At 34.4% G+C, this 535,576-nt stretch overlaps 18 protein-coding genes, 3 long non-coding RNA genes and 1 other non-coding gene across 30 annotated transcripts; 12 read left to right on the top strand and 10 right to left on the bottom strand.

Annotated features, from left to right (window-relative positions):
* The first annotated feature begins 32,915 nt into the window (after positions 1–32,915).
* LOC148282392 (transcription factor HLF-like) lies at positions 32,916–34,847 on the top strand. The gene is made up of 2 exons (XM_088225204.1): positions 32,916–33,506; positions 34,389–34,847. Exons 1-2 carry the CDS (start codon positions 33,279–33,281, stop codon positions 34,485–34,487), a joined length of 327 nt encoding a protein of 108 aa, XP_088081330.1. The 5' UTR covers positions 32,916–33,278; the 3' UTR covers positions 34,488–34,847.
* A 13,686-nt stretch (positions 34,848–48,533) lies between these two features.
* U4-U6-60K (U4-U6 small nuclear riboprotein factor 60K) lies at positions 48,534–59,584 on the bottom strand. Its single transcript, XM_088225200.1, has 6 exons — positions 59,452–59,584; positions 59,021–59,200; positions 57,986–58,190; positions 56,320–56,646; positions 50,703–50,903; positions 48,534–49,234 (listed from the first exon to the last, which is right to left on the bottom strand). Exons 2-6 carry the CDS (start codon positions 59,181–59,183, stop codon positions 48,595–48,597), a joined length of 1,536 nt encoding a protein of 511 aa, XP_088081326.1. The 5' UTR covers positions 59,184–59,200; positions 59,452–59,584; the 3' UTR covers positions 48,534–48,594.
* Positions 59,585–59,728: 144 nt separating this feature from the next.
* On the top strand, positions 59,729–62,987 carry LOC148282390 (uncharacterized). Its single transcript, XM_088225199.1, has one exon. The coding sequence runs from the start codon at positions 61,103–61,105 to the stop codon at positions 62,855–62,857; it is 1,755 nt and encodes a 584-aa protein (XP_088081325.1). The 5' UTR covers positions 59,729–61,102; the 3' UTR covers positions 62,858–62,987.
* A 4,096-nt stretch (positions 62,988–67,083) lies between these two features.
* LOC148282389 (DNA repair protein RAD51 homolog 3-like) lies at positions 67,084–74,229 on the top strand. Of its 3 annotated transcripts, XM_088225193.1 has the most exons (6): positions 67,084–67,606; positions 67,720–67,832; positions 69,223–69,442; positions 71,466–71,594; positions 72,937–73,095; positions 74,007–74,229. In XM_088225193.1, exons 1-6 carry the CDS (start codon positions 67,418–67,420, stop codon positions 74,043–74,045), a joined length of 849 nt encoding a protein of 282 aa, XP_088081319.1. In that variant the 5' UTR covers positions 67,084–67,417; the 3' UTR covers positions 74,046–74,229. The 3 variants fall into 3 exon arrangements, with proteins under 3 accessions (XP_088081319.1, XP_088081320.1, XP_088081322.1); XM_088225194.1 differs by lacking the exons at positions 72,937–73,095; positions 74,007–74,229 and having other exon boundaries at positions 67,280–67,606; positions 71,438–71,543; XM_088225196.1 differs by lacking the exons at positions 67,084–67,606; positions 69,223–69,442 and having other exon boundaries at positions 67,751–67,832.
* On the bottom strand, positions 74,137–79,716 carry AnxB9 (Annexin B9). Of its 4 annotated transcripts, none has more exons than XM_088225192.1 (6): positions 79,616–79,716; positions 79,126–79,169; positions 77,307–77,483; positions 76,418–76,852; positions 76,014–76,292; positions 74,137–74,439 (listed from the first exon to the last, which is right to left on the bottom strand). In XM_088225192.1, the coding sequence occupies exons 2-6, from the start codon at positions 79,153–79,155 to the stop codon at positions 74,389–74,391; spliced, it is 972 nt and encodes a 323-aa protein (XP_088081318.1). In that variant the 5' UTR covers positions 79,156–79,169; positions 79,616–79,716; the 3' UTR covers positions 74,137–74,388. The 4 variants fall into 4 exon arrangements, with proteins under 4 accessions (XP_088081318.1, XP_088081315.1, XP_088081316.1 ...); XM_088225189.1 differs by lacking the exon at positions 74,137–74,439 and adding an exon at positions 74,660–75,285; XM_088225190.1 differs by lacking the exon at positions 74,137–74,439 and adding an exon at positions 74,660–75,107.
* A 9,933-nt stretch (positions 79,717–89,649) lies between these two features.
* pix (ATP-binding cassette sub-family E member 1 pix) lies at positions 89,650–99,841 on the bottom strand. The gene is made up of 11 exons (XM_088225187.1): positions 99,768–99,841; positions 99,348–99,562; positions 98,595–98,810; positions 96,971–97,178; positions 96,181–96,367; positions 95,555–95,676; positions 95,376–95,476; positions 94,165–94,342; positions 90,380–90,698; positions 89,935–90,169; positions 89,650–89,849 (listed from the first exon to the last, which is right to left on the bottom strand). Exons 2-11 carry the CDS (start codon positions 99,558–99,560, stop codon positions 89,802–89,804), a joined length of 1,827 nt encoding a protein of 608 aa, XP_088081313.1. The 5' UTR covers positions 99,561–99,562; positions 99,768–99,841; the 3' UTR covers positions 89,650–89,801.
* Positions 99,842–101,849: 2,008 nt separating this feature from the next.
* Cdc37 (cell division cycle protein 37) lies at positions 101,850–106,940 on the bottom strand. 2 transcript variants are annotated; one of them, XM_088225184.1, is made up of 3 exons: positions 106,770–106,940; positions 105,228–106,094; positions 101,850–104,450 (listed from the first exon to the last, which is right to left on the bottom strand). In XM_088225184.1, the coding sequence occupies exons 1-3, from the start codon at positions 106,800–106,802 to the stop codon at positions 104,283–104,285; spliced, it is 1,068 nt and encodes a 355-aa protein (XP_088081310.1). In that variant the 5' UTR covers positions 106,803–106,940; the 3' UTR covers positions 101,850–104,282. The 2 variants fall into 2 exon arrangements, with proteins under 2 accessions (XP_088081310.1, XP_088081311.1); XM_088225185.1 differs by having other exon boundaries at positions 106,858–106,921.
* A 2,917-nt stretch (positions 106,941–109,857) lies between these two features.
* On the bottom strand, positions 109,858–114,849 carry LOC148282385 (uncharacterized). The gene is made up of 4 exons (XR_015822111.1): positions 114,616–114,849; positions 113,783–113,988; positions 112,400–112,552; positions 109,858–111,225 (listed from the first exon to the last, which is right to left on the bottom strand). It is a non-coding gene; the product is annotated as an uncharacterized LOC148282385 (long non-coding RNA).
* A 4,365-nt stretch (positions 114,850–119,214) lies between these two features.
* Gr63a (Gustatory receptor 63a) lies at positions 119,215–131,881 on the top strand. Its single transcript, XM_088225202.1, has 6 exons — positions 119,215–119,256; positions 121,621–122,055; positions 126,220–126,363; positions 126,662–127,054; positions 129,072–129,233; positions 131,452–131,881. Exons 1-6 carry the CDS (start codon positions 119,230–119,232, stop codon positions 131,572–131,574), a joined length of 1,284 nt encoding a protein of 427 aa, XP_088081328.1. The 5' UTR covers positions 119,215–119,229; the 3' UTR covers positions 131,575–131,881.
* A 4,962-nt stretch (positions 131,882–136,843) lies between these two features.
* Positions 136,844–276,775, top strand: form3 (FH2 domain-containing protein formin 3). Its single transcript, XM_088225198.1, has 20 exons — positions 136,844–136,975; positions 140,817–141,099; positions 254,144–254,357; positions 256,731–256,890; positions 258,205–258,238; positions 259,305–259,428; positions 260,600–260,794; positions 262,216–262,536; positions 264,704–264,939; positions 265,236–265,424; positions 265,513–265,639; positions 266,141–266,293; positions 266,381–266,578; positions 266,971–267,093; positions 267,184–267,307; positions 267,946–268,098; positions 272,075–272,206; positions 272,701–272,940; positions 273,334–273,447; positions 274,218–276,775. Exons 3-20 carry the CDS (start codon positions 254,175–254,177, stop codon positions 275,744–275,746), a joined length of 4,335 nt encoding a protein of 1,444 aa, XP_088081324.1. The 5' UTR covers positions 136,844–136,975; positions 140,817–141,099; positions 254,144–254,174; the 3' UTR covers positions 275,747–276,775.
* LOC148282383 (uncharacterized) lies at positions 164,500–166,680 on the top strand. Its single transcript, XR_015822110.1, has 2 exons — positions 164,500–165,554; positions 165,743–166,680. It is a non-coding gene; the product is annotated as an uncharacterized LOC148282383 (long non-coding RNA).
* On the top strand, positions 255,461–255,574 carry TRNAL-CAA (transfer RNA leucine (anticodon CAA)). Its single transcript has 2 exons — positions 255,461–255,498; positions 255,530–255,574. It is a non-coding gene; the product is annotated as a tRNA-Leu (tRNA).
* A 6,193-nt stretch (positions 276,776–282,968) lies between the features above and the next one.
* Positions 282,969–299,795, bottom strand: msl-3 (male-specific lethal 3). The gene is made up of 10 exons (XM_088225197.1): positions 299,638–299,795; positions 296,293–296,471; positions 294,234–294,358; positions 293,193–293,313; positions 291,972–292,148; positions 290,634–290,774; positions 289,585–290,133; positions 287,048–287,131; positions 286,300–286,512; positions 282,969–284,494 (listed from the first exon to the last, which is right to left on the bottom strand). Exons 1-10 carry the CDS (start codon positions 299,785–299,787, stop codon positions 284,425–284,427), a joined length of 1,809 nt encoding a protein of 602 aa, XP_088081323.1. The 5' UTR covers positions 299,788–299,795; the 3' UTR covers positions 282,969–284,424.
* Positions 299,796–302,679: 2,884 nt separating this feature from the next.
* Positions 302,680–306,311, top strand: sstn (stepping stone). Its single transcript, XM_088225182.1, is given in 2 exon segments — positions 302,680–303,175; positions 303,178–306,311. Coding segments are annotated over 2 exon segments (1,125 nt in total). The 5' UTR covers positions 302,680–302,832; the 3' UTR covers positions 303,960–306,311.
* LOC148282378 (uncharacterized) lies at positions 305,571–311,916 on the bottom strand. Its single transcript, XM_088225183.1, has 5 exons — positions 311,617–311,916; positions 310,913–311,011; positions 308,606–308,704; positions 308,063–308,161; positions 305,571–306,445 (listed from the first exon to the last, which is right to left on the bottom strand). The coding sequence occupies exons 1-5, from the start codon at positions 311,741–311,743 to the stop codon at positions 306,327–306,329; spliced, it is 543 nt and encodes a 180-aa protein (XP_088081309.1). The 5' UTR covers positions 311,744–311,916; the 3' UTR covers positions 305,571–306,326.
* Positions 311,917–314,882: 2,966 nt separating this feature from the next.
* Positions 314,883–327,408, bottom strand: Hat1 (histone acetyltransferase 1). Its single transcript, XM_088225181.1, has 9 exons — positions 327,190–327,408; positions 326,979–327,037; positions 326,711–326,880; positions 324,153–324,324; positions 323,234–323,390; positions 322,928–323,093; positions 322,324–322,472; positions 319,867–320,035; positions 314,883–317,259 (listed from the first exon to the last, which is right to left on the bottom strand). The coding sequence occupies exons 1-9, from the start codon at positions 327,201–327,203 to the stop codon at positions 317,095–317,097; spliced, it is 1,221 nt and encodes a 406-aa protein (XP_088081307.1). The 5' UTR covers positions 327,204–327,408; the 3' UTR covers positions 314,883–317,094.
* A 2,056-nt stretch (positions 327,409–329,464) lies between these two features.
* On the top strand, positions 329,465–333,976 carry Nup62 (nucleoporin 62). The gene is made up of 2 exons (XM_088225180.1): positions 329,465–329,751; positions 331,826–333,976. The coding sequence occupies exons 1-2, from the start codon at positions 329,682–329,684 to the stop codon at positions 333,715–333,717; spliced, it is 1,962 nt and encodes a 653-aa protein (XP_088081306.1). The 5' UTR covers positions 329,465–329,681; the 3' UTR covers positions 333,718–333,976.
* A 2,174-nt stretch (positions 333,977–336,150) lies between these two features.
* On the top strand, positions 336,151–361,479 carry LOC148282374 (E3 ubiquitin-protein ligase Kcmf1-like). Of its 2 annotated transcripts, none has more exons than XM_088225177.1 (9): positions 336,151–336,336; positions 336,529–336,696; positions 341,582–341,718; positions 343,504–343,623; positions 344,322–344,419; positions 352,363–352,537; positions 353,360–353,541; positions 356,114–356,341; positions 357,959–361,479. In XM_088225177.1, the coding sequence occupies exons 1-9, from the start codon at positions 336,321–336,323 to the stop codon at positions 358,002–358,004; spliced, it is 1,170 nt and encodes a 389-aa protein (XP_088081303.1). In that variant the 5' UTR covers positions 336,151–336,320; the 3' UTR covers positions 358,005–361,479. The 2 variants fall into 2 exon arrangements, with proteins under 2 accessions (XP_088081303.1, XP_088081304.1); XM_088225178.1 differs by having other exon boundaries at positions 357,955–361,479.
* On the bottom strand, positions 359,804–361,479 carry LOC148282375 (uncharacterized). The gene has a single exon (XM_088225179.1). The coding sequence runs from the start codon at positions 361,294–361,296 to the stop codon at positions 360,412–360,414; it is 885 nt and encodes a 294-aa protein (XP_088081305.1). The 5' UTR covers positions 361,297–361,479; the 3' UTR covers positions 359,804–360,411.
* A 994-nt stretch (positions 361,480–362,473) lies between these two features.
* Positions 362,474–369,798, top strand: LOC148282373 (fatty acid-binding protein-like). 2 transcript variants are annotated; one of them, XM_088225174.1, is made up of 5 exons: positions 362,474–362,862; positions 363,035–363,148; positions 364,754–364,926; positions 367,789–367,899; positions 369,337–369,798. In XM_088225174.1, exons 2-5 carry the CDS (start codon positions 363,079–363,081, stop codon positions 369,388–369,390), a joined length of 408 nt encoding a protein of 135 aa, XP_088081300.1. In that variant the 5' UTR covers positions 362,474–362,862; positions 363,035–363,078; the 3' UTR covers positions 369,391–369,798. The 2 variants fall into 2 exon arrangements, with proteins under 2 accessions (XP_088081300.1, XP_088081302.1); XM_088225176.1 differs by lacking the exon at positions 362,474–362,862 and adding an exon at positions 362,871–362,960.
* A 2,920-nt stretch (positions 369,799–372,718) lies between these two features.
* On the top strand, positions 372,719–406,657 carry LOC148282372 (transketolase). The gene is made up of 12 exons (XM_088225173.1): positions 372,719–373,039; positions 385,180–385,297; positions 388,865–389,082; positions 391,448–391,598; positions 392,581–392,808; positions 394,260–394,447; positions 396,978–397,049; positions 398,192–398,315; positions 400,313–400,461; positions 401,372–401,489; positions 402,618–402,849; positions 404,383–406,657. The coding sequence occupies exons 1-12, from the start codon at positions 372,939–372,941 to the stop codon at positions 404,553–404,555; spliced, it is 1,872 nt and encodes a 623-aa protein (XP_088081299.1). The 5' UTR covers positions 372,719–372,938; the 3' UTR covers positions 404,556–406,657.
* Positions 406,658–499,868: 93,211 nt separating this feature from the next.
* LOC148282371 (uncharacterized) lies at positions 499,869–502,354 on the bottom strand. The gene is made up of 2 exons (XR_015822109.1): positions 502,141–502,354; positions 499,869–499,922 (listed from the first exon to the last, which is right to left on the bottom strand). It is a non-coding gene; the product is annotated as an uncharacterized LOC148282371 (long non-coding RNA).
* Between the last annotated feature and the right edge of the window lie 33,222 nt (positions 502,355–535,576).

The raw sequence follows: 535,576 nt of genomic DNA, 5'->3' as shown, positions 1-535,576 counted from the left end.
GACACGACGTAACAGGACAGGACAGGACAGGACAAGACAATAAATTGTAGCCTTTTTTACTTTTATTAGCACAGGAAAGGACAGGGCAGGAAAGGACAGGACACGACATAACAGGACAGGACACGACGTAACAGGACAGGATAGGACAATAAATTGTAGCCTTTTTTTCTTTTATTGGCACAGGACAGGACAGGACAGGACACGACATAACAGGACAGGACAGAAGAAGACAAGACAAGACAGGACAGGACAGGACACTACGTAACAGGACAGGAAAGGACAGGACAGGACAGGACAGGAAAGGACGTAACAGGACAGGACAGGACAGAACAGGACAGGACAGGACAAACAATTAATTGGTTACAATATTAAAGACAACAAAAAAATATTAGGTAGGACAGTAAGAATAAATTATCATTATTATTTTCAATTAGGTTTCTAGCATTTTAAACTTTTATTAGAACAGGACAGGACAGTACAGAAGAGGACAGGACAAAACAGAAGAAGACAAGACAAGACAGAACAGGGCAGGACAGGACAAAACGTAACAAGACAGGACAGGACTCCTGAGAACAGGGCAGGATAGGACAGGACAAGACAATTAATTGGTTACAATATTACACATAGAGAAAGACAAAACAGGACAGGACAGGACACGACGTAACAGGACAGGACAAGACAATAAATTGTAGCCTTTTTTACTTTTATTGGCCAGGACAGGACAGAGCAGGAAAGGACAGGAAAGGACAGGACAGGACAGGACAGGACAAAACAGGACAGGACACGACATAACAGGACAGGACACGACGTAACAGGACAGGACAAGACATTAAATTGTAGCCTTTTTTTCTTTTTTTGGCACAGGACAGGACAGGACAGGACAGGACACGACATAACAGGACAGGACAGGACAGAAGAAGACAGGACAAAACAGAAGAAGACAAGACAAGACAGAACAGGGCAGGACAGGACACGACGTAACAAGACAGGACAGGACTCCTGAGAACAGGGCAGGATAGGACAGGACAAGACAATTAATTGGTTACAATATTACACATAGAGAAAGACAAAACAGGACAGGACAGGACACGACGTAACAGGACAGGACAAGACAATAAATTGTAGCCTTTTTTACTTTTATTGGCACAGGACAGGACAGGACACGACAAACAATTAATTGGTTACAGTATTAAAGAAAACAAACAAAAATATATAAGTAGGACAGTAAGAATAAATTATCATTATTATTTTCAATTTGGTTTCTAGCATTTTAAACTTTTATTAGAACAGGACAGGACAGTACAGAAGAGGACAGGACAAAACAGAAGAAGACAAGACAAGACAGAACAGGGCAGGACAGGACACAACGTAACAAGACAGGACAGGACTCCTGAGAACAGGGCAGGATAGGACAGGACAAGACAATTAATTGGTTACAATATTACACATAGAGAAAGACAAAACAGTACAGGACAGGACACGACGTAACAGGACAGGACAAGACAATAAATTGCGGCCTTTTTTACTTTTATTGGCACAGGACAGGACAGAGCAGGAAAGGACAGGAAAGGACAGGACAGGACAGGACAGGACAAAACAGGACAGGACACGACATAACAGGACAGGACACGACGTAACAGGACAGGACAAGACATTAAATTGTAGCCTTTTTTTTTTTATTGGCACAGGACAGGACAGGACAGGACACGACATAACAGGACAGGACAGGACTGAAGAGGAAAGGACGGGACAGGACAGGACAGGAAAGGACAGGACAGGACAGGACACGACACAACAGGACACAACAAGACAGGACAGGACTGAAGAAGACAAGACAGGACAGGACAGGACAGGACAAGACAATAAATTCTAGCCTTTTTTACTTTTATTGGCACTGAAGAAGACAAGACACAGAACAGGACAGGTCAGGACAGGACAGGACAGGACAGAAGAGGAAAGGACGGGACAGGACAGGACAGGATAGGACAGGACAGGACACGACATAACAGGAAAGGTCAGGACAGGACAGGACAGGACAAATTGGTTACAATATAAACAAAAAAACAAAATAAAAAGTATTAGGTCGGAGAGTTAGATGAAATTATTATTATTAATTTCAATTAGGCTTCTAGCATTTTAAACTTTTATTAGAACAGGACAGGACAGTACAGAAGAGGACAGGACAAAACAGAAGAAGACAAGACAAGACAGAACAGGACAGGACAGGACACGACGTAACAAGACAGGACAGGACAGGACAGAAGAAGACAAGACAAAACAGGACAGGACAGGACACGACGTAACAGGACAGGACAGGACAAGACCTTAAATTCTAGCCTTTTTTACTTTTATTGGCACAGGACAGGAAAGGACAGGAAAGGACAGGACAGGACAGGACAGGACAGGACACGACACAACAGGACAGGACAGGACTGAAGAAGACAAGACAGGAAAGGACAGGACAGAACAGGACAGGACAAGACAATTAATTGGTTACAATATTACACATATAGAAAACAAAATATATATATATTAAGTAGGACAGTAAGAATAAATTATCATTATTTTTTTCAATTAGGTTTCTAGCATTTTAAACTTAAAAGTTTAGAACAGGACAGGACAGGACACGACATAACAGGACAGGACAGGACAGGACAGAAGAAGACAAGACAAAACAGGACAGGACAGGACACGACTTAACAGGACAGGACAAGACAGGACAAGACAATAAATTGTAGCCTTTTTTACTTTTATTGGCACAGGACGGACAGGACAGGGAAGGACAGGAAAGGACAGGACAGGACAGGACCGGACACGACATAACAGGACAGGACAGGACAGTAGAAGACAAGACAAGACAGGACAGGACAATTAATTGGTTACAATATTAAAGAAAACAAACAAAAAAATATTAGGTAGGACAGTAAGAATAAATTATCATCATTATTTTCAATTAGGTTTCTAGCATTTTAAACTTAAAAGTTTGGAACAGGACAGGACAGGACAGAACAGGACAGGACAGGACAGGACAGGATAGGACAGGACAGGACATGACATAACAGGAAAGGTCAGGACAGGACAGGACAAGACAATAAATTGTAGCATTTTAAACTTTTATTGGAACAGGACAGGACAGGACAGAACAGGACAGGACAGGACAAATTGGTTACAATATAAACAAAAAAAAAAAAAAAGTATTAGGTCTGACAGTTAGATGAATTTATTATTATTAATTTCAATTAGGGTTCTAGCATTTTAAACTTTTTTTTAGAACCAAATTCATGTGTATTGAAAGCAAAATACAAAACTATTGTGTTTATAAACAAAATGAAAAAAAAAGTTTTGAACATAGGGAACACTGTTTTTTTCTAATCAGTGTGAACTCGGATATGAAACTAGAAATAAAAATGAAGTAAGGCTGCCGTTTAGTAAGAAAACGAAGACACAGAACTCGTTGGTGCACCGAGGTGGACAGTTTAAGGAAATACCATTAGAAATGAGAGAACAAAAAAATCATTTTATTTGAATGTAAGTTAATAAAACATGTGTGTAGCAGATAAGTTTTCTCTTAAAAAGTAATTGCATTCGAGTTGGTCTTGAAGAAGTTTTATTTAGGTGTACGAATATTGTTTAGAAATGTTAATAATTAGTAAATGTTTTAAAAATAATTAGATAGAGGTTAGTATATTAGCACATTCATGTATTATGTTTGTACTTTTTAAGGACAAAACAAAAAAATATTAAAACCTATAACTTTATCAGACAAGAAAAGCACGAATATAAAAATGTAAAGTTTTGAAGTGACAGAGGCAATGTAGCATAATGTATTTCTCTGTATTAAATCAGAGCTACAGACAGTATTACACATATGAAATATTACAGTTTTGAAAAAATGCCTTAAAAGTATTGAATATTTCAATATATATATACATTTATATTTATTTTAATTTTATTTATGAAAAATATAATACATATCTTGGATATTATACTCCTAGGAGTTTAAAAAAAAACTCATTTGGGACCGTAAATGAAAAGGAAACATTTTTGTGACAATACATAATATCATACATAGTGAATACATCCGAAATAGTAAGAAAACAAAAATAAACATAAAGCATAGTACTTTACACCATCTATATAAATAACATTAATAACTATCACTATCAAAAAGATTTAAGTTATATTTTTAATTGCGACACTTTTGGATTTGCTATTCGATTTTTCGTGTTTTAATATTTATTTAAAATTCGGAATGGTCAATACTTTCCAGATACCTTTTTCCGAATTTCGTTAAGCAAAACTTAGGTACATGAAAATTCCCTGATTTACGCGTTATTATTATTATTTTCGAAATATTATTTTATTGAAATACACCATTTCTTTCTCAACAGTCCCCTTGGTAAAACCTGTGTGAAGGAATATTTTTTTTTATTTTTTAAAAGTATAAAAGTTTTAAAAGTAAATAGCAACAAAAAAATAGGAAAAATACCTAATTAAAAAACACTTTTTCTAAAGAAAAATGACCTAAAAATAGTTTTCACAATAATAATAATATTTCGAGTACAATACATAAGTTTTTAAGTATTTTTTTTAGTTAGTGTGCATTATAAGAATAGGCATATTTATTTTATATATTTTTAATTAATATTTTTTCTTTCATTCTTCATTCTTCATAAGTATTTTGAAAAAAACAACGCATCATCCATAAATAAAAAGTCGATTACGGGAATAATCTAATTTGGATATTCGAACTATTAATATTGATAATAATCGTTTGCGATTAAGCACACCCCAACAGATTTTGGCAGATTTGTGTCTGGCAGACCGGGTCGTGTACATTTTTACAACGCGTCTGAAAAACTAACACATTTTGTATGCGTTTGCTGGATAAACGCGGTAAAATTATCGGGTCGTCTGAATTTGCGTGGCATGTGTGAAAACGGCCATAGGGCAAACAAAGGGTTCACAAGGAAAACGTTATAATATGTTAATAAAAATAGCTTAACAATAATGCATTTATTTTATATTTAAATATGCCATTATTTCTCCCAGAGTGATGTGTAATTAGGGGTAAAAGTTAATAACCAATCGAAAGACCGATTCATGGAATCACATGAGGAATTTTTCATAGTTTAAACTATTTTAAAATGCGCAATAATTTGAATTAAACTACAGTTATTATGCGTTTTACAATAAAAATTGGGAAAATAAAACAATAAACGATATTATCGAAATTTGTTTAATTTATAAAAAATCAAAAAATACAATTTTGTATCAACATATTTGCTGCAACAAAGAGGGAAAACATTTTGAGAAGGGAACATGGAAGTCTTGGCATTTACTTTTATATTTTTTGCTTCACAAAAGTCAACACTGAAAGAGTTGAGGAAATATGGATGTTTGAAGACAGGCAGAATGGTGAATGTTACACATTCTGTAAAATGGCCACTTGAACCAGCCAACGACAGATTGTAAACCTTGTAAATGCCTAGACTTCCATTCTCCCTTCTCAAAATGTTTTGCAACAGTGCAACAAATTTAGATTTCAATAACCTCTCTAGGGAGGAAATCCAGCCTGTCTACAAACATTTGGACTTGCTCAAAACATTTTAAAATTATAAAATTACATTTCAACTGCATATAATTCAAATCTTTATTTTTTGGTTCCTTGAAACTTTTCTAAAACTCGGGCTAAAACATTACTGTTTTTTGGTGTAACAGGACTAGAGCGCCAAACGTCGAACAAAATCTTTCTAGAGATTGAGTAGTCGGAAAGGAAAACAAGAAATCTTTAAATCTTTAAAATTTGAAAAATAATATAAAATTAAAATGAAAACGGAGTCTTGCAGAGACAAAACTGCAGATCGAGGCAAACTTTATGAACAATTTTTCTTTCCTCTAAAAATCGTACTTCTTATTTTAATGATTTAATGTTTTTAATTATTTTAAAATTGCTTTAAAAATTGAATAACATACCTTCATTACACATATAAATATGAAAATTTAGCTGTTTTTATATAAACTATTGATGAAAAAGCGTTTTGAACTTGGATTAGCGAACGCGACTAAAACAACACAGAAAAATTCGTGAATTTAAAGGCAACTTTGGTACCCCCCCTACGAATAAATAGTGTTGTTAGGTAAATTATTTAATTATTTTCTGAAGTTTTAGACATTTGTGAACATGTTTGTTAACATTAGAAAATTTTTGAACGCCTAGTCAGATTTGACTTTCCAACCACTGTGCGCCGGCCTGTTTACTTAATTTGTATTGAAAATATTTTTTCGACTGTTTTATTTTTTTCGTTCTAAATCAGAAAAAGAACTTGAATCCACGATTGGTGATTTCCGCAACGAAGGGGCTTTGGGAAGTCCACCGTGGTCTTGCAAAATTCAGGCTGGCCGCGGCTGAACACGCGAAAATTCAAATGCAGCCGGTTCAACATGGAAATGGCGGCGGGCGGCACCGCCGGAGCCTCTTCGAACTGTGGTTTTCATTATTTTGAATGATCATCTTTTTCAATCATCTAAAATTCGACATAAAAAAATACACATACTTTGTACATTTAATTGTTCATACATTTTTTAAGCAACCTGAAGGACACCTGACTCCAAAATCTAAGCTTTGAACGACCCTATCATATTCCACTTTTAAGGTATCTACCTGGAATTTGCGCTATGCGGTCGAACTTGGCGAGCTTATTTGGAGGAAACCGATAAACCAACAATGTTTTGAGTATGTCCAAATGCTTACAGACTGGCTAGATTTTCTCCCTAGGGAGTTATTCATATTTAAATTTGTTTGCATTAGAGAGGGAAAACATTTTTGAAAAGGGAATATGGAAGTCCAGGCATTTACAGAGCGTATGACCGGTCATCGGCTGGTTTAAGTGACCACTTTGCACACTGTGTAACATTCACCATTCTGCTTATGTTTGAACATCCACATTTTCTTCCTTCCATATTCCCTTCTCAAAAATATTTTCCCTCTCTGTCGCAACAAATTTAAATAGGAATCGATAAAGTTAATATTTTTTACCTACCTGATTTTCGTGCTTTTCCACCAGGTTAAATCTGGGTAAATCTGGGTAAATCTAGCTTCTTGGGCGAACGCGTTTATAAAGGGTTTTTCCCACCCCATTAGTTGGCCGTGGACTAAACATTGATAAAATAGAAACATTTTTATCTTTGTAACAAAAACTAAATAACTTTCAAAACATACACTTTTCATAACCGACTGTGACACGGTGCAAATTATTCAATATAATTATATTGAATAATTTGCACCGTGTCACAGCGCAACTCAGCCCAATGAATATTCAAGTTTTTCACTAATCTGCGTTTTTTCTACAATCGCACAAAACAAGTCAAATCGTCACCTCCGCCCGCGGGAGCGGGAGCTCCGAACCTGAAGATCGTTGAGCGCAGTCGTGACTAACCACGCAGTTGTGACTAACCACGTCTAGGGCCTGACCGTTTCCGAGTCGCCAGGCTCTAGACGGGGTTATCTCGCGGACTGAGCGACGAGGCACTGCGCCCCGGGCCTCCAAACAGAAGCAGGATGAGGGCGATCGACTTTTCAAAAGGAACGGTAGCATCTGCGCAGCGGCTCTTCTCTCGACGACGCTAGTAGCCCCCCTCCCGGGGGGCGAGCATTGCGCGGAGTGAGGCCCTGTATTCGTCGCACAAGCGAATCAGGGTCTTACCGCTGCTAGCAGTCGCCAGCGACGCGACGCACCGTCTCGGGTCCGGACTCACAAACCGGATCCAGGAACTGAAGCATGGTCGGAAATTTCCGTTAGCCAAGTGGGCGCCCGCGTGCATATCGGCAACGACCATCCAATACCTGCGTAAGGGATACTCTCTAATCTTCTGATAAATCTTGAAACGTATTTCTGGGCGTAGCTCATTTCACATAACGCGCAACGGTAAAAATCCTCGCAAAATAATATAACCTAGGGTGGATTAATATTCCGAGTATTCTGATTATTTTCCTTAACTTTTTCATTTCATTGTTCCTGAAGCATACGACCGACCTCGGTGATCACCTCGCCTTCGTGTAACGGATTATACGCTGTATTTGGTAAACGAATGCAGTGCCATATGCACCACCTGCTACGAATAGGGATATCATTTGTCCTAGCTTTCATTTTTGCTTGTGTTTTTGGATATACTCGTATGTAGGTATAAAGGAAAAAATCAATGTTATTAATTTAAAAAATACATAAATAAAAACATATTTCGACTAAATGGATTGAACAAGTCCGTAAACATATCGGTTTATTAATGGTAATGAGATCGTTTTTTTTTTCAAAATATTTTTTTTTCCAAACATTTTGCGATCTTACAATTTTACTGAAATGCTTAAATTCTGTTACCCGTTACAATACCATGTTATCCTGCTCCAATAGATAGTCGTAATAATAAACGGGAACCACTTCTCCTCCTGTAACGCGAGCGCACCCCGCGGGAACCAGCCGCAGCCGGTGTCGCGCGGCCGGGGAGGCCTGGGCGGGGGGCGCAGCCGCAGCCGGCGATTCCCGCGCCCCGATCAAGTGAGTGCCAATATTTGTGTTGCCCTCTGACGCTTGTGACACTGTTTGTCTTGGTTACTGGTGACTGGTGACTGGTGACTGCTGACCCCCCCCGCTCCCACCCCCACCGCCTACCGACACAATTATTGTGGTTACGATTACGAATTTCTCCACTGAAATGAAACGACCACCCTTACACGGAAATTATTCATTACAGTTACTGGAATTTGTAAGGCGAATATCGTATTTACCTCTGAGAAGATGTTTATATTATAATAATTCAGGTTTATATAAGTAGATATTTATTTTTTATAAAATCAACTATAATTTTGAGTACGTCCAAATGCTTGTAGACAAAGACTGCATATCCCCCTAGGGATTTATCAAGATTAACGTATTACTATGGATGATGGAGAACATTTTAGAGAAGGAAATATTGAAGTCTAGACACTTACAGGGCTTATGACATGTCATTGGCTGGTTTAAGAGGCCACTTCACATACTGCGTAACATTCCCCTACAGGCAAAAGCCTACGTATAATGAAGGTGTGTCATTTTATTGCGTAGATTTGTGGAGTACTTACATATCTAGAGAGAATTTACATATCTTCATCTATACGTCATACCGTCACGGTGAAGGTATGGCGTCCTTAATTTCCCATTGTAATCGCGGCCCGGGACTATAACACCTGCAGTTGGACTATAGCCCCTAAATATTACCGAAGGATGTGGATGTCTTTATGTTTCACACAATATAATTGTGTCTGACGTCATTAAAACTTTTATAATGAAAAATATTTGATTTAAATAGATTTTATTAAGAACATGGGATAAAATGTAGTAATGATGATGATAAAATTATAAATAAACTTATCAATGAAACTTCTTGGTTTAGTTTTACTTTTTATTATTTTGACCAACGAGCGCTTTCGCCTAAGTAGGCATCTTCAAGACTGGTGAATTGTTTACAACGTTTACAGCTTTTTTTTTCATAATTTATAATTTTATTATCATTAACTATGGAATTTTATCAGGAATATCAACTCAATATTATTAAAATGTAGTAAACGTTTGTTATAATTTGAATACTTACATTGTTCAAAATGCCAAGAACCACTATATTCCCATTATGGTACTCTAAAGCTCCTATTAAAGTTATAAGTGAAAAAAATAAATTCCATAAAAAAGGGAAAAACTACAACAATGTAGCTGACAAACAGACTATTAACCTTTTACGATCTCGTTAAAGGCGTTTAAGTAAAGAAGATTTTTATAACTACATACGCAATACAAAAACAAATATAATTAGTGCCCCAAAACGCTTCTGGACTTATGTTAAAAGTAAAAGAAACAATAATTCTATTCCAAAAACAAAGCGTTATGGCGGAGAAATGATTGAAGAAGGTATAAACATATGTGAAAAATTCTCTGTATACTTTCATTCTACATCCAAAAATTATAATCAAAATCACATACCAGACAATACAAGATCAGTAAATGACTTTCAGTGTATAAATAATGTTAATGTTTGTAAAAAAGTTTTAATTAAATACCTTAGTAAACTTGACGTCAGTAAAGGAGCTGGAAGTGATAAAATTCCCACTATCTTAGCCAAATATTTCGCTAAATCTTTGGCTTTACCACTAGCAATATTCTTTAAATTGTCTATTCGTGAAGGCATATTCCCGAAACAATGGAAAGAGGCGTTAATAATACCCATATACAAGTCAGGGTGTAAAAATGAAATAAATAACTATAGGCCAATATCCATTCTTTCGGTATTTAGTAAAATGTTTGAATCTCGATATTACGATCAGGTTTATCCCGCGATTAAACAATATTTGAACATTACTCAACATGGTTTTGTTCGTGGGAGATCTGTTTTAACCAATCTAGTTCATTTTACTGGCTTTGTTTATAAAAATACGGACAAAAAAACACAGGTTTACGTTTTATACATGGATTTTTCCAAAGCATTTGACAAAGTTTGTCACACGGTTCTTAAAGAAAAATTAAAACTGATTGGAATTCACGGTGATCTATATAGATGGTTTTGCTCTTACATAGAAAAAAGATTCAAGCCGTAGTTGTGGCTGGGTTTGTATCTTTATTTAAATGTGCTCCCTCAGGAGTTCCCCAAGGATCGATTCTAGGTCCTCTTCTTTTTAATATTTACATAAATGATATTTTTACTGCTTTGAATTTGCCCTTTTTTCCCTGTACGCCGATGACATGAAAATTTTTACTAAAATTAAATCTTTAGAAGATATCAACAACCTCTAAAGAGACCTAGATAGGGTCGTTAAATACTGCAATGATAATTTCCTTTATTTAAATATCTCCAAATGCTACAAAGTGACCTGTACCAGAAATAAGATAATAATACCATTCTTTTACTTTTTAAATGCATGCAAAATTACTAAAGTAGACTGTATTCGTGACCTTGGTGTATATTTGGATAAAAAATTGACATATGAAGACCATATAGAAAAGACGGTAAGCAAGGCTTAATAAACATTGGGCTTTATAATAAGAGTCTATAAGCTTTTTAACAATCCACAGACATTAAAAACACAATACTTTGCACATGTACGCAGTAACCTTGAATTTCGTTCCACTGTCTGGTCTCCTCAATATTCCAAATATTTTGAAAGAATTGAAAGAATTCCAAAAAAAAAATTTGAAGCACCGAAACTATCGTCAATATTTACATTTCAATAACTACGAAGAAGCTACAGTACATCACAATCATCAATGATACCGTTTTCCTTTACAAAATATGTAATAACAACTTGGATTGCCCTCAACTGCTTGAGAAAATTCAAATTCGTATCCCTCATGTTGATGTTTCAAGCTCGAATAATAACAAGAATGCATCTTTGCCCAGAATTGTAAATAATTATAGCACGTTTTTTTGTTAAAATACATATATTGTGGTTATACAAGTAAAAGTGACCATTTGCCAAAATGACGAAATTGAGATTATTGACTTTTTGACATCGTATTAGCATAATGCTTGACTGGTAAAAATGCCAAGTCGATCCGACACTCGATCGATCGATCGAGTCGATCAGTCACAAATATGTGACCATTTGATAGAATCTCACAGATTTTAGACAACTAAAACTGACCAACACACATAATCACTTTTATTATTGTTTTACCTACCACAATGCAGAACCAACCTGCCAATGGTTATGCCGGTTGGTAGAGCAATCTTGCTACTTAATTGCATCGCCTAGGATGTCGACATATTTCACGACAGAGGGCCTTCCCTTAGGAAAGCACTTTCTAACTTTTAATTTTTCTTTTTACATTTTGTTATATTATTTTAATAACATAACTATATACTGTAATTTTTGATCTTTTATTGTATTTAGAATGAATTGGGTCTTTTTTCTGTAATGTTCTAAATATCTGAATAAATAAATAAATGAAATGAAATTCAAATTAGTAAATTTAAGATCCAAAGAATTGACTAAGTAACAGTTAGTCAATTTTACTTGTAGGTGATGTCACCAGTGAAGAGTTAGTTAGAGTTAGTTGTCAGTGGTTAGTAAATTAGTCTGCGTTTTGTATTTGACAGATACGGTATTTTTTATAAAAAGTTTATTAATAAAATTTATTCTTTAGATTATTACGTAACACTTCTTAATTATTTGTTCTTTTTCATTTATTTTGAATTTCTGTGTTTATTTAACCTTCAAAAATATAAAAAAATGGATTATTGAAATAAAAAATCTCAAAAACATAATTTATAGTTATAAAATAAAATACTACCCCCCTCAATGAACGAAACAAAAATTATTATCTGCCAAATTTCATGACCAATTTTACTGGTAAAATTGACTAAGTTTTTCAATTATTTTTTTTATGTAAAAGTAATGTTTTTTAAATATGTTTATACTTTTCATTAAAGATGAAAGTACCGTTCATATAATGTAAAATTAACAATCACCTACTTGAAAAGACTGATCTTTGAGAAGCAATTGAACTCTAGAAAAACAGTAAAATAGCTCCCCTGAACATTATTGATTTTGTCACGTGGTAAATTTCTCTTGTATGCCCACGATATATTTCCTCACTTTAAACAAATTTAAAGAAAATGCTTGAACCCTGATTAAAATGAATAATTATAATTTAATTTAACTGTACCTGCCTAATATATATATAATTTTTTTTTTGTATACTTTAATATTGTAATTATTTTCTCTTGTTTGAAAGAAGAAAGAAGGGAGGACTGATAGCTCCGTATTACTCCGTATGGATACGCCGGCGAAAGGATTTTTAAGTCCGAGTAAACAAAAAAGTTTTTTTTTTTATTATTTCATGATTATTGTCATATTTTATTTTATTTTTACGTGTGGAATAATGCGGAGTGTCTATTTCAATCTACGCTTTTTTTCTTTTTTTTGACATTGTACATATTTAGTATAGAAAACTATAATTGGCCTATAATTTTGGTTTATTTGTAAATATTTTTTTTTGTTGCAATGGCTGTTGTTTTCTTTTAATAAGTAAAATAAAAAATGGAAATGAAAAATAAAAATATAAGATTTAAAATCCTGTATTTTTTAATAAAGTTTAAAATTAAAAATATAGCAATAATGAAAATCTTCACGATAAGCTGAGTATCAAATTTTAAAAAATATAAAAATCGTGTTTTTCCAAAAGCTCACGAGCTGAATTTTGTATTTGAGACAGTTAATACCACATTACAGTCAAACCACATAACGGTTATACCACATTACAGTTATACCCTCAGAGTAATAATGCGCCAACCTATAGAGAAGCCCTATCACTATGTTTCATTGAACGCGAGCGATATTGGTTAACAACAAATTGGCGGCCATTTTGTTTTGTTTGACAACAGACAAATAACGGTTCTATCGGATGCTTTTGTCGCTGTGCTTGGCTTTGTTTGTAAATAACTTGGATATTTACGTTATAATAAATAAAAATCGACTATGGTTAATTGCAGTCTGTTTGGTAGCAGCATTAGGAGCGTCAAATCTGTTAAAGGAGTCAGTTTTCACAGGTAATTGATTTCGAATATTTTCCCATGATTAACGTTGATTTTTGTCATTTATTGTCCTGACACGTGTATTATGTTGCTTAAAAACTTTCCTTATATCAAGATATTTACTTCAGATACTATTTTTTCTCAATTTAGGGGATAAATTTGTGAATTGAAGTATGTTTACTGTTGATAATGACAGTTGATTATGGGCCAGGGCCGCACTAGGCATCCATATAAAGTTTGAGTTTTTATCGAGTATAGGTCAATTCAAATTTTACTCGAAAATAGCAACGTTAACCTTGAAATCACATCTTAAATAACGTGTCCGAATTTCAGGCCGCTACGACTCGCTGTTTCGGAGATGTGACGGACAAACAAACAAACTCAACACAGGACTTTGGTTCCATGGAGTTGGGATTTATGACTCAATAAATGTAACATAAGTATATTGTGAATAAAATGAATGAATAAATAAAAAAAATAAACACACACATCAGGAGCGATCGGTGACTATTGCTGGAAGGAATGCTGGGAGGGCTGCTGACAGTGTGCATTTTTTAAAATAAATTATTGTTTATTTACCTGTTTCTTATCTAAATACTTGTCATTGTGAAATTAAGATATCATGAAAATAAATTTGTTTTTTTTTATTACCTGTAAGTTAATCCATTTATTTGAACTTCTGATCAATCCGACATTCTTTCTTTGAAAAATCGTAGATGGTTATGGTCATAAAAAATAGGTTTTTTTTTCAATTTTAACATAAGTTCCTTTTTCAGCTTAAGCGAAAAATGAAAGCCTGTTCTCACCAACTGTACTGCGATTGTATGTTTTCACTATTTTCATTGTTGAAAATAAACGCTCAGTTTATGCACTCGTTGCGGGAATTATTAGAACAAGATTAAACATACCGTGCACTTCGGAGAGAACCTCTTCGGGGAGAGCTAACTCAATATATAACTACTTAACAAAAAATGGGAAAACACTAACACATAGTATTACCACAATCGTATAAAAAGACATTATTAAAGACACAACCGTTATAGATTTATCTATGACTGAATTACCGATAAGTGACAAGGACAAGACAACCGGCGCACTATGGAAAATGGTAGAACAACGGCATATCATAAGTGAGTTTTACCAAAGTTGCTACTGACACATTTCAGTATATTTTTTAAATAGTTATAGAATCAAACTATAAAAAAATGATAGAATTTTAAATTAAGTAAATATCATATATATTTTCAATGCCACAAACTGTATTTTTTACGGATACCATTTTAAATCTGTTCACTTCATCACTTTAAAAGTTAATTTCTTATTGAACTTTGGAGGAGTAGACATAAAGTATTATACATATCTGAAAATTTCATTTCTTAAATATTATAAGACAACTAAAACATTAAAAAAAATAATTTTATATAAACATTGAAAAAAATAATATTAAAAAAATAATTTCATCGAGACTTTTGACAGTCATCCACGTCTCCCCACGCTTTACATTTCATGTTTATTTGTAGTGTAAGTATTCATAAAAAAACATTTATAAAAATTAGCTGCTAAAATTTGCTTATCACGAAGTTATTGCGTAAAATGTGATAAAGATCAGAAAAATGTGATAAAGATCAGAAAAACTCAAATGTACGACTATTAATTTAAAATATTTTCGAATTAGTATATTATTCATTACTAAATGAATCATTTATTGATATTATTGATAGGCATTGGTCATTTTTGCACTCATGTTGCTTGTGAAAAATGTAAAAACAAGATGACAATACTGTTGTTTATCTAAAAGTATATAAATAGCTACTTTTTGCATACATTTATTAATTATTCAAGCCTTTACTTGTTACAAATTTATAATAAACGTTATTTTGCTAACTCTTTAGAATGACTATTTTCAAGAGTACTAAACGTGATATAATACTACCCTACATCGAAGGAGGGAAAACATATGAGGCATTATCGAGAGTTTTCAAAGAACATTATCAAATCTCTGAAGACAACATATGTTTTATCATCAGTAATATTCAAAGACATATTATTCCCACTTTCAATAAACGATGGACGGCATCTTCACGGATTAAGAATGTATTTTTAATGAAAAACAGTAATTGGTTGAATTCAGAATATTTTAGTTAATTTACCTAATTCAGAAGACGCTACAATCAACTCCTCACCATCAACTTCTTCTGGAAAACTCAGAAGACCGTGCGTATCTTTTGCAGACTCGGCGACTTTGACGAGTCACAAGCCAGCAAAAAAAGAAAAAAAGAAAAAATACCATACTACTCAATCAATGTAGATTTGAGCACATCTTCAATGCATATCTTCAGGGATTACTTTCGATCAAAGAAAGAACAGAAGCAAAACTTGTGGAAACATTAAGATTTGCTGACATTAAAAATAAGACTTTATATGCGAATATAAAGTCTTATTTTTAATAGAAGACGCGAGTCTCATAATAGATGACGCAAAGCAGAAACAAATGCTATCTGATCAAAAAGAAGTATTGAGCGTTTTGATTGATTTAGATTTGACGAAAGCACAATATTCATATTTGAGGAATTTAACGAACAAACGAAATTGTTTTATATTTCCACCATATTACAAAGTACAAGAAATTAAAAATTAAAAAGACCTGCTATCCACCATCTTCAGTAATGGAATTTACAAACATACATGCAAAAATACTAAAACTTCAAGATTTATTGGATTATACTGCAGATAGAATTTCGACCATAGATTCCGTGTACAAGAATGGATTGAAACATTTAATTTCATACAGTAAATGGGGCTGTGATGGCTTTTCTGGTCAAATCCAGTACAAACAAAAACTACCGGAAGAATCTGTACTTTTTCTGATGCAAATTTGTTTATCGCTTCTTTGGTGCCTATCAAATTAATTGACGAGATAACAGGCGCTGTTGTCTGGCAAAATCCGGTTCCTTCATATATTCGTTTTTGTCGGCCTATATTAATAGAATTCTGTAAAGAAACACCCGAAAAAACGAAAGCTGTTGTGGATGAAATTAAATCACAAATTCAGTTTTTGGGACCATCATTAATCATTAAAGAAGGTGACGTAGTGCAAATAAAGCATGAACTATTCCTCACAATGATAGATGGCAAAGTAACTCAGGTACTAACGGATACACCTTCTGGTTCCACATGTACGATATGTGGAGCTACTCCACTGCAAATGAATGATTTGACTAAAGTGACTGTTAGGCCCGAAGATAGAAATTGTTATCAATACGGACTATCTACATTACATGCCTGGATTCGTTGTATGGAAATGATACTACATGTTTCCTACAACCTTTCTTTTAAATCATGGTCAGCCACAATCGAAGAAAAGAAACGACTAAAGCAAGAAAAGACATCTCTAATACAAAAACGTTTTCGTGACAAGCTAGGGTATCGACCGACAACAACAAGGAAGTGGTAATACCGCCAGAAGATTTTTTCAAAATGTACACTGCTCTGTTGAAATTACAGAATTAGATGCAAATTTTATTCACCGACTTTACATAATCCTGCAAGCTCTTTTATCTGGTGTAATGATAAACGCTGAAAAATTTGGCAGTTATGCTATGGAGACTGCCAGGATTTATGTAAGTAACTATGAATGGTATTATATGCCATAGTCCGTGCACAAACTTTTGATTCATGGAGAGAGTATCTTAAAGCATTTTGCAGTACTTCCTATTGGTCAACTTTTAGAAGATGCCCAAGAATCCCGTAATAAGGATTATATTCGTCTGCATCATGCCAGAAAATACTCTCGATCAGTTACAATGAGGATGTATTCCATACTTTTGTTTATACTTCTGATCCGTACATTACCAGCATTAGAACAGAGTATAACAAAAAAAATATATAGCATAAATTTATGATAAACACAAATGTTTTATAATTTTTTTAACAAAAAACGACTACTCATACTACTTTTCGTTATCCGCACCCAATGGTGCATATGGCACTGCATTTGTACAAAATACACAAAAAACACAAGCATATTGATATTAACTAATTTTTCAAAATATTTCTTCCAACTACTTGTTTAAGAATTGAGAAATGTAGGAAAACACTATAACATGTTTTTCTTTGATAATGACTTATGTTATGAGCTATTAAGGTGAATAATATGTATGTATAATTGATCATCTTGCCTTCTAATAATAAAATTATCAAGATACACTTTGTGTGCCAATGCAGTGTCCTATGCACCATTGGTTGCGGATGAGGGAAAGTAGTATAATATAAACATATTTCTTTGTAGACTTTCAAGTGCAATTTTTAAAATTTTATAGAAATACAATAAATGTTCAATTACCCGTCGATATTATAAAAATTAGTTTGTCTACCTACAAACTCGGTGCGGTACGGTTCTACGAGCGAGTCTGCACATCTGCCACACGCCACACGCCACACGACACACGACACACCCTCTTATTAAAATCTTCCAAAGATGATCGTCAATATTATCCTGAACGTATCTCCTTAGATATTTTTGTAAATGCACAAGTACAATAATTTCAGTAGCGAAACCTATTTTTTACAGTTAGAAAAATAAATATCTGTTTGCATTAAGGAGTGGAATACCTATTCTCAGTACCTATTCCCTGTTATGGATATAATAAGATGTATCTACTGATTTTAATATAAACTTCCTGCAGTAGAGTGGGCACCACTATTTTCCATCATCATTCCCTTGCAGCACCTAACGGTGCATAGGGCACTGCATTGGTACACCGATCGTAGCGTATCTTGATCATTTTTGTTACACGGTACGCCTAGCCTTAAGAAAATCACAATCAATTTTTGTGTTCTCACCAGGAATCGAACCCTGAACCTTCGATGTATAGGCCAAATGTCTTAACCACTACACCACGGAGGCCGCCAAATTAAATTAGTGCATGACATATCCAAAAAAGTGGTTAATTCCAAACAACATTCAGATTGGCAATACTGTCTACTAAATACTAGTCATAGAAAAATGATATATTTCACCGTTTTTGTCCGTGGGTTTCATGTCATTTTTAATTACGCATTTATCATTGGACGTTTTACCGGCGATTTTAAAACTTTTAATACTGTCGAAGTGTTGAAATACTCAGTTTAAATGATAAACTATTGATATGCCACTGAGGAAAAAACATTAAAAATGAGTTTTTTTTGCACTGTCACTCGACAAAACCATCTTGTCAAGAGCTCTTTAAAAGTAAGGATGATATTAATATCTCATCCACTGCATAATGCTTACAATAGTTTAAACTAATTAATTATTAAATATCACAAACATTATACTATTTTTTAATTGAATTGATTGAATTATGTTTTATTTGCAGAACGAAAAGGCTGTTGATAATATATCGATATAATAAACCAATACTTTAACCCCAGAGGCTCTTATACTTCACAAAAGTTAACAGATGGAAGAGTTGAGGAAATGAAGATGTTTCAACACAGTTTGTAAAGTGGCCACTTCAACCAGCCAATGACAGTACATAAGCCCAGTAAATACCTAGACTTCCATATGTCCTTCCCAAAATGTTTTCCCTTTGTTGCAACAAATTTCGATTTGAATATCGGATACTTTTTACCATGAGAAATCCCGCTAGTCGAAAAGCTAGTAAGTCATAGAACAGTTTTATTTATTTGTTTCAGAGTTAAGAGACAAAAGAATGCACCGAGCTCTGATATCCAGTCAATTGACATGAATTATTTGTCATCACATCATCTGACTTTCTTGGCAAAAATAGCTCGTAATTTTTATTATTTATTCAAAATAAATATACTGAGTAACAAGATATTTTATTTAATATTAATATTTTTAAGAAGCTTCGTGTTTTTTGTTTTTTTTTGTTTTTATTTTTTTGTTTATTGTTTTTTTTTGCTAAATAAATCCAAACTTGCATGATGTTTGTTGGATGGTAACTAGGAAGTTTGCTTTAAACTTGCCTCAAGTTTACAGAGTTGCAATCTCAAACTTGGGTCAAGCTTGAACTCTTGATACTTCAAACTTGATACAAGCTTGAGGCAAGTTTAAATTGCTATCTGGGTAGTAAGTATAACACTAGTGCAACACAAAATCACCATTCTTTCTCGGGAAAAAATCATTTAAATCAATAATCACCCTTGGAAATAAAAAGTATTGAAAATATACGAAAATATATACGATGATGTTTGTGCCCATTTAGATGATATTAATTGGTTCGATACTTTGTCTAATCTGAACATGGAAGACGCAACCCAGCTATTTTACGTTGTTCTAAATGGAGTTATAAACAATTTTGTTCCCAAGCGTCTCACAAATAATAATTGCCGATATCCTCCATGGTACACTCGACCGCTAATTAAGTTAATTTCAGAAAGAAAAAAAAATTCACAAAAAATGGAAAAAGTACTCTCAAGCGTCTGATTATCATACTTTTTCTTTGCTGAGGGAAAGACAAAAACGCACGAATGTTACCTACATTTTATCACAACTGCTGAATATAACATTAACCGAGAACCTAAACTTTTCTGGTCTTTTGTCAAGTCCAAGCGAGCTGGGTGTGATGTGCCTCTTCAAATGTCCTACAAAGATAATTTGGTAATTGGCGGTCAGAATATTTGTAATGCTTTTGCGGAATATTTCCATTATGAATTTTTGGAAACTAATGCATCTAGTTGTAGTGTTCCTGCCGAAGAAAATATTTTAATTGATCTTAATGCTATAGAAATAAATGAGTCATTGGTAACAAAATATCTCAAAAAACTTAAATTCAGGAAAGGTGCTGGCTTTGATGGCATACACCCTTTTTTTATTTCTAAATGTATTAAACAGCTTGCGCGTCCTCTTACTTATCTTTTTCAATTATCAATAAAGGAAGGTACGTTTCCTGAAATATGGAAAAAGGCAAATATTACACCTGTGCATAAAAAAGGAAATAAAAGTCTTGTAGTAAATTATCGACCCATTTCTCTTCTTCCCATTTTTAGCAAAATCCTTGAAAATATAGTAACCGATCAGCTCTTCGATGTTATAAAACCACATATTAATCCCAATCAACATAGATTCTATAAGAAACGGTCAGTTGAATCAAATCTTTGTGAATTTACCGATATTGTTTTGAATGCAATGGATGCAGGTTTTCAGGTTGACGTTTTATATACGGATTATTCAAAGGCTTTCGATAAAATAAGTCATTCGGTCTTACTTCGCAAGCTTTGGAACATTGGTATACGGGGGAATCTGTATCGTTGGATATGTTCCTACATTAGTAACCGCAGTCAATCGGTCTCACTCAAGGGATTTAATTCATCATTTAAACCAATCCCATCAGGTGTCCCTCAAGGTTCGCATCTTGGACCCTTATTTTTTATTATTTATATCAATGATATAAGTTTATGCATTCAAAACTCAAATTTTTTGCTATACGCTGATGACAATAAAGTATTTAAAATTGTGTCTTCAATAAATGATTGCGAAGTTCTTCAAGCTGACTTAGATAGAATCTGTTGCTATTGCAAGGACAATCAGTTATTATTGAATTCTGATAAATGTCTTGTCATGTCATTTACTCGAAAGAAAAAAAGTATACTATTTGACTACAAACTATCTGGGAAAATTGTCAATCGTTCAATGAAAGCGAGAGATTTGGGTGTACTGATGGATGATAAGCTTTTATTTAGAGATCACATAAATACAATAGTAGATAAGGCGTACAGACTTCTAGGGTTTATCTTACGAATCTCCAAGCCATTCTCATCACCAAATACATTAAAACTTCTTTACTATACTTTTGTGCGAAGTCAACTCGAATTCGCTTCATTAGTATGGTCCCCTCAATATATTGTTTATATTAATCAAATTGAAAACATTCAAAAGAAATTTGTAAGGAGCCTGGAATATCGTTTTGGTAACATTGAAAATGATTACGGCGCATCTTTGATCAATTTTAATATAGAATCACTACAAAAAAGGCGCCTTAGATATGATTTAATTTTTCTTTTCAAAATTCTCAATAACATAGTTGATTCGCCGTATCTTTTACAAAATATTGGTTTCCGTTGTCCTCTTCGCTATACTAGATTAAATTCCCTTTTTTATGTACCAACTTGTAAAAACAATTATACCTCGAATTCATTCATTAGACGTACCTGTAGAAATTATAACGGACTCAGTATTGATGTAGACATTTTTAACTGCACGTTGCATTTGTACAGAAAATTTCTTCATGGGGTCGATTATTTGGGATAGTTGCTGAATGTACATCTTGAGTGGTTTATGCTATGTATATGTGCCGCATGTAATGTATATGTTTGTGTATGTTTTATATGTGCGTTCATGTGTGTGCGTGGATGGCTCGGAGTGTACATTCGGTATTTTTATTAATTTTAATTTATTACCTCCATGGAAAACGCAAATGTCAACAATTATTCTTTTCTCACTTTAAATTCTTATTTATTTTTTGTCACATTTAATGTTTATATCTTTTTAATTTATGAAAACTTAATTGGTCTTTTTATGTTAAAAAATTGTTGTTTTTAGTACTTATTTTGTATGACTGTATGTTTTCTGAATAAAATAAATAAATAAAATAAAATAAAATTATTGCAATCAAAATGAAAGAATTATATGAAACCCACTCCATTATTAACTTTTCAAATGTAATATACTCGTATAAATATTTTTGTAAGTCTTTTCAAATAAATATTTTCAAAAAGGATGTAATTGTAAAATTGGCGGCCTCCGTGGTGTAGTGGTCAAGACACTTGACTCACGCATGGAAGGTTCCGGGTTCGATTCCCGGTGAGAACACATAAATTAGAATGTGATTCTCAAGCCTGGGTGTTCTGTGATGTAATTCACCACTGTAATTGGGCCTCCTGGCCTGTTGTGGTGCAAAAATAAAATTAAAATAAAATAAAAACGAACTCCCTCTCTTGCATCGTGCATCTTGCTCCATTAGAGATGTACAGTGTAATTGGCACGTGTGCTATGATGTAGATAACGCGTAAATTTTAAATAAACAAATATCGTTATAATTATCATATTCCGCGTGTGTCACTACTCCATAACGGGCCGCCGCCGCCGCCGCCGCCGTGTCGTTTAACCGGAAAACTTTCCTGATTTTATTGCTCCTTTAATAGCTCAAAATTATATCACTATCACAGTTACAGGTGACAGACAGTCAGTCACGATCGGGAGAGGGGGAGCGGGGCGGGGCGGGCGGTCTCATCGGTTACAGGTCACACGGCTAATGCCACTATCCACTATCCACATCCACTTACACCCGCCTCGACCTCGCCATCGTAATATAATATGTATGGGTGGTAATACGCCGAGGAAATTACGAGCGATTGCCGCTGTCCATAATTACGGATAAAAATTATCACACGATAACGGAATAACCTCAGTCACAACATGAATTATATATAATTATGTCATCGGCCAATAGCGACGGGCGGCCGGCCTTTCCGGCCAATGGGGCGGCGCGGGGCGGGGCGGGAGCGCGGCCACCTGACGCTGCCGACGGCGGAGCCCGCGGCCCCCGCCCGCCGGCCCCGGGCGGGCCCGGGCGGGCCGCAGTCCGCCGCGCGATGTGAGGTGACGAGTGACGAGCTCCAGTGTCAGTGCCGGGTGAGTGTCGCCACCGTCGCCCGACCGCCAGCGCCAGCGCCTGAAGCGGTGTCTTTCAGGAATCGGAAAAAGGCTTTTGTCATTGTTTTTAAACGTCGACTGCACCACATATATGTATGTAATTACTGCACATTACGAGAGATGCAATTTGATTATTTAAAAACTCATATTTTATTATTAGAATGATCGTTCAGACGGCTAACTGTGAAGCTGACATCGCCGCGCGCCGCGCGCCACGCCGCGCCGGTTCAACTCCCGCCAGTTGCGAGAGAGAAATCCGAGAAATATTTTTTTCTGAATTGTTCTAGGTGTCTGTCGGGTGTATTTTTCACAACTTCCTTGCGCACGCAGCACGCGGAACGCATCCCCCTCCCCCCTCTTTCCCGCCCGCTGACGCTTTTCAAAGTGCACATCATTCCTTTGTATTTGCATTTCTTTCTCAAACTTTGTCGATAGGTAACCTACTTTAGATAACCTACCTTACTTTTGAAATGTTCAAAAGTTAAATGCATTACCTACTCAAAAGGTGCTTTAATGTTTATATGTTTTTTGTTTAGATCGGGTAAAAAGTGTAAAAGGTTAGTTATAAAGCCGCTAAAAGTTTAAAAATTTAACAAACAAAATTACGAACGTTTCTTTAGTGACTCGACATGTTTAAGTAATATACATAATTTATTATATAGGTAATATTTTAAGCTTTTAAAACCCGTTTTGCCCGTTGTGGGTAGGCAAATCTGGTGGCATAATCGAGTACAGCGAATGATTTATATTCTAATTCTGTCACAAAAGTATGACCCCTGCCAAGACCCGACTTGACGCGAGGCCCTAAGATGCCGAGGGCACTAGTTCCATATTTTTAGGAAGTCCCGTAGATAGCGTAATAAAGCTTTGGGGTAAAGAACATGCCCGTACCTGTCTTGTCCTGCCACCCAAAATTGGAATCCGTACTCGAAATTTCACAAAATGTAACACTTTCTCGGTAGATTTTACACGTTACACACAAACCATCACGCCGTTTCTCCGTAGGGGTATTCAGGGAGCATAGAACGCCATATTACTCTGTCTTTGCACGCAGACCTCTCTTCCTCTACATTCACGCATCTTCTCATGCACGAACGCCGATCATTTATTTTATTATTTTATAGAAACATACAGTCAATAATGATTAAATAACATGTTGAATATCTTCATATATTAAATTATGATACATGCTTAAATGTGTGCGTGCGTATCTATATATATAAACGGCTATGTTCTTATGTGTGTCCTCGATAGACTAAATAACTACTGGACCGATTTACGTGCGGTTTTCAGCAAAATGTAAATATTTTCCATAAGCATATTTATAGCTCTTAAAACATTCAATTTACTGAGCAAAAAAAGGGTGAGCAGCGTAAATGTTTTTTTATCGTTCGCCAGGGCTGTAATCGATGAGAATTTATATACAAAAAAAAATAGAAGAATGTAATTTTTTTGTGTATTAAAAAAGTTTGTTTTTCAATGTTTACAAACAACGATCGTTTTTTATGGATCCCAATCCGATTATTTCCTTAATTTTCTTGCACCCATTTATTTCTTTTTACCGAATTTTTGGTACGGTAAAATCGGTTTACTTTGGCCCAAAATTTTGGATTTTTTTCTTCTCCTTGCCCCCCCTTTTCTAACCGAAAGATTTTTTTACTTTCTTTATTGTTAAACGTTATTATATACTTGCAATTTTATTATATTTCATGTTCATCAACTGCAAAAAAACTAACTTTGTAGTTATTCATTATAATCAAAATGGTGTTTAAATTTTTTTTTTTGTGGACCGGTTTCGAAATTACACGAGATTCCTTTTTAAGGATACTTTACCGTTAAATGTTTTCCTATTTTAATTTTAACAGTGTCATTACTTTTAAATATTCAATCTAACCATATGGAGGGAATAAGCCCAGCTTTTCCATCTGTAGTGTTTTGTCTTTTCAAAGGTTGGCGGTGCGGGGTGCGGGGCGCGGGGCAAGGAGGATACTTATTACTAAAACTAGACAGGAGTGAGCGCATCATCCCGTGTTCTAACTGATATATGTATGTGTGTGTGTGTGTGTGTATGTACACCACCGTGTGTGAGTAGTGAGTTGTGAGAAGCCTGCACAGCAGTGCGAGGATAAATATATATATGACGTACCACAACATACGTACTTCGAATTAACGTTCAAGATAGAAAAAATGTCAAGCTTTGTCTGTTTGCTTTATTAGTAATTTTTCTATTTATATTATATTAGTTATATTCCTCTTTTGGCAATAATAATTAAACATCTTTTTGTTTTTAGTGAAACAAATTCATGATTATACTCTTACAGTATATACATCTATACTCTAAGATTATATTTAACTACTTTTTTCAAAACTAGCGCATAAAACTAAAGATTTAAATATTAAAAATTACGTACCTATAAAAGTTTTTTTAATTTTTTTTATCAATAAATTTCATAAATGGTACATGTTTTTTAAAAATTCTATCAAAATCTACTTTTATACATCTAGTAAATGTTATCACTGTAACTCTCCATAAAAAGAGAATAACTCTTGTGCTTGGAGAGTGATATGTCACTGTTATAGTTGTTTATTTAGTAGAGTTTACATAATTTTAAATAAACGAGTACATGAGAAAAAAAACTAAGGATATATAAAGAAAAACAGAAAATAAAATTAAAATTTGATGCAGTTTTTTCACTTGTTGCTTTAGGTTTACTTTAAATTTATTAATTGATATGTTATTTGCATGGAACACACTACCTACCCATTTACATCAATACCTCGCTGAATATTTTTTAAAAACAACAAATAAATGGAAATTACTTTTTTTTTTATTTCCGGCGCGGCATCTTATTCGGGCAGATTTTTCTTGTTTGGACCACTGAATTTTTTATGCCTAACCTAACCCAATCAATCTAGTACCTAATATTACTACAATCCATTCGTTGCGCTCGCTGGCAGGGCCGCGTTGAGAGATCATGGGCCCCCTTTGGTGACCCCTAAAGGCCAGATTCAGTAATAATAAAATAATATGGTCTCAATTACCATATTATTTTATTATTACAGTTATAAAAAATTATATTTCATGAAGTTTCATGAAATACTTTAAAATAAAATCCGGTAAATTTTCAGCATTATAACACGAGTTTTTTTTTATCGGGGGCCTAGTGCGCCAATATATAGCGATAGTGCGGCCCCGCTCGCCGGTCCAATGATCGCGAACTTCCTGAAATCTTTTAAAAATACAGATTAGTGGGAATTTGTTCACAAGAACCCAAAAAAATTGTAAGCTTCTCGATTTCTATCGAAATATTATATGAAGTTCGTAACTCTGGACATAAATTCAATAGGAGTGGATAAAATAGATACATGTAGATATATTTTTAGGGAGATTCCCGCGATGCGGTTTCATGGATTACATCGTGTGCAGGCGCAAGCCGCCGCTCCACCCCCGCCCTCTCGCGCCGGCCCCGGCCTGCAGCGCGGGCGGGAGCGGGAGCGGGACGACACCACCTGCGGACGTACGTGCTTTGTATGTTTCCCGCAGAACAAACTTTAATAACAGCATGTATACATTACCGATAAAATATTTCCGCAAAGGTACCTACTTCAAATAAAATAAAAATATTTCTTAATAATGTCGTTTGCTACGCAGAAACACCCGCCCTCGGTATGGGAGCCCCGCACCCGCCCCCGTACCAGCATCTCCTTATCTCTGCCGGTGAGTTCTCCTCTCGCGCGATTATCCACCGCACTGGCTGAGTCGGCTACTTGTGTACCGGCGAGTGGTGGTCCGCTTTATCCACTTCACCGGCTTCACCACCATTTTACCCACTGCACAGGTTACACCACCATTTTACTCACTGCATTGGTCACATCACCATTTTTCCCACTACACTGTATGAACTACCACATTATCAATTGCGCAGGCAACACCGCCGCTTTTCCCACTGCAAAAGCTACACGGCTACTTTTCCCACTGCACCGGCTACCCCACCACATTGACTACTGCGCAGTAGGGTGTATCACGAAAAAGTTTTTTTTTAAATTCAAAATTTCAAGTTGATTAAAAGTTGTCACTATAGTCGAGAGTCGTATGTTCGCCGAGAGTTTTTTGCATTTTTGCGAGCATGCGCATGATCGTTGAATGCAGCCCTATGCATAAATAAACAAACTCAGTAACTATGGGTACGTTTACGTGTCACTATTTTTTAAAATATACTTTTTACTCTCTATATGTCAATGCTGTTAAGTGAATTTTTATATTTTTGTGAGAATGGAAAAGGGTTCAAATCTCATGTCTATATAGAATTCTTTGAGCTAGTAAATATAAGCATTTTTATGGCGAAATATTTAATGTTCTCACGAGCTTTTATCTGTTCCTTGCAACCTTTTAATCTAATAAGGGCAAAGGGTGGTCCATTCCTGATACATCTGTCCTTGAAAGGAAAAACTACCTGATCAAATTCCACAAATTTTAATGTGCAGATTCTCGCGAATTCTATGGCTGAGAGTAGTTTTGTCTTTTCCCAGGAGTACCGTCAAACATGTCAATTTTGCCCACTGCCGAAATCCTTAACAAAATCATGTTTTAAAGTAAGAAAAGTTACTGGTATCATAAAAATTACATTTGGTAAGTATATTTTGATAGTTCCATGGCAAAACTAAATATTTAGTTTACCGCCAGCTTCAGTTGATCACTTGAAATTTGAAGTTAAACTTGAAGGTCGGTTTGTGTATATCTACAAATATTGTCAAAACTTTTGTTGTTGCTGAGTTTGTGATGAAAGGAGGCAAGTAAGTTTTATATATTTCATTACATACATAATAAAGACGCTATAGAACGTATTTCTGCATATCTATTTGAACAAACACAATAGATATTTAAGTGGGCAAAATTGTCTTAGATTTCTTAGCGAGTGTTTTGACAATTTTGCCCACGTCTAGGGTTGTCGCTACATACTACATTGAAAAAACATTATCCAAGAAAGTAGAAAAAAACAAAGTAGAAATATAAAAGAAAATGAAGTAAATGGCAAAAACATGATTTTAAACGAGGTAACGGGATGTTTTGTTCAAACTGGCCCATAAATCTGATTTTTTGCCAAAGATTTAACAAATAAGATTTAAAAACCTGATGGGGGTTTCAACTCAAATACACGCTGAAAATGACAAGCCAGTTATTATCTTAATTTAAACTTTTTATACCACACAGCAATTGGTAAATAATCCATCCGATTTTTCTCTGCCATCAGGATCAAAAGATACCCACACCTTATAGAGGAGAATATTTAGAAAAAATGTCATAGCGACACGGAAACAACAGACTTTGATGCCAACTCAGTTGATGAATCAACAGATTTCAAAACATTCATCATAAGTAATTACGACGAATATGAACAACGTACCTCCGAATCTTCGGCCGAGGAAAACGAAAAAACAGTGTCTGATCCGCTTGAAATCAATAACGGTGAAGAAGTCGCTTTCGTTTTAGTAAAGTTTAACACTGTTGATACGCAAAATGACAAATATTATGTCGGTTAAGTTACCAGCGCATCAACTACCATAATTTTAATATTATTATGTCATTTGTAAGATGCAAACGTAATGGAGTTTTGTGTGGTCTCAAGTTGAGGATATTGCTGATGTATTTAATTGGAACATAGTGAAATATTTGCCTGAACCTGTCATCTTGCGTCAAGGTTTTCATAAATTCAATGTAAACCTTAAAAACTGCAAGATTGAGTCATTTTCTGTGAGTAAATTAAAAATGGTAATACAAATACCAATTTTAATTTTTACCTTTCAAAAACAATTTAAACCATTTTTAAAAATGTAAGAATATAAGACCACATTTTAGAAAGTTTTGCTCAGTTAAATTTTCCAGATTTTTGTGAAATTTTTAAGACTTATTTTTTTATTTTAAATTTTTTTTGTATAAATATTTTTAACAGTCTAAAGAAGAAAATAAAACATAGACAATATTATGGATTCTGTTCATAAAATACAATTTCAAAGTATAGGTAATCTAGCAAATAATTGCACTGCTGTACAAAAAAAATAAAGATTGTTTTTTTTTCTACGTACACATTTAAAGAAAAATCGTTTTGGGGGCAAGCTTCCTTAATTACGAAAATCGCATCAGAACTGAAATGGTTTGTAAAAAAAAAAATGGCTTATGCGTAGTCAAACACGAACAAATTTAAAGGATTAGAGATAAGCTCGTTTGGTATTGTTAAAAATCCAATTATATGCCAACCCTGGCCCACAAATCCATATTGTATAGAAAAATTGAGGAAATAATTGACAATTTTGCCCACCGGGTTTTTTCATTGATTATATAATGGTGATGCCTTAATGATGCTATTGTTTAAACACAAACAGTTTTTTTCGCCCAAAAAGTAGTAATAAACCCTATGATAAGGATGATAAAACCAAAAATAACAGTTAATTACCAAATGGGCAAAATTGTGTGGAGATAATTTTGCCCAGCATGTTTTGTCTTCTAAAATTGCATAAATAAAAGAAAAGCAAACGTTTTGTACTTGTAAAAATGCTCAGAATAATTAGTATTACTATTCAACAAAATGGATAGGAGTAGTCCCATACAAAAAAAAATGATATTGTAAAGGTTTGTTAAAACTGGGCAAAATTGTCACGTTTGACGGTACACCTGTCTCAATGGTGTATCTATTTTGAACAGATGAATAACTTTTATGTGTTTGATTCTCACGCTTTTTGCAAAACCTCACAAAAGCTATAATACCATCCCCTCGACCTACCAATTTTATGATGTAAATATGAACTACATTGTTTCTTGTGTTGTCATTTCGGCACTATCCATCTACGACGTTGCATGCTTTTATCAGCTAAATTGTATAGTAAACAAAATTCTACATAACTTTCAATGTCTTTGTAAGTTACAATATTTGAGTTTGTCCAAATTTTTGTAGACAAAAGACTGAATTTCACCCCCTCGGGAGTCATTACGATTAACAAATAACAGCAGGGAAGTGTTTAGAAAAAAAGACAAATTAAAGTATTATCTACTTTTATTTACGCTCAACTAAAGAACACCAGCATGGGTGGAAATTATTAAAAAGCCTGACATTTAAATAACCCAAGAAAAATAAAACACCGTCAACCTACGAGTATTGTGCTGTGTACTGAGGGTATGTAATTTTGCCGGTGTGACTGGGTACCACAACAGTTCGACAATGTCTGCTGGTTGCTCGCGCGTCCTCGAGCTACGCGACACAGCAACCTGCCGCGTTGCTCCGTGCCGTATTGCCCTGAGATGGAGTATCACATAGGTTAGAATTAAACTACGCCAGCAGTCTCTAACTCGAACGCGGAAATTACATACCTGAGCTCAATAATGGAATCGACAGTGTGCACAGGTGCTGACTTTTCTCATTCCCGGAACAACTGACCACTAGACGTGGGTAAAACCCTATCACCGAGAGGACACGTGTCACTTGATCTGCATCACCAAAGTGACCGAATCTTTTAAGTAGTTCAATTGAACGAATGTGTCTTTTGCTCATTCGGCTCATTTAGGTCATCATATCTCCGCATCTTTAGCATCATCGTGTCTCTAGTTCGTTTCGTTCTTTCGTTCGCTTGAGCCAAATGCGTACGAGCGGTGAATAAAACAAATAATTATAAGCCTTTAGCTGGTTTGTCAGCATGATTTTCCTTATAGATTTGATAATATTGTTCTTTAGATATTATAATATCACAAACCTGTAGAAAACTGGTAAATTATTTTGTTTACAAAAAAACGTTATATTTTATATTATCGAAAGTTATATTTTATGCTAGGTTTATTTATTTTTTATTTACTTTTACAATGAATTTTTAAAATCCCTTAGAGGGTTAACATTTTTAAAATTTTGGTTTTTATATTTTTAACGTGTGCAGTTTTAATTTATATTATGAAATAAACTAAAGCAAATTAAAAAAAATATACACAAATATTAAACAAAAAAAAAAAAACATTAATCGGCCTCTAGCACAAAATGGATAACTGACCTAATGAGTTATTCCACAATTAGGTTGTTATTTTTTACATTATTTCATTTATAATTATTTTTTAATGTTATATCGTCCGATTGGACTGTTATTCTGAAATTGATATATTTTAATCACTTCGTCATTTTAAGTTACTTTTTAAAAATGTTAATTATTATGGTTTAACACGGGCACAGCCTAATAAGCCATTATAATAATATAACATTGTTGTTATAACAATGTTATAACATTTTATAAAATACGAATGTTTTTATAGTGAATTAATAAAATTGTTTCTGTTATTATTTATGCAGAAAAATACATAATCCAATAAACTCGAGTGAACAAACTTACCTCTTGTTCACATTAGAGGGCATTAATGAAATACGAATACCAAATGTTTTCATCTCAACGTAAATAATAATTCATAAAATAGCATTTTTATCGCGACATTTCATAATTAGTGTCAATTAAATTTCAAGTGCGACGCGCGGGAGATAAAGGAGAACAATAAACAAAGCAGCCAGTTTAGGCATTTAGGTATCTACTATGGATACAGAGTGTATATGTAGGTATCTAATCTACCTACTAACCACAGAGATAAAGACACAATCTCGTTCAATGAATGAACGAAATGAGCTAGAGATCAATAATACACGAAGATATGAATGATCCAAATGACACAGAGCCATTTAGTTCGCGAACTAACTGACCGAGATGAAAGAAACATGTCTCTAGTTCAATGGTTCTGACCTTGTCAGTATGACAGGGTCGTTCGCGAACTACACACCTCTATTGACCACTAGAATCTTGCGAGATTCATTTTTGCTTGCAACTCGTTATTTGCGTGTCTTTTTCAGAGTGACGGCGCGCGTGGATTGGGTTCTAATAAAATTACGCGTCTTCGGCGCGTGGCTGGGCTATTTATAGCTTTGGAGTTTCCTTTCTTTACTTCCTCTTTACTTTGTGCCGGAAAGTGGCGTGATCTGCTACTTTCTTTGTTAACTTTGTAGACAAAAAGACTCAGCGTGAATCCCACCGCGTGTCGAGCCTCTCATTGGCTGTCGTGTCTAGATCAGACGGTCGGCAATATGAAATTATTCTGCAACACCTTATATCGCCAACATCACGAAATGCTATTCAAACGCTCGGTGGAGAGTCCTCCCTTTTACCGCACCCTCCACATTCTCCGGACCTTGCACCGTCGGATTTCCACATTTTCCAGTCGTTTTCGGACTATTTGCGGGGCGGCGGCGTTTCCTTCAATAACGACGTCGAAATGCTGACACGGTTGGACGAATTCCTCGAGTCAAGATTGAATGTTTTTTAATCGCACAAGCATTGAAAAACTTGTAGAATGTAGCATGTTAGCAAGAAGTTGTAAATAATGAAGGAGTATACATTATTGACCAATATGTTGGAATTTTTTTGTTGACTTTTTTTTCTTTTCATTTGGAAAATAAAACTGACATAACATTATTTTTTTTTTTCATGTATTTTTTTTTTTTTACAAATATATATTGTGTCAACATCCCATATATATTATAATGTATCACTTCTATTTTGAAAAAATACAAATATATTTTTGTACGAGTATTTCTACATTTATTATTTCTATAAATTTCGACATGGGTATAGCTCATTGTTTTTATTTTATGTTTTATGCTATTTTATTTTTGCTCCACAACAGGCCAGGAGGCCCAATTACAGTGGTGAATTACATCACGGAACACCCAGGCTTGAGAAAAATCATATTTAGATTTTTGTGTTCTCACCGGGAATCGAACCCGGAACCTTCCGTGAGTGAGTCAAGCGTCTTGACCACTACACCACGGAGGCCGCCAAATGTCGTGTTTGGCGGAAACCAAACAATTTTTTTTTGTGTATATGGGCGATTCTGTAAACGGTAGCGCGTCCATTTTTACTCTGAAGAGAAAGGTAACCACATACACTTCTAGTATTTTAAGATATTAATTTTTATTGCGAATTAATTAATTCCAATTTTCGTGGACAACCGTGTCAACATACAAATAGCGATAAGTCTATTATCGACATGTTCTATTTAGAGAGTCCCTCCTTCATCCCGGTGGGCTGGTGCCCCCTGCTGCTCGCGCCGCCGCCCCCCGCGGCGCCCCTGCCGGGCCCCGCCCCCGGCAGGGCGCGCGGGGAGAAGAGGCCCACGCCGGAGGACCACAAGGACGACAAGTACTTCGAGCGCAGGAAGAGGAACAACCGGGCGGCCAAGAAGTCTCGGGACGCCAGGAAGTTCAGAGAAGATCAAGTGAGTTCTGACCGAACAGTTTTTACGGATCATATTATTTTTATGCCCTCGCTTTTTCCTCGAATGTTTTATTCGGGTAGTTCATAAATATTCGCACCAGTACCCACCTACATGTTATCGGTATACGAGTATAAGATACCTATAGGTTGAAATTGCCATTATTTTGTGTCCCTAGTTTGATTCCCGGCCGGATCGACGTAAAACATTCGTTTTGAATGTAGTTTAAAATTGCAATATTTCACTGTCCCTGGACCTGGACTAATGAACTAATGCCTGAAGCGTACCTCGCCTTGATGTAACAGACGTTCGATAGCTCGAACCCGCGCCGCATTCGATGTTCCGATGCGGTGCGTGGCGCCCGGGCCCCGTCGGCTGCGGATAGGGGGATAATAGTATTATAATAATTATAAATCTCCACTGGCCACAAATAAAATATTATGTTAAATAGCGGACTTATTGCCATTAGCAATTTCTTACAGCCTGACCGAAAACTAATAAAAACACAATAATAATAAGGATCAGAACAGGATGGCCTTTTTACGAGATACTTTGGCATTTCTTTTTTTTCATCTCAGCAAAGACCTTATTCGTCATTGCAGTATCCACTATTGTCAATACAAAATATAAAAAAGTTTGATGCGAATTACCGCTTAATTAGTTTTGGTTAAATGCTTCGTAGTCGCTCGTTATTTGGCAGACATCGCAGATATTATATCGGACATTGTTATTATGGTGTATAACTTATGTTAGATCATGAGGTCGTACTCGGGTGCATCTCGTGGCGAGCCGCGAGCGACTCTGAGTTCTCGTAGGTTCCGCAATCTTTCATATTTGTATTTTTGCAATTCCTTTAAAGTGGTTAAAGTTAAAGTTCTTTTATAGATAGCCTTGCGAGCGATGCTGCTGGAACAAGAAAACCGCCTCCTCAGAGCGCAACTGGCCGCGCTGCGCGAGGAGGCGCGCGCCCTGCTGCTGCGCTGACCCGGCCGTCCTCGCCGGGTGACCCGACTTCTCCCGCGGCTCTCCTGTGCTGGCGCTGCCGGCTACTCTCGCTGGAGATCCGCTCCACATTGCCGTCCCTCTGGTGATTTGAGACAATGACGAGAGTTTATTGGAATTTTCAAGAAAAGTACGTTCGTAGCGTGCGGAAGAAATGTGTCTATTACTGTTTACATTATAATTGTATTTTTACTTTAAAATATATATATATATATATATACGATGAATGTATTGTATACAAGTAGGTATACATATATGCATACTATGCATACATATTACATAATTGTTGTTTTTAGAAAAAGTTTTTTTATTTTTTTCATTTATTTATTCATTTTTATTGTTATGCACTTTTGTTTCTATTTGTTATTATTTTGTACACTTGCCTGACTTTTTTTGGCAAGTTCAACCTGAATTGTTTTTTTTTTTTATGTCCCTCTGTTTTAATATTAAATAAAGGTTTATTAAAAAATAAATATATGTTTATTTCGAAAATCGATATCGCTACAAATAAATACATACAAATACATAGACATACGCATACGCATGATGTAAGTACATACGAGCATTCGTAGGTACTTACACATTTTATGGAAAGGGTATAATCACTCGCGAGGGATATCGGATTTTTATCATATTGTAGGTACATATAAAAGATTTTTCAAAGACTCTTAGTGATAATCAATAATTTCATTCATGAATTTCGTTTGCAATATTCGATTTCTCAGAAAAGCCATATTGTTCGGTTGGTTATGAATTTGATCATAGAAATCCACCTTACAGTACACCACGAACAAAAAAAATGGTAAAAAAAATGTAACTGCTGTTTTAAAACAGTTACCCTTCCGAAACACTTTAAACAGTTTCACAAAAATAAATTGAATCGTTTAAAAAAAACAAAAACTAAATCACCAAGCGCTGAAGTAACTACAAAAATACATTTCGCTTAGCGCGAACAATTCAACGCCCCGCCGCACTCCGTACCGCGCTTCGCCCAAACTTCAAATCTTTATCCGTAATACCTACCTATTCGTATTGTTATTTCCCAAGAAAGAAGTACATACGCATTTATGCATGAAATCTCCCCGGCTCATCTTTACTTCGCCCCTTACCCGCGCAGTCCCCATGACCTTGTGCATCTTTTTTCTGTTTCTTAAAATTTACGAAATTTTAAACAGCTCGAAGTCGTTAGTCGTTATCGTTATACAAATAACACCAAAAAATGAAGGTGCTTCTACAACGGAGAAGCATATTAAACTGAAACAGTGTAACCTTTAAAACATTTTAAAAGAACGGTAAAACTTTACCATTTAAAATAAACTGTGAGCTTCTTCACCATTTAAAAACAACCGCGTTTCAAAAAAAACTGTTTTAAAATATGACTAGGGTAATATTTTTTACGTTTTTGCGCCATTCATCCCAACTCCATGCAATATTGTCGGAATTCACATACAGTAATGAGGCACTTAAGCCCACAATTTCTTTTAAACGCCGACTCTGCCATTTGTATAAAAATAATGCCAAATTTACTATGAGGCTCAATTTTAGTGTACGCTTGCATAAAAATTGTAAGTAAAAAATCCCGCCCAATTTACAAGTGCATTTTACAATGACAATTTCTTGTCTACAATATTGATAATTTTACGTGGGTAATTTATTTTAAATGTGAAATTAATATTTAAGTACATTTAATACGCGCATATAATCCGAATAAAAACATAATTTTTGGTATAAATGAAATGACATTTTGTGAATATAAAGGTTTCTAATTTGCATTTAATAAAAGTTTTATGTTTTTTTTTATTTGAAAATTTATTTATAAACCCTTACGGATTATAACATTCATTTTACATAAAATAATACATACATTTTTCATTTATACTCTGTTGTTTAAAATAATATTTTTTACATCTTTTGTAAAGTTTGTCTGAGTCTTTTGTTTAGTTTTGTCTGGTAGTTTATTGTATAATTTCAGTCCCTCGTTCTTTAGTCTTGATTGTCCTTGTCTTGTTTTAAAAAGTTGTATATGGTATTTGTCTGATATTCTCGTATTATGTCCATGTTGACTACAATTTTTTATTAGTTTTAGTTCTTCGTCTACAATTACATTAGTGGCTAATTTATGGATAAATTTTAATGATTCTAGTTGAAAGAGTTCAGTTATATTTAATTGCTTAGTTTGTTTAAAAAGTTCTCTAGTTGCAGTTAAATAGGGAAGGTCATATACTAACTTTAATATTTTATTTTGTTGTCTTTGTAGTCTATTTATGTCATTTTGATATCCTGCTCCCCATAATAGTTGCGTATAACATATTTTAGTTTTTACATAGGCTTCATACATTAGATTTTTTTCCGTTTTTGGAACAAAGTTTTTGATTTTTAAAAAAAGACTCGATAATGTCGCCACTTTGCTAATTAAATTGTTGATATGAATTGTCCATGTTAATTGTCTGTCTATTGTTAGTCCTAAGTATTTAACATGTTCAATTTCAGTAAGTCGTTCATTATTTATGTAAGCATCTACTTTATGACATTTTTTTCTAGTTTCAAAATGGATAATATTGCATTTTTTTTCATTAAGTGTAAGTAAGTTTGTGTTTGTCCATTTAGTCAACATAGTTAGGTCTTTGTTGATGCCATTGTTTGTTAATACGTCTGTTTGATTTTTATAGAATAGTCCAATGTCGTCGGCATACATAATAATTTTTCCCTTGAAATTGTACAGTGACAAATCATTAATGTATAAAATATATAATATTGGACCCAAAATGGATCCTTGGGGTACTCCAAAATTTACCGTTTGCAAAAGGCTTTTTTTTTTCATTTACATATGTATACTGCTTCCGATTTGCTAAATATGATTTTAATAGTTTACTTTCTTGAAATTTTACTCCTATGTCGTTTAATTTTTTTATCATTGTCTCAACATGAACCGTATCGAAAGCTTTTTTACTCCCTAATCTAAGATTAATCTAAGTTAAAAAATATAAATGTCATTCCATAAGATATGGTTCCTATAAAATACATTAAATTGTTATTTTTTTGTTTCTTAATTTCTATCAAAAATTTAAGCAACGGAAAAAACTTTCATGTATTTTTTATTAACGTAATATATAATGCGATCAGGGAAATGGGAAGCAAAAAATAATTTATATAGGTACTTAAATTGTGATAGTGAGGAGGGGGGGGGTCACCAAATGCACTAAACTGGTATTTTGTAAACGTCTTTACGAAACAGCTTAATTTGTGAAACGGTAACTGTTATTGCTATTTTTATAAAAAACTGAAATGTCCACCTCTACCACGAACCACGTATTTATTTTAAATGTTGGTAATACCAAATAGAAATTGAAACGACGCGTATTGTTGTTTATGATTTTTTTTTCCCCTTTCTCGCACACCTTGAAACCAATGGCTACCGTAAAATGGGGTGACATTTGAATCGAAAGGTGACTTTGATCAGCGGATGTATTGTTCATATTTATCTCTATAACTTCTGACTATTAATAAACCTCTGAAATTTTAAACTGTTTTTTTCTATTTGGTAATACGGAATACGCTTTAAATGTAATTGTTATTTTATTTTATTTTCAGTAAGATTCCAAGAAATTTGTAGTGGAATTGTAAGGCTGTTGTTTTTAGTTCTGTGGTAGACTTAAATGTTAATTTTTTAAATATTAATTTAATTTTGTGTAATTTGCATTGTCTTGACATTAATTTTATTTATATCACTGAGTGTACATAATTATGATTGTTTGCATATTTAATTTTTTATTTGACGAATAATAGGAAGTTTTTCAAAGTGAGCTGAAATTGATATTTTTTTTTGTACATCTTTGTTTTGCGAGCGACATGATTCGAACTTATTTTAAATGTGTTTTAGAAAACTATACAGTGGATAATAAAAAATTAAACATCCTTAAAAGCATTTTAGCCAGTTTTCCAGAACAGATCTTATCTTATTTTTAGTAAAATCGCGACCGAAGTCATTCACTCTAGCTTTCCTCTAGTAAAAGAGGATGTTTTTCACCCATCGTTGGAGATGTCGATCACAAATATTTTTGCTGCTCTTTTTACTAACACTGAACCAAGAAGAAGATTTCGTAAAGCCAACTATGACGTAATCAATGAGCAGTTAACAAATATAAACTGGACTCAACTTTTTGCTGGTTTAACTGTAAAAGATACATTGAGTTTTTCTACTGACATTTCTTGGTGGAACTGCATTTTAATTATAATAATAAAAATACTTTGTAGTTTTATTCCACTTTTATTTATAATTATTTTATAATTTTTTTACCAGTGACCGGGTTTCGTCGTGACCGACATCGTCACCAGTCACGACGAAACCCGGTCACTGGTAAAAAAAATGTAAAATAATTATAAATAAAAGTGGAATAAAACTATAAGTATTTTATTATTATAATGTAAAAGATACAGTTACTAGTTTTTATGATTTGCTTTGTAAAGTAATAAATACGCATATTCCTTTTGATACAAGAATCCAAAAGCAATTCTATCTCGTTTAGTTCAGTGATGCTCTGTCAAGGAAAAGAATAAGGCTCACTCGAAATGGAAAAATATGTTAATCCGCTTGATTATGACGAATTTGCATTGTTGCGTAAACGACAAAAGTTATTACAAGAAAATTGCTTCCAAAGGTACATTAGATCGTTGCAAGATAATGTAAAAAAGAATCCAAAACAGCTGTGGTCTTTTATAAAAGCTCGTCGTGGTTTGACCCAAATATTTTGAATATAAAGATACAAAATGTGAGGAAAGTCAGTCAATTTGTCTTGGATTCAATGACATTTTCAGTTCTGTTTTTAGCAAACCGCCGTATAACGTGACCAATCTCGACCCACCATACTGCAATGATGATGGAGTAATTAACAATATCCAAACTACGGAAAGTGAGGTCTGTTAACTTTTGTCCATGTTGGATGCTAACGGGGGTGCTGGTAGTGTTAGTGATGCCTCCATATTTTATTGTAAAATTCGCGAAATCACTATGTTCCCTTTTAAATCTGATATTTAATATTTTTCTCAAGCGGGGATATTTCCCTCTCAAATGGAAAGAAGCTCATATTCTACCTATTCATAAAAAAGGTTCTAAAGTTAAATTTATTAACTACAGAGGTGTTCCCATTCTTAATACGTTTAGTTAGGTATTCGAAATTTTTTTTATAAAGAATTTATCCCATTATAGTTAAAGGAATTCCTCCAAATCAGCACGGTTTTCTCAAAGGCAAATCAACCGAAGGATTCGAAAATAGATAGCGAAGAAGTAGCCAAAACAGTTAAGTCAAATATTAATGTGTGCGATCTAGGTATTGGTGTTAAGGAATTTCGAAAAGCTGCAAACCGAAAAGTAATAGTTAGCTGCGAAAACAATGAAGAAAAAGACTTACTGAAGAATGCCATTAACAGATCATCGAGCGGCGGACTTAAAGCGGAAGAAGCCGTTATCAGGAAGCCACTTGTTATTTTTAAATATGTGTTGAATGAAATTAAAGAAGAAGAACTTTTAATGTCACTTAAAAAACAAAACAAACAATTGAAAAATATCGGTGAAAAAGACATTAAAATTAAATACAGAAAACGGGTAAAAAACGAACACTTATGTCATATTGTGGCGGAAACTACGCCTACAATTTGGAAAGAGCTAATCTCCGCCGAAAAAGTGAATATCGGATACCAAAAAATAATTGTAAATGACGAGTCGCCACTGATCCGATGTACTAACTGCCTATTTTATGGACACACTAAACGTTTCTGTGACAGGAAACTGACATGCGCATATTGCACCGAGGAACACAAAATGCAAGACTGCAAGAAAAGGCAAAATACGGACACCTCGCCAAAATGTGTAAATTGTGCTGATGGTTCAAATGATCATTCGGCACTCAGTTTAGATTGCCCTGTAAGAAAACGAATGGATTATATAGCCAGAGCGAGGATACAATATTTTGATTGCTAAAATGGTAAACCTGGATTGTGATTATATTGATTATGAAACATATAATATAGATTATGAGCGAACTATCAATATCGACGAATGGATAAAAAGGGAAATAACAAGCGAGAAACTTGTTTGTTTACAATTAAACATACGGTCACTCACTAAACATTGGGATGAGCTGATTCTCACACTAAATACATCGCTCGAAAATATCGATATTTTAACAATATGTGAAACGGCAGTCAAAGACGAAAGACAATTAAAATTATACAAGATAGCGGGTTATAATATGTTTTATTACTGCCGAGAAAACAAATCAGGTGGTGGTATTGTACTTTTCATAAAAGATAATATCGGTTTTCAAGAGAAAAAAATCCAAAATATTGGGGAAGTGTGTGAATGTATATATGGAGTTTTATCATAAAAAGTGGTAAAGAAATTCATCTATTCTCAATCTACCGACCACCAAATAAAAGTAAGTTTATTTTTATCTGTGAAATAGAAAAACTACTCAGGACAATCGACGAGAAGGACTCTATTATATGGCTCGGAGACATCAATATAAACCTTTTGGAACAAAACAATGGTACCGTACAAAAATACGAAAACATGATGGCTTCATTTGGATTAATAAGATGTATTCTAGATTTGTATAATTGTATTTATGTGGAAAACTGATTTGGCTTTATTTTATGTTTTTTTTTTATAATGTTGTGTATATTTTTTGTATTGCAGTTGTTTTTCTGAATAAACAAAATAAAAAATAAATAAGAAGGTCAAAATCAATAAACAATTGAAAAAATCATTTAAAAAAACACATAAAACCATGGTGTATCAAAGCGACCCCACTCTGAAGGGTTGACTTTGATCACCAAGTTTTTATTATTTTCTCGCTCACACAACTTAATATTTTCTCATTTAAAAAATAAGAATTTTAATATTCCTTTTATGAATGTTTGAAGTTCAAATCTGATCGAAGTCACCCCATTCCACTTACTCTACTCGAATCATATTTTTTTACGTAAAAACTATCTCCACATTCGATGATGTCATACTTGGTGATGTCAAGAATTGCTTGTCTTTATTTTTATCCAAATGACTAGACTTTGATCCTTTATATCTCCCTTATTTCTAAGAACAGTACCGATTGTCTTGTGATTTTTTAAATAAATTTATTAGCTAATAAAAAAATTCATGATAGGTATCATATTTAACTGTATATATATATATATATATATATTATATCTATCTATATATGTAAAAGGCCATGTTCGTATGTCTATCATCGATAGACTATATCCAACCGAGCTATCCAACCGAGTCCTAAACCATCCCTTCATGTTCCAAAAGAAAATTTAAAAAAAAACTTTTTGGTAGCAATATAGTAAGTGAAATAATACAATGTTGTATATTGAGCCCGAGAAAATATAGGTCTTAAAGTTGCATTTGGACAGCTGTCAAAGTGATAACAATACCTGTTAAAAGTGCTCTAAGTTTTTTGTGTTTTTGCATATGTTTTTTGTGAAGTTTTTTGTAAAATTTGTGTTTTGGATCATTCTTTATTCTTTTCTACATTTACCTAGTTTATTACATTCACTAATTTTTATCTTAAATTTTAAAAATTGTAGTTTGTACTTTTTATAGTATTGTTTTGCAACAATAATCAAAATTTAACTATTTATAAAATTTATTTTCCTTAGCTATCAAATTTAATTAACAGATAAATTCCCATTTTAGAAATATGGAGAAAGGGGAGAAACCTCCTGATGCTCCAGATGGGGATAGTATATAGAAAAGGTTTTAGAGGAGAACAGTTGCAATTTAGGAAGTCCTATTTTGCAATCCACCAGAATGAGAGGCAAACGGCCTCTCAAGTCGGACTCTTTTGAGGAGGTCCTCCCGCCTGCAAAAGCAGTGAGTTTGACCCATAAAAAGAATTCGGAGGAAACTATCAACTACATTTATACTGATAAAGATGCGGGTCCATTTATTGTGCATATGCAAAAAGACGTTCAAAATTCTTCCTCGTCTATCAACTGTCTAGATGTAGGCAAATACCTATGTTCCGGACGCGTAGTATAAAATATGTAACTGTATAAAATATAATCAAATAACTAGCTAGAATCCCCGGTATATGTACGACTGAGTGCTAGGCTCCCAATAAAGATAAATTGTTTACTTTCGAGCCTGGCCTCAGTATTACCGGGGCAAAATATAGCCACAGAATATCTTAAATAAACTTAAAAATAAAATTGTAATCATCATGTTGCGCGCGTCGCGGCTGCCATCGAAATAGCCCGTACGGGCGCTAGGCGCCCGTATTTACGCCACCTGCGGCCGGCGGCATGTAGCGAGTGGTGGGGGTGAGCTACCCCCACCACTCCCAGGCAGCCGGAGCGGGTGCGACGGCTTACTCACGGGGCCCGACGCGCATCGCTTTATAATGCGTGTAATCTGTATCATTAAATCAGTTCCTAACTCTGAACAGTTCAGACGTGTTTCATTCCGTTCTCCGCCCTGTTCGCCCTCCTGCACTTCGCTCTTCGCTCCGCTATGCCAGCTGACTGCCTTCGACTCTCTACACCACTTGGACCGGGTGGAAAGTCCTTTTCAGGGCTATTGAGGTTGACTTGCGGTCGGCGCAGCTGTGCCCCTACCTTCCGGCTTTGTCTTTGACTCTGTCTGGGAGGGCGGCTTCTCGTTTACGCCGGGAAGCCTGACTGCGACAGACGCGGGTGACGAACCAGCGCACACACGTGGTAACGCGTACGTTACAACCTGCATTCCAACAATGTTCAAAATATTATTCCTCGAGGTGGAATAAAAACCATAGGTCGTAATAGGGTCTCAGTTGAATTCAATTCTTTTTCAGCGGCAAATTTATTTACTGAAAATCAACTTATTCTGAATAAAATGAATTATAAGGCATTTATACCTTTCCATATGGTTTCTCGGATGGGTCTAGTGAGGGGCATTCCTACTGAATGGTCCCACGATGATATTTTGGAGAATGTGGTTCTCTCTGATAAGTATCATCCTCGGACACACAGAGCCATACATGGGTCCCGACCCAAACTGTGGTTCTAACATTTCAAGGTCAAACACTCCCAATCAAAATCTTCTTCTTTTATTCCGCCATCAAGGCGGAACATTCCCGACGATGCAATGTTTCCAATGTTGTAGATTTGGTCACTCTAAACCGGTATGCAGATCTCAGCCTCGATGTTTTAAATGTGGATCCAGCCATTTAGGAGAGACATGTACCACTATGTTAGAAAATGCCATTTGTATTCATTGTTCCGGTAATCACTTTTCTACTAACCGCAGTTACCCTGAATTTATTCGCCAAAACATTATTAAAAAAACATGTCGGAGCTTAATTTTTCTTATTTCGAAGCCGCAAAACAAACATTTAACCAGGGAAATCCTATGCAGATAGTTTAAAAACCCCAAATAACCAATCTCTCCCCCACAACACTAGAAAATCTTCCTCCTTTAGAAAAACTGTTTATCGGAAATCTTCTCCTCGTGAAACTCCTCTGCTTAATATTTCCAAATCAACGATAAAAGAGTTAAACAATTTATCTTACCCATCTTCATCGAGCTCACCAAATGGCTGCGCTTTGCAAAAAGATTCTCCAAAAACAGAAGACCTCCCCAAAATACTATCCAACTTGATCTTGTTTATCACTGCAATCATTGTAAACCCTTCCCAATTACCGCCGCAAAAACTATTACCAACTTATCTCACCAACTTCAATATGGCTTACAACAATCCAACAGTAATTTTATCTAATAAAACTCTCTCCAACTCTGACTGCACCGCAAATCCATCTCACTCTATCATGGCGACCAAAGTACTATCAAAACTCAAAATTCTTCAATGGAATAGCCGTAGTGCTTTTTCTAAAGAATCAACCTTATTTCTCTGTTGAAAAACTACTCCATTGATATTGCTGCAATTTCTGAAACTTGGTTCAAATCTGGACTAACATTCTCAGTTCCAGGGTATAATTTCCTCCGTGATGACCGTCCCGACGCGCGACGGTAAGGGGGGTGCTACCCTTTTTATTAAAAATCACCTTCCATTCTCCAGGATACAGCTTCCGCACACTTCTAACTCCCAAATAGCAGCCACAAACATAAATGATGTTGCATATATTTCAGTGTATTGTCCTCCTAATTCTCCTTTTGATATATCGTTCTGGAACCCTATTATTTCATCTCTTCCTAAAGCCTTTTTATCCTTGAAGACTTCAACGCTCACTCTCCCAGTTGGGGTTCTACATTCACAAATCGGGCAGGTAACAATATATTAAGCTTTATGGATGAAAATAATCTATGTTCTGAATGATGGCTCCCCGACTAGAATGTCACCCCCCACTCAATATCTGAGCGCTATAGATCTTTCTATATGTTCTAGCAATACAGCATCTTCATTTTTGTGGACTATTTTAGATGATCCTCATTCCAGCGACCATTTTTCATATTTTCTATGTGCTAAAAACACCCAAGCGAAAGCCAAAAAACTTCTTCGCAGTAAGAAACGTCAAGGATGGTACACATTTTGTTCCTCATTAAGTCCAGATACCCCATTGACTTTAGTATGGGAAAATATAAAACGCTTCCGGTCCTCTTTTATTCAGCCCTCCCCGAAGCCATCTAGGTCAGATTGGTTAAAGGATTTCGTCAATAAGTTGGCTCCTCCCTATGTCCCCAATGAGGATGAAGTATCATTCTCAGAGGAAAACTTTCCGTCGATGTGTACATTTCCAAATAATTGGCTTGATGCTCCATTTAAACAGGAAGAGTTTAAGATAGTTCTCAAATCCGTCCGCAAATCTGCCCCGGGAAAAGATAAGATCCCATGTGTTTTTTTTCAAAATTTTCCAGATCAACTTCTGAAGCATGTTTTGGACTTCTATAATTTTATATTCTCCTCTGGCTCTATTCCTGTCTCTTGGAAGGAGCAAATTGTAATTCCAATACTTAAACAGGCGAAAGACCCAAATTTTGGTTCTAGCTATCGGCCAATCGCTTTATCTTCGTGCTTTTCGAAAATTCTGGAATACCTGATCAAGAACAGAATTGACTGGTATGTGGAGAGTAATCTACTCCTCCCGTCCATACAATTTGGGTTCAGAAAATCAAAATCTTGCCTGGATAATCTTAGTATCCTCACCTCAGACATTCATTATGCAATTAATAAACAACAATATCTGGCAGCTGCATTTTTGGACACTGTCGGGGCATACGATAGCGTCCTTATTCCTATTCTTAAAACTAAGTTGTCCCAAATAGGTATTCCTCCAAAACATAATCGTCTAATATTTAATACATTAAGGGAACGCACTATTTTTATTTCCAGTACAGAGCCAAATATCAGAAGGATTATTTGGAATGGTCTTCCCCAGGGCTCAGTCCTTAGTCCTTTACTCTTTAACATTTACTGCCAAGATCTTGAAAAGGTCATTCAACAATACGCATCCATCTTACAATATGCTGATGACGTTGTTCTATATATCTCTAAAAAAACCTGTGACAAGTGACATCTCAATCCTTAAACGATGCGCTCGATGCATTTAACCAGTGGCTTCGTAAAAATGGGCTCGATCTAGCCCCGGATAAAAGTAAGGTGATACTTTTTACTAGAAATCATAAAATACCCGGCTCCCAAATCTGCGTTGATTCAGTTCCTATTCCTTGTTCAAATCAAACAAAATTCCTCGGACTTATTCTTGACCGTAAACTGTCATGGAAGTCCCACATTGAATACATAGTAGCTAAATGCGAAAAAAATATAAACTCACTTCGAGCAGTATCAAGGGTATGGTAGGGTTCTCACCCTTCAATCATGAAACTTTTTTATTATAACTTCATTTGTAGTAGACTAGACTATGGCAGTTTCCTTTGGAACCCGCTTCCTAAATATTTATTTCTTAAACTAGAAAGAGTCCAGTCTAAATATGCCTACGGCTGAATATTGGAGCGATGAAATCATCCCCAATAAATGCTCTCCAAGTAGAAACTGTAGATATGCCACTTAATATCCGAAGACAACGCCTCTCATAAAAAGTTTATCTAAACTAAATTCTCCGTGTGAAACAAATGGGTGCTGGAACAAAAAACCTATGCCTCCCCTTTATAAAAGTTTATTTTACCTCACAAACTTCAATTTCCCGATACAAAAACACAATAATATCCCATATTTTCATTCTCCCTACGAGGCGATAGTGCATAATCCATGCTGTATAGAAAATGTCGGTCTAGACAAATCAACAAGCTATCCTACAGACGTAATCAAATCACTGTTTAGTTCTCTATTACAATCTAAGTGGCCAAACCACTTGTACATATATACGGATGGATCCAAGATACAACTCAATGATTTCAGCACAGCAGCTGTATTAATCCCGGAATATTCTATCGAGTTGACATTCAAACTACCTCGTCCCTCCTCTGTATTCACAGCAGAATGTCTAGCTATAAGAGAAGCCCTTTATTACTCTCTATCGCTATCCGATCCCAGTATAATTATTTTCACAGATTCTTTGAGCGCAGTTCATTCCATATCTAACAACCTGTCCAAATCTCATCAAAGCGAACTGTTATGTTCTATTAGATCTATTTTATGGGGACTGAGAGACCCCAATGAGACGTGAATGTAGCTTGGATTCCAGCCCACTCGGGTATCAGGGGAAACAAGAGAGTCAACGAACTGGCACGAGATGCTTTGACAAGCGGTTTACCTCCTTCCTTCTTCCATTCGCAGATTTCAGACTTGTCCCTTCTATTCATGAAACAGGCTAGACATCATTGGGATGTCCAATGGACTGAAAGCAGCAAAACTAAGGGTTCCTTCAATAGAAGCTTGCAAAATCATATCCCTTCTCTACCCTGGTTTCAGTCTGCAAAATTGTTTAAAAGATTGGTATCCAACATTTGCAGGTTAAGAATTGGACACTGCTGCGCTAACAGTCACTTGTTTAAAATTGACGTAGTTCAAAGTCCATGGTGTGAGTGTGGCCAAGACTTGGAAACGCCTGGCCACATACTTTTTGGCTGCCCAATAACAGAAGGACATAAGAATTATTTAAAACTTACAAACATAAATTTTCCCATAAATGTCGCTTCTCTCCTATCCTCACTTACCCCCGAAGTGATTCATCACATAGGAAGATTTCTGAGTGAGAATGGTCTGAACTTTTAGGAGGCTTCTATTTAATTTTTTTATTTATCCTTTTGTACATAATGTTAATAGTACATTAAAAACCCCAGTCTACATCAAATCATCTACGTGGATGACAGAAATCGTCCTTCATAGGATGAATTGCCAAAAAAAATTTTTTAAAGTTGCATTTAACATTTTGATTCTATCACGCAGATTGATTAAAAAATTAAATTTTACATGTTCATTCTAAACTTCAGGACACTATGGCTTACCGTTAAAAAGTTTGATTCTTCAGCGATGTAGGCCAAGAATAGTTTGGTTCAGAAATACCACCGTTGACCTAGAAATTGTATCTAAAACGACATGTTAAAATTTTGCAACTCCACGACTTACCGTTCAAATGTTCGAGTTTGTACCGAGTAGAGTCAAAGAAATTGACAAAAAAAAAAGCGCGCTTGATCTAGAAATGGCATTTTATATGTCGATTCTAAATTTCAATATTTATCAATCAAAATAGATGTTTTGAAATCAAAATTGTTTTATTCTATCTACAATATCGTTACATTAATACTCGGTGGATTGGTTTGGTTCAGCCCCAAAGTTCCATGTGACAATATATACAAACTTGTAGCAAAGTATCAACATCAAATGATTTTTTAAAAAATGATCAAATACCTATTGCAATGTCAAAGTATAACAGTAGATTGCATTTGGAAATGGGTGGTGCAAGAAAGTCAGATTGCAGCAAACTTAATTCAGGAAACACACCACCTTTAGAGGAATACTGCACTGCACTGCAAGTGGAGACATCTTCCTCATTGCAGCGTGTTTCCAGTCGAGTTATCTATAAGTGGGAAAAAATCATTGAGAAATTTAACGCGAAAAAAACAAAAATATATTGAAAATAACTTTTATTTTAATTTAAAAATAGACCTTAAGAAGCTTAAACTGTAAGAATTTCACACCTCGGGTGCCCACAGCTTAAATGTCCTATCGTAGGAACAAGTGGCTATAAAGCTATCATCGGGAGCCACATCCAGTCCCATAATGCGAGAGTCGTGCCCCCTGAGAGTGGCCAGCGGCTGCCAGGAGCCCTCAGCCCACAGACGCAGGGCGGCGTCATAGCCGGCCGTGGCCAGGTACAGCCCCGCGCCCGGCTGCCAGCGCACGGCGCTCAGAAGGGACGCGTGCGCGGGCAGCGCGCGCAGGGCGCGACGGGCGCGCACGTCCCACACGCGCGCCGTGTGGTCCGCCGCGCCCGTGGCCAGGCGCGCGCCACCCGGCGCCCACGCCACCGCGTGGAGCGCGCGCACATGCCCCTCCAGAAACATGACGCAGCGCCCCGTGCGCAGGTCCCACACGCGGCCGAAGGCGTCCAGCCCGGCGGTGGCCGCCAGCGCGCCGTCCGCCTGGAAGGCCAACGCGTGCGGCGCCCGCGCGTGCCCCTCCTGGTGCAGCAGCTCGCGCCCAACCTCCACGTCCCACAGGCGCCAGGAGCCGTCGCGGCAACACGTGCCCAGGAAGCGTCCCGACGGGTGGAACGCCACGCGCGACACGCGGTACGGCTTGTGCCCCGACAACTCCGCCAGTGGCTCCTTGCTGAAAACAAGAATCGGTGACAACGCTGTACGTATTGCACTCCGCAAGTCTAAATGCAGAGATTTTGAGATCTGCAATTTTTTAGCACAAATCAATATAAAACTATTATACTTAATTCAACATAATCATTCTCAAAACACTAAATATGACACGACAGGTTATAAAATGGTTTGGATCGTATTTACGAGCTAGACAACAATGCATTAAGACACCCGATCACCGATCATCAATCGGAATGGGTTGATATTGTCGCCGGAGTACCTCAAGGTGGAGTTTTATCACCATCACTATTTTCCCTGTTTATCAATCCGATAGCAGAATGTCTCAATTATCTCTATGCAGATGATTTACAACTATACCTTCATTGCAGACCTGAAAGAACCAGTGAAGCAATATAATCAATGTCTAATACACTGAATAGCGTGTCAACGTGGACAAAAGAATATGGTTTACTTATAAACCCATCTAAAACACAAATTATGTTTGCTTAGTAAGTGAGAAGTATCTTCTCTTAATCCTCTTAATGTCAATGGTACCAATATCCAATACAGGAAATCAATAAAAAATCTAGGAGTACTAATGGATGAAGATCTATGCTGGCGAGCTCGTACTAATACTAATGAATTTAGCCGCAAAATGTTTTTCAGTCTACACTCACTTAGAAGGTTGCAAAAATTATTACCTTGTACAAGCATTACTTCTGCCCATTCTAGATTACGCTGATGTTTCCACGACTGATTTAAGCTGTGAGCAACTCGATAAACTTGAATGACTTCAGAATACATGCATGAGGTTTATTTTTGGTATTAGGCAATGTGACTTCATTTCTGATTATCGTAGGCAACTGAAATGACTCAAAATTAGACAGCGGAGACACTATCACTCCCTCTCACTTCTGTTCACTGTACTTCATAGTCCTAACTCCTAATGCTCCTGTATACCTTCGTCAACGCTTATCAGTTCATGGTTTACCTCTTTGTTCTAATTCTCAAAGCACCCTCTTAATACCCATTATATAATAATTTCTTCTCTAACTCATATAGTGTCCATGCCGATTGACTGTAGAATCATCTCCCATCCACTAGTAAAGATGTTAATACAGTATCTCTGTTTAAATCACGTCTGAAGAAACATCTCCTTTCTCCTCCTTAATCTCTCCTCCTTTCCTCTTTATTCCTTTTTTCCCATTGAGTAATAGTATAAATTTAAAGTCATTTATATACAAATACAATTATTTATATTTTTGTTTTAACTTTTTTTTTGTTCTACAACAGGCCAGGAGGCCCAATTACAGAAAAAATAAAAATCACATTTGATTTTTATGTTCTCACCGGGAATCGAACCTGGAACCTTACCTGTGTGAGTAATGCATTTTAACCACTACACCACGAAGGTCGCCGATAGCACCCTCGATGGGGGGGTGCAATATGTGACATCACGAAGATACATTTCTACCAAGAGACTCTACCTGGCGAAATTCCAGAGCTTGACGCTGCCATCGTTTCCGCACGATGCCATGGAGAGCTGGCGAGCTTCAGAGTCAAGACCGAAGGCGTCCGGGAGGACGGCGGCGGGATGGAACACGGCATCCCCGGCTGGCCCGGTATGTCCCTGGAGATCCTGCAGTAGTTCGCAGTTAGGGACCGACCAGACTTTACATTCTCCAGACCTAAATGTGAATTTTCAGTTTTATAAAGATTTCATTTATAAAAGTAACATCAAATAAATAAATAAAATTAATATGTTTAATATTTATTTATTAAACAATTGTCATCAGCATTACTTTACGGGTTGTTCAACCTATTACATAATGCAGACTGTGAAGGTATAGTAACATGACGAATAAAAATTAGTGAATATAAGTCAGATTGGCGCTAAATTGGCGATATGTACAAAAAAATAAATATGCTAATAAACAAGCGAGCGAATAGTCCTATTGATGGGTGAATTCTGACTTGCATTTGTGCGGCTTTTGGGTGCGTAAAATTGTGCATAGTTTTGGAAACATACAAACTGATTTCATTCTGTATATTTGGATTATACAATGTGTCCCGGGCTCGAGTGACCGGCCATTGTCATATCCTTTTCAGACCCGGTCAACAAGATCGTGCGGGTCGACAAAAAATTTTTAATCTCGAAAACCCTTTAAAATTTTCGCCAAATGCCAGCTGATATTTACCGTGCGAGTCCACAGCAATACTCTAAAAGCATTAAATTCAAAAATATATCGCTAGAGGCGTCAGTGTCAGCTGTCAAAATGTCACATAAGTATTATATAAAAAATATAAACATTCATTATTTAAGTAACTTGCGATGTAATTAGTGTAGTTAACATATGCGTTTAAGTGCTTTTGTGGCAGTTATTTACAATAGCATTTACATCAGCACGAGCGTGCGGGCTGGGACGTACCAATGACATTACAACATTTGTAGAGTAATGACATATTTTGATGTTTTCTATGTGCATTAGTAGTTTTTTATGAATTCCGTACAACTAATTATTTTGCTTTAATGCTTTACATAAATTTATGTTTAAATTATTTATAATAATAATTAATATTTTCATTAGATGCTGTTAATGAAGTAGCACCAGATGAGAAAGGATTCGACGATTTTGTTCTGAATGCGATTAGAGACGGAAACATTTCAGAGATGAACTGGTCAAGTGAAGAAAATGAGGACGATAAATTTGTTGAAAATATCCTTAGTCTATTAGCAGATAGGACAAAATAGCAAAAAAGCTGTCTCTTTTTTGATAGGTGTTTCACAACTCTCTCTCTCCTGAAATGATTAACTACTTTTGGCATTCCCGAAACTGGCACAATCACGGTTAACCGCCTAAGAGGTATAAAACTAAAAGCGGACAAGCTTGAGCAATAGGGAGGTTTCCAGCAACTTGATTGTGACGATAATGTTTGCATCAAATGGCGAGACACAAAATCTGTTGTGATGGCCTCAAACTGTACTGGAGTTAGACCTGTTTCAACAGTCAAGAGGTGGCACAAGCCATCCAAGGCACGTGTAAACATACAGGCTCCACAAGTGATAAAAACCAACTAATGGGGAGTGTGGATATAAGTGACCAGCAAATTGAGTATTATCGTACTTGTATATAATCAAAAAAATGGACGCTGAAGACCATCGTACACTTTTTAGGACCTAGTTTTGGTAAATTTCTGGATGTTGTACCGTCGAGACACTCGAAGAAAGAAAATAAAAAAATCCTTAGATTTATCGGCTTTCTGTTTGGAAGTTGGAGAAGTTCTAACGAAAACCCCAGAACGAAAGCGCGGGCTCATGAGATGAGTGAAGATAATGAGAATGATGAGAATATCGCATTTTATCATCATAAAATTTATCCACCTGTTAATCTGCCTATTCCGGATCTAAGGTATGATATGATGGCTATGATCACTTGGCAGTGTTTGACGATAAAATAACTTTCCCAAGAATTTGTCGTTGGAAAACTATAAAAACAGAAATAAAGCGTGAAGAGTGCAAAACATGCCTTTGCCTTTTACGTAAAATAAGCGCTGCTTTAAAATGTTTCACACAATGAACAAATCATTTTTCTTTTTATTCTATATTTTAAAATAAAATGTTTGATTTCTATATTGAGTCCATCAAATGCTTGAAGATGGACATGTCAAAAGTAGGAATAATCGGCGTGCGTGCATGAGAAGATGTATGAATGTAGAGGAAGCGAGGTCTGTATGCACAGATAGTGATATGGCGTTCTATCCTCTCTGCCTACCCCTACGGAAAAACGGAGTGATGGTTTGTTTGTTTATTTTTCACTAAGCAGTTGGTTTTATTTTTATTTTTTTTAAGACTAATACCCGTATGCAGAGACAAAACTTAAGGTGGGGAAAGTACATTCTATTGTTTTCACCTTCGGGTTATTTTCCGCGTTTGAGATTAGAATGTACTTTCCTCACCTTAAGTTTTGTCTCTGCATACGGGTATAAGATAATGTAAGATTACTTTTTTTGTATAAACATAGCCCTGATCAGCACGATCGTGAGAGTGGGTTTTCTCGGAAACTGGATTTTCCGGATTTTAAAAATATTATTTTTTATCTCAGTAATGTCTAACTATCATATAAAAGACAAAATTTCTTGGCAAAATTTAAATTTCAACTTCAGGTCTGAAAGGGATATAAAAATAAATCTACATAATAATAACATTAATAACATAATAACTTTACGGAAGAGCCAAATAAAGATTTTTTGTTTTTTTTTTAATTAATAAAAAAATCTCATACGTATGTATTATTTAGTGGGGATTCCTACATAATTATAAAAAAAAATTGAAAACACGAGATTCTTCATTAAATAAAAATATAAAATTTATTTATTTTAAATATGGCTCTTCTGTAAATTTGCTATATATGTCACTTGGTAAATCTTCCCTTTTCCAGCGTCGATATAAAAAAAATTATTCAATTACAATTAAATGAGATTTTTTTATTGCCAAAATTTACTGAAATCTAAAGATTTCTTAAAAGAGTCTAAGAGCTATACATGATTTATTTTTATGAATAACTTTTTACTTTCATTTATTCATTCATTTCATTCATTTATTTATTCAGATATTTAGAACATTACAGAAAAAAGACCCAATTCATTCTAAATACAATAATAGATCACAAATTACAGTAGATAGTTATGTTATTAAAATAATATAACAAAATGTAAAAAGAAAAATTAAAAGTTAGAAAGTGCTTTCCTAAGGGAAGGCCCACTGTCGTGAAATATGTCGACATCCGAGGCGATGCGATTAAATAGCAAGATTTCTCTACCAACCGGCATCACCATTGGCAGGTTTGTTCTGCATCGTGGTAGGTAAAACAATCGATGCTGTCTTTGTCGAAGATAGTTATCAGGTACGAACAGACCTACATCCATCAGAATTTCTGAGTTATGTATGCGACCACCGATCACCTAGAAAAAGTGAACACCCAAATGAACGTCCCTCCTCCTCCATAATGACTGATAGCCTAGCATCCCTAGTAAAAAGTCGGTTAGGAAGAGTCAATGATGATATCCACACTCTTTTAGGTACAGATAGCGCAGAAATTTTTTCTGCACTCTCTCCACCATCAAAGAGTATCGAGTCTCATGTGGCGACCAAATAATGGAACTAAACTCCAAACGACTTTTTACCAAGGAATTATACAATATCCTCATAATCTGAGTGTTAGAAAAGATCTTGGCATTTCTAAGAACAAAACCAACCATTTTGATGGAGTCATTACATAGATTAACTATATGAAGATTAAAAGATAACTGAGCATCAAACAACATCCCGAGATTTCTGGACGTTGAAGCCCTTTCAAGCCTCACTCTGTCCATGAGATAACGATAGTATATTGTTTTGGATGCTCTTGTGTATGCCATTACAAAACATTGAAGAATAATTTGTTTTGTTTACTCCATTGAATTATATTTTGAATGTCACACTGAAGTTTAATACAATCTAAAGAAGTCAGTATTTCACAAAAAAATTTTAGGTCGTCAGCGAATAAGAGAAAATTACAAAATTTTATGACTTTACCAATATCATTTATAAAGATTATAAATAACATTGGTCCCAAATTGGATCCTTTAGGAACTCCTGAAGAAGTATCAAATGTTTCAGATTGATACAGTCCATATGACACATATTGCTTACGATCTGTAAGATAATTTGTGAATAGCTTCAGAAGAATGTCACTAAAGCCAATCCTCTGAAGTTTCAGAAGCAAAAGTTGGTGATCTACCTTATCAAACGATTTGGAAAAATCATTGTACGAACAGTCTACTTGAGCACCTTTGTCGAGTGACTAAGTGACAAAATTCGTAAACACCATCAAATTTGTATTGGTTGAACGCCCAGACCGAAATCCATGTTGTTCGTTTGATATGAGTAAGAAATAAGAGATAGCACCCCCCCCCCCCCTCCATCCCTTTTTTGAGTTTTTTGTTGATATTTTTCGCCCGGCCACTTGAGCCCAGGACACATAGTATATTCTTTAACCCTTTAGCTGCTTAGCAGTTTTTCGAGAATCTATTTGAAAATGCTATAATTTATATTCATTTTGAAATTGTAAGGAATATGTTGTTTTCCAAACACACTACTGTTTTTAAAATTTATAACTAATTGTAAGAAAAATCTTTATTTTTTAGTTATCGCTATTTCTCATACAATGGAATAAGCAAGATATACAAGCCAAAATTTTGTCATGCAGTGGTTGTAAACCCTTTCCTACTTGTAATTGAAAATATATATTTTTTTAAATGATTCTCGCACAGTGAGGCGCATTATTTTGAGCTAATTTTTTTAATCCACTTTATTGTGTTCGTTTTTTGTTGATTATTAATTTAAACATTGAACATCAATAAAAATCCTAGAACCTTAATTGCAAATTCAACTTTACAAACGATAACGAAAGTTTCCTGACCATTAGCATTCTATTTTTCTTTTTTTCGTAGTTAGTTATAAATCCATTAACTGTTGAAAACATTTTTGTTTGTAAAAGTTTTTTTTTTTTTAACTATGGAGATAAACCAACCACAACTTTTTTGACATGTAAAAAACTATAATAGGACCTGTAATTATTTTGGTTTATTGGTTAATATGTTTTTTTGCAATGGCTGTTATACTCGTATGCAGAGACAAAACTTAAGGTGAGGAAAGTACATTCTAATTTCAAACGCAGAGAATAACCCGAAGGTGAAGACAGTAGAATGTACTTTCCTCACCTTAAGGTTTGTCTCTGCATACGGGTATTATTGTGGAAGCATGTGCAGTGTACACTACTTCACGAGGTAAATTAATTTATTTTATTTTATTTATTTAATAAATTAATAGTTCCACTTCAAAAAGCAGTAACTGGCTAAATCAAGTCAATTATGTATTTTTTTTTTTTGATTGAGTCATAATAAATGCTGTATTATATAAATCTTCATTCCGATACAATAAATTATATTAGTCTCAGTTTCATAACATCAACTGTGTTAAAGAAAAACAACAATTTGTTACGATGGCTGAAGAAGTCTAGAATTAATCATATTAGATTGAATTATACATAAAGGCACTGTTACCAGGAGGCCGTGAGAAGCATCCGCGAGTCGGAGCTGAACTGGCAGGAGGCAAGCGGGCGCCGGCCTCCGAGCTGGGAGGCGGCAGGGGCCAGCGCGGGGGCGCGGCGTGCCACGTCCTGGCGAGCGGCGCGGCGCGCGGCAGGGGCACGCGCGCGCAGCTCGGCGAGGCGCGCCGCAGCCCGCGGCAGGCTGTAGCGCGCCAGCCACAGGCGCGCGGCGCGCAGCCCGCTGGGGCCCTCGTGGTACCAAGTGCCCTCCTGCCCGCGCTCCTGCTGCAGCCGCGCCTCCTCCTCCTCCATGCGCTTGTGGATGGCGTCTTCCCCCAAGCTGCATTTATATACATCATTAGCAGAGTGAATCGAGGCGAGAAGACAATACAATAGACAGGACCGTATTGTCTTGTCCCAGTTTCGTGAATAGTTTAGACCGTGCAGGACAGAACAATGGTCTGCAGAACGCTGCAAAATAATTCGCTAATTCACAGAAGACCTTATTTGATTAAAATAAAACAACATTTTTGAAAACTATTTTGATCATAATGAATAACAACAAATTTGGTGTTCTAAATACATATGGGAGTTGTCTGAAATGTTTCCGACATAATAATGAATCAAGTCATATTCAAATTTATTTCATCAGAGAGGGAAAACATTTTTGAGAATTTAAATATGAACAACTCCCTAGGGAGGAAATCCAGCCAGTCTGCAAGCATTTGGACATACTCAAACATTATTCAAATTTGATTATTATTTTTCTACATAGTCTCCTTATACATCTATACACTTCTCCCAGCGATGCTCCCATCGTAGTTAGCGTTTTTCCCTGTAAAATAGACTAAGGTGATGGCCTCCTCATTAGATGAGAATCTCTGTCCTCCGAGGGCTTTTAGCTTAGGGAACAAAAAAAATCGCTCAGGGCTAGATCTGTTGAGTAAGGGGGCGGTCAAGCAGTTCAAACCGTAATCGGTCAGGGCTAGATCTGTTGAGTAAGGAGGGCGGTCGAGCAGTTCAAACCGTAATTTGTGGATTTTTGCCATAACAAGCACTGGGGTGGGAGAAGGTGAATTGTCTTACTAAACATTTTTTTTTCTTTTTCTAATGTGGGCGTTTTTCTGTGATTTCTGTCTTCAACTTATCAATCAATGATGCGTAGTATGCTCCCGTAATAGTCTTGCCATCGAAGCCCTGCAATCGCAGTTTCGCACACGTGTGGTGCTCATCCTGACTTATCGAGAAGGAGGTTGGTGGTATTTGTTTGAAATACCTAATAAAATTGAAAATCCCCGCATGTGAGATAAGGTCTGTAATTCATTTCCTTAATGCGAAGAACCAGTCCACATTTATCATCGGATCTGCGAAGTGCATGGAAAACATTGCGTGATTCAATGATAAGGAGACGGGTGACACGGTTCAATGAAGGCTGTGGTAATGTGCACTACGATGTGGGTGTCCATTTTAATGAAGTCTAAAAGGAAATACAAAAGCTTGTGCCGCACTATGACAAGTGCCCAAAAATTGTGGGAGTTATGTAAAAAATAGTTTAAGGTCTAAAGACTTTTTAACAATATTTTTTTGCTGAATATAAACTCGTTTTCTTTAACCTGTCAAACGCAACCTACTACCTGGATATACCTCGTGTGTTAACGAAATAGTAAAGATAAACTTACAAAGATAGCAGATCCCGGAGTCTAGCGCGTCGCTCCGCAGGTCCCTCCCCGAAAAGGCACACGGGTTCGGCCAGCTGCCGCAGCGCGCGCCGCACCTCGCCGTCGTCCGTCGACACGTTGAGCTGCCGCGCCTTGCGTCGCCGCTCAAACTCCTCCAGCAGCGCTTGCTTGTCTTTGGACACCTCCTCCTCTAGCTCCATGTACTCTGAATAAGATGTTGTTATTATGATTGAGGATTCTACCGAGCCTAACTGGGCGCTTTCACTTATCATCATATTTTTCCAAACGTGGTTTATTTAGTAACAAACAAAAAATAAGAAAAACGAAAAACTTCTTTTTAAAGAGAACATTGCATATTTGAAAATTTGAAAGATCTGGTAGAGCCACAGAGTAATAAGGCGCCACAGCTGTAGAGCCGCCCATTCGGACAAAAATCATTCTAGACTTATCAATAACGAAGTTAGCTATAGTTTACAGTTAAAAAAATCGGCCGCAGTTACTCAAGTCGAGAATTGCAAGCGCAAACCGAAACCGCCATTACACATTTGTTGTTAAAACAAAAACCAAACCAAAAATTTGTGACATTTTTGTTCTATGAAATAGAGCAAAATGCAGTCTCTACAGCTGTGATGCCTTATTACTCTTGAGGGTAGAGCGGAGTTCGAACCTCAGACCTCTGATTCGTGAGTCCGCAACACTACTGTGGGACCACAAGTTATCATCATACTTAGCCCTCTCGTGTCCAATGGTGAACTCTCAGGTCTCAGTGTTCGGTGCATTTACTCCTTTAATTCAAGATGTCTCAGGTTCGATTTCCTACATGGTTGACATCAAATATTTCTTTAAAAATATGATATTACACCGCAATATTTTATATTCGTATCAATTAAGTAGCAAGGTAATGCTTACGTTACTATGATCTTAATCATCTTTGCAGTGCGCTTCAGATACAGACTATTCGGTGCAGATAAAGGAATGTAACTGTAAACAGTTCGCTGGCAATGTCTGCTTCTAATTCGGCCAGAGAAGACTCACCGTTGGAGACGTGGACCTCCCCTCCCTCGCGCCCCTCACGCACACCGTCCTCCCGCACGGCCGCCGCGATGGCCGCCAGCCGCGCGCGCTCCTGCTCCTCGAGGGAGCCATAGTGCACAGTTTTCGTCTTTTTGGTGAAAGTTACTTCTTCATCGTCTGACATTGTGAACTATGCGATACCTATAACGAGTTAATTCATTTTATATTATTTTACATGTAAACGCATCATTTTAATATTTAAGTACAATATTTTCACGTGTACTTTGATTTAGAGGTCTCTGAATGAAACAAAACTCAATTTTTCACATAAAAAGATTATTTAGGTTGTACTGGAATATTTATGTTTACAACTAAATGTAGTAAATTATAAACATATTACAGCTAAATAAATAAAATAAAACAACAAAAAAACATTATTAAATTTGACTTACTTCAATTTTCTCTAAACATTACACTATTCTAGCCACATTCTAACCAACAAAATTAAAAACAACAAATAACTACCACAAACTAACCGTAAACTGTCAAATAGCTGTCAGGTGTCAGCATTAGTTTAGCTTATGGTCTAAATTGTAGAAAAAATAATTAGTCTGTGGTGTTGACGTTTTGCTATACAATTCTGATCATCTCTGAGTAAATGATCATCGTGTGATCGTGGTTAATCTCTGATCGTGGCGTGATCATGAGTTGGTAGTTGGCATTGTTGGCAATAATGGTGGGAAGAATCGAATTAAAATAATCAAAATATTCAATTATTAAAAAGATCGAGACATTTCGAAATGCTTACAACTAATCGAGTTCACTCGTACTAATCGGAAAAATAATCGAGATATCTCGAGTGAATTCAGTCGAAATGGTTTTCCGAGACAGTCGAGATATGAATTCGGACTTGAGATTTCGAGACAATCGAAATATGATTTCGATCTTGACATTTCGAGACAATCGAAATATGATTTCGATCTTGACATTTCGAGACAATCGAAATATGATTTCGATCTTGACATTTCGAGTCAGTCGAAATATGATTTCGGATTTGAGATTTCGAGACAATCGAAATGTGATTTCGGACTTGAGATTTCAAGACAATCAAAATATGATTTCGGACTTGACATTTCGAGACAATCGAGATATGAATTATAATATGTGGGTAAACATTCACAACTTTTAACATTTTTGTGTGTCGTATCATCAGCACTATGATTTTAATTGTGATTTTATTTTGAAATTACTCTGCGTGTGACGTATTAAGTTCACGTCTGTTAGTTTGTTTCCCGGAAATAGCATAAATATCATCGTCATCATCATTCCCTTTCCACACCTAATGGTGCATAGGGCACTGTATTGGTAAACCAATCGCAGCGTATTTTGATCATTTTGTGTTACATGAAGGTCGGATGATCAGTCTTACGCTTCAGATACCAGTCTAGGGACTATGAAATATTTTAGTGTGAAAACACCCTTTTAAATAAATATTTCAAGTCAACCATGTCAGGAATCGAACCCGAGACCTCTTGCATGGTAGGCAAACGCGCTGACCATTACACCACGAGGCCGACATATAACTATCACAACGTTATATTATTGAATGATTTTGGCTAACTTTCTTTCATACATTTTCAAGAAATTTACAATTTATTGTTCTAATTTTTACCGTGCGTAATAAAACATGTTTTATTTCAAATTTCCCGTAGGGCTGAACTTCCTCATAATTATTTTGAAGTATTTTGTTATTACAGATGTATTTTTATATCCCCATCCAACCAATGTTGTTTTTTTTTTTTTACGGTAAAAAAAATCGATTGATTCGATTTTTTATTTCGATTATTTGCATGTCTCGAATGCTTGTATTTCGATTATCTAAATATCTCGATTATCCATCATTAGTGGGCAATGACACTTGTCACCTTGACAGTTTGTTATTCGGTGCATTTTAGCGGGAAAGCGTATATTCTTAATTTTGCCGGTCGTTAGTCTGAATATTAAACGTGATCATTGTATAATTTTATTTTACTGTATTAAATCAAAATAGCATATTATATAGCTCGAGAAACACTTAATCTTACCAACATTTTATTTATAAAAATGGAAGACTTACTCTCAGCTCTCTCAACTTTAAAAGAAAATTTACAATGTGGTTATTGCAACAAGTTGCCTTCTAACGGGGCTATACTACTTAAATGCTCTCATATATACTGTAAAAGTCATATTACGGGAGGTCAACTGAAAAGTTGTTTTATTTGTCACGAAGGAAACGTCGAAGATTTTTTCCCAGCTTCAGTTGAATCAGAAATGATAAAGGATTACGAAGGGTTGGGCAATATTTTAATGAAGTTTCATAAGGATCGTGACAATGCCACAAAAGTTGAAAGTAAACTGCCCGTATCCGAAAAGAAATTTGAAAAAATACCATCAACCGCAACTTCCAGAAATAAGTGTAAACCTGAAGAACCCTGTTTACCGAAACCAGCTGAATCCAATATTCGGCCCGGAAGAGTATTGCGGCGGAAATTGAAGAACGAAATCGAAGGTGAAACAATTTTTACAAATATGTCTCCCTCTAAGGATAAAAATGGCTGTTCTAAATCACTTAAACAAGACAAAGTATCCAAGCGTCCATTAAGGAAAACCTCTCGATCACCCCTTAACAAAAATGAAAGCTTCGAACGTTCTGTTTCAAAATCTAAAACATCGTCCAGTTCAAATTTACTTCCCGCTGTACAGAGCTGCGATGAATCCCTCTCGGATGCGGTTAATATTAATGAAAAAATGCTGTGGAAACGAAATAAAAAAGGAGAAACGGCACTGCACTCCGCGTGCGTCAAAGGGCAGGAGGAACTGGCGCTGGCGCTCCTGGCGGCGGGAGCCGACCCTAACACGCGCGACCATGCGGGCTGGACCCCCCTGCACGAGGCGGCGGGCGCCGGACGGGCGGCGCTGGTCCGCGCGCTGCTGGCGCACGGCGCACTGCCCGCGCCCCCGGGCCCGCGCTATGCCACGCCGCTGCACGAAGCCCTGCGCGCCTCGCGCTCCCGCGTGGCCGAGCTGCTACTGCGCGCCGGCGCAGACCCACGTGCCCGGGACGACCGCGGACTCACTCCGGCCGATCTCGCCGACCGGTCTCTGCTGGAGCGTCTCGAAGAACTTCAGGCATCGGAAAAGAGTCCGGTTAGAGAATACAAAATTAAAATGAGTCTGAATGTCTCCGTATATCCCTCCGGTTTGACCAAAGAGCACATGTCCAAACTGACTATGCTGTGTAAAAGCCACAAAGATTTGACGTTGGTTAAAAACCTGACGGCAGATGGTACATATCTCCTGGTAGAAGAAAATCGCGTGAACCGCGACACGCTTCTGGCCGTGGCGAGCGGCCGTGGGGTCCTGACCACCGCGTGGCTCGACAGTTGCGACAGCGCGGAACTCGCCGCCTTCGAAACCTTCGAAGTTAATAGTCTAGGGAGCGATGTCGAGTGTGTCAAATTATCCGTTAATAATCTAAAAGCCTTGAAACCGGGCCTGTTTGATGGTTATAACTTTTTCTTTCTGGGATTCGCGAGTTTGTACGAAATCAGCGCGCATCTCAAGGTAAAAAAGGGATATTTGACGTGTCTGGTAGAGGCTGCGGGAGGAACCGCGCTGAGCCGAGAGCCGAAGCCCGAAAACATCCGGGAGAAATGTATCCCGTACCACGCGCCCCGCGGAGGGCCGCTGGAGGAATGCACGCACGTTATCATCTACGAGACCCGCCCACAGCTGGCGTACAACATGCGCCATGTCAAGTCCCTTCCCGTGGGATGGTTAGTCGACTGTCTTCTTAACTTCCGTTTAGTGGATCCGTGAACTCAACTAGATGACCGTTTAATTTATTGCATTATAAATGTTCGACATGGAAGTTAAAAAGTGCACTCCGAATACTCGGAGCAGTTTTAGATAAGTGCTGACTTACGAAGATTGCGTTCTCTCTATGCACTGAATCCTCGACCCCCAAATACTTGAGAAAAACTGTTCGGCTGCCGATTACAACACAGAGATGTGCATAATCCTGTATTATTTATATGTGCACAAAATATTGAATAAATATATTTTTTTATAAATTCGTATTGTTCAATTATAGTTGAATATGGGAAATAGTACCTGAATCCTGTAGTGTTTTCGGCTCAATGGTCACTCTCGGGAGAGAATCAAAGAAAAAATTGAAGTTGTGGAAGGAAGTCTGCTGCTCATAGTGTAGTGGTTGAGGCATTCGCCTACTTTGCGTAGGTTTAATTCCTAGTAAGGTCAATGTGGAATATTGATTTTAGATATCTACACTGCAATATTTTATTTTTCCTTGACTGATATGGAAGAGTAAGATTAATAGAGATACGCTGCATTTTTTGCACCAGTGTAGTGCCCTACGCGTCATAGGGTGTGAATAAAATTTTAATGAAAAACGGCTAATTATAGGAAGGTGAACGTTACACAGTGTGTAAAGTAATCACTAAATCTGTAAATGCCTCGACTTTAAAGTACCCTTCTAAAAAATATCTCTATATCTGTTGAAATATTTATCAATCTTTTTTTTTTTTTAGTAGAAAGAAATATTAGCGCTCTTATAATTTGTCCAAATATTTCAATTTTGGTGGCCATTTTCAACGAGTTGTAAATAACTCACTATCAGAACATTGAAATCAAGTTGGGGTAGAGTGGGGCTCGAACCTCGGACCTCTGATCCGTGAGTCCGCAACGCTAGCCACGGGACCACAACCCGACTCACTGATACGCGTATTGCGTCCCTAGAAAATCTAACATTTATTTTTCATTTATTTTCATTTTTTTGTTTTTATTATATTTCAGTACTTTTCTTATATTACAGCATAATTTTGTTCCACTAAATTCCTTTGCTGATAAAATATTTCATGTTTTATACATAAATAGTTCTATGCCTCTGATTATATACAAATTGGTTCAATCAATTTACAGTGATTTTAAACATTTTGTATGTGTTCAATATTTGTTGCACAATACAGTTGTCACCGGACTTTGCTGTGTGCTTTATCTTATTTCTTTATTCCTCACAAAGTCAAACCAGCAAATAATAATACTGTAAAATGTTTGGTAGTAAAAAAATTGAGAAAAATAAAAATGTATGTACATATGTGTGTTGGTATGTTTGGTACAGATTTAAAATCAGTAAAAATAAATTTGGTTCAGTTAAAATAGAACTCGAAACCTCATGCGTGAAAGTCCAATGCACTCTACCATGAGGCTGGTAATGAAAGAAGAAATTGCAGAATCGGCAATACTTTATTACCCTTAGGGTATAAATTTTTTTTGTGAAACCCCAAAATGTCAATTTGATTTGATCACAAAAATATAAACACACTAATAAAGAATTGATAGAAACTTACGAAAACATATGAAACTTTGTAGTTACAAACTATTAGACACAGTTCAATGTTCAGGTGTCCCGCAAGGCTCTAACCTGGGTCCATTGTTCTCTATTTTCATTAATAATACTAAAAATTTATTTTTGAACTCATATTTTCTGTTATTTGCGGATGAGTTAAAACTTTTCTTAATGGTGACAGCTTTGGACGATTTTTGTCTCCTCCAACCAGGTATATCTAATATATATGTGAATGGGGAAGGCAAAAAAAACTCTAATTTAATGTTTCCAGGTGTTTGGTCACGACCTTCCTTGGACCCAAAAAACTCAGTTTTTCAATAAAAAATATTTATATTATTATTATATTATAATCTGGTCATTTGACCAGAATATAATACGAACATCAAAATATCTGAGCGTTAGATTTGTCAGCTCCCTGACATTTCATAGTCACCTATGTGTACGCCTCAATGCATTGAAGATATAAGGATTTGTTCCGTGTACTGCCAGGGTTCCCAAAAATACCCGTATACTGAGAACTCTATAACTCCTTGGTGCGAAGTAGATTCGAGAGTGGCAATCTATGATAGAGAAAATCCAAAAGAGCTTCTGAGATAACTCTACATGAGAGGGTACAGGTATTATCCTTGGCTCTACTGAACTGAGTTTCCCCAGGGTATACAACAGTTTAGAGACTAGAAGAAATGCGTATTTGACTACATATTTTTATCAGTTGTTGTGCGGTATGGTCAATAATCCTGAGATTTTGATGAGCATTGGTTTGTATGTTCCTGATAATTACCTAAGACAGCGTCAGCATAGATTGTTTCATATTCCAATATACAGGACCAACCTGCCGAGTGTTATGCATGTTGGAAGGGTTACAGCTATGCTGAACAACATCGCTCCGGATGTTCATCTGTTCCATTTATCCGAGGGGTTTTCCGGAGCGGCATTCTCCTACTACTTTGACAAGGGTCTCTTTTATGTGTTTTTTTTTAATAATATGTACGCCTTAAATTGAAGTTTGTATGTATATGTAATTTTTTAAATAAATTAATTGAATTGAATGTGTCTGATTATGAAATCAGTTTTGAATGAAGATTCAGTTTTTCTTTGGACATTTATTGGTAGAATTACATTTAACTATACATAGTAATAAGAATACTTTATTTACTTTTTTCCACTTTTATTTATAATTTTCACCAGTGACCAGGTTTTGTCATGACCGATATCGTCAGACTGATCGTTGCTATCAATCTGACAATTTCAGTCGTAAAAAACCAGACCACTGATGAAAATTATAAATAAATGTGGAAAAAATTAAATACTGTCTTTTAATTATTATACTTTCAATCTGTTTTATGTTATTTCTAAATATTCACTAAAAGGAAATTTCAGAAAACATTAAAAACTGTTTTTTAAATGACTAACAATGAACTTGCGGGGGATTATGTATAATCAATTTAAATTGGGTAGGCAAATAAGCATGGTTTCGGTTTTGATTGTGATGACTGGGTATTTCTTTATTTACTCATATCTAGTTAACAAGCCAAGTACCATAAGCGCACTAACACGCTCTTCGTTTCCCGCGCTAGGGGGGCCGGGCCAGCCAAACAAAAATACCGCAAAAAGATGCAGATATACACACTTTACGCATCAAGGTCAAGTATTCTGAATGAATTCAAATTTCGTTCAGAAGCTTGATTTTTATGTGTTTTCACTTAACTTAGACAATTGAAATTCTACAAAGAATTATTAAAATTATCAACACAACAGCGGTTCAAATGAGAGTTTCTAAAAATCGCCTAAAATTTCGCAGCCTGCTGGGAACTACCATAGCAATATTTAGCGGCAAAGAAAAGGTTAAACAGTATCCAATTAGGAAGTTCAGCGCTACGGCAAATTGTATAAAAAAAATATTTTACCACGCACAGCATTTAGAGCAGTGTTTCCTTACCGTATTGAAAGAATCGCCCCCTTTACCACTATAAAATTATCTATTTCATGTAAGTTAAACCACCGGTTACATTTTGTGTGAGAATGAAGATATAAGTGAAGAGTGACAATTACGAACTGCATTAGTTAAGGACCTAGATCTGTAAGTATTTTCTTTCTCTCATGTTTGTAACTACGAGTAGCTCTAAGATTATTCTCATGTTCTAGTTTAATAAACATAGATACATAAAACATTCAAGCTTTTTCCAATTTAATCAAATTACACGTTTCCAGAAAAGATTTCTATTTTCTTTATTTTTTTTTGAGCTTTAAATTCATTAAGTTCTAATCTTAATTGTATTATCATTACGGGGGATACAAAAGGAGAGCACGTGGCAAAGTAACTTTCTCTACTATATATTCGATATGGCATAAGGAAGACGCGATCTTCCATTAAATCTCAAGTTTCCGATCGTCGGATGTTCCCGCTTCCTCTTAGTTAGCGGAGAGACGAACAGCTTCCGTCTATTCATACGCACGAACGCGGAACTTGATTTTTTTTACAGTCTCCGAGATAATTAAATCTCATCTTAATTTTTCCCAACCTCGCCACTAAGCAAACTACCCCATTAAAAATATTTCTTTTTCATATTCTTTTTTATCCCCCCGTGATAAACTATGTTTAGTCTATGTTTTCAGTAAATATATTTTATTCATGATCTATGGATCTGACTGACAGATGACATGAGATTACAGCCCAACAGCCTATCTATGGAGTTTAGTTTGTAATGTTTGTATTTTGTATCATTGGTGTTATTTGGTTATTGTATAGGCATTCGAATTTTCGGCTTTAGAGTAAATTCTACTGGAACTGATTCGAGCTATTTGATCATCAATATTATAATTATATGTATTTAATATCCGTATTTCTGGCAATTCCGAAGATTTCTGGAAACAGTTTACATGTTATTTTGTGTGTAAATTATTATTTGTTATTACAAATTATAAGTCTGTTAGCGCTGTCTCAGTTTAAACAGAACTAATTCCTTCCAAAACTCCGCAAAAGATATCAAGATTTTACGCAAAAACATGTAATGTTGAAATCAACGTTTTCCGAAAACATTTTAAAAATAAATGCCGAAAATCTTTCTGCTAATGGATTTAATTATTTCCAAGATGTTATTTCGGCAGCATCGACAATCCCGTGGGTGCGAGAAATTTATGAAGGTATACAAAACCGGAAACAATCATTTGTTATCAAATCCGCCCTAGATCTTTGGCACGTAAGTGAGGGTTTTGCTATTGTTATCGGATTAAACTAGTTTCATTATTCCTATAGTCCTATTGACCGCCCTCCCTCTAGGGCTATGTGAACATATGAATGCTAACATTCCAGGAGGAGTTGGGGCGGGAGGCAGTGTGCGCACTCCCCGGTGTGGGTGAGGCTCTGCCCCCGGGGTGCATACTGGAGGTGTGTGGGGGCCCCGGACAGGGCAAGACGCAATTTTGGTGACAATCGTTGTTATTATTTTACATTCCCAGTCAAAATCTGCTATTTTTAAAATCTTCTAAGAGCAACTTTGGTTTTTATGCCCCAATGTCCAGAATGTGTAGGTTAGTCAATTCATCACACGACTTGGAATTTTTTGGGATAGATCTGGAAGATCGCCGGAGCCGGAGGCGTTTCGTAGATCTCTTTTGCGACTAAACAGTGTGGGATGAAGTTGGATTGGCATGGTTTAGCTCAAAGTTTTAGGTCTTTTGTTTTTTTGAATATATTGTATACAATTATTGTTTTGCCCTTGTTTGTCTTTGCTAAATAGTTTTAAGTTCTTTTTGTTCAGTTTCTTGCATTTATGTTTCTTCATGTAACTGTTGTAATTGGCTTAGGCCGTATATATAATAAATAAATAATAGGTTAAGTCTTGTAGTAATTTGTTTTTGTGAATGTGAGGTGAGAAATGAGGGTGGTTGAAATTTGATCATGTGTATTTTTACTTTTAAAAATATACAATTCGAGCATTAGTTGGTCCAGCAAGTAATTGGCTCACCTTCCAGGTAATGAGAGAATATAATATAATATGACACACCGGTCCGGTCCTACACTGATAATACGAAATACGAGTATATTCAACTCCTCTCATTTATTTACAATGAATTTGTCCAATGTCTGTGTCAGCATTTATGACTTATTTAGTAGATGACAAATGTTAATAATTAACATTTAAATACATCTCAAATCTTGACTTTGTAACACAGTCCGTATCCGGGCGGATGCAGAATACAGTTCCGTGTGTGAAACAGAACCAGAACCTCGGACGAGGGTTTTCCACTCGGTGGCTACTCTTAGGTGAAAATCCTGAAATAGAAAATAAATCCTCCTCGTAGTGTAGTGGTTGGCGCATTCACCCACCGAGCTTGAGGTTCTGGATTGAAGTGCTGGCAAAAAAATATTGGTTTTAAAGGTGGTTTTCCACTGCAATATTCCATTGTCTGTCATAAGACTGATCACCTTACTTTGGTGTAATAGATTATCAAGTTCGCTGCAATTGGAGTACCAATCCAGTGCCCTTGCACCGCTGGGTGCGAATAGGGAAATAATGATGATGATAATTGTAGCACAGATTGGTCATAAAATAAAATAAATGCAAACAACTTTGTTTTTAAACACTTATTTTTTTTCTACGCTATACAAGCTTTTTTATCAAGGTTTACTTAACTAATACCTTGATAAAGAAGCTTGTATAGTTTTGAAACCGATCGGTAGAAAAAAAAATGTGTGGTTAAAACAAGTTGTTTTATTTATTTTAATATAAAATGGTAACCAAAAAGTAAGTGCTTCAATTATAAATTTTATGCAGATCGGTCATGTTTGTTTTAACTTATCGATATACTATAGTTTACAGTTGTGTTTGCACGCATTAATGAGGCCGGAGGTAGAAGTCGTGTTTGTGGACACCGCAGCCAACTTCAGTCCGGACAGAATGGAGCAACTAGTTCTGGCCGGCGACATGGAGTGTGATATCTTGAGAAGAATACACGTCCTGCAAGTTTTAGGCTCCAGCCAGTTCTGTGCGGCCATACACATGTTGGAAGATTTTGTCACTTCCCATCCTCGGGTAATAACATTATCTGAGGCTTCATTGTGTAACTGATTCGTCAATCAATTTGTATCTTACGAGCAAGAACGAGGACTAAATACGATTTTGATTGTGTCAGAGTGAGATGGATATAAATCCAAAATGAATAGAAACAATGATTAAACTTCTTAGATTTTCACGGCCGTTAAGATGCACAATAAGTTTTTCTGGGTTATTATGCCGTGTGTCGTTCGTACTCTCTACCGACGTTTCGGATCGCGTTACAGCGTCCATCATCAGGGTTGATGTTATTTGTGTATGAATATGTGTTACGTTAGGTACTTAGAATTTTTACCGTGTCGTAGTCGTTTTTGTGTGATGTTATGTATTTGGGACTTGTACCGTGTCGTAGTCGTTTAGATTAATGTGTACCATTATGTACTTAGGATCTATACCGTATCACAAATCTGTGTTACATTGCAATCTTTATGCGATTTCTTTATGACTGGGTACCAGGATGTTTTTAATCGCATCCCATCATCTCTGTTTATGTTGTCGGGATGTTTGTAAATCTCAATTGCTTCTTTTACTAGTCGTGTTTGGTGGTTCTTTGGCCTCCCTAAGATTATCGGCTCAAAGGAAAACTTATGCCCCGTTTCTATGTGGTGCTCGGCCAAGGCCGATTTTTCGGGGTAGCCGAGCCTGCATGCACTCATGTGCTCCTTTACTCTCTTTGTTATATTTCTGGCAGTCTGCCCGATGTAAACCTTAGGGCAGTTTTTACAATCCAGTTTGTAAATGCCGTCGGTTTCGAGAGGATCCCGGTCCTTTGCTGATTTAAGAAAATCTCTTATTTTTGCCGACGTGCCGAAAATAATATATATGCCGATATGCCGAATAGAAACAAATTTGCGACAGAATACAGGCTCTGTTGCGTTTGGCTGGCTGCTTTAAAAAGGTCATATTCCATCATTTTTGGGACACAATCAAATCCACTTATTTATTCTACTAGTTTAATTGAGGGAGTTAAATGCAAAACTGCCACTGTGCACGATCACTGTTTTTAGAAAGACCAACTAAACCAGCAGCAAAGAGACTATTTCTTTCAAGTTCAATGTGCAACTTGTGCTTGTGCGTGGTATAACAGGTAACGAAAATACTATTCATTTTAAGTTGAATGGGCTCATTGAGCTTGAAAGAAATAGTCATTTGGAAGTAAAGTTAACCTGTAGTGGTTTTGTTGATCTTCCCATAATTAGTGGTCATGCACAGTGGCGGTTTTGCATTTAACCCCCTCGATTAAAGATTAGTGACTTTATTTCTAAGTCGACCAATAATAGTATTCCATTCCATTTAAAATATAAATAAAGTTTATTTTACTTAAATGTAAAATAAATTTTATTTACATTTAAAATTCAATTCATCATTTATTCTAATAGAGATATTTAACTAATTGCTTCAGAGATTTTCTAGCTACTTATCTGGCAGAAAATTACTTCTTGAAATTTGAATAACTTCATCCCGACCTTTTAGCGCCACTAGTGGACTACCACAAGAAAGTCATCTTGGTCCAATACTTTTTCTCATTTTCTTTATGACATAATTGCAAAATTCGGCAACATTGAAATTTTACTTTTCGCTGGTGACATTAAATTATATAAACAAATTACTTGCGAAAATGATCGACGCAAACTTCAATGTAATTTAAATAATTTGTTTTTTAAAAACATTGGTAAATGCAAGTCATTCTTTCAGTCTGAATATATATTTTAATTATATTCATACTCCACTAATCATAATCAGTTAAAAAGAGTCACTGAAATAAAAGATCTTGAAGTCATGTTTGATTCATCAAATTAATTTATGGTTTTTAAAAAAAAATATTTTACTAGTCATATTAATCATAAATTTATGAGATTATTGGGTTTTTTGGCTACGATCTTTTCAAGAATTTAACTCGAAAGATAATTAAATGTATCTCTTATTTAAAGCCAGTAAGAGTACAATAATTGTATAATTTGGTCCCCTTATCAGAACAGAACCTAAATGACCCAATTTGCAGCTCCGATTGATCATCATAGACAGCATTACATTCCCCTTCAAGGATGGTTGTCCCGAAATGGAAAGAACAGGAATTTTGTACCGCACAATGGCTTCCCTGAAGAGTCTCGCTCTTCAGTCAAACCTGGCTGTAAGTACTTCGTATCTCCTTCCCACTACTCACGTTTACCTTACACCTACACATTAAATATCAACACGATTTTTTATTTTAGTTTACTAACTATATAAATACAGTAAAACCTCGTTTTTACGTTCCTTGATTTTACGTTTTCCCGCTTTTTACACAGAAATATTTAGGTCCCATTTTATTCCATACATTCTCATTCAATATTACCCCTAATTAACGTTTTTTACGTTTTTCATAACCCCGGTTTTACGTCGAAATTTTTCCATAACTCATTCGACTGTCAAAAGACGAGCCGCGCGCCGCCGCATGTACTGTAAATAAAATCGAGGTAAATAAAAAAAATGTGTAAATTATTGTCCCAAACTAAATTCAAAGTAGGTACAGTGTAGTTGTCTATTTTGTTTAAGTGTCTAATTTTGACATTTTACTAAATAGTGACATGCAGTCATTGATTTATTAATACATACCGTGTATTAATAAATCAATGCATGCAGTTGACACATGTTTAGGAAGATTAGTCTTTACATAAATAAATTACGGTACAGAATGTTTAAAAAATTAGCTATAGAAATATTATTTGATGTTATGTACATAATGTGAAAAGGGGATAATTTAAACAGTTATCATAAAAGTGTCTTTAAAAAAATGTCTATCGAAAAAATCTTTTATATGTGCAACATGTTAAATCCGATATTCCTCCCGGGTGATAATACCCCATTGCCGTGATGTAAATGACCTTTGTAATTTTGTGGTGCCATACTAAAAAAAGTGATACCGTATAAATAAATTTTCCTAATATTTAGGGAAAAACTCGTATGCATTTTATGCCAATTCAAATTTTTATTTTCGTGTTTTAAAGGTTAAGTACCCAGATAAAATTATTTAAACATGTTTTTTTTTTAATTCAATAAAAAATAACATATTGTAGTATTGCTTGAAAAAATACAAAATATTTTTGATTAAACATTGGTAAATATGAATAATCCCCAATCATGACAGGTCTTACAATTTTTCTGCAGTATATTTAGTATAGTCTTGTACAATAATTATATTTTAATGAAATTTAATTTTTCCCATACATTTTTTATTTCCTCATTTTACACTTTTTTGTTGCTCCCTTGAAAAACGTAAAACAGGGGTTTTACTGTATATTATCTGAAAGTTGTAATATTTTGCGTTTTTGGTGTCGCAATATTATTTCATGTTTATTATAGGTAGGCGCGGCTAATAGTTTTACACGTATACACGTTTTCAGGATTCCAGTAACAACTACAGTGAACAAGTAGAAAAATTATTTTTCTAATGCGCGCATAAAAAAAGTTTAATGGAGTAATTTGATTTTTAGGTAGTGGTGAGTAACGAAGTGAGCGCTAGGGTCGGGCTGGGAGTGACGGGGGCCCTGGGAGACAGCTGGGCACACCTGCCCTCGCGTCGTCTCCTACTGGCGCCCCCTCTGATCGCCCTGACCCACAGCGACCCCCGTCTCCCCATGACCACTGTTCAGGTATGTAGGGGAGATTGAGTGTGGCAGTCGGGATTATAATATATACTTCCAGAAAGCAGCTCACACAAATGTTTTCCAAGAAAAATTTGATGACGAGATTCGAGGGTGTTGTAATCCGGCACCCCCGCTAGAAATAATGATGGATACAAGAATGGATAATTATTATTTTCTTTAAGATATAAGTATCACAAAAATCGAAAGCGAAAGAACCTTCTCTATTTCAAGGATGTGGTTTGGTTCAGAAGGGTCCCAAATTATGGAACAGTATTCTAGTATGCCGAGGACTAGTGTATCATACAATGTGCAAATTGCAGTAGTATTTTTTAATATCTAAAGTTTCAAAGTACAGAGTTTACAAATCCAAGCATCTTACTAGATTTATCTACAGCATTAGTATATGGGAATTAAACACAAAATTCGCATTAAAAAAATATTGATGTTGTAAGGAAATAGAGATGTTTCTTCGGAGCGAGCATAGGAGATAACGCAGCATTTTGGTATGCTAAAAGGTAGTTTGTTAGATACAGACCGATGCCATAAATTACTCAAATCATTTTGGAGACAAGATGTCTTCAGCTTTTTTAATAGATTTGAAAATCCTGACATCGTCAGCAATGAGAAGGTTTTTGATCAAGTCACCAATATCATTTATAAATAGAAGGAAAAGAAGAGGGCCCAGGTCGGATCCTAGGGGAATTCCAGAAGTCGTGTTGTATTCTTAAGACATGTGGTTCCCGTAGGAGACATTATATAGTTGACCGTAATTTATATAACTTGACATGAATGCCAAAAGTTATGTTTGAATTTAAATTAATGAATTTTGAAAAAAACGTTTGTTTAATATTACTTAAATATCAAACCATTGAATTTGCACAAAAATATTAAATAAAAATTTATTGTGTTCATTTCAGATAACTGAACGTGGATTGCACGAGGTAGCCCCGCAATAACACCCGTTGACTTATCCGTGGAGGAACCTTATACTCTGTGTTAGTGATATTTTATAAGGGCTAAAATTTGGATGAATAAAAAACCTTTTAGTTAAATTATAACATATTTATTTTTAGTTCACTAAGCTAACAGTAAATAATGTGAAAAATGTTTACGATGTATAAATAAAAATGTTTGTAAATATATTAGGGATTTTTTTTATTTCCATCGAAAGCACTTACTCCAAAGGCTATACACAAAATGCATTTAAAGGCACTATAAACCGTAAAGTTACGGGAGTATTACGGACACCGGCAGATGAAGCGGGCGCGGCTGCGCCGGGCGGGCTGCACCGGGGTGCGGTCAGTTGGCCAGAGCGACCAACAAGAGGCTCAAGTCGCCGCCGATGTCGCCCTGAAACGTGACACACGCCATGACTCCTCGCAACATCTACTTCTGGATCCTGCGTTCCTCACACTGACGAAATCCACATTCACAATTCCCAAATACAAAATCCACTAACTGACACATTAAAATCAATAACATGGCTAAATGAAAAATTATTTAGTGCGAGATTATTTTAAGTCATAAATGCGAGATTAGAGGGAACTTAATGAACAAAAAAAACACTCTGTAAGTTGTATTAATTTATTAGGTGAAAATACAATAACACACCAGACAGCTCTGTTTAGCACCAAACATAAGCGCACTGTTTTACCAAGCCCGAAATACTAAATCATCGTGCTTTAAGTTATAAAAAATAATTTGTTGATCTCTAATTTTATTAATAAAATTTGTATAAATAATTTCTTAACATTAAATAATGCGCGATAATAGTTGTAAGGAGATTCCACCGGCATAAAGCTCTAAAGAAATAACGAGGAAGGCGTCGAAGGAGGGCTGCCGATGGGGGCTCAAGACGCCAGAGTCACCAGAGCCGTCTTGTAGTCTCCCGAGATGTCCTCCTGCAAGCAGCACACACACGGCGCGGGTTAGCCTCGCTTCTCGCCTCCCACCGCGTGCCACCGGCGCTAGTTGGCCAAGGTCACCAGCAGGTGACTAATGTCACCGCCGATGTCTTCCTGAAAGGTAAGGAGGCCGTCAGGGCCGGCGCTTGCGGTGAGAAGGAGATGAAGCGTGAAGGTGTTAAGCTACAGACAAGGCTAGTATAGAGGAACCTTGGCCAGGAAAGGAGGGCGCCGGTGGACGCTACTCCACGAGAGTAAGCAGAACTCTCTTGTAGTCCCCGGAAGTGTCCCCCTGTAAAAGGAGAACCAATCAACTCCCGCACTCCTCCTTTCCGTTCTTCAGAACCTTTTTTCATTCCGAAATTACTCCCAAATAATCACCTTACATTCCAAATACTATATACGCTGTTATTTTGCAGCTTCCACTGTGTGTAATTTGTAATAAAAATTATTATCTCGTAAAATGGTGTGATTTGAAAAAATCCCTTTGCAAACGGCGCTGTAACATCGTGTTACATTAAGCAAAAGACAAGATATTTTGAAAAACAGGCATTTAAAAACAAAAAATGAATTTATACTATTTGATAATCTATTTTCCATAATTTATGCAAAATAAGTCTTGTGTATTCCATGTGTGCCTATGTGACTCAGCCACACAAGGGTTAAATAATACTTTACAAAAAAACATCATTAATAAGTAATGTCATCTTTTTCAACAGGAGCTTTGATTTCAATTTTTAATATATAAAGTTATTCAGAATATTGACCTATAAGAAATATTTTGTAAATAAAGATGAGTAATAGAAAGAAATTTAGTTTTGAAAAGTAAGTTGCAGTGAGATGTACGGTGCTTCAACCATCACCATAAGAATCGAGGTGTTAGGTTTATTAGTATTTTGTATTTGCTTCATAAATGTAGTGTGCGAGTTATGCATGTGACTAATTGATATTGCTGTAAATAATGAAGTTGTGTTGAAGGTAATCGACTAGTGGAGTGAATGACTGAAGGATGGTACTCACCGCGATCCAGCTCTCCAGAGACTTCTCATACTTCTCCTGGAAGGCCTGCTTGATGTCCCCGAGATCGATCTCCGAGCGACTGACGATGATGCGGATGAGGGTCTTGTCGGTAGTGCCGAGCCCGGCCATGCTGTCGTATAGTCGCTCCGCGAAGTAGCCCACTTTGCTCTTCACGCACTTCACGATGCCGAGCAGTCCCTTCTCGATACTGCCAGAAAACTCCTTACGGATAGTTTCTTCGATGTCCTTGCCTGTCAGACGTTCGTAGTCCAGGAATATCTGAGAATAATAGACAGCCGTTGTAAAAAAAATATGTATTGTATTAAGCCATTCCTACTGACGTAACAAAAAATATTTCTCTCAAAAATAAAGTTGGTAAAGAATGCCAAACGATGGAAACCAACCTGTCGCAGCTGTTGGTAGGATCGGGTTATGAGTATGGCGTTAAAAATAGATTCGTCGGTGCCCCACTGCCCCTCTCCGGCCGAGGCCAGAGCCTCCGCGTCGGCTGCCGCTGCTCCCTCGTCCACCCCCGCATTCTCGTCTCGATTGGCCATGCACAGCGATACGCACAACCGCTTGAAGTGCCCCGAAGTGTCTCCCTTCAGGTCTGACTCCAGACTCTTGCCGTACAGCTGCTCGTAGAAGGCGGAAATGGTTCGGATCCCATAGTTGGAGAGAGTGCACAGAATCTCCACGATGGCTTCCTCGTCTGTCCCCATTCCAGCCACGGCGTCATGGAGCTCCTTGGCGTAGAAGTGCGGTAAAGGGGTCATCAGCGCCACAATCACATCCTCAAACTTCCCGCCGAGTTCGCTCTTCAATTCACTGATCAAATCCTAAAGGGCAAACAATTGATTGTAAGAGTTTTATTAGAACACGGATATACGAGTAAGTATTATTTTATTAGTGTCTTTGTTATGTAAATGCGCATATTGCTTCAAGAAAATTTACATTTTAAATCATTTATATTCTAAATAAAAGGTAGTAATACATTTTTGACTATGGAATATCCTTCAGTTGAGTTTTTTTTATAAACAGTGTTTGGAGTATGTCCAAATGTTTGTAGACAGGTTGGATTTCACTGGGTTCTAAATTAAGATCTTAATTTATTGCAACAGAGGGGAAAATATTTTTCAGAAGGAAATATGGAATTCTAAGCATTAATAACAGGTCATAAGCCCTGCAAATGCCTAGACTTCTACATTCCCCTCCTGAGAATTTTTTCAATGTCTGTTGCAATAAATTTAGTTTTTTTTTTATAATTTAACTTTGAACTGAGTGTTGACTAACCTTTCCGTAAGCGGTCTTAAATGTCTCTGCAATCTCGAGGCGCTGCACAATGCCACGACGAGCTAGCACGTCAATAATGGCGCGTTCGTCGGTACCGAACCCCTTCATAGCCTTTCGGAGAGTGGCAGCATCAGCCTCCGCCTCGAATGGGTCCGCAGGGTACACCGTGGGTGTACACTGCAAACACAACCCTCATGTTATAACCCGCATTATACTGATCCATAATTATGGCTGAATCTCTGTCATAAAAATTAACTAGCTCTTTTTTATCCTCCATTTGATGACAAATTCATTTTAATATGCAAGTGTGTAAATAAAATTAGTTTTCAATTTGGTGGATATTTTATTAGTACTTAAGAGAGATAAGAAAATGATTGCTGCCTTTTTACAATCCAGAAGTATAAACAAGCTTTTAGATACATATGTACATTAATTACTGTGGTACATTTTTATCAAATCAAATAATTTGTAGTCATAGAGGTGATATGAGGCAGTTTTATTCTGTTGCACGAGTCCGTACCTCGTACCGTAAAGAGATAGGAGATAGCGGAATATTATGCTGGGGAAAGACATTAATTTTGGTGTCACAATGGTAGAATTTCACAATTTGATATTTATTTCTTTGAGAGGAAAAAAGCGTTATTAAAATTAAACTTTTGAAAATATATCTATACCCTCGCTTTTACTTTAATTTCTCATGTACAAGATGTCTTATTCTGTGATACAATAACTTTTATATGCATATGTGAGATTAAAGAATGACAAAATAATAAATGATATAAAATTTCTGAAGATGAAATGTATTATATTTATAAACTAGATAGATTACTATAACATAATTATTTTTCTCTGTGTCAAATGAAGAATACACTATTCAAGATCACCCTACCTTCCATGTTATCAAAAGGATACACCGCAATTAGAGTGCCAATGCAGTACCCTATGCACCACTGGGAGTGAAGTGGTAAATATATATATTCTGCAGAATGGTGAATGTTACGATGCCTAGACTTCTATATTATTTTCTTTAAAATGTTCACCATCTCTGTTGAAATATGTTAAAAATACCCTAGCTCGATAGTATTTTCTAGCTAGTCATATGACTTGTGGTCACAGCAAGAGGAGGAACGTCCGACATCGGATACGATAATACGCAATCTGTCGGGACTCGGGACCATTTTTCTCTATCTTTTTCTTCTTTATATAATGTAGGTACTCTTAAAATTAAATTTCTTAAAATTCCATTTCAATTACAGTAAGAAATATAATTAATATAGTGATTAAATTCAACCTCACAAAAAAAAAATTGTTTTGTATCGCTTTTCGAGCCTACTTTGGCTTCTCAGTGCCCTCAGTGGTCTCCCGAGTAAAGTTGATGACACCACAATAGTTACTCGGAATACCTGCCACATTACAAATTACAATTCATAGAATGCAATCAATATTACGGCGGTGTGGGTGTGACGGCGTCGTAATTACTTAAGAATGCGTTTATATCTCGAATACAACAAATATTAATGGTATTTTCATATCCGAAAATCTAACTGGATTCTCGTAAGAATCAATGCGCCATTTGTAATGCATTTATTGTTTTACATCGGAAATCGGATGTGCCGAATTATTAGCATTAGAAAGTAACAATGTCGTGTATGGCCACGAATATCCGTTAGTCCGAAATAGGAATATCAGAATAAATGGACACAGTGACTGAACTATACCGTAGGATAGTGATAATATGATTTAAATTGTGTATTATATTCATTTTCAATTGTTTAAAAATAATTATTTACGATTGTAATTTAAATGTCGATAATCTTACCTTGAATGGATAGAACTGTTGTGAACTCATCTTGACTTCGCGACCTGTAAATAGAAGATTTATTAATTCCCAGAAAATTGATGGACAAAAGAAATCTCGCAGCGCGACGACGTAACCTTCGAATATGCTTCGAATACTATCGGCCACCGGCCTTGACTTAGGTCGGCTATGGGATGGGAACGAATAATTTAATTGCGTATTTATTCCATAACACAATATATATTTGTTTTAAATGGATTTTTCACTAAAACATTTGATATTTATTATTATAAGCGCTAAATCATAAAACGACAATTGCAGGAAGTTGCAAACCATACTAAAATTTGTCGGCGTACATTTTGATGGGCGTGAAACGACGCCGACACGTAAACGCAGAAAATGCATGAATTTACCTGTGTATGTGACAATATATTTTTGTCATTTTCTATATTTGATTACTTGCGATAGGTAATGATGCATTAATATTATTTAAATATTGAAATGTACTTACTTGACAAGTGAATAAGGGAACACGTAAAGAATGTGAACTTCAAGCTTCAAGCCGGTCGGCGTCGGCAGTCAGCGCTCGGCACAAAACTCCACTAAGGAACTGACTAACACTTGGCTGTACGCGAGAGTATATTTGTGTGTTTCTCACTGACGAACCAGAGTCAAATGGTTTTACTTTATATAGACCGTTCGCTCTTTAGATGTTCTTATTTAATTAAATTAAATAAAAACATCCAAGAAAACAAAAAGAAAAAACGTTTAAATCGCTGAATCCACAGTTACAGTAACTATACATGAAAAAAATTGTTGGCAAAATAATTTATTTAGATGACGAAATTACAATAATCAATAGTGGAATCGTAAACAACCTCCATTGATAAAAAGGCGGTAAATATTATACATGAGTAATTCCCTCCGATCGAGTGAAAACCTGCCAGTTGCCCTCTGAGAATGATCTGTTTGGAAATCACGCAACGGAGAATTAGGACCAACCTTATGCGTAGAATTTATTACAAGTCTATTCTTATAAGTTGTCTTGACCGGGATGCATCAGATTTGTTATTTTGTGGAGTTAATAAAAACAGACTTTTAATTTCGATGATGCTCCCTTTTTCGGATGTGCTATGCGGTACTTTGGACCAGCCAATGACAAGTCTGAACTAACACTGATCATCTTGCACCTTCTATCGCAACAATAATAATTGAGATTAGCTACATTTTGTGTACCGAGGTTGTGCCTTATGTACCATTGGGTGCAAATAAGAATGACGGCGACATCATGTTTAATTTCCAAATTAAAATTGTTACCGCACCCACGCGCCGTTTTAACTCGTGGGAACAGAGTTATTATTTTTAGTTTTGTGAAGTGAAATCAAATTTTCCGTTTGTATCAAAATTTAAAGAATCTTAGTCGACAACCTCTGTAATTGAAACATATTTACAAAAAAAAATATAAAATTTCATAGAAAATTATATTTTACTTCTTATTTTTCTGCCTCTCCTATCGGAGGTTGGTCGAAAATTTCTTTCGATCCTGGGCCATTCTGATGAGCTTTACTGCATTTGGTATTCCAAAACATTAACGAAGATTCCTGAGGTATGTTTTCTTTTTTACCTTTACTTTATGAGGTTTTATTTCCTTCGAAAGTATAATGACATGAAGAAAAAAAACACGTTTCGTGATTTCTTTCACTAATGTTTATTTTTACACTTGCCTATTTATTAGTTTCCGGCCAAAATAAAAAGTGAAATTGTCCCTAATTTCGAATATTTCGGTAGTCAGATGGCAGAAGGGACCATCTGTATTTTTGTCTATGTTTAAATTTCAAAAGTTTTAATTAATATTTCAGTAAATACACAGATAAAACAAATCAGCGTCATTTAGAATAGTAATTAATTATTGAAAAACAAAACTAAAATATTTTAGTTTGTGGATTAAGTCTCGACATTGAGGCGTATTTCAGCTCTCCTGAACATTTTTGAAAATTACAGATGGTCCCTTCTGCCATCTGACTACCGATTTAACTTCCGTTAAACGTGCCTATCGCGCACATCAAAATGAACACGAAAAAGCATATTCTAGCGAACGTACTACATTACGGAACGAGCAGTCGGTCGGCAGTCGGCAGTCGGCCGTCACGCCCTTTTGGTAGCGAGTTGCGATGACGACATCGGGGATGCCGTCATTCAGCGTCAACATAATATTGTACCAGTGTGAGTGTACACGTACGGGCACCTACCTTTATCATTTATCCGCATCATCAGAATTCGTGATTTAACTCTCTCAATATTCCATTATGCTACATGAATCACTCGAGCCCCTTGGCTATTCTAGAGCTAGATCTAGACATCTAGAGGATTCGCTGATTGATAACATTATGTTCATTGATTGGCTTTTTCACCTCACTCGAAACATAGTAATGCAGTCAGTTTAGTCATAAAAATAATGAGATTAATATAATCGGTACAAAATGAAGTAGGTACCTACTCAAAACGCAAAGCTACGCAAACTGTAGATACACCTACCAATTATTTAATCAATGAAAAAATTCAAAGGTAATATTTTTGTATTCACATGGTCATTTTCCTTTATTGAGGCAATTTACCAAAATACGACGGTGACCTACATCCTATGTATGTACATACCAGGCGCGTGCGGTGAATATTATCAGTGGGGATGCTGACAAAGAATAATCATGGTCTTACTTTTAGTAGGTTGATCTCTATAAATAATCACGTTTGTAAAGTGTGCTCGAGGTATTATATTACGAAAATGATTATATACGGGTATAAGTTTTCCACTATAATAATAATAATGAACAGTACATCGTCTATAAAGTTGCGGAGCGCAGTAGCAGGCACGTCTAACGTCTAGCGGTTAGCGGTGAAGCTGTAGGGTGACCGGGTTAACAGTGAATCAGTGGTACACAGTGAACCACCTTGGATGTCTTGGATGATTCTCCTAACGAAGAAGAGTGCTTTTGTTTGGTATGCATGAAAACGTAATTAACCAGTCGTCCCGGAGAAGAGTGGTTACAATGTACTCAATGCAAAAGATGGGCCCACGAAGAATGCACCATATCGGAGGCAAACTATGTATGCCACAATTGTGAATCTGATTGAAAATGTATGCTTCTTATAATATGTCAAATTGTTTGTGTTTCTGATAATTATTAAGTTTGTAATGAACATCTTCCTTCTTTCGTTTTCATTTGATTTGACACTCGCTGTGTTACTTTCTACCCCACTATGTGTTATAACAGACACCGATAGCGGGGTCCAAAGTAACCCGAGACATGTCTCCGAAAATCCTCAATGGTTTCCAAATAATTATAAGCAGGCTACAATATAATACATAAAATAATAGATATGCATAGTTCCCGGGTGTTAAACGAAATTTACTTTTATATCAACGGGTTTGCCACAATTCGTGCAAATGTAAAAAGTGTTGCTTTGGACCCCGCTCTCCCCTACATTGTACATCTACACATTATAACTGAAAACAACTCCATATTTTTGGTTGATTTCGCGATGTTTTATAGTATGTATTTAATAGTGACCTTGCATAACTTTGCTACGCCTTTTACCTGCTTTTTAGAACAAAGCTACAAAAAAATATTTCAATGAAATTCTTCCGGCGCAGCGCGGCGCGGCGTGCGTGATGGGTAGGTACAAATAATGTGTGAAGTAGGAAGTACAGTAGCGAGCTCTGAAATCTTTCCAGACTGAAAATATCAGTTTTTTCAAATAATATTTTTTGTTGTGATTTCTTAATAGATTTTCAGTCTAAATTATTAAGCAACACTGTTTAAAGATAATATACAAAAAAGTGCCTATTTAGTGACCAAAATTTTTTTTTTCATAATTTTATAGTTTATTTGTAGATTTTCGATATTTTCGCACAAAAATGAAAAATGCTCATATAATTTTTAAAACAAAATATATATTTGAAATAAAATTACATAGGTACACAACACTAACAATTATCAAAAACTAACAAAATCAATACTTTGTTGTTGCTCCTTTTTTTTAAATTACTGCTTCAATACGTTTTGGCATGGATTTCTCCAATTTTTGTATGTAGTCTTGGAAAAAGTTTCCCTTTGACGAAGGCTTCAGTTTATTTATTTCGATTGCCATTTGATGCCGCAAGTTCTCGACGGAGTTCAGGTCAGGACTATTTCCGGGCCAATCCAGTGTTGGAATTCCATGAATTTTCATATATTCTTTGACATAAAACTGATTTTAGTAGTGTTATATTTTTTAAATATTTTTTTGAACATTATAAATAACAGTGTCAGAAAAAAATAATACCTACAGTTCTTGCTCGGTAACACGGTGCAGAGTCATCTTGGAAAATGCACTCAGAAATATAGAAATAGTGCATTTCAGTTGACGGGAATAAATACTCTTCCAATGTTTTTTTATAAACTTCTGCATTCACAGTTCCTTTTGTGAATGCTAATTGCCCCACTCCATAAAAGGAGAAACATCCCTGGACCATTTCTCCAGCAGGATGCTTCACTGTTGATCTAAGACACTCATCGCTTAAACGTTCTCCAGATCTTCGTCTCACGTACTGAATTCCATCCGAACCAAATAAATTAAATTTACTCATCAGAGAAAACAACTCGTTGTCAATCGATTTCAGTCCGTTTTATATTTTTTAGCCCATTCTTAGCGGGCAATGTATATTTTTTTGGTCAGTAGTGGCTTTTTTGCAGGCCTCCTGGGAAAAAATCCGCTCTCCCGGAGTCTTCGGCGTACGGTGTGAACACCCACTTCAGAACGACCAGCCTTTATGAACTCTGTCCTTATATCCACGGCACTTTTGAATCGATTCTGCGAACAGATTTGCTGCAGCAGTCGATCCTCAGCATGTGTTGTTTTTTTTTTTTATGCCCAGTACCTTTTTTTCATTCTAGATTTGCAGAACCTTTATTTTTTTATACAATCTAACACTGCAGTGTGACTGCATCCAATCTGAACTGCTATAGCCCTGGAATTCACTTTTTGCGTCGCCATAGTTAAAATTGTATTTTTTTGTAAAACGCTTGATTGCTTAAATTTTGCCATAATTCACAAAAATATTAATACTTGACGTCAACACGTTGAAAGTCACAATAAAACTGGTCTCATTCCGGTAGAAAAAAAATGAAGAGTGGGGGTAATTAGTTCTTATAACTAATTTATACCCGCACTAGCCCTTTCTAATAGGTGGAAGGATTTCAGTGCTCGCTACTGTAAATAGTAAAGGTAGGCAGGTAGGTTAGGTGTAGTAGGGGTAGCTGTTTTCCGCATTGTCGCTTGTCACGCGAACCTGAAATAAAATGCGGACGTGCCCATACTAAACTTGTGTACAATCTGAAAATTTAAACAGAGTCGCGAGCATTGTACCAATCTTTAAATCTGGTTGAAATTAAATTTGCTTTTAGGCATGTATGCTACATAATATATGTATAATGCATGCATATTGACTTATTTAAAAAAAAATATATATGAAAAAACTGTGCTTAAATTGGTAGTAAGGTAGGTACTAGGCTGGGCGGTAAGGTACTCGGGTGAGCGGTAAAGTAAGCGGTTTAGGAACTAGGAACCCGAGTAGGCTGCGAGCTGCAAGATACTCGGGTGGGCGGTTAGATACCCGAGTCGGCTGCTAAATACTCGGGTGGTCGGCGAGTACTCGATGGGCCGTAAGGTATTCGGGTAGACACTCAGACACCCGAGAAGGATGTAGGATACTCGGGTGGTCGGGTGGTGGGCGGGTACCACCCGGTGGATGGTAAGGTACTCGGGTAGGCGGCAAGGCGCTCGGGTAGGCGGCAAGGCGCTCGGGCGGGCGGTAACAAGGCACTCGAGTGGACGGTTAGTACTCGAGTAGGCGGCACGGTACTCGGTGGCCGGCAAGCTACTCGGGTGGGCGGCAAGATATATGAATATACCTAACTAGAATATGTCCATTTACTTCTTTGTGCTTTTTTAAATTAAAAAACCATTGCAGGATATACAGGCTTTAAAAATGTAATAAAATAGAACTGTATTTATAAAATTACTGGATAAAATGGGCGCCTTCTTACGTCTATGGCGTTAATTTCCAAACCAATCTACCCGCTCGATGTGCGAATTTGTTTGTGAATTTTTTTGTTACATTATATCTTACATTTTTTCTAAAATCTTTATAAAATTTACCATAAACTCTGCCATAAACAGTATACTTTTTACAAAAAAGTCCACGTTGAATTTATTCCGCGAACTGCCACTAGGTATCGAAATAGGTAGGTACTAGGTACCTACCTAATGACAATGGTGGTGATTTTATTACTGGAACTTATCCCTAAATCTGTATCTAAAAGGCAATGTTCGAATGGTTTTCCTCGATAACTACCGGACTGATTTACGTGCGGTTTTCAGATAAATGTACATATTTGCCACGAGAAGGTTAGCTCATAAAATCTAGAATTTATTAACTACAAAAAAGTTAGGAGCGTAAATGTTTTTTTTATCCATCATCAGGGTTGCATTCGCCGAGAATGCGCGTACACTAAAAATGGATGGATGTTATTTTTTTCTGCATAAAAAAGTTTGTTTTTGAATGTTTATAGACAGCATTCGTTTATTATGGATCCAAATAAGATTACTTCATTGAATTTCTTATAATTTCTACTAATTTATTTCTTTTTACTGGATTTTTGATTATACTAAAATAATATAATTTGAGATTCTATACATTTTTGAAAATCACATAGAATATTTTATGTTTCGGAATTCAAACATAAACAAGTACTTAGGTACCTACTTAAATTAAATATCTACTATTTTTAGATTTGGAATACAATCATAAACAAGTATCTACTTACCAATGAAAAGTTACAACATCTTTTTTACGTTTATCCGAACGGTTTTTAATTAAGATTTTTTAATAAAGTTTTGGAAGTATACTTAATTATGTTTTATCTTAAGATGAAACGCGGTCCGACTTTTCTTCATACAAACGTATTCACGTGTTTTTTCTCTGAATTATGGCACTAGAGAAATGTTTTTTTTACAATAACAATAACAACAACAAACTTTCACGCCGTTTCCAGTAAGGGTAGGCAGAGAGGATAGAACACTACATAACTCTATCTTTGCATTCAGATCTCGCTTCCTCTACATTCATAGATCTTCTCATGCACGCGCGCCGATTATTCCGACTTTTACCATGTCTATCTTCAAGTATTTGTTGAATTTGGTTATGCCATGTCTTTCTCTGTCTTTTTCTATTTCTGCATCCATGAATATTCGCATTGTAAATATTTTCAGCCGTTCTATCGTTGTCTATTCGCTCTACATGTCCAAACCAGGGCAGAGCTCTTCTGTACACATTATAGATATTGACCATACGTGTCCGTAGATTGTTTCGTTTTTAAAAAAAATGTTTACTATGGGAACTAGAACCATCCAAACCAGTAAAAAGCACTGTTTTATCTGCTATCTTCGGGCGAACAGCGCACGGTATACAAATTCTAAACAAAAGATCTGACATGCAGTTGTCTTTTTCGCACAGTATCAGGGAGGCATCTGCAAGACAGTGACAGGAAAACAATGTTTGAACACCTATTTATCAAAATTCTCTGTCCTCACAATTTATTTAAACCGAAACACAAACATAATATTGTATACATGCTTATCTAATTTGGACTAAATTCAATAACTGATACCAAACTTTCGGTTGTGTTCATTTAATCTATTTAGCAAGAACTTAAATCTAGCAATAGCAAAGCATTGCCGGGTTTAACTCGTACAATATATAATGAAAAATATCTTACATTTATCGTTATCTTTATTTATTTGGAAGTTCAACAAGGATGCATAAAATACATATCACATTGGTACTCGTATCATTCTTCGTATATTATATCCTCCCAGAGGCTCAACTTATACGGGTTTATTTGCCCATTGTCAAAATTCTTGACTTAAGCTACTGACAGCACAAAATGTAAACAGGAAATGATCTGAAAACCTTTGTCTATATCATGCAACAAGAAAAACTTACCTTTGTCTTTGCCATCGAGCAGTATATTAAAAATCGCTAAGTCGTAATTGGCCCGCAACAAATTAAACCCGCACTTTGACAGGTTCTGACAAGCCACTGAGTAAAGTTAGTGACAAAAGCTACTGAGTGGAGTTAGAGGGACATAAATCTACTTTCCTCCCCAAAATCAAATGGAGATATATTTTTTCAAAGGTTGAGCATAGATAAGACTCAGTGGGCAAAATATCCATTAAGGGCAAAATTGGACGGTTTCGCGGTACACAAAAATTAAGATTAGACATTTGATTTCGGAAACACAGCAATACTGTTTTGAAAAAAATGCTTTTGTTTTTAAAACTCTAAAATCTCGATTTGTTGAATGCGGTTTGTGACATTACGACGCCGACTACACAACGCGTTTATTCAAAATGAAGATGAAGTACCCATTTAGGGCCTCAAGTCCACAATAACTGGGAAAATCAGAATAGGAAAGTAGGTACCTATCACTTTTCTTTACAATTTGAAAATAATAAGGAACTGAAATACTGCCGAGAAAAAAATAAAGAAAACTGTTCATTGGCCACGCCCCTAGTACGTGACGATTCTCTTAAATTTTGAACATTTAACCGTTTAAATTTAAATTCTCAAGGCCAAACATGTCGCATTTTTGTAGATATATTTTTGAACAATTTCATTTTAAAGTTATGTATGAAAACATTTCTCCTCAATATCCATATTGATTTCGAAAATACAATTAATTTTTCTAAATCAATTTCAAATATTTTTATCGGTATTCATAGTTTGTGAGATTTCCCTAGTCCGCTCGAATATTTTGAAGCTCAGATCTATGCTCTGACACTCAACGGGTATCAAAATTAACAGTGCGAATCTTGTTTTTTTTTTTCAAAAAACCGTTGAATGTGTAGGTACGTATGACAGCCTTCATTTTAAATGCTTGCATCCTATTAGCAGCAACCGAATTAGTCTCACGCCCACAAACAAGGGAAAACCAAAAATAACATTGGGCAAATTTTAAACATATTCATGCACACATATCGATGAGGTTTTGGATAAGGGAACCAGTCGGATCATACGTACCTACTGTCAAGATACTAGATAGTTATATATATATATAAGTCCACTTATATTCTCTAAGCATTGTCACATACATTCTCACACACACAAACATATACAATCATACACCAAAATAAACTCCCCCTCCAATCAATATATTTTGTATATTTTTTTAATGTAATTTCATGACATTCTATATGTAAATTATTATCGATGTTGTAATTTTTTTTAATGCGTTTTGTATTTTTATGGGAAATATAAATGTTGTATTTCAAAGTGAAATATTAAAATACCATCCTTTCAATGGATTTTCAGTCTCTTGCTTACATATTTAAACTCTACTTACATACTCTGTCTCTACTCCCGTGAGCCAAGTCTGCGTCTCCGTAGTTCAGACATGTGCTACCAATGAACTGCCAGCACATCCACACGTATAGGACTGCAAGAACCTGATGCCTTGAATAAAGTAAGCAAGCGTGGTCAGGAGGCAACCTTAATATATGGCCCATTCAGCCGTATCGCTGCGGTTTTAGGCTGTAGTGAGGTGCCACGATTCACATCCGTAGAGGAAAATAGGTGCTAAGCGGGCATTGTATAGGCAACATTTAGTTTTCACCGAGTCAACTTCTGATCTATAGACAGCTTTCATACAGTTAAATATGGCCTCTTTCATTTTCCGTTATGTACACTCTCGGGTATTTAAAACTCTCGACCCTTTCGGTGGCTTGGTCTGACAAAGTCGGGGAATATAAGACATCTAGGTACAAAATGTTACATATAGCATTGGCTTTTCTAACATTTATTTTCAAACCAATGCTTGCGGAGTACCTATTTAGCCTATCAATAATTACTCCAAAGCCCTCGACTGAGTCATCAAAAATGACCACATGAGCAGTTATTTTTACATTTTAATAAATCATTTCAAACCCATTAGTACACAAAAAAAGTTAATTATTTAGTTCTTACAAAGATTAGTTAACTTATTTATTTAATATTATACGGCACGAGTGCCTTTTACAATATAACATATAACAATATAATGAGTTAGTTAGATGTACAAATTTTTTAAAAAAATCTATCAAAACATGGGTATAAAAATAAATAAATAAATATATTTATACATATATATATATGTATATATATATATATATATATATATATATTTATATGTACATGCATGTATGTCAGCATAAAAAAAGATATAAAATGAATTAAATTGAATTACTTATAGCTGATTAACAAATGATGTACTGTTGTGTAGGCAAATTGGAGGGAAACACGGGTTCCATCCAATCTATAGACGGACCGCTTATGATATACACACCTCATATAACTAAAGATCACAGTGACAAGCCAATGAGTGCATCATGCACCCGATCCGTATATAGGATAAAAAGTTAACAAATTTGCAACCAATATTAAAGAAATAGAAATAAAACACAGGTGTATACAAATCCCAATTGATGTAATAAATATCAACATACAAGGAATTTCAGACAAACTTTATATAAAATAGTTGTGTCGATAGTTGTGTATAGTTGTGTCGATGGAAACAGTTCAGGCGAGATATTAGTTCAGTGTTCCATTCTTCCATCTTCTTCTAATCTTCCAAGAAGAAATATTGCCCGGCCCTCTTCTGCTCCATATCCTGAAATCATGGCCACATTATCAGTACACACATTCTTCTCTCTAGTTCTAACTCAGGTTGGCTCCGCTGAACGGAATGTCCTTACCTTGACAGAGGCAAATTTGTTGATACGTGGGCGGTAGTTGTTGGGATCTCTCCTGAAGGTGATTCCCAACAGCTCGAGGAAGCGATTCATCCCCTGCAGGAGGGTCTGCGGAGTGTTGGCCGTGGCCTTGACGGATGGAGTTCCCTCGAACACGATGACACGGTCAGCGAGATACGTGGCCATGATGAAATCGTGCTCTACCACGAAGCCGGTCTTCTTAGCGTGGAGGATAAACCTGGACATGACACAATGATATAAATATGTAATAAAAAAGTGAAAGTATAATTATATTAATGCATTTGAAACTCTACTTCCCCCCCCCCGTTGGAAAACCTAATAGTGAACACACATAGGGGAAAATCGGTGCCCATTATCAAGATCGAGAAGAGCTGCCGGAGAGAGCTCTCTGAGATCTGGAACTTAGTAAAATTTGTCTTAGAGTTACCTCTTGATGACCTTGGCGGCGACCAGACGCTGCTCGGAGTCCAGATAGGCCGAGGGTTCGTCTACCAGGTACACGTCCGCCGGCTTGCCCAGGCACAGCACGAGGGCGACACGCTGCAACTCACCCCCAGACAGGACCTGAACCTCCTGGTCCATGATCTCCTCCATGCGCATGGGCTTCATCACGTCCGTGATGAACTGCGGATGGACGTACGCATCGCGGATCTTCTCGTGCAGCAGGTAGCGCACCGGCCCCTGCGACTTGGGCGAGATCTTCTGCGGCTTGTAGCTGATGTTGAGCTGCGGCAGCTTGCCGGACTCTGGACAGCAAACATTACTCATTAAATGCTAATACACTTAGGCGGGGTTAGCTTGCAGAACTCCGTATCACGGATGCGTACATTTCCACGGACACTGTTGCAATCGTGTATCGTCTTTTCTGCGTGATCCCGTGTAGTTAGGATTCATTCTGACATTTCAGCTACCGCTGCAGGAGCCACCTTCGGGGTAAACTATGTGTCGTCTCACAACACACGGGATCATCCAAAAATAGAGGATACATATTAAACTCATTATTCATAAAATATACAGTTTTATTTTACAAATACTTTGGAAACTTGCTAAACGATCACAAAGGATTCCGGAACGAACTATGCGTAAGCTCTAATCAACCATCACGAGAGTAGCCAAAGAGTCAAAAACACATGCTCCGGAATCTGGATCTATTTCACACTTGGATATTTATTCTTCGTTCCGCCCGGACACGGGGAGTAATAATTACAACATTTTCTTAGTGGGTTATATCAAGTATTAACTGGGGCCGTCAGTGGGGTACTTTTCTGACCGACACAAAATGCCCGCAGATCAAATTCGGTGTTTATTGTTTATAGATGAACATAAAACACTCAAAATATCAATTTCACAATTTATTGTAGACAACAGTACTTTCGGATAATATTTAGGCGATGACACGCAAATTTCTATAAATTAGATAAGACAAAACAATATAATTTGTAGACATAATGTTAATCAAAAAGGCAATTTTACCATCCGCTGGAAGCGCCGCCTGCGCGTGCTTTAGACATTTTTGGAAAACAGGATCAAAGAATAGATCGAATACTTCACTCTTCGTCATCTCGAGTATTTAATAAACAAAAATATCAATAACTTAAACTGTCGCCGTAACAATACGGGACGGGACACATAACCTCACATTCTCGATTCATAAATCAATTTTTCTGGCAATATTGTTTACAATTTTTATGATGCGAAAAACGATTTAATATATTTATGATAAACAAATATCTCGCGATGTGTTTTGATGTCGTTGAACACGTTTATTTGTTATTGTAAGCATTTCAAACGTAATTGAAATTACAAATACGCAAATCCAGAAAATGACAGCGAATGACAGCGAGAAGCCGAGCCGACATGGGCGACATGTCAGTGGTATAAAATAGAACTAAATAACATGGCACATGTCCTATGACGTTTAAAATGTTACATTAAGCGGGAATTTTAAAATAGAAAAACGAATCATTATCATTTTTTAAAATATAATTGCGGCGCGGTTTTTTGTTAATTATAGTTTGATTCCGCGAACTCTACGCAGTTGCCGCATGAAAATCTATTTTTTGCTACTACTACTACCATCACGCCATTTCCCCGTAGGGGTAGGCAGAGAGAATGGACCGCCACACACGTCTATCTTGGCATACAATCCTAGCTTCTTCTACATTCATACATCTTGTCATACATGCCCTTCGGTTCTGTCTGCTTTTGACATGACCAGACTTAAGATTTTGGTTTATCTGATCATGCCACGTCTTCCTTGGTCGTCCTCGTCTAACGTTGCCGTTCATTTTCGCCATATATACTTGTTTTACCATTCTTTCGTCGTCCATTCGTTCTACCTAACGAAACCATCTCAGAGACCCTTTCTTAATCTTATCAATTATACTTGACTCAGATTTACACTCTCGCCTGATTTCATCATTCGTAACCCAGTCATACATTGATTTCCCACACATTCATCTAAGAGATCGCATTTCAAACGCGTTCACTCGGCTTTCATCCTTCCTCTGCCAGTTCCATGTTTCACTTCCATACATAAGTGTTGGGACTAAAACTCCGTTGTGCACTGCCAGTTTAGCTTCGATTGACATATTTTTATTAGAAATTACTGTGCTTAGTGCTCCGTTCATTTTGTTGCCCGCATTCACTCTTCTTTCAACATCTTTTTCTACACTTCCATCTCTTGACAACATGCTCCCAGATACACAAATTCTTCTACTTGCTCAAGACATTCGTTGTTTACATTTATTATGCAGTCAGTAACCTCACTATCCCTTTCAAATACCTCACTTTTGACTTACTTTCGTTCATCGCCAATTCGCTCTCCAGGCATACATCATACATTCTAGAGACTATTTGCTGCAAATCAGCCTCGCTGCTTGCTAACAGAACTGCATCGTCAGCATACAACAAGCAGCTTACTGAAAAATCATCCATTTTTGCTCCAATACCCATACATTCTATCTCTTTCATACAGTTGTCCATGTATAGATTAAACAACTATGGTGACATTACACATCCCTGTTTCACGCCTTTTGAGATCGCAAACAAGTTGTAAATCCCCCATTAACTCTTATACACGCTGAACTCTCCTCATAGAGAGACGATACTGCCCGTACAAGTTTATTGTCTACTCCATACTTTTCCAACACGCCCCACAATTTCATTCTATCTACTTTATCGTATGCTTTTTGCAAATCGACAAATGCGTAGAATAGTTTTTGACTTTTTGCCAAATACTTCTCCATTAGCATTCGCAGCGCAAAAATTTGATTCGTATCCGTATCTATTTTTTGAATTACTATAAAATATTTCGGATACTTAAATACTGTCTTAAAATTATTTTTGTAAAAAAAAATGCATTAGCTGATTCTGCATGTCCACCTCGTGTTGCAGTGGTTAGCGCGTTTGTTAACCATGCTCGATGTCCAGGGTTTGATTTCTGGAAAGATCTACATGAAATATTAGTTTAAACGGTGATTTTACCCTGCAGTATTCCACCGTTCCTGGACCGGTACACGTGGTCGAGATACGCCACATCAGGTGTGGTTATGGAAGCCGATTGAATATAATTTTCCAAATTTGTGATTGGATACAATTCGGTCTACAGAAACAGCAATAAAGCAAATTTTGTTTAAACAGGTTTAATTATTCTGCACCTACAAAACTTACTACGACAGACTTTTATCATTGTTTGACAAATACTTATTACTAACGGACTTATTAGTCCATAAAAAAACATGGCAAACACAATATTTATAATACATACAGGCACAATTGAAATAAATTACAAATAAAGAAAATTAAAGCTAAGACAAAAATTAAAACTAAGATATAAATAACCATAAAAGCCTGTTGGGGCATAGGCAACGAATGATCGACAAAAGAACTGGTTTAAAAAATGTGAATACTGGCGTACGCAGAGGCCCAGAAGACACGGCACAATCAGGATTAATGGAGAAGATGCATTTGTGTAGAAGATCCAAAGTATGTACAGATAGAGACCGTGACTTTCTGCCCTCTTCTGCGGGACGGAATAGAGATGACGTATTGAAGAGCTTATGACATATCGACGATTGTTCGATGTGATCACTTCAGACACCGTGTAGCATTAAAATTACCGTACTCTATTCCTTTTCGGCTTTGGGGTCGTGTCCACTGAATGTAAAAATATATAAATCAATAGTGAGAAAGAATAAATTAAAGTCTGACCTTCATCAGCTTCCAGGTTTCCAGCGAGCATACGGATAAAGGTAGTCTTGCCAGTTCCATTCTCTCCGAGTAGAACGAGGATCTCTGAATCACTAAACTGTCCTTTCTCCACTTGTAACTGGAAATCTCCCATCGTCTTCTTCATTTTAGGATACTCGTAATGCTTCATCCTTTTGATCTGCGCATATAATTAACTTGATATTATTTCTTTGATTTAAAGATACAAAAATTAACCAAGAGAGGAAGATGATTATAAAACCGAAGAATTTAGAGCGGTGATTGGCAATCGGCAGGCCGCAAAGTGCACCCTCTGGCCCGGACGTTATCGAGGATTTCACTTTTTTTTTTGTAAATCAGAATATTCAGGGTAATAAGTGTTGTAGTTGGCATGTTTTGTATTAAAAAGTCATTGCCAATTGTATTCTTTCATCGTAGCATTTCTTTTTTAAGAAATAATTTATATTTAAAAGTAATTTAAGAGCCCTCCTCACTAGGGAAACCTGTTCTGACGACTGTACAGTGATAATTTTTTTTTTTTTATTATATGTTATTTCACATGTCATTCAATTATTTTTTTTATTTCTTCTGTCCTCATTTTCTTAGATTTTGATTTCTCTTTTAAAATATAATTTGTTATCAGTTAACTTAATTTTAGGTGGAACCATATTGAACAATTTAGCAGAAAAATAATCCTCGCACCTTTGCCCAAATGTTGTGTTAAAGGGATATTATTTCTTTAATTGTATATTAGGGACATTGGTTTTTTATCCGTTTTGTTTGGCCTGCACGGATGACATTGACGGTCGCATGGCCCCCAAAAAGAATTGACATATTTATACGGCCCGCCACCGACACTAATTAAAAAGATGTAATGCAACGGTAGGAGAAGATTGAAATAAAATGCATTCTAATATACACATTAGGGAAAATTTTTAAAGTAATCTATGAAAAATAGTCCAGTAAAAAAAAATTTTTTTGCTCCTTATTAGTTATAAGTGATTTTATTTTCTAATATAGGAATTATGTCATGATAAAAAGGGAAGCAATCTTAATCCACCGTTTTTGCCACACCGCAATGGGACCACAACCCGACCCGACTCATGAAGAAAGATAGATAAAATGTATATCAAAAGTTCTGCAATAACCTTTAGTGAATTAAGCTCCAATACCACTGATATTTTTACTGTCTAAAAAATAAAAACGCTACGTACCTCCTCTTCCACAGCAGATTCTGATACTTTAAATATGAGAGACTCTGTTCTGAACCTCATATTCTCAGTTGGCACATATCCGTCTAAAAATATATTAATACCTAAAACAAAGAAAAGCGTTACACTCATTCCATGATGACAAATGTTAGGAAACATGTTGAAGTATCAGATCTACGTACCTTCCCTTACGGAGAAGGGCATGGTGACAACACCGTACACCCCGGGCATACCGTACAGGCAGCAGATGAAGTCGGACAAGTAGTCCAATACTGACAAGTCGTGTTCTACCACTATCACGAATCTGAAATACGATTTACTCTCAAGCTCCAAACACCGAATGACCAAATAATGCACATAAACAGTATTATGAATAACACAAATAGTTCACAGTGAGGAAGTTCAGCGATTAAAAAAAAAATATATGTATTTGTTAATAGACTATCAAACCAATCCAAAAATTATAAAAAATAAATGCTATATATCCTACTGTCGGCACTTTGATTTTTTAAAGTTTTGTAATTATGAAATTACTCCACGTTTGACGTCACAAGAAGTGAGAATGTATGAAGAAAAATGGGTCCTGAACATTTCGGTGTAAAAAACGGGAAAATGTAATATCGAGGAACATAAAAACGAGGTTTTACTGTAGTACAACTGGGTACATTGCTTAGTAAGGAGAATTTTTAGAGAAGCCGTAACAGAAGCGATTTTTAAAATTACTATAATACTTTAGTGCCATATTTTCCACCTGCAATGATGACATTTTCAGTAATAACTAGCTATTTGACTGAGGAATAAAACTAACTTATCGGGATGTATGAGCGAGCGGATGGTTTGGGCAGCGTTAAGTCTTTGCTTCACATCCAAGTACGAAGAGGGTTCGTCAAACATGAAGATATCTCCGTCCTGAATGCACACCATAGCACAAGCGAACCTCTGGAGCTCTCCCCCTGAGAGCGCTGAAATCTGACGGTCACGAATGTGAGACAAATCTGGAAGAAAAATAAACAAGATGTTTTAGGTTATATTTTCATTTAGCGTAGCGATCGGCGTATTCAGCAACTGTGCACGAGTTGCACAACTATCCCAGGTTCGATTCATAATATTATAATTCATTTAAAAGCTATCATTTCCCCGCAATATTTTACACTTCCTCGGACCGGCACCTTAAGCTCGAGACGTATCGTGTGCCCCGACTCGACGCAGATTTTCTAGCGAGTCAATAAATGTTATTAAAAATAAAATGAATGATGGAGATACACTGTACTATACACTAATGCGGTGTTCTATGCATTATTGGATGCGGATAGGGGAAATAGTACGGAGTAAAATAATATGTATGAGCAAATTAGACTACAATTTCTCAGAGAATGATGAATATGTTCATAATCGCAAACTAAAATATTGTTTTTTAACAGTAAGAATAATTTTTACATCTTAGAAGAAAATTTATAAACCGAGGTAGGTACAAACATTTTATAAAAATAATATTTTTACATGTAACCCAGTTTCACATACCTATTTTCAAGATTCCCAAAAACTGGTTTATTAAAAATACACAGATATTATATTGAACAGTAGATATGTCACCGTACCGAGCATGTCGCAGATTATATGTTGGTTTTTCCGCTCGTCCTTCTTGTCTAGCAGCTGGCCGACCGTTCCCTTGACGGCCTTGGGTATCTGGTCCACGTACTGCGGCTTGATGAGCGCTTTCAGGTCGTCCTCCAGGATCTTAGTGAAGTAGTTCTGCAGCTCGGAGCCGCGGAAGTGAGACAGAATCTCTGACCAATCGGGGGGGTCCTAAACAGAATTTCGTACGATCATTATTTAATTTACAAAATCTGATAAAGGGTTCGATAGAGTGACTGAGATAAATTATGTAATTATAATGTAATAAATTTACAAACATCCCGACAACATAAACAGAGATGATGGGATGCGATTAAAATCATCCTGGTACCCAGTCATAAAGAAATCGCATAAAGATTGCAATGTAACACAGATTTGTGATACGGTATAGATCCTAAGTACATAATGGTACACATTAATCTAAACGACTACGACACGGTACAAGTCCCAAATACATAACATCACACAAAAACGACTACGACACGGTAAAAATTCTAAGTACCTAACGTAACACATATTCATACACAAATAACATCAACCCTGATGATGGACGCTGTAACGCGATCCGAAACGTCGGTAGAGAGTACGAACGACACACGGCATAATAACCCAGAAAAACTTATTGTGCATTTATGACTTTTGTTTTTCATATGAAAAGGAAATAAATTACTTGAACCGACAGCTCATACACATTTGGCAGTTTTATTTCCACAGCATATTTTTTGGAAATGTTAATTTAGCCAAGCATATTTTCTATTAAAACTTCAATTTAGCCATTCATAATTTTTTTGGTTGTTTAGTTTCCAGATTGAATAACTGCGCTTGAGTTAGGGTGGCTTAAAACTTAAGATTTTTTCATGTAACTACATACTCGAATAAAATTTATGTCAAATTTCTCAGTGCATCATTTACCAATAATATTTAGTATTGTACCAAACAGAACTATCTTAAAATACTGTCAACCCTGTGGTGTGGTTGCTATGACGCTTTCATTGCGAAAGGATTCTAGATTCAAATTCCGATAATTATTATTATTGTAAATAATTTATATAGCGCTGCACAATTTGTTTCTTTAACTTAGGTGTATTCGACTGAATGAGATTTAACCAAGCATAGTGACCTGTTGTGGAGCATAAACAAGTATGTAGTTTGTAACATGTCATGTAGGGCTAAAAATATTTTATATAAGAGTTGCATTCTTTTTATCTTGTTTATAATGTACAAGGTTTATATTTACTTCAAAGGGATAGTTATTTATTAGTTTACTTAAAAAAAATTGTATCCTTTTCAATTTACTAAAAAAAAACTTTATAAAGTTTTTGTGTAAAACATGTAAGGATCGGATAGGATGTTTCGGCTGATCCCTATTTTAGGAGCTTCTCCGCATTTACTCTGGCGAGGAAACCATAGAAAACTCACCGGGAGAAAGTGGACTGTTGTCGTTCGTCAACAGACCTTCCGATCCACTAGAAGTGAGTTCGGCATTTAGAGCCCCACTATCATGGGTACATTTTATTACCTTAACCATATATATCATGTATAATCTCGCCATTCTTGACGGGTTATAGCTCAGTAGTCGCAACTTACCGTGAAGCGGCCCAGGTTGGGTTTCTGCTTTCCCGCGAGGATCTTCAGAGCCGTGGATTTGCCGATACCGTTCTGGCCCACCAGCCCTAGGACCTCCCCGGGGCGGGGTATCGGGAGACGGTGGAGCTTGAAGGAGTTCTTGGAGTAGCGATGCGTCGTGTGCTTCTCCAGGTTGGAAGGCAGGTTGATGATTGTGATGGCATCGAACGGACATTTCTAGAAAAGCAAACCAAATGAGTGATGCGTAAAAATTGCATTCAAGTAGAAATTAGGCGGATTTTTTTCCCACCGCATAAAAAATATTTACATACATAGATAAATACTAAACAAACAGTATTACAATCGTAAAATAAATATTTATCCACGGAATAAAACAGTGAATAAAAAAAAGTTCATTTAATGTTAGTTTTGTATTCATAAAATGATGAAGGATGAGTGTACAATTGGTTAAAATGAAAACAAAAGTGATGCCCGATAAAAGTGGCACACATTGCTTACAACGTTAGTAAGGAATGTGCATTCTTGTTTCAATCATTCTGTTACTCAAAACATTTAAATAAATTAAACACATCACTTTTAGCTATGAAAGGTTGTTATACAACCATTTCTCTACTGCCATATTAATTTAGTAAATTGTCATCTAATATTAGAATGATGATAAGGATTATTGCCGTATAGATTGATTGGGACGTCGCAAATAAAACTGTCTGTAATGTTATACATGGAAGTCGCTAAAATGGAATGCAGACTGACCTTAACACAGATACCACAGCCGATGCAGAGTTCCTCGGAGATGGCGGCTATCTTGGTGTTGGGAGTGACCTCTATACACAGCTTGCCCATCCTCACTACGGGACAACTCTTCTTGCATTCCTGGCGACATCTCTTCGGCTTGCATCTGTCGGCATTCACTATAGCTATCCTAGTTTGCTTGTCCGTTTCATCTCCAGCCTTATTTCGAGACATAGCTGAAATTAAAACATAAAAAAATATTCGTTTAAATACTTCAACGTAATAAACATATGTGAACTGAATTTAAAACTGCATAACCTCTAAAGTATGTCCATTGACAGCTGTTAAAAAACAGCGAAGTGACACAAAATAATTCTGGAAGAGTTTTGTTAGAGTATTGGGAAACTAAGTGCTGATTAAGCGTTCGATATATTTATTTACCTGTCAAAAAAGGCGAACGTTGACTGAAAAGTCAAACGATCGCGTGTCGGTCGAGAGCCGTCAAACGTCCAAAAGAGGCATAGAAAAATTTCGAAATGAAAAGTTGATTACCATAGACTGGCTCATTGGTAAGATTGGCACTACAACAGTTTATTTTGACTGTGCCGGGTTCTTGGTATTGGTTGGTACCAAAAAATAATAATTACGAGTAATAATATCGTTAGTGAAAAAAAACAAGGAACAGCTTTACAAATTAGCTTATTAGTCAAATCAAAAGAGGAATTACACTATTAACAATGACCGTTATCCGAAAGTTATAATTTGGTTTTGTAAATAAGTTTTTTTAACTCAATTCTAAATAACTAACAAGAATACTTTATATATACAGGTGTTCTTTAAACCCTGTCACATCCGAAACCACGATGATCAGTGTGAGCAAGAAGACATGTTGGCACATTAAAATTAATTTTTAGAACGAATAAAATGTTTTAAAAAATATATTAAAAAAAACAAATGGTTGTTAACTTCTGCATGAGAGCAACGAGGAGGGGGAGGGGAGTCTGACACACCGTTAACCACGTGGCCGCGCCCCCCCTCGCTTCTCCCCTACAGAAGTAAGCAACTATTTGTTCTTTTTAATATTTTATTTTTACAAATTTTCTTTGTTCTAAATATTTTTTTAAATATGCCTACATGTCTTCTTGCCCATACTGATCATCGTGGTTTTGGATGTGACAGGGTTAAAAGAACACCCTGTACTTACAACTTATTCCACCTCCTGCAACAAACATTTGTTTCCAATGTTTTTTTACCCTTTCCAAAATATTTTACATATTTTTTTAAAGAAACACAAAAATACTTTTATCAAAAACTTTTATTATTTCAATCAGTTATTATATTATAATTACCTAATTTCCCAATTTACCATAAGTTTATATGTATGTAGTCCGCGATTAGTTTTTAATTAAAAAAATAGTAATCTTGTAATCAATTGAATACAGCACTTCACAGACAGACCGACCAGAACTAGTGAACAGGAAAGGGATAGCGTTTCACCACAACAATACACGACCACATGTGGCAATAATAACTCAACACAAGTTAAGATAATTTAATTGGGAGTTAAATAAGCATCCACTATATTCTCCAGATCTTGCCCCATCCGATTTTCACTTATTCAGATTGCTACAGAATTTTAAAAACTTTACTGTTAAAGTTATTAATTATTCTCTAATACTTGTGAAATAAACAGGTTTATGGAAAGATGGGTAATTATCATTACGTGTTTTTAAAATTAACATCAATCAACAGCGACAACATACGAAATGAGCAAACGCCCCGAATTAGCAGACAAGAGTTACTACAGACAGATACTGGAAGAAATCATACAAAAAGATTGAAAGAATGATAATATACAGATGTTCTTTAAACCCTGTCACATCCGAAACCATGATGATCAGTATGGGCAAGAAGACACATAAGCACATTAAAAAAATTATTTAGAACAAAGAAATTTTTAAAAAACAAAATGTTAAAAAAAAACAAATGGTTGCTTACTTCTGCAGGGGAGAAGTGAGGGGAGCGCAGTTGTCTGTGTATCAGCCTCCCTCCTCCCCCTCCTCGTTTCTCCCCTGCAGAAGTAAGCAACCATTTGCTTTTTTTAAAATTTAATTTTTTAAAATTTTATTCGTCCTAAAAATTGATTTTAATATGGCAATATGTCTTCTTGCTCATACTGATCATCGTGGTTTCGGATGTGACAGGGTTTAATAAACACCCAGTATATAAGCGTTTTTGAAAAAAAACTTCTTTTTGTCTTTAAAAAATATATTCTTATTTTTGCACCACCTGGCAAAGAGGCCCAATTATTGGGTTTGAGGAAATGACATTTAATTCTTGTTATCTCACAGGTAATCAAACTCAAAACCTTCCATGTGTGAGGCAAGCGTCTTAGCTATTACACCACGGGGGGCATTATTTTTAAGGTCTTATAAATCAAGACATATAATAGATATCATTAATTGTGTGAGAAAAGTCAGAAGCAGATATTATGGGTATACATATATAATAAAACATTAGAAATACATATGTATGCATTTATTCCCTAAAAAACATTTTTATTTATTAAAGCTAATTAATATACAATCATAAAATTATTTTTATATGTAATGCCATTTTCTTCTCTTTATTTTTTTTAAAAAACGATTTTGTAAAGCAATACTTAGCTAACACATATATACCACGATGTGGAAGTAGTTGTTTCATTGAAAAAAGTATTCACAATATTGTCTCTCATGTTCACAATATTTTCTTGGCATTTAATGACAGTTAAAGGAAAGCAATGATTCGTATGTAAACAATAACTAAAATCAGTCATAAATATAATAATATTATCGTATTTACAGATCATTGTACAGGGAGCGGCAAAATGCTCTGACGGTTTCTGCCGCCGTACTGTTGAGCGAGTAGGCGGTGGGGGGTGGTGGGGATAGGTGCGTTTCAGAGTCCACATGTGGACGTTTTCAGTAGCCATGGAACAGTGGTTGGCTGAGCACCATGCGTTTGTTGTCGAAACAATTTTTAAAAGTGGTGATTCCTGCGTTGCTGTTCAGCGGTAGTTCCGTAGATGTTTTAATGGTGGATCCAAGAGAAGGAGTCCCAATTTGTACAACAGTTTTTCTCGTGTATTTTATATGTAAATACAAGAGATAACACGGTCACAAGATCGCTTGGAATAGCAGCCCTGTTCCCCGAACTTCAGAGAAATCGTTTAGTGCGCAAAAGGATGCGGTTCCAGCAGGATGAAGCAACTGCACATACAGCCAATGAGGTGATGGACTTTTTGGGACGCAAGTTTCGTGGCTGAGTCATATCGCGTTTTGAGGACACTGCATGGCCAGCTTGCTCCTCAGACCTTAGCAGTTGTGATTTTTTTCTTGCGGGGGTTCCTTAAAGCGGGAGTTTACACAAACAAACCCCGCATACTGAACGAACTGAAAGAAGCCCTAAGCCGATAAATCGCCAATCTGTCTCATGCAATGTTAGAGAAGGTATTCAACAGCTTCAGTGCAAGACTGGAAGAATGCTTGGTCAAAAAAGGACATCGTTTAAAGGAGGTTATCTCAAATTTTAAACGGATGAAATCAGTTTTTCTATTATTTTCATTCATTTACATGAACACCCTTCCGTAATAAGCAATAAAAAATTTTCTATCACTTTTAATTTTTGTGTTATTTTTACTTTAAAACTTCAGATCATTTTCCCGCTCCCTGTATATCTCCCCTATTTTTGAAAAAATAATAATGGGTGATAATACAGATGTAAGACAGAAAGCCAACAATTTTATCAATGCAAATATATATTATTAACATTGAAGCTATTATTGAGTACAAAAAGCAAAGGTTTGTTGAATGTTACTTAAATATTTTTTTACTTCATTGAATACTTATATATTTTTAAATGAAATAAATAATCGGCGAAATCAGCATATTTCAAACTTATATTACCATATCTTGCATACGTCTAAATGTTTATAGATAAGTAATGGATTTAACCCCCGGTAGTTTACCAATATTGATAAATGTTACAAAAGAGGTGGAAGAACATAATATATTGTAGAATTGACATGAATGTTTAAACATAGGCAGAATGTTAGTATAAAAGCCAATGACATATCATGAGACTTCTATATTCTCTTCTCATATATGTTCTTCAACTTGGTTATAATATCTATAAATTATATGACAGTAACTCGAAAGCACTATTTTGGATATGATATATATTTTTGCAACATAATATAAAAAACAGATGGGCACCTTTTGATTATGAAAACTAATTTGGATTTTAAAAAAATGGATTTATACAATATTAGCACCAAGCCATTTTCCAATGGCATCTGATCCACCAGGAAGCTATCTGAATAGCAACAAGTCACCTTTATTAAGAAGACAGGTTGGATTGAGTAGAAAGATTTAAAAAAGTAACATGTCGATCAATATCGCTATACTATTAATTTGTTATATTGTTTAGTTTCCCTGGATAACACCCCAGATGGATTATATTGTTTTCAGGTAATGAATAAATGCCGCTACTCATATAGGTATGCGCAAATAAGAAAAAGGGAGAAAACATATTTAAGAAAATAAACATTTTTTTTTATTAAATCACCAATGTTCATCCGTGATAGCTGTGGCTCGAATCTAGAAGGGCCAATGTCAAGTTTTAACTATTTTATACACACATACATGTGTAATAATGTTTTTTTATTAATATTTGTCAACAATGACATCAAAGAGACCATTATCTATTCAATTCTCTCCTGTAATATTAAGATTAACATTGGCTTTTATAGACCCGAGCCACAGATTACTAGATAACTTCATTACTTCGTGACTGTCAGAATCACCGAATGTTTTTTACTTTTGTTTTTTATTAAAACACACTCCCACTTAACAGTCAGTCGAGTCCACCATCATATATACGGATGGTCAGTTGTGAGGTGGGGGTAGCGAGGGGCTACTGGGGGGAGTCCCCCTCCGCGGTCCCCTCCGCCCCCCCCTCAGGCACCCACAGCCCCGAGTCTACGCAGCGCTTCATGAAGTACACCGCCTCGTCCTTGGGCATCTTGGCGATAGTCTCCTGAAGGAGGGGAATGTTTCGCTCGTTGAAACACTTCTGCAAATCCTGTAAACATCAACATTCTTACTGAGTATCATCAGTGGAAAATTCAACACGGCCTCGGACAAACATAGGCCCCAGAATTGGAATATTATTTTTCATAATACTTAATATCGGACTACACATAGTCAACATGACTTAATCATTTGTCTCTTATAGTTTGATATCCCCAATCTAAAATCCTCGGCTAATAATTATTGATAAGACATTTCAATAATATTGATAAGAATTTGCATATTCAAATACATTCGAAAGGTACACAGCAAAAACGACCCCATTAACAAATAGTAAATTTTACAGCACCGCGTTCGTACGAAATAAAATAGGTTTTCACAATTGATACATCAATACCTACGATATATTTTTACATACAATCGCAGAAAAATGTCAACTTAAAAATTTTTCAAAAAATCCTTCCTTAAATAGACAAAAATCGAGCTCATTGCGGCGTTAGTCGTATTCTGATAGTTTTTGTGCCAGCCGCGACCCCATATATTTTTCTCAGAAGTAAATATTCCATCCATCAAACCCATTCAAGAGAAAAAAATAACATTATTTTATCACGAAAATGGGAAAATGGCAATATACCCTTCATATTTTATGTAGGGCTTCCATTTTGGTTATATTCCAATGTGTACACACATTAAACCTTAAAACACAAAAATTGGCAAACTAAATAATATAGGGATAGCGCAAGTGACGAAAGACATAATACATTAGTGTAAATCAGAAGGAGAACGGTTCGTTCTGGGGGGGGACGCGGGTAGGAGTAGGGTCGCATACCTCCGGCAGTTCCTCGAACACCTCCTGCGGGTCGAGGCCCCCCGGGCCGAGGCGCTCCTGGCGCTCCTGCTCCTCCTGCTCCCTGAGCGCCTCGGCGATCTTCTCCCGCGCGCGCTTCTCTATCCGCAGCTTGAACTGCCGCAGCTCCTCCTCAAAGGACTCCTTGTACACGGGCTCCGCCACCTGGATGCGCGAGAAGAAGGATGCCACGCACCCGCGCGGGTCCACATCCAGCTGCTTGGACAGCTCCAGGATGTACTGCATGCAGATGGTCTGGTGGGCCACGTGCGCCATGAGCTCCGACTTGTCCTCCATCTGCAGGTCGATACACCAGATGACCAGGTAGTTGGCGGTCTCCTCGCACGCCAGATGGGAGTGCTCCTGGAGGAACCTCTTGGAGTCGTCGTACTTGCGCAGCATGCCGAACCGCTTAAGGATTTTCTCATTCTCCTTGATGAACTTGCGCATGTTTTCCTCGCGCTGCTCGTCGGTGAGTTCCTTGTCGGAGCGCGGGGCGGGCGTGTTGATGACGGTCTTGGTGAAGCCGGACTTGCTTATGGTGTCCACGTTCCAGGGGGCGCTGCGTTCCTTCTTCTCCAGCTCGGACTCCTTCCGCTCGAGCCTTTCGCTCTCCTTCTCCAGATCCTCGAGCGCCTTCCTCAGCTCGTCCATGCCGGCCCCGGGAGCGGCGGCCGCCAGCTGCTCGCGCGCCTCCTGGAGCTTGCGGCGGTGCTCCTTGCGGCTGGTCTCCAGCGCTTCCTTCTCCCGCTGCTGCTCCTCCATTCGCTCCACGCGCGCCTGATGCCGCCACCGAAACAAGGATCCCGTGTCGATGTTGGGATGCGTTTCATCTTCGTCATCCGAAATCTGAAATAAAAAGGAATTTTGAAGCATTTCCCGAATAATCAAATGACGCTCGGAATTCTCATGTGCTGTGTATGATGCTGCGTAATTATTCACAAATTAAAAGAATAAGAAAATAAATTTTCTACTTTGAGATGACATGATCGAAATCCTTCTGTTGATAGTTCGGTGACATTCGGACTTCTAATGCGGAAGTAGAAATTAATCCAACACTGGGAAAGTATTAAGTAAATCCATTGAATTGACCAGATTTTGTTTTATGCAAATAAGATAAGTTAACAAGTCAATTTTAACAATTAGGTTATCACATCAAGTTTTTAAGCTATGTTAGTCTTGATGCGCTCTCACGATCAAGTTGAATAGTTACATTTGTAACTTCCTGTGTTGATATTTGAGACATGAGGTAAAGATTTTTGAACTGATCATAAAATTCAAGTTTGACAGGGAAGGCTACTGTGCCGAGAATAAAATTGTAGTACTATGAAACCTCAATACAGATTGATTCGTAACAAAGTTAGGTCAATTGCGGGTGTGCTTATATTTGATTAGCAACCATAGTACAATTTTAAAAAGAAGCTACATTTGAATAAAAAAATCGAGATAAATGAAACGGCCAGGACACCAAAATATAAGTATAGTTAATTAGATGAAATACACGTTACAAAGTTAAAACGTTACCTCTATATTTTTCCATTTACTATAATCAACCATTTTTCTTGTTATATATGATAGTTCACTAAACAATATTTAAACGACAAGCCCTTACGTCAAGCTGATATTTCGCGCATTCCAGAATATTCAGTTCAGGGATTCATTAGATTCATGAATTTATGCCAAAACCGGTACACTGTTGCCAGTGTAACACAGTATTTAATATTTCGTATTTTTTTGTATTCTGGCAATAAACATAGTTCCTATCTAATTTTAGAAGATCGTAATAAAAAGTAATCAATATAATTATTATAGTATTTATAATTCATTTATAAATGTTATTTATGTATTTATTTAATAATTGCAGTCTGCATTACTTTACGGGCTGTTTAACCAAAACCACCTCTACAAAGGCCCGGGTACTAAAATCAAGATGGCGGCAAAAGACCAATCTTCGCCGCCATCTTGATTTTAAAATGTGCAATAAACAACTGTCAAAAATGTCAAATTGATAAGCATAATTTGTGAAATTGATGCTCCGTACTGAAATAGGTTATGTATTGCAATATTGTCAGTTCTTGGTGGAATTCTATTGTAATTAACATATTACAATAGAAATGGAAATCATTTAAGAGAAGATCTACGAAATTCCAGACATTAACAGGGCTTACGATCTGTCATTGGCTGGTTCAAGTGGCCACTTTATGTACTGCATAACATTCTTGGTCGTCTTTTTCTACCCTTCATTCTTGAAAAATATTTTCATATCCGTTTTACTATTCGCCGTATCGCAAGGCTGGATTTATTCATAATTGATTTTCCATGCATTCGCCTAAGCTAGATATCGTATTTTGACCGCATTTACTTGGCTTTCATACATTGAATTCCTTCCTCTGTCAGTTTTATAATTCACCTCTATATATAATTGTCGGAACTAAAACACAGTTATGCACTGCCAGTCAAGCTTAGATTAATATATTTTTATTTGTACGTGCTGTAGCGCAGTTGGTTAGACAGCCAACTGTGAAACTGACATCGCAGGTTCAATTCCCACCAATTGCAAGAAAAAATCCAACAAAGATTTTTCTCAATTAGCTTGGGTGCTGTGATGTATTACTCTCTGTATAACTTCCTTCCACATCTTCTCTTTCCTATCTGCTGTCAAATCTCTAAAATAGAGACTTTGGTAGCGGGTTAATCCTTTCATAATAAAGATACTATGCTAAGTTTGCCATTTACATTGTTTCCCGTATTCATTCTGCGTTCAACATCTTTTTCTACTCTTCCATCTCTTGAATACATGCTTCCTAGATACAAAAAATTCTTCTATATGCTCAAAGGTAATGTCGTTCACATTTATTATGCACTCGGTATGTATACCTTACTACCCCTTTCAAATACTATAATTTTTTATATCCTTCCATTTGTCACTAACTCGCACTCCATGAATACTGAAATATCATATATGCCATTTCAAATTAGATATGTCTACTAAATCAACAATAATTAACCGTAAGTATTCATTATTTTGAAAATAGAAACTATACTTAGCTTATTTATTAATTATTTTATAATTTTTAACCGTCCCGGACCGAAGGAAACATTTTACATTCCATGCATACATCATACATTCTAAAGACTATTTCTTGCAAACACTCCTTTCTGCTTGTTAAAAGGATTGCATCATCAGCGTACAGCTTGCTTCAAAATTTTCCATTTTTGCTTCAATACCCATAAAATCTATTTCTTTTATACAGTTGCCCTTGTATATATTTTCTTTTTTTGAAATGTATTATTTTAAAATTTAATATTTTTGTAGATTTCTAGGTTAAGTTCTTATTTATTTAATTTGACCAATGAGCGATTTCGCCTAAGCAGACATCTTCAGGACTTATAAATTGTTTACAACATTTTCAACTTTCATACTTAGCCTGCTTAGGAGAAAGCACTCGTTGGTCCAATTAAACAAAGTAAATACTTAACTAAAGAATTTTCTTGATAATTTTATCAAAATCATTTTTATTTAAAAGGCATTCACTGCCATTGACATTGATAAATAATAATATGAAACATAACATTAATACCAATTTAGGGAGAATAAAAAACAAAAAAACATTTAAAATATGTATTTATAATGTTCAACATAGAAAATTAAAAACATAGTACTTCAAATTTCAATTTTGAATTAGATATGTCTACTAAATCAACAATAATTAACCGTAAGTATTGATTATTTTGAAAATAGAAACTATACTTGGCTTATTTATTTATTATTTTATGATTTTTAAATTTATTTTTATATTAAAGATAATGTTCATTTAAAATGTCCCGGACCGAAGGAAATATTTTACATTCCATGCATACATCATACATTCTAGAGACTATTTCTTGCAAACCCTCCTTGCTGCTTGCTAAAAGAAGTGCATCATCAGCGTACACCTTGCTTTAAACATAGTACTTCAAAATTTCAATTAGGTATCAACAATAATCAGTTAGTATTCATTATTTTGAAAATAGAAACTATACTTAGCCTTTTTATGTATTATTTTATAATTTTTATATTTATTTTTTACATCAAATATAATGTTCACCCCCACAGGGGTGTCTCGGGCCAAAGGAAACATTTTACATTCCATGCATGCATTCTAGAGACTATTTCTTGCAAACCCTAAATATCATATTTTTCAACAAACAAGCCCAAGATTTTACTTGTATTTTGTATTATTTTGTTTACTTTTATGTACCGAAACGTAGCACTAAACTTTCCACTCTTACTATATATTTTTTTGCTATGTATTATTTTAAAACATTAATGTTTTTGTAGATTCCTAGGTTAAGTTCTATTTTGTTTCATTTGATCAATGAGCGCTTTCACCTAAACAGGAATCTTCGGGACTGGTAAATTGTTTACAACATTTTCAACTTTTATACTAAGCCTGCTCAGGGGAAAGCGCTCGTTGGTCAAATTAAACTAAGTAAAACTTAACCAAAGAATTTTCTTGATAATTTTATTAAAATCATTATTATTTAAAAGGCATTCACTGCCATTGACATTAATAAATAATAATATGAAACATAACATTAATACCAATTTAGGGAGAATAAAAAACAAAAAAATGTTTAAAATATGTATTTATAATGTTCAACATAGAAAATTAAAAAAACATAGTACTTAAAATTTCAATTTTAAATAAGATATGTCTACTAAATATACTCTAATACCCGTATGCAGAGACAAAACTTAAGGTGAGGGAAGTACATTCTAATTTCAAATGCAGAGAATAACCCGAAGGTGAAGACAATAGAATGTACTTTCCTCACCTTAAGGTTTGTCTCTGCATACGGGTATAAGACTAAATCAACAATAATTAACAGTTAGTATTTATTATTTTGAAAATAGAAACTACACTTAGCTTATTTATTTATTATTTTATATTTATTTTTTACTTTAAAGATAATTTTCACCCCCACAGGGGTGTCCCGAGCCGAAGGAAACATTATATATTATTTTGAAACATGCCAATCAGAATTAAGAAATTAATTAACAAAAGAAAAATTAAAATTCATTCAAGAAAAAAACACAATCACAGATATGGACCTACATACAATATTCCTCTAAAGTGTGTGCGTAGGTGGCCTCAGTCCTATATTGTTTATCACACATATAAATTACATCGGTAAATCTCTAAAATGTTGTAAAATCAAAATACATATTTGCAGATGATGCACTTATTTACATATCAGAAGATAATTGTGATAAAGTATTAAATATGATTAATTATGATTTAGAAAATATTTGAAAATGATTCTAAGTGAATAAATAAAAATGAAATAAAAAAAACAAAAAACCAATATTTATATTAGGAGATAAAAATATACCGCAAGGATACAGTATTAATATTGATAATGAAGCTAAAAATTCTGTGGATAAAATTAAGTATCGAGGAGTGTACGTAGATAAAAAAAAAACTCAATTTTAAAACATATTCTCAATATATAAAAAAAATACATGGGAAGATTGAGAAATGTGATTGATATAAATAGTGTTCTTATACATAAAACAATAATATGCCCACATATAAATTACTGTTCTTCTATTATTTTTTTAATGTAACGAAGGGGAAATTGAAAATATTAAAACTACAAAATAAGGCAAAGAGGATAATATTTACACAAGTATTTTTGTCTTGTAGGGTTAAAGATTATTTTAAAAGGATTCTTCCAAAAAATAAACAGTGAAGGTAAGAAATACAAAAATATAGATAAAGGTTCCACTACATATACTTTTCATAGTGAAATATAAGCACCTTATATTAATGTCGTTCTGTATATGAAATATTCCATTCGAAAATACTTATAAATTAAAAATAACATTAATATTTATAATGCACTTAAGATGTAGCACTTTTCATATTATTGTCTTGAGTCAATTCAGTATCAAGTTTCTTCCGATCAAGGAGCATGGAAAGTGGAAGCAATGCATCTGGAAAAATAGAAAATAATACAAAAAATATTTGTTCATGATTAAAGTTCAAAAGATTTTGTATAATTTAACAAACACTTTAATATGCTATTGGAAACTGTAGCAATTTTCCATTTTTTTGTTACTCTTACACCAGTATAATTCCTTTTTTTTAACATAGTTATTTAATAATGCATTTGTAGCTGGTCTATAACACAATTTTAATGTCCAGATGTGCAAGCTTTGTCATTTAAAAAAATGCTGGTTTGAAATCGTTTCAATAGTTCTTTGAATTACTAAATCTCTTTGGTTATTGCAATCTAGAAAAAGTTTTTCAAATTGAGGATTCAAAAGTTTTTGGTTCAAAAATTTTATAATTGAAAAGCATAGTATTAAGAACATCTGCATGAGGGCACAATAAACCACTATGATCTATACTTTTAATAAGAGTTTAGGTACAATCTCTGTCTAGGGGTGGTATCCTAAACCACTCTCGTGGCACAAGAAAACAGATTTTCTCGTGTGTTTTGTATGAAAGACACTCTCGTGGCACGAGAGAAAGTTTTATAGAAAAACTGCTCTCTCGTGCCACGAGAGTGGTTCAGAATACCACCCCGGATCTTTATCACAAAGTAACAATGCTCACACATATTTTCTTAAGTGCTACCCGTGCACAATAACCAGCTAAGTACGTTAGTACTGGAAGACTAGTTTCTACAATTATGAAATCTTTGCCTGTTATATTTGTGCCCATATATGAAAATAATAATAAATTATTGCTGTTTGAAATAATTAAAATTAAAATTTTGAATGTAATATATTGTCATTTGTAGCAAAGTTGTACTTGTGTGAGATAAAACCAAATGTGTTTCTTTAGTAAAGACATTATTTCTCAAATTTAAAGCTTGCCATTTATCCAACCATGTTACAAATTTCTAAAGAAAAACAAAATGTTCACTTTCTGGTGATGAAGTAAGCGGCTTTTATAGAGCATCATTGAATCTAATGCCTTTAAGTGGAGTTTTCTCATTGACAACTTTCCACCACTTTATAATTAAATTATGCTTCTCACCTAATGTCATCAATGCATTCAGGACAAATTCGTTAAAAACACTGTGGACTAATTTTACATTCAAAACAAGCAGGAAAAACAGATTTAAGATTGAGAACACAAGAAAATTTTATATATATTTACTCTATTTGATGAAGTGTCTTAATATTGGAAAAACAAGCCTTAGATGTCAGAGTTCCATCAGAATAGCCAAAGTATGGAAAAATGAATATTTCTTCTGGATCTTTCTGATTTAACCAATTATTCCTGATGCATTTGTAAATATATGGGCTGAATCTAAAACATTAAACAACAATAATAAGCAACATATTACATGGATGTAAAAAAGTGGTTTTTAATTCGAGTGGGGAACTAAAATGCATCATAGCCTTTCTATTTATACAATTATTATCAGTAACCACAAACAAAACACTAAATCCTATTTCTTGAAGGCAAATAATGATTTTAATAATGCTGTGCAATTATATGGCATTTATAGTTTTTACAAGGAGAATGTGCACAACGTCTTAAAAATGAAGAAAGCAAAATTTGAATCATAAAAACATGAGCATTATCATTATTGTAAGCAGCTTTTAAAATATTATCCCCTCTATAGTCAAAATATGGCCATAAGGGAATTTAATTGATCTTCAAAGTTACAATGTGGTCTTTGTTAGTTAACAATTTTAATTTATTAATTATGTAACCCAAAAACTTTTGAGCCAAGACTTAGTAGTGTTCGATTATGTGGAAATATAACATGATCTGTGTTTCTAAAAAACTTGCGATACTGATGACGATACTGACAATAAAATGCTACAAAAAAGTTGGGTGAATGCACCAGGTTAGGCCCTCCCTAGGGAGTTATTCTGATGTAAATTTGTTGCTACAGAGAGGGAAAAATTTTTTGAAATAAAGGTTTTAGCTCCTTTACTTCACTAAAGTCAACAGATGAAAAAGTTGAGGAAATGTGGATGTTTAAACATGGGAATAAAGGTGAATGTTACACAGTGTGTAAAGTAGCCACTTAAACCAGACAATGACAGGTCATAAGCCCCGTAAATGCTCAGAAATTTATTTAGTATTTTTGTTTTAAATTTAGAAGCAAATAAAGCACACATTCACAGTCATATTGCTCAGAAACAGTATTAGAATCTGATAATAACAATTATTGCTGTAATACAATTTCAAATTCGTTAATATCATTTATTTTTCTGGGATATTGATGATCTTTCAATAAATTTAATTTGATATTAATTTCCCATGCCATATATTGTTAACAATAATTTACTATCTAAATAGGCACTAGCTAAAATGGTTGGATCTGGATCATTTAAAAGAATGACAAACGTAACAGAGTTGTCACGTTTGTGTTTTAGCCATTCTTTGGAGATTGAACTATTCATTTGAAGGCAAGTTAAAAATTCATTAAATTTTGAAAACTGTATCCGAGATTCATAATCTTTCTGTGGGTGTAAACTTTCTACAGTAGCAGTTTTAATATTATTCAACTTTTTCCTTTTATACCTTTCCTGGACAGATTCCTTTGACGTTGGAAATGCTCGCTCCGACATCGTAAACAGGTATTTGGGGCAATTTGGTAGAATACAAGGAACAGCTCCAGGTTGTAAATGAGGTATTTTCAGGGAGAGGCTTATATTTTGACCAGTGCATTCATCTGTGTGGTAGGCTGCAGTTTAAAAAAATGCATTCTTGAAATGCAATTTACATACCTGTAACGTAAAAATATTTTAGGTTTTTCTTAAACAACAAAGTAAATCAAATTTTAATTATTAATTCAATCAAATTTTTAGTAAAAAAAATAATTTCAAATACTTTATCAGCAACACTATAATAATGCTTGCTCTCAGTCTCAAAGAGATGACTATCTTAAAAGTTCCAATGTTTTACAGTAGTACATTTGTGACCAAAAATATTTAAAAAAATAGAGAAACTACTTAAACAAGCAGTATTCAAATGTCTTATGTTTTTAAAACATTTGTGACATGAAATAAAATAACTATTAAAGGAACTACTTAAATAATACAACGCAGTCTTCAAAAAAATATTTATCAAAATGTCAAATGTTTAACCTCATTTTTGTGTACGAATATAATAATTATTATAGGGATTCTATTCAAAATCATATACACAATTCATCATTCTATACCTTATTGAAATATGAAATCAATTTTATTATAATAATTGATATTTTGGAAGTTTGAAGTTTAAAAGATGGCAGTTAAAATTGGAACCAGTTTAAAATATGTTTTTAAACACACGATGATATTTAAAACACCGCCAAGCTTAAGTAATTACTTTGATTTATGATTATTAGTAAGAAATATCAATCAACATACCTTTGACGAGCTCGTAGGAACAAAGTTATGACGACGAATCGGCCGAAGCCACTTTGGTAGAAGTGTTTCATCTTTCGGAAAAGAAAAATCACTTATTTTCGACAAATTGTCGTAATTTCCTCTGCATTTCGGCACATAACATTTAAACACTATTGTATCTTACGTTTTAAAAGGTTTTTCTGGAGTTTTCACTACTAGAAATACTATAAAAAATGATAATTGAATGCGAGCGTCTCGCGACGCACGATAAAAACCACACGAAAACCAATACAAACTGTACTGCGTATACACCATAGATTTACATAGATGGACCATCATGCATCGCCTAAGATTCATCGCCATATTGGATTTTTCTATGCGAGTACCATGGCATTTGTAGAGGGGGTTGTGGTTTAACCCATCACGCAATGCAGACTGTAAATATAAGTTAGAAATCAATAAGTTAACAGCTAACTGGTAAACTGCCAATATGTACAAAAAAATAAATCCGTATTATCCACAGAAGCCGTATTCATTCAAACATGTTGGAGATAGTGTAATATAAAATGCTAACATCATAATTACCTTTGCGTACCTAATGGTGCATAGGGCACTGCATTGGTACATCAATCGTTTTGTATCTAGAAATGTAAAATTACGTAATTTTACCAAAAGTCGCGGTAAAATACCGTAATTTACGGTATTTTACGGTAATTTTCGGTAAGAAACGATTTTTACGTACTTATTATTATTATTTTTTTTTTCATTACAAATACGAGTAGCTTTGTTTTAGGACACTTTACATGACTGCAAAAACCAGGTTTAGATCCATCAGGTGGTTGTCGAGATTTATTATAAGTATGGGACGTTCAAGGTCATGAGATTTGTACTTTTTTCACTTTTTTTAATAAAAAAGGTTATTGTGTTTTGAAACTTAACAGGATCAGTGGACATAGGGTCCTTAATAAAACCTTAAGTTTGTGACCTTGAACGACATTCGCTCAGGCCGCGATTTTGAAAAAATGGTGCTTAAAATCAGTTTTTTGTGTATAATTACGTCCCTGAAGGTTTTATAGAAAAAAAATATACAAAAGTATGAGAAAATAAAATTTACTTAAAAATCGGAATAATTTTTTTTTCGTAGGATCAATACTATCCAAGATACACGTTTGAACATCAAATACATTTTATCAAAATAGCGGAAAAGCGGTATTCATACTAACCTTTTACTAATTATTTAATAATTGACATACGAAAAGTCATCATCATCATCATCATCACTACTCTGTGTCCGCTACCTAGTTGGAGCATATAGTGTTCACAAAGATCCTCCTCCTCTATCACTTTTATTCGATAAGGATGGCATGTGAAAGGGAACAAATCGACTCTTTTTAAGACTAATTAATATAACCAGCACCCATATGTACATGGTAATAAAGGTAACAAATATAATGTAAATACATTTCTTTGAAACTAGTCGGTTGAGACAATAAAAAGGATCAATTGCATGACACAAAATGTCATCAAAATCTTGAAATAAGGGACCCAAAAGTAACGGAAATCGCGCTGTGGTGGGGAGAGAGAGTAGGAATACCCATTTTTCAATCCGGTTTCCATTATGGACACGTCTTTTGAGTTAGTGTGCAAAGTTCTGTTGCTGTGAATATATCAGTTTGTTTATGGGAATTTTTTTAGTGAAACATTTTTTTCTATTTCGTCGAAAACGTGATGGCCGATTGTCGAGAGCAACGCGCGGCTGTGAAATTTTGTTTCCTGTTGGAAAAATCAGCCGCGGAAACTATTGTAAGGCTTAAAACTGCTCATAAAAATGCTGTCCTAAGTAAAACCAGAGTCTACGAGTGGTTTTTATATTTAAAAAATGAAGAAATGTCAATTGAAGACCTACCTTGTTCAGGACGCCCTTCAACGCCAAGAACTGATGAAAACATCGACAAAATCAATGCTCTCGTTCGCAAAGACCGTCGCTGAACCATTAATCAACTTTGTGAAATGTCTGGAATATTATGGAGTTCAATTCAGAGGTTTTGAAAAGATTGATGGTGAGTATCCGGAAGAAAAGGTCAGATCTTTGGCGCACAAGCGACTGGTTCTTCCATCATGACAACGCGCTGGCCTACACCGCTCTCTCCGTAAAGTTTTTTTGACCAAAAATGGCATAACACCAGTTGTTCAATCCCCCTACTCACCAAATCTAGCCTCCTGCAATTTCTTTTTGCTCCCCAGACTGAAAAGGGACATGAGAGAAAAGTGATTTGTCACTGTGGAGGAGGTAAAACAAAAATCGCTAAAATGGCTAAAGAACATCCCGATAAGTGAATTAAAAAAAGGTTTTGAACAACGGAAGGATCGTTTGCAGAAGTGCGTTTTAGTACAAAGAGAATACTTGGAAGGTGATCTAAATTTGGTGTAAAAATATTCAAAAATAAAGAACTTATGACGAAATTCCCATTTTTTTTGGGTCCCCCACGTATTCTTGTAAAAAAGCCTTTAAAAAAAGTAGATAAAACTGAAATAAAAAAAATAATGACGCCATCTTAATGCCAGTAAACAGTTTTTACAAAATTATCTAACATATTTCTACGAATAAAGCTAAATCTGTGCGTCCAGGTAAGATAAACTGAGTAAAAAAAAACAAATAAAAAGTCTCGATGTTCCACGGTAAAATTATTGTCATTTACGAAAATTATTGTAAAATAACGGGTATTTTACTGTGCCTTTTGGTAAAATTACGCAATTTTACATCCATTCTGATAAATATATTGAAATATACAAATATACAGGCGGTAGATATTACAAATACTTTAAACAGTGTACATTGTAACATAAAAATAATTTAATATTACATAATGCTGCTTCAGCTTAGCCTGCTTAGCGAGGCATCAAGTTCTCAGCGTCTTAGACCTCCGCTGCTAATTTAGTTGGTAGTTCATGTCACAACTACGAGGTGCGAACCTGACTTGTGAGGATGCACAGGAGCTGGCATCCGATCGAGATGCCTGGAGGATCTTTGTGAACACCATATGCTCTAACTAGGTAGCGGACATGGAATAATGATGATGATGATGACTTTTGGTAGGTCAACTATCAAATAATTAGTAAAAAGTTAGTGCTAATAGCGCTTTTCCGCTATTTTGATAAAATGTATTTGATGTTCAAACGTGTATCTTGGATAGTATTGATCCTACGAAAAAAAAATTAGTACGATTTTCAAGTCTATTTTATTTTCTCAAACTTTTGTATTTTTTTTCTATAAAACCTTCAGGGACGTAATTATACACAAAAAACTGATTTTAAGCACCATTTTTTCAAAATCGCGGCCTGAGCGAATGTCGTTCAAGGTCACAAACTTAAGGTTTTATTAAGGACCCTATGTCCACTGATCCTGTTAAGTTTCAAAACACAATAACCTTTTTTATTAAAAAAAGTGAAAAAAGTACAAATCTCATGACCTTGAACGTCCCATACTTATAATAAATCTCGACAACCACCTGATGGATCTAAACCTGGTTTTTGCAGTCATGTAAAGTGTCCTAAAACAAAGCTACTCGTATTTGTAATATCTTTGAAAAATAAAAATTACTACTTCAAATTCGTTTCTTACCGAAAAATACCGTATTTTACCAAAATCTGGTAAAATTCCCGTAAAATACCGCGGTAATTTTACCGCCTTGCATCTCTAATTGTATCTTAATAATTTTTGTTACATGAAGGTAAGTTGTTCAGTCTTATGTTTCAGGTACCAGTGCAGGGACCATGAAATATTCTAGTGTAAAAAACACAATGTTGAATAAATATTTCATATCATCTATGTTGGGAATCGAACCCGAAACCTCTTGCTTGGTTGGCAAACGCGCTGATCATAACACCACGAGGCCGACTATTATAAATGCTATCATACTAACTTCGAACCACACTCTACATTAACTTGATGCTTATTTTCTAATAGTGAGTTATTTACAACTTGTTGGTAATGGCCTTGAAAATAAATATTTGGGTAATTTTTTTTCTAATATTAATATATTTCTTTTTTCCACAAATTTTTTTATTCAATTTTCCTAGATGGCTAGAAAACCCCTGTTGCACGGTTGAAAAAGCCCCAAAAAATTAAACGTCAAATAAATAACAATAAGCAAATAATCATATTTCTTTATTGTCTTCTTTGTTTATTAGCTCTTTCACCTTTTTACTGGGGTGTTCTAGCCAGTGTCGTGTTTTTGATAATACATGTGTGTTAGTACAACATACTAGTTAGTATGTTAGTATTTAATATTTAGTACAGGCAAACGTCGTTTTACGCCGGTTCGATTTACGCCGATTTACAATTACGTCGGTTGGCGCCGGCGTGGGATTCTCCGGTTCGACCGACACCAGACGACAGTAGGCGCTGCGATTCTAACAGCAGTCACACTTTTAAACGTTGTTTTATTCTATTACCGTGTACACGAGCAGCCTATTGTGTGTGTGAAATTGTTTCCGAGTTAGATTTTGTTTTTTTTAAAGAAAAATAAAAAGGTATGATTTTTTAAATTTAATTATTATTAAAATTAAAAGAATATTAAAATATTTTTAGGTTATGCTATGATTCTGCGAGAATGGAAGCAAAAATCAAAGCAAATGAAATTGATGCTTTTTGGTGAACTGGTGAGTTATTATACACTATAAAAAAAATATTATTTAAATAAAGAGATTATTATTTATTTTGTAAACGAATTTAAACTGTATTTGTTAAATACATTTATATTTCATTTAAAATATGTATATGATATAATTGTATTAAATTAACTTTGAAGAAAAGAATTTTGACACGGAACCTAACCTTTTATATCTTTCATTATATTTGTGTTCATTTTACGCCGGTGTCTCTCGGAACGGAACCCCGGCGTAAAACAACATTTGTACAACCGGTACTTTAAATCTCTGATCGTAATATCACATTTAAGCATTTTTACTCCACTCCCCCTTGTCGGCATTTAGAAGATCAAAATAAGTTCATTGTGAAAATTCGAAAAAAAAATCATGTAAAACCTGTAAAATCCTACAAGACATTTAAATAAATTAATGTACTTGAAATAAAATAAAGAGTTATTTAAATAACTTGTCAATTTATTTTTTTAAATTTTTAAATCAGTCACTGGACCCCTATATACTGTATACATTGTAAACAAGTCATTGGAAACTCGACGTATTCCTGGCAAGACGGAGTAGGGAGTAGGATGCACAAATGCGACAAATAATGTATGGCCGAATGTGAATAGTTCATAAGATATTTAGAATTTAGTTATTTTTTTAAAAATATACCAGTTTTTGGGCGTTAATGACAAAAAATATGTGTATTGAATGTCATTGAAGTATTTTTTTATTTGTATTTTAACAAAGCTTAAAAAGCAATAAAATACTAAAAAACGATTAGAGTGTGACTACTATGACTAATAATGTTTTTTAATTTTATTCATAATTTATAATTTAACTAAGTCATATTCAAATGAAAAATTACTTCAATGACATTCAACTGGCCAATTATTTGTTGTTTTGTCACAAGCACCTACCTAAAAACAAGTATTTTTCAAAAAATATCTCAAAAACTGTTCACATTCGGCCATACATTGAGGTATTTTAATTTGTTTCATTTGTGTACCCCTACCTCATACCTCATACCTCGTCCTGCCGGGACTAGGTTAAATTGCCAATAACCTGTATATCGTCGTACCACGTGACTCGGAGCACATTCTGAGAAAATCGATAAAAACGATTTAAAAAAAAACTAAACCGAAAATAACACTTCTGTGTATGGACGAAGTAGAAAAAATACAGTGTTTTTCAATAAAGTAATATATTTATTCAAAATATTAATTACTTTATGTCAAAAAGTCGCATTTTGATGATTTTCTCAGAATGTGCTCCGAGTCACAATGCCCATATTTGATGTGCAACGATGATATATTGTATAATGATGCAACCTGTCCGATTATAACAATTGAAAATAATGATTTTTTAAGATCACACATTTTTATTTGTTTGGATGTGACTTTCCAGTATCTAAGTTTGTAGATACTTACAACCTAGTGCTAAATATTCTTCTGTTCACCCTGGAGATGGTGACCATCGCAGACCTATACTTATTAAACGTACCCAATAAATGTATAAATTATGATATACGAATTACGTCGTTAGTCGTTAGTCCTGGGCATGTTATACTGCGCCACGAGAGATTGATTTCTTTTTAATTATATCTTCCAATATTCGATTCAGTGGTGACTCGTCAGAATATTATCAAGGTAACATTTAAAATAAGTCAAATTAGATTTCAGTGCACCGTTCACCCCGTTCTCGGCACTCACCCTCCTTTCAATATCTTTCTCGGTCTTTCTATTCTTAGTAAACATACTTCCCAGATACACAAATTCTTCTACTTGATTCAGAATATCTCCGTTCACACTGATCTCCCATTTAGTTATATTTTCACCCCTTTCAAAAACCATCACTTTCGATTTATCAACATTCATAAGCAAATTGTTTTACTTGCATACATCGTGGACTTTTGTTACCAAGAATTGCGGGTCTTCTTTGCTGCTAGCAAGAAGCACGACATCATCAGCATACAGAAGACAGTTAACAGTTATATCACTCATTTTTGCTCCCATTCTTAAATCTTTCAGTTCTTTCATACAGTTATCGATGTATATGTTGAACAACCATGGTGACATTACACATCCCTGTTTGACATATTAAATATTTTCTCTGAAACTATAAATACATAAACTGTCGAAAAATGGGAAAAATTCAGATGCGCCACTGTTTGACGTATAATTTTCCAAGAAAATATTTCATGAAAAGAACCTGCCTTAAGGTTATACAAATACAAAGCGAGTCGATTGACAATATTCCGCGCCCACGGGAGACAATTATCACTTTGAGTGGAAAATTCACATAGAGTCGCAACTTTTTCACTGAGCCTATTTCTGGCAAAAGCTCGCGATATATCCCATGATAACGATTATATTATAGTCCTCAGCGGTCGCGATGTTCGATAACAAGAGTCCGGCAGAGAAAGCGCCCCCGCGGCCCGTGTTCCTGGATGTGCGGCCCGCGCCGGACGGCGCTCAGCGGGACGTGGTGTACGGCAACATTCGGCCGGTGCTGCTGCTGCTGCGCGCGCTGGCCATCCTGCCGTACAGCCGGCCGCGGCCCGGCGCCGCGAGCCTGCGCCCCCTGGCGCCGCCCGCGCTCTACTCGCTGCTGCTGTGCGCCGCGCTGCTGCTCTACGTGGCCTACGTGTCCCTGCACCGCGTGAGGATCGTCCGCTCGGCGGAGGGCCGCTTCGAGGAGGCCGTCATCGCCTACCTCTTCACCGTCTACCTGTTCCCCGCCCTCATCCTGCCCATCATGTGGTACGAGACGGGGAAGGTCGCGGGAGTGCTCAACAGCTGGACGGAATTCGAGGTATCCGTGTGCTCTCGAGCTCTCGAGCCGACCTTCGTGCGGATATCATTTTACACTCTCACCTCGGAAACGACTCATCCAAATCCATACATATCGACGGTGGAACGAAATAAATTTCTAAGCGGCATGTGGCAACTTTACAGGGCCGCTATTATGAACGGCTATCTTCATTGGTATATACTGAGACGGTATAAACTAAAATCGATATTTATGTACAAAAGTGTGTATATTTGTATAAAAATTCAAAGTATATTCGTCGGTAACCGGTAATTGAACATATTTAGAAAAAAATAAATTAAACCTATTATATTTTTCATACATAAAACTTAATTTTACTTTGTTTATTTGTTTATTTGTTTAAATTTAATGTTGTGCACACAGTGCTATGTTAATATAAATCTAGACAATATTACAAACAAAAACTAAACCTAACACAGCACCAATTACGTACACAACACAATATATGAAATAACTATCTAACAATACAACAAGATGTAAGAAGAATTTGTGTAACTTTAAACATTGAAGTAGGGCACACATAAGCAAATTCCCTTATGTGCTCCAATAATAACAATAATAATATTAGTGATACTATACATTAAAGTCTATAAGACTCAGTTTCCGTTTGTAGCAGAGAGCTGAGTCGTTAAAGATGTCTAAATTGTACATCTTCTCAATTTTAGAAAAATTACAAACTGCTCTTCCTAAGAGCGAATTTTGAGCTGCTCTGGTGTTACATTTGTTGTAGCTCAGTAATACAGTATGTCGAGTGCGACGAATAGGAGTATTAAAGTTTATTTCAGACAGCAAATCGGCACAATCAATCCGATTATTTAGCAAATTATAAATAAATAATTGATCCGCAATCATACGCCGTTTATGAAGACAAGGTAACTTTAAATTACTGACATTAGGGAATTTACATTGGATGTACTTATGAAATTTATTTTGTACTTTGTCTATTAAATTTATATAAATGTTGTATTGGGGATTCCAAATGCAGGAAGCGTATTCTAAGTGACTTCTGACTAATGAGGTGTATAGTACCAAGGTCGTGCTTGGATTTTTGAATGGTTTACAAACTCTCATTAGGAAGCCTAACATTTTATATGATTTAGATAGAATAGCCTCTATATGAGTATTAAAATTAAGTTTTGTGTCCAAAATTACTCCCAAATCCCTGCAGCTGTTTTTTTTTTGGATATTAATATTGTTAAAATTATAGGGAAAAGTTATTGTTTTTTTGTTTCTAGTAAATGTCATTTTATGGCATTTCGAAACGTTTAAAGCTAGGTCGTTCTCTTGGCAGTAAGTTGAAAACCGGTTTAAATCGTTTTGCATGGCATCACAATCAGAAATAGAATTAATAGAACAGTATATTTTCATATCATCGGCATATACACTAAATTTACAGTGAAGAAAGCATTTGGAAATATCATTGATATAATAAATAAACAGTAAAGGGCCCAGATGGGATCCTTGTGGCACTCCTGAAATTACCTCGACAGGGTTAGACTTAACACCATTTACAATAGTAATTTGGTTGCGGTTACTTATGTAAGATTTTATCCATCTTTTCAAGTCACCGTGTATTCCCAACGAAGAAAGTTTATTGATCAGGATGTTATGATTAACGCGGTCAAATGCTTTTGAATAATCAGTGTAAATTGTGTCGATTTGCTGTCTTTTATCCATATTTTTATGCAGGAAGTCAGTAAATACTGCAAGATTTGATGTTGTTGATCTACAACGAACAAAACCGTGCTGGTAAGGGACAATTAGTGAACTTGTAACTGAGTATAATTGGTCGTAGACGATCCTTTCTAGAACTTTGCTTAATATTGGCAATTTAGCTATCGGTCGATAGTTAGTGACGTCGTGTTTATCTCCACTCTTAAAGATTGGAGAAATAAAGGCTGTCTTCCACCTATCTGGGAAACAACTTTGTTTTATAGATTTTTTAAATATTGCACAAACGGGTGGAGTCAAATTATGAGCACAGTTACGTATGAAAATACCCGGCAGACAATCTATACCAGGTCCCTTTTTTGGGTCTATGCTTAGTAGATATTTAAGCGTGTTATTTTTGTTAATATTGATTGTAGAGATTTCAATAGATGCAGAATCAATAAAATTGTTACGAAAATGTGTTGCCGTTGGATTTGAAAATACCGATCCGAAATAGTCCGAGAAAAGATTCGCTACCCCAGTGTTATCTTGTGCTGTTATAGAATTATATGTCATGTGATCGGGAATTGTTGGGGTTTTTCTTTTTGATTTCACGTAGGACCAGAATTTTTTAATATCCATTTGGATACCGAGTTCAATTGAATCAATATATTTTTTATAATCTGACTTTGATATTTTTTTCTGCCTATTTCGTAACAGAGAAAATGATTGATAATCTAATGGGTTACGGGAAAGCTTCCATTTTCTATGAAACTTTAGCTTTTCTTTTGTGACGTTTTTTAAGGCGGGAGAATACCAATCAGGAAATTTTCCTGTTAATATTTCTTTTGTTGGGATATAATTTTCTATGACATCCTCAATGATTTGGTAAAAATTATCGACAGCTGCGTTAACATTTGGGGCATTTATAACTAGTGACCAATCAGAATCTTTAAGAGACTGATTGATAGCTTGATAGTCTGCTTTGTGGTAAAGTTTTACAATTTTTTTTATTGGTTTTGGTTTGATTAGGTTTGGAAACTCGATGTTTATAAGGATGGCGCTATGATAAGCGTCTTCGGGAACGAGAGGAAAATCCGATGTTTCAATTGAGACAGGAAAGTTACTAATGACGAGATCGAGTATGTTTCCGTGTGAGTTCTTGATATCATGAAACTGTTTGAGGTTAGAGAAGGATAGACAATCAGTCAACGCTCTTGCGCATAGATCATTACGCGCGAGTGGTTGACTGAAAGAGTCGTCGGTATGACATGGGCCATCAGTAATTATATTCCATTGGATATGAGGTACATTATAGTCACCGACTATTAGGAATAAATCGTTTTGGAATTTAGAGGTAAGTTCGCAGATAAACATGAAGATATACGAGTATTTTATCTTCCCATTTTAATCGAGGCCCAAGAGAGACATTTTTTTTGTTTTATTTTAATATATAAAAAATCTCATATACTATATGTGTATCTGTTATTTTGGCGTGATTTTTACAGGATTTAAAAAAAAGATTTTTTTTATTAATTAGTAATGTTTATACACGTCGCTTAGGAATCTTATGACACTTTTCACACATGCCACGCCAATCCACTCGACCCATTAATTTTACCGGGTACACTTTACAAAAGGCGACACATTTTGTATACGTTTGGAGGATGTACGCGGTAAAGTTACCGGGCCGGGTGGATTTGCGTGACATGTGTGAAAAGGGCCTTCCACCGTCGATGTCCTCTGTTTTCTTTGCATTGAATTAGGGGGGAGCGGAGTCTAAAGTAACACGGCTCCAGAGTTGCAACGCCCCTCCCCGCCTGAGAACTCGTAGTTTGAAAACTGCGCTTGCAGTTGGAATCAAATGTTGATGATCGAGTCGGGGAAAATTGATATCAGGGCCTGCCGGGGAAACTATTTAGGCACTATCAACAATGTTTTGAGTTTGTCCAATTTTTTGTAGACAAGGACCTTCAACCCCCTAAGGGGCTGTTAATATTATTTGGCATTGTCTACCAAAATTTGGACAAACTCAAAACATTGTTGATAAATCCACCTGGTCCAAGAAGAAGTATATAAATTGAAAGTTGCCTAATATGTAGGTGAAATAATTCAATCATATGAATCTCACCCGCAACAATAAAGGTTTCAGCTCTTTAACTTCACAAATGTCAACAGATAGAAGAATTGAAGGACGATTGATAGACATAATGGTGAATGTTACAGTGTGTAAAGTGGCCACTTAAACTAGCCAATGACAGGTCATAAGCCCTGTGGATGCCTAGACTTCTATATTCCCTTCACTAAAGTGTTTTTTATCTCGGTTGTATTATGTCAACATTAGGTACTACTTAGTATTGAAAAATCCACAACCAAAGCTGAGAAATGATATTCAGACGCCTCCACATATCTTGTAGCGAAATGCACATATGAAATCATTAAAAATGCAGATATTGGCAATTTGTTTGATTTCTTCCTAATGTAATGTGTCCGTAGGTTCATTACAAGCGAGTTTCTGGTCGCCCCCTGCCCCTAAAACTGCAGCGGAAGGCCCTAACTATCGCCATCTTGATTCCAACATTGTCCACCACTTCCGTGTTCATCACCCACGCCACCATGGTGCACTTTCGTCTGCTGCAGGTACCTATGACATTTAACATAATTACATATAACGCACACGATGAGACCCCGTGTTCAGGCAAAATCTCAGGTCAAGCCTAAATCAGCATATCGAGAGAGTAGGGCTTAAAGTTGAAACTACGCTATGTAGCCTCGCAATAAGTTGTTATACAATTTTTCAGTCGCTGTTTTGGTATCCACTAATTTAAAACTAACATTCATGATACTACGATTATATTATCTCCGGCAGTGCGGTTCTCTCGGGAGCAGAGAAAGCGTTCAGAATACCAGCCCCGGTTGAAATGCGGTTTACTTGCAGGTATTGCCGTATATATTTCTGGAGGTGCTGACGTACCTCCTGGGGGGCTACTGGTACCTGCTATGCGAAGTGCTGAGCTCGTCCGCCACGCTCCTGGCCGAGGACTTCCAGCGGGCGCTGAAGCACATCGGCCCCGCGGCCATGGTTGCCGAGTACCGCGCGCTGTGGCTGCGCCTGTCGCGCCTCGCCCGCGACACGGGCGTGGCCAACACCTACACCTTCATCTTCGTGTCGCTCTACCTGTTCCTCATCATCACGCTGTCCATCTACGGCCTCATGTCGCAGATATCCGACGGGTTCGGAGTGAAGGATATCGGATTGGCCGTCACCGCTTGCTCTAGCATATGTTTGCTGTTCTTTATTTGCGACGAAGCTCACCACGCTTCTCATTATGTGAGTCATTTTCAATATTTACATCATCGCCATTTCTCCATCCCCACCTAGTGGTTCATAGAGCAATGCATTGATTCTCCGATCGCATCACATCTAGGTCATTTTTATAGACGGTGCCAGTCCAGGAACATTAAAATATTTAAGTGTAGACCACCTTTAAAACCGATATTTCAAGTCCACCCTGCCAGGAATCAAAGTCGGAGTCCTTAAGAACGGCGATAGGCGAATGCGGTTACTACTACACTACGGGGAGAACTTATCCTAGAGTAGCCATCGTATCGAAACCACTCGACCGAGGGTGTTAATTTGAGGATGTTTATTTTTCAAATAATGTATAAAACTGTTTAAAAAACGAACACCGTTTTGTCAACTCATTCTAATCAAGTGTTTTGGGTAATGCTTACGGTTGCAATAATGTTTTAAATGAAATTAATCTATAAAATTCACCCTGGAATCCAATGATGATAATTCCCTAAACTTCCTAGACTTAACCTTAAAAATCGAGAACAATAAAATTGCATTTAATATTTACAGAAAACCTACTCACACAGACTCGGTCATTCCGGCTTCATCTTCACACCCTATGCAACATAAATTGGCCAGTTTCCACTCAATGCTTAACCGATTGATCAATATCCCACTGAGTCCCTCCAACTTCCAAACTGAACTAAACATTATTAAACTTATTGCCCATAACAATCAGTATGACCCCAATATAATTGATAAAATGCTAAAACGCAAACAAAATAACAAATTGAGTCAAACGTTTCTATATTCTAGCGGTGGTGATATATCCAACAACCCACAAACCTGGCGTAGAATTATATACATTGGACCTCTGTCTAGAAAAATAAGTAATCACTTTCCCACAGCTATAAAACCCGCTTTTTACACTAATAATAATATTGCCAAATCACTATTTAATTCTAAGTCAAAAACAGAGCTGCTAAACAAGAGTGGCATTTACCAGATATCATGCGAATGCAAAAAAGTCTATATTGGACAAACAGCGCGAAATCTTAAAACTAGGCTAAACGAACACCGCCGTTGCCTGACCAATAATAATTTCTCGGAATTCGCGAATCATATAATAGACAGTAACCACTCATTTCATAATCACACCTTAAAACTCCTGCACCAAGTAAATAACAAAGGCAGTAATATGAATAATTTAGAAATTATAGAAATTCACAAAAATTTAAATTCTGAAAACAATCTAATTAATAATCACACATTTAACCACCCCTCGCCTTTATTGACTATGTTCCCTTTGCGACCACCCTCACCGCACTCACCCTCTTAGACCCGCGTCTGTTAACACTCTCTTAGCCGAGCGATGTCTTCCCACACATTAAATCTTAGACTTACTTATTGCAACTTCCACTTATGTGCTAAATTTTAAGAAATAAATTCGACTTAATGTTTTGTCCATGTTTTCATATCTGTACTTAAGATAACCATCCATTCATATGCCAACACCTTAGATAAGAATAAAAACCCCCTGCTCTAAGTTTCACTGATTAATCTGTTTATTTTTTGTTTAGATTCGATGACATTGTGAACAATATTCTGTGTTTATTATATTAGTTTTATATCACCCGTCGATGGGAGGAGTGCTCTCCCGAAACTATAGTTGTGTTCTTGTAAAAGAATAAAATTGTGTAACACTGATAACAAAGTTTTATTTTCATAATAATTGAAATTAATCGTGTTTGGTTACACGTGTTTATATTTATTTGATTTTGAAAAATAAAAATCCACAAATCAACGAGATTCGGAATAACACCCCAGGTTTCTGGTTCTATTTCACACACATAACTGTATTCTTTACCCGCCTGGACCTGTGTCCGTACAAAACATACATGTACGTACACATTATTTCAAGATTAAATTTTCAGCGGTAGTTCACATGAATGAATTATTTATTACCATATTATATTTCTTCAGAAAAAACATTAAATTTACATTAGTTTATTTTTTTGAGAATGGTTGGTATACTTTATTAATAAAATTTCAGGTCCGAACAAATTTTCAAAAGAAATTACTCATGGTGGAACTATCCTGGATGAACTCTGACGCTCAGACTGAAGTTACCATGTTCCTGCGCGCCACAGAGATGAACCCTTCCGCCATCAGCCTCGGGGGCTTCTTCGACGTCAACAGGAATTTATTCAAGTCTGTGAGTAAACATAATCTATCTATCTAATACATATTAAAGGCAATGTTTGTATATTGTCCTCGATATACTGAATAACTACTGGACCGATTTACATGCGGTTTTCAGCGAAATGTAGATCTTTGCCTGGAGCATATTTCTAGCTATCAAAATCTTCAATTTCAAGGTAGAAAAAAAATAGAAGCTTAAAGGTTTTTTCATCCGTCACCGGCATTGATTTATTAATAAATCAATGGTCACCGGGGTTGCAATCGACGAGAATGCACAAACTAAAAAAATGAGAAGATGCTATTTTTTAGTGTATAAAAAAAATTGTTTTAGAATGTTTACCAACAACATTATTTTTTTATGGATCCCCATCAAATTACTTCCTTAAACTCCTTATTATTTCTATCCATGTATTTCTTTTTTTCTGGATTGTTGGTCATATTAATACATTTTTGAAAATAATATTCCTAATAGAGTGCATCCCTGTTGGTGAGAAGAGCAGAGTTTGACATTTGCAAAAAGAAATCCATATTTGAAAATTATTGTTTTAAAGTTTTAGAATTTAATCATAAACAAGTACCTATCAACGAAAAGTTACACGATATTTTCCCTTTTATCTGAACAGTCACACGCAGATTACGCTTTCACATACAATCAGGCATTTGGGTTTCAAATGAAATATCAAGCTCACGTCAAAACCAGCTGGCGGTTAAATAACGACTCAATACGCATTGGCCACGACTGAGCGTTTGGGCATGAGTTAAGTGTCATAAATTGAGAGGGCTCAGGGTACGTCTATGTGTACTAATACTAATAGGTCAATGCTTTCATTTAAGAAAACCGAACCTATCTCTTTGGCAAGCATTATGAAGTAAGTTTTGTTAGTATACTTAATATTAAAAAAAATATATATTTATCAAAAGCATACAAAAATCAACATATAAATTATATTAAGTCCTACTGAACTGCATAAAATGCAGCTCGTCTGCAGGTGCTTATAGTTAAGTTCTAATATATATACATAATATTATCTCTTAAATTCTATAAACATATAAAAACTCTTATTACTATGGAGAAAAAGAAAAATATGCACATCGAAAATAAAAAATTGTCTAAATAAAAAGAAAAACACAAAAAAATCTTAATATAAAAAACCACGTTCTAAAAGCCAGATTCTCAGCAGACGTCTTTCTCTCCAGATAAGTTTTTTAGATTTTTAATATTTAATGGGAGCATATTATAAAATTTTGGTATATTGTACTCTAGTGTTCTTTTCCCGTATTTATTATTGAATTTAGGGAGAGCTAGTCCATCTACACTGGTGAACCGAGTGTTATATACATGCTCCAATTTAGTTCTATATTCAGATAGAGACGCATGCTGAGAAACCAGCTTGGACCATAATAAAGCTCTAACGGATAAAATATTTATAGATTTATACAATAAGGATATTGGAATATCGTGTCGCTGACAGTACAATTTTTTTTCAATTAATAATTTGATCATTGAATTTTGTAAGTTCTGTACACTGTTTTATCTTTAGAGGAAACGCGGTCTGACTTTATTATATTCCCTTATTTAAGGTATTCACCATCCCTGTTGTAATTTGTTAATCTTAATGACTCCCGAGGGAGTAAAATCTAGTCTTTTGTCTACGAACATTTGGACAAACTCAAATATTGTAAATAAATATAGGTTGACTATCGGCGTCGTAAGAACATGGACGAGCTAGAAAAAAAGTGTCGCCTAAATGTTAACAAACAAAACTGTCATCTCGGCAACTGGCTGATGGAAGATGTTTTAAATGGTTTATATGTTTATATGGATATAACATCGATGTTTTTAAAATGATATGCGACGGAAGAGCAGTTCGATGAATAGGTATTTCAATATATTTTTTCTGTTACTCCCTTGTATACGCCTCTCCAAATACGGTGCGAAAAAGACAACTGCACGTCCGACTGATTATGGCTAACTAAAATTGACAAAATCGACATATCGTATTCCCGTTTTTGCACTCAACACAAAACTGATAAGTTTGTAGAAAAATCATCGCTCTAGTGCTATAATCCAGGAAGAAAATACGGAATTACGTTTGTCTGAAAAAATATCTGCCCTCGCATCCTCTTAAGTGCCACCTAATTTTCACAACCCTGAGGGGTCACCGTTCTTTGACGACGCTGACGCGACAGTTGTCTATAGATCCGTTACTTTGCCGCTTCATTGTCCTCAGCTCCTGGCCACGATGGTGACGTACCTGGTGGTTCTGCTCCAGTTCCAGATCAGCATTCCCGAAGACTACAGCGGAAGTAGGAACTCCTCGCTGCTCGCTACAGATTCCAAAATGGATGACTAGCCTCTGAGCGTTGATTCCTTCGATCCGTTCTGCACACCGCAAGTATTTTGCATCACGTTTGGACGCAGGATTTCTCAAACTCGTTATTTTTATACAAATTATTTTATATTATTTTACAATTGTATGTTTTTAATTAATTTAAACATTTTTAATTTTGCTGTTCATTTTCCTTTCGTTTACTTTTAGTTCTTTTTTTAATTGCTGGACTGGTTGATTTCACAGTTATTGGTGTAATTCCGATTAATGTTAATATAATTTGGATTATATAACCTATGCTTGTAATAAAACTTGTTAATTGATTAATAATTTGCCCATTTTAACTGCTTTTTTCATTTAACTTTTGTGTGGCTTTGACGTCACACTAATCTAGATACGATACAAGACTTTATATATCTCTCCTTTTTTTAATGATGAAGTTTAATTTTCAAATGAAAATTTTCACACCGGACTTGGAAAATAAAATTTGTATAACTATGTTGGATTTGAATACAAAATCATATTTATCCTTGCTTCGCGAAGGATAGACGTGACGCCAATACAGCGTTAAATCTGTATAAGAGATATCACGAAGATAGAAGTCATAGCAAAGAAGACAGAGACGTTGTTCTGTAGCTGGTGTTAGTGTGAAACAGATAAGGGCGGTTTTCGACAGTAATGGGAGACGCATGAATTATATAAAATGTGTAAATAAATAACAAAATTGAAGAGGAATTATTAATCAGTATGTTTCCATGTTTATTTTTAAATGTCTGGAATATTCCATGTTTTGCTTATGGCAATACGGTGTTACATCACCGCGGGCAAAGGAATTATTTATCAAAGTATCATAAGAGTTAAATATTTAATTATTTACTGCCGATGCCAATATTACAAACGCATACTATAACGTAAAATAAAGATGAGAATACCATCCTTACCATAGCGGTAGAATCCCATCCGGGCTCTACCGCTATACCTAGGCAAGGCCCAATGTGTAATCAATGACACATAATTAAATAAACACGTTACTAGCGCAAAGAAAATGTTATTTTAATTCGTAAATAATTGCCTACCGGGTCTTCCTTCTCTAACGGATTTCCATTATAATCAGATATGATGCTAAGCATAAATTAATATGCCGTCACGTGTGATCAAAAAATGCTTTGATTCTGCAACTGCGGAAAACAAAACTGATGCATTGTTTCATGCGTACCTAAATAAAATCATATTTTTGTCTTCTTCGTCAGCCTGTAGCCGTCCACTCCTGAGCGTAGGCCTCCGCCATCATTCGCTATGCCAAATGGTCTCTGGCTATGTGTATTTTTTATTTATTCATATTTTTCCATTATAAAGTGTAAAAAAAATAATGTGACCTTACTGGGGTTACCCGTGCCGGGGACACTTAACAATATACTTTTTTTTTTTTAATATGTTTACATTTGAGAATAAACAAAGAAGACTATGTTAATAAACAGAGATAATTAACAAAATGTTCAGACAGTTTTAAACACTGCATATTTATGTATATAATTAATTTATGTAGATCTATATTATTTATATTACAAAACGCACAATGAAAAAACCAAAACATAACAAAAGCTATACATTTGTGGAGCAGTTGATTCAATATTGGTTTGGGCGAATGAGACAATCGATCTTACATCTACCTAGCTCCACTATCCATTTTTTTATAGCTTTTTTGAACATTTTCTCGTAACTAATTGTTTTAATAGATAGTGGAAGTAGGTTATAGATTTTAATTTAATAATTATCAAAATCCCTTTGTTCGGAAGTGGTATTACTTTGTATTTGTTTAAGTTATATTTGTGTTGAGGATCTAGTGATTATATTATTTATATGTGATGTATTGTTGGGGTTATGTCTTTCATTTGAGTAAAAGTAGTTTTTGAATGTGTAAGTAAGAATTGTTTCAGCGTATAATGCTTTGGTATCATAAGTTGTGATTTGTGTAATATTTCTTCAGTACGTTTTATCCACGTTGTTTTCGGATGCTTCACAATATCGTCTCTCCAGCGGAGCTGGGGTCGCCCGGGGTTTCTGGAAGTACTCCGAGAGCGCCAGCACAGGAGGCGGTTCGTCCATCTGTCGTCTGAGCTGCGAGCGACATGACCAGCCCAGCGCCATTTCAACGTTTCTCCTGCTTCGGAAATACTCGTATATATCTATTTCTTGCATGAATGGCTGCATGTGTATCGTGATTAGCTATCTCTTTTTTTAGAATTTTTGCGGGCAGCGAAATATCTCATCATCATCATCCTTCCCTTTCCGCACCTAATGGTGCATAGAGCACTGCATTGGTACACCAATTGTAGCGTATCTTGATCATTTTTTCATACTCGCATAAGCATTGTCTGTGACAGTGCGCGCAAAATGTTGGGATTTGTTCTCCGAACAGCTAATGTGTTCTTGAATACTCGTGTTCTCAGCTTTCTTTATAACCATTGGTGCGAAGCAGACTCGGGTGTGGATCTCTGATCTGGGCGCCCCACGAATTGAAGTACTATCTTATGCTGGAGATGGTTCAGAATAAATTTCTGGGTGAGTAATCTATTCTATCTTCCCGCTTGCAGAACCAACCTCTCGATGGTAATGCCAGTAGGAAGAGAAATGTCTTCACATTAGTGAAAAAAAGTTCAGAGAGGATAGCATCCCTTTTCTTTATTTGCTGAGTATTTTTATTATACCATCTTTGTGTATTGAAATTTAAGCATATTTTTTTTTGGGTTATGTATGTTTTGAAACATTTTTGTAATATACATAAACGTATAATTTTTTTATATTTTTTTTTCACATGAAGGTAAGATGATCAGTCTTACGCTTCAGGTTCCAGTCCAGGGACTATGAAATATTCCGGTGTGCAAACACCCTTTTAATTAAATATTTCATATCGACCATGTCGGGAATCGAACCCGAGACATTTGCATGGTTGGCAAACGCACTGACCATTACACCACGAGGCCGACAAATATTATAATATATTTATATAAATAATTTCCTTATCTTAAATGCAGATAGTATAGGAGTGAGGCGTATGTTTATTATAGTGCTATAAGAAACAATAATAATCATATGATCTAAAATATATTTTTGAAAATAAAGAAGTCCCCGAATGCTTAAAAAGAGAAGTATATGAATCGTGCATATTGCCGGTGACAACATACGGACTAGAAACCATGTCTGCAACACGAAAAAGTAGCCAGAAATTAAAATGCACACAACGATCCATGGAAAGACAGATGCTCGGTGTATGTCTAAGAGACAGGGTAAGAAATTAAGAAATAAGGCGCCGAACCGGAGTTGTGAATATCATGGATCGTGCAGCGAAATTGAAAGGGCAGTGGGCAGGACACTTGGCGAGACAAAATGATGACAGGTGGACACCTAGAATAATAAAGTGGAGACCGTGGGCAAACAAAAGAAGTGTTGGAAGGCCTCAGAAAAGATAGGTCGACGACATTGCCTCCATTGCCGGTAAAACTTGGATGATGAAAGCGGGTGAGAGGAAGGAATGGAGACGTTTGGAAGAGGCCTTTATCGAGCAGTGGAGAGAACAAGGCTGAAGAAGAAAAAGAAGTAAGATCGTATCACGACAAATTAAAAAATATCAGGCTTTTCATGCTTTGTGTGTGATTCTTTAAAATGAACAATTATGTAATTGCACAATTGTGTGTAGTTAAAAATAAATAAAATTGTAATAATCACAAATTGTAATATTGTCAACATGACAAGTTGCGCCTGGCACCGCAAGCTATGCAATCGGCGCGGCGCTGGATGGCAGCCTCGCTTTTTGGCCTACAAAATATTTTTTTGTTATGATGTAATAACTTATATTTCCATATAAGTTATTAATTTTAAAAATACTTGGTACACTTCCACTTATTTATTTTGACCAATTAGCGCTTTCACCCTCTAATAGGCATCGTCGAGGGTGAAAGCGCTAATTGGTCAAAATAAATATTGTACCAAGTATTTTTCGGGAATAACCAAGTGTACCAAGTATTTTTTAAATTTATAACTTATGTGGAAATATAAGTTATTACATCATTACAATGGAATTCCATCAAGAATTGTCAATAAATAATTTAAATGATTTTTTTTTGTTAGATCAGCTTTACTAAAAACTAGTACCTAGTTACTTTAAATGAATGGACATTTTTAGAAAATGATGGTATTTATTAATATTGGTAATCCATATTTTTTCAATGGGTACGAAACGTATAAACAACTTCTTTTTCAAGACAGGGGCAGGGGTTAGATTAACTAGATTTTCCTTCGCAGGCGCAGGTGGGATTTAAGATTTGAGTATGTCACGATGATTTTTCAAATATTTTCATTTGTTTCAGGTAGATCAAATGTACGTTCTTTTTACATTGGTGTGCGATGTGTTATTTTTTAATAATGTTTATTATTTTGTGTAATATTACTTTTTGTGCAATGTTTATTTTAAATTTTATTAGGGAAAAACAACAGATATTATGTAAATAATAAAATATCAAAAGTAGTACGTACATTCATTAAAAGTTTTTCACAAATATAATGATAAAACATGTTACACAATCAAAAATAAACAAATCTTATATAGTAAATAAAAAGAAGAGCAATGTAAGGAAAGTTGGTGATGAGAAAATAATGTGGTGGAGGGGAGGAGGGGAACTTTTATAACATAGAATACAAATTCGAGATTTACTTACGATAATAACGCAAATGTATTAAAAGGTTAGTAAATATTAGTACAACCACTTACCGACTTTTTTTATTTCTACCGGTTTCGAGACGTACCCGTCTCTTCGTCAGGATACTCACTACACCAACATGCAAATACTAAAAAAAAACTTTTACCATCACCGTAGTATACTGTAGATAGTATGTACGTTTTTTTTTTAATTAACTTTTTGTATTCAGAATATTTCAGGTTTTTCCATTTAAATTATTGGGATTCCTTTCTCTTATTTCGAATAGATAGGCAAAAACTAATTTTATTCCGAATGCTAGGTAACAATTTATTTAGCAATAACTATTTTTTTAAGCCAAGAATCCAAAATATAACAGTTCAAAATCACATTGAATTATTGTTGTATCATTGGAAAATTAACTCGGATTCTCCGTGCGTGAAGCGTGAGTCTTAGGTCTTAGACAGAAAAAAATATTTAGCACGTACTTTTAGCAGTTGCTATTGTGAATTCACGCTGCTAACGTTAATAATGCCATTTCCAGTCCTCAGCAAGTCGGTCTGAACAGCGACCGGCGCTAACACCTAGCACTCCAGTCTCCAGTTGGAGCCGATACACCGGCCGGGCCGGACGTGTCGTGTGTCCTTCGCCTTGCGGCAATACTGAACTGTATACTGTAGTATAGTGATCAGTGCGACCGTGATACTCCGTCCAGTGATACTCCGTCCAGGGTAACATATCATCACCTCGGTTCCTGTGTCCCTGATCCCATCTCCCTAGTCCCAGTCCTCGGTCCGGTGACTCGGTGCATAGTGGACGGTGGAAGACGGTAGCGGTGGATGAGGTCAGGTAGACAGTAGACAATGGACGTCCTCCCATAATTGTAAAATGACAAGAAGTCCTTCCATAAATAAAATCAATTATATTATAATTTACTCGAGTACTTGATCGGGTGTACGTAGTTGCAATCGCTACTATCGGTTGACTCCTGATAAATGTTTGGGAATTTATTAGGATCAAATAATTTATTTTATTCTCTTTTAAAACTTTGTTTATATTTTATATAAAATGTGCGAATGAATTTTAGAGTTCAAATTATTAGTTTGCAATCATTTCAATGCATATGTATAGGTGCATTATATTATTGAGGGGTTAATGTGGTAGGTTTTCGTGTATTTTTAGTATCTATTCTTTGATTAAAGTAATTAACACGACTTGGAATTCTTTGGGATAGATCTTCCGGCTTTTCGTAGATCTCTTCGCGACTAAACAGTGTGGGATGAAGTTGGATTGGCATGGTTTAGCTCAAAGTTTTAGGTCTTTCGTTTTTTTAAATATATTGTATACAATTATTGTTTTGCCCTTGTTTGTCTTTGCTAAATAGTTTTATGTTCTTTTTGTTCAGTTTCTTGCATTTGTGTTTCTTCATGTAACTGTTGTAACTGTCTTAGGCAGTATATTTATTTATTTATTTATTATATATATATATTATAGTATATATAATAAATAATAAATAAATAAATAAATATCGGTTAATTGTTGTATAAATTTTAAAATAAAATTTAAATAAACTTACACCAAATACTTTATGAGGTTAGTCGATTATAAATAATAGAAATATTATTTTTTTAACCCCAGCGTCGGGGTTGAACTGACAACCCAAAAAATTACGATATCGTGAAATTTTAATTTGAAAGAAACTCCCAATACCTACCTATGTAGTGTGTGTAGTGTGTAGCAATATTTTTAGTATTATGTTGTTTAGATTGAGAGGTTTGTGTCGTTTCTTAAGTTATACAATCTAATTGGAAACATTGAAGGGTTGCTGAATGTCCATTGTCCGTACAAGACGTTTTTTTTTTCTTTATTTGGGCCCTCTACAAAAACATTACAATATCGGCCAAAAACAAGTAAAATTCATTTGCAATAAACACAAGATCAACACAAACAGAAAGAAATAACAATATAGACACAAACAATAGACAAAAAAATATATGTATAAGAATAACATCAAATAATAATTGTAACAATAAACATCTAAACTAACAAAATTCCAACATAAATTGAAATACCTAGGCACTAACAGAAAAAACCCACCAAAAACCTGATAGCGCCTATTTAACAGAAAAGAGATACTTACAGAAAAATATATATAGGAAGGTAAAACGTGATAGCTAGAAAAATTAAAGCATAATAATCAAAATAATAAAAATCATAATCTTATCTTGGTGATAAACTTTAATAATTTAAAAAAATAAACGCAAGGGAGCAACAACGAAGTTAAAATATTTTATTTAAACTTAGAAATACGATAAATTGATCGTATAAAATAAAGAAGTAATTTAAACATATTATTTCTATGAAACAAATATTACATTTCATACATTATAAGGAATAGTTTGAACACAAACAAATATAAACAGAATTGATCAATAAGCAATTTGTACAAGAAAGAATTTGAGATAAATGAATAGAAAAGGTTATAAAAAACATAAGTAAAATATCAAATAATTTTTGCCTCCCAGTCATTTAAGGACATATGAAAAAAAGTTATTTGGATCTCCATTACCTCCATATTCGCAGGCATTGGTTAGTTCAAGACATATGTTTACAACTTTGTTTACTTTTTATTTGAAAATAGAGTGTTCATAAATAAGAACTAATATATTATAAAATACGTTTAACCCAGTAACTTAATTAAATTTAGTGTCCAAAAGAAAAGAAACTCGCGAGGTATAATTTCGTACCTTTGCGATGGCGATGTCGTGTTTATTGTTTATATCCAAAGTCCATGTTTACTGGAAGTTGGAATATAACTTATTTCAGCTGAGTAATGACAGGATATTGAATTAAATTGCTCATCTATATCTACATTGGGATATTTAGGATTGTGATTTTTAATTTATCTTCAGCGGCCAGTCATTTCAATTTGTGAAACTTGCACAAACATTTGCGTAGTTACAAATTTGCATACCTCCTCCGAAAAAGACCTTGTTTATTATTCAGCGAGTTGACTCGATATTTTCCTTGAAACTATTAACAGTTACTATCTCCGAAATACGGCCGATTGTACCATCCTTAACTGAGTTTATTGACTGACTTTTAATTGATTGAATTAGGCATTCGATTAGTCGGCGCGGCGGTCGGCGGCCAGTTAAATATGCCGAGTAATTATTTGGTTCCCATTCTTGTTGATGTTGCCTGAACTGCTCCGTTGCGCGAGTTCCAGTTCATGTGCATACGCATACACACTACATACACTGCGTTCCTTATCATCAGATCTCTCATTGTCCTCACGATTAGTTCGGCACTAAAATGTTATAATCTCCAAGAAACGCGATGTTATGACCCTAATAGCTCCCACGCATGTACGACTGCTTGTTTGTAGAGTAGATTACTTACAGTAGACAATGTAGGCATCCAATTCTAGTCTTACCAAATTATTGATTGAATTTCTATTCGAAGATCCAACCGAAAACCGAACACTTACATATTGCAAAATATAATACAATTATTGTAGAATAGTGACATTTTACTTAGTTTTTCTGAAGTGTGCCTTTAACACTAATCGTATTTTTGTTTGCAAATAATTATGACTTGAGTAGAGAAAACGTACTAAATCATTTAATTGTTGGTTCGAGAACAGTTTGTCAATTTTCATTGATATTTTACCGATCTATATTGTGAAATAATTAAATTCGTGCCGAATCGAAATAACATTTTAATCAAAAAAAATATTAGCACTATGAATAGACATGCGTAGTAATGTCATCAATGCTAAGAAATGTCATTCACTCTTTATTTCTAAATTATACTTCATTTTCACATTGGTGTTATTTCATAGATAAATGGATAACATCAACATTGCATTGGCAAAATAATGAATATAGAAGCTACGCTTCTAATAAAAATATCAGTTTGCTTTTAGGAAGCTGTAGGCACCTATTGAGTACTTATTTAATAAGGCACATTAAATAAGCTGGAAAACTTAACGTTGTTTAAGAAACTTTAATGTATTTATTGCGACCGCATCATGTATTTATATTCTTTACATTAAAATATGATAATAACATTATTTTCAACAACGTAGAATAATTATTGTAGCATAGAACATCATCTCATTAGCTCACCACTCTTCACTATCACTATACGTCATTCGCCACCAAGGATGAGGACCTAATAGGGAAATATCACATTTTTTAAACATTTTTAAAGTAACGAAGGTCTATGAATACTGTCCATTAAAAAAGTATTTTTTGATAATTATTAGTAGTATTAAAAATACTTTTAAATTTGTAATTTTGAATTCCCGCAAAAACGGTCATTCCATTGGCCACGCCCCTAATACGCCACGATTCGTATTTATTTGTTCTCGGCCATTGAAATTAGTTTAGAACATTATCACAAATCTTGACGTCACAACAACCGAGGCCAAACACGTCGCATTTTTCTAGCAACGTATTTTTAATAAATTTCGAAAACATTTCATTTCATATATTTTTATCGGTATTCGTAATATGCGATATTTCCCTATCACCTACAAACGTCAACTCACAAAATGGTGTCTATTAGGTCCAATCCCAGTGGACATCTGGAATCCGGATTAACCCCGTAACGTTAAATCGGTGTTGCATGGAAGAAAGACACAAAAAGTGATCAAGTTTATTAACAACGAACGACGAATCGAACTGACTAACAATCTCTCGACTACAGAGGATATCGAACTTACTAACGAAACGACGAGAACCCGCGTCGTCCGCGGGATGCGGTCCGGCCGGCTTTCGGTGCCGGAGCCGATGTGAGGGCTACTTGCAACCATCCCCATCGCCATCGTCCCGAAGAGACACCACTTCACGTGAGTATTTTATAATCTATAACAGACAAACCTACCTATTTATAATCAATATGAGACTGCAAAAATGTCGAGGATTTTCAATTTGTGTACTTCAGATCAATCATGTCGGTTTAAATTAATTAAACAATAGAGGTAGGTAGGGTCAGATGGGGAACAGTAAACATACCTTTTATTTAATTTTGGAAAAATCAGTATTCATCTCATGAACACTTTTCTTACAGTAAATCAATACTTCATCCTTTAGTTTTACTTAAATATAAAAAAAAAAACAATAGAAAACATACTTGTGAATTATGATAATTTTCGGAAGTTACTTACTTGTTACACTGTACCTCAGATCTGAGAGGCCCCAGAGTACTAAAATGATTTGCTTTCAATTTCAAAAAGTTAGATTAGAATAAGCGACAAGCTTGTTTGATTTATTGAATGGCTTGCGAACAATATAACTACTTTACACCGACAAAAACAATATTTTGCAATTACTACAAAGGTGGCGGATATTAAATCTTCATTGGCTCTAGAAAAAACAGTGTTGCAACGAAGAAAAGTAAAAGAAGTAGTATACTGTTATAGTGTACCCCGTGTTACATTGTACCGCACATGACCCTACTAAATACTGATACTGAAAAAAAAACTGCATATTTGTATGATCAGATTGACTGTAATATACTTATACATTAATATTTTAAAAGACGAATCCTGAAAACGATATAATTTTTCAATGCGAGCTTATAAGTTCGATAAACGTATATTTGATAAAATATTATGACTATGTATTTTCAACATGAACATAATGCGGACTCTAAACAAAGTTGAGTTCTGTTTTAAAGAATTTAGTCGAGGTAGTTGAAATAGTTTAGTGTTTGTAAAGCGGAAAACCTTCTATAATAATTTGAGACCTCATGAAATTAGTCGATAACTGCCTGCACTAATCGTCGAATAAATAAATTGACTCGAGTTTCGTTCGATTTTTGTTTAAGCCCATCCGAAGCAACTCCAAAAGTACACCCATTCGTGTACTCTGGAAAAGCGGAATGACGGAAAATCGGAGTGGAGAACTTTACCGTTCGACGCATCTAACTCTGGCATTGATTTACGTAATGAAAACATTTGGAGGCATTTCGCCATAAAAATATCTGCATCGTGATGTATTTCGGTGACAAAATTTGTAGTATTACGAGTATTTTATCGATATAAAATATTTCATATTGTAATGAATATTAAAGCAAAGTAATATTATTATTTCCCTCTACGTTTGTAGGCTGCAGCAGTTTTAAGTTGAAAATAAAATATTTTATAAGACAATTCGACTAAGATGCGCAGTTAAAAAGCGTGCATTCATTTATTTTCGTAGACATTCGTCATAATTATAGAATCACATTTGACATTCAAGGCGCGGTCGGTTAGACGGCCAACTGTGAAACTGGCGTCGCGGGTTCGACTCCCGCTAGTTGCAACAAAAAATCCAAGAAATATATTTTCTTAATCGGCCCGGGTGTTGTGGTGTATTCTTCGTAACTTTCTTCCATTTCCTCTCTTCCTCGCCTGCCGCCGAGCTTCTCAAACATAAGCTAAGCGGGAAATTCCTTTTTTTTTTTTTTTAAACTAAAAAATAAGTTTTAGTAAGTTTTTCTTACAATATGACGTGTAAGTTATTTGAAAGGGTTTTAATAACGAAGAAAACAGGTTGGTTTTTTTAATTTTATATTTATTGACGGGCATTTACGTCTATCCTGGCAGGAATCGAACCCGGAACCTCAAGAATGGTAAGCGATCGCGTCAACCACTATACATCGATATAATTTTCTCAAAAGACTACGTTCTAAACGCAAATGTGTACGTTATTTAAAATATCTAACGCGTCGATGATAAGTTTGCGTTAGAAGTTGCCAAACCGCCCAAACCCGTCGGAAACTCGGCATTTGGCTGTTAGCTGTTAGCTGTTGGTTGTTGGTGCCTTGTCGTTATTGGCTGCGTGCGACCTTACAGGGGCACCCACGCCACTTACAATATTTTTTGTTTTTTTTAGTTGCATTATTTTTGCTTATAATGTACAGGGATTATAGTTGCTTTAAAGGGATAGTTATTTATTGGTTTACTTCAAAAAACAATGTTCTATTAAATTTACTTCGATGTTAGTTATGTTTATGTAAAGATCGGGTGGGATGTTTCTGCTGTGACCTGTTTTAGGAGCTTCTCCGCATTCGCCCGGAAGGCGGACTGTCGCAATTCGTCAACGGACCTTCCGACTTCCGATCCACTTGAAGAGTGCCCGGCATTCGGCGTCCCGCTATCGTCGATACCTTTTATCGCCATTACTATATCCATCGTGTATAATGTTACCTCTCTCGACGAGTCCTTGTTACTAATTACCACATGAACATCGTGTGAATCCTCATTCAGACTTCTTTTTTTCCTCGTAAATAAATACAGTTTATTGGCGGAAATCGACGTTTACTATAAAAAAAGAATACAATATATTGAATTTGCAAAATAATGAGTATCTAATACAAAAAAGTGAAAATTAAATTACAATTACTATGACGACTGCTTTTCTTGACATTTGGCTTGCCAACCGCCAGCTAAATGCAATAAATAGCGTGATAAATAATAAATATATAAATAAAAATAGCAGTTTTGGAATATTTTCCATATTTACACCGGTGAAGTTCAAATATGTGATTGCGCAGCTGGATTATACGTCGCGGAACGTAAATATTTTGACATTTAATATTTGGTGTTCACTGATGTTCCATTGTGATCGCGAATACAATAAACAACCATAGTGAGAAATTGTTATCACGTCGCTTATTAGCACGTCGATGGTTATTTGTGATTGAGCTACTGGAACACTGAAATATTGAAGTGAAAGCACTCCTTCCACATACATATTTTTTTTTTACCGAAAGTCGAATAATTAACTTTGTTTTTTTTATTTCAATTTCATAAACTGCGATTTTAATTTCATTTAATTCTCAATGTTTTTAATATGTCCGAATGTTTGTAGAGATACTGGTTTCCATCTCTAGAGAGTTATTTAGTTATAAATTTGTCATAGGGGAGCGGGAAAACATTTTTGAGAAGGAAATATGGACGTCTAGGCATTTACAGAGCTCATGACACTTTATACATAATCTATTATATCCAGGGTCGGTTTTGATGGATAGTACAACACCTCGTGTACAGAATTCCACGACTCGTCATCCAATATCCAATAGTGCGGTTTGCATACTAAACTAATGATAATATTTATAATACTTCGGCCGACAAATTCGTGATACGATCGCGAAGGAATTTCATCAGGATCGACTGCGACCACTGCGAACAGTGCGAACAGTGCGAACAGTGCGAACTGCGAACTGCGAAGCTAAGGAAGTGAGGAGTACCTCCGATAAGCGAACTCGTTATGCTAAACATTCCGTATCATAAGCGCTAATATCATAAATGAATATATTTTACGTTCTGCTTCATTTCGTAAGAAGACAACTTTACTAAAAGCTGTCGGCTACCTACACCTGTTACTTTACTAATACTGCATTATTATGATCGATTCTAAAAGTTCGATAACAAATTAATGGGCTCGGCATCATTATTGTACATTACTATTATTTTTTACTTTTTTTATTATTTTTAATCTCAGTAATAAATCCTCGCGGATTACATACATTTAACAAAATCTTGTTACTTCGAAAATTCGCATTCTACTGATAATGATAATATTTTTAACATCTTTTATAAAGGTTGTCACTCAAAAGTCTTCTGTTTAGTTTTGTCTGGTAGTTGATTGTATAATTTCAGTACACGGTTTATTAGTCTCGACTGTTCTTGTCTCGTTTTAGAAGGTTGTACATGATATTTTAGTATTGTGTTTATGTTTACTACAATTTTTTTCGTTTTAGTTCTTCGTCTACAATTACATCAGTGGCTGATTTTTGTATACATTTTAAGGATTCTAGTTTAAAGAGTTCAGTTACATTTAATTGCTTAGTTTGTTTAAAGAGTTCTTTAATTGCGGTTAGATAGGGTAGGTCATATACTAACTTAAATATTTTATTTGGCTGTCTTTGTGGTCTGTTTATGTCATTTTGATTTCCTGTTTTCCATAGTAGCTGCATTTAACATGTTTTAGTTTTTACATAGGCTTCGTACATTAGAATTTTTTCCATTTCTGAAACATTTTTTTTGATTTGAAAAAAAAAGACTCGATAATAAAGCCACTTTGCTAATTAAATTGTTGATATGAATTGTCCATGTCAATTGTCTGTCTGTTTATTGTTAGTCCTAAGTATTAAATATGTTCAATTTCAGTTGGCCGTTTATCATTTATGTAAGCATATACTTTACGACATTTTTTTCTAGATTCAAAATGGATAATATTGCTTTTTTTTTAATGGATAATATTGCATTGTAAGTAAGTTTGTGTTTGTCCATTTAGTCTTTATGTCATTGTTGTTAATACGTCTGTTTGATTTTTATAGAATAGTCCAATGTTATAATATTTTACATACATAATATTTTTTCCTTTAAAATTGTATAGTGATAAGTCAGTAAGAACATAACAATATATTCAGTAAGAACAAATCGGAAGATTAGTGGGCGTAATAATGAATAATCTAGCTACTTTCTCGGCAGGTTGTAAGTTGTAAGTAGGCACAATACAGGAATGCTCGGATAAGGGAGTGGTTCTTGCCGACAATTATTCTCACCAGAAATGTGAGTTAAACTACTGAATTATTCAATTCAGGCATTTTTACTGACAACCCTCGAGAATGAGGAAGTTCAGTGCTATGGAAATATGGATATATTTTTTTTCCACGTTGTGAAAATTAGAGCATTTTATTGTACAGCAAAGTTTCTCGAAAACGTACGAAAATGATTTTTTTAATATTTGTTAAAGGAATATAAGATTATCATCAAAGTAATTTTAATGAAACCATTAACATTCAATACGGAAAATCTACATAAATTATTGATTTATATTTATAATTCATTTATAAATCTATATTAGTTTTAAGTTCATACAGAAAACACAATTTACAAAATAGATTATACTACACAAACATACAAAGAAGAAAAAATAAACAAATTTGATATGAATAAGTCAATCAGATACCAAAATAATATCGTAATTCCTAAATTTAAACAATGTTTCTTTTGATGATAGATGTTATTTTTAAATACATTTTTATTGGTGACAAAAGGGAAAAATACGTCATTTTATTTTGACAAAATATTCAACTTTATTTTTTTGAAACAAAATAGTTTAATCTTAATAAGAAGTTAAAAATACTCTTATAAAAATACGCACAGATATTGCCGGCGCAACGACCGACGCTGTGTTATTTAAAATACTTTAATATTAAGTCAGTATAAGTCCCTCTCCAAACGCAAGAGCTTGTTTCTTTATTGGTGAGGAACAGCTTTTTTTAAAAATGTAATAATATAATTTAGTTGTTATAAATGAGCTTTACGTGTAATATTTTAAATAAATCAATATTGAAAAAAAAACAAAAGGGAGAAAAACTGAGTCCCAAAACTCAGCGCACTCTACAAGGGATTGAAACTGTATAAGGGATTGAAACTGTATAAGGGATTGAAACTGTATAAGGGATTGAAACTGTATAAGGGATTGAAACTGTATAAGGGATTGAAACTGTACAAGGGATTAAAACTGTACAAGGGATTAAAACTGTACAAGGGATTGAAACTGTACAAGGGATTGAAACTGTACAAGGGATTAAAACTGTACAAGGGATTGAAACTGTACAAGGGATTGAAACTGTACAAGGGATTGAAACTGTACAAGGGATTGAAACTGTACAGTGAGTTATCTGAAGAAATAAAAGGCCTTCCAATTGATTTAAAAAAAACAAAGGTATTCTTGATTTTTTTATGATACTTAAAGTTTACATCAGTTCTACGAATATAAACTAACTTAATAAAGCATAAATAAATATAAATGAGCTACTTCGCAACGTTATGGGTTTAAGTAGCCACTTATTTACGCCAATAAATTATAGTGTTCTTATGTTGTTGTGGCAACCGGAAACGGACTTCTTGTTTCCGGGGTAGACATGTTTTTCGATGTTTAGCGTTTTTTGACGTTAAGTGACTACAAATAATTATTTAAACAAGGTTTAACTTTTAAATGTCAAAAACACTCATCGGCCTGAACTCGTGACGTCGCGGGCGGTGTAATTTAGAAGTTTCGGTGGGTACTTTCTAAATTACGATTAAAATATATTTTTTTTGTTGCTTATTTTGATAGTCTATTTACAAAACTAAAAATGTTTTTAAAACCACTGAACTTCCTCTTTGTATCTAAATATGGCGAACTTACACACAGATCACCGACACTCCTGCCATAGTATAATCGCTTTACAAGAAGACCTTCGGAAGAACTTCCATTCGTGCATCTAGTACAAAAATAGATTAACCTCCACATACTCGTACACAGAACACAGAACACAGAACACAGAACACAGAACACTTCATCAGCACGATTATGGCAACACATTTACAAAAAAATTAGAGTAAAGTGATCAGTCTTTCACTACTTCACGTATTCGTATTACAGCTCATTGAAAAAGCACATGTTTCTGCTGATACTGTCGTTTTGTTTGTTCTTCGCATCCTGTATTTACATAAAAACAATAAACACGAGAATTTTGTCAAGTGGATGCCCGATGCTCAAATTAGAGTTACGAGTATTCTAATCAACAGAATATTTCCTATTTTTAGTATTTCCAAATGTTTGTAGACGAGTAAGAGTAGGTAATACTAGTGCTCTGTCAATTTCAGTAAACTTTTTTTCACATTTGAAATAACCCGATTTTTCAGTTACATGAATATACTTATTCGTTCAAAGAAATGTCTACATAGTGGCCTAGGCACCGTAAATAGGGAAATATCACATACTTCGAATACTGATAAAAATACATTAATTGGATTTAGAAAAATTAACTATACATATTTTTAAAATCAATATGGATATTGCGGAGAAATGTTTTCATACATAACTTAAGTAAATAAATTATCAAAAAATATTTCCCCACAAAAACGCGACATGTTTGGCCTTGATTTACATATATAGAGGTTTTTTAGCCTTTTAGCATGCTTTCCTATTTCGAGATAACTGACACTATCATTAATACTACTCTCGACTCAATGCACAGTAACATAAAGCCCGCTTTCATTAGAGACATCCATCGGTACAGTACTCGATCAAAAAATAATATTTATATTGGATCTGTGAAGTCTACGAAGTTTGGTACTAGATCTTTACAATACATAGGTTTCGAGGAATTTAATAAATTGCCACAAAAATTTAAAGTACCAATTTCAAAATATAGAAACAGGACGTGCGAATTGAAGAATTATTTTTTCCAGAAGTACTTTGAATAAATAATGTTAGTTTATCCAGAGAATGCGCATCTTGAACAAATAACTTTTAATATTTTACCGTTTTTGCTTGTATATGTAATTTTTAATACTATTGAAATGTTATTTGTGTTTTTTTATACTTTTTTAGCTTGTATACTACTACTACTACTACTACCATCACGCCATTTCCCCGTAGGGGTAGGCAGAGAGAATGGACCGCCACACACGTCTATCCTGGCATACACTCCTAGCCTCTTCCACATTCATACATCTTGTCATACATGCCCTTCGGTTCTGTCTGCTTTTGACATGACCAGACTTAAGATTTTGGTTTATCTGATCATGCCACGTCTTCCTTGGTCGTCCTCGTCTAACGTTGCCGTTCATTTTTGCCATATATACTTGTTTTACCATTCTCTCGTCGTCCATTCGTTCTACGTGACCAAACCATCTCAGAGACCCTTTCTTAATCTTATCAATTATACTTGTCTCAGATTTACACTCTCGCCTGATTTCATCATTCGTAACCCTGTCATACATTGATTTCCCACACATTCGTCTAAGAGATCGCATTTCAACCGCGTTCACTCGGCTTTCATCCTTCCTCTGCCAGTTCCATGTTTCACTTCCATACATAAGTGTTGGGACTAAAACTGCGTTGTGCACTGCCAGTTTAGCTTCGATTGACATATTTTTATTAGAAATTACTGTGCTTAGTGCTCCGTTCATTTTGTTGCCCGCATTCACTCTTCTTTCAACATCTTTTTCTACTCTTCCATCTCTTGAAAACATGCTTCCCAGATACACAAATTCTTCTACTTGCTCGAGACATTCGTTGTTTACATTTATTATGCAGTCAGTAACCTCACTATCCCTTTCAAATACCATCACTTTTGACTTACTTTCGTTCATCGCCAATTCGCTCTCCAGGCATACATCATACATTCTAGAGACTATTTGCTGCAAATCAGCCTTGCTGCTTGCTAACAGAACAGCATCGTCAGCATACAACAAGCAGCTTACTGAAAAATTATCCATTTTTGCTCCAATACCCATACATTCTATCTCTTTCATACAGTTGTCCATGTATAGATTAAACAACCATGGTGACATTACACATCCCTGTTTCACGCCTTTTGAGATCGCAAACCAAGATGTAAATCCCCCATTAACTCTTATACACGCTGAACTCTCCTCATAGAGAGACGATACTGCACGTATAAGTTTATTGTATATTGTATATTAGCTTGTATACATAATTTCAATACGTTTTTGATTAAAAAAAATAACCTGTATTGGGTGTGCGCATATTTTGTTAATTAAAAAAAATAGTTTTATTTTGTACTAGTTCAGTTTGTATATATACATGCATGTAATTTTTAAACTTTTCATATTTTTTAAATTTTCTTTCCCAGATTGCATAATGTAAACATCATTTTGAATTTATTTCCATGCCTAGTATTATGTTTATTTTGTTATTTTAAGTATTTTTCATACCCTTTTTAATTTGTAGTATATCATAATTTTAATTTTTCTGCTTTTGTAAATAATATTATAGTTTAAAATATAAAAACGTCTTTAAATAATTTTGTTATCTGTATGTCCCTAAATGAGTTTTTTTTTTTAAAACTCCTTGGGAATATTGTATATAATTATGTATAATATGTGTTCAATTTAATAAAAAATATATTTAAAAAAAAAAAAACAATTTATAAATATAAAAATACAATTAAAATGAAAAAATACGTACATAAAAAACAAATGAAAATACCAGAAACTAAAATACTGTTCAATATATTTTTTTAAATAATTGTCTTGAAATTTTATAAAGTTTTTGTAAATATTTATATTTTTTGGTCATCAGTGAATTTGTTCCCGAGAGAGTGAATTCTCGGGAACAGAGAATAATTGTGGGTATAAGACTTAGATATTAATATATCAGTAGTCATAAGTAAATATGATGCCTCATTGGCCTACTAGGCACATCTAAATTAATACATTTAACCAAATCTGGAACATTAAAAAGATTATTAACAATTTTATTAAAAAAAAAAAAACAGATCAGATATTATTCTTGTATCACTGATTTTAAGTAAATTTCAATTTAATAACTAACCGTTTTTTTTTTTCAATATTAATACATTATAAAAAGAAAACAAAGTATTAAAACATATTTTGTCCCGATAAACTATACAATAATAGTTTGTCATCGGGTTCTCAGACATTAGTTTTAATTAATAATCAAATAAAAGAGTACAGACATAATACTGTATACATGTAAAATAATGAACATATATTATTTTGTTTTTGATATTATTAACAAGATAGAAAAGAAAAAAATCAACAAAACCAGATTAAATGGTTTAAAAAATATATTTTTTAAAGTAAAAAAATAGAGAAAAATAATACAACTAAAATTAAAGAATAGCCATTTACTTGAATATATTTTAACCATTAGAATATATAAATAGTGTCTGCTCATAAATGTAATCAAAACAAGATAAAAAATAAAACAAAGTAATCGAAAATTTCAATTCATATCTTCGAAGTCCAACCTGTGAAACGCTTTTATTTTACCCGTTTTTTACGTCAAAAACGTGCCAAGTTTCTTTAGGTAAAAATTAAACAACGCGTAGAGAAAAAATCCTTGCGTGATTAGTTTTGTTATTTTCCATGTACCACTGCACTGGTGGTATTTCCTTGAACACAGCGACATTGTAACAAACATCCGAGAAGTGTAATGGTTCTAAGAATGAGTATGTCATTTTGGCATACCCGGTATATTTTAGTCCATTGTGAATATGTGAAAAAGAGTGAAGTGAGATAATAGAGATATGTATTGGGAGATTAGCAGAATTGTCTAACCGCAGTTTGTTCCACCCACTAACGCTGACATTAGTGGTCGGAATTCGCCTTTCAATAATTGAACGTTTCACATTGATAAAGGCATATTATATTCAGTTTATTGTTCCTTACGCGGAACCGCATCGTATCAAAGACGTAAAAAATATAAAGACAACGGCTTTTTTAATATGTTGTACACGTAATTCAATTAGAGTTAGTATCAAATTAATTTGTAATACCCTTCGATAAATTAGCAGATCAATGAAATGGCAATAAGTAATTATTATTAATGACCAATTGAAGTTTCAGTTTCGCCCAGTTTCGGTCAATAAAACGAGTTTCGGCCAAAAATTAACCGAAACCCGCGGTCGAGATATGTCGGATTACGTTAGGCTGTACTCGAGCACATCTCTTTTGGCTCGCGACTCGTTGTGTGTTCTTAGATCTTTCATATTTATATTTTTGTAATTCCTTTATAGTTCCGGACACTGAAAAACTGTTACATATAAATTATACGATGTATTTATTTATTTCGACGGCTTACGCCTTTGAAAAAGTATAATATAATATTGAAAAACAATTATAATGAAACATAACACCTGTGCATAAGTGTAGAAAATATAGATACATAAAATAAAATCAGCAGAAAATAATGAAAAATAAAGGAAAATTAAATAAGAAATTATAACATAGGTATGCAGCAAATTAACTTAAATTAAGAGTTTAAATATAAAAAGTATCTAAGTAACAAGTATAACACTTAGTACATTTTTATAATTTAGAAAAGAAGTGATTAAAAATTAATGATTCTAATTTGTATAAAGATAAATTAAATAAATCTAAGTTTCCATGTTTGTTTGCTAACATGTGGAGCCGTGGAATAGGTGAGTATTAACCCTTAGACTGCTAAGCAACGATATATCGTTGTTGTTAATCCCTATCATAAAGTTCTAACTAGACTGATGCTGACGTCATAATCCCCAAAAGGTAAATGAATTCGGGAACTGCTTGTTGCACTTAACCGTCAGTGGTATAAAACATTTTCAAAACAAAAAAATGACTTATTCGACGGGTTATTATTCAGTTTCGTACCTATTTCAGCCCTACGGAAAATTTAATACAAAAAATGTTTTCTTACGCGCAGTAAAAATTTGAACATTAAATTGTGTACAGCAAAGTTTTTTGAAAATTAATAAAAAATAATATAAAATATTTTAATAAAAACGAACTACTTTGAACGACGTCACTTGTTCATATGAATCATCCAAGGTATATTTTACTCAAATTTTGTTTAGCATGCATGGAAATGGTAGGTTTGATAATGAGGGCACTTTGCCCCGCAATCAACAAAAAAAACCATCATAATACTGTCGTTTCAATAATAACTATTAAAACAATGCGCCTTTAGATTGCTGTGCGAGATAATTTTTGTTTGTTTTTTATTTCGATTAAGAAAGGGTTTACAACCGCTGTACGAGAATGTGTTGCGGGTGGCACGAGTTATCTATCTTGCTCACTCCACTGGGCTTGAATTAGATATTTATGAAATAGAAGATTTTTCTTGGAATTGCTATTAATTTTTAAAACAGTAGTGTGTTTGGAAAACAACGTATTCGATAAAATATTTTAAAAATGTATTAATAATAAGATTTCTGATTAGATTCTTGAAAAACTGCGTAGCAGCGTAAGGGTTAAGCATAGTTTGAACTATGCAAATCAACAGCAAAATAAGTATTTTGTCTCGTCCCACGCTGTCTCACATAAAAATTTACACAATTTAAAAGTTTGGGACTGTCAAGAACATTATTTAATAACTTGAAAAGCAGCACTAAATCTAAATTTCCCTTCTATCACTAACAATTATTAATTTTAACTGCTTCGTTAAACATGTATAGTTTAGCTCTTCAATTGGAACGTTTAATTTGAAATTCATGAATCTTAAAAACTTGTGTTGGACCTTCTCCACACTGTTTATCTGGGTAACATAATGAGATATTCTATTCTAACTGACTTCTTACTAAGGTCACGTATAATATTTTTAATTCATCAACAGACTCAAACTCTCTTGTTGTTCTGATAACAAAGGCTAGGACTTTTGAGGCCTAGGCCTAGCCATTTTTTATGCATAACATAACAACGAACCATTAGATTGATGCCTTTCATTTCATTATGAATTTGATTAAACACTTATTTGAAAAAACTCGTAAGGTTTAACAACAAAAACGCGTAAATTTGGGCGTTTTGAGGTGACTTTTAACTTATGTTATTCAGTTTCGGTTTCGGATGAAAATCTTGTTTTGTTGGTATAAGAGAGAGCGCGAAGATAGAACTCTAACAAGGAAAACTGGGACGTTTGTGTGTAACAGCTTCAGTCGGTTATTAACAGTGATAGGAACGCACGCATGTATTCTATTCATGATTTTTACTATATTTTCCTATAACAGGGCTAAACTATATGTTTTTTTTTATAAATTATGGAAGAGGAATCAATAAACAGTGTCTCCATGTTTCTTGATTTTTTTCAAATGTCTGAACTTCAAGAACATTCCGTATTTTGCTTGTGGTAACGCGATGTAACATCACCGCGCGCACAAGAATTATTTCTCAGTCTTTTAAGAGTTAATTTTAAAATTGTATAAACACTTTAATGGTAATCAAAGTGTAAACAGGATGTTTACAATTTTGAAAGCATTGCATTTTAAATCGTTGATATGTATGTATGTGTGAGAATCAAATTCTTCAAAATTAAGTATACCTACAATCAACATTCCCTTTCTGCATCAAATGGCACATACGGTACTCTTTAAATGGTCTAACCCCAGAGTACCTTGATAATTTGTTTACATGAACGTAAGATGATCAGTTTTACGCTGCCTAAGGACGATAAAATATACTATTGTAAAAACATCGTTTTTCAAATAAATATTTGATGTCGACCCAGTCTGTTATCAAACCTCTATAATCCAATATTAACTAAATATCGGTAGATGCTGAACAGATAAAAAATAATAATTTGACATCGAATAGAAAATATGAATCTTAAACAATATCATGAATTATTGTTTATTTAAGTGGAAACAGTAGTTCTAGTATGTCTTATAATTATTGTTCACCCTCAGATCAGAGACAATCCTAACTGTGGAAAAATTTCACTTCTCCATGCGACTATCCTATTGTTGATATTATCTGTTAGATGCATATCTACATTTAGTGAAAATCCACTTTCTTGTGACGCTCCCAAAGAAGGAAGAAGATCTCTCCGCTACCTCAGCAGAGGCGACCTTGTCTCGGTACTCAGCCCACCGACATCGGCACGTCGACACTATCGACAGTCCCCGGAACTAAACGGAGTCATCATACCAATATTTGGATTTCTCTGCGACACGCAGCGCTGTCTGCTGTCCGCTGGCTGTTGACAGTTCACTGTTGACTCTGGAATGTTATTTTGGCGATTTTTGTTTATTATTCCGTCTACGGGTTATTCAAGACGATGTCGATATTTTTTGCGACTTGAACATGTATTCATACCTCGGGGTCCATGAAATCGTAATGTAAAACAAGCGGATTGATTCCAAATGGAGATGGATAAGCAATACATAATGCCTTAGAGTAATTACACGCCACTGGCGAATAAAGTCGCCCATACGGAGAAAAAACATTCCGTGATTTTAACAATGAAGTTAACCACAGATTACAGTAATACAATGGGCCGTAGGTACTCGGATCGAGAATTGCAAGCGCACACCGAAACTATATGTAACACGTTTGTTGTTAAACTAAAAATATATCTATGCAATAGATCTAAAGAGTTTCTCTAGTGAGATATTACTCTGAGGCATATGCCCACTTGTCCACTAAAATAATTCGTTTTATCATACACCTTCACCATCATTTGAATCTCCTCTCGATCCTGGGCCATTCTGCTGAGCATTGCTCCACCTGGTATTCCATACTACTGCTGGAGATCCTGAACCACCGTGTTCTATTACGCCCTGTACTTCGTCTACCCTCTATCTTATCTCATCACAATATATCATTATCTTCCCTTCCACTACGAACTGAATGGCATATTTTTCTCCACGAAATATATGGCTGAAATATGCGGCCTTTCGTCCTATGACACTGGAAACAGTTCTCTATTTTAAAAAAATATGCATTCAGTACCCTTTCGTTGGATACTCGATCAGCCCGTGAGATACGCAGCATTCTCCTATATAACAACATTTTAAATGAATAAATTTTATTTATCATTTATATTTTGAAAACACCCCTCAAAATGAGTAAATATATTTTAAAAACCTTTTGATATTTCGACTTATCTAATGAGTAAGTAACTCCCGCGTAAGTAATCCGTGTTGCTCTCACTGGCGGATAAGAAGCGGGGTTTTAATGTAATTCATACCGATATCCCGAAAGGATATGATACAATTACTATGTAGCGAGTAGCGACTGATAAAAATGTAAATAATCAACTAGTTACTGCATTGATATATATGTATACACTAAATGCGGCACTAAGCACCCGACTTGTGTTCCATTCGACATAGGTTCCGGAGCTTATCTTGTATTTGGTGAGAAATAAGGTTTTTCCTTGTATACGCTAAGAAAATGTGAAGCGACGCCATAGGGCGCGACGTACGCGTTTTGCACGGCAATGTTGTTCGATAATTTTTAGAACACGATTTTAAACTCGCGTTATATATAACGTCATCTCTATTTAATTATACCTACCTCAGTGACTTACTCGTGTTATTTGGTTGCCATTTCGATATTACGCTACATGCAGTGGCGGCGTTAGGGTAGGGCGCAATTGGGCTACCGCCCAAGGTGCCAGATATAAAGGGGCGCTGCAGGCGCCCTATTTTAACCTCTCGCTCATTGAGCGAGTCCAAGTTACTCGTAAATTTCCTAAATCTAGCAATAAACTCGCTATAGTGGCCCATGATGAGCCTATAACTTCTCTAAAAAAGATATTTGAATTTGAATTTTTCTACAGCCTAATTTCACTCAGTGAAAGATTTGAAAAATTAAATGAGTACACGAAATCTTGGTCTTTCCTGTTTAATATTCTTTTCTGTAAAAAAGATTCAGGACAAACCAGACTTTCTCAAACTCTGTGGTAATTAAATTCTAAATCTGATATAGACGGTTGTATGTTGTGTGATGAACTCATAAGTCTGAAATTATTTTTGCCTGATCAGAATGTATTTAATCCTGTCATTGTTTTGAATTTTATGAAAGATCGTAACTTACAAGAACTGTATCCAAATGTACGGATAGTGTTGCGAATATTGATCACTATACCTGTAACGGTTGCTAGTGGGGAAAGGAGTTTTTCTAAGCTTAAACTGATAAAAACTTATCTACGATCGACAATATCTCAATCTAGATTGACAAACTTGGCATCTTTGTCAATCGAAAACGAAATTTCGGAAGACATAAACTTAAGTATTTACATAAAAGAGTTCGTTGATAGAAAGGCTAGAAAAGTACAATTTTATCAGTATTTTTTTTAAATAAATGGTTATTTCATTATAAACCTTGCTTTTTTTGTATGGGTTTAAAGGGGTGGAAGATAAGGGTCGCCCTATAAATCCCGCCCAGGGCGCTGGTAGTGCTAAAAGCGGCCCTGGCTACATGTATACTGCAAGTGCAACTAGATTAGAGTGTGAATATACAAAAGGTTCGGACAATAAATTGGTGCGAGTTTATAACAGAATCAAAACCAGTATCGGTAGTGTGAAATGTCGCTTTGCGTAATTGACCAATGCGATGCGCGTTTGATTAATTCTACAAAACAAGTCAGGAATATTGTAGGTTACGTTACCTTATAGGTGAGTATTTATTGCCGGTGCCAGTAAATGTAAATCGAAATGTATATATCGAGGAAGCTGGTGAAATATTTCCGTTAATCTTGACACAGACAAAGTCACTCGACGTAAGACAAGGCGCATAAAAAGGTGTCGGTGAAGTAATAGTTTCTTGTTTAGAGTGTTAAGTGTTGAGCAATATAATGCGCGCCGCCGCCGCCCGCCGCCCGCCGAACCGTGAACCGAAATGTCAGGCGGAGGTTGTCCTAGGATTGGATGTCCAATGTAATAATCTACCTCGAGTGCCTGTGCCCTGTCGAGTACAGAATACTGAATGAGGGGGGCGTATCAACCTGTGGAACATACAACTCAAGAAATACAGTAAAAATAAACCAAAGAAAGTACAGTATTTAGAAATACAGCATGGAAAAATATTAAGAAATTAAGTATGCTGTATAAGAGAAAAAATATATTCAAAAAAATACTATTTAAACAAATAAAATTTCTTCCGAAGCGTTACCGGTGCACCTTACAACGGATACGCATTACGTCATCTCAACAGTCAAATGATTTGATGCACGCGTTGTAACTTCCTCGAGTTTTCAAATCTCCGCTAGATTATGCTGTCTTAACAGTCAAACTTTACTCCGCGCTCAAACTCAAATTAAAATTTAATTATTTCTCTTTCGTATTTTAAAGAGGCTTTCAAGGGAAGACTTCGATTAAATTTACTTCAATGAAAAACTTTGTTTAGTTGATATAATATGAACAGGGTCGAAAGCGTATCTTTTAAATCGCTCGGGGGAATTCATCTTCGACTATACCGTCATAGTGATGATATGACTTCCATAGCTTCCGATTGTAAACTTCTCCCAGGTCTATGAAAACTTACCCATTTTCAATAATAGATGTCGTTAGTTTTCTCTGTTCTATAGAGATTGGCAAAAACTAAACACAGTGTATAAAGGGATCACTCAACCCAGCCGATGACGAATCATAAGCTCTGTAAATGCCTAGACTTTCATATTCTCCACAGTTTCAACTCTTTTTTATTGTGTATGCAGATAATTGGTAGAATTCCATATTAACATTTGATAAGGTTGTATACAAAATAAAATACATTATTGGATAAATCCAATTTAGTAGAATTAAAATTTTACTTTTATTTTTAAAATTTAAATTTACAAAAGTGTATAATGTGACGCATTTCGTCTTGTTAATACATGATCAGACTCTTTTTTTATCGACTCATCTCTCTCTTCTTTTTGTTGGAAAAATATCCAATATTTATCCCGCGCGCCGGGGAAAAATTCAGAATTTCTTTGCGAAGGTTTGGAAATCATTACCATCATTTCCCTTTCCGTAACCAGTGGTGCATAGGGCACTGCATTGGAACATTCAATTTAGCGTATTAAAAAACAGCAACAACATTTTTATTCAATTAGATTTTTTCACGTATCTTTTGATAGATATTTTGTTTTTAGTACAAATTTTTGACCAACTCTTCTTTTGACTAGTCTGTTTTTTGGTTGGCTGGAAGATATTGCTTTTAGCAATAAGTCCGCCAAAGTACTTATTATTTGTACTTGAAATATAAAATAAATAGATGAAGTAAATATTTCGACCATATGTGACGTGAAGGTAAGGTGATCGGTCTTACACTTCAAGTACCAGTTCAGGGTCAGTGAAATATTATAATGTAGAACCACCTTATAAATAAATATTTCATGTCTACCCTCCCAGGAACTAATGCGTTAACCACTATAGTACAAAGCGGACTTTTTCACTCAATTTTCTCTTTCAGGGTTTTTACCTGAGAATAGCTATCGAGTCGTTCATTCTGGTTTTATTTCACACACAGACACCGATTTTAGGATACCCACCCGAAGTATTGTTTAGATTACATAAATAGTGATATTTGTCGACTCGTTCGTTTTTAGAATCGTATGCAAATTCCGTAATTCGACGAGTGATGGCATTCTTGAACCACCCATACGAATGCAGTCGATTGAAAACCAATCGACTTTATCTCGAGTGCCACAAAGCACTCGACATTGACAATCGAATGCGACATCGTATCTTCAGCTGTCAAACTTCTTTCTTGTAAAACGCTCGGCATTCATGTTTAAATGACGAGTAGGTATTTTTGTTGTATTTTAACTTAAAATTAACAACACTGATCAATGTTATGATGATGGCGTATCAATAAATGTGCAACAAATATAACCGTACTTATTTTCAGTCCATTATCAAATGAAGTTTCACTAGAAACATGATTTTAAAATTATTTTATCGCTCGTAAATGTCAAAGTACGTAATTGAGATATATTTTTATTTTTTATATATATATTTATTAAGGAAAAACAACAGTTGTTATATAAGAATACAAAATTTCCGACCGGACCGAAGGTCTGTGGTTCGAATCCCACTCTACCCCAATTTGATTCCATTTTCTAATAGTGAGTTATTTACAACTCGTTGAAAATGGCCCTCAAAATTAAATATTTGGGTAAATAATAAGAACGCAAATATTTCTTTTTTCTTAAAGAATAAAAAAAAAATAAATATAAAAAATATTACATACATCCAGTTAAAGTTTTTCACAAATATAATGAGAGAACAAGTTACATAGTAAAGAGAAAAATAATATATTGTATAAGACATGAGAAAAAAAAAAGAGCTCGTAAAAAGGTTAAGGGATGAGGAAATAGAGTGGAGGAGAGGGATTTTCATAATATAGTTGACCAATTCAAAATTTTGATATTATAATAAAATAAACATAATTAAAGGAACATAAACTTATTACACACTGACAAATGTTTCATTTTACAGTGTTTCAAAAAGTTTTTTTTTGAAGTCACAAAATTTTGTATTAAAAATATCCAAATGGGGACAAAGTAAATTACATTTGGAGCAGCTACGATAAATAAACGAGTTTTGAACATATTTTTTTTTGACAATGAATTATAAAAAAATGAACTTGTCGTGTTGACTTTATGGGACAATTGATTGAAATACGCTCCAAGAGATATGGACTATCGATAAAATTGTTTAAAATTTTAAAGACAGATCAGAAATGCTTCTACGTTTAGTAAGATAAGTTAAACTATGAAAGGAAGTAGAGTCTTCATACGAGTCAAAATATGTAAGAGATCTACGATCCAGAAGTTTAATATATTATACAATATGTTTTTGAAATCCATTAAATTAATATGAAATATTTCAAATAACACGTAGATGTGTGTTACGTCAAAGGCAAATAATAATTTTAAATGTTGCAGTATCTCGACAAAACATTTTCTTTTATTTTTTTCATAATATTCCGTAAACAAAATATTCAACAATGAATTCAATATTCAAGAAGTCCGACACGAAACAATAAAAGTTTACGTGTGCCATAGATAAATGCGGATTTGTTAGTGTTGCCACTTTTTCATTCGTCTTTGTAATTGAATTGTCGGAGGGTTTTCAAGAATAGCATCATGACGAAGCAATCGAGATGCCCAATCGACTATTGTCGAGGGGGTGACGAAATGTCACATCTTTCCAGCATAAGGCTCCTGCTGCACAAGTGCGTGAAGAAACTGTAGATATTGTGCTAATGAACGTTGAACCGACCCGAGACCTGAGACCGGACATCGGAATATCGGAATATCGGAATATCAGAATATCAGAATATCAAATACCTGCCACTGAGTGTCGACTCTACAACCTGCGACAGGCGCGAGGTGTGACAATTTCGTAACTCCACAATGTTGTTTATATTTGGAAATTTGCCCGATACATAGTTTACTACCGCAGACCATTGATTCGGAATCAAATTATAATTTACAGAACAAACTCATTTTTATCGAAGCATTCGATATTGATTATACTACAGTAAAGCTACGTTTATCCGAGCTCCCGTCATCCGGATTGCCAAATATTAGGATCGTTATCAGGAAATAAAAAATAAAGGAGATATTATAATAATAAATACCTAAAAAAAGGGCCCTGGCGGCCGGCGCGTTTACTGAACACGTTTAATTCTTGTGTGGCTGTGATGTCACACTAGTCTACATACGATACGAGACTTGATATACCTATCTCTCTCATTGTTTTAAATCGTGAAGTTGTATTTTTTGTAATCTTTAAATGGACGGAAAAAATGGATGGAAAGTAAAATTTCTATAAATAAGCTGAATTTCAATACAAAAAATAGTTATCCTTACTACGCGAAGAATAAATGTGACGCCAATACAGCAATAAATATGTATAAGAGCGAGCACGAAGGTATAACTCATAACAAGGAAGACATTAAAAGCTGTTCTGTGGCCGGTGTTAGTGTGAAAGAGATTCAGTCCGTTATTGGCAGTGAGCGGGGGTGCATGCGTGTAAATTACATGAAACAGGGCTAAATTATATTTTTATAAATTATAGAAATGGAATTATTAAACGGCGTGTCTCCACTTACTTTTTTTTTAAATATCTGAACTTCAGAATATTCCGTCTTTTGCTTGGATTTATTTTTTTATCACAGCCTTTTAAGAGTTATTATGCGTACCTACGTTTTTATGAGATAACGTCTAGCACTTATTAATCCGGATAGTTAGAATTTTGCTGTACTTTCAAACGTAAAATTCGAGGCAACGCAATGCGTGCGAATATAATAATATTTAAAATCATATATTTTTGTATTTAGATATTAGAATCCTGAACTCTGAATTTTACTGTTTTTTTTTAAAATAGAAATATTTTTATCCCTTTTTCTTTCCCGGTTCCTCTTTCTCTCTCCTTCCAAACGAATAATCTGATTTCACATACCTCACCATTTAATATGTAGAGCATAATGTACTTAAAAGAAGATAATGTGTGCAAGCCTTATCTCCTAATTAAAAATCAGTAGGTCCTTCAAATACAAATTTTATACGAAACATATTATCGGAATAAATGCGAAATGCGAACCAAGCGGGTATGAAAAAACGTGAAATGAATATTACAGAAAGAGCCTTGTCGCGATTCCCCATCCAAATAACGTACAAGTAGGTCTCCTTGTATGTAGAGATTTGGAGTTGCTTCGGGCGGAGGTTAACCTTAGGCCCGCCGCTCTCTGTTACTGTCACTGTTTTTTTTTTTTTTTTTTTTTATTTATTGGGGATATCAACAGTAATACATGTAATACAAATATAACAAATAACATATACAGAGAATAAAACCAATGACAGATATCCACAGAAATACATTAAATACACGTACAATACATACTAGTGTGTTTGTGTGAGTGTAAGTGAGTGAGAGGGTGGGTGTGTGGGTGTTATATTGGAAAGAGGGTGTCAGGTATCGAAAATATAAATATATATAAAATATTAAGAAATAGAGATAAAATTTAATAAAATAAAATAAAACTTTATTATTGAAACTAAGTATAAGACAAAAAAGAATGTTTTAAGACGCGCATTTTAAATGTTATTTTTTTACAATCAAATGGATCAATAAGGGGAAAGTTCAAATTATATTCACTAGCAAAACGTATAAGTGGAGAGTTCTGGGCATAGTTCGTACGAACTGCTGGCACATGAAATAGAGAGCTCGACGTGTGACGGGTGCGGTAGCCGGGGACATTTAATGATAACTCTGACAAAAGAGCCGGACTATCAAGGCGTCCACTGAGTATGTCATGAAGCACCCCCATGTCCAACAGTAGACGGCGATCTCCTAAAGTAAGCAAGTGGTGTTTTTTGCTGTTACTGTTATTGTTACCGCTCCACCGGTCACGGGTACCACTTCCTCTGCGCGGCTGGATGGCGCATGAGCTCGCTCCTCGCGCAAGGTAACAAACACCTTGTCGATAACCAATCATCGTTCTTATTATCACCGCCAGCGCCGGCGGAGTGCGCTTACACCAGCCGACCAGCGCGGTGACATTGTTCGGCAAATGATTCATAAATCAAAAGAGGCAGATAAACTTATTGACGATAAACCGACGTTTTTATTTTGATAATCGAATTTCTTTACAAGATCTTTGCATTTCCTTGAAAAGTTTGGTACGTTAAAATGTTGGTCTTTTAGATTTTAAAACACAAAATATTACACGCAAATTAGTTTTTAAAATTATTTACGGCAGAATTCCGTTTATCCGACATCCACTCATTCGGATTGCCAAATATCCGAATCGACAATGCGAAGATTCGGTCGCAGTTCATACGTGAGCGCTGCGAAAATGATTACACGACGGCGTTTATTTCGAGCGAAAAAAATACTATTTATTTTATACCAACATGTATTGGTATTGTTAAATAACGAACCACATAATAAAAATGTTTTTTTTTCTGCCGAAAATGCAGGCAGGAAAAACGTGCGAGAGCGACACGTTCACGTCGAGCAAATGGCTATAGCCACAAGGTCCTGTCCGTGCGTGTTCGCACGAGGACAATGCGGCCGCTGGCGCTGGCGGCTGCTCGCGGTGATGGAAGTGATCATTATTCCCCGGAGATGCCCGTCTATCTCAGTGGCGACGTCTCGGGACTATTGTTTGCGCTACAAATTGCTATTTACTCGTGGGCGCTTTTAAGTAAGTTTTTCATGTGATTCCAATACGCTATATTATTTTAAAAGCAATAAAATCCGGCACTCGGCCTAAAATCTCATTTCATCTCGAACTACCATTGGTCCATTTCATGTTTATCGTCCAAATCCACATGACACGGTAAAATTAGGGTCGATAGATATTTATTATATTCTTTTTTAAAGTTTTTCGACGGCTACTCTCCGGCGAAAATCCCCAAAAAAAATTGAATGGAGATTAGTCGTGCGGTTAGTGCGTTTGCCTGCCATAGGATAAAGAGACATAAATATTAAAATACGATAAAAATGTCACGCCAAGCGGAATTTTACGAATTAACTGTTCAATTATTGTATTGTAATACAAATATTGGTTGCGGAAAGTGTGCACGTAAATTACACGAGTAAACATGCGCAATGGGCTGGCGTGTGAATTCTGGTTTTTACTTCATTTCACTTTCATGTCACATCTCGACCCATCGAATTCAAATATTTTACTAAAAACACAATGTAAACGTGATATTATGCACAGCAGGATTTTTGGTATCGAGTTCCATCTCAACCGATTCGGTCATAATATGTAGGTATAATTATTATTATGTTAACTGACTGAACTAATTTATTTATAATATTTTAAGTTTAACCAAATTGTATACAAGTATAACATCTACTGGATCTCATCTCCCGGGAAGTTTTTTATTTGGAAAAAAAACCGGAGATTTATAAACAATTCACATAATCATATTTATGTGATGTATGAGTCCAATTTCAGTTTTTCACAACTAAACACCGCTATTTTTAAACATACTAATGAACAAAAATAAACAAAAAACTAATATGACCTCGTTACAAAATAATAATAGTTAGGCCCAGGGCCCAGGGCGTTAGGTGGGATCAATTCAATTCATTTATTAAAAATAATACATACATTACAAACTAAAATTTAAGACGTACATATTATAAAAAAACAAAAAATACGTAGAGACTTGTCAAAATAGTAGGAAAATCCTGCTCCGAAAATCCCCTTCGAATACATGGAACAGATCAACATCTAGAGCGATGTTGTTCAGCATAGCGGTAGCTCTTCCAACAGGCATGACCATCGGTAGGTTAGTCCTGTATATGGGAATATGAAACAATCTATGTTGACGCTATCTTAGGTAATTATCAGGAACATACAAACCAATCCTCATCATAATCTCGAAATTAGCGATCATACCGCGCAACAATCGATAAAAATGTGGAGTCAAATACACATTCCTTTTAGTCTTAAAACTGTTGTAGCCATGCACACTCTGGATAAACTCGGTCGGGTTGAGCCAAGGATAATACCCGCACTCTCCCATGTAGAGATATCTCAGAAACTTATTTTGGATTTTCTCTATCATAATAGAGTACTTCGGTTCATTTGGCCCCCAAATCATCGAGCCACTCTCGAATCTACTTCGCACCGAGGAGTTGTAAAGAGTTCTCAGTGCGTAGGTATTTTTAAAAACCCTGACAGTACGCGGAACAAATCCTAACATCTTCAATGCATTATCACTGATTATCTCAATGTGTTCATGAAATGTCAAGGTGCTCACAAAACGCTCAGATCCTTAATATTCGATGTTTGTATCAGATTCTGGTCATTCATTTTGTACAAATAACACACGCCAATGTACAAATAACATTATGTACAAAAAGTAAAATAAGTAAAAAAAAAATATTAAAAAAATATAGTGTTTTGAGCCCTAGTAAAGGACGTGACCGAACACTTGGAAACATTAAACCTAAGTTTGTTTCACCTTCCCCATTCAGATATATTAGATATATCAACTTGGAGAAGACGGAAATCGACACACGTTGTTATTGTTTTAAGTCAACCGCAAACAAACGGTGGCCTCCGTGGTGTAGTGGTCAAGACGCTTGACTCACGCACGGAAGGTTCCGGGTTCGATTCCCGGTGAGAACACGAAAATTAAAATGTGATTTTTCTCAAGCCTGGGTGCTCTGTGATATAATTCACCACTGTAATTAGGCCTCCTGACCTGTTGTGGTGCAAAAAATAAAATGTAAAACAACAGATAACGCGAGTTCAAAATTACATTTTTAATATTATTAATGATAATTGAGAACAACAATGGACCCATGTGAGAGCCTTGCGGGACACCCGAGAAAGAAAAAAAAAAGAAACACTCTGACGCGAATAGACTGTAGCAGACGTAGTGGGATATAAAGGATAAGGAAAGATTAGGATAAGATAAGATAGGAAGAAGAAGGGATTCTGTTGTGAAGTTTACCCATAAAAATGCATATGAAAAATGCCAACCAAAGAAGGCAAGATAATAATAATAATAAAGTAATATTACAGCAGAGATAGAGAACATTTGATAGAAGGTAATATGGAAGTCTAGGCAGTTACAGGGTTTGTTTCCTGTCACTGACTGCTTTAAGTGGCCACTTGACACATTGCATAACGGGATAACATGGCATGATCCCCGCTTGCTGCTGACGTCGAAAGACATAACCCAGAAGCGCGACGCAGGGGCATCGGTGAGGATCTAAGATATATCAGAATAGTACCGGAAATAAAGACTATAATTGGCAACAGGACGCAAAATGCCGCGATCTCTTCAAGTGAGACGGAAGACCTACTGGTGTACTGATGTCCATCAATAATACAACTTCTCTCGAATGAGTCGAGAGCGAATGCGGAAAAGTTTCTATAGAGATCTGCAACCGAAATTCCTTCGCTTTCCTAAAAACGAAACATTTTAAAATTTGCCATTCTTGTTGGTATATTCAAATATTGATATTTCCTCAACTCTTCTCGGCTGAATTATTCAACCTAAATACTCATATGTATCACAACGCTCGAGGCCAGAAAATATTGTCGGTTGTACTAACTGGTCGAAGAAGTATGAAAATTTAAGAATATTTTCAAACATCGCCTAGAAGTGAAAAAAATAAAATAAATCTCACACGCAGTGATAAATGTTTCGGCTCTTTAACTTCACAAAAATCAAATAGATTAATTAAAGAAATACAGATGTTCAAACGTAGGCAGAATGGCAGAACTTTATTGAATTTTTTTACATAAGCATTCTTTTGAACAATTATTTAATTCCCGCCAAACTGCAAAAGCAGTTTTTTTGCAGGGATTTCTCTCTTTAAATATTTTGGTAACACAATGTAATAATGTTTACATAAAAATATATTTATTTTTTAATATATCAATAAAACAACAGTAAAATAAAATTAAATACAAGTAAATCAAGTCTTTTTGATACCGAAATATAAACAAAATAATAAACTAACACTTTTTTAACACTGTTTTAAATAGTTTAGTTTCCCCCTTTCTTTACATGCCTCAAACCAGCCAATGACAGATCATAAGCCTTTTCGATGCCTAGACTAATATATTATTATATTAATTATTTATTGATTTTTCTCCATTCGATTTCCTTTAAAGAGGATTTTTATTGAGAGTAGCTATCGAGTTGAAAGCGCTCGTCCAGAATTCTAGTTCTATTTTTCACACAGAGTTGTATTCATCGCCCGCCCGGACACGGATAAATTATTACTCGTAGCTACGTGCTCGAATGTTATCGAACAAGCTAATCGCATCTGTCATTATTTGGTCAAGTTCACACGATAATCGTGTTGGAAAACGAGAAACGGACTGCGTTCGATCTCGGACCTCGCCTCGGTCCGCGAGTCCGCCATTTCAATTGCATATTTTGTGTCACCTTTGCTAGGAATCGAATGCGAGACCGCTGTCGCGGAAGACGAACGCGCTTATCGCTATCGAAGTATTTGAATGTGCAATTTATCCCGCGTCCGCTCCTCCGCGAAAGCCCGGGCGTTTCTCGACCCTCTCGCGCCCTCCGGGCCCCCGGGTGGCGCCACTCGCGCTGACAGCGGAGCCTTGACCGCGATCCTGCGCCTCGCCATACTGCCGTACTGTCATAATACGTACTGCCATACGCCGCACGCCATATGGCACAGTCGCCGGGGACAGTGGGGCCAGTGGAGACGAGACCGGACGTACCGAGTTACTCGGGTGAGGCACTCCGCGGGTATAATCCGCATACGTTACACACGACTTGTATGATTAACTCCCTGCAGTTCACTCGAGTTATATTTACAAGTGATTTATTTTTTAATCTTTAGAATATCAACAGATTTTTTATTTTTTTTTCAATAAAAACCTTTACTAGCATAAAAAAAACAAAACATACAGTAAAAAAAATGGATCCCTTAAGGTTGAACTTGCCAAAAAAGAGTCTGGCTCTTGCGTTTGGCAAGTTTACAAAATATTATAAAAAATAAACAGAAAATGCAAAACAAAATAATACGATAAATAAAAAAATTAAACAGTTGTAAAAATTGAGAAAATTTAACACTAATAACAAATTTTTAAAATAAATAAAAACTCAAAATGTATAAATCGATAAACACAGGCATATATTATACAGTCACCTTTATTTTCAAAATACGGTTAATGTTAATTATGTCAGGAAGCTTTTCTTTAATTTATCCTTAAATTTTTCTTAATTTATTTCTTGACGTATGTGGTAAATCATTGAAAAGCTTTCCTCCTATGTAAGTATAATGATGTTTGGCCGTGGTAGTTTTGATTCTATGTAGAGCGAGGCATCCTGTCCTTACCTTAACCTTCCCGTAATACGGTCCGATGGGAGGCTCTCCTTATGCACCCGGAGCTTACAACACTTATAGATATACAGGTTATTGCGCTTATATTTAGAGAAATAAAACTGATTATATTGTAGAATACATTTAACTATATTTATGCGTTCGCAGTTTACTATAATATTTTGATTTTATTTTGTCGTCGGTTGTTACCCAAATTAAAAAATAAACTTTCATCAATCCTCAGCGCGCCTCATTAGCCGTACTTTCGGTTGCATTTTCATCCTTCGCCGAGTGATCGGTCAAGGCGGAATAATTAGTTTTCATTCACCGATAGGCAACAAAGCCTTTATTTTTTATGGGAGCTATTTCTCTTGACCTTTTCTCCATAATCGAACTAAACATGGCGAGCAATAAACTCTGTTAAATGATTAAATTACTAATATAGTTTATTGGCTGCCCCGAGCGACGATCCGTCGGCTGATCCGGATTATGTTGGAAGTTAAATTAATCTTCTGGTCGAAAAATAAGACGGTTCGGGTTCGGAGCCGCGAACTGCGATCGCGAGAAATATTGTAACACGAGTCACGTTCGCGTAAGCATTGTAGATGTAGATTGTAGGCAATACAAGAAACACTTCGGTTAACCTTTTCTGGCGATAACGCTACAAACTACCCGTCATTACTATTCAAGATTTAAAAGAGATTAAATTAAATACCGTCCGAGCAAATTGAAGGATTATCTCTCTTTATATTGATTCAATCACAAAACTGCCAAGGTTTGCGTTGCATAATAATGACTGTTTTTAAACTATCTCTTTTTAAGCTTTTATTTGAAATGTTTACTTTTTTTATTTATATATATATTTGAACCCCTGTATTTAGTAGCCTTACGTGTCATGTACAAGGCTAAGGTACTCGGAAAAATGGTTTTTGTTTGTCTTGGAAATGGGATGTTCGATCACTAATTTTGGTTTATTACCTTTTTGAGTCCAATCACCAGTGTTGCAAAATACAAAAACAATGGCGCGTGATAACTACTTTTAACTACGTGTGTATATCTGTTAAGGATATTCCATCTTTCCTGCATTCTGCTTCAAGATTATGGCGTTGCAAACTGAAAAATAGGCACTGAAATAACAGATGTTCGATACTCTGTGAAAAAATATCATCGCATGGACAATAGTCATCATTCCCTAATTTAAACCTATATAGATAACTTCTCATAGCTCCGTGTCCGGTTAAAATTTGAGTCGTTTCGAAAGTACTTTGGTGATGATGACGGAAGTTTGCTGCATCAGCCAGCGCTGGGAAAAACATTTTAGTGATTTTACCTGTAGAAGAAGCGTTTACTATTCCTCTATTGAATAAAATGTTTACTATTCCTCTATTCAACAAATGAAAAATTTACATCCCCAAATGCAAGCTTGCAGGTGTCACGTAACATCCAGGGTAAAAGTGGGATAGTCGCCACACTTTTTAAAAAATACGATTTTTCGTCAAATTTATCAATGAAACTGTCTGATACTTTTGTGACATTTAGTTTACCTAATAGATAATATTGTACATGTGTAAAAAGTATAGCATTTATTGTTTTTTTTCGCAACCCCTGTGAATGAGGATAGTTGCCTACTCTATGGGATAGATGCCCTAATGTTATTTTGACTGGTGGGATAGTTGCATTATGAAATCAGTTAAAACAATATTTTTAAAGTATTTATTTTAGCAATTTTATACCCAATAATTCATGCGAAAGTTTTTTTTTTTTCATTTTCAGAAGTTTAGCCCGTCTACATTGATTACAGATATCCCCGTACAAAGTGCAACTCTCGTGAAGCCACTTCTTGCACATAATACATTGCGTCAAATCCACCTAAGATTTAGTTTTCCATTTCCAATATGCCATCGTGTTTTACGAAGAAAAATGCTGTAATGCGAGTGTAACGGCTTTCTTCTTATTTTTTTTAACACAGATCTCCAGAGTTCGTTTTTCCTCTTTCTCATGTCAAGTTTTCCAAGTTCCTAATCTATCGATACACGAGAAGCGCCCGTAATACGGCACTAAATTTATGACTTTTCCGTCAGTATAAATAATCGTGACACACTTTTCTTTGAAGAAGAAAACTGGAAGCTGGAAGAACAGACACTCTGGGTGGAACATGCTATTTGTGGGTATATTATTATGCAGATCTAATCCAATATATTGAGAAATTTCACGCACAAAACACATAAACCTACTTCTGGAAAAGTCTGGATCTAACTAAAGAAATTCTACAAGGATTCGGGTACATAATTTTAAATAACTGATATGAGGAAGTTCCCTAGTTTTTTTTATTTGTTAATAGACTATCAAATATAGTCAAATAAAAAAATGTGCATCGTATTATCAGCGCAATGACTTTTTAAAGTTTTGTTATTTTGAAATTAATGAGGTCACAAGTTCTCATCGGCGAGTTCTGCCAATTGGTGTGTTGGCCTCCCGTAAACCGGAAATCAATCACGGCATTCTATCATCGGTCGATTCGGGCGAACGAGTGACGTCGTTCAGAGTAGTTCGTTTTTATTATTTTTTTTAATTTCTTACTTTTTCAAGAAACTTCGCAGTACAATTTAATGCTCTAATTTTTACCGCGCGTAAGAAAAATTGTTTATATCTAATTTACCGTAGCACTGAACTTCCTCATTGCACTGCAACTGTGAAAAACAAATCAGATGTATCGTTTTTTTTTCGTAAATACAATCCAATTTATGGAATCGGCAGACAGATCATAAGCCCTGTAGATGTCTAGACTTCTATATTCCCTTCTCAAAAATGTTCTCCATCTCTGTTGTAATTTGTCAATATTAACAGCTCCCAGTCTCCAGAATTCAGTTCTTGGACAAACTCAAAACATTGTCGAATCGGTAGACGACTAGCTATATTTTTCAAAATTTTGAGAGCTACCAGATAGTGTCGTTTCCATTTGAACTTAGTCTAGGAATAGCGTGTCTCTTTATTACACATCAGTGATAACAATCCATTCGTTTCTCGATAGAAGTCCTTCTATTTAACCATGTGTTAGATATCACGAAATCACGCCATATTAGTAAAATAGCCTTTCGAGTTCTCGCCGTGCGAGTTACATATTATTGTGACGGCGTGTTCTGCATTCTTCGCCAGCGCACCGCGCCGTATGCGACTCCAGCCTCCAGCTTCCAGCCTCCAGCCTGGAGACGACGGCGCAGTCAGAGATCCTCGTCTCCTTACCGCCACCGGGGCTGAGCTCCTCTGGCGAGTGTTTCTTCCGAATCAATACAGCGGAGAAAGTTATTCATTCGGTATTTAGGATTACATTATTCAACTTCATAAATGATTTAAAAATAAATGACAGGCATCGCATCGTTACATAGTTCCGTGAATCACCACCGAGCGTCACGTTCCGGGAGGCTATTATGAAGATGTTACACGAAAAGCGAACACTAAATACGTAATAGGTTGCGAGTTTAGTGAGCGTTAAGGTAATTATTATTCCTCCGCCTGAACAGCGCAGGAAGGCCGCTCGTGAAATCTCCGTGTTCCGATACTCGATAGTGATGGATCACTTTCGGATAGCGAGTCTATCTCTGCAGTAATTACGCGCACGTTTGCCACACGAGGTGTTGTGAAAGTCGAGGAACAACGACGATCGTATGTTACGAGTTACGATACGTTAAGAAGCGGCGTTCGGCGAGATGGTAGACAGGTAGGATCAGTGTGTTGCCCATTGCCCATTGACACCCGATAACAATGTATCGAGGTGAGGCGGCTTCGGACTTCGGACTCGCCAAACGCCGCGCCAGTCTCGCGCGAGAGAGTGCTCCGACAATCGATCAACTTCATTTTGGCGGCTAATGTAAAGGAAATGTCGACCTTGCCCATTCATACTTAACCTCTTGTTTTTTTCGACTTCGGCTCAGCGCGACTTAACCTTTCTTTTTTGTCCCAATCTGACAAGTCAACACAACCGCGACAGCTTAATGCCGCGCTTCAGTCTCGCGTTCAGACGGAGTCGATATTGGCTCCTCGCTTCCCAGTGGGAAGTGGAAACTCGGCAAAAAACTGGTCTGCGATTAATAAACTGACTCGCGCCGCTAATTAGATATTAATTATATTATAATTGTCCGGGGAGATTTCCGATATCACACAGTGAAAATAAAACCGTATACTCGCCGAACGACTTTACAGATTGAAGAACATTTCTTTCTAATACATAGCGCCTCTGATAAAAACTTAAGTGTTGCTTGACAGATGACAATATTTGAGTCATGCAGTAGGTACGTAAGACGTGTTATTTTCCTTTCTCGAAACACGATATCAGATCAGGTTCGGCATTGTTACACGTTTTTACAATGAACTGGAAGAGAGTGGAGCTTCGTGAAACTTCAAAGAGAGCTTTTCTTATCGGGCTTTACTTCTTGATAATTCCATCGGAAATTGGCGATGCGAGTGACGCAGTAATGATCGTGGAATGTGGTGTGTGGTGTGTGGTGAGTGATGTGGAGTTTAGTCCGTGGACGTCAACAGGTGATAAAGGAATGTTATTGTCCAAACAATGCAAATTCCACGAAGGAGAATCCATGTTGCTCTCTGTGGGCGTTGTGGGAGTAATAAAACCATCGCCGACGGGGATGAATTCCATATTTTGTTGTTTTATTCGATGAGGCATCATAAAATTACGCGTTTCAAATATAAAATAAAATTAAATTACAATTATTCTGCTGGTTCTAAATTTTTGTAAAATACAAAATTAAAAGCACGCGGAAACATTAGGAGGGAAAAGGAATGACGAAAGTTCCAATTTTTTTGTATGATTAACTACAAGACTTTTTGAATAAAGTATTTTTATATCTATTTCTCCTTTAATTTTTTTTTAACTTACGTATGAATTTTTTTTTACTGATTTCTAAAATAAAATAATTGTTCATGTAAGGGTACTTAAATATCAAATATGTCAAAGCCATACTGAAAACTCAATCAGGGATCTCTTTAGCAGTACTTAAAAAAATGTTTGGTCATAAATAAAAAAATAATAAATGTAAAGGGAGAGAATTTTACATACTTATAGGTACATCAATGAAGGTATCAAATCAACAAAGATAGAAGAAAGGAAATGAGGATTTTCAAACGGGGCAGAATGGTAAATTCTATATAGTGTATTTTTACTGATTTATTTGATACTTCACAAGTGTTCCTCATAGGAAAAACCCGTGTCGAGAAAGACATTTTACAATATTTTAGTTCAGTTCGATTTATTTATTTTTTACACGGAGGATAGTTTATGAATTGATTTTTTACATAAATGTACAATAAACAATTGATTTGAAATATTTATATATTGCAAATTTCAGCTCAGTATAGGTAGCTTGTGCTATATAGTGACCACAGTTCTTAGGTTAATTGAATTCTCATCTCTTAATAATATTTTTATTTCCCGCTTGTATTTGGAGTATTTTTTTATGTCCTGAACATTCTTTGGCAGAATATTAAAGGATTTAGGTTCGAAATACTAATGAGAACATTGATCTCCTAAACTAGCCAATATAAAATGCCACAAGTTCTGTAAATCATAAATAACAAATTAAGAAGGAAAACTCCCAGTAATAACACGACTCCGACTTTATCTTAGGAAAATTCAGCGCTTTATTCTCAAAAATATATCGTAAGATTCATTTTATTTTATTTTCCATTTGCGCGGAAGCGAAAGAAGGATTTAAATTATTTTTTATCAACCTCTGCTCAGATTTATCAAAGTCTGGAAAAAAAGAAAAAACATTATTGAAATTTTAACTAATAATAAACATTATTTTTAGCGCATTGTAATCATATCGCCGTTCTAACTACGCAACTCACCCGTTCGACGGCTCCACAAATTAGCATATAAACGTGGAAAAAATGCAGATTTATAATAAAATAAATAAAAAAACATCTTTGTTTTTAACCACTTATTTTTCATTTTTCCCGCAGACCGGTTTCAAAGCTTCGCGAGCTTTTTTATCAAGGTATAACTAACATTAGATAATTACACCATGAAACAAAGTTCTTTTTTATTTATATTATTATAATGAATAACCACAAAGTTAGATTTATTCCATTTATACTTATTAAAATTAAAATTGATACTTTTGAAGCATGTGTTTTCCAATGTGTAATTTTTAACGATGTCTAGTACTGTCTCGTGCGTTGATCACCATAATAAATATAAAGAAATCAAAGGAATACACTATACACTATGCACTATGATACATTGCCTTTCGTCAATCCTATTTTTTTTTTTTTAAATTACGAGTTAAATAAAAAAACGCTTATGAATTTTTTCCATGTTTGGCACTGAATTTTTTGTTCGCTTTGTTTATATCCATAAGTAATCTGATTGAATTTTTTTCATATTTTTTTTGCATACGCCGTTGAAAAAAATATGTATAACAGTTTTCATTCCGAGAATCTTTAATCATTCTGGTACATCATGGTGTCTGTTTTGGTAATTATCGCCAGCTCTTGTAATTTCTTCAATGTTCTTTTTATCTTTTATTCAAATGACAATCCCTACCGACAATCATCGAGCGATTATTTCTCTTAATTCTTGGAAATAAAATCTTATCGTCATGCCATGCCATGCCGCAGCCGGTCGGTCCTCGCAACTCCTTTCCAAGAAGCAATCGGCTGTGTTAGATTCCTGTCATCGTGTAGCCTTTTGTGGCATTCATAAAAGTAATAATAATTGCTCCTTTAATCGCGGAATTAAAATAATGAAGTCATTATTGTTACGCACTGAATGTCAATTTGATTTGTAAGTATAAAAATAATGTTTCCAATCAAGAATAATGCGATACCTATTTGTTTTGTTTTTGATTTCTTTATTTATTTTAAGTTTCCTCTTTCCTATAGCCGTAGTGTTGAAATGTTTGACCTTGCGAGTGAAATTATTCACATTCACATAACAATAATGTTTTTTGAACGCCTCAGCCGACGGCCCATTTCATAGACGTGACGATGGTAAAAATGCACACGACGCGATAAAATTACGTTGGAAGACTGATTTTCATTTATTGCATTGTAAATATTTTTTTATTAAACGGCAGGTTTACGCACCAACCAGTATACCGTAAGTCCGATTAATATCCACTCGGTCTCCCTTTGCAGGATTTTTACCTGAGAGTAATATGAATTAACCCTAATTTTTCCACGGGCGATACATGCGATAGGGGCCAACCCACCCATCACTTGCAGCCAATGATACTACTGTACAAAGCGTTTATGGGTGCATTGATACGTCAATTATTGTTACTTCATTCCGTAAGCCGACTTAGTTCTTATGGAATTTCAGAATATAATAATAACCATTTGGATTTTTTTAAAATAAACTAAAGTTGTTTTTTTTTTCTTTCTAAAATATGAGGAATCCAGAGCGCCATATTACAAGCGTGCTTAAAAAAACTCGCAAAAATGATTTTTTCTTGTCTTCTTTTCCTTTCTTATTCTTGAGGGTGAGGATCAGTGATATACGAGCTTCTGACGTCACTGCGACCTGTGAAGTTTCTATTGTGACGGGAGATGATCAGTTTTTTTCTTCGCTAATAATTATTATTCTTCATATAATTCATCTTTTTTTACGAGGGTACTTTTTATAGTTACTTTTATACCATAAGGTGCCATAGTAATTGGACATTCTAAGTCTAATGGTCAAAAATAAATAAATATAAAGCGTTCATTTGAAGAAAAAACACACAAAAAAATGTTTCGTGGTGGAGATAAATTATTACTATTAACATATTACTTGGCTAAACGATAAGGTCTCATCTGCTGAACTTGGTCTAACGGAATTTAACATTTTTCGTTGTGATCGTTCTGCTTCATCTTCGTCTAAAGGTGGCGAAGTGATGATTTGCGTAAAAAACAAATTATATGTCATATTTTGAAATCACATAGTAATGTTTCCGATCAGATTTTCTTGACCATCATCCTCGGTGGCAAGAAACATATAATTGGTTGTATATACATTCCCCCTTCTTCCTCAAATGATATTTATAAGGCACATATGGATTTACTTGAAAAAATCTCTGAAGAATGTGATCTGTTTTTAGTTTGTGGAGATTACAACCGAAATTGTTATGGTCAAATGATAACCGAGGTGTTCAGAGTTCAGGCTGTCTATCCTCGCAAGCTGCCATAATTGCAAACTTTTTTGCATACATGAACATGTTTCAGTTAAATGCAGTCACTAATTGTTTTGGAAGTTGTTTGGACCTTATCTTTAGCCGTAGACAGAATATTCTTGTTCAAACATCTAGTAACCATTTATTACCAATTGACAACTATCACCCTCCACTATCGATACAAATTATATCAAGTTCATTAAATATTGATCAATCACCACCCATTACCTCTTATCATCATAAATTTGATAAAGAAGACTATCCAAGAATTAATGAATTTCTCTCTCAGATTGACTGGACATCTCTTTTAAGTAACATGAATATAAATGAAGCTGTAAGTAAATTTAATGATCTATTGTCTCAAGCCATTGATCTGTTTATCCCAAAAGGGAAGTTTTTCAAACCTAAATTCCCCCATTGGTTCAGTGTTGAACTGAAACAATTGATTTTTAACAAAAAAAGAATTCATAAGCTATATAAAGAGACAGTTAATTTATTGTACTATCGCCAATTATCTCACCTAAGAGAATTGTGCAAAATCGAATGTGGCAAAAATTACAAGACATATATAGAAAATACGGAATCAAAACTAACCCATAATCCTAAAGAATTCTGGCAATTTGTCGCAAAAAACGTTCTGAAAGTGATATTCCTTCCAGTATGATATATAATGCCATTCACATTACTGGTAGTCAAGATATTGCAGATCTTTTTGCTGATCATTTTTCTTCTGTATATTCTGTTAACAATATTTCCTATGCTTTAAATAACCCTTCCCTGAATTATATAGATACTGTAGATCATAGTAAGTGTGAAATATCTATTGGTGAAGTATTTTATTGTTTAAAAAGATTAGGCAGGAAAAAATGTATTGGTCATTTCCTGTGGCACATTTCCTGATTCTTGGAAAACATCATATATCAGGCCAATTTTCAGTCAGGTGACAAGTATGATGTCAAAAATTATAGACCTATATCAATGTTATCTATTGTTCCGAAAATATTTGCATCTATTATAACAAAAAAATAACACCTGTATTCAAAAATGTGTTGATAGATCAACAACATGGATTTCGAGCTACAAAATCCACTACAACCAATCTGCTTACTTACACTACTGCTATTACTTGTGCTCTCGAAGACAATCTTCAGGCTGATGTGCTTTATACAGACTTTTCTAAAGCTTTCGATAAAGTCAATCACACAATTCTTCTGGCTAAATTACAAGCCATTGGTATAAGAGATCCTTTATTATCATTTTTCAGGTCTTACCTAAGTGAAAGAAAACAGTTGATTCAAATTAATAATTCCCTGTCTTCTCCAATCACTGTTACTTCTGGAGTACCTCAAGGAGCCCACCTTGCTCCATTAATATTTAATATTTTTATAAATGATATTATCAATGTTTTTCAAAATACAAAATTCTGGCTTTTTGCTGATGACAACAAGGTACTTAAACTGATTGAATCTCCCAATGATTGTCTTCTTTTTCAACATGATATTAATTGTTTTAATGAATGGTGCGACATCAATTGTCTTCAACTTAACATTGACAAATGTAAAATAATATCTTTCTCGCGACGAAAAAAACCTATACAATTCAACTACAAACTAAAAAATACTTCCCTTTCAATGGTTTCGTCAATAAAGGATCTTGGCATTACTTTAGATAGTAAACTCTGCTATCGTGAACACATTGATAATATTGTAAACAAATCTCTCAAACTTCTCGGTTTTATCAATAGAGTGACGGCGGACTTCAAAAATATTAATACCATCAAAACTCTTTATTGCTCACTAGTTCGACCCCATCTAGTATACGCTTCTCCTATTTGGTCTCCATTCTACAGGACTCATATTGACCATATCGAGTCTGCGTTTTCTAAGAAAAGTGGCATGGTTGCTCGGATTACAAAGGGGGAATTATTCCTATTTTGAAATAGAGCAATCTCTTAATCTGTCTTCATTGGAGAGACGTAGAACTGAGATGGACCCTTTATGCATTTTCAAAATACTTAATGCTTTAAGTGATGTCCCATCTCTGTTGCAATCAATTTCTTTTCATGTTCCCAACCGTGTCACCAGAAGTCAAAATCTGCTATTTATAAAATCTTCTAAGAGCAACTTTGGTTTTTATGCCCCAATGTCCAGAAAGTGTAGATTAGTCAATTCATCACACGACTTGGATTTTTTTGGGATAGATCTTCTGGCTTTTCGTAGATCTCTTCGCGACTAAACAGTGTGGGATGAAGTTGGATTGGCATGGTTTAGCTCGAAGTTTTAGGTCTTCCGTTTTTTTTAATATATTGTATACAATTATTGTTTTGCCCTTGTTTGTCTTTGCTAAATAGTTTTATGTTCTTTTTGTTCAGTTTCTTGCATTTATGTTTCTTCATGTAACTGTTGTAATTGGCTTAGGCCGTATATATATAATAAATAAATATATATTAAAACAGAGATAAAGAACATTTTGGAGAAGGTAATATAGAAGTCTAGGCATCTAGAGGGCTTATGACCTGTCATTGGCTAGTTTAAGTGGCCACTTTACACACTACGTAACATTCTTAAACCAGCCAATGACAGTTCATAAGTAGTCTCTTGTAGATACCTAGAATTCTATATTACCTTCTCCAAAATGTTCTTCATCTCTGTTGTAATATGTCAATATTAACAGCAACAGAAGTATAAAAATAGAAAAATAAAAATTTCAGGCGTTGCCTAGTATGCAGGTACTATAATTCAATCAGATAAATCTCACCCGCATAAAAAAAGGTTTCAGCTCTTTAATTTAAAAAACATCAACACATAAAATAATTGAAGGAATATAGATGTTCAAATATTGGCAGAATGGTGAATGTTACGTAGTGTGTAAAGTGGCCACTTAAACCAGCCAATGACAGTTCATAAACCCTGTAGATGCCTAGACTTCTATATTAACTTCTCCAAAATGTTTTTCATCTCTGTTGTAATATGTTAATATTAACAGCTTCCTAGGGAGTTGAATCCAGTCCTTGTCTACAAAAATTTGGACAAACTCAAAATATTGTTGATAAATTATAACGTTTACGAGTACTTACTTATTTTTGACCATTGTATTTAATGTGTCCAATTACTATTGCACCCTCCGTAACTAGTTTTACATTTTTAAATATCCAAATACGAAATTCTTTATTTAACTTTTTGGTTGATATGTTAATTTTAAAATGCCGTCATATCCTACTCTATCCTCTTAATGTGTAATATTGAATTTTGGGAATTGGGTTATTTTTGTTAGCTAAAAATGATTCGATGTGAACCTAGCTTAAGTTCGAAAAAAGTATTTTTTGTATAAGTAGGTTGATAAATATTTTATTGTATTTTTATAAAAGCATGCGCATATAATATGTAGGTACTAGGTACCTATGTAAATATGTATCGACGCATGCTTTACATCCATATATTGGCAGTTCACTCGACACTCGACATTCGACACTCCCCACCCGGCACTCGCGCTCGGAGAGCAGAGATCCTTCTCACGGCGTTTTTGCGGAAATGGGTGTCCGTATCTAGAATCTAGGCTTCTATTTAAGGCATTTAAGTAAATTATTCCCGCATAGTGGTCGCAGCATTACAAATAAATATTAATGGAACCAAATCACGCCAAGTATGATAATGCCGCGGAGCTGTAACCTTGCTAGTTCACATTCCACGGGTATTCTGACGACTGACGACAATCGTCGGCTATTGTACATATTCCGAGTACACGTATTGCGAAATGATTAATTCCCTGAGACAAGTGAGTTTATCGTCTGTAGCTATCGCGAGCGGCCGAGCTGGCTCGCTGGCTGTAGACTGTAGACTGTAGAGTACACATTCGGTCTGTAGAAGAGGAAAGCAGTGGTGTCAGTGAAATAAAAGCCTGTGTCTAATACGCAGTTGTTCATTCCCCGAATACTATCAAAGTTGGTCAAGTCCTGGTAATTGTTTTCAGAACGCTTACAGTTTGAATCAAACCCAGCATTTCTTTATAAATTATTTGGACTAAAAAAAATCTAGAAGTTTGGTTGCATATGCTTTGACGTTGCCTTAACTGACAGATTATTTAAGTAATTTAGAACACTGAATGGTATTTAAACATCCAGAAGCTCAATCACAAATAACTATCGACGTGCTTAAAAACGTGCTAAGCATTTGAGCGATCACAATGAACAATAATGAACATGCTTAAGTTATCGCAGTCATAAGTCAACTCGTGTGTTATCTCTAAGTCAACGCGTGTGTCGATTTGTTTTCGCAAATAAATACAGTTCACTGGTGAGAAATCGGCGTTTACTATAAAAATAATACAATATTGCATTTGCAAAATAGTAAGGAGTATCTAATACAAAAATGTGAAAATTAAATTACAATTACTATGGCGACTGCTTTTCTTGACATTTAGCTTGCCAACCGCCGCCGCCGGCTAAATGCAATAAATAGCATGAAAAAAAAATACACAAAAATAGCAGTTTTGGTATATTTTTGAGTATGTCCAAATGCTTGCAGACTGGCTGAATTTCCTCCTTATTCAGATGTAAATTTGTTGTAACAGAGAGGGAAAACATTTTTGATAAGGGAATATGGAAGTCTAGGCATTTACAGGGCTTATAACATGTCATTGGCTGGTTTAAGAGGCTTACACCCTATGTAACATTCACCATTCTGCCTATGCTTGAACATCCACATTTCCTCAACTCTTCCATCTGTTGACTTTTATGAGGTAAAAGAACTAAAAGAAACCTAGACCCTCGTATTCCCTTCTTAAAAATGTACTACTAATAATAGTTGTAGGCACCTCTGCCACTGGCGGTGTAGTGTATAACAGTGCCTATAATAGCGTACAGTGCACTGTACGGTGTACGGCAGGGTCCTGATGTGTACGGTGTACGAGCACTGTGTACCTGGTACCTGGTACCTGCCACAGCCAGCAGCGGCCGGGGACGTGGGCGGACCGGTCGGCACGAGGCCTAGTGCGGGAGGCGGACTCCGCACCGCATCTATCCTGACCCGAAGCCCGAAGCCTGAACACTCGACACTCGGTACGCAACACTAGACACTGTATCCGAAACGCGCATGTTTTAATTAGTCGTTAGAATTTTCCTATGTGATGATAATAATAGGAATGTAGATTCACCTATTCTCCTCTATGGAAAATTTGAAACTGTGAAATATGACAAACAGACGTTGAAACCGTTTCGAACGAAAAGATGGCAAAATGCCATGCACACGCGCCGATTTACAAGGGTTTCGTTAGATTTGGTCGTGTCACGTCTTTCTCGGTCTTCCTCGTCTTCTGCAGCCATGAACATACGCAACGTAATTATTTTTAGTAGTTCTTCCGCCACCCATTCGCTCTACATGTCCAAACCAGCGCGGAACTCCTTTTCGGGTTTTGTCGATAATGCTCATCTCAGACTTACCTAACGCACGGATCTCGACATGCAAAATACAAGTATACTTTATAAGCAAGTTATAAAAAAACACCATATTTGTAATAATACAATGTTGAAGCTCCAAAGCAATTTATATGGTTATTACTCACCATATTATTAATTTTTTTATTTAAAGAAAATGGATAATTTTTATTTTACTACACAAAAATACATTAAATATTTTCTGATTTAAAATTGAGGGTATGACAGACAAAAGAAATGAGATTTCAGTTGGAATCCGAACTGACTGGGACTGTCGATGTCCCGCAAGTGTGGCGGAGGGCCGATCTCCGGACCCAGGGTTCGGCCAGCGCCGGATGTTGACGATTTTTCCACTGCAGCTAATAACTATCGACGTGGTTAAAAACATGCTAAGCATTTGAACGATCACAACGAAAAATAATAAACATGCTTAAGTTATCGCAGTCATAAGTAAACGCGTGTGTAATCTGTAAGTCAACACTCGTGTCGGTTTGTTTTTTGTTTTCCTCATAAAAAAAAAATACAGTTCATTGGCGAAAATTCGGCGTTTACTATAGAAAATAATACAATATATTGAATTTGCAAAATAGTAAGGAGTGTCTAATACATAAAAGTGAAAATTAAATTACGACTGCTTTTCTTGACATTTGGTTTGTCAACCGTCGGCTAAATGCAATAAATAGCGTGATAAATAATAAATAAATAAATAAAAATAGCAGGTTTTGAATATTTTCCATATTTACACCGGTGAAATTTAAATATGTGATTTCGCAGCAGGATTATTCGTCGCGAAACGTAAATATTTTGACATTTAATATTAGGTGTTCACGGATGTTCCATTGTGATCGCGAATACGATAAACAACCATGGTGAGAAATTGTTATCACGTAGCTTATTAGCACGTCGTTAGTTATTTGTGATTGAGCTACTGGCCGTGTTATTCATCATCTCACGCCCCCATCCGCAGTCCGCAGTCCGCACCCGATGCTGCATAGGGCTCTGCTTATTTATTAAACATTGGTATGATAATCACTATTTGTTAAGTTTAGATATTTTTTTTATTTTTTTTTATTTGAAAATTTATTTATAAACCCTTACGGATTATTACATTCATTTTACATAAAATAATATATACATTTTTCATTTATACTCTGTTGTTCAAAATAATATTTTTTACATCTTTTGAAAAGTTTGTCTGAGTCTTTTGTTTAGTTTTGTCTGGTAGTTTATTGTATAATTTCAGTCCCTGGTTCATTAGTCTTGATTGTCCTTGTCTTGTTTTAGAAAGTTGTATATGGTATTTGTCTGATATTCTCGTATTATGTCCATGTTGACTACAATTTTTTACAAGTTTTAGTTCTTCGTCTACAATTACATTAGTGGCTAATTTATGGATACATTTTAATGATTCTAGTTGAAAGAGTTCAGTTATATTTAATTGCTTAGTTTGTTTAAAAAGTTCTCTAGTTGCAGTTAAATAGGGAAGGTCATATACTAACTTTAATATTTTATTTTGTTGTCTTTGTAGTCTGTTTATGTCATTTTGATATCCTGCTCTATTGTTCATCTGTTATAATATAATCATCATCAATATTATGTAAACACAACATGTACCTGCAAATAAGCAAAAAGTACGGTTTTAGTCATTTTTTATAGTTAATAACCCCTATGAATTCTCTACAATGTTCTTTGCTGTAATATGTCTAAAAGCATATACTTTAAAACAATGTTTTTTTAACCCGTGGGTTAGATCCCACGGGGGTCGCGTATTCAGAAAGGTTAAACATCACTGCTCTGAAACGTAGCGACATGTTCTATAACAGGTCAGCTCGAATTTCCTACGATTGACTCGAGATGTACAATCATCATTAAACCAAGCAAAAACAATAACAGAAAACGAGTGGAATATAAAATTAACCTGTTACCTGTTACCGGTTTAATAAATAAAAAGTCACGCATATAAATGTATGTTTACCATTTTGCGATGTATCATCGTAGACCTTTCTGGGAAGGTACGCCGCGCGGCGCCGGGTAAACTTAGATACTGTGCAATCAAAAATATTATATTTATTATTAGGCAACGTTTCAATTATTTAAATGACGCAACGAAGACAAACCGTATTGGTGTTATACTATTAGGGATGTGTGGTGTGTAGAGCCTGACAACGTTCGGGGACATTTACGAGTAGTATGGCAAGTCTTAATGTAATATTACGACCTCTAAGATCATCCAAACCATCAAAACCAAACATCCAAACCAAACATCCAAAACCACGGTCAGAATGACATCCAGCATTATAAATATATACAGTACAGGCTATCTCTATGCTGAACAATATTACTTTGGACATTGACGTTTTTCACGTCTCTGAAGGAGTTTTTTGTTACAAGATTCTCTTAATTTTAACACATTATTATCTGGATATTATGTGTTATTTTTATATATACCTAATTTTACCTTATTATTTTAATAATTTTTAAATGTATAAATTAAGATATTCCATTTTGTAATATACATATATATGAATAAATAAAATTGAAATTGAAATATATTTTTTAAATAACTATTCAAACCGACTCGACGTGCGACCAGCTCGAAGTATTTTTCCGATCTGACAAATAAATTAATATATTAGTAGAATTATTTCAATGCGCCGCCGCCGGCCGTGTGTCAAAACTCTTAATGTGTACGAAGACAGGCGACTAGCGTTTCGAAATATTCCCAAAGCCTGATTGAATTACTCTGAAAATTTAATTACTTTAAACTGATTTAAACGCATTTAGAGTATTTTTTAAGTTATTTGATCTGGGATTACGAAATGATTTTCTAATTAAATGTCTCTAACAGGCTCACGGAGCATGACAGAAAAGGCATCTTTGAGAGTTTTTTACGTAAGTTGTTGCATTTATTTCTCGTGGGATTTTGAAAATTTCAATCGCTAGATAGCTTTATAAGTACAGCTTAGATATAATTAACACATAATTAGTAATATTGCTTCTGTTGGAACGATGTAAAGTGATCCTCAATTATCTCCTTCGTCGTTCTCCGCTCGCTTCCAATTCGGACCTTCCGGCTTCGATGATTTAATACAGAATGCTGTCTCTACGTATAATAAGTTAGAAATATCTCTATGGTGTATTCCTACATCGGTAGCGTGTCAAGAAGCAGTAAAGCACCGTCGGTCCACCTGCCGGGAGTGCCCGGTGCCCGGTGCCCGGCGCCCGGCGCCCGGTGCCCGGTGCCCGGTGCGCGGAGTCCGTATTCAGAACTGGCATCTCCCATCGCCATCGTTAGCGCGGTCCCGTTGTTGACAGCTTATTATTCATGGCTGTGTTCCTCGACAGTTTATATTTATTACGTGACGTTATTTATGCACTTCCTTCGCTGTGTTATGGTAAAGTAGCGTTTACAAGAGGACGCATCGCACCTCTTGTAAACTTAAAACGTCTTCATAAGCAAAAAGGCAGCTTTTCGATAAAAATGACAAAATGACTCAATTATGGGTAGTTCCACAAAAAATTTCAAAACCATCTGGTTTCATTATTTTTATTTTTAATTATAGTTCATAATGGAAAAAATATGAATAAATAAATAAAATAAAACAAACGGCAATAAAATAAAATAATTCAGTACGATATTATGTTTTTTTATGTTTTTCGGTTTTTTAAGGAATAACACAGTATCTAGAGATTCATAAACAAATACACAGTGTAGACATGACACACATAGTTTTTATACTTAGAAACAATGAACATACTGTGTTTTTATTATTTATGTTCAAAGCATTAACTTCAATATAGCCCAGTTTATTATTTAAAAATCAACCTATCATGTAAAGTTCAACTTCTTAGCTCCTCCCCCCCCCACACATACTGCAACATATCGCTAAATATTATAAACCATTTTAGTACACGTTTGGACATGGTGGTGTTTGCATTCCCTTTAACTCTGCGTGTTATTTATGTTGTTTTTTCGTAAATACTATGAAGTATACTACGGAAATAGTTAAGGTGAAAGTGTATTTTGGTATTTGCTTTTTAGTTTAGTGGGTGTCCTGACGAAGAGACGGGTACGTCTCGAAACCTGCAGACTTAAAAAGTCGGCAAGTGGTTAAATATTGATATTTACGGAGTTATTTACTTATAATACCTTACAGATTTTAATATTTTGCATAAAGCTGATAAATACTAAAAAGCGTCATATCTCAAAATAAGATTTTTGCAAATAACTGCCTTTTTGCTTATGACGGCGTTTTTGTCCTCGTGTGCATAGAATCACACGAATCGTCACACAAATCGTAAGAACTTACCTTCATGTAACAAAACTGATCGAGACATGCTGCGATTGGTGTACCAATCCAGTGACACCATTAGGTGCGGAAAGGGAATGATGATGATGGTGATGTGCATAGAAGTTTTGAGGAGGAATATTTATCGTGTACGTCTACGGCTAAATTGTTGTAGTGTCCCATTGTCCTGTCCTGCGCGGTCATAACTGTTCACGGAGCTGGGACAAGACGATATTGTCCTCTCGCGCGAACTCGGCTTAACGTTGCGTGTCATCGGACGTCTCTTTCGTCTACTTCTTCTTTCGCCCCCTCGGCCTCGTCGTAATCCGCGGAGATTTGCGCCTCGCCGAGAACATTCGCGCGACCGTTTTATTCGCCGGCCATAACAAAGTGAGCGAGATAAACGTCGAGTGTTACGGCTGACCGCGTTGCAATTCATTAAGTATTTCGAGTAATTGGTTAAATCAATGAATAATAATTAGAATAATAAGCAATGACCAGAGATCAATTATCGCCATAAAATCACGTTCGGTCGACAATCCTAGCTCCGAGTGCGGTCACCGCGTCTGTCAGCCGTAATCGCCTGTGACCGGTCCGAGATCTGGTCTCCGCTCTCCGGGCGCGATGTTTAATTACCGTATATTATAATATCGCGAGGGTCCGCTGGAATTATCGGGATGAACGTAATCCGGTAAACGGCGGCGTCCGGTCCCGCGGCCGTGACCCGGGCGGGCGGCGAGGAGAGGACCGGAGATCGGAGATCGGAGAGCGTTGATCCTGATGTGTGGGAGAGCCTTTATTGGCTTTATTGCTGCCGAGCAGCGAGCAGCGAGCAGCCGAACTAGCTCCGACATGTAAATTCGTATTCCGCTCGGAAATGCCAGAAGTCAGCTGTGCACTCATTTCGTGTTCAAAATATTATTGCGGTGTCGGGAAGAGTATGAACGGAGCAATAAAATCAAACGTAGCAAATAAATGTTCGACGAGGCAAAAATAGCATTGAGGGGAGACCCTTAAGCCCACCATCCACCCGCAGCTGTTATAGAGTCCTGGGGGCTCTCTGTCAGCTGCGCATAGAGGAAAGTTATACTAAATATTCCTAAGGAATACAAACTCTATGCAGATTAAGGAGGGGGGAGGAGGACGTATGGACAGAGGCCAACACGTCGTCCCCACCCCTCAGGATCCCCTCAATGCCTCTGTTTTTATTATTTTTTTTTTTTTTTTTGCCTATTTTTTATGTATAAATATATATGTATATAAAATAGGCAAAAATAGCAGTTCGCAGTGGAGACTAGGTGATGACTCCACTGCGAGGACGAGACAAGCACTATCGACAACATCAAGAAGGGAGTAGGTACCGCGCCGGTTTGGACATGTAGAGCGAATGGACGGCGAAAGAACGGCTAAAACGATTTACCACGTGAATTTTGATGGATGCAGAAAACAACGAGGAAGACCGATAAAGTCATGGCACGACCAAATTCAACAAATACTTGAAGACAGACATGTCAAAAGTCGGCATAATCGGCGTGCGTGCATAAGACGATGTATTAATGTAGAGTATGCAAAGGCTGAGTGATATGGCGTTCTATTTTATCGGTCTACACCCACGGGGAAACGGCGTGACGGTGTGTTTGTTTTGTTTTTTTTAGTGGACTGTACAATTCGCGATGAAATTACCTTCCCGGTGACTGCAACAAGTGCATTGACTGGCCCGATGGCCCGACGCCTCCCACTCCCCGCTGCGCTGTGCGATGTTTTAATGATTCAAAATATCTAAATAATATCTAACTTATATTATAAGGAGCTCGCTTACGCGGTAAATAGTGACTAGTAACTACCGTCACTCTTTGAAATTACATATTGCTACACACACTTTACTGACATTTATTTATTAATTACGAAATTTGCATACAAGAATATCTAGATATTTACTCCATAGGGCTTTTTCTTCTAATAACTCGTAATAGGAATGAAGACAGATTTTTTTTACAACGCAAAAAATATATATAACATAAATATTACGAACGTGTGTTCAAAACAAGAAAATGTGTTTAAAAATGGTTATTTTTACGTTAATATTAAGAAGTCCGATGTATGCACGTAAAAACGCGTACAATAATTTAATTCCGAGTTGTAATAATAAAATATCCATAGTACGGTACCGGAGTGCGGTGGAGCGTTGTGCGTTGTGCGTTGTGCGTTGTGCGTTGTGCGTTGTGCGTTGTGCGTTGTGCAGTTGGCTTCTGATTTAACCAATTCTATGTTGTTAAAGATGTTATCAAAACAATAAATGACACTAACCGGCTGTAGAACGACTTACACAGACCGATGCCTAGTCTCGCGCAATATTTTAGAACCGAGCTGCTCTCGAGATACTCGAAAGCGACTTAACTTTGACCGTATTATTATTTTTAGAATATATACATTTGATACGAGCCGGTCGAACGATGATCGTATCACACATTCGTATTAATATGCGCGTAATTGCTGGAATTAGGTTTGTACTTGCAATAATAAGCGCATTGTTATTCATTGAAGAGAAGGAAATCTGCATACTTAGAATTAAGATGATGCATTTCAATTCAAAACGTGGGTATTGCGTTACATGCAAGAAGCAGTTAATCTCAAGTGGGAAGGTAGATACTCGTAGTAGATGCATACTTCACAATGCACATCGAATACCACACCGTCGAATAAATATGCATTCCTAGTTACACAGTACGGCGAGTTAGCGGTAGCACGTGGCGACCCACCGGCGCATGGTGCGAGTTGTGACCCTCGATAGTCGTGCCTACTTCTGCCCGAATATTTTTTATGCTCTGGAATTCGCAATCGACCGTGATCGCGTCAATCAACGAATGACAGGAAGTTTATAAGTAATAAATGCAGTCGGCTTAATCGAGACGACTTAACGGAACAAGGCTGCGGCAGCCGAATTATGAAACCTCAGATCCGACTGACCGCGGTACGGGAACCGAAGAAACGGTCATTCGGCACATTGTGTATCGTATCGAGAGGACTCCGGATCGCCTCTGTGGTCTTCGCGAAATTCTACGATCGAGACTGAGATCGGCCAAACGACGCCGACGGGTAGGCAGTCGCTCGAATGAATCACCGCTTCGCATGAATGGATGCTTCGTGACACTACTCTCCTTTAACTGTTAACTGTCACCACCGACGGAAGGCCTTCGAGTGAGAACTGACAATATATTGAATTACGTCAGAGCGCTGTACAACATTTAGCTGCGGAGAGCTCTCGTCCCACATGATATTCGTATTCACCATTCACACGCGAACACGAAACAAAGAAATATCTCGTATACTAAACTTGATAGGTTATGCACTACTCTGCGAGAAATCAGTTCGAACCGAAATATCTCTAGTGAACACGCCACGGGACACTTAATAAAGGGCCGAGTGGTCCAATATCAGTACTGAAGAGATTAGAGAGGAATGAACAGAATGTCGGTGCGTATAATTTAGTTGGTAAAGTGCTCTCACCGCGTCACCTATAAATCAGACTCTGCATACGATTAGTCAGTAAGAGAAGTATTTCAGTGGAATGTGGAAGATCTCTTCAGTCTCCGAGTACTTGCAAAAGTATAACATGTATTATGTTTACATATTGCGTGTCAGTAATCTGTGACCATGACGTATATAAGGGACGGTTTAGGGGGTTCAAACCTTCCATCGAAAAGTAGTTTACTCCGGATGTAATGAATTTTCCGGATGAAAGCTAATACTAGGACAGTCAAAAATACTACATAATGGACTTAAACACTACAACGACTTACCTTACTACTTGAAAACTTTTACTGGAGACAAATTTAAAATTAATCTGAAAAAGCACATAATGACTGAACTAACTAGACTAGACGAGACATAAAATGACTAGACAATATTAAATTTCTAATGTAACCCTAACGGGTTTTTTAAAATTGTAAATATTTTTATTTTTTTTAAATACTGGATAAATCATACAAGAATGGACCTTTTCCATTATTTTTGTAAAACAAGAAACACCAAATGGGCCTCCGATTAGAAGAATAATATTAATAATGATACTTAAAAAGCAATCATCATTAATGTCCGCTCCCTAGTTGGAGCATATGGTGTCTACGAAGGCAGCTCTGTCGGCCGACTGCTCCTGTCCCGTAGTTCTGGCATGGACTGCCGACGAACAGTCAGCTGCGGACGTCCAGGACGCCGAGAACCCGATGCCTTGCGGAGTAGGCAAGCGAGGTGATGGATCTAAGGAGGCATCCGCAGTTTATAGCTTAGCCAATCGTATCGCCTTCGCTTGATGACAGTTGTCACCGGAGTTTCCTACGTCCGTTCTATTATTTCTTCATTCCTTACAAAGTCAACCTCTCTGGAATCCTCCCCCCCCCGTGCGGCAGCTATAAATACGCCCTTGATCCTGATAATTTTTGTACTGACACGAAAATACTATTAAATTAAAAATCCAGCGTACTAATACATTCGTATAATAAATTATATTTATTAGCACGCTGGAAGTGAATTGAAATATTTGTACTGTATAAACTTCTAAGGGAACAAAAATGGTTACGACTCCATATAGAAGCGAAACAAATAAAATAATTCATTCGGTATGCATGATGAAAAAATACTGAAACTCAAATAAGAAGAAAAATCCGATTTATTTTTTATAAAATATTTCTCATTGTATTTTTAAATGAATCGAATATTTTTTCTAGATTTGTTGCAACCGAGAGGAAAACATTTTTGAAAAGCGAATATGGCAGTCTAGGCATTTACAGACCTTAAGTGGCTACTTTACACACTGTGTAACATTCACGTCGCAACAAATTTAGATCCGAATAACTCCAGCCTGTCTACAAACATTTGGGCATACTCAAAACATTGCTGAATAATTTTTCATTCACCAAAGCACTACATACATATTATTTATCTACTCTAGTGAGTCAAGTTAAGTGTGTCACAGTATTTCACACAAGGTCGCTTAGCCTAAGTTCGTGTCTTAAACAATATACATACAATGAGGACATTTTTGGGAAATTACTTACGTTCTCGCACCCTTATTCTTTAAATACTCTATATCGATAGGAGAATGATTCTGACATGCGCTATAATTTTTACGGTTATCGTCATGACTACATGTAGATACATGGTAGGTATGCTAGGATAGCTCTCGAAAAGTTACTTGCCTGTAATGTTTTATGTTGAAAAAATATGACGAAGAAATTCTAGAGCGCGTTATGTGTAATAACTTGTTTCATGGTTGATAGACATGGGAAGCAAAGAGTCAGAAAATTTGTTGACAATAATAGCTTAATTTGTACCTTTATGTTACATACAAACTTATATATAGATTACATTCATACTTATTATGTCCGTGTACACTTTTGCAAATACGACCCTATATATTTATTTTTTGCCGCAACATATCGGTTCTTTAGAACAGGCATTGCCCATATAGGAACCGATAGATCATCTCGAGTATTCCGCTATACCGCACTCCTTCGCTCGCTTTATTTGTCCTAAGTGTTTAAGTAGAATATTGTTTGTAATTTGGCTTATGTGATTTTTCTTATATATAAATAAATAAATATTTATAAAAATATACAAAAAAAATTACCCCTTGTTACACACTTCTAAACCCTAATGATGAGTTTATGACATATTCCATGGCGTTTTGAAAGCAACGTTCCGTCCATTATTATATCGGTGGTGAAAGTTTAATAGTATTTTTTTCCTATAGACGCCAAAACGGGGCTTTTGCCCTATATTACTTACAAGATTAACCAAGACGATTTATAATATGACTTGTCCATGAAGATTGATTGCACTCACCAATGCAGTGGGATAGGACAATGATGATCTATCAATAATAATAATTATAGTTTATTAACAAAATAACAATTACTTTATCTACTACATACACACCTAGGTAAGGTTTGTTATGATCATCTATAACAAACAAAAAAAATAGGTATTGAATACAGTAACTAACATTTTGTAATTGTTACCTGAATAGTCTAGTTATAACCAGCAGACTTTGACTATATCTCAGCAGTCAGGTGGGTAACGAGTAACGAGTAACGATTTGTCCTCGCTAAATCGACGGTTAATAAGATTTTAATATTCAAAACGAGAGTCGCAATAATTATTCGACAAATGAGTGTGAAAAGTCGTGACCGCGTGAAGGATTGACAGAAATGTGACCCAGAAGGGGATCTCGATGGGAGGGGGGCGGTTGAGGGTCAGGGAGAACAAGCGGGTGCCTGTTGGGGGGTGGCTGATGCGGGGTCTAAAGTGTCACACTCGGTATTGTTTGTGGCACGCGCTAGGTCTAATGTGGCGTTGCTCCAAGTCGACTTAAACTTGTGCCAGATACCAGTAGCTCAATCACAAATAACTATCGACGTGCTTAAAAACATGCTAAGCATTTGAGCGATCACAATGAACAATAATGAACATGCTTAAGTTATCGCAGTCATAAGCCAACGCGTGTGTAATCTCTAAGTCAACGCTCGTGTCGGTTTGTTTTTTATTTTCCTCGTAAATAAATACAGTTCGCTGGCGAAAAATCGGCGTTTACTATTAAAATAATACAATATATTTATTTGCAAAATAGTAAGGAGTATCTAATACTAAAAAGTGACAGTTAAATTACAATTCCTATGGCGACTGCTTTTCTTGACATTTGGCTTGCCAACCGCCGGCTAAATGCAATAAATAGCGTAATAAGTAATAAATAAAAATAGCAGTTTTTAAATATTTTCCATATTTACACCGGTGAAATTCAAATATGCGATTGCGCAGCAGAATTATACGCCGCGAAACATTTTAACATTTAATATGAGGTGTTGACGGATGTTGCATCGTGATCGCGAATACGGCAAACAACCATGGTGAGAAATCGTTATCACGTCGCTTACTAGCACGTCGATAGTTATTTGTGATTGAGCTGCAGGTGCCAGGTACCGAGTGGTAATTGCATACCTCAGGTATCCATGGTACCTATCATATTATATCAAGTAAAATCTGATTAAACTATCTACTGCTGTTGGAAAAAATTGCGATTCACTTTCAACAATAACAAATAACTATGGATTAATACTACATTGATCGATTTTTAATACAAACAAACCATCATGCGGTTTCTCCTTAGGGGTAGACAGAGAGGATAGAACGCCATATCACTATGTCTTTGCGTACAGATCTCCTTTCCTCTACATTCATACATCAGATCTTCTCGCGCACGCGCGCCGCATACTTCGACTTCTTACATGTCTGTACTGTCCATTATCAAGTATTTGTTGGATTTGATCATGTCACGTCTTTCTCCATCTTCCTCGATTTCTGCACCCATCATCATTAGCATCGTAAATCTTTTTAGCCGTTCTTTTACCGTCCATTCGCTCTACATGTACAAACCATCGCGGAACTCCTTTACTGATTCTGTCGATAATGCTTAACTTAGCCTTACAGAATGTACTGGTCTCGATACTTTGATAATGCATCACTGAAAAAGGAAGTTCAGTGCGACAGGAAATTGAATATATAAGAAGTTTTATGACGCGCGGTAAAATTGGAGTATATAATTTACGGCGAAGATTCTTGAAAAATGTATGAAAATAATTCAAATGATTCTTTCAAAAATAAACTACTTTGAACGACAACACTAGTTCTCTGAAATCAACCAATGACACAGTGTTGTTATACATTTCCGGTTTTCGGGAAGACAACCCTCCAATCAAGATTCACCGTAGAGAGCTCGTGCCAGACGGAGTAATTTCAAAATAATAAAACTTTAAAATTCATTTATACGAGTATAAATATATTTTTATGTATTTTGAATCTTGAAATAGAGCACACATGAATGTATTATTATGTGTGCTCTAATAATAACACTATACATATATTTTATTTATAAATTGTTTAACACATATTTTTTAACCTTCAGTTTGAATTTTTGAAAAAAAAAATTGCCTTACATTTGTTTATTTTATTCATATAAATACATATATATTACAAAAAATAATAACGTATCCCTAACTCTATGAGGCCAAGGCCCCGTGTTAAGTTGGGATACGACACAATGGAAAGTGGAAGCAGTATATTATTAAAAAATTGCAAAATCAAAAATTTTATCATAAATATCTTAATATACATTTGAACAACACGTTCGTTGGTATATAAATCTATGCATTATCTCACAGCAGTCTCCTGAAATAACATTTTCCCTTAAAAAACCCCAAACTTGTACACTTCTCTTGAAAATGGCTATATAAAATAGAATTTGGTAATTTCGCCTTTTTTCTAAATTGGGGCTATTTTATTATTTATTATTTTAAAATTACTTAAAATATTTTGCTCTCCAATTCATTTATAATCATGTCAGCAAACAATGATTCATAACAAGAAAAAAATAATAAATAAAAAATATTTCCTGTAAGGTATTTTTAAATATGGTGTTCTGACGAAGAGTCGGGTACATCTCAAAACCGGTAGACTTAAAAAAAAATTGTATCAATATTTAATCCATACTTAATCGAAATTTGTAATTTGTTCTTAAAGTATCGAATTTTTCTGCATTCTACAGTCTATTAAAAATATTTGATAGCCTATGCATATATGTGTGCGTAACTGAGAGTTTTCATATAAATTATTCTAGTGTCACACAAATAAAAATTGTATATTTACTAACAAGTACAATAACATTGGCATTAAACTGAAAGCATTGTACATCAATTTTAAATAAAAAATCTCAAAGACGTTATCTTTCTCTGTTGCAGCAAATTTAGATCTAAATAACTCCCCGGGGAGGAAATCCAGCTAGTCTGCAAACATTTGGACATACTCGAATCATTACAATTAATTATTTTTTATGGTTTTTATAATTAGGTTAAAATGCGGGCTCCGCAATACCAGTACGTTTTCATTTACAAAAGTTCTACTTTATCCACAATGAGAAAGTTCATTGGTTTTAAAAAATATATATATTTGTTAATATACTATTTAACTAAGCCAAAATTTTTTTTTAAAAATTTTGTGTGTCGTTTTATTAGTGCTATAATTTTTTATCGATTTTTGTTTCTGATATTTTTTCTCTGGTATTTTGATCATGTTCATGTTGTCTTTGATTTTTATTTCCAAATGCATATTCGTGTTTAATATTATCATCACAAATTGGCTTAGTTTGATGGTCTACTGACTATTAATTTTTTTATAAAACCACAAAACATCCTCATTTGTCTCTGTTCAGCTGCTAGGATAATTTCAACAATACGAACATAAAGAATGGAGCAGTTTTACCGAAATATGGTAAGGTATTTTTAGTATCCACAAATGAATACTGCCAGTAGGTGATCCATCAGAAATCCCAAGTAATTAGTAATTAGCAGAATGGTCGTGTGTGCGAGTAGGAAGTAGGAAGGGAATGAATGAGATCATAGTGCGTGACGGAATGTTTTAACAAGATTAGGTATAATAACATAATCATCGATAGTTTGTCATAGTTAAGTCAATAATGCCGTATCTACTCGAATCAAACTAAAATGCCACCAACTAAAGCCAGTGACGTTTTGAATGGGGAAATATCACCTTTTTTTTCAATTATCAATTGACAAGGGTCTATAAAATACTATAAATAAAATCTATAGCACCCGCTTTTCCCTATACATTTTATTTTGCATACTGTCATTCTTATCTTTCGAGATAGTTACGTATTAACAACTCTAACATTTATGTAGGATTAATGTAGTTGAGGGTTGGTTGGAGTTCCTACCCCAGTTAGATTGACAGAGAAGACAAGAGGTTGCTGTTTAATGCGTATTTATTACGTGGCGAATAAGATACAGCACTTGGTTGTATTGCGCGAGCGTATCGGCGATGATGGGTTGAAGAGACTGCACTTGAACTACATGCTGGAGCGACTGAACTGGTTGGGCTGACTGACTTGAACGGGCTGACTGTGGTCTCTTTATAGACGACGTTCCTTTGTAGTTCATTTCTTCATGGTAGGGACGATGTGAATGTACTGCAGAACAATGCTCCCGGTTCAACGTGCTATTGCACATAAGAGTTGCATTATACGAATGTATTGGATTCGATAGAAAATGATGACATTGCATCGTCGGTCATTAGTCTACTTCAGGTGAATTCATTTAACACGTGTGTGTCATCGATTATGGACTACCTACATGTGGTATAGGTTTGCATATTCTACCGTATTCTAATGCGATGCCCTCCAGCCACCCGAGCTTACCTCATACCCTGCGAGACCCCTAAATTTATCATCCCCCACCCCCTAATGTTGGCCTTTATAAGGCGAATTTCTAGCCTGGTTTGTAGTCGTCTTCCTACCTTTCTGCTTGCCTATCTTTTAGGTAATTTTTTGGTAAAGACACCCACTCAGGGCTCTCCTAGCGAACCGGCTTGCTTTCCTTTTCTGGAACTCTTTGGTACTAGACTACGCCCTGGCTCTCACCCTGTCCAGTCATATTATGCTGTCATCCCTTCCTAACATAGTCGCTTGCCTTATTTGGCATCCGGGTTCATTGGTCAGACATATAATTAGATTATTCCAGACCATAGTAACTAATCCCGAGTACCTACTAAATGAAGTACGAATGCTGGCTGCTAGGCCCTTTCGCTAACGTCTGAATACGGTATAAAACATCACATTACTAGGAAGAGCTAGTTCGGTTGTTCGAGGCGCACACGTGTTTTGGTCACCCGGAATCCGAAATCACCCCCTGTCGTAAACAATAATTCCGGTGCCCCTCAATCTGTACAATCAGTGCTTGCCAACCCGTGAAACCAACGATATTGTATTTATTTAATTTGCTAGTGCTTGTACTGTATGTAATGTATCAACTGAATCAACAAATATCTTTGAAATATAACCAGACGTGTTATAAATCTAAATTTTGTGTTATTTGCCGATGTAGTAGCACACGGAGAATGATAAATCGACGCACACTAGAAATTGACAATTTATTTTTGTTTAGAATATAAAGTAGCGTAAAAAATTATTGACAGATACACTGAGGTATAATTGAATAGTGATGATGCTTTATAGAACGATTGTTTTAAATTATGTTCCGAAAAATGAGCGTTGTTGCGTGAGCATTGCCGTGCGAAACGCGCGATAGAGTAAAAAAGACTAGCTGCCTATGCCAAGTTTACTGTAAATTCAAAGCTGTATGTCGCGCCTTTTTTAGTTTGTCCAAATGTTTGTAGACAAAAGACTGGATTTTACCCCCTAGGGGTATTAAGATTAACAGACTACTACATGGATGGAAAATATTTTTGAAAAGGAAAATATGGAAGTCTAGTCGTTTACAGTGCTTATGACCTGTCATCGGTTGATTTAAGTGACTTTACACGCATTCACTTTGCCTTTGAAATGTCTATTTTTCTTCCGTTATATTAAACCAACCCATCCAAGAAGAAGTATAAAAATTGTAAAGTAGTTTTCAGGCATTGCCGAGTAAGTAAAATAATTTAATCAGGTGAACCTCTTCGCAGCAATAAAGGTTTCAATTATAGATTTAACTTCGCCATTACCAACAGATAGAAGAATTGACGAAATACAAATGTTCAAACATGGTGGATGTTGTCAGTCAATGACAGGTTTTAATCCCTGTAAATGCCTAGACTTCTATGTTTTCTTTTCAAACCTGTTTTCCATTTCTGTTGTAATTTGTTGACTGATATTTTCTTTGTTTTTTCTATTTTATTTCCTAGTTTCTAGCGTCGTTTGAACGCTTCGTGTCGTGTAGATGAGTGGGTCAGTGGGTGGTAGATGTTCTCGGCACTTAACATCAATTTGACACAAAAGTCGTCGTATTATATAATTTTCAATAAAATGCTAAAATCATAATAACGTAATCGATATTAATACCTCCTATGAATGGATCGTTGCGGCATGGGGTCCATTGTGAGATTCTGGCGTTTCAATAAAACACACAATTACGAAATGAAGCATTAACCCAGAAAACTCGCCAAATAAATAGTATACCTATTCTTGTTGTATAATTGCAGAAGTCGGAGCCGAAGATCGTAATCTGACTTTTTTGTAGGGCGCTTAATATGGGATTTTTACACCATTGAAATGATAACAGTTTATGCGATATAATGATCAAACAAAGCTTTTTTTATTACAAACCCGAGTAATCGAGGTATAGAAGAAACGTATATTAGTACGATAAGCTTAACATATTACAACAGAGATGAAGAACATTTTAAAGAAGGTAATATGGAAATCTAAGCATCTACAGGGCTTATGACCTGTCATTGGCTGGTTTAAGTAGCCACTTTACACACTGTGTAACATTCACCATTCTGCCCATATTTTAACAATTATATCCCTTCAATTCTTTCATCTGTTGATGTTTGTGAAGTTAAAGAACTGAACCCTTTATTTATGCGGGTTAGATTAATGTAATTGAATAATTTCACTTACAAACTAGGCAATGCCTGAAATGTTTATTTTTAAATTATTATACATCTTCATGGACCAGGTGGGTTTATCAACAATATTTTAAGTCTGTCCAAATTTCCGCAGACAAGGACTGGATAAAACTCCCTGGGGAGCTGTTAATATTAACATATCACAACCTTTCAACAGATGAAAGAATTGAAGGAAAAAAAATGTTCAAATATGGGCAGAATGGTGAATGTTACACAGTGTGTAAAGTGGTCACTTAAACCAGCCAACGACAGGTCATAAGCCCTGTAGATGTCTAGACTTCTATATTACCTTCTTTAAAATGTTCACTATCTCTGTTGTAATATGTTAATATTGACAGTTCCCCAGGGAGTTGAATTCAGTCCATGTCTACAAAAAATTGGACAAACTCAAAATATTGTTAATACGATAAGCTAAACAATAAGGTCGTACAATGTTTACTAATACCTTAAATACTTTGACTGCAAACATTACTAGAAGAAAAAAAAACCAACGTTATTGAAGGATATTTATTTATATATCAACGGTTCAAAGAACCTTTTACAATAAAAAGTTTTACAGAAATAATCACAGCAGTGAATAATTTATTATGTAATATATAATATGAAATATAACTATTTAATTCAACTAAATAATTAAAACTAAACAAATTAGTAAAATATATTTATTTTTTTAAACTGCAAAAAAGTAAAAAAGAAACGTACAAATCTAAGACGACAGATAAAAGATAACAATTAAAGTGAGAAAACCTTATGTTCTAAATATAAATATAGCTAATTAAAATTGATAATAATTTAACATAAACATGAAGTGACTAGTATTTAGCTAGGTAATAATGAAAAAGAAAAATAATGCTACAATAAGATTTTATAAATAATACGTTTTTTGGATCAATATGAAAGCTAAAAAATCTTAATAACACCTTTATTTTATCAGTTGGTTGGAAGAAGTTGGAATTTGGCAATAAATCCACAAATGCATAATTTATAAATAAAGAAATAAACAAAAATACATATCAAAAAAAAAAACAAAGGTAAATTTAATAATATATTTTTAAATAAATTCATTCCTTTTCTAAAACATAACGAGTGAGATTACATTTTAATGCATTTACAGAGTTTGTATTAAAGATATCAAATATTTTTTCGAACTTATTTCCATACCTATGTATTCTGGACATAGCTGAATAGGTGAATGAAAGAAATATTAAATTTTATTCACATATCTTTATGTTTTGGCAAGAATTACTGCAAGTTATTTTTCACGCTACTCCTCCTTGAGGACAATAATTATCTACTCTTTTTTCGTATTCCTAGCAAATATTTATCATACTAACTTATTTATTTTACTTCGGCTTAAAATTATCAATTTCAGTATATCTTTTCTTTTTTGCTCGTTATTTCCTCGTAACTTAGGATCGGTCTCGTGGTGCAATGATCAACGCGTTTGCCTACCGTGCAAGAGATCTCGGGTTCGATTACCGACATGGTTGATTTGAAATATTTATTTAAAAGGGCGTTTTCACACTAGATAGTCCCGGGGGGGGGGACTCGATTATGATGGGAAGGTAAAGACGTCATACCTTCATCTTGACGGTATAGTTGAAGATAAATTCTCTACAGCGATCTCGTCTGTCGCAATCCTGATCTGGGCCTCGTTTACAATAAGAATTTAAATTTATCTTCAATTTTATCTACAAAGTAAAATTAAGTTTTCTGTATAAAAAGAAGAATATGCATAGATTTTTTTTTTCTAAACATACTCAACTATTTTTTTTATTTTTATTTATTTATAAAGCATATAACACAAAGTATTTTTCAAGTAACAGTATTTTACAACAACTCGATTCGGGACATAAATAATATTAACATTAAAAAAATAACACATATTGAGAATAACAAAGAAACAAAGCAAGTTTAGCACCTTTATAACTAAATATAGCACAACAATATATACGCCAAAAACCTTTTCTTACACGAGCAGAATAAATATATTAAAAAAACGATTTTTAGAATAAAAAAAGTAATGAATCTACTAAGGGAGGTAAGGTCATTGACATCACATGCCATGCAGATGATGCTGCCATAGTGATGATGAGAACATATCCATCTCAGTTAGTAAACATCTGGATGCCTAAGAAATGTCATGGCAATTATAGGTGTAAGAAATGTCGTGTCAATTATAGGTTACCGACGAAGATACTTTAAATGTTCGTGCAAATAGACTCATTTTCGTACACAAATATCGGTTTTTCTTTATAGACAGTCGAAGATAACTATGTTAACTTCCCATTGTAATCGGGGCCGTATGTTGTCTTTATTCGTTTCCTCTTCGAGTCTAATGGCCGAAAACTAAAGGGCACGCGTTGAAAAAAACCGTTCTTGTACTTAAAGATATAATACAATCATTTCAACAAAGGCATTGGTGATTCGATTCGAATTAATTTGACAGTAAAATACCCCATTAGTTACATTACTGGCAACTCTTGTCTTTTAATAAAACTTGTAATTTCTGTCATTTGACAGAACAATGAAAGTAGGCACAATATTATGGACAATATTTACAATATATAACTATTATTATGGTGTTTTAGTGAAGGTCATCTAGTGCGCTTATTGCCTCTGCGCTGCGCTCATAGGAAGGAGGAACGGCACCCATAACGACTGCCTAGCATTGTACATTATTTATTTATTTAATCTTTACTAGATCAGTTCATAAATAAACATATTATTTATTGTTGTCTAATTTAAATAATACTTCGGTCTGACCACTATATTATAACGTAAGTATTCCATGCATAATCACATAATTTTCCTCGTTTAGAGAACATACTATTTGCGTTCATAAAAAAAAATAGTAGTAATATTTATTCATATGTACTGTCGTGGATTGGCATTAATTTTGTTTTTATTTCCGGTTCCATTGTTAGCGCCCAGTTTCACCTGCTGTCTTCGGACGTATGGTATACAAATATGATAAATCATTTTGAAAACAACACAAAAAATTTCATTCTGACAATCTTTCTTTCAAAAATACCAAATCGGTTCAGTTTAGAGTGCGGAAAACGGCTCAGCCAAACGTCGATATTAGTTAAGCAAAATTAGTCCGACTTACAGTTCTTTTTCCGACGTGTACATTCCATTTCCATACAGTGTACATTAGGCTGGATCGTTTTCGTTTTTTTGAGATTTTCGAAATGCCCATATTCGGGAAAGATGTTCTATAAACACAATCTGATACGTGTAATTATCATTTTAATATTCTTATTCTAAGTATGCAAAAAAGAAGGGAAAAAAACATAAATGAAAGTAGTTTAAAAATTGAAATCAAAGTTAAAAAGTTATTTTTAAAAGTTTGTTTATCTATTACTAACGTATTTATTTAAATGGAAATAATAAAAAAGTTATTAAAAGGTAAGAATTAAAATAAATAAGAATAAAAAAGACATGCTCGAATGCAAAAAAAAACATTTTCAAAAAGGAAATACATATTTTACTTGTATTTTTATCATAGAACTAAGATTAGATATAATAATAATAAACCTAATATGGAAACTTCACTGGTCCATTAGAATTAAGTTTAAATGTATACACTATGTAATTTTACTGTATGTTTCCTCAATAAAAGAAAATAAAAATAAAAATAAAATTTAAAAATCTAAGAGAAGTACACAAAAATTTTTAAATTACCCAGTTTTGTATTGTTTTTTTGTCTCAAATACAGACATGTTATTTTATTTTATATAACGTGACTCTTATATAAATATTTATTACTTACTAGAACTAAAAAAATACGATAAGTATTTTCACCTTCTATGGACACAATACTAGTAGCGAATTGTATATTTTTATTCAACGCTATAGTACGTACATTGTACATTATCATAAACAATTGGCACAAAGGAGGTGATGATGCAAACCAAGTGTAAAATGAACCAAATGTGTAACGATTTACATAATGCACTTAGTTTCAAATTTGTCAAATAAGGTTTTCTCTTTCTTTCCATTTCTAAAATGATACCGCGAGTATGATAATAGTAGATGGTGAGCCGAACGGGCACCAGTCGCCAGTCGCCAGTCGCTAGTTCCTAGCTGCCAGTTGCCACAGGTCGAACGGACACGTCGTTTCTTCTAGAATAATATACAGAAATAAGGTCCGACGATAAATTTATGCCCATAAAGTCTGTATAAGGCGTTATTGGTACAAACAACAATCTTAGGATTACAAAAGATGCGGAAAAAGTATCATGGGAACAATAATGTCAGGCATTATGAGAAGTCTTCGTGCTCCTTTGTCTCCACTGAAGTACGAAATGAGGAAATACTACCATCGATCAGATCGTTAATCTTTCGTCATTTTTCTAAACTTATTCGTTTCTTTCTGACGATACTTTTCGCCAACAGTTAAAATACAAGCAATCACTAGCACAAACCTCTAAATCTCTTAATCTGTCTTCATTGGAGAAACGTATATCTGAAATGGACCTTATATGCATTTTCAAAACACTTAATGCTATAAGTGATGTCGCATCTCTGTTGCAATTGATTTCTTTTCACGTTCCCAACCATGGGGACCTGTCACCAGTAACTCAATCACAAATAAATAAACTGCTAAGTGCTCAAAAACATGCCAAGCATTTGAGCGATCACAATGAACAAAAATAAACATGCTTAGGTTATCGCAATCATAAGTCAACGCTCGTGTCGGTTTCAAACCCTTCACAAAACATGAAATTTCACAAAAATTGCCCAGGCACATTTAAGTTATTGATTACAGCGAGCTTTTTAAATTCGGGAAATCACTAAATTCTACACATGTTGTCCCAGCAGGAATTCGTTTGATTACCTAATCTTCAAGCGTCCAAAAGATCGAACGATTGAAGATCCGGTGTTTACATGCTAGATGCCCCGATACTGTGCAATATCCATACCGACTATACTGTACAGTAAAGTGTCGGTGCTCCTGAGGCTACCACGACATTCCGCGAACCCAACCCGACCTACCATAACCCAACCCGACCCAACCTAACCTAGCCAACTAGCGAAGGTCCGAGCAGCGCCAGCGCCCATACTAGACCGAAACGGCAGAGTAAAGTAAAGCGTAAAGTGTTCCGATGATATTACCTGTAAGGAAGAAATGGGGAAGACATAACGTTGTTACTGCGGCCGCGCTAAGTACTCGGCATACAATATACCATGAGTACACCGGCGCTCTCGATTTTCCAACGTAAAATCCTGATTATTCACTTTCTATTTTGCTAAGATAAGATTTCAACATTTTAGTTTTTGAATAAGGTAATAAATTGAATAAGCAGTCACTAATTGACTTATTGACTTGCGACATTCCTCCAATCAAATTCAAATTCTATTTTCTTTAAAAATATATTTCGATATCAAAGAATCAATTATTGATATAAATTTAAAGTGGAAACAGCAGATTGAAAATATTACAAATGAACTTAAAAGACTAACGTGTATATTTCAAACCAATTCGTAATATAATTAACGTAAAAGTTATTTTAAAGATTTATTTTGCATTGTGCCAATCAATTTTTGAGTACGGCGTAATCGGATGGGGTGGTGCAAATGACACCGTTTTAATGGTGTTAAAATAATACTCAGTCTCGATACAGACATCTACTGAAGAAATATTCCACAAATCACAACTTATGACATCAAAGCAATTATAATATACTAAAACAATACTCGCTTACAGATTTAAAAACTACTTTTACTCAAATGTAAGACATAATCCCTACAATACATGACATACAAATAATATAATCACTAGATCCTTAACAATCAATACCACATTCGGACAAAGGGATTTTGAGTATTATTTAATTAAAATCTATAACCTACTTCCACTATCTATTAAAACAGTTATTAACCAGAAAATGTTCAAAAAGGCTATAAAAAAATGGACAGTGGAGCTAGGTAGAAGTAAAATGGATTTTCTCATTCGCACAAACCAATATTGAATCAACTGCTCCACAAGTGTATAGCTAATGTTATGTTTTTGTTCTTTCATTGTGCGTTTTGTAATATAAATAATACAGATGTACATACATTAATTATAAACATAAATACGGGGTGTTTAAAACTGTCTGATCATGTTGTTAACTATCTCAGATTTTTAAGTCAGTCTTCTTTGTTTGTTCTCACATGTAAAAATATATATTTTTTAAATATATTGTTGAGTGTCCTCGGCACGGTGAGGTCATATTGTTTTTATTATTAAATATAGTTTATAATAGAAAAAATATGAATAAATAAATTGAATTCTAATTGATTATACTCAATTGGATTCTATTGTCTGAGAAATTGTTTCAATTTATAAGGTACTGGTTATTAGATAATTAAAAAAAAAAACATTGACACCCATCTGGCCGTGCGGTTACAAGAGATCTTAGCAAAGGTTTTCCTGTAATTTGAATTATTTTATACCAAAAACAGGTACGACTTTTGCTCGGAGAACTTTCTCTTTTGTGGCCCCAAGGGTGTTCTTCAGTGTCCCGGATGAACATATGAAGTTCCAATTTTAGGAGAAGTGTACAAGTTTGTCTAAGGGAATATATACTATTAAGCGTTTTATCCCGATGTTCATTAAATTTAAGAAGCGTGAGATGCTTAACGTTCATTTTTAAAATTAAAGAAGGGTAATTAGGTTAATAGATAAAATAAACGAAGCAGAAATTCCATTAAATATGGGTGGAAATCTGTGTGGAATGCAATTCTACTAATATAGTAAATAATTAAATCAACGTTTTTTAGGTCCTATCACAGAAATGTAAATAACTACTCAAGTAAAAATAAAACAGGATTATATTGTAAAAAAAGTTAAGAAGAAATTCAAGATCAAATGAATTTACATAATAACCGAATGTCACAAAAAGAATAAAAGGTTGCCAAACGTATTTTAAAAATTTACCTTGAATTACAGATTTCCTTGTACCTATTCTTATATTCCAAAAAAGTCTAGTTGTGAAATTCAAGCAGAATTCCCACGAAACGTTTATTGAACTTTTGGAGGTTATTTAGCGGAGACATCATTCTTCTTACTGCACAGGGCACTGGAGCAGATCATCGGTCATATATCGAGCATGGAGATGAAATAATTCGTTAATCAGATTCTTCGGATACTCATTGCTTCTTATTGTAAGATAATTTTTTTTTTTTTTATTTTATTAGGGAAATCAACAGTTCTACATACATATTTTTAGTAAACAAACAGATATAGTGTAAAAACTCAGAACCAATAACAGATTTCCACATAGTATACAAAGTTAGTAAAGAATATATATATTACATATCAAATAAATACATACAATTTATACATATGAAAATGTTATTTTCAAGTACTCAATAATCAAAGATTTTTTAAATATTAATTTTAAGAACATTAAGTTACTGTAAATTGGGCGGGATAAGGACAAAAATGCTTGAAGATAGGATAAGGAGGGGGGGGGGGAGATGTACATATTTATTATTATAATGTCTACTAAGTTACATAATACATTTTTAGTTTAAATTTTAAATCTGACAGAGTGATGTTTGTATAATCTATATTTTTAAATTTTGTATTGTACATTGAAAAAGTCCTACGAAAAAAAGCATTTTTAACATACGATGTTTTACTTGTTGGTACATGAAACAGGTGGTACCGTCTACAAATCCTGGCTGGCACATGTATTGTTATTAAACCAAGTTTATTAACGATCGCCGAATCACAATCAGAGAAGTCCCTGATGATGTTGGCCTATCGGTTGGCTCATGCCATGAAATTTGATGAAAATGAAATGCCATGAAAACAGGACAAGACTCCAAACTACATTCAATTTGCCGATACCTAACGGACTAACTCTAGATTTTTTTTTCTTTGAAGCGTGTCATTATTATAATACAATTCTCTCCGGTCGCGCAGACATTTTTTATCTCTCCTATATGATATATAGAAGATTCCTTATAGATAGTACGCCTTTTTAGCTATACGATGTCAGTAATTATGTATGTTCATTATTACTATGTTTTGTACCTTCTACAATATTTTTATGCAACTGTTTTTTAATTGTATTTATTAACAAACTCACACTCGAAAGGTTCCGGATGCGTTTCCGATAAGAACACAAGAATTAAGCGCGGTTTTTCTCAAACCCAGGTGATCTGTGCTGTAATTCACCACTGTAATTTGGCCTCCTGGCCTGTTGTGGCGCAAAAGAAGAATACACCTGCCAAGATTTTGAGTGGGTGGACGCTTATTGATTATTTCCTTTTTTCGTTTTACCTCTTTAGTGTCTACTCGCGGGTGAAAATTTCGCTAAAGGAAATCGAGTGGAGATTAGACGGCCTCATGATGTACTGGTTCGTGCGTTTACCTGCCAGTTGATAAATGTACTTTTGCTGTGGTGTGAAAACGGTTAATAGGCTCAATTATTTTAAAGACGTCAAAAACTTGTGCTAACTCTTATTTATTTACTGACGGACATTGTCCATTTGTGCAATTTATAGGATTTAAATATTGCAATAAAAGAATAGTTTAAAAAATAAATAAAAAAGAAAAAAACCATTGACAAACATAAGGGACATTGAGACTAGATCTGGACTATTTATTTAGTGCTCGTTTAAATCCCTGTAAACTTAAACCAAAAACGTTCAGATCTTGTCTCGAGTTAACAATACGACAAAGACGGGTCATTGGAGAATTAAGGCTATAGATTGTTCTATGCTGATCGATGAATAGTACATCATTGTTTCTCAACCTACGAGTCGGGATATTGAATTTTACTTGTCCCAGTAATGATGGAACATCGATTATACCATTTAGTATGCCAAACATATATATGGAATCAATATTAGTTCTACGTTTTTGTAGACTAGAAATATTTAACATAGACATATGAATAATTACATCTCTCTAAGCCCAAGCATCCTCGCTACTTTTCGAAACGAGCGATGTTAGACTGAGTCAATGTGATTTATGCGATTCACATAGAATGGAGACCAGACCACTATTCTAGGAGTCATATTCAGAAGAGGGCGAACAGTTGAGCAATAAAGAGTTTTGATTGTACGGACATTAGTAAAATTAGAGGATATTATGTTAATGAATCCAAGTAATTTCAGTGATTTATTTACTGCATTATCTATATGCTCGTTGTATGTCAGTTTATAGTCCAAAACAACTCCTAACTCTCCGATGGACTTAACTACATCAATTTTGGAGTTTTCTATTAGTACTCGAAGGAAATCGGTTGTTTTGTTAATTGAAATGACATTATGCATTATTATGACATTACATGATACGTACAAACATGAAAAAGATTAGGACGTCATAACATTTCAAGAAATATTTTAACGACCAGGGAGACAGGAAGATCCCGGGTCTAAAGAAAAATTGTGAAATGCGAAATAACTCGACACTCGTCATCGCACTACGGTGCGTGTGGCGCTCGATACGTGTACCCACCCTGCTTGGAGTAGATAGTTAGGTACTAATTACAACACCTGCCATTGACATACTTTAGTACATTATTAATCTGTTCCGTTTCCACTTTCATCTCCGCTCTCCGCTCTCTACTCTCTCTCCCATTACCCGATCTTCATCTTCCCTCACTTCGTGAAATATCTGAATATACTGATAACGCAACATGCGTATTATTGTATCGGAATATTGTTTTTGTGATCTTCTTAATATTCTTTTTTTATTTGGCTTGTCAATTTAAATATTACATAAAACTAAAAATAATCGAAATAAGTATACCTACCTTACTAAAGTTTATGTTTAATTCTACAAAATATATTATTTATTCAACAATGTTTGAGTATGTCCAAATGCTTGCAGACTGGCTGGATTTCCTCCCTAGGGAGTTATTCATATTTAATTTTCTTTCAACAGGGAGGAAAAATATTTTTGAGAAGGGAATATAGAAGTCCAGGCAGTTACAGGGCTTAAGACCTGTCATTGGCTGGTTTAAGTGGCCACTTTACACACTGTGTAACATTCACCATTCTGCTCATGTTTGAACATCCACATTTCCTCAACTATTCCGTCTGTTGACTTTTGTCCCACCACGTCTTGCAGCTACAGAGCGCATGGACGGTTGGGATTCTTGTTCCTCGTCTCCAATTATGATATACAGGAGCTAGATTACAGCACGTCTTGCAGCTACTGAGCGCATGGACAATAAGAAATCTAGCCCCTATTTACATTTTTTATTTTTTATTTGACAATAAAGTTAAGAGATTTAAAAAAAATATACAACAAACAAATTTATAAAAATGGAAGTTAGATAAAAACAAGTCTTGCAGCTACTGAGCGCATGGACGGTTGGAATTCTAGACCTCATTAACTAAATTTGTATATTTGATAGTTGATAACATTTACCTATTGAAGCTAGATTACTAATAGTTTGGCAGCTACAAAGTGCATGGACGAGTGAAATTCTGGCAACTTAAAATTATCAATAAATTTACAAATCAAACATTGAGCATAATAGTAAATTTGTAAGGTGTTCGTGCTAAAAAGTAAACAATAAAAAACTAAACAGATAAAGCACTTTAGCACTATGGATGACTTAACAGATAAAAATATCCGAAGGGTAGCCCTCGTAGATGTTCGGTAGTCACTAGTCACTGTTTCAGTATCGCACATGTGCAAACACATGTTTTTGCTAAATTCCTAGAAGATGGTCCGGTCCACGCACCCACGTGTAGTTGCCGAAGGGGGGAAAGAAGTTTATTGTTCCAACGACTTTGTATCCATTTTAGTCTGTATTATTTCGTTTTAGTTACATAAAACTTTTAACAAAAATACCTTTAAAAGTTATTGGTTTATCTAATTTTTTATTTATTTTATTATTGCTCGATTAAAAAAAAACATTCTTTTTAAAATGGCAAAATCGTATGATTTCTTCAATTTGCGTGCGTTTTACCAGACTACAGCCTTAAGCAGGAAGCATTCCGTTTTTTCAACTTGTAAATGAAAGTCAAAAAATTGTACAGAATAATACGATGTATAATATTGAATTTAATACTTACATATATACATATTCCAACTCGGGTTTCGAATAAATTAATTTCACTACAACCATGACATTTTTTTTCATGGGTTGAGTACATAAAAAAAGTTACAAGAGAAATAAATTAACCTAATACTAATAAAACATACAGATGATACAGTTGAAAAAATGGGAAATAAAAAAAAACGTATGGAAAAGAAACTAAAACTATAATAATATTTTTATTAATGCTGTTGGACAGCGCTATTACTAGGTCAAATTGTTGATACATTTCGGAGTTATTTCTTTATCTTGTATTATCAATATATTTTTTGTAATATTTTATAAGAAAACATAAGTTAGAATTTATAAGATTCAAGTTTCAATTTACGAAAATGATGTATTGCATCATTTTCTGTGGCAGTGACACTGCCAGTGTATGTATTTACCCAATTTACCTGCCGAATCGAAATAGATTACTGCAGATGTATTTAGCTGCGAAAAAATACCGCGTGTGTTCGCATCGCGTTCGCTTGTTTTGCGACATATTTGCATATCAAATTGATAAAGGCTTCAGACTTACTTCCGTGTTTTTTTCTGTACAAATTGCGCGTAGTTTCCAAGGTTCCGCACGGTACGAACCTGAAATTACGATCACTGACATCACAAAAAACATTTACGCATCTTCGGATGAGGTTGGCCAATCTTCATTTTAAATGCTATCGCTACATTTATTTTTAAGAGACATGTTGGGTTTTAGATATTTGAAACATCGCTTCGCATCGTTTCAACAGAAGCAAAATTACTGATCGTTGAACTGTCAACTCTATACGGATAGTCGGGTAAAATATCGAACAGAAATTTTAAAATCCCACGAGAAAAAATTGTTGGAAACTTGCGTTGAAATACGTGAAAATGCCTTTTGAAAACATTGTTTTATAATTCCAGATAAAGCGAGTTAAATAATACGCTAAATGTATTAAAACTACTTCGAAGTAATAAAATTTTCAATGTTCATTCAATCCAACATAATATTTCAAAACGCTAGAGTCGCCTGTCTCCATGGGAATTTGTATTGCCATGGTCGGCGATAGCGCGCCGAAATAATTTTAACTTTGTATTAATTTAAAATTAACAAATTACGACAGGGATGGAGAATACCTTCAGGAAGGGAATATAGAAGTCTCGGCTTCTTGGGCTTATGACCTGTCATTGGTTGGTTTGAGGAGCCACTTTATTTGTCAGTTTGGAGAAATACTTTGAGCCGGGTGTACGTCGATGCGAATTGTATTTTTTTTCAATATAAGGCGGGCTGGACTGTGCAGTACCTACATTACCACCGGGGGTCCGCCAATTTCTGTACCGGGCCTTAATACTCGAACGCCGTTTTGCATTTGCAAATAAATTCACGAAACACACTCAACAATAATTATCAAACGTTTTGTCCTCGAGGCATTATCATCATTACCGCAAAATTGACAAATTAACATATTGCAACAGAGATGAAGAACATTTTAGAGAAGGTAATATAGAAGTCTAGGCATCTGCAGGGTTTATGACCTGTCAATGGCTGGTTTTAGTGGCCACTTTACACACTGTGTAACATTCACCATTCTGCCCATATTCGGACATCTATATCCCTTCAAGTCTTTCAAGTGTTGATGTTTGTGAAGTTAAAGAGCTGAAACCTTTATTTATGCAGGTGAGATTCGTGTAATTGAATTATTTCACTTAAGAAGTATTGAAATTGAAAAAATAAACATTTTCATGCGTTGCCTAGTATGTGGGTGACATAATTCAATCACACGAATCTCACCCGCATAAATAAAGGTTTCAGCTCTTTAACTTCACAAACGAATTGAGGGGATAAAGATGTTCAAAGAAAGATTCGAGGGGATATAAGCCCTGTAGATGCCTAGACTTCTATATTACCTTCTCTTAAATGTTATTCATCTCTGTTGCAATATGTTAATATTAACAGCTCCCCAGGGAGTTGAATCTAGTCCTTTTTTACAAAAATTTAGACAAATTCAAAATATTGTTGATTGACAAATTAGTTTTTAGTTTTGTTTCCTTCAATCTTTCGGCATTTTCATGCCGGGATTCCGCCGAATCGAACATTTTCGTGATCCCTTTTCTGGATCAGTTTCATTCAGTTTCTTCGAGATGTTTTTCACGGATTGTATTCTCCCAGTCCAAGTGGCATGCTTTTTCGAAAGCCACTTCTTTTTTTCTTCCTTCTTTTGACTCGATGTTACGCACTGCACTTCGCTGTTGCGCGACCTTCTTCGCATACTCCGTATTCGGCGCCATCTGCCACACCAGTCCACCAGTCCACGCGTCCTTCACACCGCACCGTCGCCGTATCGGGCACGGCGGAGACCAGAAACTCCATCGGCCTGTCATTGATACCTTTACGCCTTTGTCATCCGCACTGTACTCTTCTGCCTCGCCGAGAACCACAATCGATTCTCGACGTCTCGCATTGCGACATTTCCACGAACTTAACTGTAATCACACAACTTTGACACGACTCAAAGGGAGCTTACTACCTAATGCCGTGCAATCCTCGAATTATGCGTATCATTAGTTGTACGTTTCGGATAATTGCCTAGGGTCTAGGATGACGGCAGCATACAGGTTGTAATTCAGGACCTGATATTTAAACGTTTGGAATACATCTTGTTAATGAACAGTTCTGCGGCTGTCTTTCATTTCTTTATTTGTTAATAGAATATTATCATCGCTACGATTTGAAAAGTTTTTGATTTGAAATAACATCGCTCGTGACGTCACGAGTCGAGTCGGTGAGTTTTCTGACATTTAAAAAGAGAACCCCCTACGCTTTAAAACACGCCTTACATGGCTACCCGGAAACCGGAAATCCATCGCTACGCACAATTATTGATTGACTATTCTAAACACCTGTTCACCTAAACCTTTGACATTTTAAAGTGGTGCATTTTTTAAAACTTCTTTTTTATTTTTTTAAAATCAAATGTTCCAACTTTTACCGCGTCCCAGAAAACATTTTTTGTATCCAATTTTCTCGTAGCGAAGAATCTCTTTGGATATTTTTTTATTTTATTTATTTATTTATTTATTTAAACGCCTTTTATGCTTTTACATGTTTTGCATACATATATACAAATAAAGACAGACATGTATTTTACACAGAAGTAGCAAAAAAATATATAAATGATTTTTATAAGAAAAAGAAAAATATCTTCTTTACATATTAGTATAAAAGTGGAAAGAATAGAAGTGCATTTTTAAATATGAAGACAGAAATGCATTTTACACAAAAAAGTAGCAAAAAATAAAAATGAACTAAGAATAGAAAGAAGAATAAAAAATTAAAAAATAAAAATCCATACATATTAGTAGAAAATATATGAGGATACATAATAATACATACATATGTTGCAGTGGAGAACAGGAGTACATTTTTTCGTATAGGTTATATTAAAATAATCTTAAAATTAGAAGAAGTTAGAATACAGATATAAGTCAATAAACGGTAAACAATTTAAATCGACATAGTATTATTTAGGTATTACAATAATTTCAAGATAGTAAATTGATACACTGCCTTTTAAATTTGATAACATTATGTTTATATTTATGTCCGCCTCGTTCTGTTGTCTTATAAACGTGTAGCTTCCATACTACGCCATATATTCCGAGTTCGATTTCCGATAAAGTTGGCATACAATACTTGTTTAGAAAATTGTTTTTATATTGCTTCTACGCTCAGGTCTTAATAATTTTCCGGGGCCGACGCGACGACTACCTAAATGCGTAGACTTTCTTTTTCTACAACAGTTGACACGTACTCGTAACTATAATTTTTTTATTTATTTACATTGAGAGCATTACAGAATATCCAGTTCATTCTCAATACATTACAAAATATACACGTGAATGCGCTGTGTTAATCTTAATGAAAATCCTTAAGTATTAAATCTAGTACTTTGTAAGTAACAAATAAATAATAACCCATATTCGTGTTTGAAAATACTATGCGCAAATATGATCACTTTGGCGTTCTCCGGTTGTCCATATTAAGGGCTGAATTAAGTGGTGAATCCATATTAGAACACGGCTATTAATTAAGGGCTATAACGGTTAATATTATAATGAATATTGCGAAATGCAATTACCCATTTCTAAACATGACGCGCGTAAAGAGAATTCCTTTGTCTCTCCGAATTGGTACTCTGTCCGAGAGGCACACTTACTTACATACATGTTTCTAACAGGAACAAACATTGCCAGACAAATAACATAAATACGGAACTCAATATTTATACTAAGCGATAGTTATTACATGCGTCGAAATGTCTTCTTTAACGAAACTTATTCTAGCTCGAGCTGAAAATAATGGCAAATTCCATAAATCTTTTTGTACGGTACGTCTGGCTATTTCTATGAGAAATAATTATTGAATATTCAGTATAAATTTTTAATTATATCTTAATTTTCTTAGAAAACCACGAAAATTAAGAATCATTTTCTATCGCCTCGCCCGCTGCTAAACTGTGCGGATCGGATCATTGATTCCTCAGAAAGCAATTCGTTTTTACATAGATCTTGTTCAACTTTTAACAGCTTTTTTAACTATGTAGATATCTTTCATACAGGATTACAATTATTTAAAAACAGTGTATTGAAAACTTTTGAATAAAACTTCAGTAGTTGATATATTATAATATGTTCTTACCCTCTTTCTCTTACATCACATTACATACTTTTTTTTTACTGCTAATATTGCTTAATTCATATTTTATTAACTACCTTTGGTTTAAAATCTTCTCTTAATATTGCTTTTTCAAATTTTAAAAATCACGTAATATACTTGTTATTCTTTCTTTTTTCTTAGCTATGGTCGACGTGTTTTTGTACATTTGAACTACTTTTAATTACTTTTAGAATTGCTTCTAAAAATTATAACATATTGCTTTTCTTACCAATGTGTCATTATTTTTTAAGATGTTTTTTTAAACCTTCATTTATTGTTCTTTTTTTCTTTTAAAGTTTCTTCTCATTGTTTCTTTTTTGAATCCCTTAAAATATGTTTTTCCTTTTTTTAAAGTTTTTTTTGGCATTTGAGCATGTTTTTTTATTCTTATTTATTTTCATTCTGACCTTTAAATTACTTATATATTATTTCCATTTATGTAAATACATAAGTAGTAGATATACAAACTTATGTACTATTAAACTATGTATTTGTAATTGTACTGTATGTTTCCTCAATAAAAGAAAACAAAGAAAAAAAACACATATTTTTAAGCTGTGAATAAAATCGCCCATGTAGCCAATACTTTCAAAGCCTCTAATTTTTACATTTGAATGAATAATGGAAAAAAAGGTGTTTATTGTTTAGATAATATCATTCGCATTATTCCAACAGAAGCAATATTACTTATAATCAAACTATTAATTATAAACTTTTAGTTTAATAAAAGATGATTGATATATATATATATTTTTGTATTTTTTTTGTATTTATTTTTATTAAAAAGGTAAACATGAACAGATAATATAAAAGAAAAAATAATGCAACCCACTAAACCAATTTTAAATCCTATCTCGCTAAAATGCTTTTTCTGTCATGCTCCGAGCGTCTGGTACAGACATTTTAAAATCTCAGATAAAATAATACTCTATGTGCATTAAATCCAAGTGTTACACGTAAAGTACCAACTTTGTGGTTATCATTATGAAAAAATAAATAAAAACAACCTTGTTTTTAATCACTTTTTAAAAATATTTTTTCTATCGACCGGTTTCAAGCATTTTTATAAACTAATGAATTTTATTTTATTTTATTTTATCAATGCTGCGTATGGAGCTAATAAATCAAGTCTTTTTGACTTGTAAGGGTGGGAAACGTAATGTGAGATGGGTACGATCTTTAAAACGAGACAGGAGTGGACTGAAGGAAGTATTGTTTATTTGTTTTTTATTATTTTTTTCTTATTGTGGATTCACTTTTTTAATTTCTAAGATTTCCATGTTGTCTCTTTTAATATTTTGTTTTTAACATGAAGAACTTTTAATCCAGTGTCTTTATTGAAATTATAATTATTATCTATCAGAGTGTTTGCGAATACAGAAAAAGTATTATTATTTAAGCACCTTAAGTATTCTTTTACTTTAATATTTTATTTTTTTAGCATAGTCTTTATTTAATAAAATACACATTATTACAATATTAATACATTATAAAAAGAAAACAAAGTATTAATCATATTTTGTACCGATAAACTATTAAATAATAGTTTGTCATCGGGTGCTCAGACATTAGTTTTAATTAAGAATCAAATGAAAGAGTACAGACATAATATCGTATACATAAAATCATAATATGTTATTTTGTTTTTGATGCTTTGAAAAATAAAACATATTATTATGACGAAATAAAAGAAGTAACTCAACAAAACTAGATAAAATGTTATAAATTATTTTTCTTTAAGTAGGAAAGTATAGAAAAATAATATAATTAAAATTAAAGAATATCTATTTACTTGAATAAAATTTAAACATCAGAAAAAATGTATATACATCCATAAATAGTGGGTGCTCATAAATGTAACCAAAACAAGTTAAAAAATAAAACAAAGTTAATTTGAAAATCGAGAGAGGGTGTTCAGATGAGTGTAATTATGATGATTAATAAGAAGAATATTAAAAATAAGAATATCTCGGGGGGCTTTAGATACCCCCCCCCCCCCCCCAGGCCCGGATGAGTCGAGTCTGCAGTGTTTACACATTCTACATACATATCTCCTCTGCCTCTCGTTGCGTCATGTTTGTTTTGCATAAACTAATTCCCCAATCCGTGTCCAAAGGCTGGCAACTGGCAACCATTACGAGTATTATATTATACTTGGGACGTGTATTTCTCCTTCACAATAAACACTACTTATGCGTTATGCGGCAATTCTCGCGTGGAAAGTGCTGTCATTTCATTTATTATAAAACATAGGCATATGTATTATTCAGTACTACTTAGGACTATGAATAAAACATTGGGTGAGAATGAGAGTTTGTGATCAAATCTATGGGAATTGGTTTACTGGAACTTCTTTACGAATAAAAATAATCAAAATTACTATGAAACAGTTGAAGTCTCGCGGTTTAGTCGTTTTTTTAAAAAAATATATGTTTTTTATTTTATAAATAAAAGTCGAGTGAAACTTTAATCCACAAATTTAGAATATTTAGTGACCGGTTTCATCGCTTTCGCGACATCTTCGAGACTGGTATCTTTATTAAGGAGTTTGATGTATTTATACAAAACAGAGGTAAAAATAGATAATTCAAAATTATATGAAAGTATATTAAATAAAGTTATTTTTATCTTATCGCGAAAGCGATGAAACCGGTCACTGGATATTCCAAATTTGTGGATTAAAGTATCACTTGTCTTTTATTTATATAATAAATTACAATGAACTTGCATCAAGAATTTTCACTTACAAACTTAAATGTTTTTAATGTTTATGTTTTTATCTTTCGGGCAGGCGAGGAGTAATATTTGGCTCAAAAAGCGCAAGTTTTTGTGAAAAATCACCTTAAGGGCGCTTTACAATTGTATACTTATTAATTATTAATATAGTTACATGAAATGACACAACGGTATTACAATCTACTTTTTTATATTTAGTTAATCTTAAAACTGTAAATTTCCAAAAAAGAGACTAGCTCTTGTGTAGTGTGGCTTACACAGCTATAATTATTTAATAATTGGAAGTTATACAACTTCGAATATACATGGGAACAAAAAAAAAATTAAACGAAATAAAAAGAAAAACCGAAAATAGTAATTCAGTTATACTAATTAAAATAGAACGCTGTTTTTACTCGGGTTCATTTTTAAAAAAAAAAATACTTTAAAAAAAAAATTTTTTTTAAACTTACATTCCAACTAGTGATGTATGTCTAATAGACACAAGATTCCTCGAGTATTATTGACTCGATACTCTCCGTGTCATGTAGTGGAAAACGCGTTCGCCTACCATTATTGAGATTCGCGGTTCGATTCCCGGGAATGTTGTCATTGAAATTTGACTTAAACGGCGCGGCGCGGCGGTTTACCATTGCAATATTTCATCGTAAGGGGGATCCGATGGGTGAGGACGTCGTGTTGGCCTCTGTCCACTTCCAGGTTGTACCTCGAGAATAATTTAGTTGACTTTCCTCTATGCGAGTCCCCGGGAGTCGGGTTCAACTCCCTACTTGGTTGACCCGAAATACTGATTTAAAAAGGTGTTTTTACGTAACAATATTTGACACCCGAAACGAAAGAATGGCCATATTATCTTCATGTAACGGGTGATAAATCCAGCGCCCCTATGCACCATCGGGTGCGGACGACGATGTTATTTTTAACGAATGAAAAGAAACTCTTTAAATACACATACCTACCTAGCCGCGTCGCGTCGTCAAAATTCACAAATTACTTCGCCTATAGTAAACATTGATTCTACTTTTGATATGACCGTTAGGGTAGACCGATATTTTTTCCAAATTTTGAAATGAAAGGCGTCTAAAAAGTTGCCTTTTGGATTACTCGGAATGCAAATATTTGATACTATAATTAGCCCTCAACCAGAGCTTGAAGTTTTCGAAAAATATTTTTTTTTTGCTCTAACCTGCTGTCATTTCATATTTCAGTAAGAAAATCAGTTCAATTAAATTTTAAAATGTGTATTAAACCTTATTAAATAAGCATCTAAGGGCGTGGGTTGCACTTTGTTTTGTAATAAAGGGGTAGAATTGTTTTCGTCAATATTAGCCAGGCGCTCAACGGAATCAGTTTCGTGGAGTGTAAACTTTTTTGCATTTCGGTAGTTTTAAAACGTGTTCAAATTTGTAATGCGATTAAGTTGTATCTTTACCAACAAAAAAATATTTTATCAACATATATAATTAACAAAATATTCAGATAGTTATAAATTCCAAACCTCGATTGAGAGCCAAAAGTAGTATGAAATATTTTTTTAAATAATGTTTAAGTTCCGTGTGATCCAAAATGCAACTTTTTAGACCCTTTTTCACTTTGATGTCTAAAAAAATAATAATCTTCATACATCATCGGCCCACTGTAATCACCATTCTAGAAAAAATCAGAAATTTTGTAGACCACCCGGTGACGCGAGAGAGAGGCGCAAAAGTTAGAGCGCATGAACTAATCCAAGATGGTCCAGCAAGGTCAGCCGACAGCCGACAGCCGACAGCCGACACACACGTAACCTACTGAGGACGTCTACTGCCACTTAATATACAATGGAAATCGACTCACCTGTTCGAAGTGTTCCCTTTCGCTCCACCTGGTATTATTTGCGGGAATAATTTGGTTGTTTACTTCTTTCTCAATTCGGATTTATCGGGATTGGATATTGGATGCGGTGATAAAAATACCATTGACACTTTTTTAGCGATCACTATATGAAGACAGCGGTTGGCATATTATTTTGTTTTCAATGAAATATAAAAGCTGTCAGTTTTTGTAAATTATTGCAATGCGGTAGGTACTGCCAGGCTGCTCAGATTCCTACTTCTCAAAGTAAAGCCGACAACCGAAATATACAAATGGCAGCAAATATTCATGCGTAACCGCCACCTTAAAAAAAACTGACATCGCGAGTTAAAAAAAACGCAGGGGGAATATATTATCACTGTGCAAACTTTCGACGCAGAGGTAACGCTCCCTAGGGGGTTAAATCCAGTCCTTGTCTACAAAAAATTGGACGAACTCAAAACTTTGTTGATAAATTGTTTTAAATAGTTTAAAGAATAAAATAACATTGGTTAAGTGCATCATTAATTATTCGAACCCCGCTTTCATCCTTAAAATAAATGTTGCAGTAAGATTGATCTAAATAGATCACATGGGGTTAGTTGTGTATTATTTATGTATTTCTGTAGTACCTACATAATTAACATTTTGACCATAACCAATCAAAGCGAGTTGATTAGACCACTTAACTATCAGTTTTATAAATACAGCCGAGCTAAAAGGAAAAATAAATATCAGCTTCTTACGTTTGGTGCATTTTCTATATTTATATGACCCTCTAAATAAGTTTGAACCGGTCGCTGTCCGTCGTCCCATCATCTGGGAACTGGGAACACTTCTGACACACTGAACTACAACTAACGTCTTCGGGACCTCATTACGGACGTGCTCCGAGTGGCAAATAAAACAAACTCTTCCGCGGAGTATTTGTTATTCTTCATGAGAATTCCACAGGTGACCAGGCAAGGAGCATTAGTGTTACCTCCAATAATGGTGCTACGGAAAATTGGATACAAAAAATTGTTTCGTACACGCGCTAAAAATTAGAGCATCAATTGAACTTAGTTATGCAAAAAGCAGTCAGTCCACAGTTTTGAAAAAAAAAAAAGGTGTTGTAAGTAAGGTCAATTCTATGTTCTGCTTAAAACAGCCAGACCGCTTTCATACTAAATTCTGTAATAATCACCCTCTGAAAATAGTGTCGATCACAAAAATAGCATTTCTCAATTTGCAAAAATACGTACGTTAAGATTGTATAATAATGTAGAAAGTAATGTTGATATTGATATCTTTAACGATGCATTAAATAATTAAAGGAAAACTGTAACGCAATTTATAAAATCAAATAGTCACTTATGTTTTTTTTGTTACATAAGCATTTTTTTTAACATTCATTTAATTTCCGCAGCAAACGCAGTTTTTTGCAGGGATTTCTCTCTTTAAATATTTTAGTAACATAATATAATGTACACATAAAAAAAAAGTTAAATATGTCAACAAAATAAAGTAAAAAAATAAAATAAAAGTATAATAAAGTATTGATATTTTTTGTTGATATTTCTTGATACTCCATAGTTAATGATTATGATAAAATTATAAATAAACTTATCAATGAAACTTTTTGGTTTAGTTTTACTTTTTATTATTTTGACCAACGAGCGCTTTCGCCTAAGTAGGCATCTTCAAGACTGGTCGAATCAAGACAAGACTTAGGCGAAAGCGCTCGTTGGTCAAAATACTAAAAAGTAAAACTAAACCAAGAAGTTTCATTGATAAGTATAATACAGTCTTTTTTAATACCGAAATCTATTAAAAATATAAGCAAACAACACTTTTGGGAACACTGTTTTACACTGTTAGGTTTTCTTTCTTTTTTTTCCTTTTTTTACATACTAAACTTAGAATTTAAGAAAAAAGTTTTAAATCATATTTAACTCTATTTTTATTAATTTCACTTTTCTGTGTTTCGTCTGGGGGTCTATTTACTATGCGTGGGAGTATATACATCCTGTTCCTCTCCCATACGCATTTAGAGCTCTATTTTCTGTGAAATTTCCTTTCACCTTTTGGCGCGTTTCATACTTATCGGTGTTTTGTAGAAATCTATAAGTCCTCTGTTACCAGGCGATAGAATATCATATTTTCTACGGTCAAAACTTTACACATCGGGAAAAGATTTTCGTATTCATTTTGACAAGTAATCATGTTGGTTTTACTTGCTAACATTTTTAGGAATCTAATTTGTAATTTTTTTATCCTATTTGTATACGTTTTGAATGTTAGCCCGTAACAACTCACTCCATGTGACACGATTGACTCAACCAGTACATAGTTTAAACAGCATGTAAGTTAGGTGAAATAATTGTAATAATTTTTATAACAATCATAGAATTCAATTAAACTAGCCAATTTTTAAAAAATATTTATTAAAACCTTTTTTTATTTATTTCTACATGCTGTGTTCACATATAATTTATAAACAATGTCTAAAATAATAATTTGTGCTTATTATACCAATGTCATTCGTATTCTTTATTAACAAATTACAACAGGGATGGAGAATACCTTAAATAAGGGAATATGGAAGTCTAGACATTTACAGGACTTATGACCTGGCACATACAGGCTGGTTTAAGTGGCCACTTTACACACTGTAACATTCACCATTTTGCCTATGTTTGAACATCCATATTTCTTGAATTCTTCCATTTGTTGATTTTTATGAAGTAAAAGAACTGAAACCTTTATTATGTGGATGAGATTCTTTCAGCTGAAGCATTGAAATTCATATTTCTTCAATTCTTCCATTTGTTGATTTTAGTAAAGTTAAAGTTTGTGAACCGAAATGAATGAAGAATTCGAATCGGGTTGTGGTCCCGTGGCTAGGTCTCGGACTCACGGCTCGAAGGTCCGTGGTTCGAATCCCACTCTACCCCGACTTGATTCCCATTTTCTAATAGTGAGTTATTTACAACTTGTTGAAAAGGCCCCTGAAAATTAAATATTTGGATATATCATAAGAACACAAATATATTTTTTTTACATTAAAAAATAAATAAAAATAAATAAATAAATAAAATAAACGTCCTTTTTTATTTATAATTTTATTATTCTCTTTATTTTTTTATTTCCTGATAACCATTCTGTTACTTGGCAATCAGAACGACTGGAGTTCGGATAAACGGAGTTCTACCGTAGTGTGCTTTGTTTGTCACTAGAATCATGTTCCGTAATAAGGTCCCCGCAAGTTTATTTCCGTAGTCACCTCTACTTTGGAAAAGGAATAAAAACTGCCGGCACGTGTCAAGTTGCCGCCAATATTGGTGTGACAGGGTCGCGAGTCGCGAGTACCGAGTCCGTCTCCCTGTTCCCTGCTCCCCGGTTCTCTAAGACGGGCGGCTGGAGTTGCATCGTATTGTTGTAGTATTAGAAAACGATTATTTAACATGAAAACAATAGATAAAGAAATGAAAAATAGAACAATTCAGGTTGAATTAGCCAAAAAGAGTCGGGCTCAAAATGGAAGCAAGAATAATAAATAAATAAACAATTAGAAATTTAAAAATATAACAGATTTTTTAAAAAATACACAGCTATACATATATTTATACATATATGTAACAATATGAAAAAAAATAAATTATTTGTACCTGCAAAGTCGGTACACAATATAATGTATATACTCGAACTGTGTGATACAACTTTTATCTATAAAATCAACTCAAATGACGTATATTTACATATGTACGTAACCTATATAAAAGTTTATAAAAAATAGCACAATGAATCCACTTAGTATTAGGTATTCTCATAACGATTGAAATATCAACTGGCCCACTGGCCGTATTTGTTCTAGAAATGAATAATGCCAAAAACGGCCGCGTCGAGCGCCACAAGTGTTGCGAGTCATATGTTAAAAATATCATCTCAAAGAAAAATAGTCCTTAAGAAAAAATGTTTGAAATACTGTTTTCCAAATCGAGAATCTTCAAAGAATTTGTGTAATCTGCAAGTTTACTCTAGGAGAAAAATCCCGCCACTGGGTTTAAGGTGTTTAGAATATAGTACACTTATTTGTATGAAGAAATAAGCTGGAGTAATCGGCTAGTTCCTTGGCTCATTGCTGGCGCTGGGCGCGCTTTATTCATATTTTTATTTATACTTGGAGAAAAATACAAATGGTGGCGATGATTTATAAGAGACAGTAATTATTTATTTGTTTTTCTGTAAATAAACTTACCGTAAAACATCATTATGGATAGTATAAACAAATATAATGGCAAGCTGCGCATAATCGCTTCTATGCACGGTTCGCCCCTGGTATATAGTTACTTATACAATATATACGTTACATATATACTTACATTTTATTATAAAAACACAGTTAATGTTTACTATGAAAGGAAGCTTTTCTTTAATTTATTCTTAAATTTTTCGTAATTTATTTCTTCCCGTAGATTTTGTGATAAATTATTGAAAAGCTTCCTTTATATTATATACGCATACGTATAGTGATGTTCGGCCGCTATTATTATTATATATTCTCTGTAGAGCGAGGCATCCTGTTCTCAATCTTCCCGTAAGACTTCACTCTCTAGGCAATGAGTACCAGGACGTTGGTGACTCATTTCACATGAAATTTAGTACATATAGAACGGCCCTTTTTCTTTATTTCATTGGTAATAGTTCTAGGTAACTATTTGTTACTATTGTTAAGAATTTTTTAAACTTCTTTATTAGTGTTTTTTTTTTTCTTTTTTGTTCCTTTTCTTGAATTAATTTATAAGTACAAAATATTTCTCTTCGTCATTTTTTTTACATCATTATATATTTTTGTACATAAATATATACTATTTACTTAAGTATTAGTTTTAAATATATATATTTTTTAATGTTATTAAAAATTGTTTTCATAGTTTTTTTTTTAACTGGTTCAAAGTATTTCTAATACCAAATTATCTTTTTTTTATCGATAATTCTATAACTGGTAATATTTTATTCTTTTATATTTTTAGACTTTCTTAATTTGTTAATTAATAATATTGTTTTAAATGATCTGTATTACTTATGCTTACATGTATGTATAATTAATTGTATTTGTTACTAATATGTAAAAGGCACTAGGTGCCGTTTATTTCAATAAAATATAAAAAAATAAAAAAAATACGGTCCGATAGGAGGCTCTCCTTATGCACCTGACGCGTAAATACACACAGTAAATACACATAGTAACACTTTCCGTAAATATCTTCCAATCTTCAAAGGTTAAACTACCTGAAAAATTCGGTAGTTGAGAAGAAGGATGGTTTAATAAAATGGTTGGTAAATATTTAGGGGTCTAAGAAGACATAAATTACATTTAAACATACATTGGCAGTGTCTCTGTCACGCGGTCGCGCGGGAGCAGATTCCATCTCCGTGTAATGGTGGGATCAAGTACATAAATTAAGTTTCATAGTGTCAGTGTTAACTTACAGTAATATGCATTTTCATTATTTATTCAAATAAATATACAAAATAACCGCATCGTTGTTTACAATTTTAACGAACACAATTATTTTTTTTTTTTATAATTGTACCCAAAATACGCGCATAAAATTAATTATTTAAAACGTCAATTTTGTGGTCCAACACTTCATAATTAATTGCATATAACCATTTACCGACTTTTCTTTGTCTACCGGTTTCGCCAGGACACTAATCAGACTTACAGTTGTAGTGTCCTGACGAAAAGTCGGTAAGTAGCTGAATAAGTATAATTACTTACCAACATTCAACAATTTTATTATATCCCGTACTCGCTATTAATAATTGACGAATTCTCATAATACAATATTAAATATTTAGTAAATAATAAACCCAAACATTAGTTTTTAGATTTTAAAAAAATGAATGAGCTCAATTTCACAAAGCCATGTTTGTGAATTGTTGAGGATGATTTTGTAGGTTTATGTACAAATGTATTCTCGTATTTTCCCCCTGGATTGTGGCACTAAAGCAATGATTTTAATACACATTATAGATACGTACTAATGGCGTGTCCCTGTCATAAATTGTATTTTATAATAACTAGAACCATTCATAAAAGCGCCTAGTTTTATCTGACGTATTCGGACGTACGTAAGAACAATTTAAAGAAGGTAATTTAGAAGTCTAGGCATCTACGGGGCTTATGACCTGTCATTAGCTGGTTTAAGTGGTAACTGTTGTTGAAGAAAGGTGCTGAAACAGAAAATTTCTTTCTGACGCTATTTAAAAAAAAAAAAAACAAAATCGGATTAGCGGAAAACGGGAATACGATACCACGATTTAGTCAGACATAACCAATCGGACGTGCAGTTGTTTTTTTTCGGGGTGGAATCTGCGAGAGAGAGACAAAAAACAATATTCAATTACCTGTTCATCAAATCGGTCGAAAAAGCGAAAACGGAAATCTACTTTTGAAAATAAGTTCAATGTTCAGATATTACGATATTACTCGTAGTTCATTGAAAAGTGTACACTTTATTACGAGAGCGGTTAAGTGTTTCATTTGCCGAGAGATTAAACATTACATTTTGAATGTCTCGATAAAATATAGTTATTTTCAGGAACGTGTAACTTGACTATTTTAGTAATACAAAAATAAACTCGACAGGTAGATGCTCACTACTCACTACATAATACCTACCTAATAAAATTCTCGAACATGTAGGTAGTGTACCGTTGGTATCAGTCAAGAAGGGGAATTTATCGGCCGTCCACGCCGCGGCCGGACCGCTTGCGCTGTCCGGTCACCCGGCCGGAAGCCATTACAGTATGCGGTGACGGAAGCCATTTCTGCGCCGGAAGTTGTCACCTTGTTCCCCAAATCGGGCAGCAGAAATACAGAAGTAGCACCGAACAGGCGGTACCGGTGCCCATTGTCTGTCTAACCGTTCCCGCGAGAATACCGTACACTAGAGTGGCCCGATGGTGTATGAAGTTTTTTTATTTTTTCAGACATCAAAGTGAAAGGGATCTAAAAAGTTGCATTTTAGATCACATTGAGCGTAAACATTATTAAAAAAATATTCCATACTACTTTTGGCCTCAACCGAGGTTTGAAGTTTATCACTGTCTGAACATTTTGTTAATTATCAATTTTGATCAAATTATTTTTTTGTTAGAAGGATATAATTTAATCGCATTACAAATTCGAACACGTTTTAAAACTACCGAAATGCAAAAAATTTACACTCCGCGGAACTGATTCTGTTGAGCGCCTGGCTAATATTGACGAAAACAATGGCTCATTAAAACAATGCTACCCGTTTATTACAAAACAAAGTGCAACTCACACCCTTAGATGAAATATAAGGTTTAATGCACATTATAAAATTTTATTTAAAAAAAATGACTTTTTCGAAAACTTCATGCTCTGGTTGAGGGCCAAAAGTAGCATTAAATATTTTTTGCATTCCGAGTATTCCAAAAGGCATTTTTTTAGACCGCTTTCATTTAAAAATTCGGAAAAAAAATATCGGCCTACCCTAGTGTACATGGTATATGAGCCCATTGCAGGGGAAGTGAACTAATTGACATTTTGAAAGTGAAGGAAACTCATTTCTTCTACATTTCTGTCATGAATATAATGTTAGAAAATCCCGGTTCTTCGTGGACAAAATGTCCATGTTAATTGAAAATATCAAAACAGTTCAGTAAAAATAATAGGCAAAAGCTCCATTTCGTCAGTCGGTTCACTTTACCCGACTCGGACGGCGAATCGGACGGCGCGGCGTCTGAGGAGTGTTAATTTAGGTAGGCAGGAAGAAATTACCTTAAGGCAATATGCCCGCCCTTATATGCATATAAAATGTTCAATAAAATAAGTTGTGGCCGAGCGGTTTTGAATCTGTGAAGAATATAGAAATCAAACAGTGGAATTTGCTGCCTTCGGTGACATTGGAGGATATTCAATTTAGTTTATTTAATTGCAATCAATAAATTTAATAAAATCTAAGTAAACTGTGCGAGTAATGGGTACATACATTGAATTTTTATATTTATATTTGGTACATTAGATTTTATCACGTTAATTGTTATCTTTTATTTGCCGTCTTAGATACGTTACTTTCTCTTTTACTTTTTTGATGTTTTTTTTTTTTTCTTTCACCAAGTTTAGTTTGAATTATTCTACTATATTTCATATTATGTACTACATAGTGAATTGTTTACTGCTGTGATTATTTCTGTAAAAAAAAATATTGCGGGAAAGGCGGGAAAATATCCTTTGTCAGCTGTTGCAGGTAGGTCGTTTTCAGGGGAAAGCGAATGCTGGTGGAAGCACTCACTGCTGGTTCGCCAGTTCGCCGGTTCGCCGCCGCCGGTGGTGTGTTGTGTTATAATATGCGTTGTAGCGTGCGAGTGTTACGTGTGTGGCGAATGGGAGCCGTCAGCGGTGCAGTGAATGGCGATAGAAACATCGCAACTGAATGACAATCTAACACATAATAGTAATGTTCCAGTCCATTGCGAGGCTAGCGGCGCGGGGTACCCGGCTCCATACTCCATACTCCATAGCTGCAATCTGCAATCCTTCACGGTGATTAGTCCAAGTACCGACACTGCAACCATTCTAACTCTGACTATTCTGCACATATATTATAATGCTAAACAACCGCACGGGAAACGACCATACCTAATTATCATTGACAGATCCATTCGTTTTCGTTTAATCCAATGGAGTTCGAGGAATTCCACTGTTAGTTCGCAAAAATCTCAATTTCTTATAGTAAAACCCACGCGGCATGATGAAATTACATTATTGGTTTTATAATATGTTTATTTATCTAATATAGTGCACCATTGACTAACTCCACTCGAGTTCATTTTGCAGGATTTTTACCTTAGTCTAAAAGTATCTGAAGTAGCCACTAAATAAATAAATAAATTTGATGAATATCAATCTTAGTCGTGCGGATTCGGACGATACGTTTTTAATTACAATATAATATCAAACCTCGAATCTTCAATTATATATATACATCAGTAAAAGTGTGGTTAAACGCAATATAAAAAAATAAACATTTGCCTTTTCCAAGTAATGTAACGGTCTCAGATAAACACGATGCCCGGTGGTCCCATGGGGATCCGTGTTTCGAAGGACAAACTTCTCATTGATACGTCGATAGTGGCTGGCATTGGCCGATTATTTATGACAAACGTAGGATTGATATTTGTAATTTGTAGTAAACAATATAAATACTAGAGTTTTCCTTCCTCCTTCCCACGGCGCGGCGTATTGCGTCATCGGAAATCGATAGTAAAATAAATAAAATAATTAACGCACGGTGAGCGACGATGTATCTTCTATTCACTGAGCGACCGACGCGCGACGTTCAACCCGCAGCTGTTGTTCTTAGTTCTTCACTCCCGCTGCGACGCCGTATCGCTGTCTCTCTTCTCGTCGACCTCATTAGAGGCGCTTTTATTTATTTACTGAAATCTTTTCAGCTCCTAAGATGCACCGCGGCGGACCCTATTGTATTCTCAATGATAAAACTCATCCGCGGAGTGTGGAGAGGAATGGCGAGATATTGCGCAACTCGAATGTTTCGTATTGTGGTATCAGAATCTACCAGGGGCGAATCGTGTAAAAAAGCGACCATGCGTAGCTTACCATTATATTTGACTTTTCATAATAACGTTTAACAGTGACTTTATTTACAGAAAAACAAACAAATAATTACTTTTTCCTATAAATAATTGGCACCATTCGTATGTTTCTTTTAATATAAATAAAAAAATATTAATAAAGCGCGCCCAGCGCCAACAATGAGCCAAGGAACTAGCCGATTACTCCAGCTTATTTCTTCATACAAATAAGTGTACTATATTTTTAACATATTAAACTCAGTAGCCGGATTTTTCTCAAACAGTAATCTTGCAGATTGCACAAATTCTTTGAAGATTCTCGATTTGGAAAACAGTATTTCATGCATTATTTCTTCAGGACTATTTTTCTTTGATATGATACTTTTAACATATGACTCGCAACACATGTGGCGCTCGACGCGGGCGTTTTTGGCATTATTAATTTCTAGAACAAATCGGCCTGTGGGCCAGTTGATATTTCAATCGTTATGAGAATACCTTATACTGACTGAATTAAAAACCTTTATATACGTTATGTTTTAAATTAATTGATAATATAGCTACACAATCAAATATATCACGAAGTTACGTCGTTTGAGTTGATTTCATAGATGAGAATTGTTGTATCACACAGAACCACAAAAAATAGTAATTTATAGTATGTATAACTCACATGAAATTATGTACCTACTATGTAAGTACAAATAAATAATATTTTTTTATACCTTACCTATAAATAAAATCACCGTTCGCTACTGGTATCTACATATCATATGTAAATACATAGGTACAGCTGTTCAGGTTAGATCATGAATACAATTCGACACAGCATTGGCTGGAGAAGACTCTCTGTCTTTGCTTTATTATCATGCTCGAGTATTTGAATTTGTCACATTGTGGATGTTTCCAGTTAATTGGAGGTTAAACATTTCCGCCGATACTTCCGTTGCTCCGAACATCTCAAACTGAGGATCGTGATCAACGTAATATGAACCATAATAAATATGTTGTATACCTTCAAGAATTTACTCCGCAGCTTTTTCTCCGAGATGTACGGGGTTTTAAATCCACAGATGAGAGCGACCTGCAGAAATCTAAACATTACCAATCCAGCACCTGAGTGTCGTAATGCATCATTAGCACATGAAGAAATATCTGATATTTTTGATTATGGACCTAGATGACACATCTTTGTAGTATTGACGAGAACAATATTCAGGAAACTAAATTATTTCAATACAATTTTATTTTTATTTTGAGAATACAGCAGCATTACAGAAAACCTTTATATATTATTTAATAATTTTATAAGCCATTTATAGTTTCCGACTCTTAGATATTTTTACTACGTATTAACTAACGAAAAAACTAGGAATAGAACACAATAAATAAATAGGTTTGGTGTGCATATTTTAGTGAACAAAGTATAATAGGTTTCTGAATAAGTTACGGTATAAAAATATTGGAAAATAAAAAATAATACGAAAACATTACTTATAATATTAAAAATACGTATATAGTAGTTTTATTCCACTTTTATTAATAAATTTTTACCAGTGACCGGGTTTCGTCGTGACCGAAATCGTCAGACTGGTGGGAGACTAAACAAATTTCTATGTTATATACAAGTGCAAGCAGAGGATGTGGATCATAATTTGATATAATTATAGAAATAAAAGAGTTTAAATTAAAATAATTTAACCATAAAGTAAAAACAATTGTATGAATTTAAGTTTTATTTGAATGTTATAATAAAAACCGGTAAAAAAATTATAGTTTAATCAAGTTTCTTAATGAAAATGTATTTGAATTACATGTATTTAAATTTTATTAAAAATATAACAGGGGGCGCTGGTTGGTAGTTCCATCGACAGCTATGTCTCCGGGCCCGGGGGTAATTAAGTGATTCTCTGAAAGCAAAATTCCCGGCAATTAATTCTTATCGAGTAGTTTCATTGTTTGTATTTTAATGGATACAATAACGGAGAATAAACGTGTGTTACCTGATCGTTTAATTAGTTGATTAGTTCATTTGTTTAGTCTCCCACCAGTCTGACGATGTCGGTCACGACGAAACCCGGTAACTGATAAAAATATATAAATAAAAGTGGAATAAAACTATTATATATGTATTTTTGTTATTATAAGTATTTCGTATTATTTTTTATTTTCCAATATTTTAATACCGTAACTTATTCGCAAACCAAACTTATTAATTCCTAGTTTTTTCGTTCGTAAATATGTACGAGTCGGAAACGATAAATGGCTTATAAAATTGTTGAATAAAATACAAATATTTTATGTAATGATGTTGTTTTCTAAAAATAAATTAAATTAAAACACAGTTCCACCAAAAAAATGACAGTGAAAAAACTCAGTCTAAAATTACAATTTTCAACAATATTTTGAGTTTGTCCAAATTATTTATTTTTTTTAAATAAAAGAAAAAAGAAAAAAAAATTCAGGCGTAGCCGGTGAAAATGCAGGTGAAATAATTAAATTAGATGAATCTCACCCGCATAAATAAAGGTTTCAGCTCTTTAACTTCACAAACATCAACAGATGAAAGAATTGAAGGAATATAGATGTTAAAATATGGGCAAATTGGTGAATTTTACAGTGTGTAAAGTGGCCACTTAAACCAGCCCATGACAGGGCATAAGCCCTATAGATGCCTAGACTTCTACATTACCTTCTCTTAAATGTTCTTCTATGTCTTAAATGTTGTAATATGTTAATTACAATTTTCAATGGAGGTTTAACGTGCATTATATATATGCTATCTTAAAGGTTCTTCAATAGTTATATTTATCCTTCATCATATTTACATTCAATTAAACAGTTGTTTTCCCCTTTTAATATTTACAATACATTACACTTATTAAGGTACATTCAAATAAACAAGACAAAAAAATTAACGAAGTAAAAGTTGTCGACAATGGCTCGCAAAATAACGCGGATCAACTGTCAAACTCATCTAAATTTCATTCAAGTTTCCGTTATTTCCTGTTTACTCACAAAATCTTCATTGGCCTCCACTACCCTGCCTACTTTCCCATATTTTATATCCTTATAGACAAATAAGTCATAAAAACTTTAAACATTCTCTTACGGCATAAATCACCAATTATACGCAAGCCACCGTTACATATTTATGTATAATAGTTTATACATATGATGGCGTTTGTTTATGAGCAGGATCTTCATATTTTTCATTTATCCGGTAATTATTTACGCTTCACGTCCATGTTAAGTCCTTCAAGGCGGATTAATGATTTAACATAGACACCTCGTAGTTAAGTACAATCATAATTAAAATATAGGAAATAAATTAAACCGATGAATAGCTTAAATTGTTGTTTACCGGGTAAACAATATATTAAGAGTCCATTGCAGGTGAAGTTTACTGGTGTTTTAAAAGCGAAGTGAACTCGTTACTTCGCATCTAAAAACTCTTTTTTCCTGGACCTTTACATACAAAACATCCATGTTTTCAATCCAATTTCCCGTAGGGCTGAAGTTCCTCATTGTAACCGTATGAGAAACCGAACTTTGAATTTTCGTGTTTCTATTTTTGTTTTTTTCTCTAAAAAATTCCGTTCTAGACTTTATTTTTAGTTGTATTGCTTTTTTAAATGAGAAAGTTCAGTGCTACTGGAAATTGGATTTTTTTTTCTTACACGTAGTAAAAATTAGAGCATTTAACTGTACCACTAAGTTTCCCCAATATGTAGGAGAAAATACTAAGAATGAACTATTAAAAACGACGTCACAAATTCTTCTAAATCAACCAATGATAGAGTGTTGTGAAAGATTTCCGGTTTCCGAAAAAATGACACACGAATCAGGACAACGTGCTACGTCTCGCGAGGAATAATTTTAAAAAGACAAAAAATTAATAAATCGTAGCGATAATAATACAATACAAAATAGTTTTATTTACAAAAATTGGCGAAGTTTGATAGTCTTTTAACAAATTACAGTATTTTTTTAACATCACCGAATTTCACCACTCATTATTATTTATTTATTTTTGTATTGTTATTCTATTGAATCACGTGTTATTATAATTTAATTTACTTTATTGTGTATCTTTTATTCCGGTTAAATATTGCGGCTTTACACGGGCACAGCCTTAAAAGCCTTAATAAGTTCATGAGTATGTAAACGAGTGTAATTTTTAATGAATAAATATACAGATAGAATGGCTGACCTGTTAGATAATCATTCATCATTCAATTTGAAATTGTTTATGAACCCTAAACGAAATAACTTTCTTTTTCATTATATTTAAATGTTACGCGATATCAAAAAGTGATAAATCAACTTCCTAACTTGTTATAAATGTGATTATAAATCATTCCAGACACCTCGATGCTCCGAGTAAATTATGTTATATAAAAATACTCGAGGTATTACGGTAGTTGAGAATCGTACAGAAGAATTAAAATAATATCTATATTACATAAAAGTAACAGTTAAAAACTAGTTAGGACATTTCGATTTCTGATTTGGTTTTTTTAAAGTACGCGTAACTAAGTAACTAATGTTGAATTACTGATTAACTATGTAATTGTCTAATTTTGTTTTACATGTACAGTTCATTCAAATATTTAATAAACTTTGCTAATGCGTGCGTGACAAAACCTTTATAAATAAAATTTTCTACTGTACCCACTAACGCCAACGAAAGTTGTCTTTAAAGTAACGGTTTTGGTTTGCCATTTTATAAGTTATTTAATTGGAAACTTTTTTTATTGATTTAAAATAAACTATCTAATGTGACCCAGAAGTGGGTCACAGTGGATCAAACTTAAGGTTACGGCGGATCAGACTAGAATACACTGAATTATGCTATAACTATAAAAAATAATGTGATCATTTAAATAATGAACTGTTTGTTATTTGTACTTTATGATTCTTATTCTACCAGGCTTTAAATATAAAATATCATATTTTCTGTTTCGAGTATGAACTTGATTTTTAAATCGGGTATTGGTTGTTAATTATTGGACTTCCCTTTCCGTCTTGATGCTCTTCCCTATTTTCTTGGACCCGCTTTTGGTAATCCACGAACCTGGAAATGACTTACATTTATTTGTATTTAAAAAAAACGACCCGTTGTGACCCGAAATGAAACGATTCACTATAACCCAATTACAGTTTTCGTAAATATAAAAATATAAAGGAAAATCCAACTTTTAAAAACAAAACATTTTATAAACACCGGTAAACGTCGTTTTGCGCCGGTTCAATTTAGGCCGGTTGGTGCCGGCGTGGAATTCCCCGGCTCAGCCGACACCAGACGACAGTAGGCGCTGCGATTCTAATAGCAGACATACTTTTACACGTTGTTTTATTCTATTACCGTGTACGCGAGCAGCCTGTTGTGTGTGTGAAATTGTTTCCGAGTTAGCTTTCGTTTTATTTTAAGAAATATTAAAAGGTACGATAATATTTTTTATTTTATTATTATCAAAATTAAAAGATATTTGTAATCTATGCTATGATTCTGCAAGAAAGGAAGCAACAATCAAAGCAAATGAAATTGGATGCTTTTTAAAAAAAAGTGTGAGAATTTAATTTAGTACCGACGAACTGTTGAGATAGTATTTACTATAAAAAATTCATTATTTATATCAAGAGATTATTATTTTTTTTAAAAAGAATTTAAACTGTATTACATTTATAATTTATTTAGAATATATATATATATATATGATATGTATTAAATAAACATGTTAGATTGTTCTTGAAATTTGAACACGGAACCTAACTTTATATCTTCCATTATTTTATGCCGATTTTTTTTACGGTGTCTCTCGGAACGAAACCCCGGCGTAAAACGACGTTTACCTGTGCATCTAAAAAAAATGTTTTGTCCTAATACATTGATAGAAGCGTCGCAGCATGTCCTCCAGCTCTGATGTCGCGAAGGTCACTAATGTGGCAGACGAGGGTATGAAAAGTGTCAACTAAACGGAAATGTGTGTATATTGCAAACGATCCACTGTGACCCGTGATGGCCGTGATCCACTGTTACCCCTGCTCCCCTACTCGTTCCTCCGACAGGCGCTAACTCGATATTAGTAACACCAGCCTAGGGATAATAATATACTCGTATAACGTATTTTATTGTAAAGTAATCCATAATAATGGTATAATAGTCACGTACAGTGCGTTCGAATGTTTAATAAGCCTATGTTAATTTGTTAGTACCTGTTTTTTGTAGTTTTTTTAATCACTCACTATGTGGTGGGGTGAGTCCGCGACCTAGCCACGGGACCACAACCCGGCTCACAATTTTTAAAAATTGACAATCCTCACTTTTCGGCGAGATGTTAGATACCATCTCCCCATTTAACTGTAATTTGTGAATTGAACTTTTAAAAATCTACATCTGCTCTAGATCCGTTTGCGAGTTTGCTGAAGTGTATTTTCGGACCTCGTTGATAGATTGCACAATTATTAAATCAAAGTTAAACTTAGATTTTACATGACATAAAACGCTAATGATTATGTCAATATTAGTTCAATAATAATAATAAACAGTTGAATAGATCTCCTGAAAAGGCTAAAGTATTCCATTCCTCGTATGGCGCTCCCATTTAGAGCTATTTGCTACCGATAAAATGAGTTCTAGAATATACCGACCGCTTTACAAAGTAGCTATTCGCTTAATGAAGTGTTATTTGATTGCTGGAATGAGTTTTTCCTTCGAAAATGAATCAGTGTCTCGACCGCCGCCCACTGCGCACCTTGACTCACTATTCTACACCGACCCAACCTAACCTAACTTAACCTAACCTATAACTAGAGTCGGTAATCTCTGTCGATATCTCTCGATTAGGTCCGCCGGTGCGTCGCTCTACCGGATTAGCTGATGAAAACGTCATTACTAATAAAATAGTCATTCATTCACTTATACTCGTACCTACACGACCCACCCTGTCTAATGACGAGCTTATAACACGGCGATTGTGAACGCAGCTATGCAGAAAGCAGCCAGCCATAGAAAAGCAAAAGAGTCTTTTGTAAAAAGAGTAAATAATCAAATCTACGCAACCGTTCGAATGTTTTTTACTTCGATTTTAATTCGTTTGTTATCTTCTTCGTCAAGTCATTTTTAAATTAAAGAATTTATAAAATTAAAATACTTTTAAATTCCATTCCATTCAATTCAATTATTTTATTTTAAATATAACATATACATTACAAACATATATTCATCACGTACATATTATAAAAAAGAAAAAAAATACACGAAAGAGACTCATGTCAAAGTAGTAGGAGAATCCTGCTCCGGAAAACCCCTTCGGGTACATGGAACAGATCTATATCCAGAGCGATGGCGTTCAGCATAGTGGTTGCCCTTCCAACAGGCATAACCATAGGCAGGTTGGTTTTGAATATCGGAATATGAAACAATCTATGCTACGCTGTCTTAGGTAATTATCAGGAACATACAAACCAATACTCATCATAATCTCAGAATTATCGATCATACCGCGCAAAAATCGATAAAAATGTGTGGTCAAATACACATTTCTTCTAGTCTCTAAACTGTTGTAGCCAAGCATACCCTGGAGAAACTCGGTCGGGTAGAGCCGAGGATAATACCCGCACTCTCTCATGTACAGATATCTCAGAAACTTCTTTTGGATTTTCTCTATCATAAGAGAGTACTTCAGTTCACGTGGCCCCCAAATCATCGAGCCACTCTCCAGTCTACTTTGCACCGAGGAGTTGTAAAGAGTTCTCAGTACGCGGGTATTTTCGAAAACCCTGAAAATACTTCTGTATGTATCCACTTAAATGTATCCAAAAGAACTAGATTTCTGGAGGCATTGACCTTCCCATTTTGTGTTGTGGGTGTTTACTCTAAATTGAGAAATGCCGTTTTAGTGATCAACACTATTTTCAGAAGATGATTATTACAGTTTTTTTGCATGAAAGCGGCCTGAATGTCTTTAGCAGAACATATAATGGAGCTAACTTCACCCGATTACACCAATATATATTTTTTCAAAATTGTAGACTGGCTGCTTTCTGCATAACTACGTTCATTTGATTCGCGATTCGTGTAAGGCTGTCTAACTGAGCTAGTACCTCTTTTTTAAAACAAAGTTTATCCAAATAAAAAAAATAAAAAACAAAGTTTCAAGTTTGTTTAAAACAACGTTACCTATTCTTCCTTTTATATAAAAAATATGCATGTCTTCGCATGTGGATAGTGATTTGATATCTCTTTTTATAGGATCGTTAAGGGCAACGTTATATTTATAGCTAAGATGTTACTAGTATAGGAGTAAAATGTCTATTTATTAAACGTCAGTGTTAAAAATGGCTCGGCAAATAAATGTTTGTCGCAAAAGTCAAAATGAGCAGTTCACTATGGAGCCCTGGTCCCGATTCTGATGTATGGGAGTGAAGTAGGACTTGTAAAAACAGGGATAAAAGTAAGCGGAATGCTGTCGAAATGCGATCTCTCAGGCGAACGTGTGGTTAAACTATGTACAATAGACGCACAAATGTTGAGATCCGTACATTTATGTAAGGCTGAGATGAGCACTATCGACAAAATCAAGAAAAAAGTTCCGCGTTGGTTTAGACATGTAGAGCGAATGGACAGCGAAAAAACGGCTAAAAATATTTACAATGCGAATGTTGATGGATGCAGAAATAGAGTAGCTCAGACGCTGAAGTCTTTGTGGGCATTTTTTCCAAATTATGTTACAGCTTAACTTTAAGATGTATTTTTTAAAGTGTATTTTTGTAATTAAAATTCTATGTAAATATATGTATGGAAAAATAAACAAATAAAAAAAAATTAAAAAAAGAGGAAGACCGAGAAAGACATGGCATGACCAACCAATCTAAAAATAATAAAATAAATCAAATAAATACTTAAAGATGGACATGTCAAAAGCCAGAATAATCGGCGCGCATGTATGAGAAGATGTATCGATGTAGAGGAAGCGAGATCTGGATGGAAAGATATAATGATGTGGCGTTCTATCCTCTCTGCCTACCCTTACGGGGAAACGGCGTGACGGTTTGTTGTTGTTGTCGACGTTGTTGAAAATGCAATAAGTTTGATTATTTTCGGAACACGTTCCTTTCGCGCGCGAGGAATGTGGCCCTTGCTGTGTGGCTCGACTGCAGTCGACAGGTTGTCGACACGACCCGCTGAAGGGTCAACGGGTCGACTCAAATATTATTAAGTGCGCTGTTCTGTCACATATCATATATTGCAATGTTTACCCTGGACGGCCTGGGTGGCCTGGACCCGGACTGAATACCTTGAACCACAACTATATTTCCTTTGGAATTCGGACCAATATGGTGCTTTATGAAGCTGATGTTAGTTAATTAGTAGATAAACATGAAATGAAATCGCATTATAAAATAAACTTAATTACATACTAAAATTCGTGTTTAATATAATTCATTTACAATGTCTCATTTCGGGTAATTCAAAATATGCGTATTTTAAACCTTTTTACACAATTTATCTGATGTCAAACGAAAAAAATATATTACCCTTTCCATCGTAAATTTAAAATAAAACCTATTGTTAATTAGGTGTCGTTATATCCGAAGATGACTTAAAACTTTACATGAGTAAATTAATAATTAAATTTCGTATAGAAGAGGGGATTGAGGACTCATGATTATCGTCAAAGATATATCATTCAACAATATTTTGAATTTGTCAAAATTTTTGAAGTCAAGGACTGAATTCAACTCCCTAGGGAGTTGTTAATATTAACACATTACAATAGAAATGAAGAACATTTCAGAGAAGGTAATATCGCAGTCTAGGCATCTACGGGACTTATGACCCGTCATTGGCCGGTTTAAGTGGCCACTTTACACACTGATTAACATTCACCATTCTGCCCATATTTGAACATCGATAGTCCTTCAATTCTTTCATCTGTTGATGTTTGTGAAGTTAAAGAGCTTAAACCTTTATTTATGCGGGTGAGATTCATCTCATTAAATGTAGATGTACACGTAATGCCTAGACTTCCATATTACCTTTTCTAAAATGTTTTTCATATCTGTTGTAATATGTTAAAATATCATTCAATTCAATTTTTATTCGGTCAGAAAATTAGAGTTGACTTTCGTCAATTTATCGATAAACACCAATTCGTTTCAATAATTTTTAGTACATTTATTATTATGAATACACGCGGCTTATTTTTTTTTATTCGACGCGTCGCGCGTCGCGTCGTGTTAATTTTCTCACATTGGATACACTTGTCCGGTGGCAATTTCCATTTGGAAACCAGTCGGAAACAGCTGTCACCCTCCGTCAGCCACTATCCACCATCTCTAGCCTCATGTCACCTGTCATCCATTTGTCTTCAGTACCTAATCTGTCGCTGGAGCCTCTTGTGCAGTGCGACAAACTTATCTGTAGAACGACCAGAAACGAACTGACGATGACGGCGCCATTTTGGATACACGTCATTCCGCTGTCAGATTCTGTTCAGTCGCCAGTGTAGGTAATAGTACTTCTGTTATTATTGATGATTGTATATTTTTACTAAAAAAGTCATCTTATTCTTATGTTAACAAATATTTAGATTTGGTTACCACTTATTTAAGTCTTGTTAAAAAATAGTTATCGAGTTGTGGTGGAGCAGTAGGTAAGCAGACTTCGGAACTTTGAACCTTAGAACTCTGTTTTTGAGTCCGTAACACTGCCAAGAAACCACAGCAAGATTCGTTATTATTTTATCAATATTTAATATGTAACATGGACACAATACGAGAATATCGGAAAAATATATTGTACAACCTTCTAAAACGAGACAAGGACAGTCGAGACTAATGAACCAGGGACTGAAATTATATAATAAACTACCAGACTAAACTAAACAAAAGACCTAGACAAACTTTTCGAAAGATATAAAAAATATTATTATCAACATCAGAGTATGATTATATATTATTTTTGAATGAATGTAATAATCTGTAAGGGTTAATAAATAAATTTTCAAATGTTTTTACTCATCACTTTGTCCCCTGCCATCTGTTTTCCAACGAGCCTGTGGTTTTTTTTAAACGAAAACCCGTTAAATAAAATTTAAACTTAATCTACAATTTTTATTCGCCAACGAAATTGATTTTTTACTTTTATCGGAATATTTTATCTTGTAAAAGGTGTAATACAAAAGTACCCATACAATTTGGTTGCATGCAGCGCTACTTCATTTTAATAAAACTAGTAAGATCTGTGGTTTGTTTTTTCAATATTTTATATGTTTTGTTGCCCAGCCAAGAGGCCCAGTTTCGAGGCCAGAGGCCCAATTTCAGCACAGTTTTTGGAACGGTTTTCAGATACGGGCACGACGTGGCGCCCTCCTCTAATAACTAATAATCCTACAGATAGGTTTGTTGCACTATAACGAGTGGTGAGTAGCGACGACATATCGTAAATAATGCATTATTTACTTCGGCGACGAAGTGTAACTTGCGGAATGCGCTTTATTTATAGAAATAAGAGCTAAGAATGGCTCGTTTCTCCATAATAGAAGCGGCATATTGGTTCATTTTTGCATTTATAGGTGAAGACAAACACGTGACTGTACTGGCGAGAATATGCTAACAGGAGCCAGTTAGGGTTTAGCTTTTAACATACATATATTACATCTACAGTACTTACTTGGAATCTTGGCAGAATTCCACGTAAAAGGAGAATCCTTTTAACAAAACTGTTTTTCACATCCCCATCTTAGGATATGTTTGAGGACACGCACAGCACGTAGTTTAAAAAAAAATAATTTAAAAAATAAAGTAATTTTGATATTGATATATTTAACGATACATTAAATAATTTATAAAATCAAATACATAGTCCCTTATTTTAATTAGGTAAAATTGTGACAACCCGTTGTTATGATTAATTATTGTAATAAGTAGAAACTTTATAACATTAATAGTATTCAATTAAACTTTTCCATTTCAAAAAAAACTTTTTATTACTTATTTGTGTTGTGTTCCATATAATATTAATGAACAACATGTATACTTTACAAATTGTAAAATTAATATTTAAAGTACTAACATTGTAGTTATTCATTTTAGTAATAATAAAACAACTTTATTTTTAACCACTTATTGTCAAAGTGTGTAGCTTTGAAACCGGTCGGTAGTTAAAAACAAAGTTGTTTCATTATTATTATTAAAACAAATTGTGATTATTGTATCAATGTCGTAAAATATCGATCATCTGTTGCGTGAAGGTAAGGTGATCAGCCTTACGCTTCAGCCAGTCCAGGAACATGAAATATTGCGCGGTAAAATCACCTTTTTTATAAATATCAAAAGTAGACCTTCCCAGGAATCGAACCCAGGACCTAAATCACGGTAGGCGAACGCCCCTACCACTTCACAATGAGGCGGACTTATCTCCACTCCATTATTCAGGATCGAGTCGAAAGCACTCGTAGGGGATGCTGGTTCTATTTATTTATACATTCGATTTAATAATCTTGTCAATTTTCTGCTTCTTATATCCATTACGCTCCAACACATCGGTAATTATTTTGACCTCTTCTCCCTTTTCGGAATCTTCGCATATTCGTGTCGCTCTTGTTTACAATGTATTTATTAATCCTCGTCTACTGCCGACTGCGACACGGTTCAAACTAATAGTACTTAAACACATACTTTTTTATCCAAAAAACTCAGTTTACCCTGAAGATGGCTCCTGCAATGGTAGCCGAAACGTCGGAACAAATCCAACACACACGATATCACCCAAAAAAGAACATATTGATAACAGTGACTGTGAAAACCTTCGCACTTATTGAAGTGTACACATATTCATATACCCATGCGCATACACATACATACATGCATAAAGGATACACAATTAAATCAATATATGCGAAACTTCATAATTGCTATTTATTTACTATCATTATTTTATTTTCACTATCCTGTAAGAATCTCCAATCTGCGGCATGCATCAACCTGTCTGCCTCTGTGGCTCCCTACCAGATGTATAAGCTCCCTACGACCAATGTCATGAAAGAGCGAGGTCAACACTTTCTTCAACTTGACAACAGAACTTCGCAACGTCATAATTGTATTTTTAATCCGCCAGAACACAGAGCCAGAGACAAAGTGTTAATTTGTAACACTGTTTATAATAGACAGTGCACTGATAGATAATGCGTTCGTAACGTCCAATTAGATTCGACACGAATGGGTTGATTCGTTCAGCGAATTGAACGGTTCGCCCTATGCACTCCGAGGAGAGTTTGTAGAAATGACATTTGGATTGTAAAATGTAATTACGTTCCGCGAGGGACCTTGGGGGGCGCCATACTAACTTATTCTGGTCCCAAATACGGCAACCTGGCATCGATACTAGGCATGCCCGGTACGCGGTACCTGGCTGACCTCAGGCGGAAAAAATCAGCCAGACCTGTGCGGTACATACTCGCTGCCATATACCTACACACTAATAGTGATGAACATGTTGTAAACCGCCCTTGAGGTACTATTACACCATTACGAAAATGCCACTTCAAAAGTTATACTTTTTTATTATTTCGTTGCCATTCTAATGAAAAATAGATAAGCGTACAAAATGCTCTTACTAATCGAATTCACACACACTAAAAAGCAAAAAATGCACGAATCCACTCATATTACTTAATATAGGGGTTAGTGCTAGAATTACCTACGTCGAAATAGAGTATTGTTTGTTTCTGTAGTGATTTATGTTATTAAATTCATTACACGAGTCAACGAGTCAACAATCGCTCTTTACAGCTTGCCCACCACATACCTCGCACCGCATCTGGGCCTCGATTATATTAAATTAAAATATAAATGAGAACTATTGCGCAAAAGCCACCAGATCTGTATATCCGACAGGACCTATAGGCCACGGATAGTAGCGAGAAGTTCCATTCGGTAATCGATTTTTTTATAACTAAAAATTAAAATATTGTTTTGTTATAATATTTTCAATACCTTCTTTGTAACAATTTTAAAATACGCATGGCAAACTGTTCTTTACAAGTTTCTCAAAGTAACCGACTTGGGCAATTCATTTTATTCAAAATATGACATAGGCACTTCTGACATTATCTAACCTCTAGATTTAAATGAAGAGCAGACATATTATTATGAATAATTCAGTGTATTTCAGAACAGTTTCTAAAGTCGTGAACTCGATCAACCAGTCTGAAATGTCACGTATACGAGTGATTTTTATTTTCGTGACAGTTTTAAGATGAAAAATATTAAGAGGTCTAGTAGTTAATATTATATTTTTATCATTCGACGGATTATGTATATAAATTGTAGGTTTTTTTCCTCTGGATCTATTTAAATAATTATAATTAAAATACACTATTAAGATGATCGTAAATTTCACCGACCATTACACGTTAGAAAATTCGGCCCTCCGTCGGCGTCGTTTCATCAGACCTACGGGCCTTAGTGCCTCAGACGATCGACTCTTCGGGCCTCGGTTGATTAGGTTCTCATTCACCCAAAATTATCGTTCCTTGGAGCCTCAATTTGTATTTTGTTCGGAGTAATAAACATCTAGTAAAGAAAAATCTGTCACTCAAAATATTGCTACCAAAACCACACAAAATAAACAGATACGACCATCTGTTAGTCTATGGTGCGGTAGCGTCGTTTTTCTGTTTACATATGAATTATTTTTTCACTAAGAATTTTTCCTGGAGAGTGAGATGTTTTTTCGGGGTGAAAAGTAGCTTTTGACACTCGTCAGCTCTTCGGCTATCTTCATGCATAAAATTAAGTCGATCGGTCGCTTCGTTGTAACGTGAAAAAAACGCAAACAAACAGACACAGAATGACGGGCGCCGTGGCGCAGTATGTTAGACGGCTAACTGGGAAACTGTGGAAAGAAAGAGTGTTTTCTCAATTAGTCTGGGTGTTGTGGTGTATTTTTCATTGCCTCCTTCCATGTACCCCTATCCTACCTGCTGACAAGCCTTTAAATAGAGGTTTAGCGGATTATTTCTTTAAAAATAAAAATAAAAAAAGACACACTTTCCCATTTATAATATTCAATTTGAAAGCTCCTTAGGTACTTACTCAATAGGTATGCAAAAATAATTATTTAAAAAACTTTCGACACCCATTTTATTTACTGATAAAAAATTCCGGGAATCGACTTATCTAATATTACTACATATATATTATATTTATTTTCTTTATCAATTCGACTACGGACACGAGTATCCGCATCAAACCAATAAACAGTGACACTTTGTGTCGTTTTCCCATAATCCGTCACTTCTTTCCGCTCGTATCATTAGAACCACAGAAAAGAAAATTAAAAAGTTGTCAATTTCTACTGAGAAAGACAAATTAATATTCTGTGTCAATAATAATTTAAAAGATCTCTCATAAATAAGAAACCTATTTTTATCGTTGCAATTTTATATGCACTGGCGTGTTGGTGTTATGGGCATCATCAAGACAAAATGGCGCCCACATTTGTTTTTCCGGAAAGGATCATAAACCCTCTTTTTATACATAATGTTATTTGTACATTGGCGGGCTTATTGCCAAATGGCAATATCCTCAAACCAACCAATAAATTTAATGGTGGTATCTAGCTCCTTTTGTTTTTTTTTGTGTCCAATTTTTACGATTTTTTATTATTTGTTAATGTAATATTTCTAGAGTTATTTTGTTTATTCTGATTCTGCTTTATTTTTATTATTGTTATATACGGTGAAAAATGTTAAAGTCAACGGAATATAATCTAAAGATAAATATATTCGATAAAACCTTGCACATAACAAAAGCAAGGTACAAATAATTTGCAACTACAAAAAAAAACAACCAATAAAATAATAGTTTTATTTTTATTAATTCATTAAACTTTTGAACTCTCCTTTAAAAGCACTTTCTTTTTTTTTCTCTTCCTCTTTTTTAAAAACTGCTATTTTTTTTATTTACTTTTCTTTTACAAAGGTAAATATTTATATTTGTTACAGATGTAATATTTCTTTTTTATATATAAATACTGTTTACCATTGTATACTTTTCTCGATGTTTTTGTTCTTTTTTTAATATTATGTTATTTTTTGTTGTGTTTTTTTTCACTGGTTTTATTGTAATTATGTATAAGGTTCACGGAACTGTAAATAAATAAATATTACGAACATTGGAGAGATCATCGGAAAATTTAAATTCCTATTCTTTTATATTTTTTCATTGGAGGTTCCGGTAATCGTACATAATATTCAATACAATAATATTGGATAAAATATATTAATAATATATTATTTTAAAATCATAGTTTTCTTTATCACGTTTGTTGAGGCAGAAAAAACATTATTTAACGTATACCTACCTTTGTGTTTCTCGGTTTCCTTCTGTCAATATATATTTTCCACTACATCCTCAAGAATGGATCTAGCCGTGTTAAAGGGGTATGTAACTTTAGTGCTTAACAATAAAGTTCAATGAATTAGTTGTCGTTGACGATTGCCACGAGTTTTGAACAATGGCATATTATTGTCCACAATCCTTTCGTTATTCTTTAAAAGGGATCCATTGCACACGAGTAAGTAGAAGTTAATTAATTTGCAACAGGTATAATGATATTAAATTCTAGATCAGTTAACTGCTGAGAAATGAATTGAAGAATAAATTATCAGACGTTTATTATTTTTTGACGCAGTTATTATGGACCTAGGTACGGAGTCACTTAGGTAAATATCATTTTAGAAGTTTGTGTCATTATTTATTTTTATTTGGGAAAAAAGAGTCTTTACATATATTGTACACAATATTATATACGTGCAGTATCGTCTCTCTATGAGTTCAGCGTGTATAAGAGTTAATGGGGGATTTACATCTTGGTTTGCGATCTCAAAAGGCGTGAAACAGGGATGTGTAATGTCACCATGGTTGTTTAATCTATACATGGACAACTGTATGAAAGAGATAGAATGTATGGGTATTGGAGCAAAATGGATGATTTTTCAGTAAGCTGCTTGTTGTATGCTGACGATGCAGTTCTGTTAGCAAGCAGCGAGGCTGATTTGCAGCAAATAGTCTCTAGAATGTATGATGTATGCCTGGAGAGCGAATTGGCGATGAACGAAAGTAAGTCAAAAGTGATGGTATTTGAAAGGGATAGTGAGGTTACTGACTGCATAATAAATGTAAACAACGAATGTCTCGAGCAAGTAGAAGAATTTGTGTATCTGGGAAGCATGTTTTTAAGAGATGGAAGAGTAAAAAAAGATGTTGAATGAAGAGTGAATGCGGGCAACAAAATGAACGGAGCACTAAGCACAGTAATTTCTAATAAAAATATGTCAATCGAAGCTAAACTGGCAGTGCACGACGGAGTTTTAGTCCCAACACTTATGTTTGGAAGTGAAACATGGAACTGGCAGAGGAAGGATGAAAGCCGAGTGAACGCGGTTGAAATGCGATCTCTTAGACGAATGTGTGGGAAATCAATGTATGACAGGGTTACGAATGATGAAATCAGGCGAGAGTGTAAATCTGAGACAAGTATAATTGATAAGATTAAGAAAGGGTCTCTGAGATGGTTTGGTCACGTAGAACGAATGGACGACGAGAGAATGGTAAAACAAGTATATATGGCAAAAATGAACGGCAACGTTAGACGAGGACGACCAAGGAAGACGTGGCATGATCAGATAAACCAAAATCTTAAGTCTGGTCATGTCTAAAGCAGACAGAACCAAAGGGCATGAATGACAAGATGTATGAATGTGGAAGAGGCTAGGATTGTATGCCAGGATAGACGTGTGTGGCGGTCCATTCTCTCTGCCTACCCCTACGGAGAAATGGCGTGATGGTAGTAGTAGTAGTAGAAAATAAGTGAAAAATAATTGTGAAAACAGTCAATAAAAATTTTCCACAGTGGTGTAAGCTATTTATTAAGTGCATTATCGGTATCAAAGTAAAAGCAATTAACAATTGTTAGGCACTTAGAAGTTGGAAATAAAATAAAAATACATATACTTATATACAGTTAGAAAAATAGAAAAATAAAGTAAATAAAGAAACAAGATAAATTTAAATTTAAAGAATAAGAAAAGAAAAAAGTCATATAAAATAATGTAAAAGGTACAAAAATATAATAATGAACATACGAGTACACACATAATTACTTACATCGTAAAATTATTGTTAAATATTTTGTTATTTTTGCAATATTAAATAAATATATTATATACCTCAGTAGAGCTAAATGATTTTTTAGGATAGGGAAATAATAAGTAATAGTACTTCTGATATAAAATCGTGTGCCGCTTGGAATGCAACGAATTTACATAATATTATGTGTGGTTACAAAAATTATTTATGAAATGCAAGCCAATATTCAATTTTTTTTAGCAATGTTGTTCCCGTGTTTCTTAAATCAATTAAATTCGAATTGAATGTGCTGTTTTATTTATTTTATTTTCACGGAACAAGTACTTGGTAATTTTCAGTCTACCTAGTAAAGTGTACCATTTTAAAAACAGAAAATTACAAAATATAATTTATTTTGTTTTTATAATTTCAGTTCACAAACAGTAAAAGGTATCACAATATTTATATACATATATACTGGGTGTTCTTTAAACCCTGTCTCATCCGAAACCACGGTGATCAGTATGGGCAAGAAGACATTAGCATATTAAAAAAAATTATTTAGAACAAAGATTTTTTTTTAATAAAATATTTTTAAAAACAAATGGTTGCTTAGTTCTGCAGGGGAGAAGTGAGGGGAACGCGGCGCAGTATCACACTCCCCCCTTTCCACTCCTCGTTTTACCACTGCAGAAGTAAACAACCATTTGCTTTTTTGATAAATGATTTTTTGAAATAAAATATTTAAAAAAAAAAAGCTTACTTCTGCAAGGTCGAAGCGAGAAGTGGGGAGGGGGGGAGTCTGATACACCGTCAACCACGTGGCCACGCTCCCCTCGATTCCCCCTGCAGAAGTAAGCAACCATTTGTTTTTTTTTTAATTCTTCGTTCTAAATATTGTTTTAAATATGCTTATATGTCTTCTTGCCCATACTGATCATCGTGGTTTCGGATGTGACAGGGTTTAAAGAACACCCTATATATACACTTCATAAAATAAATAAAAAATAACACTCAACATATTTCACCGATTATAAATAGGCTGGGTAAAAAGTAGTTTCGTATTTTTCGCTTGATTTCAATGCTTTATGAAAAATGTTACAATCATCCGATTTAAGTCAAATAGGCGCCGTTCTGTTTGATAACTTGCTGTCGAGAATCCAATTTCGTAATGGCCTTCTCGTAGAAGCCCTTGTCCCTATTGGCAAAAAACTCGGACAACCAATTTTCACGCGTTCAAGCGCGTTGGCCATAGACAGAAACAGGTGGTAGTCACTGTTTACAGGTGGTATATAAAAAAAAATCGGGAGCCCACCAAACTTTATAATGCATGAGAACAATCGATTATTGTATGAATCAATATATTCTTAAAATGAGTATAATAATTTGAAATACTAAAATTAAATAGCTCTGTGACGCTACGCGAGGATGCGAAATCTAAGATATGACATATTGTGAGATATAATGTGGCAGTGGAATCCGCTCGGAGCACGGAGCCCTTGAAATAGCTGTCGCGACCCGACCGTCTCGTGGAGCAATTGAAGCAACAAAACACAGGCATTTCTGTGTAGCACCGAGTGGCGAGTACCGAATACCGAGTGGCGAGTACCGAGTGGCGAGTACCGAGTGGCGAGCACCTCGCTGATGGCAATTATTATTGCCATTGGAAATTAATTACTTAGCGTGCTATTAAAATATTTTAGGATATTGCTATTCCTAAATCTGTTGCAACAGAGAGAGAAAATATTTTTGAGAAGGTAATAAGGAAGTCTAGACATTTACAGGGCTCATAACCTGCCATTGCCATTGGTTTAAACATCCACATTTCCTCAACTCTTCCACCTGCTGACTTTTGGGAAGTAAAAAAGCCGAAACCTTTATCATGTGGGTGATATTCATCCGGCTGAACCAATTCACCTACTAGGCATCGCCTGATAACAATTTTTAATTTTTATACAGATTAGTTTAATCAACAATTTTTTCACTATGTTAAAATATTTGTAGACAGGCTGGATTTCCTTCCTAGAGAGTTATTTAGATCTGAATCTGTTGCAACAGAGACGGAAAAATAAATCTCTAGGGAGGAAATTCAGCCTGTCTACAAACATTTGGGCATACGCCAAAAATATTGTTATTCATCTTATTTAACCCCTGTGTGGCTGGGATGTCACAAAAGTCTACATAGCTTGATATATCTCTCTCAATTTTTATAATAATGATGTCATGTTTTACTATAACATAATTATATCGTTATATTATTATTTTATAAATTAAAAGAATATATTAATTAAACTTATTAACAAATTGAATTTTAATTCTCTATCCTTTGTTTTTTAATAAATACATTTTTTTAAAACTGAAAAGTAAATTGCGTACTTCTATTGTATCTTTTTAAACGTGTTTTTATTACTTTACTTTTTAAACCTTAGTATAACTGCTACCCATTATTAGTTATAAATTTAATTACGTATTATATAAGCAAATTTGTATATTCAAAGCCCGATGGGCGTTTAATGTATAAAAAATAAAAATAAAATAAAATACTTAAACTCATTAGAAATATCATTATATCAACTCATTAGTTAACCTGAAACACTTTGTTAATGATCCTTAAGACAAAAATCATTTAATTTAATTAACTCTCATATAACTTCGAATTCTCCATCCTTACTCTGTTTCGATAAATACATTGAATTTCTTAATAAAGATACCAGTCTCAAAGACGTCGCGAAAGCGATGAAACCGAACCCTTGACATTTATTTATACGCCCAATGTCCATTTTTAGGACATATTATACATAGAAAATTATTATAAAGGAAATTAGAAAGACACAATGGTATGTTGTAGACTCGGTGGGAGTGGAAGCGGGAGAGAGGTGTTTATAATTTAATTTGATTCAGTGATCGTACGAAAGAAGACAACTTGTTATCAAAGAAATCAAGACTGGTATGTTTGTTAGCAGACCTAAGAATTCTGGGCATAGGGGAATGAAAACCATAGTTAGTTCAATGGTTATCCGTATGAAAGAGTAAGTTTTGTATGAAGTTTCTAGTTGGGATATTTAATTGTATCGAGCTTAGTAGTTCAGGCGCATCAAAGAGTGAGTTGAGAATTTCAAATAGGACTAGACGGTCGGATATTCCAAATGTGTGTATTTAACTATCAATCGCCTTTTATATCTGTAATAAAGCATACTTTCAATTTATGCTTTAAAGTTTAACTACTCTGCTGAATCAATTATTTAAAGCTATGTGCATAAAACATTATAGATTTTTCTGGTTGGATCCAGATTTTTCCAGAAGAAGGTTTATGTGTTTTGTGCGTGAAATTTTTCAATATATTGGATTAGATCTAGGTACATAATATACCCACAAATAGCATGTTCCACCCAGAGTGTCTGTTTGTTATTTGTCCGTTCTTCCAGCTTCCAGTTTTCTTCTTCAATGAAAAATGTGTCCGATTATTTATACTGACGGAAAAGTCGTAAATTTAGCGCCGTATTATAGGCGCTCCTTGTGTACCGATAGATCAGTAACTTGGGAAACTTGAGAAAAAAAGTAGGATGAAAACTATTTCCAACCGACGTAAAATAAAGCGCCTCATTTCATCGCGGGAAATCAATAAAACGGAAAAGTGTGCGGTACTTTTTCAAAATTAAAAACTGTTTCATATGGATATTTTATATTTAAATATCGAACCTTTTTGAAAGAATTAAACTTTTATTTTTCTCAATATTAAATCAATAGTACTCCAACAACTTTACATATTATTTGTACTTAAGACTGGATTTTTCACCCTAGGGAGATTGACATTCATTACATGAGAGCCCTGGGGTGGTATTCTGGAGCTTCTCTACCCGTAGAGAGTGATTCATTTGAAGAGTTTTATTTTTTTAAAGTGACGAGACTTTGCTTCACATAATGGCCACACTGATGATATGAACAAATCAAATATGATGTTTTTTACTTTGAACATTATTGCGACCATCATCAGTGTGACTATTATGTGAAGCAAAGTCTCGTCACTTAAAAAAAATTCTTCAATAATTTAATTCTCTAGGGGTAAAAAAGATCCGGAATACCACCCCTGGTCATAAGCCGTATAAATGCCTAGACTTCCATATTCCCTTCTTAAAAATGTTTTTCCTATCTATGTTTACGTACATTATTTTTTTTTCCGCAATGCGAAAAGGTTTACTAAGAGGTAACGCGGTCTCGTTTTTCTGCGCACAAATATATTCCCGTATTTTATCCCTGGATTATGACACTTTTTTTTATAAACAGTTTATAACAGGAACTAGAACCATCCAAATACCTTTTGTTATCACCATTGTCTGCTGTCTTCGGACGTACGGTCTACAAATATGAAAACTGTTTTTGAAAAACACATAAGGTTTCTCACTTCTCACTTCTGTTCAATGCACTTCATAGTCCTAACGCTCCTATATACCTCCGCGAAAAATTTCAACGCTTATCCGTTCATGGTTTACCTCTTCGTTCTAATTCCATCAAAGATGTTACTACATTATCTCTGTTTAAATCAAGTCTGAAGAAACATCTTCTTTCTCTTCCTTAATCTCTCCTTCTTTCCTGTTTCCTATTTTTTCCTTTTTCCCGTTAGGTATTGATTTTAGATAATTTTTCATGAATATTTATAAAAAAAATTATATCCGTACCTTTAGTTTTTTTTTTCTATTAAATATGTTTTGTAACTAAACTTGGTTGGAACATTAATATTATGTACAAAAAGTTCACAATTAATAATATGTAAAAAATGACAAATAAATAAGGTATTAGCGCAGAAAATTTCATTCTGATACTTATACTACTGAAAAAACACAACAAACCAGTTCAGTTTTGAGCTGCAGAAAACGAGACAGGTAAATGTCGATTTTAGTTGGGCATAATAATCAGTCCGACGTGCAGTTGTCTTTTTCGCACAGCATCGGGTAGGCATTTGCGAGAGAGTGGCAGAAAAACAATGTTCAAATTTCATTCATCAAAATTGTCTAGCAACGCATATTTGATTATTTTATCACTATAATAGTAGTATGTGCGTAGATAATATAATATACTCGTGAATAGACCAACAACATGTATGTTTATTCAGAGGTGTTTATTGATTGTGAGTTCGTATTTAATTGCGCTTAATGTATTTATTCTTTTCAATGCCATGAAAATAAGACATTTCGAAAATATAAACAGAAGGTTCATACTCGAAGGTTAAAATGTATTTATTTCTCGATGGATTGATTGCTTCGGCTTAATTTGTTTCAAATTACTCAAGGAGACGTATTCATTTTAACGTGTTTCGCAAAATTTCTATGGGTGGTTTTCAAGTGCCAATGTAAATAAAAACTGCTATTAGAAGTGCCTTTAAGTTGTTTTACTTCATAAATACTATTATAAATATTATTATCATTCGTTTTTACCACTATTTATATTCATGTAACTATTTTTTATAGGATAAGTTTTAAACGTCCTTTAATTATGCCATTTAGCTAACGAGGTACATGTCACTAAAATTGAAAAAATGAGTTAAGTTTGAAATGAAAATTAGAAAATAAATCTTCCATTCAATATTTCAATAATGCGATTGGTTACTGTATACATAATTCGAAAATAGTACTATTAGATAAACAAGTTCATGTTACTCGCCTTTAACAACATGGAAAAAGTAAATATGAGACGAAACACAATATGAATCGTACCGCTTTACGTATTTCAATTCTAAGTTTAAACTTTGGAAGTTTATTCTAAGATAGCACCCAAAATTGTATCTTTGAGAATTAAATAAGTAATAAACTTTAAACAGCTTCCCCGCACAACAAACCAATAGTCTCTTATACCTCCTTACCTAAACAAGGATTAACATTTGTTAGCTTATTGTATCATTAGGCATACTAATATTTCTGGCTTGCCGACCCTTCATATACTGAGCCTACTCCTAGTAAAAGCAGAATTTTCCAGAGTGTTTTTTGTGCCATTATGTAAAATATGAAATGTTTGTATAAATTAATAAATAAATTGATCAAATAAATTATTATTACGTCCCCTATCTTTATTTATGTTTCATTCATTTTATTTTGCTTTCTATGTTAACTTTGTGCATATTTTGTTATTTTTTAACATTAAAACAAATCAACAATATTTTGAGTTTGTCCAATTGTTTGTAGACAAGGACTAGATTCAACTCCCTCAACATCAACAGATGAAAGAATTGAAGGAATATAGATGTTCAAATATGAGCAGAATGGTGAATGTTACACAGTGTGTAAAGTGGCCACTTAAACCAACCAATGACATGTCATAAGCCCTGTAGATGCCTAGACTTCTACATTACCTTCTCTAAAATGTTCTTCATCTCTGTTGTAATATGTTAATTAAAACAAATTTTATAATTTCTCTCTTCATTTGGAATATTTACCCTTTCCAATTTACTCGTGTGATATGTTTATTTTGAAAGACATATTTCTCCTTTTCTGTTATTTTTGTGCACATCTAGACTTTGTTTTGGTAATATGTAAGCATGTTCTTTGAATGGTATGAAACTACTATTGTAATATGTTTATTTATTTATTTTCGTTTTCTTTGTTGAAGTGTTTATTACTACTAAATGTATATTTTTGTGCGGAAAAACTCACTGCGGGCCGTGTATACTAATAAATAAACAAATATATAATTGACTACAGTTTGTCAGTAAATTAACTGTTAGTGGAGTACCCTGAGGGTAATATTTGGGGCCAATATTATTTTGACTTTTTGTCAAATCACACTAAGAAATATGCGCATAGTACGAAAAAAAAGCACGCTTGCCTCGCGCACTATAGTTCCGAGGTAATTTCCAGTGAGATCATAATAAAAAACAAAAAAACGGAAGTGATTTTTCTATTCCATAAGCCTTGTCGTTATTACGAAAATAATAGTGGGATTTATTTATTTATTTATTAAAAGAAAACAACAGCCATTACAACAAATAAATAAATATTTACAAATAAACCAAACTTATAGGCCAATTATAGTTTTCTATATATTACTAAATACAAAGTCAAAAAAAGAAGAAAAAAATAGCCACGGGATGACGAAAGAATAGTAAAAAATATATATATGGCGAGAATAAATAGTAACGTAGGACAAGGACGATCAAGAAAGACGTGGCATGATCAGATAAACCAAAATCTCGAATCTGGTCATCTCAAAAACAGACACAACCGAAGGGCATATGTGAATGTGGAAGAATGTGGAAGACGGTAGGAATGTAAATGGAATCAGAATAAACGTGTCTGGCAGTCCATTCTCTTTGCCTACCCTACGGAGAAATGGCATAATGGCAGTAGCGGTAGTAGTAATAATGAGATATGATGAGATTTTTAACAAATCAATATTAATTTGTTTATTCTCTTGTTGCAGATTAAACCAGTGAATATATAAAAAAGGCAAGATGGAGAGTCGCGTAGGACTGGAGTACATCGTGGAGAACAAGGAGTACATGGGGAAGCTGGCTGCGGCCCTCAGCAGTCCCAGCGTCCCCGTCAAGCGGCAAGTGGTGGAACTCCTGTCCGCGCTGTGCGTGTACAGCGCCGCGGGGTACGTGAGGGCGCTGGACACTCTGGCGCACTACCAGGTAGGTGGGCGGCTGCGGGGCCGGGGATTACAGCGCGGGGATTACAGGGCGAGCCGGCTGGAACTTCTGTCCGAGGCCGTAATAACAAAAGGACCTACATTTATAAATTCTGGCGTTGCAACCAAAGCTGGAATCCAGCTAATTAATATTACGTACACCGAATCACTGAATGCAGAATAGCTCCGTGATAGCAGAATTAATATTATTTATTATCCGATGAAAATTAGGGCGTTGAGGGTCAGATATTAGGAATGTATCTTCGCGTCATTCCAACAGAAGCAATATTACTGATTATTGAACGGTCAATTCTATATGGATAGTTGGTAAACATCTATTGTAAGATTGAAATGTTTCAAATCCCATGAGAAATAAATGCAGAAAAGTAGGCAAAAACTCGCGAAAATGTATTTTCCGTCATATAAAAATTCTTTCATAATCCCAGATAAAATGAGTTGTTTATAAAAATATAAGTATTCTAAATGCATTAAAATCACTTCCATTTAATAAAAAATGTTCACTGTAATTTATTCAAACCTAGGTAATATTACGAAACGCTAAGAGCCGCCTCTCTTCATACGAAATTGTGTTCAGCGGCAGTGCGCCGAAATAATTCTAACGAAATATTCATTTGTTTGTTAGTTCGGAGAAATACTTTGAGCTGGACACACGTCGGTACGTAAAATTTAAAAAATATATAACGCGGGACGTGGGACTGTGTAAGTAAATAAAATACATAGCGTACCTACGAAGTAAATAAAATAAAGAAATGCATAGTCGGGACTGAACGTCTAATAGTTTGTTCGGGAAATGTCAAAACTTCAAAACCCTACCGGATTTTTCCCAAAGCTTAGATATTGTTTTTACGGCAAGCGAAGCAAACGCTTTTTTATCTCGTAGCGCTATTTTTGGCTGATAAACACCGCATTTGATTGTAATAATCGTCACTAATAGGAATCTAAATATAGATACTAAGTATGTATAGAGATATAATACATACAACATACACTGAGGTATAATTAAAATTACATACTCGAGGAAAATTTGGTAATAGACGCCGTGACGCACGCTGTAGTGATAGTAAATATTCGGCGTCCTTTCACCATGTCAGGATGGCCGAGCGGTCTAAGGCGCCAGACTCAAGGTATACCTTACCCGCGTAGCGCGGGGAGCTCTTCTGGTCCTCTCTGAGGGCGTGGGTTCGAATCCCACTTCTGACAAATATTTTTTATTATTTAATCAAATAATTAATGGCATTGATATGAAATACCTACGGATTTTTATTAGTTTTTTTTTTAACATTAAAAAAGCAGTAGTCACTTTAATTGAATTGATTCTTTGGAAGGTAATTTTTGATTTTATGCATGGGTATTTTTTATTTTGAAAAATGAACATTAGTTTATTTTTTAAAGTAACATCGTTTCTTTAAAAGTAATTTTTCTCTTAATATAGATTTTTCTTTATGTTGGAATTGTTACCAGTGTATTTAAAATAGTTTGATTGGTTTTTGGTATTAAAAAAAATCGAAAAAAGATAATATGAAAAACTATTTACTCTTTTACTCATTACTTTTTATGAGCTATGAAGGTCAAATTATTACTTTTCACAATGCCTAGTAGGCTATTCTGTCCATGTTTGAAAATCCATATCGATTTTTTCATCTACAGAAATAAATTGCAAGTGAATTTGGAATAACCAGTTGCTGGTTTCATTGCTTTAGCGGCATATTTAAGACTAGGATTTTTAATATAAACATGTATTTATATAAAAGGATAAATAATTAAAATGTATATGAATATAACAGTAATTACTAGCCTTGAACGTGTCGGAAAAATTATGAAACTGGTTACTACTTATTCTAAATTTGTGAAAAAAAATATCCATTTCAGTACAAGTTACACAAAAAAACTGCGATTAACATTCGTGACTATTCTTAATTCTATGCATGTATCTGTTTGGAGTTTTTTGGCATCTTTAAGAAAGGGTTTTGCAATTATTGTTGCCTGAATATTTTTTCCTTGAGTTACTCGGTACTGGCAAATTAAATGTAGTATGGAGTCTTGTTCTGTTGGGTATTGTAGTGATTGGTGTATTAACCTAACATGCTCGAGGTCCTCGGTCAATTACTTGCAGTTTTGAGGTGAAATATAGGATCTAAAGGCAATATTAAACATTTCGTTATTCCTAGACTGGTACCTGAAACATAAGACAGAAAATGCGATAAACATGATTAAGATACAATTGGAGTGCCCTACCCACCTCCGAGTGCAGATAATGATGATGATGATGTGTCAATATGATAATTGGTTGCTCTAAAAATAAATCTGTTTTGCAATTTGAATGTAGAAGTTTAGTGTGTGTTGCTTCATTTTGCAGAGTGTGTACGGGGAGAGATATCGCTTCAGCGTCATAGTGAGCGAGTTGGAGAAGTCTTCTCAAGAGGAGTACCAAACTGCTCTTGTGGCCTTTATCAACTGTCTCATCATCTCCGCCCCGCGCCTTCCTGACCGAGTCAGAATACGCAATGAATTTATCGGTGAGTATCTTATTTTTTTATTTAACACTTTATATACATATACATAAATATAAGGGCGGGCATATTGCCTTAAGGCAATTTCTTCCTACCTACACAAACCGTTCAGTTTGAGAAAATTACAAATACATGGACATATTGAATCTTACAATTTTATACAAAAATTAAAAACAAAGATTAACAAAATAAAAATATATAAAAAAATTAACACTTTACTATAAAGAGCGGAGAGGGGATGGAAAGAAAAGAAGAAGGATAAAGGAACAATTTAAATATTTAGATAGTTAACCCCGACGTTTACGTGTATCCATGAATGGGTGGATGAAAAACACAGTTCTATGTATAAAATTGAACCAGGATCCCAGACGAATATTGTTCACGAAATGTCTACTCTTAGGGCAAATATCCTGAGAAAGGAAATCGAGTAAAGATATTATGCGTCTGCATAATAGTGAAATGTTTAGCATGTTTGTCTACCACGCTCGAGGTCTCGAGTTCGATTCCTGGTAAGGTGAATGTGAAATATTAGTTCAATAGATGGTTTTGTACTGCAATATTTTATTACTAGACGGACAGCTGAAACACGATACAGGTGAATGACCAGTGGTCATCTTACCTTTATGTAACAGATGATCAAGATACAACTGCAACGTAGTACCATTACAGGTAAAGTGAGCCAACTAAGAAAACGGTCAACATTTTGTTAGCTTTATTTGTATTTTTTTACTAAACTGTTTTGATATTTTTAATTAACACATTTTGCTTTGTACATAAAGAACCAAGAAAAAAGGTTTTGGGATTGTACTGATTAGAGAACTGTAATATAAGCTATGAGTTTACTTCTCCGTTAAAATGCCAGTTAGTTCATTTCGTCTGGGCTCAAATGTAAGGTTACATAAACCTTATAAGTGTACCTACATACCATTTATATATTTATTATTCTACATCCACAAAATTTATATCAATTCTGATGATGGATGCTTTAATTAGAAATGACACAAAATATTGTGAATGACACACGGTACAATAATCCAAAAAATCTAACTGTTCACATTTTTATTGCTTATGTGGAGAACATCAACATCATCATTTTTGTATAGGGCCGCTCTCTAGAAATTTGAAAGATTAATTTATTCTCAATCAGTGCTAAATGAGAAAAGGTATTAACATTATTAAAACACCATTATTTAATTTATTTATTAAGTTTTGTAGTTACGTCAAAATATTCAGAAATTATGGACAGGAAGCCACCGTGCACTGTTCCCCTTGCTTTCCATTAATTTTGGTAATGTAATAATGTTTCTTTTTTTCTTCTAGGTTTGAACTTGCTACCAATACTCAACAAACTAAGGTATGTGAATCTCAACCAAAAAACCAAAAAGCATGAACTTATATTTATTATGGAAGTCAAAACTGATAATATTTTAAATTTAATTGCTAAAAAGAAAAACTATAACCTCATGCTCGCAGCGCGGGCGAATGACCCGCCCCTGACAAAAGTAGGATAGCTACTAACTGGCGTCTGGGAAAAACTTTGCTGTTCTTGCGTCTGATGCGTGCAATTGTCTCTCTCACTCCCGAATAATAATAATAATCACCATGGTTTATTAACAAAAAATACAATTTATTTATCTACTACATACATAATTAGGTAATAGATTTTTCTGGATTATGTCTAGTCTGCTTAACTAGGTACAACCTGTTTTAAGGCAGACATTTTTATGCTAAATAAAAAATAACATAACTATCTACTAGTTAATTTATTATACAGATATACAATATTGAATTATCATATTTATTATTTTAAAATGTTTTTGAGTAAGTTTTCCAATTTTTCACTTCTTAAATCCAGTAACCATTTTTTCACAAATGTATTTAATTTAATTGAATATTCCTGAATCTGAATTGGTATATTCTGAATTAAATATATACCTGTATTATCGAGAGTGAGACGTAAAGAGTGTGTGAGACAATTATATATTAGGATTACTATTTTACTACGTACTCCGCAACATGCACACATTGGTAAACTTTCTATTGTATTGGTGATTTATCTTCGATTTTTGATAAAATGCTTTTTCTGTTCCCTATAAGCATTAATTATTTAATAACGAAATATTTAAACCGATACATAAATGAATAACGAAGGAATACCGAAAATTTTAACCCATAATTTTTAAAATGTATTTATGGAGATATTTAAGTTAAAATATGCAATTTGTACCAGCCACACATCACGGGAAAGGGAGTTGTTGCACAGAGTTGTTGCAGGGGTGTTCTGAAATGTATTTTAATTCTTATAAAATAACTTTATCACAAAATTTTACTATGCAATTTGGTCATGTTCTGATTCTTGACTAAATTATGACTTTTGACAATGTGCGTAGTACTAAGTATCCATTATTGTTAAATTGCAGAGCAAGCGGCAATAACAATGACTTGGCCGTCCAGTTTGACGTGTTTGCAGAGCAGCGAGATAGTGATGAAGCCCGAGGACCGGGAGGAATCAACCTGTCTTCGCACATGGATGTCTTCTGCGCTGTAAGTCCCCACTTACTTCTACTGTACTTAAATTTTTTAAATTGAGAATATTAAATTTTACTACACAAATACCTTACTAAGTAATCTGTGTTAAGTCTTTACAAAAAAAATACATGCCTAGTAATAAATAAATACATTTAGTAGTTTTTAAAAATGTTGAGAGGAAGAAAATCTAATTTTAATATGGAACAAAGAAAACAAAATGTGGGTTACATAAACATCCAAGTTTGAAAAAATATATATTTAGAAATTTTGATTCTGAGAGGTAATATTCGTTTGTTTGTTTGTGTGTTCACACGGAGCGACCGATGGACGTGACATTTTGCACAGGGATAGCCGGAGAGATGGGAAGTAAAAATGACTTCGTGCTTTTCATCAAAATGAATTCTTCATGACTTGTTTTAATAATAATAATAATATTTTGTATTCTAGTAAAATGGCTAAATAGTGCAGATTAGTTCTACCATGTAAAACCAATAAAATATTTCATTTTTATATAACAATGTAGAGATTTACATAATATGCATAACACATGAATAAAATTTTAAAAGATAAAAACTTCCTAAAGAACTTAAACTTAAATACAAAACAAAAATGAATAAAAATAATCAACTTTATCTATGGTTAGTTTGGTTCGCTTTGCGTATTGGTTTTGAAATAGGGTTTTGGATTTGTGAACGGAATAACGATCCTACGTCACCATAGACTAACGGATCATCGTATTTCTTTCTTAGCGATAGTTGGAAGCCGAAGCTATTGTACTTTCAATTCTGATAAAATATATTTTTCCATCGGGAAAGTTCTTATTGATAAAAGAAAACTCTTATTGGTAAACGACACAACTAATTAATTACCTAAACAATTTCTCCCTAATACAACGTTAGCGAAGCCGCAAGTAAAAGCTAGTAATGAATAAAATCTCTAATAAGTATAGTTTTCTGATTTATTAGAGTTTTCAATTAATTTCATAAAATCCATAAGAAATATACTTTTTTCTTATCAAGTACCTATGTCACCATAAGAATTAAACACCATCTTTGTTCATATTTTACTCCAATGCCTCTGTATGTAATCTTGCGTGAGCGGACGATAATATAATAAGTTACATACCAAATTTGAAACATTATCTTACAATCCCTGTACATTTTTTTATCACAATATGCGTGTGTAGGTGTTACGTCGCGTGGCAGACATGCCTCAGGAGGCCGTGTTCCTATCTCTGCTGCAGCACCTACTGCGTGCTGACCCATCCGACCCCCTAGGGGCCCTGTCCTGGGATACGGCGGAGACTCTGGTGCACCGCGCCACCCTCATCGGCTCGGAAGACGACTCTGCCCGCCTGCTTCGGGCGCAGCCGACCTCGCAGGTGAGACTCCCGACCGGCCTTTGCACATATTCAGAAACTCTTTTGATGTCACACGAGTCCACATAGAATACAGGACTTGATGTATCTTTTTTAATTTAAAAAAAAATGAATTCGTATTTACCTATAACGAGATTAAATTTTGTATATTGTTTATCCTTATAAATGATGTAAAACAGATTATCATTTAACAGTATATAAGGGTATTAGCAAACTTAGAAACCTCCACCAAAAACATAAAATTAGTAATACATAAAACCTACCTACCTTAATAATAGCGTAATTCAAAACCGTCTCTAAATCTTGCAAAAACATATTTCAATCATACTACTTGATACCGCAAACTTAGCATTCTCCATTGAGTTAGTGAAGCATAATTACAAATCTCACAATTATTTTTTCAAAGTTTTTTGCAAATATATCAGTAACTCCTTCAATGTAGATTTCTAAGTTGGCTTTTATACACTCATATATTTGATATTTTTTGTTTTAAAATATTTGTTTTTAATTGGACCATGTCATGTAGAAACTATCCAAACCCAAATTGGCAAGCTGAGATAATCGCATTTGAATATTTGCGGAATTCAAAAAAATATTTAAAATGTTAAACGGCAGAAGTCAGGTTATTTTAAAAATTACAATAATGAAGCATTGTTTACTGTGTGTCATATTCAACATTTTAATTATTTTGTCAATAAGGTCACACTTTTAGGATTTCATTGGTTGGATGGTTTAAGCAAAATTTAAAAAATTAATTAATAATATTATATATTTAAAAAAAAGTATATTGCTAAGTGTCCTCGGCACGGGTAAACCCAGTGAGGTCACATTATTTGTGCAAAAAAAGAATAAATAATAAATAAATGTAGGTACTAAAATTTATTCTATCTAGTATTTATTCTGTTAGTTCCTGTCTACAAAAATACTATTAATAAACTTAAATTAAAATGAAAGTGAAAAATGCAAAAAGTGTAATCTGCTTTTTTTTTACAAAAATGTTTTACTCCAATAAATTCGTTAAAGGGCCTAAAGCTAGGGTTTCCTAAGACAGCAGTGCCTGTATCTTTACGGCCGTAGTAAAAGGTGATGATAAATGCTATCAACACCGTTTTCCTAGGAAACCCCTCACTTGTCACAGTTACGTTGGCTGTCCACCGCATCACCGTTCACCACGGCCGTTAAGATACGGGCACCGCTGTCCTAGGAAACCTTAGCTTAAGAGCCGTCAGTTTTTAATTCTTCCTATTTTTACCCTGAATAGTGATATTTTTTCTGGATTGAAATTGTAAGTAATATCAATTTGTTAATCTCAATTTGTATATCCAATTTCCAGTAGCACTGAACTTCCTCATTGTAATGCACTACTGGGTGTAGATAGAGAAATGATGTAACTCGTAAATTTTATTTTTACAATTTGATTTCAGGGGAAGATGGTGTGTATACAGTGCCAGCAGCGAGGGGAGTCCGGCAGTCCCGGGCGCAAGTCCTCCCTCCAGCGCGCCCTGTCCCCGCCGCCCCCGCCGCCCCCGCCCACCGCGCCACCCGCCGCCCCGCCGCTGCCACCGCCGATGCTCGCGCCGCCACCGCCGCCGCCGCCCCTGGCGCCGCCTCCGCCGCCCCTGCTGGCCGCGCCGCCCTCCCCCGAGACTCTCGACATGGCCGGCCCCCTCCTACCGCAGCAGGAGACCCCGGTCCCCAAGACCAAGATGAAGACTGTCAACTGGAATAAGATTCCCAATAATAAGGTTAATTATTATAATAATAACCTTATAATAATAATAGTTTTTTTTTTTTTTTTAACTTGTTATTAGTATTAAGTTTTTTCAATTTTTACAATTGTTTAATTTTTATTTATTTTATTATTTTGATTTGCATTTTTTTTTGTTTCTTTTTTATAATATTTTGTAAACTTGCCAAACACAAGAGCCAGACTCTTTTTTGGCAAGTTCAACCTTAATTGTTCCATTTAATGTTAATTCCATGTTAATTTGGTTTTTCTTTTATTTTTCTTTTCTTTTCTTTTCATGGTCATTAGGGTGTCCCAGACTATAAGGGGAATTTTTTTTTTACAGATTGAGACACGCATACCCTCTTATTTTGTTCCATTTGACCTTAATAACTGAAATAATAAATATTATTGAAATCGGATAGCGATAACCCGTGCCGACTTGATGTCAAACTTTGAATATAAAAGTTTGTATGGAAACCATAGGGGAATATTTTAACTTAATATTTATTTTGTAAATAAAACAATGGTACTTTGATTATTGTATCATATTTATTATGTATTATACATATTATGTATTATACATATTAATTATTTAAAGGACATTATTAATTAAATTTTCTTTTTAAGGTTTGTTTTTTACAGTCATGATATACTTTTCTGTGTTCTCCATTCTTCTTCTTCTTTCTCCAATCTTGGTATAAGGTTACGGTATAAGGTTACAAGTTTCTTAACACAGTTAGGTAAAGATTTAGTCGGTATACGTGCCTTTTCCCAATAAATAATGCACTCACAAATAGTAAGATTTGCACTTTCATTGACGCTTAAATTGACTTTGCGAACATTATAAAATAAAACCGCCAGCACTTGTCCATTAGAGGGAAGTTTAGAACCTGTAATTTGATGTTTTATATCCCCAACCAAAAATATTTCCTTTTTAGAACTGCGTAACTCCAAAGACATGTTGACACAACGAAAACAATGCGTTCACTAATAAATACAAACACAATATAACAAGCACATTAACACTTAGTTCGCGCGCGCCGTACTATGTAAGTTCTGACAAGTTCCGATGCAAGTCGGCACGGGTTTCCGTGATTCAATTTACGTGAAATTTTATTTATAAGTGTTTTGACATCATTCAAACAAAATTAGAGGGTATGCATTGAAAAAATAAAACTTAAATTTTTCTGGGACACCCTAATGGTCATGTCATACCCTATTTATATGCTATAAACTTTTTAATCATTAAAAAAGGAATGGCCCATGCTCAGACGCTGAAGTCTTTATGGGCATTTTTTCCAATTTATGTTATAGCTTAATTTTAAGATGTATTTTTCTTAAGTGTATTTTTGTTATTATATTTCTGTGTAAATAATATATGTATGGAAAAATAAAAAAACACTATTCTGTATTAGAATGCCTGTATTGTTAAGTTTCCTCGGCACGGGTAACCCCAGTGAGGTCATATTATTTTCTTTATATAATAATACTGTTTATATTGTGTACTTTTAGTAGCATTATTTTGAGAAGATAATTTTTTATTACATTAAAATTACTCCCAACAATAAAAAAATAATTGTGATGGCCAAAGGGGCAATATTTCTAGGTGCCCGAGATCCTAATCAACTGAGGCTCGAAGGGCCAATCAACTAAGACCTGTAGCCTGGAGGGCCGATTACATTAGACCAAAGGGGCTGAATTTTCTAGCATGTAACAGTCGGAGATAGCCGACTGTTGCCTGCCAGTTATTATTATTACTTTACCATATATATTTACAAAGTTTAATTTGTTTTAACTACAAAAAAATATACATAATTTATGTATTTATTCGACAATTGTAGTCTCCATTACTTTACGGGCTGTTTAACCCATCACGTAATGTAGGCTGTAAATATAAGTTAGAAGTTAATGAATGGAAAGCAGATAGCTGCTAAACTGCTGAAATGTACAGAAAAATGGATCCGTATTATCCGCAGAAGCCGTTACCATCAAGCGAATTGCCCTATTAACGGGTGAATTCAGACATTCTGACATTTGTACGGCTTCTGGGCGTAATATATATTTATAAAAAGAGATACACTAAATTCAAACATAAAAAGTTTTATGTGAAATAAATATCTTAGATAAACCGGACGCAAGCACTTACAAAGAAATGACTCACAATACGATCGAAACAATTTCAGGTTGTCGGCAAAAACAATATCTGGTCACTGGTGGCGTCCAAGCACAAAATGTGCTCCCTCGACTGGGAGGAGATGGAGGGGCTGTTCTGCCAACAGGTGCCCCCGGGGTCCGCGGGCTCCTCCCCCCGCCTGGGCCGCGCCCCGCCGCCCCCGCACCGCAAGGAGAGCGCCGAGATCACACTGCTGGACGGCAAAAGGAGCCTCAATGTGAACATCTTCCTCAAACAGTTCCGCAGGTGAAGAGCCAATGTCCCTTCATTCAATATTTTAAAGTAGAAAATTATACTATGTGTAAATCTTTACTGATTTGTCATGTTTCCAGTGATGAATACATTGTTAATTCAATAACATTATTTATTCTTGTAAAGTATTAAATAAATAAATATTAAGATTGCCCATCAGTTGGTTAACTATGAAACTGGCATCGCGGGTTTGATTCCCGCCAGTTACAAGAAAGAAAAAAAATCTGAATTGGTGTGGGTGCTATTGTGTACGTTGGTCATAATTAATAGTATTAATTAAATGTTTCCAGCACAAATGAGGAAATAATGCAGATGTTAAGGGAAGGTGTGGCCTCCGCTGTGGGGGCTGAAAGGTTGAGGGGCCTCCTGCGGCTGCTGCCGGAGATGGATGAGCTGGACACCCTCAAGGCCTTCCAGGGAGATCTGGTGAGGCTCGGGAACGCCGAGAAGTTCCTCATGCAGCTCATACAACTACCTAAGTATGTGTATAAAACTGATGATATTCTTATATGCAAACTAATGATAATTGTTTCGTATTCTGATATTGAATATTCTTTTTTGTTTTAGTTACAAACTTAGAATAGAGGCGATGTTATTGAAAGAAGAATTTGCCGCCACCACCACTTATCTAGAGAGTTCTATTAATGCTATTTTGGTTGCCGGAGATGATTTAACTACGAGCCAAGCTCTACAGGTTTGTTTAAAATTATTGTGTCTGGATTAAATTATAAACAGCCTTTGCTAGTTTACTAATTTAATTAATTCTCCTATCCCGGTGATGTGTAGCTAGTACAAAATTTATAAATATGGTCAATTAGTAGCATAAAAAACATTTTAAAGTTTATAATTTTGAATTCTTGCAAAAATGGTCATTGTATTGGCCACGCATAATATATCACGATTCATGTTAATTTGAAATTTTGTTTTTATACATTAACATTTTTGTAGAACATCATCACGAATCTTGACTTCACAATTATCAATACCAAACGTGTCGCGTTTTTCTTTTTTAAGTTATGTATGAAAACATTTCTCGACAATATCCATATTGATTTTGTACATAAAATTAAGTTTTCTTAATCCATTTCATATATTTCTATCGGTATTCGTAGTATGTGATATTGATAATGATTTAACAGTCGGGGGGTTACAGAAGTATCTGCGGTATTTGTGACAAATAGATTTTATGTTTCAGGAAGTATTATACATTGCATTGATATCGGGTAATTTTCTCAATGCTGGAGGATACGCGGGCTGCGCAGCGGGAGTTAAACTGTCGTCCTTACAGAAAATAACTGACATCAGAGCTAACAAACCCGGCATGAACCTGATGCACTACGTCGCAATAGTAAGTAGTACATGTCTTACCAAAATTAGTCTTTGCTGTGCAGATTGCTTATCTTATAATTTCTCTAACAAAATGTTCTCATCGCAGCAAGCGGAGAAAAAGAACAAAGAGTTGGTTCACTTTGCCGACGACCTCCGCGTATTGGAAGATGCATCGAAGACGACTGTGGAACAAATAAACAATGAGATCAATACTTTGGATACAAGAATTAAAAAAATAAAAAAACAGGTTGAGATGCCCTCCACAGACTTGGACATCAAAAGTCAAACGGGTGATTTCCTTCAGGTAACTATTTTATTTTATTGACCATGTAATTTATTTTATGAAAAAAAGTAATATAATAAATACCCTATAATAAAAGTTGGCCTCGGAGGTGATTAAGATACTTACCGTCTATTTTTATGCCTTTGTTATTCCAATTTAGCATCTTGAAAACGTCTTTTAAAGCTAATGTAAAAAGTTTTAGAGACATCATGTCACACTTTCTTACACCCTTTTTAATCTTGATTTTCTCCATCTATTACCAATTTTAAAAAATACTGTACTTCCTCATTATAATAATAAATACTAAAACATGTTGAATCAGCAACCTTGCTTCGGAAGACTTTGTCAGAAAATAAAAACACTGAGTTAAAACCATACAAGCAATGAAACATTATGTAAATATTGTGTTCTAGATGGCGACCAAAGAAGTATCCGCCCTAATGAAAGATATGGAAGAAGTTGAGTCCATGCGGTCTACTTTGGCGGAGTTCTTCTGCGAAGATCCTGCCGCTTTTAAATTAGAAGAATGCTTTAAAGTAAGTCCTTTAATGATCTTTGTGTTTGATAATATTATGATCTACCGAAAGAATCGGATTAAATAAGCTTCCTTTACAACCTGTCCGCAGGTTCTGTTGGCCTTCTGCACGCGTTTCCGTCAAGCCGCTGCGGAGAATGGGCGGCGCCGTTTGCAAGAACACCAAGCTGCACAGAGGCGAGCTCAAAGAGAAGACCAGCTTCGTAGGAGACAAGGTTTGTTTTTTCCAGAATTCAATAAAGAATGACACGGAATGTGCCTGATTCCGACTGCGACGCGGTACAAATTACTAGTACATAAACACTTTTTTTTCTACAAAATACACAGTTTACCCTGAAGATGATGAAATGTCGGAACTAATCCAACCTACACGGGATCACCCATACATATGTGACATACATTGACAGTGAAAACTTATGCTCCTATTTACTGAAGAAGTTCAGTGCTAAAAATTTTTTTTTACAAGTTAGAGCAATTGTTCATCGAAGTTTCTCAAAAATGTATAAATAAAGGTAAAAAAATGAACTACTTTGCAACATCACAGGTTCATGTGACCACTTTTAACAATAACCAATATATTATAGCGTTGTTGTGACAAATGACAACAGATTTCCGGATTCCGTGGTAGTCATGTTTTTTAACACTAAGCATGTTTCGACATTTTGCGGGTACAAAGAATTTGTACAGGGTTCGAGTTTTAAATGTCAGAAACACTCACTGACGTGAACTTGTGATGTCGCATGTGCTATAATTTCAAAGTATCGGTGGAGATTTTCAAAATTACAAAACTTAAAAAAACCATGGCGATGAAAATACGATACATAAAAATAAATTTATTATTATTTGTACACAGGAAGCAATGCGGGTACTCCTTGCTCCGACTCGGAGAGTGGTTTGGTGGACTCCCTACTGTTGGACATCCGCGCCGGCTTCCCGCTCGTGCGCCGACCCTCACGAAGATATGACACTGATAATCAAGGAAATCAGGCCGTGGATGCTTCTCCAGGTTTGACTGATCCACCCTCTTACCTTCACATTACTTAACCCAAAATTTTTCACCCTCTTCATACAAGTCAAAATAACTCTTCTTCTTCATTTCCTTTTCCGCACCTAATGCACTGCATTGGTACACTAATCGCAGCGTATCTTTCATTTTTGTTACATGAAGGAAAGATGATCAGTCTTACGCTTCAGGTGCGAGGGACTATGAAATATTCTAGTATTAAAATACCATTTTAAATCAATATTTCACATCAACCATGTCGGAAATTGAACCCGAGACCTCTTGCGTAGCAGGCAAATGCGCTGACCACTACACCACGAGGCCGATAAAATAACTCTTAAAAACAGATAATTATTTTAAGAATAATATTTTGCTGCCACTGTTAGTTATTTATTTTTTACAAAGATACAAATATAAATATTCTAAATATATTAATCAATTCGTCAGACAACATGGGATTCTTTGGGATAGATCTTCTGGCTTTTCGTAGATCTCTTCGCAGTATATATAATAAATAATAAGTTAGTAAAAATGTACAGAATGTCAGTTGGAAATAAGACAAATACTCATATTTATTTATTTATTATACAATTATAACAGTTATGGGAAGAAACATATTATTATTATTAATTGAAGACAGGCAGCCTTTGCTGATGCACCTATATCTCGTGAACTGCTTTTTGTCTGCGTTTTTCCTCCTTAAAAAAAAGCATCCAAACGGTCTTTGTACTGGTTGACTGAAATGGAAAAGATAACTAGGCTTGGCAATTTATTCCAGTCTGAAACTACCCTACTGGAAAGGAAGTTTTTCTAGGGATCGAGGTGGAATTGAGGACGATAGAGCTTCCAGTTATGACCCCGCAAATTTGTGTTGAGATTAAATTGATAGATCTCGTGCAGGGGGCAGTCATAGTAACTATAAGGTATCTCATAAGTTTCTATCAATTCCCCTCTCTTCCGTCGTTCTTGCAATGATGTGAGTTCTAGTGCTTCTAATCTACCGTGGTAGGGCATCCTTTTGAGTAATTTGGGGGTTTTTTGGGGACATATGTACAAGAAACTGAACTATGTAGCAAAGACAAACAAGGGCAATAAAATTCCCATGCCAATCCATCGCCATCGATTCAAAAATATCTATCCGGGGTTCTAGTTCTATTTTACACATATTAAACTGTATTCTTCATCCGCCTGGAAACCTACATGAATTATTGAATAATTTCTTTTAAATGATTATGAAAATAAATTTTCTTATGTAGCAAAGACAAACAAGGGCAATAAAATTCCCATGCCAATCCATCGCCATCGATTCAAAAATATCTATCCGGGGTTCTAGTTCTATTTTACACATATTAAACTGTATTCTTCATCCGCCTGGAAACCTACATGAATTATTGAATAATTTCTTTTAAATGATTATGAAAATAAATTTTCCTTTTTCCTAAAACTTTTATTCATTGCATTGCATATTTTTATTGGTTATTTCTACAAAACTATTCTAAATGCTTCATTACTAACTACAAAATATTCAAATAACAAATTAACATTTAATTAATTATTATAGGTGTTTGTTTATGTGTGGTCTTCCCTAACTAACGCCACTCGACAACGCTTGCCTATGCCTGATCATTATGGAGCTGGATTTCATCCGATGTCTGCGTGTCTCTTTACTCTTATTGCTTTACTGAGGTTACTAACATTTCATTCTATATTACGACTAAATAACTGAAAATTTATTTAACTAGTAAATATTAATATTTAACCACTTGCCGACTTTTTTATGTCTACCGGTTTCGAGACATGCCCAGTAGTATACATATTATTTACAAAAAAAAAAAAAAATTACATGCAGAGTTAAAGGGGGTACAAACACCACCGTGTCCGAACATGCACTATTTAAAAAAAAAAAGAAAATGTATTTCTTTGTTACTGTTATTTGCTATAACCTTTTATAACATTGATGAGTGCCATGAAACTTTCTTCTGTACTAGATACTTTTGACTGCTTCATTTGTCAAAAAAAGTAGCAAAATAATAATGGGGTTCTTCTTGGGATAAACTGGCGAGTAATATTCTTCTTTAAAGGGTACCCATCTAAGACGGGCTCATTGAATTTTTTTTATTTTTGAGATATTAATGCAATTTTTTTCTCCTGAATGAGTTCAATAAAATGGAATATTTAAAATGGCTGGATAAAAAACAGTCAAAATGCGATGATTGCTGCAGCAAGCTTATTTTTGTCAGTTCAAAAAAGAAGTTTTTTTCAAACGTAAAGTAGACGTTTTTGTTTGTTCTTTTCTGTGATTGTATGAAAAACTATATACTACATTAATTGAAAACCCACAATATTTTATTAAATACATAAACCCGGAATTCCACAAACAAGGTTTTTATTTTTCTTTTTGCTCTCCTATAAAATTTGTTATTTGTCGATGAGCCCGTTCTTGCTGTGTACCGTGCATTTGTAATTCGCTTTTGTTTGTTCTAGTAAATTAAAATATTTTCAATTGGGTTGTAGCTTAATTTGCAGCAAGTTTGGAACTTATGGCTGAATAGTCAGGATAGCAATTAGTAAATTTGATGACATTGTAAAATATTAATTTTATCTTCTATTCTCTAAATACCGAAATAAAATAATGTCAAAGAACAGAGATGATTTTAAAATACTAAAGAAGTATAATTACTTATAATTAAATTAATTATAATTAAAACCTGTTATCGGGACAGTAAATGACACGCAAACTAAAATGTTAAAGTATAACATCGGGTATTTCCTTGCATAGTTCTTCTACCAAAAGATTTGAAGCCAACTTTTCATATACATAGGTAATCAATTCGTTTATAAAAAAAATTGACCGCTTCTTTGTATTATGACATATAGAACTCAGTTATAATGATCACGGAAATAGCAATATCTCGGATGTAACATTCGTTGACATTTTAGTTCATGGTTTTCTCCAAACAATTATTCACTGCTATAACGAGCTACTTCTCGGACATACCGGACAAAAAAGTAAGTAATAAAATCCAAACGGTCGGCTAACGTAAAGGATAAATACCGCCGGGCGTTGGGATCGGATTGTGTTTATGATAGCTATGTAAGTATCTAAGTACCTAATTGGATTTTTCGCCGACAATATTAAAAAATGAACACACATGGTTTTTAAAAAATCCAAGTAAATGCCGGTTCGACACATTGTTACAATTTACAGCTGTTTTTGTAGTTTATGAATGACATGCTTGTTTCGGGGGTTTTTGCTGAGTTTTTTTAGATTTTTCAATTTTCTATGCTTATTCACAATAAACATTACAAGCTGGTGATATCAAATGAGACCAGATCAGTCAAAACCTAACCCCTGTAAAAAAAATCTGTATGAATTATATGTACAAATATTTATTTACTTGTTTAGCTAAGTCACTAATGACAATGTGCAATGGCGATTGTATAAAAAAAACTTTTCTCTGGCATAACGAGTAACGCTTATAATGAGCATATTCAATCGGTCCCATCTTCCTCGTAATAACCAAGTTCGACTGTATGTCATATACAAAGAAGTGTTCAAATGAAGGGTAAGAATAGGCTCTTTAAAAATTATCTAATTTTAATAGAGGGCAAAGGGAAGAATAAGAATCTTTTTATGGGACACTGGGTTCGTGTATTTAATCAAATAGATATTCAATTAACGTAATATATATTTTTTTAAACTTCTTTTTTGAACTGACAAAAATGAGCTTATTGCAGTTTGACTGTTTTTTTTTGCCAGCCATGACCCCATTAATATGAACTATTAATATATCCAACAATTTATTAAACGGGGTACTAAATTTTGTTAGTTTTGAGTATTCCATTTTATCGAACTCATTCAGGAGAAAAAAATGACATAAAAGTCAATAAAATGGGCTCATTGGAGCCCGTTTTAGCCGAGTACCCATAAAATATAAATAATGCGAGAGAGAGTTGGATCAAAATTTTCGCATTTCAGATATAACTCCAACCGGAAGTCTCAGGAGAAGGCGGGGACGCCTCCCCTCGGAGGAGGATGAGGGAGGGCTGCTGCAGTTCCTAAGGGCCTCCAGTGACACTCAGAGGGAACGCAAGTCGTGGGGCAGTTTAGGTAATACTTAGCTGCCAAATATGTTCATTAGTTTTAAATTACTGTGTAGATTTAATTATACATAATTATTAGCGATGACACCACACCGTGAGCAGTACTCAATTGTAGCGCTACGTTTTTTTAAGTGAGCACTACCCACATTTTTTATTGCGTGGAGTGTGGACACTACAAACATGTTTGTAAGAGATTATACACGTATAGTGTGTTCCGTCATTTTATTTTTTGTGATAATAATTGATAATACTATGATGAATTAGAAAAGGCGATTTGATGGCTAATTTTGCGATGTGTTTACCCCAAATGATAACAGGCTTCTTTTATGGTCGGTTATCGACTAAATTTTATTACCTACTGCTGTTTTTAAAGTGTTGCCATAAAAACATGACCCCCTTCAAAGCTCTTTTAAAAAAGATTTAAAAAATTTTTTCATAGGCAATTGTTTTAGCTTTCTTTATTGCTATTTTTAATTCAACAAATATTTTGACTATTTACAGACCGTTCTTGGGCACGCCAAGGGGGCCCCAGTCGGGCGAGGCTGGAGATCCCGGGCACCGAGCGAGAGCGGCCCGCCTCCCCGCGCCCCCTTGCACCCCCCGAGACAGCCGCCCCCCCTGAACCCCCCAAACCACGCGAGTGGAGACAGAAGATCGAGTCGTGGCTGCGAGCGAGTCAAGAAGACTCGCGGGGTCGAGCGCACCGCCTGCAGGCCAATAGGAGGTCCTTAGAGGACTCCGGTAATAACACCCAACATTGTCACCGCAAACAACAAACTAACCTTTATTTTCAATTCAATTGCAAAAGTTAGACATAGGTTTCACATTTTCTTCTTCACTTATCCCTATTCTTGTATCATGCGACGACACCAATGCACTTGCGTGATTACTCTTTGTTTCTATTACTCTCTTAGCTGGATTGTTTGTGATGTGAAGAGATGATTGACACTATCCCATATGGGATGAAGAATGTTGAAAGACCAAAAACCCTATCATCTGATGCTTCAATACTCTGTCATCATGGCTCACTTCAGTTATCGATTCTTAAAAAGAACTGTGAAATATCACAGTTGTCAAAATGATTTTATCTAACCAATTTATAAAATGATGTAAATTGATAAATGGAATTTCTAGAGAGCGAGCGTAGCGGGCCTCTCGACACACTTCCGGAAGGAAAAGAGAAACCAGACTGGCGGCCGTCAGCCGTGTTGGACAAGGATGTTGTTAGCGCGATGGAAGCAATAGAAGGTAAAACTACCTGCTGTATCAAATATCTACCTATAGAGATATTTGTTTGCAATTCTTTGAAGAGTCAAAAATCTTTCTTTATACGTCAATAGTTCTTAGTATTCTCAAAAGTTTATGACATGCCTTCAGCATCCACTCATGTGGATGTGACAATTATTTCGTTAACTTCATCGTATCGCAGTTTGTTTATTTAAATACCTTATTGAATTTAATAAATATAATAATAAAGGATGAGTGGATGTTTCAAATTATCAAAAAAAAATATTTTTTCATATTTGTAGATTTTATGTATAGCCCTTTCACATATGAAAACATTTTACAAAACCAACAAAATCAAAAAGTAGCAGAAACCCAATTTCGAGAGCTGGTGATAATTGTACTGGTGTTCAAAATTTTAAGACCACATAACACCTTTATCCACTCATGTCTTCAATTATAAACAGTACTGTCGATGTGTTCCTACAGCAAAGGCAAGCATTAGAGAAGCAAGCGGTGTTATCACTCCTGACTTGAGATGGCACACTTGCCTTGTCTGCCTAGATCATGCCATGGCTATACCTATTGTACATTTAAATAGATTCTAAGATTTTTAGATTAAGTACGTAAGTTCATTGTCATATACATCATAATTGCCAATCTTAATAGATCTTAATAGGGTCATAAGCCTGTTGAAAAAAAAAATTATAAAATTGTATAACCTCCTTTCCAAAGCCAAAACTATGCATTAAAATGTGGGCTTCTGCATTACTAATAAGTATTTGCCGTTACAGATGTGCAGCCTCAAAACAGGACATCGGCACTACCCCACAAGGTGGAAGAAAGCGCCGAGGACCTGCGACGAATCCGAAGACAACGATCACGACCCAACCTCGAGCCCTCCTCCCCCACTCCCTCTCTGGGCGCCATTAAGGAAGAAGATAAGAGCAAGAACCCTCTCCCTCCTCCGCCCACTGCCGAACCACCCCTTCAATGGCCGCACAGGCTCCCCCCCGAGAACAGGACTTCTGACAAACCGGCGCACAACAAGATAGAAATAGACTCGGACAATATTGAAACTCCACCAGTCACCAGGAAACTGTTCAACCGCCCGCCGGAGAGGGAACCTTGTCGCAGACTCCAAATGAGTTCTAGTAAAACAGCCTCGGTTCCTAACGATGACATAAACCTTAAGCATATAGACAAATTGCAAAATCTTGAAATCTTAGGAGACGGACAATTTGATAGATTTTCCGCTGCTCGCAGAACCAGAAGATACAAAAGACCGACAGATTATAATTCGCAAAGCGAAGATTCCAGTTCTAAAACGGAGGATTCAAAATCCCCGGAAGTAGCGGCGGAAACGCAGATTCTGCGCCCCACTAAATTAGAGCTAGAGACTTCTTACATGGTCCCACAGATTGCGGCGCAATCTACAGGAACCGTTAAATCAGAGGACAAAGATAATCGGCTGAAGAAATGGCAGGAGAGACTCAAGAGGCAGGACAGCTCCGGGCAGAGCAAGGACCCGCTGGCTGATGTACCGGCCCCCGCGAGAATCTGGGGAGGGCGTATTCGTCATCAGACCTCTATCAATCAAGAGGACGTGCAGAAGGCGATCCGTGAACTCAAGTCGCCCACAGATAGTCCTAGAAACTTTCCAAGCTCTAGAACCAACCCGAGAGGAAGTAAAACTGTCAGTTCAGTTCGACCCAGTTTGGATACCCAACCCGGTAAAATGGTTAAGAATCGCAGCGAACACGAATTGAACGACGAAGGATTCGAGGAAACCAATAGCTTGAATTCAGAGAGCAACTCCCAGGGAGCGTCTTCCGGATGTAACGATACCGAAGCAGCGGACACTCGTCCCAAACCACGCGCATCCACGGCACACCACCCTCCGGCGGCCGGCAGAACTCGGGGGGCGGCGGCCGGCCGACCTCTGCGGGGAGCGACTCCAGCCAGCAGGCCGGTGGAGCGCCGCGCCCTGAGCCTGAAGAAGGTGGACTCCCAGAGCAGCGTGGGGAGCCTGCGCAGCCGAGGGTCGCTGAGGAGCTCCCGCAGCTCCCTGAACTCGTCCGCCTCAGTGGCCACCGTGAGGCGAGCGCCCCCCGCACCGCGCGCGCCGCCTCCGCCCGCGCCCCGCGCCGCTCCGTCCCGCACGGCCCCCTCGCGGAGCTCCTCCAGCGGTAGCTCCGTGCCCCCGCGCATGCTTCCCCCGCGCTCTGCCCCCCAGCCCCCCTCCAGCAGCTTCATGCGCCCCACCCAGGCCAGCCGCACCAAGAGGGCGCCCGCACACCGCTCCTCTACTCCCGTCAAATGACGCTAGGCCAATAACTAATCATAGGAAAAGAGAATTTGCTCATCAAATGTTATGTGCCAGTCTCACTCTCTCCACAGCGTTCGCTTAACTCGGGAAATGTTTTTTTTAAGATTTCTGTTGTACATAATTTTAAACAAAAGAAGAGAATGAGACAATATATTTAAATTTGAATCACAAATAATTTATTCAAAATCAAGAAAAAAGCATTTAATTATTTAGAAACTGTCATACTCTATTGCGTAGTGTCATACCGATATACTCTAAATAATTTCAAAGACATTTAAGATTTAACCGACGTGTTAGACTTGCAATGGCAAGTATTTCCAAAATATTTTGCGTAACCAAATGAAAATGCAGAACTACTAACACACTTTCCCTTGTCGTATCAACATAGCGTATAGAAATGTGAATAGTGGCGCCGACTGTCCCTACATTTGTCCATTAGCCAATATAGTATGAAGTTCTCATTACAATTCAGTTACCTCAAGAGGTTTGTAGGGAGTGTCTTCGGGTGGAGTAACATTAAGCGTACATGATCCAAATATAGTTATTAGTTGACTAGATTTATACGCAACATAAATACATTTATTATCTGATATTATTAACCTAACTCTACTGACAAAACTAAAATATAACTTCGTAAGGAGCTCGTGCAGTACGTTCAGATTCCGGGGGAAGCCATTCTTATTTAGTCTATGGACTTCCATGAAGACTTAGAAAATGGTATTGGACGTCTAATTCCAGATACATTCCCACACAAAAGGGAAATTAATCTCTCAATGTGTGTTGAGAGTACAGTGATGAATGAATCCGAGTAGTTTGTATCCATTGCTAACGAAGAGTGATTGGTGATTTGTCATAGTTTCGCGTATTATCCGTAGAATAAGGTAAAGCCGTAGAAAAGTATGCTGTCACTACGATTCCCTGTGAGATGGTAAGAATCGTGTAGGCAATATGAACCCGGAGGTTTTGTATTTATTTACTAAAATTCTAATAGATTAACAAATAAAATAATTTACAAAAAGAAAATACGCATTTTATTATCATGTGCCTTGTTTGGAAGTTTTTATTAAAAAGTTCCAGTAACCTAGAAGTGTAACAGGACGAAACTTTCCAAGATTTGGGAATACAGCCAGTGGGTGAAAGGTTCTAATGGAGATTGCCACAAAGGTCCAAATATTGTCAAAAAACGGCAAATGTCACACTAGCATTTTACTTATTGATAATATTTCAATATACATTCACAATGTGCTATGATTTTATTTCATTAAAAGACATAAAAACAATAGTAAAACCGTGGTATTCAGTTCAGAAAAATGGTTGATTTGTGACATTTGAGATTTTTTTATGTTACTCTCATATAATTCTATGTTGACACCTTTACATTGAACCCCCAGATGCGTGCAAATAGCTCCAATGAAATTTTTGGTATTTAAAGTTTCCAACAATTACTTAGCTATTCAACACTATATCACCTTTAGTACGAAAACCACTCAATTTAAAAAATCTATTTTTTGGGAAATTGCAAAAGAAGAATGTATATTGTGACACCTTCGTATTCTTTCGCCGATTGTTTCGTATTTTTAGAAGAACTAAATGTTGAGTTAAAAATTACACCGTAGGCTTTCAGCTATGAATCTATGAAAAAAAGTGTGATAAAAATAAATTATAAGTTAAAATGAGACATTTATTCAATGAGTCATTATTAGATTGAAAAAAAAACAAACAAAAGCACTTTGATCAGGTCACCAAACATATGTTTTATTTATTAACAAAATAACATAAACGTCAAAAAGTCACTAAGATTATCGATAATTTAAATAAGAAAATGACATCAACTTAAATAAGTCACTAAGATTATCGGTAAGTTGGAACGAAACAATCACAAAGCTAAATTGGTCGTTTTTATGTTTTTAAAAATAAAGTAAACATGCCATTCGTATCGGAATACAATCGACTCAACCGGCTTTTGGTCACTTTATGTTTGTCTGCGTTGCGTCCTTCACCCAGCAATGTAAACACAACACTAATTGCGTCGCTTACCGAAACGGAATCTAAATACTCCGAGTAATGAAGACCGATGTAAAGGCCTATTCCTACCCGAATGTTGTGGTTTTTTGAATGCAGAAAGATGGATAATGTTTATTGAAGTCATTTTATGATCTTAACTCATTTTAAGCGTTTTTTGAGTCAAGTCGTTGTCGTCCTAAAGGTGCGATATGTAGTATGTTTTTATCTGTTTATTTCCAAAGATAGATCTCAACAGAGACGAGGAATAAGGTTTTAGCTTCATTACTTTTCTAAATGTCAACAGGCAGAACGCAGAACAGATGAAGAAATCGAGGTGTTCAAACATGTTGCAGTGTGTAAAGTATGACATATTATTCTTCATCAAACTTATTTTTGCCATATTTGTTGAGATTTGTCTGCTTCCATCAAATTTTTCGAGGGTTAAACCAGTATTTGTCACAATGGGACAAAACGAGGATGTTCAGTGCCTAGAGAAATTGGATGTAAAAAATGTTTTTGCATGGAAACGGGGTAAAAATTGGAGCATTTAATTGTACTGTTAGGTTTCTTAAAAATGTATGAAAAATTAATAAAAATGAACTAATTCACAATTTCTTGTGACTCGACCTATCAATTACAGCATTGTGCTGTGTTGCGGATAGATTTCTGGTTTTCAGGTAGTTCTTTTTTTTCAACATTTTGTGTATTTTGACGCTACGGGGGTTTTCTTTTAAATATCAGTATAACTCACCGTCGACAACTTGTGATGTCACAGGTGGAGTAATTTCAAAATTACAAAGCTTTGAAAAATCATAGCTATACAATTGGCTCAGTTTGATAGTCTATTTAAAAAAACCACTGACCTTCCTCATTATAAAAGGTTTAAGAAATAAAACACAGGTTATAAAAACTTGACATGTATTTACAGATATAGTTCTTTGAACTAATATAACTTAGCGCATGACAACTATAACACTTACGTACTAACTGAACTTGTCAGGTATAAATATCAGCAGCGGAGACCGCTCGGGACTTGGAATGCGTGCGGGGCTGGGTGACTCGGTTACGCGGGACGGATGGAAATCTAATGCGGTTATATTAGCAACAAATTATCAGTACCCACGCGATCACATCACCACCTGCAACGGTGACAGATGTGCAGCAACTAGCAACTAGCAACTAGAGAGGAATCAATCCAAAGAAAACAATACAACAGACTGAATTTAATTATTCAAATGCATAAATTTGAAGCCGGATCATTATTTTAGGCGAATTACAGATCATTCATCATTTCCCTTTCCACACCTTATGGCGCATAGGGCACTGCATTGGTAAATCAATCACAGCGTATCTTGATGTGTGAAAACATCTTTTTATATCTAGTATATCTTTTTTATCAAAAAATATATATAAACCATGTCGGGAATCGAGCCCGAGACCTCTTGGTTGGTAGGCAAACGCGCTGACCATTACACCACAAGGCCGACTACATATCCTCCGCTGTGTCAACGCTAGGTATTTTGCAACTTGGCGTAAGTAAATTGGCGAATATTTTAGAGAGAGCATTAGGATGACCAATAAAATAATATTATTTACTTTTAGGTTAGATTTTTTGTATTTTGTGCTAATTTTAATAAAACTACAATAATTGCTTTATTTTAAAATTTGTTTTGTTATGTGAAGTTAGGTGAGGTTAGGATAGGTTGGGTTAAATTTAATAATAAAAAAACATAGTTTTAACACTTAACATAAACTAACCTATCGTAACCTAACCTAACTTCATACATAACCTAATCCAACCTATTCTAACATTACAAAACAAATACAAATATTGTAAAATAATAAATTCATTAAATAACACATCAAACTATTGTTCCGTGGGTATTACATGCACCACACATGTCTTGGAGTATTTTCTTCCTTACAGTAAGGTAATGCTCATTGGTTAAATTCATCGAATCATATTTCCTCTACCAGTATTGAGTGAATTTCCGTTTTTCCCCCGAAACCACGGTCACCTTTTACATTTTATCACAATATTTGATAATATTTGTGGAACAGTTTTACCGCATGACGCCATTTTTACTCAAAGACAACAACATGTGGCATGCGACGCCCCAAGTGGTAGAAAATAACTAAAAAGAACAATAGGGCGCGATTTGCATCCAGCCAAGACGTTACGGCTGATCGTTTGGTTAGCCAAGACGTTACGGCTGATCGTTCGGTTAGCCAAAATGTAATCCGCCTAAAATGATAATCCAGCTGCGACATATATACCGAGTGATGAAAATATTAAGTACGCAATCTAATTGCACCGAATTTAGACCAAAATAAGTCGTTCAAATTAAAATAGTAAAATTGGTCTAAATTTATTTTAATGAAAACTTGCTCTCATGGACAATTTGCTCTAATTTCACATTCTCTGATCTTGGAAATGGAAGGAAAGACTTTTAAAATAAAAAATGAGCTAATTAATTAATTTGATCGTTGAAATCGGGGTTCCCCAAAATTTAGCAGCAACGGAACACTTTACAAATCCGAAAATTTTAACGGAACACTTAGCTTATTTTTTAGGTTGGGTAATTCATAATACCAAAAATAAAAAATGTTATTAAAACATTTATTATTTATTTAGTAATTATAACAACATAAAAAATTGAGTGAATAAAACTCTCGATGACTCAGAAGATTTTGAGCTGTAAAATTTTTTGATATCGGGCACTTGCGAGTAGAATTTTAAAGCTGGAAAGGCTATTTACTTTAAGCGACATTTTGCAAACTTTACAGGAGAGCCATTTAAAAACTATATCGCATAAATTACACCTCCATTCAGAACATCGTCTATAGTCGGGGTAAATCATATTTAATTGTGTATTCGCCTATTTATTGAAAATATTTTACAAGCCCAGTGTCGTTTAATGCAATTAGTTCTGTCGTTATTAAAACTGCGATGGCACTTAAAGTAAATAGCCTTTCTAGCGTCGATATATCTGTTGTGGCATCGAGCCTGTTTCTGCATTTTGACTTTGTTGCAGCATCATTAGAAAATCCAACTTGACATAAATAAGTTATAGAAAACGGAAGTAAAACAATGACAGCTTGTTTTGACACATCGGTTTACTCTTCTAACAAACTCGTCCTAATAGCATTTAATCTTGGTATTTTTGTTTCAAATCAGTCACTGATTAAATCAATTAGATTTTCATTTGATTGAATTAATGGAATCCGAACTGAGGAATCGACCTTACTAGTTTTGGGATAATATTGCGAAAGATTAGTTTTCGAATTGAATTAGTCAAAGTTTAAGTTTAAAGGAAACTGGTGTTCCGCGGAACATAGTTTGGGAAACCCCGGTTTAAATTATATTTGGTTCAAATCTTCCGAGATACTGATAATTTATTGTCAATTTTTAAATCTATAGAAGTGTTGTACATACAAATGTTTTTCCTAGACATCTCACAGAGATATAACGCGATTAATGTATCATGTGGTAAAAGTTAAGTGTTAAATATGGTAAATCAATAAAAATAACTTCTATCAAAACCTACAACAGCAAAATACAATTAACCTATAAAAATAATTAGTCTTTGAATTTAATATATTAAACATTATACATGCAGTATTTTTGGTGCCGCCATACAAGTTGACAAAATTAGAAATCAGCTAATCTTCAGATGTTTATTTCAAATTACAACATTGCATCTGTTCATTCGGCGATAAGCGGGGAAGATTGTTCATTTCTCAAAAGGAAATTTTGAGAGTAGTGTTTAGAGTAATAAATTAACGAGTTATCTTCAATCCACTTGCCATACAATCAACTCCCTAATTTAATTTGAAATAAATAACATAAATTAAATATTATAAAAAAACGGTTATTTTCGAGTACTTTCTGTAGACTCGAGAGTCTGTTATTACGGAATTATCCTCACATACTATACAGGATGATTATTACATCTCAAAATTGATTTTATAACCGAATATGAAAGTACATATTTGTGTACGTGTTTTTTTTTAAATCAGCACTACAAGCTTTCCAAATACTGTAGCGCAACGGAGATGTTTCGGGAGGGTAAGGTTCCTTACATTATTTCCATCATCTCCCGAAATGCAGGATCCGTAAGTTTCAGGCGAGAGTCGGAAAAACAAGAATCCTCATGATTCTCGCAGTCCAACTGCGTCTATATTCGCCAGTTAATCTGAAGCGGTTGGACTTGTTAAGATCCCCCCGAAAGATATCCGTCGCTCAACACTTATAACATAAGAAGTAGTATACAAATTTGTAAATGAAAAGCGTAGTATCGCACTGCTTTCTGGAATAAAATGTTCATTATTATTTTTATTAGCGAGTGTTTAGTAATATTCTTTACAAAATATTATTGTTGTCAAAATGTAGTGTTTTGCGGTCAAAAAGTTCAATGACATGTAGTGCTTCGTAAAGAAATTTTAAATTATTCCAAGGATGAAAAAACTCGGTTAAAAATATACATATAATTTCATTTATGCAAAAAAGAAAATGTTGGTTAATTATAGTTTTATCACGATTGCAATTTTTAGGTACATAATATACACAGCAAAACCTCATTTTTATGTTTCCCCACTTTTTACGCCGAAATGTTCAGTTCCCATTTTTCTCCATACATTCATATACAGAAAACATTCCCACAATTATCATTTTTCATACCCCAGTTTTATGTATTTTATCATTAAAAAAAATAAATTAACAAATCAAAATTACATCTACATAAAAATGGTGCCACGCCTGCCCAAACTGAAATATAAAAGCAGGTATCGAATATTTTTATCAATAAATTACTAGGCAGAATATTTAAAAACGTGACAATAGAAATATTATTAAAAATTATAAACACAATGTGAAAAGACGATAATTTAAAAAGTTATAAAAGTTTAAAACAGTTTTGCCGCGATCTAAAATGCCAAAAACTGTAAAGAAAAGATACCATATTTTTTCAATTCCCAAAATTTAGGGGAAAAATCACTGTAGTATTTGATGTAAATCAAAATGATTACTTTTATTTTTGTGTTTTAAAATGAAAATTTTTGCAAATAAAATTATTTATACATGTTTTTTTTAAAAATAAAACAAAGAACTTACATTGTCCCAATATAATATCCTCATAATCCGAATTATAACCGTTTTTACAAATATTGCATTGGTAGTATTTATATTATAGTTGATGATATTTTTATATAGTTTCTTTTTTTTCATAATTTTCATTTCCTCACTTACACATTTTTATCAGTTTTACTCTTTTTTGTTACTCCCTTGAAAAACATAAAAAAGGGGTTTCACTGTTTATGCACTTTACATTATTTTTAAGGTTACCATACTATTAGGTGAAGCTTATTAAATTATATTGAGAATAAAGTTGATCTCTGCAAATGCAGTTACAGATTATTATGACAGTTGAAAATGTAAAAAATACAACATAAAAGATTAAGCTACAGATTCATATTTACAGAATTTACAGAGTCAACACAATAGAAGAATAGCTATATAAAAATAGATGAGAATATAATTGTATTCACTAAATGCATCCGAAATAAATAATATCATACAATTAATTAAAGAAGTATAAAAATAAATAGCGAGTGTCAAAATTAAAAGTAACAATACATTGCGGTTATAACTAATTATTATGATATGTCACAATAAGTTCAGTAAAATGGTAATCTGCAGTTTTAGATAAGATATACTAGGGAGACTACTACTGTTGGGTTAGAACCTATATCATACTTATGAAGAATATTACAATTATATCACTAGTAATTTATTCAAAAGGCTCGTAATTATTATTGTTTCTAATGAAATTGCTTTAGATAATCAAAAGAAAATCTAACAAGTTTTAAATTCTCAACAATAATTATATATGTACATACATACAGATTCTTCTAGAAACTCACTGTGTTGTCAATACACAATACATAAATAGAGAAAATATTTACCGAGGATTCATTATAAATAACAAAGGTGATGTCTATGGTAAACTTTGGGTAAACGACCTATTATGTATTTGCTAACAGTGATGAGAAGTTGCCTATAAACAGTTAACATTCCAATAACGTGGCTTCCAAAGCCAACTTATTTCAATTTGGCTAATAGTCATTTTATATTACATTTAAACAGCTATGTATTTATGTAACACGGTATACAGTTGAATAGGTGATCGGAGTGATTATTACTCCATTCAAAAATCAATAAACTAAATGTGATTCAATACTTCGTTCAATGTAAAGCTGGTTTATTACAACTTACATACATTTTAATACCAGTTCTCGGTGTCCCCAATTGGTGTTTCGGTAGATTGGCGATATAGAGTTTATAAAAAACAAACTAAAATAATAAATAAGAAATAAAATTGCGTAATTATTTGAGCAGCATAAAGGCTGAAATATAAATAAATATCGGTGCAGTATGCGAATCGCCGAAGGATAGTATACAGAATAAAATATGTCATATTGCATCTTAAATCTACACAAATTAACGTCAGGTTGTCAGTTTAAACATCACAAGAAACCGAATAGAAGTGAGATTTCTAAGCTTCGCACTGTCGGTTCCACACAAAATGGCGGGGGCGGGGGCCCTGCTAGGACTCTGCCCTTCCGGCCTGCTAGGACTCTGCCCTCCTGGCTTGCAGCCGGGTGAGAGGTCAGGACACCGAGGGATTCGGGTCGTAGTAGATGGACTCGTCGAACCACTCTTCGTGTTCTTCCAAGTACCTGCGATAATATGAACAAAAAGGCAATGAGAAACATAATTATAAATATTAGATACAGGCGAGCTGTCTTTGCCTATGTCTAGTACATATCATCACCGTTTAGGAAAAGTCACCAGCCCAAAAAACGCCATTTTGAGAAATCGCAATTTGAAAGTCTGGAGACCGAGGTAAAATCAGATATTTGTCTTTTGGAGGTTTTATGTACGCAACATTATTCCTTCTTGTATTTTGAATAAATAATATTGCTAACTTACACACAATTTTATATATCTGGAAGGTTTTTAATGAAGCGAGGTGGCTAAAATTCGATTTAGTGACATTTGTTTGTTTATAATCTGGACAATGCAAGCAAAAGTTAATGAAAGGAAGAAAATATTTTTTTATGTTTTACCATAAAAATGCCTTAAAACAAACAATTTGATGGTGCTTTTAGGAAGAAAACTGTCAAACTTAAAAATATATAAAAATCTGCTTAAACTGTCAATAAATTCTATCTGCCTTTAGTGATTTATGCTTGTTGAGATTGTATTGAAAGTTACATAGTAAAAAACCAAAAAAAATAAATTATGCATAGCTAAGTTACCTTGCTGACGTTTGTCTATTAAATATCACAATTTTATGCTTCAAATGGCCTCAAAATTGCCAGTTTTAAGGGTTAGTGACGTTTGCTTAAATGACGATGACATTTTGTCTAGTCTTCTTGTTTTGAAAAACCATATCTGCAATTTAGAATTGGTTCACTGTAGTGGAATAAGCAACCATGTATGGTATTAATTCCAGCCTGAAACCACTCTGCGGAGAGAGAGTTTGTTCAATTAAATTAAATTCAATTAGTTTATTTAAAAATAACATAAATTACAAACTTAAATTCAAGAGGTACATATAATAAAAAGAAAAAAATACATTAAAGAGAATCTTGTCAAAGTAGTAGGAGAATCCTGCTCCGGAAAACCCCTTCAACATTCAAAGCGATGTTGTTTAGCATAGCAGTAGCCCTTCCAACGGCGTAACCGATGGCAAGTTGGTCCTGTATATTGAAATATAAAACAATCTACGCTGATGCTGTCTTAGGGAATTATCAGGAACATACGAACCAATCCTCATCATTATCACAATATTATCGACCATACTGCGCAACAATCGATAAAAAATTGTAATCTAATACACATTCCTTCTAGTCTCTAAACTGTCGTAGCCAAGCATACTCTGGAGAAACTCGGTAGAGTAGAGCCGAGGATAATACCCACAGTCTCTCATGTAGATATCTCAGAAACTTCTTTTGGATTTTCTCCATCATAGGAGAGTACTTCAGTTCATGTGGCCTCCAAATCATCGAGCCACTCTCGAGTCTACTTCGCACCGAGGTGTTGTAAAGAGTTCTCAGTACGAGGGATGTTTTCGAAAACCCCGGCAGTACGCAGAACGAATCCTAACATCTTTGTTTCCGAGTTGAGGTGAAATTAGGAAGGAATACAGTTTTTCACATTTATTTACTGTTACTATTTTTAAATAAGCAAAAAAATTACGATGGTAACCATATTGTTATTTTTTTAGCATGACATTGGACAAATTTTATACAAACATTCAAAATACGCATATTTTGAATTACCTAAAAACAAGACGTTACACGCCCTATGGGACAAACGGCACGTATTACGATACCGCACCATGCTTGAATGGAATGTTTGTTAGAAAGGCATTCGGCGGGCACGACATGCGACGTCAAAATGTTTGTGTGGAAGCTCTTTTCGAGGTTAGATGTGAAAGAGGTTATGTAAGACTGAAATATGAAATGGATCTACTTACTGGACAAAATACTCCACGTACTGCACAATTAAGTCTAATTTGGCATCGGGCATGTTGATCACGCTGAGGTAGTGAGGCAGCTTGACGAACAGGCGCGCTAGGTGCACGGCCCCGTACACGGCGGCCGGGTGCTGCGTCGGCGGCCCCGGGGGCACGAGGCGCCACTCCAGCGCCCGCCGGAACTCCTCCCCCGCACCCCCGTTCTCTTCCGGCCTGACGAGCGAGAAACATAGATACATCGATGGATGCAAACGGAGGTACGCCGACGGTGAAATGGGAATGAAAGTGGTAAATATGCCAAAATAAATCTAAAATTAACACGACTTTCGGTCAAAGAGGATCGGTCTACTTCTCAATTCTCAACAGTCGCAAAACTATCCTCACTTCTCCTGTTTTTAAGTAAATATGTTTGCCTAAATTTATTGCAACAAGGAGGGAAATTTTTTCGAAAAGGGAATATGGAAGTCTAGGCATTTACAGGGCTTCAGACCTGTCATCGGCTGGTTTAACTGGCCACTTAACACACTGTAACACAAGTAAAAGAGCTAAAACCTTTATCATGTGGGTGAGATTCATCCGGCTGAACCAATTCATCTGACCTACTAGGCAACGCCTGAAAACGATTTTTAAATTTTTATACTTCTTATACCAGAGTTAGTTTAATCAAAAATGTTTTGAGCATGTCCAAACGTCATAAAACAAATCTGGGTCAAAAATTACGGTCAATTAAATTAGGGGTGATACTAACGTGCTGACGGTGCGGGAAGGCCCGGGCTGCGATGGAGGGGGCCGGTCATCCAGTGTGCGTGATCGCGGCCGGTGTGAGCGTAACCTGAAACATCACCGACACACAATGGGGTGCATTAACAAAAAATCCATTCCTAGTGAGAAGAAATACAAAGCACGCGAGCCAGTTCTGTGCAGTAAAAATTAGAGAATTTATTAGAAGCATAAAAAATATTTTTTAATTTATAAATGCAAATGCAAAAATGGTTCATTGGCCATGCCCCTAATAAATAGAACATTGCACGGTGGTCCCGTCGTAGGTCACAGCCTTCCAATATTCATGTCCAAATTATGATGTGTCACTGCTGGTAATTAGTGACTAAAAGCCAAATTTACTGATAGTATAAAAATAATTTAGGATTTCTAAAGGGTTCATCTGTATTTTAGCATCGAGAGTGAGTACATCCAAGGAAATGCTAATTACTGTTATCAGTGTGCTTATTAGTCACTGAGTTAACTGTTCTATATTTCTCAAAATTAGTCATTGATGTGTGTTTTTTTGTAATAGAAATTCAAGTTGAAAGTATGTTTGATTATTTTTATATACTTTGAAGCGCAAGTGAATAGCAGTTTTTGAATTGTGCCCCTGCTACATAATGCACAAATTTTGTTTAAATTAAAATTTTTATTTTTGTTTCCATAAACTTTTAACTATTTTACCCCGCTCTGCCCCCAACCTTATTTACTACATAGTATTCACAAAAACATTGTTTTTATGCAATATATATATTTGTCTGCACAACTCTGCTCCGGGGTTTAGTATGAGCCGTACACTCCGTACATTGCACACGAATAAATAATTTAGGGAAAATTACATGCCTGACTCTGATCTCTTTACAAGTGTTTATTTGCGCAAATGCATTTGTTTGACATTTGGCTAGCTAAAAATGGAAGTAATGTGGAAAAAAAACGCCATACTTTACATGTGTTTGCCAAACAAATACCCGATGTCGAAAATATCGACACAAATAACTTAAAAAATCCTATTGATTACATATACAAAAAAAAAATCAAGTATTGGATGCCAAAAATGGTCGGTAAATATTCTGATTGGTAGAATGTGACAGAAAATTGCGACCTTTTGGGATCCACGCAACGTACAGGAAGTCCAGGAGCAGCTACAAGAGATGCCGTTTTTAAATGATCGACACATGAAGAATTTCGCGAACTGTAGCAAACGATCAAAATGTAGAAGGTTAGCAATTTTATAAAAAGTAGACGATTCTGCCGTTAATACTTTATTAAAATACTCCGATCAATCTAATAAATCTTTTTTACAAGTCAGTACTGACGAAGTAGTATCTCTCATTGTAGAATCAAAGTTAACTAAACATCAGTATTTATTAAAAACACAATTTGTGCTTTTGAAAAGAGCTGCTTATTCCTCTTCCATCTCTTCCATCTTACCAGAATGTATTAAATGCAAAAAGCGGTGCTATCTATCGGAGAAAAAATCACAGATTGTTAGATCACACCACAAACCGTATACTTGAATCTCAAAAAGAAGTTTTAGAAAGTATTAAGTGCTCTGATTTGTTGTATAATTACGGCCTTAATAAGGATCTGATAGACAAGTGTTGCCATTTGCTGCAATGTTTGTCATCAGGATATAATATAAATAAAGTGAAATATAGGGATTACACGTTACAAACTGCTCAACAACTAATTCAGGAATATCCATGGTACTATTTGCCGTCTTCTGTCCATAAAATACCTATTCATGGGTCTGAGGTGATTGAGCATGCGTTATTGTCTATTGGTGAGTTATCTGAGGAAGCAGCGGAATCAAGCAACAAAAATATTAAGCTTTATAGGCGTGATAACACACGAAAAATGTCACAAACTTTATCTAATACCGATCTCTTACATAGACTTCTTCTTACTTCTATTTTGTCAAAAGAGGTATTAGAATTGTTATGTGTTAAAATTATTTTTTTTAAGCGTAACTAATAGTTTTTAATATTTTTTTTTTGAAAATATAGATTTTTGTAAATATTAAAGTAAAATGACAACACCCACACTAGATTTTTAATAAACCGTTACTTTTTTGGACGTTTAGTTTTATAATTGTACTCTTTCACTATGTATTTTTGTGTCGAAATATAATTTTTGTATACCTACTAAATAAACCAATATAAAGAAATTATAAAGTTTTGATATGTTTTTACTAAGCATCATTGTTTTACATTTTTTTCCTATTTTATTTGACTAATAAACTGTATATTTCATTAAAAATGAGTTGTTTTTTTCTGAAATCAGTCATTCTTATGAAAAAGTATTTTTTAAATACAGTAGCATATGCTTTGAATGTTTATTACAACAGCAAGAGGCTATGACCGCCCCTCCATAGACGCGGGACCACCGTGCATTGTGACGAATCTAAATGTCACAATTATCGAAGCAAAACATGTCGCGTTTTTGTAAAGATATATTTTTAACAATTTTATTTTAAAAGGTTACCACATGCAAGTACTTTATATCAAAGAAATGAAATTGTACCTTCTTTTGGCAACTTTAGGGTTTCTCTGATTCTGGCGGGTGTTGTTGAGTTTGGGGCATGGAGCGGAGTTGGGTCCGTCGGGCCAGCGAAGGGGCCGACAGTCCGACTGGCTATCCTCCTGCGAGGATCCCATCTCCGACGCGTCCTCCTTGTTATCCGGCTGCGAGTCGGAGGAGTGGCGCTGCTCCCGGCGCGGGTACACGGGAGACTCCCGGCTCGTGGTGGACGCATCTTGGGAAGATGCCTCTCTGGACCTGGTCTGCCCCGCCATGGAGCAGTTATCCCAGATGGAGTTGTCGTTCTTCTGCGGGAATTCATCTTTGGAGGTGTTTTCGCTCTTTATCCGAATGTCGCTCCAGCCGGGCGACGGTTCCCTGTCGTTGCTGGGGGACGATTTGGGCTCGGATTTACACTGCACGAGTTCTTCCGTCGGGGAAATGACTTCTCGCTTGAACTGGATGTTCCCCAACCCGTCCATAAACGGCGGGAGGTGGGCGTAGTCTTCCGGATAACCTCGGGCGGTACTGTCTTCCTCATGTTTGACAACTCTGCAAAATAATTTAGCATTTCGGTGACTAAAGAAACATCGTTGTTTATTCTCTTAATCTCTCCTTTTTCCGTTGGGTTAGGTTAGGTTAGGTTAGGTTAGGTTAGGTGACTAGTTATTTCGGTGACTAAAGAAACATCGTTGTTTATTCTCTTAATCTCTCTTTTTTCCGTTGGGTTTTCCTCGTCAAATTGAGAAATCGCCACTAAGCTACTTAGCTATTGAGGAATATTGGTTGACTAATTTGGTTTTATCGAGTCCATTTTTGGTAAAACTATGTCAGATACGAACTAATCTTACAAATGCTGTACTTCAGCGACAGAGAAACAAATTCAGTTGATAAACATAATAAAATAAGAACTTTAGTGAACAATACACTACCAATCCAGGGACAATAAAAATATAAAAAAAGTATGAATTGTATGAATGACTTTGGCTGCCTGCTTCTAGAAAACAGGGATATTAAAGAAATAAAAATTGATTATATAAACGAATACATACGGTGGCAGTACATCTCGAATAGTTCCATCAGCGACAGCCTGTTGGTATTGTTGCTTCTCCCCCTCATAAAGTAGGTGGTCTCTAAGAATGAAGTCCAGGTAAATCCGGAGTCCATCAGCTACTTGCCGGAGAATATTGAGCCTAAAACAGAAGTCAGTAAACTTATTTAATTATTCTCGAGTAAACGCATACTGTAAAACCTCATTTTTACGCTCCTCAATTTTACGTTTTCCCGCTTTGTACGCCGAAATGTTAAGGTCCCATATTTTTCCCATACATTCTCATTCAAATATCCCCCCCACCCAATTAACGTTTTTGTGTTTTTCATAACCCCCGGTTTTACGTTGAAATTTTTTAAAAACTCATTTAATCTGTCAACAGATCTCGAGCCGCGCGCTGCCGCGTGAATGGAGAAGAAAATCGAGGCAAATAAAAATATGTGTAAATTATTGTATTGCAGTGTAATGGACCATTAAGTTTAAGTGTCTAATTTCGTCATTTTACTAAATTGTGACATGCGGTTGACGCATGTTTAGGAAAGATAAAATCTTTACATCAATAAATTACGATGCAGAATGTTTAAAAATTTGGCAATTTAAATATTATTTGAAGTTGAAACATTTTTGACGCGATGCAAATGACAGTTCAAATTCTGTGTCACCATACTAAAAAAAGTGATACCATATAAATAAAATTTCCGAATATTTAGGAAAAAACCATTGTATGTATTTTATGCAAATTCAAATGTTTATTTTCGTGTTTTTAAGGTTAAGAACCTAAGTAAAATTATTTAAACATGTTTTTTTTTTATTTCAATAAAAATAATAACACATTATAGTACTGATTGAAAAATACAAAATATTTTTAATGAAATCATACATTTACAATTTTTCTGCAGTATATTTAGTATAGTCTAGTGCAATAAATATATGTTTTGGTAATTTCATTTTTTCCATACATTTTCCATTTCCTAAGTTTTACACTTTTTTTGTTGCTCCCAAGAAAAACGTAAAACAGGGTTTTACTGTATGTAATTTCTTATTCTGATGTAATTTCTTTTAGTCACTAAAGGAGTTCCACAGGGCTATATTCTTGCACCGTTCCGTTTTTAAAATAGTTACTATTACTTTGGATTTTAAACTATTACTAATGATAATCAACCCGGCCTTACAGGTTTACTTACCCTAGTTTTACAGTCAAAGTAACATTCCGCCTTCCCGGGAATCGACCCGGGACCTCGAGTATGGTACGCGAATACGCCAAAATAGTTAATTATCTCTCGAAATACTATAACATTCGAGCGGTGTCGGTGTATACGAGGGAAACAGTTTGAGGTACCTGCGCACTTGCTCCTGCAAGTCTGCCTGAGGGGGCGGGGGAGTGTGAGCGGCCACGGTGCGCGAGGTGTGCAGCTTCACGCAGTCCTCCAGCAGCTGCAGGGCGCTGGGGCGGCACGGCAGCCTCACCAGGAGCCCCCCGCACACGACCAGCTCGTAGTCCACAGTCAGCCTTTGCCTGCGAACATTGTCCCGACGTTACACGGACATACATACCAGGCATGCGTGGTCTGTCCATAGATCGAATGGAACCGAGGCTTCCCTAAAAATTTGATAACAATCAGCACCTAATTTAGGAGCCATAACTGGAAGTTCTATCGTCCCCGATTTCATCTCAATCCCTAGAAAAACTTCCTTTTCAGCAGAGTGGTTTCAAACTGGAATAAATTGCCAACCATTCTATTTAGGTCAACAAGTTCAAAAACCGTTTGAATACTGTTATATGTTTGTGTTTATTTATTTAATATTACTTCAATAATAGCTTTGTACAATATATTGACTTCCTCAAACACATGTATAAAGACAGCAGTACCAGGGTCAGAAGTCCTTCAGGCTATAGTGAACATCCGGACAATAACCGAACTGAACCTGCGTCGCTGATAGCATGTGTCCCATCAGCACATTGGTTTTAAGTTTTTGCGCAACTACTATACTGTGAAATAGAACTAGAATCCTGGACGAGTACTTTCATACCGATGGCTACTCTCGAGTAAAAATCCCGAATAAGGAAATCGAGTAGAGATAAGTCTGTCTCATAGTGTTGCGATTGGCCCGTTCGCTTACAATGCTTGAAGTCCTGGGAAGGTCGACAAGAAATATTGATTAAAAAGGTAGTTCTACAATGCAATATTTCACGTTCCTGGACTGGCACCTGAAACGTAAGGCTGATTACCTCACTTTCACGTAATAGATGATCGATACAAGCTACATTCAGTGTACCAATGCAGTGCTCTATGCACAATTTGATGAGGACAGGAGTATGATGATGACTATGGTGAAGGTGTAAAGACATATATTGTCCCGACGAAGTGACGTAAATGGTTATTTACAATTATTTACTTAATGGTTGATAAAGACGGGTTATGTGAGATTTAATATCTAATCGTATATCTCCGAGTTGGCGTTAGTTCAGTTACGAAGGTGTTTATTGAGGGTAACTAGTACGGAGAAAGGTGGCGTGGTATTATCGCGATGAAAGGGTTGGTCGAGTTTGTGGTCTCACCGGAGTCCGGTTCCCAGGGGAATGGCCGCCGAGCCGTGTGCGTCGCTCGTGTAATCGCAATCCGATACGGAGCAACTGGTGGAGCTGCAACCTGAAGAACACGAGTCTGAGGGGTCCGCATCTGTTGAGGAAAAAATATTGTGTCGTAATATAATCTCGCAATATTTTCTGGTAAGAAATACAAAATAGAGATGTTTGATACGCTCCACCTATTTCAAAGTGGATGAGAAAAAAAATTTGTACCTCATTTTTTAAAGTAGGACTTTAATAAACTTCTTTCGGCGGTGCTCCGACATTTCTCTAGATTCCTGGTACGCAAACATTTTTTATGTTTTGGAAATAGCCGGTAGCCATTGGGAGCTAGAGCGGGTGAATATAAAAGTTGTTCGACCAATTCAAACGCAGCTTTGTGAATAGCAGCCAATGATAAAATTAAAACTGATGCCTTGTATGATGGGGCATTGTCCGGTGCATGAGATATGCCTAATATTTGGTAAAATTATTAGTCGGTTTGTTTTTTGTTTTCCTCGTAAATAAATACAGTTCATTGGCGAAAAATCGGCGTTTACTGTAAAAAATATTACAATATATTGCATTTGCAAAAAAGTAAGGAGTATCTAATACAAAAAAAGTGAAAATTAAATTACAATTACTATGGCGACTGCTTTTCTTGATATCTGGCTTGCCAACCGCCGGCTAAATGGAATAAGAAGCGTGATAAATAATAAATAAAAAAAGCAGTTTAGAAATATATTTCCCTATTTACACCGGTGAAATTCAAATATGTGATTTGCGCAGCAGGATTATGTACGTCGCGAAACATAAATATTTTGACATTTAGTATTAGGTGTTCACGGATGTTGCATTGTGATCGCGAATGCGATTAACAACCATGGTGAGAAATTGTAATCACACCGCTTATTAGCATGTCGATAGTTATTTGTAATTGAGCTACTGAAAAAAAGCGAGCTTGTTAATGGAATAGTTGATAGTACTAGGAAATAAAAATAATGAAAAGAAAATTGTTACCACAGCATGTACCTTCATCTTCTGGTGAGCTGACGGCGCTGGAATTCCCATCGCACTCGATGCGGGGGCGCTTCCCGGAACTCGCTCCCCCGGCACTGTTGGTCTTCTTCCTTTCTCTTCGGTACAAGTATCCCCCCCTGTAATATACCATTTAATATTTATACAATTTCCATTGTATAATTAACTTTATGCAACCTTATTGAGATAACTATGTTAAGTTGGAGGTCAATGCTTTGGAAGCACTCAACGAAACTCCGACAATATAATGAATAAGAGTCTCCATTATTTTTTAAGATACCATGTTTATTTAGTGAGAAATTTAACTTTTTTGAGCTACGACCATAGAAATATAAAAGTCCAGAGATTGCGTACACGCATCAAACTAAAGCCGACTAAACTACTCATAAATTGGTTTAGGCCATTAGTTACTCTGTAGACATCGCTTAGCACGCAACTTAGAATTTTAAATAGATTTAAAAAGATATGATTAAATTGGATTAATCAATTATGAAAAGCCTTTAAGAGTATTTCTTAATATGCTTCGAGTTTGATCCTCTCGATGATAGATTCGCACAATGGATAAATGTCATATCTTTGCGAACATTAAAGATATAATAAGTGAATTTATAATGGAAAGCCTAACCTAACCGTATTATGATTTTTTTTTCATAAAAAACTCACATATAAAAACAGATTGTTAGAAGTAGGTAGCATGTGTAAAAACTGTAGATTTAAGACATTTGGTGATATCAACTTGCAAACATATTATGTAAATTAAGTTAACATAAAATTATTTCTAACTTAAACTTCAACTGTTCTAGATTTCCAACGGCCCGTGCGCTCTGTAGCTGCGGGACATGTAATCCAGATTATGTATATTTGAAAACGATTATTTATTAAACAATGTTTTGAGTGTGTCCAAATGCTTGCAGACTGGCCGGGTTTCCTCCCTAGGGAGTTATTCACATTTAAATTTGTTGCAACAGAGAGCGAAAACATTTTTGAGAAGGGAATATGGAAGTCTAGGCATTTACAGGGGGGATCTGGAGCTAGCGGCCGCGGTCTCAATTTCGAAATAACACTGTATTCCTTCACTGTCATACTGGGAAATTAGAAAAAGGTGATTGAGCTAAGCATGTGTATTTGATTGATCACAAATTGACAATACTGCACACTGCAGTGAGGGGTCCAATGAAAGTTTTTAAAGTTTCTTTGTTTTGTTATTTCTGCGGATTGATTGTAAAGAAATATTAAATTTTCGCTTAATTCGTTTTAAAAAATTGATAGTGCTATGCGAAACTGAAGAAAGACACAAGTCTTTATAAACAGTTTCGGGAAAGGGGTGGATGCTTTAATTGTAGGCATTTACAGGGCTTAAGACCTGTCAATGGCTGGTTTAAGTGGCCACTTCACACACTGTGTAACATTCACCATTCTGCCAATGTTTGAGCATTCACATTTCCTCAACTCTACCATCTGTTGACCCTTGTGGAGTGAAGAGCCAAATCGTTATTTTGTAAGTATCCGGCTGCACCATTTCACCTACTAGGCAATGCCTGAAAACAATGTTTATACTTCTTCTTTTATAAGGCATTCAACAATTGTTGAATGGTGAATGTTACAGTGTGTAAAGTGCCACTTAAACCAGCCAATGACAGATCATAAGCCCTGTAAATACCTAGACTTCCACATTCCCTTCTCAATAATGTTTTCCCTCTCTGTTACAACAAATTTAAAAAATTATAGATTATTTATTAATTAAAAACTATTCTTAGCCATTTTTTTTCATACAGTGTAAATGGGGGCTAGATTTCTAAACGTCTGTGTATAAATATAAAATATACAAAATAATGAGTTAGATATCCAAAAAATTCAAAACAATATTAAAACATGGGTATAAAAAGAAAAAGGAAAATAACAAGAAATATATATACATAAATGTAGGTATGTCGGCATACAAAAGATACATAAAGAATATAAAATGAATAAACACCAGATCATTAGCATCATTAGTTTTGTAGTTCTAATAAATGAAAAGAGTGAACAAGTGACATAATAAACGCTGTCTCACAGTTGGAGCTGAGCACTGTCGGCGAGGGTGCGCTGCAGCTGGCGGTTGTCTTCCGTGTCCTTGAGGACCAGCTCCTCACCCACGCAGCGGTCCCACGAGGAGTTCCAGCCCTGGAAGTGGATGAGGTACTCGATGCTGCGCCGCCCCCTCTTGTCCTTCCGCTCTATCACCTCCAGGACCTGATGCAAACACCGCTTTAGAAAGGATCGGTGAAAAGGTTCCACATAAAATTTGTACTTTACTCTTTCAGTAATCCGCCGCTCGATTATCATACAACTAGGACAATCCGCCATACTTTGAAGCGAAAAATCGAGCTATGCAATTCGTACGATAGTATATCATATTCTGGTGATTTTCTAAAATTTATATTTGAATGGTCATCAGCCCTGTAAATGTCTAGACTACCATATTCCCTTTTCAAAAATGTTTCCCTTTCTGTTGCAATAAATTCTAATATTAAAAGTAATTAAAGATTTATGGTGAAAATGTTGATGAATGCAGACCGAGGAAGACCGAGAAAGACATGGTACAACCAAATCCATCAAATACTTGAAGATGGACATATCAAAAGTCGAAATAATAGGCATAAGTGCATGAGAACACGTATGAATGTAAAGAAAGCGAGGCTCGTATGCAAAGACAGAGTGAAATGGCATTCTGTTCATTCTGTTTGATGAAAAGTAATTTAATAACAGTACTTACATTCCAAATATTTCAAACATCCAAGATGTTTTCCTTTATTCATAAATAACAAAACGTTAAACAAGTAGTGATATTGGGCTTCGAACCTCACTCCTAGATCCGGAGCGCGTAATACTACCACGGTACCACACGTCTCATTTTACTTCACAAAAATTAACAGGTGGAAGAAATATGAAAGTTTAAATGGCAGTATGGACACTACAGGCAACATCAAACATCAGGCAGTCCACCACACCAATTCAACACGCCACCAGCCGCTAGAAAACGGAAACCGGAGAAGCCAAACTTTCTCCGTTCAGCGCTGGTACTAGACGTGACACCCAACATCACAACCGACACTCGACATTTCCGTTAATTCAACTTATTTTATCGCAACGGCTAATTCATTCACTACTGTCCATATTTCTTATAATCATATTTGAACATACATTATAATTAAGTACGTTCTTAAATTAGCAAATGAATACAGCAAAACTCCTGATAAGTAATATAATCATCTTTACATGAAAAACATTCACTACAGCAGAATGATTGTTCGTTAAACCGGCCAATAGCAGGTCATAAGCCCTGTAAAACCCATATTACTTTACCAAAAAGATTTTCTGCAACTTTGTTAAGATCTATCTACTTATATAGGTACGTCGAGGTCATGGTCTTTGCCTTCGCTCTTCTCAGGTGAGAACACTTTCCATTCCCCGACACAGCACATCATTTTTCAGCTATTCCTTTTCCGTCCAAGCCGCTAGACTTTGGAATGAGCTACCTCTTCATATAAAAAATGCACCTTCTCTAGCCACCTTCAAGAAACGCCTGAAACATTATTTTACATCCCCAGAATCCTGAGCTCCCTGAGTTTTTTTTCTTCTCAAATAAATATTTTTATCCCTTTTTCTTTCCTTGGTTCCTCTTTCTCTCTCCTTCCAAACTCATCCGATTCCACATTCCTCATCATTTAATATTTATGACATAATGTACTTTTTTTTTTTTCCATACATATATTTACATAAAAATTTTAATTACAAAATACACTTTTAAAAAAATGCGTCTTAAAATTAAGCTATAACATAAATTGTAAAAAAAAACCCACAAAGACTTCAGCGTCTGAGCGTGGGCCATTCTCTTTTTAATTATTAATAAGTTTATAGCATTTTTTAAATTTTTTTTTTTATTTATTTACAATTTTAAAAAACCCGTTAGGGTTACATTAGAAATTTAATATTGTCTAGTCATTTTATGTCTCGTCTAGTCTAGTTAGTTCAGTCATCATGTGCTTTTTCAGATTGATTTTAAATTTGTCTCCAGTAAAAGTTTTCAAGTAGTAAGGTAGGTCGTTGTAGTTTTTAAGTCCATTATGTAGTATTTTTGACTGTCCTGTGTTTGTCTTTGCTTTTTCAATATGACATGACCATAAAAGAAAAAGAAAAGAATAACAAAATTAACATTTGCTGATATTACAAAAACAGGATTTATTTGTAGTATGCATTTTATTTTTAACTATTTTTTTTAAAAAGGTGTATCTGTTCCTTCCATGCTAATGTTAATATGTGCAAGCCTTATCTCCCAATTAAAAAACAGCTGTTATTTTTAATTAATCAGGTTTTTTTATTTTAACGTATGTATATTTTGATATATATATTTAAGGTTTTTAGTACAAAATTTTGACCATTTTTTTCTTTTGACCAGTCTGTTTTTAGGTTGGCTGGAAGATATTGCTTTTAGCAGTAAGTCCGCCGTCTTTGTACTTGAAGTTTTAAATTAATAAATACTATAAAATAAATTTATAAAACTATATGTAAATACATAAATGTTCAATATTTTCTCTAGAGATACTAAAATACAATAATTTAAAACCAATTTTCAAATTATACTAATTATCAACGGTACTATTCTAGAATGTAGTTGTGACAGTACGACTTGGACTTCTGCGGTGATTTATAATAATTGATTTAATTTAAAATTCCAATATTTTGCTGGACGTTTCAACATTATGTTTTGAATGAAAAAAAACATTTTCAAAATAAATGCTTTAAATGAACTATTCTTGGATACAGGATGTTTAATAAGAGTTCCTTCGCTATTTATAGAACACCTTTATTATAGTTAATGTTTATTTTGTAACTTTGTATAATAACAAAAATATAACTAAAAATTATCACCGCAGGAAACCTGAAGTAGTTTAAATGGGAGGTGGTAAGTTATAATACATAAAGCAATCACTGTAACAAATCACAGATAAACATAAAATACTAAATTATTGTGCAAACTTGTAACCAAAATACAATAAAGTTTGGGAACACCCAGCACCGGCCGGGAACATAATTAAGTGCGTATTGTCAAATCGTGCTGAAGGGAAAAATTACCAATTATAAAGCGAAGAATACGTAGCACAAATAAAATATTTACAAAAAAAAACATGCAAAAATATGGTTTTGGCCGTTACATTTCTGACTTGACAACGAATATGACATTTGACAGTTCGATGTCCAAATGCGTTCATTTGATTTTTTGAAAGATACAAAATTGCAAATCTAGCGGAAACAGCTATTTTAATGCGCCGTTCTAAAAAAAATACAGCTTAAATGCGTATTATACCCATAAAAATAATTGTAAAATAATGTCAACAAAAACAAACGAAATCGTTACCTTGGAATTATAAAGTACTTTAGCCTTCGTCGGATCTGGCTCGTAACATAAAACTATTTCTCCTTCAGAAAATTTATATCTGGGACCTCTTGTAGAAACCATGTTTAATTTTATGTAATTAAACGCAAAAAGATTTACTTCACATCGCATAACCTACAAATCGACCGGCGCGAAAAGAAAGCCATCTTTGTATGATGCTATTATCTTCTTTTTCTATAAACGTCAATTATATATTTCAGTAACTGGATATACTTCAGTACCTACATAAAAACCTATCGAATCATCAAAGGTATTATTTTTAGCCTCTCGCATGGGCATGTTTTGCTGTCCTATTTTATTTTCATTTGATATGGTTTATCATGTGAAAACTAATTTATTCCCTTCTCCAAGTTTTCTTAGATTCCCAAAATGTTATTTGCTCTCTTGTCATTTTTATGTTACCGTGAACATTTGTTAGTTGTACCAAATACTTTTTACAATCGTTCTCAAAGATATGCTTACAATAAAGTAAAACAATTCGGATGAATCTCACCCGCAACCAATAAAAGTTTCTCAGTTATCAGCAGACCAAAAAATATGTATCTAACATTGGCAATATGGTATGTTTTGAGCAGAGCGTAAAGTGATCAGCAATCATAATATTAACCAGTCAATGAGGAGTCACAAGTTTTGTACTTCGATATTTCTTTTCCAAAAAGGTTTTTGTTTTTCTTTATTACTTACCTAAATATCTTTGTTGAAATATTATAGCGTATAGAATTATTTATGTAATAGTGATTTAAAAATTGTTCAAAAATAAGTATAGTTACATACACAGTAGATGTTTGTTTTATAATGAATATATGTACACTCACAGCCCGATCCACGAAAATAATAGATTTATTATTGTATAAAAAAAACATTGAACCAAGAGCTTTTAGCTGAAAATGTAAATTTATTGAAAATAATAATTTTCAGTCAAGTGCCACATCCGCAATTATTCGGGGTATTGTGTATTTTTCTATATACAATTTCAAAAGAACTTATATCAACGATATGGGTATTGTATTTGATCAAAAATTGACATTTATACATTATATTACAAATACAGCAATGAAGTCGTTAGGATATATTTTAAGAACGGTAAAAGATTTTAATTCAAATTTATCTTTCAAGACTTTGTATGCATCCCCCGTCAAGCGAATACTTGTAAATAATTTAAGTATCTAGAGCCCATTTTACGGAGTTTATTCGTTAAAACTTGAGAAACTGCCTGGGAAATTTTTATGCTTTATTAATTATAAGCTATGTTTATAACTATTGAATTTTTAAGCTATGACTTTTTAATGAATGCACTTGATTTGGAAAATTTATCCAGAAGACGAAAACTGAGTGATTTAATGTTTTACTTCAGAATAATTAATGGCATGTTAGACTCTCCTGACTTACTAAGCATGATTAAATTTCAAATACCTGTTGGGACTACTAGACATATAATTTAATATAAAAATTACTGCAACAAATTATGCAATTAATTCACCCATTCCAAGATTGCATAGTCTAGGGAGTCAGATCAGTTGTAATGACATTGTTCACAATTACTTGCCAAATCGTGTTTTCACTTGCTATTAAAGAAATAGTTTTGGAATCTTACTACTATTTTAGTGTTTATGTAAATTTGTGGAAAGAGATTAAAAATGTATAAATAAATACACGTTAAATATATTTACGCATGACTAAACTTCGCTAATTTATTTTTTTAAATAGGTTTTGTAATTTTATTTATTATAATTAAACATAGTTTTTTTAATAGTTGCTAACCCCTGAGCTCTAAGGCAGTGGTCGGCAAACCACGGCTCGCGAGCCACATGTGGCTCTTCATCCACGTGAGTGCAGCACACACAGCCCAAGTTTCACTTTTTGATTTATTTTGTCAACGGGTCTATGTAGAACTTTTAGGATTATTGCGACAGAAAGGTCAATCATGTGGCGAGGATATTATTGCTAGCGCTGTCAATTAATGCACAGAAAAACCTCATATTAAACTTCATTAAACTGTTTCAATTTCAACAGATGGACCAAAAAGTATGACCATAGTGAGATAAGGTTATGTTTCTATTTTGAAGGTAAAAATAAATCACGAGATACTTCTTTACTATCTCATCATTCTTCACAAAGACGCGCTTTGTGCGTAGACATTGACAATGTTTTGGAATTGGTAATCAAGACTGTCAACACAATTGTAGCTTAAGCTCTTTATCACCGCCAATTCTTCCTTTTTACTATTTTAAATTAACAAAGGTCTATTAGTAGCATAAAAAAATAAAGATTTAAATTTGTTGTTTTCAACTCTCCCGAAAACGGTTTATTGCATTGGCCACGTCCCTAATAAGTCACGATTCGATTAAATATTGAACTTTGTTTGTGACTGTTTAAATTTAAATAGAACATCGTCACTACTTGACAATTGTCAAGGCTAAAATGTCGCGATTTTGTATGGACATAATAAAAAAAAATGTTTAAAAATTATGTATCAAAACATTATTCCACAATATCCATATTGATTTTGAAAATACAAGTGATATTTCCCCATTCTTAGTTGAATTGGAAAGTGAATAGGCAGATCTAAGATTTCAAGGGGAAACGTTTTAAAACGAAAATAAATTGGGCTCTCAAAATTAATCTTAATTATTGTATTGCTGATCTTTGGCTCTTTTGACTAATGAGTTTGCCAACCACTGACCTAGGGCATTTAATATCTAATTAACTTCGTTATCCTTATTTTTTTTACCCACCTAATAAAAACTGAATAATCTATGTATAACTAATATAATTACATTGCTTTTGTATTGTTTTACAGTTTTGTAATAGAACATTGTTATATGTATGTATATGTTTACAAAAGGCATTTGTGCCGTGAACACTAATAAAATAAATAAGTAAAAAATAAAATAAGAATACATTTAAAAATGTCTGTGAAGTATGAGTCTATGAATGACTCGTTTCCTCATTTGTCCCATTAGTATAATCTGTGGTCTCATTTCTCATTTATTGTCTGTTGCTCTGTTATTATGTCGTGTTGAGTGTTGAATATTCCGAAGTTAATTTAGTTTTTGTTTTGTGTTTTTGTTTTATAATTTAATCGGTGGGTTTTTGCTAAAAACTTCACAAGCATGAAATTGTATATGTTTCGTTTTTGAGGATCCTCCGTTCGCTATGGGCACAAGCACCACGGGGAGCGAACTGCACTCGGACAAACTCGCCAAACTTCAGGCTAGGAAAAAAGAGCTAGAGGCTTTACTCGCCGCCAAGAACGAGGATCTCTACAAGCTATGCGTCCAGGAGGTGAAGCTCACGGGCGTTGTGCCTCCGGAAACTCCGGCGGAAGCGCCCGAGTCTCCCGCGGAGGGCCGCAGAGGCGCGCAGGCGACGCGCCTACCCGAGGGCCCGTCGACCTCGCGGAAGCTGCTCGGCCACCGACTCTCGACGCCCTCTATTTCGGGTCTATCCATCAAGAGCAGTCCGTCGATGAAAATGAGTCCGACCCACCCGCTGGTCAGTGCGCCGATACGCACTCTCTGAAGGCCGTCCCTGCCGCCTACTCGCGCCACCACACCCTGACCGCGGAGCGCTCCTGCCGGGTGCGGTACTCCGACAGGGTCGACCCTCGCGCCTTCTCCAGCCACCCCGACATCAGCGGGCGCCACCCGCCGCAGCCGACGGGGCACGCGGCCGCCGGCGGCGTGCCGCTGCTGTACCAGTACGCCTCGGAGCTCAAAGCGCGCAGCTCGCACCTGGCCGCCGTGCAGGGCCGCGGGCGTAGGGGGGCGCTGCAACGCACGCAGACCTACCATCTCACGGCGCCCAGCGACCACCCGCCCCTGTCTCCCGCCTCCGCCGGCGGCCTCAGCCCGTCGGCCGAGCGGCCCAAGGAGAAGGAGTGGTACGAGTCCTCGCTGGACTCCCCCACCGGCTCGTCCTCCGGCACCATGAACCTGTCCCGGGAGTCGGTGCAGTACCACTCGCTCAAGCGCCCGGTCCGGCGTTCGCCGAGCGCGGCTCCCGCCCCCGCCTCGCCCCCCACCGCCGCCGCGGCCCCTCCCGCCGCCGTTCCCGCCCCGGCCCCCGCGCCTCCCGCCGTGCCCCTGGAGTCGCCCAAGAACTGCACGGTGGTTGAATCGGGTAAGTGGATCCCGTACCGGGAGGTGTCCAAGCCCTTCGAGATGTCAGACTTCTACAAGTACTCCACCAAGTTCCGGCAGAGCGCAACGCGTCCCGCAGAGCCGACGGAAGTCCGGACGTACTCCTCCCCTGAACAGTGGCGCCGCGCTCACCCGCTGTAACCCGCACCTGACCGGATCGCTCGTTCAATTATCGCTTCATTTCAATTACGAGATGCTATCTGCTACGCCGTATTGTATGTTCGCATCTCTCAATAAGGATAATCCGAGAATTGGACAAAATTAATCCATCAATAAATATATGCTCTACATTTTGTTTAAAAGTAGGCAGTACACAATAGCCGCAAGTCTCGAATTGCCCAAACTTGCCAAAATCTGATGCAAGTGAAACTTACTTTCGAATGTTTTCATAAAATGTGTTTTTCAACAATTTTTAAATATAAATGACTCAAGATTGGTGTTTATTACTATAAATGTTTCTACTATATGCACATTTTATTTTATTACGTAATTAAATATCTAATTGTACATTCGCTGCTTTATCAATGTTGAATTAGATTTTGTTTTTAGTAAATGATAACTTAAAATGCAACTATTCACTAATTAAAATATATCAGGAACACAACACAATAATCTTTTTTTTAAATGTGAATAAATGAAAAAAATGTACATTCTAATTTAATAATGATTTTAGGAACCGCAAAATCCTTAGCATTTAAAAGAAAAACTTTTTCATAATTATATTATAATCTCTTTTTTAAAAAGTGCCTAAGAAAATAAGATTTAAAATTAATGAATGGTAATTATTATTGATAATAACTGCTTCTTTGCAATTTATATTGTAAATTTTTTCTCACTCCTGAGTAGTTTTTGTCAACGCCGTGTTGCATTGTGACGATGATATCATTTACATCTTCAAGAGGAAATTTGAGACTAGTGGGCATTTCAAATGACCGTCACCACACGGTCTAGTTGCACAATCTTTGTGAATATGGTTACTCACTAACACCACATTCACATGTCATGACCTATTTATAGAAACGACAATAATACTAGCTGATAGAGGCTATTAATTACATTAGCTTTAAAAGTAGCCATAATTAAAAAAATCTGTATTATGAAATCATGTTGCCTTTATAAATTTAAGAATAAAAATTGACAAAATTTATGGTACAATTGGTTGTGTTTTAAATAAACTGGCCATATTTTTACTATCTTTGATAGAATGTAAAACAATATCCTTGTATTATTTCAAAGTAGTTGGTTTATTTACAATTGAATGAAGCGCAATGAAATATGTTTTAAAGTTTTTTCTTTAATTTTAAATCATTTAAATATAAAATATCAAACTACTTGGTTCTGTTCCCCACATTTAACTTGTAAATTATATAAGGCATGTCGCGATAAATTACCCGTTTGAGGATACTCGCTTAGGCGAAAACACTCGGGTCAGTGATCAAGAAAAGAAAAACCGACCCAAGCAGTTGAACTGATATTTTTCTGTAATGAAATTATTTATTTGTTTATTCTATATTACTGAACATTTTGGTATGTCATTTAAAATATATCATATCATATCAGTTGGAATGCATTTTTTCATTTTATTTGATTGCCTCGCCTTTTTTATGTACAGCCAAGATAATGCAATGCTCCATGCCATGCACATAATGAGAAAAATAGGTTTTTCTTTAGTAGAAGATTTACCAATGTCTGAACAGACAAAATTATTTTTAACGGCGCTAACCGCATTATGAATTAATACGGCAATAATTTGTACTATTATTTCATTTAAAAATTAATTCCAATGCTAAAAGTATTAGATTGATGTTTTCTTAGAAATTATTATATTCTTAACTTATAATGACTTTTACATATTCATATTACAGAATTGGCTTCTATAATTTTTATTGTCCAATTACAACATGCTTGTGTTCATATCATCTCTACAACATGGCGACTCAGACTGGATCAATTATCAGTTCGAAGTTCAAATCTTTACTTTAGAGTTGTGATGTTGTTGAAGATGGACAAATTTGTCTTACATATTTGTAATAAATGTAATTGATATTAATTCTTATAACTATTTTACTCTAGCGCTTATATTATGTTTGTAATAGTGTCTATATTAAAAAAATACATGACAAATTGTACTAAAAGGAGACTACTGGTGATCGAGTGATTAGTAAAGGCAATTACTGAGCCAAGATGATTTTTTTATACTAATTCAACTCGTTTTCTTGTATATAACTTTGATATGTGATCTCGATTTAGATGAACTAACAAAAATCACCATAAGCGCCTTATTTTAACACGTATTGTAATAATAGTGTTATGTTGTGCACTGTCAAAATAATGTATTTATATTTCTAATGTAAATATTATATACAGTAGAGCTGCACTCGTATCCTTATAAATAAATAAATAAAAATAAAACTATTTTTGTATTATGTTTAAGCAAATTTATATCTGTTATTTAATAATTATTCTAATAAATATTTGGGATACTGGAAAGCGCACATTTGTTTCTCTCTAGAAGTGATATTTGTTGTATGGGAACATCTTACTGCGAAGATGCAATCTTCCTCTGAGGTATTCCAGGGATCGCTTCCCCGGGTTGAAACCTCCATTCAAAAAGTTGTCGTCCTTTCCTGAAAACATTTATTCTGTCCATTGATCCTATAGAGTGAGAATCCTGGCAGAATCGTGTAATTAGTCCGCAAAGCATTTCTTCACAAATGCTGTTTCAAGTTTTTTTTTTTTTTTAAAAAAGGAATAACCCGCTAAGCCGCTATTTTAGAGGCTTGTCAGCAGGTGGGAAAGAGGATATGGAAGGAGTTAGTGAAAAATTCACCACAACACCCAGACCAATTGAGAAAAAAATCTTTCTTAGATTTCTTTCTTGCAACTGGCGGGAATCGAACCCGCGACGCCAGTTTCACAGTCGGCCGTCTAACCAACTGCGCCACGACGCCTGTCTATTGTCTTTTGGCATTCTCTTCTAAATTTACCCTGTGTATTAGTCATTGTCGAAATACGCCTGACTCCCGTTTTAGGGGGGGGATACGTTCCACGCAATACCGTATAAAAAGAGAATGCTTAAAGAATAATAGTTGATAAAAATCAATTCACAAAACAGTTGGTACAAAATTATTTATATCACTCAAGATATCCAGAGCCGTCAGCATACCTCTATGGCCCATCATCGGGGTTGATGTTGACGCTATAATGCCATCGGAAATGCCGGAAAAGAGGGTGAACGACACATCGCATAAAAACTCAGAAAAACTCATGCATCTGAATGGCCGTGCTAAGAAATTTAATCACATAGTATTGCCGTTACACACAATTAATTTATGTTTAAAAAATAAACTTTTGCATTTAAAACAAGAGTTTGGTGTAATTTTTAATCTGTTATATCATTGTCTTTTCATTCAGGATTCTTAACTGAATTTATTTACAGAACATATTTTTTCCTGGATAAAATATCCTAATAAATCTTCTCCCTTCCATTTGGGGTCGGCTTTCCTTTTTCTATCTCTCCACAGTCCCCTAGGATCTGGACCATTGTCTCGTCCAATTGGACCTCCTTCATCTCCCCTTTTATAGCATTCCACCATGTGGCAATGGGTTGAATTCTCCCTCTTTGGCCCCCATGAAGTTTTAACGTCATATACTCTGGTTTTATACATCATCAGTGGTACTGCGATACCGCGTACTATCGATTGAATTTTTTAGCTGGGGAACCTAAAAAGTGTTCTGTTAATATATGCTTACAATTTTGACCAACCAAAAATACTTATGGTGTATCAGAAAAACTATCATTATTTAGAATAAAATTATCGACTCTTATTCGCTATAATGAATTTGTTAGTTGGTTGGTTTTGCAGTATCACCGATAATATGTTTCCTTTGGTATATGTTATTTTATTTATATCCTAATAAAATGGTTTAAAATGCATTTTCAAATTCTCTTCATAGTTGCATCTACTATTGTAATAGATCGATCCAATCGTTTGAGTAAAATAATATCTCAAATCTTTTCCGCTCTTTTTATCGCAAAAGTCGACAGATGGAAGAGTTGAGGAAATAGAGATGTTTAAACATAGGCAAAATGGTGAATATTACAGTGTAAAAGTGGCCACTTAAGCCAGCCAATGACAGGTCATAAGCCCTGTAAATGCCTATACTTCCTTATTCCTTTCTCAAAACTCTCACTGTTACAATTAATTTAGATAAAAAAATATTTTGAAGTCTGAATTAATTACCGGAATCAGGCAACTGGCCGTTGGCGCACCCCTCGTCCCACACATTAGCGCACCGCTTGCCCGGGTTAAACCCTCCATTCAGGTAGTCGTCATCCTTTCCTGAAATGCAACAATATTTTTGGATTGGTGTAAGTCTTTCAATGAGCTAGCAAACAAAATGGAATTGGGCTGAACTCAATTTTACAGGACAGCCATAAAACGAAAACACGCACATCCTGCAATTTTTTTTGCAAAAAAGGAGTATTGTTACATTGACACGGTCTAGTGTTTTCTCGAAAATTTTTGTTAAAAAGAATAAAAAATATTGGGAGATCATAATTTTTATTATTTTAAACGGTTTTGATAGCAAACGGCGAAATTATGCCGTTTTGATTGTCGGCTCCTCAAATTATGCCTCCCTGTGTTTATGGCATCTTAGACCACTATGCACGCAATGATTTTCTTTGTTGTTTTCATGAACATCTCTGATATATTAGAATGAATGAAAAAATAAAAAATGTTTACAAATATATGAAAAATATTTAACATAAACAGATTCGATACCAGATCCAGGCAGTTGTCCGTTGGCGCATCCCTCATCCCATACATTGGCACATCTCTTGCCGGGATTAAACCCTCCATTTAAGTAATCGTCATCTTTACCTAAAACAATAAAGATTATATATATTTGTCAAACACCTCTGCACTATAAAATAAGCATTGCCTTCATTTAAAACATAGGTTCTGAAACTTATTTCGCCCACTTTAAGAATTAAAAATTTTTCAGAGCCCCTTAAATTTTTAAACTTACCATCTTTTGCATCTTAAAAACAGCTATTGCAATTATTATTTCTAAACAAGGCATAAGAGCAATTAAATCATAAGCCTTATCAGATTTAGAAGTATTTTTATTAAAATTAAAATTAAATATTTTAAAACTTGTTTATTGTGAAGGGTAAATCTGATACACTAATGAGTTTGTTAATATCATTAAGTTTAGCTATTGCTACAAACACTACACACGGGCTTAATAAAACATTAACAGGGTAGGAATAAGATTGAAATTAATTTTAGTTTAAAACATCAGGAAAACATAATCTTTGGCTGTTTTTCAAATCAGCCACTGCCCCCCTAGACGCCTCAACGCCCCCCAATTTTGTCTGGCGCTTTTACCGTCTTGCTGAAGGCCTTCAGCGCCCACAAAGGGGTGTTATTGCCCACTTTGAGAAACATTGGTTTAAAACTTTACAAGAAATAATCTAGGTAATGAATAAGTATATTTTAACAATTTTAATTTTTCAGAGAATCGTAATCTAATAAATAATTTGAAAAAGTTTTGTTGGGATATGATCTGTTTTAGATTATCCTAAAAGAAAATCAAGAGCTTTAGAGATTAAATGTTCGGAGGCTGTTGGCATGGAAAATAAAGAGATTTCTCTTGTGTTCTCCTTTTATTATGAGTTTTGACCTGTTTTTTTACAATGTTGGGATATATTTTTTAATTCTGTTTTAAGTATTTAAAATTATGTCAGTATTTCTTAAATCCTCGTGTAAAAATTATTATAACTTTTATTCTTAATAGTAGAGTATCAATAATTAAGTTAATAAACGATTATTCATGATTACAACTTAATCCCAAACATTAGCGCATCGCTTTCCAGGGTTGAAACCATAATTAAAATTATCGTCATCTTTTCTCATTCATAAAATGCCCATTCGTATACTGGTAAAACCCCCTAAATGAGAAAATTGGAGAAAACAAGTTATTAAAACAAACAGGTTGTTAAATGCATTTGTATGCTTTTTTTGAGCTTATCAACTGATAAAATCCTCTAAATCCTCGGAGGTTTAGTTTCAAGGTTATCATGTATAAGCACCCACTGGTTGCGCGAGAGGTTGATGGTATTTAGTGGATTGTTTGAATGGACCGTCAGTTGATAAAGGTCCGCCCATCCTAGATACCATCCTGTGATTTCCCAACTTTCAATTCCGAAATGTTAACTTATTCTCCTCGTTGCTTCTGCCATGGGTAGCTACAGTTGTTAAAGGGATAATTATTAATATCCAAAGGAACAAACAATAACAATCTTGTTTTGCTCTCTTCAATTCGTCTGCCCGCATTCGTACACCTTTTTTTAAATCGTCTCCGCATTCTTGTAACAAACCGTACACCTTTTCATCTTCTGCCTGCATTCCTTTCAAGATATATTCTTACCCGCTCATAATTTAACCGCCAAACTTAAAGAGACGTTTGTGAAAGTTCTGTGTTCGCCGACAGTCTGAAGCACTACCCGGAAGAAAAGACTCGGGAGATCTTCGCATCCGAATTTCTGTCTTCGATCCCCTTTCCTAACATCCCAAAGGTAGGATTTTTGTCTACTGTTCTTCGTTTGGCCGCAGACTGTTTTTATTTGCATCTACCATCGCAAACGATCAACATTTCTGTTAAAAAATCCCACCAAATTTGAATTCGCCACCCCACCCACAATTTTTAAATTTTTTAAAAATGTCCGTTAATTTTATTTCCTAGATATTTTTTTTCAAAATCTCATCCATTGAAATAATTTAAAAGAACTAAGATGGTTTCATGAGTACGCATCATGTCCAAAATATGTCGAGTCAAACATTTCTCAGTTGTAGTCAATAATGCATTTAGAGGGTTTTACCAATATACCGACGATATGTACAGTGCGTTTGAATGTTTAATAACGGTGAAACAAGTAAACATACATATTTCGTTTGTGTTAGTGGGCACACTAGAATATTTTATTTGAAAACGTTTTTACTAACACATTAGAACACACTGTATACAAACAGTTTACAATGAAAAATCGCTAATTTCGTATGTCCAATATTAATGAATAATATTACCAGATCCTGGCAACTGGCTGTTGCTGCACCCCTCGTCCCACACATTAGCACATCGCTTGCCCGGGTTGAATCCTCCATTCAGGTAGTCGTCATCCTTACCTATAAAAATATTGGGATCTCTATTACTGAAATACGATTGATAATTATTTTAGCTACCTTTTTATGAAGGATATGTTCTAGGTTCCATTGAAAATAAACATAAAAATGGCAGTTTTCAATAAAAAATGTTAAAAGCGCCATCTATGAATAATTACGAGTACTTTCACATTTTCGTTTAGAATCACATTAAATATTTACTGTCTGTGTGTTAGTAATTTTAATTAATTTAATTTAGTTTTTTTTTTTTAAATAATTCTCCAGGCGTTGTTCTGTAATACGGTCAATTTGTTTAATTCTTGGTTTGATAAAAATAATATGCTGCTACAGTAGTTGTGTGGTTTCAATAATTGTATTGTAAATAATTCTGCATGAATTCTTATCAAAAATCTTCTAGTTTGTAGGTTTTCACGGCCTTTCAGATTCTTGTCATGTTTTTCTGGATTATCCCAAAAAATCAGCTCTAGCTGAATATTATATAGAGACGGGATATAACTTTTCGTTCAATCCTGAAATATTAGGTTGTCCCAAAAGCCACCAAACTTGTCTGATAAAGGAGGCCATTGAAATTTATAAAGATCTGTATAATATTAATAGAGAATGATTACCAGATCCAGGAAGTTGTCCATTGGCGCATCCTTCATCCCAAACATTGGCACATCTTCCATTGACATTTCTCCCCCACACCGACTGAGAAACACTAAGTGTCAACAGAACAATAGCTACACTCCTCATGGTTATTGAACTAAATGCTGAATGAACTATGCAATATCCTAAGCCTTATATAAATACAGAATTCATTGATTAATCTTCTCAATAATTAAAAAATATTATCTCTATTCTTCTGTCAATATGAAGTTCATAAAATATCCTTATTATTAATTGTTTAGCAAACAGGATATTGGAATACTGTGTCATGCGGTTGGGTTAATGATATTTTCTTATTTGTATTAGGGACTTGTGTAGTACTCGTATTTTCTGTATCCGTCGGGATTAAGAATACAGTTCTGTGTGTGAAATAGAATCCTGGACGAGTGCTTTCGACTCGATGGCTACTCACGGGTAAAAATCCTATATAAGGAAATCGAGCCTACCATGCTCGAGGTCCTGTGTTCGATCCCTGGAAGGTCGACATGATGAAGGTGGTTCTGCACTGGAATATTTAATGTTCCTGGACTGGCACCTGAAGTGTAAGCCTGATCACCTTGCCTTCATGTAACAGGTCATCAATATGTAATGTAATGTACTTATTTTTAGATGGCTGTACAAAAAAAAAGTTAATTTAAGCAACTAATTATACCCAAAATAAACAATACATATAAAATAAAATAAATAAAAACAAAACATAACATATTACAACAGAGATGAAGAACATTTTAGAAAAGGTAATATAGAAGTCTAGGCATCACAGGGCCTGTCATTGATTGGTTTAAGTGGCCACTTTACACACTGTGTAACATTCACCATTCTGTCCATATTTGAAAATTGTAATATGCAGCTTCCTAGGGAGTTAAATCCAGTCCTTGTCTGCAAAAATTTGGACAAACTCAAAATATTGTTGACAAAATGTAATTTAATATGGTAGAATTACATATTAAATTTGGTAATGTATCCAAAATAAAATGTTTATTGGATTTTAATTCTACTTTATTTTTTAAAACATTCGAGAGCGTATATTGTGACGCATTTCGTCTTGTTAGGACATTTTCAAACCAATATACGCTCTTACATATTTTTAAAAATAAAGTAGAATTAAAATCCAATAAACGTGTTTTGCATTACCAAATATTATTATTGAATCAAGACGTTTTCAGATGACACTCCTATCTACCTATCAGGATGTTTGTTTTAAACAAAAACTATCGCCATCCCACTAAATGATGCGATAGACCCAGCAGCCCTGATCTCTGCAGGCAACTTATTAAACACCTTAAGGCTGTAGTCTGGTAAAACGAACGCAAAATTAGGAAATCATACGATTTTGCCATTTTAAAACGAATGTTTGTCAAAAATCGCGCAAAAAAAATAAATAAATTATATATTAGATAAAAACAATATTTTTTATAGGTATTTCTATCAAAAAACGTACTTCAAAGTTTCATATAACTAAAATATAATTACTTTTAGACCGGCAGATTACGCCATTTCAAATTTAGACTAAGCTTATTAATCTGGGATCTCAATAAAGACTAAGTATTGAACTAAAATTTTTAATAATGATTTAATGATAATAAATTTAAAAAGGAGATGGCCGCGGCAGAATCTTATTTCTTTGTTTTTGAAAAGAAATATAAGCTTTTTAAATCACATAAATTTTTGTAAAATTTTCCTTTATTTCTACGTAAATTATGCAATCAGTAATACCATAAAAAATTAAAAAATATGGCACATATTGATTGGAGATGCCTGGATTTTTGTATATACACTGCATTCAGTGTACCGGTGCAATTTCTCACACACCATCAGGTGCGGACAGGGGTATGAATTAATGAAATGTGTAGTATGTTTTGCTATGTAATGTTCCTGCAAGTTTCTTCCACCATTTTAACTTATTTATTAGTAATTATTTTATTAATTTCCGTATCTGGGCGGTTGAAGAATAAAGTTTCGTGTTTGAAATAGAACCGGAATCCTGGGCGAGTATTTTCTCAAGCTCAATGGCAAATCCGCCTACCATGCTAGAGGTCCTAGGTTCCTCTGGCAGGGTGGATGTGAAATATTATTTTTTAAAGTGGTGAACACTGCAACATTTCAATATTCCTGGACTGGTACCTGAATCGTAATACTGATTATATTACCTTCACGTAATATATAAATTTAGGTATTATACTTGACACTAAACTTTCTTTTACAATTCATAATTAAACATTTTATCAATAAATCCTTAAAACTATTTGGATTTTTTAACAGAAGCACAACTGACTTCAAAAATATCAATACCCTTAAAACTCTCTTCTGTTCCCTAGTTCGCCCGCACCTAGAGTATTCTTCTGTTATCTGGTCTCCATATTGTGATTTTACACATCAAGAATATTGAATCAGTTCAACATCGATTTTAAAAAAAAAATAGGCTGGAGGTTGGGCTTATCCAGAGACCAATATACGTATAATGAGTTAGAAACTAGCTTAAATATATCTTCTCTTCAAGACTGTCGAAATAAATCCGACCTTCTAGCCCTATTTAAAATTCTCAACTCACTCTTTGATACGCCTTAACTACTGAGCTCAATAAAATTAAATATTCCAACTAGAACCTCAGACAAAACTTACTCTTTCATACCGATAACCATAGAACTATGGTTTTTATTTTCCTATGCCCAGAATTAGGGTACTGGTAGGTCTGCCAACAAACATACTAGTCTTGATTTCTTTGATAACAAGTTGTCTTCTTTCATACGATCACTGAATCAAACTCAATTATAAACACCTCTCTCCCGCTTCCACTCCCACCTAGTCTACTATATACCATTGTGTCTTTCTACTTTCCTTTATAATAATTTTCTATGCATAAATATGTCCTTTAAAATGCCCATTGGGCATATACATAAATAAATCAAATAAATAAATATTGTCAAACTACACTGTGTTTAATTCAAATGCAAAGTCTTATGCTCCACTGGGTGCGGAAAGGGAAATGATGGTGATTAACATAATTAAAACCAGTAAAATAAAATATGTAGGTAGTTTTTATTTTGTATACAAATAACTTTAATAAAATTTGTAAAACGAATAAAATATTTGGCTCAGAGAGGTAATAGCTTTGCATTTAAACATTACTATGGTTGTAGTTGGATGCTGATTTGCTAGTAAAAATATGATCAGAAAAATCTTAGCGTCAAAAAGTAGGACAAGAACAAATAAATACACGGAAATAAAAATATATAAATGTTTTATTCAATATGAACATATACATCAAATTATAGATTGAAAAAGCGATTATTTAACATTACAAAGAGGAAAACAATATTGAAAAAATGAAAAACACAATCGCATTTCATTTGAAAGCGAATAGTTAAAGTACATGCAGTATTTTTTTTCAATTGAATCGTAACTTCTACTCCTCAATTCAACTTAATTTACGCAAGAATTGAGGTGTTTTTCAAAAGTAGTTCACTGTCCTAAGTATTGATAAGAAAAATTGGAATATATAGTATATTCGATGACCAAAAATTCTCCACGCTTAAAAGAAATAAAAATATACTAAATAATTTTTACAAAATCATATTGAGACCACGAGAGAATGCTCATACATTGCTTATTTTGTGCGAATATTTTATACATTGAAATAACAACAAATTTATAAATTAATAGTACCGATAAAATAAATCTCATTCCTCAATTTGTAAACCAACAAAGGCACGCAATTCAATTTTCAATACGATTACAGAAGGGTGATTTTTTCTACATTCATTTTAAATTAAAATTAAGTTATTACAGTCCAACTAGGTTACAACACATTGCTTGATATTCGATTTTATGGTTTTCTCCATACATTTATTCACTTTTATAACGAGGTACCTCTCGGGCATACTAAACAAAATATTGTCAACAAAGAGGATGTTCAGTGCTACGGGAATTTGGATATAAAAAATGTTTACTTACATGCGGTAAAAATTAGAGCATTTAATTGTGCAGCGAAGGTTCTCAAAAATGAATAAAAATACATTTTGATAAAAATGAACTACTTTAAAACGCCACAGGTTCTGATCAACAGCTGTTTAGAACAACCGATCAATTGTGTCGTGATAGATTTCCGGTTTCCGGGGAGCCAACGACAACTTGTGACGTCACGGGCGGAATAATTTCAAAATATCAAAACTTAAAAAGTCATAGGGATGATAATACAATACATGAACATAAAAATTTTTGGCCTAGTTTGATAGTCTATCAACAGTTTTTTTTTTAAAACCACTGAGCTTCCTCATTGCGCAAAAAGCCTCAAATTGTTTAATAACATTTTCAAAATAAGAACCTAAGTAATAAAATCCAAACAGGCCGCAAACTTGAAGGACCGATGCTATCGGGTCCTAGGATCGGATCAAGTTTATGACAAGTCTAAGAACCTAATTGGTGTTTTCACCGACAACAATAAAAAAGATCACACATATGCTTGAAGCTGCATGTAAAAAATCCAAGCTTTGGGAACTCCGAAAATACTGGCTCGGGACCTCATTACAATTTGCAACTTCTTTCCTAGTTTGAGAATGACACGCTTGTTTCGGGGATTTTTTTTACAATGTTTTTCAGATTTTTTAATTTTCTATGCAGGGCCCCTCTAGATACTCCATGTGATGAATATGTTTGTAAGTGTTTATTATTAATTTGATGGTTCAGTATGTATTATATCGCGGGGTAATGACTGCAAATAGTTAACTTCGAAATCAGCATTTTCGAGTTAACTTGCGAAAACACATTTTTGTTTCCTCCCCTATGAATGCTACAAATAGACAAGTCTTGCGTTCAAATCATTATAATATGATTCGAATGCAATACGACTCGTCTATTTGTAGGATTTATGGAGGAAGATACAAAGATGTGGTAGTAATTACCCCATGATGACAATATAATGGCAATTATATTGGCAAAAAAAAAAAAACTGACATAACGAGTAATGTCAACACGAACAGTAAGCCGATCCCATTTTTCCCAACATAACCGTGTGGACTGTATTTAAAAAACGTGTTCCTTTGTGGTCCACAATAGTAATAAGAACAAATAACAAAATTATTAAGATTTGCTGCAATTAGCAAACAACTAACACAGTGCCCTTTTCATCATTAGGAAAAGAAAACAAGAACAACATACTATGGAAAACATTAAAGCTAATAAACAAAGTAATTTTAATACAAAGAATCAATCAAACTTTATGGATTAGTTATGAAATGGGCATCCTCGAGAACAGTTTTTGTTTCAAACTTTCGAAATACTAAATCGAGAAGTTTGATTTATACTGCTCATTATTTGTATAAAATTATTTTGTTTATCTATAGACAAATATCTACATACGCATTGACAGTATTTTTAAATCAACGAGTTTATGCGTCGGCAGCGGTCCGGGCGAGATTTGAACAGGGGTCGGTGCGGAGTTACGTGTTGAGACGGTCGAGGACTTTGCGGTACGACTCTTCCAAGGCCTTGTACTGCCCGGTGAGGCGCTGGAAGCCCTCCTCCACCCCGGCCATGGACACGGCGGCTGCGTATTCCTCGGGCTTCAGGACCTTCTGCAGTTTTTTCATCTCGTTTTTCTTTTTCTGTAAATCGATACGACTTGTGTTTATCGAATAAAAAATAATTACAATAAAATTGAGATTGGCAGTCTGAAAATTTATTCGACATATATTTATTAAATTCTTATATCTGTTCAATTTTGTAAAATAACATTGCTGAATTCTCTACATAAATTCTATGATAGGAGGAATTATGAGGACGAAGGTGGATGCGCACAAGCACAAGCATATAATTATGTTTTCAAATATCGTTTTAGCTCTTCTGTAAAATTAATTTTTCATACTTTTACCTAATGTAGATTTCCTCCCAATGTAGATTTATTATTATAGACAATTTACACAGCGGCATTTTTGTTATTTTTAATATTATATATTCAACAATTATTTCATTTATTTTCCCATAAACATAGTTACTATAAAACATTAATATCAAAAGTCAAATATAATGGTAAGCTGTGCATAATCGTTTATTGGGACGATTCACCCCTGGTCACAACACACTACTAAATTCCATTTACAGGCATTTACTAATATTGACATGCATACTTTAATATTTTTACTATTCATAATTTCCACTGCTTGTCAAAAAAGTCATTTTCAATATAAGTTATAATTTTTAATGAAAATTAAAAATTGAAATGATTATTTTTAAATTTAACTTTTTGTACATAATGTTATTTGTACATTGGCAGGCTTATTGCCAAATGACAATTTCTTCCAACCAACCAATAAAATAATAGTTTTATTTTTTAATTCAAGTTACAGAACATATTCAATAGAAATAAAGATTAAAAAGCTAAAAATATATAAAAACAGAAATAAACTTATTTGTTTATAAATTACTATAAATCAAAACTATTACTCAATGGGAAAAAGGAAAAAAAGAGGAAAGGATAAGAGATTAAGGAAGAGAAATGAGATGTTTCTTCAGACATAATTTAAAGAGATACTATAGTAACATCTATGATGGTGGATGGGAAATGATTCCACAGTCGAACCATATGGACACTATATGAGTAAGAGAAGAAGGAGAAATTGTGGATGTGTATTAAGAGAGTAGCCTTGAGAATTAGAACGAAGAAGTAAACCATGAACTGATAAGCGTTGAAGTTTTTCACGCAGGTATTACAGGGTGTTCTTTAAACCCTGTCACATCCGAAACCACGATGATCAGTATGAGCAAGAAGACATATTGGTACATTAAAATAAATTTTTAGAATGACTAAAATCTTAAAAAATAAAATATAGAAAAAAAACAAATGGTTTATTACTTCTGCAGGGGAGAAACGAGGAGGGGGGAGTATGATACACCGCCAACCGCACGGCCGCACCCCCCTCACTTCTCTCCTGCAGAAGTAAGCAACCATTTGTTTTTTTACCAATATTTAATTTTACAAATTTTCTTCGTTCTAAATATTTTTTTAAATATGCTAATATGTCTTCTTGCCCATACTGATCATCGTGGTTTTGGATGTGGCAGGGTTTAAAGAACATTCTGTATATGAGCGTTATTATAACAAAGAAAATGAAATATTTTCCACATAAGTTGAATAAATAAGATTCGATTGTAATATTAGTGGAAGGGGTCAAAAAGTAATAATGTATTATCTTCTAGGCAATCGGAATAATAAATGAAAATAATATTGAAGTGTTAGATTATAACATATGACGCTGATAACAAAGTATTAAGTACCTACGAATATTCATTTCTACTGATAACAAATTATACAACCCATTCCACCATTTCCCCGTAGAGGTGGGCAGAGAGGATAGAACGCTACACCACTTCTTCTTTGCATACAGATCTCTATTTCATACCTAATTTCTTTACTCAAATATATTACTTTATTTTCATGAATGTTTTATGAATACATATTAATATAAGCAATAAATTAGTCTATAATAATGGGATTCGGATATATGTATATATATTTTAACTGTTCTTTGTCAAAAAAGCTTGTAAAATAAATTCCTCGACATGGTATTTCCCAGTGAGGAATACATAATAACACAATCATTTACATTTTGTAGTAGTGCTGTGGACTCGCAGTTCAAAAGTCTGAGGTTTTAATCTAACTCTACCACAAGTTGATTCTCATTTTTTCAGCACAAGTTATTTATGGCTTTTAGGAAATAGTCTGAAAATTTAAATATTTGGGTTTAAAAAAAATATTATAACCGATAAATGTTAGTACTAATAATAAATGTTAAATGTTTAAAATTTGTTATTTTCTAGATCTCATTTAACGCCGTTTCATTTAGCACTGGAACTTGTTGAGAGGGGTTTTACAGTTACAGAATATGCGAGCAGTATTTACTTATTTATAAACGCCCAGAGGGCTCTTACAATATTTAGTTAAAAAATAAATAAAGCACATAGCAATTGACATAAAATAGAATCATAATTATTTCACTAATATGTTAATAATTATAAAAAGAAATAGGAAATAAAGTAAAGATGAATAGAAATCAAAAAGAAGAGAATTCAGGGGATGGCCATTCAATGGAAAGGATAACTAATTTAATTGCGGCAGGAGTGGTGAATATGACGATAGATTTACCAAAGTTGAGGTTTTTTATACACTGATAAGTGCGGTTTGTTTACCTCGTAAAAGAAACAGATATAAATACCTGGAAGGGTGCATTGAGTCGGTTCTTGATGTCCAGTCGGTAGTTCTGGTATTGGGCGGAATCCGACGTGTTCGTGTACTTTAGCCTGAGGATCTCGTACACACGGCGCGCCTGTTTACTGTTTATCTTGAACTTGCTCTGCGCTTGGCTCGCCATCTCCTTACTGAACCTGGCATATGATAACAATCCATTTTAAGATCAATTGACTATTTTTTTAGTTTCGTTTGGGCGGATAAAAACCACCGGTCTGTGTGAGAAACAGAACCAGAACATCGGATGACTGTTTTCCACTCCGTCCTTTTCCCTCGGGTATAAATATTGTAAAAGGAAGCGAAGTAAAAATTAGTCAGCCTCTTGGTGTACTGGTTACTGCGTTTGCCTGCCACGTGTTCGCAGAATCCGGTTCCGCAGGATCAATGTGAAATCTTTTCTCTCGTTACCTTGCTCAATGCTGAGCATTGCGGTCTTCGATGACACCAGGAGCGAGGTGTATGATACGTCTGCATTCCTCCCGGTTCTGGGCCAAATTGAGGGTAGTGTTCAGTGAGGACTCCGTTAATTCCTTTACTTGATCAGTCCGTTTTGTAGGAGACAGCCCTCTTGGTATCTTACCTTCAATTGTTCCTGTTACAATGTGAAATATTTATCAAATGCAGCAATATTTTATAGCCCCTGGACTAGCGGCCGGTCCAGGGTTCTGGTTCTATTTTGCACACAGAACTGTGCTCTTCATACGGGAACTTATTATATACCGTAACACTATTGGAATATAAATACCAAGTATGGACTCCAAGTACTTCGCTAAAGACATCGAGCTACTGGAAAAAGTACAAAGATGTGCTATGAAAATCCCCTAATTACTCAAAAGGATGGCCTACCACGAAAGCACTAGGTTACATCATCGCAAGAACGACGGAAGAGAGTTTACAACAGTTTGAAGACCAGAAGGATTTTGAATTTAACAATGCATTTCTTTCGATTGTTGAGCAGTATTATTGACAATTCAAGCTTTAACTTTTGTGTCCCGGATAATTACCTACACAACATTAAGGCTGTAGTCTGGTAAAACGAATGCAAAATTAGGAAATCATACAATTTTGCCATTTTAAAACAAATGTTTTTTTTTAATCGCGCTATAATAAAATAATAAAAAAACATAAATTAGATAAAAACAATAATTTTTAGTACAAGAGAAGGCATAATTTTACATAGAAATAAAGGGAATTGTCACAAAAATGTATGTGATTTAAAATGCTTGTATTTCTTTTCAAAAACAATAAATTAAAATTTCGCTTCAGCTACTTTCATGTTCAATTTATTATCTTCAAATTATTACAACTAATTTTAGTTCAATACTTAGTCTTTATTGAGATCCCAGATACCTAAGTTCAGTCTAAATTTGAAATGGCGTAATCTGCCGGACTAAAAGTAATTATATTTTAGTTACATAAAATTTTTAAGTATACTTTTTAACAGAAATACCTATAAAAAATAATTGTTTTTATCTAATTTGTTTTTTAATTTTTTTTTATTACGCGATTTAAAAAAAACATTTGTTTTAAAATGGCAAATTCCTAATTTTGCGTTCGTTTTACCAGACTACAGCCTTAATATAGACTGTTCCACAGACCGACCCGCCGATGGCTATGCCTGTTGGAAGGGCTATCTATATTTTGCACAATATTTCTTTGGACAATGTCATTTTTCAAGTCTCTGAGGGAGTTCGTTACAAGATTCTCTTAATTCTTTAGCATATTATTCTCAAGATATTATGTATAGTTTTATATAAACCTAATTTTGTTAACTTTTTGATTCTATTATTTCTATATATATTAATTAAGGTACTTTATTTTGTAATGTACATATATATGAATAAATAAAATTGAAATTTTAAAGAAACTAAATGATTAATATGATTGCCCCCTCCACGGAGATATATCAATTAAATTCCAACACCAATTAAGGGGTCATAACTGGAAGCTTTATTGTCATCAATCCCACATTAATCCCAAGAATTACTTGCTTTCCACCCGGTGGCAATTATTTTTAGTATACAAGGAAACTTTGTAAATATTTAAGTTAGTTTGTTTGAAAATGTCCTAACAAGACGAAACGCGTCACAATATACCCTTTGTATATTTTATAAAAAATAAAGTAGAATTATAATCTAATAAACTTGTTTTATTTCGGATACATTAGCAAATTAAATACATATAGAATTCGCATTTTGCGAGGTTTACAGAAGAGCAAAAACAAAGCTTAATATATTTTTTTAAGAGGCTATCAGATATTGTAGAATTGCCAAACATGTGTCTATTAAAATACGATACATTTGTTTGGGACCGTCGATAAGTAACAAAATAATAATATTGTAAATACAGTATTAGTTAGCTAGAGACTAATCCCGGTGTGTTACAGTAATATAGAGTGGAATAAGAAGAGTATTATGGCACTCACCCGTTGACTATATTGTTGCGGTGGTAGGAGGGAAGGTGCTCACAGTTCTGGACGTCCACGTAATCTCGGATCCTCTGGAAGTCCTCGGAAGGATCCTCCACTGTGATGTCCACTACGCTGCTCTGCGGGATGTAGTGGGAGTACACGGCCTATACAAGAAAGAAATATAAATCATACATTCAAGGAGTGGATTTTCCAAACTTTTGTGGCTTCCATTGTTAATTACACTGAATTTTGCAGTAAAACCTCGTTTTTACATTCCTCAATTTTACGTTTTCCCGCTTTTTACGCCGAAATGTTTAGGTCCCATTTTTTTCCATACATTCTCATTCAAATATCCCCCCAATCAACATTTTAACAATACGAAACACTATTTATATATATCCCCAATTATGTCAATTTTTATAATTTTTCTTCAGTTTTTCATTTCCTCACTTGAGCGTTTTCCTCGGTTTAACACTTTTTTTTTGTTGCTCCCTTGAAAAACGTAAAACGGGGGTTTTACTGTTTTTTTAACACCCGTCTTAAAAAGGGGGGTTGAGCAATGTGTACTAGCTACACATCACTGAGAAGGGGAATTAATAAGATAGATTCTCTTTCCGACCTGCAGGAGCTGCGCCCCTAGCCCCATGCGCTGGAAGGGAGGCAGAACGAGGGCCTGCGAGATGCGCGGCCGTGTGTGGAAGGGGTAGGCGTAGTAGCGATACACCGTGCACATGCCAGCCACACCTCGTCGCACCTGACCGTCGCTCCCCGTGTACCGCTCGTATCTGCAATCATCGCATTTAGAATGTCATCGAGCACTTTCCTATTGCGATATTTGACATTTCAAAATAAGTGCCCAAAAATGCTTTAGCTTTAGCTAGGAACAAATTCTCAGTGGATAACGTAAAGACTAGCGAGGACTCACAGGATGAAGAATGTCCACTGGTCGTCGTCGACATCGATGAAGGAGGCGGCGTCCACGTACCACAGGAGGAAGGTCTGCAGGCGAGTGTGGAAGGCGAGGAAGCCGGGAGTGCTGGTTTCACAATAATACACCTCGAACTTTCTCTCGGGAACACCTTCTGTAGTAATTTAACCAGCGTGTACACATTTTGATAAACATAAAAAATAATTATAATTTTTTTCTTCTCAAATAATTAAGTGCATAAAATAGGCAAACAAGACATACTGCGGGGATGGCTACTAGGTAGCACATAGTAAAGTATTAAAACATTTAAAATATATTTACACTAAGAAAAAAAAAAGGAATTAATCCATGTAGATGCACGAGAGCTCTTACCCAGTCGGAGGTGACAGAAATAAATGATATTGTGCATTGATATGTATAAATAAACAGAGTAACTATGGATGCTATTACTTATATATAGTAATTGTCCAGTGTTCACTTGACTTCCTAGTGGAGACTCGAGGTGGTATACTATTTCCCTGGATGTCGTCAATTTGATATACGCGCTTGTCAGTAATTTGTCATCAGTGATTAGGATGTTTTGATCATTTACTATCGGCCCCGTGGTGAAGTGGTCAGGGAGGTTTGCCTACTACGCAAGAGGTCTCGGGTTCGATCGAAAAAGCTATTTTTCACTAGAATGATTCATAGTCCCTGGACTGGCATCCAAAGCGTGAGACTGATTACAGTAGCAAATGATCCAAATTATGATGCATTTGGAATATCTATACAGTATTTTGTGCACCATCAGGGGTGGACAAAAGTATGATCGTGATGATGAAGAATAAAAGCAGTCCAATCTTTTACCATATTCTTTAAAAAACATTCGGTTAGTTGATTTGTATACAAATATAAATATTAAAATGAATTATATTACCGTTTGGAAGAGAAAAAGAGTGAACCAGTGTTCCGTAAGGTACGAAGGTATCTTCCTTGGCCAGACTCTTGACGAAGTCTTCCGAGTTGGTTATGAAGTTGGGGGCGAGAACCTCCGACAACTTCCCTGCTATATCGTCCGGCTTCACACCGTCGAACTGGGCGGGGTCCACCTTAAAAGAAACAATACACGTCAAAATAATACATTTTAATAATAAAAAATACTCTGAAACCTTTTTCACACGAGGAATATGTTACACACAGCACCATATAAATAAGGGCATACTAAAAAATAACAATAGTGGTAGGTTTTCTTGTGTAAAAATAAATAACTGTCTAATATATACTGTATCATAATTATTTTTTTTAAATATGATGACAAAATATTTTTAAAATTGTAACAAAGATTATTCACTATCAAGAATGGCATTACACAACTATGTATTCAGAACATTTACCCGAGGGCAGCCATCGAGTCAAAAACACTAGTCCAGTACTAACAGTACATTTACTTCGTTGTACTTTCTTGAAGAAATCATCAAAGGTTTTTAAATGGTTGACTAGTTTATTTATTTATTTGTTTGATTAAATACACAATACAACACGACTGCCAATTACATTAAACGTATATTTTATTTATTTGTTCTTTTACAATTTACGTATTACTATTTTTACAATTAAGATAATTTTCCCTCACCGGGGTGTCCCGAGCCGAGAGAGATATTTTGTATGATTAGTATATACATATATTTTAGTTGGCCTCGTGGTGTAATGGTCAGCCCGTTTGCCTACCATGCAAGAGGTCTCGGGTTCGATTCCTGACACGATTGATATAAAATATTTATTTAAAAGGGTTTTTTAAACTAGAATTCTACGCCCAGCCTCCGAACAGGCTCTCTCCTCTCTCTCCTTCCTTTCTTTCCCCTTTCTCCAACTTAAGCTTAAAATTAAAAAATATGTGTTTAATTGTTGTAAACATTGAGTTAGTAAAGTCACTATATAGCTTCAAAAGATAATCAATTTGAAGCATTGTTCAATACACATTATTATATTCAACGCTTTGTTCTAACCAAAATATATTTAAACGCCACAAACTCTCGTGATTTTATAACTGTGCTTCTGTTAAAACTGTTCAAATATGTTTATATGTGAAGATCAAGTGCCGAAATTTAACTTTTTATTATGGAACAATTTGTGTATAATATAAGGCTACCTATCTACGATCATTTAAAAATATAAAGGACACTTTTTTTCCTGTTTCACGTAAAATTACTTAAATATCAAAAGTAATACACAAGTTTATCTGACATCTTAATCAAAGTAAAATAATAATAATCAGAAATTTTAAGCGGGAAACATGCGTCTAATAATAACAAACAAAATTGACAAGAAGCAGATAGATCCCTTGGTACGATCATTAAAAATGTAACATCAAGCCTGGCGGCCCTTGTTCGAGCTCATAGAAGGAGATGATAGCTGCACGGGAAAAAGGCTCCCGATAGCGGCTGAAGCTTTTCGAGTCGTCGCTAGGGCTACACGCGGCGCTCGAATAAGAAAAACCAGTACAAGTGTTTTTATGAAGTTTTTATCTGTTGGTTTTTTATGTTTATTTGGGCTAGGAGTCTCGACTTTGTAATCTAATGAGCTGCACCTTTGATAAAAATGGTTAATTATGTCACTTGTCGGGCAGACGTTAGAATATCGAGACTCTAGCCACAAATATGTATAGGATTGTGAGGTACTAGGCCTCACCAAATCCTACTAAAACGTGTGTCACCTTTTTAATCAGTATGTAGGATCTTTTCCCGTGTTATCTACGCATTGATTAAGACACGGGGATGATGCATACATACTTAATTCATATGTGAAATATATACCGAGGGAGTTATTTAGCTTCAAAGTTATAATGTAAAGATAAAATATAAAAATGTCCCGCCAATGAGAGGGCGCGCTACGATTTAATCCGGGGCAGCCCGACCCCTTCTCACTCTCTCTTGCGGCTTATGTATGCTGTCTCGCACCCTGTCCGACCGCGACACAGTACAAATGAGTTGATAAAACCTGTATGTTTTTTGTAAATAATAAAATAAATAAATAGTGTGTATAAATTAAGACTAAAAATGTTTTATTGGAATTACGCCCTATTCGCCTTCGACTCCGCCGCCTGCCCTTTTGGAGGATATCACTGCCGACCCGCCATCCTCATCTACAGTTCAACTATACACACGGCGAGGTGTCGTGTATAATATTGTTTATTAGTTAAAGTATAACTAGGTGATCAAATTTTATTTGTACAACTATCTAAATAAATACATTACATTACAATGCTCCTTCTGGCCCGCAAACTTGCGATACCGAGCATACCAAAAAGGAACAATGATGAGAACTGCAATGGGTAGTATCCATACTCTCCCATGTACAGGTGACGTTGAGTGACAGAGTAAAAACAGAACAAAGAAATGGATTCATATTTTTTCATATCTTTTGCACAAAAACTGAATTATTTGATTGCGACACTTCGGGCCTTGTGACAATAATATTTTAGGGGGCATATTTTACCTTTTCTGTGTAGCTTATTCCTAAATATGTTTGTAGCGAAGCCGCTGTGTAGTAAAGGCGTATGTGTAAGTCCGTATATCCAAATATATTCTCACTGTCCCCGAATACTTGATGACACATTTCCGGGCCGAAGGAAGTACTGTCATCTTCTAAATCTTCCGGAGAACGGACTGAAACGAACAAAAATAATATATTACTTCGTTAGAGAAGCGACAAAAGATCGAGTACCCCGTGAAGTCAGAATCGAACGATAAATGAGATCGCTTACCTAGTTTGAATTCTAGTACGGTATTTGCATCAACGACCAAATGGGAAAGGGCGTCCATCCTAAAATATAAAAATTAAATAAAATTCTTATGTTATTCTGGCACATTCGCGAAGACTTGAATGAAAAAAGAATCCGTAAAATTGCCGCCAAAATATTCGACGTTTGTAATCTCAATTCGGAGAAAATAAAGATAAATCAATTTATTTATTACATGTTGGAAGACATGATCAGTCGGTTTCTTCTTGTTGTCAATGTAAAAATGTGTAATAAAAAGCACTAAATTTAATAATTCAGTTTTTGCGAAAACAAAACGCGAACGTTGCGAACATTGCAAATTACAACAAAAAATCAAAGACAACGTTTTTAAAAATAATTATTTGGGAGTAAAAATTGACAGCTGCTTTATTTGGGGTTGCCATAATATATTTATGAAAAAGTGCTACACTTTATGTGCAGGTTTTTAGTGTGACTTTTCTTCATTCAAATGTAGGTATTTCATATTTTTTTCCTAGAGCGGAGATTTTTTTTACAAAATATAGATATTATTACTATAAGCGTGTTTCTATCGTTTGGCTTTTTTGATAAATTGTTTCTCATGGAAGCAAAGACCATCAAAAAACTCAAAAAACACTTAGTTTTTTTTTGCCGTCTTTGGACGTACGGTACCTATTCAAATATGATCTTAATTTTGAAAAAAAAACAGGAAAGGTACCGACAGGTAGCTGCGACCCATCGCGCAGTGACGTTCTAGTGAAATTCGACCTAATATAAAACTAAAAAATAAGGAATCGGTTTTTTAAACTATTATTTAAAAATTATTTCCATTTCACTAAAAATAATTATCTCGATGGTTCGAAAAATCTTTAAGGGTGTGATTTTTTTAATTTCATCCCGTGAAACGTAGACATTTTTTATTTGATCCAAAATGTTTGTTTATTCTAATCTTTTTGGTTTGAGCTATTATTCTACATAAAAACAACGCAGACTGAGAAATTAATTTCTATTTTTCTAGATTTAATAAAGTTTTACTCCGTTTTCTTTAATGATTCATTATAATTATTATCACGCAGTAGACAACCTTGTTTTTCATGTGCTTCTTTCCTTATTCAGTAAAAAATATTGTTTTAACGTGTTGAAAATTAAAGCACTACTTGTTCAATAATTTTAAAATTGTAAATCCAAAATTTTTATAAAATTATACTCTCCACACTTCCCATTATTTTTCCCTATGGTGATTGAATCGAATAAAAACAAAATATACAGAGGCATTATGATTCTTCACAATTCTTAATAATCGACGATCAGCTTTCCTTGCTGTTTCAATAATACCCCGATCTCTATAACAGATAGTCAAATTCGCAACTTAGGTGTTATGATTGATACGAAACGAATGTTTAATATTCATATTAAATCAGTCCTGAAAAAACATACAAAATGGTCGGACTTATTATGCGAGTATCGAAACCATTTAAACATGCAGAGACATATGAAAAACTCTACAAAACAGCCAGAATAGTTGGTCCCCAGCTAGAATACTGGACTCTTATTTGGTCACCTTACTATAATGTAAGTATTAATAGACTAGAAAGTATCCAACAATTTTTTTTAAGCAGGTCGGATACCGGTTAAACATTAACTTCTCTAATCATGCTGAAAGTATGTAGTACCATGGAATAAACTCTCTTAAAAATCGAAGAATATTGTTAGACCAGTTATTTTTATTCAAATTAATAAATAATAAAATTGACTCTCCTAACCTACTTGGAAGACTTCTATTCCGTGTGCCATCTAGACTGACAAGACAAAATCTCTTGTTTTGTACTGGAAACGCGTCAACAAACTATTTTAAACAATCCACAGTACCTAAAATATGCGACCAATTTAACAATATATTTGCCGAGGCTGATATTTTTTGTGACAATGTAAATATAGGGCAAAAATTTTAGAAATTTTTAGAGAAGCAGATATTTAACTTTGTTATTATATACATATTTTTTCATTTTGTTTCTTTCACATTTATTATATTGATCATAATTTAAATTATTGGATTAAGTGTAAACATTTCTTTCAGTGTGTGCATAGGTTTCTTACACTAATATACAAATAAATTGGCAATATTTTTGTACACACTGTTTGTTTAACAAGTAAAATGAATAAATAAATAATTTATTCATGTTACGTCTCAAAATGTACACAATGAGTTCTTGAATAAGTATAAGGGTTTGTGTATCTGGGAAGCTTGTTTACAATAAATGAAAGAGCAGAAGAGACACAACCGAAGGGCATATATGACAACATGTATGAATGTGGAATAAGCAAGGAATGCACGTCAGAAAAGACACGTGTGGTGGTTTATCCTCTCTGCCAACTCCTACGGGGAAATGGCGTGATGGTAGTAGTAGCTTCTAAAATTATATCACATAAAAAAACCGTTATTACTATACGGAAGTCTATGGGTTCGTTTGTCTATGATTCTCATTGCCTGGTTTGTTTGTGGTGCGTTGCGCGTTTTACTGTTTAGTGACATTGGGAATTGTGACGTTTGAAATAAAAATACGCATTTTTTAGCTACTTTAACATTAAAATAATTTTTATCATATTGTCAAAGCATGGAATAGATTCCACTTATTCGTTGATCAGTTATTAATTTATTATTTAAACTTTTTTATTTTAAATTAACACTTCGCAGCCCTAAGTTTCAAAATGAGCTTTTCTTTTGGAACTCCTCAAACTACTGCGGGGTTGACATTTGGAACCGCTGCACAAGCTTCAGGTATTTAAAATGCCTATTTAGATTTAGAATTTTAAATGTTTTTAAAAGCGAATCCGTTAGTTCGAAATTCTGATAGCGATTTTATAGGTTATATCCATTGGCATCACGACCCTATCTATTGAAACCTTAGGTTGTCAATAGTTTGCGCGCGCATTTGTGATCGAGATTGAAACATTAGAAACTATTTATTTTATTTGAAAATTACAATAGGAAGGTCAATGGCTTTATCTGATGATTTTTCTCTTCGCATTTCTACATTATCTTAATTTCCCTATCTGCTTAATGCATGCGTTCACCTTCTATTCTATATTCGCCTTCACAGGCAAGATGATAAATATTACATTTCATATTCAGATTGGGGACTATAAAATAATACAGTCAGTGAAAATCACCATTTTTATAAATAATTCTTATTAGCTTTGCGAAAAATCAAACCCAGGACCTAGGGCATGGTAGTAATCCTTATCCAAACCCAGTGGTGCATAACGTCCCGCATTGTTAAATCAAATTTAGCGTAGCTCGATTACCTGTTACAGGAAGGTAAGATGAGCAGTTTTTCTCTTCAGGTACCGGTTCTTCAGAAATACTTCAGTGGAAAACCACCTTTATAAACAAATGTTTCATGTCAACCTTTCCGGGAACTGAACCCGGAACCTCAAGTATGGTAGGCGAATGCGAATGTTTAATAACTCATTCATAAAACAATAATTATTACAATTTTATTTATTCATTTATATGTACATTACAAAATAGGGTACCTTAACTCATACATATAGAAATAATGAAAATAAAAAGTCTGTAAAATTAGGTATGTATATATAAATAACACGTAGGTATGCATAATATCTTGCGAATAATATTTTGTTAAAAAAGTAAGAGAATCTTGTAATGAAAAACTCCCATAGAGACGCGAAAAATGTCAATGTCAAAAGTAATATTGTTCAATATAGAGATAGCCCTTCCAACAGGCTTAACTATTGGCCGGTTGGTCCTTTATATTGGAATGTGGAACAGTCTATGTCGACGCTGTCTAAGGTAATTATCCGGAACATAAAAGCTAATGCTCCGCATAATTTCAGGGTTGTCTATAATACCGCGCAGCAATCGAAAGAAATATGCAGTCAAATACACATTCCTTCTGGTCTTCAAACTGCTGTAACTGAGCATACCCTGGAGAAACTCAGTGGGATAAAGCTATGGATAATATCCGCACTCCTTCATGTAGAGAAACTGAAGAAATTTCTTCTGAACCCTCTCCACCATAAGAGAGTACTTCAACTCATATGGTTCCCAAATAATCGAGCCACTCTCAAGTCTACTTCCACACAAAGATTCAGATTTAGACAGCTTTCAATACTTGGGAGCTCACATAACTGAGGATGGAAGCATGCACAGCACAAAGAGCTCGCAACCCGCCTAGGAATTGCTGGAGCAACTTTTAACATGGTGCGTGTTGTCTGGAACTCTAGTCTATACTCGATTGCCGAAATGAAATGCCGATTATTAAACTCTTGTCTAATGCCAGTACTCCTATATGGGTGCAAATCTTGGCACCTTACCAAAGCTCAGAACACCAAACTTCTTAGTTTTGAGAGTAAGTGCTTGAGGAGAATATTAGGCATAAGGTGGTTCGATTTTATAACCAACGTCCAAGTCCGAGAATAGACGCTGCAGCCTCCTACCGAGCGTCTTAAAGAAGGACCCCTGGAGGTGGACTTGGCTCGGACAAATGCTACGCATGCCTCAGGAGAACCTAAACCCGAGTTGCCTCTTAGATAGTGTTGAATAAAAAAAAAATCGTAAATATAGAATAGAATAAGACTGCCATTGTTAAAAGAAACAGAACAATTAAAAAATGTATGAAGAGATGCCCGAATGTATGAAGAATGAAAATAGTTTGAACGAATTTAAAAAGAAATGTTATGTTTACTGTAAGATGATGCAAATAGATATGTAATTGAAGTAAGTGTAAATATTAGTTTATATACTAATTGTAATATAAACTAACTTAAGAAATCAATAAAATAAAATAAATGTTTGACAACTTTTTGATTTTATTTATTTATTTTTCCAGATAAACCTACTGGGTTCTCATTCGGTTCTCCCGGTGGGGCTGCAGCTCCAAATCCAGCGCCCGCATTCGGGGCATCCCCAAGCCCTTCGGGTTTCTCTTTTGGGGCACCGAACACAACTGCTCCTACAGCGTCTCCATTTGGCAGCGGTCTCAGCTTTGGGGCTCCAGCGGGCGCCGCTCCCGCCCCCGCCACCTCCGGCTTCAGCTTTACATCACCTCCAGCCAATCCGAACCAGTCCCCGTTTGCGGTGACTTCCCCCGCTCAACCTGCTGTTCCTTCTAATGTCGCCTCACCGGGAAGTTTCGTGCAACCTGTCTCTTTGAGTTCATTTTCTTTTGCAAATAAACCAACAACTACTGCTTCAACTATCAACTGGGGAGGGGGTTCCGGTGGTTTGACATTTGGCCAGAGTGCAACTTCACCTCCTTCTGCATCTTCGAGTTTTGGTGTGCCAGTAGCAACTTTGGCTCCAGCTCCCGCTTTTAGTTTTAGTTCGGCTCCTCCGGCATTTGGTCAAACATCAGTTCCTGCGGTAGCTCTCCCTGCTGCACCGCTCTCTGCTGCTACACCAAACCTAAGCTTCAGTCAGACCCCCGTCATCTCAAACCCTATTTCCTTCGGTCAAACCTCCGCTCCCACAAATACCGCTGCTCCTCTGTCTTTTGGTTTGCCTTCTGTTTCAACCGCAGCACCTTCGTTAAGTTTTGGATCTACTCCGACTTCTGTTGGATTATCATTTGGACAACCGGTAGTTTCAACTGCTGCGCCTTCCAAAGGATTTTCTCTGGGAGCGGTCCAGCAGTCAGCGCCAGCTGCCAATACAGGCCTAAGCTTGCCAACGCCAGTTCAACCACCAGTATCAGCTCAGCCTGCTAGTGCCCCTACCTCTACAACCGCTGGTTTTGGCTCTAAACCCTTTGCCGGTGGTTTTTTGGCACCTAGTACCGCCACCCCTTCTGCATCTAGTACCGCTCTGCCTCCTGCAACCTCAGCAATTACTACAGCACCTAGCACTACAGCATTTTCTGGATTTCAATTGCCAATCTCTTCCCAGCCGCCTGCACAGAAACCTCCAATTGCGGGTATTGCCTCCTTGGCATCCACAGTAGCCAGTAGTCTTCCCTCAGCTCCAGCCCCGACGGCGACCACCTTAACAGTTCCCCCCACTACTTCCGCTCCACCTCTCAGTACTGTAATAACCAGTTCCCTGCCTACCATCACTGGGTTTCAGCTACCTAGTAGCACATCTACAACTGCTGCGGCTACACTCACTACTAGCGCAACTACCAGTACAGCTTCGGCTCCATCTGCTATACAGTCAATGAACTTTGCTCAACTGGAAGAGAGTATCAATAAATGGAGTTTGGAGTTAGAAGACTCTGAAAAAGTTTTTATTAATCAAGCAACTCAGATTAATGCTTGGGATAAGCTGCTAATCGCAAATGGTGATAAGATTGTCGAACTTAATGAAATGTTACAAAATGCCCGAGCAGAGCAACAGAGCTTAGATCATGAAATGGATTTTATTATTGGGCAACAGAGAGAGTTAGAGGAACTACTAATTCCACTAGAAAAGGAATTGGGAAATGTAACAATCACAGATCCCGATAGAGAACAAACATACCAACTAGCTGATAGTGTCGACACCCAATTGAAACAGATGTCTGAAGATTTAAAGGAAATTATTGAGCATCTTAATGAGTCACATCGAAGTGATGATACTAACGATCCTATTGTGCAGATTGGCAAGATTCTAAATGCTCACATGTCATCCATGCAATGGATAGATTCTTCTACTGCACAGATTTCCAGTAAGTTGGAGCAACTATCCGCTATGCATAACATTGTGAGAAGAGATAATGAGAGATCTTTTTATCTCACATATAATTAATGTTAACCATTCTTAAATATGTGCCAAGGTTTTCACGGTCACTGTTATCAATATGTTTCTTTTTTGGGGGAAACTGTGTATGTTGAATTTGTTCCGACGTTTCGGCTCCTGCAATGGTAGCCGAAACGTCAGAACAAATCCAACACACACGGTTTCACCCAAAAAAGAAACATTTTGTTAACCATTCTTATTTTATTATTTCTTCCAACATTGTTTGTATCTTGTATTTTCTTTATAAATAAATTTAATGGAAAAGAAAGCGTTTTATTGAATTAATGAATTGACAAAGTTTTGGGTAAGTACAACTACAACAAAGAAAGAAATAGAAATTTAATGTCTAGTCAGGACTCAGGACGGGTTTCTTTATCTTGTGACACATTGGGTACTGCATTTAATATATCAGTTAATGTTATATTTTCAAGAAATACCAGTTAAATTACATTTTACGAAACGCTTGCATATCGCTGAATTGACAAAGCCCTCGAAACTTGTTCTTGCTAGTGAAGAGCTATCATCAACAAAGGAAAGTTCTATTGTCACACTTCAATGCCACCCTCGAAAAGGTAACGACCAAAGGATGCGTTCAGGGATCCTGGAGCTTCTGGAATTACATCTTAGATGATGTAATTCAGAAAGACTTGTGGTGGGGGAGTCGAACTAAAAGCATTTGCGGACGACCTTCTCTTGACTGCCGTGGCAGAAAATACAACAGAACTTGAGAGGATGACAGACAATGCGCTGATGATTGTCACAATATGGGGCTCAAAAGCCAAACTACAATTTGCCGATGTTTATAACTAGAAGAAAGGACCGCCAGCGAGCCATTCATATGCACGGAGTCCAGTTGAACTATGTGGACCACATTAAGGTTTTGGGTCTTACCATAGATCGCAACCTGAATTGGTCCAAACACGTTGACAGTGGTGGTAAAAAAGCCGCAGGCATTACAAATAAACTCGTGAGAGCCGCCAAGTCTACATGGGTTATGTCGCTGGAGGTTATGAAGCAAATGTACAAAGGCGCTTTAGAGCCTCTGATCCCGTAAGCCTCAAGCGTGTGAGTGGACGCAGACAACAACAAATAGCCATCAGGTCATGTGAGGGATACAGAACAATCTCCTTAGTATCAGCACAAGTCTTAAGTGGATTCATGCCACTCGATCTGAGGATCAGGGAGCTTGCAGAGGGATGAGGTGAAGAAGAACCTCACCTTGCAAGACTTGCCGCAGGACAGATTTTATCAGGAAGTGGAAGCCTATTTCTCACTTCCTCATCCAGCGGAGCGCTACCCTATAGATCATGGCTACGATGATCAGGTTCTGCCTGAGATGGCGCGGGAAGAGTTGAGGATCTTCACAGATGGCAGTCTCTTAGACGGCAAAGTTGGTGCTGCTTTTGCACCCTATGATGGCGTCAGAGAGCTGCCGTTGAAAAGTTGAAACTTGGTGATTTCTGCTCCGTTTTTCAGGTGGAACTGTTTGCGATCAGAGAAGCCCTGGTCTATGTTTTGAAGAAGCCACCAAACAAATGGGAGAAAATAACGATTGTGACAGATTGCAAATCTGGCGTTCATGCAATAACTGACGGTCAACCCTAATGTAATGGACATCAGATCAGATATCCAGAAGCTACGATGCAGACATCAAGACGTGTTCTTCGGCTGGATAAGGGGACACTGCGGAATATATGGCAATGAAAAGGCTCGGGAGGCGACGCTCAAGAAGACAGCCCCCGATTTCGTCGATTTCCCACTCAGCTTTGCCGAAAGGAAAATTAGAAGCAGGACCCTTCAACTCTGGAACGATCGTTATTTGAGTAAACTTACCGGAGGTATTACTAAAATGTTTTTCCCTATAATTTTCTATACCTTTGATTTTAGGAGTGAAAAGTGGACGCTGAAACTCCTCAAGATGTCCCTCACCTGTCATTGATGCATTGCCCCCCTTTTAGCTTTTAAAGGCAACCGCTGGAGGCGCGATGCAGAAGCCTGGGTGAAGATTTTAGCGACATCCCATCGGTGATATGAAATAAATAACTCAGACGAGAGGAAGTATCATACATGGTCAATATAGTGCAGGAAATTGGTAAAATAAACCGAAGTAGGGAACAAAATGCCGTACATTATTCTAGTGGAACGGAAAGCCGGAATATCCTTCCCTGATCCCAAAAACTTAGCTAAAATTTAACGTAATTTAACTGCAGAAAAATCCCCTTTTTGAAATATAAACCTTGTATCATACCTCGGATATTATAAGCAAAGTAAAAAATAATGCAACTCCCATATTAAAAAAAATAATTGACAACGCCTAAAGATTTTGTATTATAATTTTCGAATGTCTATTTTGAATAGGTAGGAACATTTTTTTTTTGACAAAAGAAGTCTATGATAAATACTAACTTCTAACAAATTAATATTGTCTATGCATATGTGACGTCATTATGGCCTAGTTGGGTTAGGTTTGTCGTAGAAATTTCTGTTAAAAAATTTGTCATTGCCCATGTTAGCGCTAATATTAGAGTTGATTTATTTACAAAGGAAGGAAGGAGCTGTAAAAAATACGCCAAAAATAAGCGCAACAGAAATCGGGTGGCGCTTGAGCTAAAATGAGTCGCCATGAAGGTAGGTGATGGTGATAATCAAAATTTACACGATTGACTTTTAAAGACTGCAATCGTCACTGTCAGTGCATATTTCTTGAGATATTTTCTTTTATTCGCATTCCTTTGTTCTTAGGATCTCTAATTGCGCAATATCGACCTAACTAACGCTGCGATGAATACAATAATAAGTATATTTTGACATTGTTTGCAGGAGTCAGCTGCGATTCTTGTATGAAAAGCAACTTTAGAGGCCGTCGATATAAATGCCTTATATGTTACGATTATGACTTGTGCGGCTCTTGTTACGAGAATGGAGCGACTTCGGCCCGCCACGCGACTGACCACCCCGTTCAGTGCATCCTCACACGATCTGATTTCGGTAAAATTCATTGTTTACACTTCGAGTACCCCTGTCCCGTTCCTCGTCCTCTTACTTTCTCAGCCCCCGATGAAGTGAAACCGCCAATAACGAGGAATTAAAGTGGATTCATTATTAATCTTATCTTTTTTGTGAGCATTGTTTTGTGAATGATTTTTTGTGCAAAAAAACTGAAGCATCGATATACAACAGTTTTAGAAGGAAAAAGGTCTTCAAAATACGCAAATTTAAATGCGTTTGTAGCATTAGTGCCTCAGTTATCGATAGAAAATGTTTTTTTTTTAAATAACTAACAATTTGACGGATTTTATTGAAATGTAGGTATACTTACTTTCTAATCTGTAAATTTGATTACCTCATATAGTTAATACACATATAATTTTTCATCAGTACTAATATATCATATAAATAAAATATGAGTGATACTTTAATCCACAAATTTGGAATATCCAGTGACCGGTTTCATCGTTTTCGGGACATCTTCGAGACTGGTTTGAGACATATTAAAGAGTTCAGTGTATTTATACAAAACAGAGGTAAGGATAGAGAATTCAAAATTATATGAAAGTAAATTAAATAAAGTTATTTTTATCTTAAGGATCATTATCCATTTTTTTTCAGGTTAACTAATGAGTTGATACAATGCTATTTTAATGAGTTAAAGTATTTTCTTTTTAGTGTCCCATCCTTCGTGAATGTGATTTTTGTCAATTATGAGTTCTGAAAAACAAAGGATAAAAAGCCATTAGTAAAAATATAGTACAATGAGTATAGTTATGGAGAATATATTCTTCTAAAATATAGTCTCGAAAGCGATGAAACCGGTCACTGGATATTCCAAATTTGTGGATTAAAGCATCACTCGTCTTTTATTTGTACAATAAATTACAATGAACTTCCGTCAAGAATTTTCACTTACAAACTTAAATGTTACAGTATTTATAAACTACAGTGAAAAGTTGTTATTAACACCAAAATTATACATGCACCAATGCTTAGGATACTTTCCAAATGTGTTCAAATAAAGACGCAAGTGAAGCTTAAATTAGTACACACAACCTTGTTATTTTGTAAGTATTCTTTTTTATCATGTGCAAGTATCCATTTTTGGCAAAATCAAAACAAGAAAATAAATTAAAGAATCTTTAAATGACATCCTGATAAAAAAAATAACCTGGGGAATATTATATTGTTCATCATCATCTGCCGTCTCTTATCCGATGGTGAACATAGGCCACCCCCTTAAGTTTCCACTTCTCTGTCCCGAGTCGACCGCATCTGACCACTTCCTGCAACCTTTATGTCATCAGACCGCCTTGTCTGAGGTCTGCCGACACTTCTTCTGCCTGTTCTGGGTTGCCAATCCGGGGGTATTATAGTTCATCTAGAGTCAGCTCCGTTTCTGGTTGGCAACCTTGCGGACCACACCAGTGACCTCTGATCTCGCTCTTATCCACGTGAGTGGCTTTTGGGATGGTGTTTATATAAAATTTTAGGTGTGCATTTTATTATATTTTTCTTATTACAATTATTGTCATATAAAAGGTAACAGACACATTGTGTTACATTTGTTAGTATGTGAAAGTCGAGTGCTACTTATATTACTTATTTATCATGTTTAGGGCGAAGACTTCTAACTGCAATTTCAGTCAATGTGGCTTTGTTAGTTTTAATGTGTTTTCAACCAATTATTCGGGGTCCTGTACACATTCTGGCAAAAGGATCGCGCCGATAGATATTTGCGACTTTAACACTACTCGCTAGAATATATATACATAAGACCTGCAGAAATTAAGTTGTCGAGGGTTGTTGGAGTTCCTACCTCAGTTAGAGATCGACAGAAGAAATTAGGCTGCTGTTTAATGCGTATTTATTACATGGCGAATAAATAATGAATAGTGCCGCGCGAGTGTCACGGCGTTGAGGGGTTAATCTGGCTGCACTTGGACTTGCTGTCCGGGCTGCCTGTTGGGGCTAACCGGTTAGGCTGACTGCTAGGGGTGACTAGGCATCACACTTCCTGTGGTCTCTCTATAGGCCACGTTCCTTTGTTGTTCATTACCATAATTGGTTAAAAACACATTCAAAATAGTTGAATATCCTTTTCCGTAAAAGTGGTTTGTAGCCGTTGTCCTGAACATGGTTGTTATAATCGAAGATTGGAATAAGTTTTGTATGATTAAATGTTGGTTTTCTCATTGTAAATTATGTAAAATTATAAGCTATGATTTTATTGACTGAAGAAATTTTCTATTCTTCGCTGGTTCATCTCGAGTGTACGATAGACAGTTATAGATTACATAGTCCACTTAGTATCTATAGTAGGCATATAAACAATGTGAAAACTAATCTACAAAACTGTTTTCTTAACTTTCTCTCAACGCTTCCATCTGTTGACTTTTGTGAAGTAAAATAACTGAATCCTTTATTGACGTGGTTGGGATTCATGACTGAATTATTTTACCTACTAGGCAAAGCCTGAAAGTACTTTTCAACTTTTATACTTATATCTATACTAAGTAATTTAGTAAAAAATGTGGATCTTTAAACGTAGACAGAATGGTGAATGTTACACAGTGTATAAAGTGGCCACTTAAACCAGCCAATGACAGGTCATATGCCCTGTAAATGCCTAGACTTCCATGTTCTCTTTGCAAAAATGCTTTTCCTCTTTATTGCAATAATTTTAAATCTTTATAACTCCCAGGGAGTGAAATTCAGCCTTGTCTACAAACATTGGGACATATCCGAAACATTAAATTTAGTTAAGTTGAGTGATGAAAAAATCGGCGTTTATTATAAGCAAAGCGTAGTATTATTATGATCTGTTTGCAAAACAGTGAAAAAGGTAAAAAATATATGGATAAGCAAAATTAAAATACAAGCGATCATATTAGACACTTCTTAATATATTGAGTTTTTCTACTGACATTTCTTGGTGGAACTACATTTTTAATTATATTAATAAAACTATGTATATAGTTTTATTCCACTTTTATTTATCAATTTTTACCAGTGACCGGGTTTCGTCATGACCGACATCGTCAGATTGGTGGGAGACTAAACAAATTTCTATGTTATATCCAAGTGCAAGTAGGGGTTGTAAATCCTGATTTTATATAATTATGGAAATAAAAGAGTTTAAATTAAAATCATTTAAGTATAAGGTAATAACAATTATATGAATATAAGTATTGTTTGAATGTATATAGTAAAAACTGGTGTAAATTATATAATTTTATGAAGTTTTATAATGAAAATGTATTTGAATTATATGTATTTAAATTTAATGAAAACTGTAAGTCGACGATTGTTATTATCGAGTTATATTATATTATATACTTATTGAGTCATATCTTTTTTTTTTTTTTTTTTTTTTTTTTTTTTTTTATTTAATATAATCATACAATGCATATACATTATACTCCCAGGAGTTATTAGAACTCATTCCGGGACTGAGGAAAATATAACAATTTTATAAAGTACATGATATAAAGAGTTACAAGAGACATCGCATTTCTGGCTAATCTTAAACCAGTTCATACAAATAGAAATTTGAAGATCAACCAGATCAGATTAATTTCAATAGAGATATGCCAGTTTAAAGTGTAACAATTATACAATTAAAAATATACATCCTAACTACAAACAAACATCTTACCTTAAAAGAAAAATCTAACAATTATAAAAAAAGTACATCATTTAAAGATCAACCAGAAATGGACCAGTTTAATGTATAACAATTATAACAAAATACATAATATGATAGACTAATATCATGTTTTTGATAAAAATACAAATGTTCAATTCCTTCACACATGCAGCAAAGGCCAAAAATTAGATAACACTTAATTACCTCGGGCCCGGGGGACATTGCTGTCGATGGAACTACCAACCAGCGGCCCCTGTTATCAGTACACCATATAAAATATTTAAAAAGAATTATTAAAAAATATTTCAAACAGACAGAACGCTTAGAATATATAACACAAAAAAATAGAAAACTTCCCCTTATCTTCAAGTCGATACATAACATCCTATCCCTAATTAAACTCAAACAAGTATATTATATTTTATGTAATTAATTTACAATGTATAGCATAATAGGATAGGGAGGCATTAATAAATCAATATTAAAACCTCTCAAATCTGCCCTAAAATCAATCATTAAAATAATTTCAAAAAAGCCCTTCAGGTACCCCAGTGTCAAGTTGATTTAGGAATTCGGGATCTTAGATATAAGGCGATTATATATCTTTAGAATAACAATGTTTGTGAGAGCAAATTATTCTACTAAATCCCAAAAGGAACACTCCCACACTACCAGAAGTCAAACTAGAGGATGGGTCATGGGGTCTACCACAAACTCTGAATTCGGGCAAAGAAATTTCAGGTTTCTGGGGCCCAAAATATTCAACATGTTACCCGAACATTGCAAAACCACGACCCGGATTCAACTAAATAAATTTGTAAAAAAAATGTTATTGGGTTTAGGTAGAGAAAAATCGGAAATTTTACCAATAAACATTCTTAAACAATACATATTAGAATTAAATATTGTATTACTGTATAATAAACTAACTAGTAGGTAGTCATGTTATTGTTTATTTTGCATAAAAATGTTTGTCTTAAAACAGGTTGAACCTAGTTAGGCAGACTAGACATAATCCAGAGAAATCTATTACCTAAAACATGTAGATAAAGAAATTGTAATTTTTGTTAATAAACTGTGATTATTATAGTATATAAATAAATATATATTTTTTTTAATGTCTCAATGTGGCTTTTATTAAAAATATATTCAAACCATAAAATTCTCAATGATCTGTATGTTTAAGGTTTTTATCATATTGCACAATAATATATAATGTATTACATTCTACAGATTTATATTATGGGGGAGAAGCGTTGGGATTAGAACAGCCACAGGCATACACATGTCCTTTCTGTAATCGGATGGGCTTCACAGATGCTACACTTCAGGAACACGTTACAGCTGATCATGCTGATACTTCACATGAGGTGAGATCATGATAATTATTATTCCATTTTTTGTCCTAGTTTTAATTTCCTTTAGTTATATTTTATTTCAACTGTACCTGTATATATTATAAAGAAATGTATTTACCATCGTTAAATGGACTAAATAAGTCCGTAAATAAATATAAATTTTACAATTGAAGCACTAACTTTGTGGTTATTTATTATAATAAAATGAATAAAACAACTTTGTTTTAAAACACTTTTTTTTCTGCTGACCGGTTTCAAAGCTATACAGGCTTCTTTATCAAGGTTATACTAAACTAATGAATTCTATCCTATTTTATTCTATCAATACTGTGCTGCGTATGGAACTAATAAATCAAGTCTCTTTGTCTTGTAAGGATGGGAAGCGTAATTTAAGATATATACGCTCAAAATTAGACATTAGTGGTTAAAAAAATATTTGGTTATTTTTTTTATAAATATTTATTTTATAAATAACAAAATATTTTTTTTTTCTTTTTATGAATCGCTTTTTTAATTTCTAAGATTTCCAAGTTGTCTAATATTAATATTTTATTTTCAACATGAATAACTTTTAATCCAGTGTCTTTATTGAAATTATGATTATTTTCTATCAGATGGTTTGCAAATTCAGAAAAATTATTATTATTTAGGCACCTTAAGTGTTCTTTTACTCTAATATTAAAGTTTCAATGTAGCAATCATTACAATTTAATTGTTATATGCCGGATTTATTATATTAATTTGATTTTATTAGTTCCATTTGAATTTATTAGTTCCATATGTAATACAATATTGATAGAACAAAATAGGATAGAATTTATAAGTTAAGTATACTTTGATAAAGAAGTTTGTATAGCTTTGAAACCGGTCGGTAGAAAAAAAAAAAGTGGTTTAAAATAAAGTTGTTTCATTTATTTTATGTTATTAAATAAATAAATGTCCAGCTAAGTTATTTTACAATTAAATTTTAATTAAAAACATCTTTATTTTTTATTTCCTGATAATGATCCGGCTGTTTGGCAATCTGGATGACTGGAGTTCGTATTAACAGAGTTCTACTGTATTTTGTTGAATGGACGACCTTCTCATCTTGTTACATGTGCTAATCATCACCATCCATATCTTTCGAGTTGTATAAAAATGTGGTAAACCAAATGTGGTAAAACCGTGGCTTCAGTGAGATGTTCTACGTTTCGTGGCGATAAATCATGCATCAGAAGGGAAAGACAATATTCATAATCCGCGCGGTGCCGGCGCATGCCCTTGTAACCTCACTTGAAACATGCATATTGGCAAAATGTTGGTAAGAATTAGTTAGGTACGATGTTAGTGCGCATAAAGCACAATACAAACTAAAGCAACGGTAGATTATTTGGCGTTCTGATGTATGGGCTGTCATTGCACACAATTTCACTTCTTTACAACACCATATTAGACTTGTTATAATATTATTTTAAAAAACACACCGCTGGCTAATTGAGTCGCCCATATGAAGAAAAACTATTCTCTTTGATTATTAATCACGAAGTTAGCTACAGATTACAGCAATACAAAGGGCCATTAGTACTCTAAACCGTCTGTTACACGTTTGTTGTTATACTAAAAACCGAACCAAAAATTTGGAACGCTTTTGTTCTATGCAATAGAGCTAATGGACTTATCTAGTGAATCATTACTCTGAGATTAAAAATAACATACAAGTTTACAAAATGTAAATAAATGAACTCCCAGTTTTTTGGTCAGGAGCCGCCTGTACTCTTGTGGTATCTGTATATAAAAAATGTTTTGTATCGCCAGGTTGTATGTCCCGTGTGTGCGGCCGTCCCGGTCGGGGAACCCAACTTCGTGACGGACGACTTCGCCGGACACCTCACCCTCGAGCACCGCACAGGACCCAGAGACCTCATTTCATTTCTCATATCCTTTATAATTTAGCCTTGGTTCTTACATCCCTATCGATAAAATCAACATCGCAATGTGCAGGTTGATCCGAAGAATCGAGCTCTGTATATTATTATCTGATTATAGGCGAGCGGCAGCTTCGCTGGTGCGCTTATATCATCTTGTAAACGTTCTATCAATTTAATACATTATGACATTTACTGTAGAATTTTTTGTACACAATTCTTTGCATTAAGTGCATATTGAAATTTATTTTTACAGTCACGTACTTTGTCATTCATTCGCATTATCCCAATATTTTATTTAAATTAATAACTTTTATTATTTAGTCGCTTGTCGCTGTATTCTAATTTTATTTTTAAAGACCATTGTAAAGCAATATTTACATATGTTTTTGGGCCGATAAGGCAAAGGATCTAATTATTGTGCTTTTCAAGGTTATAATGCTCTGTGTTGTTTTTTTATTGCTGCCTTTGGGAACACATTGCAGAGTCCATCATTTGGGATATGAAAAAATAATTAAATCAGCCGAGATGATGAATATTGCACCTGTGTGTAAAATCTTTTACTGTACTTTTATTTCAACAACTGCCGTATCGACTAGGGATTATTTATTATAGCATTTGTAATTATTTACCGCTTTTACTTGCTATAAAATGAAAATATAAAGGTGTCGAAACGTGTATGAAAGATAATCCTTAACTTATTCACACGACGAGCCGACTGCCATCCGACATGGGGGAGTACGGCGCACACCACACTCCGGCCGAGGTATCGGGGTCCGATCCCGTCGCTCCAATATGCACTTTAGGTGAGTCCTTTCTCTTTCTCTTCATCATGTTTAATCATAAAATTCATACCGGTCTTTTTGTCATATGTAAATTATTCTAGGAAATGCATACCGTGTCCATTATTCGACTTATACATAGTTCATTTTAAAGAATTTTAAAAGCTATTTGTTGAAATAAAATGATTTCTATGCTAGAATAGAGTATTCTGTGTCCGGGTGGATGAAAAATATAGTTCTTAGAAAAGGAATTCTGGATGTGTTTTCCTCTCTATAATTTTTTTAAAAGATACTAAAAAATAAAATATAGGCGATATTTGTACCAGATTCAATTCCCAGCAAAGTTGACATTAGATTTGTATCCAAAAGTGTCATTTTCACTGTAATATTTCTTAGTTCTACGATTGGGTCTTAAGCATAATACTGATCATCTTGCCTGCGTGTATCTAATGATTTAGATACGCTGCAATTGCTATACCGGTGCGATAGGGAAATGAAATGAGAATAGAATACGGACACTGAAGATATAATATATCATGTTTGTTGCCAAGCTGTCTAGATATTGGAATTGAGTTTTTACGTCTTTTTGGCTTGAAATAATGTCAGTGTATAAACCAGTGCAGAAGTTGTTATATAGATGCTGTACGGATTCGGCCGTGGTATGCGGGGACATTTCTTCATTCTTGTGCAATAGATAAGTGTTTCAATATTTTGGACATCGGCCAACCCAGTGACGGCGCGAGCTAACCCTACATTGTAGATTTACTAGAGGTAAAATGTACAGTGGAATGAGCTCTGCCAAGAAAGCACTTTTTCTATTGCGATCTAAATACCTCCGTTAGCTTCACTCGAAATAACAGATTGAATTTGAGAATTCTTTTCCTAATGATATAATCTCTATAGCGAGGTCCTTAACCCACCAATATTTATGTGGTAGTCTATGCTATATTTTTTGTTGTATTATGTTTAAGATAAAGTTGTGATGAGGTGAGGTGAGGACATATTGATTATTTGATCTAGTCGACAACTATGCCGTTGCTCTACAAACCCTGAAATAATTTTCAATAAAATATTTGGTTTGATTTTAAACATTAACTTCTGCCATCGAGTTTCTAATATTTTTAGTCATAACAATGGAAAAATAATCATTGTGCCACTATCATTTATTGAAATTAAAAAATAATATATGTAGTATAAAACCAACACATGTACATTTAGGCCACGCATGAAATTTATTATGGAATGTTTCTGCACACTTTACTCCAAATTGTAAATTTTTAACTTGTGTCATTATTATCGCTCAGCTGCAAAATGGACCATTTAAAGAGTTTGTTTAGTTTGTCACATAGTCCCTGGATAAACTGAGCAAAAATTGCAGGGTGAGAAACTGACATTATGTGTTCTGAATTGATTTCTGGAGTCCATATTATGAGAGAAGCGTTCATTTTCTTTCCCGTTGTCTGTGGTTTCGTATCGTCTATTCCTGGGTCAATGTCTTAATCTATGGTCGCTCTGTCCGTTTCCGCCAATTTGGTATCCCGGTCATCCATGGATTTTGTTTTTTCATAAAGCGTCATTTTCCCAACGTGTTAAGACGTTCGTTGATTTTGTCCGATCAGTTCGAAAAAATCTCATATATTCCTGGGAAAAACAGCGTTACCATCGATAAAAACTTTTAAGGACGGTTATATTATACAATTTAAATTACGAAAGTTCCGCATTCTCACGTATAACGATCAGTAATCATCGTGTTTTGGGGTTTGTTTACAAAACACCATTTTGATAAGCACGGCTATCGTTTAAAAAACATTGTGAGAGTTTAATATTGTTAAGTGTTGACGCTTGAAGTTGTTCCTGTCTTACTATAAAAACTATAAAATACGTGAACAAACGATCTTCATCTACCCGGCATTGTCGCTTATTTACCTAAAAAATATTATTTTTCACCGTCGTAAACAAACGACGCCATCTTGAAAATCACCTGTTGTGTGTTTACAAACATCGCGCGAGTGAATATTTTAAGTGTGACGGATAATTGATCTATTTATGTGACGGATAACTCATTTACTAAGAATTTGGTGCTTCGAGTCAAATTTTGAAATATGTATTTCGTGTAAATTTCAATTTCGTCCTAATTGTCGGTAAACATCGGTCGTCATTTTGAATACTCCGACCTCTTTAGTCTTCAGTACTAAGTTTACTCGACTTTTTAAATAAATCTGCAGACTTTTTGAGATAACAATGAGTGATGCAGAAAATGTTCAACCTCACTCATTATCGCCGGTGGCTGGGCCCTCTCGATGCAGCGAATCGCAAAAAAGATCTCACAAATCGCCCGGTCCTTCATCGTCAGACACAGAGTCTCCCGAGCCGCGACAGCAAAAGCGGCTAAAAGTGTTGATGGACCCGAGAATAGACTATCTAGTCCAACAGATCGGAATTCTGACTGACGCGGTATTCCAAAGTCAAACCGACACCAATGTCGCAGCGCCAGGTAATACTTCTCCCGTAGAGTCGGAACTGCAAGAGGACGAAGATTTTCTCCAACAACCTCCCGGACTAGAGGAACACGTGGATGCTCAAGAAGAGCTGCAGCTGGATTTCCAGGAACCCAGCACGACAGTCAAGGAACCGGTCCATCCAAAAGCTAATCCAAACAGGATTCGAGCATTGGAAAAGCTCCAACACTTCGACAGTGATAACTGGGCCGGCGTGCGATACGCGGAGGTCCAGAAGAAATTTCTGGCAGAACCGTCGTTTGTTGAACTCAAAGTCAACGACGAGCTCAGACGCTGTGATGTCAGCTCTTCTACTCAAGCTTCACTTGAAAAGTCTTTTGCTGCTCTATCGCACGCCCTCCTCATACAGAAAGAGGAGTTTCAGTCAGGGCTCCAAGCATTGGTGAATTGGGCCGCCGGCGAGAGCACGGCTCTTAACAAAAAGACCTTATTTGATAAGGTCAAATTTTTGTTTGCCCCCGACTCCGCATACCAAAGGGTTTCTGAGGACATTCTTCAGATGGTATGTGGCAGGCGAACGGAGGCGGTGCAATTTCGCAGGAAAGCCATCCTCGGAGAAGTTAAAGATGAGCACGTCAGAGAGGGACTTAGCAGAATTCCTCCTAGCTCGGAACACCTGTTTAGCAAGGGAAATCTGACGTCTTTCCTATCTAGGGTAGGTACTTCCGACAGGTTGACGGTAAAACCGGTGATACCTCAACCTTCATTGAGACCTCAGGTACCTATCAGGAAAAAGCCAGACAACCAGTTTTTTAGTGAGCAGCGAAGGCCTCTCACTAGCAAAAATCATGGTTTTCCCAAAGGAGGAGCTGGTCCCAGCAAGTTTTCTACAAAGAAAAAAGGGGGAGGCAAGCCCACCTCTGCTGGTTCAAAAGAGAACAAGCCTAGAGGAAGGCACACCCGTAATTGACGCCAGAAGGAATCCATTTCGTGGGGGGTGTTTAAAGTTATTCCAGGCAGCTTGGTCGACACTGGGAGCACCAACATTTATGCTGGAAATGATCAGGGGGACACGGATACCCTTCGTGTCAAAACCTCCTTTGATAATGCCACACAAAAATACTTTAAACCAATTTTGCACACCGCCCTCTGCCGAGATGGACTTCCAAATAAAGGAACTTACCGAGACCGGTGTTCTGGAAGCTGCGGACTTATCTCCCAGCTTCCTATCAAAAATGTTCCTAACACCAAAATCGGACGGCTCCCTACGTGTAATCTTCAACTTGAAGTCTCTGAATCTGTTTTTAGACCCTGCTCCCTTCAAACTAATAAGCCACTACAAAGTTCCGGAATTTTTGCAACCAAAAGATTGGTTGACAAAAATAGACCTCTCACAAGCCTATTATCATCTCCCGATCGCACCAAAGCATCGGAGATTCTTGCGCTTGGTCTACCGAGGAAATTTACTTCAGATGACAAGTCTGCCCTTTGGCCTTTCATCTGCTCCCAGAATGTTCGCGACCCTTACAAATTGGGTAGCCGAGTTACTGCGTCGGAAGGGTATACGGACAATCGTGTATCTCGACGACTTCCTCCTTGCGAGCCAATCCAAGGAGGATCTAGGCCAACAGACACGGCTAGCAGTAGATACTCTACAATTTCTGGGGTGGAATGTAAATTTCCAAAAGTCAGTGCTCTCCCCAACACAAAACACAGAATACCTGGGGATCGTATGGGACATGCGCAACAATCGCAAGTCCCTGTCAGAACGGAAGTGTACGGCATTCCACCAATCACTTCGAGCGATACTGTCTTGCCGGCAATGGTCTCTAAAGCAAGCGGAAAGTCTCCTGGGAAGGTTAAACTTTGCCAACTTCGTGGTAAAAAGAGGACGAATGCACTGCCGACAGTTGCAGATAGCGAGCAAATCGCTAAAGCACCTTCCACCAAGAAGGTTAGTCCCGATGACCGAGGAGTGCTTGCAGGAGGTAGAATGGTGGACAGAAAACTTGCACTCGTCAAACACCATTCACAAGGAAATGTTCAGCCATTTCCTGACAACAGACGCCTCAGACCTGGCTTGGGGAGCAACATTGGACGATTTAACTTTATCAGGTCAGTGGACCGACCTACAGAAAAAGTGGCATTCAAACCGGAAAGAGTTGTTCGCAGTGCTTGCAACCCTTCAACACTCAGCACACAATCTCTCCGGTTCAGAAGTCTTAGTGCAATCGGACAACAAATCAGTAGTCGCATATATCTCCAAGGAAGGAGGCACCAAATCCATAACACTCTTAAATCTGACCCAAGACCTCCTGACCCTTGCAGACGAGTGGGATATCTCGCTGACAGCGCAGTTTCTTCCCGGAAAATACAACGGCGACGCAGATCACCTGTCTCGGGGAAAAACATCTCCGGAATGGCACCTTTTACCAGCAGCAACCGAACTAATTTTCAATCACTTCGGACAACCCGATATAGACCTGTTTGCTTCCAAAACGGCACACGTGACTTCAACATATGTTTCAAGAGATTGCACAGACTCGTGCGCAATCTTTCAGAACGCTTTCAGTCAATGTTGGGATTACAATCTTGCCTGGATTTTTCCCCCGCCAAACTTAATACCACGAATTCTAGCACACCTGAACAAGGCAACCGGAACCTTTCTCCTTGCAGTCCCGAGGTGGCCGAGGGCGTTCTGGCGACCAGACTTAATACGCCGATCATTAGCACCGCCATTGAAAATAGCCAACTTGGAATCTGTACTAATCGACACATCAACCAGCAAACCTCCACCCAAAATACAAGAACTGGAAATAGAAGTATGGAAAATTGGGGGTGGGACAGCGTTTTGAACAGATGGAATCCAGAAGAGAAGAATTTACTTCTATCAGGATGGCGAACTTCGACACTAAATACTTATAAGCCAGCTTGGGACAGATGGTGCCGCTGGGCATCAAAGAACAATTTCCATCCTAACAAACCTACTGCAAACCAGGTGGCCAGGTACTTGGCACAGTTGTTTATTGAGGAGAAATTGTCATATAACACTATACTAGTGCATAAGTCAGCAATAGCAACGTTCTGTAACCCAACGGCTGAAGAAAGTCTTAGTTCAAATTTTTTAGTAAAACATACCCTGAAAGCGATAGCTATGGCAAAATCTACTCTTCCAAAATCTCCAATCTGGAATCCACAGATTGTAAAAGACTGGCTATGTAAAAATAGTCCTAAATTAAACTCCCTATACGAGATCTCCTGTAGAGTGGCAACACTATTACTGCTCTCATCGGGACGGAGAGTACACGACCTGATGTTGCTAAATATCTCGGAAGGGAACCTGCAGGACGAAGGTACTTCCATTATCCTACATCCGTCTTTCGGATCAAAGACAGACACCCGGTCACACCAGCAATCCAGCTGGAAACTTTTAGAATCACCGGAACCCAACATAAACCCGGTCTTTTGGATAAGAAAACTAGTAGAATTGTCAAAGGATCGGAGATCGGAAGTAGATAACCTCAAAAGCCTGTTTATAAGCACTAGGGGCCCTGTAAAAGCTGCTACAAGAACCATTATAGGAGGATGGATAAAGACCACACTGAAAATGGCTGGAGTGGAAGCTACTCCCGGCAGTACACGTTCAGCGGTCGCATCCCTCAATTGGTTAGAAAACTACCCAATTGATAATATATTAGAGAGAGGAAACTGGAAAACTGAAAATACCTTCAGAAAATATTACCAAAGAGAGTTGCTAAATCATACAGTCTCAAAAGGTTCCTCTCTAGCAAGCCTGTTTCAACCGGTTAATATCAAATAAAGGCGTCACCCGGTCACCAGGAGATAACAGACAGATCTCTCATAATATGGACTCCAGAAATCAATTCAGAACACATAATATTGGAGTTTTACCTACCATTAAAACTCTTATTATGTTTCTATTGATTTCTGGAGTCCAGGTAACACCTACCTGGTGCATTATGAGCTTTATGAAAAAACAAAATCCATGGATGACCGGGATACCAAATTGGCGGAAACGGACAGAGCGACCATAGATTAAGACATTGACCCAGGAATAGACGATACGAAACCACAGACAACGGGAAAGAAAATGAACGCTTCTCTCATAATATGGACTCCAGAAATCAATAGAAACATAATAAGAGTTTTAATGGTAGGTAAAACTCCAATATTTTGTAGCCCGAGTTTTATCAAGAAATATCTACAAAAACATCAATATAACAATATATTGAGAATTTGCCGTTAAAAATTCCTTTTCCGTGTCACTGAAATGTCTTTAAACTGGCAACCTTTCCTTGAGCTATGGCTTCCTTAGAGAGGAGTGCCATCGTCTAGCGGCCGTCATGTGCCGGTGGAAAACGTCATTAAAACCCGCGCTATCTGGTTTATGCAGACATAACCAGATAGCGTGGGTTTGTATTAACCAGAGAGCTTTGGCTGTGAATAGAACGCTGAACAGCAGTACCGTCGTTTGCAGGATGGCCAACATAGCGGCACGAATAGTTAGAGATTTTTTTTCATTCTTGCGTCTGAAAATGAGTGCCAACATGATTTGGACTATCAAAAATGTGACAATTTATATTGATTTCGTAAGAAAATCGTGATCATTTTGATATTTGTACCTTGAGTTGAGATGCACACTTTGTGGCATGACTTTTAAATATCTCACTCTTCTCCAAATGATATTTTATGACTTCCGATAACCCTTTATCTTCCTAGTCTAGTTTATCCATTTTCCGCCGACCTGTCTCAGTTTTATTAAATAAATTTGATTTTTTAATTTATTTATTTATTTTTTAAGTTAGCTTACAGAGTATATAAAATAATATTTGCATTGACTTTACTTACATATCTATTAACATTATTTTTCAGTAAACAAAACATTTATTTTTAAATTTATTAAAAAAAAATTCATTCTTCATACATTCAGGCATCTCTTCATACATTTTCAAGCCTTTATACAAAATACAATTTTGGGGTTCTGTTTTTTTTTTTAATGGCAGCTTTGTTCTATCCCTATTTCTAGTAATATAATCATGATTTTTTTTATTTAACACTATCTAATTTGAAGTATTTGGGCATTCGATTGTTTAAAAATTTAAATATAAAAACAAGCATGTTATGTATCAGTCTATTTTTTTTTATTGCTATTCAATTGAGTTCTTCTCACATTTTTTCTATTTTCTATTTTTTTAAAAATAAAAATAAAATAAAAAGTAACCGCTAGATATGGCGCTTCCTTCATTGGAAACCATAGCTTAACACTGTGGTAAACTAAACAGAAAAGCAGTAGATTTTGTCTATCGATTTTTCATGCCAATTATCGTTTCACCAGGCAGAGATTGCTTGGTTTTAAATATGGCTGCATACATAGCAAAACCTTTTTATTTTTGGCAGTACTAATTCCATTTCCCATAACATATTGGATTGAATTTACGAAAAATAAAATGATTTCATAAATGGATAAATAAAAATGATATATTTCAGTGCGGGAGGAGGTCTCAGTGCCCTGTCTCCCGGGTCACGTGAAGCCGTGGTGGACCCCATAGCGGAGCTCCTGTCCCAGCTGTCGGGGGCCCGCAGGGCAGCCGGGCCGGCCCCCGCACCCTCCCAGCTCCAGCAACTACAGATGCAGCTTCAGCTTGAGCGCCACCAGGTTTCGGTAAGTACTCCTCAAACACCTTCATTGAATGTTAAGACCGGGGACCACATCAGTTTTTTTAATTTTTTTGAGAAATATTCCGCTAAGCTTCTATGTATGACTGATAGAGAATAATGCTCTAATTTTTACCGCGCTCAAGAAAACATTTTTTGCATCCAATTTCCCGTAGGGCGAAAGTTCCTCATTGATAAACAAATCTTCGATTTTATTTTTGCTACTGGTGGGAATTGAACCCGCAATGCCAATTTTACAGTTGGCCATCTAACTAACTATGCCACCAGCGCCTGTCCATTTAGTGTTACTATCAAATAAAAATCAAAGAGAAATCTTAACAAATAATACTTTTATCCTTATATTGTATGGTAAATGTGAAAGATGTGAATAGATGCATGAACTGCAAATATTTATAGTGAATACATAATTGAAGTAAGTGTTTTTATATGTTTCAAATTCTACTAATTCTTATTAATTTTTTAGAGTAGGTATAAATTTATACAGATTACATACAATATAATATATATTTGAACATTTCCCATTATGGAACAGAAAAAAACAATTCTTATTTATTTATTGTACCATAATCAGGAGTAACGTCTTACAACAATGTTTCTATTAATTTCTCAGTAATATTTCTAAATACAATGTTTTCAACAAATGCCAAAAGAATTATGAGTATATTTTTTAACGTATTTCTTAAACATGTTGTATTTCTGACTGTACTTTTTGTTACTTTTGTACATTTTATGAAATAAAAATATTCCTCTGTAAGCATAATGAGGTACCGTTTACCTAAACTTTCTCATGTGGCACGTGTGTTTGCAGGCAGCGCGACAGCAGCATCTGGAGCGCGTCCCCCGGCGGGGGGCCGGCGCCGCGGGAGCCCCCGCGCCCGCCGCAGCCCCCGCCGGCGCTCCGCAGCCCGCCCCCGGACCTGCCGCCCCCGCCCCGCAGGCACCCCCCGCCCGGGAAACTGACGCGCCGCCCTCACAATTCCTACTGGCTAGGTAACTCACTACATTTACCTAATGTATTTGTTTTTATGTATGAATATTTTTATTAAATTAGTTAATGTGTACATATTATTATTTTTTACTTATTTATTTGTAATTAAAACAAAAGTGTATTTGTCTGTTTTTTACTAATCTTTTCGGCTGTATATATATATTAACAAATTACAACAGGGATGGAGAATACCTTAAATAAGGGAATATGGAAGTCAAGGCATTTACAGGGCTTATGACCTGTCATTGGCTGGTTTAAGTGGCCACTTTACGAACTGTGTAACATTCACCATTTTGCCTATGTTTGAACATCCATATTTCTTCAATTCTTATATATATATGTAAATTCATCGTATTATATTATATTGTATGTATTATGAAATTTCGGTTGTATTATATGTTAGTATTAATATAAATAATTAATTTATTATATAAATAAAAGACCAGTGATACTTTAATCCACAAATTTGGAATATCCAGTGACCAGTTTCATCGCTTTCGCGACATCTTCGAGACTGGTATCTCTATTAAGGAGTAAGGATAGAGAATTCAAAATTATATGAAAGTAAATTAAAAGTTATTTTTATCTTAAGGATCATTATCAAAATTTTTTCGGGTTTACTAATGAGTTGATATGATGTTATTTTAATGAGTTAAAGTATTTTATTTTTAGTGTCTCATCCTTTGTGAGTGTGATTTTTGTCAATTATGATTTCCGAAAAACAAAGGGTAAAAAGTCATTAGTAAAAATATATTACAATGGGTATAGTAATGGAGAATGCACAGCATGTGTGTTATCTGTTCATTAAGTAATTCTACGTCGGGCTTACTTTTTAATCTATTAATTTCGAGAATTTCTAGTTTGTCAAGTTTATGGCCTTTAGGTGCAATATGAATTATTTTTACATTATTTTTTAAATCAAAGGAATGTTTATTTTCTATTAAATGATTGAAAAAATTTGAATTATCTTTATTATTAGACCATGATTGTATGTGCTTTTTTATACATGTTTTAAAGGCTCTAACGTTTGGCCTACGTAGCATGTATTTTTACAGTCATTACAATTAAGAAGGTAAGTTCCTGAGTCGGAAAACTTATCACGTAAAACGTAAAAGGCTGCGGTGCATTTATTTTTATTTATTATTTGTCCAATTTTATCACTTGTTTTGCCAATATATGAAAGTTTTGCCCAACACTTTCGATCTTTATTATTATTATTTGTTGTCAAACTTTGGGTTAATTTATTATTTACAAGATGCTTTTGTTATAAGAAAGAAACAATTGTCATAAAGAAAATGTACTTGATTGTCATAAAGAAAATGTTACTCTGTTTTCGAATAGCCACATTCCAAGTGTTCATGTAAGTGTGTCATAAAGCCATTAATCCTTTCCCTGTGTTCGGCAACCGAATTTCGGCTCCTGTTCTATTTTTGGCCGAAATTAGTTTAAATACGCTAAACGTCACTTCAATATGCCTAAAATTAGGCATTTTTATTGTTAAACCTTAGGAGTTCATTAAAATAAGTGTTAAATCAATTGGGCCTTACTCATAAACTCTACGTAAAGTTACGCCCAAGTATAGTGGTATTATTCGGATGGTAATACCATCCTTATTCTACCACTATAATAAGGACGGTATTCCACTTATGAGTAAGGCCAACAATGAAACAAAAGGCATAAATTTAATGTGGCAACTAACAACACTCACCTCCTGAAAGCCCGAACAAACTAAAGGTCACACGTCACGCGGCCGAGTCACCGGCTATAAGATGTACCCGAGTACATCATCATTCCCTTTCCGCACCTAATGGTGCATAAGGCACTGCATTGGTAAACCAGTCGCAGTGTATCTTGATCATTTATTGTTTCATGAAGGTAAGATGATCAGTCTACCAGTCCAGGAACTGTGAAATATTCTAGTGTGAAAAACAAATTTTAAATAAATATTTTATATCAACCATGTCGGGAATCGAACCCGAGACCTCTCACATGGTAGGCAAACGCTCTGACCATTACACCGCGAGGCCGACAGTACCCGAGTACAGCCAAACATAATCCGACACTTCCCTACCGCAGGTTTCGGCTGAGCCGAGGTTTTGGATAATTTTTGCCCGAAACTGAAACTACGATCAAAGCTCCGATTATTGACTGAAACTGGCTAAAACCAAAACTTCGCTCGGTCATTAGTATTTTATTTTTTAGTTTAAACACTTATTTTGTTGGTGACCATGAATATATAGATATGCTTGATGAATACTTAAGCTACGAACCTTTTTGATAGTAAATTACTCGCATATGTTATGAGTACTGTGTAAAAGCGCTGTCATAGGCGCTCACAGACGTTTCTGTGCACCGCAGTGAATGAGTTAAGTGGTTGAATTCGAAAGCTAGAAGTATGCCTATTTTCCAGCATATGAGAGGTTTTTTTTCATAATTTATTTAACTCTAAATCAGAATTTTTTGATCAGAACTCAATTTTATTGGATGTGATACATCTAATGCTTTTATTGCCTCTTTCGCTGCGAGCGCTTGGCATAAAGACCCTTATTTAATTTCTGCCATTACACCACGCAGGTTCCTAAGCAGTGTCAGTCTAGAAGAGGAGTCGGAGGAGCTGTCGTGGCGCTCGCGCTTCGCGCAGGCCGCCGCGCTGGGCTCGCTGGGTCGGCCGCCGCCTCCGCCGCGGCCGCGCCCGTTGCCGCCGCCCCCGCCGCCGCGCGCCGCGCCGCCCCCTGCGCCCCCCGCCAAGCCCGCCAAGCAGCGCAAGGAACACGCGCGCGCGCAGCACCTCGCTGACGGCAGGTAATGCTATATAACCATAATTCCATTTAAAGCTATTTGTCCATTGGTCTATTTGAACTCAAATGAACTATACAGGTGGTTTTAAAAAAGATTTTACATACGATTTTATGGCTGTCCCGTGACTTTATTATTTTGTAACTATCACGAGTTATATATTTCAATGTCAGAATGAACGTAGAATTTATGATGATTCATTTGATCGTTAATATTTAGTCTAATAATGGTACTTTCGAAGGTAAAATAATTTGGTAGTCAAATGGCCGAAGGGGCCATCTGTCATTTTGAAAAATGTTCAGGAGAGCTGAAATAAGACTAAAATATTTCAGTATTTCGTCCGGTTTTAGTTTACTTTCTTACCTTTTTACATTTTTACTGGACAAAACATAAAAATATTTTAGTTTGTAGGTTGAATCAAAGTCTTATTTCAGGTCTCCTGAACATTTATGAAGATGACCGATGGTCCCTTGTGCTATCTGAATGGTGGTGGTGCGTACACCAATTGTGCCGTATCTTAAAAAAAAAAAAATTGTTACATGAAGGTAAGATGATCGGTCTTACGCTTTAGGTACCAGTCCAGGGAGTATGAAATATTGTAGTGTAAAAACACTAAATAAATATTTCATGTCGGGAATCGAATCCGAGACCTCTTGCATGGTAGGCAAACGCGCTGACCGTTACACCATGAGTCCATCCGTTTATATCGCAAAAGGAAAAATTAGCAGTTCATAATAGAGTCCTGGTCTCGACTCTTATGTATGGGAGTGAAGTATGGACTTGGAAAAACAGGGATGGAAGTAGGCTGAATGCTTTCGAAATGCGATCTCTCAGGCGAATGTGTGGTAAAACTATGTACGATAGATGCACAAATTTCGAGATCCATACATTATGTAAGGCTGAGTTAGGCATTATCGACAAAATCAAGAGAGGAGCTCTGCGCTGGTTTGTACATGTAGAGCGAATGGGCAACGAAAGAATGGCGAAAAATATTTACAATACAAATGTTGATGGATGCAGAAATAGAGAAAGACCGAAAAAGACATGGCATGATCAAATCCAACAAATACTTGAAGATAAACATGTCAAAAGTCGGAATAATCAGCATGCGTGCATGAGAAGATGTATGAATGTAGAGGAAGCGAGATCTGTATGCAAAGATAGATTGATGTGGCGTTCTATCCTCTCTGCCTACCCTTACGGGGAAACGACGTGATGGTTTGTTGTTGTACAAACTTTTTTGAAACTGCCCATACATAAACATGTATTTATTTGTGTTAAAATGAATGATGTTATAAAATTTTTAATATTAGATATATGTACATAATATTATGAATAAATAAAGACGTCTAGATTCCTCTTATAAAAAAAATAATTAAAACAATGGCCCACATGGCGTAATGCTTAATTTATTTTATACATTTCTCGATACATAATATGCTTATTGTTAAAACTTTAACTACGTAACTGGGATTTCTTACCTTGTTCCAAGTCAAATCTATTATGTACCAACTTAGTATATTGCCATTATTTGATAAATGAATAATTTTATATCTGGGAAATGAGTCCCAGCGAGAATATAACATAAGCATTGTGAACATGAAGTTGTGTTCTTGAAGGTAGGTCCTGCCTGGCGCCCCGCTGCCCCCCGCGCCTGCAGGAGCCCTAACGGAGCCCCAGTGGAGCCCCCGGAGGCGTAGCGCGGGAGCCCTAACCAGCACCCCGGTGTTAAGCTCCCGCAGTTTCACTCTGTTTGTGTATTTAACACTTAGTCTTATAATGTATTAAATTGATATGTTGTTTGATAATATATTATGTATATACATATATGTATGAGACAGCCCGCGCGCGCCGTTATAAAGAATAATTAGTGATATTACTAAACATGATTTCGTAATAAAATATTATTGTTGTTAATTTTAATTTAATATATTGTATCATTTTTAAATTGTCCGAATCGAGTGGTATGTTTAGTAACGGTTTGATCATATTTACGCTTTCCTTGTGTTTTACATAAATATTATATTCCGCGATCGGTAGTGATAATGAATACATTTAGTGATTTGGAGTTTATTTCCCGCACATCACACCTTGTTTCTTTCACTCCTGTTCCCCAGTAAAGTTGGCGATACTTGACCCACACATACAAGTACTTCTAGTCTACAGTGTAATGTCAGCTTCTCCTGATCCGATCCTTCCAATCCTCTCCCCGATCTATTATTGCGATGCATTCAATAAAGGAAATGTCTGTTTACACTTCTCCGTGTATTTGTTTACCCTCCTTCCCACGAGGACGTCGATACAATCGCTGGCAGCGCAGAGTGGCTCCAACTAGTAGGTAATAAATTGGTAAGGAAAATACAATAATATGTACTGTTATCTTAAATTTATTATAAAATTTCATTTTGTACATTATGTTGGCTGGATGCAGAACTGTTTTAACCGCAATCAAAAGTTAAATACCCGAAAATTATGCAATTTTGCTTAAAATACTTGTACATAATGCAAATATTACATTGGCAGACATAAATACATAAAAAAAGTTTGTTTTTTTTTTTAATGCGACAATAGTTCTGTATTAAGCCAACAATTAATTTACTTAAAGTTTTTATAGAAAGAAATTGTTTTTTGATATTTTTATATCGTGGCATTAATCTAGTAGAATGAGGAAGTGCAGTGGGTTTTAAAAAAATATATTTGCTATTTGACTATTAAACTAAGCCAGAACATTTTTTTTATATTTTGTTTTATGTATCATACTATCAGCACTGTGATTTTTTAAAGTTTTGTAATTATGAAATTACTCAGCCTGTAATGTCACAAGTCCTAGTCTGTGAGTTCTGCTGATTGGCGAGTGGCTTCCGGAAACCTATCACAACACTATCATCAGTTGATTCTTAAGATCTTGTGACATAGTTTGTTTTTATTAAAATCATTTTCATAATTTTTTTTTGTACATTATGAAATGTCACCATAATTAAATGTTGTAATTTTTATCGCATGTAAGATTTTTTTTCCAATACAATTTCCCGTAGCATTGAACTTTCTTATTGAAAACCCATACTATATTAAGAGGATTGAGGTGGAGAGCGGTTGATAAATAGTTTTTCTGTCACTCTTTCGAAGATGCCTCCCCGAATACTGTGCGAAAAAGATAACCGCACACCGGACTGATTATGCCTAGCTAAAATTGACAAAATCAAGGTCGCCGGCATCTCCATTTTCCCTTATCTCAAAATCGAACCTTTTGTTTTTGTCAAAGAGAGAGTATCCAAGAGAAATTTTCTAAGTCAGTATGTTCTGCTTTTTTAAAAAATAGTTCTATTTGTAAACTGTACATCCAATGACAGCAGATAAAACTATGCGCTTTTAAGGATTTTTGGATGGACCTAGTAGTATGAAGAAAAATCACATTGCGAATCCTTTCAATGTCTAAATTTAATTTTCAGGAGTTCTCAAAGAAAGTAATTTTTGTGCTGGCATTTTTATTTCAGTATAAACAATAAAATAATCTAAATAACAACATGGCATTTCTGAAATGTAATATAAAAAATTAATCAATTCAAATGGAAGTTATTTTACATTGATTGAAAAAAAAAATGATAACTGTTTCAAATTGTAGAGAAATAAACATTCATAGAAATTTACAATTAGATTTCTCTGAATATTCCATAGTTTCATTGAGCAATCATAATATGAGAATAGTAGGAAAAAAGTTCATTCATTAATCCATTGAAAATTATTTTATATTATACTGCAACCGCACATCACTGAAGTTACCGATGGAAAATATTGTAAAAGTTTTGTAGGTAATAAAAATGGATATTTTACACACAATACTCATCATTAAAAATGGAAATCGAATGGTGCTGTCAGTGAAGTTAACGGAATTATATTGAAAGAAAAGTGCAAAAAAAAACTTCATACATCTCGCTTCAATCTCACATAAACTTATTGATCCAATCATACGTATCAAAAAGTAAAGACTTAAAACAATATATCACACAAAATCTACCGATTAAAATATAACATTTATTCTTACAACAAACATTATAAACTAATGTTCATAGTCATTATTACGTCTTGACTAAAGCGAACTTGGCTTTGCGTTTCTCTATCCGTTCTTTGTTTTCTACGTCCACCATGAGTTTGGAAACTGAAACGCCGAACCGTTCCGCTCGCTTCTTCAGGATGTCCAGCGAAGCGCTGGCGGCCGGTTGGATTCTCTGCGAAGGTTTGTTATCCGGAGAGCTAAGTCCGAAGCGAGCCTTCCTAGCATCTTTAGCCGTGGATTCCGTCGGCGCCAGCCCGAACCTCTTGGCTCTCATTTCCAGCCTTTCCTTGGGGTCGGCAGCCAGCTTGATAACCTTAGTCGCGGGATTATCTCCTTTATCAGTGCTGTCCGCCTTTTCCACCGTGCTTTCGTTCGCTGCGGCGGGAGCCGTGATCACCGCCCTGTTGAGTACGATCTTCTTGGTAGGAGTGGGATTCGCATCAGCGCCCTTCTTGACTTTGGGCGGACTTTCAGACTCGGGGGAGAGTAGCTTATCTTCGTTTAAGGATTCCGAAGATGAAATCAGGGGTAACCTTCTCTTGAGAGTGCGCGGCGGATGCAACGCGGTGCCGGTTACGGTACCCGGTTTGGCTTCTGTCTCTTGACATTTGGCGAGCGTCGACGCTGAAACCTCGGATTCGTTAGAGATTATATCGTCAGCGATCAAATCCCCGACAGCTTTGTCTTCATCATCGTCGTCTAAAACTCCGTCAGAATCCAACTCGTCGGAGTCCAGCGTTTCCTCAGCGAGACTATCCTTGCTGACCGCGGCCTGCAGTCGCGAACTCAGCTCGCTCTTATCTCCGACTGTACTCAACCCGCGCGACTTCAATTCTTTCTTGAGTTCCACTACTTTTAATTTCGCGATGTCGGAAGACTTTCCAAATACGGTTGAATCAGCCATCATCACGAAAACTTCGATATACTATTTCGGTTCGGGTATTTTACTTATGTGCACATATACGTTATCATCGACACACAAAAATTAATTGTAAAAATACCGTCCAGAAAGCAAGTGATCGAAAATTGAAACAATAACACCAACGATAAATGCCAAACTGCACAAATCGAACAGAGGCAAATTAAGAGCAAAGACAAAAAGGAAAAAGGCAGCATGCAGAGGCAGAGACACGGATTGATCAAACCATAAACATTTGCCAAGAGTCAAGTATTCTATGGTATTCGTCAATTTTAGTACCGACTTATCAAATAATTACACGTCATAAGCTTTGTAAATGCCTAGACCCCCATATTCCCTTCTCAAAAATGTTTTCCCTCTCTGTTGCAACAAATTTTAAAAAACCTATTTATACCAACAAAAACACAATCCTTTCCAATGTTCGCTTATCACGGGGGGTAAAATTGAATATGAAAAATAAAGTTTTTATGGGGTAGGTGTGGATTGGTTTTAGAGGAAGGTGAGGTGGAGAAAAATTAAGATGAGATTTGATTATCTCGGAGGCAGTGAAAATCAAGTGCTGCGTTCGCGCGTTTGAATAGACGGAAGCTGTCCGTCTCTCCGCTAAACTTGAGATGAATTAGAAGATTGCATCTCCCTGGTGCCTTATCGGATATGTGGAATAAAAAATTACTTCGCCATGTGTTTCCCATTTTTATTCCCCGTCATAATGATGCAATTAAAATTAGAACAACATGAATTTAAAGCCCAAAAGAAAATAAAAAAACTTAAATCTGTTCTGAAAACGAGTAAATTGGATGATAATTCAAAACTTCACGTAAATTTAAAGTTAGAATCAAAGAACATATAAAATGTCTGAGTAATAGTAATTTTTCAGAATTCGCAAATCATCTTATATCCGAAAAACATGAATTTAATCAAAAAACGGGTGTAGAAATTTTGCATGTCAATAAAAATGGTTTTCGTTTAGATAATTTAGAACGATTAGAAATTAGTAAAGCCATTAATCAAAAACTTCAAATAATAAATAATCAATTAAATTGAACTTCGAGTCCTCTTTTAAAACTATTCTCGATATGATTTATTTTATCTTCTTTCTCTCTCTTTCTTTCAATTTTCCGTCTCTTTCATACAATATTTTATTGTATAAATAGCAACGCGTGTAATTATAAGTTAGTTAAATTCCTGACGATGAGGTAGTAACCTAGAAACCGGTCGAAGTGTAATTAAAAAAAAATTAAAGTGGTTAATACAAATTTATAAACAAATAAGTGTAAAATGTCGTACCACAAAGTGAAAAATGTTTTTGATAACAATAATATAATACCTTTCCTCTATATTCATAAACAATCTATGCATATCATATTTTTTGTGCATGTGGAATTCAGGAATTTGTACCTGTCAAGGCTGTCAAGTTGACGCGTAAAGTATGAATCAATGAATGTTTACTTTTATGATCACTCATTATTTGCTTTGATTATTTACCTAAATCTGTATTTTGCTGTTGATCTTATTCATAGATAATCGTGGGATTTTTGGATTATATTAGTACGTGTGAGTATTACATTTTCCTGTTATCTTGAAGTCTTTGTAATTTATTTTTAGTTTCGTCAGTTCTTTTGTTCACGTTCACGCCTTTTGAAATATTTAAGGTTCGCTTGCAATAACCAAACACATAAAAAAGCCTAAATTCAATCCTCACTTAACAAGATACTGTATGTTTCAGCGGACGTCATTTATATCGAGAAGTCTTCTAAAAATCAATTCACAATGACTAAAATTGTTGGAAAATATCAACACGTTAAAAATGAGAATATTGATGAATACTTTGCCGCTGTTGGTGAGTAAACTATATTTCTCAAAATTGAAATTTGTTTTTATTAGTAACAATAATTATAATAATTCATTCTTAAAGGCCATTTACACATCGACAATACAATATTGTTTTGTCCCAGGATTTGACCATTGTCCACGTGTAAACAGCAATTTGCAGGACAAAAAATTGTCCCAAGATATCGTCATCGAGATAGACGGGCAGGCTATCTCCGCGGAACAATGATTATGCCACCACCGTGCGCGGCCACCAGTGGCCACACTGTCCTCGTGTGAACTCACACGGAACCTTGTGACAGTAGCGATTTGCTTGACGTTAACAGATCGCCCCCTAAAAAAAGTTTCTGGCGAAAATATCGGCAAAAAAAAATGCTTTTTTATTTTTAGTTCTTTCTTTAACAATTCCAATACATCTTGGTATAAAATTAACAGTATTTTTCTTGAATTTGCTATTTCGTAGCGCTGTTGTGTGAACTGCGTCCGAATTTTTGTATTGTCCTGGCGTTCTGTCCTGCGCGGTCGAGGCTGTTCACGGAGCTAGGACAAGACAATCTTGTCATATCTATTGTATTGTCCAGATGTAAATGGCCCTTTTGACTCCATAGAGTTTAACATTTTAACCCTTTATAGGACCCATATTTTGTGCTGATTTACATATTGCGAACCTAATAAAATATGTTATTTTTTAAGATAATAAACCTACTGCATTTGAAAAAGCTGAGTAGAAGTCTTATCTACTAGTTATTACAATATACTCTTGTGAAAAAACCTTTTAATCATATGAAATATTAAAAAAAAAAAAAAAAAAGATTATTAAATATTTATATTACACAGTACATTTATGTATACAATACATTTTTTTTTTGCACCACAACAGGCCAGGAGGCCTAATTACAGTGGTGAATTACATTACAGAGCACCCAGGCTTGAGAAAAATCACATTTTTAATTTTTGTGTTCTCACCGGGAATCGAACCCGGAACCTTCCGTGCGTGAATCAAGCGTCTTGACCACTACACCACGGAGGCCGCCTCCTAAAATAAATACCTCAATTCTGGTGTTCTAGGTGTACTATAAAAAAGGGTTAAATGTATAAGTTAGTATAGTATTCACAATTCTATACCTTGACGATACAATAAAATATTGTAGTCAGATTATATAGAAGTTTTAAAAATATTATTATTAGTTACTTTTTGATTTACTGCAAATAATTTAAACTCATTTTTTATTTACATTTTTTTCCTGTTTTGTTCTTCATGTTAGTTTTTTTTTTGGCTTTTTCACCCCAAACTGGGGTATTCTATACTGAATTCATCGAGACTGGCCCTCTTTACACCGCCATAATGGTGAATGTTACACAGTGTGTAAAGTGGCCTAACCAGCCAATGACAGGTCGTAAGCCCTGTAAATGCCTAGACTCCCATATTCCCTTCTCAAAAATGTTTTCCATCTCCGTTGCCACAAATTTAGACATTTCATAGTATTTTACTCTCAAATATGAGAAGAGATGTGTCATATTTTTTAATCGATACTCAAATAATAAATATATATTGACCCTAAAAAAATCTTCGTTTCGTGTAGCTTTAATATGTGTATTTTTTGTTTGAATTCAGGAGTCCCGTACATTCCACGTAAAATGATGGCGATGTCTTCCCCGGTTCTGGAAATTACTCGGGAAGAGGACGTGTGGGCGGTGAAAAATTCCTCCATGATGAGGACCACCATTCAGAAGTTTAAGTTGGGAGAGGAGTATGAGGAGACCATGCCCAATGGTGAAACCCTAAAGGTCACAGAATAACAACTTTCAAAAATATATATCATCATCATCATTCCCTTTCCGCACCTAATCGTGCATAGGGCACTGCATTGGCACACCGATTGCAGTGTATCTTGATCATTTTTGTTAAGACTTGTTAAGATGATCAGTTTTACGCTTCAGGTACCAGTCCAAAAAAAAAAATGTATACACAGTACCTATCCAAAAAAGAGTAAAAAATAAGCATGCAATGGTATTCTTATAACTTCGCTCTTAAGCATATACACTCGATACTGGCTAGAACATCCCAGTAGTGAGGTAAAAACGTCACAAAAAATACGAAGAAGAATGTCGCCACCTTGTCTTGACCAAATCAAAACAAGGCACCTCAAATTTGGTGGTTTATAAATGTATTGCAAGGGGCGTGCGGTGATATTTTCGACTAAGGAAGCTGAGTACAGCGCACTAAGAAGCTCGATACTAGGCACATACATATAGATACAATTTGTGCCTTCTACTAACACAGAAATTCCAATTAAGTGCTTTGAAATAAACTTAAAAGCAATTTTATGCCATAATTTCAGCATAAAACACTATTCTAAAAAACATTATACTTGACACTAAACTTTCTTTTACAATTCATATTGAACATGTTATCAATAAATCCTTAAAACCCTTGGATTTATTAACAGAAGCACAACTGACTTAAAAAATATCAATACCCTTAAAACTCTCTTCTGTTCCCTAGTTCGCCCGCACCTAGAGAATTCCTCTGTTATCTGGTCTCCATATTGTGATATTCACATCAAAAATATTGAATAAGTTCAAAATTTTCAACGATTTTTAAGAAAGATAGGCTGGAGGTTGGGCTTATCCAGAGACCAATATACGTATAATGAGTTAGAAACTAGCTTAAATGTATCTTCTCTTCAAGACCGTCGAAATAAATCTGACCTTCTAGTCCTATTTAAATTCTCAACTCACTCTTTGATGCGCCTGAACTACTGAGCTCAATAAAATTAAATATTCCAACTAGAAACCTTAGATAAAACTTACTCTTTTATACCAATAACCATAGAACTAACTATGGTTTTCATTCCCCTATGCCCAGAATTCTTAGGTATGCCAACAAACATACCAGTCTTGATTTCTTTGATAGCAAGTTGTCTTCTTTCAAAAGATCACTGAATCAAATTAAATTATAAACACCTCTCTCCCGCTTCCACTCCCACCGAGTCTACTATATACCATTGTGTCTTTCTACTTTCCTTTATAATAATTTTCTATGTATAAATATGTCCTTTAAAATGCCCATTGGGCATATATATATATAAAAGAGTTATATTTCCAATACTAAATTTCTTATACAACCATCATAATATATAAAAAATAAACATGGATTCGTTTGTAAGAATTGCTTCCATAGAGATACTAAAAATCTCAATTTGCGCATGCACAGACCTGTGAGTTTAGTACTGGATGACCTCCTTAAAGGAACCAATAGACTTATACAGTTCCATATTCCAGAATTATGCAGAGTGCAGTATATTTTACTTCAGTCCGCACGCAGTCGGGTGGTTGTGTTTGGGCTTGGTGCAATTTTTTTGAAGTTGTAAATGAATGAACACCAAATTTATTTCAGACCGCTACAATTAATAACAAATTAACTAAAAAATATTTGTTGTAGTTACTGAAAAGAATAGTTAACTTATGGCTGATTTTATTCAATAATAAAAAATTAGATGCTGATTGATTAGAGGCCAAATTTTTAGACAAGCATTGGTTCCATCCGATCTACGGACGGACCGTGCATGCTGTCTAGGTACTTAAATGATTATTTAACGCATCATGCTTGCCGTGTACGTATAAATTATAATTAAGGGAAAAACCAATAGTAATTCGTCAAAATAATTAATAAATTGATAATATATCTAGATGTTAATCACGTTAATAACTGCCTACCTTTAAACATTATCAATTCCTTCAAAACGCAAATATAAATACTTATCTAAATTTCCGATCATTAAGTAACCAACTGACATTAAACTTAACAACTGTTTTTTCTTATAATTTTTTTTTTTTTATTAAAATAAACATTAGTATTCTTATTATTTACCCAAATATTAAAATTTCGATGGTCATTTTCAATGAGCTGTAAATAACTTGTTATTAGAAAATGGAAAGAAATCAAGTTAGGGTAGAGTGGGGTTCGAACCTCGGACCTCTGATCCGTGAGTCCGCAACACTAGCCACGGGACCGCAACCCGATTATCTCAGCCTTGCAAAATCTACAAATTAGTCACAACTTTTCGAATTGTGGCATTCATGAAGGAAGATTGAAATATGTGTTTTTAGTGGGTAACTCAAAAATGCTGATTTTGAAGTTGTAGTAATGAGGAATATCAGCCCTATAGGAAATCGGATACAAAAAATGTTTTCTTGCGCGCGGTAAAAATTGGAGCATTCAATTGTACGGCTAAATTTCCTGAAAATATATGAAAAAATAATAAAATACATTTTAATAAAAATGAACTACTTTGAACGACGTCATTGGTTCACATGAATCAACCTATGATAGAGAGTTATGGAAGATTTTCTGTTTGCTTGCCGTGAATGGACCAATGGGCAGAGCTGATCGAGAATAAGCGGAAGAGAACCTCTGACGTCACACGTAGAGTTATTTCAGAAATATAAAACTAAAAAAAATCGTAGCACTGATAATACGAAATATAAAAATATAAATTTTTTTTAGGCTTAGTTTAATAGTCTATAAAAATAAAAAACCACTGAACTTCCTCATTACCCCACGATATACTATCAGTGTAATGTAATTATGAAATAATTATTCTTAAGTAATATGAAAACAGATAATGACATATATACTTATTTCAGAGCACATCGTCAATGCCGACTGACAACAAGTTGGTAACAGAGTCAATAATCACCCAAACTGGAGTCAAAACATCCAGGGTATATGATTTTGATGGTGATTCTTGTGTTATCGTAAGTATAAATACATACAATATGTATTTTATTAATTATTCGACTATCATACGTAGATGTGATTAGAGATTATGGTATGCCACACACATCTTTTACACTTTTCTTGAGGTTTTAACAAATTGTTATTGCACCTGTTATATTTCGTCAGATTTCTGGCACAAGTTGGTAACTAACATTTCACTAATTGTGACATATTGCACTTTTCAAGCTCATTCTAAATCAACAATTTAAATAAAACCGCAAGCAAAATATTACAAAACATTATTTTTTGTATTTATAAAATATGACATATTTTTATTTACTTTTTAAACAAAGATTATCTTATGCCAGTTATGAATCAATCTCATTTTTTGATAATTTTTAGTTACAAGCTTGTGACAGAAACCTGACAATTTGTAAAGTAAACTTTCTTTTTTAAAGTATTTTTAATTTATCATCTTTATGTATATAAATCTTCTGTACATGTGATGTCAAAAAACTCCTCCTAAATGGCTTAACCGATTTACGTGCGGTTTTTCGCATAATGAGCTTTGCACTGCGCATGCTTGTAGATCTTAAAATCTTTAATCTAATCTGTAAAAAAAGTTTTAAGCATAAATATTTTATTCATCAATCTACCGGGCTTGCATTCAACGAGAATGCATATCCTACAAATTTGGGAAGATGTAATTTTTTTTGCGTAATTTTTTTTTTTGTATTTAAATGTTTACAAACAGCATTCGTTTTTTGTGAATCTCAATCAGACTCTTTCCTCAAATTCCTTATAATTTCTACCCATTTATTTCATCGTAATACTAAAATAATATTAACTAACATTTGCTGCATTTTTGAAAATCGCAATCCTAAGTAAAGTGCACACTGTTGTTAGAAGAGCAGAGTTAGTGTTTCAAAAATGTTTATTTTATGTTTTGGAATTCAACCATAAAAAAGTACCTAGGTACCTACTTAAATTCAATATTAGAATATTAATGATTCATCACACGTACAGAATAATTATATATATTTTGGGTGGTAATGTAAGTAAGAAATTGCCTTAAGGCAATATGCCCGCCCTTATATGTATAAATATTGTATATGTATATAAAGTGTTAGATAAAATAAATAAATAAATAAATATATGGCTGGCGCTATTGCACTTTTTTTACTATTTTGCTCTGGGCAACAGCAAATCACACCATGACGAAACGAAAATATTGAAATGTCAAACTCAATGTCAAATGTCACTTAGTACCTATATTTTTTTTTTTAAAATTCAAATATCAAAAAAACGTTTGCTGAAACAGTTAATAGCAGGCAAGCTAACGTTCGGGCTGGACAATGTCTGTCTTATATACTGCCATTAATTACATTATATACTGCCATTAATTACCGTGCATTGTTACAATTAATTTTATGTACAAGGTTTTATAGTTTTTTTAAAATAGGTTTTTTTTTCAGACTTTAACTCATGGTGATGTTAGTGGAAAAAGGTACTTCACCAGAGTCAACTAGATGGCTACGAATTGCCAATACCTGAGACCATAATACAGAACATTTATACTCAATATTATTTTATGAATCATCAATGTTGACTGAAAATTTTTATATTTTAAGGAATTTTTTATAAGAAAAGGCTAAAAAAAAACTCAACACAAACACGGAAGAAATAGTCTCACAAATTATTATTACAACAATAACTTAACACACTGACATTGGATGGAATGGAACTTTTAAATTAATGATGTAATAATTAATTTAAAAAATACTTGGTACACTTCCACTTATTTATTTTGACCAATTAGCGCTTTCTCCCTCTAATGGGCATCTTCAGACTGGTAAATATTATACAGTGTAAAGATAATTTATATAAAACTAAATATTATCTTAAGTGTAGGTACATTTAAAAAAAAAAAAAGAAAATCTACCTACACTTAAGATAATATTTAGTTTTATATAAATTATCCTTACACTTTATAATATTCACCAGTCTGAAGATGCCCATTAGAGGGTGAAAGCGCTAATTGGTCAAAATAAATAAGTAATCTAATTATCAGTTGCCTTCTGTACGCCGATGACGCAGTCCTCCTAGCTGACAGCGAAGAGGAACTGCAATCCTTGGTTACAAAGGTTTACGAAGTGTGCAAGGAGAGTGATTTGCTAATGAATGTGCAAAAGTCGAACGTCATGGTCTTTGAAAGAAATGTAACTATGACTGAATGTAAGATTGTAGTAAATGGAGATAGTTTGAAACAGGTCGAAGAATTTGTATATCTGGGTAGTATGTTTACTAGAGATGGAAATATGGACAAGGATATTGAAAGGAGGGTTAGTGCCGGTAACAGAGTTAATGGTGCCTTAAAGTCTGTCGTAGCCAATTAGGGGCTATCGCAAGAGGCTAAATTAGCAGTTCATAATGGAGTTCTGGTACCAACCCTAATGTATGGAAGCGAAGCATGGAGTTGGAAAAAAAGGGACGAAAGTAGACTGAATGCTGTTGAAATGCGATCCCTCAGGCGAATGTGCGGAAAAACAATGTATGATAGGTGCCCTAATGTCGAAATTAGAGCAGAATGCAAGGCTGAGTTAAGCATTATCGACAAAATTAAGAAAGGTCTTTTGCGATGGTTCGGTCATGTGGAGCGAATGAATGATGAAAGAATGGCTAAAAAGATTTATGATGCGAATGTGTCTGGTTGTAGAAGTCGAGGAAGGCCGAGAAAGACATGGCATGATCAAGTACAACAAATTCTTGAAAGTGGTCATGTGAAAAGTCGGAATAATCGACGTGCGTGCATGAGAAGATGTATGAATGTGAAGGAAGCAAAGGAAGTGTGCCAGGACAGAGTGGTGTGGCGTTCTATCCTCTCTGCCTACCCCTCCGGGGAAATGGCGTGATGGTTAGTTAGTTAGTTAGTTAAATAAGTGGAAGTGTACTAAGTATTTTTTAAATTAATAACTTATATGTAAATATAAGTTATTACATCAATACAATGGAGTTCCATCAAGAATTGTCAATAAATAATTTAAATGAAATTTTAAATTAATGTTTCTTTATTTTTTTGTGGAAAAACGATCAAGAAAGACTTGCCTTGTGTTGCTCAACTCACAAATAATTTTAACTCTAATTAAGTTTTTTAGTTACGCAACATTTTTTTCTTATCAAAAGTTGCCGGTCCCATAGTGATCAGAATAAGCGGATTCCACTGTACTTTCAAGGACAAAGCTGATCCCTCTGATGCCTACAGCGACATATATTATATTTAATTTGTTATAACTAATATAAATTTTATCATTATTAATTCTTAGATAATTAATAAACAACGATGATAGTAACAAGTGACAGATTAATTTCTTCAAATATGTTTTGACTTCTTGCAGGCACCAAAGTTGTTCATAACATAATATTATTCATTTTATTTTGGTTGTGGTTGGATGTGGGATAATAGTTTATTATTATACAAAAATATATTATATTTACGTTGTATTTACATATTTTATAAATATTTTTTTACTGTTTAAATTAAAGTCTTAATACTATATATGCACTTTATTTATTGCCCCGATTTGAATTGTACACCTCAGTTTTAAAAAGTAACCCGAAAGCCAGTTTAAAAAAAGGTAAATTAATATAATTGCTCCTTGCGAAAAATTTAAATAAATTTAACCTGAACATCTATTTGAGGACATGTTCCTGGAAACTTATTTATTCTCAATTCCACCTCAACCCCTAAAGCTCCCTCTCCGCAAATCAGTTTAAGGAATTTTCTAAACATGGTTATTTATTCTACTCGGTCGATACCGCCGACCAATTTAGAAATGAATGTGATTTAATCATTAAAATACAAAATGTGCATAAGTACACAGAAAATGCTACTTGCAAATGAGTTAAGTAATCCAATAATAAGAATCAGAATGTAATGTGATATTTTTTTCACAAAATATTTTGTTTTCTAAAAAAAAAGTTTCCGTTATATTAGGGGTTTAGGCCGTGTCCAGATTTACCGGAGCTCACACTACCTACGCACACAGCCAAGACTTTTCACATATTGTGTGAGTTGCGTTGGTGAGGTCTGGTGGGACAAGAGTGAAAATGATGCATCGAGTAGTAATCATTCAAGCAACATTGATTCAAACATGATTCAAACGTGTCTGAATAAAATATCACATTTTTTACAATACAATTTATGTAGGTACTTCTGTTTTATTCATCTTGCTCCAAATATATCACCATCGCCCATCTTTCAAGAAGGCGTATCTCATTTTTTGTCGAGATAGAGTTGTGAATATTTTAATAAAGATTGAGTTACATTTATGGAATAAATGGGCATCATACTGTCTTAAAATAATAAAAAAAACCCCGCAAAATACAGTAAGATTACATTTTCAAAGGTGAAAAATCCCCAAGCAAATTCTTAAAAAGTCATCTCAAAAATCAACAAATTCGAGATACTACTTTTTGAAAGATGGACGACGATATAGTTCGCGTTATATACGAATTTATATTTTCAATTCGGAAAGTTAAAATGCGTAATTTGTGTACAAAATGCGCGGGTAGTTTTTTTTAATTCACTAATCGCGTGATATTATCGTTATCTCGTTTCCACGCGATGTATCTTCTGATGTGGGACTGAAACAAAATTACCTGTATAAATTTTTCCTTTCACGAAAATGTAAAATTTAGCGATTTATAGATAAACCGATTTGGTTATTTCAGAATTTTTCATTAAATTATGTAATTATGTACATGCTTTTTCATGAATATAATGCAATTTGATATTTATTATTACGATCACAAATGATAAGGCGGTAACAATATAGGTGGGGGGTCCGCGTGGCGCGTGGTTCGTTCATGACAAGAGGCTGTCACTTATCGCGAACGCAAAATACCACTTCATTTCATAACCTGTAAAACCTTGGCGGTTACCGGTCGGTGTTTTGTCTTGAAACCCGCGCATTATTACATTTTATCACTTAATACTGAACTAATATTGTCCATTGAGGGCTATATTACGAGCGTATTATATTAACAGTGCATTTAACCGTTTAATTTAACTGTCGAAATGGTCGGAACAAGCGGCAAACCCGATCTGCAGGCGTTAGTGGACTTGGCCAACAAATTGAGAATTCACAGCATAACATCCACTGACGCATCGAAATCAGGGTTTGTATTATAATTATTGTTTATATCGTATTATTTGTTTTAAATCATAAAAACCACGCCGGCTTCACGGCACGAGTTTGAAGGTCCAATGAAGGTGACATTACACATGACGCTGTAACTTGTAAAAACACCTTCACCATTTCATGTTTTGCCCTAGATTTTATGTTTACTGTGTGCAAGTATATTGTATTAGATTTGATTTCTAATTTTATGACTGGAGAGCCGTTTTTATTATTATTATCGCCCGGGAGTATTCCAATCAAACCGCGTTCTTATGTTTCCAACTAGAATCCAATTATCTTTGCTAGAATCCAACTAGAACACAACTACTGCTGTTCACTATTTTATTTTGTTTTAGGTAGGTAGCTTTAAAACACATATTTTTAATTTTATCGAAAAAAATTGAAAATAAAATAACTATAAAATTACAAATGTTTTGTACATACATAATTAATAATAACGTTTCGAAGGAATTTCATGTAAATTCATTTTCATTTTTATAAATAGTACATATCGAGGCTTTACTGACTGAATGCATGAAGTCATTAAAACAAGTTGCGGGATAATCGCATTTAAAGATTTTTTTCTTTCAACGCATTATTTCTCCCACAATTTTCTTCTTCAAATTTGGAATCTACATTTTGCACTTATATTGAAAAATATTTGAAATATATAAAGACCGTTGACTCAATGCATTCTGTCAGTATAGCCTCGATATATATAAATATTTTTTGATTTAGGTGCAAGATATCGATTTCAAATTTTATGCTTTGCCTAGAATAAAGCATTACTCTTTTAAAGCTTTAAAAATATTGAAATAAAAGAAAATTGTGGGAGAAATAATGCGTTGAAAGAATAAAAAAGCTTTGAATGCGATTATCTCGCAACTTGTTTTTTTTCATCAGTAATGCATCGATATGTATATGCCATAGAATTAAGAATAGTCCAAAATCCGCATACGCACATCAAACAGAAGGCGACTCAACTACTCATAAATGAGTAGGTTTACGTTTTGACCCATTAGTTTATTTGTAGATGTCGCTCAGTACGCAACTCCTGATTCGAATTTAACCATGCCGTGTTGTGTCCTTTTAAAGTGTAGAAATACTGCTAGGATCTTAAAGAAACAGGATGCAATCACATTTCATGTGTAATTATCAAATGAATGTGTTCGTCACAAATGCATTACTTAAAAATTGAATTATTTTTCCATCTGTCAGATTGTCGAAGAAACAAAATGGAAATTTCGTTAGTGTTGCCGGGGTAGTAAAATTTTTTACCCTGCTTTGCTCATATAATAAGAGAAATAATGAAAATTGAACCTCGGATTAAACAACGCCGTGGTGTACATTTGGCCGACATTATCTTTAAAAGATAAAATATTATTTAACATGATATAAAAATATCTGTTTTATGTAAAATAAAATTTGTTTTATATTTTAAGTTCAAAGTTCATTAATTCAATTACTCTTATTAAATGACCCTTTACTTATCTACTCTGTTGTGTCAATCAATGTTTCCGAGTGCACAATACAATTTTAGAAAAATTAACACATTGTTTTTCATTTACCTTAACATTTGTGGTATGGTTATATTCTTCGCGATCTGGCAATATTACGCGGTGACTTCAAGTATGCGCGCGGCGAAAGTGGGGGAATTGTTGGACACAGTCCAATGTATTCAAATATGATTCTACGCTCTTTCTGGACTATTCTTAATTCTATGGTATATGCACATATATATGTTTCGTATGCGGATGATGCCGTGCTTCTTGCTAGCAGCAAAGAAGACCTTCAATTCTTAGTAACAAAAGTCTACGAGGTATGCAAGAAAAGCGATTTGCTTATGAATGTTGATAAATCGAAAGTGATGGTTTTTGAAAGGGATGAAAATATAACTAAATGTGAGATCAGCGTGAACGGAGATATTCTGAATCAGGTAGAAGAATTTGTGTACCTGGGAAGTATGTTTACTAGGGACGGAAAGGCCGATAAAGATATTGAAAGGAGGGTGAGTGCCGGGAACAGGGTGAACGGTGCACTAAAATCTACTTTGGCAATCAAATGTTTATCGCAGGAGGCTAAACTAGCAGTTCACAACGGAGTTCTAGTTCCAACTCTAATGTATGGGAGCGAAGTATGGAATTGGAAAAATAATGATGAAAGTAGGTTGAATGCTGTCGAAATGCGATCCCTCAGGCGAATGTGTGGTAAAACGATGTATGATAGGTGCACAAATGTCGAGATCCGTGAAGTGTGTAAGGCTGAGACATGCATTATTGACAGAATTAAGAAAGGGGTGCTGCGTTGGTTTGGACATGTAGAGCGAATGGACAGCGAAAGAACGGCTAAAAGGATCTACGATGCAAATGTTGATGGATGCAGAAAACGAGGAAGACCGAGAAAGACATGGCACGATCAAGTCCATCAAATACTTGAAGATGGACATGTCAAAAGTAGGAATAATCGGCGTGCGTGCATAAGAAGATGTATGAATGTAGAGGAAGCGAGGTCTGTATGCCAAGATAGAGTGTTATGGCGTTCTATCCTCTCTGCCTACCCCTACGGGGAAACGGCGTGATGGTTTGTTGTTGTTGTTGTTATGTTTCATATTTAATTTACATTTTATTTTTACTATCTAAAACAGATTCCTTAAAATTAGATATTATATTCTAATAATATACCTACACAATTTTCTACTGGATGGAGTTTAGGCAACGGTGGTCTCATGTGTTTTTTTTTATTTAGATTGAAATATTTTAATATTTGCTATTGATTTTAAGATTTCTGGAAGATTATTAGAGTTTTTTTTTCCAACATACGAATCTAAAGCTTATTGCATCTGTGTAAAGTTAAATTATTTGGAAATCTAGATTTTCGAGAATTTTGAAAATTTGTGTTTTTTTTCTTTGAAAGTTTATATAATAGATTCTTTTTTAAAGATGCCCTTGATTGAGGGTATATCTAGTTCTTTAAAAAATAATTTTGAAGGGTGTGTTCTAGACTTTTTTAAATATAATTATTGAGATGTTTTTTTGGGCAATTAAAAGTGGACGTAAATTTGTCTTGTAAGCTCCTACCCGGCCTACGACTCGTATTATGGATGTAAAATTACGTAGTTTTACTAAAAGACGCCGTAAAATACCGTAATTTACGGTATTTTATGGTAATTTTCGGTAAGAAACGAATATGACGTACTAATTTTTCGAAGATATAACAAATACGAGTAGCCTTGCTTTAGAACACGTTACGTGACAGTGAAAACCCTAGTTTAGATTTATTTATGCGGGTGAGATTCATCTAATTGAATTATTTCACCTACATACCAGGCAACACCTGAAAATTGTATTTTTTTCAATTTCTATACTTCTTCATGGACCAGGTGGATTTATCAATGTGGTGGATTTATAAATAAGGGTTTCAACTCTTTACATTCACAAACGAAACGAAAGGAACGTAAATGTTCAATTACAATATTTGAGTTTGTCCAAATGTTCGTAGACAAAATACTGGATTTCACCCCCTCGGGAGTCATTAAGATTAACAAATTACAACAGGGATGGAGAATACCTTAAATAAGGGAATATGGAAGTCAAGGCATTTACAGGGCTTATGACCTGTCATTGGCTGGTTTAAGTGGCCACTTTGATGGAAATGGAACAATTGAAGAAATATGGATGTTCAAACATAGGCAAAATGGTGAATGTTACACAGTGTGTAAAGTGGCCACTTAAACCAGCCAATGACAGGTCATAAGCCCTGTAAATGCCTTGACTTCCATATTCCCTTATTTAAGGTATTCTCCATCCCTGTTGTAATTTGTTAATAAATGTTCAATTTCGGGCAGAATGGTGAATGTTACACAGTGCGTAAAGTGGCCACTTAAACAAGCCAATGACAGGTCAAAAACCCCGTAGATGCCTAGACTTCCATATTACCTTCTGTAAAATGTTCTTCATCTCTGTTGTGATATGTTAGTATTTTATATCGTAAGGACTTTTTATTGTCGTACGTGTTTGGGGGCACAGATTGATTAATATCGTTTCCCTTACTGTGTATAATGATATTAAAATTAGTAGAAGGATCGCAATGATTTATTGAAATTGGCAGAAATAATGTTTTTTTTCACTATTCAGTGATATATATTTATTTATACTTTTACATTGTTGGTATTCTTTTTTTATACATAATCACTGGGGTGTCCCGTGCCGAGGGAAACATTTTACAAAATGTGAAACATGCCTTAAATTAGTTATTTAACAAAGTTAACACAGTAATAATAACAACAAAAACAACAACAAACCATTACGCCTTTTCCCTGTAGGGGTAGGCAGAGAGCATAGAAGCCATAGCACTATATTGGCATACAGACCTCGCTTCCTCTACATTCATACATCTTCTCATGCACGCACGCCGATTATTCCTACTTTTGACATGTCCATCTTCAAGTATTTGATGGACTTGATCGTGCCGTGTCTTTCTCGGTCTTCCTCGTCTTCTGCATCCATCAACATTTGCATCGTAGATCCTTTTAGCCGTTCTTTCGCTGTCCATTCGCTCTACATGTCCAAACCAACGCAGCACCCCTTTCTTGATGCTGTCAATAATGCATGTCTCAGCCTTACACACTTCACGGATCTCGACATTTGTGCACCTATCATACATCGTTTTACCACACATTCGCCCGAAGGATCGCATTTCGACAGCATTCAACCCACTTTCGTCATTATTTTTCCAATTCCATACTTCGCTCCCATACATTAGAGTTGGAACTAGACTAATAATAATAAATAACGTAATATGTAAATTAATGAATATCAGCGTGCATGGCGTGTTTAGCAAATCTTTACATCTACCTATTTTGATGTCTGTATACGTTCAAAGTCTATTTTGTTTAATCCTCAAGATATTTATTATTCAGCTTTACTTTTGCATTGTGAAAAACGAACACTCGTCATTTCACACTTGAATAAGTACATATTGGTATCTGCGCAAATAATAAAAATAAACTTATTCAATATGAATTATTGATTTTTTAAAAGTAAATGTAAGTAGCATATCAATTAATATTTTTATTATATGATTTTTTAACATTATGCCACCGAAAAAAATATGGATTTTCTTATTACCAAACAATCGAAAAGTAAATTCCTATTTGCCTACATTAGGAGGCATAGTGTTTTCCCCGTCTGTTGCAATAAAATTCAATCTAGATTACTCCCCGCCTTGTCTACAAACATTTGGACATACTCAAAATATTGTCGATTCAAATAACTGGTATAATTCATCATCGTCATTTTTTTCCCGCACATAATGGTGCATAGGGCACTGCATTGGTACACCAATTGCAGCGTATCTTGATCATTTTTGTTACACGAAGGTAAGATGGTCAGTCTTACGCTTCAGGTACCAGTCCAGGGACTATGAAATGTTCTAGTGTAAAAGCGGCCTCCGTGGTGTAGTGGTTAAGACGCTTGACTCACGCACGGAAGGTTCCGGGTTCGATTCCCGGTGAGAACACGAAAATTAAAAATGTGATTTTTCTCAAGCCTGGGTGCTCTGTGATGTAATTCACCACTGTAATTAGGCCTCCTGGCCTGTTGTGGTGCAAAAAAAAAAAAAAAATGTTAAAAAAACACCTTTTTAAGTAAATATTTCATGTCAACCATGTCGCGAATCGAACCCGAGACTTTTTGCGTGGTAGGCAAACGCGCTGACTACTACGCCACGAGGCCGACATAAAAGTTATACAAAACATTAACATACTTAAAAAAAACTGTTCCTACAGCCCTCCATACCAGCACTTTTGCTGATCGGGAATATCTTGTACCAATAAAATATGTCATCATTTCCTTTCCGCACCTAATGGTGCATAGGGCACTGCATTAGTACACCAATTGCAGCGTATCTTGGTTTTTTTTTGTTACATGAAGGTAAGATGATCAGTCTTCCGCTTCAGGTACCAGTCCAGGGACTATGAAGTATTCTAGTGTAAAAACACCCTTTTAAATAAATATTTCGTATCAACCATGTCGGGAATCGAACTCAGAACCTATCTGTATGGTAGGCAAAAGCGCTGACCATTGCATCACAAGGCCGACAAATGTAATTGTATGCTGTAGAATGTGTTTTTTAATTTAGGAGTTTCATACTTTCCTTTTTTGGCATCCATCACTTTCACGATAGAGATGTTTTCCCGGTTCTGTGGCCTTATTCCATGTCTAATTCGCTAAGTAAATGCATTCGTGTCGTATGAGAGGGAACGAGAGCGAAATACGATTTTGATTGAGTTAGAGTGAGATATGACGAACGAACGAACTCACGAAACGAAATAAGCCTGCTGGAAACGTCTAAAATTCTGGTTGTACTCGTTTCACATCCAGTAGCTCAATCACAACTAACTATTGACGTGCTTAAAAACATGCTAAGCATTTGAGCGATCACAATGAACAACAGTGAACATGCTTAAGTTATCGCAGTCATAAGTCAACGCGTGTGTAATCTCTATGTCAACGCTCGTGTCGGTTTGTTTTTTATTATATATTTTTAAAATTTTTTACAATATATTGCATTTGCAAAATAGTAAAGAGTATATAATACAAAAAAGTGAAAATTAAATTACAATTACTATGGCGACTGCCTTTCTTGACATTCGGCTTGCCAACCACCGGCTCAATGCAATAAATAGCATGATAAAATAAATAAATATATAAAAACGGTGGTTTTGGAATTTTTTTCCATATTAACACCGGTGACATTCAAATATGTGATTGCGCAGCAGGATTATACGTCGCGAAACGTTTAATATTATGTGTCCACGGATATTCCATTGTGATCGCTAATACGATAAAAAACCATGATGAAATTTTTTGATCACGTCGCTTATTGGCACGTCGATAGTTATTTGTGATTGAGCTACAGAAACGAACGGTACTATTTATTCAATGGGATACAGATAAACCCGTGTTATTTGAAGGTTTAAAATATCAAACTGTAATTAGTTATGTATTTGTGTCTTGTAAAAACGATGTCATTTGTGAAATATATTATAAATGTAACTTGTAACTTGTAACCTTCACAGAGTTGGTCTTGACCCCCACAGAAGTTAAAGTAGATACGGAGGTCATCCCTCGTACTCGATATTACGATAAACTCTCACAAAGTAATACAAATTATACTTTTATTGTATAATAATATAATCTATAGAAAGTACAATAATGCATGGTATCAAATTTATTTTTATTATGGAAAACAACAGATGTTATACGAGTATATATAAAAAAATGTACATATGTCCAGTCAAAGTTTTTCACAAACGTAATGATAGATCGTGTTACACGTCACACAATAAAGTGAGTATGTAATGACAAAAAAAATGATAAAATACAAAGTTTTTTAACTTTACATATTACATTATATTACATATTTTATTTGTACGAAATATTCCCAATCAGCAAAAGTTCTGGTATGAGGGGATATTATATATAACAACACAATAGTTTAAATAGAAATTCGATAGAAAAACATCACATATCATATCACTCGTCACACGGGATGTAAGAACTATTTTATTTAGGGGTTATTTAAGTACGTATATGTTTTGTATATTTTTAGATCATTAGAAAGTGAATTGTAAAAATTTATTGCTGTATACAAAAAACTGTTTTTTTTCTGTTGGTCCTAGGTTGTTCGCAAGTTAAATTATTTGATTACTTTTGTATTTATTTTATGTATGTTGTAGTTAAAATTTAATATTTGTCTTTATTTTATTCTTTTTCATCTTAAATATCATTTTTATTTTTTCTGTGTAGATCAATTCCTCTAGATTAAGCATTTCTGTGATTCTAGTACTTATATTTATTAAAATTAAACGTTACTTTACGTGCTTTATTCATTGTTCTTTGTGTTGATTCTTGCATCTGTTTACTACATTGCGACCATATTATTAATCCATATATAAAGTGTGGAAGTATAAAAGCATTGTATATCATTAATTTTGTACTTTTATCAAAGACAAATTTTAATCGGTGTACAAATAAGTTTCCGCCGTTTTTTATACAAAATAGGGCATTTATTGTGAAAGAACGGAACCTTATGTTTTATTCGAAGTATTGTCCATCGCTTGCTACTACCTTTTCCCATCTTTCTGGCAGCATACGGATACCGCGTCGGAAGAATGCTTCATCTTTTGAGGCCATCCACGAATCGAACCAATTTTTGGTATCTTCGTATGATACGATGTGCTGCTCAGCCAGGCCATGTGCCATCAATCGGAACAAGTAGTAGTCCGAAGGGGCGATGTCTGGTGAATACGGCGGGTGGGGTAAAACTTCCCGATTGAGTGTTTCTAAATAGGTTTTGACCGGCGCCACAACATGTGGACGAGCATTATCATGCCATGCAGGAGAATAACTCTATCATATCTGAAGTGTAATGGGCGCACTTTTCATCGAGTGCTCGACTCAATATCATTAATTGTGTTCGGTAAGACAGCTCCAGTAATGGGTTCGTTCGGTTTGAGCTACTCGTAATACATGACACCAAGCTGATCCCACCAAATACACAATGAGAGTTTTTTTTCCCATGAATGTTTGGCTTATCTGTAGATGTCGGAGCATGGCTAGGTGGTCCCCGTGATTTATTCCTTTTTGGATTATCATAGTAGATCTATTTTTCATTACCGGCGACCAGTCGCGTGCACAGAGTTTTTAACTAGGATAGGCTGTAGAAAAAAAAGTACAATTTATATAATATAAATAATAACTATTACCAAACTGTTGCCTTTACTTGTCATATTAGTTTTTTGTCCTCAAAGGATAACCGAGAAAACGCGTTGTTTCTTAAAACGGTTAAAACGTCACTATCATAAGTTTCATAGAACTCCATTTCAATTTTTCATTAACAAAATTAACGTGGATCATATTCTCGATTTTACGAAAGTAATCGATTTGAGGCGTGAGGCGATTTGAGGTTATGTATTTGGGATTTGATCTTTGACCGTCTTTTATTAAATAATAATTGAAAAAAACGCTAGATGTCCGTAATGAAGTTCATGAAAAGCACTGCCTTCAAAGTTACCCATACCCGGTCATTACTTAAAACTGATAAAAACCCACGCATACACGTTTTGTTCATGTAAACAGCAGCTGTAGTATGAAAAAAATAAGCATTTGTAGTTTGTGTCTTAGCCGACCCTGGCCGATGGCGGCGCGACGATCGGTACGACACAGTACTTAACTGAATTTTATCTGGCGCATTTTTCAAATTTTACAAATAGTTACTCGCATATTTAGTATTATTTTTTGTTGTTGTTTTAATGAAATTCTAGTAAGGTAGGCACTGATTATGTGCCTATATGGAACGTAGCCACTGCCATTGCCGGCGGCGACTAGAAGTTGCAAAATTTAGTATATTTAAAATATCTAAATAAGGACAGAGTAAGTTAAATTTGGAGCAGCTACGGTTGATAGATGAGTTTTTGTCATTTATTTTGACAGTGGATTATAAAATAATCATGTTGATTTAACGGGATAATTGATTGAAGTACGCTCTAAAAGATAAGGACTATCGATAAAATTGTTCAAAATTTTCGGAAAGAAAAGACAGATCAGTATAGCCTCAATATCTTCCCATCTCTTTAAAACGAATCATTATATAATGAAAACTAAAATAACCGTGCATCTTGCTCCATTAGAGAGGTAGAAACGTTCAACATAAAATTATAACATGTATTTGTATAAAAAAAACTAGTGGACTCGACAGACATTGTCCTGCCAGAACGTTGGCTTGCCTGCTATTAGCTGGTTGAACAAACGTTTTTTCAGAAATAAGGACACACATTATTTATTTTTGACTTTTTTGAGCTATTTGTAATAAGGGTTAGTTTTTAGTTTTATCTCATGTAATTGGCTAAGAGACCTCGTCGTGCTAAAATCACTACTCTAATGCCATAATCCACGGAGAATATAGGGAATACGTGTTAATGAAGAAAATTCAGACCGCGTTTTACCCTGAGCATTCTAAAATTATGACACTTGACTCATGTTCAACGCGAATTTAGTCATTCTTTAATAGCCGGTCGGGTTTTGACGTGACCTTGACATTTAATTCGAAACCAAAATAAAAGAAAAATGACTGTCGTGAAAGCGTGCGAAAACCATCCGGATAAAAGGGAAAATACTTTTCATTAACATGTGGGTACCTAGGTACTAGTTTATGATTGAATTCCAAAACTAAAAATTATTAATATTCAAATATTGAATTTAATTAGGTACCTTTGTACTTGTTTATGGTTGAATTCCAAAATATAAAAGAATTCATTTTCATAATAATTCATTTTTAATTCATAATTCTTTTTGCAAATGTCAAACTCTGCTCTACTTACCAACAGTGGTGTATTTTGTGTAAGAATCCGTTTTTCAAAAATGTATATAATGACGGTTAAAATTATTTAAGCATTACTAATATCCATTAAAATAAGTTTATATGTAGAAATTAAAAAATTATAAGGAAATTTATAAATTTAGTATCCATTAATAATAATTGTTGCTTGTAAATGCTAAAATACATTTTTTTTATATGGAAAAAAACAACATCCTCCGAATTTTTCAATATATATGCATTTTAGTCGAAAGCAACACTGGAAAATCGATGATAAACACATGGGTACTTATATGCTTCTAACTTTTCTCACTTAGCATATTGAAGATGTTATTATTTGTAAACCTTGAGGACGTAAATGTTTTTTTTTGCAAAAAACCGCACGTAAATCTGTCGAGCCATTTTCGGGTTTTTGTGAGACTAATAACGGCGATTTATAGATTTAAAAAATCATATACTTTTTGAAAAAATAAAATAAAATTTTAAAAAATAATTTAACAATGTTTTGAGTTTGTCCAAACCTTTGCCGACAATGACTGGATTTTACCCCCTTAACTATTATTTCTGAGAAGGGAATATGGAAGTCTAGGCATTTACAGGGCTTATGACCTGTCATAGGCTGGTTTAAGTGGCCACTTTACATACTGTGTAACATTTACAATTATTTCTATCTTTGAACACGCATGTTTCTTCGCTTCTTCCATCTGTCGGGTTTTGTGAAGTTAATTTGCTGAAACCTGATGGTGGGATTCATCTGGCGGAATAATTTCATGTACTGTGCAACGCCTGAAAATTCCCTGTTGTAATAGTAACGGTTGTTTTAATAACTCCCTAGGGGTGAAATCCAGTCCTTGTCTCCAAAAGTTTGGACAAACTCAGAACATTGTTGATTAAACCGACTGGTCTAAGAAGAAGTATAAAATTTTCACAAGTAACTATCGACGTGCTAATAAGCGACGTGATAACAATTTCTCACCATGGTTATTTATAGTATTCGCGATCACAATGGAACATCCGTGAACACCTAATATTAAATATCAAAATATTTACGTTTCGCGACGTATAATCCTGCTGCGCAATCACATATTTGAATTTCAGGTGTGTAAATATGGAAAATATTCCAAAACTGCTATTTTTTATTAATTTATCACGCTATTTATTGCATTTAGCCGGCGGTTGGCATGCCAAATGTCAAGAAAAGCCATCGCCATAGTAATTGTAATTTAATTTTCACTTTTTCGTATTAGATAATCCTTACTATTTTGCAAATGCAATATATTGTATTGTTTTTTATAGTAAACGCCGATTTTTCGCCAATGAACTGTACGAGTATTTATTTACGAGGAAAACAAAAAACAAACCGACACGAGCGTCGACTTAGAGATTACACACGCGTTGAATTATGAATTCGATAACTTAAGAATGTTCATTATTGCTCATTGTGATCGCTCAAATGCTTAGCATGTTTTTAATTGAGTTATTTGTTGATATTATTGATAGTTATTTGTATATATATTGATAGTTATTTGTGATTGAGCTACTGATGAATCTTACGCGCGTCAAATGAGGTTTGACGCCGTGGCGCAGTTGGATAAAAGATCAACTGTGATACAGGCGCGCAGGTTCGATCCCGCCAACTGCGAGAAAAAAATCGGAGAAAGATTTTTTCTCAATCGGTCTGGGTGTTGCGGTGTATTTTTCATAACCTCCTTCCATATCTCCCCTTTCCCGCCTGCTGACAAGCCTCTGTTGTTTTTTCAGACATCCCACATCATGCGCCTCCATTGCCGACATTATGTCCGTTCTGTTCTTTCACACTATGCGCTACAATGTCAAAACGCCCCGAGACGCTTCCAGCGACCGCTTCGTCCTCTCCAAGGTACGCTCTTTCTAATTCACTTATTTATCATCATCCCAATGCAATTTAAGTTGCGGGTTCGATTCCTGACAAGGTCGACGCGAAATATTTTATTTATTTTATTTTACCCTTTTTTTAATTTTTTTAATTTTTAATTTATTACGGATATCAACAGTAATACATGTAAACAATATGACAAATAAAATATACAGAGAATAAAAGCAATGACAGATATCCACAGAAATACATTAAATACTCGTACAATACACGCTAGTGTATTTGTGTTAGTGTAAGTGTGTGAGAGGGTGGGTGAGTGGGTGTTATAATGGAATGAGGGTGACCATGTGTGTAAATATTATTGCGCAAGTGTCAAAAATATAAAACTATTAAGAGTTAGAGATAAAATAAGATTATTTATTTATTTATTATTCGAATCGGGTTGTGGTCCTGTGGCTAGTGCCTCGGACTCACGGACCTTCGGTCCGTGGTTCGAATCCTCCAACTTGATTCCCATTTTCTAAAAGTGAGTTATTTAAAACTCGTTGAAAACGGCCCACAAAATTAAATATTTGGAAAAATCATAAGAACGCAAATATTTCTTTTTTAAAAAAAAAATATTAAAAAAATTATAGAAACTAGGTATAAAAAAAACGCTCATTATAAATGTTAATTTGTTGCAATCAAACGAATCAATGAGGGGAAAGTTTATATACATATGAGGGCGGGTATATTGCCTTAGGGCAATATCTTCCTACCTACCCAAACCGTACATGGACATATTGAATCTTACAATTTTATACAAAATTGAAAACAAAGATTAACAAAATAAAAATGGTAAACATCTTTATGTGGTAAACATCTTTATTATGTACTAGCAAATTGATAATTGAGTTTTTAAAACTTTGAATCAAATTAATTTGATTTTTTTGGGATCCCCAAGGAAATTGAAGCGTCGAGTATAATTGATCAGTTTAAGAGGTGGTTTTATGCTGTAATATATCATTATCCCTGGACTGGCACCGGATGCGTAAGACTACTAATTTTACTTCCACAAATCAAATGATCGAGACACGCTTTTTTGGAGTATCAATCCACCACAGGGTGTGGAAAGGGAAATGAGTAATCATACACGAAACTGCAAATTTGTGACACTAGGCACAGCATGCTAAACGAATTGAATCTATTTAATGTCAAGTTTGTAAAATTTATTTCCTTTGGTAACGTGATTAATAAAGTGGATACTGGCGGAATCGTGATTAATAAAGTGGATACTGGCAGAATCAAGTACGCACATTCAAACGAGCCCATTAATTAATCTTTATCGAGTGGTGTCAAGTAGACACGTTGGAATTCCTCAGGCAATAATGACTCTTATTGCATCTGTGATTTGTGCAACATTATTTTTTCACCATACTAAGCGATAGCCTTTAAGCTAAGTATATTGGTGTTGGTTTTTATCTCTATGCTAAATTTGAAACTTGTTAAAATTTTAGTAACCATAATGCTATTGGTTTACTACAAAATTAATTTGCTATATTCTCAAATCTCAGAATCGATTTGTCATATCTGAGGATGGCATGGCTCACATCCGGACAGTCTGTCCCAACTTTGAACGTTCCTGCGCTACTCTGTGCAGTCATTTGTTACCGATGGGCCTATAATTTCAGTGACCGAGCCACTCAATTTCGTCAAGTGGCATCCACTCGACATTGTTCCTTGAACACATCCCAGTTAGATATTTTTTTACGAGATAGGTGTTTTTATATTAATTTTCTGGAGTTTTAAATATGAGAGTTGCAATGTTTTTTACATTACTCATAAAATGTACAATAGGGTAGGCCGATACTTTGAATTTTGAAATGAAAGAGGTCTAAAAAGTTGCCTTTTTTTTGGATTTTTGATTACTCGGAATGCAAAAAATATTAAAAAATAATAATTTGATACTTCTTTGGGCCTTCAACCAGAACTTGAAGTTTTCGAAAAAGACAATTTTTTGCGCTATACCGGCGGTCATTTCGTATTTAAGTAAGAAAATCAGTCCAATTAAATTTTATATTGTGCATTAAACCTTAAATAAGTATCTAAGGGGGTGAGTTGCACTTTGTTTTGTAATAAATGGGTAGCATTGTTTAAATGAGCCATTGTTTTCGTCAGTATTAGCCAGGCGCTCAACGGAATCAGTTCTGCGGAGTGTAAACTTTTTGCATTTCGGTAGTTTTAAAACGTGTTCGAATTTGTAATGTGATTAAGTTATATCTTTACTAACAAAAAAATAATTTTATCATATAGATAATTAACAAAATGTTCGGACATTTATAAACTTCAAATCTCGGTTGAGGGCCAAAAGTAGTATGAAATATTTTTTTAAATAATTTTTACGTTCAATGTCATCCTAAATGCAACTTTTAAGATCCCTTTCACTTTGATGTCTAAAAAAATAACAAAACTTCATACATCATCAGCACTGACCGCTAAGTCAACCTCAGTAGCCCTGAAAAGGGCTTTCCAACGCGTCCTGTTGGTTCAAAAAGGCGAGTGCAGTCAGGGCAGTCACGGCGGAAGGCAGCGGCGAAGCGCGAAGTCCAGCGGGAAGCGGAGGGCAGGAGCAGAGAGTAAAACGCAATAGTAGTGTCTTGAGTGAACTAAGCGAACTAACATTTATTTAAAGTGTACCCATTATAAGGCCCTCGCAGCGCACTGCCCGACGCCCGAGCGCGCGGTCGCCGCTGTGTACGAGAGCCACCGTCGAGGAGTGGGGGTACGGACGACCACTCGCTCGGCTTCCCCCACTCACTCTGTTCCGACGGCCGGCCACGTAAATAGCGGCGTCCACCCGCGCACGAGCATAGTCGACAGTATGCCACGTGGCGCACAACATAGAATGAATACTTACAAATACAAAATCAACATAAAATTATCCAAATAAAATCCTATTCTACATTGTCCTCGATATAGCCAAGGCCGAACCCGAAAGTGGATCAAATCGCCTTTATTATGGATTCAGCACTTGGCTTTCACATATACCGAGGACCTATACTATCAAACATTATTTATAACAAACAATTACATAGTATTCCGTGGCTTCCATCGCTCCCAGCGCATCCGGAACAGGTATTCTATGGTGTAATTCACCACTGTAATTAGGCTTCCTGGCCTGTTGTAGTGCAAATAATAAAAAAAATATATCTACAAACCATAAAATCCTAAACAACAACTTTATAAAGTTTTTCTTTAAAATAAATTGTCTTCTCTTCAAGCAGATCGGAAGGTCTGCTGACGAATGACAACAGTCCGCCTTCTCCTGACGAGTTTCCTGTGGTTTCCTCGTCACTAGAGCAAATGCGGAGAAGCTCCTGAAACAGGCCACAGCCGAAACATCCCACCAGATCCTTACACATTATAAACATATTTTATCAATTAAACAAAGTTTTTCATTTAAGTAAATTTAATAGAATATTGTTTTTTCAAGTACACAAATAAATAACTATCCCCTTGAAGTAAATATAAACTTTAAAAATTATAAACAAGGTAAATAACAACAAAGTCAATAAAATTATTTCACTTCTAACAATTTCCTTTACTTTTCAGGGCCATGCCGCCCCGATTCTGTACGCCGCGTTTGCTGAGGCGGGAAACTTCGAGGTGGAACTCCTCAACAACCTTCGCAAGATCGACTCCGACCTGGAGGGTCACCCGACCCCCCGCCTGCCCTTCATCGACGTGGGCACCGGCTCCCTCGGCCAGGGCCTGGCCGTGGCTTGCGGGATGGCGTACGTCGGAAAGTACTTCGACAAGGCCAACTACAGGTAAGGTTTATATTCACGTACGTTTGAAGTCATAATATGCTGACAACCTCTAGAAGAACCCTGTTGAGAAAGGAGTATGAAATTCTAGGCATTTAATGGACTTCGATGCTGTAATTTTTTAATTGGCCCATTTTATTTATTCACTCTGTAATTTTCCCGTACGGCGGAGTAAAAAATTCACTTCTGTGTTTAAAATTGAAGAACTGAAATACTGGAAAAGTGTTTTACTTGTCTTTTTTTTATATCTCTATCTATTATGTTTATGAAAAAAATGTATGTCGCTAATCACGGCATTTGAAATGAATATACATATCTGTATGCGAAAGGTAAAAGAGTATCTTCAAAAACCTAACTTTTCAAGAGATCAAATTAGTGATTTTTCATTTTTCAAACAACTTCTTTTTCAATGAGATGCTTTAAAATAAATTTGTGTTTTAAAATATATTTATTTATTTATTTGACAATTTTCATTTATTTATTCATATATTGAGAACATTACAGAAAAAAGACCCAATTCATTCTAAATACAATAATAGATGACAAATTACAGTAGATAGTTATGTTATTAAAATAATATAACAAAATGTAAAAAGAAAAATTAAAAGTTAGAAAGTGCTTTCCTAAGGGAAGGCCCACTGTCGTGAAATATGTCGACATCCGAGGCGATGAGATTAAGTAGCAAGATTGCTCTACCAACCGGCATAACCATTGGCAGGTTGGTTCTGCATCGTGGTAGGTAAAACAATCGATGATAGTTATCAGGTACGAACAGACCTACATACATCAGAATTTCTGAGTTATGTATGCGACCACCGATCACCTGGAAAAAGTGAACACCCAAATGAACGTCCCTCCTCCTCCATAATGACTGATAGCCTAGCATCCCCAGTAAAAAGTCGGTTGGGAAGAGCCAAGGATAATATCCACACTCTTTTAGGTACAGATAGCGCAGAAATTTTTTCTGCACTCTCTCCACCATCAATAATTGTAGTAATAGGTGTACAGAAAATAGATCCATATTATCCGCAGAAGCCGTATTCAGCAAGCAAATTCCCCTATAAATCGGTGAATTCTGACTTGCATTCGCACAGCTTCTGGGTGCGTAGAACAGTGCATGAAATCTTGCTCTAGTATAATCATTGGGAACATGCAAACTGATCTCTTTCAGTACATTTGGATTATATACATTTCCAAAAATCAGCTTACAGAAATGTTTCCCTAGAAAAAATTAAAAAAAATAAGATTTGAGAGTGCTGTAACCCAAGCGTCCCCTGCTAGAAATAATGATGGATACAAGAATGGATAATTATTATTTTAACAATGTTTTGAGTATGTTCAAATGCTTGCAGACTGACGGATGGAAGAGTTGAGGAAATGTGGATGTTCAAACATAGGCAGAATGGTGAATGTTACACAGTGTGTAAAGTGGCCAATGACAGGTTATAAGCCCTGTAAATGCCTAGACTCTCATATTCCTTCTCAAAAATGTTTCCCCTCTCTGTTGCAACAAATTTTAATTATTATTTTCTTTAAGATATTAATACACATTATAAAAACACTCATTTTAAAAATCTTTGGGAGTGCTGTAGGTTTTTTTAATGTTCTCAACCTCCTCTTTTAGTGTGGAGTTACAATAAAAATATAATTGTCATTAAAGAAATTATGAGTTAATGCTATTTACCATGTAATAGAGAACGAAAAATTTGATGTATATTTATTTATATATACGCCCAATGGGCATTTTTATGGACACATTTATGCATAGAAAATTATTATAAAAAAATTAGAAAGACTCAATGGTTTATAGTAGACTTTGTGGAAGTGGAAGCGGGAGAGAGGTGTTTATAATTGAATTTGATTCAGCGATCGTTTGATTTAATATTCTTGATGTGAACATCATAATATGGAGACCAGATAACAGAAGAATACTCTAATGAATAGAAGAGAGTTTTAAGGGTATTGAAATTTTGAAGTCAGCTGTGCTTCTGTTAATAAATCCAAGAAGTTTTGAGGATTTATTGATAACATGTTCAATATGAATTGTATAAGAAAGTTTAGTGTCAAGTATAATACCTAAATCTCGTATACTAGACACACTACATATATTAATAACTCAATTTAAGCATATTTGGAGTCACCGAGTTTACCTCTTGCATACAGATATAATGAGGGCGGCCGCTATCCAGACAATATTTGCAAAACCCTAACGCAGATCATCACATGACCCTATCAAACTCATGCATCATTTCCTTTTCATCATAACGCCATCGATCCCCCATAAAACCCTAATTGTCCCAATATACAGTTAATAATACAATGACTAGTCTACTATTTTATCTGACTGTATGGGAAATGTATCACGCAGGGTGTATTGCGTGATTGGTGACGGAGAGGCTGCAGAAGGAAGTATCTGGGAGTCGCTGCACTTTGCCTCGCACTACAAACTAGACAACTTGTGCGTCATCTTCGATGTCAACCGCTTGGGGCAGTCGGAGCCTACCTCCCTCCAGCATCAGGTAATGTCAATACTTCACGACCAGTGCGTAAATTTACTATTATGTATAAATAGGCTGAAAAATTTTTTGAAAATATTTGTTATTTATTTATTTATTGCATTTACATTTAAGCTATTAACAACACCTACGTGAAGATAAATATATACTAGAAATTGATAACACAATCGACATATTTAAGACTTTAAGGTAAACCGTGCCTATCTTTCTTCATCCCACACCATGTTTGTTGATCAATATCTAATTTTGACTTTTGGTGATAAAGTTGCCCATATTTATGTTTGTTAATAAATTGCTAGTTTTGAATTTTGATGACGAAGTTGCGACCATATAAATAAATTAACTGCAACAGAAATAGGACATCACTTATAGCATTATCATCATAATTCCCTTTCCGCACCTAATGGTGCATAGGGAACTGTAATGATACACCAATCGCAGCGTATCTTGATAATTCATAGTTACATGAAGGTCAGTCTAACTATGAAATATTCTGGTGTGAAAACACTCTTTTAAATAAATATTTCATATCAACCATGTCGGGAATTTAATCCGAGACCCCTTACATGGTAGGCAAACGCACTGACCATTACACCACGAGGCCGGCTATAGCATTGAGTATTTTGAAAATGCATCCTCAAATGAAGACAGAATAAGAGATTGCCCTATTTCAACATCGGAATAATTACCCCTTTTCTATTCGAGCAACCATGCCACTTTTCTTAGAAAACATTGCTGGACAGACTCGATGTGGTCAATATGAGTCCTATTCAACGAAGATCAAATTGCAGAAGCATATTCAAGATAGGGACAAACTAATGAGCAGTGATGTGTTTTGAAGGTTTTAATATTTTTGAAGTTCATTGTCATTCAATTGGTAAAACCAAGAATTTTAAGATATTTGTTTACAACATCATAAATGTGTTCACTATTGTGAACTCCATGAACATGAAATCTTTACAAGTCGATTTATTTGAATATGTAGATGGACGTGTACCACCGTCGCGTCGAGTCCTTCGGGCTGCACACGCTCACAGTGGACGGGCACGACGTGGCGGAGCTGGTGAAGGCTCTGGATGAGGCGCGCGCCACACGCGGGCTGCCCACTGCGCTGGTCTGCAAGACTTATAAGGGTCGGGGCTTCCCCGCCATCGAGGACCTGGAAAACTGGCACGGAAAGGCCCTCGGGGCAGAGTCGCAGAGAGTCCTCAAGGTACTTTGGATTTTTTTTATTACGTGAGAGTTTTATGATACATCCTCTTAATTTTGTGCCCAAACCAATGCTTTTCAACATATTCAAACTTTATTTTATTTTTACAAACATTTTACTAATTTAATTTATCATAAAATTGTAAAAAGCGAGAAAGTCCCGTGAAGAATTCAGAGAACGTCAAGAGAATCCTAGAGGCTTAGAATGATTAAGATGAAAACTTGATTCCCATTTTCTTTTAGGGAGTTATTTACTCCTTGAAAATGGTCCCTCAAAATGAAATATTTGGGTAAATCATAAGAACGCAAATATTTCTTATTGCTTTAAAAAAAATTAAATAAATACATTTGGACAGAGACATGCACTCTTCTTTGCTCCCAGACTATACAATGTATTTACTAATAATCTGAGACATGAAAAGCTGCACCTTTAATAAATTTGCTAAAAAATGGGTTATGGAAAGATATGTACTTGATTTCTTTAGCCAAATTACTAGCAAAATATGTTACTTTTTGGTATTTTGTTTTTATACTTAAATATTTATAATGCGCATTTTTTAAATATGTGTATGCAAGTATGTGTGTATACACATGGATTTTGAGGGTGGATATGTGTGTGTGCATGTATGTATGTGTAATTTTGTGATCAAACCAGTATACCCAAGCACAGGTTATGCCTATGTGGGATTTTTTTTTTCTTGTCTTTTTATTTTATTATTATTCACATGTACTATAAACCTATATTTAAATTATAAGAAAAAAAGTCAATAAATATTTTAAAATATTTTTTTATTCATTTTATGTTTGGCGTTTAGGATAGAAATTATTGAATAACTCAAAAAGTATTACATTTTTGGCATTTTAGATGATTCAGAAAAGATGGGAATTTCACAGAGAATCATGTTTTGTAAACAAAAGCAATTTGAAAAGTTGGCGTTTAGGATAGTTCGGACTTGAATTGACACTATAAAGAAATTAAAAAAAACAAAAAAACAAAAGTATTGACCCTTTCCCTGTGTAAAAATTTGACATTTAATTTATTAGTCTGAACAATTATTTTACATATTTTATCTGTTTGTTTAAACAATCATTTTGTTATTGACCATGAATATATATACTCTATACTTGATGAATACTTTAGCTATTAACTTTGTTGATAATAAATTACTCGCATATGCTTTGAGAACTGGCGTAGTAGTGCTGTCATAGGCGCTCACGGACGAATGAAGTGTATTATACTTTGTATTATATGATTTATAAATATAAAATAACTCGCCTAAAAAGGAGCATATTTTTTTTAAAAATACATTTCCTAGTAGGTGTAATTATTTGGTGAAATGTCACCGACTCGTATTAAAGATTTTTCTTCATCGAACTCGACTGATGGATGAATCGAAGAATCTGCCCTACATTACACTCTATTATTGTTATTGTACGGAGTCTCGGTTCCCACAGCACCTGAGGGAGCAGCTGGTGAACCCGGGCGTGAAGGCCTCCCCCCTCGCACCCAGCAGCGCCGTGGCCCCCGTGTCCCTGGTCGGGGTCCGCCTGTCCTCGCCCCCGGCCTACAAGGACGGGGAAGCCGTGGCCACGCGCCTTTCCTACGGCATCGCTCTCAAGAAGATCGCCGACAGCAACAGCAGGTCCGATGCCAACTATTACGTTAGGATACAACATCATCGGACTGACTGATTGAGAAAATTCCAAATTTATTTTCTTTATTAAAATTTAAATGCAGCTTCACAAATAAACTTCAGTTTAAATACTCAATCTATTAATCTCAATATACGAGGGTTGATTGGTATGCTCCACCCTATTTCAAAGTGGATGAGAAAAAGATTTTGTGCCGTATTTTTTGGCGTACTTCCCTTGAACTTGTATGCACTTTTTCCAGTCAAGTTCCAGCATTGTTTCCATAACTTCCTTGTAGAACATTAGTCCAAGTTCTGCCAACTAGAGATGGCCATTTTGGTTATTTATAAAAAGTAGCAGTAACAGTGACCGTTTTACAAATTGAAACAAGTGAAACTGTTTCTAAATAACAGCTTAGAGCAGTGTGTGCCAATAATCTAGTGCACCAGCAACTCAAACACTTTGACAAAGATTAATTAAACTGTTAAGAAACAGTTTGATCCCGCCATTCACCAGACAGCGGATGGACGCTCGAATTTTGTGTGTTTTGCTGGTTTGCGGAATTTGCCACACATTCCAACCACTTCTCTCGCGGCAGGCTCTGTCAGATTGGCACTTGTCGGTTTCTTGACTATTGATTAATGCGATAACACGACATAGTGGATTGGAATGATTTATTGATAGCTGAAATAACTTGTCAGCGACCGCGTTGTTATTGGGCCGGAGAGAATTATTTTTTACCCGCAGTAGGATAATTACAACATTTTCACTAGGGATCAGTAGGTAGCAATAAATTTAACACAGCTTCCTAGTAAATGTCCAATACACAATAAACATAGAACATGTGACGCAACCACAGTTTCACTTTTTTTTATTTTTAAAGGAAGGGGGAGAAGGGCATGGTTATGCTCATGCAACATTAAGCTGTTATTTTTAAAAACAGTTTCGTTCGATACCCTGATTAAGTTTTCTAAGTTGATTGAGTAACAGTTTGTTTTTCTTATGTGACTGTCCAAAAAATACTGTTTCATTTTTTTAACCCAGTAACAGCTTCAAGTTTTGTGAAATTCTTTTAGCTGTTTGAGAAAAATAACTGTTTTAAAATAAATAATAAGCAGGTCAGGGCTGGAGCATATCAATCAACCCTCGTATATTGTTTTCAATAAAACATTGTCGAAAGAAATCTGAAATCATCGTGTTTGTCAAAACTACCAAGGTCAAGGATGAGTATTAATATCCCATGCAAGATTCAGTCTACATTTGTAAATATCCTCAGATTTGCTAGTAAAATTTTTGTCGCTTTTCCCTCGTCATTATTTAAATTAAACTTTAATACTAAGTTTAAATTATTTTATAATGCAGGCCACTTTTTGAACTACTTTAATAACAAAAAATAATGAATATATTGATATTTTCTTCATTTTTATTTGAAATGGAATCAACATGTAAAACTAACATTGTACTATTTATTTATTTATTTATTTATTTATTTAATTTTACAATACGCCCAAGGGGCATTTACAAAAAATATACAGTTAAGTACAAACATAGTGCGTAAAAATTTAAAAGATAAACAATACATTTAGAAACAATAAGAAGCATACTGCCATGCAAAATAAAAAGTGAAACTATACATAGTAAAAAGAAAAAATAATTTTATATGGATATAATAAAAGTAATTGAATTAAAAAGCAAATTGTAAGTAACTTGTAAAGAATTCAAACAAAAAAATAAATACATTTTCATATATTTATAAGTGTAAAAATAAATATACAGGTAACTACAAACAAAGAAAGTAATAATTTTATAAATACACAACACATTAAAAGAAATAAAAAAAGATTTTATATACATGTAGAAACAATAAAAAGCAAACTGCAATGCAAAATAAAAAGTGAAACTTTGCATAAAAAAAAAAGATTAAAAATATGAATATAAGAACAATGTTAAAATTAAAAAACAAATTGTAAATAACTTGTTAAGAATTCTAAATATATATATACACACATATATACACATACATATATACGTATAAAAAAAATGTTATTAACAAATTAATCTTAAAAACAAGTAATGAAAATTAGTTAACAGTAAGTATATGTGTGAAAATAATATAATATACGGTACACAAAAATATTTGATAAATTAATATCAGAAAGAGATAAGATAATAATAAAACACATCAAAAACAGAGAAAGAATTGTATGAAAAAGAAAGTTTTATTACGACATTAATAATTTGCTTCAAACAGTGCATTTAAGAACGTTTTAAAATTAATAATTGTCGTATTAAAAATGTCTATTTCACAAGTAAATTTGTTGGCTAAGGAATGTAAACGCGGAATCGGAGAGTGTCGTGCATAGTTAGTACCCACGTATGTACTCGTAGTTGCAAACAACTCCGTACTTCTAGTGACTCGATTAGGTATTTTGAAGTTAATGAGATTCAGGAGTTCACAACAATCGAGCTCCGAATTTAAAATTTTAAATAAAAAAAGGAGGTCATTTATTTAACAAAACTAACATTGTACTATTGTTTCAGAGTCATCGCTTTGGATGGTGATACTAAGAACTCCACATTTAGTGACAAACTAAAGGCTGCCTATCCCGACAGGTGAGATATTTATCTTGTTATGTAACATAAATAGGTAATGAAACATCCACGAAGTTCGCAATACAGTAGTATCACACTAACTTCAAGAATATTAAAGGAATTTTAGAGACAAGATTCTAATTTCCGCCATGATTAGAGAAATAGTTTTTTTAAAACTGAACAACCCCCTAAGATTCTATTTTAGAGGCTTGTCAGTAGGTAGGGAAGAGAGGGTATGGAAGGAAGTTATAAAAAATACCCCGCATTACCGGACAGAATTGAGAAAAAATCATTTTAGATTTATTTCTTGCAACTGGTGGGAATTAAACCAGCAACGCAAGTTTCTCAGTTAGCCGTCCAACGAACTGCGACGCGGTGCTTGTCTTTCAATCCAAACATACTCTTGCATGGTCATCACTGGGAACTCTGTCCTCTCCGATACTACCTCGGCGATTCCCACTCCGGCAGACTGGTTTTAGGTTGGAATAACTTACCAAACTCTTAAGTCTGTTCCACTTTAGTCAAACAATTAAAAATTCCTCTGATGATGTTTTGATGAATGTACAGTAAATAGAAGTATATACAAGATATGAACACACCAGCTTACCTAGCGTCATCTTACCGAGAGTGATCAGTCTCACTCTACAGGTGTCGGTCCAGGGAGCGTGAAATATTGCAGGAATCCAACCCGCGACATCTAGCATGGTAACACTACGAAGCAGACTTATCTTCACTACTTTTCCCCGATATTTTCCCGAGAGTAGCTACCGAGTGAAAAACACTCGTCCAGGGTTCTAATTTAATTTCACTGTCTTCTTCTGCCTCCTGGATATGGGCAGAAGCTGCTTATCTGTAATCTACCAATAATAATTACACCCATCCAATGATTTTATTTTGAAGAAAATATATTCCTGTATTGCCAAAACAATTTTTTATGTTATTAAATTAAAACACAACCATAAAAAAATATGTTTTTGAAGATTTAGATTTTTAAAATGCGTCATTATTTTTCAGCCTCTCCGACAAGTTGTATAAAATTTGTGGAAGTTTTATTAAATACGTATTTATAATGCGTTCAATTCTATTTTTATTATTTTTCTGCGCTAAATTTCCCTTTTTTGTGTAATACAATTTCTATTGGCTATTCTATTGATTGTTTCCAGATACGTTGAGTGTTTCATCGCTGAGCAGAATCTGGTGGGAGTTGCTATCGGAGCGGCGTGTCGCGATAGGACCATCGCCTTCGTGTCAACCTTCGCAGCCTTCTTCACGAGAGCCTTCGACCAGGTGGGTTACTACTACGCTTACCTTACCAGTGATCGTTCAGATAGAGATTGGAAGGCCACTAAAAATTATCTGTCACAATTTTCCAAGTTACATCCCATATAGTAGGAACCATTTGTTTCGTGGAATCCAACTAGTAAAAATAATCAATAGGGTATTTTCTCAAATCAAAAATAATGTCAATAATACATTAAATATTTAGAGCGCATTCCTATAATTCCAATGATGTAACCATCAATGCATAAAAAACTAGTTTTTAATATTATATTACGTTAAGATTAACAAATTACAACATGGATGGAGAATACCTTAAATAAGGGAATATGGAAGTCTAGGCATTTACAGGGCTTAAGACCTGTCATTGGCTGGTTTAAGTGGCCACTTTACACACTGTGAACATTCACCATTTTGCCTATGTTTGAACATCCATATTTCTTCATTCTTCCATTTGTTGATTTAAGTGAAGTTAAAGAGCTGAAACCTATATTGTTGTGAAGAGATTCATCTGACTGAATTATTTCACATACTAGCAACGCCAGTCTTTTGTCTAATACAAAAATTTGGACAAACTCAAATATTGTAATTAATTTTCGTGTTTAATATTAAAGTTAAAATAACCAACAGCAACTAAAGAACTCTTTAAACAAACTAAACAATTGATATAACTAAAATCTTTCAACTAGAATCCTTAAAATTTATTTATAAATTAGCCACTGATGTAATTGTAGAAGAAGAACTAAAACTTGAAAAAAAATAAGTAAACACGGACACAATACGAGAATATCAGAACAGTATCATAAGTATTATACAACATTCTAAAACGAGACAAGAACTTTTGAGACTAATGAACCAGAGACTGCAATTATACAGTAAACTACCAGACAAAATTAAACAAAAGACTCAGACTACCTTTACAAAAGGTGTCAAAAATATTATCATTAATAATATAATAGAATATGAAAAATTATTTTGTTAAATTAATGTAATCCATACGGGTTTATAAGTAAATAAATTTTGAATAAAAATAAGCACATATAAAACGGCTCGCAGTTGGTGTCACGTCACTTTGATGTAACGTCATGTGAGTGCACTTCTAACAAACATTGCGTATAAGAAGGGCGCAGTAACATGCCGTTTATCCCGCAGGGTGCGACATGTCTCGTTTTCAAGTAATTCTAAATATGTGTCTTTAAACGTTCTTTTAAAATTTGGTTACCATTGTAATTTTGTGCTTATCGAAAAGACCCTATTGATTTGAACTTTTCGCAACTTCACTGGTTATAGCCTCACCTGTGCGGTATTTCTTCATATCCAGGGGTATAATTGGCCTAATTTATCATATACCATTAACATTTTAGTTTTAAATTGAAAATGATCCTCAATGTCAAGAGTTTTATTTCTTGGCAATTCTAGTGATTTGATTCTATATTTCCACATTTTCACATACATTTATATGTATTTAAAGGCTTTTTTAAAACAAACCATTATGCCATTCCCTATAGGAGTAATGCTACATTACTCTGTCTTTGCATACAGACCTTGTTTCCTCTGTATTTACGAGTATACCACTTTGCATGCACACACGCTGATTATTTCGACTTTTGACACATCAATCTTCAAGTATTTGTTGAATTTACTAATGGCATGCTTTTATTGGTCTTCGTCTTTTCTATATCTATCAACCTTATTTGCATTGTAAATCTTTTTCAGAAAATATTTAAAGATCTGGAAAAGATATTTAGGAAATAAAGTATAAAGATAAAGAAACATAAATACAATATAAAAATAATTAAGAGCAAAAGGCTTGGCCAAATGAACATTTGTATTAAATAGATCAACATCATTGCATACCAAATTACTGTTTCTTCAGATGTGGTCTAAAGTATTATACAACACGTACATAATTAGGAATGTACTGTAATAATTTACAGTTTCTAGTGCTGCCATTTTTGATATACAAATGTTGGTGATTAACAACAGATTGTTTGTTTTTTTTAAAGATTCGAATGGGAGCTATCAGCCAGACCAACATAAATCTCGTAGGATCTCACTGCGGTGTATCCATTGGTGAAGATGGCCCTTCGCAGATGGGCTTGGAGGATCTGGCTCTCTTTAGGAGTGTTCCCACAGCTACCGTTTTCTATCCCAGGTTTGTCCCTGTGACCTATGTACTATTTTGCATAGTTGAAAAACCGATACATATCGTCGCATTATACAGAATGACTTTATTTTATTAAGTGGTTATCATGAAAAAAAAATACATTTGAATTTAGTTATGGGGAGGTTGTAATAACTGTTTAGACCAAATCAAGTTAAGATAGTTTACTGATTCCTTAATTTTTCCTTAAAAAGGACACTTTTGAGTGTCAAAATATGAGAAGAGTCAAATTTGGTTAAACTTAAACCCTGATATTTAACTCTTATTTGACTAAATGTTGTAAATAAAATAATTTGTCCCAATCATACTCTCATGCTTTCAGTTTTACATGTATTTAAGTAAGATCATTAATTTCCAAAACTTATAGATGTAGGTTCTGCAGTGCAGATGAGGAAACACCTGTACACATTCTATGTGAATGTGATGCTTTGCATCACAAAAGAATCTTCATCCTCTGGGGACCGCTGGTTAAACCTGAGGATGTTAAAGAGCTTGCGCCCTACCTAAAAGCCTAATACTTTACGGACCTGGCCTTAGAGGGAGAGATTCAGCAAAATGAGAACTCTCGCCTTACACACAGTAGCCAGGCTCTTTAAAGACCCGGGCTTGGAGGGCGGGAACTATTTCCGGGGACCCGTCACAATAGATCTTCGCACGTCGCAGTGACATCAGGAGCTTGTATAGCGCTGACCCCCACCTTAAAGAATAAAAATAAGATCATTTACAATTCGCAAGTCATTACGATATATTTTAATGTTTGCGGGCAAAGGGTTTATTGTTATTCCGCTCTCGCAGCCAACAGAACTTTGAGTCTTGTTTTGTCCGGATATACTAATAGGTGCAGTTGCTGTAAATGTAATATCTTTACTGTCTCGATTAATGTTGCGAATGCTGTTCGCAGTGACGGTGTGTCCTGCGAACGCGCCGTGGAGCTGGCCGCCAACACCAAGGGAATCTGCTACATCCGCACATCGCGTCCCAATACTCTCATGCTCTACCACAACAGCGAGACGTTCAAGGTAACCGACTACTTCTAACTACCGTGGATTGTGAAAGAGGTTGTGTTTAATTTTAATAAATGACCTCTGGGATGGCGGCTATTATTCAAAATGAACATTTATTTATTTACTTAATGTTATCAAATATCCGTATATAACTATTTACCCACTTTTCTATGTTTACCGGTTTCGAGATGTAGACATAATTTCGAGACATAGACATTAGAGTAGGCCGATGATGTATGAAGTTTTTTTTTTTTAGATATCAAAGTGAAAGGGGTCTAAAAAGTTGCCTTTTGGATCGCATTGAATGTAAAAATTATTTAAGAAAATATTCTATACCATTTTTGTCCCTCAACAGAAGTTTGAAGTTTATAAATGTCTGACCATTTTTTAATTATCTATATTGATAAAGTTATTTTTTTGTTCGTAAAGATATAACTTAATCACATTACAAATTCAAACACGTTTTAAAACTACCGAAATGCAAAAAGTTTACACTCCGCGAAACTGATTCTGTTGAGCGCCTGACAAATATTGACGAAAACAATGGCACATTAAAACAATGCTACCCATTTATTACCAAACAAAGTGCAACTCACGCCCTTGGATGCTTATATAATAAGATTTAATGCAGATTATAAAATTTAATTAGACTGATTTTCTTATTTAAATACGAAATGACAGCCGGTGTAGTGCGAAAAATGGACTTTTTCGAAAACTTTAAGCTGTGGTTGAGGGCCAAAAGTATTATCAAATATTTTTTTATATATATTTTTTTGCATCCCGAGTAATCCAAAAGGCAACTTTTTAGACCCCTTTCATTTCAAAATTTGGAAAAAAAAAAAATATATATATACATATATATATAAAGTCAGAAGTATATTTTACAAAAAAGTAGCAAATAAAAGTCAATTAAAAAGAATAAGAAAAAAAAAAACATGTTTACGTATAATCAAAAAATATATGGGTATACATAGAATACTCGTACATATATATATTACAATGGAGAAAACAAAAGTGCATTTTTTCCCATCAATTAACTTTTTGTAAAAAGAAACTTTAAATTGGAAGAAGTTAGTTTGAGCTGGGCTCAAATCAGAAATCACACTTTTGCAGCACCTTATTTCTTTTTGTGCTCTTTGTCAGGTCGGGGAAGCCAAGGTGGTCCGCCAGTCTCCCAAGGACTCGGTGCTGCTCATCGGAGCCGGCGTGACGCTGCACGAAGCCGTCGCGGCGCACGACAAGCTGAAGGCCGCAGGGGTGGGCGCCCGCGTGCTCGACCCCTTCACCATCAAGCCGCTGGACTCCCGCGCGGTGCTGGAGCACGCCCGGGCTTGCGGGGGCAGGGTGGTCGTCGTGGAAGATCACTACTATGCCGGTGAGTTGTCGTTTATTGTGCACTGTAACTCCTTATCTAGAATCATGAGGTTGTATAATGGTGATGAACAGTATTTTGATATTGAAGTATTTAGTGATGGTCCACACAAATATAAAAATTCCCAGACTAAAAAAAATAAATTACACCCCTAATATTACATTTTGTGCATTTGTTTTGAACTGTTCTTTTTTTTTTAAAAAAAGAAAAATTTGCGTTTTTATGATTTACGAGGGCCATTTTCAATGAGTTGTAAATAACTCACTATGAGAAAATGGGAATCAGGTTGGGGTAGAGTGGGATTTGAACCACGGACCTTTGAGCTGTGAGTCCGAGACACTAGCCACGAGACCACAACCCGTTTCAATATTCTTATTAATTTAATCTAATTTTTTGTTACTTTATTGTTACTACTTGCTACTTGTTACTGTTAATTAATATTATATGTTTGTCGGCGTGTGGTGTAATGGTCAGCACATTTGCCTGCCATGCGAGAGGTCTCGGGTTCGATTCCTGACATGGTTGATGTGAAATATTTATTTACGAAGGTGTTTTTACACTAGAATATTTCATAGTCCCTGGACTGGTAACTGAAGCGTAAGACTGGTCATCTTACCTTCATGTAAAAAAATGATCAAGTTGATTAGGTGCGGAAAGGTAATGATGATCAACCCTCCAATGCCTCATTTTCTGATTCTGAAAACATATTTTTATGTATGTTTTTTGATGCAAATACTAGGAAAAATAATGTTTGCAAAAAGTTAATTTTTTTCAGTTTTAATTTTATATTTTAGTTCATGTGGACAATATGCTACATCGGGCATTAAAAGGTTAAAAAATACAAGAATGTAAGGATAACAAGAAATAACGATTCTTATGAACATCTTTTTATATAATAATGAAAGTCGCGGAAAGAATTATAACTTCAAATTAAAAAAAAACAAACAAAGAAATCACCCTTTGAACTGTGGCTAAATTACTCTTTCGACGGAAAAGTTTCACTCTGGTGGCAACTTTTAAAAATAAATTATAATGGGTAGTATGTATACAATATAATAAACTAGTCGCCGAGTGATAAATATGTTTGAAATCACTTTTATACACCGATTATCGGTATGTGTAGATCGTCTACATTGGGCATTTATTTATTTATATATTTACAAACATTAGTTTATTACACATTATTTGAGACATAAGTCCCAACTCCATGGGACTAAAGGTCGTTCAAAGTAGTTTTTTTTTTCTGTTCATTGTCAAGAAACTTTGCTGTACAATTTAATGGTCTAATTTTTTCCGCCCGTAAAAAAACATTTTTTGTATCCAATTTCCCGTAGGGCTGAAGTTCCTCATTATCATCACACTTTAATTAAAAATAATGCCTAGATAAAGGAGCATGTGTTGCCCCGAAACCGGTTGGTAATTTAATAATAAAAATAAGTCGTTAAAAACAGTGTTATTTTATTTTTACTTATGATGACCGCAATGTTACCGCTTCAAATGTAAATTTTAAATTATGTGTAATTATTTTTTTTCCAGGTGGGCTGGGTGAGGCCGTGATGAGTGCTCTGGCCATGGAGCGCAACACCGTCGTGCGACACTTGGCAGTGGGCGCCGTGCCCCGCTCTGGGCCCCCTGACGTCCTTCTGGACATGTTCGGCATCTCCGCCGCGCACATCGTCAACGCCGTCAAGGAGATCGCCAACCTTTAAACGCCACATCACACCGATCGATACTCCAACGCAGAAACTTGATGAATAAAAATTAAATTTGACAATGTTTTTAGTATGGAGTTAATCAAAATTGATTGATACATCAGCAGTGAGAACATTTTTAGAAGGGTATGGGTAGTCAAGGTATTTATAGGGCTTATGACCTGTATGATTTAAGTGTACATTGTGTCAATGGTCACTTTCCACGCCGTCTACCGTTTGCCATTCTGCCTATGTTTAAATATCAGCATATTTTAATTTATCAGTCTGTTGATTTTCATATAACATTGAAGTCCGAGAACAGAAGCAGCGACCTTCTATAACGAGCATTTTGAGGGTGCAGCGGTGGACCTGGCTTGGGCACGTGATGCGGATGCCTCAGGAGAGCTTTAATCCGAGTTGCCTCTTCTTCACACCTGCGGGCTCCCGCTGTTTCGGAAGGCCGTCGATGATGAACTTTCGGCTTTATTTGCCAGAACTAAGGGACGCGGTATTGACATGGAAGGAGGCGAGAATGCTGGCTGGCGTCAGGCTCTCCTCGAGGCTTATGGGTGATGTTCAGCGGATGTGAAAAAATATTTAAAAATTTTTTACCAGCTATCAACAGGTCATAAGCCCTTTAAATGACTCGACTTTCATCTTTCCTTCTCAAAATATTCTCTATCACTAATAAATTTATATTATAAATATGTAAACTGTTTAAGATTTACTTGTTCCATTCATGGTATTCATAACTTTGGTATACTTTTAAAAAAATATGCATTCAGATTTTTTTTTTTAATACTCTTCTCGAATATTCATTATATAACTGTATTATATTTTAAATGATTGATAACTGAAAATGGACACATATTTAATGAGTTCAGGTGTACACACTACAAAGATTCATTAAAATATTTTAACATGTATCCCCGAAGGTTATTAATTTTACGGGATAAAATTACCACGGAGGTTAAACATGCTTTATCATATTTTTAAAAATTGAACAAAAAAAATTAAGTGGATTGTTTGAAGTAAGTTTTTAAGTTCTGTTTTGGCTATATTTTCATTATGACATAACATTATTGTCTATTGATTATTTGTGTACAAATTGAACAGATTGACGTTATATTATCATGTCATTTGGTTATTCAAATAAACTTTAAAATGTCATTACATGTCAATCCATCAATCGATGATGGTATTTTGCTTTCACTAATCGTCTCCAGGCTTTTCTGTCGAAACAAACTGGGTCGTGTTTAATAGACGCTGATGTCTGCTGAAGCGTTTTGCGTTGATTTGTCATGTCATACAGCCATGACAGGTATTGAAAGTAATCTTTGCTGACTAATGTCAGCGAACGAGAAATCTTGGAACTAATTTTTAAATTTTTTCATCATTTCCTTATCCGTACCTGATGGTGCATAGGGCACTGCATTTGTACACCGACCGCGGCATATCTAGATTATTTTTTGCTACACAAATGTATGTATAAAGATGATCAATCTTACACTTCAGGTGCTAACAGTCGTGGAACTATGATATATTCTTAAATCATCAATTTTTCATGTCAACCATGCCAGGAATTGTACCCGAGACCTCTTGCATGGTAGGCGAACGCGCCTACCGTTACACAAAACATTCCTAATATGTTTGTATTTGTATTTTTTGTACGGCACAGAACACGGAGGCGTGAGAAAAATCACGTTTAAATTTTTGTGTTCTGTCTGGGAATCAGAACCTTCCATGTGGGAGTCGAGCGTTCTAGACATTACCCCACGGAGGCTGTTGTTATTTAAAGATATGTTCTATTTTTAAAAATTCATTCCTATGAAATCAAATAAAAAATCAAAATGCAAATTTTGTGTGAAATGAATTGTACGCTTTTTTTTAATTCTGTTTTAATAATGGCTATTGAATGTACTCATACACCGATAATAAATATAAGGTGCTGAATGAAATGTTAAGGATCATTTTTGTATGAACTGTAAAGTTAGATAGTAACATGGTTGTCATAATAGAACTTGCGCATTCCACTGTGAATATTCCATTTTTGTATTTTACGCTTTTTATATTTTTTCATGTGAAATTGTTGAAAAATAAATTTTATTTGAAAGGGGAAAGCGGTCTTATTATTATTTTTATTCCCAATGTATAGGATTCATCGGACCTCGATTATAAAATCGACAATAAATCAATTATAACTATAAAATATAAATAAATAATTAGTCAAATTAAATCTCTCAAACGAATTCAAATCAAAAAACTAAAATCAATTAATTAAAATCAATAATCACCAATCTAATGCCAAGCTGTCTTGTCCTGCAAATATTCATCGACTCTATAGTAGCTCTTTCCAAACAAACTGTGCTTGACAAAATCTTTAAAAAAAATTGTTGGCAAAGCCTGAATTTCAAGAGGTACCTTATTGTAGAATTTGAATGCAGTTTGAGGCAAAATAATTATTTATGTTTTTCAGTCTAGTGGTTGGCACAACTAGCATATCTTCATTTCTAGTGTTGAACCTATGGAAATCTCATAAAATAATATTTTCTTTATAAAATAAAATATTGATAAACATGTACTTATATTTTTTAAGAAATAAAAATTTACTAAATATCCACAATATACTACGAAGAGAGGAGGGGGTAAAGAGGGAAGAGAAAGGAAAAACTCGAATATTCAGGAAGCGACATTTCATACGAGATTTGAATGTAAATAAAAATGGGGCGTCTCTGATATTAGTGGGTAGATTATTCCACAATCGAGTAGCTACTACTGCTAAAGAGGTGGCAAGAAAATTAGAGCGATGAATGGGTATTAAAAGGGTTCTCTCGTTACTAGAACGAAGAGATAGTCCATGTTGTGATAGAGGTTGGAAGATCTCTCTCAGATAAACAGGCGAAGTGGGATTATTTAAAATACAGGTAAACGTCGTTTTACGCCGGGGTTCTGTTCCGAGAGACACCGGCGTAAAAAAAATCGGCGTAAAATGAACACAAATATAATGGAAGATAAACATAAGGTTAGGTTTCGTATCCAAAGTCTAAGAACAATCTAACATGTTTATTTAATACATATCCTATATAATATGTTCAAAATAAATTATAAGTGTATTTAATAAATACAGTTTAAATTCGTTTACAAAATAAATAATAATCTTTTGATATAAATAATGTTTTTTTACAATAAATATTAACTCACCAGTTCGTCGGTGCTAAATTAAATTCTCACACTTTTTGAACCAATTTCATTTGCTTTGATTGTTGCTTCCTTTCTTGCAGAATCATAGCGCATAAACTACAAATATTTGAATACTTATTCTTTTAATTTTAATGATAATAAATTAAAAAATATTATTATACCTTTTCATTTATCTTAAAAACAAAACGAAAACTAACTCGAAAACAATTTCACACACACAATAGGCTGCTCGCGTACATGGTATTAGAATAAAACAATGTGTAAAAATGTGTCTGCTATTAGTTTGCTTTGTTTCGTGAATTATAAACAACCGAAAACAAAATGGCCGCTTGTGTCTCGAAAGCGTGTAAAAACCTTTTGGATAGTCAACTTTTTGTTAGAAAATATTTTTTCATGAGTGATTAGCAAAGCTTAAAAAAATTTATGTAGTTTTTTGTAAACATTAATCTACGCCTAGCGACGCAATTGCGAACCTCTTTTTAGTCTCAGGGGTGAACACGTTTTAAAATATAATATAAAAAAATATTTTTTGCATGCCCCAAATCCAGTGACAAGAAAAAAATGGGTCGACATTATAAAAAACGTAAGGAAAAAATCATATTGAGATTTTTTTATGTACCAAAAATGAGTATCCTCTATTTTTTGATAGCATATGCACGATCGTTAAATGTACTGTGGTGGTATTCTGAATCTTCTCTATCCCCTAGAAAATGGTTAATTTGGGGATTTATTTTAAACACGACAGCACTTTGCTTCATGTAATGGCCACATTGATGATTAACATCAAATTTGACATAATTATGTATAAAACTGTTTGAAAAACGAAAAAAAAACGAATGTGGTTTGGTCAATTCGACCTTATTAAGTGTTTTGGGTAATGCTTAAGGTCGCAGAGCAGTGTGTACAGATACGAAGCAAAGTGTAAGCGCATGCAAAAAATGAAAATCCCCAAATTAATTATGGGGTAAAGAAGGTTCAATATTCCACTCCTGTGGTGCTATTCTGAACTGCTCTCGCGGCCTTAGAAAACACTTTTAATTGTACGTAAATATGCGAGATAAAAGTGTTTTCTACGGCCTCGAGAACGTTTGGAATATTATCCCTGGGGTAGTATTCCAAATGCTTTCGCGGCCGCATTATCTCGCGTATTTACATAAAAAATACACGAGAAAAACTATTTTTTCGTGGCGCGAGAGCGGTTCAGAATAGAACCCCTGGTATTTTTTTATTTTGTTTATTCAGAAAAGCAACAGCAATACAAAAAATAAACTACATTATAATAAAACATAAAAATAATGCCAAATAAATTTTCCACAAAAATACAATTATAAAAATCCAGTTCAGTTAGATAGAGTTTTTGTGTGTGAGGATGCGTGGGTAAGTGAGTGGAGTGTGGTTTTGGTAGGTGTGTGAATATGTGTGTGAGTGTATATGGGTGTGAGGGTGGGTTTATCGACCGAGTTTGTATGCACCCGTATTCGAGGACCTAGCAGAATCCGAGGACTCACCCGAATCCGAGGACGTCCTCGGATTCGGAACGTAAAAAATTGAACATGTACCTATTCTCTAGGCATTCTGATTGGTCATCCGACAAAATTTTGGACCAATCGAAGCGGGTCCTCATTTTTATGGTGAAAAGGTGAGTGTGTGTTTGATACGAGTGAATAGAAACATCTTAAATTTATAATGTAAAACAAAATTTATAAAAAGAAACAGATTTTTTTACAAACAATAGTTTTTGAATTCTTATTTTATATTGTATTAACGAACAAACTTAGTAACTATGGGTACATTTTTGCGTCACAATAGTAAATATTTAATATGTCAATGATTTCGAATATGAATTTTTCAGTGTCGTTCTCGTAGAATTAAGAATAGTCCAGAAGGAGCTTAGAATAATATTTGAATACATTGAACTGTGTACAAAAATCCCCCCGCTTTACCCCACTTTCACCGCGCGCATGCGCGAAGTCGCCTTGTAATGTTGCCAGATTGCGAAAAATAAAATCATAACACAAATGTAAGATAATTATATATTTTTAAAAAAAGTTCTCTAAAATTGTATCGTACACGTAGAAACATTGATTGACGCAACATAGTAGATAAGTAAAGGGTCATTTAATAAGAGTAATTGAATGAATGAACTTTGAACTTAAAAAATGTAAGAAATTTTATTTTACCTACAGCGGATATTTTTATGTCATGTTAAATAATATTTGATGAGCAAAGTAGAGTAAATAATTTGACTACCATTCATTTTCAGTGTTTTCGCTATTTACTCGTTTACAGGCCTTGGGATATTCTCACGGATGGTACATCGACTATAACTCCACACGTCACTCTTTTGGTCTCTTGTATTATGAAGTACGATACCGTAGCATAATAATAATCGATTTATAAACCATCGCGAATCTAAAAATAACCCCAAAAGCCGTTTTTTCTTAGAATTTCAAAGCTTCATAAAGATAAAGTTTTATTAATTACATTCGAAGGGAAGCCAAAATCACTGGCGACCGTACCACGAATAAAAAGCGGCCAATTTGTGGGCGCCATTATAGGAAAGGTCACAGAATTCGCGAAACTTTTGGTAACGACGCACAGTGTTTTGACCCATACAAGCTACAAGATAAAAAGTCACTTTTGAATTCTTAAACGATGACGTCATGGGGGCATTACCAGATAGTTAGTGTGACGATTGTAAGCCTAATTGGTGTGATTAATGCTTAGGGTGATTCATACCAGAATATGAAAGTCGGATAATTGGTTTTTGAAAGCCTAATTACATTTATTTGCATTTTGGCGTCTGACGTGTAAAGGTTGTTTATCAAGTTTAAAGTTTTTTATTTCGATTTTTAAAAAAATGGAAGCTATTTAGGAAGGTATGTTGTATAGTTTTTTTTCTAATATTTTAATGTATTTCATTTAGGTATTTAAAAAAACAATAATTTAACTTATGTATTTTTCAGTAGTTAAAAAAATATCAATTTCTAACTTCTTGAGAATTTATCTCGGAGAGTATATCAAAGTAGCAAAAAATTATTTTTATTTTTCAATAGACCAATTTATTGTTAATTTATTACAGTTTCGATATTTTACCGCACGAAGTTGCATCTATCTTATTTTGTTATTTTACAGGTACCAGATACGAGATTTCCAGGCAAGAATTGTACGTGATGTGGAAGAGTTTGACGAAGAAAGAAAGGCTTCAAGAAGTGTTAAATATTATTGTTAGTAAATTTGAAGTCGGTGAACTTGGTGCAAGTGGTGAAAAACTGTCAAAAAATCAAATTAAGCTCATTTGTTTAAATATAAGCAGAAAATGGACCGAATCTGGCTGTAAACTAGATAGATTTGTTAAAAAAAATTTGAGTGGCTCGACGGTAGTGAAAATATTTTGATATGTGAAAACTTTCGACAAAGTCCTTCAGTAGACATGAATGAACCATCTACGTCTACTGGAAGGCCCGCAAAGGATTTTGGGGTATGCAGTGATCAGTGCAAAAGGACAAAAGTGCGTAATTTAGTGAGTACGAAGACATCTGAAGAACTTTCGTTTGCCACGCAGGTATTTATTCGAGCATCAGAAAAACGCACAGTTGCCGATCTCTTAAAGAAAATTTTGAAAGCTACTCCCAATGAAGTAGCAAAAATACGTAGGGAACGTCAACAAGTAAACAAACAGCGGGCATTGACAATTGAGGAAGCGCTAAGTTTATCCGTTGACTGTAAATTATCTTCGCATTCCTACAAAGTTATGCGTAAAAATGCCAGAAAAACCGGCCACAACATATATCCGGCATTTTATAGTTTAAGAAAAGCAAAAGAAGCATGTTGCCTGAGCGAGGAATTTGTCAAAATAACGGAAACTAGTGCAGAAATCCAGCTACAAGCGATTTTAAATCATACGGTGGAACGATTGCTAAATGTAGAATCAGAAGTCTTAAAAGAAAGAGTTCCTTCAAGTTCTGTACTGACTCTTATATGCAAGTGCGGTGGAGATGGAAGCTCGGGACATAGTAATTATAAGCAGAAATTTCACACAGAGCATGCAATAGATTAATTTTTATTTATTATGTCATTCGTTCCAATACAACTAAGGCTTAATGATGACCCTAATATAGTAATTTGGCAAAATTTAAGCCCTTCCTCAACCTCTTATTGTCGTCCTATTAAATTTATTTTCGCCAAAGAAACTGATATTCTTACTAAGTCTGAAATCGAAAAACTTCAAGATGCAATTGAAAAACTTGAAAATTTTAATGTTAATATTGGAGGTGTAGTATTGTCCATAAAATTTAAAATGCTTTTAACAATGGTAGATGGTAAAATTTGCAACGTTTTGGCTAAAAATAAGTCAACCATGTCCTGTTATATTTGTGGCGCCAAACCCAGTGAAATGATCTCTATTAGTATTAATAGAGTTTCTTGACAAGAGTTTTATTCCTTTGGCTTATCTACATTACATGCTCTTTTTATATTTCTCAAAATAAATCTATTTGAAAATCACTTATAACAAATGTTTTATTTAAAGATCTTTAAGTTTTATCATCATCATACCATATCCGCTCCCTATGTGGAGCATATGGATTCCATAATCTGCCTCCGGCCAAGCGATCGACCTCCCGTACATCCTCCCAAGTTAAGTCCACGTACCGCAACTCTGACGCAAACTGGCCACAAATTGTCAACAGTGGACGACCAGGACGCCGAGAACCTGATGCCTTGTAACATAGGCAAGCATGGTTAAGGCTCTCGGAAGGCATACGTAGTACATGGCCTTGCCAGCCAAAACGCCTTGGATGACAGTAGATACCAAGGGTTGCTGTGTCCGTTGCCTCACTTCTGTGTTCCTTACAATGTCAAACTTTTAAGTTTATTTAAACCCTTTGAGTTTTCATGTTTAACATAATAAAATCAGCTGTAAAATGGTTATTCTGACAAAACAAGTGAAGGCAGATTAGTTCTCTCGGGTGAAATCTTTATTTTATGCCTAAGTATCTAATATAATTTTCAATGATTTATTTTATAGGTTGACCGATTTATCAGTCAATAGAATAAAAGTAATAATTTCAATTATTTATGACCCTTAAATACATTATTGGATGCAGATATCAATTTCCAGAAAATTTATTTCGTTTATTAAATAACAAAATGTGACATATTTTTTATAAAACGAATTATTATTACATATTTAATAAAAAAAACCTCTTTTTAGGATTAAATGAATCGCATACGTGAGTTAAAAGTACATTCAGAATTTTTAGTTTCTAGCTTGTATGAAACGAAACACTGTGCGACGCGACGCGGCCATTGTTTTCTGGCGTCAATGCCTTTCCTCTAATTGGCCAGTATTTTGAGCTTTTGAATAAAACACTCATTTGTCTTTATCTCATTATCGTGATAACTAAACGTATAATCGTACGGTGTAATAATTATATTTACAAGAAATAAGTTCAGGGCGGGTGACTGAATTGTGTCCATTTCTATTTTGTATTACAAATAGACCGGCGTTATGTGCGATATTCATAAAATGGAGGTGTGTTCAGAAAATAACAAGAATTTTTAAATGTCGCGGTTTTGGATGGTCTGATTGTCAAATTATGTTGGTATACATGCCCCTAAAATATGCTTACATTTTCAGCTGTATTCATTGTTTACTTTGACTGTGGCAGCCGATAAGGTAAGACGTGTTGAAACACGCTCTTAAAAGAGCTCGGCAATTTTCGTTTGTAAAAAAAAAATGGATCAAAGAATTTGTATAAAATTTTTTGCAAAACAAAGTGTGTAAAATGTTTAAAAAAATCCTATGATGAGTCTGCTATGAGTAAAACAAGAGTTTACGAGTGGTATGAGCGTTTCCAAGATGGCCGTGAAGACGTTGAAGATAACGAATGGCCCGGACGCCCCAGCACATCAACAACCAATGAAAACGTGGAAAAAGTTAATGAAATGGTTATGAACGATCGCCAAATCACAATCAGAGAAGCCGCTGATGATGTTGGCATATTGATTGGCTAGTGCCATGAAATTTTTTCAAATGTTTTGGGTATGAAACGCGTGGCAGCAACATTTGTTAAGCTAGGGTTTCCTAGGACAGCGGTGCCCGTATCTTTACGGCCGTAGTGAACGGTGATGCGGTGGACAGCCGTCGTAGAGGTGGCTAGATAGTGGTTTTATATTTTAACGGTGTTATCAACACCGTTTTCCCAGGAAACAACTCTCTAGTCACCGTTACGACGGCTGTCCACCGCATCACCGTTCACTACGGCCGTTAAGATACGGGCACCGCTGTCCTAGGAAACCCTAGCTTTACAATAACAAAACAACAACAAAAACAGCGGCGAATGGAAGTTGCTCAGGTGTCACTAAATGAAGTCAACAATGATGCAGAATCACTGAAACGTGTTATAACAGGTGACGAAACATGGGTTTATGGATATGACGTATGAACTAAGTCTCAATCTTCCAAGTGGAGGCATTCTAGATCGCCAAGATGAAAATCGCCAAGCACGCCAAACACGTCTAACTTTAGCGGCTGCCACAGACAAAGTAACTAATACAGCTGAAAATGTTAGCATACTTTAGGGGCATGTATACCGACATAATTTGACAATCGGACTCTCGAAAACAGTGAAATTGAAAAATTCCCGTTATTTTCTGAACACACCTCGTATATCATAATTCTATGACTGGAGTATACTTACGAATAATGTGTCTTCCAGGTAATATTGAATTTTAGGAATCATCTTGCCAATATGTAAAACTGTACATTTGTTAGCATTTAGGTTAAGCAACAATTTATTTTTAAATATATAATTGTTTTCAGGCGTTGCCTAGTAGGTGATTTGGTTCAGCCGGATGAATCTCACCCACGTGATAAAGGTTTCAGCTCTTTTACTTCACAAAAGTCAACAGATGGAAGAGTTGAGGAAACGTGGATGTTCAAACATGGGCAGAATGGTGAATGTTACACAGTGTGTAAAGTGGCCACTTGAACCAGCCAATGGGAGGTCATAAGCCCCGTAAATGCCTAGACTGCCATATTCCCTTCTCAAAAATGTTTTTCCTCTCTGTTGGAATAAATTTAAATATGAACAACTCCCTAGGGAGGAAATCCAGCCAGTCTGCAAGCATTTGGACATAATCAAACATTGTTGAACGTAAATATATTTTACGTGAGTTTATTATATTTTCCTTAAATCGATAAATTAATCACATCACACTTAGAATTAAGAATAGTCTAGAAACCACATACGCACATTAAACAGAAGGCGACTAAACTACTCATAAATGAGTAGGTTTTCGTTTTTACTCATTACTTTCTTTGTAGACGTCGTTCAGTACGCAACTCCTGGTTTGAATTCAACTATGCCGTGTTGTGTCCTTTTAAAGTATAGAAATACTGCTAGGATTAAAAAAAAAACAGGATGCAATCACGATTCATGAGTAATTAGCGAATGAATGTGTATGTAACAAATGCATTACTTAAAAATCGAATTATTTTTCCATCTGTTAGATTGTCGAAGAAACAAAATGAACATTTCGTTAGTGTTGCCAGGGTGGTAATTTTTTTTACCCAACTTTGTTCATCTTATGAGAGAACTAATAAAAATTGGACCTCGGATTAAACAACTCTATCGTGGACATTTGACCGACATTATCTTCAAAATATCAAATATTATTTAACATGATATAAAAAAACCGTTTTATGTAAAATAAAATGTGTTTTATATTTGAAGTTTAAAGTTCATTAATTCAATTACCTTTATTAAATGACCCTTTATTTATTTATTCTGTTGTGTCAATCAATATTTCCGCGTGCATAATAAAATTTTAGAGAAATTAACAGATTGCTTTTTTTTTACCTCACATTTGTGTTATAATTATATTTTTTCTCATCGTGCAACATTACGCGGAGACATAGCGAATGCGCGCGGCGAAAATGAGGCATAGTGGGGGAATTATTGGACACAGTCCGATGTATTCAAATATGATTCTACGCTCCTTCTGGACTTATCTTAATTCTATGACATCACATAAAATTATTTTAGATTTTCTTTCATTTTTCACAAAAGCGACATTTAAAATTCTTTTTTATTCTCATTTCTGTGGTATTATAAACTAAAACAAAAAAGAAAATTATATTTCGAATATTTTTACATCATAACTAATAAGCAATATGGCTAAATCAATACATTGAACAGTTGCAAAAAATCTTTTCTGTCGACGCGTTCTAGTTTATATAAAAGATACGCAAATAATATGTAAATATTTAGGAAATAACAACACGAAGACTATCCAAGATGCTCTAAAAATAATCCTGTTATTAAATGTGAGTTTTATGAAAATATTATGTTAAGTTTAGTAGGAAAAGGTGTTCGGAGTCCGGACCAAACTGAGATTTTAGTGTTATGCGGAGTAAAACCTCTTTTCTGCTTGAAGGCGGATAATCTAGGAGTTTTTATTTTCTGAAACTCTTTGAAATGGTTTGATAGATTTTAAGCGTCGCTCTATTTGGACATTCAAATACCGTCTTACAAAGGCAACACTACTTTTCTTTGACGAGGAAGGATGAAACAAAAATATTGGTTCAGTTTATTTATTAGTTTTTTTTTGCACCACAATGAGGGCCTAATTAACACTATGAGCACCGGCCGAATACTTTTTATGAAATTTCATGCTTTGTGAATTGTTTCTTAAAAGTGTCATAATTATAAAAACACTGGGTTAAATCAATTCAAATTTCTCATATTTATTTGAATCAATTTAATAAGTCATTTTTGTATCATAGTTTTGCCAACATTGGCCTAAATGGAGGAGCCACATTGCAATGTTCGCACATATACAGGTTCTCATTCCTTTTTTGTGCTTTTTATCCCGGAGCCGTGTAAACACGTGATTATAATAACCACGCGTTGTGTCTCAGTCCCGTGTTTTTACGTGGTTTACAAGTACTTATAAATGTCAATAGATGTTAATAAAATGCACATTTTTAGACAGCTGGTAAACCACGTGAAAACACGGGACCTAGACACAACGCGTGGTTATATAATCACGTGCTTACACGGCTCCCGGATACAAAGTGTTAATGTGGTGAATTAAAGCGCAGTACACCTAGGTTTGAGAAAAATCACATTTAATTTTTGTCGACAAATTACAACAAGGACGGATAACATTTTAAAGAAGGGAATATGGAAGTCTAGGCATTTACAGGGGTTATGACCTGTCATTGGCTGGTTTTTATCCATTCATTCATACAAATACATATATTAAAAAATTTAAAGAAGGTAATATAGAAGTCTATGCATCTACAAGGCTTATGACCTGTCATTGGCTGGTTGAAGTGGCCACTTTACACACTGTGTAACATTCACTATTCTGACCATATTTGAACATCTTTATTCCTTCTTCAGTGTGTAAAGTAGCCACTTAAACCAGCCAATGAGAGGTCATAAGTCCTGTAGATGCCTAGACTTCTATATTACCTTCTGTAAAATGTTCTTTATCTCTGTTGTAATAAGTTAATGTTAACAGCTCCCCGGGGAGTTGAATCCAGTCCTTGTCTACAAAAATTTTGACAAATTCAAAATATTTTTAAATACATATAAATAATTTTAAATTAAAATAGTTTATCTCAAACTCTGAAGCAAAGGGCCCCGTTCTGAGTTGGGATACAACAAAATGGAAAGTGGAAGCACGTACATAATTGAATAATACCAAAAATAAACATTTAATATTATTACGTTTACGTATATATTTCAATAAACCTCTGGGCAACACACTTAATAGTATATAAATCTATGCAATATCTCGCAGCAGTCTCCTGCAATGGTCTCTTCCCTTAGACACAATCCAGACTTGCACACTATTTCTAAAAATGGCGTTCGTTTAGTTTAAGTAGCTACTATACACACTGTGTAAAAGTAACCATTTTGCATATGTTCGGACATCCTTATTTCTTCGATTCTTCCATCTGTTGATTTTAAGTTAAATAGCTGAAACCACCGAGAAGTCTTTAGACTTAGTGGGTAACAATTTGTAAAATGCATATTAAAATATCAAATAAACGCTGCTCTGCAGCACTGAAACTGAAATGCTATGAAATGTACAGCAAGAAATATCCTTGGTCAATATTACCTGGATGACAGTATTCCACTACTCCAGTTTATAAATCCATATAAACTGATAGATTCTGCCTTTTTTAATACTCATCATATTAACTAGCGGGAATTAAGCCCGCGAGGGCAGTCGTTTCACAGCTGACATTCTGACCAACTGCTGTACGGCGCGGCGCGGCGCCCGTCTATTTATAATATTAATTAAAAATGGACACAATTTAGGCACCCGCCCCAGGGCTAAATTAGTCCAGACTAATTTCTTATTAAATTATTAGATGGGAATTTAATTTTTTGTATAAATCAATATATTTTCATAAATGGTACACGTTTTTTGATTCTAAAACAAATCTACTTTTATACATCTAGTAAATGTTATAACTGTAACTCTCCAAAAAGAAACCAGTTCTTGTGCTTGGAGAGGGACTTACACTGTTAAAGTTATGTATTTATTAGATTTTATATAATTTTGAATATTCGTATATACGAGTACATGAGAAAAAAAAACTTATAGAATATAAAAAGAAAAACAGAAAATAATTAAACATTAACCCCAATTAAAATAGAATGCAGTTTTTACAAGGGCTCAAAAAATTTATTGAAATTTACTTTGAATTTATTTATTGATATATAAGTTTAAATAGTTTTTAGTTCATTGGGGAGATTATTTTAATTTGTGACACCTTTGAAGACGAAGCTATTTTGACCATGACTAGTGTGAAATTTAGGGATTTAAATATGATTTTGGTATCTGAGTGACTTGTTCATGTCAAATTATTTTATTTTTTTCTTCTTTATAAATTTGTATAGTGGAATTTATGTATTGTTTTCCTAGCTTATTATGTAAAAGGTTAATATTTATATATAAAGTGGTTTTTTTGTGCCTTAAAGAAGCTTCTGTTTTCTTTTTTAGTGCTGGGATCAGGAGGGATATTCTATAGTGGGCCAATCAGGAACTTCTACACATTAGCTCTCGTGAAGAGGAAACCACTTAAAACTCTTCAGAAGAAGAAAGTCTATTGACGAAGAGTGTTCTGCATTTTGCGACCTACTTTGGTTTATTTTACTAATATCCTGCACTACATAACTTGACCGTGTAAGATACTACCTCTCGGATGAGTTCTTCACGAAGTATCACCGATCCGACGTCGCATACGTCCTCGTTCAAACTTCTGCATCGCGTCTCCAGCTGTTGTATCTGAAAGCTGAAAAAGGGGCGATGCATCAACAGGTGAGGGGCATCTTGAGGGATTTCAGCATCACATGGGCAGCTGTCGATCCTTGAGATCTCATCTATCTTCTCTATCTCGAAGCGATGCAGGTAGCTCATGAACCCCCCGTGACCGGTGAGGATTTGGGTTAGCTCAGTGGTTGGCAAACCGCAGATCTTTAGCCTCTCGAGTGCGGCTCGGCGCAAGATACACTTTTTGTTCAAATTATTTAGTCTGCAGGTTCTATAGAAGAATTTCTAGGACTATTGCCTTTTGAATTATTGTGGATATTGCCAATACTGTAATCGAATGCATGAGAGTCATAATATTAAATTTGATGAAATTATTTCAATTTCAGCATATGGAGCTAAAATTATAACCGAAGTGAGAATGTTTTTTTTTCTATTTTCGAAGCAAAAATTGCATCATTTATCAAGAGGCGAAGAATTTCAAATGTTATGGATTTGGTGATCACGATTGTCAACACAATTGTCATTAGATCTCCTTTATGTTTACATACTCCTTTGTGTTTACATAAAGGAGATTTAATGACAATTAGTTTACATACTCCTTTGTGTTTACATAAAGGAGATTTAATGACAATTTAGGTAAAAAAAGTAAACATTCGACATCGCTAATTTAAATAATGTTTACTCAATAACAGAGAGTAAATACGGAGATCTTCACTGCATAATAAGGTTTGTTGGCTTTGAAGAGGAAACAGTTTAAAGAAAATAAATTTGGTTCTCAAAAGACATATCTAAATTTATTTCAACAGAGAGGGAAAACATTTTTGAGAAGGAAACATGGAAGTCTAGGCATTTACAGGGCTTATGACCTGCCATTGGTTGGATTAAGTGGCCACTTTACACACTGTGTAACATTCACCATTTTTCCCATGTTTGATCATCCACATTTCATCATCATCCATCTGTTGACTTTTGTGAAGTAAAAGAGCTGAAACCTTTATCACGTGGGTGAGATTTATCCGGCTGAACCAAATCACCTACTAGGCAACGCCTGAAAACAATTTTCCAATTTTTACACTTCTCCTTTTACCAGGTAGTTAATTCAACAATGTTTGAGTATGTCCAGCCAGTCTGCAAGCATTTGGACATACTCACACATTGTTGTCTCAAAAGACATCTTAACCGTCGTAATGCTGATCTTCGGCTCTTTTGACTAATGAGTTTACCGACTACTGGGCTTTCTGCATTATCCTGAAATCAAAGGCATGGCAAACGGTAGGGATTTTTTTTTAGTAATTTGTCCGGTAGTTTCCTTCAAATAACGGCCATTACAGAGTTTAAGGGTCCCGCTTCTTATTTTCCTTTTGGCATAGCTGAGCGGGAAATCGGCGAAATTGAGGGCCGTCTTCTTGATAGTAGTCTTCCGAGCCTTTTCGTCGCCAAAGATTCTGCAGTGTTCCCTTATCCAGCCGATGTATACGTTATGATGTCTGCATCGTAGCTTCTGGATATCTTCTGTCTTAAATATACTATACGCCAGTGGCGAACGGTGATTTAATTTATCGGTAAGCCATAAAAAATATCGTTTATTTGTACCTACATACTCGCTGAAGCTCAGACTATAGTATCCTATCTGCGAGATGTATACGAGTAAAAGCGTTACAATTTTATGATATAAATCATAATGTTCTCGTATAAAATGGAGGTTGTCGTTAACGTGAGAATTTGAAATTACAATGGTAAACCGGTGGGACGACCCTTCCCTATGGTATTATAATATATGGTACAAGATACCTAGTTCGTTGACATTTGGTAGAAGACACTACCAATGCGAATATTAGGAAATAGACAACCAGGTTAAGGTGCTAATAATCTCACCCTCTGATCGCGCCACTTGCTTGTTAGTTGATGAACGCTCAAAATGCTGGTTCACGGAATGCGTTATCCTTTATTCGCTCTGCCACGGAACCTTAAATACAATGAATGCAATAGCCTACCTTATTCTGGGTTCTGGCACTTTTATTGTATGGAAGTTCTGTCACGACAGTCAGGATCAGATCAGATCTTGTGGTCAGGAAGGAGGAATACTTGACAATTACCCGAAACTTTAACTTATGATTTATTTATTAATAATTTATGATTTAATGAGTTATTGATGGAAAAAATAACTTATTTGCGATCGCCGTGAGAATATAAAAAGAATATGCACACTCGATCACTTCAGTTGTTATTATGGGGCCGGGACAATAATTAATACTTGACTTTTAACATTTAATTTGATTTTTGATATTATCTTTCAATTTTAACTTTTTAATTTTAATTCTTAATTTTAAATTTTAATTTAAACTTTTAACTTAATTTTAATTTAAACTTTTCATTTTACTCAACTTTTACTTTTAATTTTAAACATTTGATTTCAACTATCAATTTATACTTACTTACATCTACTACCTGCATAGAATAATTTATTGTTGGTTGTGATTTTTTACAATTAAATTTAAATGTTCATGGAAGCAGAGAGAGAGGGAGGAAATTAGAGTAGCTATACAATGTATTCTCCTTTTATGAACTTTTTATGTAATATTTTTATTTTTACTTTTTTAGAATTAAATTATTTTTCCCCTCTCCTCCTGCATTCATTAGTGTGAAATCTGTAATTGGTCTTACTTTTTTAATTGTTCTTTTGTACCTTGTTTTATATAAAGACTGTATGATTTCATTAATAAATAAATAAATAAATAAATACTCACGGTAGGAAATTGCAACATCTTAACCAGGGCCCAGTAGGTAGCAAATAAATTTGAACGCCTCATCCTAGTAAATGTGCTATGTATAAATGTGTGTACACATAGAGTAAATGTGGCGTCACCACCTTCCATTCCGCTTTAGCCAATCAATATAATATGTACACCCCCGTTTTCCATAAATCAAGCGAGCGCTTGCTGACGAAAAGGTTAGTAGGGAGGATATAGCTCCCCGTTTGGTAAAACTCAATCATTTTCGGCTCGCAAACATAACACCAATCATTTTTATCGAATTTCGATACCTGCATGACTTTACGATAATTAATGAGCCATACAATGAAAGCACCCACCCCTTTTCCGAAAGAGTATAAAGACTTGTGTCTCTTCAGTTTCACTATCAATCAATTTTCATCAATTTTCGATACCGAATAATGCAAAAAATTAATACTTCTTTACAATAAAAATGATATAACACTTAAATCTTAAAAAGGCAATAGCTTTTATTATATTATTATACGCTGAAATTAGAGTTTAAACGCGGTACTCTATACACAACAGTGGCAAGCAGTGATTTATTTTACGGGTAATCTACAAAAAACCTTCATTCTTTTGTACCTGCATATAAGTTCATAATACATATATGGGAAGGGATAGCTGTTCCTATATTTATTAATTTATTTATTTGAAATAACACTAGTTTAAATATTAATGAACTTATTAAGGCTTTTTAGGCTATGCCCGTATCAAGCCATAATAATTAACAATAAAAATACATAGTAAAATAAATTTGATTAAATTATAATGAAAATTAATTAGATTAAATTATAAAAATAAATAACAAAATTCCGAATAATACAATGCAAAAAAGATAATCAGAAATAATTTTTAAAATATAAATTTTACAAATTAAGATTCACACATAATCAAATATACAAAATAATGGTATCATAAAAATCAACAAAATAATAGTAAAATATAGTAGTATTAAAAAAAACAAAATAATAGTTTCATTGAAATCAACAGAAAAATAATGTATATTTAAAAACATAATTGAAATGATAATTGAGATATGTTTTCTAGAAACTCACCCAATACTATAGAAGGAAATGTAAAAAATAGGAGTAATAAATAATATGCCAAATAATAGTACATACAAAATTAAATAATACACAATGAAAAAATATCAAGTTATATAAAAAGCAAATAAAAGTTAAAGAAAGTAAAAGTATGGAAGTAAAGCAAATTTGTAAATTTTTGCTAATTGCTAATCTCGAACTTTAAAAAAATTGACAACCTCGTCCAACACCAATTGCAAACTTTTTTTTTCTTAAAAAAAGATATTGTAATAAATATGGCAAAAAGACACTTTTATACAGTATTCCTAAAATATTTAACATTTTACCAAACAACATTAAAAATAGTAAGTTAAATACAGGAGTGAGACGTATGTTCAAATTATGGCTAATCGAAAAAAGGTTTTTGTATTAATGATAGTTTTTAATTTTGAATAGTGAAATAAAATATGGTATAATATGTAATGTTTTTCAAGTAAAATGATTATTAATGTAGGTTAAGTATGAATAATCTAAGCAATTTATAAGAACCTGCTGACGAGTTGTATGCATACAACTCAGCAGGACCTTAATTTTTAATAATAATAATATTAAAAGTTTTTTGCACCACAACAGGCCAGGAGGCCCAATTACAGTGGTGAATTACATCACATAATACCCAGGCTTGAGAAAAGTCTCATTTAATTTTTGTGTTCTCACCGGATATCGAGTCCGGAACCTTCCGTGTGTGAGTCAAGGGTTTTGACTACTACACCACAGAGGCCGCCTTTTAAAAAAAAATTAAGACTTTTATGTAAATATTTTTGAATGCAAAACCGCCACTATGCATGATCACGGTTTTTGGGAAGCTCAACTAAACCAGCAGCAAAGAGGCTATTTCTTTTAAGTTCGATGTGAAACTTGTGCCTGGTATAACAGGTGGCGAAAAGACTATTCATTTTAAGTTGAATGTGCACATTGAACTTAAAATAAATAGTAATTTATTTGGCTGCTGGTTTTGTTGATCTTCTTTTAAATAATGACCATGCACAGCGGCGGTTTTGCATTTAACTCCCTCAATTCATTTATTTTTATTTATTTAACACTTTATATACATGTAAGGGCGGGCATATTGCCTAAAGGCAATTTCTTCCTACCTACCCGAACCGTTCCATTTGAGAAAATTACAAGTACATGGACATATTGAATCTTACAATTTTATACAAAATTAAAAAGAAGCTTAACAAAATAAAATAATTTAAAAATTAACACTATACTATGAAGAGAGGAGAGGGGATGGGAAGGAAAAAAAAGGATAAAGGAACAATTTAAATATTTGGATAGTGACATTTCAATCTTGACTTAAATATAAATAAAGAAGGGGCGTCTCTAACATTAGTGAGTAGATTGTTCTACAATCGAGCAGCTACTGCTGTGAAAGAGGAGGCAAGAAAATTAGAGCGATAAAAGGGTATTAAAAGGGTTCTCTCGTTACTAGAGCGAAGATATATTCCGTGTTGTGATAGAGGTTGGAAGAGCTCTTTCAGATAAACAGGCGAAGTGGGATTATTTAAAAATTAAAAATTAAAAACTCAATTGGTCTAGTTATTAATTTGTTGTTTACTTTGTTTATTTTCATATAAATACAAATGGCATCAGTAAATAAAGAAAAAAGCGGCAAATTCGAATTTGGAAAACATTTCAGCAAAGAAAAATTACAACACCTGGGTATTCAGCCGTAAGGCTTTTACTCGCCGTTTAATTTTCGTCAGTTGAGCTTTTCAAGTCCGCAAACTTTTGACCAGCGGGAATGCTCACGAGCGCGTCATTCGAAAGCTCGTCTCTCAGTATTGCTTCGCCTCGACTGGCGGGTGGTTGCTTGTTGTGGGTGACCGATTGTTCCACTATGAAGTATGTATCAGAACATACAATCATAATAATTTCACTATAGCTCTGTCTCTCGCGGCGGGAAATCCGCGGGCTACGAACGAATAATTCAATAAGTGAAAAACATATTCGATTGGATAACTTTATTATAGTTTCGCGTGTTTTGATACATGTAGTTTTGGTGGTTTGTGTTTGTTTTAAATTGTATTCGTTGACATGAGTTCGAAATACGGCGGGAAAGGCAGTTTTCAAACAAGGTAATTGAATTTCATTTTTGAATAATAAAATCATCGTAGGAATCAATTTTATATCAAAAGCAAACCGCACAATTAAATTTTTATTCGTTTATCATTTTATTCTTAATAAAAAATGTTTCTGATTTTATTTAGAATCGATTGGTAGTTGATTATTTATCAAAAATAATTTAATTTGACAGCATTTTTGTATTTGAACAATATTAAATGAATTACGTGTGTATTTTGTGTTTATATACTCCACGGTCTAGTTTTATTGTTTTTTATATTTTTACGTAATATATATAAAAGTTAATTCACGTATTTTACACAGGCAACTGAAACAATGTTTGAAAATTGGTTGGTACGCAGGACTGTACGACTTGTTTGAACTAAAATCAGTTATCTACGTAGTTATTTGTAAACTTTTAAATAAACAGTGGGTAAACCGGGTATTCTGTTTAATAATGTAATGCAAAAATTAATCAAGCGTTTATCATATATTTTAATAAATTTTAATTTTACATATGAGCCTCCATATTACATTTTTAAATTCTAATAATTCATATAAAAAAAATAAAAAAATATAATTCATATTTTTTATTTTATTTTATTTTTATTTATTAAGGAAAAACAACCGTTGTTATATAAGAATACAAAATATAAAAAATAGTACATATATCCAGTCAAAGTTTTTCACAAATATAATGAGAGAACATGTTACACAGTAAAGAGAAAAAAATTATTATATAAGACATTAGAAAAAAAGAGCTCGTAAGAAGGTTAAGGGATGAGGAAATAAAGTGGAGGAGTGGAGGAGAGGGATTTTCATAATATAGTTGACCAATTCAAAATTTTTGATATTATAATAAAATAAACATAATTAAAGGAACATAAACTTATTACACACTGACAAATGTTTCATTTTACAGTGTTTCAAAAAGCTTTTTTTTGAAGTCACAAAATCTTGTATTAAAAATATCTAAATAGGGACAAAGTAAATTTAATTTGGAGCAGCTACGATAAATAAACGAATAAGTTGAATTAATGATTTAATGGCGTTTTATAGTATAATGGTATGGCTAATGACTTTCCAATTAAAGCGGAGATAAGGATTACTGATTAAAAAGCAATTGAGGATATTCATTTTGTAGAAAAAAAAACAATTCTCCTAGGATTATTATTCTCCTTTTGATTTGCTACACCAGTAATATCATATTTGAAAGTTTTTACCTTTTTTCATATTTGATTGATTCATTTTCAAAGTGTTTTTTTGCAGTTTTAGACCCATTCTTTAAAGTAACCTACCTCATACTTAAATATGAAATACAAGATCTTATTTGATAATAATGTTATTGCAGATTAAGTCATTTGGCAAGATACTTGTATGTACAATATTGAACAATTAAAAGTTATCTAGGTAAAAATATCGAAAATGCACATAAATTTGTTTTTTTATTTTAAAGAAACAAACAGTCGACAATGATATAATAACATTAAAAAAATACGGTTTAAAGACAGACCAGCGAAGTTTCTAAATAAGAATCATACAAATTATTAAATTATGTTACAACAAAAGGGTGTGTTTATGTGTATTAGAATGAGAGTAAGTGTAGATGTGTGTTTATGTGTATTAGTGTGGGAGTAGGTGTTCAGGTGTGTGTAAGTGTGAACATCATTAAATAGTAAGTGGGATCGTATCGCAGCCAGAAATAATAAGTTTTAATTTATTTTTAAATAAATTATTGGGCATGTAAAATATATCAATAGGTGAAAAAAAGCATTATAGTTAGAGAAAGTACGATAGAGGAAAGAGTGTTGTGCATAGTTAGTGCTATAGACTGGCAGATGGAATAAATACTTATTTCTTGTCACGCGAAAGGGGACATTAAGATTAATTTTGGAGAGTAGGTTAAAAGAGTCTACTTTATTATTTAATAGTTTATGTAAATAGCATAATTCAGATATAGTGCGTCTATTTTCAAGGGTAAAAATCCATTTTGTTTGGCAGATTAGCTGTAAGTACAAAGCGTTTTATTGTCTTTATAATCTAGGTATTTGAAAAATTTTCGTTGAACATTTTCAATCCTTTCAATGTTTGTTATGTATTGTGGGCTCCACACAACGGATGCAAACTCCAAATTACTGCGTACAAAAGTGTTGTATAATGTTTTTATTGTATTTGGTTTTTTAAAAGGTTTGGAATAAATACGGCGTTTTTAATAAATACGGCGTTTTATTAATAAAAAACAATTTTACAACTATGCAAGTATACAAGATAATGTTTATCGATAAATCATATCGACGCGAGAAAGGAAAATGTTACTAAACGACATGTAGAAACTTTACAGAAGCGTCCATGAAAGTTTTTTTTTGCAATGAACACCTTTTTGAAACACTCTAAAATGAAACATTTGTCAGTGTGTTTAATTTATATAGCTTTTAAAATGCTTATGTTATTATCGTAAGTAAATTTCTAATTAGTCAACAATATCATAAAACATATTACAACAGAGATAAAGAACATTTTAAAGAAGAGAAGTCTAGACATCTACAAGGCTTATGAACTGTCATTGGCTGGTTTAAGTGGCCACTTTTCACACTGTATAACATTTACCATTCTGCACATATTTGAACATCTTTATTTCTTCAATTCTTTTACCCGTTGATGTTTGTGAAGTTAAAGAGCTGAAACCTTTATTTATGCGGGTGAGATTCAACTAATTGAATTATTTCACCTACATACTTACAAGGCAAAACCTAAAATTTTTTCAATTTCTATACTTCATGGACCAGGTGGATTTATCGACAATATTTTGAGTTTGTCCAAATTTTGTAGATAAGGACTGGATCTAACTCTCTGGGGAGCTGTTAATATTAACATATTACAACAGCGATAGAGAACATTTTAGAGAAGGTAATATAGAAGTCTAGGCATCTACAGGGCTTATGACCTGTCATTGACTGTTTTAAGTGGCCACTTTGTATTACACTGTGTATCATTCACAATATTTGACAAACTCAAAATATTGTTGAATATTATAAAAATCCCTCTCCCCCACTCCTTCACTATTTTTCCTCGTCCCAATCTTCTTACTGTGCTCTGCTTATATAGTCTTGTTTAATATTTTAGGTTATTGTGTAAAATGTTTCATTATATTTGTAAAAAACTTTATCTGGATGTATGTGCTATTTTAACGTTTCATTATTTTTATGTAACATCTGTTATTTTTCCTAATAAAACTTTAAAAATATACTTAAAAACGAACACGTGCTTGGGAACAGAGTAAAAAGAGTAAACACATATCGCAAGTAATTTTATCGCCTTTAGGAATTTTCGATAAGTGTTTTTGTATTAACATCAGTTCTCAGCGGCGACAAAATTGGAAGTACGCTAATGCCTTGAATTAGCAGATAAGAGTTAATATGGGAATAAATCATACAAATAATTGATTTTTTGCATTATGCGTGTGCGACAGATGGGCCCGATAGGCCTCTGACTGAAATAATAATTATATTTGTAAGATTAAGTCGTTGGGTGTTAGTTGGAGTTCCTACCCCAGTTAGAGATTGACAGAGAAGACACGAGGTTGCTGTTTAATGCGTATTTATTACATGGCAAATAAATAAACAATTATATCGGACGAGCTGAGTAAACTGACTGAACAAGTTGACTGACGTTGGCTGCGTCCTCTGGTCTCTTTATAGACGACGTTCCTTTGTAGTTCATTTCGTCATGGTAGGGACGATGTGAATGTACTGTAGAACGATGCCCTCCGATTTCATGTGAAATACTCAGAGTTGCATTTTACGGATGTATTGGATTCGATAGAAAATGATGACATTGCATCGTCGGATATTAGTCTACTTAAGGTGAACTAATTTAACACGTGTGTGTCATCGAATATGGACTATGGACCCTACATATTGATGTCACTATTCGGCATTGATAAATTAATGTTCAATTTATTTTTTAATTTTTTTATACTTTGATATTTTGAAACTTTAATAAGAGGTTCCGTTTTACTGTGATGGCTACTAAATCTAAGTCACTTGAAGCTATACTGGGAGTGCACAACGAAGTTTTAGTCCCGGCACTTATGTATGATTATCTTATGCAAATCAATACCACCTGATCGAGGCATAGAAGTGAACCCCCCCTAAAGTTGTGTGTCTTGGAGTGCGTAGTTCATTGACAGAATATCCTCTGATTTTACTAATGTCCATATAATCAAAATTCTTTATTGCTCAACGGTTCGCCCTCTTCTAGAATATGCCTTCTAGAATAGTGGTCTGGTCTCCATTATATGTCAATCGCATAAAGCACATTGAATAAGTCCAATATCGCTCGCTTCGAAAAGTAGCGTGGATGCTTGGACTAGAGAGAGGTAATTATTCTTACGCTGATATAGAGTCAATGTTGAATATTTCAAGTCCACAAAAACGTAAAACTAATATTGATTGCATATATATGTTCGGCATACTAAATGGTATAATATTCTCCAATGACCCGTCTTTGTCGTACGAGTATTGTTAACTCGAGACAAGATCTGGAATTTTTTAGTTTAGTTTAAAGTGATTTAAACAAGCACTAAATAAATAGTCCAGATCTTGTCTCGATGTCCCTTATGTTTGCAGATGCTACTTTTCTTTTTTAAAAAACGTTTTCACCTATTCTTTTATTGTAATATTTAAACCCTATAAATTGTATAAATGGTCAATGTCCGTAAATAAATGAACAAATAAATATCCCGACAAACATTCCAAGGTTCTTTCACATTCATACATTTTGTGACACACGCCCTTCGGCTGCTTTTGACATGACCGAATTTGAGATTTTCGTTGATCTGATCATGCCACGTCTTTTTTGGTTGTCCTCGTCTTGTATTACGATTTATTCTCGCCAAATACATTATGTGCTATTTATACATCATCCATTTGTTCGACACGAAACGGTGCAAAGTGAATTTTAATTAAACAAGAGGATTTTGTTTAACTAGAAATAATTTTACTATAGAGTTAGTAAAGCCTTCCAGATAGGGGCTTTCGTTACGTAACTACAGACTATGAATAAACTAGATTTGTTATTTATTAATGGTATAAAAGTGAACGTCAAATTATTTATTAAAAGCGGCGTGGCGCGGCGGTCAGTTTATAGATTTTAAATAGAAAAATAAAAAGTTTATAAACTACATTAACGTGAGAAATATAAATTTAAATACTACTGACATAATATCTGTACCTCAGAGGCAAATGAATGCAAATTCATTATTTGATAAAATAACATTTCGAATTCCGTATCCAGTTTATGATCATGTTCATTGATTTTGAAGATTTTTAAGTCTTATAGTGAGAGAACCAATGTTCTAAGATACTGAAAATACAAATTAATGCTATGAATTATTAGAAATCAAATAGAGAAAGTAGATTCTTTAGGCTTTTGTTGAACATTTGACGTTTGAATTTGCACCGTCTGCCTTTGAGGTACAGATATATCAATGTACCAATTATTTATTTATTTATTTATTAACGGACATTGTCCATGTATACAATTTATAAGGTTTAAATATTACAATAAAAGAGTAGTTTAAAACATTTAAAGAAAAAAGAAAGAAGCATTGACAAACATAAGGGACATCGAGACAAGATCTGGACTATTTATTTAGTGCTCGTTTAAATCGATGTAAACTTAAACCAAAAAAGTCCAGATCCTGTCTTGAGTTAACAATACGACAAAGGCGGGTCATTGGAGAATTTAGGCCATAGTTTGTTCTATGCTGATCGATGAACAGTACTTCATTGTTTCTCAATCTACGAGTCGGAATATTGAATTTTACTTGTCCCAGTAATGATGGAACATCGATTATACCATTTAGTATGCCGAACATATATATGGAGTCAATATTAGTTCTACGTTTTTGTAGACTAGAAATATTTAACATCGACTCTATTTCAGCATAAGAATAATTATCTCTCTCTAGTCCAAGCATCCACGCTATTTTTCGAAGCAAGCGATGTTGGACTGATTCAATATGATTTATGCGATTGACATAGAATGGAGACCAGACCACTGAGGCATATTCAAGAAGAGGGCGAACAGTTGAGCAATAAAGAGTTTTGATTGTACGGACATTAGTAAAATCAGAGGATATTCTGTTAATGAAGCCAAGTAATTTCAGTGATTTATTTACTGTATTGTCTATATGCTCATTGTATGTCAGTTTATAGTCCAAAACAACTCCTAAATCTCTGATGGACTTGACTACATCAATTTTGGAGTTTTCTAATAGGTACTCGAAGGAAATTGGTTGTTTTGTTCTATGAAATGACATTATTTTGCATTTTTTTATCATCATCATATTTCCCGCTTTAAAACCTAGTGGTGCAAACGGCATCGCTTAACTAAACAAATGCAGTGTATTTCAATCGTCTGTTACATAAAGGTAAGGCGATCAGTCTTGCACTGCTGTCATAAATAAAAGGCACTTATTTGCAAAAGTCAGATTCTTTCACTAAACTTTTTAGTATTTATCAACTTTGTGAAAATAAAAAAAAAAACTTTTATTAATCATAGGTTAAAAGTTGGCCTCGTGGTGCTATGGGCAGGGCGTTTGCCTACCATGCAAGAGGTCTCGGGTTCGATTCCCGACACGGTTGATATGAAATATTTATTTAAACAAGTGTTTTCACAATTCCTGGACTGATGCCTGAAGCGTAAGACTGATCATCTTACATCCATGAAACAAAAATGATCAAGGTACGCTGCGATTGGTGTACCAATACAGTGCCCTATGCGCCATTAGGTGCGGAAAGGGAATGATGATGATGTTATGAAAAATGTCAGCCTCTGTATTCATTCTTTGTTTATTTGTTCCTGGCCATTGAAATTTGTTGAGAACATTATCACGAATCTTGACGTCACAACAACCGAGGCCAAACACGTCGCATTTACTACGAACGTACTTTTATTGAATTTCTTTTTTACATTTATATATGAAGACATTTCTCCACAATATCCATATTGATTTTGAAAATAAATTAATTATTCATATTAAAAATTTTTTCAACCGAGAGGGAAACATTTTTAAGGAGGGAATATGGAAGTCTAGACATTTACAGGGCTTATGACCTGTCATTGGCTGGTTTAAGTGGCCACTTTACACACTGTGTAACATTCACCATTCTGCTCATGTTTGAACATCCACATTTCAGGGTCATAATCCCTTTAAATGCCTAGACTTCCATATTCCCTTCTCAAAAATGTTTTTCCTCTCTGTAGAAATAAATTTAAATATGAATAACTCCCTAGGGAGGAAATCCAGCTAGTCTGCAAGCATTTGGACTTACTCAAACATTGTTGAATTATTCTAAATTCATTTCATATATCTACAATATTTTGGGTTTGTCAAAATTTTTGTAGACAAGGACTGGATTCAACTCCCTGAGGAGCTGTTTATATTAACATATTACAACAGTGATGAAGAACATTTAAGAGAAGGTAATATAGAAGTCTAGGCATCTACAGGGCTTATGACCTGTCAATGGTTGGTTTAAGTGGCCACTTTACACACTGTGTAACATTCACCATCCTGCCCATATTTGAACATCTTTATTCCTTCACTTCTTTCATCTGTTGAAGTTTGTGAAGTTAAAGAGCTGAAACCTTTATTTATGCGGGTGAGATTCATCCAATTGAATTATTTCACCTGCATACTAGGCAACGCCTGAAAATGTTATTTTTTCAATTTCCATACTTCTTCATGGACCAGGTGGATTTATCAACAATATTTTGAGTTTGTCCAAATTTTTGTATTCAAGGACTGGATTCAACTCCCTGGGGAGCTGTTTATATTTAAATATTACACCAGAGATGAAGAACATTCAAGAGAAGGTAATATAGAAGACTTATATATTACCTTCTCTTTAATGTTCTTCATCTCTGTTGTAATGTGTTAACATTTCATGTATCTTTATCGGTATTCGTAGTAAGTGAAATTTCCCTATTGTTTCACTGAGGTTTTATCCAATTTTTCATTGCGCCGATCTTCGTAGAAACAGTCACAAATAAAAATAATGTACTAAGCGCATGATTTATTTGAAAGAATCGATTCAGACAATTGCATAACTTGAATACGAAAACCGTTTGTGGAACTAGGCCAGGAATGTTCTTTATTCTCACTTTTCCATTGCCACGTGTATCGTCGCTATTGCTATTGCTATAATTTTAACGAGGGAAGGTAAACTTTTGACAGCTTTGAGAAATATTAAATTACGACTTTTGCTAAACCAATTCTACGGTGGGTTTGCTAAATAACTAATCCTATCTGGAGGTAAATTGGACGTGTATATGCAAAAAAGATCCAACTTTCAAATAACAGCTTTCAGATATTTAAGGAAATATAAGATCACCCTAATATAAAATTACAGATTACTTGATTTGAAAAATTATTGTTAATGATGGAAATAGTATTTCTCTTGCCAATGGTGCTTCATTTGTTCAAAATTAACATTTCATTTATGAGTTCTGGATCTTTTTTGCTTAAACAGATTTTAAGATTTTTAAATGCAAAAAAAGTTCAAACTACATTTTGTAAAATTTGGCTACTGGGTTTGTATAGAGAAAAATCGGAAAATTTACTCCTAAACCCTCTTAAATAATAAATAGTATAAATCAATATTGTATAACTCTATAGTAAATTAACTAGCATAAAAATGTCTGCCTTAAAACAGGTTGTACCTAGTTAGGCAGACTAAATAAAATCCAGAAAAATCTATTACCTAAGTATGTATGTAGAAATTGTATTTCTTTGTTAATAAACCATGATTCATTATTTTTATTATTATATTGGATTTATTATGAATAATTAGTTAATAGACACGTCATTATATCCATGAAATATATGGATACTTATTTACTTCTGATTAAATTCTTAAGGACAAATAATAAAAACATTAAAATTTGTTTAGTATTATTTGCCAAATTTAAATAATAAGTCTAATTGAATGTCCCTCTTTACTTTTGGCCCAAAATTTCGTGTTATGATTACGTTTAATTTAGACGGTAATAATATTTTATTGTCACACAACTCTTTCATACTGATTTTAACTACCTCACATTATATTATATTTTTTCTTGGGTATGGGTTTTTTTTGTCCGTATTTTTTTTTATTTTATTTTTTATTTAATAGCATAATTATACATTTTTACAATTTAAAAAAAAATTCACTTGTTATATTTTTACTAAAACTAAAATCCCACCAAGCCACTTTTTGTAGCTTGTTGATGAAGATTATATTTATACTGACTTAAAAATATTATTTACATTTATAAAAACAATGAATAACAGATAAAAATTAACAGCCGGAAAGACCAGAATAAACATGTTTATACAAATAATAATATATAAATTCATTTTTTAAATACAAGAAAATATTTGAAAAATTAAAATATTTACACCTAAGCTACTATTCATATATAAACTCTTGATCGAGTAGCCACTCTCTTATTTTGCTCTTGTTACAATGTGAGTTAAATTTAAGTTCTTTTGGTAATAAATTAAAAATTCTAGGTACCAAATATTTTAGAGTTCTATTTCCATATTTATTACATACTTTTGGTACTACCAAGCCATCATTAGACGTGAAGCGTGTATTATGGTTATGTTTGAGAGGAAACTTGAATGCATTACTATTAAATTGTTCCAAAATGATGCAAAGCCACAGTATTTATTTATTTATTTATTGTGGATAACTTATATAGCGCCATTTTCGTAATAAAATACCTCAAGGGCGCTTTACATGGTGATTCTACTGTTAAGTTAATTTAATTGAAGCTTTAAATTTGTAATTTGATTAAAATAATTTATTTTGTTGTCACGTGCTACGGATTTATTCAAATGATTTAGAGAACAAGTGGGTTTTAAGTTTTTTCCGAAACATCACTTCACTTTCACAGCCTCGCACCTCTGCTGGGAGAGCATTCCATGCCATAGGGCCTGCGACCGCAAATGCGCGCTCACCAAATTTAGTGCGCTGTTTGCGTAGAGGTATAATAACTTTTCCTCTCGCCGTAGACGTAGCTGATCTAAGCGTGAGACGCCTGTCAGCTAGTTCATCTGGAATGCATAGTTCCCTTAGATATTCCGGAGCCGAGTTGTGCAGTGACTTATACATAAGCCAACAGAGTTTGTATTCGACCCTCTGTGGAAAACGTAGCCAGTGTAGTTCCCGAAGTAGTGGAGTGATATGACTGAACTTAGAGATTCCGAAAATAAGTCTCGCTGCGGCATTCAATACAGATTGTAGGCGAGTCATTTTGTTCATTGGTAGACCTGCATAGATACCATTACAATAATCGACTCTAGACACTACAAACGCATTTATTAATTGACGGGCGGCATCAACCGGCAAATTTTTGCGTATGCATTTAATTTGTCTCAGCTGGTAGAAGCATGAACTTATCGTTCTACTAATTTGAGCGTCAAGAGATAGGTCAGAATTGAGTAAAACTCCCAGTAGTTTAACGGTGGGTAGAACGGCACTCCCTACATTGGGTAGAGCCGTATCCTGGATCAAATTCTGTCGTCTGGCTGAAGCCACCCACAGTTGTTCAGTTTTTGATGGGTTTAATGTTAGTCGGTTTTCAGCCATCCAGTTTCCTATTTTCTTGATGCATCCATCAATTAAATTGACAAGCACACTTCTCTCGCCTGGTTTGCAATAAAAATAAATCTGCGTATCATCTGCATAGCAGTGCGACCACAATCCACATTCTTTGATAATGTTCTCTATATCTTTAGTGTAAAGGAGATAGAGAAGTGGTCCGAGTACTGACCCTTGAGGCACTCCTGTAGACACCCGAAAGTTGGTTGAGCTTTTACCCTGGAACACGACTGCATATTCTCTTTTATTAAGATATGAACTGAACCACATATGTGCCTGATCACGGATACCATAAGTTTTCTCCAGACGTTCAAGCAAAATATTATGGTCTACAGTATCAAATGCAGCACTCATGTCCAGAAGAGCCATCAACACCAGATTACCAGAGTCCACCGACGTTATAATGTCAGACAGTACTCTTATCACTCCCGTCTCCGTGGAATGAAAACGTCGGTATGCCGATTGCCTTACCGAAAATAAAGAATTCCGCTCGATATAGTTAACGAGCCTGTGAGAAACTATTTTTTCTAGTATTTTTGATACGATGGGAAGATTTGAAATAGGGCGAAAACTGGAAAGATCTTCCACATCTAGTTGGGAATTTTTTAAAAGTGGAGTTACATTTGCTTTTTTTATGGCTCTCGGAACAATGCTGCGCTCCATGGATGTATTAAATAAATCTGTTAAAAATGGAGCTAATACGTTAATGCATTTTTTCAAAAGCCATGTTGGCATCGGATCTAATATACATTGTTTGTTGGGTAATGCCGCAACAATTTTTTTAACCTCATTTATAGACGTTGGTTCAAATTTACTGAATTTTTGAAGGGCATTATCTAAAATTACAGGTTTTTTCGCTGAACTACACGCCAGTCTGATTTTTTCGACTTTATTTGTAAAAAAGTCGGCAAAATCAGTGGCAGTAGCGCTTGTGTTAGATGTCTCTGCTATACAGTCACCACGAACAGATTGAAGGCTTCGCCAGAGTTGTTTTGGAGACTTTTTCTGTTCAGTGATTTTTGTACACCAGAAACTAGATTTTATTTCTTTTATAAATGTCCTATAAGAGGCTTGCATATCTAACCATATTGATCGGTCCAAAGTTGACAGTGTGTTTCTGTATTTGCGTTCTAGACGTCTTAGCTCTTTTTTTTTGAGTCGACAATTTTCGTCAAACCAAGCATCAGATTTCCTTTTTCGAATAGTTTTCGTAGTAAATGGTGCATGTTTGTCTATCAGGTTAGATAGTACCTCATTGTACAACCCAACCAATTGATCGACGTCGTTTGAGCGACGGTCAATGTCCGGACCAATCAACGATGTCAGAAGTTCGGATTTAAAATGTTCTAAATTTAATTTTCTCCATGGCCTTGATGCGAGTGTTTTGTAAGTTGGTGTTGGTTTTTGGATATTAATTTTACAGTGCACTAATCTGTGGTCTGAAAGTCCGATGTCTGTTACAAAAACTGTGATTTTTTTATCACAATTCCGTCGTATTATAACATCAAGTGTACCTCCCGCATCATGTGTAGGGGTATTTACTTCTTGTGAACAATCGAAATCACTTAAAAGTGCATTAAAACGAACAGATTCTGAATCCGTCTTGCGGTCGAAACGAATGTTCAGATCTCCAGTTACGTATGTTACTTCTGTACGAGTGATGGCCCATTCAAGTAAAGATTTTATTTCCGAATAAAATTTCCGAGGTGGTGCTTTAGAACCTGGTCTATAAATTGTGATTAAGGTAAAATGGTTGCTGCCTGCGCTAACCCTACAGCCAATGCATTCAAAAGTTGTGTAGAGTGGTATTTTAATTTTTGTTAATTTAAGCTGATTTTTTGTTAGTACAATAATTCCACCGTGGTTCGTCCATGTTATATTATTTTTCTTATGAACGGTTTCAATGGATGGTTTCCGTGCCTCTTCAATAACATTGAAACCCTTACTACGAAGTAGATTAATGGTAACAGAATTATGGTCTTCATGCCAAGTTTCCGTTAATGCAAGAACGTCTAGATTATTATCGTTAATTATGTTGGGGATATCATCAATTTTATTTCTGATTGAACAGTAGTCCTCGAACAGGCAGAGTTTTGATTGTTTTGTACAGGAGATCATTATTACTTCTTTGTTCGTAAATCTCTGCAGGTACAATTCGCTTAACTATAGAATACTGTAGACCCTGGATCATTTTAATATTAGTTTAACTGAAGCGTATATTCTTTAAATGTCTTATTCTTGTTTCTAAGAGCCAAAATCACTCGCAAGCGAGTGGAGGCGTATATAATAAAAAACAAAATATTTTTTTTTTTTACATATTTAGTACCCAAGGTACAGGTGCTACTGAAGTAGGCAAAAGCGCTCGTAATTTTGTTATCATTTAACATCATTTTATGGGGAAGCATATTAAACAGTTTGGCAATGTTGTCTTGTAGGGAGGAATATAAACAATGATATTATTTCATGCGCTCGTTATTTATTCATGTTTCTTAGCAGGGGGATGACGATGTCCATCTCCAAATCTGTCAATCAGAATATTTTTTACATATAATTAATTAAGCATATCTCTCATGCACGCCAAAGGCCTTAAAATTATAAAGATGGAGTTCTTATTGGTACTCGTACCCTAAGAGTACATTTTTAATGTCTTTTTATACTTTAATTGTGTGTTTAAGTTGGGCAGCTGCAGCAGATCCCCATCCTATTAGTCGATATTTATTTCCTAACACTTTTTAGATTTATTAATCATATTATTGACGATCATTTAGTTTACTGGAATGATAAAGTGGCTGATCAAAGAAGACTCGTATATTTATAGTACAAAATATTTCTCTTCATATTTTTTTTTACATCATTATATATATTTTTATACATAAATATATACTATTTACCTAAGTATTAGTTTTAAATAATAATACATACATTTTTTTTTTCGCTTAATGTTATTCAAAATTGTTTTCTTAGTTTTTTTTTTGGTTCAAAGTATTTCTAATACCATTTTTTTTATCGATAATTCTATTACTGGTAATATTTCATTATTTTATATAATTTACCTTTTTTAGACTTTTTTAATTTGTTAATTAATAAAATTGTTTTAAATGCTCCGTATTATTTATAATTATGCCTACAAGTATGCATATTTAATTGTATTTGTAATTTATATGTAAAAGGCACAAGTGCCGTTCTATAACTGGTAATATTTTATTCTTTTAAATAGTTTATCTTTTTTAGACTTTCTTAATTTGTTAATTAATAATATTGTTTTAAATGCTCAATATTATTTATAATTATGCTTACATGTATGTTTATTTATTGTATTTGTAACTAATATGTAAAAGGCACTAAGTGCCGTTTATTTCAATAAAATAAAATAAAAAAAATATGACGTATTAACTGATTAATTTTAATAAATCATTAAAATAACAGAAACTACTATTGTTTACCCAACATGGTTTAGATGCTATCAGGATACGGCGAAACTTTTTGATTTGAATCTATTTATTATTTATTTATTTATTTTTTGCACCACAACAGGCCAGCAGGCCCAATTACAGTGGTGAGATACATCACAGAACACCCAGGCTTAAGAAAAATCGCAAATATTTTTCTCTATCTCACCGGGAATCGAACCCGGAACCTTCCGTGTGTGAGTCAAGCGTCTTGACCACTACACCACGGAGGCAGAAAATGCCCTCAAGTTGCTCCTATTTGCCACTAGCTCGGTGCACCAAACAGGTCTCGGCACATTGGAGCCAGACTACAAACCATCATGTCCTTCCCCGTGTCCAGGAGTGAGCAGTCCCACAGAATATGGGACGCTGTTTGACGCAGTTCACCGCAAGCACGCGCTGCACAATGCCACCTTTATTGTTGTGAAGAGATTCAGCCAATGACAGGTCATAAGCCCTGTAAATGCCTAGACTTCCATATTCCATTCTTTAAGCTTTCTCCATCCCTGTTGTAATTTGTTAATCCGTATAACTCCCGAGGGGGTGAAATCCAGTCTTTTGTCTTCAAACATTTTTTTTAAATTATAGAAAATATAAACAAATAATTAAAAAAATTAAACATTAATCAACCTTAGAAAACAAAACGATAGTAATAAAAATTTAAACATAAACGTAAATTCATTTATAATTTTAAAATAAACATAATTAGAAAACATAATTTTTTTAATTATATATTATTTATGTTTAAGTAACGTGTATTCTTGGCACATATATATACTTAATGCTTACATAGGACTGAAGCTTTTCAATAATTTACCACTAAATTTACGTCAAGAAATAAATTACGGAAAATTTAAGGATAAATTGAAGAAAAGCTTCTTGACATAATTAACATTAACTGTATTTTGAAAATGGAGATGTATGTTTAATATGTGCCTGTGTTTATAAATTGTTTAATTTTTTATTTATTTTATTATATTGTTTTGCATTTTTTTGTTTCTTTTTTATGTTATTTTGTAAATTTGCCAAACACAAGAGCCAGACTCTTTTTTGGCAAGTTCAACCTTAAGTTTTCCATTTTTTTCACTGAATGTATTGTTTATTTATGCTAATAAAGGTTTTTATTTAAAAAAAAATGTATAATATCGATTTTTAATTTCTTACATTTGATTAGCTAGGCATTTATAATTAAGTAGTTTTAGTTTTTTTGTTGTTAATACTCGTATTATATTAATATAGGACTACTTATGCTCTAAAAGATAATAAATCTCCACCTTAGAACAGGCTGAGCCATGTTAGATGGAGACTATCATAAACAGAGAACACTCCGTTTTCATTTTCTATTCATTAGTTTTATATAGAATCCCTGTTATTAAATATGTCAACTAATTTTATGCAATAAATTGATAAACTAAAAAAATAAAAAATACATTGGATGCGGTTAGAGAAGTCAAACTTTTTGCATCTTTTATTTCCATAGTAAATTTACACGTGATAAATCACTATTTGTAATACCGTTGTGAACAAATTCTTCTTCGTGGATGTTTATTCTGTTAGCGAAAGTGAAAGCCTTTGATTCAAGCCATTCTGTTCCACTTCCGTATAAACTCCCATATTCCGATTGTACGATTATATCGAGGTATCACTTCACCGCGTCTCATACAGAGGGCTCTAACTGCTAATTCCCACTCGAGTAGCTTTCAAATCTGGGAACTCACTCGTGTCCTTCATCCGGAATAACGGGATGCGGGGCAGCCTTTAATAATCACGTCAAATCCTCAGAAATAATTCAAAACACGCTCTCCAATGATTCAGATCCACGGCAGATTTTTGTTGGATCATCATATCCCTTCTCGTACTTGGTGGCTCATAGGGCACAGTGTATCTTCATATTTTATTTATTTATACACGACATTTCTGCCGTGTTGTTGCAAGAGAGATTTAAAGAATTAAACAATATGAGATATGAATAAATGTATAGGGGTAAGCATATTATACACGGTTTTTCAGGGCCAAATCGCGAAACTTCAGAGGAACATTCCTTATAATAAGCTTTAAAAAAAAACATATAATTTTTTTCCAAAAAGTCATTTAAAAAATAAATAAACTACAATATCAAAATGTACTTAATCCTTAATTTCTCGGACAAGCAGTCCCTCCACTAACTCCTACCCGCAGTTATGGCCATTTTTTTTGCCAGGGAGGGGTAGGGGTTTGCGGAAGGAGTGCTAGCCTAAAAAATTAAAGATTTACTCCATTTAAAGATATTTTATTTATTTTTTTTAATGACTTCTTGGAAATTTTTTGTAAGGATTTTTTTTAAAGCTTACCATGAGGAATGTTCCTCTGAAGTTTCGCGGTTTGACCCTGAAAAACCGTGTATATGCAAAAACCTTCATCTAATTTTTTTCGAAACCGAGAGTAAAATCATTTTAGAGAAGGAAATAAGGAAATATAGGCATTTACAGGGCTTAGACTTTTGTATTCCTTCCTAAAAAATGTTTTCCCTGTCTGTTGCAACAAACTTAGATCTAAATAACTCCATAGGGAGGAAATCCAGCCTGTCTGCAATCATTTGGACATACTCAAAACACTGTTGAGAAACCTATATCGTCGCTTAAGCGGCAACATGACCAATCTCATCTTTTTACGAGATTGAGATAAGTTTTGTAGCCTTCTGAATCGACCTGCACACTCAGTTTTGACAAACTCCATATTAACATGACAAATCAAAACTTTCTAGACAACATGACGTATATCTTATTCAGTTTTTTGTCTTTCCTGTAAAGTGCAAAAAAATGAGATAGGTCATGTTGCCGCCTAAGTGACGATATGTTTTATACCTAATAATCACAAACATTAAACAAAACTATTCTAACTCGATCTATTAAAGCTTTTTTTTTTTGGCAGGAATATTTTGGAAACATTGTTTTTGAGAGATAAATTTAATATATCAAAATATGAGGCATATTCATTGCCAGCGTTTTGTAATCTATTAATTGATAGATTAATCAAATTGAGCTACCGTTCGATAATTTTGACAGTAAAACATAGTATTATATTTCACAAATGGAGGCAATATGATCAGTCTCACGCTTTAGAAACGTTGAAATATTACAGAGAAAATCACCCTTTCCGGAATCTTTTTTTATTTAAGAAATCATAAATGGAAGTTTTACACTTTTTTGTTTTTGTAATTTGAATAAACCACTTTAATTTTGAGTATACCTACGCAGACTGGTTTCGAGGTTACTTTGAAGAGCTGGCTGGACCATATACTGAGGATGCCACCCGAGAGAGCCTTAACCACGCTTTCCTACTTTACATGGCATCATGTTCTCATGATTCTGGACATCCACGGCTCTCTGATCATCGGCAGTTCACGTCTGAACTACGGGGCGCGGATAACCATATTGGTTGGAAGGGCATGTTAAAGTTAGCCCCAAACAGAGGCCTGGAGAGATTTAGTGGACAAGTCTATGCGGACATAGATAAAGTTGTATTAATTTTGAAACTGGTCGACGCACAACACAAAATTAGAGTGGTGTATACAAATTACATAAACAAATAGTTGTAGTTAGAACACTACATTGAGCTCAAGCCGACATGTTCCCATACGTCGGTAGAATGTGCCGGCACAATGTGCTCTATTGATTTATTGGTTTAAGGGTTAATAAATTAATAGTCTATAATAAATGAATGTATGGCTTATTGTCAAAGTGTTTCATTAGTGAATGTATTTGAAAAGAAACGAACCTCAAACTGATTGTAATAAGAACCCCTCAAATGCAATATTCTTGAGAAGAAATGAATAGGAAAACATCACTTGTTTTTTTAAACATTTTTAAAGTAATAAAGGTCTATGAAATACTGTCCCTTATTTTTTTTCCTATCTTTTACATTTCTTATATTAAACATAATTTAAACATTTGTCTTAAGCGTTTTTTGGTGTGTGCATGGGTGTCCTACACTGTCCATTAAAACAATTAGTAACGAGAAAATGTTCAAAAATGCTATAAAATAATAGATAGTAGATCTGGGTAGAAGTAAAGTTGATTGTCTTATTTGCCCAAACCAATATTGAATAAACTGCTCCACAAATGTATAGTTTATGTTATGTTTTTGTTATTTTATTGTGCATTTATTATATAAATAATATAGGTAAACATAAATGAAATATAAACATAAATACTTGGTGTTTAAAACTGTCTGAACTTTTTGTTAATTTTCTCTGTATCTTAAGTCTTCTTTGTATATTGTAAAAATATAAAAAAAGTATATCGTCCTCGGCACGGGTAACCCCAGTGAGGTCACATTACGTTTTTAATTAATTATTGTTTATAATGGAAAAGATGAATGAATAAAACAAAAATATATACAAATAAACTGTCAATATATTTTGTACATACTGTTTGTTTAAACAATAAAATAAATACATTAAAAATGATCACTCGCTTCATGGGCCGTTGTTCTATATTTCAGGTGAAATCGTTGCACGTGCATCATCTCCACTCGATTTCCTTATTTAGGATTTTTACCCGAGAGCAGCCATCGAGTCGAGATGAAAAGCACACGGGAATGAAATGTTTGTTATTGTTATTAAATTTTGAGTATACTCAAAATATTTTAAAAAGTAGAGTTCTAAAAAAGTTGTGAATTCATAACGCTCGGATACTTGTTATATGGAAAAATTCTGTTTCGGTCAGAACTGCGCAAGTTTTTCATCAAAAAGTTTGGATGTTTCAGAGTTATTTTCCATTACTTTCCGGACGCCAGATATGGCCACGGGGCCAGATATGACCCATCGGTGGCCAGATGTCCCGAGGCCGCAGGCCGGTTTAGGGACACAGAAGGCATATTTGACAAAGGGCGTTTATTTAAATCAATGTTGATTTGAAACAAAGTTATGTCGAACATAGCTTTATCAAACATAATTAAATGCATGTCTCGTGTTATTCTGCGCCGATTTATTATGAATTCAAATAAAATAGGAATTTTACTACATTTAAAACCATTGTACTTACGTTAACTATTTCCAAAATTTCATTTTCTTTAGTCCACATTTTTTTAAGTAAAAAAAAAATTTTTTTTTAACATAAGCATAATAATAAAATAGAGTTTTAAAAAAATAAAGCATAATTACATATCAATGAAATACATATTAATAGAAAAATAGTAAACAAAAAATCCCACAAAGGCATGGCCTGTTCGTGAGTATACAAGAAAATGTTAATTAATTTTTGCTCCTATAATAAATAATGGACAGTTATAATATTTTTGTATAACATAAGAAAGAAAAAATAAAATATTCTGTAAAAGATAATATGGTATTTTTTTTATAGTAATTAAAAAAGAAAATTAAAAATATTAAAAAAAAAACACAAAAATATTCCTAATTATTAAAGGGCAACAAAATAAATCATAGAAAAAAAATACATTAGGTTTATATATTTGGTATGCATTAAATGTTGACATAAGTTGTGTCTTATAAGCTATACATTTGTGTGAGTACTAGTGTAGAGTATAGTTACAAATACACAAATACAATTAACATACGGCGGCCTCCGTGGTGTAGTGGTCAAGACGCTGGACTCACGCACGGAAGGTTCCGGGTTCGATTCCCGGTGAGAATACAAAAAAAATAAAATGTGATTTTTCTCAAGCCTGGTTGTTCTGTAATGTAATTCACCACTGTAATTGGGCCTCCTGGCCTGTTGTGGGGCAAAAAAAAATGAAATGAAATTACAAAATTAAGAAATAGTATAATAAAGTTTTATTTTCAAACGAAAACAAATTGTAAAAATAGGTCATACAATTAGCGAAAATCTTACCGGAAATTTCGGAGTACCTCAGGGAAGTACATTAGGGCCTACATTATTTCTAATATATGTAAATGGACTATATAACTTGAATGTTGATGGACGGATTGTAACTTTTGCAGGTGATACGGTGCTTTTATTCCATGCGAAAAGCTGGAAAGAAATGTACAGTAAAAGTGAGAAAGGCTTGGAAAAAACGAAAACATGGCTAGATTATAACTTACTTACACTTAACGCGCACAAAACAAAATATTTGACTTTTAGTATAGACAAACGGAATCAGCCAATAGAAAGAACCCTTAAAATTCATGAATGTACAAATGCAAGAAACAGCGACTGTGACTGCCAAACTATAGAAAAGGTCGATCATAGAAAATACCTAGGTATGCACATTTATAGTTATTTAAGGTGGAACGTACACGTAGATAATACAGCAACCAAACTAAGGAAAATGATATATTTATTTGAAAACATAAGAAGCATCCTCAACAAAGCTACTTTAATTAATGTATACTATGCTCTAACACAATCAACTATTAGTAACGGAATAATAGGATGGGGAGGAACAAATAAAACTACATTAGAGCCATTAATAAAAGCCCAAAAAGCCTTACTAAGAGTAGCCAATAAAAAGCCTTACCAATACTCTGCAGACAGACTTTTTACAGAATTTCCAGTACTAGGCATAAGACAAATATATATGAATACAATTTTAAGACATTTCCATCAAAATCCTGACAGACATAATGACGGACAACAAATTTACGACACTACGCAAAGAAAAAAGACAATACTTCTGCTCCCAAAGGAAAAAACAAATTACGGACAAAGGCATTATACTTTTCTGGCCCCTAAGCTATACAACTTTTTAAGCAAGGACATATTGGCGAACTAAATAAAAAACAATATTTTCAAAGCTAGAGTACATAAATGGATTGCTAAAAAGACTAGACAGGAAGCTGAGGAATATGTTTCATATATAAGAATGTAATTTTAGTTTCTTGAAAATCCTTTTTCGTTTTATTGATGTAGGTAGGTTTTATTTTTTAAAATTTTTTATTTCTTTTGAATTTTTACACAATTGATGTACAATTATGTATGAATAAATAATACACTGACACTCCGGAACGTGCCTGTGGGCCAGTGGAGTGGCTATATCCATAAAAAAATGTATATTGAATGTACGTACCTATTGTATAAACATTTTTGTTAACTATTTTTTTGTATTGTATTTTGTATTGGATTAAATAAATAAAAAAAAGTATAATAACAATATATATATACATATTACCCAATTGTTTTATAAATGTTCCATATAAGAAATTTCGCCCAGAAGAAATTTCTAAAATATATTAATTTTAAACTTCATATTCCAGCTGCTTTATTTAATATAATCAATTGTTGTCTTCAGCAAATCTTTTAAGACTTTCTGATAGAAGAATCCTAATTGACCTAATATTACTTTTTAAGGTGATCAATTCATTAATTGACTGTCCAGATTTGCTGGAGTTGGTGTGTTTCCGTGTACCTGGTCGACATACTCGCCACAGATCTCCTTTTTGTTCTGCAAGTTCTAAAACCAACTATCACATGCACTCGCCTATCCCTAGGCTCCATAGATATGGCAATCAGTATGAGAACAAGGCTGATATATTTGGTTCTGGACTTGATAGTTATAAAACGAGTCTGATTTCTTTTTTTCTCTCGCAATATTATTCTTAAACTTTTCTTTATATTTAAAAATGTTTTTCCTTTTTTTGTTTTTTCATATTCATGTATTTATTTCGTTAATATTTTTGGTTGCTTATGTGTATTTACCTACTTGTTACTATTGTTATAGTTATGCAATTTTATAATTTTTTGTTATGTTTTTATTTATGTATTATTTTTTTTTTCATATTTATGTTCAATATATGTTAAAAGCAATTTATACCGTTTATGTAAAATAAATAAATAAATAAATATAATAACTTTGGGATTTTAATATTTAACACACTTAGGTAGAAAAATAATAAAAATAAAGATAACGCGGTATATTCGGAATATTCCCAAATATGAATGATTCAGAGATCCATGATATCAATTATTCATGGCAGAGCATGTCGCGAGGCAGGACGCTACAAGATAGACTCGGAGAGTTCAGAAATGGAGACATCGGGAGAGTAAGAAAGGCGTCGGAAGACCTCAGAAGAGATGAGCCGACGTTACAGCCGCTGTGGGGGGAAGAAATGGCCACAAAAAGCAAACGACAGGAAGGATACAGAGGATTAAGAGGCCCATATCCAGAGTGGAGAGATAAAGGCTGAAGAAGAAGAACATTTATGATTGTTTACAATGTAGAGGTATTATTATTACACTCTACTTGATTGTAGCTATTTGTTAGTTCATGTTGAACATATGATTGAATGGATTGAATGGATTTAACCTCAAGGAATAAATAAATAAAATAATTTAGTGAAGCAGGGATGTGTTATGTCACCATGGCTGTTCAACGTGTATATCGATAACTGCATGAAAGAACTGAAAGGCTTAAGAATGGGAGCAAAAATGGGTGATTTAAATGTCAATTGTCTTTTTTATGCTGACGATGCTGTACTCCTTGCTAACAACAAAGAGGAACTGCAATTCTTGGGAACAAAGATCTACGATGTATGCAAGAGAAGCGATTTGCTGATGAATGTCGATAAATCGAATGTGATGGTTTTTGAAAGAAATGAAAGTATGACTAAATGTGAAATCACTGTGAATGGAGTTATACTAAAACAAGTAGAGGAATTTGTGTATCTGGGAAGTATGTTCACTAGGGGGATGGACTGACTGAGAATGATATTGAAAGGAGGGTGAGTGCCGGGAACAGAGTGAACGGTGCACTTAAATCGACCTTGGCAAATAAATGCTTGTCACAAGAGGCAAAATTGGCAGTTCACAACGGAGTCCTGGTCCCGTCCCTGATGTATGGGAGCGAAGTATGGACTTGGAAAAACAGGGATGAAAGTAGGCTGAATGCTGTCGAAATGCGATCTCTCAGGCAAATGTGTGGTAAAACTATGTACGATGGATGCACAAATGTTGAGATCCGTACATTATGTAAGGCTGAGACAAGCATTATCGACAAAATCAAGAAAGGAGCTCTGCGCTGGTTTGGATATGTAGAACGAATGGACAGCGAGAGAACGGCTAAGAATATTTACAATGCGAATGTTGATGGATGCAGAAATAGAGGAAGACCGAGAAAGACATGGCATGACCAAATCCAACAAATACTTAAAGATGGACATGTCAAAAGTCGGAATAATCGGCGCGCGTGCATGAGAAGATGTATGAATATAGAGGAAGCGAGATCTGTATGCAAAGATAGAGTGTTGTGGCGTTCTATCCTCTCTGCCTACCCTTACGGGGAAACGGCGTGATGGTTTGTTTGTTTGTTTACAATTTTTGGTTTATTACACACGAAAATACAAAGATTACACAAATAATATTTTAGAGCGAATTTGAATACTGATGAAGACAGAGAAGGGCAAGTGACGTGTTACGCGCCCTTATATAGGTCCATTAGGCACTGCGGCCATAGACAACAACACATCCTCGTCTCTCACTCTCTGGTCCCCACAACAACAACTATAGTAAGAGAGTTTGCTTAAAGGATCAAAGTGATTTGAGTTCAGTAGTCGCGTATTCCTAGTGCCAGGTAACGTGTTATACTACCTACTCAGAATGGGGTAGTTTGAGCCTCCCACACTATAAACTTCACGGAGTTATGGAACCATAAATACCTTTTAATTGCGGAAACCGGGACTTAACCAGTGGATTTCCTGAAAAATACAATATTTACGCGATAGCGATTTTTTGCAAAAAGCGTTTTCAGCTTCTAAAATAAATGTAGGTTTTGCTGGCTCTGAAATAAAAATTAAAGTTATTACTGGCAATTATCGCTAGCCATGTACAGTGTACAGGTAAACGTCGCGTCGTCGAGAGACACCCACCGACGTAAAAAAAATCGGCGTTAGATTCCGTGTCAAAATTCGTAAAACAATCTAACATGATTATTGAATACATGTCCTATATACTTATATTCAAAATAAGTTTTAAATGTTTTTAAAAACTACAGTTTAAATTCGTTTACAAAATATAAAATAATCTCTTGATACAAATAATTATTTTTTTATAATAAATACTAACTCACCAGTATTAAATTCTCACATAAAAAAAAGCATTCAAAACAAAAACACTTCATTTGCTTTGATTGTTGCTTCTTTTCTTGCTAAATCATGGCATAAACTACAAACATTTGAATATTCTTTTAATTTTAATTAAAAAATATATGATAATACCTTTTATTTTTTATAAAAACAAAACGAAAACTAGCTCTGAAACGATTTCGCACACACAATAGGCTGCTCGCGTACACGGTAATATAATAAAACAACGTGTAAAAGTGTGTCTGCTATTAGAATAGCGGCGCCTACTGTCGTCTGGTTTCGGCCGAACCGGGGAATCCCCCGCCAGCACCTGCGCAAAACGACGTTTACCTGTATTTAGTTAAATTATTTTAGTTTATTTTGAATCTTGAAATAGAGCAAACGTGTGTGCTCTTATAATAAGATTGTATTAGCTATTAACATTAGTTGTGTCTGTTAAAAAAAAAAAGACCACCAAAAGTAAAACAAAATGGTGTTATTTGAACGAAAATATTCTGTTCTTACGTTGAATGTATTATTCGATTTAATTACAAGCCTTTAAAAGTGGAATTCAAGTAGACGAAAGTGAATATTTTAGACACCGCCGTCTGTTCGCGTTCAAAGTTCGAGTGATAAAGAAGCCAAAGCTGCTCGCGATGTTTGCGCAGTGTACAGTGAAGATGCTATGAATTATCGACTGATTTTTTAAAAATAATGAAGAAGAAAACATTATGGATCAATTTGTTGTATACGTTTTTAGTTGCCTTTTTTCTTGATTTGGAAAAAAAACGGAAAAAACTTATGTTAATGAATTTGATTTATTTGGGATTTTTACAACTTTTACATAAAAAAATAATAAGAAATATGTTAACAATACTAGAGCCAATTAAAAAAATCCACTGTTAATTTAATCATACATAATACATAAATAATTGTATGTGTGCGACGTTCGTAATCATGTATATATGTGCATATGAATGTATAAGGGTGAGTTTTTTGCGTATGTATGGGTGCGTAAGTAAGCAAAATGTAATTTTATTTATTTATTATCATATCATATTACATACACAAAATTATAATTTATACAAAGTTGCTTTGAATATCTAACTAGGGTTATTTACCCCGTTCTAAGACGGTCAAAAAGATATAAAAACATTAATTAATATATAGAGGCAGTTATAAAGGTAGTGGACAAAGTTAAAAACAAAGTAAAAAATGGAGTAAACACATAGTAAAAAATTTAGTAAAAAATTTAGTAAAAACATAGTAAAAATCTAGTAAAAAAGAGTAAAAAATGAAGCAAACACATAGTAAAAACGTAGTATAAACAAAATATTAAATATAATGAAAACAAAATAAAAACTGTTATCAAAATATAGTTAAAAACATAAAAAAAATTATGAAAAGAAAATTTTAAAACCCAGTAAAATGCGAAGTAAAAACACGATACATAGTAAGAAACATATTTAAAGACATAGTAAAAAAAAAAAAAAATGTGTATGGCAAAAAGCATATTAAAAAAAAACATTGCAAAATACCGAGTAAAAAAAACATAATAAAAAACAAAGTAAAAGATGTAATAAAATAAAAAAAAAGTATAATTTAAAACAAGTATTTATATTAAAAAGGGTATAGGAGAGAACTTGGTAAAAGGTTTGACTATAAAGAAAATATATAAAAAAATGTTTATACCTACTTTCGAAACCTTTATAAAAATATTTATAACATAGAGTTTAATTTCAAGGTAACTCACGTTACATTTAACCTCACAATCGAGTCTTTTTTAATGTGTTTTATCTATATAAAGAAAAAATTAACATTATTCTGTACATCACTGTACGTACATTAAACATCGATTAAGGAAACATTTTCTGACAAACAATAATTCATTAATATTTAAAGCATTAGCTTTGTGGTCAAACATTTTACTAAATGTTATTACAAATTTGTAAATTAACGTTTACCGACTTTTCTATTTATTTTATTTATTTATTGTGGATAACTTATATAGCGCCATTTTCGTAATAAAATACCTCAAGGGCGCTTTACATGGTGATTCTACTGTTAAGTTAATTTAATTGAAGCTTTAAATTTGTAATTTGATTAAAATAATTTATTTTGTTGTCACGTGCTACGGATTTATTCAAATGATTTAGGTATGTCTACCGGTTTCGAAACGTAACCGTCTCTTCGTCAGCACACCGATTAAACTAACGGGCCTGCCACACACTCGACAAGTGGCATGGGAAGTAGCGAGGAAAGGAGGCAGAGACGTAGTGTGACGACATTATTCGTCATACCGCACGTCATGCTTCTCGTCGTGCCTACCGCTCCCTATTCAAAAGTCAAAGGACCGACAATATGAGCGAGAGTGGATGGCCACATAATCGCGCGGTCGCAGTACGCATCGAGCGCTCACACAAGACGCACGCGTCATTTTTGAATGATGTGTATTTCTTTGTATGACATTTTTTTTACATGAGAGGTGAAACAAAGTATAAAAAAAATAAAGGATAATTACGTAACAATGAAATACATATTAACGAAATACACATTAACATCAAAAATAGCAAACAAAAACCCCACAAAGGCATGGCCTGTTCGTGGGTATACAAGAAATGTTTGTGAATTTTTGCTCCTATAATAAATAAACAGGTATAATATTTGTGTAATATAAGAAAGAGATAAGAAAATATTCTGTTAAATATTGTAAAGTACTTTTTTATTTTATAGTAATTAAAAAAGAAAAAAAAAAAAAAAAAACATAAAAATATTCCCTATTAATATACATTGATATAATTAGCTGTACTAAAAATGCATAGCGCGCACGCTGTCACAGTTTCATCGTCCATTGTATAGAAAGACAAATGACAAGTGCGGAACGTCGCTATTAATTGCGCGAGTAGAGCAGTGTGTGGGCGAAGAGGGCAACATCGCGCGAGAGGGCGGCAGCGCGAGGAGCATGAGCATGAGCAGCGCAATGAGCATAGTGCGGCGGGGCTATAACGCGCGAAACCCATTATACACCTTCAGTAGTCACCGCGAGGCGGACTTATCTCCACTCGATTACTTTATTTAAGATTTGACCCGAGAGTAGTCATCGAGTCAAAAGCACTCGTCAAGGATTCTGGTTCTATTTCACACGCAGATTCTTAATTGATGGTTCCGTGTGCAAAACTGAACAACCCAGAACGAGTGTTTTTGACTCGATGGCTACTTTCCGGTAAAAGTACTCAAAAGGGAAATATTGTGGAGTTCAATAATTAAATGTAAAGAATCCAAATTATATGCACCCAACAACCATGTACTTGACCCAAGAGATTGTCAACACAGGCCATAAATGTGTTCTCCCTGGATGCAGGACTAATTATTTACTGTTAATAATGCCTGTGGGGGGGATGATTGGTCTGTTGAACAGCCCGAGAGAGGTTGAAAAGGTTGAGAGAAAAAATAAGGAATAACAGGTATAGCAAAAAATAAAATAAATAAATAATATTAGACTCAAAATTAACTTTGAATGCAAACTTTGAGCATGTTTTTTAAAAAAATATAATTTTTGGTAGATTGAGGAATAAATTAGATAGAAATACTGCAGAACTCATATTTAAAACAATAATTATTCCAGATATAGCTGCTCTACAATCTTATTTTTAGCCAGGGACGGAAATTTGAATAAATTAGAAGTACTTCAACACAGAGCTATGAAAATGGTGCTGGAGAAGAGTCAAAATAATACAACAGACAAAATCTCAATTGGTTACCAATAAAACAAATCTGATATGTTATACAATACGCTTGCTTTTATATTTAATTGTTTAAACAGTCGAATGCTCAAATACTTCATCAATAAGACGGTGTTATTTTTTTTTTAAATGTAAGCATTTTACTAGTAATAAGAATAGAAATAGGCTGCAATTAAAAAAAAAATACCCAAAATTATTGCCTTATGGCATTCCTACATGCGAAGGTTTTAAAATGTATAAAAAGATGCCTGGATGTATGAAGAATGAAAAGAGTTAATTTAAAAATAAATATTATGATAAAATAACTTATATAAATATGCTTTAATAACTTTTTCTTCTCTGTTTCATTGAAATATTGTGTGTTGTATCACTTTCGCCTTATTTTTAAAATGTAACTACACTTTAGATAATATTTAGTTAGATATAAATGACTCTTACACTGTATAATATTAACCAGATGAAAATATTCGACAAATAAATAATTGGGAGCTTGCCAAGTATTTTTAATTTAAATGTACATACATGTATATATTTTTAAAATCTTGAAATAGGGCACACATAAACATATTCTTATGTGTGTAATGATAACAATGTACATATATTTAATTTACAAGTTATTTAACACAACCAACATTCACCATTATGCCCATGTTTGAACATCCACATTTCCTCAACTCTTCCATCTGTTGACTTTTGTGAAGTAAAAGAGCAGAAACCTTTATCATGCGGGTGAGATTCATCCGGCTGAACCAAATCACCTACTAGGCAATGCCTGAAGACCGAGGAAATCCAGCCAGTCTGCGAGCATTTGGACATACCCAAACATTGTTGAATTACTACCTGGTAAAAAAGAAGTATAAAAATTGGAAAATTGTTTTCAGGAGTTGCCTAGTAGGTGATATGGTATCAGCCGGATGGATCTCACCCACGTGATAAAGGTTTCAGCTCTTTTACTTTACAAGTAATGTGGATGTTCAAACATAAGCAGAATGGTGAATGTTACACAGTGTGTAAAGTGGCCATTTAAACCAGCCAATGATAGGGTCATAAGCCCTGTAAATGCCTAGACTTCCATATTCCGTTCTCAAAAATGTTTTCCCTCTCAGTTGAAATAAATTTAAACAAAGTTTAAATTCTTTGATTATTAAAAATTTTACGAGTACACGAAAATAACATTTTTATATGTACAAACTTATATGTATTTATTTGATATGTAATATATTTTCTTTACTAACTTTGTATACTTTGTGGAAATTTGTTATTGGTTTTGAGTTTATACACCATATCAGTTTGTTTACTATAAATATGTATGTAGAACTGTTGATTTCCCAAATAAAATAAAATAAATAAATAAATAAAGTTGTTTTATTTATTTTAGTATAATGAATAACCACAAAGTTAGTGCTTCAAATATAAACTTTAAAATAAATAAATAATTATTTATTATTGAACATAAATGTTACCATTTTTAAAGCTTAATTCAAAATATTGATTCCATTATCTTTCGTAAGTTCAAGTTTCAGTAAGAGTAAGCTCAATTAACTTTCTCCTACCACCACCCTCACATTAACTTGCTTATTTTTTAAGTTACACAAAAAAGAACAGAACCTTTTTTCGACCAGACGCGCATGTCCTTTAACTTCATTTTAAAAAGAAAAAAATTACAAATTATTGCTTTCAAAAAAAAAAAAATGTACCAATATAGATATATTTTTTATCTGTTTATCATAATTTCATCCCCCCGTCCTCACCGAGTGTAAATTTATTAGAACAATTTGGACCAATGGTTTTGTGAGTACGTATCATGCCCAAAATATGAATGAGGAAGACTGGAAAAGACTTTTGTTGAGTCAAACACTAAAATAGACTTTTCTCAGTTTAGGCAATAATGCATTTAGGGATTTTATCAGCATAACGACGATTTGGTGACGTCATAATGTTAGGCACATAAGTGCAGGTGATATAATATGATTGTTAATCGGGAAAACAGTTAGCAGAAGCTGATGGCAGTTAATTGGTTGGCAATCAACTATTGATCTAACTTCTCAGATAACCCTGATCTAACTCTGTGTGTTCTTATCTCTACCCACTTCACTCTCTAAAATATTAGTCGGGCGAATGAAAACTACAGCTTTGTATATAGAAGCAGAATATGGCGAATATAATGGAGTGTATAAATTGGTTGGCGTGTTTGCCTACAGTGCTAGAGGTCCTGGGTTCGATTCCTGAAAAAAAAATGTGGTTTTACTTTGAAAGATTTCATTGTCATCTCCGTGCACTTCGAGCCGTGTTGAGATGTTATTGTCCAGCGCCCTTGTGGTGGGTTTTCACAAAAATGGCTCTTATTCTAAATAAAAGTCCTTTCCGAGCCATAGCGAGAAATAAATCCTCGAGTTCCAGGAAATACCCCAGCTAAAATGCTATAAATAGTGAGTGTTACACAGTGTGTAAAGTGGCCCTTTAAACCAGCCAATGACAGGTCTTTAGTCCTGTGGATTCCTAGACTTCTATATTACATTCTGTAAAATATTCTTCATGTCTGTTGTAATATGTTAATGTTAACAGCTCCCTAGGGGGTTGAATCCAGCCTTGTCTATAAAAATTTGACAAACTTTATTTTTGTTTTTTTATTTTTACAAATTAATATATTTCATAAATGGTACATATTTTTTTAATTATACACATATACTTTTATACATCTAGTAAATGTTATAACTATAACTTTCCGCCCGTCGAAATTGTTGAAACACATAGAGTAATGTCACTTGCACTCGACCATATCACTTCATGGACAAAAAAACATGGACTTCTCATAAATCCAACAAAAACCCAAATTGTACTTGTTGGTAGTAAACAAATGTATTCAAAAGTGAATTTTTCCACACTTCCTCTTTTCAAAATAGATGGTACAGAAATTCCATTCATGACTTCAGTCAAAAACTTAGGTATTATCATTCATAAGCATTTAGAGTGGCACGATCAGGTTAACGAAGTTAGTCGTAAACTTTATAGCAGTTTGCACTCACTTAAAAGATTACAGAATTTCTTGCCAATTAATGTTAAGCAAACATTAGTCCAGAGCTTACTTCTTCCACTCCTTGACTACGCGGATGTATGTTATCCAGATGCTAACTCTGAATTGCTTGATAAGTTAGAACGATTGCAGAATATTTGTATTCGTTATATCTTTAATCTTCGCAAATTTGACCACATAACCGAGTATCGCACGCAACTACACTGGCTCAGTATCAGGCATAGAAGAAACATTCACATTCTATCACTTCTTCACAATATTTTAAATAATCCCACTTCGCCTGTTTATCTGAGAGAGCTCATCCAACCTCTTTCACAACACGGACTATCTCTTCGTTCTAGTAACGAGAGAACCCTTTTAATACCCTGTCATCGCTCTAATTTTTTTGCCTCCTCTTTCACAGTAGTAGCCGCTCGATTGTGGAATAATCTACCCACTAATGTTAGAGACGCCCCTTCTTTATTTACATTTAAGTTGAGATTGAAATGTCACTATCTAAATATTTAAATTGTTCCTTTATCCTTCTTCTTTCCTTCCCATCCCCTCTCCTCTCTTCATAGTAAAGTGTTATTTTTATTTTTTTACATATATTTATTTTTGTTAATCTTTGCTTTTAATTTTTGTGTAAAATTGTAAGATTCAATATGTCCATGTATTTATAATTTTCTCAAACTGAACGGTTTGGGTAGGTAGGAAGAAATTGCCTTAAGGCAATATGCCCGCCCTTATATGTATATTTATTGTATATGTATATAAAGTGTCAATAAAACTTTAAAAAAAAGAGACTAACTCTTGTTTTTGGAGAGTAACTTACACTGTTGTAGTTATTTATTTATTATAATTTATATAATTTTGAATATACGAGTACATGAGAAAAAAAAACTTATAGGATATAAAAATAAAAACAGAAAGTAATAATACATTCATACTTATTAAAATTGAATGCAGTTTTTCACACTTATTCAAAAATTTATTTACTAACGTTTTACAACAGAGATGAAGAACATTTTAGATAAGGTAATATAGAAGTCTAAGCATCTACAGGGCTTATGACCTGTTGTTGGCTGGTTTAAGTGGCCACTTTACACACTGTGTAACATTCACCATTCTGCCAATATTTGAGCATCTACAGGGTATTCTCTAAACCCTATCACATCCGAAACCACTATGATCCGTATGAGCAAGAAGACATATTGGCACATTAAAATAAATTTTTAGAACGACTAAAATCTTAAAAAATAAAATATACAAGAAAAATAAATGGTTGCTTACTTCTGCAGGGGAGAAACGAAGAGGGGGGAAGAGGAGTCTGATACACCGCCGACCGCGGCTCCCTCACTTCTCCTCTGCAGCTGTAAGCAACCATTTGTTTTTAAAAATATTTTATTTTTGAAAATTTTCTTCGTTCTAAATATTTTTTAAAATATCCAAATATGTCTTCTTGCCCATACTGATCATCGTGGTTTCGGATGTGACAGGGTTTAAAGAACACCCTGTATATCCCTTCAATTCCTTCATTTGTTTCTTCTATATTACTTTCTCTAAAATGTTCTTCACCTCTGTTGTAATACGTTAATATTAACAGTTCTTCCGGTAGTTGAATCCAGTCCTTGTCTTCATAATTTGGACAAACTCCAAATATTGTTGGAATTTATTTATTGATATATCAGTTTTAATAGTTTTTTGTTCATTGTCGCTTTGAATTGTATTATTGGTCATTGGGTTCGAATATGAAAAGTATTACTCAAGCACCTATTCACGTATCGAATAATAATAATTGTCAAATGACGAGGGTGAATGTTCGGACGGATAAACGAATTTCGAAAAATCGAATCAGATTTTTATATCGGTTAGGGAATAAATATTCAACTACTTAGTTAATGAATTCCGAATGTGGAATCGTCAAAGGGAAAATATTTCAGGTCTCGTTATGACGTTTAACGATACTAATTAATATCCCGCTAGAGTTTCCAGGCTCCCGTATTTGCATATTAGCATTACCAGCGAGAATTATTATAATTTTTTATTTATTGCAACACATTATTGAATCGTATATGGAATTGACATCTCGTATCATTATTATAACCCAATCCCAAGCTTCAAGAAAAAATATTATTAATTAATTTATTCATTCAACAACAAAAAACACATAACTAAAAAAAGTGTGTTGAGTAGAGAAACGTAAAAAAAACTATTTTTAAATGTAATATGCATAAGAAAGAGCGATTTAGTTTCAACAATTCAACTCGAAATGGACTCTGAAAGAATTGTATTTTAAGAAAATAAGTTTTTTTTTTTTTAAAAACTAACTCATTATATGATTAGAACAATAATAGATCTTGCAATACCTATAATAAAAAATATTACAATACAATATCTAAATATTAAAATTTTGTGTTGAAAATGTTGAAAAAAACGAAACGTGCACTTTTCTTTGCAATTTTTTAATCAAATAAATTTTTTTAAAAACATTTTTATTTCATCAATCCACTATATAAATGTTCAAACTTGTTATGCAGTTTTAAAAATTTTATGTTAAGCTTATTATTGGACTCTAAAGTTTAGTTTGAAAACTGCATTTTTTTGCTACGCGCTAGATGGATCGCCTTAAGAAAAGTCCAGAAACCGCATACGCGCATCAAACAAAAGTCGATTAAACTAATCTTAAAGTAGAAGTTTTACGTTTTGACCCATTAGTTTCTTTGTAGACGTCCCTCAGTACACAACTCCCGATTTAAATTCAACTATGCCGTGTTGTGTCGTTTTAAAATATTGAAATACTGCTGGAATCTTAAAAAAACAGGATGGGATCACATTTCACGTGTAAGTAGCAAATGCATTACTTAAAAATTTGATTAATTTTTTGTCTGTCAGATTGTCAAAGAAATCAAAATGGACATTTTGTTAGTGTTGCCAGGGTAGTCAATTTTTTTAAGCTACTTTGCTCATCTAATAAGAGAACTAATGAAAATTGGACTTCTCGGATTAAGCAACGCCGTGGTAGACATTTGACCGACTTTATCTGTAAAACATCAATTATTATTTAAGATGATAAAAATATCCGTTTTATGTAAATTAAATTTCGTTTTATTTTTTAAGTTCAAAGTTCATTCATTCAATTTCTTTTAATTAATTACCTTTATTATTACTCTGTTGTGTCAACCAATGTTCTCGCGTGTACAAAAAAATATTAAAAAAAATTTATCAAATTGCTCTTTAAAATAAATATAATTATCTTACATTGGTGTTATCGATTATATTTTTAGCGATCTGACAACATTACGCGGTGACTTCACGCATGCGCGCGGCGAAAGTGGGGCAAAGTGAGGGTTTTTTTGGACACAGCCCGATGTACTAAAATTTGTTTTTACGCTCTTTCTGGACTTTTCTTAGTTCTATGGTTTTGAGTGTGTCCAAATACTCGCAGACAGGCTGAACTTCCTTCCTAGGGAGTTAATCAGAACTAAATTTGTTGCTATCGAGAGGAAAAACACTCTGTGAAGGAAATACGGAAGTCTAGATTAGTCTAGTCCAGTTTAGTCTAGTCTATATTAGTCTAGTCTAGTTTAGAAAAACCCAAGTCAACAAAGTCTAGGCATCTAGGAAAAACAACTGGTCCAAGTAAAAAATAAAAAATTGGAAAATTTTTTTCAGTTGTTTTCCAGTACTTTAAATAATTCGATCAGATAAATCTATTTACAACGATAAGAGTTTCTTTGACTTCACTAAAATCAACATTTGCGGGAGATCCTTAAGCCCACCATCCACCCGCAGCTGTTACACAGAGTCCTGGGGGACTCTCTAGCAGTTGCGAATAGAGGAAGTTATTATAAAAATATTCCTAAGGAATACAAACTCTATGCAGATTAAAGAGGGGGGAGGAGGATGTATGGACAGAGGCCAACACGTCGTCCCCACCTCTCAGAATCCCCTCAATGACTCTGTTTTTTTGATTCATTAATATGTATTCACACAAACAATTTACATAAATAAACGTATCCAAATATACAAAAACCATTTCTTAAAACTATAGTAAAACCACAAATATAACTTACGCAACAAACATAAGTAAAAACACGGATATTTACAATGAGAGGAAGGACTTGAATAAAGAAGGACTCCCTGGGTGGCCAGAGACAGAGGATCCGAATACCACCCCCGTAAGGGGAGGACAAAACAAAAGAACGCGTGCGTTCCACTCGGAACATCAGCGTCCCACAGGCATCCAACAGTTGCCTGTCCCACCATATTTAACCCACCTAAGCGTCCGCGCATCTGCGGTACTTAAAATTAACAGATGGAAGAATTGAAAAAATGTGGATGTTTAAACATAGGCAAAATGGCGAATGTTACAAAATGTGTAAAGTGGCCATTTAAACCAGCCAATAACAGGTCAAATGCGCTGTAAATGCCTAGACTTCCAAATTTCCTTCTAGAAATATTCCCAGAGCACGAATTATGTCATACTTAAAACCCGTACGACTTTTGCTCATCATCTCAGTGTCATCTCTCATTTGTCGCACCGAGTGTGTTCAATGTTTTGGAAGAGTGTATTAAGCTCTCAAGTACAAAAACTTTTTTCAAGAGAGGAGTTAAGGACTGAATTTTCCTTAGTGGGAGAGATTTGAGCGGGAAACTCCTTGATTATTTTCCGAATGTTTGAGTTTACTGTTTACCATATTGACATGCCATATGATATGTTTTTAAAATAATTATTTTTGGTGATTCTGATCGAATATTTGTGGTGATATACTCACGTGTCTGTGTCAACTAATTTTTCGTCCCATCTCAACACAGGACTTTTAGTCCCATGGAGTTGGGACTTATGTCTCAAATAATGTGTAATAAACTACATGTATGTAAATAAAAAAATAATAAATATTTTAATTATACTGATAAGAAATATTTTCCATCTCTGTTGCAACAAAATGATTTATTCATCTTTAAAAAAATTATAATTTATCGAGTCCAACTGAATTAAGATCTTATACAGATGGCCAGACACTAGACGTAAAAAAATGTGGCGATAGACACCCTCAGTATAAAATAAGGGCGAATCATGCTCAGTAAAATGTTAACCTTTTCGAGATATTAAATTTTTTCACTCTTTTTTCTTTGTTTACGCTTTTGTAACCTAAAATTATATTTTACTGTACAAATAATTACTTTTTCTTTTTCTATAACCATGAAGTGTCAATTTATTTTATAAAAATGGCAGATAACACTGGGCGGTTTATGGGTTTTTGGATGGTCATAGCTCCCATAAGAAACAATTTGTCAAAAAAACATAGCAATACTGACAAGCCAAAGATAAATTAATATAGTGTGTAAAAAACCACTGCCCTTATCCCATAATCCAAGAAGAAAATACGGGAATGCGTTTGTATAAAAAAGAGTCAGATCGCGTTTCTTCTAAAAAGCATTACTACTAAAGCTGTCTGCCTACAGAACGATATGGATTTTCTAAAAGCAAAGTTCAAACACTGAATATTATAGAGTATAATTAGCTGATTGCCAGCCACGCTAATGTATGAAATGGGACCTCATATGCATAAACTTATATTCTCGTATAATTATCTATTGCAATTATTTCACAGATTCTTGAGTGCAACCATATTATATAATTATTTAAATGGTTTTTTTCTTTCTTTTTTCATAAAAGTTACTGTTCAATGAAAACTCTTCTATGTTAATGTATCTACAACTACAAGGGCCTTATTCTGGATTCATTCGTCTTTAGAATCGTATGCGACTTCCGTAATTCGACTAATGACAGCATTCTTGAACCGCCCATACGATGCAGTCAATTGACTACCAATCGACTTTATTTCGAGTGCCTCAAAGCACTCGACATTGACAATCGAATGCGACATCTTAACTTCAGCTGTCAAACTTCCTTCTTGTATAAAGCTCGGCATTCATGTTTGAATGACGAGTATGTATTTTTGTTGTATTTAACTTAAAATTTACAACACTGATCGATACTATAATGATGACGTATTAACAAGTGTGCAACAAATACAATTGTACTTATTTTAAATCCATTATCAAATAAAGTTTTACTAGAAACATGATTTTAAAATTATTTTATCGCTCGTCGTATTTAAGATATACTCGTATATTATACAATACAATATGTTTTTGAAATCCATTACATGCAAATGAAATATTTCTAATAACATGTAGATGTGTGTTATGTCAAAGGAAAATAAAATTATAAATGTTGCAGTGTCTCAGTAAAACATTGTCTTATATTTTTTCATAATATTCCATACACAAAATATTCAACGGAAGAAGTCTGACAAGAAACAATAAAAGTTTACGTGTGGCAGCAGAGCCTTAGGCCATAGATAAATACGGATTTGTTAGTGTTGCCACTTTCTCGTTTGCCTTTGTAATTAAATTGTCGGAGGGTTTTCAAGAATAGCATTATGATAAAGCAATCGAAATGCCCAATCGACTATTGTCGAGTAGGTGACAAAATGTCACATCTTTTCAACATAAGGCTCCAGTGCACACTCGCCAATAAGGAGAATTCATGCGTTTGCAAATGAATACGCAAATGATATAGATATTAACATATTACAACAGAGATGAAGAACATTTTAGAGAAGGTAACATATAATTCTAGGCATCTACAGGGCTTATGACCTGTCATTGGCTGGTTCAAATGGCCACTTTACGCACTGTGTAACATTCATCATTCTGCCCATATTTGAAAGTCTATATCCCTTCAATTTTTTCATCCGTTGATGTTTGTGAAGTTAGAGAGCTGAAACCTTTATTCATGCGGGTGAGATTTGTTTATTTGAATTATTTCACCTACATATTAGGCAACGCCTAATTTTTTTTTCTAATTTGTATACTTCTTTATGGGAGTTGGATCCAATCCTTGTCTACAAAAATATGGACAAACTAAAAAAAATGGTAGTAAAAAATATATTGTTGATAAAGGTATTTTTAACTTTTAAATTTTAAAGAAAGGGTATCAATTATTTATTATCTTTAAATTTAAATACTTAAATATTACTATGTTGTCTTAAATTGTGTACCCTTTATTCACATTTATCTGTATTTAAAAAAAATATTTTCTAGTTAGAAGTTTCTTCTAATTTTAAGATTTTTTAATACAACCTTGGCGGCCTCCGTGGTGTAGTGGTCAAGACGCTTGACTCACGCACGGAAGGTTCCGGGTTCGATTCCCGGTGAGAACACAAAAATTTGCTTGGCAGGCTTGATAAAAATATTTTGAATTCTTTCAAGAATACAGTAGAACTCCCAAGTATACAAATCAATTAGGTCCGGATCATTCGCATAGTTTTTTTTCCGAAAAAAGGTTTGAGAAAAATTACATTTTATTTATTTTTTTCTCACCGGGAATCAAACCCGTAGCCTTCCGCGTGTGAGATTTTAATTAATTACTGTTTGTTTGTTGCTAATGAAAATGAACATTTGTAAATTAAAACGGAGATTTTAATTAACTAAATTAAAAGGCAACATTTTTAAATGTTGAGCTTAGGTACAAGTGCTGTACATTAATACAGTATGTACGTAGGTACCGCATTGTAAATAAAAGTCGTTGTTAGTTGAAAATCTCGGTCAAAGTAAGCTGTTTGACTATCATCATCCGTTTTCGGGCAGCCATGTCGTTCTTTTGCGAATCGCAGTACGTTTCCGTCTTATTTTTTTCTGAAATTCTGAAAGCGATTTGGATAATCAGCGATTCGGATAGTCGGAGTTCGGATAATTTGAGTTCTACTGTATATTTGTGAGAACTATAAGATAGTTCATATAGTTTAGTTGTTTTCCAACTGGCTCCTCACCAGAGCTGTGAACATCAAATTCAAATTATCAATATTTAAAAAAATATAATTTAATCGCTGTCAGAAACATCCGAAAATTCTTAAAAATGCTGTATGGATGGGTGCGCGCAAGTTGATTTGAAATTAAATGAGAAAAATGGATTTCAATAAAATAAAAAAATATTTTTTTAAATTTAAATTCATTTGTTTTCTTATAATAAACATAATAATAAAACAGAGTATTGAAAAATAAAAACATATCAACGAAATACATATTAATAGAAAAAGAGTAAGCAAAAAAATCCCACAAAGGCATGGCCTGTTCGTGGGTATACAAGAAAATGTTCATGAATTTTTGCTTCTATAATAAACAATGGACAGTTATAATATTTTTGTATAACATAAGAAAGAAAAAATAAAATATTCTGTAAAAGATAATATGGTATTTTTTTTATAGTAATTAAAAAGGGAAATAAAAAATATTTAAAAAAAAACACATAAATATTCCTTATTATTAAAGGGCAACAAAATAAATCATAGAAAAAAAGAGTTCATATCTTTAGTTTGAATCCAGGATAGTGCATGTTTTTTAAAAGAAGGAAAATTTTGAAAGTTTAGAATCAATGAAATATTATCAGTAAAAAAAGAATTAAAATTTTTCAGCCTATAAAATATGCATATCTCTGTGCGAGCCTCGTTTTACAATGTAGTATTTTTAACACACGATTCCTTCTTTGACTTGATCTATTTGAATTACTTGTAAATAAATTTTGGTTCTTTAATATATATTTTAAATCTACTCAATAAATAATCGAAGTTATTTATTGAGTAGATACGCACGAGTTATATCCTTACAATTTTTGAACAGAAGGAATTCACAATAGCGAACACTGGACGGAAAGCTGCGGTGAGCGGCACGAAATGTCAATACAAAATGTGAAATGTCCTTCCGGTGCACGACGTTTAATATCGTCCGAGCAGACGTTGCAGCGGATTACGCGTTGCGGATCAAAGCGGGGTTCGGCTCTGCCAACCACGGAGTTTTATCCGCCGCGCCGTCCGAAGACGTACGGCATATAAATGTGACAAGAATTTATAAAAAAAGTTAAGCTTACTGACAAAAAAGTTAATTGGTGCAGTTTTGAGGTGCAGAAAACGGAACTACGAGACCTCGCTTTTAGTTCGGCATTATTAGTCCGGAGCACAATTGTCTTATTCGGAGAGGAATCTGCAAGAAAGTGACAGAAAAAACTAAAATGTCTATTCATCAAGTCGCTCACCACCGCAGATCTTCTTAATGATATCGACGTTGGAAAGTGAAAAATTCTTAAGCGACATGTAGCCAACTTTTCAGAAGAGCCAATGATTTTTTTTATTTCAATTAAATGGGAATCATCAACAATATTTTGAGTTTGTCCAAATTTTTGTAGACAAGGACTCGATTCGACTCCCTGAGGAGCTGTTTATATTAACATATTACAACAGATATGAAGAACATTTAAGAGAAGGTAATATAGAAGTCTAAGCAGCTACAGGGCTTATGACCTGTCAATTGCTGGTTTAAGTGACCACTTTACACGCTGTGTAAAATTCACTATTCTGCCTGTATTTGAACATCTATATTCCTTCAATTCTTTCATCTGTTGATTTTTGTGAAGTTAAAGAGCTGAAACCTTTATTTATGCGGGTGAGATTCATCTAATTGATTTTTTCACCTACATACTAGGCAACGCCTGAAAATATATTTTTTTCAATTTCTATACGTCTTCATGGAACAGGTGGATTTATCAACAATATTTTGAGTTTGTCCTTATTTTTGTAGACAAGGACTCGATTGGACTCCCTGGGGAGCTGTTTATATTAACATATTACAACAGATATGAAGAACATTTAAGAGAAGGTAATATAGAAGTCTAAGCATCTACAGGGCTTATGACCTGTCAATTGCTGCAATTGGCCACTTTACACACTGTGTAACATTCACCATTCTGCCCATATTTGAACATCTATATTCCTTCAATTCTTTCATCTGTTGAAGTTTGTGAAGTTAAAGAGCGGAAACCTTTATTTATGCGGGTGAGATTCATCTAATTGAATTATTTCACCTACATATTAGGCAACGCCTGGAAATGTTATTTTTTCAATTTCTATACTTCTTCATGGCTATCAGGCTAATTAAAAAAAATAAAAAAATAAAACAAAAATTATTTATTTGGCTCTTCTGTTAAACTGCTACATGTCGCTTAGTAACTTTTTCCATTCCACAGTCGATATATATTCTAGCTCTGGGCCGCGATAATGGACGCTATCTTCATCTGTGTATATCGAAACGGTATACTTAACTTCTGAATTATCTATATATTACCACGGTAGATTCTACCTACTTGCCATAGCGACATCATATGATCGAAACAAACCAATGGATGACAGCAAAAATTAGTCCGCGTTCCTTACTTTATTAACATTTAAAATAGTTCTCATTTGTATTTAAATAGGCTTCTTTGATAGAAAACGCCCCCTTCAAAGCGATTATAAACTCCAATAAATCCCAATTCAAGCAAAAAAGCTTCCTTGAATATGATTTTTATTTGACTTTTAACCATTGCCAAAACGATGTACTTAACGATCGTCTACATTTATCTACGGAGGTAGTACTGAGCGATTACAAGGCCGACTCTCGATATGTTCTCCCCGAAAGATAGTAAAACAGATCGAAAAAATATAATGACTATTTTTTTTTTTTTACAATAGTAACTTTCTAATGCCTAGATACTCTTATATGTCAATAAGACAGAACCTAGCGACATTCTTTTTTGCATCTAGGCGTTTGTTTTATTAAACAGACAGTTATGTCGGAATTTAATTCGAATTCAAAATTTACTTTTTCTCTCTCATATATTTAATAAGCTTTTAAGAATAAAAGTGCCAACTTCAAAAGATTAAAAAATTGAATAAATCATAATAAAAGGAAAACTTGCTCAGTGGAACAAAATTTTTGACACTTTTGATGCGTAGATAAACGTATCGTGGGGTTCTAGACCCGTAGGTATAAACCGATGTACTTACATCAAAACTTAATAGGGGGGGGGGATCGGTAGTATATCTTTGTAGTCGCTAGAGAGAATTTATCTTCAACTATACTGTCAAGGTAAATATATGACGTCTTTATCTTCCCATCGTAATCAAGGTCCTGGGCCGCGATTATGAACGCTATCTTCATTGGTACATATCGAGATGGTATAAACTAACATCGATATATATGTACGAAAATGTATATGTTTGTATGAAAATTCAAAATATCTTTGTCGGTGACTGGTAATAAAACATGTTTAGAAAATAAAATTGTAAACATATTTTATTTTAATAGAGAAAACTCAAGTTTACTTTGTAGATAAAATTGAAGATAAATTTTAACTTTCCGTCAGTATACGTACCCTGGAGCAACCTTGTGCAGTATGTAAGACAGATGCATGTACGTTAGAGTGGGCCAATAATGTATGACGTTTATTATTTTTTTAAACATCAAAGTGAAAGGGGTCTTAAAAGTTGCATTATGGATCACATTGAACATAAAAATATTTTTTTAAATATTTCATACTACTTTTGGCCGTCAACCGAGGTTTGAAGTTTATCACTGTCAGAACATTTTGTTAATTATCTATACTGATAAAATTATTTTTTTGTTAGTAAAGATATAACTTTATCACATTACAAATTCGAACACGTTTTTAAACTACCGAAATGCAAAAAAAATACACTCCGCGGAACTGATTCCGTCGAGCGCCTGGTTAATATAAACGAAAACAATGGCTCATTAAAACGATGCTACTCACTTATTACATAATAAAGAGCAACTCACGCCCTTTGATGCTTATTAAATATAATTTAATGCACATTATAAAATTTAATTAGGTTGATTTTCTTACTTAAATACGAAATGACAGCCGATTTAGCGCAAAAAATCGACTTTTTCGAAAACTTCAAGCTCTGGTTGAGGGCCAAAAGTAGTATGGAATATTTTTTGCATTACGAATAATCCAAAAAGCAACTTTTTAGACCCCTTTCATTTCGAAAATCAGAAAAAAAATTTATTGGCCCACCCTAATGTACGTTCATATGGATAGGTACTCCCGCATACTCACACACACGATTATCCAACTGAACGTAGTTATGCAAAAAACTATTTTAAAAAATGCGATATTAATGTTATCGAGTGCAGTAAGGTCAATTCTATGTTCTGCTAAAAACAGCCAGGCCGCTTTCATACAAAAAACTGTGATAATCATCTTCTGAATCGCTAAAACGGCATTTCTCAATATGCAATAAAAACCCACGTCACTTGAAAAAATTTACGGTATGGATGTTGATGGGAAAATTAATGCCTCCAGAAATCTAGTTCTCTGAAATAAATTAAAGTGGATAAAAACATGCGTATTTTCATTTTATAAATTCATTAATTTAAAGTCACTTGTAGTAAAAAAACATGCTTTAGTACAGAATGTCATCTCATACATTCAAAGTTTGAATGAGGTATCATTTAATAGTAGATCTCGATGTTTTTTTCAAAATGCATATTTTAGGTTGCATGGTCAGTCAGACTAAAAAAATCACTAAAATTTCTTTAACATATAATAAAATTATTTATAAAGTTATTGTATCAAGATTCTTTACAATTAAGTACCCTAATATAAATATAAAATAATATGTTCAATGGAGCCTATGGGAACGCCCAAAAAACTCTAATAACGAAATTCTCCAAGCCACTGCAGAGTGGATCCAATCGCCGTTGTTCGAGTGATGGCGCGATATGTTAAGACCACCATTAGTGCTGCAATATAAAATTTTATTTTATGTTTATATTTATGTTTATTGTTATATTTATGTTTATTGTTCTATTTTTGTTTATATTTATGTTCATGTTTATATGGTAGAATTGGCTCTGCACTTTATAGCCATTTGACTGGAATAAAAATTTAAAAAATAAAAAAATACATAATGACACACTTCAGAGTTTTACTAGAGCTGGCTGTTTTCTGCAAAATGCATATCTTAGGTTAAGTGGTCAGCCAGACTTTAAAAATCATTAAAACTAGTTAAATAAATAGTCATTTTTTTTTGTATTATAAAAAACCGAATGTATGTATAATTATTTATCATTTTTTATCAGCTGTTTGGGTCTCACATAAATTCTATTTTTGAGAAAGTTAACCAAATGCTGGCCTTCATTTTAAGAATTTCAAAACCCTTTGAAACACATTGAAAACATTATACAAAACTTTATACAGTAACTTGGAGTTTGCATCCGTTGTGTGAAGCCCACAGTACATAACAAACATAAAAAGGATTGAAAAAGTTTAACTATATTTTTTTAAATACCTACATTATAAAAACAATAAAACGCTTTGCACTTGCAACTAATCTGCCAAACAAAATGGATTTGAAAATAAATGAACTATATCTGAATTATGCTATTTATATAAATTATTAAATTATCAAGAAGACTCTTTTAACTTACTCTCCAAAATCAATCTTAATGTCCCTTTCGCGTGACCAGAAATAAGTATTTATTCCATCTGCCAGTCTGTAGCACTAACTACGCACAACACTCTTTCCTATATCGTTCTTGGTCAAACTATAATGCTTTTTTTTCATATATTGATATGTTTAACATGCCCCTCAATTAATTAAAAAAAAAAAAAGACTCATTCTTTCTGGCTACGATACGCTCCCACTTGCTATTTAATTATGCTTATGCCTACACACACATGAACACTTACTCCCACGCAAACACACCTCTTTACTTCCTATCATACAAATACACACAAACACACCCCTTTGTTTTCCACAATTTAAAATGTTTGATTTTTATTTAGAAACTTCGCTGGTCTGTCTTTAAGCCGTATCTTTTTTATATTATTATATTATTGTTCACTGTTTTTTCGGTAAAATAAATAAATAAAAAAACATTCTAACTGTTGATTATTTCTTCTTCATACAAATGTGGTATTATCTCAGTTTCACTTTTCTATGGCTGGCTGCTTTCTGCATAACTATCTTCAACTGGTTTCCTTGCGTTTGTATGCAGCATCTGTACCGAATTATGCACCGATTATCCCATATAAGGGACAAGGGGCCGTAAGAAGGACGCGCCACAATACGGGCACCTGTCTCAGCAATCTGTACTCACCTGGCTGCTCGCGGTCGTGACGTCATAACATTTCACATTCACACTGTCAACTGAAAGGACCTTCGAAATATTAATCATCATCATACTCTTACAGAGACAAGATGATCAATGCACCATTAGGTGTGGAAAGGGAATGATGATGATGATGTTGTGACGTCAAGATTCGTGATAATGTTCTTAATTAATTTCAATGGCCAGGAACAAATAAACATGAATCGTGACGTATTAGGGGCGTGGCCAATGAAATTACCGTTTTCGCGAAAATTCTAAATTACAAATTTAAAAATATTTTTTGTTTTTCTAATAATTAGCAAAAAATATATTTTCCTGGACAGTATTTCATAGACCTTTAAAATTTGGTAAAAATGTTTAAAAAATGTGGTATTTTCCTATTGTACCAGCAGAGATTTACAGACAAAGAAGTGATAAAGTTCTCGTGTACAAAACACTTGAAACTCTGCCAGTTTAAGGATTACTGTGGCTTTGCATTATTTTAGAACGATTTAATTATAATGATTTCAAAATTCCTCTCTAACATAACCGTAATACACGCTTCACGTATACTGCTGGTTTAGACGTACCAAAATTATGTAGTAAGTTTGGTGACAAAACGGTCCATTATTTAGTACCTAGCATTTTTAATTTATTTCCAGAAGAAATTAAATTTAACACACAATGTAACAAGAGCAAAATATGAAAAGAGCTACGCGATCATAAGTTTATATATTAATAGTTATTTTGTGAAAATACTTTTATAAAACTTCTTTCATGTATTTAAAACAGTTTATTTGTATAACTGATCTTTCCGGCTGTTAATTATATCTGTGAATTAATTGTTTTTATAAATTTAGGTAATATTATATAAGCTAGTATTAATATAAATACCCACTAACAAGCCACAGAAAGTGGCTTGGTGGGATTTTATTAACAGTTTTTTTTTTTTTTTAATAATTAAAATGTTACAAGTGCAAGAATGTACATTAATGTAAGAACTAACTAACCATGGTTTTCATTCCCTTATGCCCAGAATTCTCAGGTCTGCCAACAAACATACCAGTCTTAATTTCTTTGATAACAAGTTGTCTTCTCTCAAACGATCACTGAATCAAATTCAATTATAAACACCTCTCTCCCGCTTCCACTCCCACCGAGTCTAATATATACCATTGTGTCTTTCTACTTTCTTTTAATAATTTTCTATGTATAAATATGTTCTTAAAAACGCCCATTGGGCATGTATTAAAATAAATTTTCACAGAGTCTTTATTCAATAAAATATACACATTATTACAATATTAATACATTATAAAGAAAACAAAAAAATATATTTTGTCCCGATAAAATATTCATTAATAGTTTGTCATCGGATTCTCAGACATTAGTTTTAATTAATAAACAAATAAAAAGAGTACATACATAATACTGTATACGTATAAACTAAATAACATATTTAATTTAGTTTTGATGCTTTGAAAAATATTATTAAGAAGAAAAAAACTCAAGATAACCAACCAAATATTAAAACGCAACTAATGGTGCATACGACACCATATTGGTACACTAACCGCATCTCGATCAATATTTTGTTCCATGAAGGTAAGATGATCACTCTTACGCTTTAAGTGCCAGTCAAAGGAACAATAAAACATTTTGGTGTAAAAACACACTTTTAAATAAATATTTCAGGCCGATTCAGATCGGACCCGAGACCTTTTGCATGGTAGGCAAATGCGCTAACTCTTAGACCACGAGGCGGACGGATATCCTCTATCATAGGAAAGTGCGTCGCTAAATCAAATAATCTGCGTTTGGGTGGATGAAAAATATAGTTTTGTTTGTGAAATACGACCAGAATTCTAGTCGAGTGTTTTCAACTCGATGACTGCTCTCAGGTAAAAATCCTGAAATGAAAATCGGGTGGAGGTAATCACGCCATGTTGTTTAATATTTGGCACGTTCGCCTACCATTCTTGAGGTCCGGGTTCGATTCTTAGCAGGGTGGACGTAAAATATGTTTGAAAAAAAAAAATAATTCAAACTGCAATATTTCCCTGTTCTTAGGAACTGATGTGTGAGACTAAACACCTTACCCTCATGTAACAGATTGTCGTAATACGCTTCATTTGGTTTATCGATACAGAGTCTTTTACATTACTGGACGCGAAAGAGGAATGATGATGATGATGAAATTACAAATAAATATGTATATATTTATTTTTTTTCAAAAATATTTATAAAATCAAAGTCTTGCTGCAGTTGAAAGCACTTTATCTACATTAAAATTCTTTAAAAAAAAAAAAAATAGTACGTACATATTATACCATATTTGATATTTTATTATATTATTACATATTAAAACTAACATTAACTAACATTCACACAAAAAGCTTTTTTCCATTAGCTAAAATTATCCTGAAAAAATATTGATAACTAATGAATTAATTGACTTTATGGTTAAACATTATCCTAAATACTTGTATATAACCCACTTACCGACTCTTCTTTGTCTACCGGTTTCGAGACCTACATGCAAACCCACCCATAAACCCAGTCAATTTTCGAATAATTTTTTCCTATTTCTTTTGATAAGCTTCACGGGTAAAGGATTTGGGATTTGGGGGGGGGGAAAGGAAAAAGCTTTACTTTTTATTCAGTCGATTCCCGGCAGAGGCAACATAAAACGTTTATTTTATAATCTAATTTTCGTTATAATATTTCATGGTTTTACCTATGGAAAATTTTACCAAATGTTACCTAATATTTATATATAATCCACTTACCACTCTTCTATGCCTACCGGTTTCGAAACGTACCCGTTTCTTCGTCAGGACACCAATTAAACCAATCATACAAATATTCAATAATATTAAGTAAAATTTTGCATTGACTAAAACTATGAAATATTGGAGTGAAAATTGGATATTAAAATAAACGTTTTATGTTGTCTTTGATATAAAAAAGTGAAGCTTTCTTATTGGGAATCAACCCCAAACCCTTCGCGCGTAAAGCTTACCAAAAGAAATAGGAAAAAATGTTTAAAAAATTGTCGTTCGAATTAAAGAAAATGTACCGTTTACGATAGAAATTGGCGTAAGATTCACACGAGGTGAAGTTCGAGGAAAGTAGGAAATATCTATTTATAGTTCCTCGGATTTTGGTGTCAGGCGCGCCCTTAAATTGTTTCGCTTCCTCCCTTCGATAGCACTCCCAGGGCTGTAGATATGGCTATAGCACTGTCGCTGGCCTCAGGGGAAGTTTTCTGCCCTACTATCGATTGCAGAAAATGGAACACCACTACCACAGACGTAAAGAAATGAAAACTCAAACAACTATTAACTTACGTGTTTTAGGAATATTTATTTATTCAACACTTTATATACATATACAATATAAATACATATAAGGGCGGGCATATTGCTTTAAGGCAATTTCTTCCTACCTACCCAAACCATTTAGTTTGAGAAAATTACCAGTACACGAACATATTCTAAGGAATAAAACTGAATCTTTTAATTTGGAGCCAAATTTAAAACAAACATTAATTTTAAAAAAATGTTTCTACGGCCGCGCGAGCGTTTGGAATATTACCCCAGGACAGTGAATTAATGAATTGATCACTTGATAAAGTATCATTAGGTCTGTTAGTAGTCTTTTATCTGAAAATTAAGTTATTTGGAAGACCAGGGGTACTATTCTGAGCCACTCTCGCGGCACGAGAAAACAGCTTCTCTCGTGTATTTTGTATGTAAATACACAAGACAATACGGTCGCGAGAAGGTTTGGAATCCAGGCCGAAAAAATACACCATTCCATCGATTTTTTTTGTTAAACGACAAACTAATTCATTTCTTAATTTAATTAATACCGCATGAGCGACGCCGTGGGTAAAAGCTAGTTATTAAATAAAGCTGCTGGGATATGTCGACTAAAATTAATGTATTTTAGAAACAGCTTTTTAGAAATTTCTTCTTAATGTAAATCTTTATTAAAAATAGGCTTAAGGTTACTATGCAATGAGACTAATATTAATTTACTTCCTCTTTTAAGTATAAATGACTATATGCCTACTGTTCTACCGAAATTATTTGTAACCACATATATTATATTATCTTGAACCTTCCTGTTTTCAAAGTAACATATTTTCTGAACTACCCAAGATTGCTGAAATCTGTTGAAATTAGTACAAGTGTTTCTTTAATAACTTTCCGTTATACGTTAAAAATTCTGCACAAACAAACTTCTGAGATTATGGTCACCAGTTCCAAAGGCCTTGATAAACGTAATGACAAACGTATTTTTTAAACATGTTTTTCTCGTATCTCTCCCTCCAACTTGCTAAGAACTATGCTTTTGTCTTTTTCACACAATAACCAATATTTTTTATAGCCTGACTTTATACAATCCTTCAGGAGCCAGCGCCTCACATTTCTCGAAGGGTTTCACATGAATAACACCATGTGAACGTTCGAGTTTGTCCGACAAATTTGGCAACTTCAAACTCCATAGACTAATTGGAGAAATTTGTATTTTAAAAGATATTTCCTCGAGTGCCGTGATGTGTATATTGTGTGTATACGTACGAATTGTTCACAGTGTAGTGATTCAATCAGAAATAGTCGCATCACGTTAAGTAAAAATGCGTCAACACCTTAGGTACAGTGTTCTATAATTAACCCATTTTCCGTCAATTGCTAACCCAAGTTACGAATTCTCCCGAGTTTCCTGGTGATCTACGGCAGAAAACTGAGCTTTGCTATGACCCTTGGTTTATGTTTGCGGGTCTTGTGCAGTTCAACTCCTGGATGCGTTTTCACCTGCACCTTCCTTGATGTCCGCCGGTACGTGTTATGACAGGGTGCGTCGTTTCTCTCGGATGTTCCTTTTCTTTCCGTAGCTGACGTTCCGTGTGGAGGGAATAATGGACAGGTGCTGCGTGTCGCAGATTATCCTTGTTAGTCAATTGATTAAAGACCAGCCCAACGTAACCTCTTCAGTTCAGTACATAATTTGCCTACCGTCACATTACGTCTAGTAAAATGGCCTTTAGCAATTTTATAATTACAATTTAGCTAAGGAAGTACTTCCGTAATTAAATAGCTTGTAACTATCAATTGACAGACGCCGTGGCGTAGTTGGTTAGATGACCAACTGTGAAACTGGCGTCGCGGATTTGATTCCCGCCAGTTGCAAGAAAAAAATCCGAGAAAGATTTTTTTCTCAATTGGTCTGGGTGTTGTGGTGTATTTTTCATTACCTCCTTCCATATCCCCTCTATCCCACCTGCTGACAAGCCTCAAAATAGAGGCTTAGCGGGTTATTCCTTTTTAAAAAAAAAAAAATATTTATTTACATTTCCCTTTGTCATTGATCGACAGCCCAAGGTAGATTCCACCCTTAATGAAGAGAGTCGTCATGCCGGCATTTTAAGGGCAGTCTAGTGGTTAAGTAAGCATTAAGCATCCACTACTCTTTATATTATACCCTCCATCTTATAATGCATCTTATATTTCATGTAACTTTATTTTTTTCTGACACTTCTTATTCGTCAATTTACGTTAATACTTTGTAGGTTTTATGTAGGACAAAAATACTTAAATCTACTGTCTATGGTGCATATTTCCACAGGGCAAACTGAAAGATTAATTATTCGCTCGATGTAATCAGCCGACACGTTCCCACAACTATCGACTGCCGGAGTACCTGTCTAGGTAATATATATATAACATCGCTCATTCGGTAGAATAATGACGCATGTGTTAAACCAGAAAATACATTGAAAACTTAGTAAATCTTTTACAATAAAGCGATGCATTGCTATCGACAAGGCAGCAGCAAGCCTTATTGTGGGAGTAAAAAATATTCACACATCTCACAACATCTTCGAGATTTGCACTGGTTAAAAAGCCCAGAGAAAATAAAATACAAGCTTTGCTGGACAGTATTCAAATTCCTTCGTGAAATGGCTCCAAGATACCTATCGGATCTTTGGATAAGGGAAAATACACGTCGAAGAAAATCTACTCTTAGACCAACATTGGATTCAGGCAGAGGAAACCTTGTCGAAATCCGGCGCTCCCCAAACACTAGATTCGGAGATCATGCTTTTGCGTTGCCGGCCTCTCTGCCTGAAACCAATTGCCTTCAAACTTACGAATCATCAACAGTCCCAGTCAGTTCGGATCCCAACTAAAATCTCACTGTTTTAGGATTATCATACCCTCAACTTTAAACCAAAAAATATAATATGTTACTTTAGCTTAGTTAGAATGTAAATTTAAGTATACAATTTTAAAGCGCCCTTGAGGTGATTTTTCACAAAATGGCGTTATATAAATCAGCCAAATATAATTATGCGGAATGTTTCTGTGAACAAGGTTATTTTGTGATCCTCTAGTTGTCTAAATAAGTACCCGGATTCCAAATTTGACTGAACGTTACAGCACAAAAATGCCGTAAAATAGACAAGCACACCAAAATTGTGTCATTATTCCACTAAGTTTTTCTATTTAGACGTAGTTCTGTGTGTGAAAAATGAATCTAATTTAGTCCTCTTTTAAAACTATTCCCGTTATGATTTATTTTATCTTCTTTCTCTCTCTTTCTTTCAATTTTCTGTCTCTATCATACAATATTTTACTATATAAATAGCAACGCGTGTAATTATAAGTTAGTTAAATTCCTGACGATGAGGTAGTTACCTCGAAACCGGTCGAAGTGTAATAAAAAAAAATTAAAGTGGTTTATACAAATTTAAAAACAAATAAGTGCACACGCACACTGTGTAATATTCACAATTTTTCCTATTTTCGAACTAAACTTTAACATTCCTTAAACTCTTCCATATATTGATGGTTGTGAAGCTAAAAAGCTAAAAGCTTTATTGACGCGGGTGAGATTCATATGATTGAATTATTTCACCTACATACTAGGCAACAACTGAAAATATTTTTTAATTTTCAAACTTCTTCTTGGATTAGGTAAATTAATCATAATAATGAATATTTTCAGGCGTTGTCCGGCATGGAGCTGAAATAATTTGATCAGATGAATCCTAACCGCACCAATAAAGGTTTCAGCTATTTAATTTCACAAACATCAACAGATGGAAGATTTTAAGGAATGTAAATATTCAAATGTAGGCAAAATAGTTATTTAACAGTATTTTGAGTTTTGTCCAAATTTTTTGTAGACATGGACTGGATTCAACTCTTTAGGGAGCTGTTAATATTAACATATTACAACAGAAGGAATATAGATGTTCAAATATGGGCAGAATGGTGAATGTTACACAGTGTGTAAAGTGGCCACTTAAACCAGTCAATGACAGGTCATAAGCCTAAACGTCTATATTACCTTCTGTAAAATGTTGTTCATCTCTGTTATAATATGTTAATATCAACAGCTCCATAGGGCAGTGGTCGGTAAACCGCGGCTTGCGAGCCGCGTGCGGCTCTTTAGCCACTCGAGTGCGGCTCACACAGCGCAAGTTACACTTTTTGTTAAATTTATTCAGTCTACGGGTTCTACAGAAGAACTTCTAGGACTGTTGTCTTTCGAATTATTGGGATATCGCAAATACTGTAATTATATGTACGGAGAAGCATCATATTAAACTTGATGAAACTATTTAAATTTCTTACATAATATGGAGCTAAAAGTATGACCTTTGAAGAAAAAATTAATCACAAGATATTTGTCTAACATTGCATCATTCATAAAAAGGCGAAAATGTTTAAATGTTATGGATTTGGTGATCAATACTGTCAACACAATTGTAGTTAAATCTCCTTTTCATCGCTAATTTAAAGAATGTTTACTCAATAACAAAGAGTAAATACGGGGATCTTCACTGCATTAAAAGGTTCGTTGGCTTTGAAGAGGAAACATTTAAAAACGAAAAGAAATTTGGCTCTTAAAAGGAATCTTAATTGTCGTAATGCTGATCTTAGACTCTTTTGACTAATGAGTTTGCCGACCACTGCCCTAGGGGTTGAGTCCAGTACTTGAAACATGGTTAAAGAAAAAAAAAATCAAAAAGAATTTCCCTAAATATTTCCAATGTTTAAAACAACATGGAATAAACGTAGCCTTCAAAACAAGTAATAATATTAATTATTATGAATTATTTAAATCTTAAAGTAGAGCACACATATCATACATATTGTTATGTGTGTTCTAATAATAACATTGCAAATATATTTAATTTATAAATTGTTTATCACATATGTCTTGACCATTATTTTAAATTTTGATATGTTTTTTTCTTCATGAATATTTTTTTTCCTTTTCGTAATACTTTTTAATTGCTTTAAATAAAATTGAATTTTGTGAATTTGCCTTTTTCCTAAATGGAAGTCTAATTTTGTTCTTTTCTCTAGTATTATAATAATGGAGCTATTTTAAAAAACTTAAATGATAAGATAAACTTGGAGTTTCTTGGGTTGGATCTTGCTGCGTTTTGCAGATCTCTTGTAAATTTCTAAAAGAGTGTAAGGGTAAGACTTATTCTTTATACTTCTGTTTTAATTTACTGTTCCTATTTTTGTCTTTGGCTTAAGTATTATTTTTCGTATTTATAAATTCTATTCTGTTCAAATAACATGTATGTACACTTCAGCAGCTTGCCCGCTACATAACGCACACCGTTTCTGAGGACATACGAGTATGGCAGAAAGTAATGAGATGATTTTTTATTTACAAAAGTTTTTATTTTTTCAAACATCAATGTTATCCCCTTCAAAGTAGTTCTCTCGGGCAAATACACACTGATGGAGACGTTGTTCCCACTGTTGGTAGCAGCGTTGGAAATCTTCAACCGGTTCAGTCTTTAGCATGTCTGTTACACTCTTTTGAATATTTTCTAAAGTCCCGAAATGACGTCCTTTGAGGACATTTTTCAGTTAAAAGGGGGGCTGGGGAACCACAAGAATACCTTGAAAGATCGAAAATTCTGTTATGGAAAGGGCAGTGTGACATGGGGCGTTGTCATGTTGGAGCATCCATTTGCCTGCAATGTCTGGTCTCACGCGAATGACCCTTTTTCTGAGACTTTCAAGGACATCTTTATAAAAAACTTGGTTTAAAGTTTGTCCTGGAGGAACAAATTCTTTATGGACGATTCCCCTTCTGTCAACAAAACAAATCAGCATCGCTTTGACTTTCGATTTGCTCATTCGAGTTTTCTTTGGTCGAGGAGAGTTTGCAGTGTGCCATTCCTCACTTTGCCTCTTGGTCTTAGGATTGTATTAAAAATCCACGATTCATCACCTGTGATCACACGACTAAAGAAAACTTGCTCATTAGCGATTCTGTCAAGAAGATCAAGACACTTGTTTTTTCGAATCTCCTTCTCCTTCAATTGTGAGGTTTTTCAGCACCATCTTGGCACATATCTTTCTCATGTGCAAATGTTCAGTCGAAATTTGATGAACGGTAAAACGGCTTAAATTTAATTATTCACTCAACATTCTTAATGCTAACCGACGGTCTGATCTCACAAGAGTATTCACACGTTCGATGTTTTTGTCGGTTTTTGAAGATAAAGGCCTTCCTGAACGATGTTCGTCTTCAACGTGTTCTCTGCCTTCCAAAAATGATTTGTGCCACCAAAAAACCTGTGCTTGGGATAAAGAATGTTCCTCATGGGCCTGTTTTAACTTTTCAATCGTCACAATTGCCGATTCTCAACGTTGCTCCAAATTCCGCTGTTCCATTTTGCGTGACACACAACCAAAACACAACTTCACTAATAGCAGCCACAAAAATCACGTGATTAACGTAAGGAGTTGAAACTCGCACTGGCCTATGGGAGGTTACTGATACACGTGTTCTATAAAAGACAACAACGCAGTGTTGCCAGATCGCTTGCAGTGTTGCCAGTCTCATTACTTTTCTGCCACACTTCGTAAAAAATAAAAAAAAGTCACATACACGGAAAATTTGCTCGTTGTCAAACGAGAAAAGCTGCCCGAAGGAGCTCTCTGTAATCTGGTGGCCTTAGCATCTTTTTGATGAAAAAAAGTAATCCAGAAGTACATAATATGTACTTCATTAGATTGAGATAAGAGGGAAGTAAATTCTTCACTGACTTTGATTAAATTGATTAGACATGATCAATTCGCCGAAATGATTACAAAACTCACGAAATTGACCCTTATGCGATAATGACATAACCGCTGTCTAGCGGTAAATAATACGTTTGCAAATAGGTATTTTTTTATATGTAAAATCGCCTTATTCTCATTTTTATTTGTTTTGCACTTGCGTCATTGTTCCACCAGATGAGTGATATGTAACATCCCTTATGCATGTTACACGGGGGTGAGTTTCTGTTGTGTCTAGAGGTTTGTGTACCCGATATAAACAGCTCAAGACGAAGTGTTTGGTCTGCCGTGTCTCGTGTTCTAGTTGTTATAGTTTGACAGATGTGAATATTCCAGTATGGACGGGAGAAGATCGGTCGGTTGAGGCAATATCAAAGTTCTTAAATACTGTTCATTATTATATTTTTGTACCTTTTACATTATTTTTATAAAACTTTTTTCTTTTCTTATTCTTCAAATTTAAATTTATCTTGTTTCTTTTAACTTTATTTTTATAATTGTATATGAGTATATGTATTTTTATTTTATTTGCAACTTCAAAGTCACTAACAATTGTTAATTGCTTTTATTTTGATACCGATAATGTACTTAATCAATATCTTACACCACCGTGGAAAATTTTTATTGACTGTTTTCACAATTTTCGTTCATATGTATTCTTATTTTCTGTATACAATATTTGTAAAATCTGTTGTTTTTTTCCCAAATAAAAATAAATAAATGGGGAAATATAACTTTTCAAAAACAATTAAGGGTTAGAGATGAAGAACATTTTAGAGAAGGTAATATAGAAGTCTAGGCATTTAAAGAGCTTATGAACTGTCATTGGCTGTTTTTTTAAAATAATATACATAAAAGGTAAATAGATTATTAATATTCATAGCATTAACTTTGTGGTTAAACATTTTACTAAATGTTATTAAATATTTGTATATAACCAATTACCGACTTTTCTATGTCTACCGGTTTCGAGACGCACTTGTCTCTTCGTCAGGACACCAATTAATTGTTGGTTTTGTATTTTTGTGCAACAACTATGGTGAAGGTGGGTGGGTTGTGCATGTTAGTTTGCATGTTGGTTTAATTGGTGTCCTGACGAAGAATGGGTGCGTTTCGAAACCAGTAGAAATAGAGAAGTCGGTAAGTGGTTATATACAAATATTTGATAACATTGATTAAACAGAGTTAATTTATATAAACTATACTTTATGTGAAAAATATCAGCAACGTCAGAATACTTGCTGCTGAGTACATGGATATATTATATTTTTTATGCTTAAATTACTGATGTCGCCCTCGTGATGTAATGGTCAGCGCGTTTGCCTACCGCGCAAGAGGTCTCGGGTTCGATTCCGGACATGGTGATATAAAATATTTATTAAAATGGTTTTTTCACACTAGAATGTTTTATAGTCCCTGGACCAGTTACCTGAAGCGAATGACTGATTATCTTACCTTCATGTTACAAAAATGATCAAGATACGCTGCAATGACGTACAAATGCAGTGCCCTATGCACCATTAGGTGCGGAAAGGGAATGATGACGATGATGATGAAAATTGCTGATTATTTCAAAGTAAACCACTTAAGATGGACTAACTTCTTAAATGTAAATTCGCATATAAGCAGATGGAAGTTTGAGAGAGAAACATCCATTCTTGCTTTTATTATTTAAATTTCTTAATTGCTTTTTTTGTAAGTGCTAAAACGCTTAAGGTGAATATTTCAAAATGGAAAAGAGCGGTATTTTCATTTCCGGAGACTTGTACTTCTTGAGTTCGACAAGAAATACAAACTCGATAAACGGTCTAAGTTTTACACACCAGCAGGGCCCCGATTACGCCGGAAAGTTATCGTTAAATTTTATCTTCAATATTCAGTAAAATTAAGCTTTCTGTATGAAAAGCAGAATATGCAAACAATTTTTAGTTCTAAATATGTTCAATAGGGTAGGCCAATATTTTTTTTCCGAATATTGAAATGAAAGGGGTCTAAAAAGTTCTCTGTTATTACTCAAAATGCAAAAAATATTTTTTTAAATATTTGATACTACTTCTGGCCTACTTGAGTTTTCGAAAAAGTCAATTTTTTTGCGCTAAACCAAAAATTGTCATTTCGTATTTAAGTAAGAAAATCAGTCCAACTAAGTTTTAGAATGTGCATTAAACCGCATTTAATAAGCATCTAAGGGCGTGAGTAGCTCTTTGTTTTGTAGCATTGTTTTAATAAGCCATTGTTTCGTTAATATTAGCCAGGCGCTCAACGGAATCAGTTCCGCGGAGTGTACATTTTTTGTATTTCGGTAGTTTTAAAACGTGTTCGAATTTGTAATGTGATTAAATAAATTATATCTTTACAAACAATTTTTTTAAAGTATTTTATTTATTTTTAGTGTCCTTCGTGAGAGTACTTAATCTCATTAAAATAGCATTATATCAACTCATTAGTAAACCCGAAAAAAAATTGATAATGAACCTCAAGATAAAAATAACTTTATTTAATTTACTTTCATATAACTTTGAATTATCTATCCTTACCTCTGTTTTGTATAAATACATTGAACTCCTTAATAAAGATACCAGTCTCGAAGATGTCGCGAAAGCGATGAAACCGGTCACTGGATATTCCAAATTTGTGGATTAAAGTATCACTTGTCTTTTATTTATATAATAAATTAAAATGTACTTCCATCAATAATTTTCACTTACAAACTTAAATGTTTTATATAGATGATTAAACGTCAAATGACGTGTAAAACTATTTAGAAAACTAGAAAAAAAATAAAAAAAATAGAACGATTCGGTCAATTCAATATAATTGAGTTTTTTGAGTTATGCTTAAGGTCGCAATAATGTCCTATATGAAAATCCTCATAAATTGTATATTTGAAGCACTAACTTTGTGGTTATTCATTATAATAAAATAAAAAAAGGACTTTGTTTCTAACGACTAATTTATAAAAAAAAATCCACTGACCGGTTTCAAATCTAAACAAGCTTCTTTTTCAAGGTTCACTTAACTAATGAATTCTTTCCTATTTTACTTTATCAGCAAACTGCAAATGAAACTAATAAATCAAGTTTTGAGGTGCCAGATTTTGACTTGTTTAAAATATGAGAGAAAAGGAAGTAAATTTTGAAGTCGAATTAAATTCTGACAAACTATAACTGTCAATTTTGAATCCGAACGGCTAAATGCAGTTGTGAGACAGACTAGATGCTGCAATATATAAGAGCATCTACCTGTAAAAACGTTGCCACCATACAATTTTTTGGTTATGATAATTTTTTTATCCGTTTTACTATCTTCTTCAGTGTACGTATCGAGATGTCAAAAGAGCCGGCTTTGTAAAACCTCGGTAGATAATTACAGACGAAAGTTAAGCATACCGTCTTGGTAATTTTCAAAAGTCATATAAAAAATAATGCTCAAGCGACCATTTTTTTCTTGAATTGGTATTTATTGCAGTTCATAATTGGATTGAACTGGCCACTTTTTATCACAGAAGCCTATTTAAAATGTGAATGAGAACTATTTTAAAATTTAATTAAGTAAGAAACGTGGGCTGAATTTTCAGCGTCATTCATTAGTTGGATTCGATCATATGATGTCGAGATGACAAATCGGTAGAACATACCGAGGTAGACAAAGATAGTACAAAAGTTAAATATTCGGTCTCGATATGTACTAATGAAGAGAGCCTTTATGATCGCGGCCTAGGGCCCGTATTACATGGATCTGCCAAGTAAAATTAAATAAAAGTATTTTGTATGAAGAGAAGACTATTGTTTACATTTTTTTGAACACGTTCTAGTTTACCGATGAAGATATTTAATTTTCATGCAAATATTACACATTTTCGTTCAAAAATATCGACTTTACTTTATGTCGTCTTGATTTGTATCGATGAAGATAGATAGCGTTTGTAATCGCGACCCAGGAATCGTGATGTATAAATATTTTCTGATCGTTCCCTTACCATACGTAGTGGTGCGTAAGGCACTGCATCGATAAACCATATGCTTCGTAAAATTTTGATAAAAAAATGTTATTAAAAGATTATACTAGTTTACCCGCACCTAGAGTATTCCTCTGTTATCTGGTCTCCATATTATGATGTTCACATCAAGAATATTGAATCAGTTGAACATCGATTCTAAACTACTGAGCTCGGTAAAATTAAAAATTCCAATTCGAAACCTCAGACAAAACTTACTCTTTCATTCCGATAACCATAGAACTAGCTATGACTTTCATTCGCCTATGCCCAGAATTCTCAGTTCTGCCAACAAACATATCAGTATTGATTTCTTCGATAAGTTGTCTTCTTTCAAACGATCACTGAATCAAATTTAATTATAAACACCTCTCTCCCGCTTCCACTCCCACCAAGTCTATATACCATTGTGTCTTTCTACTTTCTTTTATAACATTTTTTTTTCATGTATAAATATGTCCTTAAAAATGCCCATTGCGCGCATATATAAATAAATGTATGAACATGTTATTAGTTTTTTTTATTTATTTTTTTATTTTATTTTGTTCAGAAAACATAGTCATAAATAATAAGTATTAAAAACCATTATTTTTTAACATAAAAAGACCAATTAAGTTTTCATAAATTATGCAAAAGATATAAACATTAAATGTGACAAAAAAATTTAAAATAAATAAGAATTTCAAGTGAGAAAAGAATAATTGTTGACATTTGCGTTTTCCATGAAGGTAATAAATTAAAATAAATAAAAATACCGATTGTACACTCCGAGCCATCCACGCACACACATGAACGCACATATAAAACATACACAAACATATACATTACATACGGCACATATACATAGCATAAACCACTCAAGATGCACATTCAGCAACTATCCCAAATAATCGACCCCATGAAGAAATTTTCAGTACAAGTGCAACGTGCAGTTAAATATAGTTACAGTGTAATTAGTGTCCCGACGAAGAAAAGGGCGCGTCTCGAAATCGGTAGGGAAGAAAACGTCGGTAAGTTGTTACAACTAAATGTTTTCTAACATTTCTAGACCACTAAGTTAATACTTCAAATATTAGTAAGATTTTTTAGTAATTTTCCAACTTCTGCGCGGCCTTCGAATTGAATTTGTAAAGCATCAGCTCAGGTTCCCACGGAGTACAATGGAGACGGTGAAGTGTATTCGCTATCGATCTGATGGGAGTTTAATAATATGGAGTACGGAAAAAATGGAGTTGAAAGGAAGAAAGTCAACCGACCTCTGATAACACTCATACCCGCGACCGCGTCAAGTTAAGGGTAGCGACCGAACAACGTTGCGAGTGACAAAACTAAGATAATCTAGTAGAAAAAATATTTTATTTATATGCACTGTGACTCAGAAACAGACAGTAAAAATTCTGAGGAACATTCTTCATGGTAAATTTTTCTAAAAATCTCAATACTTTTTCATTTTATTTTTATAAATAACTAGTTGAACCCAGCCGCGCCTCGCTGTGGCTTTGTCTGGTATTAATTTTTAGGGGAGTAAGAAAACACATTGCTTAATTTTATATCTTTACTTGCGGACCCGACAGACGCTGTCCTGCCCGAACGTTGGCTCGCCTGCTATTTATTACCTTGGAAAAAGACATTTCATTGATAAAGAGGCACTTAGGTACTTGTCTGTGATTAAATTCCAAAACTACAAATTGTTAATATTCAAATAATATTGAATTTGAGTAGGTACGAGGTACTTGTTAATGGTTGAATTCCTAAACATAAAATTAATATTTTTTCAAATATGGAATTTTTTTTGCAAACGTCAAACTCCGATCTTATCACTAACAGAGGGGTGTACTTATATTGAATTTAATATTATTTTAGTATTACCAAAAATCCAATAAAAATAAATAAATGGGTAGAAATTATAAGGAATTTAAGGAAAGAATCTGATTGAGATAAACAAAAAACAAACGTTGTTTTTGAACATTCAAAAACAATTTTTTTTATACACAAAAAAACAACATTTTTCTATTTTTTGCAAATGCATTCTCTTCGAATGCAACCCTGGTAGATCAATGAATAAAACGTTTATGTTTCTAACTTCTTTTTTACATATTCGATTGAAGATTTTAATATCTACGAACACGTACCGCGCAAATATCTATATTTTTCTGAAAACCGCAGGTAAATCGGTTAATCCGTTTAAGAGGAGTAATGTGACATCACATCTACAGAGGAATTATATATATATAAAGATTTGCTGTGACTGCTGTAGAATATAAGGAAATGGAATGTTCTGTAAACAAATCGAGTCAATCCATCGATTACTTTCCAAAATCTGATGGCACAAATATACGAAACCCAACTTTTTTAATATATAGATTGTAGGGAAAATAAAGTATTGCACTTTTGGCTAAAATTTTTAAAATGGCAGCACTGTCTGGAACTGTTATTTGGAACTTGTTAACTATGACTAATTATGAGTCAATTTAAAATGCATAGAATGTTCTGTTTCCGTTTGAACTTCTGAGTAAGAAGTTGATAGAATGCTTCTTCTAAAATGCAATGTTCTGTAAAAGTTTTGAGTTAATTCGTCGATTGCTTTTCGAGATTTGCGGCCACAAACATACGAAACCTAAATTTATATACAGGTCGGCACTCAAAGTGTGATTAATTAAAAATTCTGTAATTTTGTTAATTTAGATTTTTTTAGTTTAAAAACTTCAGTATATCGTAAAACATGTTTTTGTTTGATGTAGCCACCTTTAGCGCGGATAAAAGCATCGAGTCTGTCCAAGAAGACTTCACATGATGGTATTTTGTCAAATTCTCGGCGAAGAGCAATCTTTACGGCGTTGACCGTCTTATATTTTTTAGCTGATACTTTGGCATCTAGAATGGACCATTTGGAAAAGTCCATTGGGTTTAAGAAATGAAGCTGGGAACTTTTTCTTGTAAAACACGTTGGGTTTCACGGGCTTTATGACATGATGCCGAGTCTTGTTGAAACGTCCGATGGTTTCTACCGATTTTTTTTGGTGCTTAAGGTAACAACGCATCATTTGAAATTTTTTTACAGTAGATTTGCTGATTTATCTTTACACCCTGGTCAATGAAAACGAGTTGTGAGCGTCCTGTGGCAGTTACCGCGGCCCAAATCATCACTGATGCAGGCGCTTGCTTTCGCAGAGCAATTCGCTGGTCTAAATTGTCTTTAAATTTGCACTGTAACCATACAGGATCGTTTTTTTTGTTCATATATTCCTGAACCGTAAAAATTTTTCATCAGGAAAGACCAAATTGTCCAGCTCGCCAAATTGTCCAGTGTCTTAACACCTTTGTTCTTGCCAGGCGAACTCTGCCTTTTGTGCAGGCGTTAAATCTTGCAGTATATAAGGTGTTCTTTAAACCCTGCCACATCCGTAACCACGATGATCAGTATGGGCAAGAAGACATATTGGCATATTTAAAAAAATATTTAGGAAAAAGAATTAAAAAAAACAAATGGTTGTTTACTTCTGCAGGGGAGAAGTGAGGGCGCGCGGCGCAGTATCAGACTCCCCCCTTCTCACTTCTCGTTTTGCCCCTGCAGAATTAAACAACCGTTTGCTTTTTTTGATATTTAAAAAAAAAAAAAATGGTTCTAAAAAAATATTTTGATGTGCCAATATGTCTTCTTGCTCATACTTATTATCGTGGCTTCGGATGTGAAAGGGTTTAATGAACACCCTGTATAATAGTGAGTTATTTATAACTCGTTAAAAATGGCTAACATAATTGAAATTATAAAAACGCTAATATTTCTTATTCTAAAAAAAAAAATCTAATTGACTTGTACCTAAGCATTTTAATCGGTATTAAAATTTTAGTAGTAAAATCAATGTGCTTTTGTCAATTGCCTTGTGATATTGTTGGGAGTTCACATAAGTTGTGTCCTAAATATAATAGTCATGGGAAAGAAAATTTTCTGCTCTTGATTTTACTGCTCAAAATATTTCTTTTAACTCTTTCACCCTGGGTATTTATTCAAATATACAAGCATTTAAAGACTTTTTTACCCTCGTACCTACCGAAATTTAAAAGCGGCGAGTTTATTTTTAATTACTGGAGCCCCAAAGTAGGTCTCTTTATGTTAATTAATCGGTAATTAACATTACACAGAAGAGTTTGTTTTTAACTTCGACTGCTGGTTTCCGGCTGGTTTCCGGCTGGTTTGTTTGTCCTGGAACGAATTCCTGTCGAATTCCTGTCGACCTTATAAATTATGTGTAAGGCATTTTTAAACAGTGAAATTAAATTAATTTATAATTAATAATGAAATTAATAATTAAATTAATTTTTCAGTGAAATTAAATTAATTTGATTGAATAAACATATATTGTAAAGATGGTTGTACACAAAAAATGAACGTAAATAATATCTGATGGATGAAAGATAAAAAAAACATCAAAAGAAAAAAAAACAAATAATTTCTTTAGTCGTCATCATCATTCCCTTTTTGCATCTAATAGTGCATAGGGCACTGCATCTGTACACCAATTGCAGCGTATCTTGATCATTTTTGTTATATGAAGGTAAGATGATCAGTCTTACGCTTCAGGTACCAGTCCAGGGACTATGAAATATTCTAGTGTGAAAACACCATTTCAAAAAAAAAAATATTAATCAATATATTTCATAAATGGACTGCTGTCCAGGGACTATGAAATATTCTAGTTTTAAAAACACCCTTTGCAATGAATAACTGTATTTGTTTTAGTACACACAGAATACTTTTGTTATTTTAGTTTATTCAGAAAAAATATAAGTTTATGATATTTATTTTATTTATTTTTTTTGCACCACAACAGTCCAGGAGGCCCAATTACAGTGGTGAATTACATCACAGAACACCCAGGCTTGAGAAAAATCACATTTTAATTTTTGTGTTCTTACTGGGAATCGAACCCGGAACCTTTCGTGTGTGAGTCAAGCGTCTTGACCACTACACCACGGAGGCCGCATATTACAACTACATATAACTTTTTGTACAAATTTACTACATATTTATTTTAATGTTTCCTATTATGTAAAAGAAAAAACAATTTTAGTGTACTTATGGAGAGTGACGTCTTACAATATTGTGTTTATTTTATTTTTGATTAGTAAATCAGTGTCACACCAAAAAATTTGAATATAATTTTTGACATATTTATTTATATATATATTAAAAAAATCACATAAGCCAAATCACCAAAAAATTAAACACTAAGGATAAATCAAGCAAGCGAAGGAGTGCGGTACATCGGAATACTTGGGAGGATCTATCGGTTCCCATATAGGCAATGCCCGTTCTGAGGAAACGATATGTTGCGGCAAAAAGAATATCATTATTTAGGGTCGTATTTGCAAAACTATACACTGATATATTATGTATGAATGTATTATATAAGTATGAATATAATATAATTAATATATACATAATATATAAGTATGTATAAAACATATAGGAACAAATTAAACATTCCAATCGAAGAGCTTAACTATAAATGTTTAATGAAGCAGTTAAAATTAATATGTATTAGTGATAGAAGGGAAATTTCAGATTGAGTGCTGCTTTTCAAGTTATTAAATAATGTTCTTGACAGTCCCAAACTTTTGAATTGTGTGATTTTTCATGTGAGACAGCGTGGGACGAGACAAAATACTTATTTTGCTGTTGATTTGCATAGTTCAAACTATGCCAAATACTCACCTATTCCACGGTTCCACATGTTAGCAAACAAACATGGAAACTTGGACATATTCAATTTATCTTTATACTAATTGAAATCATTACTTTTTAATCACTACTTTTCTAAATTATAAAATGTACTAATTGTTATACTTGTTTTACTGTTTATGCTATGATACATCGCCTCTGTTACTTCCATACTTTTTTATTTAAAACCTTTATTTGTTGTTAATTTTCTGCATACCTATGTTATAATTTCTTATTTAAATTTTCTTTATTATTTCCTTATTTTCTACTGATTTTATTTCATGCATCTTTTTTTTTTATACTGTGTTCAGGTGTTTTGTTTTATTATAATTGTTTTTCAATATAATTTTATATTTTGTCAAAAGCGTAAGCCGTCGAAATAAATTAAGTTACAATTGTCAACAAATTAATATTCTGACTCTTTGCTTCTCATGTCTATCAACCAATTACCATTTTTTTCCCAAAACATGTTGTACTTTCGTTTTCCAGATGTAAGGCACTAAGTTTTATAGCTTTGGTCCCGAAAAAATAAAATAGCTTTGAAACACCACTACACGCGCTCTAGGCATCATGAAGTCATTCCTCACAGATATTCGTTTTTCGTGTGCATGGTGTACCCTGTCTAGGGTATCCCAGTGTTTATAGGTTCCAATCAATTTTTTTCTTATATAAGATTGCCTTACATCAAGAACCCGTAGAGTTTTAAACAACTCTTCACTCGGAGACCTATATGGCGTTTTAAGAATTACTCTCAAAACAGATTTTTAAGTCTATTAGTGGGTCTAATATAGTAATAGCAGCTCCTCCCCAACCGACACATCCGTAGGCCAAAACAGAATTACAGAGTCCATAATATACACTTCGTATATATATATATATATAGTTGGATAATTTGTAAAGCGCCATTTTTGTGAAAATCACCTCAAGGGCGCTGTACAATTAATAAATATCCCAGTACGTCTTGCAGCTACACAGCGCATGGACGGTTGGGATTCTAGTTCCTCGTTTTCAATTAAGATCAATCAAAAATTATAATAGATAGGAGCTAGATTACAGGACGTCTTGCAGCTACAGAGCGCATAGATAGTTAGAAATTTAGCCCCCATTTACACATTTTAAAAATTGACAAATAAATTTAGTGTATTACAAAATAATAATAATATGAATAGTGAAAAGGAGTAAGATTACAACACGCCTTGCTGCTACTAAGCGCATCGACGATTGGAATTCTAGACCCCGTTTACAAAATTAAGGTATTTTAAAGTTGATATATTAAAGCTAGATAACCAATCATCGTGCAGCTACAAAGCGCATGGATGAGAGGAATTCCAGCAAAGTTAAAACACTATCAATAAATTTATAAAAAATAGAGTATAGTAGTAAATTGGTCAAGTGTTCATACCAAGAAGTAAGCAATAAAAAACTAAATAAATCAAACACTGTTTCAACTCCATGGTTAACAAAGGGAGATAGATGTATGTCTATCATAGACAGAATATTACGTAACGTTACAAACACATATATTAGTTTTCTTATTCTACCCACTAGATAATCAATGTGCTTTCTCCAGTTGAGGTTAGCGTCAGTAAAAATCTCCAAATTTTTGATGACATCTACTCTTTCTAGTTGATTACAATTGCAGAATGTAGGTTTGTTGCATTTTGATTCATGCATTTTTAATGATAACGTATTGTTTGGTTGGCGGTTAACTGTTGGACTAAATCTTTCTTAAATATGTTGTATTCCTGACTGCACTTTTTATTTCATTTGTTCGTTTCATTAAATAAGAAGATATTTCTGTGTCGTAGTGGTTTTTTATTATAAAAAATATTTTTATTTCCACAGAAATAAATTCAGGTCTGATAGGGTTAAATGGTTCATTTATTTATATAATTAAGGTGCTTAGAATTATTGAAACAAAACAGTTTTTAAAAATACTTTATCTTTTCTACAATTATCTTAAGATTTTGTTACAAAATACTTATTTTAAACACATTAACGATTCAAAAACTAAGATATTTAACTTATGTGTTCAAAAGACTAAGTATTTACGCCCAGCTAAAAACGATTGAAATGGTATATTATTCACTTGCACAGTCATTGCTTTCTTATGAAATAATTGGATGGGGAAGAACTCACAACAATCATATGAAACCATTAGAAACTGTTCAAAAATTTATATTTAAATAATGCTTCACAAAAATCACACTTTTCCCTCTTTCCAATTGTTCCAAGAAGCTAAACTTTTAGATCTAAGACAAATATATTGTTTTCAATGTTTAAACCATATATTTAAGAACCATAATTTATTTACAAGTAATTCAAAAAGATCAAGTCAAAGAAGGAATCGTGTGTTAGAAATACCACATTGTAAAACGAGGCTCGCACAAAGACATGCATATTTTATAGGCCCAAAAATGTTTAATTCTTTTTTTACTGATAATATTTCATTGATTACAAACTTTCAAAATTTTCCTTCTTTTAAAAAACATGCACTATCCTGGATTCGAACTAAATATATGAACTCTTTATTTCTATGATTTATTTTGTTGCCCTTTAATAATAAGGAATATTTTTGTGTTTATTAAAATATTTTTTATTTCCTTTTTTAATAACTATAAAATAAAAACTCTCCGGCCTAAAGTATGCTGATGATGCGGTTATAATTGACAATTCAGTCACGGGTCTTCAGGCCACTGTAGAAGGCCTAAATAGGTTCTCAGCATGCATGGGTTTAAAAATCAATATTGAAAAAACTTATGTAATGTGTAATACTTCATGCTTTGATGCCCAAAATTTCCCAAATCATCGAAAGGGTTGAGAGTTTCAAATACCTGGAAGTAGATGTTACGAAAAATAGCAGCTTTCAAAAAGAACTGGGAGCGCGGCTAGGAATAGCAGGCGCCACATTCAACAGTATGAAGACTATCTGGAGATCAAATATTTACTCAGTGAAAACCAAATGCTGCCTTATAACACCTATATAACACCTTTTCTCCATGGATGCGAATCGTGGCACCTCATTAGGGCCCTAAACAGCAAAATACTGAGTTTTGAGAATTGGTGTCTCAGAAGAATCTTAGGTGTGCGGTGGTTTGACTTTGTGTGGAATAAAGTAATAAGAGAACGGGTGCAAAAAATTCCAGTTACAACTGTCATCAATCGGAGGTGATACGGTTTGCTTGGCCGTGTACTGCGGATGCCTCCTGAGAGCCTTAACCACGCTTGACTATTTTTCAATGCATCAGGTTCTCGACGTTCACTGCTGACTGTTCGTCGCCAGTTCATGTCAGAACTACTGGACGCAAATCTGACTTGGGAGGATGCACAAAAGCTGGCAGCCGACAAAGATGCCTAGAGGATCTTCACGCATAGAACGGACACGGAATGATGATAAAAAGTATGAATTTCAAAACAATGCATTTTAAATGGAACAATTTGTATGTTGTAGACTTGCGCAGTACATACGAGGTGTGTTCAGAAAATAGCGGGAATTTTGTTTTTGAGTCTAATTGTAATTTTTTATTATTATGTTGGTACACATGCTCCTGAAGTATGCTAAAAATTTCAGCTGTATTCATTGTTTACTTTGTCTGTGGCAGCCGCAAAGGTTAGACGTGTTCGGCGTGCTCAGCGATTTTCGTCTTGGCGATCGACGTCCGACCGACGTCATATCCGTAAACCCATGTTTCGTCACCTGTTATAACACGTTCCAGGAATTCTGCATCGCCGCTGACTTCATTTAGTGACACCTGAGCAACTTCTATTCGTCGCTGTTTTTGTTCGAAATTCAATAATTTTGGAGCGTATTTTGCTGCCACGAATTTCATACCCAAAACATTCGAAAAACAATTATGCCTTGAGACAATCAATATGCCAACATTATCAGCTACTTTTCTGATTGTGATTTGGCGATCGTTCATAACCATTTCATTCACCTTTTTCACGTTTTCATCGGTTGTTGATGTGCTGGGGCGCCCGGGCCGTTCGTCATCTTCAACGTCTTCACGGCCATCTTTGAAAAGCTTATACCACTAGTTAACACTTGTTTTACTCATAACAGACTCACCATAAGCCTTTCTTTACATTTCACACACTTTGTTACACCTTATTTATTTTTTTACACAAAATGTTATTCAAATTTTTTGATCCATTTTTTTTAACAAACGAAAATCACCGAGCTCTTAAAAACACGTCTTACCCTAGCGGCTGCCACAGACAAAGTAAATAATAAATAAAGCTGAAAATTTTTGCATACATCAGAGAAATGTATACCAACATAATAAAAAGATTTGACAATCTGACTCTCCAAACCCATAATTTTAAAAATTCCCGTTATTTTCTGAACACACCTCGTACAATCAAACTCACTTGCATACATCTACATATATTATCTTGTACTGCGTTTGAGGGGTTACTTCGTGGCAGGTAATCCCCGGGGTAAAGTGGCGGAGTATTGTTACCCCTAGTCTATTTACTGTTAACTTCGTATTCTGACCGTCGCGTCGCGTGACCGCATTTACCCCTAAAGCAACTATTACATGGGTCGGGAAATGGTACAAGATCTTGTGCGAGAATTGACCCAATTAATACTGTCGCCCTCGTGGTGTAGTGGTAAGTGCGTTTGCCTACAACGCAAGAGGTCTTGGATTTCTTTCTTGGTATGGTAGATATGAAATATTTATTAAAAAATGTGTTTCTACGCTGGAATATTTCATATAGATGTACATAAATACCTTTTTTTAAAAACTGTCTGAATATTTGTTAATTATCTTCGTTTTTTCAAGTTAGTCTTCTTTGTTTATTCTCAAATGTAATTTAAAAAAAGTATATTGTTAAGTTTCCTCGGCACGGGAAACCCTAGTGAGGTCACATTATTTTATTAATAATAATAGTTTGTAAGCAAAAAATATGAATAAATAAATAAATATATAAATAGTACCCAGATTAGCATCCGAAGGGCAAAACAGATCAGATCGAGTAACAAAAATGATCAAGATACACTGCAATTCGTTTACAATGCAGTGCCCTATGCATAATTTGGTGCGAAAAGGGAAGAATGATGATGATATTTGATTTCGTTTCATAATCATGTACTTATAGATTTATTTATTTAGCATTTCAATTTTTGTATTATTAAAAATATTTAATTTTTTTATAAATTTAATCCAAATATTTATAATATTTTTTTCTCATGACGTAAAAGAAAAAACAATATTTGTGTATGTACATGGGAGTAATCTTACAATATGTGTTTATTTTATTTTTGATTAGTACCTATATATATTTATCAAGATACGCTGTGATTGGTGTGCCAATGTAGTGCTTTTTGCACCACTAGGTGCGGAAAGGGTATGATAATGATGAGATTCAACCAGCTGAACAAATTTGCCTACTAGGCAACGCCTGAAAACAGTTTTACACAACCGAATGAATCTCACTCACATGATAAAGGTTTCAGCTCTTTTACTTCACAAAAGTCAATAGATGGAAGAGTTAAGGAAATGTGGATGTTCAAATATAGGCAGAATATTACACAGTGTATAAGTGGCTACTTAAACTAGCCAACGACAAGTCATAAGCCCGGTAAATGCCTAGACTTCCTTATTCCATTTTCAAAAATATTTTCCCTCCCCATTGCAACAAATTTAAATATAAATAACTACCTAGGGAGGAAATCCAGCCAGTCTGCAAGTATTTGGACATACTAGAAACATTTTGTTATGTGTTTTTATTTTCTGAGGCGTATTTTATTGATGTTTTTTACTGCCAACCAAAACTATATAAATAAATTAGATGTTGTCCCATTTTAGACCCATGAAATACAAGCTTGACAGGCTCGGTAAATTTTCATTTTATAATGACTCGCCTTTGTGGCTGCGGAGTTACACCTTTTTACTTTTTACTAGTGACCGACGAGTTTCGGTTTTGGCCACATTCGGCCGCGGTTTCGGCTTTTCGGCTCAGCCGAAACCTGCGGTCGCGATGTGTCGGATTAAGCTTAGCAGTACTTGTGTGGAAAATCAGCACAGTTAGAGATATTGGATTATTTGGATAAGGAGAGATCTCAACAAAATGCTCGTACGAGGTTTTCCCAGAGCACGAATCGTGTCATACCCAAAACCCGTACGACATTCGCTCAGAGACATCTTTCTTTTATCACCAAGAGTGTTCAATATTTCGGAAGAGCGTATTAAGCTCTCAAGGACAAAAACTATTTTCAAGAGAGGAGTTAAGGACTGGATTTTCCTTAGTGGGAGGGATTTGAGTAGGGAACTCCTTGATGATTTTCCGGATGTTTGAGTTTACTGTTTACCATATTGATGAGGCATATATTTGTTTTTTTAATTGTTGTTGGGTTTCTGATCTTATTTAATATTTGTGGTGATATACTCCCGTGTCTGTGTCAACTAATTGCTCGTCCCAACTCAACACAGGACTTTTAGTCCCACGGAGTTGAGACCTGGTCATAAATTATGTGCAATAAACTTCCTGTAAGTACAATATTTTGAGTTTATCCAAATGATGGCAGACAAAAGATTTGACTCGTATGAAGACTCTTCTTCCTTTCATAGTTTAACTTCCCTTACTAAACGTGCTGATCTGCCTAACCTTTTCAAAATTTTTAACAATTTTATCGATAGTCCATATCTCTTGGAGCGTATTTCAATAAATTGTCCCGTAAAGTCAACACAAGTTCATTTTTTTTATAATTCATTGCTAAAAAAAAATTATGTGTAAAACTCGTTTATTTATCGTAGCTGCTCCAAATTTAATTTACTTTGTCCCCATTTAGATATTTTTAATATAAAATTTTGTGACTTCAAAAAAAAACTTTTTGAAACATTGTAAAGTGAAACATTTGTCAGTGTGTAATAAGTTAATGTTCCTTTAATTATGTTTATTTTATTATAATATCAAAATTTTGAATTGGTCAACTATATTATGAAAATCCCTCTCCTCCACTCCTCCACTCTATTTCCTCATCCCTTAACCGTCTTACGAGCTCTTTTTTGTTTTCTCTCATGTCTTATATAATTTGTTATTTTTCTCTTTACTGTGTAACATGTTCTCTCATTATATTTGTGAAAAACTTTAACTGGATATATGTACTATTTTTTATATTTTGTACTCTTATATAACAAAAGTTGTTTTTCCTTAATTAATAAAAAAATAAAATAAAAAGACAGGGTTTCACCCCCAGGGAGTTAATAAGATTATCTAGTCTTGAAGATGCCTACTTAAGCGAAAGCACTCGTTGGTCAAAATAATCAAAAGTAAAACTAAACCAAGAAGTTTCATTGATAAGTTTATTTATAATTTTATTATAATCATTGATAAGATTAACAAATTGCAACAGAGATGAAAAACATTTTAGAGAACGGAATATAGAAATCTAGGCATTTATAGGGCTTATTACCTATCATTGGCTGGTTTAAGTGACCATTCTACATTACTGTGTAACATTAATAATTTCGCTTATGTTTGAACATCAATATTTCTTTAATTCTTTCATCCGTTGATTTTAGTGAAGTTAAAGAGCTGAAATCTTTATAGTTGTGAGGCTTTATTGCTGACATAAACTGCCGTCCATGACCTGGAAAATCTGATGCCTTGTAAAGTAGGCAAGCGTGGTTAAGGCTCTCAGCAGGCATCCGCAGTATATTTATTTACTCCAAGTACAAAGAATGAGTACTTTGGCGGACCAATTGTTAAAAGCAATATCTTCCAGCAAACCAAAAAACAGAGTGGTCAAAAAAAAGGTTTGTCAATATTTTGTACTAAAAAGTCATAAATCTTTATTATAAGATACAAATGTACATGTGTTAAAATATTTTAAAAAACTAATTAACATATGGCCCAGAAAATTGTATTGCCTTTGCTTGATGACAGTTGTCACCGGAGTTTGCTGCGTCCGATCTCTTATTACTTTATTCCTTAAAATGTCGAACCACCGCATACACAAGATTCTTTTGATACACCCAGGAGGCCATTCTCAAAACTCAGCATTTGCTGTTTTGGGCCCTTGTGAGGTACCACAATTCGCATCCTTAGAGGAAAATAGGTGTTATGTAAGGCGGCATTTGGTTTTCACGGAATAATAAATAAATTACATGTATAACATAACAATGAAAAGCTCTAAAAATAAGCAAATTTAATAATTCAATTTATGCCTCTTGTTTCATTGTGTATTTTATTTAACATTTATTTTAATGAACTCATAAGGTTAAACAATTAAAACGACTAATTTCAGTACAGCATGTCTACAAAAATTAAGACATACCCAAAACATTGTTGATTCAACTAACTGGTATAAGAAGTATAAAAATTGAAAAATTGTTTTCAGGAGTTGAATCTCACCCACATTATAAAGGTTTCAGCATTTTTACTTCACAAAAGTTAACAGATGGAAGAATTAAGGAAATGTAGATGTTTGAACATAAGCAGAGTGATGAATATTACACAGCGTGTCGGCTTCGTGGACAGCGCGTTAGCCTAGCATGCAAGAGGACTCAGGTTTGATTACCGACATGGTTGACCTGAAATATTTGTTTAAAAGGGTGTTTTCACGCTGGAATATTTTATAGTCCCTGGACTGGTACCTGAAGCGTAAGACTGATCATCTTACCTTAATGTAACAAAAATGATCAAGATGCGCTGCAACTGGTGTACCAATGCAGTGCTCTATGCACCATTAGGTGTGGAATGGGTTATTACATTTTAATGCATAAAAATAATTTATAAGTCAAAAGAAAGAACAGACAAATAAAATATAAACTTACTAGCATGTATACATACACATATTGATACATACATATTTTTAAATACATATTTTTTTAGTTAGTTATTTATTATTTAAACGGGTCGTGGTCCCGTGGCTAGTGTCTCGGACCCACGACTCAAAGGTCCGTGGTTCGAATCCCACTCTACCCCAACTTGATTCCCATTTTCTAATGGTGAGTTATATACAACTTGTCGAAAATTGCCATCAAAATGAAATATTTGGGTATATATGGTAATATTTGGGATAACATCTCTGCTGGCGAGCTCATACTAATGAATTAAGCCGCAAAATATTTTTCAGTCTACACTCACTTAGAAGGTTGCAAAAATTCTTACCCATTAGTACTAAATGCACTCTTGTACAAGCATTACTACTACCCATTCTAGATTACGCTGATGTTTCCATGACTGATTTAAGCTGTGAGCAACTCGATAAACTTGAACGACTTCAGAATACATGCATAAGGTACATTTTTGGTCTAAGGAAATATGACCACATTTCTGATTATCGTAGGCAACTGAAATGGCTCAAAATTAGACAGCGGAGAGACTATCACTCCCTCTCACTTCTGTTCAATGTACTTCATAGTCTTAACGCTCCTATCAAAAAAAAATTCTCGAAAAAAAAAAAGCTCCGAAAAATTTCAACGCTTATCAGTTCATGGTTTACCTCTTCGTTCTCATTCTCAAGGCACTCTCTTAATACCCATACACAATTCCTCTTTCTTCTCTAACTCATATAGTGTCCATGCGGCTCGACTGTGAAATCATCTCCCATCCACCATCAAAAATGTTACTACATTATCTCTGTTTAAATCACGTCTGAAGAAACATCTCCTTTCTCTTCCTTAATCTCTCCTCCTTTCCTTTTTCCTCTTTCCTCTTTTTTCCTTTTTCCCATTGAGTAATAGTTTTGATTTAAGGTAATTTATAAACAAATACGTTTATTTCTATTTTTATACATTTTAATCTTTTTTTTTCTATTGAATATGTTCTGTAACTTGAATTATAAAAATGAAACTTTTATTTTATTGGTTGGTTGGAAGAAATTGCCATTTGGCAATAAGCTCGCCAATGTACAAATAACATTATGTACAAAAAGTTAAATAAATAAATATATAAAACATTTAAGTTTGTAAGTGAAAATTCTTGATGGAAGTTCATTGTAATTTATTATATAAATAAAACACGAGTGATACTTTAATCCACAATTTTGGAATATCCAGTGACCGGTTTCATCGCTTTCGCGACATCTTCGAGACTGGTATATTTATTAAAAAGTTAAATGTATTTATACAGAACAGAGGTAAGGATACATAATTCAAAGTTATATGTAAGTAAATTAAATAAATTTATTTTTATCTTAAGGATCATTATCGACAAATTTTCTATGGGTTAACAAATGAATGGATATAATGTTATTTTAATGAGTTTAAGTATTTTATTTTATTGTTGGTGTCCCATCCTTCGTGAGTGTGGTTTTGTAATGATTTCTGAAAAACAAGGGGTAAAAAGTCATTAGTAAAATTATATTACAATGGGTAAAGTAATGGAGAATGCACATGTGTTATCTGTTCATTAAGTAATTCTACATCGGGTTTATTTTTTAATCTATTAATTTCGAGAATTTCTAATTTGTCAAGTTTATGGCCTTTGGGTGCAATATGAATTATTTTTACATTATTTTTTAATTCGAAGGAATGTTTGTTTTCTATTAAATGATTGGCAAAATTTGAATTATCTTTATTATTAGACCATGATTGTATGTGCTCTTTTATGCGTGTTTTAAAGGCTCTACCCGTTTGGCCTACGTAGCATGTATTTTTACAATCGTTACAATTAAGAAGGTAAGTTCCTGAGTTGGAAAACTTATCTTTTTTGTCTTTAGTATTTACTAACAAATTAGCTAAGGAATTATTATTATAAAAGGCTGCAGTGCATTTATTTTTATTTATTATTTGTCCAATTTTATCACTAGTTTTTCCAATATACGAAAGTTTTGCCCACCGCTTTCGGTCTTTATTATTGTTGTTTTTTGGTGTCAAACTTTGGGTTAATTTATTGTTTACGAGACGCTTTTGTTTCTTTCTTATTAAGTTATCAACTAGTGTATTGTTATATCCGTTATTTATCGCGATAGATTTAATTATGTTTAACTCATTGTTATAATTATGTTTGTTAAGCGGTACGAATAACAGTCTATGAATTAAGGAGTGAAATACAGACAATTTATGTGAAATATGATGTCGCGAATTATTATGTATAATGTTATCACTATACGTTGGTTTCCTAAAAATATTGAAATGCATTTTGTTTGATTCTATATTTAACGTTAAGTCTAAGAAGTTGAGTTTTTCCCCTCCTAACTCCATTGAAAATTGGATTGACTTATTAACTGAGTTTAATTCTAAAAGGAACATATCAAGCTGGCGTTTCGTTCCGACCCACAAAATAATGATATCGTCGACATATCGACGATAGAATTTAACATATTGAAATAATTTTAGGTTTATTATTTTATTTTCAATAAAATCCATAAAAAATTCTGCAAGTACAGGTGAGATCGGACTCCCCAACGATAATCCACAACGTTGTATATAAAATTTATCATTGAATTTGAAAAAGTTTTGGTCAATGCAAAGTTCTAAAATATTTTTTATTTCTAATTTCTCTACGGGATTAATGTTTTTGGTGTCCATGTGATTATCTAAGGCTATTTTTAATTCTTGTGTTGGAATATTTGTAAATAAGCTAACTACATCAAATGACACTAAAATAGCGTTATTTGGCACTACAATATCTTTTATTTCGTCAATTAACTGCATTGAGTTTTTTATTCCGAATTTCGGTTTAAATTTAAGTTTATTTTTAATAATATTGTTTCCGAATTTCGCTAAATTGTATGCAGGAGCTGAATTATATGAAACTACTGGTCGGATTGGCATTTCTTGTTTATGAATTTTTGGCTGTCCATATAAACGTGGGCATTGAGGGTTCATTATACTAAGGTTTCGAATTTGATATTCATTTTTTATAAGGGTTTTACAGGATTTTAGCAAAGATTTTACTTCGATATTAAATTTTGGTGTCGGGTCTTTTTTAAGTAAAACTACTTGACTTGAAGTTAAAAAGTTTTCTACTTTTTCAATGTAATCTTTTTTATTGAGAATGACCGTGCTATTACCTTTATCTGCTTTTGAAATTATAAGTTGATTGTCTTTAATTTTATTTTTGATGGATTTAATTACGCGCGTTTCTATTAAGTCGGTTTTATTTTGTTTTGAAAAATCTTGTTTTATTATTTTGGAACACATGTATTTCGTTTCCATATTAGAGGTTATTGCAATATCTGTATCAATAGCTAGGTTTTCGTAATCTTTTTTGTTTAGTTGTGTATTGGGGCAATATTTTAATCCCTTTTCGAGGACATTTATTTCATTTTTATCAAATACGACATCAGTTGTATTAATTATTCTTTCATAGAAATTTACCGCGTCTTTTGAAATGACTTGAATATTTTTAATAGCTTTTTGTTTTAAAGTGAGTTGGTTTATTTTCTTTAACTGCGTTTTATAAGTTTGATGTATTTTTATATCTACTAGCTGAACAGTGTCATAATATAAGCAATCAAATTCTACTGGATGTAATTTAGAGGTAAGGAGATTATGGACATAAAATAAGTAATTGCTAGTGCAATCACGGATACTATACCACTTTTTGGTTTCTGCCATAAGCCACGTTTTCCGGGCTACGGCAATGGCTCTGTTGGCAGCCGGGGTGTTGGTTTTCGTCTGTACGCTGACATAATTCGGGACGATGTTCCGCTTCTTACACTCTCGGTTGAACCACAGGTGCTGGGATGCCATTCTCAGCTTAAGGTTTAATTTTTTATACAGTCGTTTCAGGGTTGCTGTGTTTGCGTTATCTAAAACATTTAAGTTTGTAAGTGAAAATTCTTGATGGAAGTTCATTGTAATTTATTATATAAATAAAACACGAGTGATACTTTAATCCACAATTTTGGAATGGAATGGAGGGGAAAAACTCAACTTCTTAGACTTAACGTTAAATATAGAATCAAACAAAATGCATTTCAATATTTTTAGGAAACCAACGTATAGTGATAACATTATACATAATAATTCGCGACATCATATTTCACATAAATTGTCTGTATTTCACTCCTTAATTCATAGACTGTTATTCGTACCGCTTAACAAACATAATTATAACAATGAGTTAAACATAATTAAATCTATCGCGATAAATAACGGATATAACAATACACTAGTTGATAACTTAATAAGAAAGAAACAAAAGCGTCTCGTAAACAATAAATTAACCCAAAGTTTGACACCAAAAAACAACAATAATAAAGACCGAAAGCGGTGGGCAAAACTTTCGTATATTGGAAAAACTAGTGATAAAATTGGACAAATAATAAATAAAAATAAATGCACTGCAGCCTTTTATAATAATAATTCCTTAGCTAATTTGTTAGTAAATACTAAAGACAAAAAAGATAAGTTTTCCAACTCAGGAACTTACCTTCTTAATTGTAACGATTGTAAAAATACATGCTACGTAGGCCAAACGGGTAGAGCCTTTAAAACACGCATAAAAGAGCACATACAATCATGGTCTAATAATAAAGATAATTCAAATTTTGCCAATCATTTAATAGAAAACAAACATTCCTTCGAATTAAAAAATAATGTAAAAATAATTCATATTGCACCCAAAGGCCATAAACTTGACAAATTAGAAATTCTCGAAATTAATAGATTAAAAAATAAACCCGATGTAGAATTACTTAATGAACAGATAACACATGTGCATTCTCCATTACTTTACCCATTGTAATATAATTTTACTAATGACTTTTTACCCCTTGTTTTTCAGAAATCATTACAAAACCACACTCACGAAGGATGGGACACCAACAATAAAATAAAATACCTAAACTCATTAAAATAACATTATATCCATTCATTTGTTAACCCATAGAAAATTTGTCGATAATGATCCTTAAGATAAAAATAAATTTATTTAATTTACTTACATATAACTTTGAATTATGTATCCTTACCTCTGTTCTGTATAAATACATTTAACTTTTTAATAAATATACCAGTCTCGAAGATGTCGCGAAAGCGATGAAACCGGTCACTGGATATTCCAAAATTGTGGATTAAAGTATCACTCGTGTTTTATTTATATAATAAATAAATATATCATAAGAACGCAAATATTTATTTTTAAAATAATAATATATATACACATATATATACAAATATACATATCCATACATACATTCATTTATTATTTATTTAGTTACGGACATTGTCCATTAATACAATTCATAGGGATGATTATTACAATATAAGAAAAATGTAGCAATTTAAGGATAGGTCAGTCTAGACACAACAGAATAACAATATGAAAAACAGTAATGCTTGGTCCGTTAGATTCAAGGTTTTGGGTTTAATGATGTCGACAGGAAGTTTCCCTGCCAACATTTATGGCCTCCATTACCGCAGGCAAATGGTTCCGCTCTTGAACGGATGGAAGGATTAGTTCTTGTATCGTGTTATTAGCTGTATTGTATGTATATTATAAAACGAAAAATAGGTTTTTGTCAAAATTTGTAGATATTGGAAAATATTTTTTTAAAAAAACATCGCGAACCACAAGGATAGAAATCGTACCTGTATCGGACATCAATCAGTATTTGTTTTTTTAAATTTTTTTATATCAATTTAAGGTTGTATTTTACTAGATTTTATAAGTGGAATGTAATCCAACTAGAATCTAGTTGATAGTTAAATTCGTAATTTTATGATATTTATTGTAGTATATTTGTTATTTAGACTTTAAATATACTTTTTATATCTGCAGTCCGACGCACTCTCCTGTTAGTTAAAATTAATTTATTTAGAATCATTATTTATTTCTTTATTTATTTGGGAAAAAATCAACGGTTTTTATATTATACTGCATACAGAAAATAAGAAAAAAAAATTGTGAAAACAGTCAATTTTAATTTTCCACAGTGATGTAAGCTATTGATTTGGTACATTTATTTAACTTTTTGTACATAATTTTAATTGTACATTGGCGTGCTTATTGCCAAATGGCAATTTTTCCCAACCGAACAATAAAATAAAGGTTTTATTTTTATAATCAAAGTTACAAAATAAAATCAATAGAAAATAAACATAAAACAAGTTAAAGATATATAAAAATAGAAAAAGTAAAATGAAAAATATTAAGTACCGATATTGAACAATACCATTTTTGGATTTCAAAATTTAAAGAATACTAATAATTAGAATAGGGGGTGGTACCGTGGTAGTATCGTGGACTGACATATCAGAAGTTCGAGGTTCGAATTCCGTTCTGTCACTACTTGATTCCTATTTTCTAGCACGTTTTGATTTACGAAAAAAAAGTGGAGAATGCAGGCTTTGTTTTGATGGGCATTTTTTTTGTTGATAAATACGTATTTTTGTCGGCCTTGTGGTGTTCTGGTCAGCCCGTTTGCTTATCATGCAAGAAGTCTTTGATTTGATTCCTGACACGCTTGACGTGAAATTTTTTTTTTTGGAAAAAGGTGTTTAAGCATCAGAATATTTCATAGTCCCTGATCTGGCACCTGAAGCTTAAGACAGCTCATCTTACCTTCATGTAACAAAAATTATCGAAGTACTCTGCGATTGGTGTACCAATGTAGTACATTATGAAATAATACGTGCGGAAAAGGAATGAGAGTGATAAGTGAATATGGTCAAATGTGGTTTGTGCGACTCAGACGTTTGAATAAAAACTAAATTAAAGTGATTATTTAAAACATTTAAGTTTGTAAGTAAAACTTCTTGATGGAAGTTCATTGTAATTCATTATGGAAATAAAAGACGAGTGTTACTTTAATCCACAAATTTAAAATGTCCAGTGACCGGTTTCATCTTCGAGACTGGTATTTTTATTAGGGAGTTCATTGTATTTATACAAAACAGAGGTAAGGATAGAGAAGATGTCACGAAAGCGATGAAACTGGTCACTGGACATTCCAAATTTGTATATTAAAGTATCACTTGTCTTTTATGTCTATAATAAATTAAAGTGATCATTTTCTTCTCAACAAATTTCATAAAAAATATAATAAGAAATGATTTTTTATAAAATTGCATAAAATTTGGTGCGTTTTATGTATTTTTTATTCGAGTAACATTCGAGCCATATTACAATATTATATTAAATTTCCATTCCAACTGGGTGAAGCTTCGGGTCTCGACGCCATTTATCCTTTGTTCCGGCCTTCATATAAAAGCTCGCCATGTTTGCTTCGCAGATAAAGCTCGAACCTTTCAGGCGACTGAAACTCCGCCGCTGAAAACTTTTCAGAAAATGTAATACCGAGAGACATTGTTGTTGAGAAATAGTGTATTCTTGCATAAATGTACCGGATATTTCCCATCTTCACACTTGTATTACGTTTTATCTCTTCAAAACACCTGTACACGGTGATTTGATTCGGATGATTTTTTTTAACCACAACATGTCAGGAGGCCCGGCCCGGTGAGAGTAGAGAGTAGGGAGTGGAGCACAGATTACCCGAGCGTGGAAAAATAATAATTTTAATTTGTTGCAAGAGAAAAAAAAACTATTTTTGAGAAGGAAATATGGCACCACTCCTCTGTCCCCATATTTGAAAATTAAAATTTCTTCAATTGGTTCATCTGTTGATTTTCTCTTGAATTAGTCAATGTTTTAGCTCTTGATGAGCCTTTATGAATACTCATAAAGGTTGCCTTCGACCTAATAAAGCTCAACCAAAATTAAGTGAGGGTTATGACTAGAGCCCGCCCAGGGCACTGCAAATTAAACAAACCCCTTGCTAGAATGAACCTTTCCGAAACTTCTAGATGTAGGTTCTGCAGTGCAGATGAGGAAACACCTACGCACATTATTTGTGAATGTGATGCTTTACATCATAAAAGGAGCCTCATTCTCTGAGGACCACGAATCAAACCTAAGGATATTAAAGAGCTCGCCCTCTACTTAATAGCCCGATACTTTAGGGATCTGAGCTTGGAGGGGTGATGTAGCAAAATGTAAACTCTCGCCTTCCAGACAGTAGCCAGGCTCTTTATTGACCTGGGTTTAGAGGGAGAGATTAAGCATAATAAAAACTCTCGCTTTCTAAACAGTAGCCAGACTCTTTATATACCTGGGCTTAGAGAGCGAGAACTATTCACATCACCCATCACAATAGATCTCCACAGGTCGCAGTGACGTCAAGAGCTTAAATAGCACTGACTCACACCTCTAAGAATAAGAATAAAAATAAGAGCCTTTATGAGTGAATGTGGATGCACGGATCAAATTTTTGCACTGCAAATGCTAACAGAGAAGTTTTTGGCAAAAAGTCAGAAACTTTTCTGCGCATTTGTCGATTTGCAAAACACGTATGATAAAGTAGATAAAATGAAATTGTGGGGTGAATCGGAAAAGTATGAAGTAAATAATAAACTTATACGTGCAGTATCATCTCTCTATGAGGAGAGTTCAGCGTGTGTAAGAGTTAATGAGGGATTCACATCATGGTTTGCGATCTCAAAAGGCGTGAAACAGGAATGTGTATTGTCACCGTGGTTGTTTAATCTATACATGGACAACTGTATGATAAACAGAGAATGAATGGGCATTGGAGCAAAAATTGATAATTTTTCAGTAAACTGCTTGTTGTATGCTAATGATGCAGTTATGTTAGCAAGCAGCAACAAGGATTTGCCAAAAGTAGTCTCTAGAATGTATGATGTATGCCTGGAGAGCAAATTGGCGATGAACGAAAGTAAGTCAAAAGTGATGGTATTTGAAAGAAGAAGTGAGGTTACTGACTGCATAATAAATGTTAACAACGAATGTCTCAAACAAGTAGAATAATTTGTGTATCTGAGAAGCATATTTGCAAGAAATAGAAGAGTAGAAAACGATGTTGAAAAAAGAGTTAACGTGGGGAACAAAATGAACGGCGCACTAAACGCAGTAATTGCTAATCAAAATATGTCAATCCAAGCTAAACTGGCAGTGCACAACGGAGTTTTAGTCCTAACACTTATGTATGGAAGTGAAACTAGACAGAAAAAAAAAGACAGGGGAAGGATGAAAGCCGAGTGAACGTGGTTAAAATGTGATCTCTTCGACGAATGTGTGGGAAATCAATGTATGACAGGGTTACGAATGAAGAAATCAGGCGAGAGTGTAAATCTAAGTCTAGTATAATGGATAAGATTAAGAAAGCGTCTCTGAAATGGTTTGGTCACGTAGAACAAATGGACGGCAAAAGAAGGGTAAAACAAGTATATATGACAAAAATGAACGGTAACGCGAGACGAGGACGACCAAAAAAGCCGTGGCATGATCAGATAAACCAAAATCTTAAGTCCCATCATGTCAAAAACAGACAAAACCGAAGGGCATGTATGAAAACATGTATGAATGTGGAAGAAGCTAGGAATATATGCCAGGATGGACGTGTGTGGCGGTCCATTCTCGCTGCCTACTCCAACTGGAAATGGCATGATGGAAATAGTAGTAGTAAATTGCTTTTAATTCGTCCAGCTCTTTAACTTTAATTTTACATAAATAAACAAAGAAATAAAGACATATGGGTATTTCAAACACATGCAGAATTGTGAATATCACGCAGTGTGAACAGTGATCAGTCAAATCAGCAACGACGATCATAAGCCTTGTATTGACTCTAGTATTGTCTTGTTTTAACAATCGTTTTAACGATTCTCCATCTCTGTTGTAAATATTTTTCAAAATTGAAATGCAGTCACTTTTTAGCCCTTCATATTTTCTGCTCCCAGCTTTGGAGATTCATGGACTTTGTAAAGTTCATTTCTTTGATTATTTTAAGAATATACGACCTTTTAAATAATTACTTTGTCCTTAAGGGATTGAAGGAACACCTCTTATCATCACCTACATACTAAGCAACGCCTGAAAATGTTATTTTTTCAATTTCTATACTTCTTCATGGACCAGGTGGATTTATCAACAATATTTTGAGTTTGTTCAAATTTTTTTGTAGGTGAGAATTTTGATGTAGGTGAAATAATTCAATTAGATGAATCTCACCCGCATAAATAAAGGTTTCAGCTCTTTAATTTCACAAACATCAACAGATGAAAGAATTGAAGGAAAAAGATGTTCAAGTATGGGCAGAATGGTGAATATTACAGTGTGTAAAGTGGCCACTTAAATTAGCCATTGACAGGTCATAAGCCCTGTAGATGCCTGGACTTCTATATTACCTTCTCCTAAATGTTCTTCATCTCTGTTATACTGTTGTAATATGTTATAGAAAATTATCGCACGAAAATGTTCACGATTTAGTTGCATTTTTTTAATGAAATTAATTTTTCAAGTATGTGTTAACAAAATGGCAAACTTTGCAATTACATTGGCAGATTTGACATACTCACACTGGTGTTGTCTCCCCCTCGTATCAATTTTTCATATATAGTATACTCGTATCCTCAATTATAGAACTGTTGTAATATGTTGAATTTTTTTCAGATAAAATGAAATCGTAATTTGAATTGTAATATTTTGTTCCATCAGAAGTACGCAAGCTTTTTTTGATAGTTAGAAAATGAATTAAAATTCATATGCATATCTACAACTAGTTAAAATTGTTGTGAAATTGAATTTTCCTTTAATTATAAAGAAAGGCTCAAGCTCTAAAAAAGTCTAGCTGAACACACAAACTAAAATGTGCATTTTGCAGAAAACTGCCGTCAAGCCCTCGTAAAATTCTGATGTATGTTGTGTCATTATGTAATGAATATATTTTTTTATATTTATATTAAGGTTTCGTAAAAAAAATATTTAATTGATTTGTTATAATAACTTTGACAAAAAATCAAAAATGTCTCAATGGAGTGATTTGGTGATTTTTTAAGTCTAGTTGACCACACAACTCTCATATTGAATTATGCCTCATTTGAACTTTGAATTATTAATGTGTTATTAAATTTTATTTTTTATAAAAAAAATATATTTATAAATCATATAAGACAAAGTATTTTACAAGTATAATACGTTGGATTACATTCCCAGGAGTTACAACAACTCAATTCGGGACATAATTAATATTAACATTTAGAAAATAACACATATTGAGAACAACAAAGAAACAAAGCAAGTTTAGCACCTTTACAACTAAATATAGCATAATAATATTTACTCCTAAAACCTTTTCTTAAAGAAGGAGAATAAATATATAAAAAACGCCTTTTAGAATAAAAAAAAGTAGTGAATCTACTAAGGGAGATAAGGTCATTAACATCACATGCCATGCAGATGATGCTGCCATAGTTATGATGAGAACATATCCATCTCAGTTAGTAAACATCTGGATGCCTAAGAAATGTCGTATAGTACAATAAACACATGATTATTAGGCACAGTATTTGGATATACAAAACGTGTGTCAGACCAAATCATAGTGTATACAACAGAGGCGAGGATAGATAGAGAGAAAATAAAAAATACGAAAAACCAAGTAGAAAAACTAAATAGAAAAATCAAATAACTGCTCAGAACGTCAGAGATAAAAATACTAAAGGCAATCGCAGGGAAAACAAATTGAATTTACAATTTAGAATAAATTTATTAAGTCTATAATTTTTCTTCTAACGCTAAGTTTAAACCAAATAATTTAATATTTTTATTAAAAAATCGTAATTTAAACATTCATATCCAAGTGTAAAAAAATTTAATTACCAAATTAAAAAATTATATCGTTTTTATTATTGAATTTATTTATTTTTACTAGACATGTGTACTTCGCGAACGACCCGACCATACTGACAAGGTCGGAAACATTGAACTAGAAATATGTTTCTTTTATCTCAGTCAGATAGTTCGCGAACGAAAAGAACGCTGAACTAAATGGATGTTAGTGTCATTTGGGTCTTCGCATCTTTTGTATTATTCGTATTTTTTATATATCTAGCTCATTTAGTTCATTCGTTCGCCACAATTGTGTCCGTGTTCCGTGTCACCATACGATGTGCGTAGTTAGTAGATAGGTTAAGTATAGGTAAATTATTTTAAGTCGAGGCCACGCATACATAGTCATTTGCTCTATCTAGAAACATTTCCGAAATGAACAAGTGTGTGTTTATTGAATGCGTAGGTCCAATTAACACGAATCTTCCAAATCCAAACCGTACGGATAAAACTAGGGTGGATTGACGTTTATTGCACTATTTTGTATTTATTCAAAATGCATTCAGGAGCTACTCTTGTAAACAATTTTCCCCCATCGTAAAAAAATACTCAAAAGAAATAAAACAATGAATTTGACTTAATATTTATATATGCAGGGTACACAAATATTCTCTTTGTAAATAAAACTTACTAAAAATATTGAAATAATTAATACTTTTCGTACGAAACAAGCAATATTTTTTTCAAATATTAAATGAATATTATTTCATCATAATTCCTTTTTGGCATCTAATGGTTTAAAGAATACATTGTTACACCAATTGCAGTAAATCTCAGAAGCAAGCGGTGTTGTCTCTCCTGACTCGCGATGTCACACTTGCCATTTTCGCCTAGATTATTCTATATACATACCTTTTGTTAATTATATACTTGGTTAATTTAAGAAGATTTTAAGAATGTTTTGATTTAGTATAACCCATTAAGGCCAATCTATTAGGGCTTACTTAAGTCTGTTGATTGACTTAATTTTTTTTTTTTTTTTTACATGAAGGTAAGATGATCAGTCTTACGCTTTACTTGTCAGTCCAGGGACTTTAAATATTTAAGTGTAAAACGTTTTATTTATTTATTTGGGAAAAAAAACAACAGTTTTTAGATATAATTTATTTATAAAATAAGGGTGCACTGTAACTTAAATATTGTAAAAACCGCCAATAATCATTTTTCTCGGCTATGTTAGTTATTAATCACGTGTCCACATTAAAATAACCCAGTAATAGGATAGAATTAATTTAAAAGTCAATAATTAAATATTTAATTAAATAAATATTTCATGTCAACCATGTCGGGAATCAAACCCTAAACCTCTTGCATGGTAGGCAACCACGCTAATTACTGCACCGTGAGGCTGACAATATATTATTAACTTAATTGAAAAATAATTTATTTTTTCTAAATTAGTGAAAAATATATAAAATTATTTCAAGTACTATAAGGATGCTAGAATTTCAAACATTCATTCGTTTTGTAGCTGCAAGACATGCAGAAATCTAGTTTCTATCTCGCACTCGCACACACTCCGCTCAAGGGAACAAAATAACCAAACGAACTAGAGACTCGAAAGAAACGAAGAAACAAATGATACGAAAGATACGATGATACAAAAATGCGAAAGATACGGAGATATGATGACCTAAATGGGCCAACTGAGCAAAAGATACATTCGTTCAATTGAACTACTTAAAAGATTCGGTCACTTTAAAGATACAGATCAAGTGACACGCATCTTTTCGGTGACAGGGTCTTACCCACCTCTAATTTTGACTGCTCCTTGCTACATGTATGTAGGTATATCAAATGGTTCGAAATTTCTCATGGAAAACTACTTTACATTTAACTAATTTTGTGATTTTTGACAGAAAACTGCCCCATTCCTTATGACGGCAGAATAGGTGTTATGCAGGCGTTATGTTAACGACATTTGGTTTCCACAGATTTTTTATATAATACATTATTTAATATACATTTTCACCGGTCCCTAGACAGCCTTCATGCTGTTGAATGTGGCGCCTGTATACTGTGTAAATTATAGCGAAGTTATATATAATACAGTACATAATACCCAAGTAAATAACATTTTGAACTTTGATTTATCGTTTTATGCTTCCATTTTGTGAAGTTTCAGCTGTTAGTTCACAGAAAATACATTAACGTAAAACATTTTGTATTTTTATGTCTTTTTATAAAGAAGTGAATACATTTCTTGACAAAACGCGGGGTAAAATAAAACAAGCAAATGTTTGGGTATGATTAAAACATGTCTGCCCCATGACGCATGACGTAGTGGACTGTGTTCGATTTTCGACAGTTTTAACGTCTATTATTATTTATGTTTCAAATTAATTACATTCATAATATTAATATGTAGTAACAGAGAAAACGAAAGGGAAATGTGGTCCATAGCTACTACACTAAGTGTAACTCATTAGAGTAGTTAGATATGGCCACATTTCTGATTATCGTAGGCAACTAAAATGGCTCAAAATTAGACAGCGGAGAGACTATTACTTCCTCTCACTTCTGTTTACTATACTTCATAGTCCTAACGCTCCTATATATCTTCGTGGACGCTTATCAGTTGATGATATATTTAAAAAAACGAAAGACCTAAAACTTTGAGCTAAACCATGCCAATCCAACTTCATCCCACACTGTTTAGTCGCAGAGATCTACGAAAAGCCGGAAGATCTATCCCGAAAAATCCAAGTCGTGTGATGAATTGACTAATCTACACATTCTGAACATTGGGGCATAAAAACCAAAGTTGCTCTTAGAAGATTTTATAAATGGCAGATTTTTGACTTCTGGTGACCCGGGAACATGAAAAGAAATTGATTGCAACAGAGATGGGACATCACTTAAAGCATTAAATATTTTGAAAATGCATATAAGGTCCATCTCAGTTCTACGTCTCTCCAATGAAGACAGATTAAGATATTGCTTTATTTCAAAATAGGAATAATTACCCCTTTGTAATTCGAGCAACCATGCTACTTTTCTTAGAAAACGGTGTTGAACAGACTCGATATGGTCAATATGAGTCCTGTAGAATGGAGACCAAATAGGAGAAGCGTATTCTAGAGGGGGTCGAACTAGTGAGCAATAAAGAATTTTTATGGTATTAATATTTTTGAAGTCCGCCGTCACTCTTTTGATAAAACCGAGAAGTTTGAGAGATTTGTTCACAATATTATCAATGTGTTCACGATAGGAGAGTTTACTATCTAAAGTAATGCCAAGATCCTTTATTGACGAAACCATTGAAAGGGAAGTATTTTTTAGTTCGCAGTTGAATTGTATAGGTTTTTTTCGTCGCGAGAAAGATATTGTTTTACATTTGTCAATGTTAAGTTGAAGACAATTGTTGTCGCACCATTCATTAATACAATTAATATCATGTTGAAAAAGAAGACAATCATTGGGAGATTCAATCAGTTTAAGTACCTCGTTGTCATCAGCAAAAAAACAGAATTTTGTATCTCGAAAAACATTGATAATATCATTTATAAAAATATTAAATAATAATTGAGCAAGGTGGGCTCCTTGAGGTACTCCAGAAGTAACAGTGATTGGAGAAGACAAGGAATTATTAATTTGAATCAACTGTTTTCTTTCACTTAGGTAAGACCTGAAAAATGATAATAAAGGATCTCTTATACCAATGGCTTGTAATTTAGCCAGAAGAATTGTTTGATTGACTTTATCGAAAGCTTTAGAAAAGTCTGTATAAAGCACATCAGCCTGAAGATTGTCTTCGAGAGCACAAGTATTAGCAGTAGTATAAGCAAACAGATTGGTTGTAGTGGATTTGGCAGCTCGAAATCCATGTTGTTGATCTATCAACACATTTTTTAATACAGGTGTTATTTTTTTTGTTATAATAGATTCAAAAATTTTCGGAACAATTGATAACATTGATATAGGTCTATAATATTTGACATCAAACTTATGATATTATGTTTATAATAATAAAAATACTTAATAGTTTTATTCCACTTTTATTTATCATTATTTTTTTATTTTTTTTACCAGTGACCGGGTTTCGTCGTGACCGACATCGTCAGACTGGTGGGAGACTAAACAAATTTCTATGTTATTTACAAGTGCAAGCAGGGGTTGTAAATCATGATTTTATATAATTATGTAAATAAAAGAATTTAAATTAAAATCATTTAAGTATAAGGTAATAACAATTATAAGAATATAAGTTTTGTTTGAATGTATAAAATAAAAACTGGTGTAAAATATATAATTTTATGAAGTTTTAAAATGAAAATATGTTTGAATTACATATATTTAAATTTAATTAAAACTATAACAGGGGCCGCTGGTTGGTAGTTCCATCGACAGCTATGTCTCCAGGCCCGGGGGGTAATTAAGTGATTCTTTGAAAGTAAAATTTCCCGGTAGTTAATTCTTATCGATTAGTTTCATTGTTTGTATTTTAATGGATACAATAATGAGTTATAATAATACATATGAGTTTATACAATATGAGTTAGAATAATTTAATAGTTAGAGTTTATACAATATGAGTTAGAATAATTTAATAGTTAGAGGATACAATATGAGTTAGAATAATTTTAATGGATAGAATAACAGAGATGAATGTTCTATTGCATTCTATAACAATTCAAATATGGGGAAAATATTAATTAATAATAAAGATCAAAGGGAAAGGAATACTAACTCAGGCTCATCTTCATTACGCTGCGGTTCATGCGAAGCCGAGTATGTGGGCCAAACGGGAAGGTCGTTCAAAACTAGGATTAACGAACACTTCCAAAGTAGGAGAAATAACAAGGAAAACTCCACGTTTGCGAACCACCTTATTGAGTCAAATCATGTTTTTGATAAAAATACAAATGTTCAATTCCTTCGCACATGCAGCAAAGGCCAAAAATTAGATAAACTTGAAATTTTAGAAATAAACCGCTTAAAAAGTTGCCCTGATAAAATAATATTAAACGATCAAGTAACACACGTGCATTCTTCATTATTGTATCCATTAAAATACAAACAATGAAACTAATCGATAAGAATTAACTGCCGGGAATTTTTACTTTCAGAGAATCACTTAATTACCCCCCGGGCCCGGAGACATAGCTGTCGATGGAACTACCAACCAGCGGCCCCTGTTATAGTTTTAATTAAATTTAAATACATGTAATTCAAATACATTTTCATTATAAAACTTCATAAAATTATATATTTTTACACCAGTTTTTATTATATACATTCAAACAAAACTTATATTCTTATAATTGTTATTACCTCATACTTAAATGATTTTAATTTAAATTCTTTTATTTACATAATTATATAAAATCATGATTTACAACTCCTACTTGCACTTGTATATAACATAGAAATTTGTTTAGTCTCCCACCAGTCTGACGATGTCGGTCACGACGAAACCCAGTCATTGGTAAAAAAATTATAAAATAATTATAAATAAAAGTGGAATAAAACTATAAAGTATTTTTATTATTATAATTAAAATGCAGTTCCACCAAGAAATGTCAGTAGAAAAACTCAATATATTGTGATATTATATGTAGATTAAATTATAACTTAGGGTCAAACAGCACCCTAAGATCCCTGGACGTCGACGCTCGTTCAAGCTCTACTCCATCCATGATATCACGGAAATAAATTGTTTTGGACGCTCTTGTGTACGACATGACAAAACATTTAGAGACATTGAAGAACAGATTGTTTCATTTACTCCATTGTATAATATTTCGAATGTCGTACCGAATTTTCACAATCTTAAGGAGTTTGTATTTCACAGAAAATTTTCAAGTCGCCAGCAATTAATAAAGATCCCCGGGGCACTCCCGAGGAGGTGTAAAAAACTTCATATTGATAGAGTCCGTATGGCACATACTGCTTTCAATCTAGCTTGAGAAAAATGTCACTAAAGCCAATCTCACGAAGTTTCTGAAGCAAACGCTGGTGGTCTACTTTATCAAACGCTTTTGGGAAGTCATTGTACGAGCAGTCTACCTGAGCACCTTTGTTAAATGATTTTGTGACAAAATTCGTAAATACCATCAAACTTGTGATGGTAGAGAGCCCTGACTGAAATCCATGCTGTTGATTTGTAAAAAATGGCTCTATTTTTTAAAGTTACTCTGGGTGATGATATATATTTACCAATTGATGTGTATCATCCTCCTTTATCGTCATTTTCTCCTTAGCTGTGGCAACCTCAATCCCTGGACCATCCTGGATGGTTGGCTACCCCATTAGTAACACGCACTTACTGATCCAACAGGTATTAAATTAAGGAAAATTCAGTCAAATGTTATTTTAAAATACACGCGATGTTAAAAGCGTGACTTTACATTTTTTAATGAACTATGACTCGCTAACCCGTTTGCCACTGATGAATAAAAATGTGCCAGAAACCACACTTCGTCCACATTTTTACGGAACAATTGTCTTTAGCGAAACTGATAACATAAACATATTTAGCAAATATTATAAAACAGTGTTTGAGTTTGTCCAAATGCTTGCAGACTGGCTGGATCTCCTCCCTAGGGAGTTATTCATATTTATTTTTTTTGCAACACAGAGGAAAAACATTATTGAGAAGGGAATATGGAAATCTAGGCATTTACAGGGCTTATGACCTGTTATTGGGTTGTGGATGTTTTAATATGGGCAGAATGGTGAATGTTACACAGTGTGTACAGTGACCACTTAAATCAGCCAATGACAGTCGTAAGTCCTGCTAATGCCTAGACTTCCATATTCTACTACTACTACTACTACATCACGCCATTTCCCCGTAGGGGTAGGCAGAGAGAATGGACCGCCACACACGTCTATCCTGGCATACAATCCTAGCCTCTTCCACATTCATACATCTTGTCATACATGCCCTTCGGTTCTGTCTGCTTTTGACATGACCAGACTTAAGATTTTGGTTTATCTGATCATGCCACGTCTTTCTTGGTCGTCCTCGTCTAACGTTGCCGTTCATTTTTGCCATATATACTTGTTTTACCATTCTCTCGTCGTCCATTTGTTCTACGTGACCAAACCATCTCAGAGACCCTTTCTTAATCTTATCAATTATGCTTGTCTCAGATTTTCACTCTCGCCTGATTTCATCATTCGTAACCCTGTTATACATTGATTTCCCACACATTCGTCTAAGAGATCGCATTTCAACCGCGTTCACTCGGCTTTCATCCTTCCTCTGCCAGTTCCATGTTTCACTTCCATGCATCTTCCATGTTCCATATTCCCTTTTCCTTCCAGACTTCCATATTCCCTTTTCAATAATGTTCTCCCTCTCTGTTGCAATAAATTTAAATAGTATAAAAGTAAATTTTGTATACAATTTACCAGTCCTGAAGATACCTTCTCAGGCGAAAGGGCTCGTTGATCAAAATGAAATAAAAGTGAAACTCATTGATAATTTTATTTTTAATTTTATCTAAATCATCAAACATATTTGGTTTACAAATTACTAAATAGATGGAGAAAATTTTGGGGAAAGAATGTAGAAGTCTAGACATTTACAGGGTTTATGACCTGTCATTTGTTAGTTTAAGTGACCATTTTACACACTGTGTTACATTCATCGTTTTGCGTATGTTTGAACATCCATATTCCTGAAAATTTTTACATCTGTTAATTTTAGCGAAGTAAAAGAGCAGAAACCTGTATCGTCGTGAAGAAATTCATCTGACTGAATTGTGTCACATACTAGGCAACGCCTGAAAACATTTTTTCACTTTTTCTTGAACCAGACAATGTTTTAAGAGTGTCAAAATGTTTGTAGACCAAAGACTAGATTTCACTCTATCTTCTTCTTCGTCTAGTGCCTTGCCGGGTCCCCCCGACGTTGGCGATCACTACAGCGAAAGCATATGTATCTGTCCTGCGCTAATTTTACATTTCGCAGCCAGGACGACTGCTTAATGATGTACTCGCCGTGGTGATTCTTGGGAAAAGATGACCAGAGTGGTTTCCCGTTGCCTTCTCTGGTGGATTTTCTGTCGGGTTTACCTTTCCTCGCCTTTCATTCTCTCGTTATATGGAGTTATTAAGATTTACAAATTAAAACAAAGATGGAGAACACTTTAGATTAGGAAATGTGGAAGTCTAGGTTTTACAGAAGGTAGTTAACAATTTAAAACAAAATACGTTTCTTTTTATTTAAAATTAGATAACACATCAGTAGTGGTTTTAAAATAATTATAAAAAGAAAATTAAATTATAAAACAGTTTTAAGATTACAATATAACTAGAAAATCGAAAAGTTAGTGCTAAAAACATTAATTTTGTTGAAGATACATTATCGTTCACCACCATTGAATTAGTTCAAAGGGTTTGTTCTATAGGAACCATACCCTACATTAAATACATCCGATACATATCGGGGTTCTCATGTGGGAACAATACTTACTTGTAATTTGGTAAAATTGAAAAATATTTGTTTTTATTTTTTAACCCTTGACATAGAAATAATAGTTGTGTTTAACCGATGGGCCAGATGAAACTGATGGGTCAAAGAGGGCCAGATGCTAACTTTGAATAACTTGATAGTTAGAACGATTGCAGAATATTTGTGTACGTTAGATCTTCGCGAATTCGACCACATAACTGAACATCGCACGCAACTACACTGGCTCAGTATCAGGCATAGAAGAAACATTCACATTCTATCCCTTCTTCACAATATTAAAAATAATCCCACTTCGCCTGTTTATCTGAGAGAGCTCTTCCAACCTCTATCACAACACGGACTATCTCTTCGTTCTAGTGACGAGAGAGCCCTTTTAATACCCTTTCGTTGCTCTAATTTTCTTATCTCCTCTTTCACAGTAGTAGCTGCTCGATTGTGAAATAATCTACCCACTAATGTTAGAGATGCCTCTTCTTTATTTACATTTAAGTCAAGATTGAAATGTCACTATCTAAATATTTAAGTTGTTCCTTTATCCTTCTTCTTTCCTTCCCATCCCCTCTCCTATTTTCACATTCTAGTGTTATTTTTTTATATTCATAGTATAGTGTTAATTTTTGTTTTTAATTGTGTATAAAATTGTAAGATTCAATATGCCCATGTACTTGTAATTTTCACAAAATGAACGGTTTGGGTAGGTGGTAGGAATAAATTGCCTTAAGGCAATATGCCCGCCCTTATATGTATATAGAGTGTTAAATAAATAAAATGGGTGTAGTTGAATTTTTGTAGAAACAATTTTTTTTACTTGATTTAATCGTGTATGATTTCTTCGATAAAGGGTTACGAAGCGAGGGATAGAGGAAATGTGAAATAATGGCTTTATGGAAGGGGTAGAAGGAAATTAGTAGTAACCTCCCCCCTCCCCGCCCTAATTGTCACCCACCCCTATTGAGAGAGTGACAGAGGCCTGAATGCAAATTACGAAATGCATTATTATCTTGTCGCGACCACCTTTATGGATAGAAGCTTTTCCCTAGAATTATGTTTAATGATACCTTGAATCCAATAAATTAATATTCATCATACCCCTTATATTCAACCGATCATATTATACACTTTCCTATACTAAAATATGTTAAGTTGTGACTTAACATTTACTTGATTGAGTTGTGAATGAATATTGACCTTATTCGTTTAACTGATCGCTGATCGCCATGTACGTGCTCTACAAACGAGTGATTTTTGTTATTTTATTTGGCGTTTTATAATATAAGTACTATGGGTATACATAAATCTATACCATAGTCCAGAAGGAGCGTAGAAGCATATTTGAATACATCGGACTGTGTCCAAATAACCCCCCACTTTGCCCCATTTTCGCCGCGCGCATGCGTGAAGTCGCCGCGTAATGTTGCCAGATCGCGAAAAATATAATCATAACACAAATGTAAGATAATTGAATAATATATTGAAAAAAAAGCCATTTGCTAATTTCTCTAAAATATTATTGTTCACGCGGAAACATTGATTGACACAACAGAGTAAATAAGTAAGGGTCATTTAATAATAAAGATTAATTAAATCAATGAATTTTGAACAAAAAAAAGTATTTTACATAAAACGGATATTTTTATGTCATGTTAAATCATATTTGATGTTTTAAATATCATCTCGGTCAAATGTCCACCACAGCGTTGTTTAATCAGAGAGGTCCAATTTTCATTAGTTCTCTCGTTAGATGATCAAAATAGCGTTAAAAATTGACTACCCTGGCAATGCTAACAAAATGTCCATTTTGTTTTCTTTGACAATCTGACAAATGGAAAAATAATTTGATTCTTAAGTAATATGATTTGTAAATTTACTACTTACACATGAAATGTGATCCCTCCCTGTTTATTTTTTTATCCCAGCACTATTTCTATACTTAAAAACGACACAACACGGTAATTCCGCATAATTCCCCCACTATGCCTCATTTTCACCACACGCATTCGTGACGTCGCTGCGTAATGTTGCACTATGGGAAAAATATAATCATAACACAAATGTAAGGTAAAAAAAAGTAATCTGTTAATTACTCTAAAATTTTATTGTGCACGCGGAAATATTGATTGACACAACAGAGTAGATAAGTAAAGGGTCATTTAATAAGAGTAATTGTATTAATGAACTTACTTAAAATATAAAACCAATTTTATTTTACATAAAATGGATATTTTTTATATAATGTTAAATAATATTTGATGTTTTAAAGATAATGTCGGTCAAATGTCCACGATAGAGTTGTTTAATCGAAGATCCAATTTTCATTAGTTCTCTCATTAGATGAGCAAAGTAGGGTAAAAAAAATTACAACCCTGGCAACACTAACGAAATGTTCATTTTGTTTCTTCGACAATCTGAAAGATGGAAAAATAATTCAATTTTTAAGTAATGTATTTGTTACATACACATTAATTTGCTAATTATACGTGTTTTTATTTAAGGCGGGCATTAAATGTCTTTTTTTCATAGCATCGGAGAGGATCTTCAAGACAGTAACAGGAATACAATGTTCAAATACCTTCGATACGATTCTCATATGTATCATATCACCCCATGTCCGCTCCCTAGTTGGAGCATATGGTATCGACAAAGAGTCTCTATGTATTTTTGTCGGCTGCCAACTCCTTTGCGTCCTCCCAAGTCAGGTTCTCGTCCCGAAGTTCTGACATAAGCTGCCGACGAACTGTCAGCAGTGGACGTCCAGGACGTCGAGAACCTGATGCCTTGTAAAGTAGGCAAGCGTGGTTAAGACATCCGCAGTTTATGGCCTATCCCAGCGAATCGCCTCCGCTTGACGACAGTTGTCACCGGAGTTAACTGTGTCCGTTCTCTTATTTTCTCTATATATATATAAATTTATAATATATCATGTTCAATATCTATTGACACAACATACATCAGTTTTATTAGGGCTGGCTGTTTTCTGAAAAATGCACATCTCCGGTTGTGTAGCCAGTCAGGCTTTAAAAATCATCAAAACTGGTCAAATACATAATGAAATATTTTTGTGCCATGGAAAAAACGAATGAGTGCATCATTTATCATTTGTCAAAGTAAAAACATTTCAACTTTTGTATAGATTCAATTATTCACTCTTTTCACAAAAGTGTTACATCAGTTTAACTTTTCTATAGATGGTTGCTTTCTGCATAATTACGTTCATATTTAAACCATCTCTATTTATTTATTTGACTTTTTGTTCATAAAATTAATTGTACATTGGCGGGCTTATTGCCAAATGGCAATTTCTTTCGACCAACCGATAAAATAAAAGTTTTATTTTTATAATTCAAGTTAAAACATATTCAATAGAAAATAAAGATAAAAAAGCTTAAGATATTTAAAAATATTAATTAATGTATTTGTATATAAATTACCTTTAATCAATACCATTACTCAATGGGAAAAGGGAATAAAGAGGGAAGAGGAAAGGAGGAGAGATTAAGAAAGAGCAAGGAGATGTTTCTTCAGACGTGATTTAAACAGAGATACTGTAGTAACATATTTGATGGTGGATGGTATATGAGTTAGAGAAGAAAGATGAATTGTGGATGGGTATTAAGAGAGAGCCTTGTAAATTAGAACGAAGAGGTAAACCATGAACTGATAAGCGTTAACTGCGGTATATAGGAGCGTTAGGACTATAAAGTACATTGAACAGAAGTGAGAGGGAGTGGTAATCTCTCCGCTGTCTAATTTTGAGCCATTTCAGTTGCCTACGATAATCAGAAATGTGATCTCTACACATTACTAAGACTAAATATGTTGTATTTTATAAACGTTGCCTACCTTAGAACAGGTATTTACTATATCCAGTTAGGATCGACTGTACCTAATATGTTTGCTTATAATTTAATTTGACAAAGTTCTACTACATAATTTAATTTAAATCTACCCCTTTTCACTGTTTTAAAAACAAAACATATTGTATTTAAAAAAATTGAAAATGATAATAATTTTGTAAAACGGAAAAGAAAATTTCATTCTGATACTCTTTTTCCTCAATTTCAATTTTGTCGGTTTTACTAGGCACAATCAGTCTGACGTATAGTTGTCTTATTCGGCAGAAAACTTCTTTTAAATATCTGTTCATTGAATTTCTCTGTTTTTGCAGAACCTGCCTGCTAATCATGGTAACGTCAGTAGGAAGAGCAATGTCTTCACTCAATTGCAACTCTTCGGATATCGACATCTTTCAAGTCACTAAAATAAAGTTCCGAGAGAATTGCTTCCTTTTTTACCATGTATATTCTGAACTTCTCCGTTTTCGAAATTCGTGATTTAGGTGTTACTTTTGAAACCAAATTATCCTTTATCAGTCATATTAATAGCATTAGTAATAGATCACCGAAAATGTTAGGTTTCATAATCAGAACCACAAAAGATTTCAAAGATATTGGTGTACTTAAGGTAATGTATACTTCATTCGTTAGAAGCATTTTTGAGTACAACTCTACAATATGGGCTCCTCATTATTCTAGGCACCAATATTACATTCGAGTCCAAAATAAGTTTTTGCAATTTATTAATTTTAAATAAGGTGATATTATCGAATTTTCAGATTATAATTTGTTATTAGCAATGTCTTTACTCAACCGTATCTCTTCGGATATTGACATCTTTCATATTAGTGAAAAAAAGTTCAGAGAGGATTGCATTCTTTCTCTATAATTGCTATGTATTTTTTATTTTTACCATTTTTGTATATTTAAATTTTAGTGTTCATTTTTTCGCTTTGTGTATGCATTGAATTTTTTTGTTATGTACATAAACGTTTTTAAAATAAATAAATTGAAATAAATTGAAATTGAAACTGAAATTGAAATTGTATATTTTGAAATTGAAATTGTATATTTTGAATTTGTTAAGATTAAGCGATAGAAGAATTATAACTGACTTACTAAATTTATATAAAATAATTCATGTTTGATACCCCTGTAATATCTCACTAATTAATTTTAATGTACCAAAAGGATATCTCGGCAAACCTACCAATACTTCGACTTCATATGGTAAAAATGCAGTCATCAATAGACTTCACACTCTAGGCAATAAGTACCAAGACGTTGGTGACTCATAGCATGTCAAGTTTAGTACATACAGGATGGCCCTTCACCTGCATTTCATGGGTAGGAGAAGCTACTACCTAATTGCTCTGGATAAGATTTTTTTATCATTTTGTATTCTTCAAAATTGTTTAAATTTCTTTATTTATGTTTTTTTTCTTTTCTTTTCTTGATTTTATTTAAACGTACAAAATATTTCTCTCCATCAATTTTTTTTATATCAGTGTGTATTTATGTATATTTATACTAGTTACCTAAGTAGTAGTTTTAAATAAAACATGTATTTTAAAACTAGTATAATTTTTAAACTGTGTATCTTTTTTATGACTCCTTAATTTGTAAATAACTGTTTTGTAATAATTTGTTTTAAATACCATGTTTTACTTGTAATTCCACTTACATGAATGTTTTTTATTGTATATGCAACTAATAAGTAAAAGGCACCAAGTGCCGTTTATTTCAATAGAATAACATATATATATATGTCATATTCAAATTCTTTTGTTAAATTTTATTTTGTGATGTACGTAAACGTATAAAAAAATACAATTATAATAACAAAACACTCGAGGTCATCAGACGAATAAATAAATCAAATTGTATATGACTCGCTCTAGTTCCTGGCCGCGGTTGATCTTATCATGACATTTCTGTTCTCCAGAACAAAGTTCACTCTAACACGGAAAACACACACACATATACGCACCCTCATACACCCTCACGTAAAGGGTAAACAGCGAACGATGAAAAATGACAAGTCACGTGATACACTTATTACACAAAGAGCTTTTTATAAATAATTTAACGAAAATACATAACGTGTGTATCATAATATTCAGATACGAGGAAGGGCATGCATTTATAAACCGGAAACTATTTTTAGATTAATTATGGGAGAAAAAAAAATAAGCTTTTACATTAAATGCTTTTCAACATTCATTTTCCCCTTGAAAATTTTAAGCTGGTAATTTGATCGAAATTTGTCAGCTCGTATTATTTTCCATAAAACTTAATATTTTTGAAATACTTCTGAAATTGCCGTTTTTATAAACTAGCCAGACAATTTAAACGTTGCTAAATTAATTTAAATACTTTTCGCTTTAAAAACATGTTTGAGTCATCACTTTTTTTTATTGAATATTTTGTACGATTATTTTTTCTAATATTTCTTGTTTTATATAAAACGATTTGAATCCGGCAATGCTTTGCAAATATTAGATTTGAGTACCTATAATATACTCGTAGATTAAATCCGAAAAAAATCTTGAGGTACATTAATTTTACACTTGGATATGAATGTTTAAATTACGATTTTTTAATGAAAACATTAAATTATGTGGTTTACACTTAGCGTTAGAAGAAAAAATATAGACTTATTAAATTTATTCTGAATTGTAAATTCAATTTGTTTTCCCTGCAATTGCCATTAGTACTTTCATCTCCGACGTTCTGAGCAGTTATTTGGTTTTTCTATTTAGTTTTTCTACTTGGTTTTTCGTATTTTTTATTTTTTCTCTATCTATCCTCGCCTCTGTTGTATACACCATGATTTGATCTGACACACGTTTTGTATATCCGAATTATGTTTCCACTAATCATGTGTTCATTGTGCTATACGACATTTCTTAGGCATCCAGATGTTTACTAACTGAGATGGATATGTTCTCATCATCACTATGGCAGGATCATCTGCATGGCATGTGATGTTAATGACCTTATCTCCTTTAGTATATTCCCTCCTTTTTTTATTCTTAAAAGTGTTTTTTTTATATACATTTATTCTGCTTGTGTAAGAAAAGGTTTTAGGCGTATATATTGTTTATTTAGTTATAAAGGTGCTAAACTTGCTTTGTTTATTTGTTGTTCTTAATATGTGTTATTTTATAAAGGCTAATATTATTTATGTCCTGAATTGAGTTGTTGTAACTCCTAAGAATGTAATTCAACGTATTATACTTGTAAAATACTTTGTGTTTTATGATTTATAAATAAAAAAAAAAATAATATGGGATTGCCCAGAACTATCATTTTTCATCAAATTCAGGGTGCCTGGAAGAATGACCAGTGCCAGACAGTCGTCGAATTAAGGTTAGAGAGAAAGCAAAGTCTATGAACACGTCCAAAGAAAGCGTTTGTTGCATATCAAAAGAAGATTTAGGCATGGGATAGCTGACCGCGCGCTGGGTGCCGCGTTTGCTCACTCCGGACCAAAAACGTGTTCGAATGAACAATTGCACCGGCCTGTCATGGCATAGAATTAAGAATAGTCCAGAGGGAGCGTAGAATCATATTTTAATACTTCGGACTGTGTCCGAAAATCCTCCCACTTTCCCCCACTTTCGTCGCGTGCATTCGTGAAGTCGCCGCGTAATGTTGCCAAACGGGAAAAATATAAATATTTGTTAATTTCTGTGTAGTTTTATTGCACACGCGGAAACATTGATTGACACAACAGAGAAGATGAGTAAAGGGTCATTTAAAAGGAGTAATTAAATTAATGAACTTTGAGATTAAAATATAAAACAAATTTTATTTTACATAAAACGGATATTTTTATATCATGTTAAATAATATTTGTTGTTATAAATATAATGTTTGTCAAATGTCCACCACGGCGTTGTTTAATCCGAGGTCCAATTTTTATTTCTCTTATTAGATGAGCAAAGTGGGGAATAAAAGTTACTACCCTGGTAACACCAATGAAATGTTCATTTTGTTTTCTTTGACAATCTTACTGATGGAAAAATAATTTAATTTTTAAGTAATGCACTTGTTACTTACACATGCATTCGCTAATTACACGTGAAATGTGATCCCATCCTGTTTCTTTAAGATCCCACCAGTATTTTTACACTTTAAAATTTTGAATCGGGTGGTGGTCCCGTGGCTAGTGTTGCGGACTCACGGATCAGAGGTCCGAGGTTCAAACCCCACACTACCCCAACTTGGGTTCCATTTTCTATTAGTGAGTTATTTACAACTCGTTGAAAATGGCCACTAAAATTGAAATATTTGGGTAAATTATAAGAACGCTAATATTTATTAAAAAAAAAAAAAAAACGACACAACATGGCACAGTTAAATCCAAATCGGGAATTGCGTACTGAGCGACGTCTGCAAAGAAACTAATGGGTCAAAACGTAATACTACTTATTTAAGAGTCATGGAGTTATTTTCATCGATTACCTAAAAAAAGAAAGCGAGATGTGTATGCAAAAATATATTGATATGGCGTTCTATCTTCTCTGCCACCCCTACGGAGAAACGGCGTGATGGTCTGTCTGTTTGTTTGTTTGTTTAGTTTGTTTCTCATTAGATACGCACAGTAGCGTAAAACAAATTATTACCATGGCAACACTAACAAAATGTCCATTTTGTTTTCTTTGACAATCTGACAGATGGAAAAATAATAGATTTTTTAAGTAATGCATTTGCTACTTACACATGAAATGTGATTCCATCCTGTTTTTTTTAAGATCCTTGCAGTATTTTTACCATTTAAAACGACACGATACGGCATAGTTAAATTTTTTTTATTTTTATTTATTTATTTATTAGTTTATTCATACATTGTTACAAAAATGGCACAAAAAACACTCTGGAAAATTCTACTAGGAGTAGGCTTGTACTAGGAGTAGGCTCAGTATATGAAGGGTCGGCAAGCCAGAAATATTAGTATGCCTAATGTTGCAATCGGTTCCTATATGGGCAAATGCCTGTTCTAAGAAACCGATTTGTTGCGGCAAATATGGTTTTCGAATATGTTTCAAATCGGGAGTTGCGTACCGAGCGATGTCTACAAAACTAAAGGTCAAAATTTTAAACTACTCTTTTAGGAGTAGTTTAGTCGCCTTCTGTTTGATGCGCGTATGCGGTTTCTGGAATATTCTTAATTCTATGTATGGATAGATTGAAAATGATTTTTTGAAGTATGATTAATTAAGATATTCTGAACTTACGTTATATAGCGTAACTAAATAATGCAGAAATATTTCTCGTCTTGACGTTAATCCGCTGTTGGAACAGAGATTATAAGATGTTTATTAGTTCATTGAGATGGTCTGAATTCCTTTCTAAGCTCCTCTGTCTGCCTGTAACGTTGTATTGCCACGGCATCATAAATCAAAGTATTGTAAGGGAATATAATACTCGTATATGTTTATAGTAAAGTCAGTAAAGTACATATATATATATATACATATATGGATAATTTGTAATATAAACAGTTGTATGCATACAAACCTGTTGCAGTAGCGGTCCGTGCAAAAAATGAGACAAATAATAAATAAGATCATCGCCATCAAACCCTCACCGGCGTCAATGGTGCATAGGGCACTACATTGGTAGACTAAACTACCCCTTTATAATAATAATAATAATTAGTTTCATTTCAGTAAAATGGCTAAATAGTAAGCAAATAATTAGTAGCAATTCTACCATATAAAACAAAAAAAACATAATTAATTTAAATAAAACAATATATGTATGATATTTTAATAACAATTTTATAACGTAAAAACTTCCCGAAAATGTTAAATTTAAGTACAAAACAAAAATGAATAAAAATAATCAACTTGTAAAGAGAGCTTTTTGAGCTGAGTGATTTTTTTATTTTTTTTGCCCCACAACAGGCCAGGAGGCCCCATTACAGTGGTGAATTACATCACGGTATACCCAGGCTTGAGAAAAATTCAATTTTAATTTTTGTGTTCTCACCGGGAATCGAACCCGGAACCATCTGTGTGTGAGTCAAGCGTCTTGACCACTACACCACGGAGGCCGCCTTTTTTAATATAAATATATTATAACAGAGATGGAGATCATTTTAGACAAAGTTTGAAATGGGATTCCCATGTCAAGGATATTTATCGTAACACAAAAATACTTCCTTTCAAGGTAATGACATCACTAACACTATTTCAAACATCATAAACTTTTCTGCTCACACAAATTTAAAACTTATATTTAATCATGAAATTCACAACTATAATACACGACATGCAAAAAATCTTCACATTTCTAAATTTTGTTCCACGAAGTTCGGCAAAAGGTCTCTGGAATACATTGGTCGTATACAATTTAATAAACTGCCTGATGACCTTAAAAATGAAATGTCGAGTGGTAAATCTCAAAGACCAGAAATGAAGACCTATTTTTTGAATCTTTTTGAAAGTGATAGTTTTTAGCTCAGTTTCTGTGAATAGTCTATATATTGTGTTTTAGGTTTAAATGTTTTTCTTTTCTTTTTTTAATATTAAGTTCACAGAATGTTTAAATGTTTTTATTTTCTTTTTTAATATTAATTTCACAGAATGTTTAAATGTTTTTATTTTCTTTTTTAATATTAATTTCACAGAATGTTTAAATGTTTTTCTTTTCTTTTTTAATATTAAGTTCACAGATTGTTTGAATGTTTTTATTTTCTTCTTTAATATTAAGTTCACAGATTGTTTAAATGTTTTCTTTCCTTTTTTAATATTAAGTTCATAGATTGTTAAAATTTGTTAAAATTTTTATTGTTTAAATGTATACTATGTATTGTTACAAGAAATGTACTATTTTTTTTATGTACCGTCCCAAATGAGTTTTCTCGTACAACTCCTGGGAATATAATATCATGATATTCATGTCTTATATGTTTTATTAATAAAAAAATAAAAAAATAAATAAAAAAAGAATATGGAAGTTTAGGCATTTACTGGGCTCATGACATGTCATTGGCTGGTTTTTATTTAATTTACACGCTGTCTAATATTCACCATTCTGTCTATGTTAGAACATCTGTATTTCTTCAATTCTTCCATCTGTAGACTTTTGTGGACATAGTCTCTTGCATCTAAATTTGACTCAGTTAACGCAGTTTGTCGGAGTCGTGGTGTAGTGGTCAGAACGTTTGTTTATAATGCAAATCGACACGGGATCGATTCCTGACATGGTTGACAAAAAACGTTTATTAAAAAATGTGTTTTCACACAATAATATTTCATAGTTCCCGAACTGACATCTGAAGCGTAAGACTCATACTTACCTCCACGTAACAAAAATGATCAAGATACCCGCGGTCAATGGGAATGATGATGATGATACATAGTTTTTGGTACCATTCATGTTTGCAAAATGAGGAAGAATGATAATATCCGACAAAGGTCTTCCATATAATTTGCCAAACTCACAGTAAAAGGGGCAGTGAAAGTAGTAGAGTTCAATAAATATCGCAGTATATAAAAATAAAAAAATTATCAAGAGTAACCCGTTTATTAATTCCTTTTTTGTATGAGCGTAACCGATTGGAAGACCCTCGGTTAATAAAACGGGGTTTTCGGGTGTGTGGAGGAAGTAATTTCACTGTTGACTTTTGTAAAACTTATGAGCTGAAATTTGTTGTTAATAACTCCCTAGGGGCTTGACTCCAGTCCACGTCTACAAAAATTTGAACGGACTCCTTTGAAAGTAAATGTACATTCTTTTTTTTTATTGATTTATATAAAAAACACATATTTCAAAAAAAATAATAACAAATATTTTGAGTTTGCCCAAATTTTAGTAGACATGGACTGGATTCAACTCCCTGGGGAGCTGTTTATATTATATTATATTCGTTTATAGCGTACATTAAAGAACTGTTACATATAAGTTATATGGGGGTATTATAAGCAAACTTAGAAATCTTCACCAAAAAGAAATAATTAGTTAACATATTACAACAGAGATGAAGAACATTGAAGAGAAGGTAATATAGAAGTCTAGGTCTTATGACATGTCAATGGCTGGTTTAAGTGGCCACTTTACACACCGTGTAACATTCACCATTCTGCCCATATTTGAACATCTATATATCTTTAATTCTTTCATCTGTTAATTTTTGTGAAGTTAAAGAGCTGAAACCTTTATTTATGCGGGTGAGATTCGTGTTATTGAATTAATTTACCTACAAACTAGGCTACGCCTGAAAATCTTATTTTTTCCATTTCTATACTTCTCCATTTACAAACATCAACAAATGAAAGAATTGAAGATATATAGATGTTCAAATATGGGCAGAATGGTGAATGTTACACACTGTGTAAAGTGGCCATTTAAACCAGCCATTAATAGGTCATAAGCCCTGTAGATGCCTAGACTTCTAGATTACCTTATCTTCAATGTTCATCATCTCTGTTGTAATATGTTAATAATAACTAATCCCTAGCTCTATGAGGCCAAGAGCCCTGTGTTGAGTTGGGATACAACAGAATAGAAAGTGAAAGCATACGTATTATTAAAGAATACAATAAATAAAAATTACTAGATAAACATAAATTTTAATAAACATCTGGACAACACGCTTTATGGTACAATGTATATATCTATGCATTATAAGCAAAGTAAAACTAATTCAAATCCCATATAAAAAAGAGGGATGATGAGGGTGCAAATGTATCTGTGTCAGAGCTTGTAAGCTCACGAGCCGCCTCTGGGTCATGTCCATGAGGAACTCGCCGAAAGTAACAAAAATGTTACCGCTTTTCAGCTTTCATGAAAGCCAGATGGATATTTATGGCAGGCTGTTCTGAAAATTTTCCGCGAGCGAGCCCTTTAAATAGGCCACTCGATAAGGGCCCACAGCTTACAGCTGGTAACTTCCGCCGGAAGCAGGTGGCCATTCATTCCCTCACTATTTTGAGAATTGACTCTTTTCAATGGCCGCGGAATTCTATGGAAAATTTCTGTTTCCGAATAATTCGCTGAATAACTTAGAGGCGGGGATTATATATAATGAAGTGACTTTATGGATGCGGGTAACCCCCTCTTGAGTACGTCCCCGAATGAACGAATTCGTTACAGTTCGATTTTTAAAAATCGGAGATTTGTCACCATTTTATGTTTAACGCGGACGAAATAACCTCATTTTCAAGTTAAAAAACGTGGACAGTCATTTCCAAAGAAAAATAGGCTGTTCTAGGATTTTACTCTTAAAAGACTGGTTCATAATTCCTTTGTGCACGGTGATGTAACATCCTGTTACCACAAGTAAAAGACGGTAAAGTTTTTTTATATTTTTTTTAAAGGAATAACCCGCTAAGCCTCTATTTTGAGGCTTGTCAGCAGGTGGGATAAAGGGGATATGGAAGGAGGCAATGAAAAATACACCACAGCACCCAGACCAATTGAAAAAAAATCTTTCTTGGATTTTTTCTTGCAACTGGCGGGAATCAAGCATGGAGACATACTGTTTAATAATTATTTTTCCATAATTTACAAAGATAAACTAAGTCCTGTTGTAGCAAAATAAATTTAAAATCGTAAATACGCCGGTCACCTTACATGCGTGTATCTCCCGTTACTGTCAATAACCGACTGAATCTCTTTTACGCTAACACCGGCCACAGAGCAGCGTTTCTGCCTTTCTTGCTTTAAGTTCTATATTCGTGCTCTCTCTTTTACTAATTTATTGCTGTATTGGCGTCACATTCATTCTTCGCGTAGCAAGGAAAAACGTTTTTCGAATTAAAATCAAACTTTCCAAATCCGGCGTGAAAAATTATATTTGAAGATAACAAAAAATACAATTTCATCGTTTAAAAAATAAGAGAGATATATCAAGTCTTGTATCGTATGTCGACTAGTATGACATCACAGCCACACAAGAGTTAAAGCCAGCGATCGTCTTAACTCTTCTTCGGCTGGAAAAAAATATTATAGATGAAGACATTAGTGTGGACAATAGCATTGAAGGTATAATTGAGAATATTAATCGAACGAAACGAGGGTCTAACGGTGCGGAGGTTGAGGATATTTTAATTATTTTGAAAGCTCACAATGAAATAATGAGCAGAAAGAAATAATTTGCATTAATAAAACTTGTATTTGCCGAAAAAATTGACGTGAAATCGGTTCCCGTCCAAAAACAATTGAAATCCAAAAACCGTAAAAGAACTTGATAAGGACTTTACTTTCCCCACAAAAACGAAGTGCATTTTCATTGTTAAAAACTCAGAGCAGTAATGCGCGCCATTATTACACTAGGGATACAGTTGGCGATGCGTCATTCTGACCTCACACGTCATGCCTGCCGACATCGCTTCTAATGAACATTGCGTACAAGTATGTCGCGAAACATCTTGTTTTTAAGTAGTTAAAAATATGCATATTTTAAACTTTTGTAAACGAAAATATGAAACGAATTATTCATAGATGGCGATTTTATATTTTATTATTGAAAAATGCCAATTTTACGTTTATTTTCAAGATAAATTTTACAAAACTTTGTTTGTGGAAACTTTACACCATAATGGTTGTAGCAAATACCATAACTATATAATATAATATAATAATTATGGATAACTTATATAGCGCCATTTTCGTAATTTAATACCTCAAGGGCGCTTAATATATATAACTTAGGTTCTTTTCACGAAATGGTGTACAAAACAAAAGATAAGAAAAATATTTTTTTGTTTATACACCATTTTGTGAAAAGGACCTAATTATACTGTTATGGTATTTGTTCAAAATTTTAAAAGCGCCCCCTATGAATAATTAGATTCATATTTTCGTTTAGAATCACCTTAACACCCTTAGCATGGTAATTAAAAAAAAGAAAAAAATGTTAAACGACACCTTTATGTAGATTGGTTTGCTTTTAACATAAGCATCTTACATCGCGATTTTTTTCCTTTTGGTATATTGTCTTTAGTTTTTGGTATGTGGCTTTAGAAAGAAATGGAAGTAAGACAAAATGTGAAATTACTGTGAGTGGGGTTATACTGAACAGGTAGAGGAATTTGTGTATCTGAGAAGTATTGAATATAATATATTAGGGGTGGAATTATTGAGAAAGATATTGAAAGGAGGGTGAGTGCCGGAATCAGGGTGGACGGTGCACTGAAATCTACCTTGGCAAACAAATTTTTGTCGCAGGAGGTAGATTGTAGGAGGAATGCTGTTAAATGCGATATCTTAAGCGAATGTGTGGTAAAACTATGTACAGTATTTATTTATTAATTTAATCCAGTATAAAATCCAAATACATCGTTTACAAATGAAAATGTTTAAACAATAGGTACATTCAATTTTTTATATTTTTTTTTATGGATGTAGCCACTCCACTGGCCCACAGGCACGTTCCGGAGTGTCAGTGTATTATTTATTTTATACGTAATTGTACATAGTTTCACATCAATTGTTATGTAAAAATTAAAAAGAGATTAAAACATACCTACATCAATAAAACGAGAAAGGATTTTAAAGAAAATAAATTATATTCTTATATATGCAACATATTCCTCAGCTTCCTGTCTAGGCTTTTTGGCAATCCATTTATGGACTCGAGCTTTGATTGTTTTTCGTTTGGTTCACCAATATGTCCTTGCATGTGAAGTTGTAAAGCTTAGGGGCCAGAAAAGTATAATGCCTTCGTCCGTAATTTGTTTTTATCTTTAGGAGCAAAAGTTTGTTATTGTTTTTTGTCTTTAAATATATGCACAAATGTCGAAATCCGAACATTATGTACGGCTGAGATAAGCACTCTTGACAAAATCAAGAGGAGCTCTGCGTTGGCTTGGACATGTAGAACGAATGGACAGCAAAAGAATGGCTAAAAGGATCCAAGATGCGAATGTTTATGAATGTAGAAAAAGAGGAAAACCGAGAAAGACAAGGTACGACCAAATCCAACAAATACTTGAAGGTGGAAATGTCAAAAGTGGGAATAATCGGCGCGCGTGAATGAGAAGATGAACGAATCTAGATGAAGCATGATCTGGTGTTCTATCTTTTCTGCCTACCCTTACGGGAAAACGACGTGATGGTTTTTTGTTGTTGTTGTTGTCTTTAATTTTGCAGAGCAGCTATGTAATGATGTCATTACTTTGATGAGTCCGTCTGTGTGTTTGTGCCTTTTAATTGTCTGTCCGTGGTGGGTCCCGTGTACGTGAATTCGCTTTGTAGTAAAGCCGATAAAACAAATTTTAAAAATGTGTAAAGCACTTTTAAAAAAGGTGGGATTGTTATCTTTTTGAAAATTGAAAAACGAGAACAAAAAAGAGTTTCGTGGAGGTATTTTTCGCAGAAGTGATTCGTATCCCGACACATTATTCGGTGATTAAGATAAATCGCTTTCAGTTTATATATTTCATCGGTAAGGTATTGTGGTGAAAGTGGCTATAGAGTCTCCCGCCCCCCGGTACTGGGCAGTGGGGAGGCTCCCACCCCCAACCCAGGCTGTAACTTGCAATACCTTTAACCTCATCAATCCAAACGGTATTTTAAAAATCCATTGAAATATATACTTACTCTATTGCAAAAAAAGAGATTTAAATAATTCCCTAGAGAGGAAATCCAGCTTGTCTACAAACATCTGGACTCAAAACATTGCAGATTTACCATTTTATTTTATTTTTGGTCTTTATTTATACATATAGAAAACAACGGACACAACTTAAATTAACACCTAGTGAAATAAACAAAATCACCAAATGCATTCACTTGTCCTCCATACACAATATTAACCCAAACATGCATACATATACATACATACATATACATTATACATATACATACACACATATACATTATACATATACATACATATGATGATGTATGATATTTTTTAGTTTTTTAGACATCAAAGTGAAAGGGGTCTAAAAAGTTGCATTTTGGATAACTTGGATGATCATTTGGATGTTTGAAGTTTATAACTGTCTGAAAATTTTGTTATTAATCAATATTGATAAAAAAAATATTTTTTTAGTATAATTTAATCACATTACAAATTCAAACTGTTTTAAAACTACCGAAATTCAAAAAGTTTACACTG

This window comes from Micrasema longulum, unplaced genomic scaffold, assembly GCF_059751315.1.
Source record: "Micrasema longulum isolate JH-2025_06_02 unplaced genomic scaffold, ASM5975131v1 h1tg000334l, whole genome shotgun sequence".
Classification (NCBI taxonomy): domain Eukaryota; kingdom Metazoa; phylum Arthropoda; class Insecta; order Trichoptera; family Brachycentridae; genus Micrasema; species Micrasema longulum.
This window is presented reverse-complemented; position numbering and strand designations above follow the sequence as displayed.

Coding starts and splice junctions, on each gene's coding strand:
- LOC148282392 (XM_088225204.1), top strand. CDS start 33,279: ATGTTCTATTTAGAGAGTCCCTCCTTCATCCCGGTGGGCTGGTGCCCC. Junction 33,507..34,388: donor GGAAGTTCAGAGAAGATCAA/GTGAGTTCTGAC, acceptor GTTCTTTTATAG/ATAGCCTTGCGAGCGATGCT.
- U4-U6-60K (XM_088225200.1), bottom strand. CDS start 59,183: ATGTCAGACGATGAAGAAGTAACTTTCACCAAAAAGACGAAAACTGTG. Junction 58,191..59,020: donor GGAGGTCCACGTCTCCAACG/GTGAGTCTTCTC, acceptor CATCTTATTCAG/AGTACATGGAGCTAGAGGAG. Junction 49,235..50,702: donor AAGCTCTGGAATTTCGCCAG/GTAGAGTCTCTT, acceptor TCTTGTTTTCAG/CAAGGAGCCACTGGCGGAGT.
- LOC148282390 (XM_088225199.1), top strand. CDS start 61,103: ATGGAAGACTTACTCTCAGCTCTCTCAACTTTAAAAGAAAATTTACAA.
- LOC148282389 (XM_088225193.1), top strand. CDS start 67,418: ATGTTGAAATCAACGTTTTCCGAAAACATTTTAAAAATAAATGCCGAA. Junction 67,607..67,719: donor CCGCCCTAGATCTTTGGCAC/GTAAGTGAGGGT, acceptor CTAACATTCCAG/GAGGAGTTGGGGCGGGAGGC. Junction 69,443..71,465: donor TTGTCACTTCCCATCCTCGG/GTAATAACATTA, acceptor CCCAATTTGCAG/CTCCGATTGATCATCATAGA.
- AnxB9 (XM_088225192.1), bottom strand. CDS start 79,155: ATGAGTTCACAACAGTTCTATCCATTCAAG. Junction 77,484..79,125: donor AACAGTTCTATCCATTCAAG/GTAAGATTATCG, acceptor TTGTGTTTGCAG/TGTACACCCACGGTGTACCC. Junction 76,293..76,417: donor CCTACCAACAGCTGCGACAG/GTTGGTTTCCAT, acceptor TATTATTCTCAG/ATATTCCTGGACTACGAACG.
- pix (XM_088225187.1), bottom strand. CDS start 99,560: ATGTCTCGAAATAAGGCTGGAGATGAAACGGACAAGCAAACTAGGATA. Junction 97,179..98,594: donor CCAACCTGGGCCGCTTCACG/GTAAGTTGCGAC, acceptor AATTCTGTTTAG/GACCCCCCCGATTGGTCAGA. Junction 94,343..95,375: donor AATCTGCTGTGGAAGAGGAG/GTACGTAGCGTT, acceptor TTATATGCGCAG/ATCAAAAGGATGAAGCATTA.
- Cdc37 (XM_088225184.1), bottom strand. CDS start 106,802: ATGGTTGATTATAGTAAATGGAAAAATATAGAG. Junction 106,095..106,769: donor GTAAATGGAAAAATATAGAG/GTAACGTTTTAA, acceptor TTTTTATTTCAG/ATTTCGGATGACGAAGATGA. Junction 104,451..105,227: donor TGTTCGAGGAACTGCCGGAG/GTATGCGACCCT, acceptor TGATGTTTACAG/GATTTGCAGAAGTGTTTCAA.
- Gr63a (XM_088225202.1), top strand. CDS start 119,230: ATGAAATTGATGCTTTTTGGTGAACTG. Junction 119,257..121,620: donor TGATGCTTTTTGGTGAACTG/GTGAGTTATTAT, acceptor ATTATATTATAG/TCCTCAGCGGTCGCGATGTT. Junction 122,056..126,219: donor ACAGCTGGACGGAATTCGAG/GTATCCGTGTGC, acceptor ATGTGTCCGTAG/GTTCATTACAAGCGAGTTTC.
- form3 (XM_088225198.1), top strand. CDS start 254,175: ATGGAGAGTCGCGTAGGACTGGAGTACATCGTGGAGAACAAGGAGTAC. Junction 272,207..272,700: donor CAAGTCGTGGGGCAGTTTAG/GTAATACTTAGC, acceptor GACTATTTACAG/ACCGTTCTTGGGCACGCCAA. Junction 272,941..273,333: donor GAGGTCCTTAGAGGACTCCG/GTAATAACACCC, acceptor TGGAATTTCTAG/AGAGCGAGCGTAGCGGGCCT.
- msl-3 (XM_088225197.1), bottom strand. CDS start 299,787: ATGCGATGTGAAGTAAATCTTTTTGCGTTTAATTACATAAAATTAAAC. Junction 290,134..290,633: donor ATTCGAGATGTACTGCCACC/GTATGTATTCGT, acceptor ATTATTTTGCAG/AGTTGTCAAACATGAGGAAG. Junction 286,513..287,047: donor CCTTCCCGCACCGTCAGCAC/GTTAGTATCACC, acceptor CTCGCTCGTCAG/GCCGGAAGAGAACGGGGGTG.
- LOC148282378 (XM_088225183.1), bottom strand. CDS start 311,743: ATGAGGAGTGTAGCTATTGTTCTGTTGACACTTAGTGTTTCTCAGTCG. Junction 311,012..311,616: donor TGGACAACTTCCTGGATCTG/GTAATCATTCTC, acceptor ATATTTTTATAG/GTAAGGATGACGACTACCTG. Junction 308,162..308,605: donor CGGACAACTGCCTGGATCTG/GTATCGAATCTG, acceptor GTTGCATTTCAG/GAAAGGATGACGACTACCTG.
- Hat1 (XM_088225181.1), bottom strand. Junction 322,473..322,927: donor TAGGGGCGCAGCTCCTGCAG/GTCGGAAAGAGA, acceptor TTTCTTGTATAG/GCCGTGTACTCCCACTACAT. Junction 320,036..322,323: donor CGCAACAATATAGTCAACGG/GTGAGTGCCATA, acceptor ATCATATGCCAG/GTTCAGTAAGGAGATGGCGA.
- Nup62 (XM_088225180.1), top strand. CDS start 329,682: ATGAGCTTTTCTTTTGGAACTCCTCAAACTACTGCGGGGTTGACATTT. Junction 329,752..331,825: donor AACCGCTGCACAAGCTTCAG/GTATTTAAAATG, acceptor TTATTTTTCCAG/ATAAACCTACTGGGTTCTCA.
- LOC148282374 (XM_088225177.1), top strand. Junction 344,420..352,362: donor CGCTCCAATATGCACTTTAG/GTGAGTCCTTTC, acceptor GATATATTTCAG/TGCGGGAGGAGGTCTCAGTG. Junction 352,538..353,359: donor TTGAGCGCCACCAGGTTTCG/GTAAGTACTCCT, acceptor GTGTGTTTGCAG/GCAGCGCGACAGCAGCATCT.
- LOC148282375 (XM_088225179.1), bottom strand. CDS start 361,296: ATGATGGCTGATTCAACCGTATTTGGAAAGTCTTCCGACATCGCGAAA.
- LOC148282373 (XM_088225174.1), top strand. CDS start 363,079: ATGACTAAAATTGTTGGAAAATATCAACACGTTAAAAATGAGAATATT. Junction 363,149..364,753: donor TGAATACTTTGCCGCTGTTG/GTGAGTAAACTA, acceptor GTTTGAATTCAG/GAGTCCCGTACATTCCACGT. Junction 364,927..367,788: donor CCAATGGTGAAACCCTAAAG/GTCACAGAATAA, acceptor TACTTATTTCAG/AGCACATCGTCAATGCCGAC.
- LOC148282372 (XM_088225173.1), top strand. CDS start 372,939: ATGGTCGGAACAAGCGGCAAACCCGATCTGCAGGCGTTAGTGGACTTG. Junction 398,316..400,312: donor TCACGAGAGCCTTCGACCAG/GTGGGTTACTAC, acceptor TTTTTTTTAAAG/ATTCGAATGGGAGCTATCAG. Junction 400,462..401,371: donor GCTACCGTTTTCTATCCCAG/GTTTGTCCCTGT, acceptor TGCTGTTCGCAG/TGACGGTGTGTCCTGCGAAC.